Source organism: Erythrolamprus reginae, chromosome 1 (assembly GCF_031021105.1).
Source record: "Erythrolamprus reginae isolate rEryReg1 chromosome 1, rEryReg1.hap1, whole genome shotgun sequence".
Classification (NCBI taxonomy): domain Eukaryota; kingdom Metazoa; phylum Chordata; class Lepidosauria; order Squamata; family Dipsadidae; genus Erythrolamprus; species Erythrolamprus reginae.
Genome location: NC_091950.1, coordinates 210243365 through 210820080, shown reverse-complemented (window position 1 = coordinate 210820080; position 576716 = coordinate 210243365). Strand labels below are relative to the sequence as shown.

The 576716-nt window shown below is 39.8% G+C and overlaps 5 protein-coding genes across 6 annotated transcripts; 2 read left to right on the top strand and 3 right to left on the bottom strand.

The window, feature by feature from the left end:
- Positions 1–269633: 269633 nt before the first annotated feature.
- Positions 269634–312327, top strand: SLC39A10 (solute carrier family 39 member 10). 2 transcript variants are annotated; one of them, XM_070732133.1, is made up of 10 exons: positions 269634–269912; positions 291651–292673; positions 293631–293838; positions 299756–299925; positions 300728–300952; positions 303181–303301; positions 306934–307308; positions 308341–308421; positions 310971–311161; positions 311957–312327. In XM_070732133.1, exons 2-10 carry the CDS (start codon positions 291660–291662, stop codon positions 312113–312115), a joined length of 2544 nt encoding a protein of 847 aa, XP_070588234.1. In that variant the 5' UTR covers positions 269634–269912; positions 291651–291659; the 3' UTR covers positions 312116–312327. The 2 variants fall into 2 exon arrangements, with proteins under 2 accessions (XP_070588234.1, XP_070588233.1); XM_070732132.1 differs by having other exon boundaries at positions 269641–269912; positions 293631–293850.
- A 2954-nt stretch (positions 312328–315281) lies between these two features.
- DNAH7 (dynein axonemal heavy chain 7) lies at positions 315282–488421 on the bottom strand. The gene is made up of 64 exons (XM_070732131.1): positions 488276–488421; positions 482706–482771; positions 481323–481431; positions 479794–479941; positions 479525–479615; positions 477722–477902; positions 476803–476875; positions 472948–473073; positions 452640–452759; positions 448782–448965; positions 448064–448243; positions 446319–446594; positions 444178–444305; positions 442504–442582; positions 440974–441198; positions 440226–440372; positions 436844–437529; positions 432617–432803; positions 428377–428570; positions 426591–426789; positions 419181–419321; positions 414051–414263; positions 411376–411485; positions 410708–410876; positions 409399–409501; positions 409174–409301; positions 407042–407254; positions 405163–405261; positions 403609–403857; positions 401755–401904; positions 400342–400524; positions 399119–399295; positions 398288–398419; positions 397531–397755; positions 395915–396112; positions 391928–392083; positions 386834–387002; positions 385687–385813; positions 383011–383230; positions 381193–382065; positions 378850–379079; positions 377100–377430; positions 374427–374773; positions 372921–373101; positions 369705–369890; positions 364650–364813; positions 363366–363520; positions 361440–361630; positions 360122–360255; positions 355389–355724; positions 351962–352088; positions 348666–348860; positions 344280–344372; positions 336751–336927; positions 334143–334304; positions 332136–332336; positions 328735–328896; positions 324875–325060; positions 323124–323261; positions 319352–319582; positions 318135–318287; positions 316971–317148; positions 316322–316425; positions 315282–315683 (listed from the first exon to the last, which is right to left on the bottom strand). The coding sequence occupies exons 1-64, from the start codon at positions 488288–488290 to the stop codon at positions 315477–315479; spliced, it is 12018 nt and encodes a 4005-aa protein (XP_070588232.1). The 5' UTR covers positions 488291–488421; the 3' UTR covers positions 315282–315476.
- On the top strand, positions 338962–344034 carry LOC139156486 (baculoviral IAP repeat-containing protein 5.1-like). Its single transcript, XM_070732134.1, has 4 exons — positions 338962–339213; positions 340766–340875; positions 342538–342658; positions 343116–344034. Exons 1-4 carry the CDS (start codon positions 339076–339078, stop codon positions 343329–343331), a joined length of 585 nt encoding a protein of 194 aa, XP_070588235.1. The 5' UTR covers positions 338962–339075; the 3' UTR covers positions 343332–344034.
- A 24897-nt stretch (positions 488422–513318) lies between the features above and the next one.
- On the bottom strand, positions 513319–516413 carry LOC139156483 (tigger transposable element-derived protein 1-like). Its single transcript, XM_070732129.1, has 2 exons — positions 514996–516413; positions 513319–514795 (listed from the first exon to the last, which is right to left on the bottom strand). The coding sequence occupies exon 2, from the start codon at positions 514464–514466 to the stop codon at positions 513378–513380; it is 1089 nt and encodes a 362-aa protein (XP_070588230.1). The 5' UTR covers positions 514467–514795; positions 514996–516413; the 3' UTR covers positions 513319–513377.
- A 738-nt stretch (positions 516414–517151) lies between these two features.
- STK17B (serine/threonine kinase 17b) lies at positions 517152–549035 on the bottom strand. The gene is made up of 8 exons (XM_070732128.1): positions 548667–549035; positions 542993–543157; positions 533181–533393; positions 524606–524750; positions 523467–523593; positions 521595–521643; positions 519873–520052; positions 517152–518373 (listed from the first exon to the last, which is right to left on the bottom strand). The coding sequence occupies exons 2-8, from the start codon at positions 543112–543114 to the stop codon at positions 518097–518099; spliced, it is 1113 nt and encodes a 370-aa protein (XP_070588229.1). The 5' UTR covers positions 543115–543157; positions 548667–549035; the 3' UTR covers positions 517152–518096.
- Positions 549036–576716: the final 27681 nt, after the last annotated feature.

Below are 576716 nucleotides of genomic sequence, written 5' to 3'. Positions count from 1 at the left end.
TAAATAGTTGAGCTAGTTTCAAACTAGATTTTGATTTTCTTTCTCTCTTCCTTACTCCCATTCTTTTTCTTTCTCTTTTCCTTCCTCTCTTTTTTCTATCTGTTTCTTTCTCTTCCTCTCTTCCTCTCTCTCTCCTTCCCTCTCACTCTTTCCCTCTCGGCTTCTGGGCAGGTTTGGAAAACTCTGAGTTGTTGATGATTTTTAAGTGAGCGATTGCTCACTGCTCAGCTTAGAGGGAACTATGCTTCAGAGAGAGATCAGTGTGGGCTGTTGAACTGCTAATATTGCTGATTGCAAGCAGATTTGATTGGTTATTTGTAACTATTTTAACATTTTCCAACAACAGAACAATATAAGATAAAATCATAAAGCATAGCCAAGAGTCAGTCATGACGACATCTCAATCAAATTATTTAAATTATGTATTGCAGCGGAAGCGGAGTAACAATGAGGACACCGAGCTGGATTTAAACTGGGTCATTTTTATTAATTAAATAAACTTATTTAATTCAAAACTAAAATGGGACCCACAGAGGTCAACTAAGAACATTTGGGGCGGAAATGACATAACAAAAACTTCCTGGGCAACTCGGGGCATAGCTCCATGCTGATCCAGGTAAAGGGGACCACGCCCTCACCTGGATCCAAGCCATGCAATGCATGTGGGAGGTCTTGCCGTCCAATCCCTGAAAGGCAATTGAAATGGGTGAGACCCAGAGGCAACTTTTCCCCAATTGCTCAGGACGGTTTAAAAGCCACCATGAGCCCTTGGAGAGAGTCTGCCAATCATCCCCAAAGATGCCCAATGGAGAACACGCAGTTGCTAGTACCTCCCAATTTCTACCCCTAACCTGCCAAGGAGATCTCTATCTTGGCTCCCTGACTCTCCCCCCACCTGCGCCAGCTCACACAGGGACCTCTGCAGGTCCTGTGAAAAGATGGCATTCCCCTGCTCTGACAGGTGAACGCCGTCAGCACGGTAAAGCCATGGCTGATCAATTGTAATACCGGGATGGGAAACAATTACCCCACCCAACTCTCTAACCAACTTGCCAATGGCCTTATTGACCTTTCACCTGACCTTGTGAATGGCCCTAGGGGAGATGGCGTCCCTCTAGAAAATCCGAGGAAGGATTTCGGACCAAACCACTTGTGTGGCTGGCCAAGCTAGACGAACAGCCCGCAGGTCCTTGCAGGCCTGACAAATCAATGCCAGGCTGCCTAGAACACAAAGATCATTGCCCCCAAGTTGCAAGACCAACCACCGGGTGCAACTACGTGGTGGCGCCCGCCCAGGAGCAAAGGGAGGAGCCCCTCCCACCACAGGCCTCTTCGTCTGAGCCAAGCGATGTTGACCCAATGGCTCAAAGACATCTGGGTCCCCACGGCGGATCTTGCTGCAGAGCGGCCAGCCCAAAACATCATACTGTGGCTGCACAGCAATGCCATCAGTTTCTCCCCATGAGGGCTATCTAAAAGAGAGCAGAGAAAGGTTAAATGTGCGTGGAGTCCTGCTCATCAGAACCAGCAGGCCGAACATAAGACAAATAGGCCGCGGACCTCCAGTGACCAGTCTCCCGGATTTGAAAATCCAGGAAGCCAGAAACTGTTGCGCTAGTGGCAGCCCCTATACAGAATGAGTGTGTCCCATACCAGGCAGGGTCAAGGCCAATCGTAACTAACGCCCTGGTCATAATCGTCCAAAATTGATATTGAGTGAGTGGAGAGCTATCCTGATGGCTAAAAAGATACCCCTGTCCTGTTCCTCACAGATTACAAAATGAGGAAAGGGCAGCCATTGGACAGACAGACATGTCAGCGGCAGCTGCTAAGACTACCCTAGGCCCCCTACCTAATTGATCTGTTTTAGACTGCCTTACCAAGACAGAGACACTGGTGCCTTCAAACCAGAGGTCCGAAAACTGTAAGGCACGAAGTGACCCGTCTCCACGGGAGGAGGCCAAAGCCTCACTAACCCGGAGAGCCCAAAAAAACATCACATTAGCCACTGCCTGAAAAAGGCGGACTTCATAAACAGAGGCACACAGCATGGGTCAAGCAAAGCCCTTTCATCGCCGTATACAAATGATGCAAAAAGACCCTGCTGGGGGCCACCACCCAGCAGGCAAAATTAAGCAACCCGCCAACTCCTGAAGTTGGTGAAGGCTGACTTTACGGCTCACCAGGACCTGATCCAATCTATCTTGAATCTTAAGGAGCTTCTCCAATGGCAATCTGCAATGGAATCCAATTCAATACCGAGAAAGGTAATCCTGGTGGTGGGGACTTCGCTCTTCTCAGGGGCCAAAGGAACCCCCAGATGAGCGCAAAGAACTTCAAAGGCCGACATCAGAGCCAAACACTGCTCCGAATGCGCAGGACCAGCCATCAGGAAATCATCAAGGTAATGAATTACCAAACCCGAACCGGATCGCCTCCTGAGGACCCACTCCAAGAAGGTGCTAAAGCTCTCGAACAGGGAGCAAGATACAGAGCAGCCCATAGGCAATGCTCGGTCCACATAATAGACACCCTCAAAGTAGAAACCCAGGAACTTGAAATCATCCAGGTGTATGGGAAGGAGCCGGAATGCAGACTTAATTTCGCATTTACCCATCAAGACTCCTACACCACACTTCCTAACCATGGTCAAAAGACGCGTAGCGAATCGAACAAAGCTCGTCAGGAATGTAATCATTTACTGACTCCCCTTTAGGGAAGGAGAAGTGGTGAATCAACAGAAATTCACCACTGGCCTTCTTGGGGATCACCCCAGAGGTAAAACCCAGAGGGCAGGCGAAGGCAGGCAAGCAAAAGGGCCCAAGACCCTGCCCTCGGCCACCTCCTTCTGGATCTTAGATCTAACAATGTCTTCATGTCCAACAACAGACTTAAGGTTGCTGGACATGAAGGCCCTCCTAGGTCCAAAATAGGGTATCCTAAACCCCTCCCGAAAACCTTGCAGAAGCGCAGCTGCGCTTCTACATGGGTGATAATCCCTCAACATAATTTCTAACACTTCCAGCCTAACCGGACTGTGGCCCTTTTCCCCCAGGGGGAGGCTGATGTTTGAATGGTCCAGCCCCATCCTTCCCGTCCTTGGGATCTTGGGTTTAGGGCAAGCGTGGGTAGCGTGAGAGCCCCCACAATTCCCACATGTGTGTCGTATCTAAATCTGCAGGAGAGGCGAAAACAAGTCCCCCTGGCTGCAAAATCATGACATGGGGGAGCAGCCCTCGCCTCGGTCCCAACCCCAGTGCGAGTCGCAACTGGCTTGGCCTTCATAAAGTGGCCACTGTCAGTGCACTCGCTGCCCCCAGCTCATGCAAGCTGAGTTGCATGGAACCATAAATTGGGGATCACCATGTCCCAAGGCAGGATGCGTTCAAATGCCACACGCATCCTGAAAGACTCATCATACTGCAACCATGCAGTACCCTCGTACTCATAGTAAGCCCAAACGATGAGATCAATGTACTTAATCATGGAGGCAGCTCGAGCGAGCTCCCTCTCAATGACCACTGACATATAGGTCAAAAAGGCATACAGCCATGAGCTGAAGCACCTATCTACCTTGACCTTTTTTGGCCGGTCAGTCTTTGCCTCTTCGTCCTTGTTCTTTTTGGGCATTTGCGATTAAGAAGGGAGAACAAATCTGTTGTGTTTGTTTAAAAATATTCGCAGAAAATCTGCGATTGGTTAAGACGCGGCTATTCAGAAAATAGCCGCGAAAGTTAAATGTGTGTCAGTTGGGAAAAGCCCGCGTTAAAAAAGAGTATAAAAGGGCAACGGGTTAGCCGTTGCCCTCATTCCGGCAAATCTACCGTTCCAGTGTCTTGTAATCTCTCTTGCCATGAATAAACCAGTTTGATTTAAACTACCGGAGTCCTGACTTTTCAGTGGCGACGAGGAGGTCGAACTCCCGCTAACGCAGCCATGAACTCGGCCATGGCTCCACCGCCTCCTGTATTCAACTCCGAGACGGAAGCTTGGACCTCGTATATGTCCAAATTCACATTTTTCCTGAAAGCGAGCAATCTACATGACGCCGATGACGAGAGGAAGAAAGCTATATTCCTCGCTTATTGCGGCACAGAAGTCTACAGCCTAGCCTCTACACTCGTTGACCCAGACACCCTGGAAACCGTCGCATGGTCAACTCTACAAGCAAAACTCGCCGCTCATTACCAGCCGACGACTCCTGTCCGCGTATACCGCCATCAATTCGCTCAGATGAGGCAAGCGGACGGAGAATCCACCAACGATTTTATAACTCGGCTACGCGCACTCCTTCCGAAGTGCAAATACAAGGATCCAGAGGAACAATTGATTGACCGCCTTATTTTCGGTCTAACCAATATCACGCTCCAGAAGAAATATTTAGTTGATGAGGATGCCTCTCTCCAAGACATTCTTAAGGCAGCAAAAGCCTCCGAGGTATCTGAAACATCTGTTGCCGAAATTAAACGCGCAACCTCAACCGTTCATCACATTCCTGATGAATCACCTTGGCACGCCTGCTCTCCTGATGAAAAACACTCGGAATCCGCTACTCCAGACGACACCTGTCTCCAAATCCGAAGAGCCTCCGACCATGACGCCAAAGAAGCCTCCCGTGCAGACAGATGTGCCGGCTGCAACGGAAATCACCCTCGTTTTCGCTGCCATTTCAAGGACGCCTATTGCCGCCGTTGCCAGCGCCGCGGCCACATCGCTGAAGTCTGCCACGCCGCCAACCCAACTCCAGCAACTCAGCAAAACCAACGACCCTATTTTTCACCGAGGAATCGACGACCACCGTTTTCACGCAACGTTTCCCGCCCGGCTGACAACTCGCCCTCTTCTACCCAACGAGGTAACTCCCCTTCTTCCGTAAACTGCAATTTCCCCGCTGCGGAAAACAAGCTATTTGTTTCTCTTTTCCTCAACGGCCACCCCTGCCAAATGGAATTAGACACCGGTTCCAGACATTCAATAATGCCTTGGGAAAAACTTAGATTATATTTACCTCGTGTAAAACAAACTGACTTGCAACCTTGGGAACCGGGTTTGAGTGATTTTCAGGGCCATTCAATTCCAGTATTAGGATGTTTAAATGTTCCTATTGCGTTTAAAAAATTTCAAGGGTTTTTACCTCTGTTAGTGGTTGACGGTCCTAAACATACATTACTGGGACTTAGATGGTTACAACCTTTAGGCATTGAAATTTCAGGGGTTAACAATGTATGTGACTCTTTTGACCCAAATGATTTGTTGAAAGAATTTCCCGAAGTTTTTTCTAGCACTCTGGGTAAATATACAGGCAGCCCCATATCGTTTAATCTGGACCCAAATATTTCGCCTATCCGGTTAAAGCCCCGCAGAATTCCCATTCCACTCTTGCCTAAAGTGGATGAACAATTGGATAAATTGATAGCTCAAGGCATTTTAATTCCCACCGATCATGCCAAATGGGAAACCCCTATTGTAACGCCCGTTAAGCCGGATGGCTCTATTAGAATTTGCGCAGATTATAAAGCCACGATTAATAAAGCACTACAGCATAATGCCTATCCAATCCCAGTAGTGCAACAACTCTTGCACACCTTAGGAAATGGGTCCATCTTCGCGAAGTTGGACCTGGCCCAGGCATATCAACAGCTTACCGTAGATCAAGACACCTCTGAGGCCCAGACAATCGTAACTCATAGAGGTGCCTTTAAATGCACCCGACTCCAGTTTGGAGTCTCTACCGCCCCAGGTATCTTTCAGGGTCTGATGGAACGCATTTTAAATAATATTCCCGGGGTCGTTCCATATTTCGACGACGTATTAATATTAGCCACATCCAAATCTGAGTTATGGGACAGAATCAGGCGCGTTTTAACTAAATTTAAAGAAACAGGACTCCATTTAAAAGCAGACAAATGTTCTTGGGCCGTGCCCAAAGTTGAATTTTTGGGTTTTACAATAGATCGTTTTGGAATTCACCCCACAAATGACAAAGTTGATGCCATAAGAAATGCCCCCACCCCCTCAGATAAGACAGACTTACAAGCATTTCTAGGACTCCTTAACTTTTATTCCGTCTTTCTTAAACAGAAAGCGACGGTGGCAGAACCGCTTCATAACCTCCTAAAGAAAGACTCTGCCTGGACGTGGGGACCAAAAGAACAAGCCGCTTTCACAGCAGTAAAAAATTTACTTTCCTCCAATAGTGTCTTAGTACAATATAATGTAGCTATGCCTTTGTCCCTAACCTGCGACGCTTCACCGTTCGGCATAGGAGCCGTCCTCAGCCATAACTTTCCGGACGGCACAGAAGCCCCAATAGCCTATTATTCTAAAACTCTTTCGGCAGCTGAAAGGAATTACTCCCAGCTCGACAAGGAGGCGTTAGCCCTTGTCGCTGGAGTTAAACGATTTCATTATTACCTTTGTGGTCGGCCCTTTACGTTAATCACCGACCATAAACCGCTTTTAGGTATTTTGGCGGGAAACAAACAAACTCCCGCCTTTCTTTCCCCTCGCATGACTCGTTGGACTATTTTTCTAGCCGCTTACAATTATACATTAATCCACAGGGGGGGGAAAGAGATAGGAAATGCTGATGCATTAAGCAGGTGCCCCCAAACAGAATTAGTCAGTGATCCAGCCCCTGCCTCAAGCGTTTTATTAATTGAAACTAGTAAACAAACGTTATTAACAGCAACAGAAATAGCCAATCAGACACAAGTAGATCCAATTTTGAAACACATTAAACAATGGATATTAAAGGGATGGCCAATTGAACAACAACCAAACCAATTTCAACCTTTTAAGAATAGACAGTTTGAATTAAATGTGTTAAAAGATTGTATATTATGGGGAGACAGGGTTGTTATTCCAAAATTCTTACAGAAGCAAGCATTGCAGTTATTGCATATAGGTCACCCAGGAATAGTCAAAATGAAAACTATTGCCAGAAGTCATTTATGGTGGCCAGGGTTGGACAAGGACATAGAGTCATGGGTGGGTGGTTGCGTACCCTGCCAGAGAACAAGACCCAACCCACCAAAAGTCACACCATCAGAGTGGCCAACACCAAGAGGGCCCTGGTCTAGAATACATATTGACTTTGCAGGACCAATCAGGGGCCAATCCTTTTTACTGGTTGTGGATGCATACTCCAAGTGGCTGGAAATTGAACTCATGGCATCCACAACTACTAGCGCAACTATAAAGGCATTAAGAAAAATGTTTGCCACACATGGTATTCCAGATATTTTGGTATCTGACAACGGGCCTCAGTTAACAGCCCGTCAAATGGAACTATTTCTTGCAGACCAGGGCATAAAGCATGTGCTCACCCCACCTCATTTTCCCCAAGCTAATGGGCAAGCAGAACGAATGGTTAGAACCACAAAGGAAGCATTAAACAAAGCACCATTAGGAGATTGGCAACAACAAATTGATGAATTTTTAACCATTCAGCATATTACGCCGTCAGCGTCCACAAACAAAAGCCCGGCAGAACTTTTAATGGGCAGAAATCTCCGTTCTAAATTAGACAGAATTCACCCAAATTACCAGAATGATCAAAAAGAAATAAAAGTACAAAGTGAGAGACAGTTTAACATCGGGGATTTAATTTATGCAAAAGACTATGATTCGAACGATAAATGGAAAGATGGAACAGTATTAGATAAAACAGGTTTTAAAACATATATCGTAATATTAACAGATGGGCGCAGTTGGCATCGGCATGTCGACCAACTACGCAAGAGAATGAAGACTAACCCAGACATTTTGCCTACTGTAGACAAACCAATAGAGGACTTACCAGAACCACCTCGAGACTCCAGCGATGGCTGCTTGTTGCCCCTGGCGGCCGGCGAAGATCAAAATGCATCATCGCAACCAGGCCCGTCAGAGACTAGCCTTAGCGGAGCAACGGAGCCAGCCGTCCAGGCAAGCAGCTCCCAGCAAAATGAACTGCGCAGGTCCCAGAGATCTGTAAAGCCACCAATCCGCTTGCAGGACTATGTGACGTGGATTAACACGTAATCATGGTCTCAGCCAAAGAGGGAGGGGTGTTGTGTTTGTTTAAAAATATTCGCAGAAAATCTGCGATTGGTTAAGACGCGGCTATTCAGAAAATAGCCGCGAAAGTTAAATGTGTGTCAGTTGGGAAAAGCCCGCGTTAAAAAAGAGTATAAAAGGGCAACGGGTTAGCCGTTGCCCTCATTCCGGCAAATCTACCGTTCCAGTGTCTTGTAATCTCTCTTGCCATGAATAAACCAGTTTGATTTAAACTACCGGAGTCCTGACTTTTCAAAATCTACATATTCCCCCCTCCAAATTCACTCCCTAATGGAGGGAGGCAAGTGAAAACCTAAAGGGGTGGAAGGCAACCCCCAAGAAATGGCAACGGCCCGAATGGAGGCCAAAGGATCTCGAACCGTGACTGCCATCACAGATCCTGCGCCCACCCCAGCCGGAGTGGCAGCAGATGCCATGGGGGCCTGGGCAGCTGCAGCAGAAGCAGCAGGCGTAGCCCAAACCTGATTACAGGTAAGAGTGAGGGGAAACCCAGTATAGGTAGTGATTCCACTCCGCGAAACGGGGGGCATGAAAACCTGCCAGGGGAGGGGGAGGGGCAAAGTGTAGTGAGTTTGCATGACCATCTCACCTGACACCATGGCACTGGGTGTCCCCAAAGAAGGTCCCACAGAGACTACTTCTGACTCCGGTGACATAGATGAAGCCTGCCCGGTCTGGGCCTCCACATAAACCAACCGCCTCCTGACATCCAATTCATCCAGCCACTCGATGACCCTGGACCAAGAATGAGCAGGTAAAATTGAGTCACCCGCCGGTGGATCCCAGGACCTTCCCCCCGCCCTCCTGGCCCTGTTCTGGGCCTCTTCACTAGCCAGCCGTGCCCGAACAGAGGGCTGTAAGACCTTCCACGGCCTATCAGCTGGCTCAGGGGTGGGAGGCAAGCCCTTATGCTTTTGGGGGGCCATGCCTATTAACTACTCAACCTAACCAAAGGCAGTGCCCCAATAACCTCCCCTCTGAAGTAGGGGAGTGGGGGTGGGAGGGAGCTCCATTAAAGAGTCCGGCCCCCCAGGTTAGGCAAGGCCAAGAAGCCCTGACATCAGGCCTGAAGGCCTACCAACACCCTCGGGCCTGCACACTCAAAGAGGGTCCACAAGCTGCCTATACAAGGCTTGGCCCTAAAGCGAGGCCTGCAGCCAGTGCCCTCCCTTGGAACCTAATAAGGCCCAACCAGCCCCAACAAAGCCCCCCCCCCAATAGGAAGCCTAGGCCAGCAGGCCCGATCCTTTTTGCCCCCCCCCCTTTAAAATAGCTGACGCCACGAGGCTGTCCAAAATAGCCACTGAAGAGTCTTCAGTGAACACCAGCCAGGTGTTCGCCTGCTCGTTTTCGGGGCGAAAAGGAGGCCCCAAGCCAGCACAGCCCTTTATAAAAGGCTGGCTGGCCACGTGCTGATGACAGGCCTGACCGGGATCTCACGAAATATCACGATATCCCGGCCAAACAAGATGGCGGCTGCACCAGGGACTGGGTTTCCCTGGCACCACAGCCAATCCGGCTGGTGGTAAGTCGCCAGCTCGGCAATATCAACACTAAAGTCAACACTGTTAATGTCACAGCGGCCTAGACCTGTTCAGAAGTTAAGGTATCTGCTATACTTTCCATCCTCACACCATATCAACTTGGCCTCACAAAGTGTTCCCACAGCTGTTGAGAAAGATTGCTTTCACTTGACATCCACTACTTCAATCAGACTGGAATACAAACACAGCAGAAAAACAACACACTCTTTCAAATTGTTGTTGTTTGATCTCACTCTTGACTTTTTAAATATTTGCTCATGAGTGCATTACCCACAGTTGTATACTTTGCACTTGATCCTCTTGCTTGATGGAGACTTATCAAACCAAATCCCAATGCACATGCCACTATGTATGGGTACATCTGCTGTATGCGCCCTTCAGGATTTTTTTTTTAATTTAAAAGCACAGTTTGCACACTCAGCCAGGCTTTCATAAAGATAAAAGTTAGGCAGGCAAAGCACCAAAGTTAACTGCAGTGGAAAGCCAGATGTTTCACTTCATTGGCACATCAAAGATTAACTTCCCAACTATTCCTCCCAGAAAGGAAAAATACAGTGTAAAAGGAGAGTGTAAATGAAGAAATGTCATTTATCTATCAATGTATTACTAAAATTCTTTTGTCTGTAACTTTTAACTGAGTGAAACATGGCAAAACACTTTCAGCCAAGTTGAGTTATATGGGTTTATTTATAAAATGGTGGAAGCCATCATTTCTGAGGGAATGGAATTTGAGGAAGTTTTTGACTGTTTCTTTAGTGCCAAGATATTGTTGCTTCAACACCATCGCTGCATTGCCACATCAGTTATGTGACATGATCCTCATTTTCAACATTCCTTGACAACTACTCACATAACCAATATAGCATCTGTTGTGGTTAGCTCTGGCCCTGCTCCTTCCCCAAGGACTGTGGATGTGGGGGAGACATCCACATGCTGCAGGCCTGTTTTGCCCCTGGTGGAATCTGCTGATGAAGGCTCCTCTGACCAAGAAGACATGAGTGACAGGGAGGAGGAGAGTGTGGCAGACAGCTCAGAAGGAGATCAATTATCTAGCTCCTCCTTGGATTCAGAACAAGAGTTAATGATACAGCCATGCATGAGGAGAACGATGCATAGGCAACAACAACTGAGAGATTATTATCAAAGAAAATGAGGCCACTTGTGGTTGGGTGGGGCTGTGGTAATTAGTGAGGCTGCTATAAATAGCAGCCTGTGGGTTTGGCCATTGTGGAGGATTATCTGATCGTTGTGTTTCATGACTGCTTTTACTGACTTTGATTTTTTGTGTGCTGATTTTTCCCCTCTTTGAAACTAAAGCAGAGCAAAGTGTGTGTCACTTTGTGAAAGAAGAAGGACTGTGAATTGCCTCACAGCTGCAAGCTAAGTATCACAGAACTGATAAGGGACTTGTACAAATTACCAGTTTGTTTGGAGATGAGTGCTCTTTCCTATACCAAAAGAGGGCTTGGTTTAAGTGAATTTTCATTATAAAGAACATTGTTTTGAATTTTCAAACGTGTGTGTGTCTGAAATTTGTACCTGTGAATTTTGGGGAGGATTCTACCAGAGAGCCCGACAGAACAGCATCAATACATTTGTGCTCACACTACCCTCTCTCTCCCTGACACTTACTTGTGTGTTAGTGTGATGGAATGGGATAAGGGTGGAAGAGGAAAAAAGAAGGAAGGAAGGGAAGGGGGGAGGGGGGAGGAAGGAAGGAAGGATTCCCAATACTCATTGCCAGTTTCCATAAGGAACCTCAATACAGAAAATGACAGGAAATTGAAAGCTGCTTCTGCTCCTACTGCTATTTTGCCCATCCCTGTTGATTCTCTTTCTCTGTTTAGATAAGGAAATATCTGTAAAATAATGACCCACTTGGTCACCAGTTATCTAGTTTTAGTCGTATACTAAACTCTCATATCTGTAACCTTTAACTGGGTGAAATAGTGCATCATAGCCAACAGTTTTTGAACTAAGGTACTTCAAATGGGCAGGCTTCTAGAATGTGTACAAAATCTGGGACCCATGACTCCTGTTTCTTTGAAATTTGGCAAATTTGAGATAGTTCTAATATTGCTGTGCCACCTCCCAAGATTCAGTAGACAAATCCCATCCTAGTCCTCCTTTGATTGCTGGAGATCAGGTAAACCAATCTTGCCCTAGTCCTTTGAAGGTACGTGGCCCCACATTTACTTCCCAGAGAGCTATCAGTGGCAGTTAAGCTGGCCTAAAGCTGTAAGTTGTAATCATTTTGTTTCTCTGTTTAGGTAAGCAAATATCTCTGTAATGATGAACCAATATGTAATGGGTTGTCTAGTACATTATGAACTGCATTGTTCTTTATTTCTTAGCTTTGAAGTTTGTCTAGTAGACCTGAAAATTAAGTAGGAGTCTGGCAGAACCTTTTCTGACTAAAATATCTCATTAAACATCCTAAACTTTCATGAGCTGCAGCTCACTTCATCAGATGCATGGAGTCGCTAATCTGATATAGGATTTAAATGGGGGTGAAGTGAGAAAGGTTCACATATCGGATGAATTGCAGAAAGATCTGTGCTTTTTATCAAACCTGGTTAATCAGAAAAGGCGCTATCAGACTCATCCTGATTTTTTGCCACTATAGACCAACCTGACTCTCTTCCTACAATAAAGATTAATAAGGAAGGGACTGATATCCATTGTATTAAATTGGAGGGAAAAGTGCCAGTAAAGCTTTAATGTTCTTCTGCATTATACTATATTTCACTTACCTCCCTATTCAAGATAAGTGCCCTGAAATACAAACAAAAATTACATTGTTCACAATTGTACACCGGTTCCACTCTCTTCAATTGCCCCCTTCCCCATTTATGAGACAAAGCTGAAAATCGGAGCTGATTTTCTATTCCTTTAGCTGTTCAAATTCCTCTCTTAAATGTATGTTTATTTACAGTATCTCTAGTTCCCCATTTACAATGCCTTTGTTGAATTAAGAAACTTTAATTAGCCGTCGGGGATTACTTTTCTCCTGTTCCCAAATCCATTTACTAAAAATACTCCAAGAGACTAAGCTACTTATTTAGAAACTTGTTATTAAGCCATTACCAGCCATTATGTTTTTCCTTACCATGTACCATATTCAAAATTCCTCCACAAAGCCTTTCTTGTTCCACCTTAAACACAGCACAGTTCTCCAATAAATGCAGTGCCATGGAAAACAGTTTCAGTTGGGGGGGGAGCATTTCAGTAATAATCTGAAGCAGTGTTTTTCTCTCCCTTGTGATAGTTCAAAATCTATCTACCAGAAGTTGTATCTGATGCCACAATGGGCAGAATGTGACATTCAAAGGTCACGGTGCATTACTTTTAGCTCTTTATTTATATTGTGCAATATAGGAAAACCAGTCGTCACCTCCCAGCTTTGAAATGGTAGAGATGGAATAGCAACTTTCTGTCCATTCCTAAATCAAGGCTGGTAACAAGGGTGAAATCCAGCAGGTTCTGAACAGTTCTGGAGAACTGGTAGTGAAATTTTTGAGTAATTCAGAGTAATTCAGAGAACTTAGCCCCAGAGTGGGGTGGGAATGGAGATTGTGCAGTATCCTTCCCCTGCCATGCCAACCAAGCCACACCACATCCACCAAGCCGCGCCCACAGAACCGGTAATTAAAAAAAAACACTGGCTGGTAGGGTTGACGATTGATTGATTGTATTTATATGCCATTCACTCCAAATGGACTCTGAGCGGCTAACAATCTGAATAAATACAACAACAATAAAAACAGTTAAAATCTAATAATAAAAGTCAATAATAACAGTAATATAAAAACATACATACTTACAATCAGCCTAATTCCAGGCCTGCCAGAAAAGCCAGGTCTTAACAGCTTTCCGGAAGACTGGTAGGGTGGAGATAATGCAGATCTCTGGTGGTAGTTGGTTCCAAAGGGTCAGCCACAGAGAAGGCTCTTCCCCGAGGTCTTGCCAACTGACATCATCCAGTTGGCTTTGTTTATAAAGTGGGGATTAGAACTCACAGTATCCTAATTTTTAGTAGGCAGGCAGGCAGGCAGGCAGGCAGGAAGGAAGGAAGGAAGGAAGGAAGGAAGGAAGGAAGGAAGGAAGGAAGGAAGGAAGGAAGGGACAAACGTAATACAGGTAGTTCTTAACTTACAGCTGGTCATTTAACAACCATTTGGAGTTAAGATGACTTCAGAAAAGGTGATTTATGGCCTGTAAAGCACTTCTTATAAAACATCACATTGTCCCCATGGTCACATGACTGCATTTTGGAGTTTTGCAATGAGCTCACATTTCTGTTTGCAGCATCCAACATTTTTTCCTCTGGCTTCTGGTGGATTTTTGTTGCTAACTTCAGGCAAAAAAAAAAGCCCACCCATTTGGGAAAATGGTTTCATGCTTATGACCATGTGATTCACTTAATGACTTCCATAAAAATGATTGTACAATTGGGTTTGGTCACTTGAGTGCCTCAATTTATGACTATACCTACAACTAAAATTCCAGTTGTAATTGCAGTAGTAAGTTCAGGACCACTTGTAGGCCTTTATGGAAAGTGGTACACTATAGCTGGAAATATGGAAGACTAAATGGCAAAAACTGATTTATGGCATTATATATAGATTTATATAGCATAGACCAGAGCACTTTCATTTTTAACAATACGTTTAAACTATCTGCTTCTGCCAAGTCTCTCATTTATGTAAGTTCCCCAGAAACAACAATTAATACATTTATTTGATTGTTCTTAGCAGATTATAGACTTGTAACAATTTATCCATAACAGACTGGGAGAAGCTGAAGACTTGATTTAATTAGGCAAGTTGGTGATAAATCATAGAGTAGAATTTTATTTTAATATGTTCTTTGCAGACCTGTCATCTCAGATAGCTTGAAGCAAATGAAACCCACTGAAACCTGCAAAGCTAGCAAAACAGAAACATCAAAGTGGGGGGGTTGGGTTGGGGGGGGTTAAGTCAAAGCAAATAAAACCCTAATAGAGACAAACACTGATAATGACAGCCATGAATATTTCAACTCATGAAGCAACAGTTGCCTCAGATTTTAAAATTCTTCCAATTACATTATGGAATTGGTACTTGCAATTATGTCTTGACTTTAAAAGATACATTCAGGGTAACCAAGGCATGCTTATGTCAAATTTAACTACAGTGGTACCTCGAGATACGAGTTTAATTCGTTCCGGACCTGGGCTCTTAAGTCGAGCAGCTCTTATCTCGAATGACTTTTCCCCATAGGAATTAATGTAAATAATTTTAATTGGTTCCAGCCCTCAAAAAACTCACAAAGTTAGTCTAAATTATGCAGAAAGACATGTTTTTAATGAAGAAATGTACATGTACATATAAATGAATAATGAAGTTTCTTTCACTTAACTTGTAAACTTTCTTAAACTTTTAAATTTACATATGTTCAACTTCTCTGCCACCCAATCCTGTAGGACAGAGGTCCCCAACCCTTTTTGCACCAGGGACCGGCTTTAAGCGATCAAGAGAGGAATGGGTGAATGAATGGACGGAGGGTGGGAAGGAAGGAAGGAAAGAGGGAAGGGACAGGAACAGAGGAAGGAAGCAAGGAAACTTATGAAAGGGGAGAGTAAGAGAGGAATGAGTGAAGGGAGGGAGGGAGGGAGGGAAGAAGGTGGGAAGGAGAAAGAAAAGAAGAAATAGAGGAAGGGAAGGTAAAAGAGAGAAAGAAAAAGAGCAAGAAAGAAAGAAAGAAAGAAAGAAAGAAAGAAAGAAAGAAAGAAAGAAAGAAAGAAAGAAAGAAATTAAGGGGGAAGGGACAGGAACAGAGGAAGGAAGCAAGGAAACTTATGAAAGGGGAGAGTAAGAGAGGAATGAGTGAAGGGAAGGAGGGAGGGAAGAAGGTGGGAAGGAGAAAGAAAAGAAGAAATAGAGGAAGGGAAGGTAAAAGAGAGAAAGAAAAAGAGCAAGAAAGAAAGCTGCAAGCACCCCTCCGAGCCCCCCAGGCCGGCTGCAACCTTTTAAAACACGCGCGCCGCTTCGCAGCTGTCTCCTGAAGCCGAACGCGGAAGTTAGCGTTTGGCTTCAGGAGACAGCTCCTTGGCGCTTGTATCTCGAATTTGGGCTTGTAAGTAGAACAAAAATATCTCTCCCCTCCCAGCTCTTATCTCGAGTTGCTCTTAAGTAGAGCAGCTCTTATGTCGGGGTTCCACTGTATATAATCTGATACTTCTGAATGACTTATCACAGTTAAATTTGTAAAATTTATAATGAGGGTAATAGACCCTTATAACACTATATTCCAAGGGTATCAAACTGGTGGCCCACGGACCCAATGCATCACACACACAGGCCACGCCCACCTCAGCTCCGCAAATGGGGAAAATGTTGTGAAACATCACGTGATGGCAACGTGACAGTGTGAATTTGACACCTGTGCTAGAGTCCGTCAACCTAAAATCTGCCAAGACATTCCACCTTCAACTGAATACCAAGCTCTTTAGCAATTCATTCCCTAAGAGTGGAAGAAAAGGAGTTCCCTGCCACAAGTTTCACTCTATATATCTATCATGCCATTTTATTTCTAAACAAGAAAAATAATCAGTACGGAATAGGGCTGCCCATAGCTTCACTTCTCGAACTACAAGACTTCATTTATTATTTTATATGAAGGCAGATGATACAGTAGTCAATCTGTGTCACTTTCTCAAGGCTTTCTTTCATATTTAGAAATATGAGCGATTTTCTACTGATCACAGTTTTGAGGTAAAAATAGACATATATAAATCTTTCTTTTAGATATTTTAGATGTGGGCAACATGAGACTCTAGGTCTGCACGCAGGTCAACTTGACTAAAAAAGATCATCTCAGACTTCAGTGAGACTAGTTACCGTTTCTCTGAGTTTTGGTGAGTAGTAAAAAAAAGGGAGGAAAGTCAAAAAGAGGAGGGCATTCAAAAAGAACAGGAAAACACAGATGTCTCAAAGAAAATAAGACTGAAGAAACAAAAGTTGTCTCAATAAATTTTCACATTATGAAGAGAAGTTTCCATGTTTTCTATTTTTCAAAATAAGGAAATGGATGAGTCCATGGCAAGCTGGCAATCAGTCTGCGGAGAGGGGCGGCATACAAATCCAATAAATAAATGAATAAATGAATGAATGAATGAATAAATAAATAAAAGTTAAGCATCCTTTTCGATAGAACTGAATGCCCACATCATATATTAATACGATTAATATGGTGACAAAAATATCTCCCTTTTAAGTATTCCTGTATTTTTTTAATTTGGAATTTGGCATTTAGATACACTTGTTATTTATGTGGAAGGGCGATTGTTGCATAATTTTTTAGAGAAGAAAATAATGGAATCTCAAAGTGTTTCCAGTGTCATCTATAAAAACTGACAATGCACTTATATAAATCATGCAATTGTGCTCTGTTATATCTCATGATACACTGTTTTTTACTTTTATATTAATCTGTGTAAATTGACTCATACATGTTTATCTACTGACAAAACACAGCATTGTTATATTATGGATCAAAACTAGTTGATTCCTTTGGTGCCAATGGAGCAAAGCAAATTTAACGTCTCATGGTATGGCTTAGTTAAATACTATGTCATATTCTATCCAAACACCTCAGAGTTTAAATAAAATTAACCAGGCTCAGCTAATTAGAATTTCTGTTAATTTCAGCCAGATATAAGTTTCCTTCCTTAATTGATATTATTTATCAGTGTTTCACAGTGGTCTTCTTTATAATTCCATATATAAGGAAGTACTACCCACAACCTATCTAACACATTCCAAGTTTATATAAACACAGTTCTAAATATCAGGAATCTGGTGAGCTCTCTGCAATGTAGGGATGATTAAAAATATAAAACATCGAACTCTTGGCTTAACAACACCTCTGAGAGTAACAGCATGGATTGAAAAATAAAACTAAGCTAAATACTTTTCCTAACAACTCCCAGGTGGATGTAGTGGTCTAGGAAAGTGTAATAATGAGATCAAATATAAATTTATAATATGTAAAGTGAAAATTCAATATGCAACTATGAATAATATAATATTGCATTAGCAATACGGCATCCTTGCTTAGGCAAATATCCTGCAATACAGTATTCCCTTGACTTTCACGGGTCCGACATTCACAAAAAGTATATACCACGGTTTTTTCAAAAAATATTATTTAAAAAATACTCTGTGGTTTTGGGGTTTTTTTGCATACCAAGGGTTTTCTGGGGCTGCCCGATGTACAATACTGTGTGTTTTAACTCTCCTCCTCCCCCATCACCACCCCAGCCATCCTGCTTCTTTAAATAAAATCTCAGCTTCCGCCCCAGCCTCCCGATCCCTCCCCTTTAATTCTTGGAGCGTTGGTATGCTCCACTTGAAGCCAAGCCTTACTGCTGCCTGCCGCCACCTCAGCAAGCACAGCAAAGCCCCCAGCTTGCCACCCTGTTGCCCCTGCTTGTTCCAGGAATGGAGGAGGGAGGGGGAGGAAGGAAGGAAGGAAGGGAGCATCTCTACTTCACGGAAATTTGACTTTCGTGGGCGGTCTTGGAACGTATCCCCTGCGAAAGTCAAGGGAACACTGTATATGAGGAAGAACCGGATTCTAAGAAACCTTGTGTTCAAATAGCAGACCTGCACAAACTGAAAGTCCTAGGCCTGAAGTCCTTCTCTTAGGAGTCTTTGTATTGTTCCAAGTTCAGGCTGGAGCTGTGAGGCCTCTCTGTTGTCTGTATGGCCTCTATAGCAGAGTCTATTTCTGACTCAACAACAATGTAGTTGAAAAATATATTAAGGATAACCTTTCATTTCTTGCAATGCTGAACTCTGCAAAGCTTGTTCTTAAGTTGTATCTGTCCTTGAAGGCTATTTGGACAGAAAGTCAATATATGAACACATTAATAAATTGAATACTTGGTAAGCAAATTGCGAACAGTTGACTTATAAAGGTGCCTGTAAACTATCTTCTCTTACAGTGTGAAACAACAGGGGTACATCAAGGTGTGCAAATACTGAATTTGTTCAGAGCAGCACATAAGATACAACAGGTCACTGCTAAATACTGAGTGTGTGCTTTAAAATAGGGGCATGTGAAGAGGAGATATAAGAAGGATAGATAGATAGATAGATAGATAGATAGATAGATAGATAGATAGATAGATAGATAGATAGATAGATAGATAGATAGATAGATAGATAGATGATAGATAGATATGAAAACTAGGAATAGGAGAGGTCGAACCATGGGAGTTTAAATATGTGCAAAATCTTAAACTAAGTATGTGCTCAAAAGCAGGCTGTTTCAGGACTACTATTGAAATTAGGCATCAATCAGTTCTAACAGCTTAAATCATTTCTGTCCTGGACCATCCTTTTTCTCTTCCAGTTTAGAGCACCTATCTTGGATCTTGCACATTGGGAAAGGGGAGCAGTCTCATTCCCAAACCATAGTAATCAGAAGTGGGTTTCAGCAGGTTCTGACCAGTTATGGAGAACTGGTAGAGGAAATTTTGAGTAGTTCAGAGAACCAGTAAATACCATCTCTGACTGGCCCTGCCCCATATATTCTCTGCCTCCCGAGTCTCAGCTGGTCAGGAAGAAATGGTGATTTTGCAGTAACCTCCCCTTCCTGTCATACTCACCAAGCCACACCTACCAAGACACCACATCCACCAAGCCAAGCCCATAGAACCAGTAGAAAAAATATTTGATTCCCACCACTGATAGTAACGCACATGACAATGAGAGCCATGGCTGCAGAGAAAGTATTGAGTGAGAGTGTGAAGACACAGGCAGGGCTACTATTCATAGTTGTAAGCATTCGGGTCCATAGTTCCCTCTAAGCTGAGCAGTGAGCAATCGCTCACTTAAAAATCATCATCAACTCAGAGTTTTCCAAACCTGCCCAGAAGCCGAGAGGGAAAGAGTGAGAGGGAAGGAGAGAGAGAGGAAGAGAGAGAAACAGATAGAAAAAAGAGAGGAAGGAAAAGAGAAAGAAAAAGAATGGGAGTAAGGAAGAGAGAAAGAAAATCAAAATCTAGTTTGAAACTAGCTCAACTATTTAAGTGGCATTTTGATATTGATAGAGTTGCCCTATTATGAGCTCACTGTTATAGACACACAGTACAGTATTTTATTTTGAAATTCTCTGAGGCAAAACAGGGTGGGTTTTTTATTTGTTTGTTTGTTTGTTTGTTTGTTATTTCTGTGCCGCCCAGTCCCGAAGGGACTGCTGCTCAGACACTATACTTTTCCGCCCACCCCCCAAAAAAAGTTAGAGGGAACACTGTTCGGGTCAATCGATTTAGCCTCTGTCACTTCCTTAACACCCGGACTCTCAGTTGCTTGGAAGAAGAAGAATTTAATAACTACTTCACAAGATCCAACCAGTGAGATAGCATTCTTGGGCTGATGCATGCATTCTATTTAACTTTCATCCTTGAATCAGGATTGTGTTCAAGACTCTAAACAATGAAAGTTTGAGAAATATCTGTTTACCTATAGCTTAGAATATGACCCAGGATCTCATGGTACTGCCATGGTTACAATGTAGTATGGCACACAAACTGCATTCCACTGCCAGTAGTTCGATCCTGACTGGCTCAAGTTTGACTAAGCATTCCATCCTTCCCAGGTCATAAAATCAAGACCCAGATTGTTGTGGGCAATATGCTGACCCTATAAACTGTTTAGAGAGGGCTGTAAAAGCACAATGAAGTGGTATAGAAGTGTACATCCTATTGCTATTACCATTCCTCAAAAAAAACAGTTTATTGTTGAAATTCTATCATAAATGGCAAGGAATTTGGAAATCCCTCTTCCAGTGCACCAAAATATAAATTTCAATTTATCTGTTTAAATATTTCAAAGACAACTGATGAATATTAATGCAAGTGATTTTATACTATTTCTATGACATTGACTGAACAATGTTTACTCTGTAGTATCTATATGCTACAAGAAGTCTCCTATCTATCTACATAACTTTCAACTGGGTGAAAAAGTGCCTCAGTGGCAGCAGTTTTTGAATAAGGATACCTAAAATGGGCTAACTTAAAGATTGTATCCAAAAATACTCCTGTGAATTTCAAGGAACTTCAGACCAATTGCAATCACAACATTGTGGTCACTGTAATAGCAACACAATTAGCTGGGGCTGCATAATCATGATTTCTGATTTCAATCCCCAGAAATGCATAGATTGTGTGATGAAAGAAAAGATGGGAGGGATGTATTCCACATCTTTCCCTCCTCCCTCTGACCCCTGCACCCAATTGGCTGGTAGCAAGGTTTGAAATGACTGCCTTGGAACTGAGGCAGAAACTGGAATTATTTTAATGGTGATGGGCAACAAGGAGACAATAAGGGAGCAATTCAAATAGTTGCTGGTGAGGTAAAGCTGGCTGGGCCATTCCAGCAATTAATTGATGAAATTTCTTCTTCCCCAGAAGGGACCAACTCTTGGGAACACACTGGGATGGGCACTGGCAGGTGCATCCAGAGGTGGATTGCTACCGGTGCAGTAGGTAACTGTGCACTGGTAGTGGCTGCAGATTGTGTAATTTGCGCACGACTGCTCCAGTGCCAGTCCTTCGGGCGCTGCCATCTTTTTTCTTTAATTTTTGGTCTTTTTTGCTTCCTGCACATGGACGGAAACAAACTCTTGCAAGGGGACACGCACACACACACACACACACACACACACGTGGGATTTTGACAATTTTTTTCTTCCATGCATGCATAGAAGCAAAATAATTACCAAAATCTTGTGCACATGTGTGTGTCCCGTCACAAGATTTTGGCATGTTTTTGCTTCTTGTGGATGCATGGAAGCAAAATCATGCTGGGGAAGCATGCATGCGTGCATGCAAAGCAGGCATGCATGCAAGACTTCTCATGATGCATACACAGCACACCAGTAGCAGCAGCTAAGAGCAATCTGCCCCTGGTGCAGTCCATGTGTCAACCCTGGAGCCATCTTTGAAGAGTCTTCAGGATTGCCACAGCAAGGCTGGCTGAAGCTATGGAAAAGGAAGGTGGAGTAGAGATAGCAGAGGAGTATATGTAGCCAAAATAGCATTCTTTCTCCTGGGAGCCAAGGACACACTCACCAGCACCTGATGGGGCATGGATGGGAGAAATCTGGGATGAGAGAAGGAGAGAAATCTGATTGGGGCATGTGATGGTTGTGTGTAATGCGGGGAGGAACTTTGGATTTGAACTTGGTGGGGAAAACCTGGGGGACTTCAGATTAAGGTTTTCATCAGCTGTGCCAATATGACATGCCTAATAAATCTGTACTTTGAGGAACCCTGCCTTGGTGTCATGATTTCCTATGGGCTTTTACTTGGAACCCAGACCAGGGGTCTCTTTGTTCCCACTTTCCCCAGCAAAGTGACAGGCAGGTTGGTCATCCAAGGAATAGGAGGAGGAGGAGGAGGAGGAAGAGATGGCTTCATTGGACTATCTCAAGAGTCATGAGGGGCGGTAAACATTGCAATTTGTCTAGTAGTCTTGACTATGACTATGACCATTGTAGAGATGGACACCATGTGAAGGTCATCTGCAGCAAACTGTATCTCCGTAATGGGCTTCTCATGCCTATATGATCTCACCCAGTTCACATAGACAGAATAATTTAGGACATTATTCCTGGCTGGTATGTGATCTCATCTAGGTTATATCTAGGATGCTCTTAAGGATTGGCGAGGAGAATTCACCAATAAATTACTTTCTTCTACCTTTTGTTGCTTAGAAAACTGTATAAAAAGCAATAAACATTGCAAAGGCAGCCAGATATCTTAGCATCTTGCAATGACTTGTTTCTAATTCCATCAGGCTACGGCTATGGCTATGGTGACTATGACTACTTGAGGGAGATGGGAGCTATTGAAACATGAAATATAAATTTAAAATAAATAAATTAGAAATAGAGGTTGTTGCAGATGGGGCCAGTAGAAATGTAATATTGTCAGATACGTTAATGATAACTTTGGGAATTAGTTATAAGGCAAAACTGTAAGATTAAGATTTAAGATTTCCCATCTTTTAATCTTAAAAGTAAATGTAAAAATCGCTTGATTTTGTAATGTGAGGGTATAAAAAGTGAGATGATGATTTTAATTTGAATTTTACCCCTTAATTTCCAATATAAGTGTCTTTTGTATTTCCTGGGGTAGGAAAGGAGGTTGTATATTTGTGTGTTCAAGCTCTATTTTAAAAAAATATACAAATACAATTAGAGAACAAATTGGGTTACTCTAGAGTTACAGGCATAGATATTAAATAGGAATCACATAAACTCTTTAAATGGTTCTCTAAAATGAAAGGGGTTGTCATATTTGCTGCTATCTCTCCTATCAATTTTTTACCTTATTCAGTAACTCGTGGATCAACACACTCTACCAAATGAGACATGGTAATTGGGCTTACCAGATGTAGACCAAATAGTAACATCTCCCTACAAGCTCCACTATCTTGTTAACAAAACAATCTCAATAGACATATGTTGTAGAGAGTTCTACCAACGATGTACTGGGCAAATTATCAAGAATTTCTAATCTTACTCTATCCAGTTCCTGAAAGAAAACAAACAGAACCATCTGATTTTATTTACCTTCCCTCTCCCCTGAAAAGAAAACAGTCAATGTTGTAGAGCTCTGCCTGTTGTAATACAAATTTTCTCTAGTAGTTTTGGGAAGTTGTCAGATACAAAATAGAAGAGAAGAGAAGAGAAGAGTCTCTTGGTGGACTTCACCAAGTCCACTTCCACCAAGTCCAATTATAAAGACATCCTCAATTTTGGGCTTTTAAACTTGTTTCTTTAATTCTGGTATTTCCAATTGCTAGATAGCTGCGCATTCCTTTTCAGAGTTTATTTTGTCCAACCCAGGGCCATATCCAAGGCAGATAATTTATTTTTTCATAGCCGACAAACTATATTCTGTATGCTTTTAAATGTTCTTAGCAAATTTTCATATTTTAGAGATATTAGATTTCTTATATATTGTTCTATTAATCTTGTGCGCCGCCCTGACTCACCTCGAGAAGGGTGGCATAGAAATCTAATGAATGAATGAATGAACAAATGAATAAATAAATAAATAAATAAATATTTTTGCTGAATTGAAAATGAAGGGAGACTAGTATAGATCTATTTTGAGGTTGTTTCCTCTCATCAGCTAGCCATACCCTGACTGGGATCTGAACTTGTAGCCTCTGCCTTGAAAGCAGAGAATTAACCTCTAGGCCAGAGGATCTCATTCTTTCAGCTTTGTATAAGGGAAATATTATATGTTTTTTCTGTCGAATCACATTTTCAATTCAGCAAAAATATGTTACATATACAGAATATAGTTCATCAGCTATGAAAAAATTAATTAACTGCCTTAGATATGGCCCTGGGTTGGGGCAAGAGGCAAAAGGAAGCATTTAGCTCCTCCCATATTTGGGTAAGGCAGGGTGACTCGATATATGCATAAAGGAAAAAAATATACTGGTTAAGTTTAAGAGTAGCACCGACGCTGGAATGAAATCTGGGTTTTGAATTGTTCGTCTGTTAACTATAAAATGGATCATGATTAAATGTATTCAGGGAAGGACAAGAGGGAGGAAGAGAGGTAGGAGGGAAGTGGGAAAGAGGGAAGGAGGGAGAAATAAGAGAGACAGAAGAGAGGGAGAGGGAGGGGAGTAGTATGAAATATAGAAGGAAGACAAATGGGATATAAGAGTACAAAAGGATATTTGTTTATTGCATTTTGGACAGAAATGTATAATTATATATGTTTTGATATTATGGTATAAGTATTGATGTTTATGTAAAGTTGGTGAAAAAAATAAAAACATCTTTTAAAAAAAACCTTATTCTCTTAGGTGCAATTTCATATTCTAGGCTATTCATGTTTAATTATTTTGCGTGATCGTCTGCATATACAGAATGCCAACCCGTTATCTGTCCTGTCTCCGGGCTCAGATGCTAATCTTGAATATATGAATACCATTTTACATACTCCAAATAATGTAAGTGAAATCTTTAATGATATGCTTTAAGTGAGAGGGTATTGAATAAGGCTGCAATGAAGCAGATATGTGTCTCTTACCACAGGGTATTAAGACCATATGTATGAGACCTGCTAGCATTGGGATGAAAGGAAAAGGATTTGTATGGCAGCTGGAGACCAATTGTCACCTTGAAGAGAAAAATAACAAAGCGTGGAGAGAAATAAAGAGAAACTATACAGTTAAAAGACAGTGATCCCAGAGGCAAAGAAATAAAAGAATAAGCAAGGGATTTTGAAAGCCAGAGCGGTTGGTGGAATGAATTAGATTGAGAGGAGGAGGAGGAGGAGGAGGAGGAGGAGGAGGAGGAGGAGGAGGAGGAGGAGGAGGAGGAGGAGGAGTGGTAGACACTTCTGAAACCTTGAGAAAAGTTTGTGGATGCTCTCTCTTCAAAGAGTTTCTATGGTGTTAATTTAAACTAAACATCATTTTCTGCAAGTAAACCATTGATGTTAATATAAAAAATATTGTCTCAGGCTGAGAACTAAACTTCCAGATATAAAAACCATTCACTAATGTATAGATTTTGGCTCCAAATCCAATTTTCCTGGGAAATAAACCTTTTTTTCATTACTTCTCTTCATCTGTGCTGTTCAAAACATCATATTGTAAAGGGTTTCATTTAATTAGAGTTATAGTGATCACTTTCTATATTTCTAGGAAATTAATGACAATAGTAAGGAAATTCTTCTAGCTCCTCCTTCCTCTGGTGGTTTTAAATTTTAAACATATGGAATACGTATTTCTGCATATAACCATATTGACTCATTCATTTTGAAATATCTGCCTATTTTGGCATGTAGGGATTGTTTTTAACAAAATCACACAATCTCATTCCTATGCTATCACTGCAGGAAGAGAGGCTGAAAAATGAATAAGGTGTCACCAGTGCAGAAAGATTACGCACAAGCAACAAAAAGTCCATGACATTTCTGGGGGGGAAATAGTCTAAAAATGATCCAAGTTGGTAGTCTGTAAAAATTCCCAGAGGAACTGAGTCTTTTTGGTCTTAGAGATCCCATTAATCTTAAAGTGCCTTTCAACTCTTTCTCTGGAACTACTATTCTGCCCACCTTGCCTTGTTGAATCTTTTTAAAAGAGACTCTAAAGTGTGCAATAGGGTTGATATTCCTTGAGGCGTCTGTAATATGGTAAATGATTTAGCTTTACTAGATAAATGGTCTAAGCAATGGAAACTGCAGTTTAATGTTTCCAAATGTAAAATAATGCACTTGGGGAAAAGGAATCCTCAATCTGAGTATTGTATTGGCAGTTCAGTGTTGGCAAATACTTCAAAAGAAAAGGATTTAGGGGTAGTGATTTCTGACAGTCTCAAAATGGGTGAACAGTGCAGTCAGGCGGTAGGGAAAGCAAGTAGGATGCTTGGCTGCATAGCTAGAGGTATAACAAGCAGGAAGAGGGAGATTATGATCCCACTATATAGAATGCTGGTGAGACCACATTTGGAATACTGTGTTCAGTTCTGGAGACCTCACCTACAAAAAGATATTGACAAAATTGACCGGGTCCAAAGACGGGCTACAAGAATGGTGGAAGGTCTTAAGCATAAAACGTATCAGGAAAGACTTAATGAACTCAATCTGTATAGTCTGGAGGACAGAAGGAAAAGGGGGGACATGATCGAAACATTTAAATATATTAAAGGGTTAAATAAGGTCCAGGAGGGAAGTGTTTTTAATAGGAAAGTGAACACAAGAACAAGGGGACACAATCTGAAGTTAGTTGGGGGAAAGATCAAAAGCAACATGAGAAAATATTATTTTACTGAAAGAGTAGTAGATCCTTGGAACAAACTTCCAGCAGATGTGGTAGATAAATCCACAGTAATTGAATTTAAACATGCCTGGGATAAACATATATCCATCCTAAGATAAAATACAGAAAATAGTATAAGGGCAGACTAGATGGACCATGAGGTCTTTTTCTGCCGTCAGACTTCTATGTTTCTATGTTTCTAGTATTAGTTTCAGTTACTGAAATATGCCCAGCAATTTCTGTAGACTGCAGTGGTTCCCAACCTTTTTTTGGCCATGCCCCACCCAAGCATCTCTAAAATCCTGATGCCCCACCCCCATGACATATAATTCTTACTATTCAAAAAGTGAATTCTACACATGCAGAGGAAGCTTAAAAGGCCATTAACTTGGTTTAAACAAGGCTCCAATTATCCCCATTAAAAATCAAATTGCCCCCCATACTGGGAACCACTGGTATACTATATACCTATTGTGGACTGAATACTAAGTACCATAATATCATAATATTAAGTACCATAATATCATAATGCTTTCCATATTCTCAAGAAGCCATTCATAGAGTGATCAACATTATATTGATCACTATTCAAATGCTAATAATAAAAATGCTAACAATAAAAATTGAAATGCTAACAATATTCAAATGGTAACAATAAAAAATACAGCCTGAAATGTTGATATGTCCACTTTTACATTATTCAGTCAGTCATAGGTGCAATATGGAACCAAATGTAAGTCAGGCTGCCTTGCATAGATTGGCTCTGAGAAATTTTGGTAAATTCCAATAACAAAGGTAAAAAACCATAGGGTTTCCAGTGAGTCCACATCAAAATCTTGTATTCTGAGCATGAGTTACATAGAGAGATCACCCCTCTCAGATTTATTTTACATCCCAAGTGAAGAATTAGAGCTATTTAAGTAGGATGTATTTTGAGTTCGTGTTTGTTTGCATTTTTAATAGAACACACCTTTTTTAATTTAAAGAAAAGTGTATTTCCTGATAAAAGCCATGCTTTATAACAAATGTGGATCTTTTAAGACATAATCTGCTGGGAGAAAAAAGTAATTCAAAATTGACTACAGTATTGCAGTCACTTATTGTATATGGAGCTTGACCTATATGCATATTTCTCATTTCCTTTATATTTTATTGAAGAAGTGTGAGGAATATTGAGCCAGAATTCTTTAGAGGCAAAAAGCTTCACTCTTTTTCTTCTTCCACCTTCCCACCCACCATCCCAGTTAGGCTCATCAGAATGAGAGGTGAGAGCTTGTTCTGTCTGGCCAATCAATTATCAGGAATAAAGGCCCACTCACACTTTGGTTCCATTGGCAAAGTCTATTTATCAAACAAAATTCTGCAATACAAGGGTTAACGCAAGTAATATGATGTTAGATATTCATGTCTGAATCTCATACTCCTTATTCTTGCATCTAACAGGGGGTCCTGATCCTCAAAGTCCCCATCGTCTTCTGACTCAGACAATACCCTAATTGGGGGTTCTACAGTCTCTAGTGGTTCCTCAGTCCCTAACTCTTCCTCACTATCAGACTCAGATGGCAAGAACATTGGCCTGCAATGACAGTACTCCTCCGTCTCCTGGTCCTCAAAACCCATGACCAGCTGAGCCGGATGTGGACCACTCACAACAGAGCTAATTTGGAAAAATTACTCCTTTTCTTAGTCATTCTCTGGTGAATTGGGAAATGACCTCTTTGAAAGATAGTCCTATGTGAGGTAAAATAATACTTAATATCAAACATAATTCAACTACAATGAAATAACAGCATTGTATTTAAGGGTGAGAGGTGGGGTGGGGAACCAACAAAAAATGGTTGATGGGAATATTTTTGCAATCAATAGAAGTATATTAAGAGAATTGGCTGCCAATCAAAATAACCGTTGGGGAGAGTAGCCAGTCCAGGCTGCCATATTACAATCTTAGGTTTACTCTCTGAAAAAAGTAGTGTTTCATAATGAGATGTCAAAACTGAATCAAAAGCTCTAATTACCACTGGTGTGAGTTGTACACTTTCTAAATTGAAATGCCCTATAAGGGTGGACTACAGGGAGGACCAGCATTGTATCTGAAAGCAGCTTGCAAAACTAAAAAGCCTTGCTCTCCACAGGCCTGGCAGGAGCTAAGCCATTCCCAGGTAATGCACATTTTTCCAGCTACTCTGAAAGTTGAGTAGTTTTCAAACACGGCAAAGCCAAAAACAAAGCGAAAGCTTTTTTGATGAAACTCAGAAGTGAACTATTTAAGGCCTGTGTGTTTGCTGTGCATCCCAATCATATAACACTTATTCACTCACTGAAAGCAAAAACTGAATTATGCTGCCAAATCCATTCTGTGTCAACTTGGAAAAAAATATTACAGAATTGGTATGTTTAGAGTTGTGAAAGGTATCTGTCCCTACTTATGTTTACCTAGAACAGGGGTGGCGAACCTATGGCACACGGGCCAGAAGTGGCACACAGAGCCCTCCCTGTGGGCACACATGCCATTGCCCCACACCAACTCCACTGCGTTTCTCCCACAGGGAATAGGAGGGAGGGAGAGAGGGAAAGAGAGAGAGGAAGGGAAAGAGAGAAAAAAGGAAGGAGGGGGAGGGGGAGGGAAAGAGAGAGGGAGGGAAACAGAAAGAGCAGGGGAAGAGAGGGAGGGAGAGAAAGAGAAATATTACAAAGGTTTTTCTTTTTATTGTTGTTAAACGTAATATTTCAAAAGCATGGAAAAATGAAGGGGCATAAAAGTGCATCTATCATGTTTTTCTTAGAAGTATTAGCTGAACACGGTCTTGTTTATCATTATTCTAGATCAGTGTTTCCCAACCTTGGCAACTTGGCAATTTGCTGGCTGGGGAATTCTGGGGGTTGAAGTCCAAATATCTTCAAGTTGCCAAGGTTGGGAAACACTGTTCTAGATGGTAAAACCTCATTATTCAGGTTAAATTGCCGTGTTGACACCCTGCGATAAATAAGTAGATTTTGGGTAGAAGTTTGGGCACTCGGTCTCTAAATGTTTCACCATCACTGGCTTAGAAGTTTCAAGTTAGGGAATAAGTACACATTAAATAGAGGGGCTGAAAGCCTCCCTTTTCTGTCCATTTACATTTCCACTGCAACCCTCAACCTCCAAATTCTATATATGTCCTCCAGCCTCTAATATTAACTACCTATTTCGTACAGCCAGGGGTGGACTACCAATCTCAGCCCCACTGGAACGGACCGGGACAAGCCATATCTCACACAAAGATGTGCATGTGTGTGATTTCTGGGGGGGATTGCTTCTGCGCATGCGCAGAAGCAAAAAAAACCTGGAAATTGGAGAGAAGAGCTGCAAGCCCCCATCACACTGCTTGACCTCGCTCCCCCTGCCGTGCCGCTCGCCTTTGCTCCCCTTGCCCCATCACCTCCTGCAGGGGCCATGTCACAGGGAGCCGGCCGGGTAGCCCCAATTCTGTCCATGCGGCCTGTTCTGTGCTCTCCCGCACCACAGGCATCTCTTCTGCAGCCCGGGAGATCAAAGAGCAGGCCACGTGGCCAGAGCTGGAGCAGGCCGCTTTTGCTGCTGGCCCCAGCTGTCGCTCTAGACGTGGCAGCGAGATTCGGCAGCCAAAATTGCACGGAAGCAAAATAAATGTAATTTTTACTAGAATTTCACCGGTTGCATGTGCATGGCGTATGCAAGCCAGATGACAATGGAGCGAGCCTACGTGCTCCATTTCCATCAATGGAATGGTGTTCCCACAATTCCACTTTGTAACCCACCCCTGTGTACAGCCTAGTTTTCTATTGAGTGCCATCCAACTGCAGGCTGAGGAGTGGGGTGGGAGGTAAAGTGGAGACAGCCTTAATGTATTCTGGTAGGCAAATAGGAAACCCATTGTACAGCAATGGATGTGATTCCTAAGAGGTCAGTAAGGGGCGTGCAAAAGTGCACCAGAGTGCCTTCCATCCCCCGTCCTAATGTTTCTCTTTTACTAGTATCATGTATATAAATATTATATCTTTGTATATAAATATTATATCACCAACATGTACGTGACAAAAGAAATAAATTTTAAAAATAAATTATCTTGCCCACGAGAAGTTGGCAGAATGAACCTACAGTTGCCCAAAAGTTCAGGTGGCAATTGCAGTCACTGCATTGTATGGGGCAAAGCTATAATAAACCTAGGATTGAACTGGCATCTTATAAAGCATATAGCCTCTGCAGTGTTGAGCCTCCTTATTTGCATCCATAACTTTCAAATATCAAATATCTTTTCCACCTTTTATGTTGAAGGAAAAAGAAGAAGAAGGACCTTTTGAGCTGTTCCGTGCAATATGAAAATCTACAAAGGTGAAATCCTTTACAGAGGTGTTTGCTGGCTCATCCAGGACGTTAAAACTTGAGGCCTGAACTTTCTGACATTCAAGGCGCTTGAATAAATTCTGGCAATTTCAAGTTTTTGCATCTCCGAAATAACACAGCCTTCATTATTTTCTCCTTCACTGCTTCTGAGCAGGGAAAATTTAGGTCAGTGTTGAGGCTGAGTTACTGCTGATAACTGTCAACAAATAAATCTCTGCCCCATATTTCATTCTTTATGAAAAATAAATGAGCATAGGGCATGGAAATTGACAATCTCTCTGAAACAAAATCTGTTAGCAAGCCTATTTGCATTTTGAAATTACTTTTGAAGAAACAGTAATGGGCTTTCCACACCAAGGATGAGACATGGAGGACAAAATTAGGGCCTAGGCCACTGGCATCTTTCTTGAAACCTTCATTCGATAACACTGTGTGCTATCAAAATGCAGCACTCACTACTAAGGTGAGCTTAGGGCCAAAGTGCGTTTACAGGTACGTCACCTCATTAATCGACAGCAAATGTGTGCACTGATCCCATCCCAAGCACTAGCTAAATTGACATTTAAGGACAGTCTATAACTTTTTGTCTGCAATGACGTGTTTCTCTTTATTTCTCATTTACTGTTTGATACAGCTAGCAAGTGATAGACATACATATCTGAAGTAGTTCCAAACCACTGTAAAACTTTGCATCCTTTTCAATGATTGAAAAACAAAAGGTATCAAACAAGCTATTTTATTCCATCTTCTAACACTGTGTACAATGCTACTGGGAAAGTCACTCTACATTGATAAGACAATTGATTTCATTTATCACTAAAATTCAGATTAGTGGATAATCAAACCATATATTACAGGTTTACAGTCAAAGTTGAATCTTACTAATATCAGAGAGAAAGTTAACTATATATTTATAAATGATAATAAATAAATAAATAAATACAGCAGAAATGCTTACTCCGCTTATTCTTTCCACCTTGAGTATAATGTAATTAAGCAAGATTGAAATATCATCATTCATTTCCAATGTGCACTGGTGTGTCATTAATTGATATTAATCAGGAAATTGCCGTATAAATACAAAGACTATAGGGACCTATATATGGCTCATTACACTAATACAGCTTAAGAAGTTGACTGAACTTTCATCTGCTATCTATGAACACTAAAATAATAACTGATTAAAATTCTACTAGTTACCTAAGGGTGACTTTGCATGTTCTGAGAAGTAATGCCACATGATTATTAATCGTCTCACAATCCTGGGGATGTGTAGAAGATACATTTTTTCCTATATTCAAAAGTGTCAATTCCACCTATGCAGAGTAATGGCACAAGGTCCCCTATCTCTATTGAACAGCAACGCAGACCAGGGCCGCCGATAGACGGGTACTACAGGGAGCGCGCTACCGGGCCCCGGGCAAATTGGGGCCCGCAGTCAGCGGCTCCTTGCACTGAGCTCCCGCTCGCAGCTGTCCCCTGGCTCCTGCTCGATGCCACGGTTTTCGGCGCTGTCCTGCTGGGTCCCAAAGACGGAAGGCAGGAAGAAGGAGAGCTCCATTCTTCTCGCCTTTTTCCCGCCTTCCGTCTTTGGGGCACAGCAGGACAGCGCCGAAAACCGCGGCATCGAGCAGAAGCCGGGGGACAGCTGCGAGCGGGAGTCCCAGGAGGGAAGTACCAGCAGCGCCCCGCCCAGCTGAAGCTTCACTGGCGTCGGCGGCAAATGTCCTTTGTGGCCCGGTGGGAGGGGGGGCTGCAGCGGCCGCAGGCAGTCGCAGGGAGATGGCGGCGGCGAGAGGGAGCTCCAGCTGGGCTGGGGGTTCGGGGGGGCCATGAACGCCGCCCGGAGCCAATGGCTTCTTTTGGGCTTACTTGAATTCCTGCTGCTGGTAAGCGCACGCGGGTGGCCAGGTGGGAAGGGCGAGGCGCGAGGGGGAGGCAAGTGGAGAAGCGGAGAGAGAGAGAAGTGGACCAAAAGAAAGAAAAGGGAAAGAGAGGGAGGGAAAGAGAAATGGAGAGGAAGGAAGGAGGGAGGGAGGGGAGGGAGGGAGAGAAGGAAGGAAGAGAAAGGAGGGTAGAAAGAGAGGGAGAGAGAGAGGAGAGAGAAAAGAAGAGGAGAGATAGAAAGGAAGAGAGAGAAAGAAAGAGGGATAGAAAGAGAGAGAGAGAGTGAGAGATGCTCAGTGAGCCTTTCTTTGAAGTTGCCTTTCTTTCTTTCTTTCTTTCTTTCTCTCTTTCTCTTTCTCTTTCTCTCTTGCTCTCTTGCTCTTTCATTCTTTTTTCTTTCTCTTGCTTTCTTTCTTTCTCTTGCTCTCTCTCCTTCCTTCCCTCCTTCCATTTCTTTCATTCCCCCTCTCTATTTTTATTTCTCTTTCATTCTTTCTTTCTCTCTTTCTTGCTTTCTTTCTTGCTCTTTTTCTTTCTCTCTTTTACCTTCCCTTCCTCTATTTCTTCTTTTCTTTCTCCTTCCTACCTTCTTCCCTCCCTCCCTTCCTTCAGTCCTTCCTCTCTTACTCTCCCCTTTCATAAGTTTCCTTGCTTCCTTCCTCTGTTCCTGTCCCTTCCCCCTTTCTTTCTTTCTTTCTTTCTTTCTTTCCTTCCTTCCCTCCCTCCATTTCTTGCTTTCCTTCTCCTTCCTCCCTTGTTTCCTCCCTCATTCCCTTCTTTCACTCCTTCTTCTCTTACTCTCCCCTTTCACACCTTTCCTTGCTTTCTTTGCACCCTTCCTCTGTTCCTGTCCCTTCCCTCTTTCCTTCCTTCCTTCCCACCCTCCGTCCATTCATTCACCCATTCCTCTCTTGATCGCCCCTTTTACCATTCCTTCCTTCCTTCCGATGTGGGCCTGGGCCAGCAGAGTAGTTTGCTTTTGCACCCCGTCTCGAGCTCCCTTGGTGCCAACCCGGCCCTCCCCACTTCAGAGAGAAGGGGGAGAAAGAGAGAGAGAGAAAGAGAAAGAGAGAGATAAAAAGAGAAAGATAGAGGGAGGGAGAGAAAGAGATAGAAAGAGACAAACAGAGGGGGAGAGAAAGAGAGAGAGAAAGAGAGAAAGGGAGAAAAAAGAGAAAAAAGAGAGAAAGAGAGATAAAAAGAGGAAGAGAAAGAGAGAGGGGGAGGGAGAGAAAGAGAAAGAGAAAGAAAGAGAGAAGGGGAGAGAGGGAGAGAAAGAGGTAGAGAAAGTGAAAGAGAGAGGGAGGGAGAGAAAGAGATAGAAAGAGAAAGAGAGAGGTTGGGAGAGAGAAAAAAGAGAGAAAGATATAAAGAGAAAGAGAGAGAAAGGGAGATAAAAAGAGAAAAAGAGAGAGAAAGGAAGAGAAAAAGAAAGAAAAGTAGAGAGAGAAAGAGAGACAAAAAGAGAGGGAGAGAAAGAGAGAAAGAGAGAGAGAGATAGAAAAGCAGGTGGGGGGGCACACCTATTTTGCCAGTCCTCGGATGGGCCATAGGGATCCAGTGTATGTGGAGGGAGAGGTCCCCAGCTTCTGTTCTGCAGAGGGGAAGCCAAAGCCCCCGCATGGGTTATGCAGAGTGCCAGTGTTTGGGGCAAGGTGGGGGTGGGGTCTTCCTTAACCCCCATTTCTTTGGTGGGGCTAAGAGGCCTGCCCAGCAGGGCTGATGTGTTGCGGAAGGTCTTGTCGAGGGAGACCAGTGGAGCCCCCCCCCCGCTCCCATCCCCAGGGAAGGGGGTTCTGGCATCACTGCCACTGGCTTTGGAAATAAGCCCCCGGCCTCTTCAGGGGGTGGAGGGAGGGGTCCATAGCACAGGGCTGGACAATGGCTGAAGACAGTTGACTGCAGCTTTCAGAATTCCTCAGCCAGGAATATGAAGAAGACAGTTTGAAAATTTAAAAGGGAAGGAAGGAAGGAGGGAGGGAGGAGGGAGGGAAAAGAAAAAGAAGAGAAAAAAGGAAAGAAATAAAAAGAAGAAAGAAAGAGGAAGGAAGGAAGGAAGGAAGGAAGGAAGGAAGGAAGGAAGGAAGGAAGGAAGGAAGGAAGGAAGGAAGGGAAAAAAAACCAAAAGAGAAAAAAGAAAGAAAAAGGGAAGGAAGGAAGGAAGGAAGAAGGGAGGGGGGCCCCAGACACTTAGGCTGTATGGGGCCCCAAAATTCCTGATGGCGGCCCTGACGCAGACGTACCCATTTGTATCACTACCTTAGTACCTACACAGAGCAGCATCATATGATGGCTGTTTTTAATTTCCTGAATGCCTTGGAGCCTCACTGCATTTCTTGCTCCACAGGTCTATGGGGGAATTTAAAATACTCATAGCACAGAAATCCCCTTGCAAAACTATTGGATCTTTCTGGGATGCAAAAGTTTCATTGGCTACTGTAGCACAGCCTTAGGTCAGGTTCTCCTATAGCATGAGAAATGAGTCTAGGGATCAATCCTGCCAATGTTTTTAATTAAACTATTGAGATCTCAGTGCCACATGAGTGGATGAGTATTTTGTTCCATTTGAATTGGAACTTTATAGTTCATAATTCACTTCTTAAACAGCATGGGAAGTGAATTAAAGATAGGAACAGAGGAACTATGAGTTTAAATGTAAGTAGTAAGTACTATAAGTGTAAGTAGCCCATTCTATTATAACAATTCTGTGTCTAACCCACCATCTTTTACCAATTGATACTCTGGGATCTCTTGAGATTTATACAGGAAGCAAGATCCTGCCAATCATTGTATCCAGACTATAAAACCTTAAACGTGAATGCTTTAATGATAAAAGGGATACAGTCCTCTAGTTTTAGCCAAATTATGTCCCCTAAAATCTCCTGCACTAGAGGAATCAATCCATCTTCTTCCTCCCCTCATAATTTGAATGCTGCTTCCCTCAAACGTTTGTTTGCCTCCTTCACTTTTGGTAAAACAGCATGAAAGATTTTGATTATTAATCAGAAGGCTCAAAGCCTACCACAAATTTTAGCTGTGACCTTCAGAGCCTCTTAAAATAACACTGTTATTAAAATAACACTGAAGTGTTATTTTAATATGACAGAAGTAGAAAATATCAAATACTTGGGCAGTGGTTAAATATTAATTTATTTTATTATTTTATTTATTTATTTTGTCCAATACACAATACATATTGAAGAGAATAGACATGAAGTATTATATATAAAGAAAAGATGAAAATAGAGGAGAAGATATATGAAAGGGAGAAAAGATATACGAGATAAGGAGAGACAATTGGACAGGGGACGAAAGGCACACTAGTGCACTTATATACGCCCCTTACTGACCTCTTAGGAACCTGGAGAGGTCAATCGTGGATAGTCTAAGGGAGAAATTAATGTTAACAGTTGTGAAAGAAAGAAAGCTAGAGGAAAAGAGGAAAGTTCCTAAATAATAGGCGACAAGGGGCTTAGTACACTTCTTAGGAAGAGTGTTTCCTGCCTTGGAAGCATACAAGAGAAGGCCTATTACAAGTCAAGTTTCTAAATGGAGGCACCTTCAGGAGTCCTTCTCCTGTGGATCTGAGTTCATAGTTCATGACAATTCCAACAAGAGCCAGGCCCTAACTTATTTAGGACTTTACAAGTCAATATATGTCAATGTTTTAAATATATTTTAGAACCATTATATAATACAAGTTATATGGATGGTGCACTTCAGTTGATTATCTAGGTCCATCTTTCTTTATAATCTTTATAGATAACAGTTCCATTCTTTGGCTGAATTTTTCCAAAGGGTAAGAATGGTCTGATTAGTCAGACTAACACATACTGTACATAGACTCCTTTACAATTATCAATTTCACACATTGCACTAGTTGAACAGTAGAAGAGGGTAGACTATTCCCTAGCATAGAGAGTGGATTATGATAAGATATAAAACAGATTGAGATAAACAGACACAGTAGAAGAATGGCTAGCTATCTCTGGCAATGTTCATAGTACAAAGGCAGCCATTAAAAATCCATCTGCTTATCTTATATGATAGCTTCTTTAGCTACTCTAATGTTTTCAAAAGACTATCTTGGGGGTGCATATGGCTAAAATGCACTTGATTCAAACAGTCCTTCTTGATGTGTTTGATCAAAGCTCTGATTCATTGGCTTTGAAAACTCACAGTTGATCTTCCTCAATATCTCTAAACAGTTGCTCAAGGCATTGCATAAATGTAACAGCTCAAGATGTTGCAGCATGAAGCTTCAGTTCCTTTGAAGATAAAATTCTGCTCTAACAAAAGAAAGCACCTCCCTCTTTTTTCTAAAGAGAAAAAGTGGTGCTTTCAGAAATGCAAAGAATAGATCTATTCATGGTTGTTGTTTAATATCTGCCATGCTCATCTTTATGCAAACTGAGCATACAGTACGCATTTCAGTTTTAAAAAGAAAAGTCAATAGACATTTTCCTCTAGAACTTCACATTATAATATGAATCAACTGATTACTGTTTTTTTCAGAATGCAAAATATTAAGATCAGTTTGCCCCTGCTGTGCTAATCAAAGACTTTCAAATTGCTGAATTAGCATATATTTATTTGAATTAAAAATTTTCTACCCATGATATTAGTCATTCTGATTTGAGGTTCAGATATTCCATATTTTGTTCTATGGTTGTGGATAATATTCATGAGAGATATTGAAGAAAGGAAATCACAGGAACTGTCAGGGGTAATAGTTAAGGGGTTAGCCTGTAAACCAGTAGACATTGAGTTCTAGTCCCGCTTTAGGAATGAAAAACCTTAGGTAACCCTCATCCCAATTTACTTCACAGTATTGTTGCTGTGGCGCATTGTTCAAAGTAAATATGGAGTGATTCATAATGGTCACCATAAACTTTGCACAAAATCAATAAAATATATCTAATGATGCAGAAGGAACCATATACCTGACCTTTTATCATATCATTAAGTCAATATATTTATTTTTATTGATTGATTGATTGATGATTGATTGATTGATTGATTGATTGATTTTGTCCAATACACAATGAGGATTTTAGTGGGTATACACATAGTACAATACATGATGAAGGTTATAGAGGATATACTCATAGTAAAATATATCTAAGAAAGAAGAGAAGAGAAGTTATAGGAATAGAACATATCAATGAAAGAATAGAAGAAGAGATATAGGAATAGAAGAAAGGTATAGGATATATAGGAGAGCAATAGGACAGGGGACAGAAGGCGCTCTAGTGCACTTGTACTCGCCCCTTACTGACCTCTTAGGAATGTGGATAGGTCAACCGTGCATAATCCAAGGGTAAAGTGTTGGGGGTTTGGGGATGACACTATGGAGTCCAGTAATGAGTTCCACGCTTCGACAACTCAGTTACTGAAGTCATATTTTTTACAGTCAAGTTTGGAGCGGTTAATATTAAGTTTAAATCTGTTGTGTGCTCTTGTGGTGTTGTGGTTGAAGCTGAAGTAGCTAAAAACTACATCTTCCTGTTATAAGCATATACCATGGGGAACTTTGTCTACCACATTTCATCACTTTCTCTCCTTGCCTTTCATGCTTTAAATTTTAAATTGCATATATGTCAAGGTGACAAAGCCAAATGAGTCAGCACTCAGAGACTTTCAGTTTCCTAAAAGTATTGCTTTATTGAGTACATCGTTTCAGCATGTATGCTCTTAAAACCAGCTTTGGCTATTTCCTGAGCTTCAGTACAATGAAAGATTACATAGTTCCTTCCTTCCATCCTTGTCACAGATCACGTTGTCCAATTAGATGTTCTTGTGTCTCCTTGGTAACCTCTTCCAGTCTCTGGCCAGCATCTTTTGGGATGACTTTGGTTCCCACGAGATAGGAGGTTGTTGATGTCCGAATTGACATTTCAAATATCCTCCTCCCCCCAAAGTGTGTCAAGTGGAGAGAAAACTGGCTGTCAGGGGCCCAATCCATTTTGAAGTTGACAATATATTTGTCACATAATAAGTAGTCATGATCCTCAGTCAGACTACAAAACCTGGGGTGAAAATTATGATTTTTCTTAGGTTGAACAATCTGGCTACCACCTCTTAGCATTGCTATCCCCAACTTACTGAACTCAACTGTATTCTTCCACAACATTTCAGCTGCTGCAGTAGGAGTTTCCACTCAGAGCTCTCCAGGATACTATCTGGAATATAAAATTTGTTTTGCCTTGCCTTGAATTTTACCTGTACTTTACACTATTTACATTGACTGCAATTTCATTAAAATCTTATCTCTTCTTAGAACTGTTGTCTGAGGCCTGAAAAGCATCTAATACAGTGGTTCTCAACCTTTCTAATGCTGCGGCCCCTAATACAGTTCCTCGTGTTGTAGTGACCCTCAAACATAACCAATTCTCCCAACAGAGCTTTAAACTGATTGGCAGGAAGGTTAGAGCGACAACTGTGAAGCAGTATATAAGTCGAAGCACTACTTCTACTATATATAGATCATGTTTTATTTTCAAGGTAGAAAATGATTTTTTCCTATTATAGATAAATAGATCAGAGTCTTTCTTCCAAGGACCGCCAAGATTTTCAATTTATCAAGAATAAAGAAACATAGCACCTCTTCCAAGACTTCATTGCCTTAGCTCTGAAGCTTTTAAATGGATTGTTTCCTCACAAATGGTTTACTTGCAACTTGTTTTCAACTCCTATTCCTGCACAAGATCATTGATACCAGAAACTTCTTTCTATCATCATGGTTGACCCACATGCATTTCTTATTCTCCATTTCCATGAGTATATTGGCAGTAGGCTCTGCAGAAATGTGTCTAAATGATTTCTCTGGAAATAATAGTGCATTGAATCATTAGGTATTAGTATCCAATATCTGAGATATTTATGGGTGGGTGGATGGGTGGGTGGATGGGTGGATGGGTGGATGGGTGGATGGGTGGATGGGTGGATGGGTGGATGGGTGGATGGGTGGATGGGTGGATGGGTGGATGGGTGGATGGGTGGATGGATGGATAGATAGATAGATAGATAGATAGATAGATAGATAGATAGATAGATAGATAGATAGATAGATAGATAGATAGATAGATGTTCATCCACATACATACATACACACACACACACACACACACACACACACACACATACATTCCGTATTTTCAGAGTATAAGACGCACTGGAATATAAGATGCAGGTTACAATTTCCAAAGAAATAGGGGGGGAATCTACCTACCAGATATTCATCTGTGTAGCATCATTAATCTGTTCAGCTTCAAGACTTAGGGCAGGAAAAACTGCTTTGGAGGGAGTAGGAATAAAAATAAATGCTGCAAGCCAGGAAGATCGTTAATATAGTGTTAAGGCTGAAAAAAGCCTTTTTAAGAGGAAGTAGGAATGAAAACAAGCCTACAAAAACTTAGGGCTGGAAAAGAAGACCTTCTTCAGAGGTAGTAGGAAGCCAGGAAGATTGTTAGCACCACATTAGGGCTAGGGGGAAAAAACTTCAAAAAAGCTACATTTGGAATATAATACGCACCCAAATTTTCAGCCTCTTTTAAGGAGGAGAAGGCTGTGTCTTATACTCTGAAAAATATGGTAGATAGATGATAGATAAGTAAGTAGGTAGGTAGGTAGGTATGTAGGTGGATGGATGGATGGATGGATGATAGGTAGGTAGGTAAGTAGGTAGATGATAGATAGATGGTAGGTAGATAGATGATAGATAGATGATAGATAGATAGACAGACAGACAGACAGACAGACAGACAGACAGACAGACAGACAGATAGATGATAGATAGATAGAAAGAATAGAGTAGAGTAGAGTAGAGTAGAATAGAATAGAATAGAATAGAATAGAATAGAATATTATTGGCCAAGTGTGATTGGACTCACAAGGAATTTATCTTGGTGCATATGCTCTCAGCGTACATAAAAGAAAAAGATACATTTGTCAAGAATCATGTGGTACAACACTTAATGATTGTCATAGGGGTCAAATAAGGAATGAAGAAACAATCAATATTAATAAAAATCTTAGGATACAAGCAACAAGTTACAGTCATATAGTCCTAAGTGTTTTGAGTGTGTTCAGTTCTAGATTGTTCTGGTCACACCACAAGGATAGTTGTTCAACTTCCAGTCTGTATGCGGATTCATCATTGTCTCGAATGAGTCCGATCACTGTTGTATCACCTGCAAACTTCAGTATATAGAGAGAAGAGAAGTGGTGAGAGTACACAGCCTTGGGGGACACCTGTGCTAATTGTGCATGTATCTGATGTGATTTTTCCTAGCTCCCTTCTGCTGCTTCCTGTCTGTTAGGAAGCTTGTGATCCACTTACAAGTGTGTTCAGGTATTGCTAGCTGATTTAGTTTGGTTAAGAGGATGTCCGGTACGATGATATTGAATGCTGAACTGAAGTCTACAAAGAGGACCATAGCGTAGGTCATTGGAGATTCAAGATGTTGAAGGATGTAGTGTAGAGCCATATTAACAGCATAGGCTTCCGGTTTGGTGGAGATCGCGGCGGGACGTGTCTGGCAGGGCTCTGCCAGGCGAATCCTTTCTACCCCCTCCGAAGGTCGCATTTGCGATTGGATCGGGCCCGGATGGCCCGATCCATGAACAGGGGGCTCTCCTCTGCCCGAGGATCCATCGCCAGGACTCCGGAGGCAGCGGTTCGCCCCGCAGCTTCGGAGACGGGAGAACCGCTCCTCCTTGATTAGGAGGTCCGGCCAGCGCTTTCTCCCCTCACTCAGCGGGAAGAACAGAATCAAAGAAGCGAAAGTATAAATATCTACATCTACATTGAAAAAGAATATAGCAGAGAAAGGACCTAAGGTAAAAATCTCCATTGTGTTTCGTGTTTAAAGCCAGAAGATCGTAAAAGTTCCAAGTAAAAGTTTTTTTTTTTCTCTAGGGCGAAAGTGAAAGTTTTTTCTTGTTTAAACCCATCCGCAAATAACAGCCGGATCTAATTCTTTTTTTCACTTTTACTTTTCCATCTTGAACGTGAACTTTGGAACCTATAAAATAATTTTCTGACTTTATGGTTTAACAAAATAGTTTAAATTTGACATGACTATTTAGAAAATTTTAACTGCTAAAGGAAATTCCTAGTGATGATCAGAATTTGTTGTTGATAGATTTTTAAAATCATAATGTTCTGGACTTAATTTCTGAAGCGGAGGAATACAGTCTTGCTGCCTTTTTTTTTTCTTCTGCTGCTCCTTTTTACAATATGAAATAACTTAATAACTATGAACTAAATGGAATCTAGAAGAGATTGAAATCACTTCTTTTTTGGATTACTTATTGTTGGATTAACCTATTTGGAATACTTGCTGAGCCTTTTGGATTATTTGCTGACACCTTTTGGATTATCTGCTGAGAACTCTTTGGTTTAACATCTGCCTGCTGCACCGAAATTAACTTGACTCCATCTTGGGATCTGTTTCTTTGTTCTTTGTTCCTGTCTTGAACTTGGAAAATAAACTGACTTCATTTTGAACACAAGCAAGCTTTGGATTTGTTTTACTCTTTGAATTTTGAATTGACATCAAATATAACTTTATCCTTTGAGATTTGGATTTTCATCTTTACTTCCTAGCAAAACTACAGGATTTATAAGAAGAACTTAAGTATACAATACTGTTATTGTGTCTTTGAATAATTATCTGTTTTTTTTCCCCTGATTTCTCTTTGACTTTCTTCCCTATTCTTGGATATTTTTATTACTAGAAGAAGCTTGGTTTGAACTATATGCATTGTTAAAAAACCTTGGGTTCCTGCTCTATTCTAAATAGTTGAATTAAAATACTACCCCCCTTCCTTTTCTTTTTGAACAACTCTTTTTACTTCATTTTTTTTTCCCTTCTCTTTTTTCTTCCCTCCTCCTAAAGTTTCCTCTCCAATTCTTTTTCTTTTGTTTTCTATATATAGTTGATATTCCTTCCCTTTTTTTACTTTTTGTCTTCCTTTTACTTGAAAAGGCACCTGTTCTTCTGTTCTGTGGCACTAAATAATAATATTTCTTTTTCCTTCTCTTTTTTCTCCTTTCTTTTTTTTTTGAATTCTGTTATTAATTGAATTGTTATTGAATTGGTATAGCCATATTATAAGGGAAACAAAATACATTGAACAGATTTGGAATTTATAGTAATTTCTTTTCCCTTTCACTACATATAAAATTGAAACTAACCTTAAAATTTGAAATAGTGGATTCTAATTTGATAATGTCCCACACCTCAACCCTTGTTAAAACAACAAAAAAAACAAACTACACCAACTACTCTATCTCCACAAGTCTCACCGCATTCTTCTCCTTCGCATCAAGTGTTAACCATGTCTACCAAAGACAAAGACAAAGACAAAACAATGCAGTCCAATCTTGCAACTATACATGAGACTTTGAACACTTTGAAGGACTTCATGGTCAAATCACAAGAAGACGCTACCCAACAAAGAGAGGCCATAAAGGAGGAGGCAACACAACAAAGAGAAGCCATAAAGGAGGAGGCAACACAACAAAGAGAAGCTATAAAAGCTGACTTGGCAGAATTTAAAGTGGAGATGGCCCAAATGAAAGCTGATATGGGTGAGATGAAAGACCAGATAAAGCAGATCCAACAAACACTTCAAGAAAGTGACGACCGAGTTAAAAAAGTTGAAGAACAATCTGATAAAAATGAGAAAAGAATGGATTATCTTGAAGGGAGAGCCGATGAGAGATACAGAAGATATGATGAATCTATTATCCAGCTGGAGATGCAACGAGCTTCGTACGGACTTCGATTTCAGAATATAAAAGAGGAAAAAGATGAAGACTTAAAAGTGACTATGGCGGAAATTATTGGAGCTATACTTCAAGAGGACCCCATAGCTTTACAGAGAGAAATCGATGAAGTTTACAGAATCTCGAATAGCTATATCCGTCGGCACAACCTTCCAAGAGAGATACATATTAAATTTACAAGAAAGGCGTTGCGAGATGAGATACTTCACTATTCAAGAAACTCCCCGCCCCAACGTCAGGGAGTAGAAATAAAGATACTAAAGCAAGTTCCAAGAAGTGTCAGAGAAAACAGAAGAGATTATCACTTTCTAACTAAAATTTTGATCAAAGAAAACATTACTTACCGTTGGCTTATTCCACAAGGACTTTCTCTGACATGGCGTTCTACAAGGTACAAACTGGAAAACGTAGAACAAGCCATGTACTTTCTTGAACAGAGCGGTTTGGGCCACTCCGACTACGCAAGTAAGCAACAAGTGGTCCAACTACAACTAGTTCAACAGCAACCAGGGGAAAAATTACCAACTCAGCAAGAAGAAAACTTGGGGGCAACTGCCCAAGTAATAGAGCAGGACCAAGGTGCTAGAAGAGTTCAACCTCAGCGAGAAACCAAAAAACCCATTAAATGACAACGAATAAAGACTTAAAAATCTTTTCCGTAAATGTTAATGGACTTAACGAACCAAGAAAAAGGAAGCAAATTTTTTCTAAAATTAGAAACCAAAATGTCCAGATTGCAATACTACAAGAAGTTCATATTAAAAAAGATAACCAAAAATTACTGTTGAATCCCAAAATTGGAAAAATGTATGCTGCATTAGCAGACCAAAAAAAAAGAGGTGTAGTGATGTATGTCAAGAATTCTATAAATTCCAAACAAATATATAAGGATAAAGAGGGTAGGATATTGATTGTACAAGTAGATATTGAACCTAGACCTCTAGTGGTTGTTTCTATTTATGCTCCCAATGAAGACCAAATGACATTTTATAAAAATTTACACCAAACAATAATAGATTTAGCTATTGATAATTTATTGATAATAGGTGATTTCAATGCTATCGCGAATAGACAATTAGACCACTCAGGAGGGGGAGGTAATAAAAAAAGGGGAAAAGGTAAAAAAACAAGAAGAAATTTGTTACCTAGTACTTTTCAAAAAATGAAAGCGGAATTATTACTAAGCGACATTTGGAGGGAAAGACACCCTCACAAAAGGCAATTTACCTTTTACTCCAATCCTCACAAAATTTGGACGAGAATTGACATGTTATGGGCACCAAAAACGGTGGCAGAACAAATAAGAGAGGTCGAGATAGACGTTAATACATGGGCTGATCATAACCCAATAGTGGTCTATATGACGATGAACAACAAACAGAACAACTGGCGGATGAATAGGTATATATTAAATGATAAGAAATATAAGGATTGGATTGAAAAGGAATTAAAAATATTTCTTGAAATTAATAAAACATCAGACACTACTCCACAGAACTTATGGGATACAGTTAAAGCGTATATAAGAGGTTTAACAATATCCTATACAGCAAAACACAATAAGGAAAAGAAATTAGAGTACTTACAATTAACAAATGAACTAAAACAATTAGAATCCTTATCGCAGCAACATATTAAGAACATAGATCTAAAGACAGAAATAAATGTAATTAAACATAAAATTAGAGTTATAGAACAAAACCAACTAACTGAAAAGATCAAAAGAGCAAAGCAACATTATTTTGAACATGCAAATAAACCTGGCAGATGGCTAGCGTATAAACTTAGAAAACAGAGTCAATCAAAATTAATCCAAAAATTAGAAGATAAAGATGGTAAAATAAAATATGACACAGAAGGTAAGGCAGACATTGTGTATAATTTTTATAAAGAATTATATGCTAAAGATCATGTTATCGAAGATGAAGTTTTTAACTATTTAGAGGCTTCAAATTTACCACAAATAACAGAAGATCAACAGGCCACCATGGACGGACCAATAACAATGGAGGAACTCTTAATAACAATTAAAAAACAGAAAAGCAACAAGGCTACAGGCCCAGATGCCATACCTGCAGAATGGTACAAGATAGACAACGAAACAATAAGAAACCATATGTTAGAAACTTTTAATTTATGTAGACTTGAGGGAAAAATTCCCAAATCTTGGTCAGAATCACTGACAACCTTAATACATAAACAGGGTACAGAACCAGAAAAAATTAAAAATTATAGGCCTATATCACTATTAAATGTAGATTATAAGATCTTTATTGCCATTTATGCAGAGAGACTCAAAAGAGTTATAAATGGAATAATACACCAAGACCAAAATGGGTTTCTTCCAGGGAGACAAATTAAAAATAATATTAGAACTGTAATAAATATACTAGAGTACTATGAACAACACCCAGACAAGACGGCATCTTTAATGTTTTTGGACGCTCAAAAAGCCTTCGACAACGTTAATTGGATATTTATAAAAATGCAATTAAATAAAATGAGATTTGGCCCAAAATTTGTTAACCTAATAGATACCATATATTCAAAACAAACAACGAATATAATATTGAATAACAGTCAATTACCAATACTTGACATAAATAAGGGAGTTCGCCAAGGATGTCCTATATCACCATTGTTATTTATTATGACCCTTGAAACCTTATTAATTAAAATAAGAGCGGACCCCAAAATAAAAGGTTTAACCGTAGGAGATGAAACCTACAAACTCCAGGCCTTTGCAGACGATCTAATGTTTATAATTGAAGAGCCGATTACAACAGTTCCTACCTTACTACAAACCATTGAACAATATGGAAACGTAGCAGGTTTAAAGATAAACAAAAGCAAAACACATTACTTGACTAAAAATATGAATAAAACACTAGAAACTAAATTAGAAAGTATTTCTGGAATAAAGATTGTAAAAAAGGTAAAATATTTAGGAATAAATTTAACAGCGAAAACAATAACATTAAAAAATGATAATTATATGAAATTACTAGCAGAAATTAAAAATGACTTAGCAATGTGGAATAATTTGAAAATATCTTTCTTAGGAAGAATTGCAACAATCAAGATGAACATTTTACCCAAGGTCTTATTTCTTTTTCAGACAATACCAATAAACCCAGGGGGTATCTTTTTAAAAACTTTAACAAACTTAGTTAAAAAATTTATATGGCAAGGTAAAAAAGCAAGGATAAAAATGAATTGTTTAGAAGATATTAAAGAAAGAGGTGGATTTGGCCTTCCAAATTGGAAACTATATTATCAGGCCGCTGCATTAACATGGCTTAGAGATTGGATAATTTTAGATAACAAAAGAACACTTGACCTAGAAGGACATGATTTAATGCTTGGATGGCACGCATTTTTATGGTATGATAAGGACAAAAACCATTCATATTTTAAAAGGCATACGTTGAGGAAATACTTATTAGAAGTATGGAAAGACATAAAGAAAAATCATTTTTTAAGTATCCCAGACTGGCTAGCTCCTTTAGAAGCAATAATACATCCAAAGTCTATAAAGGATAAGAAAATAACTTATAGATATAAAGAACTATTAAATGATCAGATGAAGCTTAAATCTAGAATTGAATTACAAGAAGAAGGGATAATAATAGATTGGTGGCACTACGCCCAGATCCGATCTAGATATCAGAAGGATAAAACTCTTTACATTTTTAATAAAAGTAAGAATCCTTTAACTACTTTAATTACCACTAACTCAACAAAAATGATAGGGAAAATATATAAACTACTTATCGCTCATAAAAATATAGAGTTGACTTTAAAAGATACTATGATAAGATGGTGTAGAAATATTGGCAAGGAAATAGATATAGACACATGGGAGAAAGTATGGATTAACAATTGGAAAATGACTAAATCAGTTTCCCTAAAAGAAAATCAAATCAAAATGTTTTATAGATGGCATCTCCCACCAAATAGGATAGCAAAAATGTTTCCCAAAACATCCCCAATATGCTGGAAATGTAAGAAGGATATAGGAACTTATTATCATCAATGGTGGACATGTGGTAAAGCAAAAATATATTGGAAAATGATTGAAAAAATATTAAAAGAAATAATAAAGCAAGATATAGATAATACCCCGGAATTTTACTTACTAGGTGTTACAAATCAGACCTACAAGAAAGAAATCTTTTATTTAATTATACACATATTAACTGCGGCTAGAATAATATATGCGCAAAATTGGAAAGGGGAGGAAATCCCCAAGGAAGAAGAGGTCATAGCTAAAATATTAGATTGCGCTGAAATGGATATGATGACAAGAAGATTAAACGATCAAGAGGATACTAAATTTTATGAAACATGGAACAATGTCTATAAATGGATAGATAAGAAAAAATAAGATATATCTTTAGTTGTTTTTTTTTTGTATTAGTTTTTACCTAGGTGATAATAATATTAATATTAGTTTAAAAGGATTTTTTGACGATTATGATATAGTAGTGTATGTATGTATAAGTATAAGCAACATACCAAGATGTATAATAGTTGAATTTAGCTTTATTGTTTGGATTGAAGGTTTGACACTATTTTACTATAGTAATTAAGATTATATTAAAGGTATTTTTTGGTAATTATGTTATACTAACCCTACTTAACATTCACATCAAGATCTGTAAAACTTTAACTCAAATTTATTAACTTTTTTTACTATAATAGTTAACATATATTTAATTATGTATTCTTTTTCTATATTTGAATGTATACTTTCATAAGAAGCGGGGGAAATATACCCCCACTTTATGTTTATTGTTTGTATGTATTTGTCTGTTTTTATGAAAAAAATAATAAAAAAATTGAAAAAAAAAAAAAGAGCCATATTAACAGCATCACCTGTTGATCTATTTGCTCGGTATGCAAATTGCAGGGGGTCTAACAGTGGACCCGTGATGGTTTTCATAACTACAGATGTTAGAGCAACTGGTCTGTAGTCATTCAGTTCCTTGATGGAGGGCTTCTTTGGCACTGGGATGATAGTCGAGCCTTTGAAGCAGGAAGGAACATAGCACAACTCTAGTGATTTGTTGAAGATTTGGGTGAAGATGGGGGCCAATTGGCCAGCACAGACTTTTAAGCAAGAAGGAGTTAGCTTGTCTGGGCCTGGTGCTTTTCCAGGCTTCTGTCTGTGAAATAGATCTTTCACTTCCTTTTCTGTGATCACTAGGGGTTGTAAACCCAATGGGATGGGTTCAGTTGTAGAAGATTTAGCTGTTGTTGGTGTGTCTGTGATGGAAGTTGTGTAGATAAGTGGTTGTGGTTTCTTTTCAAACCTGCAACAGACAGACAGATAGATAGATAGATAGATAGATAGATAGATAGATAGATAGATAGATAGATAGATAGATAGATAGATAGATAGATAGATGATAGACAGACAGACAGACAGACAGACAGACAGACAGACAGATGATAGGTAGGTAGGTAGGTAGAGATAGAGATGAGAGATAGAGATGAGAGATAGAGATAGAGATGAGAGAGAGATCTATTTATTTATTCATCTATCTATCTATCTATCTATCTATCTATTTATTTATTTATTTATCTATCTACCATCTATTTGAGGGAGCAGAGTAAAATGAGTATAACACACTTCTCGGTATGCTGGTGCAGTGAGTGGGATTGTCAGAAGCATTTCCAGCTCAGCTGCTGCCAACACTATCACCTCCTCCTTCCCTTGCCCATGATCGCTAAGAGAAGTAAATGGTGCTTCAGTTTTGACAGTGCAATCAACTGTAAATATTCTTTTTTTAATTACGCACTAATGAAACTTCAGAAGATAAGGACTTGACCTTTACAGGATTCCTACCAATCCAGAGAAAACGTTTTGCATGTTCATTAGTTCACTTGAGAGGAAGCTTGTAGAGCTTAAATGCCAATGGAGCATTTGAAATATCAAGTTTACTCAGCTGCTAAAGGGGGTTAACTCTGATCTGTGACAGCAAAGTACAGAGTTTAACAGCAAAACAAAAATGGGGATCAAATTATCATCCCAGCTGTTGATGAGCATGCCATTTGCCCTCTAGTTTAAACACTGGGATTTCAGGAGGTGAATAAGTCTGCACCAGAACAATGGCTATCACCTTTGATTAATATGATAGACTCTCAGACCTAGGAAGGATCGCAAAAGTCATCTGGCTATTTGAAACTGTTCTATCTATTATGCTGGAGAGGCAAACTAAAAACTAGCAAAGAGGAATATGTGCTTTTTCTCCTTCCCTTGACTCCCAAATTTCAATTTCACAACCCTGTGAAGCAGACTAGTTTTTTAAAAAAAATGATTTGCTCAAGATCACTCACTGTCAGCTAATCAGATTCCATTCTGAATTGTTATCTAACATTATACACATTTGCCCTGTGAATATTCAAAATGACTTATTTTATAACAAGCAGGTATAATGATGGTTTTGAAAAAAATAAGAAATATATGAAATCAAGCTTAACTTTGCTTCATCCTGTGCTTTTTTAAAAAAAGGATATTTTCCTGGGCATTTTTCCAGTGCATGACATCTTATAAGCAATTGTCTCTAGCATTTTTGCACATTGTTGTCATCCACATGCATTGCATTTTGTGCATTTTCCCATAATATATGTATTTCTGTACGCGGGGCTTTGTTTGGGAAACCATATACCAAAATTGAGAAAGTGTGAATAAGAGAAGATGACTGTCTCATTTTGCAAAAATGTTCAGGAACTGTGAGTGAAGTCAATTTGCATTAAAATGTGAATGTAATGGATTTCAGTGCCATTCCAAATTTTTACTGGCACTAACTTCTATTGAATGCCCTATGGATCTGAAATTGGGAAACAATAGTTCCAGTTCATATAAAGTGATGGTAACTTAGAACTTTTGTTCCCTTCATTTCTAATATAGTCATATTACCTTAGACATATTTAGACCCGAAACGTCTGATCTACAAATAATGAAATATAAGCAACACCTTAGAAATTAATCAAAACTTCAAAGGCAGGGAAGGCTAGATCTTTCTACCATAATAACAATACTGTGGTAGATTAATATTGATTAATATACCTCCTATGTATTTCCCTTTCCAAATATAGTACAGGTAATCCTCAGCATTCCCTTAGCGAACTATCGAAGTTACATAATAAATGCCCCTATCATTTATGATCAAGTCCAAAAACTACAAATCTTGAAGTATCCCAGTAATTTTTTGCCCTTACGAACAACCACAGAGGCTCTGAGTCCTTCATCCCTCATGTTACCAGCTGAATCCAGATCCGTCCCTCAGAAACTCCATTTTGGCTGGCAACATGCCGGGCAAGTCCTGAGGAAGCCTGAATGGAGCATCGGAGGGGTGGACATGACTGAGAGGCTGGAAAGAAGACTGCTTGCTAGATCTACACAAGGTAAGTGACCCAGCGCAGCAGTTGGGATGGAAGCAATTATGGGGAGCATAAGATATTTCAGTGGGTCGAGGAGGCCTTGAGTAGTCCTAGGCAGGTGGCCTATTCCATCAGTAGGCTTCCCCATGGCCTTACCAACACTGAAATACCTTGTGTGCATTTAATGAGCCTTGCATTTGATTAGCAAATGTGTGGGTGAAAGGAGGGAGTGATCCCAGTCAAGATACGAGATTCTCTTCCACGAATCCTCAGATTATGAATGGAATGGGCAGCTTCCATTATATTTGTAACTTGAGGTCTACCTGAACATTTTTAAGCTCCTCCAGGCTCACCATAAAAAAGTGTCTAATATCAATCATTAGAGTTGAGAAAGGATGTACATTTTTCTGTTTGATGGTACCCAATTCCAATCAGTCAATAATTGGAATTCCTTTTTTATTGATAATCATATCACAGTGCTTTTGAATGAGATGCTAAAAGAACCTATCAGACATTTTCAGGAAATTCTCTTTTCTTTGCATAGTTTCTTTCAGCAGCATTGACATAGGTGTACCCTTTATGTTGCTTCCTTGTTTATTCAAGTCCAGCACTCTCTAAAATCTCCAGACCTTGTTATTCTCTATCTATTACTTATTCTAGGTTTGTTGTTTTGAGGGGGGGGGTTGCCTTTCCTTTTCTTTTTCCATCACTTTTATCCCTATTTTGCTTCTAGAAACATTTGATTTAATATCAAAATTACAAGTGCGTCTTGCCAAGTTTTCCCCATTTTGTCTACCATTACAGAACTAATTCAGCCCAGTGATTGCTAAACTATGTAGGCTGCACCTGCTTGTTTTTGTATGCTAATTATGAATGAATTATGAATAACCCAGCATAATTTAAATCTCATTTATTATCAAGTGTGTTGCAAAGGTCATCACACAGACCAAAGCTACATCCAGAACTCGGCAGTTCTTGCTCTGTTTCTTTATGAAGACAAAGTGTGTTTTTAAATTTATCTAACGAAGTTACATTTATCATTTCAGCAGCTGCCTTTTATTTCCTCAGCTCTAATGGTGTCATTTCACAGTTAATGTCATTGAACATACACTCTTCCCCTCCCACATTTTTTTCCTAGAGTCATACTAACAGCTAAGTGAGATGAATGAAATCAATATTCTCCCCTTTGCAGGTGAAATGAGCTTAGCAGCCTATAATCGTAGTCTGCCTTTCCTCATTCTGTACTGTTTTCTGTAAGTGAGCTCAGCTTGGCATCTGAATGAACCTATTGATAGGACATTTCAAGCTACAATTCCCTCTAATGTAATGAGAACTGTCTGCCTTTGAACCTGAGGGCTTCCCCCTCAATCTGTTCACTTTTGTCCTCCATAACATTAGAACTTATATGCAAGTTGATTGACATGGTACATAAATGGGGAAACAGAAGCGGAGCTGCTCCATGAATTTGGATAACAAAATATTTTCATTTATAAGAACAGAAAGTTTTTCACAAGAAAAATGTTCATTTTGCAGCTATTGTACTATACTCCACATGATAAATGATGTTCTCACAAAGAGCATTAATTTACGGTAGCAGATGAGCTGATGCTTAACAGAATTAGAGCATAGTGGATTAGATTATTTAAATTACAGTGTTCATCCATAAAGATAAAACTTGCTGAAAATAGCCCTGCTTGATCACACCAAAGATCTAACTAGTTCACATAATACTCAATAATATGGTTAGTTTTGTTTTTGCTTACTGTGTGGTATAAACTAATCATTACAGGATGTTACTCTGCTGTGTAAACTCAGCCATAGATATACAAGATGTAGATCCACAAATGCACGTCACCAGTTGAGGAATTGAGAAAACTTTGTTACCATCTGTATATTGAGTAACCCATAAACTGAGAAAGGAAATAAACAAAAAATTCTCCATTGTTTTAAATAAACTTAACAATTCAAGCTTTTCTTTTAAGAATAATTGTTGACTAAGTTCTTATTTAATTTATAATGTAAACCACCCGGAGTGTTTCTTGAGAAATAGAAAAGCAGGATATATTTTACCTGAATGTAAATGATAAATAAATATCAGATCAGATATCTATTTCTGGGAATTCTTTGTGAAGAATGCAAGCTGCTAATATGGCTTTGTCATAAAGACCCAGAAGGTTAGAAAATATTATAATTTCAATATCACTTGATGAATTTTTAAAAGACCTTAAAAATTCTAAACAACAAATATAAATCTCCTGCCAGAGTATACACATATTGAAGCTATTCTTCATGGTGATCAGCTTTCAGCTTATTATTTTATTTGATAAGATCTGAATATTATTGTGGAAGAGCTAACTAATGAACAGATAGATCAATAGGAACATTAATAATGTATTTGTTAATATTTTTGTTCTTGAACCCAAATTCTATGTTTATTACAATTCAAAAGATTTTAATAAACACTGTCAAAAATCAAAGGAACTATTTTTCTGTGTTTCAATTATTTATTTATTTATTTTCTCAATTTTTAGAACTACCCCTCTCAAACCAGTGGCTCTGAACAATGAACAATCATAGAAACAATTAAAATGATTAAAGCCCAACACAAAAAAAGAAGTTAAATATAAACAATCACTGATGTAGCATTACATATCTTTCCAATCTTGGCAGATCTCTGAAGCCAAGTAGGGTCAGGTTGACTTAGTTCTTGAATGAAAGACTAAATGAAAATTTTAGGACATTTGATGAGAAGCAGTCATCAGGAATCATGCTTAACCTGAAAGCATCTTTATTTTCAAGTAAAGCCCTACTGAGATGCTCAAACTGTTTTCATTCAATATCAGAGGGATTTGAAGATAAGGAGATATTTATTATGTGTACTCTCTCATCGCCATTGCCATCACCATCACCACCCATAAGTTCCATGGTCAAGTTTTATAAGTGAAAATCATTTTCTGTATGATACAGGATCTTTGTGATTTTGGGTTCCACAACCCACATGTGGACAAAGAACAGGCTCCCAATTTCAAAAAGTAAGTTTCCATAAGGTCTTTTCATTCTCCAGGACTTAAATCTCATTTAAGGGTAGTGAATGAGGTACGTGCTAAATTTGCATAGCCGCTGCTGATTGGCTGAGAGAAGCGGCGGCAGGATTGAATGACCAGCAGAACTACTGGCCAGCAGAACTACCGGAAGCCCATAAAAGCGGTTTCCGTGAAGCTGGCACTTAGTTCCTGCTTCCAGCTTGCTCTTGAAATAAAGTTCAGGCTCACCTCTCCTTGCTTCATGTGCCCATCTAACAGAAAATAAATAAAAAATAAAATAAAAAACATTTCCAGAAGAGAAAAAAAGTAACACTTTTTCTTGCAATTATTTTCTCTCTTTTCCTTGGTTTATTTTATCTTTTATTGTTTCATTAAAAGGGATGAGTTGTTTTGGGGAAAAAGAGTAGTTACTTACCAAGCACACCTTAATTATAGTAAAATAACCAAAATATCTTTACAATCCCCAAGGCATGTCACAACTATTGAGCATCCTTAATATTTGGAAGTTGAAAATTTTAACATGCCCTAACAATATACAGTATACTCTTGGCATAAACTCCTGAGTCATTTACACATCTCTCCTGGGACAATCATCTCCTCATCACAATGAAATAGTATAGCAGGACTTAGGAGGGAAGAATTAAAGACAATGGGATTCTTCTAAGCACTTATTGCTTCTTTGTGAGAAGCAGACAAATTCTAGATACATTTTAAAGTAATTGTAATTCTCAAACATACATAATACAGTGGTACCTCTACTTACGAACTTAATTTGTCCTGTGACCAGGTTCTTAAGTAGAAAAGTTTGTAAGAAGAAGCAATTTTCCCAATGTAAAAGCAAATAATGTGTGTGATTGGGGAAACCACAGGGAGGGTGGAGGCCCTGTTTCCTCCCAGGAGATTCCTAGAGAGGCCCCATGAAGGCTTCTCCCTGCCCTTTCCGGTCCTGTTTCCTCCCGGGAGATTCCTAGAAAGGCCCCATGGAGGCGTCTCCCCACCTTTTCCAGCCCTGTTTCCTCCAAGGAGATGCCCCACAGAGGCTTCTCCTTACCTTTTCCGGTTACAGTTTCGGAGGTTCGGGTTTGTAAGTGGAAATTGGTTCTTGAGAAGAGGCAAAAATATCTTGAACACCTGGTACTTATCTAGAAAATTTCATAAGTAGAGGCGTTCTTAGGTAGAGGTACCACTGTATAACACTGGTATTATAAAACCAAGAAAGCACTATTTGTTTGGATCGATGCAATTACTTTATAACACTTTCCTATCTAATTAGCTATTTAGCTAGGGGATGCAAGTAGAAAGACTGGATATATATTTTTAAAAATGATGTGAGTCATTTTTCTGAGATCAAACACTTGGAGATAAAAGAATAAAGGGGCAGAAAGCGAAAGTGTCAAAAGTAACAGTGTGCACTGCGCTTGTCAGTGCTGAAGAAGGAAATCTATTGTACAACTGACAAGTAGCTAACTCCAATACAATCCTTTTGACAAGGGAAGTATGGCTGCATTAGGTTTCAGAATAATATGACATTCATAACTCTAAAATATAATTCAGCTTTGACTTGGATAATGGAATGGGGACAAGTCTTGGAGAAAAAGAACATTTTTATCACAATGCAATTATATATGATATCAAACTTCCTGTCACCAAAATATCTATTTTAATTCATTTTGTGACCTTCTTCTCCCTCTCAGTTCAGAAACATAACAGAATCCACCTCGTGGAACCCTAAGAATAGTGGAGTAGCCCAAGTCCCATATAGTACGGTGTTTTGTTTCTCACCCTGGCCAATGCTTCTGAGATATTCCAGCAGGAGATTGAACTATATCCCTTTCTTCTTGTTGTTCTCTCTTATTGGCCTTTGGAGACCTGCTGCTCTAGAGCTAATGATGAATCTATGAAGGGGACAATCCTAGAAAGGTCATGCATTTGTTTGGTTCTCTTTTAATCCCACCGGAATTAGTAACCATCCTCAAATCTTGTTCATTGTGAACCTATCTGAAAAATAGCAGAATAGTGACAGAACTGTGGAAGGCTGAACTATCTACCCAAACACAAGCAAATTAATACATGGCATGAAATGTAAGAGAAACAATATTTTCAAAAATCAGAAAGCTAGAATAATTTAAAAAAAAAAAGTGGAGCAACTTCTTGTAGAAAGCATAATGGAGATTCTGTAGCTCTTGGCACTGACAAAATACCACAGCTAAGTGAAGAATTTAGCTCCAGTCTGCTATAGCATAACAGAGGGTGCCGGCAATTCTGAATGGCTCCAAGGCATTTCTCTGCTTCCACTAATCTGTATTGCTGCTCTGTTTATTCTTCTGAACTGCATGCTGAGCAATGTTGAGGCTTCTTAAGAATTCTTCATTTGAATGAACTGACTAAGTACCTTCTCTTTCCCCTGTCCATGCTTCTGAACTTCCTGAATATATCTGGGAGGTGTTCTGTCGAGCTCTCTGGTAGAATCCTCCCGAAAATTCACAGATACAAATTTCAGACACACACACATTTGAAAATTCAAAACAATGTTCTTTATACCGAAAATTCAAATAAACTAAGCACTCTTTTTGGTATAGCAAAGGGCATTCGTCTCCAAACAAACTGGTAATTTGTACAAGTCCCTTATCAGTTCTGTGATACTTAGCTTGCAGCTGTGAGGCAATTCACAGTCCTTCTTCTTTCACAAAGTGAAACACACTTTGCTCTGGTTTAGTTTCAAAGCGGGGGGGAAATCAGCACACAAAGATCGAAGTCAGCAAGGCAGTCACAAAACACAATGATCAGATAATCCTCCACAATGGCCAAACTCATAGGCTGCTATTTATAGCAGCCTCACTAATTACCACAGCCCCATCCAACCACAGGTGGCCTCATTTTCTTTGATAATAATATCTCAGTTGTTGCTGCCTAAGCATCGCTCTGAGCATGTGTGGCTGTATCATTAACTCTTGTTCCGAATTCAAGGAGGAGCTAGATAATTAATCTCCTTCTGAGCTGTCTGCCACACTCTCCTCCTCCCTGTCACTCATGTCTTCTTGGTCAGAGGAGCCTTCATCAGCAGACTCCACCGGGAGCAAAACAGGCCTGCGGCATGTGGATGTCTCCCCCACATCCACAGTCCTTGGGGCAGGAGCTGGGCCAGAGGTAACCACAACAGGAGGAAAGCTGCGATCCAATTTAAATTCGAGATTCAGAGGTGATGGCAAGACAATTCCACATTGAAATTCAGAGACAAATCAGTTTAATTCAAACCATGCTAAACTTCAATAATTTGATAAAAGATTACCTCAATTCCTTTGTGGAAGAATGGATGAAACAAGCAAAAATGCTCGAAGCTGTTAGAAGATGATAACCATGTCAAGTTTCAGTTTACTGGAGAGTAAGAGGGCAAAGATGCCTTCAGGTCAGTTTTGATAGAGTGGCTTGTCCTTGCCTTCTTTATAGAATTTAGAGAGAATGATTAGCCCAGTGTTACCTTGCTGGCTTTGTGCCTAAGGCAAGGCTAGAACTTCCAGATTCACAGTTTCTAGCCTGGTGACTTAAACGCCTAAGTTCTGCACTGGATGGACTCTTGACCTGTTCCAGGAGAGCTATTCCTATGCTATTATGCATTATCTATTGCTTACTAGCATTGAATCAAATCTCAATAACCTGCTACATAAACTATGCAAGATTTTTGTATAGTGTGCCGATGATAGGAATAGGATTGTGGAGAGAACAGATTCAAGTTCACTCTCAGCTAGGGAATCTCTTAGGCCAGGGCTCCTCAAACTACAGCCCATGGGCTGCATATTGCCTGCCAAAGCCATTAATTCAGCCAGTGCAAGACCACGAGGCAGCCCCACACATATCGTCCCACCCACCCCACCCTTCTGCAGTGTGTGGGACTTACTTCACGAGATCCACGGGCTGGAACTGGAAGGTAAGACCAACATTTCTGGTCTGTAGAGACATTATGGAGGCAGGGGAGGTAAAAAAATAGGGTGCGCAGATGCCCCATGAGGCCAAACAATGGGCCGTTTTAGCCTGATTTTGGCTGAAGATGCTTCCAGAGGCAGGGAAGGTGAAAAGGGGGGCTGTGTTTCACCTCTCCCACCTCCAGAAGATAGACAGAGAGACAGAGGGAGAAAAACAAAGACAGAGACAGAGACAGAGACAGAAAGAGAGAGAGAGAGAGAGAGACAGAGAGACAGAGAGACAGACAGAGAGAGACAGACAGAGAGAGACAGACAGAGAGATTAAGAGAGAGAGAGAAAGACAGACAGATAGACAGACAGACAGAAGCTGAGAAGAATTGCTGCAAAACTGAGTTTCCTGAAGTGGACCATTAAACTCCCAAACAACTGAAAAAATCATCTGGTAAAAAGAAAAGTCAAGCAACATGCAAACAAAAAGAAAAACTCCCCCAGAAATTTAATTTGTGTGCGTTGTTTAATGGACTGTTAAATTGTCCATGCCCACCTAGTCACATGACCTAGCCATGCCTACCCAGTCATATGCCCACCTAGGTCCTCCATCCTGCAACAGTCCAAGGGACTGTGAATTGGCCATTATCTCTCCTTGAGTCCATATGACCAGGTTTTTGTAGGATGAAATGGCATCTACAGTACACTACTCCGGACAAAAAGTGGAATATAAATTTACTAGTAATAAATATTTAATAACATCTCTCTCAGAAAGAATAGCTGGAGGATATTAGAAGAGATAACATTACAGGTTAAGAATGATGATAACATGTAAGGTTTAGACAAAAGAATCTTGCACTTTCCAAATGAGTAAGTTTTACAGGCCAAAGCGCAAAAGGGTAGGTAAGGAGGTTAAATAGCAAGGAACTGCAGGTTGATCCAAAAAAAAAAAAAAACGTTGAAGAGAAGATGATGCATTATTTGGAATGGATATATTTTCTACTTCTGCACAAGATGATGAGAGCTTTTGGTGCCCACTGCGGAAGCACTAAAGATAATGTGCCTTGCTTTTCTCCCTAATCTTGCTTTCCAACTATTTAATGCCTCAATAGACCTAAAAATAAACCCTAGGGTCCCATGCACATTTCATTTCAATTAAGATATACAGCCTGAGTGAAATATACATCAATAGGGAGCCACATTTTCTAAAATAACTGCTTATCTTTGCACTTTCCGCTCATAAACAGACTCCTGGGATTCAGCTTTAAATACGGGCTATTGGTGAACAAAATTACAAAACAGTATCAAGAGACTTCCTGAACTAGATGTGTTTTCTTTTATTAGGGGTTCCTTTCTTTGGGGGGGGCAGGTGGGACTATGTGGGTATCATGAATCAGCGAAGCATTTCATCTTAGATAACTTTGACAAAATTGGCATTTACTGTAAATCTCCAAAACAAATATTCCGCACCAAGGACATCTTGAAAAACATACTCCAAGGTTTGATTTTTTTAGGGGAGGATTTTGTTGTTTTGAAAAGTTGACAGGAATGGATTTATTGTTCCTCTGAATTTTCACAGGTCAGAATGAGAAGCTAGAGATGAATAGTTACATTACTGCATCATTCATTCATTCATTCGTTAACTCATTCATTCATTCATTCAAATTTCTATGCCGCTCTTCTCCGTAGACTCATGAGGGACAGGGGTAGGTTCCATTTACCTTCACCACCAGTTTACATCATGAGCTGCTCAGCTGTGCTTCGGGAGAAGAAATAAAGGTCAGTATTAACCCAGGGGCAGGTGGGAAGGCCTTCTTTCAAGCAGAGGATGGACAGAAGCCATCCTAACACAGAAAAAATCACCAAATAAAAAAAAATGATGGTGGCGCGCATGGACTGGCACAGCCCAAACTGGATCCGTGATGCCAACTTCACGTCACCAGCAGGTTGCTAACAGTTTGGGGGATCTGGTCCAAACTGGGAGGAACCCACCCCTGATGAGGGTACCATTCCTCTATGTGATATACCTTAGAATGATTTTATTTGTCCAATGATCAATTTTCATTTCTATTGCTTCTTTTAAATGCTTCTGTGAGCTATTTAGCCACTTATTTCCAATTATAATTCCAGATGATATTTTTTTTCATTCCTTCCCTTTTATTTCCTTTGTCTTTTTAAATTATCTGGATATTGTGTTGCAGTTGTCTTCTTTGTCCCCAACTAAAGAAAATTGCACTGGGGCAAAGATGAACAAATGGCAGCAAGCAAGTCTTCGGAGAGAGGCGGCATATAAATCCAAATAATAAATATAAAATCATGCTTAGCATGGAAGTGGGGGATCAAAAAAGATTTTGTTTTCCTCTCATATACATTACAGGAAACCCTCAACAACAGAACCACAACAGAGCCCAACGTTGCCATTGCTGAGGAGGACCGTTATTGACTTCCTCATTTTGCAACTTTTCTTGTCGCAATTGTTAAGCGAATCCCTGCAATTGTTACATTATGAACACAGCTGTTCAGTGACTATGGCTTCATTTGTCAGAAGGCCCCAAAAGATAAGCCTGGGATACTGAAACTGTCATAAATACATGCCAGTTGCCAAGAATCCAAATTGTGATCACATGACCATGGGGATGCCGCAACGGTCATATGTATGAAAATCAGTCATGGCTCACTATTTTCAATGCCACTGTCATTTTGAAAGGTCACTAAATAAATGGTTGTAAATCAAGGATTACCTGTAATTTTATTTGAACTCATTCATTCAAATGAAGCCTAGAGAGATTCAGTACCAATGAAAAGAAGTACTTTTTTTATATACCACAAAATGTTGATTGATTTGATTTTGATTGATTTATTGGATTTATAAGCCGCCCCTCTCCGCAAACTCGGGGCGGCTCACAACAAGGTAAAAACAATACATAATAACAAATCCAATACCCACCAATCCAATTACAATTTAAGCTAAAAATTCATTAAAAACAACCCCAGAATATTAAAAAACAAGCACACAATCAATCTAACACCAAAACAACATGGGCAAAGGGAAGATGTTTCAGTTCCCCCATGCCTGATGGCAAAGGTGAGTTTTAAGGAGTTTGCAAAAGGCAAGGAGGGTGGGGCAATCCTAATCTCAGGGGGGAGCTGGTTCCAGAGGGTCGGAGCCGCCACAGAGAAGGCTCTTCCCCTGGGTCCCGCCAGACAGCATTGTTTAGTCGACGGGACCCGGAGAAGGCCAACTCTGTGGGACCGAACCGGTCACTGGGATTCGTGTGGCAGAAGGCAGTCCCGGAGATATTCTGGTCCGGTGCCTTGAAGGGCTTTATAGGTCATAACCAACACTTTGAATTGTGACCGGAAACTGATCGGCAACCAATGCAGACTGCGGAGTGTTGGAGTGATATTGGCATACTTAGAGAAGCCCATAATTGCTCTCGCAGCTGCATTCTGCACGATCTGAAGTTTCCGAACACTTTTCAAAGGTAGCCCCATGTAGAGAGCGTTACAGTAGTCGAGCCTCGAGGTGATGAGTGCATGAGTGACTGTGAGCAATGACTCCCGGTCCAAATAGGGGCGCAACTGGCGCACCAGGCGAACCTGGGTAAACGCCCCCCTCGCCACGCTGAAAGATGTTTCTCTAATGTGAGCTGTGGGTGGAGGAGAACACCCAAGTTGCAGACCCTCTCTGAGGGGGTCAATAATTCCCCCCCAGGGTAATGGATGGACAGATAGAATTGTACTTGGGAGGCAAGACCCACAGCCACTCCGTCTTGTCTGGATTGAGTTTGAGTTTAATTTTATTTGAACTCATTCATTCAAATGAAGCCTAGAGTGATTCAGTACCAATGAAAAGAAGTACATTTTTTATATACCACAAAATGTTGGACTCACTACCACCAATCATGTGTCAGGGTTCCAAGTAATACACCCATAATGAACAAAACTCTGAGGCAGGTAATTCCTCAAAGAATGGTTTATTGGATATGTCATATTAGCACAAGGTGGTGAAAAACAACCCTTAATGTTCTCACAGTTTTCACCTAACTAAAAGTAAAAGTTTTCTCCCTTCCCCAAACAATCAGTCCCATGGTCCAATCATGGTGCTGTCTAGTTGCTAGACTTTTCTTCTCTTCAACTACCTATGTGAATGTCCTTGGTTCCCAGGAAAATTTTGTTTTGCTACAAAAACCCAACTATCTCTACTTCCTCCTCCCTATCCCTTAGCTCCAGTGTGGCAACACTGAAGCTTCAAATTAGGCGCAGTCAGGTCAGCTTTAGAGTCTACGGAGAGGGACGGCATATAAATTTAATAAAATAAATAAATAAATAAATAAATAAATAAATAAATAAATAAATAAATAAATAAATAAATAAATAAATAAATAAGCTTCAGGATTGGCATAATGGCAATGAAATCAGGGCTTTTGATTATTTTAAATGAGAAAGTCAAGATCCCTTCCCCTGCATCCACATGTTAATCACATCTATCTATCTATCTATCTATCTATCTATCTATCTATCTATCTATCTATCTATCTATCTATCTATCTATCTGATTTCTATCCGGCCCTTCTCTTGAGACTCACGTGGTCCAGTCAATCCACTGTCCCAACTGGATATGTCTCCCAGTCACGCCACTCTTGGTGCAGGCTGAACATCCTTGACTCTCAGAGAAAAGAATGTTGTCATGGCTAAATATCTCTACCAACTCCATACAACCCCTTTCCCACTTTCCCACAGCACTAAGTGTGGCAGCCCTAAAGATGGCATCCAGGGCTGACAAATGCTTTCTGCCAGTCCATAGCCATGGCATCAATTCTGGTTGATTTTATGATTTTATTGATTTTACAATAAAAAGAACAACAGTAAGTGCTCAGTGTTGAAATCTACTTTAGATATACCATTTTATAGCTTTTTTGAATTTGTCCTGAGTTCAGAAATGTAATTAATTAATTTATAGCCAGCCATTGTTCCCAAAACATTGACTCAGGAAAAAATTGGACACACTTGGCCAATGTCCCTGTCATTTTTCTTTCTATAAGAATTTGAAAGGCATTTTCCATAGCTTTCAATGACATAAAGGGCTTGGAAATTGAACACGAAATGATGTGTGTGCAAAATACAAGTGATGCAATTAAGTAATGGGATTGCTAAGCATCCACCACTTACAAATATCATGAATCAGCTCTACCACGCACAGTTATGGCTTAGAAAACATTATAAAATTGATAACGTTGGTTGGAGGGATTGTTAAAATCATTTCAATAGTCATTTATTTAAATTACACATGGCAGGAAAGTAGAGCATCTGATTGGTTTAAAGCATCTTTATATTTACAATGAAATAATACTGTAACCAGGAGCTTAGAGCATTTTATAGCCATATTTATGATGCACTAACACTGCAATAATAAATGTGTTGTAATCTAATACAGGATTTGCGAGGTGTCAATGAAGCCCCCAGCATCTGTTACCTAAATTATAGGTGATAATGTAGGATCTTCATAAACATTGGAATTCCTAAAATAAATCATTATTCTAGAAGTGAGGATGACTGTTCAGTTTGAAGCAGATGATGAATGGTTGAAAAAAGACCTTCCATGCAGTCTTAGGGGCAGGAAAGGAAAATTTGCAGTCTTTCTTAAGTTGAACTACAGAACCCATCACCTGTATACATTGTCTATGCTGGCTGGGAATCATGGGAGTTGGGAGATCAACATCTTGACTTCAGGAATAGCAAGTTTTCTATCAGTGTACTCTGGAACAAGAGAAAGAGCTGTATGATGAAGTAGGGAGATTCAACATAATAGGATGTCCAAGGACACTGAAATGCTAATGAGCAGAGAACCCAAAGGAAAGATGACTGGAAGGAAGAAGCTTTGAAAAAATAATACAACATGAGAACCAAAATCCCCAGCACAGGATTTGGTACAAACTGCAAAGTCTTTCATTATTACTTGAATACAACTGTTCCTTTTTACACACACACAAAGGCAATTTCAGGCACGCTTTAAATGCCACTGTATATAAACTTTCCCTGATATCTCGCCTGTCAAATCTGAACCCCCAGTGAGGTTGATGGACATTGTAGAATTGATGCTTTTAAAACAAAAAGCAGGGGTTATAGCAAAAAAAAAAACCTTGATGGACCTTAAAGCAATAAACAAGTACCATTGTAATTAAGAGCACTGACCCTAGGAGAAAAGGGGTTGCCAGCAGGTAAATAAGCTGCCAAGGTCTCGTTAAATAGAGAAGTGGAGGAAATGACTGGGAAAAACCATCAGTCAATGTTCCTCCAGCCAGATTTGTAAATGGCAGCTGCCTGCAGATGTATAAAGGCAGTCTATTCTTTTTTCTTGTTTTTACATCTCTTTGTTATTTACCTGCATTGCAGCACAAACATTTAATCTTGCACAAAGCCAAAGATTGGCTACAATTTACATCACTATTTTTTCTCCTCTAGAAAAAAAAAAAGTACCTGCTAGGTAAATATCAGTAGAGGGTAGGGTTTTGTTTTGTTTTTAAAGGGCAAATATGGCACTCCTCGAAATATGACTGGTCGCTTAATGGCCATTCAAAGTTACAACAGACCTCCCCACCCTGTTTCAAACTTATGGTGGAAGCACTGAACCTGTGGTCTTTTGACTGACCAAAGAAATGTTGCAAATTCCCCGCCTTTCTCCCCATCCTACCCCAGTGGAAAATCAAGATGTCTTGCTTGCTTTCAAATCCAAACTCGTGAATTACTGCAACCTGATGAATTTGCTTTGTGCCTGTTGTCGATGATGTTCATTCCTGAGACTCCTTTGTTTCCTGCAGATAATTAAGAAGCCACATGAAGCATCCCAAAATCTCTCCATGTGAAATTGGTTGAGAACATGGGAATTGAGCTAAATCATTATTTCTTAAAAGCACCTTGTAAATACAACATTTTCTAACAGTAGGACAAGAATGTATGGTATACCTAGAGGTACTGGGGCTCTCTACAGTATCATTAAAAGTTTGGTTTATGCATTTTACCATACTGTAGCATGGTCCAACTGCACACACAGGACTATTCTCCAAAATCAATCCTCAGATGCACATTGGAAAAAAACTCCAGTGCAAATATTTGTATTTTAAGGATTTCTTGAAATATTAGTAGCTTAGGCTTATTATCCATACATTTAAATGGAGTTCTGCAGGCTTAAAGACATTAATAGTAGATATCATATTTCACCAGTTCCCCCAAATTCAAGTTCTACCTATTCTTAAGGTGACCAAACGTCCCGCTTTTGGTAGGACAGTCCCTCTTTTGAATGATTTGTCCTGCATCCTGCCCGCTTTCCAAAATGTCCTGATTTTTTAATGGAAGAGCGGGACAGCCAGAGACTGGGGAAGAACAGGAGGGGAGCGTCCGGGGTGCTTCGGAGGATCTTCTTCGGGTAACCCCCGGGGCTCCTGAGCTGGACTGGACTGGGTGGGCTAGACCAGGGAGGCTTGGAAGCGATGCCACCACCTGGGCAAAAGCTGCAGCCGCTCGGCACCGCAGGGACCCGTCAGGGGCATTTTAAGGCCGGGAGAACTTTTCTCTTGCCAAATTTTCCCACCTTTCTTCCCAGCCCCCACCCACCTCACCGCTACTACCACCACCTCATCTCAGCCCACCACTGGCCTGCTGTGTCCCAAGGGCCAGACCTGAAAGGAGGGTGGCTGGGGGCTTCACCTTTGCCGGGGCTTGAAGATGTGAGCCAGCGGGGGCTGATGGCATTGGAGCACCTGCCTTGGCACCCCTGCACTCGGGCTCTCACCTTCCCCTGGGGAGATGGGCTGGCTCCTGCACTGCTGCCCGTTGCCCCCCACAGGACCCTGGCTGCCCATGGCGATGCAGGGCATGGAGCTGTGCATGGTGGCTATCCTCCTCTTCATCCTGGAACCCATATCTCTGGAAGGTAGGGTTTGGCAGGGGATGAGGGGCCTCTGTGCCCCTTCTTGGAATAGCCTCTTTCTTTCTTTCTTCTTTCTCTCTCCCTCCCGCCTTCTTCTTCTGTCTCTCTCTCTCCTTCCTTCCTTCCTTCCTTCCTTTCTCTCCCTTCTCTCCCTCCCTTCCTTCCTTTCTCTCCCTTTTCTCCCTCCCTTCCTTCCTTTCTCTCCCTCCTTCTTTTCTTCCTTCCTCTCTCTCCCTTCCTTCCCTCCCTTCCTTTCTTCTTTCTTTCTCTCTCCATCCTTCCTTCCTTTGTCTCTCTCTCTCCTTCCTTCCTCTCTCTCCCCTCCCTCCCTTACTTTTTTCTTTCTCTCTCCCTCCCTCCTTCCTTCCTTTCTCTCCCCTCCCTCCCTCCCTCCCTTCCTTTCTCTCTCTCTTTCCTTCTTTCCTTCCTTCCTTCCTTACTCTTTCTTTCTTTATTTTATAGTAATAGCATTTAGACTTCTATACCACTTCATAGAAAAAAGAGAAAAGAAAGAAAAAGAGAAAGAAAGAGGGATGGACAGAGAGAGAAAGAAAGAGAAGGAAGGAAGAAAGAGAGAGAAAGAGGGAGGGAGAGAGAAATGGAGGGAGGAAGAGAGATAGAGAGAAAAAGAAAGATATTTTTTTTTGCTCCATATAAACCATATTTTCAAGCCCCCCCCCCCCCACCAATCAATGGTGTCCCTCTTTAACAATGTAAAAATCTGGTCATTTTAACCTAGACCTGTGATGCAAACCTATGGCCCGCAGAGCCATATCTGCCAGCAATGGAGCCATTGCTGTAGATCAGCTCCAGTGTGCATGCACGTGCTGGCCAGCTGATTTTGTGCTGGCCACACCCCCTCCCAGGAATCTCTACATGGTCCATTTTGAGGTAAGTAAAGGGCTCACGCAGAAGCCCTGGGAGGGCATTTCTGGCCTCTAGAGGGCCTTCAGGAGAGTGGGAATGGCTGCTTTTGCCCTCCCAAGGCTCCTAGAAAGCCCCTGGAGTCTGGAGAGGGCAAAAAATGGACATTCTGGTCCCACTGGAAGTCGGGAAATGGGCTGTTTCCATCCTCCAGGGGGGTGGGAAAGACCATTTTCATCCTCTCCAGGCTCCTAGAAAACCTCTGGAGTCTGAGGAGGGCAAAAAAAACAGGCCTACCAGGCCCACCATGCTATCATGTGCCAAAAGTGCACATGTGGGGGGGACAGGGCACATTGAATTATGGGTGTGGGGACACACATGCATGACCCTCTCCCCAAATGCTCCCCCCACATTTGTCACGCAATGGCAAAAAGGTTAGCCATCACTGACCTAGACTAAAAAATAAGTACTGTAAGGCAAGCTGCATTTCTGTACTATTTCATGAGGAACCCTCACTGAATGATAGGTGAAGCATTTGCAAAAAACCCATGATCTTAATTTCACTATTGATCTCCCTCAGCCTACCATAAACTAAATGTACATTTCTATTTTATTGTTATTTCTATACTCAGTGTTAGGAAAAATAAGATAAATATATTAGGAATATTAATCTTATTTGTATACTTCTGGCTCCACATGGATTCTTAGCTGTTTGCTAGAGTATACATAAAATCCATAATCTAAAAACAAACCAACTTATCCAGCATCCCAGGGAACAAAATCTACATTAAAGTCCTGCATTTAGATCCATAACATTAACCATTAAAAGCTCTGCATAGCAACTCTTATTTTCACTACCTAAACAACAATAACAAGAGCACTATCTATATATCCAAAGGTTATGTTATGCTACAGAGATGCGCTTTCTCCAATCATGCCTATGCAAAGTTCAAGCTAGGATATATAACGTATTTTCCTGATTTTTCAAGGCTATATCTATACAGAATATTAGAAAACGGTTTGATTGCAGTATAGTTACCATGTATGATTTCTTTTAGTTTCTTTAGACAAAATGATTGCATGTATGTATGTATGTATTTAAGTATGTATGTATGTATATATGTATGTAGTGACGGGCAACCATTCCCAGCACCACTGGAATGAGGATGGGAGCACACATCTTCTGTGCATGTGCAGAAGCAGAATCTCACGCGAGGGTATGCGATCTTCAGTTTTTTCCTTCTGCGAATGCGCAGAAGCAAAAAAGCCAAAAACAGAGAAAAGCAGGCAAGTCGTCCCCCCCCACCTGCCCTGCCCATTTTCCCACCCACTGCCATCCCTGCTGCAAGCAGCAGCTCTGCCACTTGTGGCTCGAGCACTTCCCTGCCTGCCGCCTCCCCTGCCATGAGCGGCGGCTCTGCTGCTTGCAGCCCAAGCACTCCTCCGCCAGCCGCCAGTACTCGGGGCGCAATCAGTATAGCTGCTGCTTGTGGCTTGGGAGGCGGCTGGCGGAAGAGCGCTTGTGCCATGAACTCCTCCACCAGCCACCTCCCATGCCACTTGCAGTCTGCTGCTTGCAGCCCAAACACTCCTCCGCCAGCCGCTTTCCCTGCTGCAAGTGGCAGCTCTGCTGCTTGCAGCCCAAGCACTCCTCTACCAGCCGCCAGTACTCGGGGCGCAATCAGCAGAGCTGCTGCTTGTGGCATGGGAGGCGGCTGGCGGAAGAGCGCTTGTGCCATGAACTCCTCCACCAGCCACCTCCCATGCCACTTGCAGTCTGCTGCTTGTGGCCCAAACACTCCTCCGCCAGCCGCTTTCCCTGCTGCAAGTGGCAGCTCTGCTGCTTGCAGCCCGAGCGCTTCTCTGCCTGCCACCTCCCCTGCTGCAAGCAGCAGCTCTGCCATTTGTGGTCCAAGCACTTCCCCACCTGCTGCCTTTTCTACTTTTCTCTCCGGTGCTTGCAGGCAGCGTGGGGAGGAAGATGGCATACAGTGTGGGGAGGAGCCATGTGGCCCCGAGCTCCAGCCACGTGGCTTGTTCTGTTGTCTCTGCACCACAGGTGTGTGCCTGCAGTGCGGGTGAGCAGAAAGCAAACCACACGGCTGGAGATTGGACAAAAATTGCCATTTATTTTTGGTTCCACACATGCGTGGAAGCAAAAAACCTGGTAATTTTTACCGGACTCGTGTGCACAGCAATACATGCCTAGCGGCAATGGAGCAAAGCTATGCACTCCATTTCCGCCACCGGAACAGCATTCCAGCTTGTGGCCCATCCATGCATGTATGTAAATTTTTCACAATATCTTTCTGCTTTAAATTTCATTAGTTTTTAGTGGTAGCTGATTTTACTGCTTGGAAAATATCAGGACTGTAGTTCAATGTATCTGAAGGCACCAAGTTCCAAAGAAAAGCCTTAAATATTTGCAAAATGAAATTTAGCAACTATATATATGGAGTACATTAAATATTTGGGATTCCTCTGGTGATTAATAAAATATACTTTGGGATTAGGCCAATGCATTCTGTTTGTCCCTGGATACACTGACAAAATGAAGACACATGAAACCTTCTCTCAACACCTTTGACATTGTGATTCCTTTCTTACCAGCAAGATTTATGCAGTCAAGTGAAATTCTTGGCCAGATAATCACATTTTCTCACAATCATTTTGACCTGATGAATGCTAAACCGATTCAATGTATGTCTCTCTGCTTGTCAGAAATGCCATTTTTGCCTATTTTAAGGGCCTTTTTGTAGCTGATAAAGAGAGGAAATGTTATGGATGCTTGCAACAGCATGACATTTTCTTAATAAGCATAGGCATCTTCCCCAATGAATATTGATCTCCCCCGGGGAAGACAGTAGTATATTTACTTTCCCCTTTGTCTTGGGGCCAATTTATACCACATACTGAATTGCTGGCTGTCAGCTCAGAAGCTGCTCCTGTCCTTGCTTATCTTCCCTTCATGAACATTTCACTCATTTTATACAGACAGACCTATTTGCAATTCATCATCCTGGGGGGGAAATATCCTGGAAATTCTTAAAATAGCAATCCAAAAGAGGGGAAAGCCCCACACTTATTTCCCTTCCATTTTTTCCATTCTCAAAGTATACACCCTTCTTTTTCTGAGGTGGAAATAGATTCAGAAAGAACTATGGAGGTTGGATAGATAGAAGAGTTCTCTCCCCCCTACTCTTCCTGTTCCCTCTCTGTCACTGAAATGCAGAAGGATTCAAACATAAGTGGTCCTTGGGGCTTGTGGATTCTCCAAGGGCTGTTATAACAGTGCATCAATTATGCCTTCAAAACCCGTTAGCTACTTTCATCTTTGCTTGTTTGCAGGCCACATGACTTTCTAACAAAATGTATACATTGATTACATTTCTTCCAACCAATCTATTGGGAACTGATTTGTGCTGGTTAAAGATTGTCACATTTTCTTCTATGATCTGAAATTACAAAGATTAAGCCTACTTTGACCCCTGAACAGATGAACCATGTGTGGAGAAAGCTTTAACATTTAATCTTTATTTGTAGACACAGCTGTATAAATCATCAGTTCTTTTGATCCTATTTGCTGCTTATTGGTAAAATACAGAAGAAAAACCACTGAGAAATGTGATAAATTATATTGAAAAGACATGGCTCTTTATCTCATCCTAGATCTGTTATTTTGCCTTTAATTAATTGTGAAATTAAATCTTATACATCCCGCTTCTTCTATTTCCTCAAGGAAACACTTAACCCAGTTGTGTGATTTTTATTGTGTACTTCCTTTGTCTTAATCAGTACTGATTCTTTTAATCACTTCCATTCCTGTTTTTTTTCTAGAAGATAGATATCTTGGGAACACAGTATTGTATCTATTTGTTTTTAGTAGAGATCTACTACATCTTGAACATTTGGCAATCTAATACAGATTAAGTCTGAATAAAGGGTTTTAAGACCCTTCAATTGCACTCAAAGCTGTTGATCTGGCTCAAATCCAATTTAACCCCTCTGGAAATGACCTTATATAGCTGTCTTGGTTATTTGTCTCTATAGAACTTGGGCTTTGACAGAGAAAGACTGCATTTTGATATCATGCTTAATTCTGCTTCAGGTTAGTTTTTCTCAATACAATCCTCTCCAGATTATTTTTAGACAATGCAGGTGTGTTAAGACAAGTATAAGCTTAATATACTGTACCAAGTTTATCACTTCCCATTGTTTTTTAAAAAGTAAGAAAATAGTTTGGATTTGTTTCCTTTTCCCAATCCCTTCTTCCTCTTTCTTCCAAGTGTAGCCCGCAGAAGATAACAAAGATAGATTTTTCTCTTTATATCCAATGTCAAGTGTTTAGATTATTAGAAATACTAAACCAATCCATCATTTGTATGCAATATGGCAGTTTAGTTTTGCAGCAATAAAATCAAGGAGATGGTTACTTTGTCATCAAGGGGAGACTTGCCTTCATGAGTTGTGTGGGCTCTATCATTGGAGGTCTTCAAAAAATATCTGGCACTTAATTTGTCCAGGATGCAATAAGGGCATTGGAGTAGAAGACCTCCAAGATTCCTTTCAGCCTTAGGATTCCTCTACCTTTGCAACCCTGCTTTTTAGCTGGAGCTGTGTTGCAGCAAATGTTGTCTGTTGCAACCAAGAATTCCAAGTGTGCTATTTCCATCACCACCAATCAGGTAACATGGATGTGGAAGGATTAATATGAAACTCAAGATCTTACATTTTAAAATATGGGGTCAACAAAGTCAAACTCCATGCATGAATAATAATCATTTCCCAAGATTTTAAGCTTGAAAAAAACCAGTTAGGTGTTAAGGATCTCTCAGAAAAATATAAAATCCTTCCCCTAGTATATATTTTAATAAACAATCTAACATAATGTTTCTTTGAATAAATATTCCCTTTGACAAAACAACATAATTCCTTCCTTTTAATTCAAGCTATGATTGTGTCTATGCATCTTCCTTGTGGAATTTCACAAAAGCAGCATAGGGTTAATCTTAGTGGAGCGACCAAATAAAGAAATAAGAAACAACATACTTTGTTCCACAATTATCTATATACAATGGTGTTTATACTCTAGGCTTGTTGCTTCTGGAAATTCTTGATGAGAGCAGCTGCTTCTCCTCAAGAAATTTCTTCTTCTCTCACCAATCAGGAGTGGGTCTGGTTGAGTTTTTAAAGTCATCTTTATTTTTCAATATGTGATGGAAGCAAACAAAATTGGATTTCAAATGTGGTAGTGGGCAGCTAGAGAAAATACTTTTTTCTTTTAAAAAAAAAAAACCTCTTTGACCAACTTTCTTTAACAAATTTGGCAAGGGCTCCAAGCCTACACCAAGCACTCTAAAGACCTTGCCAAAAACAAAATGAAATTGCAGAGCATAAGAAATGTGCCACAATCAGCGTTGAGCTTCAAACATGCTGCTGCTGAGCTGAACACTGTAATTACAATTACAACTCTGTGATGCCTTGTGTATAAATTATTCAAATTAAACCACATAGATTATTCAAATTTTATCTGCAAGAAACACTTCTTCAACAAACAAAAAAGGGAGAAAAGAAAATCCCAGCTAACAATCACATACAGTGTGTTGCTCGTTTCTACAAAATGCCAAACCATGAAAAGGTTTCAGCTAAAGAACAGTTTGGTTTTAGAACCAGCCGTTGTGACATAAAAAGAATGGGCTTATTTCAAGTTGACTTAATCATGCAGTATATTCATGGTTTTCAGCTTCAGAGCACTGATTGGCAATCCCTGGCCATTCAGAAGACAAACAATTTTATAACAAGAATGCTGGAGGGCCAAGAACTGAGCTCTTAATTCAGTAACACATTTCTTTCTGCAAATTTCATCATTATCAGTTCTTCTCCTAAGAAATGTAGCATCAAAAGATCTAACTGCCTGGCGTAGACATGATTAGTTATGCAGTATTCTTTACAATTTTACTTTAAAAATAGTCACTGAGTTTAAAATAGTCAGTTTCTTCCTTTTGAACACCCCCTCCAGACAAATCCTATTTAGCAAAAACTGACACATTCATTGGAAGTTTTCATAGAGAAAGCAAGCTGGATTAATTTACGCTTTTTGTCTAAAAGCTCAATTGTTATACTTTCTGCATACATCACATATCAATGATAAAACTGCCTTTGTTATAAAATCGCTAGCTAGCACCCATTCAATCTAATAGTTCTGCCTGAGGTTTGAACATCTCTAGTGCTAATATTTTGTATACAAATTATTTACCTGCAAGGGAGAGAGAAGATCCAGCTCTACATGTGAAAAGGATGAATCTTGCTTGGAAAGCAAGCATTATTTATAAGTTATTTTCTGGAGTCATTTATTTATATATCTCAATTACATAAAATCATTTCCTACTTCTTCCACTACTTGCATATATATTTTAAGATAAAACCATCCAAAATGGCAAAGCGGCCAATTTAATTGATGGCAGGCAGATCTACTAATGCATCATGAAAAAAGAAATCAACTTGGTTGTTCTCTACATGGATTAGACTTGTGATGACCTGCCCAACAAAACAAAAACAAGACAAACCTCTCACCAGTCAATTGGTTAAATCTGCTAGATGTTTTATATATACATACGTACATGCATACATACATACATACGGTACATACATGTGTGTGTGTGTGTAGGCTACAAAAATAATCTGCAGAAGGGGGATTATTCTCATATCAGACTATATGCCTAACGTATGTAAGTAAGCACAACATATTCATATGGGAGAAGATCACAGTTTATAAGAATAAGAATTCAGCTGGATTCATTAACTTCTTTATAAACATAGTAACAGATAAATTTACAATACCATTAGCAGAGTTCTTCTTCAATGCACTATGTTTCCTCAAAAATAAAACAGGGCTTTATATTTTTTGACACACACACACCAAAAAAGGCCCTTAGCCTTATTATTGGGGGGGGCTATTCCCCCCCCACTGGTATGAGGCAAGGAGGGGTGAGCAGCTGATTAGTGGGTGCTGCTCAGGCCATGGCCTCCAGGAAGCATAGCCACTTTTGCAGCCAATTGCTGCTGCAAAAGAAACCAGAGACCAAGCAATTCACCCCACATGCCTCATACCTTCCTTACCTGCGGTGACAGTCACAGTAGGCAATTCCATCCACAGAACAGTTGCCTCATGGGTGCCACTACAGCCAGCACCTCTATCAAGCTTGGCCGCTTTTGTCATTGATTGCAGCCACAAAAGCAGCAGGAGGCCAAGTGGTACACCCCATGTGCTGGCCTTCCAAAGGGTAGTGTAGCAGCAACTATCCACAATTTTTAAACCATTATTTTGTCCCAACCCATGTGGCCAGTACACTATGAAATAAGGATTTTAAAAAGTGTGGATAGCTATTGCTACAGTGCCCTCCGGAAGGCTGAAGCAAGGCACAAGTTTCCTGCTGCAGAAGTGGTTCCATCTGAGGAGGGGTTTGGGGAGAGAAGGCGAAGGAGAAGCAGTCAGCTTCCATTTCTCTTATCCCCTCTTTGGATCTCCAAGGGTTTCTCCCAGAACCAAGCTCTAGCAGAGCTCAAGCAGTGAAGAAAGCATAGGCTTTCAGGAAAAAGGTTCAGGCTGAGAGGAGCCAGGGCGGGAGTGGGGAGTCCAGTGCCACCCTAGCGCTCTTCTTTCCTTGGAAATGGGAGTCTCGAGAGGGGGAAATGGCATCCCTAGGCAGGATGTAGGTATGTGTATAAAAAGGACAAAGGGAGGGAGCCAGCAGCCGTGGATTAAGGAGCTTTGCAAAAGTCATGCCTACATGTAAAGTTTGGTGAGGGAGGGGGAAGAGATATTTCCCTCTCTCAGCAGTGCTTTGCTTGAAAATATTTGAGAACCAGAACAGAAAGGAGGAAGGAGCCCTGTGAGGAGACACTGCTGATGCTGCTGCCTGCAAGGCACAGACAAATAAAGTGAAGTTCATTGAAGAGGCCCACCCCTTGGGATGAATCAAACACTTCGCTGGAGAAACTGCCCACCAACCCAGCCTTCCTAAATCTCTCGCTCCCCAGATGGTCCCCCTCTCCTCAAAAAGAAAACCCAACCCAAAGCAAACTCCACCTCCAGCTACCTCTTCATCCTGGTGAAAGTCTCTTTGAAAGGACGATCTGCAGGTGGCGGGGAGGGGGGGAGATTTCCTGCAAATTAGCAGCAGCGTCTCCTCACAGGGCTTCTTCTGAGGAGATGCTGCTGCCAATGTGCAGGTGAGTTAGTTTCATTTCAGCAGAGCAGACAAACAGAGAGAGGACAGAGTGAACAGAGAGCAGAGTGGTCCAGCCTTAAACTTTACTTCAAATTTTAAACAAGTTCAAATCATTCAGAAATGGTTAGCTCCCATTGGCTGACTTAGTTGCTATGCCTATTCATTGGCTGACCTTGTTACTATTGGCTCTTCCAGTTCATGAATACCTTAACAGAGCTTGCATCAAACCATTGTATGCAAGTACTCAAGGGATTGTATTTGCATTTGGAATCGTAACAAACATTTTGCCAAAAGCTCAGCTTGTTTCGGATTCCTCAGTGGTCTCAGCTGAATATCTCATATTATTAGAGGTTCACTTTGCAGTTTGGATTCCAACTCCTCATATCTTTCAATTCTCCCATTCTTACAATGTATTCACTGTATTAAGTTAAATAATTATAAGCACAAGATACATCTTTTCCTCTCCCTTCTTGAATCTGAACCATTCCGTTTCTGTTCTGTCAGTCGCTTCTTATTTTTGATACACCTTCCTTGGAAAGAGAATCAGATGTTCTGGCATTTCTACAAGGCATCATATATTCCACATTCTGGAATGATTTGCACAGTAAAACAAATTAAGCCTGTTGGTTACAAATGTCAAATCCTCTTCCAAAACACCTCAGACTCTAGTTCTGCTGTACTGTACTTATATTCTGAAAAGTGTTTAATTAAGCAAAGTTGTATCCACTCATCCCATTCAACTGTTTTTATTCAATGGGCCACTTTTATTGTCCATGTTTTATAGTTATTTCAAATGTTTTATCTAACATTCTACACAGCCCATATAAAGAATTAATTAATTGAAACAAATATGAGTTTGTGAGTTCCACTTACCTTCACCACCAGTTCGCATTGTGATGCTTTGTGCACATGCACTTGCTCAGCTCGCACATGTGGGCCACATTCCCTCATGCACTTTGGTTTCCATGCATTCTCAGTAGCTGGAATTGGCCCAAAACATAGCTGAGGAGCTGATCAGCTGTGCTTTGGGCAAAGGAATAAGGGTCAGTTTAAACCCAGAGGCGGGCAGGAGGGCTTTTTAAAAGAACAGTAAAAACCTTCAAAACAGTAAAAAAAAAATCACAAAACAATTCTGAAAAAAAGATGGCAGCCCCAGCCGATCCAGTTTAGTGATGTCACCAGTGGGTCGCTACCAGTTCGGGAGATCTGGTCTGAACTGAGAGGAACCCAGCCCTAGTTAGAAGGTACTTTTAAGCTCATCTCATTGAAGGCTTTAGCAAGTATACAGCATTCCCAATAGATTTCTTTATCAAATTTATACATGACCATATACAGTAATACCTCATGTTACGAACTTAATTGGTTCCCGGAGGAGGTTCGTAAGGCGAAAAGTTCGTAAGATGAAACAATGTTTCCCATAGGAAACAATGTAAAATCAATTAATCCATGCAAGGAAAAAAAATGCAAAAACACCACCGCCCGTCTGTCACCTTTTGAAACAGCCGGGTGCTTCTCAGTGTTCTCCCAAACCCAGAAGTTTGGCAAAAGTTCAGGTTCGGGAGGCCGCCAAGAAGGCCCGTTGCCCGGCTGTCGCCTTTTGAAACAGCCAAAGTTCAGGTTCGGGTTCAGGAGGATGTCGAGAAGCCCCGCCGCCCAGCTGTCAGCTTTGCAAAAGAGCCATGGAGCTGTCGGCCGGTCGGGAGGCTCAAACGGAGGTGGGAAATCCCAATAGGGAATTCCATGGGCGGAGCTTTGACATCACGAAGACGTCCTTCCTGGAGTCCACACTATTAAGGGAAACAACTCAATGAATTTGGAATGGCAGTTCCCAGACTTTCTAGATGTCATTCTTTTCTCAATACTGTTCTGCCGGATTCTCTTGTAGGAGCTTCCCAAAAATTCAAGGGTACAAATTGCAGAAACAGACAAATTTGAAAATTAAAAACAATGTTCTTTATCACAAAATTCTAAATAAACTAAGCACTCTTTTTGTATTGTAAAGAGCACTCGTCCCAAAACAACCAAGTAGTCTGTACAATTTCCCTTAAGCAGTCATTAAGTACTTATCTAGCAGCTGTGAAGAAACTTCACACCCCTTCTTCTTCTAACGAAGTGAGACACACACACGCAGACATTGCTCTGCTTTGGTTTCAAAGGTGTGAAAAATCAACGAAGTCCAGAAAATAGCAACACACGATTCCTGAAGAACTGAGATCAGATACTCTTTCACAACGGCCAAACCCACACGCTGCTATTTATAGCAGCAGCCCTAATTACTGGAGCCCCACCCAACTACAGGTGGCCTCATTTTCTCTGGTAATAATCCTTCAGTTGTTGCCTCCTATGCATCACTCTACGCATGCATAGATGTGTCATTAATTCTTGTTCAGAATCCAAGGATGATACAGATGATTGATCTCCTCCTGGGCTGTCTGCCAAACTCCCCTCTTCTGTGTCACTCATGCTTCCTGGGTCAGAGGAGGCTTCATCAGCAGATTCCATCGGGAGCAAAACAGGCCTGTGGCATATGAATGTCTCCCCCACATCCATCTGCACATTCCTTGGGGCAGGAGCTGGGCCAGAGCTAACCACAACAAATACCAAGACCTTTTATAAAGATGTAAAAGACTGATAGGGATCTTTAGCAGATATACAGTATATATGGAGCTAACTGTCCTAGGAGTATCCCTGTAAAAGTATGTCTAACATTGCAACTTGAGCATTATTGATAACCTGATTTACTGCAGTAAGCACTGAAAGCTAATCTCAGCATTTACTTACTATATACAGTGGTATCTCTACTTAAGAACTTAATTCGTTCCGTGACCAGGTTCTTAAATAGAAATGTTTGTAAGTAGAAACAATTTTTCCCATAGGAATCAATGTAAAAGCAAATAATGCGTGCAAACCCATTAGGAAATAAATAAAAGCTCAGAATTTGGGTGGGAGGAGGAGGAGGAAGAAGAGGAGGAGGACAGTCACTGCCGAAGGAAGAAGGTGTGGTGAGGGGAATCAAAAAAATCCAAAACTTTAGCATTAAAAAAAAAGAGGGACTCTGAGGCGGCAAGGAGGAGCATGCACCTCCCATACACCCAGCACAAGCCTGCTGTGCCAGAGAGAGAAACCCAGGCGGGCGAGAGGGGAGAACCTCCCGCTCCTTTGACCAAAAGGGGGCGGCTGCTGCTGCTACCTGCTTCCTCTTCCTTCCAATGCTGAAGGGCTCCCCTATCCTCTCGCTTGCTCACTTTATAGCTGGTGCCTTTCCTTCACTGTGGTGACTCCCTCAGTTTGGTTGAAGCTGAGCTGATCCAGCAGGGGTGAAGTTCCCCCTTTTGCCTTTCCGCGCCCAGACGCTCCAGGAGGCAACCTCGTGCTGGGTGTATGGGAGGCAGCGTGAGGGAGTCACCACAGCAAAGTGGTTTATTCCCTCTCCCAGCACCCAGAGAAAGGAAAATGTTCCATTCACTCTGGGCTTCCCAGAATGAAGGGAGTGTTTCTTTTCTCTGTGCACTGACAGAGGTTTTTTTTTCCCCCCCCCCCAAATTTTTTTATTATTTTTCATAAAATAGACATACAGACATACAAACATTAAACATAGAATGGGGATGTATTTCCCCGCTTCTTTTGAAAGTATGCATTCAAATAGAAAAAAGAATACATAATCAAACATTTGTTAAGTGTTAAAAAGTCTAGTAAAAAATTTTCAAATCTTAAATGCAATATTAGTACGGTATAAGTAAAAATGCTTAATATGTTGTTTATGTGTAATATATTCATCTAATCAAACATTTAAACAAATCTCAGTTACTAAACATACATAAAACAAAATTTTTAATATGTTGCTTGTGAGTAAACTATTATATCAAAATCATCAACAAATACATTTAATATTGTTATTACCTAAATAAAAACAGATCTATCTCTTATTTTTTCTTATCTAACCATTTATATATGTTATTCCATGTTTCATAAAATTTTGTATCTTCTTGATCGTTTAATCGTCTTGTCATCATATCCATTTCGGCGCAATCTAATATTTTAGCTATAACTTCTTCTTTCTTGGGGATTTCCTCCCCCTTCCAGTTTTGCGCATATATTATTCTAGCCGCAGTTAATATGTGTATGATTAAATAAAGAGTTTCCTTCTTATAAGTCTGATTGGTAATTCCTAATAAGTAAAATTCCGGGGTGTTATCTATATCATGCTTTAATATTTCTTTTAATATCTTCTCAATCATCTTCCAATAAATTTTAGCTTTACCACATGTCCACCATTGATGGTAATAAGTTCCTATATCTTTCTTGCATTTCCAACACAGTGGGGATGTTTTAGGAAACATTTTTGCTATCCTGTTTGGTGGGAGGTGCCATCTATAAAACATTTTAATTTGGTTTTCTTTTAATGAAACTGACTTGGTCATTTTCCAATTATTAATCCAGACTTTTTCCCAAGTATCTATATCTATTTCCTTACCTATATTTCTGCACCATCTTATCATAGTATCTTTTAAAGTCAACTCTATATTTTTGTGAGCGATAAGAAATTTATATACTTTCCCTATCATTTTTACTGAATTGGTGATAATTAAATGACTTAGCAAATTCTTACTTTTATTAAAAGTGTAAAGAGTTGTATCCTTCTGGTATCTGGATCGAATCTGGGCATAATGCCACCAATCTATTATTATCCCTTCTTCTTGTAGTTTATTCCTAGGCTTTAGCTTCATCTGATCATTTAATAGTTCTTTATATCTATAAAATATTTTCGTGTCTTTTATAGACTTTGGATGTGTTATTGCTTCTAGGGGGGCTATCCATTCTGGAACATTTAAGAAGTGATTTTTCTTTATGTCCTTCCAAACCTCTAGTAAATACTTCCTTAATGTGTGTCTTTTAAAATATGAGTGATTTTTTTCCTTGTCATACCATATAAATGCATGCCAACCCAACATAAGATCATGTCCTTCTAAATTTAATATTCTTTTATTCTCTAAAGTTATCCAATCTTTAATCCATGTTAAGGCGGCGGCCTGGTAATATAATTTCCAGTTTGGAAGACCAAATCCTCCTCTTTCTTTAATGTCTTCCAAACAGTTTATTTTTATCCTTGCTTTTTTCCCTTGCCATATAAATTTTTTAACTAAATTTGTCAAAGTTTTAAAAAAAGTTCCCCCTGGATTTATTGGAATTACCTGAAAGAGAAATAAAACCTTAGGCAGAATATTCATCTTGATTGTGGCAATTCTTCCTAAAAATGATATTTTCAGGTTATTCCATGTTTCTAAATCTTTTTTAATTTCTGATAATAATTTTATGTAGTTATCATTTTTTAATGTTATTGTTTTCGCTGTTAAATTTATTCCTAAATATTTTACTTTCTTTACGGTTTTTATTCCAGAAATATTTTCTAATTTAGTTTCTTGTATTTTATTCATATTTTTAGTTAAGAAAGAAGTTTTGCTTTTATTTATCTTTAAACCTGCTACCTTTCCGTATTGTTCAATAGTTTGCAATAAAGAAGGAACAGTTGTTATCGGTTCTTCAATTATAAACGTTAAGTCATCTGCAAAAGCTTGGAGTTTGTAAGTTTTGTCTCCTATAGTTAAACCTTTTATTTCAGAATCCGCTCTTATTTTAATTAATAAAGTTTCAAGTGTCATAATAAATAACAATGGTGATATAGGACATCCTTGACGAACTCCCTTATTTATATCAAGTGCTTGTAATTGGTTATTATTTAATATTATCTTAGTCGTTTGTTTTGAATATATAGTATCTATTAAATTAACAAATTTTGAGCCAAATCTCATTTTGTTTAATTGCATTTTTATAAATGTCCAGTTGACGTTGTCAAAGGCCTTTTGAGCATCTAAGAACATTAAAGATGCTGTCTTATCTGAGTGTTGTTCATAGTATTCTAATGTGTTTATTACTGTTCTAAGATTATTTTTAATTTGTCGCCCTGGTAGAAATCCATTTTGGTCTTGATGTATTATTCCATTTATAATTCTTTTAAGTCTATCTGCATAAATGGCAATAAATATTTTATAATCTACATTTAATAAAGATATGGGTCTATAATTTTTGATTTTTACTGGGTCAGTGCCGGATTTGTGTATTAAAGTTGTCAGCGATTCTGACCAAGATTTCGGAATTTTACCCTCAAGTCTACATAAATTAAAAGTTTCTAACATATAGTTTCTTACTATTTCATTGTCTATCTTGTACCATTCTGCCGGTATAGCATCTGGACCAGTGGCCTTATTGTTTTTCTGTTTTTTAATTATAGTTAGGAGTTCTTCCATTGTTATTGGTCCATCCAACATAGTCTGTTGATCTTCTGTTATTTGTGGTAATTTTGAAGCCTGTAAGTAATTAAAAACTTCATCTTCACTAACATTGTCTTTGGCATAAAGATCTTTATAAAAATTATAAACAATATCCGCCTTTCCTTCTGTATCATATTTTATTGTACCATCTTTGTCTTCTAATTTTTTTATCAATTTGGATTGACTCTGCTTTCTAAGTTTATAGGCTAACCATCTGCCTGGTTTATTTGCATGTTCAAAATAATGTTGTTTTGCTCTTTTAATTTTTTCAGTTATTTGATTTTGTTCTATAATTCTAATTTTATGTTTAATTACATTTATTTCTGTTTTAAAATCTCTGTTCTTGGTGTGTTGCTGCGATGCAAATTCCAATTGTTTTAATTCATTTATTAATTGTACATACTTTAATTTATTTTCCTTATTGTATTTTGCTGTATAAGATATTGTTAACCCTCTTATATAAGCTTTGAGTGTATCCCATAGATTCTGTGGAGTGGTGTCTGGGGTTTTATTAATTTCAAGAAATATTTTTAATTCCTTTTCGATCCAATCCTTATATTTCTTATCATTTAGTATATTTCTATTCATCCGCCAAATATTCTGTTTATTATTCCTTCTTATATAAACCACTATTGGGTTGTGGTCGGCCCATGTATTAACATCTATCTCTACTTCCCTTATTTGTTCTGCAACCATTTTTGGTGTCCATACCATGTCTATTCTTGTCCAGATTTTGTGAGGATTAGAATAAAACGTAAATTGTCTTTTATGGGGGTGTCTTTCCCTCCATATATCATTTAACAATAATTCTGTTTTCATTTTTTGGAAAGTACTAGGTAGTAGATTTCTTTTTGTTTTTTTCCTTTTGTTATGACTCCCCCCCCTGAATGGTCTAGTTGCCTATTCACAATAGCATTAAAATCACCTATTATTAATACATTCTCAATAGCTAAATCTATTATTATTTGATGTAAATTTTTATAAAATGTCATTTGGTCTTCATTGGGAGCATAAATAGAAACAACCACTATAGGTCTAGGTTCAATATCAACTTGTACAATCAGTATTCTACCATCATTATCCTTATATATTTGTTTGGAATTTATAGAATTCTCTACATACATCACCACACCTCTTTTTTTTTGATCTGCTAATGCAGCATACATTTTTCCAATTTTGGGATTCAACAATAATTTTTGGTTATCTTTTTTGATATGTACTTCTTGTAATATTGCAATTTGAGCATTTTGACTTCTGATTTTAGAAAAGATTTGTTTCCTTTTCCTTGGTTCATTAAGTCCATTAACATTTACCGAAAAGATCTTTAGATCTTTAGTTGTTGTCATTTGGTAGGTTTTTTGGTTTCTCGCTGGGGTTGAACTCTTCTAGCACCTTGGTCCTGCTCTATTACCTGGGCAGTGGCCCCCAAAAGTTCTTCTTGTTGGATTGCTAATATCTCCCCTGGTTGCTGTTGTGCTGGTTGTTGTTGAGCCTCTTGTTGCTTATCTGAAAAGTCCATGTGGCTGATGCCACTATTTTCAAAGAAATACCTAGCTTGTTCGACATTTTCCAGCTTGTATCTTGTAGAGCGCCATGTCAGAGAAAGACCTTGTGGGATTAACCAACGATAGGTTATATTTTCTTTGATCAAAATTCTGGTAAGAAACTGGTAATCTCTTCTGCTCTCTCTGACACTTCTTGGAACTTGTTTTAATATTTTTATTTCCACTCCTTGATGTTGGAGTTTGGAGTTTCTTGCCCAATGAAGTATGTCATCTCGCAAGGTTTTCCTGGTAAATTTGATGTGAATCTCTCTTGGGAGATTGTGGCGACGGATGTAACTATTCGAAGTCCTGTAAACTTCATCGATTTCTTTCGCTAGCGCAGCAGGATCCTCCTGGAGTATTCCTCCAATAGTTTCCGCCATAGTCATTTTTAAATCTTCATCTTTTTCCTCTTTCATGTTCTGAAATCGTAGTCCATACGAAGCACGTTGCATCTCCAGCTGAATGATTGATTCATCATGTCTTCTGTGTCTTGCATCAGCTCTCCCTTCAATATAATCTATTCTTTTTGCATTTTTGTCAGATTTCTCTTCAACCTTTTTCACTCGATCATCACTTTCTTGTAGTGTTTGTTGGATCACCTTTATCTGGTCTTTCACCTCGCCCATATCAGCTTTCAGTTGGGCCATCTCCTTTTTAAATTCTGTCAAGTCTGCTTTTATAGCTTCCCTTTGTTGTGTTGCATCCTCTTTTATAGCCTCTCTTTGTTGGGTAGCATTTTCTTGAGATTTAAACATAAAGTCCTGCATATTGTTTAAAGTTTCTTGTAGTGTTGCAAAGTTGGACTGCATTGTTTTGTCTTTTTCTTTATCCTTGGAAGACATAGCTGACGCCTGGTGCGTCGGGGAAGGACGCGGCGACACTTGTGGAGAAGAGATTGTTGCAGTGGTTTGTTTTTTAACCGTTTTAACAACCGTTGAAGAAGTTGACATTATCAATTTTGAATCCACTGTTTAAAATTCGAATTAATTTAAATCAATCTAAATTTGTATGTAGTGAAAGGGAGAAAATTTCTGTAAATTCCAAATCTATTCAATCTGTTTTATTAACAATTACCCTTAAATTATAACTATTCAGTTGTCAAAAAAAATAAAAAATTCAAAATTCAAAATCCAATATATATTGTTATTATTATTGTTATTATTTTAAAGACTAAAAAATTTAAAAATATAATAACACAGAGAACAAAAGTAAAACTTTTAGAAATAAGAAACAAGTAAAAATTAAAAATAAGTAGTCTAATAAGAAAACAGAGTAAATAACAGCAAAGAAAGAATAATAACTATTTTGAAAAGGGAGATTCTAAGGAGGTAAAGAAAAAGGAGGAAAAGAGAAGAGACTTAATAAAGCAGTAAAAGGAGAGAGAGAAAAAGAAAAAGGGGGGAATATTTCAATTCAAATAATTAGAATAGAGCAGGAAACCAAGGTTTACTAACAGTGCATAGTCTTCAATTCAAACTTCTTTTACAGATAGAAGTAAAAAGAAGGAAAATCAGAAGGGGATCAAAAAAGGATTAATTAATCAAAAAGAAAACACAATATATATAGTTATAGTCTTCTTATAAATCAAAAAATTATACTAAATAAATGAAGAATGTGAATCCAGATGTCAGATGATACAATTATACTTAATCCCAGTTGCAGGTCTCAAGAAGAAAGTCAAATTAATAATTTTCTTGTGGTTAAAATGGAGTCTATGTTCTTTTCCAAATTCAAGACAAAGGCAAAAAAAGTAGATCTCAAAATGGAGTCAGGTTAGAAGTCAGAAGTTCATATGACCAGACAGATGTGAAAAGGTTTTCAAAAAAAATAATCCCAAGAAAAAGGCAATCAGCAAGTAATCCAAAGTAATCCAAAGGCAATCAGCAAATAATCCAGTTAGGTTAATCCAAGGGTGAATATTCCAAAGGAAAGGTATCAGTTCCTTCTATTTCCCTTTTATTTTCAAGTTGTTATATGATGTTATTATGTTGCAGAGACAACAGGGTGAAAAAAAAAGGCAACAAAGTTATATTCCTCCGCTGTTGAAATGTCAGCCCGGAACACAATGTTTTTAACAGACTATAAAAAAGAAATTTTGCTCTTCATTGCTAATTTCTTTTAAGCATTAAAGTCTTCTAAATAGTCATTTCCAATTTAGGTTCTTTTATTAAAGCATAAGGTAGAAAAAATGTTTTATAGATTCCAAAGTCCAAATGCAAAATGGAAACAATGAAAATGAGAAGAGTTAGTCTCGGCTGTTATTTGCAGATGAAACTCAAAGAGAAAAAAAAACTTTCACTTTCGCCTCGTTAAAGAAAGCTTTCCCTTGAGGCTTCCGAACGATCAAATCTTCAAATTTTAATCTTGAAACAAAGAAGAAATTTTTTACCTTAAGTCCTTTATCGAATGTATTCTTTTTCAGTAGGTTAAATGTGGAACTTTCACTTCAAAAATTTTTCTCAGCTTCCCGCTGGGTGAGGGGAGAAAGCGCTGGCCGGTCCTCTTAAGCAAAGAGGATCGGTTCTCCCATCTTCGAAGCTGCGGGGCGAACCGCTGCCTCCGGAGTCTCAGCGATGGCTCCTCGGGCAGAGGAGAGCCCCCTGTTCTGGGATCGGGCCATCCGAGCCCGATCCGATCGCAAATGCGACCTTCGGAGGGGGTAGAAGGGATCGCCTGGCAGAGCCCTGCCAAAGATGTCCCGCCGCGATCTCCACCAAACCGGAAGTCGTCCCTCTGTGCACTGACAGAGTTTTATTCCCTCTCCAAGCACCCAGAGAAAGGAAAATGCTTTGTTCACTCTGGACTGCCAAAGCCTCCTAAAGCACCACCAAAAGCCTCCTCTGGCAGCCCAGAAAAGCCTGAGATGGCTTGGATTAAAGGGGGAATGGCAGGAAACTGCCCAGTCCTTTGTGCCGTTGTCAAATTTCCTGAGAAATTTTTCCAGGCTCAGATTCTTAAGTAAAAAATGGTTCTTAAAAAGAGGCAAAAAAATCTTGAACATCTGGTTCTTATGTAGAAAAGTTATTAAGTAGAGGTGTTCTTAGGTAGAGGTACCACTGTACTTCATTGAAATATATTCTTGAAAACTGAATTATCACTTGCTCTTGACCACATTCTAAGAAGTTATTTTAGCAAAAAAAAAAAAAAAACCCGACCGTCATCAAAAATTTCCCTTCTTTTTTATAGGAAGATACTTCATTTTGGTCAGGTTTTCTCTGCTCTTCCTTAGCAGCACCACAGGAAGGATTTGTTAAGCTGTCCAAGCAGGAAAATAAAGTTCTAAGCTGTTTCTCATCCAAAAATCCAGGAATTTTCCTTTTTAAAGAACCAAACTAAGAAAGAGGGTTTCTTTTTCTTTGAAGAAAATATCAATAATAAATCAAACAAAATAACTTCCTGAAGCTGGATCCCCTTCCAGTCTTAACAGAGCATTTTAGAAAAATATTGAGCTCTATTCAAGCAAGTGGCATAAAGACTAAAGAAAAATCTGAGTGTGGTGGAAGTAGCATAGAGTAAACGTGGTCCAGGTTGCTTTGAGTGCTGCAGCATTTCTTCCAACATAGGGAAACCACTGATGTTCATCTATAATTAATGGGCCATAATATAAAGTTGCTTAATGATTTCTACAAATCCCACATGGAAGGGAATCAGCCCGATTTGCACTTCTCAGAATTATGTACAAGTCAAAAAGCAATTATCATTGGGTTGCACAAATTTTTCCATACAATTCTTTGTTGTTGCTATTTTATCAGTATAAAAAGTGACAAATTCCTAAGGAGGTTTCAGTGTCAGCCAGATTTAGGAAAGTCATCAGACCCAATGCCCAGACCTGATAGAACCTGTCCCTATTAGTAGCTGCCTTGCTATATTGATTTCTGGATGCTCTTTGTGCAGGTCTCGTCAAACCTAAGAAATTAAGTCAGGTTCCTAGTTCAGCATGTTAATGGTGCTCTGTTGATGGAGGAGGACCTGATAAGATGATAAAAGCATGATAGGATGATGTATGTTATGTATTTTGCCCTTCCTTTAAAAGGTCCCAGCCAGCTTCTATGGTTCTTCTATTAGCCACAAAGCATATTGGCTAACTTTGAGTCATTAATTATCTCTCACCATTACTACTTGTCAGGACTTTCATTGGGATGGAAAAGTTGCAGATGCTCTTAGGCAAAAGAGGCCAGTGTGCCAGCTTGATGATAGTTCTGACAAGTAGTAATAGTGAAAAATAATGACTGTTCCTAGAGGAAGGAAAAATGGAAACTGGATCTTCCTAAATCAAAATGCAACTCCAAATCACCCCAGCCAAGGCTACATGGAAACATTGCCATGGAAATCATAAACATACAAATAAATTCTATTAGAGTTTATAATTGCAATAGTAAAAACTGGTACAAACATTAAGTCAGTCCAATGAAAAATCACCCAGGTATTCCTTCATTTGTAGATCCACTTTCAGTTGTTCTGCCATTTCTTCCAAACTACCTTTGGGATACAGTCTATCCATAGAAGCAAACATTTCTATGGACATTGTTGATATTGATTTCCAAATTCATTTTTCAAAAGTATCCTACAATGTTTCCAGTTTTATAATATTTTGCATAAGGTAGTATTTAAACATAGTGTACTTTTAATGTCACTGACTGCAATTTGAGCAAATATAATGACCTGAGACCAGGCATGAAGGCAACACAATCATCTGATAGTTTAAAACATCCCTTTATTGCTCCAACTTCCCCCAAAATGCTTCCACATTTTTGGCAAGTCCCAGAGCAAAGCATTCACAAACGCATAGCAGCCTCTGGCTGTGAAAAATCCAGTGAAATGCTGTTAGCAGTGCTTAGCACAACAACTTCAAAGCAAGAAGACCAGTGAGGCAAAGAAACATGGCAATAAATCTGTGGAACAAGGAAGAAAGCAATGAGTCCATGCAGCAAGGAACCCAACAAAGTGCATAAAGCAAGGAACAAGGTAAGAAGCCCACAAAACTCCACAAATTCAGCATTTGTTCCCAACAAACACCCCTCCCTATAGCATCTTCTTAAGTCTCAGTACCCAGGGGTGCCTTATGAGTGGGACACTCACCTCCCAAGTTTTCAGGTCACCCTGCACTGTTCCTGCCTCCTCTACATTCGCCATGCTCAGGAATCAGGAGGGGGAAGTCCTTGCTCATCGCCTGAGCTCTGTCGCTCTTCATCTCCACTGCCTTCCCTCTCTTGGTCATCTTGCCCCCGTTCCTCCCTGCTGGCAAGCCATCTGAATCCAGAGGGGCTTGCGGCTGCCTGGTCATGATCCTGCCTGCATTCCTCCAAAGGCAACAAGGCCACCCCCTTGACCTCCATTGGCCCCATCTCCAGTCCATCCTCTTCCACAGATTCAGGCTCCAATGGAGACATGACAGCAAAATTGGATCATCTTACCATATTGAAAACCCAACAAATCAAGTCTTGTGGTCTTCTCATGAGGAGCAACTCCCTGTAACACCTGTGGATAATCTCTTGTTCTGTCTTTGTCTGGAGAGGTTCAATTAGCCACTCTACTCACCAGCTCTTTGCATTTCACTATGATTGTCAGCTCTGCTATTCTTAGAGCTATTTTCAATCCACCATTTCTTCCTTCAGAAATCTACAATAAAACATTATTTTTAACAAAGACTCTATTTTTAAAAAATAAACACATTTCCCTTAATCTGTGCCTCACCTCCCCAAGGAACTCACACTGCCTTGTTCCAGGTTTTTTTAGCTTAGCTTACTGTCCTGGTATTCTTTTATGGTCTCCCACTAAGTATTGGCCAGTTGTGACCCTACTTACCTTTTTAAGTTCAACCAAGATTGAAAAGGTGCTTTGTGGATCAGAGGTAGATAATCTCTTGACAGCTTCTTGACTCGTTAACATTTTCATGTATTTGGGTCCTTCAATAATACTGCAAATGGAATTTGAAGTGTTTAAGAATCATTGGAAAATATTCTTTTAATGCTGTGTTTCCCAAAAAATAAGACCTTGTCTTATATTTTTTTGAATCCTGAAATAAACCCCTGGCCTTATTGCCATGCACTCAAAAGCCCAATTGGGCTTATCATCATGGGCTCTCCTGTTTTGGTAGAAACAGGGTATTACTTTATTTAAATTTACATTAAACCTGTTCGTGCTCCTTGAACATCTCTTAGATCACAATGACAAGAAATTATTCCCACAATTTTAAAGAAGAAAAAACAATCCAAGATTATTCTAGGGTCCAAGAAAATGTGTTACATGCACTGAAAACATTTGGCAATGTTCTATTTATTTTGCAATCCTGGGCAATAAGTTGTGGAATTTTAACTTAATATTTCTATGGGCCCTAATGAAAACAAAAGATGATCGGGATAAATTGAGGGCCGAAATCAGAGGCCAGCTGTTTGTGCTGGATGGCAAATCAAGTCCACCGTAAAGTGAGTTAAGCAGTCCCTAAATAGTGGCCCAAATAACTGCAAACATGGAGCATCAAGTGAGAATAGAAATTAGAACTCAACCAGGGAGAAAACTCATCCATCAGTTGCTGAGTAATGGCCACGCAGCTAATTGGAATTCTGCTCATTTTAATCCTTTTTTTCAGAACCACACCACAACTGTTTAATAGAAACAATTATAAAATGCAAATACCCAAAAGCTGCAAATACCATGTAGGCAATTTATAATTTCCTGAAAGAAATGCTGGGCACTTTGCACAAATACTGTTCTTGATGTCCATCTTCCTCTCCATTGATTTTGGATTAGGTAAACTACTCACAGGGACGTGACACAAAAAGCTTCATTCCATGACTGAACTGCAGCGCCCAAAACATAAAGTGAGCTTAGCCCATTTGAATGGAACATCAGGATACAATGAAAGAGAAGCACAGGAAACCTTTTAAAATACCTGCAAAGCTTTTGGTTTTGCCTCCAGTTTTATCTGCGGATGAACAGAGGGCTGTAGCTGAATTCCCAGGATGATTCCTTTATGTTAATTCAATAGCAAATGATAGTGAGGGATTAACCAGGGCAGAAGAAAATGGAATGACACACAGGAGGGCCTGGCAAACTCACAGACATTGGAGTTTGCTTTTTCCGCCCCTACTAACCCCCCACCAAACTCCACTAAGTGTCCAGCCAGTATCCCAGTTACTTTATACAAGAAAATAAAAGCATTGTTTAATTTCTATTTCTTCCCTCCATAGCTTTGAAAACAAGCACCAAATTGGGAGGGTGAAATCTTCCTTAAAAGATGGGAGGTTTCACTGAGGATTTATAATGCTCAATTCAGTTAAACACCTCATAACCACCACCACCCAAACTGCTTTAGACTAAGACAGACCATTAATTTACCTAATTGGGTAAACACTGGATGAGTTAACACTGGATGAGAATAGCTCTCAATGGATTTCAAGCAGGATTCTTTTTCCCTAGAATTTTGAGGAATCTGACCTGGGACTTTTGGCAAACTGAACATGTGCATAATGGCTCAACCCCAGCTGCTCATGTTTCCATTTCCTCTGTTCCTGTCCAGGCATCTTTCTTTTCCAGTTTCCCTGCAGTTTAATAATCAGGAGAGAATAAACATTGAAAAACACAATCTGCAATAAACTGCCTTTTCTAACTCTAAGCACATGCTACAACTTAATCCTGAAGCATCCCACTATACACATTTGGTGGAAACAGCTGGAATAGTCAATGTGTCATCTCTCACCATCATTGTGTGAATAGTTTGAAAGAGCTTTTGGCAGTTAGGATTCAACCCCCTTCCATAATATCACTTTCAATTGTTTGTTTGTTTGTTTGTTTGTTTGTTTGTTTGTCTGTCTGTTTATTATATTTATATGCTGCCCAACTCTTGAAGGACTCTGGGCGGCTTCCCACAGATAAAAACAGTTTCTAAAATAGTATAAAACATTTCTTAGCAAAACCCCATTAAAACACATATACTCTCTCAGTCACTCATCATTTATGGCTGGGTGTCTCAATCATCACCAGCCCCAGGCCTGCCGGAACAGCTTTACAGAAGGCTAGTAAGGTGGGGAGGATACAAATCTCTAGAGGCAGTTGGTTCCATAGGGCTTGACTCTTCCCCAGGGGCCCACCAGTCAAGATTGTTTGGCTGATGGGATGGGACCCAGAGAAGACCGACTCTGTGTGTTCTTATTGGTCGCTGGGAGATATGTCGCAGAAGGCGGTCCTGAAGATAGTCTGGTCCTGAGCCATATAGGGCTTTGTAGGTAATAACCAACACCTTGAATTGCATTAGGAGACCAATCAATGACCAATGCAGCTTGCAGAGCATCAGTGTTATATGGGTGTATGTTGGTATTCCCGTCATAGCTTGTGCGGCTACATTTTGCACCAGTTGAAGTCTCCAAATACTTTTCAAGGGTAGCCCCGTGTAGAGTGCATTGCAGTAGCTGAATCAAGAGGTGATAAGGGCATGAATGACTGTGTGAAGAGCATCCTGGTCCAGATAGGACTGCAACTAGTGCACAAGGTGAACCTGTGCAAAAGTCCCCCTAGCCACAGCTGAGAGGTGTTTATCTAAGAGGACACCCAGATGGATGGATGGATGGATGGATGGATGGATGGATGGATGGATGGATGGATAAATAAATAAAGAAAGAAAGAAAGAAAGAAAGAAAGAAAGAAAGAAAGTGTTGTTACATTAGCCAGACTACAATGTTAATGCAGAATAGTAGTTTGGCTGCTTGAGTTTGCTAGCACTGCTTGGGTCACACTCATGTGCTTTCCAAGGTGCAACACAGAGTAAGTTAGCTCCAAACCAGAAAGAAAGACAAGCAACTCTCACTCTGTAAAGTCACCTTGCAAATGGCATTGCAACCAGGAAGGTCAAGCACCAGCAGGATTCCAACCAAACAAAGTGCCAGATCGTCTCCCCGTCAAAATGGTTCCTATTTATCTACTCACATAGAACATGTTTTTTAACTACTAGGTAGACAGAAGCTAAGGCAAATAATGGAAGCTCATACAAATAATCCTCTTCAGATTTTTTCACTCAGTATGAAAGGATTGGATAAGAAAAAACAGAAGACTTAGACGTAGTGGGGCACAACCATTATGATCTTACAACTCAGGTGTTTTACCGTGTTTAGCTCCAACATTTTTTCTATGTATCGGAATAAAAACCAAAAGCTCAATAATATTTCCACTATCTACAGATCTACATTCCAGTCATTTCATGGTGCTATTAAAAAAAACCACTTGTTCTCAAGATATAGTTTTTCCAAGGGCCATCCATCATCGATAGATTCCAGACTTTTTATTTTAGCATTATCTCCCCAGTGATAATGAGATTGCATTCAATGTACTATTCTTCAAAAGTGCAAATATTCTACTTTATGCCTGCAAACTGGGTTTCTCCAGACAGCTGCAGGCAGGCAGCAATGAGTTCTGTGATTCATTAAACATGATTTCAACCAAAAAAACATGGAAATCACTCAGGTACCTCTTGATCATTTTGAACATAAAGATGATGGATGGTTCAGTGCCTCAGCAAAGAGACAGGTGACAACCAGGTTCACAAGCTGCAAAAAAAAACCTACATTGAATGAGAGCCAAAGCAGCTGAGAATAGTAGACAACATGTCACAATGGGAAACTGGCATTAGTAAATGGGAATATTTATGATGAGCTATTGAGAGTTTATCTTAATACCCTGCCAAGCCTTCCACTCACACAGCTGCATGGGTTTATCTGTTGCCTGTCTTTGTAAAAGTGAAATGGTTTGAATATCGTCTCTGATTATTTCTCCCTCTTTAAGGATTAATAACATAGCTAAGCAGGCAACAGATGAATTTTTCCTAAAGCAAGAGAAAACTATTTTACTAATTATGCTGCGTTTGCAAATGAACATTTTATTTAACAATTTACAAATGCAAAAGAGGATGGATGGATAGATGGATGATAGATAGATAGATAGATAGATAGATAGATAGATAGATAGATAGATAGATAGATAGATAGATAGATAATCAGGTTTATTGTCTGCTGTTTGTAGATCAGCTATCATATTTCATTTCAAACTGCCTTAGAAAATATTGAGATCTGAATTATAAAACAGCATTGGTGAGGCAGCACTGATACCATGTGACTCTGAAAGCAGCTGCAGAAAGCAGAATCTTCTGCTCAATCCAGAATAATAGCCATGGTACCCATCTTTTATATCAGCTTTAATGATTTGGCTTGACAGCTTGATAGCTACACCTATCATTAGAGAGCGGATGCTGAAAGATGAGAGATTATGACAAATGCAAAGACAGGCTCTGTGCATCACCTATGCTGATCAGAGCTGTTATATTCAGGTACAGACAAGAATGCTAGATCATCAGTTGGAAGGGACCCTTTGATGTGTAACCATTGAGTCCAACCTCTGTTCAGTGTAAGAATCCAAATTAAAGTATGCCTGACAGATAGATGTCCAGTTTTTGCTTGCACCCAACCAGCAAAAGGGAGCTCACCATCTCCCTCTAGTAATTGGTTGCACTACAGAATTGCTGTCCAACTTTAGGGAATTTTTCCTAATTTCCAATGAGAATCTGCTTCCCTATATTTAAGACCATATCTTGTGCCCTGTACTCAGAGGTGATAAAGAATAGGTTTTGACCTGATTCCTTTTGATGCACTTGAAAAGAGCTTTCATTCTCCCTTTATATAACCAAGTTCCTAGTTTGGACACAATCCAAGAAGCAGGATTCAAAACAATGCAAAATAGTGTTAGTCTCTTACTTTCTATCATTTACAAGTAAATTTGCATTGATACCTTTGCAGATGGTTTCTGCAAGATAAAAGTCATTTGACTTGAACAGCAAGAATCCTTTGAAAAGACTAGAGACATTATTATTATTATTATTATTATTATTATTATTATTATTATTATTATTATTATTATTATATTATTATTATTATTATTATTATTATTATTATTATTATTATTATTAATTAGATTTGTATGCCGCCCCTCTCCGTAGACTCAGGGTGACTCACAACAGTACTGTAATAACACAATATATAACAAATCTAATAATTAAAAGTCACGAAAAACCCCTTGTTAAAAAGAAAACATACACGCAAACATACCATGCATAAACTGTATAGGCCTGGGGGAGATGTCTCAGTTCCCCCATGCCTGGCAGCAGAGGTGGGTTTGAACTGGTTCCAGAGGGTCAGGGCGGCCACAGAGAAGGCTCTTCCCCTGGGTCCTGCCAGACGACATTGTTTAGTCGACGGGACCCAGAGAAGGCCAACTCTGTGGGACCTAACTGGTCGCTTGGATTCGTGTGGCAGAAGGCGGTCTTGGAGATATTCTGGCCCGATGCCATGAAGGGCTTTATAGGTCATAACCAACACTTTGAATTGTGACCGGAAACTGATCTGCAACCAATGCAGACTGCGGAGTGTTGGTGTGACATAGGCATGCCTTGGGAAGCCCATGATTGTTCTTGCAGCTGCATTTTGCACGATCTGCAAAATGGTTTTGCTTTTGAAAGCTTCATAATGGATTCTCACTAAAGGGCAGATTTCCATGCAAAAGGAAGTCAGGAACCACGTTCATTCCAATCTTACACCAAAAAGGAAACACTATAAGGAAATCCTGGAATGGAAGAGAGATGAATTTCTGGGAAGGGAGCAAGGGCAACTCACTTCTGAAAGACCTCGAGAAGGGACTTCTCTAGGAAGTTGTCAGAAATCAATGCTGATTCAGAGGAGCACACCTGTGCATACACCTGCATGCACGCATGCATGCACGCACACGCGTATGTGTGTGAATATTTAAATAATTTATCCATTTTTTTACATTGGGTATGTGAGCAACTAGCACAAAGCTTACTGGATGTTTTCCTTGAATATCTCTGTGCATATCTATTTTAAGTATCACTAGAAAACTCCAGCATTACACATACAATTTTGCTTGGGAGAACATATGAGAAGAATCCTTTTGTGCATCTTTTCCTTGGGGAGTTCTCATTAGTTGAAGACCATGAAGTGATAGAAGAGCCTGAGGCTGCAGATTAATTCTCTTCTTCATTTATTCATCCTATGCCTCTTTCTTCCCTCTTCAATCATGCAGTTTCTGCTTTTGTTCAGTGAAATGACACAGAGCTGTTATGTTTTGTCTTCCCTATATGCACAGATAAGGAAAGAAGGAAGGAAGGAAGGAAGGAAGGAAGGAAGGAAGGAAGGACAGATGAGTAAAGTCTTTATTCAGAAATATATTTTGCAACATGAAAGTTAATGATATTAACAGAAATAAACAGAGCACTTATACAGTATAGTTTGCTTCATGCAAAGGAAAAAAATCTGTTCATTTATTTTATTTATTTTATTTATTGATTTTGTCCAATACACAATGAGGGTTTTAGTGGGTAAAAATACATAATGAAGGTTATAGAGGAGTTCAGTTCATGTATAGAGTTCAGTTCATGTATTCTACAAAAACACAATATTTCCTCCTCTTTCTCTGAATTTGTTTGCACAACTTTGATAAATAGTAGAGTCAGATAGCTGTTCAGCTGTGTTGGTTACAACTACAGCAAGGAAATGGGTTCAGATGGCAAAGTAATGTGGCTTTAGTTGATCCAATTGAAAATGTTACTGTCAAGGCAGAGAGACAAACATTTCAAGAACTGTTTGGTTTTTCAAAAAAAAATTATGAACTCTTGGTTTTTCTTCATTCTTCACAATATCTCATAAGGATACCTTAGCATTTCCCCCCTCCTTTCCCTATCACCAACATAGGAAAAACCTTAATAAATGCTCCAATTGCAGTTCTGAACATGCTTTCTAGCCAGTAACTGTTTTAACTCAGTAGAAATAGCTTCTCAGTACATACAGTATGTCTTTAGCTTTCCTAATAAATTTTCAAGCTCGCATACCAAATCAAGGGCCAATAGGATAGGATAGGATAGGATAGGATAGGATAGGATAGGACAGGATAGAATAGAATGAATTGAGAGTTGAGCTGGCCACGCCCCCTGGCCAAACCCCCTGGCCATACGCACACACTGAGGTCAAGAACAATCCTGATGGTTCCCTCAATAAAATTGAGTTTGGCACCCATAGTCTATATAATCAACTTATGGGGCTACCTGATGTTGGGGAGGCCAGTGATTTAAATGAATGACTTACAACCGTTCATTTAGTGACCGTTCAAAGCTATGACAGCACTGGAAAAAAGTGATTTAGGATTATTTTTCACCCTTTTAACAACTGTTACACACTTTAACCCTAACCCTAACCCTGCCTTTTATCCCCAGAGCTAAGGTAGGGGCTTCGCTAGCAGTGGTGGCTCTTCCATCCCAAGGACCAGCCCATAGATTTCTACTGCTCTCCTCTCCTCTGCCTTCTGTGCATCAGGCAGTGGATCCACCTGTTCCTCCTCTTCCTCATCAGCCACTTCTAAACCTGGGGGCTGTTGACTTTCCATCTGAGGGCCAACAGATGGCCCAGATTCTGCCCTTCTCTCCCTCTGCCAGTTCCATTCCCTCTTCCCCCTCGGTTGCCCTGATGCTGAGCCTGATTCCCATGCCTCCTCCTTCTCCTCCTCCTCCTCCTCCTCTGATTTGACTACCAGAGGGGCCAGTGGCCAAGAGTCCGCAAAAGGGTGCCATTTGAGTGTGAATCCCAGGAGCTGGCTTCTCCAAAGCAAATGGCACTTTTCTGCTAGCCAGAGAGCATTCAGAATTCATGGGGCATCAGGAGTGTGGAAGGAATTCCGCCATTCACCCTTGATTTTAAAATCCCTTTTTAGGGAAGGTGAACTGCTCCCTGCCAGCTCTTCCTGATAAGTGCAGGGTGTTGTACGACTCCGTGTTGCTTGCTATTTTGTCCCATAGGTACAATTTGAGAAAGAAAGTTACAGTGCAAGCATCATTTTCATACAGCGAACTCAGACGGAGCCTTTAAGTCTGGATCCAGTTTGACTCTTTAAATCATCATTCAGCTCATCTTTCAGCTAGGTTTTAGTTACATCCAGGGCTTAGTACCGTGTAGCATTCTGGACTTACAACCATTCCTTTAGTGTTTATCATGGTTGCAGTGCCCCCGGTCACATGATCCCCATTTAACAACCTCCTGACAAGCAAAGTCAATGGGGAAGCCAGATTCACTTAACAACCATGTGACTAACTTAACCACCAATGGAGGAAGAGCCAGTGGCTCAGGAACCATCTAACAAGGGCACGGGAAGCCTGCAGCTGAATAACTGTATTGGGATTTAAGAGTAGGTTTTAATTATTTGAATTCTTAAATGTAGCTTTTAGCGTAGGATTTTATATTGTTGATTTTGTATTTTTTATGCTGTAAGCGGCCCTGAGTCCTCTGGAGAAGGGCGGCATAGAAATAAAAATAAAAATAAAAATAAAAATAAAAATAAAAATAAAAATAAAAATAAAAATAAAAATAAAAATAAAAATAAAAATAAAAATAAAAATAAAAATAAAAATAAAAATAAAAATAAAAATAAAAATAAAAATAAAAATAAAAATAAAAATAAAAATAAAAATAAAAATAAAAATAAAAATAAAAATAAAAATAAAAATAAAAAATAGAACAGAATAACAGAATTGGAAGGGACCTTGGGGGTCTTCTAATCCAACACCCTGCTTTGGCAGGAAACCCTAAACTACTTTAGACAAATGATTACCCAACATCTTCTTACAAAACTTTCAGTGTTGGAGCCTTCTCAACTTCAGGAGGCAAGTTGTTCCACTGTTTAACTGTTCTGTCAGGAAATTTCTCCTTAGTTCTAAGTTGCTTCTCTCCTTGATTAGTTTCCACCCACTGCTTCTTATTTTACCCTCAGGTGCTTTGGAGAATAGTTTGACTCCCTCTTCTTTGTGACAACTCCTGAGATATTGGTACACTGCCATCATGTCTCCCCTAGTCCTTCTTTTCATTAAACTAGACAGACCCAGTTCCTGCAACCTTTCTTCATATGTTTTAGCCTTCAGTTCCCTAATCATATTTGTTGCTCTTTTCTGCATTCTTGACATCCCTTTTTCATCGTGGTGACCAAAACTGAATGCAATATTCCAAGTGGGGCCTTACTAAAGCATTATAAAGTGGTATTAATATTTCACATGATCTTGATCCTATAGAGTCTAGAACAGGGTTGGCTATTTTGGCAGCTGCTGCACACTGCTGTCTCATATTTAAACAGTTGTTCATTAGGACTCCAAAGTCCCTCTCACAGTTACTACTGTTGAGCATGGTACCACATATACTATATACTATACTATATACTATACCTATGCATTTTGTTTTACTTGCCTAAATGCAGAACCTTACTGAATTTCATTTTGTTAGCTAGTGCCCAATGTTCAAGTCTGTCAAAAGCCTTCTTTAGTAGCAGACTCCTATTAAAACCTCACACACTTAATTCAATTTGTGCCTTACCTACGTGTTCCTTGAGTGCTGGAGTTTCTAGTTTCTGGGGCTTTTTAGGCTGTTGGATAGTATTATCATTATTTAAAAATGAACAGCTCGTTGATCTCAAGCTAATTAGAATGCAAACTGTAAGAAAAGGGAGTGACCTTTCAATTCACTAACATTTGGTTCAACATGAGTCTGTGAAGTGCTGAGAAATTACTCAGTATGTAAAAGGAAGTAAAGGTCCCATTTACAGCAACACCAATTCATTTTAAGAAAAGAGAGGGTATAAACATAGAAGTCATTAATATAGTTTCTGTAGCACCAGTAGAGTCATTACGCTACATGTCCCCTACATGTTCAGGCAGGAAATCTTCCAAATTCAAAAGTGGCCACCTGAAAAGCTTCCTCAATTTTTGCTTCTAATCTTGTGTCTTTTTTAATTCAAAGTTTGGGGGGGGATATCATTTTGAGTCGAGGTCATTGCAGTGTTTTTAGCTAAAGATAAATTCTATATTGCAGATCTTAATAGGCCATTATCTTGAAATGTTGTCAATTCTCCCTCTATTCTGCAATATCTGTGTAAGAAAGTTAAGTTGTTGTGCTACCACTTGAGAATTTACTGGTTTCAAAATAATTCTGAGATCTCCTAAAGAAATGATTAACTGAAGAACAATTGCTTAGGACAGTGATGGCAAATGTTGGCTCAGGTGCTGAAATGGTGCACACACGTATGTGCCAACACCCATAATACAGTGCCTTCCCCCCACGCATGAGCCCAATCCTTCATGCTGCCACCCGCCACTTATGTGCACAGGCCTCACTGAAGCCTCCAGACTTCCCTTTGGACTGTTTTTCAATCTCCCCAGAGTTCAGGAAAGCCTCCTGAAGCCTGGGGATGGCGAAAAACGGCCCAATGGGCCAAATGGAAGTTTGGAAATAAACTTCCAGTTGAGGCATTTTTTGCCATCCCCAGGCTTCAGGAGGCTTACCTGAACCCTGGGGAGAGCAAACATTGCCAAAAAGAAGCCCAAAAAATCAGCTAGCCAGCACTCACGTGCCTACTGGAGCTGACATAGGGCAACATCTCACATGCCCTCAGATATAGCTCCACTTGCCACTTGTGGCATGTATGCCATTGGTTTGGCATCACTGGCTTAGGGGATCCCGGGAGATCTAATTGCAAGTTTGCACCTTAATAAGACTAGACTTCAATCAAACCAAACATCAGGTATTTTTGTGATTGTGCTACACATTGCAAAAAAAAAAAAAGTCTGCTTTATACCACAATCAACTACTAGAAGCTTAACCTCCCAAGAGGGTGCCCGTAAGGTTTTCTGAGCTTGTAAACCTGGCGTAAGAGAGGGAACTGCTCACTTTACTCACTCAATAAATATGATTCCCTTCTTATCTAGCTGTTAAATTATATCAGATGGGCTGCCTGGAACTGAACAAAGTGAGAAAAAAAACAGTAAATGTGATGACAAAGACACTTTACAGAAACAAAACATGGATGGGAGGGGATATTTTTTTCCCCCAATAGTTTAATCTACTAGTTTTCAAGTCATTCTTAGAATCAAATTCTTAAAGATCATTTGCGCATTAGCTATATGGCAGTGAAAAGAAAGGCCTTTTATTACCACAGCCATAACCATTATATGTTGCAAATTTGCAAATGGCCAAACTTTCTCTCCTGCCCACAAATGATAGCCTTTTAAACCTCAAGATCAAAACAGAAGAAGTCCCTGTTTAGCCATCACAGTTGGGACTGGCAACTCAGTGGTTAAGTGACCACTTCACAATCATGCTTATGATCTTACTTCAGCCTTGTTTTGCTTGACAGGCCTGCAAAAGTTATAAATGCAAGGATTGGTCATTAAGTTATTTTTTTCAGCATCGATGTGACTGCAAGCGTTTACTAAATGAAGCTGCTACTAAATGAGGACTGCCTGTATTTGCTGTTGGAAGTGGCAGGTGCTGCTAAAGGGAGTACATGATTGATTATAAATACGTACAACTACCATACATGATTTTCATTTAGAGCAATCAAAGTTGTGATGATGATGATGATGATGATGATGATGATGATGATGATGATGATAATAATAATAATAATAATAATAATAATAATAATAATATATTAGATTTGTATGCCGCCCCTCTCCGAAGACTCGGGGTGATCATCAAAAGATCTTGTGACTAAACAATATTGAGCAGGGATTACTCGTAGTAATGTTTCTCCTTGTTTACTAGTCTTTTTCCCAAACTAAAAAGTCTTAAAGACTCAAAGTCGTAATGGAATAGCCTTCAGTTCTTGATCCCTCAAGTTTTCTCTTCCTGTTTTTTGTCCCCCAGTACTACTGCAGACTTTCTGAAGCAGAGTTATCAGAACCACATACAGTGTTCTATGTATGTATTCTGTAATTCTATGTATTGCGCCGGAAGCGTAGTGAAAACGCGGACACAGAGCTGGATTTTAATTGGGTCCATTTTATTAAATAAATATAACTTTATTTAATTAAACAACAAAACTGGGAACAGAGGTCAACTAAGAATTTTGGGGCAGAAATGATGTCAATAAAAATTCCTGGGCAACTATGTGCGTAGCTCCTTGCTGATCCAGGTGAAGGGGACCACGCCCATACCTGGATCCAAGCCATAAAGGGCTGGCCTGTCCCACCCCAGCAACATCATCAGGAGGCGACACTGCCAGGCCTGGTCGAGATCTCGTGAGAAATTGTGAGATCTTGGCCATCCAACATGGTGGCCACACCAAGGGGCCACGTTTCCCAGCCCTGGCGCAAATAAGTCTGCCGCCTGTGCATTCTGGTGCATGGTTGCACCAAAAATTTGAATAACGTTGCAATGCTGATGGGTTTTATTTTCCATTCTTTTTGTATTGGTTCCCAATACAAGGTTTGCTCTTTTCATAACATTACATGGATATGATCTTGTTATTGGGCTATTCTCCCACAACCCCAAGATTTTTTTCCTAATTGTCATAGCTCAGGGGTGTCAAACTGATGTCATCATGGTGGTATCTCATGATGTATGGGGACTTTTTTCCCTTCACTAAACCAGGCATGGGCATGGCCAGTGCATGACACATCCAGTTCACAGGTTGGCAGTTTGCCAGCCGTGTCATAGCCACCTCTGATTCTATTAGCATAAAATAAAACTAAAATCTGCTTAACATTTCCCTCATATTCACAAAGACTATGCACTTTGACAATCACCCAGTAAAACAGGCTAGCTAGATGATATTTCACAAAAGTTGATGGCCAATCAGTCAAAGTTCCATAAGTCTCATGGTATTATTGAAGCTTTGATTCCACCATGAAAGATTGAATGGGAAGAGGCTTTTGAACCAAGATTTCCATATTAGCAACTTACAATGTCACCGAGCCATCACTTTGCTGGTATGTCACTGGATGACTCTATGATTGGACAATTATATAAATCGCTAGTGAAGAAATCTTCAGTGCGTTAAACCTGCATGGTTCTTCCAAACCTGCTTTTCCACCAAAGGCAACGAAGTAGCTGGCATGGGTGCTGAAAGAGGGCTACCCTTTGAATGCCAGATTAACCATTGCATTGTGCAGCCCATGGGAGGAGGTACTTGCCATGACTGTCCACTCACCATACAGCAGCCCAAGGGGGGGGGGCAGTCCTCCAAGCAGCACATTGTGAAATAGTTCTATGCAGAAACTTCATGCCTAGGGCTCAATCAGAATGATATCTATATAGGGGCCAGTTGGGTAGACAGAAAATAAAGTATTATTAGTAATAGAAAATACCATTACTGTCACTGAAAGAAAGAAATGTTTGAGGAAAGTACAGGAGAAATATGTGGAAGAAAGAAGAAAAGCAACATGATTGACTAAGGCTGTAGGTTCTTCTCCTACTCTTGCTCATGGGTGTCAAACTTTTGGCCTGCGGGCCAGATGTATCACATGCATGTCACACTCAACCCAGCTCTGCAAAGTGAAAAAATGTCACAATGTGTCACGTAATGGCAATGTGATGCATCAGGTTTGACATCCGTGTCTTAGGACTTCTTGGGTTGTCCCGGTACTCTTCACTACCAAAAGTTTTCCCAGACAATCCAAGTAATTTTTGTTCTGTAAGGCAGTGCAGCCAATACCCCTAACCACATCTGTACAAAAAAAGTTCAACCCCAAGATATATATATATATATATATATATATTATATATATTCTATAGACATGGTACATTGAGATTATGTATCTCCATGAAAGCTTGACATGGCCTTGGCATGTCTGAGCATCCATGTGCATGTAGAGTAGATACATTTCTGAGAATGCAATTAAGACAAGTACTCAGATAATAACGGGAGACTCTCAGAGAAGCCAACCTGAGCCTTCAGAGAAACCAGCACATCAATATTTTGAACAATGGGTTCAGAGAGGCACTATGATTCCTTTGGTTTCTCTAAATGCTTCATAAACTTTTATGCTGGAATTAGTATTGCACATGAGACAGAAAACCAAATAACCATACAAATAAAATAAATTTAACTACTGAGATCTGACTTGCCTTTCATGGTAACTAGAATCTGCTGCCTAAGTCATCAACCTCAATGGTGGACCAGAGATTTTTTTATTTACACATTGAAAGATTATAATTGCTTAATAGGGCTCTAGAATGCTTCCATGCCTCCCGACCCACCAACAGCTCCCTGGTGTTTGCCTTCCTCTGCTGCCACCGGCACCCGGCTCCTCCTCCTCTTCTCAGCAGATGACAGCCGGGCGGCGATGCTTCGCAATGTTCGGCACAAACACCAAACCGAAACATGAACTTCTTTAAAAATTCGGGTTCGGCATGCCGAACACCGCAAAGTTTGGTACGAACCCGAACTGTGCACGTTCAGTTCACCCAACACTACTATTCAACTTTCCTGGTTCCTTTTATCAGCTATTTTGCTGATAAATTCAGAATGTTAGCTAGAAAAAAAAGAGATTATAAATATACTGTATATGTATAGTATAGTAATATGCTTTATACCAAGATCTTTTATGCATGCTAAAAAGAAAGTACATCTTTGAATAATCTTCAACAACTAACTAAGGCTTGTAAAGAAATGCCAAAATTGAAGCATTGTTGGAAAGCTCCAGTTATAGTATATTGTTGATTTAACCAAGTCCTCAGAAACAATAATCTTTCAGCAGAAGAACCATTTTGGGAGGGCTAAGCAAAGCACCGTTTTACTTATTACTTTATTTTATGGTGCACTTAGCATTTATTTACACCCCCGTGATCCTAGTGCTAAAAATATTTCCTTTCCTTGTATCTAGCCGTTAGGTTTTATCAAGATTCGAACCGCAATTCAGCCCAGTAGCTCTATATTTCTTTGATTTGTATTAAGAGTTTTATGTTACTGTATTACTTTCCCCGCCTTTTCATCCATTGTGCCATTAAAATGTTTCTCTTTTTTTTCTCTCCTATTTTCTCAGTATAGGAAAGGAAATATTGCTGTCACTTTCCATAGGGCCTGCCTTCCATCTTGCAGTGGTGCTACTGTTCAATGGCTTTTGGAGTCTCTAAGTGGTATCCAATTTATTTGTATTCTGATGCCACTTAGAGGAAGCGTATGTCTCTGTCAGTCAAAGCTCAGGGTACTTTGCACTTGTGGAAGCTCCAGGATGTACAAATTGACAATATCAATTCTAGCCAATCATCTTGCAAGCAATTTTCACCTGTCTGCTGAAAAGCGTTATTCTCCCAATTCATTCTACAGAACCATTTACTGTCATCAAAGCCTAGCTTAGGTTGCTTTCCTGAGCAATGCCAAGATCTGTGAGCTCAATTTCTAGCCGTTTGTTTGCGGGTGGGGGTTCTTTATATATGACTCGCACTAAATAAGAAAGGAAGCTTCTCAAGTGATCTATTGTTTGGCTGGCAGAAAGAGTGTACACAATCATTTGGGGTGGCTATTTTTATCAGATTTTGTAATGGGCTTGTTGCTATATAGTATCCAACTCTGTGTTTATGGGAAAACCTCCGTTTTAAAAGCTTTTAGTCTAAGGTGACCAGATTTTAACATTGGTAAAGTGGGACACCATTGACGGGGGGTTTTGTTTCTTGATTAAAAATTTGGTCTAAATTGTAAAAGCCTCTTTAACCCTGCTGTTCTGTTCGGGTCGTATGCGACCCGAAGCCAAGTTTGAGTCCCTGTAAAAAATTTTCCCTGCATATCTGAAACTTGAAATTTCATGACTTTTCATCATTTCAGGGGTTCTCTCTATGAGAATTTTTTTTGGGGGTGGGGGGCTTAGTTTTTGCTGGGCAAAAAAAGTTACAAATCTTCTGTTCCCGGGTCACCCTGACCCGGACCGAAAACTCTTCATTTGCAGTGCTTATGTTTGGTCTTTTTGAAAGCTTTTTTCACTTGGAAAGTAGTCTGAACATTTCTGCACACAATGATATGAAAATTGAAATGAAAAAAGTAAATCTTATTGGTTTATTTTGCGGATATAATGCAGCCCCCCCCCCCGTTTTTGTGAATTTTTTTTCAATTTATGGATAGTTTTGCTTGCAAAATGCATTCTATTTTACTAAAGTTGGTGTGGGATTGGTAGCTTGAACATTTCTGAATATAAGAAAAATATAAAGGAACTGAAAAAAATGGTTCTTATTGGTTTATTTTTGCCACAAAAGGGCCACCCCCCACCCCCCGGCCTTGCTATGTGCCATTATTGTCACTGTTTATACATATTTGTCTAGAAATATTTGGAATATCCTTTTGAAAATCAACCACATTGTAGCCAGAGAACTAATTTTATGAAACAAATCCATTTTACTAAAAAAAAGTATGTAAGTTTGAAATTAACAGCATAATTTTTATATAAATTGAAATAATTGAACACGGGGGGAGGCATACATTTATGTGCAAAATAAACCAATATGCATCAATTTTTCCAGTTTCATTTTCATATCATTATGTTCAGAAATGTTCAAGCTACCAATCCCACACCAACTTTAGTAAAATAGAATGTATTTTGCTAGCAAAACTATCCACAAAGTAAAGACTATTTTTTAAAAAACGGGGGGGGGGTGCATTTCATCAACAAAATAAACCAATATGCATCAATTTTTCCAGTTCAATTTTCATATCATTATGTTCAGAAATGTTCAAGCTACCAATCCCATACCAACTTTAGTAAAATAGAATGTATTTTGCAGGCATAATTATCAATAAACCTAAAGAAAATTCACAAAAACGGGGGGGAGGCATATTTATGTGCAAAATAAACCAATAAGGATTAATTTCTTCAGTTCAATTTTCATATCATTGTGTGCAGAAATGTTCAGACTACTTTCCAAGTGAAAAAAGTATTCAAATTGACCAAACATAAGCACTGCAAATGAAGAGTTTTCAGTCCGGGTCAGGGTGACCCGGGAACAGAAGATTTGTTACTTTTCTTAAACAGAACAGGAGGGTTAAAAGCCTTCAGAGGCGTGCAAGAGTGATTGGTGGTACAGAAATTTGATAAGTAAAGTCAAATCTAGATTATCTTTGCATTTGAGAGTTAAATGTTAGATTTTTTTAAAAAAATGAAAGAGGTACAGAACAATTAGAAAATTACTTGGAAATCTAAAAGGAAGCACGGATAGAAGCATTCAGAAGAAACCAGAATTTAGGACTTGATACTGGGAAGTTTAAAAACTGCAGCCATAAAACCAAGGATGAATCTGGCCAATGTATTAATAGCTTGTCTATGATAAGATGTGGACTTGATTTGGCAATATCAATTCAAACTGGGGTGGTTTGCTTTATATTGCAAACATTACAAACATTTATAGTTTTTTAAAAGCCAAGAGGACCAATCTTACTTTATTTCTGCTGCACACTAACTCTCTTAAGGTAAACCTATAAGTCTGCCTGGATTGCAAAAATCCACACGACCATTGCAAAGGACAACTTTCCAGCAGTCATTTGGATTTTTTGCACCTCAGATCTAGTCACTTAATTTCGGCAGAATATGCAGGACTGAACCTTTAGTTGACTAAACTCGTAGTTTCAAACTAAATTTGCTCCCTCCCTCCCTCTTTCTTTCTCTTTCTTCCTCTCTCTCTCTCCCTCCCTCCATCCCTTCCTTTCTCTCTCTTTCTCTCTCTTTCTCTCTCCCTTCCTTTCTTTCTCCCTTTCTCTCTCTTCCTTTCTTCCTCTCTCTTTTTCTCTCTATTTTGGCATGCTTGTTTTCAATTACTTTCTCAGGTTTTGATCCCAAGGTGCTTCCCAAGCACCTAGGACTGTGTGATGTAGCGGCAAATTATGTATGCCAATCACAGTAAAGCGGCCTTTTGCAACTGACAAATGGAGATTTTGTCAATTCCTATGGTTTTCAAATGTCCACTGAGATCCTTTGGCACTGCACCTAGTGTGCCAAGGACCACTGGGACCACTTTCATTGGCTTATGCCAGAGTCGTCGCAGTTTGATTTTCAGATCTTCATATTTTGCAAATTTCTCTAAGTGCTTCTCCTCAATTCTGCTGTCTCCTGGGATTGCGATGTCGATAATCTTTGTTTTTCTCCACAATCATGATGTCTGGTGTATTATGTTTCAAAATTCAGTCAGTCGGAAGTCCCACAGTAGTTTTGCTTGCTCATTTTTGACCACTTTTTTGAGCTTATGATCCCACCAGTTCTTTGCCACTGGTAGATGGTAGTTCTTGCACAAGTTCCAGTGGATCATCTGTGCCACAGCATCTTGTCTATGCTTGTAGTCAGTCTATGCGATCAGGAGGCGAGCAGGGAGCAAAGGGGAGAGGTCAGGAAGTGCAGGCCCTGAAATAGGCCTGCAAGCCCCTCCCCCCCTCCCGGCAGCCCTTGCAAAGCTGATTACGGCTCAAGGGTGCGCTCACGCTAGGCCAACCAGAGATCAGCTGGGAGGCGGGGGCCCGCCCCTCCCAGCCAGAAAGAATGTTGGGCCAGCAGCATTTTTCCCTGGCGTGACAAAACAACTTATTTTGCTGCCAGGCAGCTAGGGAATGAGCCCCGTGCTCGCGCAGGCGCGCCCAGCAAGGGGGCAGTGCTCATGCCCCTCTCTGCTGTCCAAAACATCGGGCCAGCGGTGTTTTTCATACCCACTAAAACCCTCATTGTGTATTGGACAAAATAAATCGATAAATGTAGTGGTAATGTGACCCTCCCAGTCCCCCAGGAGCTACATTTACATTGCATTCTAGACTCTCTTTTTGTGTGTGTGTTTTTTTAGATGAGCCCAGACCAGTTTATATTACCATCTTTCAAAGGTTACTCTTCTGCTCCAGTGATGAGAAGAGAAGCAGATAGTTTACTAAAACATAGAAATTCACTTAATTATTGATTTCACTGAGTGTTGATCTTGGTGGCACCATTGATTGGCCTAAGGTCTTTTCTGAACACATTTATTAATATTCATTCTGCAATTCTCTTATATTGGGAGGAATGGGATGCTCTTAAAGAACACTTCAAATGTAATGATCTGTTGATTCCATATTAAACCAAGTTAAGTGTTAATGTGCTTGACTAAACTGAATGATTTCTTTCCAGTTTCTATTTCAATTGTGATGACAACCTAATACTACCAGCTGCACTAAATCAGTTGGTGCAAATGAAAGGAAAATGATAAAGGAAATAAATATGCATTCAGATTCTATTTTAAATATGTTTAAATTCGATTTTAAATAAATAGAATATTAAAACAAAAAAATAAAACTTACAAATATTAAAAGCAAATGACATGAGGAAATCAAACCTTGGGATGTAACTTTTAAGATAACAAAAATATTAACACCTATTAATATTTTTTTACCCTTGTGTAATAAAATTAACTGACTTTTCTCCTTCTTTGACAGTGATGGCGAACCTTTTTTACCTCAGGTGCCAATAACGCATTGCATGTGGTATCACGCATGTGTGAATGCCCATATCCATAATTCAATGCCTAGGGATGGTGAAAATGGCCTCCCCCACCCCCCAGAGGCCCTCTGGAGGCCTGAAACAGCCCATTTCCCAAACTCTGGTGGGCCCAGTAGGCCCATTTTTTGCCCTCCCCAGTTTCCAGCAGCAAAAATGCCCTTCCCCATCCCACCTGAGTCTCTTGGAAACCGAAAATGCCCCCCCCGAGCCTTCGGGTGAGGCGAAAATCAGCTGGTCAGCACACACATGCACATCCAAGTGAGCTATGGTAACAGTTTGCATGCCAGCAGATATCACTCCATGTGCCATCTGTGGCACCCGTGCCATAGGTTCGCCATCACTGCTCTATACCTTTCATTTCCCCAAATGTTAAAGCAATATACAAGCAAGTAGAATAATAAAATTGGAAGGGTCAATTTAGTCAACTAAACCCACTCTGTTCAAAGCAGGAATTCATGTTTTTCCAAACATTCAACTGGAATGTGCTGAAATCTATTCTTCTGTGTGTCCTGCCCTTTTGGAATGATAGAGAACTGATCTTGGCCATTTCTTTCTTGTGTTTATAATATGCCTATAATTGATAAGCATTCTCCCAGTGTAAGTTATTAATAAAACTATTTGATAAGTAGAACCTCCAGTGTGTAGTACCCAGATCAATGCCGCCTTTTAGTGTGATGAGAAACTATTGATGAACATTCTTTGAATATGCTTTTTGAGCCAGCAATATATTTACTCAATTTTTATGCCATTCAGTGCATAGATAATTAGCTTGTTGATAGGAATGTCATGGGATCCTTTATTATGTGCAGTGATACCTCTACTTAAGAACTTTTCTAGATAAGAACTGGGTGTTCAAGATTTTTTGCCTCTTCTTAAGAACCATTTTCTACTTAAGAACCCAAGCCTGGAAAATTTCCCAGGAAATTTGAGAACGGCAGGAAGGCCCGGCCAGTTTCCTGCCATTTCCCCTTTAATCCCGACCATCTCGGATTTTCTGGGCTGCCAGAAGAGCCTTTCAGTGGTGCTTAAGGAGGCTTTGGCAGCCCAGAGCAAACAAAGCATTTTCCTTTCTCTGGGTGCTTGGAGAGGGAATAAACCTCTCCCAGCACCCAGAGAAAAGAAACGCTCCTTTCGCTCTGGGCAGTCCAGAGCAAATGGAATGTTTTCCTTTCTCTGGGCACTTGGAGAGGGAATAAACCACTTCGCTGTGGTGACTCCCTCGCATTGCCTCCCATACACCCGGCATGAGGTTGCCTCCTGGAGCATCTGGGCACAGAAAGGCAAAAGGGGGCACTTCACTCTGACCGGATCAACTCAGCTTCACCCAAACTGAGGAGTCATCACAGTGAAGGAAAGGCACCAGCTACAAAGCGAGTGAACGAGAGGAGAGGGGAGCCCTTCAGCATGGGAAGGAAGAGGAAGCAGGTAGCAGCAGCAGCAGCTGCCTTTCGGTCAAAGGAGTGGAAAGTTCCCCCCTCTCGCCCTCCTGGGTTTCTCTCTCTGGTGCAGTGTATGGGAGGCAGCCTCGCGCCAGGTGTATGGGAGGCGCGTGCTCCTCCTTGCCGCCTCAGAGTCCCTCTTTTTTTTTAAGCCTTAAAATTTGGAAAATTTTTGATTCACCTCACCTTCTTCCTTCAGCAGCGACTGTCCTCCTCCTCTTCTTCCTCCTCCTCCTCCCACCCAAATTCCAAGTTTTTATTTCTTTCCTAATGGGTTTGCATGCATTATTTGCTTATACATTGATTCCTATGGGAAAAATTGCTTCTACTTAAGAACTTTTTTACTTAAGAACCTTGTCACAGAACGAATTAAGTTCTTATGTAGAGGTACCATTGTATTATGTCAGCAGCATTCTGATAATCTATCAAATACATTTCTTGCTTTTTAGTAGAGATAAAAAGTCTGATGAGACTTGTCTTGATAAATCCATTCCAATCTCTAATAATCACAGCATTAAGCTAGATCATTTTCTATTTGAACAAAAAAATAACACTCTTGAAGATGCATGTTTTCTTTGAGTTTTCCTCTAAAAAAGCATTATTTCTCTCAAAACCTTCAGATGTATACAATTATTAGTTCTTTTTTGACTAGAGAAAGAGATAGACTAGTCAAATTTTAATCCAGTAAATACTTAGATGGCAGAGCAATAGGGAACCTAATACTGTATTTAAATTTATCATCAGTTTCCCAGAAAAAGAAGAGAGTAAACAAAAATATTCTTTTCTCAGTCTTTTTTCACTGTTAATAGGATTACGGGTTTGAGAAGGTAGGATTGGTGGGGAAGAAATTGTTTTTTTCTGTTATGATTATGAAGTATTATAGCCTCCCTGATTTTGTGATAGTAAATTATATGTATTTGTTTTTTGCCAATTCTTCACAGTTATTAGAACTGATGTCATACAAATGGGAACGCACAAGTGCCTCCTTGTAGGGAGCTGGGAAGGACCCCCTCCCCAAAGAAGCATTGACAATCTCCTGGACCCAGCTCCGTTCACCTTCCTGCTGGCCGAAACCAGCCAAGAGGGACACGGATCCAGCAAACTCACAGCTCCAATATCCTTGTCCACTTCATCAGGTATCACCAGGTCAAACTCCTTCCAGACAGATGGACAAGGACGGGCCCAAGTCACCTCGACTGACTCGTTGTCAGTCGATTCGGAGTCAAAGTCCGCCCAGATCCGAGCGATTTTATCAGTGAAAAATGTGTTAAAATCCTTGGCACTGCTCTGCAAGGGCTCCCCACCCCCCACCCCGAATAAGGAGGGAGTAGGTCACCCTAAACAGAACGGCTGGGCAGGATTCCACTGATGCAATCAAGACGGCATGATACATGCATCTTGCTGCCTTGAGTGCCACTTTGTAAGTCTTAATGTGAGCTCTTACAAGTGTTCGATCGGACTCGGACTTACTTTTCCTCCATCACTTCTCTAGACGTCTCTTCTGGAGTTTCAATTCCCGGAGTTCCTCAATGAACCAAGGAGCTCTCCGGAGTCTAGTGCCACAGAGAGGTCACAACGGTGCAATCTGGTCAAGAGCCTCCATTGCAGCCCTATTCCAGGCCATGGCAAGACTCTGCCGAACTGTGGATGAGTGAATTTGGTATAACCCCAAGCGCCCTCTGAAAGCCCTCTGGGTCCATTAGGTGTCTGGGGCGGAACCACCTAATCGGTTCCGCCTCCCTGCGGGGGAGGATTGGAACCAAGAAGTCAAGCCGCAGTAGAAAATGGTCTGACCATGACAAAGGCAACACATCTAAGCCCCCTAGTCTCAGACCATTACACAGCTGCTCCAAGAGGAATACCATGTCAGGTGCGTGCCCCCCCCCCTGTGAGTTGGACCCTGAACTACTTGAGTCAGGTCCATGGCTGTCATGGTGGCCATGAACTCCTGCAATAAACAAGAGGATCCACCAAGTGAGGGTAGATTGAAGTCCCACAGGACAATAAGTCCAGGGAACTCCACTGCCAACTCGGCCCCCCTCTCAAGCAGCACAGGTAGGGCTGTTGACACGCAGCTAGGAGGCAGCTATGTGAGCAAAAAGCACATCTGAACCCCTAAGTCCAACTTCACAAGGAGGGACTCACAACCCGCAATTTCAAGAGCAACGAGTCCACATAGGCGAAGGATCCCCTTGGCTATTACAGCCACTCCTCCTCCCCTTCCCTGGGGTCGCAGCTGATGCCATACCTGAAACCCAGCTGGGCAAATTTCAGAGAGAGGAACTCCTCCCTCTGGGCCCAGCCAGGTTTCAGTCACACATACCAGGTCGGCCTCCCCAACCAGGATCAAATCCCAGATGAGGGGAGCCTTGATAACCACCGACCTGGCATTGAGTAGCAGCAGCTTGAGCCCAGGACCCAGATTACAATTGTCACCAGTACCCCGGGTTGAGCTCATGGGGTTGGAACAAGGGATCACTTTTAAACAGCGATCCCTTCTTCCCCTAGAACAGCTTGCCCCATGGCTCCCGTCATATCTGCCTCTCCCCAGCAGGACCGGAATATTCTTGATTTCTTGTGCCACATTTTCTGGATTATGGGGTGGGAAGGTGATGTTTCCTGGTTGTGTACCTGTGAGAGAAAACTGTCTTTGTAGTTTTGGTTAGGACGGCATCTTCTCAAACTTGACAGGTACAGCACAGCTCAAATTGCAATAGCATTTACACTTATGTACCATTTCATAGTGCTTTTACAACCCTCTCTAAGCGATTTACAGAATCAGCCAAGTTGCAAGATTTTCCTCCGGGCCATTGGCTCCTCTGTGGTGGCCTATCATATGCTTTGGTTGCGGCAGTGGCAGGTGGACATCTTCCTTAAGTGGTGCCTGGCCTCCTGCCTTTAAGGATCAACAGCTTTTTTGCCTTCAAGGGTCAGCAGCTCATCCTCATCATGTTGAAATTAAAAAACGCTACTTTAAATCATTAAAACCTGGAGTCAGGGGAAATATTGTAAGTCAACTTTCAACTCCAAAGAATGTGAATTCTCTCCATGAGATTTAAAACATTTTAAAAGTTCCTATTGGTTAATGTGTTTTTAATTTTGAGATTTACAGTAAAGTTCAGACACAGATAAAGAGTTGACTAGCTTGTGTGAATCACCTCCTCAAACATATTTGATCTAATCAAACTGGGATATAGGTTGATCTCTGGGGGGTGCAGAATTTTGGAGTGAGCTTTCCAACTGGTGAGAAAAGGGACTTGTGGTCAAACAAGCCTCTTGAAAGAAGTGTAATTTTTCAAGGCACAAATATGCTCTTCTAACACTCTCTGTGTATTTCACCACTACATAAACCCCAAGCTGCTTTTGATGTCTTTGTGCCCCATAGTTGGTGAAAGAGGAAGAGGAGCTGAAACAATTGCAGTAATTGGAATGATCATTTTAGCATATCTCTCATACCTTCTGGAAGGGATTGTGCAATGCTTTCTTTTTGCAGTGAAAACATAGGACCTCCCACCCACCATCAGAAAAACAGCAAAATCTCTTCTTTAGGCAGTGTTTTCAAGAGGGAAATCAACTTTTGTTGATCCACCTTAAAGAAATGACAGGATTTCATTGTTCAGAGCAGAGGGGTTACTTCTGCAGCTGCTTTAAATAACTTCCCAGTCATTTTCTGCAAGTGTGTAATTGAAGTGCTAATTTTAGTAATCTTGTGTACACAAGCCCATCCCTCAATGCAAATTTTAAACTTGTTTTCCTTTTCTATCTTTATCAGTTAACCATTTAAGTATTGGATACATTAATTGAGGAGATCTGACCTAGAAATGACTAAACCAAGAAAGATTTTTATGGTTATGGTGGAACATTCAGTGGAAATGTCAACACAAATGGAGCAGTTGTGGGGAGGGACGACAAATGTCTCATTGGTGTAATGATGGGACTATAATTGCCAATACAGCATTGTAGTACAAACTTACTTGGAATATTGTGTAGAAATATCCTCTTGAAATTGCAGAAATAGCAAAAATGTTCAGGGATATTGCAGTTTCCTTAATGAGAAAATATGATGTAATTTGGAGTTGGGAATTTGGAGTAATCTGGGTTGGGAAATTATTGCCTACATTGCCATGGATTCAAATAGCATAAAAGAGAAATACAATAGATATTTAACCAGTCGGGATGCCTTATCCCTTGGATCAGATATATATATAATCTTTAGTTTGGCTGTAGAACCACTGAGTATCAAGAAAATCTTCAGGCATGGTAGTGAGGACTTTCATATACAATGGACCAGACCTTTCCCAACCTGGTGTCCTTTTAATTGACCTGTAACTCCTAACATTACCAGCCCAGCATTACAACTTGGCTTTGATAGGACAACATATCCAATAGAGTAGCAAAGAACCAATAGGTTGGTCGAACCACATTCTTTTGCATCCTGAAATTATTTCACCTATGACTTCCAAATCTAGGTAGCAAAAAGCTGGAATAGCACCAGATGGTAGCAGAGAGCTGCAGAACCTCTCTTTGCTGCCACCTTGTAGTCATCTGGATTTTTGCAGCCCAGATCTAGTTTTGCCTCTCTATTGTTCCTGTGTTGAGGTAAATAATGATTTGTGTAATATTATGCATATTGGGACATTCCATTCCAACAAGCATAATGGTGATGGAGAAGCTCAACCCCCCCCCCAAAAAAAAAAAAAAAACCCCAGATATATCACCAGAGATCAGCTGTTGCCATGAAAGGTTTTATTTTAGGGGAAAATATGTAGAAAAGCAGGCAAATTGAAGGCTTAGAGAATTCTGAGAAAAGTCCATAAACATTGCATTCTTCTAATACTAGAACTTGAAGTACTGTATAATGGTTATAGTATCTTATTTATTCAATTTGATTTGTGTGGTCATCCACTAGTTATACAACTTTGGTTAAGTAACATCCAGTTAAAAAACAGATTAAAACTATGAGCTCTAAAAATTGGGGCTTGTTTTAAAGGTGTATTTTTATGACTTAATTATCCTGCCTCCAAGCATTTGAGGGCACATTGAAATGACTGTGCATTAAAAATCCATATTTACTGAAAAGCAGTTGTTTATGTTCTAAAGTTTCTTAAAAAATAAAAAACCAAGCAAAACCACCCACAGGTATACTGCTGGCACAGTTGTATCGACATCCAGAAGGGTTTTGAGGGTGCTACCAAAATACTGTAGCTATCAAGTAAACTAAACATGAGTCTCAAATTATAGCCTTGATTGCTTTTGAACTTGAGAGTTTTGCTACCGAGCTCTATCCTACAGTATAGCTGAGACATTGGTAGAACCACAAAGCAGCTTTAAGGCAAATCTGGCTCATCTCATCAATGGACTCTTAGCAAATGGCTTTTTTAAAAAGTGTGAAAGACACATCAATGAAAATGCTTTATTTTAGAAAAATCTTCTTTTAAAAATTTTTTTCAGAAAACATTTATTTAAAACAAAAGAATAGGCAGAGGGGGCAAAAACCTCTTTTATCTCCGGTTTATAGTCCAACTTCAATATAGAACTATTTACAATTCCGGTCCAAAGACAATATACAAACAATATACAATTCCAGTCCAAAGACAAGTTTATTTACAGAACCTGTAACCCAGTAGTTCTAGTATAGTTTAAGGCACCTTGAGTGCACAATTTGAGTGTACAGCATAGCTTTGGCATGTTCTCAGAGAGAACGTCCTCTCTCAGAAAATAAGTTATTTTTTGTTTTTTTTAGGGTGCAGTAAACCTCTTACAGTCCTCAAATACAGCTTATGTTTGGGGCATGGTCAGTTATTTACATATAGCCAGCCCTTTGTCTCTGTTGTCAGCCATTTCAACCCTCAGGCCAGCAGTGATCTGTGATCATTTTGTTTGGCACTGCATTCTTCAGGCCTGCCACAGCCAAGTCAAAGTCATTTTTATAGTATCCAGCCAGCAGGGGCTGGGGTGGCTCCCTTCTCCTTTTTCTGCCGATCATTCTCAGCAGAATTCAAGTGAGTTGGTTCTGATGATAAGACCAAAATATGACAGTCATGTTTTTGACTTCAAGTAATCTTGTAGGGCAGTGGTCCCCAAACTACGGCCCGCATGCCACATGTGGCTCGCTGAGGCCATTTATCCAGCCCGTGGGTGAATGACAGGAGCACAGGATGCATCCGCATCCTGTGCTCCTGGCCACTGTTCAACAAACTCCGTGCAAGTTTTTCAAAGCCCGCGCGGTAGAGCCAGTGCCGTTTTTCCTGCCTGACAGCTGATCTGCTGGCTGGCAGCCTTGGGGACCTCGGCCCCCCCCCCCCTTGTTTCATCCTGTGCTCCAAAAGCGCTTTTCTCTCCATTTAGGACCAGCGCTCTTCTCTCAGAGTGGGGAGAACAGAGGCACTTCCAGCATTCTTCACCCAGGCAAAAGACACGGCGGCGGAAGACGCCTGAGAACCTCTGCCGCTGTGTCTTTTGCCTGGCCGAAGATTGTGGCCAGCAGTGGCAGTAGCAGCTTTCCCATAGTCCGGTGGTGGCAAGCCGCCACTCTGCAACCCCTTATTAGAGACCCCTGGACCCGCTTGCAGGCTCCTCTCCCCAGGGATACAAATAAAAAAAGATCCTCACTGAATTCAGCAAGGAATTCAGCAGCGATTCCTCCCAGCGAGCTGTGGGCTAGTTAGGGCTGCAGAACAGTCTTTCACCACAACCCCCACCATCCCAAATGACTAAAAAACCAGCACTCGCCAAGCTGACTTAGGCACCAACTTGTTCCCGTGGTAACGTTTGGCGCGAGGCTCCTAATCTTACAGCCGCCGCTTCCTCGGATCCTGCCTCCTGTGCGAGCAGTGGGGGGCAGCGGCGGTGGCGGCAACTTTTCTGAGCACATGAGGCTCCCAATGGTGAGGGCAACTGAGATGGCTCTCATTGCAAGCGTCACGCTGCTCTCTTTGGCGGCTGGGAGGGGGAAGGAAAGGTGGGCGCTCTCGATCTCTCTACACACGAGACAAACCTGCCAAGGGAGAGAGGCGCCCACGCGATGGAGGACAGAAGCTTGGCTTTCCCCCATGCCTGCTTTCCAGACTTAACAACTGTTGATCAGAAAGACAAAAAAAGTCTGGCTGATAGATATGGCGGTACTTGGCTGGAGACAGGAGAATATTATTATTATTATTATTATTATTATTATTATTATTATTATTATTATTATATGGATTTTATATTAGATTTATATTTATATCTCTTTTATCTTTATAGAAGAGAAAGAGAAAGAACTGGAGAAGATAACAAAATACAAAGACCCTCAAAAGAAACAGAATGACTGTCAAAAGTACTATTTACAAGGCAAAGGTAGCTCCAATAGTAACAGGCATTTGGGGTGCAATCCCAAAACAACTGTATAATAGTCGGAAGCTCAGGTGAAGGTTAACAACATACCAGGAAAATGGCAGGCACAGACTTAAACAGTATACAATGAAGCAGCCTTTAAATACACAGAGCTGGCTGAGGTACAGGCCAATCCACAACAAGTAAACTTTCCCGCTTACATTGTAACTAGGTACACGCGACCAATCAGCACCCTGGATAGAGACACCAATGAGCGCGGCTTGCCAGCCGGCGGTTGTTATGCAGACACTTCACTCCTTCCCCTTTGGTTGGAGCACACATAGTCATTCAAATACACGGGTTTTTTACAAATTCTGCCGGAGCGTCTTGGCCCTGCGGCACCCTCTAGCTCTATATCTGGAATGAGATTACTCTGATCTGGGCAAGGGCACGAAACCTCTTCCGGCTGGGAATTCTCGGGGGTTGCAGTCCAGGGGTCCCTGGCTGCTAGAGTCGAATTAAATAACCCCCTCTGGGAGTCCCCATGGCGGTCGTCATGCTCGGCGATTCCTGGAGGTTCAGCCCTGTTCAAACGGATTTGATCTAAGTGTCTCTTCCATATGCGGCCGTCCATTAACACAGTCTCGAAAGAATGGGGTCCTAATTCTCTGCTCACAGTGGCTAGTTCCCACATCCGTCCGCCCGCATAGGAATGGACATACACTGAATCACCTACCTCAATCTTCCTGGCCGGAGGCTCTGAGAGTATAAGGGATGCAGCCTGTCAAGGGCAATTCTCAACTTCCGACCCATCAAAAGTTCTGCCGGGGTCTTCCGGGTCGCCACCCAAGGGGTGGAGTGTTGGGCTAGCAGTAGCTCCGCTAATTTCTGTTGCCAGGAGCCATGTGGCATTTTCTTGAGGGCATCCTTGGCTGAGCGAACCATACGTTCAGCTTGCCCATTACTGGCCGCATGTCAAGGCGATGCCAACGCGTGCCTAATGCCCGCAGCCGCCAAAAATGACTCAAACAACACTGACGTAAATTGTGGCCCGTTATCTGACACTAGAAGGTCAGGGAACCCGTGTGTGGCAAACAAAGACCCTAAAACATCCACAATGGCCTGGGACTGGGTAGACTGCAGGTGGGCCACTTCTAGCCACTTAGAGTGGGCATCCACCAAGATCAGAAAATTTTGCCCCAAGAAAGGGCCAGCTAGATCAATGTGCAAGTGCACCCAAGGCCCTGCAGGAGGCTCCCAACACAATGGCTCAGACCGGGGAGGGAAATGTCGATTTTCCTGGCACATAGAACATGACGCCACCCGCTGTTCAATCTCCCTATCTATGCCTGGCCACCAGACATAATCGCGGGCCAGCCCCTTCATGCGGACGATGCCAGGGTGCCCCTTATGTAAGAGCGCTAAAACCTGACAGCGAAGATTCGGGGGAATCACCACTCTACTTCCCCTCAGCAAAGCCCCCTTCTCTACAGAGAACTCATTGCGGCAACGCCAGTAGGGTGCAAACACCTCGGAAGGGGCGGAGGCAGGCCATCCTCTAAGCACCCACTGTTTGATTCTTCCTAATACCTGATTGCACCCCGTTTCTCTAGCCACATCGGGCACTGCCAACAACAGGGGCCCCTCCGCTAAGGCCATGACTGAACATGCTGGCGCCGGGTCTGACAGAAGGTCCGACAGGGGAAACCTGCTCAGCGCATCTGCATGCGCTATATGGCAGCCCGGTCTATGGGTCAAAGTGTAAGTATAATTTGCTAAGAATACTATCCAGTGAGACATCCGCGGGGACAAAACTATAGGGCTCTGCCGGTTGCCCGCTAACAGCCCTAACAATGGCTGGTGATCTGTCACCAGCTCGAAGTGCCTTCCATACACATAATCATGAAACCTGCGGACACCCGCAATGAGTGCCAAAGCTTCTTTATCAATGTGGCCATAATTTCTCTCTGCTTTGGCCAGGGTGCGTGAGAATATGCCAATGGAGCCTCCGTTCCATTGGGCAACCTATGGCTTAACACCGCCCCCACCCTGTACGGGGACGCATCGCATGTCAACACTAAAGGCAGGGCAGGTGAGTACTGGGTTAACACCTGATTCGAGGTAACACCTGATTCGAGGTTGTAAGGAATTCCTCCCAGGGAATATCGTGAATCGAGACCGGAGCAAACAAAGCTCGAGCGGTCTCAAACATTTCAGTCCCACAGAATCCGAGGAAATAGGATCTCTTCCGATCCCCAGAGATCTCAGTGTAGCCGTTCGAAATCAAAAAGCAGTCAAAGCGGGCCACATACGAGTCCCAAGTCTCCCCTTGTGGATCAAAAGGGGCAAAAGTGAGCTGGGTAGACATCTCGACAGGTAATAATCACCACCACTTGGCTGGAATCCTCGTCGCCAGTATAATAGTCGGAAGCTCAGGTGAAGGAACCGTTATTAACAGTTAACAACATACCAGGAAAATGGCAGGCACAGACTTAAACAGTAATACACAGAGCTGGCTGAGGTACAGGCCAATCCACAACAAGTAAACTTTCCCGCTTACATTGTAACTAGGTACACGCGACCAATCAGCACCCTGGATAGAGGCACCAATGAGCGCGGCTTGCCAGCCGGCGGTTGTTATGCAGACACTTCAAACTGGAGCACCACTTGAACATCATCAGCATTGACAAATTCATCTTCAGTCAACTGCAAAAGGCAGTTTTATTTGAAACAGCCATTATCTTGAGACAATAACCATTACACCATCAAACATCCACATGTGCCTATCCCAGGTCCTTCAAAAGGACTCAATAGGTAGCTAAAATGCCAAATGCAATGAACCAAAATAATTGCAAAAGACATTTTAACTTTCAATGGCTTACATCCTGCAACAATACTTTTAAGGCAAGAAATCCACCCATCCCAATGACTCTATAGTGGATAAAAATGCCAAATATAGTTTAAACATCTGGCTGATTTTACAGCAAACCATAATAATTATAACAACATCGTAATGTCATGGCCCTGTAGATTACCACAGTATTTTGAAAGAAGTATCATATTTTGCAAGTATGTATGTATGTATGTATGTATGTATGTATGTATGTATGTATGTATGTATTTATCTGTCTGTCTGTCTGTCTGTCTGTCTGTCTGTCTGTCTATCTATCTATCTATCTATTTATTTATTTATTGGATGTATATGCCGCCCCTCTCCAAGAACTCTGAGGAGTAGCTAATAGTGCAAAGATTAATCAGAAATTGAGTGGCAAATTTGGTTCTTGCAGATAAAATGATTTCTATACTTTAGCTGTGTTGTGTCTTCTCTCAGTCTTTTCTTCAATATCCCTTATTGCAGGGGACAAAACATATCTCTTGGAAGTCTGTTTTTATCTGAATGTCTGTGCTGAATCCAATATTGTTGTAAGAAGAGATATTTTCACTGCCATTATTGCTAGGATGCTGGACTTTCCTCTAGTGTACACATTTGGTGAAATTTGCCTGTTCGTATCTTGTTTTCTAGGAATTGCACATCTGGGGGAATATTGTAGCAGGTTTGTTGAAATCTAGTGATTTGGAAAAGCAGGGCGAGAGAAGAAGGACAGATTGTTTACAACTTACAATACAGAAGCACATAATTATTCCAGGAGCAATGGATGACATGCAGAGGGCTGATGGAGAATTCAGAGTTTGAAAAAAAAACATGCAGTTGACAATACTCTGCTAGCAGCTGGCATTTATTTTCCTTTCCTGTTACAGTGTGTAGATAGACAGCCAGAGATATTTCATGATTTTGGCTTCTATAATAATGTCTCCAGACAGATCTTTGTGGGCTTACAGTAAATGTAGACCTATCTCTTTACTGTCGTATATTACCACCATGGTGATGGCTCTACCCTGTAACAGGTTAGGAAATTGTAATTGGGAGATTTTTCTCTTGTCTTTAATTTAAACCCAAGAGTCTTATTAAGCTGGCCCAGGGATACTGATTAAAAACAGTCTTTCACAATTACTATTCACAGAAGCACCTGCACTTAACCGCCAGTCTTTTTGCTGCTGGGGTTGGAACAGGCGTCTGATGAATGAGAGGCTTTATGTGCCATCTTGGATTTCTTCCTGCATTCCAGATGCTCAAGCCTACCTCCTTGTGTGTTTAAGCTGCCTGTAAATGTTAAGAAAGGCTGTAGAAATGTCAGCTTTGTGGGAAAGGAATCTATTTGTAACTGATAAAGAGAAGTTGACTTGGAAAGATAGGAAAGAAAGCTTTTCAATTTAGCTAAAATGTGATGGATGTCTCCAAGTCTTATACTGAAGCATTTGGAATTATAAACAAACCCATAAGAGTCAAGATCTATAGTGGAAGATTTGCAGCAAAACTATTTTTTTCTTTTTCCTCTTTAGACATACTATGTACATAAATTCTGATTAATAAAGGCCTAAATTGCTTCTACAAGTTTTCTCTAACCATGCCTACCAAAACACATTGGATAGCATTTTCTCTCTTTTATTCAACATTTTCTTTACAGATTTGAGCCATTATTCTATATCTATCCCTTAATTTATTAGCTGGATTGCTTCCTTATTATACATTGCAGAATTGTACTCCATAATGTATTGATGTTCTTTTCTTTTAAAATGTGAACATCAATTTTAAACATCTGAATAAGGCAGAGCAGGATTTTAGTACCTATCCTCAAGTTTTTCTAGCGTCTGAAAAAAATACATAGTTGGTCACGCAGACCTCAGAATTTTGGAATGGAATAATTGTCCATTTACAAGGTCTATTCTTATATGTTTATATAATGAATGTTGTGCATTAAAGGGAAAAATAACATCAGATTATAAGGTAGATATTTTATTATTGTAGTTATTATGATATTTATGAAAATTGGTTTAATAATGAATGTATAATTAGTAATTAACTAATCATATCGGATAAATACATCAGAGCTTCCAAAATATAATACATATAGCCAGGGACTGGTTGTGGGTGGGGGGTGAGTGTTAGTATTTGGTTGTGTATGTCCCAACGTCTATGCATGCCAACGAAGTCTTCTGGGAACTGGGTAGCCTTCATAAACCCAATAAATAAATAATATGTGCAAAATAGGAGACAGGCTTCTGGGCATGTATCCAGTGAATATTTTTTGGTTTTGGTCTCCTGATTTCCAAGGAAGAGAAAAACTGCTTCAGAGAAAAGTTCTTCTTATTCCCTTCCAACCACAATATTCATATTGGTGAGATGATGGCTGAAGCACTTGACCCAAAGAGAAAAAAACATGATATTTGATTATTTGTGTATTTTCTGAGAACCAGGATTTGTTTTGTTAAAAACAGCCAATTTTTTGTGAGTTTCCATCTGCTGTTTTAAGGAATCCACTCATGGATGTTGCGGTGACTTAAAATAGAAATCAGTTTTGCCATATTGTTCATATGAGCTGAGATTTACTGTGGTCTTTGGCATTCAATAATTATGTCGCCCTCTTTGGGTGGGGGGGGGGGGTGGAATATAGAAATGTATATATTTATTTATCCTGGTCTGTACATTCTATCTGAAACCTACATATGCTTGCTCACAGTCTGACTAAACAATTTTTCCTCCAAGGAAGGAAGGAGTGGGGAAGGGAGGGAGGGAGGAAGGAAGGAAGGAAGGAGAGAGAGGGGAAAAGATTTTTTATTTACCATTGCATTCCTGGTAATTTAAAACAATTCAAGATCTTTTCCTCCTCAAACAACATTGCTTTTCCTGTCAAGAGTTGGCATATATATATATATATATATTATTATTATTATTATTATTATTGTTGTTGTTGTTGTTGTTATTGTTGTTGTTGTTATTATTATTATTATTATTATTATTATTATTATTATTATTATTATTATTATTATTATAGTAGAGGTGCATAACTTAACTCCAAAAATCTCCAAAAGCTGCTACCAACTCGTAATTTTTAATGTGAGGAAAGGGGAAAGACTATGACAGGAAAAGAACCATATTATTAATTTGTAATTCAAATGTAACTGCAAATAAAATTAAAAGCAAACTCAATTTCTGTTCTGGCCCTGCCTTCTTCATACTTAGAAATCAGCTCCCAGATGCTATTCAATGACAAATACAGTCCTTAGACTTTAAAAAGTTGGATGTTACTAGAGTTTCCACTCCTGCTGTTACTACATATTTCCTAGACTTGATTTTATTTTAATTAATTTTAATTTTTAATTAATTAATTAAATTTATTAGACTTGTATGCTGCCCCCTTCGAAGGCTCGTGGTTTTTTATTTCTATAACTGCTCATCTCAACAAATGACTCTCACAATTCAAAACATAGATGGCAATTAAAACCTTTAAAACATTTTAAAGTCATAAAAACAGTAAAAAGTGTTAACATAGTAAAAACATTAAAACATCTAATCTGAAGTAAATATCGGCCTGTTAACAATATAGTCAGAAGGCTGGGCCCTTGGTACACGTAGCACCCCAGGTTTGAGAGCATGGCCAGGTTTTTGAAACATTACATTATAGAAGACTAACAGGGTTGGCGGGGTCATTTGAATTTCTAACCTCTAACCATCCTCTAAGGGAGTATGTTCCACAGAAAGGGATTACTGCAGAAAAAGCTCAAAAAATATGCAATATTTTCACTTTTATATCTATCATGCCATTAACATTTCATCATACTGGTACCAAATATCTTACCTAGGCCTTTATTCAACAACCTTTAGAGTTCCCTGAGAGATTTGAGTATGCAAACCCACCTCATCAGCTCTGAAATGGTTTTCAGGAGCCAGGGAAAGAGGGAGAGAACATAGAATAATAGAGTTGGAAAGGATTATTGAAGGTCCTCTAGTCCAGTGATTTTCAACCTTTTTTACATTTACAAAATCCTGGGGCACACTACCAACCAAAATGACACAAAATGACACTCTAAGACACTCTCCTCTCTTTTTCCATCCCTGTCTCCTCCCCCACTTGTGTGTGTGTGTGTATACACTCTTGAACCATTTCCAAAACCAAGTGAGGGCTGGGGGGTTTTTCTCTCTTATTCTTTGGGTGCTTTTTATCATATGCTTTAAATCAAGAGTTTCTTCTCTCTCTCTCTTTTGTTTCTCTCTCTTTCCTCTCATTCTCTGCCTCAATCATTTTCTCATTTCTCTTTTTTCTTCCCCTTTTTGCTAATTTTTTCTCTCTCTCCCTTCCTCTCATTTTCTCTCTTTCTCTTGCTTTCTTTCTCTTGCACTCTTTCTTTCTTTCTTTCTCTCTCTCTCTCTCTTTCTCTCTCTCTTGCTCTCAGCAAAAAGTTGCAAAACTGGAACCTGAGCTTCTTTCTTCACGGCACACCTGACCATGTCTCGCGTCACACTAGTGTGCCACGGCACACCGGTTGAAAAACACTGCTCTAGTCTAACCCCCTGCTTGAGCAGGAGACCCAATACCATTTCAGACAAACAGTTGTCCAGTCTCTTTTTTTAAAGCCTCCAGTAATGGAGCATCCACGACTTCTGAAGGCAAACTGTTCCATTGGTTGATTGTTCTTTCCGTTAGGAAATTTGTCCTTGGTTCTAGTTGCTTTTCTCCTTAGTTAGTAGGTAAATAGTTAAGAGTATCTTCTGAGTAAATCTTACCTAGGGCACAGAAAATTACACTAGCTTTGATTCCCCTTATCTGACGTATTATGGAGGATACTTCACATGCAAATAATGACAGTTTTACAAGGCCAAAGAGGAAAAAAAATGCAACCAATTTTTATTCCTGTTCAGTCTATTTTAGGAGCCAAAGCGGAGACAGTCGTTTGCATTACTTTTTTCACAAGATGAATGTGAGACTGTCTGTGAGATATGGAAATTAGTATGCAGAAGAGGAAATTGTTTTAGCACCTTTCTTACAGGCTTGTGCTCTTTTAAAATATGACTTTGACAGTGAATGGAATTTATATTTGCCAATAATATCCTCTAAAGATAAATAAATCTATGCGTTGAATGGAAGTTAAAAAAAAGAATAACTTCTTTTCAAGCAAAGAACCTAAAGAAATAGGTAAGAATGTTTAAAATATCAAGAATTCAAACTAATGTTCAGCATCCCGTGAATGGATTAATGATGTATTTAGCATTATTGCCACTATGCAAAAAATAATTATATTATTTTCAAGGTTACAGTTTGAAGTGAGGGTTCACAATGTCTAAAACTTTATAAAGACAGTACATTTTAAATTATTCTGACAACTGGTATCTCAAAAAGCCTCAGAGGATAATCCTATACCTGTTGAAAATAAAGGCCGCAAAGAAATATTTCAAGTTAGGTCAAGATTCAGATTTGCTGTAGATTTATTGTCAATGCTAAGCATCTTTTATAGAACCAGCCAACTTTCCATCTTTATATTCTCAATCTATTCCTCTTTGTTCTTCTCATTACTGACCACTGACATACACCAAAAGGCATCTGCAGTGGAGGAGGAAAGGAGCAGAATGACCCCCCCCCCCAAAAAAAGAGCACAGCTGTAATGCAAGTCAAGTGATTTATATGCTTCTGTTCAACCCCTGGAATTGAATGAATGGGGAAAGGAGAGGAGATTTGACACATAAGAAATTTGTCTCCAATGCATAAGCTCATAGTGTACATACAAAAAATAAAGTGATACCAATAGGAGAAGATAGTAGGAAAGATGAGAAGGATAATAATAATAAATACAGTCCTACTGCATGGATAAATGTCCTTAGAGTCTTAGACAATTAGTTGCTCATCAGAATAAGTACAAAAAGGTTGGAGTTTGCTTTGTGACATTATGATACATATTAATTTTCCCATCATATACAGAATCATAGGGTTGGAAGAAACTTAGATCTTCCAGTCCAAATCCATGGCAGGAATCCTCAGCCCATCTAAGCAGAGATGGGTATCTAACCTTTGTTTGAAAACTTTTGAGTGATGGAGTACCCATACTCCAGGAGACAGGCTGTTCCATTGCTTATTAGTTCTTACAGTCATCATTTGTTCTTTTCCTACTCTTTGGAATCACAGGGAATAAATCCACACCCTCTATGACAGATGTTCAAGAATTCAAAGACTGCTATTGCATCGTAGACTTCTCCCTTTTTGGGGGGGGTTAAACATTTCAAGTTGCTTTAACTGCTTTTCAAAGGATTTAGCCTCTGAGACCCTAACCATTCTTGGTGTTTTCCTCTGCATCCTTCTTGTATTGTTATGTATTTATGCTGACCAGTGCAGCATAAAGTGGAATTATTGATTTCCTGAAATCTCAACATTATACCTTGGATAATGCAGGCAAGATTCCATTGGTCTTTGGACAGATGCACTACATTACTGGCTCATGTTTAACTGTGGTGTAAGCATTAAGGACATTCATATCCTTGCTTCTGAGCCAGGTACCTTCTATCTTATAGCCATGTGCCTGGGTTTTTTTCCCCCTACTGTAATTGCACACCTCTTTATTTCTCACAGATGAACAGCATCCTTTTGTACCTTGAGTCTGTCTTCTGAGGTGTCAGCTGCGCTCTCTAGTTTTGTGACATCTGAATCATGCTTTGCATTGAATACTAATGTACATGCCCTACTCTCAAATCCACATGAAAACATTCTGGAAATATAGGGCTTCAATGGCTTTGTCTTCTGACTATACTGTTGTATGAATTTCCCCAACCTATGAAAAGTAACAATTTTATTACTGAATGTGAGATTCTCTGGGTTGCCTTTGGGCTCTATCCAAAGCCAGGTTAAGTTCATTAGCAGAAAAAAATGGATTAATTGCAAATGAATTTTTTTCTTCTTTTTTCCCTGAAGCAGTTACAAAACAGATATATCTGATTCCCTCAGGGCTGCCAAGAGCATTTAGCCCTTGGTTTTTGTTTGGTTCTATTTTAAAAGAATGAGCATGTCTGAGTAAACCACTGTACTCAAAATTGACATCTTTGATGTGTTTTGGATATGTTTCAGACATTAAATGTTTTAAATGTTCATACATTACAGAAAAAGAAATGGCTGTGTTCATTGTTCTTTATTATGTGGACCCTGCCTGAAAAGTTGGGCAGCTTCATTTAAAAAAACAAATCCCCTTCACGCAATAAGTATCTTCCCATTCCACTAATGATTTCACTACGAATAGCTTCATCTTGTTTAATCAACCTCCCTGCTTTGAGATAGGGAATATCTGTTGTTGTTTTTTAGATTGACTCATGGACTTTCTTGCTGGAGATTTCCTTCCTCTTTTACTTGTTTGTTGTGGTTGTGGTTGTTATTTGTGTGTATTTCTATTGTTTTGAACACAGTACTGGAGTTGATGACCCCACTATGTTTCAACTATGCTTCTCTTTCTGAACTAAATAAAGGTACTTATGTCTCTTTCTCATAATCTTTGCAAAATAACAGCAGTCATCACCATAGCACCTAATGCTGACAGAGCCATATTGAACAATTCAAAATGAAAAGATAGTCTCTCCACCAAGGGTGACATAAGTAACCTGGAGCATTGGACAGACAGTAATATTAGCAGCTGCGTAATATTGGTGCTTGGAGTGCTGTCCACTCAGAATAACACCTGAAATCCTGGTGGCCAAACTACCCACAAACAGCAGTACCTGTTAACTGGAGGAGGGAGATTTGTCCATGGCAGACTAAAGTCATGCATATCAATGAAGTATGCTAGATCTTATCCATATTTTAAAAAACTACCTCAGAAATGGAAATGAGATGAACACATGTCACAAGAAAGGCATCAGATATTTATCTTAGAACAGTTGCCTTAAATTATAAAATACTGAAGAACCAGAGATGCAAGGCAAAAATTTAACAATCAAAACAATGCTATATCGAGAGGGCGGGGGGGGGGGGGAATATTGTGAAATAGTTCAATACATTGCCAACATTTCCATCAAAGTCAATGAAACTTAAAAAAACTGGCTAACTTTTGTCTTCCATTCATGCATTAATCTCATTATCAAGCCAAAGTGTTATATGGCAGCACTGGGTGGGGAGAGGGTCTAATCTCTTACCAATCAAAAAACTTTCAGGCTTTCAAATGGACTTGAAATAACATTTGTTATCTTGTATTTGTTGAGTCCTAGCATCTAGTTTTGGCAATGAAATATCTCCAAGAAAACAGCTAAAGCTCAGAGAGCACCAAGGTCCCTTCATTTCAATCCTGAGTTACAAATATTATATTTTATTGGTATCTTGTATCTTCATTAGAGAAATTGAGATGGCATATATAACACACTATTTTCCTATTCTCCCCACATAAACAACCCTATGAAGTAGGTTGAGATGTGATAAGAGTGCTTGGACACTCAATGAGCCAAAATTCAGATACTGCACTGGTATCTGTGAATTTCTATATCTATATACGTATATTATCTATCCATCTTACCTAAAATTCCAGATAAAAGCTGTATTATAAAGGTATTACATTCATTATAATACTTTCTCATAAAACATGAGAAGACATTCTCTCTTATCTCCCAATAACTCATAAACTCCAAGTCCTATGCACTCTGATCTTTTGCATTGCCATGCCACTGTATGCAAAACTAAAGTTATTCAATCTTCTTCCACTACATTTTAGTGTGGACCGTTACATCAATAACCTTTGAGACAATACAAGATTGTGCTTGACTTTTGATCCCTCTACTCCAAGATGTTATATTTTTCACCTGAAAGAAAAATGATTCTGCCATCAGTTAAAATTAATAACATAAGTCAAAATCTGCCCTTTATGTGCTTGGAAAGTTAAAATATATTGCTCACTTTTATCTAAATGATATTAATAAACCAGTTATATTAAACAAATTAGGCTAACAGATAACTTAGGGTTTTTTGGCTTTATCTGAATCCTCAAAAATTTTGCCAGAAACAAAATCTCATGGGGGAATGCTTGCGCACATCAGTTTGGGGCATTTTTTGCTTCCGTGAATGCACAAAATCTCATGTGCACATAGGTCTCCTCATGAGATTTAGGTGCAATTTTGTTTCCTATGCATGCACAGAAGCAAAATCATGCTGGGGACGTGCACATGCACATAGAACGCGCATCCACGTGAGATGACTCAAGCTGTGTGTACAGCACACCAGTAGCAGCAGGTAAGAACAAGTGTATCAAATAAGTCCAATGCCCCTTCTCCATCCTGGCTGGAGCCAACATTGAGGTAGGGACATACCCAAGCCCCTAGTACCTCAAGAGGGTCCTAATTGTCTCATTGTGATTTTTCATGAACTCATTGCAGGACTCTGTGTCTGAACGCTGCGTCAGCCGATGCAAACTTGTCAATTTTGTAATGACAAATGAACTGACTGAAATGACTTGATCGAAGTGTATAAAATCATGCATGGGATAGAAAAGGTGGATAGAGAAAAATTCTTTTCTCTATCACACTCTACTAGGATGAGGAAGCATTCCCTAAAGCTCATAGGTAAGAAAGTGAGGACAAATCAAGGGAAATATTTCTTCACCCAGAGGGTCGTTGGTTTATGGAATTCACTTCCAGAAGAGGTCATGACAGCTGTCAGCCTTGATATCTTCAAAGCAGGATTAGACAGATTCATGGATGCCAAGTGTATCGGTGGTTATTGAAACTGATGTCCATATGCCGCCTCTATGTTGTTTGAGGCAGGCAGGGTTCCCTTGAGTACCATTTGTTGGGGGTCAAGGGAAAGGGAGGGTTTTGCCTTCTCTTTCTGCTGAAGATCCCCATGGACAATTGGTGGGCCACTGTGTGAGACAGAATGCTGGACTCGATGGGCTTTGACCTGATTCAGCACGGCTCTTCTTATGTTCTTATGTTCTAACTGAGTGGGGCTTACTGGCATAGACCATAGAGCTCTGATTTGCCAGCTATTTCATTAAAAAAAACCTCACAATCAGGAGGTTGCGAATTCAATCTGAGTTAGAGGCAGATGTAGGGTCTCCTGCTTGGGCAGGGGGTCGGACTAGATGACCTGAAAGGTACCTTCCCACTCTGTTGATCTGTTACAGTCTTCTGTTAACTCTTACGAATCACATAGGTTTTTCCCCAGGATGATCTGTCTCTAACTGGATCTTTCAGGTCTTCCACCAGTTCAGCCAACTGAGTCCATCCAGCTTGCTGATCATCCTCTTCTTTATTCTCCTTTCACCTTTAGAACCTTCTCTGGAGAGCTAGATCTTTGCATAATATGTCCAAAGTAGGATAATTTAAGCCTCCTCATTTGTTCTCTGAAGATTCTTTCAGTGATTCATTAGCTTGTTTTCTTGGCTGTCCATGACGTTCTCAAGAGTTTTATCTAACAGTTTAAAGTAGAAAGCAGTACAAAAGGTTATTTAATATCTATTTTGGATTTCTGATACTTTTATGCTTGGTTTTAACTACATGTGTTTCTTCAAAGTATACAGACCTTTCCATTTTAATAGGAACAAAAATAATGCCTTTAACATTTTAAGGATAAAAAAGGAGGTGGGTGGAAATATAGAGATATTTGTAGATGAAAGAAAACAGGTAAAGGGGACCAGTTAAAGCTTAAGCATCATTATTCTGAAAAGATGAAGCTTAATCGTTCCTGTTTTGAAATGGTGATGGAGATAAAAATGCCCATTTTGAAGCAGGGGGAAAAAACTATTAGCTAAACGCCAAATAGATTTAATGCAACTTAAAAAGAAAATAAATCCCATTTCTCAAAAATAAAATGCTAAGGAACAACAAAATATCCCAACCTCAACGGTAAGCCACAAAAGCAGATATTTTGCAAACATGTTTTGTTATTCATCTAATTTTTGTTCTTGTGAGATTGATAACACCAAGAGTGAAGCTTTTAGTGTCCCTTTAACTGGGATCCTTTAAAGTGCACCAGAAAGTTCATTGCTATTCCACTTATATCACAGTGGAATAGCAGTGAACTTTCTGATGCTCTTTAAATGGAGCTATGCCAAGAAAAATGTGGTCAGCCTGAGCTTGTTTATGATAATATTGTCATATACATGCACCATGCTCATTCCATGAACAAGTTCCATTCTGTTGATACAGTTCTTCACATATTACACTTGTCAAATACCAGTCTTTGCAACCTACCCCCACAATTGTGATATATAATTTAATGGTCTACTTCTGCCTGTTTCCTAATCAAAACTGCATTCATTAATCAATGAACTTATTTTGCAAATCAGTTGGCTTCATAAATTGTTGAGTCTAAATTGAGATTCTTAATAATTGCTTGCCTACCTTCCCTCTTCTTTCTTCATCTTCAAAGTAGAAGCAAAAAATCAGTATCCCTTCTGATTTGTTTAAATTGCTATGCATAAATGTGAACACCTGCTTCATGAGCTGAATTCCTTTATATTCAGCTGTGAAAGATATGTCCTCATGTATCAGCCAACTTGCATCTTTCCTATTTCAGATGAGGTACTTCAGCCACAAATATATTTGCAAATGTTCCATATTTGCCACTGTCATATGCCATATAATTCATACTTGGCAGATGAAATCAATTATTCTCCTAATCAGGGATGATGAATACATTTCTTTCATCAACTGCCAGTTGCATTATTTGTTGATTGGATTTCACCAGCCCAGGTTTTGAATGTAGTGGTATTGCCAGTGATAGATGTTCTATTTCATGGGGATTCATCTTAGTTCCTCGTTGTTTTCTCATCCTACATCATTTGTTTGTTTGTTTGTTTATTCAATTTTTATAGCTGCCTAACTCAACCGAGTGAGTCTGGGCAACTTACAATTCTAAAATTATTAAACAATTTAAAACAATAAAATATACACAAAATACACCAATGTAAACAGCAGCTGTGATGATTAACCAGCTAATAGTACCACACAGTCCTTAACAGATTCCAATCATATTGCTTTGTCCCTACCCTCTTGCTCCATTGCTACTTGGAAAGCAGAAATGTGTTTTAAAATAAGACAGCAAATTGTTTTAAGCCAAAAAAAAAGAGTAAATCTTCATGCCAAAAAGAATTATTAAATCCAACCAGTGGATGTAATGCTCTTTTTTTACAGGAAATACCAATATGGTTCTGACAAGATTGCTTTCCATCAGAGAGTATTGATGACCTATCTTAAACTATTTTTAACATAGCTAGAATGATCTTTCACACACCCACATGTTCTTGCTTTTAGTAGATGGTATACATAATGATTTATGAGCAATAAAGGCTAGCAATCTAGTAATCACCCAAAAAAAACCTGCTGTAATTGGAGAGAGGAAGCTCTCTTACTGCTAAATAGCAATAGCAATATCACTTAGACTTATATACCACTTCATAGTGCTTTTACAGTCCTCTGTAAGCAGTTTACAGAGTGAGCATATTGCCCCCAACAATCTGAGTCCTCATTTTACAGACCTCGAAAGGATGGAAGGCTGAATCAACCATGAGCCGCTCAGAATCGAACTCTTGGAATGAGCTTTGAGTTAGCCTGCAGTACTGCATTCTAACCATTGTGCCACCACATCTCTTACAGTAGTGTTAATGATAGTTTCAAAAAGTCAGCGACAGGGGTATAGTAAGTAACATTTCTGCTTCTTCAGATTGAGGCAAATTATTGTATGTCCCTTCAAACATCAAAGAATGATCAGGCTGCAAACTAAATGGTATGTGTAACTTTTTTTAAAAAAATACAGTACTGCATGAATTATAGAAATGAGCAAATATTCCATTCACTCAAAATGTTTTTAGTATTCCATATATTACAAGAATTGAACTTTCTCTGTGTCCTAGATAAATCATCCAGCTTCACAAATGTACAGAATATATGTATGTATGTATGTATGTGTGTGCGTATGTATGTGTGTGTGTATGTATGTGTGTATGTATCTATGTATCTATGTATGTATATGTGTATGTATCTATGTATCTATCTATGTAGATTTGTAAAATATGTGAATAGAAGAATATATAGAATAGAATTCTTTATTGGCCAAGGGTGATTGGACACACAAGCGATTTGTCTTTGGTGCATATACTCTCAATGTACAAAAAAGAAAAGATACATTTCTCAAGAATCATGCGATACAACACTTAACGATTGTCATAGGGTTCAAATAAGCATTCAGGAAACAATCAATATTAATATAAATTGTAAGGATACAAGCAACAAATTACAGCCATACAGTCACAAGTGGGAGGAGATGGGTGATAGGAACAATGAGAAAAACTAATAATAGTAATACAGCCTTAGTGAATAGTTTGACAGTGGCGAGGGAATTGTTAGTTTAGCAGAGTGATATCCTTAAAGATCCAAAACTATATTAGCAAAATTTGGTCATTTTGCCACTGAATTCTGGCAGTGCCACTATAGGTATTAGAGATAAAAATACAGGGCTGAAAACTACACACAGCCCATGGGGTGTGAGGTTTCCCATACCTGCATTAAAAGAACTGCTGTCAACTTTCAGTCTTCAAAGCATAGCGTCCACTTGGATAATCAAGCAATTTTCACACTGCTTCAGTTTAGAACTTATATCAGTTTGATTCTCCACAATAAAACTTCTCCCAAATCATCATGAGTTAAGATCATCATCTCTCCCACTCATTAGAAAAGGAAGGTTTGAGACTGGAGGGTAGTTGTCTAAATTAGAATTTAAAGTTGATATTTTTCTTTTTTTAAAATGTTCCTCCAGAAGGCATCAATTGGACTTATCCCTCAAGTCCAATTTCCTAATTTAATATTGGTGTCTTTTAGCAACTATTAGCAGACAAGGATCTAGAGAACGGACTTAAAATTTTAAGCAGCTTGTCCATAGATTCCCATTGAACACACTGAAAAATAACATACCAACTCAATAAGATGCTCTATCGGTTGGTTGGTTGGATCAATCATTACAATAATAACATTTACTTCTGCACAAATAAGGAGAAATTTCACTCACAAGATGGTGGTGCCCATGGACCGGAACAAATTGAACTGGTTCAATGATGTCATTATGATGTCACCAGCAGGTCGCTACTGGTTCTGGGGGAATTAGTCCAAACTGGGAGGAACCCACCTCTGTTGTGGACCCATGAATTGATTGCATTGGATTTATGTGAAACAAGTCTTTTCCCACTTACAGCAACTTCTGCTAAATGACATTGTGCAGAATTAATAATGGTAATGAAGTAAAACTTATTCAAAATTTTGCTGTCCATTGGCCTTTAATCTTATCTTTAAAAAAAAGATAGCAAATCTCCAGATGTGAGACTTCTATAAAATATCACCTTTTCTTTTGCAAGCCTAGCTTGTTCAACCACTGTATGTATGCTTGATTTTCAGGTGCCTCAGTTTTTTTAGCCAATTTATTCTCATTTATGTTTTAGCTAATTGCACATTTTAATCATTGTTTGAAAAATGTTATTATCTGTCCCATTCTTTTTTGATGAGGAACGAAGGTTAAATGCGTTCCCATAAACAGGCATAAGGCTTATTGCATATCAGTCCTAAAATCATACATTATGGCACAGAAATAGTTTCCACTTAAAGCATTTTATCATTTTGAATTTGGTTTTTAGGTAACAAGGTACTAAATTAATAATTGTCTAAGTAATTATAATGAATTGTTCTTTTATAATTTATAGAGTGTGCCATTATCTAATGAGTCATGATGAATTTTAAAAACTGGGGCAAGTCCAAAAAGAATTTTAACTAAAGCATGACACTGAAAAAAAAATTGTACTTCTTAATTAAAGTTAAATAAGTTCAAGGAACTTCAATCAATGTTCAAGGGAGGCTTTAGAAAATCTTGCTATGCTGCTATCCAAGAGAATCTTATTTCATTCTAACTTATCCAGGATTTCCAAAAGATCAGAGATGGTGATATATTTGCTTCCAAAAAGTACACCACAATGGATAAACCCCACTAAAATAAATGAGGGCTTCTCTTTTATTAATAGAAATGAGGTACATCTGTAATTTGTAGCGATACTTGTACAATTAATTTGGAGACAATGTTGGAAAACATGATCTAGGGCAAATGTATCCTTTGGAATGTATGAAATTTGTCAATCCCTGGGCCCCCTAAAAATGTTAATTATAATCCCCCCAATAATTCTGTAAACATTTAACTATCCTTACTGTGAGACCTAAACTCAGCTAATAAAGAAAAACAATAATAACCGCAACAATACACAAGCATACAATAGATTCAAACTCAATGTAAACCATTTGAAATTCAACTGCAGAAAATACAACTTCTGCAATAGAGTGATCAATGCCTGGAATGCACTACCCGACTCTGGTTTCTTCCCCAAACCTCAAACACTTTAATCTTAGACTGTCTACAGTTGACCTCACCCCATTCCTAAGAGGTCTATAAGGAGTGTGCATAAGCGCACCACCGTGCCTATCTCCCTGCCTTACTGGCCTATTGTCCAAATTTATCTGTACCTACTTTGCTTTTGTTTATGTTCATACGAATGCCTGCTATCTTGGACATGTTCTGACAAATAAATAAAATAAAATAAAAACATGAGTTGTTCTAAATGCAATTGTACTGCTGTTTGTAGCCTTCAAGTTAGCCCTAACTGTGCATCGTAGTGCCACCATTTTTGAATCACAGCATCTCAAGTCCACTACCTTAAGGGCTGAATAGAAAATCTGGAACCCTTGACTCCCATAGAATTGATATTTGAAGGATTTTCAGACCAGTAATGTCCTCAAAATTATGGTCACTATAGCATCACCTCGATCAGCAGTGGTCACTTCCAATGTAATTTCCAACCCTCCCTGCCATTTCCATGAGCAAATTCCTGTGGGGAAGCCAGCAGGAAGTTGGAAGTTCACTGGTTTTTCACCTGTTCACAGTCATTCTGTTTAGAAAATAAATATCTCTGAAAGGATGTATTGTCTATTTCTGTTTACATTTAATTATCAACAATCTAAACTAATTATTATATAATCATTAAAATTCAAACCAAATTATAATGACAGCTTTGGCTTATAGAAACATAGAAACATAGAAGACTGACGGCAGAAAAAGACCTCATGGTCCATCTAGTCTGCCCTTATACTATTTCCTGTATTTTATGGTAATAGCTAGCCAAAGCTAGAACCAATGTAATGAAATTTAACAGTATTCTCTTTCCATTTAATCATTCATGCACAGACAAATGGGCACACACAGAACACATACATATACATACTTTTACATATATCATTGTGGATTTCCTAAATAAACCAAACCACAAACTGTTAATAAGGTGTATCTATATTTATTTATTTATTTTAAAGAAAGAATATCACTGGCCTACTTCTTCAGAAAAAAGAAAGGCACTTGTATAATGTTTCCAGTACAGTGTACATCTTCATTAAAGTAATAATCATATAGTTAATTATGAATAGCTAAGCACAGCTACACTATGTCATGTGCACATTGCTTTTCTAGGAGCAAGCATTTTCTCAAATAATTGTGAATTTCATCCTTCATTATTTTGTTCGTTGTTCATTGCAAATGTTCATTTTGCATTTACAATAAATAGTTTAGTTTTCATTTTATTGCCAATTTCTATCATTGTTACTTTAACATAGAATTTTCCCCTTTTTAACTAGCAGGTCCACAGCTTGAAATGTTCTGAAAGCCCCTCTCTCAGACTACAGATTCCCAAGTTGCTAGCAGCATCTTTGCTGACAATTATTTTATCTGGATGGCATAAATGGCATCCTGGAATCATTCCCGTTATTTTCTGGGATGAAAATAAAAGTTATAAAGGGCTGCATAAAACCCATAGCGGTCACCTTTCACTTTCATCCTCCTTTTAATGCTGCTGAGTGCATAAAATAAACATCAATTCTTGGTTTTAATAGACTTTATCAGTCCATCTTTTGCCTCCTACCTAACGGCCCATTACATTAACCAGGGTGGCCATTTGCTCTCACTGCTTCCATCCCAATGATAAATTTTGCTTTGCTTTAGAATTACTTACGTGGGAAGAAACAAGCAGTCCTTTTCTGCTAAGACCACCGCGGCCAAGATGTTTAACATACAGGGTGGCTCTGCTGCTCCTGCTGGCTGAAAATTAAGGGCTTGCTAAGAGCGCAATTAATGGTTCTTTTCAAAAGTTAAAATATTAGCCAGAGACTCATTGGGATTCACTGCATGCCAATTAAACCTTATATTCTGGTGATTTACTTTTCCAATTAACTAACTCCTCCATTGATGGGGCTCTTCTGAAATGACATTCATATTACATTGTGGAAGGAGTGAGGGAGGCTGGTATAAACTAACAATATTTTCCTTTATTTAGAGGGAGCGGGGAGGTACTATTCTCAGCCCAATGCAGAAGGAATTCCTGATCAAAGATGTAACTTTACATTTATGAAAATAACATGATGCTCATTAATGGGTCCTTAAAGACACAAAAATATTGATTGTAGATTAATTGGATCTACATTTTTTAAAATCTGGCATTAAGCTATAATATTAACATTGGATGCTGCTTGTTTTCTATTCAGATCAGGCACTTACTTGAAGCCACATAATTATAATCCAATCTGTTAGTACTATGTACAAAAAGTTGGGTTTGCAATATATAAACAAGCTAACAATGAATGTTTGTTTGTATTAAAGTACTATAGCTTTAAGAGGTAGTGTTGCAAATTGCCATAAAAGGGAGCAAGAAATCATGATTCTCTCTCTCTCTGCTCTCTCTGTTCTTTCTGCTGATTCACTGAGACTGATGTTGCGAACTCTGTGTTAGTTTGATGTATTTGTTAAGTTGTAAAGTATGTCAGATATGTAAGACAAAGACAGGCTTGTAATATATTATTGTGTTGAGAGGTATTGACTGATATGAATGTGAATAACTCAAGGGTCGTTCTCAGTGAAGGGCTACCAAAGTTTTTACTACCACACTGTGGTGTGGCTTATGCAGGAGGCCCTGCATTTTCTTTCAACATCTTTCAGTGGAAATTGGGTGCTCTGGTTTGGAGCTCCATTTTCGCTACCCCACTGCATTCCCCCACCCCTACCCCCATCCGGGCAGCAGCCCAACCCTGGTCGTTCTGCACATGCCTTAACACCATCCAATCTAGTCAGGAGTGAAATGCAATTTTTTCCCCCTACCAGTTCTGTGGGTATGGTTTATTTAGTGGGTGTGGCTTGGAGGTCAGGTGGATGTGGCTTCAGGTGAATGTTGCCATTTGGTCATGTGACTGGGTGGGTGTGGCCTAGTTGCCATGTGACCGGGTGGGTGCAGCCAATTTAGCAGTCTATTTTACCAGGGAGCAGGGGGTTGGACTAGATGACTTCTGAGGTCCATTCCAGCATTTGCTGTGCTGTTTCCAAGCATCCTCTGAAGCTGTATCTAGTGCCAGCCAGGTTTGTGGTCCTCCCTCCTTCCTTCTTTTCTCTTTCTTTCTTTCTTTCTTTCTTCCTTCCTTCCTTCTTTCTAACAAAGAATCTGCCTGAAGCTCATTCTACATTCCTGCCAGAAAGAGATAATGAGATAATAACCATATAGAAAGTGGAAGCCTGATATTTGGCTCCATTCACACAAGTAGGCCAAAAGATCCCTAGAAAGCCCATTGGATATTTTGAATTTTCCCCATGGCAAGATTTGACAGTTAACAAAACCCAGTAGTAGAGGAACATCTTCCCACCTTGTAGACAGTACTTCCAGAAACCCAGAATAACTATAAACTTCTACATCTAGTATACACATGCTCCAGTTCAGGAAACCGACTCGAACTATACTGTATAGTTCCAACACAGATCGGTTTGACATGCCTTGATTGTTAATGAATTGTCTACTTTCAGTTGCTGTAGGACAGTGATGGCGAACCTATGGCATGGATGCCACATGTGGCACGTGGAGCCATATCTGCTGGCATGCGAGCTATTGCCCTAGCTCAGCTCCAATGTGCAGGTGTGTGCTAGCCAGCAGATTTTTGGCTCCTACAGAACCTCTGGGAGGGCATTTTTGGCTCCCAGAGAGCCTCTGGGGGGTGGGGGAGGGCATTTTTACACTCCCCTGGCTCCAGGGAAGCTTTTGGAGACTGGGGCGGGTGAAACACAAGCCTACTGGGCTCACCAGAAGTTGGGAAACAAGCTGTTTCCAGCCTCCAGGGGGCCTCTGCAGGGAGAGGGAAGCTGTTTTTGCCCTCCCCAGCATTGAATTATAGGTGTGGGCACTTGCACATGCATGATAGCACACACACACACGCTCTTTTGGCACCCGAGGAAAAAAAGGTTCACCATCATTGCTCTAGGACTTTCAGCTGACTTGCACCTTAAGGGGGTTGTTTTGATTTTTTTTTTTTTTAAATGAAAAGCAACATCATTTAGCAGCAATTAAAAACACCTTCAATGAGACTTTTTAAAAAATGCCTGCATAAAATAGCCTGCAGTACTGCACTCTACCTGCTGCTCCACTTTGGCTCCATATCTTGTGTGTGCTTAGGAATGTGAAGTGGAAAGAAAGTTTAATTCCCCACCTAGTGTGATGTCTTGACCCTATGCCAGGGATGGCGAACCTTTCTTTCCTTGGGTGCCAAAAGAGCGTGCATGCATGCTATTGTGCATATGTGAGTACCCACATCCATAATTCAATACCTGGGGAGGGCAAAAACAGTTCCCCTGCACCCAGCAGGCTCTATGGAGGCCGGAATTTCTGGTGGGCCCGTAGTCTCATGTTTCACCCTCCCCAGCCGGGGGAGGGTAAAAACACTCTCCCTCATCCCCAGGAGGCTCTCTGGAAACCACAAACACCCTCCCAGAGCCTCTGTTTGAGCCAAAAATCAACTGGCTGGCACATACATGCACACTGTAGCTGAGTTAGGGCAAGCAGATATGGCTCCATGTTCCATCTGTGGCACCTGTGCCATAGGTTCGCCATCACTGCCCTATGCCTTTCTTAATATACAGGGGAATATCCTACCATTTTTCTCCATAGGTTTCCATTTCACAATAGCTTTATTCTTTTTAACAACTAACGATCCTGAGAATCTTTCATGTAGAATTGTTCATGTATTCACATTTGCACATTTTTGCACAGAAATACAGTGCTCCTTCCAACCATCTCTGTTATGCACTTTCAAGCTCTGGTTTTCCACTTGGGCAATCATGTTGACAGTCTATTTCTACAGATAATGTAACCCATTAGACATATCTTTAGCCTCATTGGCTGTTCAGTATCAAATCCATACTAGTTATGGATTGACAGTCTATCTCTACAGATAACCCATTAGACATATCTTTAGCCTTATTGGCTGTTCAGTATCAAATCCATACTAGTTCAAATGGAGTTGCCATCCCCACTCCCCACCAGTAGGCTTGGCTTGTTCCAATACATTCTCTGTTGCCTCTGAATTCCAAACTCTGCATCCTTGATTCTTCCCAGTATGGGACTCTGACTAGCCTTTGTTACTTGTCTGGCTGGCCTATGTTTGAAACATTATTTCATTTCCAAGAAACCTATCTTGAAGATTCCAATTTTGACTCCAGCAAACTCTTGACTACTTTTCGTTTCTCTGGGACCAGCATTACAAAACCTAATTTTAGCCAGCACCACCCTAACAGACTGTTTAGATAACGCTTAATATGTAGAGTCTTGTACAAGATATGTATGTATGTATGTATGTATGTATGTATGTATGTATGTATTCATTCATTCATTCATTCATTCATTCATTCATTCATTCATTTATTTATTTATTTGATTGATTTTTATGCCGCCCTTCTCCTTAGACTCAGAGCGGCTTACAACATGTTAGCAATAGCACTTTTTTAACAGAGCTAGGCTATTGTCCCCACAATCCGGGTCCTCATTTTACCCACCTCGGAAGGATGGAAGGCTGAGTCAACCTTGAGCTGGTGATGAGATTTGAACCGCTGACCTTCAGATCTACGAGTCAGCTTCAGTGGTCTGCAGTACAGCACTCTACCTGCTGCGCCACCCCGGCTCTTATTCGTAGTCAGGCAAGACTGAGGGGAACAGCACAGATATGGCTGCCTATATTTGTTATCTGTGCCCACATTCCCTTACCCCTTCTTAGGGGAAAATCCTCCAGAATGAGAGGATGTCAATTTGTCCCTTACAGAATAATTCCTTTCTATATTATCATTTCTCTCTTCCTACTTAAATGACATACTTTTTTCCCCACAGCCTTCCATGACAACAGAGCAGCCATCATGCTAGGAGTGAGATACCACTCTCATATCCTAAATGACTTCTTTACCAGCCTGACATTTATCTCAGTGTCTTCAAGTCTATTGTTTGGCCTCATAGGAATCACCTCCCAAGAGCCAGGAATTTCTTAGGCCAAGCACATCCACACAATTATGATCCAGTGGACTGACAGTCACGCAAACTACATTCAATGTATCATACTGTAAGTCTGTTGGTTTTCTTTCTTTCTAGTACGATGCATGTACTTACTGGATCTGTTAAAAAGTGCTATTGCTAACATGTTGTAAGCCGCCCTGAGTCTAAGGAGAAGGGTGGCATAAAAATTGAATAAATAAAATTGAATAAATAAATTTTCTTTTATCTTTTATCTTTTCCCATTTTCACCAGTCCTGAAATTGACAAAGCTGGGATCTTCTTTTTAAACACATTAGTGCTACCTTCCAATGTAAGGAAATCAAGGTCAGTTGAGCATAGAGTGGTTTTTTTATCAAAAGAATAAACAAGAGAGGGGATTAAAAAAGGATGTAGGCAACAGATGCCTTAGTGTTTGTAAAGGACTGAATAATCTGAGATTTTTTTCCACAGTGCTTTCTCAACTTGATGCTCTGCTTTTTCAATTTGTATTTAAATTATTAAATTGAACCATGGGCTACATTTAAACTCTCATTTATTAGAACTGGATTTGAAATGAAGTCTATACTTGCACTTTTCTACTACCCTAGTATATAAAGTGTCCTTATTAATGTGAATTGCATTTCAGGTTTTAGCCTTTTTAAAAAATTATTTTAGTATAACTATCATAAGCTCTTAGGACAGCCATTCCAGTTTCTTTGCTTGAGCAAGCCTTTTACAAGAGTTTCCCCCATGGAATTTACCCTGTGACTTGTAAATATTTAATATGGGATTTTTTTCCAAAGCCCACAAGTCACCCAAGGGTTCCTTTGTTTCTGCAAGCATTTTCCATTCAAGAAGTACCATTAATTTATAGCCTCCAATATGCTGGAAGAGGAAGGGAAATACTATAATTATATGGCCTGGAATTTTATTTAGAGATTTCTGGCGACGTTTCAACGAGGTCCCACTCGTCATCTTCAGGCTGGTGCTTCTGTCCTTGTTCTAGGGCGAACACAAAGAGCCCTGAGCTGCCTTCCCTTTATAAATACTGGTGAAATATATATATGAAAGTTTATATATATATATGAAAGTTTGGGGCATTTGGAATTAATACAGTGGCACCTCTACTTAAGAACGCCTCTACTTAAGAACTTTTCTAGATAAGAACCAGATGTTCAAGATTTTTTTGCCTCTTCTTAAGAACCATTTTCTACTTAAGAACACGAGCCCAGAAAAATTTCCCAGGAAATTTGAGAACTGCACAAAGGCCTGGCCAGTTTCCTGCCATTCCCCCTGGGTTTCTCTCTCTGGTGCAGTGTATGGTAGGCAGCCTCACACCGGGTGTATGGGAGGCGCATGCTCTTCCTTGCCACCTTTTTTTTTTAAAGCCTTAAAGTTTTGGATTTTTTTGATTCACCTCACCTCACCTTCTTCCTTCAGCAGCGACTGTCCTCCTCTTCTTCCTCCTCCTTCTCTCACCCAAATTCTGAGCTTTTATTTCTTTCCTAATGGTTTTGCGCGCATTATTTGCTTTTACATAGATTCCTATGTGAAAAATTGCTTCTACTTAAGAACCTGGTCACAGAACAAATTAAGTTCTTAAGTAGAGGTATCACTGTCACTGGTTATAGACTCAATAGATCCCAAAGCCATGAGATTGATCAAATGATTTACTAATTTGTTTTATTTCTAGATTCAACAATGGGTAAAATAGTAAGGATTGTATGTTAATGAACCAGGCCTTTTTATCCAAAAAGCAGCAGAAAAATAATTCTAGATATCTCAAGTTCAATGAACAGCATCTAACTGGTATCAATCCATAATAATAAACTGCTAATAATTAAAATTCCATTTTAAATGAGATAGGACACTTGCCTTGATACTCAAGGTATTAAGTCTCCTTCTGCCTGCAGTTCTATACTTGACATTGTTTCTGGTCAAATCGCCAGTCACAACACCGAGAAAGCCAAGAAAGTGAACACCTCCAACTATTAAGGAGAAATGGTTCTGATGCTCATCTTAGAGAGAATCTTATCCATCATCCAGTTCAGATAGTAGAAAGACACTGCGGCTAAAAAGCTCCAGCTTCAGTGAAAATATTTTGGCAAGTTCCATGGCTGATAACAATGTTGTCCTGAGAAAGTCTGTATTCTGTCTGTAAATTCTGGGAATTATTTCATACTATATTGGTATGATAATTTATCTATGCAACAGGCACCAATATTAGATTCAAACATGCCAATATTAGAGCCAAACATGCCAAACATGCCCTCCCCAGAGGGTCATTGGTTTATGGAATTCACTTCCAGAAGAGGTCGTGACAGCTGTCAGCCTTGATAGCTTCAAGGCAGGATTAGACAGATTCATGGATGCCAAAAATATAGATGGTTATTGTAACGGATGTCCAAGTGCTGCCTCTATGTTGGTTGAGGCAGGCAGGATTCCCTTGAGTACCACTTGTTGGGGGTCAATGGAAAGGGAGGGTTTTGCCTTCTCTTTCTGCTCAAGATCCCCACGGACAATTGGTGGGCCACTGTGTGACACAGAATGCTGGACTTGATGGGCTTTGGCTTCATTCAGCATGGCTCTTCTTATGTTCTTATGTTCTACTTTGAAACGTTGGTTTAAAAAAAAAAGATAGACCGAGCCAAAAAATATATATATTGAACTAAGAATTATCCTTTATCTTGCAATCACCTTAGGTGCAAGAAAAACTGACTGAGTTAGTTGTAAACTGGGCAGCTCACAATCCTTTTTTGCCTGCAGCAAAGTGGTATAATTACCTTGCCACCCTGTTCATCTTTTTTTTGTAAATCTCTGCATTTAATACGATGGGGATTGTCTAATTTGAAGACATATTTTACACATTTTACAGGCTTCATGCTTTGGGGAATCCAGAGCATGATACCATGATCTTTTGAGACTGAAGGATGCCGATGCAATTTTACATCAGATTGGCTGGAAAACCAGTAAGCATAGGAAAAAGCCAATCTCCATTAAATATTCTGTTGATCATTCTCATATAGCACAATTTTCTGTACACCACACCTCTGTCAGATATAATTTTTATAAGTGAATCAAATAGAGAAAGTCTTATCATTTCAATAGGGCTTTCTATAAGGTTAGCGTAACAGTGACATTTATACTGACAATAAATGGTAAAAAGTCCAAGTCTCCCTTTCTGGAAAATAGTCAAGTTAGCCTACCTAAACCTAAGAGCATACAAATTTTATTTCCCAAAGAAGGATGGTTGAATTCCTTTGGAACTGTCAGGATTCTTTATTACAGGTGTATACTTTGCTCTATCTTATGGAAAGAAATGTGATATGACCAATTGTGGATAAAGAGAGACACCAAGTGGTAACAAATCATATCCTTGGTAAATTCTTATTGCTTTTCTTAGGCTTCCATTGTGAATTCATTTCTGGAAATAAACAAGAGATACAGGAAACAACAGCAACAAAAGCAACCTTTTAATCATGCCACTTTAATTAATTTGCAAACAAGTATTTGTTTCTAGGTGCCAACATAAAGTCACACGTTGCCTGCCAACAGGTATAGTCTTCTGCTTTGTTGCCATTCCTGCAAAATATCTCATCTGAGAAAAACAGCTACAGAAGGCTTTGCCTGGGACAATTGTTATTACAGCAAATTAAACAAGTCAACCCTGAAATGGTAGGTACATTTAATGTTCATTTACAAGGCAAGAAAAATATCTAAACCTATCCACATCTAAAAAACAAAGGATATAAACACATAAAACAGAAATGTTGGCCACCATTTCTCTGGACCAGAAGATAAGAATTGCTTTGGTGGATCAGTGAGGTGATAATAGTTTGGAGCTCTGAAAATACATACTTAATATTTACTAAATTTCAGATCACATCTTCCCAAAGGATAAACATGCTTTCATTTCCAAAATGTTTTTTACTTGATGGTTGATGTCTTCCTTGCATTTTGGACAGCATAGCTGATGAGATGCCAGATGCCAGAAGCCCAGTTTGTTAGCATTTTCTTCATAAAGCTCCTTCTACTTGTCCCCACTTCTAAAACAACAAACCAAATATCCTGAAGCAATAGCAAGTTGGTATTAAGAAGCCTGGAATATACCAAGAGAAGTCTCGTGTTTCTTTCTCCTTTTTGGGGGACAAAATAATTTTTCCTCTCATTAAGGTATTTGTTTTTCTAGAATGGAATAAATATGGCTGCAGTCAATGCTTATAAAATGGTGTAATATCTTGCTCTCAGATATATTCTGGACGTTCACAGAGCTCACAGTTCAAGCCAGTTGCAACTTCATATTACTACTACATTATATGTAGTATATATAATATGTAACATGGTATCTACAATGAAATATCTGCAATATAGTAGTTCATAGTCTTAGTCTTATGTGAGTACTTGTCCACTGAGTTAGAAAGGGAAGGGAAAGGTGGTTTTCATGTAAATCCCACTTTCCCACTCCTCTCAGGTTGAGGAATGCCTTGATGTCACTCATGTGATTGGCTATGTTTGACAGAGAGGAGCATATTCGATTTAGTGTATTCACACAACCATGTAAAGATGTTCATGCTGAATATGTACACAGACACTTACATCTGTACATCTACTTTCACACAGATGACCAATTACACATACTCTTTTGCAAATAACAAGCGTTGTGGTCTCTTGTTTATGAACTTACCTTATGACAACTGTTTTTAATTGTAGATAGTGTCCAGGAGTAATGTTGCTTCCTAAATTCAGCCATTTCCATACAGAAAGCCCAGGACAGGAATCTGTGCCATTGAGTTTTTGATGCCCTAGTACAGTGATGGTGAACCTATGGCACAGGTGGCACACAGAGCCATATCTGCTGGCGCGGGAACCGATGCCCTAGCTCAGCTCCAACGTGCATGTGTGTGCCTGCCAGTTAATTTTTGGCTTGCACAGAGACTCTGGGAGGGCATTTTTGGCTTCCAGAGAGCCTCAAGGGGGATGTGGGACGGCATTTTTACCGACTGCTGGCTCCAGGGAAGCCTTTGGAGCCTGGGGAGGGCAAAACAAAAGCCTTCTGGGCCCACCAGAAGTTGGGAAACAGTCCATTTCCAGCCTCCATAGAGCCTCTGGGTGGTGGGAGAAGCTGTTTTCACCCTCTCCAGGCATTAAATTATGGGTGTGGGCACCCACACATGCACAATAGAATGGACGCATACATTTTCGGCACCCAAGGAAAAAAAGGCTCGCCCTCACTGCCCTAATAACAGACTAAAAACTCCAAGTGTTAATGCTCCTGGCCAGCATTGCCTTGCCCTACTCATAAGCTGAAAAAATATGTCTTCGTTTAGTTGGGAATAATAGATGTACTTGGGTGAGATAATTTAGCTATCAACTGAATGGCTAATTTATGTTTTCAGGAACTCAGAAATATAGTAGAAGCTTATATACTGTTTATAAATATGCTTTTTTTATGATGCTTTGTATTGGTCATTATGTCTGATCTTTTCGGCATTTTTAATCTAAAAAATAAATAAAAATAGCTGAAATCTTATAAGATTTATTCAATGGATTTCCAGAACTCTCACATGAACTCTTGTATGATTTTAGGCAAAACAGAAGACGTTCTGGCCATCTTTTCTTTAAGAAAACCCAATTTTATTAATTGCATCAGTGTGTGAATTCTCACTTCTGGCATTTATTATTTATTTAGCATATGGTGTTATCACATTAGCCAGAAAACTGCAATGCTACAACAGAGTAGTAGCTTGGCAGCCTAAGAATGCTAGCCCATTTGGTGCACGCTCGCAAATTTTTCAACCTGCACCAGTGGGGGGAGAGCTAGTTCTCAACCAGGAACAACTTCCTGAGCATCATTTAGGGCCCTTTCTCTCCATGAAGTTGCCTCACAAATGCATGTTGCATCCAAGACAGTTCAGTGCTGGCAGGACTCTGACAACCTGCACAAAGCTCCAGCTCATCTTCCAACCGAAGTGGTACCTATTTATCTACTTCCATACAACATGCTTTCGAACTGCTTGGTGGACAGAAGCTGAGGCAAATCATGGGAGTTCAATGGATTCAAACCACCAGAACAAAATCCATCTTCAGTATCATTAAGCCACTGAGCCACTGCACCTCACTTCTGGCACTGAAAATATACTACAATGTGTTGTGGTTAGCTCTGGCCCAGCTCCTGCCCCAAAGAATGTGGAGGTGGACATGGGGGAAACATCCACATGCCACAGGCCTGTTTTGCTCCCGACAGAGTCTGCCAGTGAAGTATCCTCTGCCGAAGGAAGTGTGGGTGACATGGAAGAGGGGGGTTTGGCTGACAGCCCAGGAGGAGATCAATCTTCCTTATCTTCTTTGGATTCAGAGGAGGAATGTATGACTGACCCACACATGCGTAGAGTTATGCATAGGAGAGAACAATTTAAGAAATATTACAGGAGATAAGGGAGGCCACCTGTGTTTGGGTGGGGCTCCAGTAATTAGAGCTGCTGATAAAAGACCAACGTGCTAGTTTGGCCATTATGGAGGATTATCAGATCGTAGTTTTGTCAAGACCGTGGATTGTTTCCTGTTTGTATTCAAGACTGCTTGTGGAATTCCTGGACTCTGGATTATTTCTTCATTGTGAGTGTTTATCACTGTTTGAAGAACATTAGTGGACTCAATTTCCCAGTTACTGGGTTAGAAACTGGTTTGCATTTAAACTGTGCATTGTTTGTACAAGAAATCCATTTGAAGTTTAAAAGGGAGTTTTTTCTTCTCTTCTGTTGATAAAGAACATTTCTTTTGCATTCAATCATTTGTGTGTGTTTGCTTGGACTAATTACCCTGTAATTATGGCAGTTGGCACACGCCGGTAAATGTATGTATCAAATTTTGGGGATCTATATTACTTTTGACAGTTCCCCTGATCAGTGTGAGATTCCTAAAGTCTCTTCTTTTTTGAAATATTATTTAAGACCAGATTAGGATGAAGGAGTCATCTTTTTCAGATAGTCTGATGCAACGAGTTTTCGGAGAAGGGCGGCATACAAATCTAATAGATAATAATAATAGCCATGTAACCTAAACAAGTCTGTTCAGTGAAGAAAGATTGGTGGGAAGTCAGTGTGATAAATACATTTTAGAGACTCCATTAGTTAAGCAATACCATCTTCAGGGCCCAGGAAGTACTTTTTTTCCTACCATGGAACCAGCCCTCGAGTTGTATTCCCCCAAAAATCCACATGACTCCCATCCTAATGATGAACCTGTAACTTTTTTTTAAAAAAAAAACTGGCTATTCTCCCAACTCTTGGAATACAGTAATTGGAGAGACTGTGTGTCAGGTGCATTTTTATCTTATATATAGTGTGCTTTGCCTGGACATCATATAACAGTGATGGTGAATCTTTTTTCTTTGGGTTATGAAAGCATGTGTGTGTGTGCTATTGCACACGCTTGAGTGCCCACACTCATAATTCAATACTTATGCAATACCCATGCATGTGCACATGATTTCCCCCCCCCACTCCCCCATTTCCCGACTTTGGGTGGGCCCAGTAAGTCTGTTTTTCACAGCAACAACTCGCAGAGGGAAATCTGCAGGGACTGTTAATAAGTAAGTGTGTCTCTGTGTGTTTGTAATTTGTACAGTGTCCACCATGAAGCTGTCTTCGATTTGTCAGTGCATGCAGATCTATCATCTGCCCATCTCTGCATCATCGTGCAGCCATCATTTTGATATAAGATGCGAAGCTACTTTGAAGGCTTTGCCAACATCCAATCAAGATGTTAGAACATGTTCCAATGTTAGAATTCAAGAATTTGAAAGAGACAGAGTGAGAAAACACAAGTGAATCAAGCCTACTTGCAAAGATACATTGGGTCAAAAAAGCAGAAGCTGCTATCCAAAATAAATCCCTCAGCTTCAGAAACATATTTCACAATGCATCATCTTGGCATTCCTCTGAAAAACAGAACTGTCTTTCTCTCTCAGAAGTCTTCCTGGTTTTTAAATAGATTTAGCCTTCTAGCAATTGACATCATGGCTTCAGGGAACAAAGCACCATGTTGCAATCACCGTTCTTTTAAATCAACAGTGACAGCAATAAGCAAGGATGAACAGCTAAAGCAATGTAACAACTTTCCTGTGAAGGTTGCCAGTATCTCGTACAAAAATAGAAAATAGAAATTTCTTGCTTTTGACTACTGCAAACTATTTACAAATAAAGAATTGTGGAATTGAGGTTATAGTTATTACATGCTTGTAATATGAAAAGAAATCTACAGCATTTTAAGAGTTCTGGCAGGATTTAATGTACTTTAGTTTCAATGCCTTCTTCATGTGAATTTAGCATAAGGCAATGTTTCATCTGAAATAAATCAGCATATCTATACTATGTAGACTGCACTTCTTAGCTTTCAGCATCCTTAGTATTCTCCAGTATCATTACCTAGGATGAAATCGCTTTGTCTTCAAAAATATGGGACCAAATAGCCCCGCCCCCCCCAAAAAAAGCTGGCTGAAACATTTGCATATGGTTGTGCAGACAGAAAATTCAATATTCATAGACTAGAATGGCATCTTAAGCAAACTGTACCATCTGTGGACACTTTTATTGACTATGTTGTACACATACTAGACAAAAGCATTGCAAATATGCATAAGATACTCATTTGCCTTCAGTGACAGGTCAGCGCTCCCATTATGGTAGGGAAACAACACATGACAAAAAGATGGAGAAAAAATACTGTATAAACTGGTCTAGAGAGTATTTTGTAATTATGATCAGAATAAAAACTATTTTGTGACAGTCGATGTATTGGAAACAGGCAAATCCACTTAGCATAGAACCTTGCTAGTGACATTGGACCAGATGTCCAAACAAGAGTGCTTCTTGAGAGTAATATACAGAAAGAGCATTTATAGCAGGTTTATTCTACTATACTATTTACAGGACTGCCTCCTTCCTCATCCCTCACTGCTGCCAGTAAGGGCCCACAGAGTCAGCCTTCTCCAGGTCCCATCCGCCAAACAATGTTGGTTGGTGGGGCCTCAGGGAAGAGCCTTCTTTGTGGTGGCTCCAGCCCGTTAGAATCAACTGCCCCCAGAGATCTGCATTATCTCCACCCTACTGGTCTTCTGGAAAGCCATTAAGACCTGGCTTTTCTGGCAGGCCTGGAGTTAGGATTGACTGCAAGTATATATGGTTTTGTAAGATATTATTCTTTCCTATTGCATTATTGATCTATTGTTATATTTTTATTGTTTTTTTATTGTTGTATTTATGATTACTGTTAGCCATTCTGAGTCCTTTTTTGGAGTGAGCGCCATATAAATACAAATAATAAATAAATAAATACAAATAATAAATATGAGTATGATCCCCAATGCCCAATTATTCTCATCCAATCTGCCATAACAAATAAGCACTTCTGTTGCTGCATATAGTAAAATGATGTTGTTCTCAGCCTTCTACCATTCATTCTCTCCTCCCAAATTTAAAGAACAACTGACCAAAATCAGATGTTTCTAAATTATACTTTGTTCCCTCCCATCTTTGGATTTTTTTCAGAATGAGTTTGGCTTTACTGGCGACATTGGATTCAGAAGTTTTTGTTCCAAAGTAATGGCCATCATTCCCATATCCCAAGGTTTGGAGGATCTGGAAATAGAAGTAATTTCCAGAGGGACTAGAGCAGGGTTAAGCTCCCCTGTTATAGTCCCCATAAATCCTTGTTATTGATTAGGGTGGTTAGATTAGGCTAATTGTTTTAGAAAAGGCCCAGAATTATTTCATTACTTAGAGTTCCTTGCCCCTAAAGTAAAATGCTGAGTGCTCACAGAGAATAATTCATAAAGCTACCATGACGCCATTGTTATCCAAAGTCAAGAAAGGAGTACAGAGGTCTATTACATTACGTTTCGGTTAGTCTCACAATAATTTTTTTGAAATGAGTCAGTTTTAAAGCCTGCAAAATAAGACTGTCAAATATTGGCACCTTCATGGTTAACGCTGAGTTCACTATTTAGCTGAGGCTGTTTTCACCTACGAGACATTTTGAAATTATTTTCTGACAGCTTCTGAAGCGATTAAAAACACAAAAACGAAGCAGGGACTAAATCAATGACAAGCATTTTGGTATCTCTCTCTGCTGCATAGTGAAAAGGCCAAGGGCTATTTAATATTCACTCATCTGCCAAGATGTGCCCATCTAATCAGGTGTGACTGAGTAACCATGAAATTTTAGAGTGCCATCAAGCTGTCTTTAGACAGCAAGATTTTTCCCCCACCCGTCTTTTGTGTAGTGTGTGAAGAAGACCAGTCACTGCTGTACTTGCTTGATAAGCTCCCTGTTGACCCCAGTAAAATGGCATATGCTGCATGAAAGTTTCGGTAATTTATGTGATTGGTGCTAGTGAGTCACTTTGACAGAGTCCTTTAAAAAAAAAACAGTCCAAAAATGTGCCTATTGAGTAACAGGATTGTTTTTATTGTATTTTTGAGCTGGACTACTATAGACCAGTGTTTCCCAACCTTGGCAACTTGACGATATTTGGACTTCAACTCCCAGAATTCCCCAGCCAGCGAATGCTGGCTGGGGAATTCTGGGAGTTGAAGTCCAAAAATCTTCAAGTTGCCAAGGTTGGGAAACACTGCTATAAACTACTACACAGCAAAGCAGTGATGACGATGATGGTTTGCCATCATTGCAGTAAAGCATTGTCCTAAAACTGAACTAAACACAAGGTAAAACAAAAAAGAAACTTGTGGGAAATATCAGAGCTAGCGTAGCATAGGAAATAACTGAGTTTCACCTCAGATATGAACTACTAGTGATTTTTTAGGAAGCCTACTCTCTCCCTCAGAGTCAGTGCATCCTTTCCTTCTCTTTTCTTTTTTAAGTATACTTAGCCCAAAAACTTCTTAATTTTTATTTAAGATGTAAAATTAATTTTAAATCTTAATTTTACCTTTTTTTCACATGATACGGTTCCAACTAAAACAAGTTGCATCATAATATTTATTGCAGAACAATGGCACTTATTTTCACTGGAATCATGTCAGGGGAATAAAGATATTTTTTGTATATTTTTTTGTATTTGTATTGTTGTTGAAGTTTGTCTGAACGTTGTGTTTGTGTCTTGGTTTTTTGTTTTTTTATGTTTAAAAACCCAATAAAATTATTTTTAAAAAACAAGATATTTTTTAAAAAATCGACTTCCCTGGTTTTAAGTATAATCCTCATCTCTTCTATGTGTGCTCTGTAGAAGTCAAACACAAGGTCAAACAACATGTTGAACAACATCTGGAAGGCCAGACGTTCCCACCCTAATTGCTGTGTATACCTTGTAGCACAATGGAGATTACACATAAGATACTTTGAGGACAATAAAATATTGATTTAAAATATCCCATAAAATATCCAGTACATAAAATTATCCATAATTAGAAAATGGGTAACCTAAAGTTAGTTTTCAAAAGCCAGTTTAAGAAGAAATGTTTACAGTATTTTCCTGAATGCCAGAAATGAAAGGACTGAGTATATTTTATATTTTATTTTATTTTTTTACTTTTCATTTTTTTATTATTCTATTATTATTTTAATTTTTAATTTTAAGTCAATGTTGATTCCTGGCACCTGCCTGGACTAATCCCTGCAATTTGCTTGGCAAGCGTTTCCAGAAGTGGTTGCCCTTTCCTCCTTCCTAAGACTGACAGATTGACCCAAAGCCAAGTCAGGATTTTAAATCATACCTTCTAGTTTCTAGTCTAGTCTCTTAACCATTACATCAAACTGGTTCTCAAGCATGTCTCTGGGAGTAGCATATTCCATCATGTGAGGGTATGTTATGCTCCACATATTTCTTATTTCTCACAGAAGCGAAACTTGAAGTAGAATTTCTGAAGATGTCTTCAAAGAATGAGCAAAATCAAGCCTCTAGGTTATCTCAATGCTATATCACATTTTAGAATCAAACTGAGAAGATATAGGATATGCCTTCCACTGACTTAGGGCTGACTATCCATCTAGTTCAGTGATGGCAAAACCTTTTTGGTTCGCATGCCAAAAGAGGGGAACGCATGCGGGGGCACCCGTGCCATAGCAGCAGCACAGTCTTCACATGAATGCAAAATAATAATCTGGTATATTGCTACCTTTATTATAAATAGAACCTCAGCAAAGATATTAGATGTTAAACCCAGGGGAACTGCCAAGAAAAATAAACAGAGCAGAAGTTATTTTAAAGGGAAAAGATGCTGGGAAGGAAGGTGTGACAAATATGTTCTCTGTGTCATAAAGTAGAATATTTGAAAGAATTGAGTTCTTTTTGATATATTTGGATAGCAAAATTAGATGTGGAAAAAGAATGCTAGATTATGGCAGAGGGCAAGATTTTCAAATTTCTCACAAAGGTGCAGATTAAGATGATTGCAATTAAAACTGAACTCTGGGAGAAAATCCTCACCAAAAGATTTATATAGCTACATATCCCAATTAATGAAATATTCCTGGAATGTAAGGTTTAATTTCCTTTGAAGAATAAACTAAATTAGAATAAATTAGTTAGATGATATCAGTCTGAACCTAATTTTTAGTCACTATGTATATACATTATTTCAACCCATCTTTCCCAAAGATACTCCACAACAATTCCAATGACACTCCAATGATGTACTTGATTCTGTTCATCTGTTTTATCCATTGTGTAATTCATCCCTTAATCTTGTCCAACATAGTTGTTTTTCTAGTTTACAATCTGTATCAAATACAACAGTTTCTGCTTGCTGGTCCTTGCCTTTAATTGGTCATTGCCAGTCTTTAATTGATCTACAATAGATAAACCTTCTGAAATACCCAACTGACTTATTTGATCAGAGGAGAGACATTATCTATTGTTGGCTGGAAACTCCGTATAGAAATTTTGTGTGAAACAGAAAAAAATAAATTTATGCTTTATATCTTGGCAAATGATAAAGAATAGATTATATTTTTTTTCTTTTTTTGCTTCTGAATACTTTGCTCTTTTCTTTCATTTTTTCCTTTTTCTTACTTTATTTTACTTTTTATTTGCTTTTATTTTATTTCTTTTTTTTTATTACATTATATATAAATAGATAGATTGGCTCTTCTTATTCTTGGATGGAATAATCTACAAATATATGAGGCAAAGTTATTTATCTTTAATCTCTCATTCTTTCTTAATATCCAGACTACAAAGTCATATATTACCAACATTGCCATTAAAGACAATTGCTTTAATTATTCTGAACCTTACCATACAAATATCCTTCTTTTGTGATCTTGTTTAAGTTTATTATAGCCTGCTTCTATATGATTAATCTTTCTCATTTCTGTAGTTCATCATTTTTATCTATCTTTGAGCCCAACAAAGGTAAATTATCTATCTCATTCACTTCTTCAACATCAATTGCAAGTTCATTCTGTATCCTGATTGACATGACCTTAAACATTGTACCAGATTTTTAACGTTCAGTGTTTACTTTCATAATAAGCTCATCTAAGACTTTTTTACTTTCAGCTTAGAAATTGTTATAATTTGATTGCAGCAATCACCTCTTCTAATTATATCATTCTGATTATACCTTCAATTTGTAGAAATTGAACCATCATGGGGAAATACACATTGTTGTCATATTCCCTTCCTACTCTAAACCACTCTGTTTCTTTAAACTCAATTCCTGCAGTAGTTTGTTGCTTGAAAGAAAGATTCCATGAGACAAATAATTAGATTAGGTACATCCATTAGCCTCAATGTGTCTCAATCAAAAGCCTTAGTTTGTTCAGTGAAGCAACGCTAAACCTTATTTTATCTCCAATATCTATTTTATATCTCTCTCAAGTTATGTTCCTCTATCTTTTCCGAAAGCAGTTAATTTGGCATTTCTTTACTTCTGCAAGACTATACGTAGTCTTCTTAATAACAATTCAAACTAACTTAGCTTGTAAAAGAAGTAGTACAGTGATGACAAGCCTATAGCATGTGTGTCAAAGGTGATATGCAACAACCATTTAAGTAACATACCAAGCATTCCCCATTCCTGACAACTGTTCCCCAAAACACAACCTGTTTTCATAACATTATTGGAGAATAATTCTTGCATTGCAGAAGCATGCAAGACTGAGGTGTACACAAGTTGTACAAGAGGGCTATACTCTTAGTTCACCTCTGAAGCTTCTGAAAATCATGTGAGAATAGTGAAGGCTTTTGCCTGATTTTCAGAGGCTCCAGTTGCCACAGAAGAGCATTCTCCAAAGTTACTTCAAGAATAAATGTGTCATGCAACCCAAAACAGCCATAGATAGGCTCCAACAGTCTGTCAACAGAAAGAGAATACCACCCAGAGATAAGTGGCATATGGCAGATCCTGTAACTGCTGGGCCCCATAGGCAATCATGCCATTCCCCAAGGCTCACACATCTTGGGGAACAGCACTAGGCAGCCATTTTTGAGGGGAAGTGATGGCACTAGGGCTGATGTGGAGGTCTGGGTCTTAATTTCAAACCCAGGTTTGGTGCTGGAATCCAGGAAATGATCACCTTGGCGTCCTTAGCAACCTGCCAGTGACATCAAAGCTCCGCCCCTGGAATCTCTTCATGGGAGGGATTCCCCGTTCAGGTTCGAGTTCGGGTTTGGCTCAGGTTCGGCCGAATTTTGCGTAAAATTCGGCCGAACTTGACGAACCTGAACACCGTTGGGTTCGCCCATCACTAGGCATAACTACTTCCATATTTCTTGTCATAACGATGTTAGCCTTTTAAAGGCTTCTTCTCCTTTAGCTTCATTCATTTCTATGGATGTTTTATCTATCATGTTTTTCTTTGACTGTGCTCTATTGCTTCTCATACTTAATTTCTTAATTGAATCAGCTATCTAAATGTTTCAGTCATTCTTCAAATATATATATAAAGAGTTTCAGTATAATCTTGTATTCCTTTAATCTAATTTACCTTTATTAGAACTCTTTCACAATTCCTAAAAAGTCATATTTAGCTATATATTCTAATGATTTTGTTGAATCTTTTCACATTTCTTGTTATATATTTTGACTGATTTGTTGACATTTTTGGCTGAGATAGCTTTCCTTGTCTTTTCCTGTACATTATCAAACCTCTGTGTTCAGTTATCTTGTATCTGTTTTCTTCCTCAAGGCTCTATCACTCAAAGCCTTTCACAATACTTTATCCTGAAATCTACTTAGATATTTTTCCTCTTTGAAATGTTGGGAATTTTTTTTTTCACTTCCATTTTTACCATTTCTCCAGCCTCCTTCTATAATTCCTTAGGTGCTCTGTCTCATAAGGCAAATGCCCCAAATCAATTCCGTTTAGGTACTCTTATATTCTGATTGTACTACATAGCTAACAATGCTGGTATAATTATCTCTTTTAATTGTCTTAGGTCAATCCTTATGTTTGATATCAATTGTTCATATTCTTTTCTAGAATCTGCTTCATAAGTGTTTAACCTGATTGCACCTCTCCATTTTTCCTCCATCAGACATTGTCTGCCATATTTTGTTTCATTAACTCAGCTTAGGATTTTAGGATCCTAAAATGAAAAAAAAAGTTCCCTCCCATAATTCATATGTCTCAACACCTCAAGACTGATCTTATTCCGTTTTGAAAGGGAAACTTTTGAAATTCACCTGCTTTCACAATAATTTCCGAATCCAACACTAACCATTATATGATATTTCATTTCTTTAAATAACTTATTTTGAAGCATTGCTAACCATCTACCTATACTTGTTTTATAGGAAACGGAACTAAAATAATTCAGTTAATACATGTCTCTGGAACCAGCTCCCCCCGGAGATTAGGATTGCCCCCACCCTCCTTGCCTTTCACAAACTCCTTAAAACCCACCTCTGCAGGCATGGGGGAATTGAGACATTTCCCCCCAGGCCTATATGGTTTTATGTATGGTATGCTTGTGTTGTATGTTCTTTTAAATAATGGGTTTTTAGATTTTAAATATTAGATTTGTTCTCTGTATATTGTTTTATTATTGTTGTGAGCCGCCACGAGTCTGCAGAGAGGGGCGGCATACAAATCTAATAAATAAATAAATAAATTTCACAACTCAGTCTTCCTTTTCAACTTAAATTACACTCTTAGTTTTGCCTCTGGCCTTTACTCAACTGATATTCCTTGGTGGGTCTGTTTTTGTTACCATAAGTCAGAGCCCTGGACTCTCTGAGCTTATCTTGGTAACATGACAAAACCAAAAGTACCCCCAACTCATTTGACTATCAATATTGAAAAGTGCTCAGTGCCTATATCAGAAGGGACAATGGAGAGAGATGCAGGGTAGGATACAATGGACAACTGCAGGGTGATTATAGGATTTTAATTCAAGACCCAGACTGGACCACAGGAGTTTTATCAAAGCACACAGGCAGTGCCTTAATTTTACAGCTACATTTTATAACCTATTTTGGATAAGAAGGTTTCTAAAAGTAAATCTCTTATTAAATGCAAAGGGATAGTTTCCAAGCCCTTAGGTATGATATCCTTTTACATCTAATTAAATTTCCCAGCATATCTTTCCAATATGGCTACATATTCTGTGCAATTGCCAAGAGTTAGCGAGGAAGTTAAGTTTGTTAAAATGATGTTGTGTGTCAGCAGCAGCAGGAGGAAATAAATCTAAATAGCTATTTTTAAGTATCTAAAAACATCCCCATTGAAGCTTGCTTGTGAAATCACATATTTACTGAAGTGTCATTTCCATGACTAGGGAAACCAATTGTGTATTCTGCTATATTTTATGGAAACTTTTATAAAGCCGGAAGATTAATTTAGATTTTCCTGTAACATTTTTATATCCTCTATTTGCTTAAGCTTGCCTTCAGTTCTTGCTTATTTTTTTTTTCTCCCGTATTGCTGGAGAGGACAGTGTCACAGCACCACAAGCTAAAATCATTTACATCCCTTGTGCTTACAGCTGTAATCTCCCTCCATATTCAGAAACAGGGAGACAGGGCCAACACCAAGAAGCTGCTTTATCGGGCACAGTGTGAAGAAAAAAAATCATGGAAAAATCATGCCTATTACTTTTATTACAATGTAGAATGAGAAATGGTTTAGTTTTTGACTGATTTTTTTTAACCTAAAATTCAGAAAGAGCTTTATTCCGTGCTAGGTTTGAACTAACAAATTTTATCCAAAGGCAAAAAGTGTTGGCTTTTTTTTAGTTGCAGCTCATTTCTTCAGGAGTTCATCAGGTATACAATGAAATGGGATGCAGCTCAAAAAGGCTTATGCCTTTTAGCAAAATACGTTAGCTGGAAGAAATGCTTCTAGATTCTTCCTGATTTGTGATTACTTTCATGGCATCTGTTCCTAACTGCAATCTTCAGGTTTCCTGAGCAAATATGAAATGTATGCATGACATAATTTTATTCTCTTGACCCACTAAGAGCCCTCACTTATTCTTCTGTTCCAGTCATCATGTTGACCTCAGTCTAAGTTCAAAATTCAGGCTGATTGTAAAAGCTATTTGTCAATTGGGGAGGGGAGGAGAGAGAAGGTGATGTTAAAAAAAATAAGGTGTCCACAAAGAATGGATATGTCTTCCAAATTGTTGTTCTTCCTTTGTCACTGCTTGATTCAACTTTACCCCATGTGTCACTGCCTATTCCTGTGATGGCGAACCTTTTTTGGTTCAGGTGCCAAGAAGGTGTGTGTGCAATAGTGTGCGCGTGTATGCCCATGCCTATAATGTGCATATGCACAACCCCTGTGCTGCCCCCACACACACATACGCACAACATCACCACCACCCTGTAATCCTTGCCCCGCATGCACACAGGGCTTACTGAAGCCTCCAGACTTATGGTAGGCCCCATGGGCTATTTTTCACTCTCCCTGGGGTTCAGGAAAGCCTCCTGAAGCCTGGGGGAATCGCATCGCAAAAAAATGGTCCAATGGATCAACTGGAAGTTCAGAAACGAAACACAAGTGGAGCTTCCCTACTGTACTTACCTTCAGAGAGTTGCAACCAGGCCTCCCACACCTCAGCCCATTTCTTCTGCAGTTGGCAAGGCTTTTCTGAAGGCCTCTGTAGCCAATAACAGAGCACTGGATCGATCCAGAGCTCTGTTATCAGCTGCAGAGGCCTTCAGAAAAGCCTTCCTGGCTGCAGAAGAAATGGGCTGAGGTGCAGGAGGCCTGGCTTCAACTATCCAAAACCAAAGAAATTCCTGAAGACCTCTGAAAGTGAAAAGGAAGCTGGGGGTGGGACCACCGTTCCCCGTAGGCTGCGCGCATGAGCACACGCGCACCCCAAAATACCGCCCCATGCGCCCTTTTCCATGGGTGCGCAGTCCCCATCCCCCTGCCAGCCCGCGGGGGGGCGGGGAGGCGCCGGCAGTAGAAGGTGCTGCCCCCGCCCGATCCGCTCCCTCTCCTCCTCTTCCACCGAAAGAAACGCGCGGAAGCTGCCTGCTTGAGCCTTGTGTTGCTCCACCCCGCTTCGTCCTGCCTGTCATCCTCCGTTGTGTTTTCGGGGGGGGAGCGGCGGGAAAGCCCTGTGCCGGCCAGGAAAGCCGGGTTTGCTTTCCGTGAAAGCAGCGCGCCTTTTAAACACACTGCTTTCCTGCACCTCTTTCCTGGGGGGGAGTGGCCTCCTCCCCCCCCACCCAGGAAAGTGTTGCAAGAGAGCAGCGTGTTTAAAAGGCGCGCTGCTTTCACGGAAAGCAAACCTGGCTTTCCTGGCCGGCACAGGGCTTTCCTGCCGCTCTCCCCCGAAAATACAACGGAGGTCCAGGATGACATGCAAAGTGGGGTGGAGCAACGTGAGGCTCAAGCTGGTGGCGGAAGACCTCTGTTGTGTTTTCGGCTGGGGGGGGCAGGAGGACCTTCCTGCCTTTCCCGGGCAGCTGGCTTGAGCCTTGTGCCGGTCAGCAAAGCCGGAGATGTGGAGAGAAAGGAAAGAGAGGGAGGGAAAGAGGAGAGGAAAGAAGGAGGGAGGGAGGGAAGGGAGAGAAAAGTGAACGAGAGGGAGAGAGAAAGAGAGGAAGAGAGGAAGGAAGGAAGAGATAAATATAAAGGGAGAGAGGGAGGGGAAGAGGGGAAGGAAGGAAAAGAGAGAGAGAAAGAGAAAAAAGTGGAAGGAAGAGAGAGGGAGAGAGAAATGATAGAAAAAAGGGGGGAAGAGAAATGAGAAAATGATTGAGGCAGAGAATGACAGGAAAGAGAGAGAAATAGAGAGAGAAGTGACTCTTGATTTAAAGCATATGGTAAAAGCACTTAAATAATAACAGAGGGGAAAAAACCCAGCCCTCACCTGTTTTTATTAATAGTTATGTTTTTGGATTTGCTGGTTGTTTTAGTTTTAATAGTAATAGAGTTTTGTTTTGTTTTGTTTTATTATTAATTTCTTTTAATAAAAAAGTAGAGTTTTTTTATTTATTTGTTTGTTTGTTTGTTTGTACTTCTATGCCGCCCAGTCCCAATGGGATTGCCGCTCAGACACTATACTTTTCCGCCCACCCTGAAAAAAAATTAGAGGGAACATTGGGTGCGACACACATAATTGGACTTCCAGTTGGGCTGTTGGGCCATTTTTTGTTGTCCCGAAGTTTCAGGAGACTTTCCTGAAGCCTGGGGAGAGTGAAAACTGCTGAAAGGAAGACCAAATATCAGCTGTGCATGCGTGCTGGAGCTGACAGAGGGCAACACTTTGTGTGCCCTCGGATATGGCTCTGCATGCCACCTGTGGCACGCCGTAGGTTCGCCATGATTGACCTCTTCGGGGGGAAATGTGACCTTAAATAAATAAAAGGTTGTCCACCCTTTTAGCATGCAATTGGAACTAAAATAGCATTAATAAAGTGAAAAGAAACCGAGCAGTCCATGAGCTTAAACAATAACTATGCTCTCAGCATAGTTACTGAAACCTAAAAAGAAACCTAAAACATGGTACATTTGATATGCTGCAACAGACATATGGATTGCGTAAGGGATAACCTAAAGACATTGCCCAGGAGGAGCAGCCTGAGCCTGCTGAAAGTGTTTGAGCAAAATCAGACTTTGGGGTACAGAGTGATAACAATGGACAGGATTTGATAATGTAACATACTTGCTCCAATGTATTTTTAAAAACAAGGTTTAGAAGCTGTTAATCTGTTGAATGTTAAAACAAGTGTGCAGCTTTGGGGGGGGGGGTTAACATATATTTTTTTAAAAAATGTGGTAAACTAGATGTTGTTTTTCTAACATTTGGAATAAATATATTTGTTTTTCTGCCGCAAGGCTACAGTAAGCTTAGCGGGAAGCCTCAATCAGAACAGATGGCATTTTCTTCAAATAGATGTAAACAGCCTTGAGACAACGCTTCCCTTCCCCATAAAATATCCCATAAGTATCCCCAACTTTGACCTTGTTAGAAAAAATAAATAGAATTTAGCAAATTTCAAATCATAACAAACCAAATGCTTGCAAATGTAGGAAGATGTCTTAAAATATGTCAGGCTATTTATCTATCTAGCCAAATGCTGCCAACTTTGATTGGCAGATGCTCCCTGGAGCTTCAGTAAAGAAATATCTTTCTATCACCCAATGTCCGTTAAAATGAAAATACCTTCAAACAAATATGCTTCTCCTTCAAAGCAGGTGGGATACTTCTGAATCCTGCTCTTTACGGAGAAGAGGTGGCTTCACTGTAAATTCAAATCATAAAACAAAATCCTTCTAAAGCCAAGGCCTGGGGAATCTGGGTACCTCCAAAATGTTGCTGAGTCATAGTTTTCCGCAAAGATTGTTTAACCTATTGGATTATACTAATTTCCTTAATTACAGTTTAGCTAAAAGACTGCAAGTATAAACTGGACTATCAAAATTAGAACAACAGTTTGTATTTATTTATTATTAAATATATATGCAGTCCATCTTGCTATCCCAAAACAAATCCTCCTTTGCAATAAATAAGAGTTATTTATGTGCCCTATTTGAACAGTAGCTTTTATGATTTTTTGACATTATTTCCTGGGTTTTCAACACCAATGTGCTAGAGCAGTGATGGCAAACCTTTTTTGGTTTGCCCACACCCATTCCCTCCCCACACACACATTCCCACCCACCCCTGTGCTGCTCCTGCGCATGATCCCCCCACATCCCCATAAATGTGCACAGGCCTCACTGAAGCCTCAGATGGTGAAAAAACATCCAAACAGGCAAAATGGAAGTTCAGAAAAATGGACTTCCGGTTTGCCTGCTGGGTGGTTTTTTGTACTCTGGAGCGTTCAGGAAAGCTTCCCTGAAGCCTCTGGAGGGTGAAACAGCCTTCCCCAAGACCAAAAATCAGCTGGCTACCATGCACATGTGCGCTGGAGCTGACATAGGGCAATGTCTCACGTGCCGTCCAACATGATTCCACGCGCCACCTGTGGCACACGTACCATATGTTCACCATCACAATGCTAAAGGAAGCATCCTTTTAAATAATTTACTAAATGCATGGAAGCTGTAAATTGCATAAAGCAAAGCACTAGCCTCAAAACGTTGAAATACGCCATATATATATTTACAGCAACACGAAGCTTAAAACTTCAGCCTGATGATGGTGAATGTGATTTCACCGAAACGTCGCATAGACATGCAAAATATTACACAGGGCAAAACCCGAACTCAGAACAATCTACATGTAACCCTTTCCTGGTACAGAGCTGAAGGGATTGGATACTGTAGCCTAGAGGATAATTCTCTGCCTTACAAGGCAAAAGTTGCAGGTTCAAGTCCCAGTGGGTATGGCTAGCTGATGAGGCCAAAATAAGGTCGAAATAGATCTATCCTAGTCTCCCTTAATTTTCAAATTCAGCTTAAACATGTGACACATACAGATAGAATTGTCGGCTATCAATAAAATTAACTGCCTTGGAAATGGCCCTGGGTTGGGCCGAGAGGCAAAAAAGGAGCTGTGATGTTCTTTCAATATACCAGGGTGATTCGACACAAAATGTAACCCTTCCCTGGTACAGAGCTGAAGGGATTGGATACTGTAGCCTAGAGGATAATTCTCTGCCTTACAAGGCAAAGGTTGCAGGTTCAAGTCCCAGTGGGTATGGCTAGCTGATGAGGCCAAAATAAGGCCGAAATAGATCTATCCTAGTCTCCCTTAATTTTCAAATTCAGCTTAAACATGTGACACATACAGATAGAATTGTCGGCTATCAATAAAATTAACTGCCTTGGAAATGGCCCTGGGTTGGGCCGAGAGGCAAAAAAGGAGCTGTGATGTTCTTTCAATATACCAGGGTGATTCGACACAAAATGTAACCCTTCCCTGGTACAGAGCTGAAGGGATTGGATACTGTAGCCTAGAGGATAATTCTCTGCCTTACAAGGCAAAGGTTGCAGGTTCAAGTCCCAGTGGGTATGGCTAGCTGATGAGGCCAAAATAAGGCCGAAATAGATCTATCCTAGTCTCCCTTAATTTTCAAATTCAGCTTAAACATGTGACACATACAGATAGAATTGTCGGCTATCAATAAAATTAACTGCCTTGGAAATGGCCCTGGGTTGGGCCGAGAGGCAAAAAAGGAGCTGTGATGTTCCTTCAATATACCAGGGTGATTCGACACAAAATGTAACCCTTCCCTGGTACAGAGCTGAAGGGATTGGATACTGTAGCCTAGAGGATAATTCTCTGCCTTACAAGGCAAAAGTTGCAGGTTCAAGTCCCAGTGGGTATGGCTAGCTGATGAGGCCAAAATAAGGTCGAAATAGATCTATCCTAGTCTCCCTTAATTTTCAAATTCAGCTTAAACATGTGACACATACAGATAGAATTGTCGGCTATCAATAAAATTAACTGCCTTGGAAATGGCCCTGGGTTGGGCCGAGAGGCAAAAAAGGAGCTGTGATGTTCTTTCAATATACCAGGGTGATTCGACACAAAATGTAACCCTTCCCTGGTACAGAGCTGAAGGGATTGGATACTGTAGCCTAGAGGATAATTCTCTGCCTTACAAGGCAAAGGTTGCAGGTTCAAGTCCCAGTGGGTATGGCTAGCTGATGAGGCCAAAATAAGGCCGAAATAGATCTATCCTAGTCTCCCTTAATTTTCAAATTCAGCTTAAACATGTGACACATACAGATAGAATTGTCGGCTATCAATAAAATTAACTGCCTTGGAAATGGCTCTGGGTTGGGCCGAGAGGCAAAAAAGGAGCTGTGATGTTCTTTCAATATACCAGGGTGATTCGACACAAAATGTAACCCTTCCCTGGTACAGAGCTGAAGGGATTGGATACTGTAGCCTAGAGGATAATTCTCTGCCTTACAAGGCAAAGGTTGCAGGTTCAAGTCCCAGTGGGTATGGCTAGCTGATGAGGCCAAAATAAGGCCGAAATAGATCTATCCTAGTCTCCCTTAATTTTCAAATTCAGCTTAAACATGTGACACATACAGATAGAATTGTCGGCTATCAATAAAATTAACTGCCTTGGAAATGGCCCTGGGTTGGGCCGAGAGGCAAAAAAGGAGCTGTGATGTTCTTTCAATATACCAGGGTGATTCGACACAAAATGTAACCCTTCCCTGGTACAGAGCTGAAGGGATTGGATACTGTAGCCTAGAGGATAATTCTCTGCCTTACAAGGCAAAGGTTGCAGGTTCAAGTCCCAGTGGGTATGGCTAGCTGATGAGGCCAAAATAAGGCCGAAGTAGATCTATCCTAGTCTCCCTTAATTTTCAAATTCAGCTTAAACATGTGACACATACAGATAGAATTGTCAGCTATCAATAAAATTAACTGCCTTGGAAATGGCCCTGGGTTGGGCCGAGAGGCAAAAAAGGAGCTGTGATGTTCCTTCAATATACCAGGGTGATTCGACACAAAATGTAACCCTTCCCTGGTACAGAGCTGAAGGGATTGGATACTGTAGCCTAGAGGATAATTCTCTGCCTTACAAGGCAAAGGTTGCAGGTTCAAGTCCCAGTGGGTATGGCTAGCTGATGAGGCCAAAATAAGGCCGAAATAGATCTATCCTATTTCCTTAATTTTCAGGCCGAAATAGATCTATCCTATCCCTTAATTTTCAAATTCAGCTTAAACATGTGACATATATATATGTGTGTGTGTGTGTGTGTGTGTGTGTGTGTGTTTTCGTAGATTTTCACGGGTACAGGTATGACAGTCTTGGTATATTCGGGGTTCTTCCCGTGTAGGATTTGGAAATTTCTGGCGACGTTTCGATGAGGTCTCACTCATCACCTTCAGGCTGGTGTTTCTCTCCTTGTTCTCAGGCGAACACTGCGACACCTGAGCTGCCTTCCTTCTATAAATACTGGTGGCTGGGTGTGGTTTGATGGCTCAGCAATTGCCTGCTGTGTAGAAACTTCCTGGTGAGTCAGTGGGGTAACAATTGGGGTCGTTGATGTAGCTGAGGTATGCTGGTTTCCAGATGTCTGGTAAGCGAGAGGTATCATCCCACTTGTTCATATTTTGGGGATGTTTGATTTCGACAGTACCAAATTAATTTCCAAAACAGAACACTACAGCAAAAGAATAATCATGGAAGCCATCGAGATAGAAAAACATCCCCAAAATATGAACAAGCGGGATGATACCTCTCGCTTACCAGACATCTGGAAACCAGCCCTCAAACGTATCCCAGCCATAGAAACCAGACTCAGAACACACATTGTAAAACAATCAAGTAGCCTGCAAGTTCCAACTACTCAGGATATCATGCCTAATCTACAACCATTAACTAATCAGCATACCTCAACTACATCAACGACCCCAATTGTTACCAAGACCGTCATATATATATATATATATATATATATATATATATATATGTGAATGATGAGGCAGCAGCCATCTCGATCACCGGAACATAAAAACTTTAATAAAACAACTTAGCTTTCGTTAGCGTGCTGCTAACTTCGTCAGAGTATTAAAATGCCATGGGAGACAATCACATTTATAAAGCCTTACTCAGTCTGCTCATAGCCCGCGTCACTGGGCCACACCCTTCCCTCACCTCTGCAGCAAGCCTAATTGTAGGCTTAATCATGCTGGTTAAAGGGGGAACTACCGCTTTTACTTGTGTCTGTTGCCTATTTCCCTCCCCAAGGGAGGAGGTGGTGTTACGAGGCAATGCTTTAGAGGTATTTGATATTACTTCCTTCCACCCATTACCGTTGTTGCTTTCTATGGTGGTACATGTCTGCTCTTGCAATTTTTTTGCCCATGCCCTCGTCCTAGGTCTGCACTGTTCTAATCCCCCCTTGTCCCCTGCGTTAAACCTGCATTGTGCCCCTCCCCCTCTACCTCCGTGTTGCTCCAGTATGTTCCCTTGTTTCCCACTAGGGGTTGCTCCACCCTCATTTAGCTGGTTTCTATGCCTGACCTGGAGAATTCTGTTAGGGGCTTTATCCAATCCTAATGACCTATCTCCTTTAAGTCGTTGTTGGTGCCTTAAAGCCTGGTATGCTGATGGCATATCAATATGTCTATTTAAAGAATTTTCGTTGGAGAACCAGGCTTCTTTTAGGAGGCGACCTCCCTTGGTTTCATCTCGCGCCAGAATCTCAGTTCCCTGGAAATCGAAGCCATGATCCTGCTCCTCCATGTGTGTCCAAATCTGGGAGCGTTGTTCCTGACGTCGGACCGCCAATTTGTGTTCGTGTATACGAGTTCTCAATCTTTTAGCCGTTTCACCCACATAGTGGTGCGCACAATTATTGCAGTTTATACGGTAAATTACTGAGGAGGACTCCTCCTTCACTAAGGTTTCCTTCGGGCGCATTACTGATTTTCTCAAAGTTTGATCCGGCCTGTGCGCTACTTTGACCCCATGGGGTGCCAGGAGATAGGTCATTAGGATTGGATAAAGCCCCTAACAGAATTCTCCAGGTCAGGCATAGAAACCAGCTAAATGAGGGTGGAGCAACCCCTAGTGGGAAACAAGGGAACATACTGGAGCAACACGGAGGTAGAGGGGGAGGGGCACAATGCAGGTTTAACGCAGGGGACAAGGGGGGATTAGAACAGTGCAGACCTAGGACGAGGGCATGGGCAAAAAAATTGCAAGAGCAGACATGTACCACCATAGAAAGCAACAACGGTAATGGGTGGAAGGAAGTAATATCAAATACCTCTAAAGCATTGCCTCGTAACACCACCTCCTCCCTTGGGGAGGGAAATAGGCAACAGACACGAGTAAAAGCGGTAGTTCCCCCTTTAACCAGCATGATTAAGCCTACAATTAGGCTTGCTGCAGAGGTGAGGGAATGGTGTGGCCCAGTGACGCGGGCTATGAGCAGACTGAGTAAGGCTTTATAAATGTGATTGTCTCCCATGGCATTTTAATACTCTGACGAAGTTAGCAGCACGCTAACGAAAGCTAAGTTGTTTTATTAAAGTTTTTATGTTCCGGTGATCGAGATGGCTGCTGCCTCATCATTCACACATATACCTGGAACTCGCATTTTTAGGACTATTCTTGATATATATATATATATATATATATATATATATATATATATATATATATATATATATATATATATATATGTAGATTGTTCTGAGTTCGGGTTTTGCCCTGTGTAATATTTTGCATGTCTATGCGACGTTTTGGCGAAATCACATTCACCATCATCAGGCTGAAGTTCCAATCTTTGTGTTGTTGTAAAATATATATATATATACAGCACGAAGCTTGGAAACTTCAGCCTGATGATGGTGAATGTGATTTCACCGAAACGTCGCATAAACATGCAAAATATTACACAGGGCAAAACCCGAACTCAGAACAATCTACATATATATATATGTATATATATATATATATATATATATATATATATATATACATATATATATATGTATATATACATATATATATATATGTCAAATGTTTTTTTTAGCTATATATATATTTGTTTTCATAGATTTTCACCGGTACAGGTTCGCCCTAGAACAAGGACAGAAGCACCAACCTGAAGATGACCTTGTCGAAACGTCGCCAGAAATTTCTAAATCCTACACGGGAAGAAACCTGAATATACCAAGACCGTCATATATATATGAAGGGATTGGATACTGTAGCCTAGAGGATAATTCTCTGCCTTACAAGGCAAAGGTTGCAGGTTCAAGTCCCAGTGGGTATGGCTAGCTGATGAGGCCAAAATAAGGCCGAAATCGATCTATCCTAGTCTCCCTTAATTTTCAAATTCAGCAAAAAAAAAACCCATGTGATATACATACATAAATATATACATACGTACGTACGTACGTATGTACGTACATACATACATACATACATACATACATACATACATACATACATACATAGATTGTTCTGAGTTCGGGTTTTACCCCATGTAATATTTTGCACGTCTATGCGACGTTTCGGTGAAATCACATTCACCATCATCAGGCTGAAGTTGTAAGCTTCGTGCTGCTGTAAATATAGTTTGTTTGCAACTGCCATTTGTTCCTTATAAATAGTGGTGGGGGTAGAGATTTGGTTTGAATGTAGCAAATAGATTGGGGCTGTGTTTTAATGATTTGATTGGTTGGTGGAATCACATTTAGTTGAAGGATTGACATGGTGATGATTATGATATGTTTTTTTGTTTAGGGCTGGTTTCCAAATTTCTGGTAGGCGGGATGTGTCATCACATTTATTCATACAGAGGGGGTGTTTTTCTATCTCTATGGCTTCCATGATTATTCTTTTATATACGTGTTCTGTTTTGGAAAGTAATTTAGTTTTTTTGAAGTTTTCTAGGAAGAACTATAATACATTTTCCCATCAGATCTGATCTATACTTCTAGTATGCTGTTTAGGTAAGAAAAACCCCTATGTTGCCTGTAAATCTAGTCTTACGTTTCTGTGTTGTAACTGGAATCCTATTTAATGTTCTTCAATTCAAATCTAACATAGAAAATTAATTTCACCTATTCTCTCTCTCTCTCTCTCTTTCACACACACACACACACACACACACACACAATGATGAAAAAGTTCTCTCTGTAGAGCTGTGTTGTAACTATGGTAACAACATGAGAGGAGGAGCTGCCCATCACAAGTATATAAACCATCCATTTAGAAAAATGTTCTTTGTAGCAATGGTTGATCTGTGAACATTTCAGTCAAAAGCAGAATGGTTCTCATGGAATTGGCATTTCATTGCTCCCAGTTTTTAAAAATGTTCCTGAATGCATGCTGAGGATAAACATTTTCTCCTCCTTTTTTTTCTTTTTCCTTTAATTATGCAAAGCTCTGTTGATACTGAGTGAAATTCCAGCAGCTACTAATCATGGCAAGTCTGAAAATGCGAACTCAGATTAAGTTTTTGAACTGAAATTAGGTTGATCACTTTGTAATGTTGACTCTCCTATTTTCACACCTAATCAGAATAAATTCTATATATTGCTAAAACTCTTGGTTCTATAACTGGGTGAAACAATAAACCATAGGGCAAGTACTTTTGAACTAGGGTACCTCATATGGATTAACATACAGAATCTGTCCAAAATCTGGGACCCATAATTCCCAAGGTAATAAATGTCATTTATCACTTTAGAACACTCGCTCTTTCTCAACTCAACTCACAGGGTGATTGCTTGTGGAGAAATAGGTGGAGGAAGGAGTATTATGTATGTATGTATGTCCATATGTGTTGTGGTTTGCTCTGGCCCAACTCCTGCCCCAAGGACTGTGGATGTGGGGGAGACATCCACATGCTGCAGGCCTGTTTTGCCCCCAGTGTAATCTGCTGGTGAAGGCTCCTCTGACCAAGAAGACATGAGTGACAGGGAGGAGGAGAGTGTGGCAGACAGTTCAGAAGGAGATCAATTGTCTAGCTCCTCCTTGGATTCAGAACAAGAGTTAATGATACAGCCACGCATGCGGAGAGCGATGCATAGGCAACAACAACTGAGAGATTATTATCAAAGAAAATGAGGCCACCTGTGGTTGGGTGGGGCTGTTGTAATTAGTGAGGCTGCTATAAATAGCAGCCTGTGGGTTTGGTCATTGTGGAGGATTATCTGATCATTGTGTTTCATGACTGCTTTACTCACTTTGACCTTTTGTGTGCTGATTTTTCCCCGCTTTGAAACTAAACCAGAGCAAAGTGTGTTTCACTTTGTAAAAGAAGAAGGACTGTGAATTGCCTCACAGCTGCAAGCTAAGTATCACAGAACTGATAAGGGACTTGTACAAATTACCAGTTTGTTTGGAGACCAGTGCTCTTTGCTATACCAAAAGAGGGCTTAGGTTAAGTGAATTTTCATTATAAAGAACATTGTTTTGAATTTTCAAACGTGTGTGTGTCTGAAATTTGTACCTGTGAATTTTTGGGAGGAGTCTACCAGAGAGCCCGACAGAACATGTATGTATGTATGTATGTATGTATGTATGTATGTATGCATTTATCTATCTATCTATCTATCTATCTATCTATCTATCAAACAAACATGTATTGGATAGTAGTAGTATAAGCATAAGTAAGAAGTAAGGATAAAAGAGGACAACAGGACAGTAGGACAGGGATGGTAGGTACAGTGGTATGCCTAGGTATGCACCTTACAGACCTCTTAGAAACAGGGAGAGGTCGACTGTAGACAGTCTAAGGTTAAAGTTTTTAGGGTTTGGGGAAGAAACCACAGAGTCAGGTAGTGCATTCTAGTCATTGACCACTCTGTTGATGAAGTCGTATTTTCTGCAGTTGAGTTTGGAGTTGTTTACATTGATTTGAATCTATTATGTGCTCGTGTACTGCTGCAGTTGAAGGTGAAGTAGTCATTAACAGGAAGGACATTTTGGTATATGATTTTATGAAGCATTATCACATAAAAGCAGGGGTGACATTCAAATTTTTTCCCTACCGGTTTTGTGGGTGTGGCTTTGTAGGCATGGCAGGAAAATGATGCTGCAAAATCTCCATTCCCATCCCACTCTGGGGCCATCCACAGGTGGTATTTGATGATTCTCTGAACTACTCAGAATTTCAGCTACTGGTTCTCCAGAACCTGTCAGAACCTGCTGAATTTCAGCCCTAGATAAAAGCATCAGATTTCAGGCACCCCATTCAGGCTTTATGACCTCAGTGGCTCTGAAAAATGTTTGCTCCATGGAATGTTATGCCATAGTTACTTATTAAGTCTTAAAGATGCTGCAGACTATGTCTCCTTTCTAGAGATTGGACTTCTTTTAGGGAGTCAGAAAATCATTACCAATCTACATTTCAGCTTCATGTATTGACTATAATTGACTATCCAAATATTGGCTGGATTTATCATTCTCCTTTACATCAGAATGTCAAACTTGTATTTTAAAGAGAAAGAGATTCTAAACCTTTGCTTTACAAAGCTACCATAGATTTATGAAATCCACCGTAAAGTTCCTAAAATGGTTCGTTGTTTTTCAACAGTGTTAAACGTCTTATCACAGTTGTGATTATTACTGAAAGATAATTAACCCAGTTTCCTATTTTAATTAGGGAGCATGTATTTATTCTGCTGTATCACCTATATTACACTAATTATAATTAGTATAATTGTAATTGTCTGTCAAAAAGGAGATATTTTTATTTCTTCCCAATTGGTTCCAATAATTAGGACTTCGTATTTAACAATGAGTATTTATGCATGGTATGTCTGTGTGTGTGTCTGTTAGCATATGGGGTTTTTAAATATTTAAATATTTTAAATCTGTCTGATTGCTTATGATTTGTTTCTACATGTTGTGAGCCGCCCCGAGTCTTCGGAGAGGGGCGGCATACAAATCTAAGTAATAAATAAATAAATAAATAAATAAATAAATAAATAAATAAATTTTTCTAAACATCACCGCTATAAGGTCATTGTAGTGATGCAAAATATTTCTATTCATTTAAATCTAACCCAAAATGTATCTCAAAAAAAAGTTTAGGCATGTAAAGACATCAATATTAAATCACCACCTGAATTCTACCAAACTCAGTACTACTCCCTCCCTCCTCGGCACTGGTGGCTCAACTAGTTTCCATAAAGGAATGTTCTATCCAGCTCTGTTTAGAGGAGACATAACTAGAGATGAACTTGGGAATTTTTGCATGCCAAAAGGCACTACACCACTGTGCTACTTAGTCCTTCTGGGAGAAGGTACTAAAATCCATGGTGATGCAGTGGTTAGAATGCAGTATTATAGGGTAATTCTGCTGACAGACAGCAGTTCAATTCTCACCGGCTCAAGGTTGATTCAGCCATCCATCCTCCCATCCTTCTAAGCTTGGTAAAATGCGAACAGAGATTGTTGGGGGCAATATACTAATGTTGTAAACTGCTTAGAACCATAAAGCAGTATATAAGTCTAGGTTACTAAGTTAGAAAGTGCTAAGTTACCCAGTTATACTGGGTATACTCATTTGTAAGCTCTATTTTTAAGGTTGATCACTTCCAGGTATGTGTTGTTTATCCATAACAATTTCTGCTGCTAGGAGAAAGTGATGTAACCAAGGAGGACTTCCTACTTACCACCACTACTGGTGTGATGCACATGCAGCTCCAGGTGATTGGTGCGTGTGCATGCATGTCCGTGTGAGATTTGGCTTCTGCCCATGTGCAGGAAGTGAAATCTTGTAAGAGGATGTGCAGCCACATGAGATTTTGACCTTTTTTTTTTTTGCTCCTGCGCATGCATGGAAACAAAAAATCACCAAAAATTGCCAAAATCTAGCACGGCCGTGCATCCTCTTGCAAGATTTTGCTTCCTGCGCATGCGCAGAAGCCAAATCTCACTTGGATGCGCCCACCCGCTGGTAACCAGAGCTGTGCACGCAGCTCCATTTTCACTACCGGTACCCAGTGAAGTAGACCCAGAGACAGGGTTTTGAGCAATCGATACTTTTATTCAGCTCAGAGAACAAGTGATAGCTCAGCAAGGTAAAGTGACAATTCAGCGAGTACCGACTGACTCTGCCTGGAGAAACCGCTCCTTTTATATATTTGCGGTTCCCGCCAAAGCTAGAGCCGGCCGCGTCTGAGCCAATCAGGAGCGACTTCCTGCTTGGGCTCAGACAGCGCTGAAAGAGGAACAAACTATTACAGAGTTACAAGGTAGCCATTACAGGATACAACACCCCTCCCCTCATAGTTGGACACATCCATCAAGAAAGCCATGTGACAAAGTCGTCCAATCGGTGGGGCCTCTGAGGAGCTCGCGCTGACCTGCGCAGTTCAATTTCTCCTTCGCCACTGACTGTGGAGGATGGCTCGCCGCTGTTCTCCCGGTGTGGCGGACTTGGCCTGGCGGGCCCAACGAAGGCTTCGGAGGACGAGGATGGTTCGGCGTCGCTGGATGGTTCCCCCTGGCCCGATAAGTCTCTTTGCGTGTCTCTTATTTCGGGCAATGTACTAAAGTCTGTTGAAGGGGGAGAGTCCATGTCAGCGGTTTGTGGCAATTGATTTTCTGTTCTCTTCCGAATGTGGTCTATGTGTCGTTTCCACAAACGACCATCCTCTAGTTTAACAACATAGGTCTTAGGTGCATTTTGCTTAACAATAATTCCCTTCATCCAGTTTACATTTCCATCAAAACTTTTTACATATACATTTTGTCCCAAATACATTTCTCTTTCAGGTTTTGTACACATTTGGTTATTATTAACACAGAACCTTGGGTTTAACCTGTCTAGTGGTGACCTCAACTTCCTTCCCATCAATAACTCTGCAGGGCTTACATGTGTGTGCGAGTTAGGGGTAATGTGTTGGGTGAGTAAGAATTGGTCCAAGTTCTGTTGCACATCCCCAGGGCCTGACCTGCGCAATGCCTCCTTTGCCACCCGTACGTAACGTTCTGCCAATCCGTTAGCCCAGGGCGAATAAGGCGAGATGAGGGCATGCCTGACCCCTAGGCCATCTAGGAACAATTCGAATTGCCTGGCTGTTAGCTGTGGCCCATTGTCAGACACTAAGAGATCTGGGCAACCATGGGATGCAAACAGTCTGCTCAATACTTTGATAGTGGCACTTGTGGTTATGTTGTTCATTGCTATTATTTCCAACCATTTGGAGAAGGCATCAACCACTATTAAAAAATACTGAGACCCCACTGGGCCAGCAAAATCAATGTGGATTCTAGACCAAGGACCAGCAGGCTGTTCCCACTCAGCCGGAGTTGTTTTGGGGGGACTGGGCCGTGACTCTTGGCACGGATCACACTTTGAAACCCAACTTTCAATATCAGCATCCAGCCCTGGCCACCATAAATGCCCCCTTGCCAGGCTCTTCATCCTGACAATCCCAGGATGACCCACATGTAACATTTTGAGTACCTTTCCCCTTAGGCTTTTGGGGATGATCACTCTATCCCCCCACAGCAAACAACCTTTTACATACGATAACTCAAGTCTTTTGTTTTTAAAATCACACAATTCAGGTTTCACAACATCATTTTGCCATCCCTTTAGAACACAGTTCACCACTTGTTTAAGGATTTGATCTTGCTGCGTGTGTGCAGCTACCTCTTTTGCTGTGGTTAGTGGGTTTTCCTCGAGTTCTATCATTAACACATCTGTGGAAGGAACAGGGTCTTCCACTAAGTCTGTTATGGGGCATCTGCTGAGACCGTCTGCATGATTGATTTCCTTCCCCCCCCTTGTGGGTGAGCTCATACTGATACCCTGAGAGGAAAAGAGCCCATCTGATTAGTCTTGGAGACATAAAAGGTGGAGTGGGCTTGTTGGGGGCTAGCAGGCCTAGTAGGGGTTTGTGGTCAGTGACTAGCTCAAAGCTTCTTCCAAAAATGTAATTGTGAAACTTCTTTACCCCTGCCACTAATGCTAGAGCCTCCTTGTCTAACTGGCTATAATTCCTTTCTGTGCTGGTCATGGTTCTTGAAAAAAATGCTATTGGGGCCTCTGTCTTATTAGGTAGCACGTGAGCTAGGACTCCTCCTATGCCGTACGGCGAAGCGTCGCACGTGAGCCTAATGGGTAGTGAAGCACTATATTGGACTACTACACTTTTAGAAGTTAATAAATTTTTTATTTGAGAAAAAGCTTCACGTTCAGTTTTCCCCCATGTCCAGCGGGCTTCCTTCTGGAGTAAACGATGGAGAGGCTCTGCTACTGTTGCCTTCTGCTTTAAAAAAACGGAATAAAAATTAAGGAGGCCCAAAAATGCCTGCAACTCATTCTTATCTCGTGGCTCTGGGGCTTCTCTAATTGCTCTCAGCTTCTCTGTTGTGGGGTGGATACCTTCCTTATCTATTTTATATCCTAGGAATTCTATACTGTTGGTTCCCCAGACACATTTATCAGGCTTGATTCTTAAACCTTTGTCCTGTAACCTCTTAAGTACTTCCCTTATTCTTTTGTTTACTTGTTCCTGGTTTTCCCCTGCAATTAAGATGTCATCAAAGTATGGGATGGCCCCATTTACCCCTGACAATAGGCGTTCCATAATGCTCTGGAATATTCCTGGGGCTATGCTTACCCCAAACTGTAACCTCGTGCATTTGAAAGCCCCCCTGTGCGTTACAATTGTTTGAGCGTTTGCTGTTTGTTCATCGACCGGAAGTTGCTGGTAAGCTTGCGCCAGGTCGATCTTTGCGAACCTTTTTCCCTCCCCCAGGGAGTGTAGCAGTTGTTGCACAACCGGGATGGGGTAGGGGTGGTGTTGGAGTGCCTTGTTTAGGGTCGATTTGTAATCAGCGCAAACTCTTAAAGAGCCATCTGGCTTCAGAGGGGTAACTATGGGAGTTTCCCATGGCCCCTGTTCCACAGGGACCAAAATACCTTGGCTAATGAGTTTGTCCAGCTGTATGTCTAGTTTGGGGAGGAGCGGCAGGGGGACCCTGCGAGGTTTTAGTCTGATCGGTGGGACCTTGGGGTCAATAGAGAAAGATATAGGGGGCCCCTTATACAATCCCAGTGTGGGGCTGAACACTTCAGGGAACTCTTTCACAAAGTTAGGCATATCATAACAGTTTACATTACACACACCCGAAATCTCGATCCCCAGTGGTTCCATCCATGCTAAACCCAGAAGAGAGTGCTTGGCCCCTGTTACAATAAGCATGGGAAGGGTACATTTAACATTCTTGAATGCGATAGGTACATTTGCTGTTCCCAAGACCGAGATTACTCCCCCCTGAAAGTCTCTAATCACCAAAGAGGTTTGATTTAGGTCAGCCTTAGATACATTAGGCATATACAGTTTAAATTTTTCCCAGGGCATGATGGTATATCTAGAGCCCGTATCCAGCTCCATTGAGCAAGGTTGGTTATTGAGTAACAGTGATATAACAATTTTAGCCCCTTTTTTGGTTGCCGTGTTATTCACGGAAAATTGAGAGTTACCTCTATAGTAGTCGCGGTTAGCGGTTGAGTAGTTCCTTTGACCCGCGTTGCGGAATGGTCTCCTTTCTCGCGCTTGGGGGGTCTGGTTTTGAGGTCGCTGGTATTGCGGTGTGGCAAATGTTTCCTCTGGCGCTGTTGCTCTGCATGCGATGGCGATGTGGCCTCTCCGGTTGCAACGGCGGCATGTAGCGTCTCGGAAGGGGCATCGATGGCGCTGGTGATTTCCCCGGCAGCCCGCGCAGGGGGCTGGGTGAGTAGCTCTCAGGTGTCTCGGCTGGTCTTGCACCAGGAGGCAGTTGTCTCCGCTGGGAATTTGTTGGCTGTTGTCTGTTTCCACGGCGCTGGGAGACGCGGAGTCGATTTTTGCAATGAGTTCTCGCCTTCCGTGCTCTTTCAATTCTCTCGCCGCTGCGTCGGCTGCTTCTGCGGTTTGCGCCAGTTTAATCACGGTTTGTAGGCTCGGCTCTTCTTCGATGAGGAGTTTATTTCTCACCGTGCTGCTTTTCATGCCGAAAACCAAGGCGTCGGTGAGGCGAGCTTCCGGGTCTTTAAACTTGCATTGAGCAAGTACCGTTCGAAGCCGCGTTGTAAATTGGCTGATCGACTCGGTTTCCCTCTGAGCCATCATGTGGAATTGATGCCGAAAAACCATGGCTGGTTTGGTCGGCTTGAAATGGCTCGCCAGTTTTTGTTGTAGGACGTCCCACGCTGTGGCTCTTGCTTGTTCCGGTTCGGTGAGAGTTTGGGCAAGTCTACGGATTTCTGCGCCGCAGTAGTTAAGGAAAATAGCCCGTCTGCGATCGGCTTCGGCGTCCTGCATTCCCGCCGCCTCGAGGAAGATCTCGAAGGTGGCCATGTACTCGTCCCATGTCGATTTCTCGGGATCGAAGAGTTCCGGAGCCTGGCCGATCTGGATTTTGTCCATGTTGCACGCGAAGTTTCTTCCGTCCGTTCGTCGCCAGTGAAGTAGACCCAGAGACAGGGTTTTGAGCAATCGGTACTTTTATTCAGCTCAGAGAACAAGTGATAGCTCAGCAAGGTAAAGTGACAATTCAGCGAGTACCGACTGACTCTGCCTGGAGAAACCGCTCCTTTTATATATTTGCGGTTCCCGCCAAAGCTAGAGCCGGCCGCGTCTCAGCCAATCAGGAGCGACTTCCTGCTTGGGCTCAGACAGCGCTGAAAGAGGAAGAAACTATTACAGAGTTACAAGGTAGCCATTACAGGATACAACACCCAGTATAGCACGTACCAGCTAGCAACCCATTGCTGGATGTAACAGTTCTGTTCCCAGGCCTATGGGATCCCCTGCCATTTTGTAGCCAAAGAACTATTCTTGTTTTCCAATTCCAAATGTGAAGAGGAGCCATAAAACTCCAAGCACCCTACAAACTCTATGAAACTGTTCTGAAGTATTTGGCCCCGCCAGCTCAAATTACACTATAAATATCACAAGCAAGATTCTCAACAGCTCCTGTGAAATCAAAGTGCAGCCCCCAAGAATATTATGCCCTCATAAAGAGACCCCCTGACAACAAAGAATAGCAAGGAGAAAACCACACCCTCACCAAAACTGGCAATGCAAGATATTATTTATAAACAGAGAGCATAACTCAAACTCACTAGCACTGATGATGTTATCTAGATAGGTAATGAAACATTTGTGAGCAAACAACCAAACTCAGTCAGCACCAAAGAATAGCAAGTTCACATTAGTTTGGAAGCAGCTCTGAAGTGAGACCTTGAGGGACCAAGATTTTAACTGTTGTGGGAAATAAGCTTCATGCACTATATTTTGCTGTCTGTTTGTGAAAGACAAAAGCTATTGAAACAAATAAGCATTAGCAATGTGTAAAGAAGGAAGATTACTATATTGTCTTAATTTGAAAAAAAAAAGTTTTTCTATTTCCTCACAAGGACAGTAATTAGAAGCAGGCGGATTGCCATAACATCAATGGGATTTATTTTCTTATGCAAGTTGCCCTGCAGTAGATATATTTTATTGAAATTACTTGACTGGCATTTAGTTTCTTTAAGCCAGCATTATGTAGCATCACATATAGTTCAGGCCTTCAGGGAAACCCATGTTATTATGGTAGCAACAACAGAAATGGTGTATCTCTGAAGCTTCATGTTTAACAAATGTTTATGGTTTCCCTACCCACCACATTTTCCCATTGGTGGTCCAGTTTCTAGAGTTGCTCTAAAATCAGCAGTCACTGAAAGCCAATATTTCACTTCACACGCCTATTATTTCACACTCCTTTCCCTAAAATGGTTTTTTTAAGTGGATTCCAAAGGCTTGGGAAGATTAATTTTATCTTGTTGGTCCTGTAGCACCTAAAAGTTTAAAGCCATGTTTTTTGGGCACTCAGAATCAGAATGGAGCTGGAAGATGAAAAATATTTGCAAATTTCCACATAATGACCTGGAATTTAGCACAATCCATTGTACACAGCTACTGGCATCTAATTCATTATTGCTTTCATTAGTACTTCTTTGTTGTTATAAGCCATAGAATAGCCTACAACCAGTACCAAGGGCCTCTTTATTAATTTTCATAAGCAAAGTTGCCCAAGCTGATTTGTTCACTTAACAACTAATGTTTCACCAGCCCAGCCAGAGGGGGGGAATTTCTCTTATAAAAGAAAGTTACAATTTAGTTGAAAAGTGACAAAAGCAAATGTAATATAATTCCATCAGAACAACTATGAACTCTTTTTAAAGGCCTAATGCTAATCCTACAAGGTATAATCACCTATCTGCTTGTATATTCCCATCTGAAATGCAACAGGAGAATTGCAGATGTGTCACAGTTGCAATACAGTAAAGCTGCTAGTATATCAATTAGTTTAAGTAAGCAAGGCCAAAAATGATCAAGAGGAGGAAAGAGAACAGTGGAAAGAAGTGTGACAAGAGCACTGTCAAGCAACATAAGAGTATAAGATGCCCCTTTCCCTCCCCCCAAAAGAGGCTGAAAATTTGGGTGCATCTTATATTCTGAAGTTCCCCTACCCCCCAGCTCTAATAAGGTGCTAATGATCTTCCAGCTTGCAGGCTTGTTTTCATTGCTACTCCAAAGTTTTTTTCCAAGTCTGTAGGCTTGTTTTCATTGCTATTCCCTCTGAAAAAGGGTTTTTTCAGCCCTAACCAGGGGATAAAATAATGTGTTGAAGCTGACCAGACTAAGGACACTAGCCACATGAATATCTGATAGGTAGATTTTCCCCCCTATTTTCCTCCTCCAAAACTAAGGTGCTTGTTATACTCCTGTGCATTTTATATTTTGAAAAATACGGTATTTATTATCTGCAGCCTTTGAGAAACTAACTCCCTTTCTTCAAAATAAAAATTAGTGAAAAGAGTTGCAGGACATTAAAGGTTTACAGTAAACATGTCATAGAGCACATGGCCCTTTAAACTGTTTCCTTGTTAACAAATTAGAAACAAATCACGTGCATTTGGAATATTTTTCCTACTATTCTTACAAAAGTAATGAAGCAGGAAAGGTTGATATATGAAAGAATGGAGAAGGAAGGAAATTGACTTAGTTCTGAATTCCTGGGACTGTCCCTAAAATAAAATAAAAAAGATAAGTGAACACACACTAACCACATTGACATGATATTACAGAGAGGGGCGGCATACAAATCTAATTAATAATAATAATAATAATAATAATAATAATAATAATAATAATAATGTAATTCAAATAGCCTCACATTAGGCAGATTTAGGAGATAAAGAAAAATCATCCTCCATTTTATGCTAATACAACACTACTCATTTTATGAACAAATAAAGTCCCATTCATCATTTAATGAACACTTGGAATTAACAAACATCCCTCTCTACCTCAAGGTTAATTCAAGGCTTTACTACAAAGTTATTGTACAAGGAGACTGTGCCTTTTGTTTAGCCATTCCTTCTAGCAAGAGCTGCCAGATGGAACTTCTTATTCACAATAAGTATTAATTCTTCAAGATCATGCCTTTCTATAACAAATAATTGTGTTAATTCTTGAATAAGGTTCTACAACATAGTCTATTTTTTCACTCATTAAAATATTGTATTTCATACATTATGCTTCTAATATTTCTCAATATGCTGATAGACTTGGCGAACTTTACATTCAAAGTTGTTTGAAAACCATCTGGTTTAATTTCTAATATTTTGGACTTTAAAATTTTATTAATATAAATAATATACCGTATTTTGGTGTATAGGACGCACCTTTTTCCTCCCTAAAAGTGGTTGATAATTAGGGTGCATCTTATACTCTGAATGTCACTTCCCCCTGCCCCAGCCCTTACTAGCTGCTAACAATCTTCCCGGCTCTTTCATTGTTTCTCTCTGTGAAGAATGTTTTCCAAGCCTTAAGTCTTTGCAGAGTTTGTTTCATTACTCTAACTTGCTCTGAGTAAGTTTCTTTCCAGCCCTAACCAACTGCTAACAATGTTCCCAGCTCTTACCGGCTTGCAAGCTCTTTCATTATTACTTTCTACCAAGAATGTATTCCAAACCCTGTCTTTCTAGGGGGGTTTTTTCATTGCTTTACTTGCTCCAGATATTTCTTTCTAGCCCTAACCAGGTGCTATTAATGTACCCAAGCTCTATCATTGTTACTCTCTGCCAAGAATGCTTTCCAAGCCCTAAGTCTTTGCAGGGTTTTTTCCCTATTAGTCTAACTTGCTCCAAATGTTTCTTTCCAACCCTATGTTGGATGTTCCCAGCTCTTACCAGCTTACAAGCTCTTTCATTGTTACTTTCTGCAAAGAAGAATGTTTTCCAAGCTCTAACTCTTTGCAGGGTTTTTTCCATTGCTCTACTTGCTCAGGCTGTTTCTTTCCAGGTGCTAATGATTTGCCCAGCTCTTACTGGCTTGCAAGCTCTTTCATTGTTACTCACTCAGAATAAACTTTTTTAAGCCCTTAACCAGGGGATAAAATAATGTGCTGAAGCTGACTAGACTAAGGACGCTAGTTAGATGAATACCTGGTAAGCAGATTCTTTTCCCTATTTTCCTCCCCAAAAACTAAGGTACATCTCATATTCCGGTGTGTCTTACACTCCGAAAAATATGGTATATTCTGATTTCATGTGACATTCCTAGACTAACAGCAAGAGGAGGCACCTTGCTTTTTCATTTAAAAAATATCACTTGTAACAGCCATGGACTTTATTCCAATTTTAGTCATGCTGCCACAGGCTAACTCAAGCTTTTCAGGTCAGAAAGATAAGCATTATCATCAGCTAATATCTGCAAAACCAATATTTTTTAAAGGCATAGAAGCAAAAATCAGTTTTAAACGTTAGCAAACCTAATCACAACTGCTATCTGCTGACTTTTAGCCAAAGTTGCTATGCACTGAAATGAACTCACAAATCAACTTATATTACCAGTATATATCTGCTCTCCTTATTTGAAATATGCTAAATGAAATATACTAAACAAAACTCCATTCATTTCAACTAGTATGTAAGTTAAGTAGCAAGTAGTACATGGGGTAGAGGGAAATAATACCCTTATATTAACAACAATTTTTCTTTGTATAATGCATGGGGAGTTCAAGTGGCTTACAAAATTAAAAATCTAATAACCCATAGACCTCCTGCAATTTCTAAAGCAGAAAAAAAACATAAACACACAAACCACTATTTAAAACACATTAAATTATTTTGTATCAGCAGGCATTTGTTTTGTAGAATTGTCCATCTTTTTGACTTCTTTCACCTTTGCAAGTCTTTTATTTATCTTTTTTCAAAAGTTACAAATAGAGTTTTAAGTGACACAGCCAATTTATTGCCAGATTGGCTAATCCAGGGATCCGCAATCCCCAGTACCCCTGCTACTGGACTCTGAGCTGTTCAGAACCAGGTCACCCAAAGCTGCAGCCAAGCACATGTGCATGTGCACATCCCCACTTGCATCAGCAGCAGGCAAGTATATGCACACACCCTCCATTTGTCCAAGCACTTGCCTTCTGCTTGTGAGGAACCATCCCCTCTCCACCCCACCCCATCCCACTACAGTTCCACAAAGCCAAAAAGGTTGGAGAACTGTGAGCTAAACATTTTCAGAACTAAACCTAGTGGAATTCCTTTCTCTGCAGGTTGTTCTAGCAATCTCCTCCTGCCTCCATTCGTGATTCTTTTTGAGTTATTGCTATTAGGATATAATCCAAAAGTAAAAGTAACTCAAACAAAAGGAAAAGGAAATAAAATTCCCATTGATCACATTAAAATTTCCATAGTTACATAGGCACAGCTACACCTATTACACTTATATTTTGTTTTATAAGATCTACCAATTGTCTGCAATCTTTTCTAATAAACAAAAAACATTCCCATGGAAGATCAATTTCACTCATCCAAGAGGAAATTTGAGTATCCCTTCCCAAAATGACCATCCATCTGTTTACTTGTTCTACTTGCTGGAGGCAATCTTGGAGGCAATCTTGTGTAAATCTGAGAGTCAAAAGGTTTACATTAAAATTATATTTTGAATTGAATCCAGAAGTATATTGGAATCGATTTCGTACTTGCATCTTTATATGGCCTTAATAGCTCTTAACTGCCAAGTAGTAAACCATCACATTCTGCACCAATTAGAGTCACTGTCAAAGGTAATCCCTTGTAAAATGTACTGGAGAAATCTAGCATCAAGGTATGAGAATGTGAATTACCATCCCAAGGCCTCCTTTTGAGATTGGACAGCAATTGATGCACCATAAAAGACTGCTCAGGACATGATCTTCTCCTACCAATGTAGGAGTTGCCATAGATCCAGGAGAACTCCTATGTAATAGATCTGTTCATTCAGTGTCCATGCCAATCCATTTAGAAACAAACAGAAGGTGACTAAGATGAATTAGTTTTTGGAAGAACAGCACCAGTATCTTTCAAGGGCTACATTTCAGCTTGTTTATCCCATCCAGAGGATACAAATTGCCTAAAGATCCTAAACTTTTAACTGCTCTTAGCAGTCATATATTATGTAAAGAAAATCCTCATCCCAACTCTTGTAATGTTCTCCGCTGTTGACCTCTCCTAATTCCTAAGAGGTCAGTAAGGGGCGTGCATAAGTGCACCAGAGTGCCTTTCATCCCCTGTCCTAATATTTCTCTTTTATTGGTATCATGTAGATAAATATTATTGAAAGGCCACGTGAATTTATCGCCGACATTTGCGGTGGCAGGGAGGGGCAAGGACACCGCCTCCCAGCTGGGCATGCTCACGCACTGCATGGGCACATCCATGCACCCCCCTGGCTGCACTCAGCAAGCCGAGATCAGGCCGGCAGAGATGACGCCGCCGGCCCGACATTCCTCCAAATGGGAGGGGCTCCCTAGCGGCCTCCCAGCTGATTGCTGCTCCTGGGAGGTGAGGGAAGCCCCTCTGAGCATTAATGGCTGCCAGGAGATGATGTGAGGGCCTATTTTAGGGCCTGCTCTTCTCGCCCTCTCTCCTTTTGGCTTCCCTCGCTTCCTCGACCGATCACCCTCCCACTCTCCACTATATCTAGGATGTCTTTCAAGAGTTCGCCCGTGGGGGCCGAGAAGGAATTTTTTGCAATCAAGGAAGTTTATTTCAGATTGTTTTTTCGCCTTTTCCATCCTGGTCATGTGTGAGGTTTCTTTCAGGGTTTACGGGTATCGGTTTGTAAATGGGTTGTTTCGAATTTATTTATTGGTCACTATTTGGCAAAAACGGGGCGGAAAGGGTGTCAGTAGCAACTGTGTGTTCTCCCTTGGGCATCTTTTAAAGGGTGATGGGTTCCTTCTTCACACAACTCAGGCTTCCTCACTGGATGGAGTGGGGGGGAGGAATGCTTGGGGCTCATCCACGTCACTTCTGGTTCCGGGTCACGGAAGTGAGCCCTCCCATACGCTGTGCACGGCTTTACATTTGGGTGAAGGCGGGTCACGCTTCACCCTTACCAAGCAAAGAGTTACGCCCATTAGTTGCCCAAGTATGTTGTGTCAGGTATTCCGCCCCATTTTTAGTTTCCTCTGCAGGTCTCTTGCTGTAATTCAATAAAAGTGACCCGTTTTCATCCAGCTCTTGTGTCCGAGTATTCATTCCCCGTCCAACTCAATATCTTTGTATACCACCAACATGTACATGACAAAACAAACAAATAAATAAATAAATAAATAAAATAAGCTGAAAGTAATGATAAGAAGTGTGCTAGCAATTATGGGGTCTCAGTTTGCTTCAACTTCTTTCTTCTCTGGATTAATTCCAAGGCAAGCAATAACATTATTATTTCCCTGATAGAAGGTACATATGTGAATGCATGTGTAAGAGAGAGAGAGAGATGGAATCTTACTAAGAGTCTCAAGGGCAAACTATGTGTTATATCCACAAAAATCTGTTTTTAACATGAATGTACTGCCTGTTTTCTAGCATAAGAGGCAATAAATCTTACTGTTCTTACCAAAGGGGGGGAAAGGGGAGGAATGAGAGGGAGTAGGAGAGGGAGGGAGGGAAGGAGGGAGAGAGAGTCCCCCTATATGCCAAGGTAGATGCAATGTAGTCAGCTAGTTTGTGGATGAGAAATACCAGAACACTCCAGAGTTGACTAGAAAATTGGGAAATAAAAACAAAGCCCAGAAGATGGTTATTGCAAAGCCATTTCCATCCTATTCCTGAAAAACAACTCAAACACATCATGTGGTATGTTACTGTAATGCAAGCCTAACAGCAGTTTCGACTGCTTGATGCTACTAAACTAAAACGAGTAAATAGAATCCTGCCACCTACTTATACTCTTGGGTGTAATTATCTGCCTTCCTTCAAAACCCTCTCTTTCTTCTTACCACAAGGATTTCCCTACTGTTTAAAAAATCATGAGAATCTCTGCTCAACGCACCCATGTGGGAGTATTCTGGCTTTCAAGTATTTCCAGGACCTCCTCTATTGAACTGTTGCTGTGGCAAATGGAGACTCAAAAAGATCGTTCTCATCATCAGGCAGGAAAGAAGGAAGGGGATACTGCAGCCCAGGAAGCTTGTCTAGCCCAGTTAATCAGGACCAAGGTTACCATAGAGATGTACTAATTCCTTTTAGCAACAAGTCATTTTCTCAGAGTGACCAGATTTGGGCTACTATTTGTGGGTATTTAGGATTTTGCAGTTTAGACCTGATTGTTCTTAATGTGCCATTTGGGTGCCATTTATAACAAGCACTGGGTTGCCCTCATTCCAGGGATTGCTGGATGGACTGTTTTGTGTAAGGGGGGAGAATCACTTCTTGATTTCCCTATGACAGTGTTTCCCAACCTTGGCAACTTGAAGATATTTGGACTTCAACTCCCAGAATTCCCCAGCCAGCATTTGCTGGCTGGGGAATTCTGGGAGTTGAAGTCCAAATATCTTCAAGTTGCCAAGGTTGGGAAACACTGCCCTATGAGATGCTTGCCAGTCAGTGTGCAATTCTCCCTTTTCCCTTTTGTCCCTCTCAAGAAATTTACTAGAAATTCATATCTGCACTTGAACGCCTTTTATGAGCGAGATTTAAAGCCAGGTTCACAGAGGTGGCAGACTAATATATTAATCTAGTGTGCCACACAACCCCATAATAATACAGACATTTCATAAAACAGTTTCCCTCATATTTGCCAGATTTTCTATGAGTTTACTCAGTGTTCTTATAAATATTTTATATTGGCTTATACCTGCAATACTACTTACAGATATTATTTCCCCTGGGTTTCAGTGGACCATTTAAATGACATTTATTTGCACACATTCGATTCATACTAAGTCAAAAGGCACATATATAAGTCACCTAAACATTTCCTGCTCAATGTACATCATTGCCAAAGATTAGTCTTTCACAGTATCTGAGCAACCTGATGAAAAGCAAACAAGCAAAGCAAAAGATCACACACATTTAAAATGGGATTTCTGCTCCAAATAGTCAAGATTTCATTGTACAGTAGTTATATTTGTTTTTTTTAAAAAATGAATGAGATTTTATTCTATATACAGTAGAGGAATATACAGAAGGAGAGGTTGTCATGTCTGTTTACTTTGATGAGGTTGTGCATTTTCTGAAACTGCTACAAAATAGCAGTTTTATACTCTATATAAAGTATAACAGGGGTATCAAACTGGGGGCCCGTGGGCCAAATGGGGGCACCTGTGGGGGCAAAACATAGCAAAACGTCACATGGCAGCAACGTGACATGTTGGATTTGACATCCATGATAAGAGTATATTATATATATTTCCCTTTGCAAGATACTGTTCTGACTCAGCTGCTGGACCAAGGAACACAGCACAAACACTGTCCAACTAAACCTTGCTTTAATATTCACAAACTACTGGCTTAGCAGTCATTTGTAAGGTCAGTGAAATAAAAAACCGGACTTTTCCAAGCAACTGCTCTTTATTAACCTTCTTAAAAGCCAGCAATAGTCCAAGCAACAAGAGTCAAAAGTCCAACAAAGAGGTTGTCTGATAACAACACACTCTTTTGATATCAGAATGCCCAGGAGCAATTTGCAGAAAAATGGATGCCTTCCAAACAGGAGTTTTGAAGTCAAAAGACATAACAGGAATGAACGAAATTGTTTCCTGCTATTTGGTTAGTCCTTTTCCTCACTTAAATAGGCTACAGGAGTGGCCACTTAACCCCAAGCCTTACTTCCGAGTAGAATGAATGAATGAATGTTAATGAAAGTTTTTTAAAGTTAGAATTTTTAATGATTATTTTTATATATATTAATTGGATTAACTATACTATTGTGTCTTCGTATATGCTATGAGCCACCCGGAGTCCTCGGAGAGGGGCGGCATACAAATCCAATAAATAAATAAATTAAATAAATAAATAAATGATACAAAAAAGGAAAACAGATGCAATTAGCAGCCAAGAAATAGTATCATCAAACAGAACCATGACAGAACCAGGAAAGACACTTGGGACCCAAGGTCCAGGGTCACAGCCAGATCTTCAAGGCCTTCTGAAAGACCAGCATGGTCAGTGCACCCTAATCTCTGGAAGGAGAATATTCCAGAGGGCTGAGACTACAGCAGGGAAGGGACATCACTTGATACCTATGGACCGACAATCCTAAGGTGATGAGATCTGAGGCATGCTTATCCTGCTGGACCAGATTGGACGGTAGAAACAGGGTCGGAAGAGACCTTATACCATTCCAACAAGAAACATCTGGGAAAAGATTGTCCCTCAGATAAGCCAAACCAAAGCCATGAAAAGTTTTAAACATGATGAGCAGCATCTTGAATTGTACCTGGAAATACCTGAGATCAATGCAGCCTCCAAAGCAGTTGTGTTACATACGCTGATAATAAAAGCAGTACTGACTTCCATGAGTTCTATTTCCTAGGCTGGGCTACCTTGAAGGACCAGACCTGTTCAGGACTTTAAAAGCTGGTCCTTTCTCCTTGATCTGAATCTCAAAATGAATAAGCAGCCAATGCAACTAGTTGCATGACCTAGCTAGCAGGTAATATTCTTCTCTCCTTTCAAGTGCCAGACATAAACTAAAATAATTGTTTTAAAGCAGAACAAAATATGGGGAAATGGAAGCTTCCAATGCCCAAAGAAGCAGGGCAGGTTGTTCAAAAATATCCCCCATAACTTCCATTTTTTTTGTTTCGGCTCTAGTTTTGGTACCACTTCTTCCAAATTCTTAAATCTTCTAAGTATGCTATGAGGATTTGCATGAGCAATAAAATCCAGTTCTGTGATGAGGACTTGAAAGATAAGGAGTGAACAAATGTCATACTAAGAAAATTGCAAAAGCCACTGTTCTTATTTGCCTTGAATCACTGCATTCCCTATATTAGAGAAATGTAGAACGGTCAACATGGATATAAAATAATATTTTCAGGCTGGCTTTGTAAGTGGACAAGGGCAACATATATCCCTTTCAGATCAGATCTTAAATAGGACTATCAGATTGAGATGCTTGCTAAGTAGCAACAAAGAGATGCATAAACCTAACTCTTCACTGTCATTTAGCAGTCATCTGAATTTTAGCTCAGAGCTGATAGATTCACCAATCTTCTACCAGCTCCTGTAACTAATGTGTATTATTTTAAAATTTTGTAGATTATCTGTATCATTGTCAGCATTGAGCCAGCTGAAAAATAAACAAACACATTATTGTATCACTCATTGATAGCTTCCTTCTGTGAACTAGGCAAGTAGAGTGCAAAACTAGCAGACTCTACATAGAGAGGAAGAAAGGCGACCTTGACGGAGATACTGCAGAGTCTGTTGCCAAGGTGTTAAGGGACAAAACACTTTGTAAGCCCACAACATCCAGACACCTCCTTAATTCACTGGATCATAAGGAGGAAGAGGTACAAGACAATCAGACTTGCACGATTTTATTATTATTATAGCCAGTGTCAGCCTTCCTATGGAGTTGATTCCCTAGTCTGGTCTTCCTAGTGAAGCTGATACCTTGAAATCAAGTGGGACTAATGCTAAGAGTACAACCAGTCCTGCTGTGTTTGGAAGCTTCCCCTGATCATGTTGATGAGTGAAATACTATATCAACTCTATATTTCTGCCTACATGATAGGTCTGCTTGTGCCTTTATTTTAATCCAAAATTATTCAAGAAAATGTTATTGCAAGGCTTCACAGCACCTAAGTGTGTATAAGGCTTTTGGGGGTTTTTTGTTTTTCTTTTTTGGCCAACCTTACTATCCAAATATGATCGTATTTCATGCCTATTCTAACTAAATAAAAGATGAGGGGGAAGTCGATTAGTTCTTGTAAAAATATGAGATTCATTTCAATTTGCCTTGTATTCCTTGCCAATGCACTTATGTACCTCAAATTGAGACCAGCACAAATTGTGGAAAATATAGCTTGGCAAATGGGTAGCCAGGCTCGGCTTCTCTCATCTTCTGGCAGACAATAAAATAGGAAAAACAGAGAGGAAAGCAAAGTTTAAATATGTTGTCTTTACTTCAGAGATCAGCAACTTCCTTCCGCCACTCAGGACTTGGCTGTTAGAAATGCCAAAATATAGTGCTTTCATTGTTTGTCAATTTCTGGCAAGGAGGCTTAACATAACTATTAAAATTTAAAATGAAGTCTCTGCAGAGCATGTGAATGGAAAGGACCCAAAATTCTACTGTCATCCCATTTTATCCTATAATTTAATTGCATCCTTGTTTTGTCCATGTGACCCTTGGCAGCTGACAAAGGAAATGAAAATGAAATTTGCAAATGAAACCAACATGCTTGTTACCTCTCCTCTAATGCAAAGCTTTATCTAATCCTATTTTGTAATGACGAGTTAGCTTGGATGTTGAGGACTGATGACTCATTTAGTTGTTGATTTTTTTGGTTATTCTTAGCTTATCGAAATAATTTGGAATTTGCTAAGGATAGACCATTGTCCTTTTGGTGAGGCAATGACCCTTTTTTTGTCTTTCCAAGCAAACCGTATTAGAATTGTACAAGTTAACTTAACAATAGAATTGTAATTAATTGTAAGGGGCGAGTACAAGTGCACTAGAGTGCCTTCCGCCCCCTGTCCTATTGCTCTCCTTTATTTATTTATTTATTTATTGGATTTGTATGCCGCCCCTTTCCAAAGACTCGGGGCGGCTAACAGCGACAATAAAACAGTGTACAATAGTAATTTGGTATTGATGATTAAAAATCAATTAATATAAAAACCAAACATACATACATACATACCATGCATAGAATTGTAAAGGCCTAGGGGGAAAGAGGATCTCAATTCCCCCATGCCTGGCGGCAGAGGTGAGTTTTAAGTTGTTTACGAAAGGCAAGGAGGGTGGGGGCAGTTCTAATCTCTGGGGGAAGTTGGTTCCAGAGGGCCGGGGCCGCCACAGAGAAGGCTCTTCCCCTGGGTCCCACCAGGCGACATTGCTTAGTTGACGGGACCCGGAGAAGATCCACTCTGTGGGACCTAACTGGTCGCTGGGATTCGTGCAGCAGAAGGCGGTCCCTGAGGTAATCTGGTCTGGTGCCAGGGCTTTATAGGTCATAACCAACACTTTGAATTGTGACCGGAAACTGATCGGCAACCAATGCAGATTGCGGAGTGTTGGTGTAACATGGGCATATTTGGGAAAGCCCATGATTGCTCTCGCAGCTGCATTCTGCACGATCTGAAGTTTCCGAACATTTTTCAAAGGTAGCCCCATGTAGAGAGCTTTACAGTAGTCAAGCCTCGAGGTGATGAGGGCATGAGTGACCGTGAGCAGTGACTCCCGGTCCAAGTAGGGTCGCAACTGGTGCACCAGGCGAACCTGGGCAAACGTCCCCCTCGCCACAGCTGAAAGATGTATCTCTAATGTGAGCTGTGGATCGAGGAGGACGCCCAAGTTGCGAACCCTCTCTGAGGGGGCCAGTGATTCTCCCCCCAGGGTAATGGACGGACAGATGGAGTTGTCCTTGGGAGGTAAGATCCACAGCCACTCCGTCTTGTCTGGGTTGAGTTTGAGCTTGTTGACTCATCCAGGCCCTAACATCCTCCAGGCACCGGCCCATCACTTCCACTGCTTCGTTGGCTGGATACCTTTCTTCTATTCCTATATCTCTTCTTCTATTCCTTCATTGATATGTTCTATTACTATATCTTCTTTTCTATTATTTCTTAGATATATTTTACTATGAGTATCTCCTCTATAACCTCCATTATGTATTTTACTATGTGTATATAGATATACACCTACTAAAACCCTCATTGTGTATTAGACTAAATAAATAAATAAATAAATAAATAAACAAATAAACAAATAAACAAATAAACAAATAAACAAATAAACAAATAAACAAATAAACAAATAAACAAATAAATAAATAAATAAGAATTAGTCCTAAATTTAAGACTACAATTTCCATTGGAAACCAAGGTGGCTGTTAAGTGAATCCTGCTCAATTTTACAACTTTTTTCTGTGATTATTAAGTGAATCACTGAAGTTGTTGTGTGAATCATGTGGTAGTTAAGCAAATCCATGTTGTCCCATTGACTTCGCTTGTTAGAAGTTAACTGGAAAGGTTGCAAGTAGCAACAGCAATAGTCCTTAGACTTATATACCACTTCACAGTGCTTCTACAGCCCTCTCTAAGCAGTTTACCGAGTCAGCATATTGTCCACAATAATCTGGGTCCTCATTTCACCAACCTCAGAAGGATAGAAGGCTGGTCAGAATCAAACTGCTGGCAGTCAGCAGTCAGCAGAAGTAGCCTGCGGTAGTATACCACTGCCCCACTATGGCTCATGTCACTCCAAGACACTATAATCATCGTAAATACGCAAATACTTGCCAAGCCCCTGAATTAGGATCACATAACTGTGACTGTGGGGATGCCATGACAGCCATCAATGTGAGGACAGATAGTAAGTCTTTTTTTTTCAATGCCATTGTATGGTTGCTACTAGAATGATTTTAAGTCTATGACCCCAGGTAGTTCAAATCCTTTGGCTGACTGATATAGCATAATGTTAGGATAGGATTTGATATCTGTATTTCTAGCATAAATGCCTTATACACTTTTATTCCATTAGCCAGGACAGGACTGTACGTAAAAATCACATAAGATAAGTCTGAACTTCTGGTGAAATCTGCTTAAGGAAGTGACTGGCCATAAAACGATTCAGAACTCTCCTCGGATAATGTGTCAACAGGAAAATAACTGTGTGATCAAAAGACGTAATTTACATTGCCTGGGGTAAACAGGACGAAGGCTGTGATAAAAGACCTTGCTTTGTGGTAAACAGGAGATAGCTGTGTTAAACAACAAAAGGTCCCAGTAAATTGGCCATGAGAGACATTTGCTTAGTAGAAACTAGTTACGTGTCATATGGAGATGGGAAGGACTCGGAAGTTGTGTCATATCTTAGAGTTATGTTATTGGACATTTGTATATTACTTGACATGTACGTGTAATCATTCCCATTTGCATATGCCCCCCAATAAAAGGAGGTGCACAGCTCAATACTGTGTCATTTCAGCCAGAGAGAGATGTGTACAAGTCTTCTTTCTAGGATTTGCGTTCGTGAGTGACCCCCCCATGGCTGGGGTTGCTCTAAGTCCCTCTGAAGACATTGTTCACCTCAGGGACTTTGCAGCACCCTCAAAATCCTTAACATAGGCAACCTGCAGGCAGTCCTGAAAATTCCTATTCTATTTAGATGGAGATTATATTTGGGATTTCTCCTTTTAATCCAACTCTAGAAAAACAAATGTTTTGGATTTTCCTGCCCAAAGTTCAGAAAACTAAAACTTAATAAACTTAACTTGTTAGTGCCCGTTCTGAAACATAAGGGCTATGTAATCATGCAGACTTGCACATAGGGAAAGTTTTAGTGAGAAACTCCCCTGCAAAATCAATGAACCTAAATCAATAAAAATGTGTTTACTGGCAAAAAGAAAATCCATGAATAAGAGATATATAAAATTACTACAGTCAGCCTAACAATCTAGTTACTTGTTATCTTCTTGAAAGGACTTAGGTTTTAGCAGATGTTCCCTTCAAAAAGAATGATTGGCAAGAGATCAATTGGACCTCCTTTTTATGTCTGTAGATTTGGCTTCATTGGTTTTATAAGGTTATTAAAACCTTCCCCAGGTGTAAAAGTGCATGTACCATAGCTATCTCTTAGGTAGCACTCAGTGTAAGGAACGAATTCTTTCAAATTTTTGATGCCATTAAATAAGGAAACATTTTAGATCAGCTCCACAAACTTGAAGTTGGTAAAATATTCCACTCCACTTTCTGATGTTCTATTCCTGCTTTCAAATTGACTTCTTAAGGGACTCCATCAACACAGCAAGAAATTTCCTTGTCTTCTGGTTTGACCCTGAAACCTGCAACAGAGTAGCTATATGCTATAAAAAAACACTAAACCTAAAAAAATATCCAAGTTACTCATGATTTCATCCTTCCCGAAACCATTATCTGTGATCTATCTTAAACACCACACTTCGCTTCCTACTTTGTTACAAAGCCACAGGTGCAGCAGCAAAATTGCGTTGGTCCTGCAAGAACGTTTAGTGTTCTGGCTCATAGCCCACCGCTGCCGATGATGTAAAAATCTTCAACACCACCGATAACACTACTACCCTCCAATAAGACCTTGATTCTGTGTCTGAATGGTCAAACAAGCAACTCCAAATCTCAACCAACAAATGCTTTTTCCTCTATTTTTCTACCAAAAAACTAAGGCGCATCTTATACTCCAGTGCTTTTTATACTCCGAAAAATATGGTAATCAATTCCTGGATTCAACAACATGTTGGATAAGGAACAACTTACTTAAACTCAATTTTACAAGAGAAACATCCAATGTCTAGATCAGTGGTTCTCAACATTCCTAAGGTTGCAACTCTTTAATATGATTCCTCATGTTGTGGTGACCCCCAATCATAAAATAATAAAATTACTACAAAACTCAGAGGTGAGTTTTAATTTACCTCGTTGCCAATTTGTTTCCTCCTGCACTGCATGACAGCACCTAGTGGGCATCCATGCACTTTGCACATGTGCTTATGCGCAGTGCTGGAAATATGACTTCTACACATGCTCAGAAGTCCCCATGGTACTTTTTTTGCAGTAGTCTGTTTGCATCTGGTTGGACCCTCATAGAGATGGATAGAGGAGCAGTGCCTTGGTTCCTAAGACCATCAGAAATATGTGTTTTTCGATGGTCTTAGGCAACTCTTGTGAAAGGGTCATTCAACACACACACGCAAAGGGGTCCCGATCCACAGGTTGAGAACTGCAGGTCTAGATATTACATAGTTAAATATGATATTTAAATTTCCTTAAAATCCTTTTTTTTAACCACCTTCAGCCAAGGTTCAAGTTTCATCATCTGTAGAGTTAATTCATGGGAGAGAAGTACAAGTATAGGAGAAGTTGAATGTGCTTCTCAAAGAGAACGTTGGCAATACAGCCTATATGTAATTGTCATTGAATAGCCTTTCCTACCACTTCTTTTTGTTACTTCAAAGATGATGGAAGAAGTTGTCTAGCCTCCATTATATAATTATTGGACTCCAAATTCTATTATCAGTAGTAATATGCCTTGGGGCCTTCCCTCATCCATAGCTGTAGCTCTAATTGAGTTTAGTGAAGAAGTGAATTATGGAGTTGTCAGGAAGAAAGCTGACATCCCAATTTTTCAGATTCTCAAACAACCAGCCGTGCAAGCAACTCTGTAGCTGGCACAACATATAAAGGGATCTTGCTATGTGTCAGATTCATTGATTCAACTTCTGTGCTTGTCTAAAATATATCATTCTCTCTCATCTATATTCAACTATATGTTATGTACTGCAGAGACTGAACAAAAGCACCATTCCGGCTTTTTTTTTCTGCTGAACCAGCATGATCCTTGAAAGCCAGATCTTTCCTCTGCATCACATTGGTTTCCACTGGAGTTGAGATACAATCAATAAACTATAAAAGTGTGTGTGTGTGTTAATAAATAGCTAGAGATTATTTTTGAGAGGGAAAATCATGAACGAATCTAACTGCAGTGTAACATAATATATTGCGACAAACTAAAATTTGGTCCAATGTCACCAAATTACAAAAACTATGGTTAATCGATGAAAAACATGCTCATAACAATTGAAAATATGTTCAGGCTTAAAACATTATATGAATGTGGGTAATCTGTAAATCTCCCAGTTATGCTAAACTAAGCTAATTTTTTCAGTATCCTTCACCATTAGTTCTGCCTTTGTATCACTGTTAAAAACTTGCCCCGTTTGAATTTGACAAATATGCATGTCCCAGCAAACTGTTGTAGGAGCCAACTTCAGGGAAGATAATAATAATAATAATAATAATAATAATAATAATAATAATAATAATAATGAAGCATGCATTAGCTGACTATGTGAAGGAGAGCAAAGAGTCAGCATTGATGGAGGTCAACCATAGGAAGCTTCTCAAGGTGAAGCAAACCAAGGACCAGTATAGAAAAACTGTAACTCAATGTCGTATGGATAGTTGGCAGAACAAAGCATTGCATGGCCAGTTCTTGGAGAAGATTGAAGGCAAAGTGGATAAAGAAAAGATCTGGATCCAGTAAATATTACCCATAAACATTTTGCCCTTAAACAATTTCCATGAAATAAGGTCATTGTCATCACTACAGCCAAGTGCTAATCCAAGATGAATGACTACAAGTCTATGGAGATGAATGACTACGAGTCTACGGAGAGGGGCGGCATACAAATCCAATAAATAGAATAGAATAGAATAGAATAGAATAGACTGTATCAGTAAGTACAAGGAGTTACAAATACTTGTTCAGCACATTTGCAAGTAACCTATTAAAATCAAAGGCAATTAGAAATTGTAATTCAACATTACCACTGAAATGACTTTAAATCACTCTGAGATCCAAATGCAGAAGAAATTCATTTATTAAATCATCTATTTGAAGTTTGCTCAAGAAATAGTGAAAACATACCAAGGCTAGTGTAATGTGCCTCCAGTGACATACCAAATCTTTTTTTCCGCAGTTATAACCTGTCCAGTGTTTCTGTATTCCTTCCAAGTGAGGAGAGCAATAACCACTCAGGATCTCAGTTCTAGTACAATCATTCTAGTTCTTAGAAAATCAAATGAAGGTTTAATGAAGTCAAGATTTCAGATACTGCCTTTCTTGTTTTAGTATTTGGTTTTAGACAGTATATAGCTAATCACACTGAAAGTATACTGTGTTTCCCCGAAATCAAGAGCCTGTCTTATATTTTTTTTGAACCCTGAAATTAATGCTTGGCCTTATTGCCATGTACTCAAAAGCCCAATTGGGCTAATTAATCAGGGGATGTCTTATTTGGGGGAAAACAGGGTAGTCATGCATGAAAATTAGAAAGCTGCCCTGTGTTGTTGTTTTTACAACTATCAACAGAGTAGGGTCCTCAGGAACAATATCAGTGGCAATCAGCAATTCCACAGCACTTTAAAAAAACAAAAAACAAATGTAACTATTTTTACATTGTTGTCTTCAACCAAATGAAGGAAGTAGACCTACAGTACTAGATCAAAGAGGACCTGCTGAAATTCACAAGTTCCTTAACATACAATGCAACAGTGTCCTTGAGGGGAAAAACTGGAAAATACAAAGAGCAATCAGACATACTATTCTTGCCAACTTCGTTTTGTTGACTTGAGTACTTATCCTTGCAGAGAGGCATGTTCTGGAAAGAAGGAGAAAACGTTCTGTCCTTGAAGTCTGACAGAATCATCAAGCAGCTCAGGATCAATATTAGAAATGGCACTCACAGGAGAATTATTAGGCAGCCACAGGCCTAGGCGATCAAGGTCCAGAGAGTGAAGCAAAACAATATTGTAAAGTTTAAACAAAGCTCAGGTTTTCACATAACTAAGAAGAAAATACTAAAAATACAAGGACTATGGGCTTATTCTTATATCCTGCTAAGCACAGCACAAAGTTGTTGTTTTAAAGGGCAGAATCTCTTGATGTTCCTCTTGGCAGAAAGATTTTTGTTAAGTTTATCTTTGATACCGCAATGACAATATAGGCCACAATGCACAAGGGCTAGAATTCGCCAGCTCAGAGCATAAGTTGGAGAATATTGCAAGTACTTTCCACCTTCATTTGGTTGCTAAGCATAATCTTCTATGGCCACTGGGCATATAGGAGGGAGTGAACAGCTGGATTCCACAGAGCCTTTGCTGATGTGATGCTTGACTGGCACTTTCTGAAACACATGTCAGAACTCACTTGGTTGTTTACATGGATTTTGTGCTGCTTTGAAAGCGTTCTAGACCTGTGTTTTTCAACGAATTTAGCAACCCTTTGAAGTTGTTTTAATATAAAGGAAGGAAAAAGATTTTCTTTCTTAGCCTGCTGAGATTCACAAAGGATTATGAAGTCCTGTGCTGCATAAAAGTTCAATTTATATTGTGAAAGAAAGTTGTCTTCAGCCATTCTTTTGCTGCTGGTTCTGTTCCAGATGAGTATGTTACTAGTTTTTCTGCTGAATCTGCTGACAAAAGCTTTCATATTGCTGCGCTTTCTCTTTTTTTCCCTTACTCCTTTGGAGAAGTACCAAATTGCCTACTCCAATGACATCTTGCATTGCTTCAAGTGCTGCTGGCCGCAGCAATTCACTACCATTTCTTTACATAGACTTGGGCCAGTGGTGGGGTCCTACTGGTGCAGTCCAGAGTGCCGCATTGGTAGGAACCACTGATGATGCAATTTTCGGTGATATTTTTTCCGGCGTCTCTGCCCTCATCTTAATGCTGCCCTCATCTTAATGCTGACCATTATTATTCGTCTGAAGCACAGCTGAGAAGCTCCTTAACTAGGTTTCAACTTATAATGTTGTCCTGAGTATGTGGGGAAGTAAAATTGCATGGTGAGATGTGTGTGCATATGCAAATGCACACCAGTAGCAAAATTCAACTGGAACCCACCCCTGGACCTGGCATTTCCTGTAGCTGTTCTGCCTGATTTCTCTTTAAGTCCAAGGGACACATACGTGGAGCTGAGGCAGAATGTCAGAGTCCATCTTGCTTCAATTTGCATCTTTCCTCTGCTCCACCAAGTTGTTAACTGGGTAATTTTTTAATCTGGGTGTTTACTGCCCTCCATAATACTGGTAAGCACTTGCTCAGAAACAGGCTGGCAAGTCACCAGTGTAAAGAATTTGAAATTGCAGATAAGATAATTTTAGAATTGAAAGTTATAGCTTGTTAAACAATGCTGGGGGTAGTGATGGAGGGGAGTGTTGGACCACAATCTTATTTGATTACAAGCAAAATGACAGGAAACTACCCCTAACAATTTTTGTAAAGATTCTTTGCAACACAAACACCATGAATGACAGCTTTTTAGAAACAGCAGCTTTCACCTAGGGCTAAAAATGCAGCCTAAGTGGAATAAAATTGAACTAATCTTCCTGGTCATTAATGTCCTAATTATGCATCTCATTATGTAAAGTTTTATTGCAGAGGAATTCATTAATAACAATTAGTCTGCCACCCAATTCTAATTTACACACACCTGATCCCAATTACAATGCTTCTAATATCAATATTTGAAAAAGCTTAACCCTTTTGTGCAACATAGTTACAAGAATGATCGATCCTGAGAATATTAGACATCGCAGGAATCATTGGAATCAAAATTCTCAAGCTGGACTAGATTCTAGCAATAGCAATAGCACTTGACCTTGTATATTGCTTCACAATGCTTTACAGCTCTTTCAGGGTGAGTTTTTCTTACCTTCCCTACCGGGTCGAAAATGCGCACATTGCATCAGAAGTGCATGCCCACATCACATCTGGGTACTGAACCTCTGCACATGTGCAGAAGTCTTTACGCATGCACTGAGGTTTATTTGCCAGCCACGGTCAAACAGCGGTGACTTGGGAACCGGTTCAGGATGTGGCAAGCGGGCCTTCACTACCGGTTCAGTTACCATGATCAAATTTCCACGTGAACCAGTCTGAACTGGTAGCAGCTCACTACTGAGCCCTCTCTAAGTGGGTTATTGTGGTTATGAAGCCTGCAAGATTCCGTAAAAGCCATATTTGTATTAACGGGATGCTATTCTAGGATGCTATTCTAGGAACAGAATAAACAATGTTGTGATGTAAGATCTTAGATTTGCAAAATTCTATTTCAAAGCTAAAGTGAGTAAGATAGCAAGGAATATATGTGGTGGTCTCTCCTGACTTTTTCTAAACCAAAACAAGTTTCCCACAAGAGAAAATTCATGGAATTGGGATGACAGTGTTGGAACCATATTTCTCATCTTCCCAATCTTACATTCTTTGAGAAAGGAGATGTACAGTATTGAATTTTAGTTGTATTCACAGCAAAGAGTGAATCCCTTTGATTATCTCTAACCTCAAACATACTTTCCAAAAGAGGAGAATGATCATGGTTGCGGTGAGGAACCAAACCCAGTATCCCCAAGGCCAAGCTTGATGAAACAGTGAAACATTGGGTGGTGGCAAAGAGGATTTGACCCTAGAAATATTTTAGAAATAAATCAATAAAGCATTAATAATATTATGTAAATGAAGAATACCATATACATTGGGTGCATTGGGTATCTTTATCTCATGCTTGAAACAAAACACATTCCCCATATTGTAGAAATAACTAGAAAAGACCAGCTCTTCTAGTTCATTTACAAAACTTTCTCAGGGTAAGCTTTCTTAGCCGCTCACCCTTTTTGATATGGCAAATTTTCAGATTCTCATTCAGAATTGCATAAGTCAATTAACAAGTCACACTTATTGGTATAAATGAGACAAACAGGTGTTCTTATGCAGTCAGATGAAGAATTGTGCCTCTTTACTTAATGCAGTACATTATTAAATTAATCTACTCTGCTTTTTTAATCTCCATTAATGCCTCTATGTGTCATATTTTTCTATTAAATTCCAGGAATTGTAGCAATAAAAGTTGACATGCTGAATATTATGGGTGATTTTACATTGCTTTGACTGCCTTTTTATAAATATAATTATTAATGCCTTCATAAGTTTGATTCCTTAAACTAATAGTTATTTTTACAAATAGCAAACCTTGCTCATTGATTCCTACCTATAATCTGGGGTGTTTCCTTAAACTAATAATTGGGCATGCTGTCACATCAAGACAGCCATGGGGGGAAAAGGAAAGGATGTCTTCTTTAATTGATTAGAAATGTCACTTGATTAAAAATCTCATACATAAACAAACTTTGAATATTTTTAATGTTTAGCATTCCAATAATAAAAATGTACAAGTATTTGATGGAGTCCTTTCCTATAATGAAGATCAGAATTGCATAAAGAATTAATAACATCATGTAAATGCAAAACAACACATGCATATAGAATGGGAATGGCAGGAATGTCCCCAATTGTTATTTGTGTAGTCTTCAAAGCCCTCTGTGACTGTGATATTGAAATCCAACCATCATGAGACATAAAATGCATCAAACTATATAAAGCACAACTAAAGTAAGCTCAATCAATGTATTTTTTTAAAAGAAAAATATATACACTAACTCTGTGCTTTGAATTGGGAAGACCCATCTTTTGCAATTAAAGGAAACAGCCTTTGGTCTACCTAGATCAATATTTTTGCATTGCAGGAAGAGAAGCTGTGACCCACTAAATGTGGTTTGACTGAAGTCCACCATCCATGTTGATGAGACCTGAAGGCTGTACAAATCCAGCTTCAGCTTCCCCCACTTGAATTTATAAAAGCCTTCCCTAAACTTGTCCACATCAAATACCATGGCAAGTGTGAGCATGTGCAGCTTCCGTAAAATTTCAAATGGAATTTGAAATCTTCACTTCTGCAATGGATCCAGATGTAAAAGCCTTCTCTAAACCTGTGCATACCAAAAACACATGATATGTGTGATCATGTGTGTCCTCCCATGAAGTCGCCCAGATTGAGGATTGATCTATGCTAATTGATGGCAGTTCTTACCCTCTTTCTCCACCTGCTCTCTTGTTGGGGAATCAGTGTTGCCAAACAAATTTTGAAAGACTTCAATAACAGAATTGGATTAAAATAGGGTTTTTTTTAAAAAAAATGACAGTACATCAGCTCAATTCTTTTTCCTGCTGCTTTGTGTCAATTATTCTGGTCATATGGAATTCTGTTTCATTCTCAGTTCTCAAATTCTCTGTATTATGGGAAGCATTTCCATCAAGGTGGGCTCCACTTACCTTCCCTACCAGCTCACATCATGACGGAAGTGCACGTTTTGGTACGTTATTTCACAGAAATGAGTTTCTGCACATGCGCAGAGCGGGTTTTTTTACAAGTGGCGATGACCAGAGGACTGGTTCGGGAGTATAGACCACTGGTCATCACTGTCATTCGGCAAGCAATGGCAAATTTTCACTACCAGTTCTAAAGAATCGGTTCAAACTGGTAGCAATCCACCACTGTTCGGCATGTGTAGAGTGCCAGTGCATTGGCCAACCACCTATGTGATTGTGTATTTCCAATATCTTCTTCTATATTATTGTGATAATGTGAACAGACTGCCTAACAGGGCTATTGCATTTTACATATTACAATATAAAATTATCAACCTTTTATTATTTCCCCCCCCCAAAAAAATATTTCTAACTTTATTTCTTTAATTCATTCTTTATTTATTTATTTATTTATTATTTGGATTTGTATGCCGCCCCTTTCCGAAGACTCGGGGCGGCTCACAACAAGTGAAAAAACAATCCAATACATAATCCAATTAATTAAAATATTAAAAAGTTTAAAACCCCTATACTAACATACACACACACAAGCATACCATGTATAAATTCGGTGGGCCCAGGGGGAGATGTTTAGTTTCCCCATGCCTGACGGCAGAGGTGGGTTTTGAGAAGTTTACGGAAGGCAGGAAGAGTAGGGGCAGTTCTGATCTCTGGGGGGAGTTGGTTCCAGAGAGTCGGTGCCGCCACAGAGAAGGCTCTCCCCCCGGGGCCCGCCAACCGACATTGTTTAGTTGACGGGACCCGGAGGAGGCCCACTCTGTGGGACCTAATCGGTCACTGGGATTCGTGCGGCAGAAGGCGGTCTCGGAGATATTCTGGTCCGATGCCATGAAGGGCTTTAAAGGTCATAACCAACACTTTGAATTGTGACCGGAAACTGATCGGCAGCCAATGCAGACTGCGGAGTGATGGTGAAACATGGGCATACCTGGGTAAGCCCATGACTGCTCTCGCAGCTGCATTCTGCACGATCTGAAGTTTCCGAACACTTTTCAAAGGTAGCCCCATGTAGAGAGCATTACAGTAGTCGAACCTCGAGGTGATGAGGGCATGAGTGACTGTGAGCAATGAGTCCCGGTCCAGATAGGGCCGCAACTGGTGCACCAGGCGAACCTGGGCAAACGCCCCCCTCGCCACAGCTGAGAGATGGTTTTCTAATGTGAGCTGTGGATCGAGGAGGACGCCCAAGTTGCGGACCCTCTCTGAAGGGGTCAATAATTCCCCCCCCAGGGTAATGGACGGACAGATGGAATTGTCCTTGGGAGGCAAAACCCACAGCCACTCCGTCTTATCCGGGTTGAGCTTGAGTCTGTTGACACCCATCCAGGCCCCAACAGCCTCCAGGCACCGGCACATCACTTCCACCGCTTCGTTGACTGGGCATGGGGTGGAGATGTAAAGCTGGGTATCATCCGCATATTGATGATACCTCACCCCATGTCCTTGGATGATCTCGCCCAGCGGTTTCATATAGATGTTGAATAGCAGGGGGGAGAGGACCGACCCCTGAGGCACCCCGCAAGGGAGAAACCTAGGAGCCGACCTCTGACCCCCCACTAACACCGACTGCGACCGGCCAGAGAGGTAGGAGGAGAACCACTGGAGAACAGTGCCTCCCACCCCCAACCCCTCCAGCCGGCGCAGAAGGATACCATGGTCGATGGTATCGACAGCCGCTGAGAGGTCAAGGAGCACCAGGACAGAGGATAAACCCCTGTCCCGGGCCCACCAGAGATCATCCATCAACGCGACCAAAGCGGTTTCCGTGCTGTAACCAGGCCTGAAACCCGACTGCTGGGGACCTAGATAATCGGCTTCTTCCAAGGACCGCTGGAGCTGGAGTGCCACCACCTTCTCAACAACCTTCCCCATAAAGGGAAGGTTGGAGACTGGACGATAGTTGTTAAGTACGGCTGGGTCCAGGGAGGGCTTCTTGAGGAGGGGGCGCACAAGCGCTTCTTTATAGAGTGATGGAAAAACTCCCCTCCCCAAGGAAGCGTTGGTAATCTCCTGGGCCCAGCTCCGTGTCACCTCCCTGCCGGCCGAAACCAACCAGGAGGGACACGGATCCAGTAAACAGGTGGCGGAACTCACAGCTCCAATGGCCTTGTCCACTTCATCAGGTGTCACCAGATCAAACTCTTCCCAGACAGGTGGACAAGTACGTGCCCCAGTCACCTCGACTGACTCGTTGTCAGTCGACTCTGTCTTACAATTGGAGTCGAGGTTGGCCCGGATCTGAGCGACTTTATCAGCGAAAAACGTGTTAAAATCCTCGGCACTACTCTGCAAGGGCTCCCCAACTCCCCCCTGGTTAAGAAGGGAGCGGGTCACCCTAAACAGAGCGGCCGGGCGGGATTCCGCTGATGCAATCAAGGCGGCATGGTACGCGCATCTTGCCGCCTTGAGCGCCACTTTGTAAGTCTTAATAAAAGCTCTTACAAGTGTTCGATCAGATTCAGACCTACTCTTCCTCCATCGCTTCTCTAGACGTCTCTTTTGGCGTTTCAACTCCCGGAGCTCCTCGTTGAACCATGGGGCTCTACGGGGTCTAGCGCTGCGGAGAGGTCGCAAAGGCGCAATCCGGTCGAGAGCCTCCGCAGCAGCCGTATTCCAGGCCTCCGCAAGAGACTCCGCCGAACTGTGGATGAGTGCCTCTGGAATAACCCCAAGCGCCGTCTGAAAGCCCTCTGGGTCCATCAGGCGTCTGGGGCGGAACATCTTAATTGGTTCCGCCTCCCTGCGGGGAAGGATTGGAGCCAGGAAGTCAAGCCGCAGTAGGAAATGGTCTGACCATGACAAAGGCAATGCTTCTAAGCCCCTTAGTCTCAGACCATTACTCAATTGCTCGGAAAGGAATACCATGTCAGGTGCGTGCCCTCCCTCGTGAGTCAGACCCTGTACTACTTGAGTCAGGTCCATGGCTGTCATGGTGGCCATGAACTCCTGTGCCAACCCAGAGGTTTCGCCGAGTGACGGCAGGTTGAAGTCCCCCAGGACAATAAGTCCGGGGAACTCCACCGCCAACCCGGCTACCTCCTCGAGTAGCACAGGCAGGGCTTTTGACACGCAGCTGGGAGGCAGGTACGTGAGAAATAAGCCCACCTGAACCCCTAAGTCCAACTTCATCAAGAGAGACTCGCAACCCGCAATTTCCGGAGCAATGAGTCCACGTAGGCAAAGGCTCTCCCTGGCTATAATAGCCACTCCTCCCCCCCTTCCCTGGGGTCGAGGTTGATGCCATATCTGAAACCCAGCTGGGCAAATTTCAGAGAGAGGAACACCCCCCTCTGGGCCCAGCCAGGTTTCAGTAATACATGCCAGGTCGGCCTCCTCATCCAGGATCAAATCCCGGATGAGGAGAGCTTTATTTACCACCGACCTGGCATTGAGCAGCAGCAACCTGAGCCCAGGGCCAGAGTTACACTCATCACCAGTACCCAAGATTGGGCTCACAGAGCCAGAACAAGGGATCGTTATTAAGCAACGATCCCTCGTTCCCCTGGAACGGCTAACTCTGTGGCCCCCGCCATATCTGCCTCTCCCCAGCAACACTGGAATATTCCGACCCTCTGCCACCCCAGAGACCAGTGCCCCTTCCTCTCCTGTCTCCCGAGCGTCAGGTGGGCCAAATCTGTCATTCATACTATTTTCATTCATCTCATGCATACCACAACCCCACCCACTCCAACCATCACAACCATTCTTGATCTCAATGACAAGATAATATTCCCAAACGGTTAGGTTTTATTGACTATTTTTATTGTTAGTTTACCAAATCTACTCAGACATTCTAAATCACAACATACGCACTTAATAATTAAATAAATATAGAAAGCAAAAGCAACAGCGCACACCTATCGAAAGCTGTTATTTTCTTGATTACTTCAAAAAGCCTTTATAAGCTTTGTCTGGGCGGTGAATCAAGAGAAATGTTCATTCTTGCTTCCTCCCCAACTGAGATAAGGGAATCAATTTTGCTCCATGAAAGATAAAACTATTGGTGCAGAAGATTAATGGAGATCTCTAGCTGCTTTATAGCCGTGAGACTTGATGATCAATCCAGACAAAGGTCTCGCACTGTGACACTACCCTAGGATATTGATATGCTGTAGAGGCTTGAGTGCAAATGAGTAATACTTTACACAACAGATCTGTGTGACAAGCAGATAATTCAGCAGGAGCCCTCAGCTTGCGCTCTTTGGGTAATTACAGGTTAATGGCAGTGTATCAATGCTCAAGGAAACAGTAGGCAGCAAAAGCTCTTCTGACAACACAATCAGCATATCCAAAGGTCACATGGTGTGCTGCATGGAACTTACTGCTGGGCATGGCTTTCCCTGATCTAGTGCCCTCCTGGTATATGGAGACTACAATTCACCAAATGGTTGTGAATTTTAGGTATTGTAGCCTCAATCAATCTTGAGGGCATCTGACTAGGGAATACATCTGAGTAATTATATCCAAAATCGGACTCCAAATATAACTGCAGCAAGATTATTGTTGCACAACACAAACTTGGAAGACTAATGGAATGCCTACAGTGGAAGGTTAGATTGTAAAAATTGACAGGACTGGCAAAAATAGCAAAGCAGATCACATTGGTCAGCAAACACACACACACACGTTTGTGTGTGAGAGTGTGTGTGTGTGTTTATGATATACATATTAAAAATGTCATCTGGCGGGACCCAGGGGAAGAGCCTTCTCTGTGGGAGCTCCGACCCTCTGGAACCAGTCCCCCCCTGAGATTAGGATTGCCCCCACCCTCCTTGCCTTTCGTAAACTCCTTAAAACCCACCTCTGCCGTCAGGCATGGGGGAATTGAAACATCTCCCCTTTGCCCATGTTGTTTTTGGTGTTTGATTGATTGTGTGCTTGATTTTATATATATATTGGGATTGTTTTTATGAATTTCTTAACCTAAAACTGTAATTGGATTGGTGGGTATTGGATTTGTCACTATGTACTGTTTTTGCCATTGTTGTGAGCCGCCCCGAGTCTGCAGAGAGGGGCGGCATATAAATCCAATAAATCTAATCTAATCTAAATCTAATCTAAAAAGACTGACAGAGCTTTAAATAGACTTTTTCTTGAAATAAAAAAAGCCTGAATTGGTCATTTATTGATTTAGGGATTGAAAAGTGTTAAAGAGGAAGGAGAAAAATTATGATAGCCATCCTCAGTCCTGGAAGCTCAATTGGTATGTTGAACCCAATTACTACTCTCTCTCAACACAACCTACCTCACAGGTATACAAAGTTAACACACACACAACCTCCTAGAAGAATGAAATATTTTGAGAAATATTTTTTTAAAGGCAGGACAAAATATTTCCCCTAAAAGAGTAACAAAAATCTCAAGGGAGAGAGAAACTCAGAGCCCCAGCTCCTCTCCACCTCAGTAGATATTTTGTGTCCATTGAGAAAGATTGGGCCAGCCTATCTACAAAGCAAAAACTTTCAGCTCCAGGGTGATGGAATTAAGACATGACCCTTCAGGATATAATAGGATTAACTCACTGCCATCTAGCAGCAGAACTCACCACATTACACAATATCCTAAGAACATTGCATCACCCTCCAAACATGAACCAAACTTAGCCCAGACAACCTACAGAGCCAGCTATAACTCCTATAACAAACAATAGAATATATGTTCTTGCCCAGGAGCAGGAAATTTAAGTGCAAATCAAGAGAAGGTATAAAAGCATCCACTCTCAACTCCATGTGGTCAGCTGAATTAGAACCATAAACACGTGCTTCTGTTCATCAATAAATGAACCCTCTTTCCAATCAGTCTTCAGCCTCCATTTTGTCTCCAGTACCTTTCTCCCAGCTTGGAACTGAACCAGATGGATATTTCTTCCAACACAAGATAATTGTAGTGAGAAACAATGGATAAAGCAGAGCTATATTTACTTCTTGGCCTCTTGGTAGAGTTAGAGTCAGGTATTAATCTAATCTACAAATAAATAGTGTACACAATTAAATCTCCAAAACAAATTCCCTTGCAGGAAATGAGTTAAGCCCCTAAAGTCCACCACAAATCTGAGTGACGTGACATCAAATTTATTGACAGCACATATTTTATTTATTCATTTTGTCAAGTAAGTATAGCATTTGAATACATAAGATGGGTACAAATACAAGGGAACATTTGGATAGGGACACTAGGTATAGCCGCCCCGAGTCTTCGGAGAGGGGCGGCATACAAATCTAAGTAATAAATAAATAAATAAAATAAATAAATAGTGATGCGCATATGCACGCTCCTTACTGACCTCTTAGGAATGGGGTGAGGTCAGCAGTAGACAGTCTAAGGGTAAAGTTTTGGGGATTTGGGGAGGAAACCACAGAGCCAGGTAGTGAATTCCAGGCACTAACCACTCCGTTGCTGAAGTCATGTTTTCTGCAATCAAGTTTGGAGCAGTTCACTTTGAGATTGTATCTGTTGTGTGCTCGCGTATTGTTGTGGTTGAAGCTGAAGTAGTCATTGACAGGAAGGATGTTGTAGCAGATAATTTTATGAGCTATGCTTACGTGATGCAGTTCTAAGTTTTTTAAGCCCAGGATTTCAAATCTGTTGGCATAGGGTATTCTGTTGCAAGCAAAGGAGTGGAGGACACTTATTGTAAAGTATCTCGGGACACACTCTATTGTATTAATGTCTGATATGCAGTGTGGGTTCCAGGCATTCTTTCAAATGTTTTATATGCTCTAATTAGTAGTGTAATATTACCAGAGAAGAAGCTATGTAAGATTAGGTTTACAACTCTTAATGCCTTTTTGGCTATGGTGTTGCAGTTGGCTTTGGCACCTAGATCATTAAATATGAGTACTCCTAGGTCTCCTATATCTAGGGGTGGGCTACTGCCCAGACAAGGGGGAACACAATTGGGTAGCAAAAATGGAACTCTATCCAGAACACCAATTTGCATTGACAGATATTGAAAGAAAATGCAGGGCGTACTGCATAAGCCACGCCCACAGTGTGGTACCCTGTTTCCCCGATAGTAAGATACCCCCGATTGTAAGACATATCGGGGGTTTCAGGGGGGTCGGCTAATATAAGCCGTACCCCGAAAGTAAGACATATGTCTTACTTTCGGGGAAACACGGGGGTATTGCCGGGGGGAGCCCGATGACGTCGCTTCAAAGCTCCCCGCGCGCCCCTCGCCTTCGCCTCGCTGCGGCGCCACCGCCTCTTCCCCGGCTTGGCAAAGCGAAGGACGGCGCTGGTCCAAAGCGAGCCGAGCGGGCGGCGGCTTGCAGCGAAGGTGCTCGTCCCAGCAACCGAGTCCTGCCGAGGCTCGGCTGCAAGCGGCCAGAGAGGCCGATCGGCTCCGAGGCGAGCGGCCGGAGCTGCGCCCTCCTTCACCCACCTCCTTTCCGGCAGGCAGGTGGGGCTGCCCAACTGCGCAGAGCGGCTCCTCCCCTCCAGACACACGCTTCCCCGACACGCGTCTGCGGCTCCACGCATGCACGCCGCTTGGAGCCCTGAGGTTGAACTTGGAAAAGGGCTCACGAGACTCCTGTCCCGCGGCTGCCCTTCTGGACTCTGGGGAGATGCCTTCGGGAACGTGACCCTTTCAATTTTTTCCCAATGTAAGACATACCCCGAAAGTAAGACGTAGTGGGGCTTTTGGGGGTAAAAAGAAAGTAAGACACTGTCTTACTTTCGGGGAAACACGGTAGTAAAAGTTTTGGTTGCCCTTCACTGCCAATGTCATGTACCACTGAGTCAAAAGCTTTACAGAAAACTATGTAAATTGCGTCTATTGTTGTACCCTAGTCAAGTTTTGAGGTCCATATGTTTTTGCAGTACAGTATAACAGTTGGAGGTTGCAGGATAATTTTTTGCCTGAAATTGAATTGCTTGTTTGAGAGTAGGTTGTTTGTTTCTAAGTGGAGGATAATGGATTGATTTATGATTTATTGATTTGTTGTTGGGAGATGGTGAGTTGAATGTTGGGAGATGGATTGTAAATTTCCATTTGCTGGACTCGTCTTTACATACTACTCTACAGAATAGGGGGGCCAATGAGCTATCTAATTCAAATGAAATTGTGTTATGACATTTTTGTTCATGCTCAATGGTATCTTTGATGAGAATAGAAATGTTGGTGGTTTGATTGGTAAATCCTTGTGGTTGAGGTTGATGTGATGGCTGTTGAGCTGGGATAGGCATTTGGTTTGTTGAGTTTTCATTCTTTTTGTGCTGAATTTTTTTTCTAAAGATGTAAAATGTGATTCTAGGCATGCTAGTAATTGTGCTTCTAAATTTGTTTCTATGGATTCTATGGCTGTTTGCTGAGTCTTTATGGTTGTTTCTAGGGTATGGATTCTGCCAGACATAGCGATGAAGTTATAAAGCATTCTTTGCTTCACAACCACAAGCCAGAACTGCCGTCATAAGTCAGTGTAGTCATTTAATGATTGAGTCCTTAGTCACTAAACAAGGAGTATCTGTATTAAAAAGGCACATTTTCAAACTTCTTTGACACAGCTGTGTTATCCCTGGGGATACATAACCTTAGTTTTTGCAAAATATACTTTGATATTTCATAACCTATATTTTAGACCACAGATGTTTTTCCCTCCACAGAGCTGGGGTGGGTGTGGCCTGCAGTTGGTGCATCTGGACCGTGGGCTGCCAGTTTGACACCCCTGGTTTAGACTATGCATCAAATGCATCAGATATATTAAATGCAAAATACAGAGTTCAAAAATCATCAATATAAAGAACATATTTTAACTTTAACACAACTTAAGCCCCAAAAGGTGCCTTTTAATTGGCTACCAGATTTATCAGTGTTTTGTTCAAACAGCCTTCTTTCCCATTTGCTTCGCTGACTTCTAATAACATTTGCCTTTCTTTCTGAAATGAAATCATGTTAGCATGACAAACATTAGAATAGGAATGTGTTTTCTAAATTATAAAAATGATTCCTAGGGAGTCTGGGTATGCTCCTTTTAAATAGGTCCTCATTTTCAGCAACAGGATTGCTAATGCTCGTTTTTGTAGAGCTTCAGTGATAATATTTTTTAACATGAGGAATTTCAAATATTACCTTAGGTGAAACTGAAGGGCAAAAAAACGGAATAGAAGAACAAGAATAACTTTAATGCAGATATGCCATTTAAAGGAGGCAAAGGAACATCTTATAAAATACATACACATATCATTTTCAGTGACATATATATTACTATACAAATCTCCTAATAACTTTTTACAATCAGAAGTGGAGGTCCATAAATTCACAGGTCAGGATTTATGTGTTACCATGTGCTTGCATAATTCCTCATAATCTTAAAAGATGATTTAGAGTGTCAACCTGGGTGTGTTACTCTCAACTCTTCCCCTAGCCATGAAGCTTATTCTGACTGAGCTCTCACACACATGGTTAATTGAATATGGATTGACATATTATATTCAATTGTAAATCACATTGTGAATGCACAAATCACAATGGCTGGGTTAATATAGCACATTAACTCAAAGCCATAATATGGCTTCATACAGTGTGTTACTCCAACTCCTGTGACCTCTCAGCCTAATTTATTCTGTTGGCATAGTTCTGGGGATTAAAAAAGAATACATGAAGCAAGAAGTATTGCTGTCTAAGGCAAAAGTCAAGATGGATCATCCATCTATCTACCCAATCATGTGCACACTGGTTGATTAACTGATCATGTGCAATTAAGTTAGTGGTGGCTCTTAAGTCACATAAGAGCACGCAACAGATTCAAACTTAATGTTAACCGCTCCAAACTTGACTGTAAAAAATATGACTTCAGCAACCGAGTTGTCGAAGCGTGGAACTCATTACCTGACTCAGTAGTGTCAACCCCTAACCCCAAACATTTTTCCCTTAGACTATCCATGATTGACCTCTCCAGCTTCCTTAGAGGTCAGTAAGGGGCGTGCTTAAGTGCATCAGTGTGCCTTCCGTCCCCTGTCCAATTGTCCCTCCTTATCTCATTTATCTTTTCTTCCTTTCAAATATGTTCACCTTCACTTTTATATCTTCTCCTCTATTCGTTTCTTTAGTTATATTACTACATATCTATTCTCTTCAATGTGTATTATGTATTGGAATAAATAAATAAATAAATAAATAAATAAAATAAATAAATAAATAAAATAAATAAATAAAATAAAATAAAATATAGACCTTCTCAAGGATGATCTGTCCTTAACCTGGTCCTACTGGTCTTGCAATGGCGCATTGCCTTTGTATCTGAGCCCATCCACCTTGGTCACCCATCTTCTTTTACCTTCCGCCTTTCCCAGCATTCGAGCTTTTTTCCAGATAGGTCTTCACATAATGTGTTCAAAATAGAATAATTGGAGCCTTTGTGCATTGTGCATTGAGTAAGAACCCTGGATTGATTTGTTCAATGGTACATTTGTTTATTTTCTTGGTTATTCATGGTATTCTCAGGAGTCTGGCTCAGCACCAAATTTCAAAAGCATCAGCACTTTTTTGTTGTTGTAAAAATCTTAACATCTTTCACACAAAATCATTGCCTGTATGATTCTGATATGAGCACACCCTGCATCTGAATATCTTTTCCAAGGCCTTTCTTGCTATCCTACACAAGGCTAGCTTTGTGGCATGTTTGTTGATTGTTGGTTCCTTTATTCTTGACAGTCAATCTTAAAAAGGGACACAGCATTCACTACTCTTTGCCCCTAGGCCTTTACAATTTTATGCATGGTATGTCTGTATGTATGTTTCGTTTTTATAATAATGGGTTTTTAACTATTTTTAGTATTGGATTATTATTATAAGCTGTTTTATTACTGTTGTTAGCCGCCCCGAGTCTGCGGAGAGGGGCAGCATACAAATCCAATAAATAAATAAATAAAATAAAATAAATAAATAAATACTTCAATGTCTTCACTGTCAGTTCTAAGGTTGGTTGCTGGGCTTACAGTCATTAGTTTGGCCTTCTTTATATTTAATCTTATTCCCAATGTTTCACTGTGCACCTTGAGTTTGGTTATTTTTTCATCCAGCATAGTAGTGTCATCTAGCATAGCAGTTTCTTCTTCCAGTTTGAAAAACGCACAATATATAGGTTGAATAAAGTTGACAGCATGTAGAGCAGCAGACCCCAAACTTTCCAGTTCTGTGGACCAATGGGGGCAGCAGCAGTGGCTGGGAAGAGAGGGAGGGGGCAGTTCTGTGCAAGCGACACATGCATGAGTGAAAAACCTTATGAAGAACCTCTGAGAAGCTAAAGACTTTCAATTTGAAAACACTGTCATCATTCTCAATATCAGGTTTGTATCCATTTATTATTTTTTGGTTGGCACTGGCTAGTTAGTTCCATAAGAAGTACATTGTTGGCAGATGTTGGCATATAGCACATTGGAAGAACGCTAAGATGCACTCCTTATAATGTGAGTGGTATATTCTCACTCAAAATAAGACTCCATGCATCTGATTGAATGTCTTCCACAAAAGCTTAATCAATACATTGGCTTTCTTTAAGGGGCCACCAGATTTATTTTATTTTATTTATTTATTTTCTCCAATACACAATGAGGGTTTTAGTGGGTATACAGTATATCTATATACACATAGTAAAATACATGATGAATGTTATAGAGGAGATACTCATAGTAAAATATATGTATGAAATAATAGAAAAGAAGATATAGTAATAGAACATACCAATGAAAGAAGAGAAGAAGAGATATAGGAATAAAAGAAAGGTATAGGAGATATAGGAGAGCAATAGGACAGGGGATGGAAGGCATTCTAGTGCACTTGTACTTGCCCCTTACTGACCTCTTAGGAATCTGGATAGGTCAACCGTAGATAATCTAAGGATAAAGTGTTGGGGGTTTGGGGATGACACTATGGAGTCCAGTAATGAATTCCACGCTTCGACGATTCGGTTACTGAAGTCATATTTTTTACAGTGAAGTTTGGAGCAGTTAATATTAAGTTTAAATCTGTTGTGTGCTCTTGTGTTGTTGTGGTTGAAGCTGAAGTAGTTGCCGACAGGCAGGACGTTGCAGCATATGATCTTGTGGGCAATATTTAGATCTTGTTTAAGGCGCCTTAGTTCTAAACTTTCTAGGCCCAGGATTGAAAGTCTAGTCTCAAAGGGTATTCTATTTCGAGTGGAGGAGTGAAGGGCTTTATTTATTGCTGTTTATATTTTAACCTATCACATGGCAACAGCCTTCAGTTACTTTTGATACTATTAATAACTTTTTATGCTTCTCTCTCTTTTTATGAGCACGCACTATAAGGAAAAATTATGTTGTTCTTGATGTACAGTGATCTCTCGATTAGCGCGGGGGTTACGTTCCAAGACCTCCCGCGCTAATCGATTTCCGCGTTATAGTGGTGCGGAAGTAAAAAACACCATCTACACATGCGCGCCATTTTTTTCATGGCCGCACATGCGCAGATGGTGGAGTTTGCATGTGGGCGGCGGGGAAGACCAAGGGAAGGTTCCTTCAGCCGCCCAACAGCTGATCTGCTCCGCAGCGCGGAAGCAGCGAGGAGCCGAAGATGGGGTAAAGGCAAAGGGGAAACCCCATCTTCGGCTCCTCGCTGCTGCCGCGCTGCGGAGCGGATCAGGTGTTGGGCGGCTGAAGGAACCTTCCCTTGGTCTTCCCGCCGCCCAGGCAAAGGGGAAACCCCAAGATCGCTTGCCGCTTGCCGCTTGCCGCTTGCCGTATTGCAGCTTGGAGCCTTGCTTCGCCTCCTTCGCTGCAATACGGCAAGCGGCAAGCGATCTTGGGGTTTCCCCTTTGCCTGGGCGGCGCTGGGGCCATGCGGAGCCCCTCAACTAGGGGGGCGTGCACCGGCAAGGTGCCCTCCGCTCTCTCTCTTTCTCTCCCTGTTACCGGTGTGGTATAAGAGAGAGAAAGAGAGAGAAAGGAGGGTGACTTGCCAGTCCACGCCCCCCTGGATGAACAGCCTCGCATGGCCCCAGCGCCGGGCTCCGCTGTTGCCTCCGCCCCCATTCGGCTCTGCAGCTGAGAGGCCTTCCCAGCAGAGCCCTCCCCAACAGCTCCCGCCGCCAGCGCAAAAAAGAAAAGAAAAAAAAATCCCCAAAAGAGGCAGGCACAAAGCGGGGGCACAAGGGGAGCTGCCCGGCAGAGGTTGCTTTTTTTCTTCTCGTGGGCAAGTGGAGGGGGGGAGAGAGAAGGGAGGAAGAGAGTGTGAGAGAGGAAGAAAGAGAGAGAGAAATGATAGAAAAAAGGGGAGAAAAAAAGAGAAATGAGAAAATGATTGAAGCATAGTGACAGGAAAGAAAGAGAAAGAGACAGAGAAGTGACTCTTGGTGATGACGTATGACGTCATCGGGTGGGAAAAACCGTGGTATAGCAAAAAAACCGTGGAGTATTTTTTAATTAATATTTTGTGAAAAACCGTGTTGTAGCGTTTCGCACTAATCGAGACCGTGCTAATCGAGGGATCACTGTATATTCATAATATCTATGTATTGATTTATCAGTCAGCCTGCCCACCTAGCTATCAAAATCTTCATACCTCCACTGCAAAGCAACAGATTCAAGGAAACCGGCAAAGTGAATAAAAATTACTTTACAAACCATCCCCAAGGTGCAACTTCAATAAAATAATTAAGAGACTATTTACTTTTTTTAATAACACTGAAGCATAAATGTATTTTTCCTGGAGCTTTACCGAAGAGTCATCTCTTCTTCCCTATTGATTTCCCCGTCACAGAGTTTTCTGCTCCCAGCTGGCTTTGGTGTTTATTCTGTAATAGAGTAAATAGCTGCTTATATGCATGACAGACTTTAACGGTCTAACATCATTAATGTCATTCTGAAGCATTTACTAGTATTGAAGGGAGAAAAAAAGCATTCCTCAGAAGTATGAAAAGGCACATCAGCAGCAAGTGAGGTGGGTTTATCTGTCCCCCAAGTGAGAATTTACTAGTTGGAGAAAGGAGGGAAGGCAAAGAAGAGTTTCCAGTAATTAATTCCAACAGCAACATCAAGAAATAATTAGGTGATCAATAATAAACACGCTTCTTTTGTGACCATTGTTTTATTAAGGGCAACTGCAAGCCTAGTAAATCATCTCCACTCCTGCAGCAGGTTTTACAAATCAGGTGAAACTGCCCTGCCCTTACATTTTAACTTCTCAGATACAGTGCAAATTTTAGATTTGCATAGTTTCAGCATTTTACAGTCTTTGCATTATGCCTTGTGGAATTACACAGTCAGAGGCATTCTAAATAGTTAATGAACCTTTTTTATCTACAAGTGCAGTTTTACGTGTCATTCATTACCACAGTGACTGGCCAAGCTTTAGTACAATTAAATGAGCAGCATGTTAAAACAAACACATTTCTAGCAGAAAAATATTAAGGGTATCTTCCCAGTGATATGGAAACTTTTTGGTGGGGTGAGTGGGTTTGGTAGCCTTATGGTTCATTATGCTCTTCTGGTCAATTCCTTACCACATCCTGGGCTTCCATGTAGTCCACTAACTTACCCTTTACAACTAAGACAGTGGAGGGCATAAAGGTTGACCAGAATGGGACACTGTGGAAGAAGATAGCTAGCAAACATGGCTCCACCTTAAGTCCAACTGCTCTTAATCATAACCTGGCAATAATGCCCCATTGTTTCGTATTGTGGTATTCTATTCTATTTTTTTCCATGTTGGACACCATCATTATGATAGTCATTGTCATTTCATCATCACCATTATCATCTTCACCTGTAAATTTGTGTCTCCGTTTTTGTAGAATAACTCAAGGTGGCAGACATAGACTGTATTGTTTTTTCCATCAAAAATAATGTTGTTGTTTTTAATTTCACATCAAATCTTTTAGAAGCTTTAATTTTTCTAGAGAAGGTTAGTAAATTTCTGTTAGCTTAGCTCCACAAAGCACTTTGAAAATCAACAGGATGACCACATTAGAGAATGGGAAACAGCCTGATTTTAACCCAAGAGTGATGGGTTGAATTTAATTTCAAATTTGTTTGTAAGAATTACCTAAGAAAATTACAAAGGAAAAGGACCAAAATAATTAGGCAAAAATCTTCCCCAGAAACTTGGTATTTCTAGTCTTCTGGAAGCAGCATTCCTGTGCCTTCAGTCAAAAGATATGAAACTATTATAATTTCCCTTTTTTTTCAGAAAAGGAGCAAAATGCTGAAAAAACATAGGAAGCGTAGGAAGTTAATGAACATTATAATGATGTGGAAAATTACAAATGATATGTAAGGGTTGTTTGTTTTAATTTTCGATATTTGTGGGGAAATGCATGTTGTACCATTTTTATCAAAACCAGCAGGTGGCAGACCCAGAGCCCACATCTATGTTATGAATTATCATGAAATTGGAGGAGGCCAAGAATATTTCTGTCAATTCAATATTAAGCATTTGGGTCTGGAAGAATTTTAAAAGAAGCAGATAGGCCCAATTTAGGAAAAACAAAGCCTGACAAGATATTCAAAGTACAGCAAATCTTTTTTTTCAAACTGGAAAATACTTTCTGAAAAGCAAGAAAGATACAGTAGAAAAAATTATAATAGGGCAGGCATATAGTAATTGCTGGGTTGTATTTGAAGCAGGCATTATCAGATATCTGCTGAAGCCCATAATATTACAGGATTCATACTGCCAACTCCAACCCCTTGTTGCTCATCCTTCTTGTGACTGTTTTTTATCCACCCTCTCAAACAAAGCAGAAATCTATCCCACGAATCCCAGCGACCGATAAGGTCCCACAAAGTTGGCCTTCTCCAAGTCCCGTCGACTGAACAATGTTGTTTGGTGGGCCCCAGGGGAAGCAGGCGGCCCCGGCCCTCTGGAACCAACTCCCCCCGGAGATTAGAACTTTCCCTACCCTCCCTGTCTTTCGTAAACTACTCAAGACTCACTTATACCGCCAGGCATGGGGGAGTTGAGACACCTTTCCCCCAGAGTTTTTTATACTTTGTTTTATGTTTGGTATGAATGTGCTGTTTGGTTTTTTAAATAATGATAGGGTTTTATATGTTTTTTAATATTAGATTTGTTCCACTGCTATATTGTTTTTATTACTGTTGTGAGCCGCCCTGAGTCCTTGGAGAGGGGCGGCATACAAATCTAATAAATAAATAAAATAAATAAATAAATGGGAAAGAGGAAGGAGGAGCCAGGGCAGTAACCTCCTCATGAAAAATTTCTATGAAGATTCTCAATCATCCAGGCTGTGGTTTTTTCAAAGTATTTTTTCTTAAAGGCAACTGGGCTTTAAGGGAAAAAAAACCTCCTTTGGGTTCCCCATGAAAAGACATACTAGAGCAAATAGCAACAGACATGATGGGTTCTCCTTAATGTCCATAAAAATCTATGCCACCAGTTCACAGGAGAAAAATGCAGTAGATAAATCTGGTTACACTGCAGACATAAAACAGACATAGCACTACCTGAGCTGGCACAAGTAAAAAAACCTACTTAGAATACCTAGCAGAAAGTGATAAGCAGGAAGTGGAAATCCTGCTTAACTGGAAGGCAAATAGAGGAAGCCGAGAAACCACAGTTTATCACAATGCCACCACAACCTACGCATTCTGAATTTCAACAGCAACCATCCACCGTCACACAAAAAGGAGTTGCATCAGAACACTCTATGGCAGGGTGAGAACCCGCTGTAATACCCAGCAATCCAAGCAACTGGACAGCAGGCAACTGTGGGCATTTCAAGCAGAATGGGTACCCACAATCATTTATCACAAGGAATCTGCACAATATGGTGGGGAGAGAAGGAAAGAAACAAGGTACAAAACTAGTCACAAAGCAACAACTTGCCATATATATAAAAAAATCAGAAGCTGTACAATACAGCTTCCAAGACCTGCAAGAGGGCATTGTGCATTGCCCAGAGAATAACCTATGACAGGGGTAGGCAAAGTTGGCTCTTCTATGACATGTGGACTTCAACTCCCATAATTCCTGAGCCAATCATACTAGCTCGGGAATTCTGGGAATTGAAGTCTACATGTCACAGGAGAGCCAACTTTGTCTACCCCTGACCTATGAGGACACATAATGCAGTGTAAAAATCACTTGGAAGTGGGAGATAATTCCAATGTAATTTATTGAATCCCCTGCATGTGACTATATAGAACAGACAGTGGGGAAACTATCCCCTGTAACTATATAGAACAGACAGGGAAGAAGCTAACCACCAGATTGCAAGAACACAAGTGAGAAGTCAGACAAAGAGACCCTAACTTATTTGTAGCTTCAAACTGCAATGAACAAAGGCACACATTCAACATTGCAGCTACTAAGATTGTTGGATGAGCAGACACAAAAACAGTAGGGAAGTGATTGAAGCCTGGGAAAGATGCCCCTCATCAGTCAACAGGAGTGCTAATTTATCACCAGCCTGTGAAGTACTTAGAAGGTAAGGGTTGAACATAGTGGTGGGTTGCTACCGGTTCGCACTGGTTTGGGCAAACTGGTGCGAATATGGGCTCCAGCATGAGCCTGAAAGCTCAGAAGAAAGCCTGTGGTCCCAGTGACCAACCCAGATTGGATCCTGCAGATAGAGGATGATAGGCATTCCTGCCCTCAAGAAATGGTCTGTGGGCTGCTCTTGCACTAGACTAGAGCAACATGTTCCTATCGATCAGCAAGGCCTGCAAAAAATTAAATAGGAAAGATAGACATCATTAAGAATTATGAATGAAGAAAGGCATTATCTTTTATTAAGCACAAAAATCTTGAAGTGTTTATGTTTTATGACAACAGAACAAGGGGCCTCTAAACTGCAGTACACATAATCCTCAATGAGCCCAGAATAGATGGTTAAGCAAGGCTATGATTGACTTGTTTAACAATCACAATTCTGGCTTTCCTCATTGTGGTCATTAAGCAACCTTCATTCTTAAATGGAGGTCTTGGGACATCTGGCACAGGCCAGCCTTGCATCATCTCCCGAGCTTACACAATTCAGTTTTATCATATTTTGCCTTTTCGTGCATAAAAGTATAGTTGTCAATATCATAGAACTTCAGAAACCCGTTTTCAGAGCTTAAAGCTTTAAGCTCCAATGAATTAGATCAAAATACATATGCCCACAAAAAGGCGCTGCATAATCACCTTTCCATCACATTGTCTTCTATGCAGTCTCAGCTTCATTCCAGTCAACCTTATTGTGAACATAATATATATGTGACCCATTTTTGTCAAAACTTAACTAGCAGCAGGATTTTGAAAAGGCATACCTATAATCTTTCTGGTCAGTCATCAGAAAAGACATATTCCTATGTAGCAAGGGGAGGTTTCCCCTCTTTCTGTGTATTATGTATTCTTTCCCTTAGATCCAGCATTATATTCAACCTCTCTGAGGGCGGGGGAGAGGAAGAGAGGGAGAAGGGAGGAAAAGACATTTTCTGTACAAAATAATCAAGTCACACATCAATTTTCACAGGCAAAACCTATAATAAAATATAGGAGAAAAATAAAAGACCAGTTTTTATTTTGCTCTGATTCTTTCCATAGAACAAGGGCAAATAAATTATTATTATTATTATTATTATTATTATTATTATTATTATTATATTTTATTTTTTATTGGATTTGTATGCCGCCCCTCTCCGCAGACTCAGGGCAGCTAACAACAATGATAAAAAACAACAACATGTAACAATCCAATTTAATAAAACAACTAAACATACACACAAACATACCATAGATAACTTGTAATGGCCTTGGGGAAAGAATATCCTAACTCCCCCATGCCTGGCGACAAAGGTGGGTCTTGAGTAATTTGCGAAAGACAAGAGGGTGGGGGCCGTTCTAATCTCTGGGGGGTGTTGATTCCAGAGGGCCAGGGCCGCCACAGAGAAGGCTCTTCCCCTGGGGCCCGCCAAATGACATTGTTTGGTCGATGGGACCCGGAGAAGGCCAACTCTGTGGGACCTTATCAGCCGCTGGGATTTTCTCATTAATCAGGGAAATCATCCAGACCAATGACTTTTTGGTGAAGCCAAATATTTTATTTTTCATCAGAATACTGACAACGCCATTATTCACACATCTAACTACGTTACACAGGGACATAAAGACCTGAGGCTCCAGATCCACAAATTCAACCTCCAAAGCTGTGGCCATGTCCTCACCGATCTTTTTCTAATGATGCCCTGATGGGTAATTTTAACTTAACCAAAAGGAAAAAAATACTTAATACGTGCAATGATGGTATTAATTTAATTTCAATCAAATGTAGTTTTTGTCCAGCCACATTTTCTTGTAGGGTTGTTGCTTCTCAGTATAACACTCACAGCTCCAGAGTAGCTCTCACCTCTCAAAGCTTAGAAAATAAGCATTTCTGGATTGGAAGAACTGCTCTTAAGCTTAGAAAATATTCCCATATTTGGAGAAATGCCATAGACTTTTTTTTTTTAAAGCAGCTTTGACATGCCCCTCCTTGAAAATACTACCTCAGCATGATTTGAAATGATTAATTTGTGCATTCTACACTTTACTCTGGGCCTAGCTTGAGATGGGTGGCTCAGATCACTAAGGCTTGTTCTATATCCCATGTTTAAAAGCACCCCGGCTTCCTGTTATATGAATGAATCAGAGGTGTGTTCCTTCCAGTTCCCACTGGTTCTATAGAATTGGTAGCAAACAGCTGGTGACGTCATGCAGCCGGTTCTATTGGTGCCAGTCCATTAATGCCGCCATGTTTTTTAAAAAATATTATTTTGGGAAGTTTTTGCTGTTATTTTTTTCTTCTGTATATGCACAAAAGCTGAGTTTCCAACACTGCGCATGCATTGCCATCGTGTTTTTTACTGCTTTTTCTTCTTTTTTCTTTTTTTTCGTTTTTTGCAAATTTTTCGGCAAATTTTTGGCACTGACCACACACATGCATGCCCACATAGCACAGGTATATGGTGCAGCCACGTAGCGCAGGAAGAAGCGAACCGGCAGTGAGGTAAGTTAGGCCCCACCCCTGGAACAGACTTGAGGGGAGGGATGGGAATCTCTTCGACACATTTTCCTCCAAGTGAAATATTGCAGCTATCTTGCTCCTTGACTCTGAGGCTCTGAGGGGAAAAAACTTAAAGTCATACAGATTTCCAAGCGGACTCAAGGATGAAGTACCCCAGTCTGTGTTTGTGATCAACCACTGATGTCATGATGAACCTTTAACCCAGTGAAGGGCTACCAAAATTTTTACTACCACGCTGTGGACGTGGCTTATGCAGGATGCCCTGCATTCTCTTTCAATATTGGGTGCTCTGGGGTGGAGCTCCATTTTTGCTACCCCACTGTGTCCCCCCCCCATCCGGGCAGTAGTCCACTCCTGCTTTAACCATTATAGGATGGTCTAATTTAGCAACATTTTATGAGGTGTTTGTGATATTCTTCACTTCACGCTAATTAAGAGATTCTTCACTCAATAGTATAGTTTTCTCCCATTACCCAACCTGATTTTCAATACATTTTTGCATTCATTTTTCAAATATTTCAGCAGGGTAGTGCCCTACAGTTATTTGCAGTTGGTACTGACTTCATACAGGTAGTTCTCATTGAATTGTCACTTTGTTTGACGAGCATGCAAATGAAGAATATTAGACTAGACTAGGCTGGGCTGGGCTGAACTGGTTGAGGTGGGCTGGGGTGGGCTGGGCTAGGCTAGACTAGACTAGACTAAATGAGTAGAGTAGAGTAGGGTAGAGTAGAGCAGAGTAGAATAGAAACATAGAAACATAGACAACTGACAGCAGAAATAGACCTCATTGTCCATCTAGTCTGCCCTTATACTATTTCCTGTATTTTATCTTAGGATGGATATATATTTATCCCAGACATGTTTAAATTCAGTTACTGTCGATTTACCAACCACGTCTGCTGAAAGTTTGTTCCAAGCATCTACTACTCTTTTAGTAAAATAATATTTTCTCACATTACTTTTAATCTTTCCCCCAACTAACCTCAGTTTGTGCCCCCTTGTTCTTGTGTTCACTTTCCTATTAAAAACACTTCTCTCCTGAACCTTATTTAAACCTTAAACATATTTAAATGTTTCGATCGTGTCCCCCCTTTCCCTTCTGTCCTCCAGTCCAGACTATACAGATTGAGTTCATTAAGTGTTTCCTGATAGGTTTTATGCTTAAGACCTTCCACCATTTTTGTAGCCTGTCTTTGGACCCGTTCAATTTATTCAATATCTTTTTGCAGGTGAGGTCTCCAGTGATGGCAAACTTTTTTTTCCTCGGGTCCCGAAAAAGTGTGGGCATACGTTATCGCACATGTGCAAGTGCCCACACCCGTAATTCAATGCTTCCCTACCCCCTGGAGTATGGAAGCTGGAAACAGCCTGTTTCCCAATTTCTGGTAGGATTGTGTTTTGCCCTCCCCAGTCTTCCCTGAAGCCGGAGGAGGGTAAAATTGCCCTCCCCCATGTCAACGGAGGCTGTTTGGAACCCCAAAATGCCCTCCCAGAGCCTCTGTGTGAACCAAAAATCAGCTGCCCAACACACACTTGCAAGTTGGAGCTGAGCTAGGGCAACAGCTCACGTGCCAGCAGATATGACACCCATGCCGTAGGTTCACCATCACTGCCGTAGGTTCACCATCACTGCCATTCAGACAAATGGCTGTCGAATCTCATTTTAAAGACTTCCAGTGTCACAACTTCCGGAGGCAAGTTGTTTTATTGATTAATTGTTCTGGCAGGAAATTTCTTCTTTGTTCTAGGTAGCTTCTCTCCTTAGTTTCCATCAATTGTTTCTTGTCCTGCCCTCAGTGCTAATTATAACAGTGCTGGTTGAGGAAACCTAAGACCGGTCCTTGTAGTTATGGACATCACAGCATCCCTGTGGTCACATGGTCATGATTCAGGTGCTTGGCAACTGGTTTGCCATGATAATGGTCGCACTGTCCCAGGATCATTTATGACTTTCTTCATCAGCGTCCCATGAGCAAAGTCAATGGAAAAGCCAGCAGGAGATTGCAAAAGATGACCATATTCACCATGTCTGAATGACTGCAACTAGAAGTGCCAGAATTGCCCTCATAGATGCAGTCACGGGATGTTATGTCATGTCACATAGTGATGGAATGGCCAGTCCCAATTACCATTGAAAAGAGAGGACTATCAGTATTTATCATTAAAATGTCATCTCATTTATCCTTTCAGTGTTAATGCCCTGACAACTTTCCCTTTGCCTGTTCCAGGCCACTGGGATCAAACATCCCCACACCCCCACCATCCATGGACTGTGCCAATTTTCAGGACAACATGAAAGGCTTGTAGAAAAGTATTGAAGAGGAATGAGGTTCCTTGTAGCAGTAGATGAGCTCATTAAAAGTGACAACTCTTGAAAATGCTGCAGTGCTCTCATCTCAACAAGCCATTCTTTATACTAAGCTTCCTATGTTGCCTGGAAACAAAACAACAATAATTGCCTCTGCTTTCCCTCTGCACTAGAAGGCACAACCAAATACCACAATTGCACTGATTTGATGAGGTTCATTTGCAAAACTTTACTAAAACCATCTCTCTATCCTCATCCTTTCCCCATAATGGTGGTTGAGCATAATAGCAACAGCACATTGTTGAACCCACATTAACCCAACACCATTCCTGTGCCTGTCTTTTATAAGATGTTGCTTTCTGCTATGCCTTAAAATCTTTGCAAATACCTTCCCATTATTAGCTGGCCTTTCAGAGGCTCTCTTGCAGAATAAGCATGGACGTCTGTGAGTGCTTGCTGGGATTATGAAGATGAATTTAATTGCCCTGTTGATGGAGAGATAGAATGTACATTAAGTGTGCCTTGGTTTATCCATTTGAATTCCATGGATTGCAAGGGTTCAGTCTTTTCTAAATTGCTCTGTGAAAAAAAGTGGAAGTTACTCTGTGTTTCTTCCCCATGAAATATTCTACAGCAAATGTAATTCTCCTGGGTCATATTTTGAATTTGTCTAGTCCTAGTTATTTATTTATTTAACTCACTCTACAAAGCAACTCTGGGCTGCTTACAATTAAAATAATAAATATTAAACTAGAAAAATATTAACAACATTAAATACAAACCAAAAACATCAAAGACAAGTACAGAGCAGAAATGGCTTCTACCCTATTAATCCATCAACCCCCTCCAACATAGAGCAGCCCTATCAGGACCCTAAACCATCCAGCAGAGTCATATTTAACTCCTTTGAACAGATTTGACTCCTTTGAAAGGCCAAAAGGATGGGGGCAGACTCAGCCGACAAAATGTTCCAAAGAATAAGGGCCAGAGTAAAAAGACTCTCCTTCTAAAACTTTCTGACCAAGGAAGTCCACAGCATGCTTCTTGTGCTTAAGTGAGGTGGGCTAATTCTATTGGAATGAGTTGGTTTTCAGATAAACTGGTACCAGTAGTGGGTTCCCGCGTGTGTGTTTCGGCGAGGGTTTTTTGCTTCTGGGCATGCATCCTAGCCAAAAACCTCGCCGAAACACACACACACGTGTGTCCTCATACAAGATTTTGTTACCTGTACATGTGCAGGAAGCAAAATTGCACTCACACCCACACTCGCAGGCCAGAGCCATGGAGCTGCACGCAATTAACTGTACCAGCCAGAATCCACTACTATCTGGTACCATGCCTCTGTTCTTAACTTATACTGCAGCTGCGAAATAGTGTTTGCATGTGTTAGGCTCAGTGGTGGATTCTTGCCCATGCACTAGGGTGTGCTGTTCCAGTAGTGGCCCGCTGATTGGGCAATTTGCACACAATGGCTTCGGTGCTGTCTTTGCTGGTTTGTCATGCAGCACCATCTCTTTTTTGAATTTATGGCCTTTTTTGCTTCCTGTGCATGTGCAGAAGCAAAATGTTGCAAAGGAATGCTCTTACGCATGCAATGTTGGTGATTTTTTTGCTTCCATCCTGTGGACTCTTCTCCAGTGAGTCCTTATGGCCAAAGCATTTGAGTTTCATCTTCAGGATCTGGCCTCCAAAGGAGCAGTCAGAGTTGACCTCCTCTAGGAGTGACTGGTTTGATCACCTTGCAGTCCAAAGGACTCGCAGGAATTTTCTCCAGCACCATAGTTCAAAGGTGTCAGTTTTTTGGCTCTCAGCCTTTCACATCGTCCAACTCAGAGGAGGGTTGCTCTTACCTACCTACTGTTGTGGTTAGCTCTGGCCCAGCTCCTGCCCCAAGGACTGTGGATGTGGGGGAGACATCCACATGCTGCAGACCTGTTTTGCCCCCGGTTGGATCTGCTGATGAAGGCTCCTCTGACCAAGAAGACATGAGCGACAGGGAGGAGGAGAGTGGGGCAGACAGCTCAGAAGGAGATCAACTATCTAGCTCCTCCTTGGATTCAGAACAAGAGTTAATGATACAGCCACGCATGCGGAGAGCGATGCACAGGCAACAACAACTGAGAACTAATGTGGTTTCCATCAAAGAAAAGGAGGCCACCTGTGGTTGGGTGGGGCTGTGGTAATTAGTGAAGCTGCTATATATAGCAGCCTGTGGGTTTGGAGGATTATCTGATCATTGTGTTTCGTGACTGTTTTAATTACTTTGACCTTTTGTGTGCTGATTTTCACCCACTTTGAAACTAAACCAGAGCAAAGTGTGTTTCACTTTGTGAAAGAAGAAGGACTGTGAATTGCCTCACAGCTGCAAGCTAAGTATCACAGAACTGATAAGGGACTTGTACAAATTACCAGTTTGGTTGGAGACGAGTGCTCTTTGCTATACCAAAAGAGGGCTTGGTTTAAGTTAATTTTCATTATAAAGAACATTGTTTTGAATTTTCAAACGTGTGTGTATCTGAAATTTGTACCTTTGAATTTTTGGGAGGAGTCTACCAGAAAGCCCGACAGAACACCTACCAATGCGCTGCACATGCATCATGATGATTTGCACTCATGCACACATGTCCCCTCGCATGATTTTGCTTCCGCGCATGGGAAACGAGGCTTGGGCGGCCGGGTGCTCGCCTCATCCGGGCCCGGTCCGGCAGAGTAGTTTGCTTTTGCATCCCGTCTCGAGCTCCGTTGGTGCCAACCCGGCCCTCCCCACTTCAGAGAGAGGGGGGAGAAAGAGAGAGAGAGAGAAAGGGATAGAAAGAAAGGGAGGGGGAGAGAGAGAGAGATAAAAAGAGAAAGAGAGAGGGAGGGAGAGAAAGATATAGAAAAAGATAAAGAGAGAGGGAGAGAGAAAGGGAGAAAGGGAGATAAAAAGAGGGGGGAAAAGAGAGAAAGAGAGATAAAAAGAGGAAGAGAGAGGGAGGGAGAGAAAGAGATAGAAAGAGACAGAGGGGGAGAGAAAGAGAGAGAGAAAGGGAGAAAGAAAGAGAGAGAGAAAGAAAGAGAGAGGGAGGGAGAGAAAGAGAAAAAGAGAGAAAGGGAGATAAAAAGAGAAAAAAGAGAGAGAGATAAAAAGAGGAAGAGAGGGAGGGAGAGAAAGAGGTAGAAAGAGACAAAGAGAGAGGGGGAGAGAAAGATAGAGAGAAAAAGAGAGAGAGAGAGGGAGGGAGAGAAAGAGATAGAAAGAGACAAAGAGAGAGGGGGAGAGAAAGAGAGAGAGAAAAAGAGATAAAGGAAGATAAAAAGAGAAGAGAGAGAGAGATAAAGAGGAAGAGAGAGGGAGGGAGAGAAAGAGATAGAAAGACAAAGAGAGAGGGGGAGAGAAAGAGAAAAGAGAGAGAGAGAGATAAAAAGAGAAAGAGAGGGAGGGAGAGAAAGAGATAGAAAGAGACAAAGAGAGAGAGGGAGAGAAAGAGAGAGAGAAAAAGAGATAAAGGGAGATAAAAAGAGGGAGAGAAAGAGAGAGGGAGAGAAAGAGAGAGAAAGAGAAAGAAAGAGAGAAGGGGAGAGAGGGAGAGAAAGAGATAGATAAAGTGAAAGAGAGAGGGTGGGAGAGAGATAGAAAGAAAGAGAGGGGGGAGAGACAAAAGAGAGAAAGAGATATAAAGAGAAAGAGAGAGAAAGGGAGACAAAAAGAGAAAGAGAGGGAGAGAAAGAGATAAAAAGAGAAAGAGAAAAAGAGAGAGAAAGGGAGAGAAAAAGAGAGAAAGAGAGAAAAAAAAGAGAGAGAGAGAGAGAGAGAGAAAAGCAGGTGGGGGAGCACACCTATTTTGCCAGCCCTCGGATGGGCCATAGGGATCTGGTGTTTGTGGAGGGAGGGGTCCCCAGCTTCTGTTCTGCAGAGGGGAAGCCAAAGCCCCCACATGGGTTATGCAGAGTGCCAGTGTTTGGGGCAAGGTGGGGGGTGGGGGTCTTCCTTAACCCCCATTTCTTTGGTGGGGCTAAGAGGCCTGCCTAGCAGGGCTGGTGTGTTGCTGAAGGACTTGTCGAGGGAGACCAGTGGAGCCCCCCCCCTGGCTCCCATCCCCAGGGAAGGGCGTTCTGGCATCACTACCACTGGGGAGGGAGGGAGGAAAAGAAAGAGAATAGAAAAAAGGAAAGAAAGAAAAAGAAAAAAGAAAGAGAAAGAGAAAGAAAGAAAGAGGAAGGAAGGGGATGGGGCAGGAGGGTGGAAAGAAGGAAGGAAGGAAAATAAAAAAAGAGAGAAAAAAGAAAGAAAAAGAGAAGGAAGGAAGGAAGAAGGGAGGGGGGCCCCAGACACTTAGGCTGTATGGGGCCCCAAAATTCCTGATGGCGGCCCTGATCCCAGCTACTTTTTAAAATAATCTGATTCATCTTACAATGACTCTGAATATGCCAATTAAGTAAAATAAATAATTCTTGTTGAAATGTGGGACAGCAGTTGCTATAATTTCTTCTGAACTTGATAATTTTAGAATTTTGGTCCCAGCATACATGGAAGCTACTAAATTAGGAAAATCTCAGCCAGAATAACCTTCTGATTATTTATTTATTTATAAGGCTGGCAGTTTGGATAATCCTCACTGGGATCTTAATTTTTGCTTTGAGATTAGGGAACAAAAGCAAGAAGCTGACAATCACAAAGCTTAGAAAGTGGGGGCTGTTTAATTGCCTCCAAGAGGCCTCCACCAGTAATATAACTGGAAATGCAAGAAACAGAATTTAAGTCACTGTCCAGTACAACCATCCCAGAGATACTTCAACATTAAAACTTGGGATGCAATACAGCATAAACCTGAAGCACTCCAATCTAATGATAGATCTTGAGGAACTCCATTGATGCCCTGTGTTTTCTAATCCACCAGCTAATTCGCTCCAGATGCTTTTTCATATACAGCCCATCCCTTTGAATTCAAATCAGGTGACAAGACCTCCTTCAGGTCTTCCTTCATTATCCAGAGCCTAAGTATGGACTTGTGGGATGTGTACCCAAGGAGGACAGTGCCAGAAACTTCACAGCACCAGAAGCCTCAGAAAACAGTGCCAAGAGACTCAAGCCAGCCCTTCCCCCTAAGAAAACCAAGAAGCACCAGCTGAAATGAAAAACTCAGAAAGGCTGTTACAAAAGGAATACTTAAGTTGAGCCATTAAGATAAGGGGGATCAGGCAAGATAAGGGGAATCCACTCACCTGGAACTCCCCTTTTCCTCTTTATAGGCAGTATTAACTCCCAGGATAGGAAAGACAAAGCCCCAGGAACAGGATTAACCCATTAAGGCTGGAAGACAGGATCCAGGGCAATCACTTTAACTAGAGGCACGGAAATAAACTCATCAAGCTGCAGGAGCTTCAGAGGGGAATTAAGCATAAAAGGTTCAGAGTCAGGCTTCCAAGTTGGCTTGCAACTCAGGAACGCTTGAGCTATGTCATATTTAATAATAAATAAAATGTCACAACTGCTTTTTGCCTTCCTTCATTAAAGAATCCCACTTTCTGGCAGCTGCTTTGGAATTTGTTTCTTTTCAGCATCCCTGGTACTTCCCAACTGGGAATGAACCAGGGAAATTTCTTCCAACACTCTTTGGCCTAGCTATATGGAGCAAACTCACCCACCCCCAATCCCAAATGTTTTTCTTTCCAGTAAGAATCTCATATAGCAATCCCCATGGGAATGAAGCAAAATCAAAAGATCAAGGGAATTGACTACAAGGTGATAGTTTGAAAAGCAGAAGGTGGAACAGTGAGGGAATGACATAGTTGCTAGAAGAGAATAAATAGCTGTAACCTTGAATAGGAACAGTCACCATATCATGAGCACATTTTATTTTGTTGCTAGTCCCCTCAAAGGATAGAGGAGGAACCAAATAAGAGCACTATCTTTAAAGGAGAGGTACAGGAAAAAATAATGGTTGCCCGTAGTAAATAGAGACAATGAAAAACACAGACAGCAGCACCTATATTTCTTGTACAATGCAGTAGATGCATAAAACACCTTTTGTGATGCTCAGGGTATTTCCAAAGGATTTCTGGGTAATGAGTTAGGGACTGGTGTTGCAGCTCATTTTGCATGAAATAGTGCATTGACAGGCTTGGATAGTAAACCTGCCTTTGTTGAAAAGAGATATTACTTCTAAGACTATGTTCATTTCCACTTTTTCTGAAAAAGGACTCTAGGATTTTATCTGCAGTAGACAGCTTGGCTTAGCCTGCAGGCAAGCACATCTGCCCACACCCATATCTTTTAAGTTACTGCTTGGGTTGCAACAGAAAATAGGAATTCTGAAATAGGAAGTCAGAAACTCAGGTTTTTATATTATTTTATTCAATGTGAAACTAAAAAATAACTTTGTTTTTGCATCAGCAGGGTTCAATTTGTTTGTTGCTTTTTTAAAAAAACATTCTGCCTGTGTTTTCCCAATTTCCTGAAATATGTCTTCATGGCTTGTTGAGTTGATGGTTCATACTGGGATTCAGTTTCAGGTTATTGATTTTTGTCCAACCCATTACAGCATCCAGACACCAATCAAATCTGTGCAGTATCTTGCTCAATGTCAAGGAAAAAATAGGGTTGAATGTCATCCTGGTATTTGGAATTGGATGCCACTAGTACATATGAAGCTTAATCCTAGTAGATGACTAGGACAGGATTATATCCGCATAGAATCAAATAAGCAGATATGTCTCTATCATTGGAGGTACAAATCACACCAGTGATTCAGATAGAATTTATTCAACTGTGCCTGATTCAGCAGCTGTTACATTTCCTGGACTGGATGGCTCATGCTCCTATAACTTCTATTTGGATTATTGCCATAGGCTGCAGACAATTCAGAAGTTTGCAATAGTGTAAAATACACCAATGAGGTTGTAATCCACAACAGTCTTAATTTTGGAGATGTGTATTCAGAGGAGCTGATTCTTCAGCACTCCACAACTTACTGACTTATAAGAGAAAGATAAATATACATAGAATTGGGAATAAAGGCAAATATATGTGTCCCGGGATAATGTTGCAGGATCCAATCTGGGTCAGTCACTGGGACCAGAGGTTAAGCAGAGGTTAAGCAGAGCTGCTTAACTCATTTTTTCCATCAGTCTTCATGCAATAAGAAACAATAGCCCAACCTACCAAAACATAATTGCAAAAGACAAACCAGAAATTATTTTAACTAGAAAAGTTAAAACAAATGCCAAAAATGATAAGAGAACACCTGTCTGATCTAGATGAAAACAAATCACCGGGACCTGATGGATTGCATCCCAGAGTTCTAAAGAAATTGGTAGATATCATCTCAGAACCACTGCACCACATCTTTCAAAAATCCTGGAGCCCCGAAGAACTATCAGAGGACTGGAAAAGAACTGATGTGGTTTCAATGTTCAAAAAAGGAGGGGAGAAAAACCATACCCAGGAAACAAGAGACCAATCAGTCTAACATCAATACCTGGGAAGATACAGGAAAAAATAAGTTTAAAAAACCCAAATTTGCCAACATCTAGAAACAAGTGAAGTAATAACTAGAAGTCAGCATGGGTTTGTTAAAAACAGATCATGCCAAACCAATCTTATTTCATTCTTCAACATGATGACTAAATTAGTAGACCAGCAAAATACTGTAAATATAATATACTTAGAAAAAGCATTTGACAAAGTAGACCACAATCTACTTGTTTGTAAACTAGAAAAAAGAAAAAAATAGCATCACCATCAGTTTAGTGGTGATCCTAGTGGTGATTTGACAGGGGTGTCAAACTCACATCATTACAGCAGTGTCACGTGATATGCTGGGAATTTTCTCCCCTTTGCTAAACTGGTGGGAGTGGCCAGCGCATGACGCATCCAGTCCGTAGGCTGGGAGTTTTGACAGTCCTGCTATGGTGTAATGCCAACCCATCATGTATTTCTGCTACAGACATATTCTCACAGATAGCATAATCATTTTATTCTTTCTTTCCCTTCCCAGTGGATAAATCTAATTTTCTACAGAATATTCTTTCCTAAATTGGCTTCAAGAATCACTGACTCCACTGAGAGCACTCTCTTTCAAGTCCACATTGGCTTTACTACTGATCAGGTGAAAAGGTCTACAATACCCAAATTCATTAGAAATGGGATATCTAAGCTTTGACAATTCTTTGACAATTTTTAATGCTCAGCAAAGGATGTATTCTTGCTGCCCTTTTTTCCCCATCTGCTTGGTTGTCAGGGAGAGTCTTGAAACAGGTATTTAGCCAAGATATCAGAAATCCAAAGTGTTCAAAACTGTTTTAACCTGAGAAATCTATTGTCTCCCTTAGCTTTATATTTTGTTGCTTTGTTGAATGAGGCATGTTGCAATTGAAAGAATTTGCGCATCTCTAATGTACACTTTGCCTGCTATGAGGGGGCAGGAGGAGGAGGACGAGGAGGGGGAAGAGGAGGAGGACTCACATTGGAATATCAAACAGCTTCTCTTAATCATTCCACATTCTGTTTGCTTGCTTTTGTAGCAACAAATGATCTGTGTATACTCCTTAGCCATACTACCATTGTTTCAGAGAATTTAAGAGTCATTAATAGCTCAAGGTAGGGAATTTGAAAAGAAAAGAAAAAAGCTGGGACAGGCTGTGGGGTGATTGCTTGCACTCAGAGACAGAAATCAAACTGTTCAGGATTGTGTGGGGAAAGAGATATAAAATAAGAGTTCAAGGACAACCCACAGCAGAAGAAAGATCGCAGTAAGTAACTGGACTCCAAGCGCTTATAGGTACCAGCATCAATATCTTGAAGGACACTCAGGGAACAGCAGCACAATGCTGCATTTCTTCCGTAATGAGACCCTTAACAAACCTCACCTCCCCCCAGCTTATTATACCGTTTATACTAAAATGAAGTCAGCTTAGCCACAGCCAATGCAATGAGAACAGATATATCCAGAGCTGATTTTTTGAACTGCCACCTAAGTCTTATAAAGAGATGCCCATAATTACACATGAGCCATTTCTGAAGCAATAAACAGATTCGGAAATTGAAGGAGACAGGGAACCTGCTGGGTCTATTTTGCAGTTTCCTTCAGTATGGAGATCAGAATGAGCTCTCAATTCAATATCAAAGGGCGACAGCTTCCCTTTACACCCTCACCTTACAAAACCATCCTCTTATGAAATGCATTCTCCTTCAGGCTCTTTCACAGCGTGGAAAAGCATCCTGTTCAAAAGATGTCTGTTTTAGCAGCAGCTGGTTTGGAATCGTAGCTGCACCTCCTAAGCACACCTTTTACAGCAGAGTTGGTCTGCATCAGCATCCAATGACTATTTGGAAGGAAACCGGAGGGATTAAAGAGCTACTAGCCTTCCCCTCATTCCAGTCTCTGCGGGAAGTGTATTTCAAGCAGATGTAGTGACAAAATGGGATGTGGCATGAAGAAAAGAAGACAGAGTTAATGCATGGCAAATCTCTCTCCCCTACCTACAAATATTCATTGACGCTGCAGCTCAGCCACAGGCATTGTTTGAAATACAGCTATCAATAAACTTTTTATCTTTGCCAATATGAGACATGAAATGAAATGATGATAACGGAGCTGGGAAGGGGACCAACATTGCAAAGATAATGAGAGGAACTTTAACTCATCGAAACAATTAAAGAAGCAAGAGGTTTTTCGATTATACAGCAGCCATACCAATATCCTATTAGCCTTTAATATTTGCAGGAGTCGTGCTGAAGAGGGAATTGCCTTATTATAGGCAAAAACAGCTTGTTTCCACTGTATTTATGTGTGTCTGGTGTGTGAAAAAAGAGAGAAAAATATGCAATCTGGCGCCAGAGATGGGAAGGGTGCATCTTTTTAAAAATTCTTTTAAAATAAATAAAAGAAGCATTCATGCTGGTAACTGTCATTTTCATTTTTAAAGGGCTGCAAAATTAAACCGATGTAACGTTGAAGAATGTTAGCATTTAACAGTGCAAGAGAACTGTGCTGTGAGACATTTTTGAGGAAAGTGACTTTTTTTCCCTCCTCCCTCCTCCTCTATAGGCTTATATAGAGGTCTAGAAAAGAAGACAATAACAGCATCTGGGAAATCTCAAAGGCTGAGAAGTAGGAGGGGGGAGGCTGCCTTAGCCATTGTGAAAGTATGCAAGGAAAGATAATCATCGGAATATTTAGAGATAATGAATTATATATTCAAATAATCAAGTGAGACCCCAGCTTTTCTTTAAAAATGCAAAGGGAATAGCAACAGTGTATTTCTTTTCCTGCAGTTAGAGCTTTATTTAATAATAACACAGCATACAGAGAGAGGGGGGGAGAGAGATCCATTTCCTTCTTTTAAAAGGTATATCAATATTATCCAATGTTTACTTTCTTTTTCATCCTTTTATTTTCACACCGCTAAAGCTCTTTTATTCACAAGCTTTCAATGGGTGAAACAGTGCGTCACAGGGCAAAACTTTGTCATCAAAGGCTAATGTACCAAATGCCGAGATCTGTTACTCCTGAAGGAATGAAATTTGGAAAACATGTGTTGGTTCAGCAGTGCCAGACTGCGGAGGGAGGGAGAGAGGGAGGGAGGGAGGAAAGAAGGAAGGGAGGGAGGGAGGAGAAGGAAGGAAGGAAGGAAGGAGAAGGAAGGAAGGAAGGAAAGAAGGAAGGAAGGAAGGAAGGAAGGAAGGAAGGAAGGAAGGAAGGAAGGAAGGTTTCTGATGCTCACTACCAGATTCCTACAAAGAAATTCAATGGGGAAGCCAACAGTAAGTCAGAAGTCAAACCCACTCCAAATGATTTTCTGCATACCTGTGGTCCTTCTGTTTCTCTGTTTAGAGAAGGAGAATGGAACAGAGAAGAAACCCCTGTACACCCTTCCTGGTCCATGCTGCACTGTGGCCCACACCCCAATGCCTTTCCTGAGCCATGTGGCACCTGTTACATACTGCCATGCACTTTCTGACTTACACCACCATCAAGTGTGCTTTCCCTGACTCCCATGGCACTTCTTGTGCACCCCCATACACTCCTTCCAGACCCACATCACCTCCCATGTGCCTTCCCCAACTCCTGCAGCACATTCCTGACTTGTACCACCACTCCCATGCACACCCTTCCTGACCATATGGCATCTCTCGCTTAGCCCTGTGCGTCTTCCCCAATCCCCATTGCTGCCCTCTACAAACCCTGTTGTCCCCCTTTATCAGTTTTTTCAGTCTTGTACAAAATCTTTCCTCTCAACTGCAAGTGCATATCTTAATAAATTATAAAATGAACAGTATAATTGCATCCAAAAACTACCTGGCTTCATACAGATAAACATTTATTTGTTTGTTTGTTTGTTTGTTTGTTTGTTTATGAGATTTGTATGCCGCCCCTCTCCGCAGACTCGGGGCAGCTCACAACATGGAATGCAATATGTTATATAATTGCCAAAAGTGCCAAGTAGAATTAATTAAATTAATATTAAGCTATGACAGACCTGTGAGTTTTCATAGGATGTGCTACCCACTGGTAAATGTTTGAAAAGTTTGTGCAAAACGTTCCAGTCCCAACATTTTGATTTTTTTTCATAATAGCAGCTGAAAGTGTCATCGAGACAGCAAACACATAATCAAACCCTTTAGTCCAGGGCTGTGAAATTTCTGGCCCGTGGGCTAGAATTACCCAAATGGCAGTAGAGCGAGATATTGTGATTATGGGTGATTTCAACATGCCTGATGTTAACTGAAATATCCCCAGTGCCCTTACATGCAAAAGTAAGAATATAGTAGAGGCCTTTACAGGAGCAGCTCTGCCACAGCTAGTTAAGACACCAACTAGAGGGGAGAATACTCTACATTTAGTTATTATGAATGGGAACCGGGTTTCAGAGGTTAAGGTGGGAGAAAACTCCGGTTTCAGTGATTTGTGGTTTGATGTAAAAACTGATTGTGAGCAATCCTATACTACAACCAAAGTATTGGATTTCAGAAAAACAAAGTTCAATAAAATGGGGAAATATTTAAATAATGAATTAAAGGGTAGGGATAAAATGGCAGGAGTAAGCGCCCAGTGGACTGTATTAAAAAAGGCCATCTTAAAAGCCACTGGGCTGTATCTAAGTCAAATAACTAAAGGTAAAAAGAAGAAGAAACCGCTATGGTTTAGTAATGATGTAAGGGCTATAGTCAATGAAAAAAAGTCTGCCTATAGGAGATATAAAGAGTCTGGAAGTATAGCTGACAGAGAGGTGTATAAAATGAGACAGAAGGAGGTGAAACAGATAATATATGCTGCTAAAGCCTCAAAAGAGGAAGAAATTGTCAAATCTGTGAAGAAGGGGGATAAAACCTTTTTCAGATATATTAGTGATAGGAAGAAGAAAAAGTGCAGCATCACAAAGCTTAGTACTGGAGATAATACATACATTCATGGGAATAAGGAGGTCACTGACCATTTGAATAGCTACTTCAGTGTCTTAGAAGAACTTGAACGATTAAAGACAAATAAGGCAATGGGTCCAGATGGCATTCACCCCAGAATTCTTAAAGAACTCAGATATGTGATTGCTACCCCCCTGACTGATTTGTTTAACCAATCCCTTTTAACAGATGTTCCTGATGATTGCAGAATGACCAATGTTGTGCCAATCCACAAGAAGGGCAGTAGAGAAGAAGCTGGTAACTACAGGCCAGTTAGCTTGACATCAGTTATAGTTAAAATGATGGAGACTCTACTCAAAAAGAGGATAAATCAGCACCTAAAACTCAATAACTTATTGGACTCAAACCAGCATGGCTTTTCTGAGGGCAAATCATGTCAAACTAATGTCATTGATTTCTTTGACTATGTCACAAAGGTGTTGGATGAAGGTGGTGCCATAGATATTGCCTATCTGGACTTCAGCAAAGCCTTTGATATGGTTCCACATAAAGAGCTGATAGATAAGTTAGTGAAGATTGGACTTAATCCCTGGATAGTTCAGTGGATTTGCAGTTGGCTGAAGCGTAGATATCAGAGGATTGTTGTTAATGACGAGTATTCTGAGCAGAGCCTGGTTACAAGCGGTGTGCCACAAGGGTCTGTTCTAGGTCCTATTTTTTTTATACCTTTGTGAGTGACATAGGGGAAGGTTAGGTAGGGAAGGTTTGCCTATTTGCCAATGACTCTAACGTGTGCAATAGGGTTGATATTCCTGGAGGCGTCTGTAATATGGCAAATGTTTTAGCTTTACTAGATAAGCGGTCAAAGCTATGGAAACTGCAGTTTAATGTTTCCAAATGTAAAATAATGCACTTGGGGAAAAGGAATCCTCAATCTGATTATTGTATTGGCAGTTCTGTGCTAGCAAAAACTTCAAAAGAGAAGGATTTAGGGGTAGTGATTTCTCACAGTCTCAAAATGGGTGAACAGTGCAGTCAGGCGGTAGGGAAAGCAAGTAGAATGCTTGGCTTCATAGCTAGAGGTATAACAAGCATGAAGAGGGAGATTGTGATCCCACTGTATAGAGAGCTCGTGAGACAACATTTGGAATACTGTATTCAGTTCTGGAGACCTCATCTACAAAAAGATGTTGATAAAATTGAATGGGTCCAAAGACGGGCTACAAAAATAGTGGAAAGTCTTAAGCATAAAACTTATCAGGAAAGACTTAATGAACTCAATCTGTATAGTCTGGAGGACAGAAGGAAAAGGGGGAACATGATCGAAACATTTAAATATGTTAAAGAGTTAAATAAGGTTCAGGAGAGAAGTCTTTTCAATAGGAAAGTGAACACAAAAACAGGGGGCACAATCTGAGATTTGTTGGGGGAAAGATCAGAAAGCAACATGAGAAAATATTATTTTACTGAAAGAGTAATAGATGCTTGAAACCTCCAGCAGACATGATCGGTAAATCCACAGTAACTGAATTTAAACATGCCTGGGATAAACATATATCCACCCTAAGATAAAATACAGGAAATAGTATAAGGGCAGACTAGATGGACCATGAGGTCTTTTTCTGCCGTCAGTCTTCTATGTTTCTATGTTTCTGTGTGTCACATGCTGACCATGCCCGGTTTAGCAAAGGGGGGGAAGTCCCAATATGTCATGTGCCAACGCCGTTATGCCATGAGTTCGACACCCCTGCTCTAGCCTTTTTAACATGCATTGCAGCTGCCCTCTTTTGTCCTATACTGAAGCAATGGCATGGCTTTCTTGCTCCTTCTGGATTTTACCTGCCATCTTTCTTGTTCATCCCTGAAGATGGAGCAAGGCAATTCATGTTAAAGTATACATTCATTCTTATACTCTCCTGGAGTATAATTTGTATGCCGCCCCGAGTCTGCGGAGAGGGGCGGCATACAAATCTGATTAAACTGAAACTGAAACTGAAACTGGAATTAAATCTTTACTGAATAAATAAATAATAACTTCGCAGAGGCCTACATATTAGGAAAGAAATAAAATGAACCTCAAACTTTGCATATATTCTATGTACAGAGAAAAAAGTACTCAATTCTACAATTATTTTAGAATTTAAGCTCCTAAATGTTTAATAACAGTAATAGAAAAATACAGAAATACAAAAATACCGCTGGTATGTTTCAGTGGCACAGGAGATAATTAGAAAACAAGAGTCGTGACAATTTGGCATTCAATTGTACATTTTTAGCAAAATCATTTTAATCTCACATTATTCACTGCTTAGTCTAATGCAAAACTGACATCGGAGTGCACATTTACTAACGAGCCCAAGACACTGGGTTTTTTGTTTTTTCAGTTGCTGATTCTCAACAGATTTGCATAAAATAAAAGTAAATAAAACTTCAGTCCTTGGAACTGGCTTGAAGGATGAAAAAAGTACAAAACCGGTACAATACACTTTTTAACAGATTGCTACAGCAGATTATAGCACTGAAATGAAAGCATAAACAGTCTGTTCCTTAGCATTCTTGTCCCCAAACGTTTGATCACTAAGTTTGTGGACTCATTGTTTCTTCCTTGCTTTGTGGATTCATTTCCCTGGTTTTTTTTCTTTGCTGGATTGTGCACAGCCAGAGATTGCCATGTGTGCATGTGCACACTTTACTCTGGGACTTGCCAAGAATGTGGGGAGTTTGGGGGGGCAGATCTGGAGCATTAAAGGGGACTTTGAACTCTCAGTATTACCTTTGGGCAATCATGCAATCATCATACAATCTCCTCTCCATTCATATAGGACACTAACAGAATTGTTGAGATATTTTTTTCCCCTGGCAGGGGTCCTGTATTTTACCAACCTGGAACAAAGTCCTGAGTCTTAGTAATCTTATTGATTTGGGGGCATCTGGTGGTGCTGCCAAAATCTTCCTAGAATAATTGTTAGGCCAGCCGGTCTCAGTGTGATACCCCACAGATATTTTGGGAACTTGAAATCAATGAAAGAAAGCAGCTCTTGGCAGAAATTTGTCATTCCTTTGCCCATCCAGGCAATATCCTTCATTTCTGATGTAAATCAGAGATTTGGGGCTGGGGAGGGAATCTCCTAATACAGAACTGGCAAGACTTGTGAATTGGAAGCTATACTTCAGCATTGCAACCTTCCACATTTCCACAGAACGACATTTGTAGATGTGCTTTTTTTTACCACTGAGTTATGGTTGGAATTGTTTTATTTTAGGGGTGGAAGTTGGCAAATGCTCGCATGGAATTGAAACACAAGGCTTCTGAAAGGCAAACTACTCCCTCCCCAAATCCGAAAAGTGGCTGTTAAGTGTTGCTAAATAGGAACAGGAGCAGAAACAAGCTTGCCTCCAGAGCCTAAGTACAGGTAGTCCTCAACTTACAACAGTTCATTTAGTGACCGTTCAAAATTACGACGGCACTGAAAAAAGTGGCTTACAACTGTTTTTCATTTTTTTTCAGCCTCCCCATGGTCATGGGCACAAAATTCAGATGCATAGCAAATTATGATGGTTGCAAATTATGACACTGCAAGCTTCTGAACAATCAAAGTCAATGGGAAAGCTAGATTCACTTAACTGTGTTGCTAACCTAACAGCTACAGTGATTGATTTAATAACTGTGGCAAGAAAGGTCTTAAAATGGGGCAAAAGTCATTTAAATGTCGCGCTTAGCAACAAAAATCTGGGCGTCAGTTTGGGTCTAAGTCGAGGACTACCTGTATAGCACTGTCTTTCATTAAAGTAGCATTGTTTAAGGTATTTTTGTGCTTGGTTAATTTTATCACTGGGACATTTGGGTTGCAATATTTTATGAGGAGTTTTGAGTTTAATAATTTTCATAGACTAGCCTGGAAGTTTTGCACTAAAGGGTGATCTGTGAATAATTTGAATAAACCACGGTTTTCTGGTGAGCCGACAGCTGGTATTCAAACATGACATTGCATTTCTCACCATTGGAAGAAGCAATGAATCCACAAAGCAAGGAACAACGAGTCCACAAAGCAAGGAATAAAAATGAGTCCACAAAGCAAGGAACAATGAGTCCACGAAGCAAGGAATAAAAATGAGTCCACAAAGCAAGGAACAATGAGTCCACGAAGCAAGGAACAAGGAACTGAGTCCACAAAGCAAGGAGGAAGCAAGCAATCCTGCAAACTCCAAATGTCTGTACTGGCATACCAAACTCTACAAATTCAGCATTTGTTCCCAAGAAATGACCTTCCCGCAGTGTCTCCTTAAATCTCAGTCCCCAGGTGTGCCTTGTGAAGAGGGGCAGGGCACTCTCCTCCTGAGTTGTCGGGCCGGCCTGCATTGTTCCCACCTTCTCCCCACTCTCAGGGATCAGGAGGGTGTGGTCCTTGCTCATCACCTGAGCTCTGTTGCTCTTCATTTCCACTGCTTGCCCTCTCTCGATCATCCTGTCCCTGTTCCTCCCTGTTAACAAACCGTCCCAATCCTGAGGGGTCCTGAGCTGCCTCATCCTGCTCCTCCCCACATTCCTCTGAAGCCAACGAAGCTGCCTTCTCCATCTGCCAGCTCCAGCTCCGGCTCATCCTCCTCCGCAGATTCAGGTTCTGACGGTAGCATGACAGATTGTAAGCTTGTGAAAAGTATTTTATTTGTTCTACATATCTAGAGCAGTGATGGCGAACCTATGCAGCTGGCACGCGGAGCCATATCTGCTGGCACGTGAGCCTTTGCCAATCTCAGTTCCAAGGTGCATGTGTGTGCTGGCCAGCTGATTTTTGGCTCCCACAGAGGCTGTGGGAGGGAGTTTGTGGCTTCCAGAGGGCCTCTTGGGGGATGGAGGAGGGCATTTTTATCCCCCCCCCCAATTCTTTGGAGCCTAGGGAGGGCGAAACACGAGCCTACTGGGCCCACTAGAAGTTGGGAAACAGGCTGTTTCCAGCCTCCAAAAGGCCTTCAGTGGGGGGGGCAGGAGAAGCTGTTTTCGCCTTCCCCAGGCATTGAATTATGGGTGTGGGCAGTCGTGCATGCGTGATAGCACCCACCCACACTCTTTTGGTTCCTGAGGAAAAAAATGTTCGCCATCACTGATCTAGAGATATGGCAAATAATCATATGGGGGCAGATGAAAAAAGTGAAAAGCATCAGGCCACTTTCAATGATTTGTAAAAATAATAAAGATAGAATAGAAATTAAATAAATAAATCTCAAGAAAACTAAATAACAGAGTTAATTCTGATAATTTGGCCTAAATTAGAATATTAAACAATATGTTCGGGATTGTAAATTCTCAAGCTAAACCTCCAGATACAAGTTAAAATATAAGCAAAGTCATTATTAATACATTGGGAGACAGAGGAAAGGGGGACGGGGGTGGGGGGAAAGAGAGGGAGGGAGGGAGAAAAAGAGACTGCTTTTGTGAATAGATTCCCAAATATCTTTTTCCTGAATGGGTGTTTCTATAACAAAACTTGGAATATGCAATTCAATCTATCATCTAAATTTCAACAGACTTTTAATTGCAATTGTATTACACTTGCTAGAGTACTGGTGCTTGTACTGTCTATCTCAAATGATTTTGTTTTTGGTTTTTTCTATTTTTTTGACGAGGAGAGAATATTCAATCATTTAAAATAGTTTAACTAAAAACACACTGTAGAGCATGAGTTACACAGTTTAAACATTAGGTGGCTCTGTACTTGATGGAGGAAGGAATATCCCATGGTAATTGCCTGTAAAAGAGTCCATTAAATTGTTGCTTTCCTCCTAACTGGTTTTTCAATCTTCTGGGATATCTCAGGGAGATATGTGTTATATGATAGGACATCTTCATTTAAGGATGTGTTATATGATAGGACATCTTCATTTAAGGAAAAAAAAATACCAGTCATATTTCCCAAAACAAAATTAAGGTTCTTTTGAGTTGTCAACGATTGTCTCAGAAACAAAAATCTACACAAATTCTTCACAGACACTAAGCTGACAAGAAAGCACTACGTGAAAACAAAGGGGGGCGTTCAGCAAAGAGTTTCCCTATAGCATCACTGAAAGAGAAGCAAGTTTTTACAAAGATGCCAAAAAAAAAAAGGACAAATTTACAAACCCATCAATAGCTTAGATTGTATTTGCCACAATTTATAAATATTCATTGGATAATTTCATTCATCAGCAAGGTCAGCCTGGAGAAAGTAACTTGCACTTCAGTTGCTAAGCAGCTTCAGGAACAATTAATGGGAATCGAACTGTAGGATCTGTGTTCACTGAGGTATGAAAACCTAACCCTGGGACCCTGAAGTCAGCCACAGGTGGATTAAGGGGTTTTTTTCCCTCAGCTTCTTTATTAATTAACTTGATTTAAAAAAATATATGCATAAATCCAACAGCAAAAATGCTTACAATATTCACAGGGAATTATTTTTCCAAAGGATTTTTTCTCCCCCCCCCCCCCCAAAAAAAAAAATGTGGTTCCAGTATTTTTGGAAATATCCGTGACATCAATAGTGGGGTTGATCTTCTGGGGGTTCCATCTTCTGTGGAGCTTGACTTCAAAACAAACAAAAACCCTCTATCAAATTGAGACTTGCTGCTTCCTTTTGCTGCTTTTATGTTGGTTTTAAGGTTGTTTTACTGCAGGGATGTCAAACTCAATTTCATTGAGGGCCGCATCAGCGTTGTGTTCGACCTCAAAGGGCTGGGGGCATGGCCAGCACTCAGCCTACTGCAGCACTCTGCCAGCCAAAACAGGGCGCAGGGGTTAATTACAAAATGTGGGTTTTGCTTTGTGAAATCCAGATCCAGCAAGCAAAGGGTGTGAACTGCACGGAAAATGCACTTTTGTTTGGTTATGAAGAAAGATCCCCAAAGTCAAATGTACACTAAATGTAGACTGGCTTTTAGCTACATATCTCCCCAGCAAATAGCAAAATTTGAAGCTTCTGGTAAAGAGGATTCATTTTAGGATATTGGGAATGTTGGGAGACTGTATTTTAAAGAACATTTGAGGGAGGGGTTCAGAATAGCCCTTTTCTGCCTGAAGCTGTAGAGACCCAACACCGATCAAAACACTTTTTGTGAAGCAACTGATCAACACTGACAGGCTAAGCCACTAGTATATGAAAATAAGAGCAAACTCCACTCCCTTTTAGTACTGATGATGTTACCTAATTTGGTAATGAAATATCTGCAAGAAAACCATCAAGCTCAGAGATCACCAAGGATCCCACAGTTCAACCTTGAGCTACAAATATTCTCTTCTATCAATAAACATTTTTTAGTTAGAGCCTGCCTTATATGAGAGGTTTCATTCTAAATTTTGATATGATTTCTGTAAATAAGGAATGTAGAATTATAATGGCTGAGTCTTTGATCCTTCATACATAAAAAAAATACAAAGCTAAGGGATAAACAAATAAAAACACATTTGAAAGGAAAGAAAAAGAGTAAAAGTGTCAGAAAGAAAAGAAGGAAAACTGAAAAAGAATGATTTCCAACTTTCTTTGGTACAAATATAAATAAATATATATATTTAACTCTTACTCTAAGATTATGCATTTAGTATATACCTGTTATATGATAATTTGAGTCACATTGTAAACAGAGAACTACAGTATATGTTGTTATTATTGGCCATGTCTGGCTCAAAAAGTGCCACTATATACATAAATGGAGTCCTTCTAAAGATTGCTTTCCACCCTCATTTAAGGATCCGAATTGAGAGCTCAGTTCTATTGACAATACCTAAGAGCAGTCAAAAAGTTTAGTGGGATTATTTACCCACACCTGTTGTCTATCCATCTTCCCTGACTTCCAGGTCAGAAATTGAGTTTTTGTTCTTTGCTTTAAAGCTTTAGACTTAAACCCCCTGCAATCAATCTCTTCCAGACCCTTTCATCACCAGCAATCAAAAACTCAAGAGATTACCAGCTACCTTCAGGCAATCCACTAAAATCCAGAACAGAAAAGCAGCTACCTCGTCTTCCCATTTCTTTCACTTTAGTCTTTAATTTTCCACACCCAGGTAGTCACATGTAATCATGTGCCATTTCAAACTCTTGAATCCTTGCCAAAAACCATTTTTCAGTTTTGATGCTGTGAATTACTTGAAGTATAAACAAGTTTAGAGTTTGTGCCTGATCCCTGTACCCTCCCTGAACTATAGTCAACAGACATAAACAATTCTGCATTACCTAGTCTGGTATTAGTGACTGAGATAATGAATGAAATTTGAACTGGATTCAAGTCATCCTCCACCACAGAAACACACTGTGGAGGCTCTGAGGCTTCCTTTTTCAACCCAATCTACTTCACCTGGTTTTTGCTGTAGAAAGGGAATGAAGGGCCATTCCTGTATAAAGTGCCTTGGAAAAAAAAGGTTAAAAAGCAAGATTGAGAAAATGAAAATGAATGGCTATAATCCCTGATATTTCTGCCCAGCTGTACCTAAGGCTAACTTCGTGAAGGGTAGGGCAAACTAAGCTGTTAGTGGGTAGCTATAGCCTATAGGGCTAGACAGAGAAGGCTTTCCACAGTATGCATGCGGGGGTAACGATGGAGTCACCTCAAACTGAGATGGACTGAAAAATAAATTTGATTAACAACAACCACCACAACAATAACAATGCTGAGAACTGGATAGTGGTCCTAACAGTACCTGGAGGCAGCAAAATAGGAGAGAAAGAACTGGGGAAGATCACAGAATATAAAGACCTGCGAACAGAAATAGAATGACTGTGGTAGAAACAAGCAAAAGTAGTCCCATTAGTCATAGGCTCCTTGGGTACCAACCCAAGACAACTGGAGCACCACTTGAACATCATCAGCATTGAAAAATTCGTCATCTGTCAATTGCAAAAGGCAGCTCTACTCAGAACAGCTTACAATCTGCGGGTGGTATCTGTAATACCATCAAACATTCACATTTGCCTATCCTAAGTCCTTGGAAAGGATTTGACAGACAAAACTGCCAAATCCAGTCTGAACATCTGTCCATGTGATGAATCATCATCATAATAATGGAGTGCAACATCTCTAGCTCAGTTTTCCCACCTGTGAGCAATAGCTCCCTGCCTTAAGTTTATACACTTATGCTTCTGGCTGAAATCACTACATGCTTTTAGCAGGGTAGTGCTTTGTTCACGTAATGTGTGAATGTCCTTGGGGAAAGAGAAGGTATGCTGCCTAGGGGGGGAAAAATCAGACAAGAGAGGCAGGAGCCTGCAGTTGTTAAGGGTCAGAGAAAGAAACGTAGGAAGAAATCTGCCTTAATAAATCAAAAATTTGTAGGTATGATTGGTTTTAAAATAAGGGTTTTTTAGTTGTTGTAGTATTGGATTTACATGCTGTTTTTATTATTGTTGTTAGCCGCCCTGAGTCTCCGGAGAGGGGCGGCATACAAATCAAATAAATAAATAAATGAAAGTATAGTGGAAAGTTTGTGCTTTTAGATTTGCAAGATTCTGATAATGTAGACCTACAGTAAAGTAGAACGAGTTCATCTTGTCATGTTTCCTGTCTATTTACCAGACAGGCCATCTAGGTATTCTATGTCACCATGTGTTATTGAAGGCCATCAGAAAGGCTGACTAGATAATGACTAGAAGGTCATTCATCGCAGGAGGAATTGCCTTTTGCTTTGCTGTGTTAACAACAGTGGGAAAGAAAACTGGCCCCCAGTAAGCCTAGTAAAATAGATCCGAATCCAGAGACCACCTGTCTTTGAACCTTTTGTGGAGAGAATCAAATGTCTGTTCTAGTATTTCTGGAGTATTCTAGGGGATAGAACGGTAAGAGTTAGACTATGTTTCTTTAAGTGGTAAAGACCGAAGAAGAAGAATGGAGGACATTTTGGTGGCCAGGGACAACCCTGCTAATCCTCAACTTACAACAGTTCCTTTAGCGACTGCTCAGAGTCAAAGTGACATGACCGTTTTTCATACTTACAAACAACCATTGCAGCATCCCCATGGTCACATCGTCAAAATTCAGATGCTTGGCAACTGACTCATATTTATGCCGATTGCAATGTCCCAGGGTCATGTGATCACTTTTTGTAACCTTCTGACAAGCAAAATCAATGGGGAAGCCTGATTCGTTTAACAACCGTGTTACTAATTTAAACAACTGAAGTGATTCATTTAACAAATGTGGCAAAAAAGTGGGGGGGGGGAACTCACTTAGCAAATGTTTCACTTAGCAAGACAAATATTGGGCTCAATTGTGGTCCTAAGTTGAGGACTATCTGGATTGAGGAAGAAAATTCAGTGTTATATCTTCTGATCCCATCCAATCCAACAGGTGAGGCGTGTTATGGATCCCCTACATTAAAGAATATCATCCGACAGGCCTCTTGGAACAGCATCCCACCCCAGAAATTAAGCTTGTCCCCTAGGGGGTTTTTTTTGTTTTTAGGAAGAAACATGACTGTGTTACCATTTCGGGGGATGCAGTAATAGAGGCTTTTTCAGAGGGTTGTACTGAATGGGATATCTGGCTTTACAGTATTCACCTGTTGTTATTATTCTGTACTCAATTGGGCTTTTAATGGTGTTTTAACATGATTGTATGCTTGTTGCATTTATTTATATTGTTTTATTGTTTTAATTGCTATAAGCCACCCAGTGTCGCATAAGTGAAATGAGCAGCTACACTAAATAGGTAGGTAGGTAGGTAGGTAGGTAGGTAGGTAGGTAGATAGATAGATAGATAGATAGATAGATAGATAGATAGATAGATAGATAGATAGGCAGGCAGGCAGGCAGGCAGGCAGGCAGGCAGGCAGGCAGGCAGGCAGGCAGGCAGGCAGGCAGGCAGGCCATATAGTAAACACAGGAGTGAGGTTAAGTAGTTAGATGTACTGGTACATCACATTCCTCTTCAGTAGTTTAAGAATACATCAGTATGCACGTCTTTAGAGAGGCTATCTCTAACTCCCAGCACAAAGAAGCTTTTAAAATGTACTGGACAATCCCATATATATATATACAGTATATATATATATTTACTATATAATACTTAGTAGTCATTAAGTTTTCTAGATACAGGTGCATATGCTATTTCAGCAACTTTAACTTATATACAGCCAGGATAAAATTACTACCTAAAGAAACATAGGCCTAGTACTGTACAAGGGCTGTCAAATTCCTGGCCCATGGGCCGGATGCTTCACATGCTGGCCATACTCACATCCTGTTTAGCAAAAGGGGGAAAAGTTCTGATATGTCACGTGACAATGCTGTGATACCTGGCCTAGTGCTTCTTTGAACATTTTTTCCCCCTGCAGACTTTACTTGTGTATTCCAGAAACAAAACAATTATAAGGCATTGTTTTATTACAGTATATCCAACAGGGGATAGAATAGAATAGAATAGAATTCTTTATTGGTCAAGTGTGATTGCACACACAAGGAATTTGTCTTTGGTGCAGATGCTCTCAGTGTACATAAAAGAAAAGATACATTTGTTAAGAATCATGAGGTACAACACTTAATGATTGTCATAGGGGTCAAATAAGCAATGAGGAAACAATCAATATTAATAAAAATCTTAATGTTACAAGCAACAAGTTACAGTCATACAGTCATAAATTGGAGGAAATGGGTGATAGGAATGATGAGAAAAAAACTAGTACTGTAGTAATAGTAGTGCAGACTTAGTAAATAGTTTGACAGTGTTGATGGAATTACAGTATTTGTTTAGCAGAGTGATGGCATTCGGGGGAAAAATGTTCTTATGTCTAGCTGTCTTTGTGTGCAGTGCTCTGTAGTGACATTTTGAGGGTAGGAGTTGGAACTGTTTTTGTCCAGGATGCGAGGGGTCAGTAAATATGTTCACTGCCCTCTTTTTGACTCGTGCAGTATACAGGTCTTCAATAGAAGACAGGTTGGCAGCAATTGTTTTTTCTGCAGAGTAGTCTATGTCTCATACTTCTCCACAACTTCTACTTTTTAAATTTATAACTACAGTAAATCTCTCACCTAACATAAGAGAAGATCTGAAACCCCATTCTAAGGCTTTCCAAAATTGTTGAAAAGATCAGTATATGGGACCATAGCTATTGAATTGACTTGCTGATCAATATAAGGAAATGAGTTTGGTTAAGGAGTATGCATAAAGTTGATACTGAACAAGAATGGCGTCAGCATGTAGCTTTGCTTAAAAAATTTTTGAAGTAGGAATTGGATGGAGGAATCCAATCCAATTAGATATATTTGTCTTGGAGAATGTATCTAATTTGCACAGAGGTGTTGTCATATATGAACTTAATTAGTAGTAACACCCATCTATCAATAGAAAATTGTTCAGCTTTTTCTACTCAGCTTGTCTCTGGGAATTGAGTTAAATGCTGACTTTGTTTTTAAAGATTACATAAATGATCCTTATGAAATACTACAGTATTTCTTAACTCAGTAATACAAAAATAGAAATTGATCTCCTTCTCTTGAGCCCAACCAGTTCTTTTGCTAAAAGAATATTAACTTTTTCTATCCAACCTAAATTTTCCCGTGGAGATGACTCACATGAGATTATCCTGATACATGGGTACAGCTGGTAGAATCAATTCCAATCCCCTTTTTATGGGGGATCAAGAGTGGAATGTCCCTAACTTTAGAAAATTATGGATTACAATCTAGGCACAGTATGATGCAACATTCTAGTCCAACAGTGAATTTTGGTTGAACTAACTCAGGTAAATCAAATCCTTTGCTTTGCCACAATTTTATTGATTTACTAAGCTTATATGCCACCTTTATTTTGTGTAATTCAAGGTATACATACTGCTGCCTTCTTCTAATTTTCCCCAAACAACAAACCTTAAGGTAAGTTGGGCTGAGAGGGAGAGTCACTGGCTCAAAGTCATTCAACCAGTTTCTTTGCCTGAGGAAGGGCTATATAATTCATGGTTTCACAGATTCTAGTGAAGTACTGTATATTAATTATTACAGCAAACTGGCACTCTACTACAATCAGTGCTGTATTTCTCCCACCACAACCACCACCACCACATTTATTTTTTTTGTTGCTGTTTCACCAAAAATAAAATAAAATTTTAAAAAAATCAAACCAAAAACCAATTGGCTTTTTATTATTTATGGGTAACAGAGAATCCATCTGGTGCAGTGGTTATGGCATCAGGCTAGAAACCAGGAGTTCCAGTTCTGTCTTAGGCACAAAACCTTAGCTGGGCTAGTCAGTCTCAATCAGCCCTAGAAAGGAAGCAAAGGCAAAACACTTTTGAAAAATATTCTAAAAAAAGAATTAGTCCAGGCAGCCACCAGGAATTAAAAATCACTCAAAGGCACCAAAAATAAACACACGGACCAATAAAACATTAAAATCATGTTTATACCTATTCTTAAGTAACAATCAAGACTTACTCTCTGGTCTTTTGGAATTTCTCCAATGTGTAACAGTTGACCAGATGAATGAAACAAATAAGTAAATAAATTTCATTCCTGGTTTTCAAATAGTGCATAAGCGCACCACTGTGCCTATCGTCCCCCTGTCCTATTGTCTTCTTTTGTTACTTTTTATCATTACTTATCTAATGTTTTATTTGTACAAATTACCACCCTATAATTGTTTGAATGAATGAATGAATGAATGAATGAATGAATGAATGAATGAATGAATGAATAAATAAATAAATAAATAAATAAGATGATCTCTAGGTCAGGGATAGGCAAAGTTGGCTCTTCTATGACTTGTGGACTTCAACTCCCAGAATTCCTGAGCCAATCATGCTAGCTCAGGAATTCTGGGACTTGAAGTCCACAGGTCATAAAAGAGCCAATTTTGCCTACCCTGGCTCTAGGTAGTTCAGATCTTCAGCTATCAAATCTACTATAATACATCTCCATTGACAGACTTGGGACAGATGTTTTTCCCAACCTTTCCTATATTGTCAGATATATATCACTGAAAAATTGCTCTTCCCATACCTTGAGTCACTGCTAACACAACACTAATGGTATATTTGGCTTCTTCCTCCCACCTCCTTAGTTGCTTATCAGTAGAGACAACATGAGTTAGGTAAAACTGAATCAGTCAAGAGATTCTTGTTTAACTGGATAATAGTGCAGACCATAATTACAACTGACTGGGACAAAGCATAATTTTAATGTGATGAACACCTATTAACAGCCTTATAAATAATTTGTATAACTCAGTTTTCACACAATAAAATAACTGGTGCTTGTCATCCTATACAGTGTTCCCTCACCATTTCACGGTTCACTTTTCACGGACTCAGTGCATCACGGGTTTTTATAAAATATTAATGGAAAAAATATATCACGGATTTTCACTACTTCACGGGTTTTCTGCGGAACTCGAGACACTACTTGCCTACATGAGACTGTAAGCAACATATGATTGGTTGATTGATGAAGAAGTGACCAACCAGAGAATGTTGCTTTGTATCCCAGAGCCTGCTTGGCTCACTACAGTAGTGCATTGTTTACTTTCCCATCTCTGAGTCTGCTCCTACACTCGTCCATTTCACGTGGAGCATCGTTTCATCGCGTAGGTTTAGGAATTCAAAACATTTTACAGTAAGTGTAAAGATACAATACATGAACAGAACAGTGTGGGAATGGTTATCCAGGGAATGAGAAAGGTTTATGTAGCATAAAAGTCTGGGGGAGGGTCTACTTCGTGGATTTTTGTTTATCGCGGGTGGTCCTGGAACGTAATACCCACGATAAACGAGGGAACACGATAAATCCAATTGTCTCTGCCTTTTGAAAATATAAACAGAACAATGTCATTAGTCAGCCTTTAAAAGTGTAAGAAATGTATTTGTTGTAAATCTTTGTATTCTGTATTTTTTTATCTTGTTTTAAACTATGAATTGCTCCAAAATGTTTATAATTTGAAAAAGAGATATACTGTAATTCAAATATCTAAATCATCCTCAGAGGACCTCCTGCTCAATTATTCTCCAGTATTCCAATTCTTCAATTCCAGTATTAATATGGGTTCAACATTTCCTGAGGCTGCTTTGAATCAGGGGTGAAATTCAGCAGTTTCTGACAGGTTCTGGAGAACCGGTAGCGGAAATTTTGAGTAGTTCAGAGAACTGGCAAATACCATCTCTGGTTGGCCCCAGAGTGGGGTAGAATGGAGACCCCCACCAAGCCACACCACATCCACCAAGCCACGCCCGGTAGTTTAAAAAATGGTTTTCACCACTGCTCTGAATCCATAACATGATACCTCTCATCATCAACAATCAATCATGGACCACATTTAGGGAAGGATGAGATCAACAGGAAAGGGACAGTGTTTTTATCATCCTTAGCTTCTGTTCATTTAATGTAAATGGGTAGTGTGCATATGTGCACCAACAGTTAGTTTAATAGTTTACAAGAATTGTATGCCACCCAACTCCAGTGGACTCTGGGCGGCTAATAACATATAAAATCAATATGAAAGATTACAATATCAGCATAAAGTATAAAAACAGTTCAATAAACCCTATCAATAACACTCAAACATTCAGTCACTCATTCATGATCCCAGGCCCATTGGAAAAGCCAGGTCTTAATGGCTTTCCAGAAGGCCGACAGGACAGGGCTACTGCGAATCTCCGGGGGCAGTTGGTTCCAAAGGGTTGGAGCTGCCACAGAGAAGGCTCTTCCCCGTGGCCCCACCAACCAACATTATTTGGCAGACAAGACCTGGAGAATGCCAATTCTGTGGGCCCTTATTGGTCATAGGGACATATGAGTTAGAAGACAGTCCCATAAGTAGTCTGGTCCTAAGTCATGTAGGGCTTTAAAGGTAATAACCAACACCTTGAATTGCATATGGAGACCAACTGGTAGCCAATGCAGCTCACAGAGTTTTGGAGTTATTCGGGTGTATCTCGGTACCACTGCTCGCATGACTGCATTTTGAACCAGTTGTAGTCTCTGCTCTTCAAGGGTAGCCCCAGATAGAGCGCATTGCAATAGTCCAGGCATAGGTGATGAGGGCATGAGTGACTGTGCGGAGAGCCTCCTGGTCTATGTAGAGCCACAACAGGTGCACAAGATAGACCTGTGCAAAAGTCTCCCTAGCCACAATTGAGAGATGTTGCTCTAACCTCAGCTACGGATCTAGAAGTTGTGGACCTTTTCTGAGGGGGTTATTTCTTCCCACCCCATGGATAGGTCTTTGGGGGGCAAAACTCACAGCCAACTCAGTCTTGTCGGGGTTGAGTTTAAGCCTGTTGATTCCCATCCAGACCCTTACGGCTTCCAGGCACTGGCACATCATGTCCACCACTTCACTGAATTGATGCGGGTTGTACAGCTGAGTATCGTTAGGTTACTGTTCATCTCTGCTGTCTCCTCTTGTTTTGTCTTCCTTTCACTCATTTTGCATTACACCTTTGCATTTTTCTACCTTTTTTGTCTCCTCTTAATGCTGGCATATGCAATCTTCCCCACTAGGGAAAAGCTAAGGCTTAAAGCAGATTAACAGTCTTGGCAATCAAGAGTTGCCAGTTTCCTCATTAAAATAATAGAGCAGGTTAACCTTGTCTAAACTTGTGTCAATCCAATAAAGCAGATTGGCCTAAGACATCAAAGCTACATGAGCCCATCCTTCAAGACCATTCTTTCCTCCCGTTTCTTCTAGGAAGACAAGCAGGGTAGGGCCTTCTTTGTACTGGCCAGGGCTATATGGTCTGGCCAGGGCTATATGGTCTCTTGGGAGTCAAAAGAATATTCCAAATGAATGCAAACATTTTCTCATGGTTGGGCAAAAAAACAAACAAACCCCAAACCCCACCAATCCATCTCTATGGATGTGCCCATGAATGACACTCAAAAGAGATTTTAATTTGAAACAGAAGTTATTACCCTTCTGGAAACAAAGGCAGATCCAGAGTGTGAAATACGAGCTTATTATTTGCTCTAAAATCAGAAAGATCAAACTTTTGACTGGCTAGCTCATTAAATAAGAGATTAAAAGAGATTAGCACAGCAGCCTATTTATCTCATTAAAGTTTGCTGAATGGTGAGACATAATATATTTTAATCTTCCTCCATACCAAAAGCTCTTCTTTTTTTACTAGAAGCAAAATGATAATTGGTAAGGATGTTTTACAAAAAAAGTTAACAGGTACTATCTAATATCAGTAAAATTAGGCCTATGAGGCCTGAATTCCATCCTCCTCAACAGGGAAGCATTTATTTTCTTATTTATCTATTCAACAAGACTTCTGAATGGTTTTATTATAAGCCTGCCTCAGAGGCAGCCAAAGCCTCAATCCCCAGGTGCAACAGAGTAATTCAGAACAGATTACCATTTAACCAATGTGGAGAGGACACTTCTAAAACCATTTAATTTCAATTTCAGATGCCTTAACATCATTCCATCCCTGATCTCTTTCTTTAAAGATCCAGCAAAGTTGCACAGACTAGCTTTATTACAACTATGACCAAATTAAACCAAGCATTCATTATTTATGTCAGGAGATGGCAACATGGTACTTCACAGATACTTATAATATCCCTGGATGGTACCTGCAGATCTTTAACATTAAATGTTTTTAAAAGCCTCAAATCATGACCTTTGTACAATGTCAACATTCTTGCCTAAAATTAGACAAGTATTAAACAGCGTTCCTATTCTTCCTCATTACTAAATGCTGCACTTTATTTACTTTATGCTGTGACACCAAATAACCTTTGCAAAATTTTAAGAACTGAGAAAGACCATCAATATGCAGCAAGTACCAAAATCATGAGCTGCACATTGCACAGCGTCTGCTGTATACCTTTTACAGGCTGTCTGAGCATAAATAATTTGCTCTTGAGTTCTTTTTGATATTTTGTTTTGCTCCCAGTTTAGTCTAACATAATGGCACTTCCTGGTGTACTAAACTAGCCTGGTCAGATGTTAACTAGTGGTGATTAGGTCTTGCCATCTGCTATAATTACTGTATTGTATAGATATGACTCTCTTTAAAAGTGGCACTTAAGTCTTTCTCTTTGGCTAAAGAAAGAAAGAATGAAGTGGCACCTTGGGCAAATTGTATGGAGTAGCATAATACATAGCAAATTAATTTCCTTTGATGCTGTTGTGATAGGTTTACTGCCATACAGAGAGAAACATAGAAGACTGACGGCAGAAAAAGACCTCATGGTCCATCTAGTCTGCCCTTATACTATTTCCTGTATTTTATCTTACAATGGATATATGTTTATCCCAGGCATGTTTAAATTCAGTTACTGTGGATTTACCAACCACGTCTGCTGGAAGTTTGTTCCAAGCATCTACTACTCTTTCAGTAAAATAATATTTTCTCATATTGCTTCTAATCTTTCCCCCAACTAACCTCAGTTCTTGTGTTCACTTTCCTATTAAAAACACTTCGCTCCTGAACCTTATTTAACCCTTAAACATATTTAAATGTTTCAATCATGTCCCCCATTTCCCTTCTGTCCTCCAGACTATTCAGATTGAGTTCATTAAGTGTTTCCTGATACGTTTTATGCTTAAGACCTTCCACTATTTTTGTAGCCCGTCTTTGGACCTGTTCAGTTTATTCAATATCTTTTTGTAGGTGAGGTCTCCAGAACTGAATACAGTATTTCAAATGTTGTCTCACGAGCGTTCTATACAGCGGGATCACAATCTCCTTCTTCCTTCTTGTTTATACCTCTAGCTATGCAGCCAAGAATTCTACTTGCTTTCCCTACCGCCTGACTGCACTGTTCACCCGTTTTGAGACTGTCAGAAATCACTACCCCTAAATCCTTCCAACCACGTCTGCTGGAAGTTTGTTCCAAGGATCTACTACTCTTTCAGTAAAATAATATTTTCTCATGTTGCCTTTGATCTTTCCCCCAACTAACTTCAGATTGTGTCCTCTTGTTCTTGTGTTCACTTTCCTATTAAAAACACTTCCCTCCTGGACCTTATTTAACCCTTTAACATATTTAAATGTTTCATGCCCCCCCTTTTGTCATAGTTAAAGAAAGAATTGGGTCTTCTGCTGGAAAAACCCCTAATTATCAACCTTGAATATTTCTTGCCTGAATTGGCAAGACATCATTCCTTCTCTTCCTTTGGCAGCAAGATGTCTTAGGCTTCTTTGGCCATACATGAAGAGATAGAAGAAAATATAAAACTTAGGCTGTGCAAAGTTCTAGGACAGTGATAGTGAACCTATGGCACGGGTGCCACAGGTGGCACGTGGAGCTATATCTGTTGGCATATGAGCTGTTGCCCTAGATTGGCTCCAACATGCATGTGTGTGCCAGCCAGCTAGTTTTTGCTCTGGGGGGACATTTTTGGCTTTAAGAGAGCCGTGGGGGGGGCATTTTTACCCTCTCCCGGCTCCAGGGAAGCCTTTGGAACCTGGGGAGGATGAAACACAAGGCTACTGGGCCCACCAGAAGTTGAGAAACAGACTGTTTCCAGCCTTCAGAGGGCCTTCAGGGGATGGGGGAAGCTGTTTTTGCCCTCCCCAGGCATTGAATTATAGGTGTGAGAACTCATGCATGTGCGATAGCATGTGCACACACTCTTTTGGCACCCGAGGAAAAAAGGTTCACCATCACTGTTCTAGGACATCAAAAATTTACCAGCATGGTGGTGATACAAAACTCATATGACTATCCCAAATATCAGGGGAGAAATTAGACTATTGCTGATTCTGGGGTAAAGGGTATGGTTTTGCTTGAATGACTAGTGCTTAAATTTATAATATTTTTGCTGTATTAAACTTATTCTTATAGAAGGACTCAGGAGATGTTTACATTTTAGACACAGCTAAATTTTCAGGGAAGGACCTGTTCTGACCGTTTGGAGCCAATTCAATGGAAAAATGCTTTTCCTTTCCAAGATGAGTGAAATTCCTTTCCCCAAAGGAAAACATGAAGTTTCCAACCAATTGTAGGGCATGCCATGGCTGTATTATTATTATTCTTGAGGCAAAAGGAAGCATTTTTAGAAATCTGCTTTCTAAAACTGCCCCTTCATCACATTCTATGACATAGGGCTACCTGACGTGGGCAACAGAAATGCAAACAACTAATAAAGGGCAGCAAGAAAATAACAGGATTTGATGTCTATCCATTGCCACCTACTTATTATCCAAATTTTGGCAGCCAAGGTAAGGGAGCTTTATACAGTAGTAGGACTCTACTTACACCAAAATTGTAAAGGAAATATAAATAGTCAGATTAACTTTCTCCCCATATGTCTGGCTAGCATTCTATTCAGCATACTGCCCTGCCTCCATTGTCTATATCAGGTAATCTCCCATTTCTTTCTTTCAAATTAACTATGACAAATTGCATAGGCTTTCTCATTTGAGCTTCAACTCTGCTTTCTTCTCTTTGCCACACAAAAGGACATGCATATTTTAGCTGCTAAGCAAAAAAAAAAAAAAAAAAGAGGGGGGAGAGCTTAGCCTTAGACCAGGAGTCCCCAAACTTTTTACACAGGGGGCCAGTTCACTGTCCCTCGGGCTGTTGGAGGGCCGGACTATAAAAAAACCCCCTATGAACAAATCCCTATGCACACTGCACATACCTTATCTTAAAGTAAAAAACAAAATGGCAATGTACTATTTAGAGGGGGGGGAAGAAGTCTGAAATTCATATATGTTTATGTTTTGTTTTTAATTTTCTTTTGTTGACATCTGATTGGCTATACAAGGTTTTCTTGGCTTATAGAAAAATGTATAAAGAAAGAAGGAAGCACTTTGGCATACTGGTTAATAAGTTAGAAAAATAATTGGTGTACTTTTTGAAGGAACATTAAGGAGGGAATTTAATTTAAAAAAATGAATGTAACTGGATGACAAAATTAGAAAAAAAACTTTTGCAACTTTTTTGATGATTGATATTAGTTACTAACAAAATACCGCATTTTATTCATGGAAAATTAGATGGTACACTGTATTGTTTGATAAGAGAAAAATAAAAAAAAATTACCCCCCCCAAAAAACAGTCCTTCTTTCCTCTGTCCCTCCATTTTTCCTTCCTTCCTTCCTTCCTTCGTTCCTTCTTTCCCTCCTTCCTTCCTTCCTCCTTCCTCCTTTCCTTCCTTCCTTCTTTCCTTCCTTCCTTCCTCCTTCCTTCCTCCTTCCTTCCTTCCTTCCTCCTTCCTTCCTTCCTTCCTTCCTTCCTCCCTCCCTCCGTCCCTCCCTCCCTTCTTTCCTCCTTCATTCCTCTCCACTTCTTTTTCCCTCCCTCTCTTTCCCCTTTCTTTCTTTCTCTCTCTCTGTCCCCTGTGCTCCTGTCAATCACCGGCGGGCCGGATAAATGGCCTCAGTGGGCCGCATGCGGCCCACGGGCCATAGTTTGGGGACCACTGCCTTAGACCATCCTTTCTGTTTTCATTCAAAGGTTGTGATGCCTTGGCATTAAAGACATTTAATTCTCTGGCCAAACTTTTCAGCATAAGAGTCTTCTTGAATTCTGAGGTTCCATCCTGTCTTTAACTTTCTGCCTTCTCTTTTTCTTTGATAAAAACCAAACCAGATCAAATCCTTCTGAGCTTACCAAATCAAATGTAGATCTGGTATTGGAGCCTGAGAAGAATGCAAAGCACTATATCAACATGGCTAGACCACACTTCAGAGATAAAACTGGTGCGATCACAAAATAATATATAATAGTAGTAGTAGTAGTAGTAGTAGTAGTAGTAGTAGTAGTAGTACTAATAGTAATAATAATAATAATAATAATAATAATAATAATAATAATAATAATTTATTATATTTTTATGCCGCCTCTCTCCGAAGACTGCAGTTCAAGAGTATCTACATCAAGGCACAGCTATTTTATGAGGCAATCATCTTTAACCTGGTGTGTTTTTGGTACCTCAGATTGTAATTCAAATTTTTGTTCAATGGAAAAGAGGAGGGGGGGAGATAATGTATAGCCATGGAGAATGTCAATCTGAGAATGGTGTAAACCTATCTTCAGCTGAAAAAAAACTGTAGTTCCCAAATCAGAGAGGCACTATTTTAAAAGATAGGAAGATAAATCATTCCAAAAGTCAAATCACTGTTCTTATAACAGGTTGGTTGGTTGGCTGGTTAGATTTATAACAGCAACCCACTCCAAAATATCCTCACAAAAGCAGCAACAGAAGAAAGTGCAGGCAGGCACTGATGCATAGCAAAGCTGGTTGAGGTTATTTATTTCATAAAATACACCTTGTTAAAATCCCATTGAATGAAAGCACCTGAGCTGCCCTGTTTAGGCTCAGAGTCAGGTCTGAAAAATATTTGGATGGAAGACTTCCAGAAATTCCTCAGGTTGAAGAACATGACTGAAAACCATGCCAACTCATTTCTGTATTGTTTTCTGGGAAATAATGTGGATGCATCCATGGAGTTAGAAGGAACTGAGCTTAATTGGAATGAGATTTCACTTTACTTAATTCCCAGTTTTAGTAGGATAATACCATAAAGCAATATTTGAAAAAGAAGGTATAAACATTGTGCATTATTATTTTCCACTATGTTGGAGAACTGCATGTTTCTTTACTTCTTACAGTAGAGGAGCATACTTTTAAGATAATAAATATGTATAAAGTAAGATAAATATGGTTATTTATCTTTAATCTTCTCTTCATCCCTCATCCTAACAGGAGAGCTTTATCTTACCTTATAAGACATTGGTATTTGAAAAAACAAACAAACCAAGAATCTATAATTTAAAAGTTGTGGTTGGAAAGAGGAAAAGATGCATTTGGAAAAGTTTTTCCTCTAGATAAAATGTTTAATGCTTGAATTCAGTCTGGAAACTAACAAGTAACCAGTTAAGCTCTCTTAAAGTTTGATACAATGAATGCTGCATGTTTCAAGACTAGCAACAAATCTGTCCACATCAAGTGTATCTTCAATCCAGGATATTGCCATGATACCCAGAGTATTTCTCTCTTAAGAAGGGAAATGCGCACAAGAAAACCTGAAATCTGAGACTTTCCACTGAAGATGACCAACTTCTATGTGTGGAGAACAATGAAAATGGCAAAGTGGGCACAGCAGAAGTGTGTTCCTATTGATTTTAACTGGTTCTTTAGAACCGTTAGTAAACCAGCGATTATGGCATGGAGGCAGTTCTGTCGGCGGCGCCATCTTGGATTTTGCTTCTGTGCATGCATAGAAGCTATTTTTTAATGCTATGGAGGCGCACACACATGCACCCAGCACGACCCTGAGCAAACTGGCAGCAAAACGATTCAGAACCCACCCCTGGGACACAGTGTGGTATCTCCAGGCATGGTACACTTTCATATGAAGCACAGGATTGAATAAGGGCAACCTGAAGAAGACTGAGGCAGTTGGTTCTTTTAAATTCTTTATTTTGGCTCAGCAAGAGAAAGCTCTTTTTGGAAAGTCAGCTCAGAACGCGACTGACTGAAACAATGTCAGAGCGCTCCTTATATACAGTGGTACCTCGGTTCTCGACCACAATCCGTTCCAGAAGTGTGGTTGAGAACCGATTTAGTCGAGAACCGAATTAATTTATCCCATAGGAAATAATGGAAATGGATTTAATAAGTTCCCAGCCCATTGACTTGCTGGGAACCAATTAAATCTACAGTATTTCCTCTATTTCCTATGGGATAAAGATCTGAGGGGACGGGGTGAGAGGGAAGGGGAGTCGGAATCCCGACACGCCCCTTCTGGCCGCCCCCTTAACAGCCTCCCAGTCTCTACCTTGTAACTGCTCCAAGCTGCAGGAAGGGTAGGGCTGGTTGCAATACCGGCAGCTTCGGGGGGCTACTTTCCTCAGCGGTTCAGTTGGTTGCCTCCAAGCAGCTGCACGAATTTTTTCTTTCCTGGCGGCCAGGAATGTCACGTGATGAACAGAAGCCGCCGCCACCAGGAAAGAAAAAGTTCGTGCAGCTGCTTGGAGGCAACCAACTGAACCGCGCGATGTTCCCGGCGCTGCTGCTGCTCCTCGAGCCGCCCAGTCTCTACCTTGTAACTGCTCCAAGCTGGAAGAAGGGTAGAGCTGGCTGCAATACCGGAAGCTTCAGGGGGCTCCTTTCCTCAGCAGTTGATTACCTCCAGGCAGCTGCCTCAACCTTTTCTTTCCCAGCGGCGGCTCCGTCGGCTTCCCTTCATCACGTGACGTTCCTGACGCTGCTGCTGCTCCTCGAAGGGAAGCTGCCGGAGCAGCCGGCGGCAGGAAAAAAAAGTTGGTGCAGCTGCCTGCATGTAACCAACTGAACCGCTGAGGAAAGGAGCCCCCCGAAGCTGCCGGTATTGCAGCCAGCCCTACCCTTCCTGCAGCTTGGAGCACTTACAAGGTAGAGACTGGGCAGCTGTTAAGAGGGCAGCCAGGAGGGGCGTGTCGGGATTCCAACTCCCATTCCCTCTCACCTAGTCCCCTCAGATCTTACATTTCGGGTAGGAAACAAAATTTTCTGTTCAGTATCCGAATTTTTGTTCGGATATTGAAGCAAATTTTTGCAGAAAATTTTGTTCGGTATCCGAAATGTATGAAAACAAAGGCATTCGAAAACCGAGGTACCACTGTACTTTCACTTTCCCGCTTAAACTCAACTGTCATTGTTTTAGCCAATCAGAACGCTTAATCCATATTCAACTTATTTACATTGCTTCAATGCATATTTAACACAACCTGTTCCCCAAAGGTGGGAGGAAATATGACTCCATGAATGAGAGACAAACTTCCCTAACCAGAAGACCCCTGGTTATTTCTGCATCTCACTAGTTTCATTTCATCTCAGCCAGCTATTCAGATATTCAACTAAGGTCTTCACTAAATTAACTAACTCCAACCAAATGAAAAAAAAATAGACTGAAAAGGTCAGCTATTATTAAAATAGTAATTCACAAAGCCACATTTGCACAGAAGACAAACTGAGTGAGCTGGAGCTAGTGATAAACAATATTGAGTCCTTTGACAAATTAGCTTAAATTTGTCTAGCCATGCAAGCAGATTGCCTTTTTGTTATCTGCACTGCACAATTATATATCAAAATAGGGTTATTTAAAAAAATAAGAGTACAGTGATCCCCCGATTATCGCGAGGGTTCCGTTCCAAGACCCCTCGCGATAATCGATATTTTGGGATGTAGTGGTGCGGAAGTAAAAACACCATCTGTGCATGTGGGCCCCTTTTTCCATGGCCGCACATGCGCAGATGGTGGAGTTTGCGTGTGGGCGGCGGGGAAGACCTGGGGAAGACCCAGGGAAGGTTCCTTCGGCCGCCCACCAGCTGATCTGCTCCGCAGCGCGGCAGCAGCGAGGAGCCGAAGATGGGGTTTCCCCGTTGCCCAGGCAACGGGGAAACCCCATCTTCGGCTCCTCGCTGCTGCCGCGCTGCGGAGCAGATCAGCTGGTGGGCGGCCGAAGGAACCTTCCCTGGGTCTTCCCGCCGCCCAGGCAAAGGGAAAACCCCAAGATCGCTTGCCGCTTGCCCGTTCGCCCGCCCGCCCGGCTGCTCGCTTGCCGCTCGCTTGCAGCGCGGCAGCAGCGAGGAGCCGAAGATGGGGTTTCCCCGTTGCCCAGGCAACAGGGAAACCCCATCTTCGGCTCCTCGCTGCTGCCGCGCTGCCGAGCAGATCAGCTGGTGGGCAGCCGAAGGAACCTTCCCTGGGTGCCGCCCGCCGCTCGAGAGCAAGAGGGGGAGAGATAGAGAAACAGAGAGAAGGAAAGAAAGAGATGAGAGAGGGAGGAAGAGAGTGTGAGAGAGGAAGAAGCAAGATAGAGAAAGAGGGAGAAAGAAAGATGAGAAAGGAAGGGAGTGACGTCATCGGGTGGAAAAATCGCGATATAGCGTTTCGCAATGATCGAGATCGCGAAACTCGGGGGATCACTGTATTGGGGGAAAACAACCCCTTCCATATCAACAATCTTAATATAACCTTCTCACTGCAATTACTTGCTATAGAGGTTGAAATCTATTCTTGTTGCAGTTTTCCAGAGACATTCAATTATATTTTCACAAGTCCCATCTTGCCTCCCTCTAACCCACATCTGTGTACTTAACTATTTTGCCATTGAGGATTTCCAGGCATATAATGAATATATTAGTTTAATATACATGTTTTCTTTAGCACTTACTCAAGCAAAAGCTCATTGAACTGGACCTACAGCGACAGCAGAAATAACCCTGAGTATTATTTATAATGAAAAGGACTTCGCTTCCATTATTTCAAGAATCCTTAATGTAGCCCTGTATATTTTCCCTGGGATTTTAACTATTTAACTTTTCTCTTCGGATTCAGGCTTCTCTTTTCTGTTCTTCGGCTAGGAAAGTGCCCAACTGCTGTGATCTTGATAGTCACAATGCCTTTGAAAAATCCTTTCCTCTCTTCTCAAGCTTCTGAAAGCTTTTCCAAAGAAAGCTCTACCCTGTGCCATTCAAGTGCACGCCTCCTGCAAATCATAGAGCTTCAGTTCTCAAGGGCTGGATGGTCCTGAGCCTGAGGGATAAATGATATTCCTTGTGCAGAACATCCTTAAGATCTTCTCTTGGTCACTTCTTATGGTGGTCTGAGTTTTCAGATGAAGGACAACCCCATAATGTTTTCTTCCCCATGCCTTTTTTTCTGGTCCTTGATACAGCATGCAAATATAATTTAGTGATTCATTGATGAGACAGGAGATGGTAGCCTATCATTGCTACTGACTCCTGTCTCAGCAATAGAGCCAGAGAGTACTATTATTGTAGCCAAGTTAAGGAGAGCGATTGGTGGATTCTTCTGGATTAATCAGGTCTCTCACCAGCCAGGAGGAAAAATATACTTAAAATGAGCTGGGGCAGAGGTGAGTTTTGATCAAGCAAATTTAATTACCTGTGGATTTTTTCCCCCTGACTCTGTGCATGTGTTTTTGCATAGCTGCATTGAAAAGGAGCTCAACCTCAAGCTGAATGCCAGCCTTGTTTTGGATATGATTTAGCACTGTCCCAAAATATTCTGAGGCTCAATTTAAACTGCATTTTAAAGTAGCCTGTGAAATGCCTGACAAGTACACTTGGGGTGTTGGAGAAGGGAAGGCGGGAAGGGTCATTATTAGGTGGCGTGTGGTAAAAACTTTCTGGAAAATTTCACTGGAAAAACAAGAATTAGTGTGGCAAATAACGAGAGGGCTTTGTATCTGCTGTATGTGTATTCTTCCTCTATATCTAAATATGTACTCTTCCTCCCCTCCCTCCCCTGCTGTCCACCTTGTAGCCAAATTTGGTAACAGCCAAATATTGACTGATATTTTGGTGGAGTATGGAGTTCGCTAATGGGTTTCACTTGGGGAGGAGAGAGTTCCCCATTTAATGCATTAAAGCAAGGTGTGTCAGTGGGGATAAATAAGAGTGGCTGTGAAAAGCAACCTAGAAATTGCAGCTTTTCTATTTTTTGTTAATGCACAAATACTGACACAGAATTGAGGGCCACGTCAGGGTTGTTTGACCTTGGGAGGGGCATGTGTGTGTGGCCAGGGGGTCGTGCCCAGAGGGTGTGGTCAGATCAATGTTACCTGAAGCTCTATTTTAAGCCACAACAGCCTGCTTCAGTTCTGTGCCAATGAGAACAGAATTGGGGGGGGGGGGTTGCACATGGCCCAACTAGGCTGTTTTAGATTCAATTGATGGGCAACCCAAAAAATAAAATTAGGCTCTCTTTTTGGAGGTAGGTTTTTTGGGTGACATACATCTAGAATAGAGAGGGATTTTTTAAATAAGTAAATGTTGTAATAAGAAGAATTTTGGGAAGAGCCACTGTTAGTTTGAAATTTGTGAATGCACCATCAGTCTGCTAATTTTGAGGTGAGTTAGGATAAAAGTCACTCTGGGAAAAGTAAAGAGGGTGGAAGAGGAAGTAGAAGGGGGAGGAAGAGAAGGAGTAGATAGAGGTAGAGGGGGAGTGAAGGAGTAAGAAGGAAGGCGGAGGAGATAGAGAAGGAAGGGAGTGTAAGAAAAAAAGAGGGGCAGACTGATGATTGTTGATGTAAGGGCAGAATAAGATATAGATTTTTGAGCAATTGATAAAAATGTGTAAGTATGTATGTTATTTTTAATATTTTAAGGTATTACCTTGTATGTGATGTAGAGGAAAAGAATAAAAAAATGAAAAAAAAGAAGAAGAGAGGACAAGGGTCAGATTTTAATCTTAAAAGAAGCTGCTAGCTTTCACCATTACATTAGCAGATTAATTCTGGAAGTGAATTGGTATGGAAAGATTTGAGCTGTCTATGGAGGAGGGTTAGCTACTTTTGCCAGGGAACTTCTTTTAAAGTAAAAATCAGATCTCTTTATTATGTATATGAATGGTACATACCAATTCAATTAGCCAATTACCCAATGTGATCAAGAGACACTTAAAAACCTTGATCTAATGAAATAGGGGGAAAATTAACTTGTTGCAAGATACAAAAGATTAGCAGCAGGGGCAACCCATCCCTGCCATTGTTCCAGAAGGCAATTTAGACTTAGCCTCAGGCCCTTGGGAAAGATCAAGATAACTAAAGATTCCTGATGTTGCACCAGGACTCTGTGAAGTTCTATTATTATTATTAAAGGAGTTTGCTGTTATTCCTTTTGTGTTTCAATCTGACACTGTAAGAAGGGAAAGTAAGACAGTTGCAGTCTTTTTGGACCAAAGTGGCACTCTAAAACCCAGTAGAAAATAAATAATTTGTGGTACTACGTGGTTAATGTAGACCTGGGTGACAAAGCAGTAAAAAGAGAAGATTTCACATTTTAACATCCTGATTCATAGCACTTCAAAAAGGAATACAGTACTGTGCTTATAGCATGCAGAAACATAACTAGAATTACACAATTTTCATAATACTATCAATAGGTAATTTTAAAAAAATAGTACTGTATTTACTTTTAAGGAAAATCTGCCTGATTTCAGTAGATCAGGCTGTTGTTAAAGGTATAGGAATATTAATGTAGCTTCAAGACTGGATTTTTATACCTTACTGAACCCTTGTATCATCATGTAATTGTTTACACATGATATGTTAGTGGTTTGTCACTTTTTAAAATTCTTGCCAATCTAGCCTATAGCTCTCAGATTTTCTGGCCATCTGTAGGATGCAAGCACTAATCAGAACTGCTAAATCTGTGATGGAAAACCTATGGCAAGCATGCCTCAGGTGGCACACAGAGCTCTCTCTGCGGGTATGCAAGCCGTCGCCCAGCTCACCACCACCACGCATACACACACCTCCCGCCAGTCAGCTGATTTTTGGCCCATTTCCAGATTTCTGGGAGGACCGTTTTTTTTGCCCTCCCCAGACTCCAAAGGTTTTCTTTGAGCCTCCAGGAGAATGAAACAGGCCTCCTCTGGGCTCAAGGGACACTCCAGAGAAGATAGGGGGAGTATGGGTGATTGCATATTCATGTGCAGGGGGTGGGGGGAGCATGGGGGGGTGTCACCCCACATTGCATTATGGGTGTCAGCATGTATGCGCTTTCAGCACGCAATGAGAAAAAGGTTAACCATCACTGCTCTATTGTATCTTATATTTGTTTTATTTATTTATTTTACTTTATACATCCCCTACTTCCTTTTGGAGGATAATAGCCTTCAGAAGCTCTGCTGAAATTCCTATCAAAATAGTAATTACTGAGTAAACAGCTGCTGTATGTTATTATTACATCTTCTGTCTAATAGAGAAGCAGCACAATATACTTTATTATTTAAAACACATGGATTGGGATCAAGTGCACCCTGCCTAACATCCTATCCTCAACTGACGTTGATGACAATCTATTTTGTAAAAGTTCCCGCATGTGTCATCACATAATCACGGAGTGACTGTCAAATGGTCAAGGAACTGCAAAGAAAATAAAGCTGAATAGGCACCACTCTTCTCTTAGCACCCATTATAGCAACAAGCCCTCTTTTTCAACTTTTACTCTCCCCAGCTTCTTGTCACTTACATACAACTAAAAATAATACGACTATTATTTTTAAATCTCCACTTTGATGGTCTAAACTTACAGAGCTAGGCTGCTCAAACTGTTAAGCCATTGTGGAGTAATACATGGACAGGAATTTGGGGCTGGAGTTCCAAGTTCAGCTTGGCAAATAAACTTTGGAGTGGGGGATAAATTCAGCAGAACTGGTGGATTATATCTGAAAACTGAAAAGCACAATACACATTGCCATCTACAGTAAAGGGATGATGGTCTTCTCCGGGTCCCGTCAACTAAACAATGTCGTCTGGCGGGACCCAGGGGAAGAGCCTTCTCTGTGTTGGTCCTGACCCTCTGGAATCAGCTCCCTCCAGAGATTAGAACTGCCCCAACCCTCCTTGCCTTTCGTAAACTCCTTAAAACCCACCTCTGTCGTCAAGCGTGGGGGAACTGAGACATCTCCCCCTGCCAATGTAATTTTTTGTGCATGATATGACTGTATGTATGTTTTGACATTGGGGTTCCTTGCTTTTTAGATTTTTTAAATGTACCATTGTTATTTTAGATTCTAATTATTAGATTTGTCATTATATATTGTTTTTATCATTGTTGTGAGCCGCCCTGAGTCTGCAGAGGGGCGGCATACAAATCTAACAAATAATAATAAAAATGATCTGAATAAGTCAGTAAACCCCAAATGCTAAATTATCTATCTGCTGGCCCCACAGCATTTTGCTCTGTACAACCATTTTCTGGGGCAAGAGTTCACCTTGAAATATTTTCAAATTATGCTATAAATTCCCCGTTGAAACTCTGAATTACAAAATTCAGACCCTGTTGTTAACTGGGACACTATAAGTGATGACAAAAAGGAAACAGATGCAAGTTTAATGTTTCAAGCATCCTCTGTGAGCCAGCATATTCCAAACAGCTATGATTTGGATGTTAGTGTGATGGCGGTATCTTACTGCCTTTATGAATATCTAGATAAAGAATGCAGATCCAAACCTACTGCATTCTGAATGGGTGTAACTTCACCTGCCCTTAATCTGCTCTCGAATTCCAGGGGATTATTAACTGTCATAATGACAATCCTGCAGGGGCTGAAGCTTAATGTAGGAGAGGCTGGTAGATACCAGCAAACTTCTAAAAGTTGCCAAGTGCAAATTAACATAAAACAACTCCCACAACGGGAAGCAAAAACCACTGGAAGAGCTTGCAATCTTGGGCATAACTGTATGTGGCCAAAGTGAAAGAAGATCATAGACTTCTTGAAAATTCTATGGAAGATTGGCTGTACAGATTCTGAGGAACTGAGAGGTAGGGATCATTAAACTTGAAAGCCAACCCATGTCATGAGGCAATTTAAAATTATTTTTATAAACATACTAAGAGTTCTGCTGATTTTTAGCCATTCACTACATGTTCAACGTATCCATCAATTACTTTGAAAGTACCAGGGCACTTGAACACTTTGTTATGTTAGTAAAGTATATCCCACATCTTCACACAATCTGCAAACAATACTGAAACCGGGCTCTCAATTGGTAAATGAGCAGTAGTGAACTTATTTTTGTAATTGCTTTCCAATATGATGTCCTATTTTCTAATAAACATATGTGTGAAAATTACTACAGCCCAAAGAAGGACAATTATTGTCCCATAAAGTCAACCAGGTCCACAAAGAAACATTATATAGTATATTTTACATAAATCTAGCAAGATAGACAATATACCGGTATATTGTTTAATTTAACTTCAATTGAGTTTATCCTACAGATTTTTATTTTAATATGAATGTGCCGCCCCCAAACACAATGTCATTATTTTTTAACTTTACATTCTTAATAACAATCACACACTTGAACAACTTTCTTAATCTAATCCCTCCAGATGTTTGCAAACTACAGTTCTCATCACTTCCAACCAAGTTGCAAGAGTTGTATTCTGATAAAACATGTAGAGGTACCTGGCTAAAGAAAGTGCTTTGAATAAAAAGCTATAAAAACAAGTACTCTCATCATCCCACTATTTTCTTTATAGCAGTCAATGTAAAAAGACAGTTCTCAGGCTAAGTGCAGTACTGAATGGGAAAAAAAAGATTTGATTTGTCAGGAATATTTGTTTATCCTTTAAGAAACAAACTATAGTGGCATTTACTTGATGCTGAAGGAAATCAGTAGGATGGAGCCATTTGGACAGGGGAGATAAATAAGTGAAGCTTATGTGAATGGTTGGACAATGGATGCATTGTTGAGTAGGCCCCTGATTTGATCCTTTGTTTTTGACCTGGAAGAAATGGCAGCCCCTGAATAGCTAATATCTTTAATAAAAAGGAGACATTCCTTGTTCATATCTCTTTTGTTTTGCTTGAAAGCCAATACTCGGAATATGCATTTGATCCGGTTTCCAATTTTGATTTAATAAGCTGTGTGAGATCAGTATGATCTATAAACCACAATTTAAAAGAAGCGTGAACATTTGTAACTCTTTAAAGCAGCTGTAATTCTGGAAAGAGATGTAACTGTTCAAGAGACCTAGAGTATGTTCTGAAGGACTGCATAATTCAATTATTATGATGTTCTTGGATTTTCATTAGCGCATGGTGACTTTTAGAGCTGCCAGACAAAGAATATTGTGCAGCTGTTTTTCTCATTCCTCCATAATTGATTTCTATAGCATTTTTTTAAATGGTGTGAATCCTTGGGTTACGGAAGTAATTGACATCAGAATCCCATGCATATTTTTAGGAATGAAGCCAAGTGATTGTTACGATAAAAGGCATTTTTTTATTTTTAATATTCATTTGTAATGGCCCAAGTCTGAAAAATAACTCTTGGAGAATATCCATTGGGAACATAATTTATTAAAGCATCATCACAATGTAGGACAAACATATCAACTTTTTGTGCTTGCTATAGTAACACTTTGATATGGGCCCACTGGATTACTAGGCCTTCCAGTACCATCCTTTGGAGTCAATTTAAGTTCACACCTACTCCTTCAGTGACTCAATCCAGCCACCTCATTCCCTTTAGCCCCCTTTTACTCTCAATCTTTTTCAGCATTAGGCTCTTCTCCAGTGAGTTCTTCTTTCTCAAATGATTACTATTAAATGTGGATATTATTTGATGAAGAATTGTCTTTTCATACTAGAGTTTCAAAGAAGATTCTGTAACTAACTTCCCCTGTGTATCTCAAGAGATCCCCCCCCCCAATGAAGAGCCAACATTTGGCAGACAATAAGAGGTGGTTCAGTTTTGAAGGTGCTACTATTCCTCTAAAAATGAAGGACTCCTTTTCAATTGAGTTCAACTCTTTGGTGACTTAGTGCACTTCTTGGCTTCAAAACACAAGGAGCTGCCAGTTGCAGTCCTATGGCATTTTCCTCTGTTTCCCAATATAGCCCATTACAGTTTCCAGTGACCTTTTTATCCAAGGAAAACCTGATTGGCTTTCTCAAGATTTAACCAAGAATGGATACGAATTGGAATACAAGAAGTCAAATGGCTTTTAGGTATAATTCAAAGTCCAACACGGCAGATTCATTTACAAAGCACAGGACAAGTCCAAAAGAAATGGCCCACTTAGGAACCAAGTAATTTATGAAAGTATAAGGCAATTTCAAAATTAAGTTTTCGCCCAAAGGTTATTCCACTTGTGGTTTTAATCTTAAATTTTATTCTATGTTCTCCTTCCTGTTGAAATATTGTCTTTTCATTCTTTTCTTGCTCCACCCTTGAATACTTAAAACTTTTACTCCAATTCCTCTCTCCAGGAAAGCCGTGAAATATCCGGGCTCCTCATTTACATACCAAAAGCGTAGAAAGGCTCCAAAGTGGGCGGTCTTCGTTATACAGATTTACAAGCGGCTTCCCCAATCACAGCACCCCACCCCAATAATCCAGTAAACGCCGCGTGAAAAAAAAGAAGCCTCTTTCGGTTAAAAGCCCCTCGCCCCACTGCGCATGCTCTCGTCTGCGAAGTGCCGCAGCTGCCGCCGCTATCGCAATTACGCCATTTGCGTAGGGCCACTACTCTCCGCATCGGCCCTGCAGAGGCGGGGGAGGGGGGGGGAGGTGAGGTGGCGTAGTTTAGCCGCGCGCCAAGCGACAGCTCGGCTTCGGTAGAAGGTCGGCGCCCGGCGTAAGCGGTTTTGATGAATGGCGTAGCGGAGGCCCTGGGAAAGCAGCAAGCAGCTAGTAGTCGTAGTAGTACCAGCGGCGGCGGCAGCGGCAGCAGCAGCAGCAACACTGCAGAGTGGGAGGAGGAGGCGGCACCCGCGCGCGGCGGTTTGGTACCGAGCGGAGAGGGAGATGCACACGGCACACTCGAGCTGAGGTAGCTATAAAACCCCGTTTGTTTACATTCCCTCCCCCATACAGGCCGGCCGGCCGGCTCCGCTGCGATGGTTTCTGGCGGGAGAGGCAAAGAGAGATGGCGGGAGAGGGTGGTCGGGGCGGATTGCCGCCCCTCAACGGCGGCGGGAAGAGGGGAAAGACGAGGGTCGTTTCGGAGAGACCACAGAGCCCGCCTTGCCTTGCCGGTGCTACCGCCGCTCGGCCTCGCTACGCGAGGGAGTAAAGAAAGAGCCTGAGGAGACCGGCTGCCATCCCTCACCCCCCGCCGCCCTGAAAGCCCGGCTTCCCTTCCCGCGCCTTGTGGGCCGCCTGTGAGCCCACCCACCTCCCCTGCGGACTTGGGTGGAAAGCGGCCCGGGGAGAGAAGCGGGAAGGGTGGGGTGGGCTGGGCTTCTTTGTTCACGGGAGGCCGAAGTGGCTTCCCCCTCCCAAGCCCGAGGTGTGAGGAGAGGCGCGGGTAGGAAAGGAGAGGGGGGGGGAGTTGGACGGACAAAGATATGAGCGGGTTTTGTTCGACCGGCGGAGGCGTGGCTGAGGGAGCTGGAGCGATCCGGGGTTCCCTCTTTTCCTGGGCTACCCACACGAGCCTGGAGAGTTATCGATCGGTTTCGGGGCCTCGTGTGGAGGCGTTCCGTACTGCACAAATACCTTCCTCTTCCTCCGCCTCTTTCGCTTCCCGCCCACTTCTTGGCTGGCTGCTGTTCCAGATTTTAGGCCCAGGGCCGCCTTCACGTGTGTATAGTAGGTACACAGCAGAGGACCGCCACGAGTGTATTGTGCTGCCTCGCATCCGTGGAAAAGTTTGCTAAAGTCCTCGATGGTGGCTTTAAAATGCGAGCCGACCCCGTTTTTATTGCGATGAAAGAGGTTGCGTTATTGTTTTATGTACGCATTCTTTTCTCGACTCCTTGTAGTTCGTTACATTTATCAGCCATTCGTCTCGCTTTCCGGCGTTTCTGGGCGGCTTACAATATGACTTTCTCTTCCTGTTCTCTGTCCTCTTGCTTTTTTTCCCCTTTCTATTTTGAAAAGTTGCAAAATAAAATGGAAGGGTAATCCAGTACATTTCAAGAGCAATAAAAGCCATTCTGGTGTAGTTAAGGTGTTAAATTTGCCATGGAAACTCACTGGGAAGTCTTTGGAACAATCATTAGTTCCCAACTCAGTTTACCTGACAGATTGTTATTGTGGGAGTGAAATAATTTTATTATAAATTGTATTGGGCTTTTGGAGGAAAATATATAAATATATTGGACAAATAAACAGACTTACCAAAGATAATTGCCTCGAAATACTTGATTAATTTCTAGGACCTCACATTTCATTCCTATTAAATACTTTTAATTACCAGTATGTACTCCCCTTGTACACTAGGAATTACAGTATGCCATACAAACATTGGAATGAATTTAGTTTCATTGGAAAATATTAGTTTCAGTGAAATAATTACTTGTAACTGTTCAGGGGTCCCCCAACTTTGCAACTTTAAGACTTGTGGATTTCAGCTCCCAGAATTTTTCAGCTGGCTGGTATTTTGGAACTTGAAGTCCACAAGTCTTAAAAGTTGCCAAGTTTGGCGAGCTCTAATTTAGTACTGTAAATGTGTGGAAAATGGCCTACTTGTAATGCAGGTAATTGAGCTCAGATTTAGAGGCGCTGAATTAGTTTGCAATCCAGCAAGCAACTTTTGTGCATGTAATTATGAAGAAAAATGTTTATAAATTTGGCTACTAGCAGTCATTAATTTATCCCATGATGCAACACTTTTTAGGGACCCAACTCACTTTGAAAATTTAATATGTGGATGGTAACTTTAAAGGGCCATCCACAAAATCATTTGCAAATGTGTTAGTGGTTGTCCTTGTTACTTTAAGAACTACGGTATGTTTTATTTGAAGATTTTTTAAAAAATATAATTTTTATTGATTTTTATAGGTTTACAAAAAACAAACATATAACAGTGCACAGTGCTTGTGCCCATCACCAAACAACACACACACACCCCCGTCACCCCCACCACCCCTACAGGAGGATTCAAAGAGGTTTAACTTGTTTATCTATCTATTAATCCTTGGCTCTATCTTGAGCAAATTTTACTAAAAGAGTGATTGTAGTTTTTTTATTTGAAGATTTTAAAGTGAGGATTTAGAGTGCCAATCTTAAGATTTTAAATAAGTAAATTGCATTTTCCTCTTATCCTTACAATAATGTTTGGATTAATATCTTCCAGTACTTGATTGTCAGCAAAAAACAACACCCCACAGTCTCACTACTATTTTCCCCTTCTGCAGATGGACTATTTTTATTTACCAAAATACAACTGCAAATCTGCATATACTTACTAGACAATCTAATGTGCTAATATATTGGTTTAGGTATAGTAGATATGAGGAGGAATTTAAATTAGGATCCCAACAGATTCCCCTTTAAACATAATTTAAAACATAATGGAATTTATCAATCTAGTGATTGTGGGATTGCCCCACATCTGTATGTGTACATCTGCCTTCAAATTGCTGTTGAATCATGATAATGGCCTGTACAGGTCCTTGCAATTTTTTGGCATAATTTCAGAATTGGTTTGTCATTGACTGACCCAAAATTGCCCTTGCTTAGTACTTAAAGAGAGACTAGAATTCCCACTTTGCATCTCTGGATTCAAAAACACCTTATTTGTACATTCTTCCTTAAGCTTTCTTGTTAGACCAAGGTTTCAGAAATATAAAATCTGGAATGTTTGGATTATTCTTGGTTTCAGACAAATCAACATCTAGGGGGGAGGAGAATTCCAGAAGGAATCCTGTACAGAGTAGGATAAGGTTGGTACATTTTATCCCCCCCCCCCTTCTACTCTCAGCAGCTCAGTGTAGCATATCCTATTGATCCACTTGCATTACTCTTGATTTATCCAGCATTTTCTCTCCCCTCTGCCTTCCCCAACCAGATATGCTGATAGAATATTTGGATTTGTTGTGAAGATTTTAAACTGAAAGCAACAGGCTCCTGGAGTGTCATTCTACTAACTCTTCCTCTTATTTTCTCACATCACTTTAAAAAAAAAAACCTACCTGTGGTCCACCTCTGGAACCAAACAGTGCCATTTTGTTACATTCTCAGATCAAAATAATCTGAAACAAAGTTGAGCATGGATCAATCAAAGTTGACTGGCCTGCATCCTTAAAAGCCCTTCAAATGTGATAACTTGAATATTCTGCAATCCAGTTATCTTTAGTTCAGCTAGTTTGGAGAATTGTTTTCCCAAGAATAAAGTTTAATTGTACTTTGGTGTAATGAGTTTATGATCAGAGCTTGATTATACAATCTGCTTTCTCAGGAGTTCAGGATAAATTTTGCTAATCTTGTTTCCCTGGCATTACTGCCTTTAATTTCATCTTACCTTTCTTTCTTCAATTGCTAGGATGTTACCATTTCTAAATTATTCCTTCACATTGCCTGAAAGAAATACTATTACAACTATAAAAGGAGGAGCCAATGGAAAGCATTGGTGCCCAGTCTGGTTCATTAATCCAATTGCTGGATCAGCATGGGGGGAAAAGTCACAAATTCTAACTTGACATATACTCAAGGCCCCCTATAACTAAGGCTCTGTCAGTCATTTGGCATATGCATGCTTCACATAGCATGCTAAATTCTTCATGGACTTGTCTGTGGTTGAGGTACCCATAAAATGGTGTGTGTGTGTGTGTGTGTGTGAGTGGTTCCTTTCAAGAAGCAGCAGCTACTGTATTCTGGGTTTTCTGCTGAACTTCATTGTGCAGAACTGAAACCTGAACTGTACTGTTGTTCAGTAGTAGAGTTAGGTACTGAATACTGAGTTTGAGTGGAATTTATTTGTGGAAACGGGATAGAAACGCAACCCTAATGTTTACTTTAGAACTAGAATTTACATGATTTCTTGATTTCTCATTACTGTTAATGAAAATGTGTGTATTCAAGTTACAACTTGGCCTTTTGAGATTTGGATTTTTCAACTTTATCTTTGAACTCTACATGTAGTATTTGTAATGCATATCACCCTGCATTGCCATTTTAACATTTTGCTTCAAAAAGTAACAAAACGTCACTGTAAACAACTTTAAATGTATGAGAAAAATTATTTTGGAGGAAACTGCAAGCTGATTCTGTTCTTTTTTAAATGAGAAAACTGAATTTGAACAAAACCAATTGTACAACTAGGAATGAAAACACCGCTAAGGCATGAAACTACTGATAATATTGTAAGACTGTGACTAAATGGTAAATAATTGAAGGCTTAATCCTGTGAAACTGCATGCAACATTTCACAGTGTCAGTGTTAGTTGAGCAGATTGTCAAGATTAACTTTGCAATCTCTTTAACATCAGCTTAACTAATTTTGAAAAGTTGGCATAATTATTTTGGATCATTCCACTCTTAAACACTTTGAAATTTTAACTGTTTATAAAATAAATGTCCAAGAAAATGAAATGTATTTTTCTGTAAAATATTGCAATATTTGTTTTTAAGGGCTGGTTAATGTGAGATTTGAAATACATTCATGAATATTTTCAAAGATTCCCAAATTTGTCACCATACTATAACAAACATTCTGAAAAAGTCATTTTTGAGTAATTATTTTTGAATTGCATGATACAAATAAAGGGTTTTTTTTAACAAAGGAATAAATTACTATTTATTACTGAATTACTATTATACACTGTTTTATTGTTGCTGTCAGCCGCCCCAAGTCTCCGGAGAGGGGCGGCATACAAATCCAATAAATAAATAAATAAATTGTCTCTTTTTTTTAAACATAGAAATTTGGTACAAGGCTTTTTTGCTTGTAGGGTTCTTTGTAAATAAACAATGAAGCATATTGCCTAAATCAGTGAGGGCGAACCTTTTTTGGTTTGCGTGCCAGAAGGGGGTGAGATATTGGAACACTGCTATCATGTCTCCTCAGTCCTTCTTTTCATTAAACTAGCAATACCTAGTTCCTGCAACCATTCTTCATATATTTTAGTCCCCAGTCTCCTAATCATTTTTGTTGCTCTTCTCTGCACTCTTTCTAGAGTCTCAACATCCTGTGTGTGTGCGCTAGTATGCATGCATGTGCCCACACCCCTTCCCTCTCCACCATGCATGTGCACAAACACCTCCGTGCGCTGCCCGCTGGGCATGTGCACAGGCCGCCTGGTACGTGAAAAAAAAATGCCCAAATGGGCAAATCGGAAGTTCCGAAAAACGCACTCAGGCACTCCAGAAGCTTCCCTGAACCTTCCAAAGTGCAAAAAAACAGCACAACAGCAAACCAGAAATGCGTTTTTTCAAATTTCTGGTGTTTCCATTGGGCGATTTTTAAAAAAATCTCTAGGGCTGAAAATCAGCTGGCCAGCACAGACTGGAGCCAGCACACACTGGAGCTGACACAAGGTAGAGTCTCACGTGCCCTCCGATATGGCTCCATGTGCCACAGGCCTAGATCATAATGTAGGGGAACAGAAGCGATGAGGACAGGATGCAGCAGCTTTAGTTAGCATTCATCCCTACATCAGGAATATTATAACTACAAGATCAAGTACGTGAACACATAACTTCAATGTGTTTGAGAAATAACTCTTATGTTATTACATCATACATCAAACCATGCTTTTCAATCAATTTGATTCTTTTATCTCAAATCAAGTGATATACATGTGTAAATGAATTTTTTCTCATTTCAATAAAATATAAACGACTTGATAAGTAAAACAGGCAGAAATGATTAAGTTCTTTCAAAAATATTTTGCTACATTTATTTAGTTTATTACATTTTTATGCATTTCTGAACGGAATTAAACTCCACTTGATTTCAGTTGGCTTCCACTTTTTTTTAGCACAATTGCAGGCTTATCTATTCAATATAAGCCTTGCTGAGCTCCATAAAATTTACTCAAATGGAATTAAGTCATTGATGGTGTGAGTTCTTATTTATCACCTGCTGTTGAAGTTTAGTTTTGAGCATCTGCAACAGATTTGCACTTGGGAGCTCTTGGATGAGTAGAATTTTGCTTATACAATATGTACTAAAACATTTCTCATTTGTAATTTTAACATTCCTGGTACATTTGTACATGTGCCCATGCTAAAAATATAAGATTAAATTAATTAAGTAGAAGATGGATTTTAAAAAGATGCATGTTTTATCTATGAAAAAGCTATTGTTGCTTTTAAAAAATGAAAAAGGATTAGGATAAATTCACATTTCTCATACAAATCCTGGAATATATTTTACAGTGTTTGAGGATTATCTCATATCTTGAAAACATTGTCATCTTAGTAAGTTGGTTACTTAGTTAAAGCTGAGGTTTGCATTTAAATGCCTCTAAGCTTTTGTTGTTCTTAGGACAGAACATCCTAGTTTTAGATGACATCTGTTTATAGAATGTTCAAATTTGCAGTCCCATAGATTTCTAAAGTTGATGCAAATCATTGACATGCTCCTACCTTGGTGATGCTTCCTTATACTTCGATAATTCAAACAAGGAAGCTCATGCTTCCTTGTATTTTGTTTGATAATTCAAACAAAGAAGTAAATGTTTCCTTGTACTGTACTTGGTTAGGTAATGCAAACAAGCTGAACTGCAACCTGTAACATCTAGTGAGAAGACCTTGGCATTTTGGCCTAAAGATTTAGAACACAATTCTCTCTGTCTATGATTTTGGCATAAGAACAAATAATTGGTATGGTGTTTTTTTTAAAGATTCAAATACTGCTAGTCTTCCTTAAGGGAAAGGTGCTGAAAGGGAAGAGGTAGAAAAAAGTGCAATTTGAGAAATATTGAGTTCATGTGTTCTTATAATATATGCTTTGTCTATTTAGACAAGTGTGGAGTACTGCAGTGTGACACAAACTCAGGGAAGCTACAAAAGGGAGGATGTTATGTACAGCCATGTGTGCAAACTCCTGAGACACAGCTTGAAGCCTAGTCCAAGTCTGGCCCAGCACTCTTGAGGCCTATTCCACCATACCGGCTGACCATTGGCACCTTCCTGGTCATGCAGCATGCTCAGCTTGCCCTTTGTGGGGCAGCTGCTGGCCGTGTGAGGCCATCTTCACCAGGATTCTCAAACTGCCATGTGTGACCTGGGGAATTTCAAACAGTTGCCTCATTGTAGGCCCAGAGTGGCCATGCTTAGCAGTAAGGGGAAGAAGATGGTAAAAGTCAGATAGGGTGTTGGGGGCTGCAGAGTACAGGCGGCATGGAAGGGGGGGAGAGAATTGGAGGGATTTACATGCCCCTATAGTCTTAGTGTAGGTAGGCTCCAGTTGCCTGAATTTAACCTCATGTGCATTGCAGCAATATAACTTTGGGGACCGATCATAGGTCCTTCTGTTCAATATTAACTTATAAGTCTTAGGCAAATGATCATAAGTCAAAGACTACCTATAGTATCTAATTCACAACAGTATAGCATGCAGTCCATTTTGACAGTATCACATAAGTAATTGTTAAATATAATAGTAGCTGAGCCTATATTTCAAAATAGTGTTCAAGCTATATTTCAAATTTGTTAAAGTTACTTACTATAATAAATAAACTTTAGGAGAACACTTTAGGAAGCAGCAGATTAAATGCTTGCTCCTCTCCAGCAAAGATGGTTGCTCTTAGGACTGGACATCCTAGTTCAAGATGACAAACTGGGATGTCCAACTTCAGTGTTCAAGTGTGTAGCGTCAAGATCCACAGTAACAGATTTCTATAGTTAATAGAAATCAATGGCATGTCCTTATGCTCAGGGGCAGATTCGATTCTTTTGCTACCAGTGCGCTGCACATACAGCTTTGCTTCTGCTGCCAGTACACACATGTGCAGGAAGTAAAATCTTGCAAAGGGGCGTGCACATGAGATTTCGGCTATTTTTTAAAAATTACCAATATCTTGCTTTTGTGTCCCCTGCGCAGAAGCAAAATCTTGCTGGGACAAGCGTGTGCACCTGCAGCAGAAGCAAAACTGCTCAGGCAGCTCAATTTTCACTACCGGTACGCTGTCCTTATCCCCTTATCCGTACCAGTAGCAACCCGATACTGCTTATGCTTGGTAATGTTTCATTGTACTTTTGTTAGATAATTCAAACAAAGAAGCTCATGCTTCCAATTTAAGATAATCTTTTTTTTTTTTTTTTGAAAAATACTTTATTTATTTACAAGAATAATTAAAAACAGGGAGGGGGATTGGAGGGAGGGGGGACAGAATGAAAGGATGGGGGTAGGATAGGGTAGGGGGGAGAATTCAAAAACAAAACATATTATAATAAAATTGTAATACAAGTGGGTTATAGTACACGAGTGTTTTAGAAAAAAAAACGTAATAACTTATTTTCTTAATCTTACTATTTAAGTAACTCAAATATAGTATTCCTTAGTATACATATATTGACATTAAAGTTTTAGTTATAAAGAGGTGGGATAAAGAAAAAGAGAAGGAGAGAAAAGAAAAGAAAAAAGGAATATATAAAAAAAAGAAATGAAAGAAAGAAAGAGAGAAGAGTCTGCATTTAATGCAGACGTTTTTATGGACGACTTTTGTTTAATTGTGGGGTGGGGAGTATGTGGGTGATATGATGGGTGTGTATAAAGATTGATTATTTTGAAAGTAGTCAGTATGTTTGTAATGTGTATTAAGTTAGTTAGAAAACAGATAAAAAGAGATTTGATATATTTTCTTGTTGCAAGTTTGATTAGTTTTTGGTGCTTCTTTTCTAATTTATTTTAATATTAATTTAAGTGCTGAAGGTAGTTTTGGGTATGATAATGTATAAGCTTTACATTAAAAATTTTTTGTATTTTTTCTGAGAAACCCATTTATACCAACTTTCCCATGCTTCGTAATATTCTGAGTCATTTTTGTTTTGTGCTTCCATTGCTATTTTGGACATTTCAGCACATTCGTTAATTTTCGTAATTATTGTAAAGAAAGAGGGTACTTGGTCCGATTTCCAGAGAGAGGCATATGATATTCTGGCAGCAGTTATTATTTGTAGTATAAGGTATTTTTCTGTCTTAGTAAGATTTTGTCTGAATATCCCCAAAAGATAGAGCTCAGGTTTGAGTGGTAATTTGATTGACATGACTTGGTCGATTAGGGATTGAATTGTTGTCCAGTATTTTTGTGCAATTAGGCATGTCCACCATGTGTGGTAGTAGGTTCCAGGTTTGATCTTGCACTTCCAGCAGGTCGGTGAGAAGTTGGGAAACATTTTGGATATTCTTGCTGGGGGCAAATGCCAACGATAAAACATTTTAATTTGGTTCTCCTTATAGGACATTGCAGTTGTCATTTTATAATTTGATGTCCATGTTTTCTCCCATTCAATTAAGTTAATCGTATATCCAAAATTCTGAGCCCAAGCTATCATACAACATTTCACTTGCTCTTCAGGATTTTCTTGAATTAGTAAGTAGTTGTACAATTTTGAAATCATTTTTGTAGAAGGGCCAAAAAGGAAAAAAAAAAAAAAAAAAGATAATCTTAAATTTTCTTCTCCAATTGTCTGCTTTGTTAGAATTAGCAAGAGCCGGGGTGGTGCAATGAGTAGAGTGCTGTACTGCAGGCCACTAAAGCTGCAGGTCAGCAGTTCAAATCTCATCACCGGCTCAAGGTTGATTCAGCCTTCCATCCTTCCGAGTTGGGTAAAATGAGGACCCGGATTGTGGGGGCAACATGCTGCTGCTGTTAAAAAGTGCTATTTTAAAAAAATATTTTTATTTGAATTTACAAAAGTAACTTGCAATATATAAATCATACAAGTAGTAGCAGTAACAAGCAAGTCAACATAAAAGTGTTTCTTATCAAATTTTATGCAGTTATTCATATCGCTTAACACATTTACTTTTCATAGTTAGTCTTATATAGTTCTTTTATTAATTCCACTTCAATTTATTGTTATTAAATACTTCATTTTAAAATTAACTCATTACACCCTTGCCTGTTAGCATGTTCTTCTATACTAGATCACTGTTTTCTCATCCGTTATTGTCTATGTATATTCTACTATCTTTACAAATTCTCAAAGTTAAGTGTCTCTAGACTATTATTAAATTTTCTTCCTTTTATCTAACCATTTATACCATTTGTCCCAAATTTGGTAATAATCCGTATCTTCTTTTTCTTTTAATCTCATAGTTAATCTACTCATTTCTGCCACCTCAAATATTTTATTGATCACTTGTAGGTTGGTGGGAATTGTTTCTTTCTTCCATGATTGCGCATAGCAAATCTTCACCGCAGTTGAGATGTGGATTATCAAATATCATGTCTTTATGTATTTTTGGGTCTATTATGCCGAATAGAAATATTTCAGGTTTTAGTTCTACATTAAATGATATAATTTCTCTTAACCAAGATTGAATTTTTTCCAGTATGTCCTGGCCCCCTGACATGTCCACCACGTGTGGTAATAAGTCCCTACCAAGAAATGGACAAGGTATTATTGGGTCCTGATGAAAAAATAATCTTGAGATTTTATAACTGTATTTCCAATTACAAAATGTAAGAAGAAAGAGTTAAAGAAGTCATGGTTACATGGGCCCAAAATATAGGACATACAATTCAATTAGATGATTGGGAAAGACTATGGAGCTGGAACTTTAAACTAACAATTTCTACAGTTTACAAAGAAAACATATGCAAAATGTTTTATCGATGGCATCTTGCTCCAACAAGACTGGCTAAAATTTACCCTGACTCATCCCCCAGATGTTGGAAGTGTAAAAAGTGCTATTGCTAACATGTTGTAAGCCACCCTGAGTCTAAGGCAGCGTTTCCCAACCGGTGTGCCGCGGCACACCGGTGTGCCGCGAGACATGGCCAGGTGTGCCGCTAAGCTCCAGCTGGGTGGGGCGCTGCCGGTACTTCCGTCCTGGGGCTCCCGCTCGCAGCTGTCCCCCGCCTCCTGCTCGATGCCGCGGTTTTCGGCGCTCTCCTGCTGGGCGCCAAAGAAGGAAGGCAGGAAGAAGGAGAGCTTTATTCTTCGCGCCTTTTCCCCGCCTTCCTTCTTTGGGACCCAGCAGGAGAGCGCCGAAAACCGCGGCATCGAGCAGGAGCCGGTTGACAGCTGCGAGCGGGAGCCCCAAGAGGAAGTACCGGCAGCGCCCCGCCCAGCTGGAGCTTCTCCTGCGTCGACGGCAAGTTTCCTTTGTGGCCCGGCGGGAGGGCACTGGCGATGGGAGCGGGGGGCGGGGGCGGCCGCAGTGGCCGCAGGCAGTCGTGGGGAGATGGCGGCGGCGAGAGGGAGCGCTCTCTCTCTCTCTCTCTCAGCTGACTGCAAGCGAGAGCCCTGACGGTGGCGGTTGGACATGCTGCTAGACGTCATACATGCTGGCGCTGCGGGCCTGGCATATACGGTGTCCAGCAGCACGTCCAGCTGCCGCCGTCAGGGCTCCCGCTTGCAGTCAGCTGAGAGAGAGAGAGAGAAAGAAAGAGAGACATATAAGAGAGGCAGAGAGAGAGAGAAAGAAAGAAAGAGAGACATAGCAAGAGAGGCAGAGAAAGAGACAGAGCAAGAAAGAGAGGCAGAGAAAGAGAGAGAGAGAAAGAGAGACATAGCAAGAGAGGCAGAGAGAGAGAGACAGCAAGAAAGAGAGGCAGAGAAAGAGACATAGCAAGAGAGGCAGAGAGAGAGAAAAAGAAAGAGAGACATAGCAAGAGAAAAAGAGAGACTTAGCAAGAGAGGCACAGAGAGAGAGAGAAAGAGAAAGAAAGAGAGACATAGCAAGAGAGACAGAGAGAGAGAAAGAGAGAAAGAGAAAGAAAGAGAGATAGTAAGAGAGGCAAAGAGAAAGAAAGAGACATATAGCAAGACACAGAGAGAGAGAGAAAGAGAAAGAAAGAGAGACATAGCAAGAGAGACAGAGAGAGAGAAAGAGAGAAAGAGAAAGAAAGAGAGATAGTAAGAGAGGCAAAGAGAAAGAAAGAGACATATAGCAAGACAGTGAAAGAGAGAGAGAGAGCAAGAGAGAAAAGCAAGAAAGAGATAGCAAGAGAGACAGAGAGAGAGAGAGCAAAGGAGAGAGAAAGACATAGAGGAAGGGAAGGAGGGAGAGAGAAAGACAGCAAAAAAGAGAGAAAGAAAGAAAGAGGGATGGAGAGAGAGAAAGAAGGGAAGGAAGGAAAAGAGAAAGAGGGAGAAATAGAGCGAAAGGGAGGAAGAGAGAGGTTTTTTTTGTCCAAACTTTTCTTTAGCCCTCCCCCCTGCCCCGCCCCCCCCCCCCCCCTTTCAGTGTTCCTCGGGATTTTGAAAATATGAATAATGTGCCGCGGCTCAAAAAAGGTTGGGAAACACTGGTCTAAGGAGAAGGGTGGCATAAAAATCGAATAAATAAAAATGAAAAATAAAAAAATTAAGGCATTTCAGACAAGGAGAATGTCCAAGAGAGGTCTTGCAAGGGAATATAACAGAAAAATGTAAATATTCCAGTAGTTGTTTACAATAGGAAATAAATTTATGCACATTCAGGAATAATTGTGAACTTTTTAGTTTTAATGCATTAAAACTGTTGAGGGAATGAGGCAGAGCATAGAATTGTTTTGCCAATGTGAAAATACAGCCATTTTGAAACATTTATTTGAAAGGTCATTGATTTTATATACTGTATATATATGAAGAATATTATCATTAAGGTACTTTATAGTGTTGAAAGATTTTGAGGATTAAAACCTTCCCTTATACAGTATTTAATTTTTTAATAATTGTGTTCCTAGAAAATGCAATGTATATACAATATAATCAAATACCACAAATTAGAAATCAAGGCTATGATAAAGGATTTGCTGAAGATTCATCATTTCTAGATGGAAGTGAATGGAAAGCAGATGTAACCATCTGGAAATGCCAGGCCAAGGAATAAGCCCTAGGATGTTCAATGTGCTGATAAGAATCTATTAACTCCTTGCTTCACTGTCATGTTTGCTTATATGCTATCATGCAAGTTAAATTAAATAGTTAAGTGGGTGAAGTTAAAATCTGACACATTGATGTTTTGTGGTTTTGTAATGAAGGATATGATTATAAATGCTTGTGAAAATAAATGAGTCATAACGAGTTAGTAAGGATTAAAGCCGATCATGTGTTTTTAAAAATAAATCATATAGAGTGGTAGAATTTACTCCTAGGTAAGTGTGCACAGAATTACAACTTTAGCTTTGAATTTGAGAATTGGAATGCAAAATAGATATTTTTAAAATATTAATTTACATAGTTTAGATAAATGAGTGGCTTTATCCATTGTTAAATTTTCTAAGACTGGATAGTTCTTGGCAAAATTGCTTTTTCCAATTAGTATAGAAGTAGAAGGGGTGTATGCTTCTTTCAAGAATGGTTGACAATAGTCATTTTTAACAGCGTGTGTGATTGCTACAGAAGGAAATGTGAACGAGCAAGCTGGTGAAAGGGGGATATTCATGTATTTTGCTGCCATTGCATTTTGTAAATGGCATTTTTAAAAAGCTGAAGTTTATTGCCTGCATTTTCATGTTAGGGTAGACGCTTCTTTTTCACTATAGCATGCAGGATAATTTAGCTATTAATCTCTTGAGACAAGAAAATAAAATGGGACAATTGCTTTTTAGCTTTTGTACAATGTTGGTTATTCCGTTTGTAGTCCAGGGTTCCTAACCATTGGCATATTCAGAGGGAGTAGAAATAATATTTCTATTTATTTTGGAGCTCCTTCTTTTTCTGTCCCACACAGTTAAGAAGCTTTTCTCAGCATCACCTCCAATTATTTTAAATAAAAATTGGATGATAGTTATGGTTAAAGAACTGGAAATAGTATCTTCTCCTTTGTTCTGGCTATTGGAAGTGTTTAATAAATTAGATGTGTTTGGTAAAAGACTACAGTATTTGTTGCACATGAAACTGAGTAGATAAAATACGTCTAAATTTAAATGACTTCCTTTAATTAATTGGATTTCCCCTAATTTCTAGGCTGTGCTTTCCACAATATCTTGAACAGTAGTGTTTAGTTTACAGCAAAAATCTGAGTAGCATGTGCAAGCACACACTGATTTAATACGATTAGGTTCCTTGGATAGTCATGTAAAAATTCCAAAAAAATCCTCTTGCCTTTAAAAGTTCATCAGATTAGTGTTTTATTTATAGACAGGTGGTCCTCAACTTACAACTGTTCATTTAGTGACTGTTCAAAGTTCCGACTGGAAAAAAGTAAGTTATGACCGTTTTTCACACTTGCAACCATTACAGCATCCCCATGGTCACATGACCAAAATTGACACACTTGGCACCTGACTCCTATTTATGGCTGCTGCACAGTCCCTGAGTCATGTGATCCCTTTTTGCAACTTTCTGACAAGTGAAGTCCGTGGGGAGCCAGATTCCCCATCATGTTACTAATTTAAGAATGGCAATGATTCACTTAGCAACTGTGGCGAGACAGGTCATAAATTGGGCAAAACTCACTTAACAAATGTCTCACAAGATAAATTTTGGGTTCAGTTATGGTCATAAGTCTAGGACTTCCTGAATATAAATATAGTCTGTGGTTGGTAGGAGTCGCTATTAACCTGGTGACACGTTATCAGCCAATACAGGTTCTGTTGTAATGTAATCATATTCTCCTGCAAGTTTTATTGTGATGTATGTCCATAATCCATATTAAATGTATAGCCACATGTTATGACTTATAGTTAGAAACTACACATAGTTAACAATTACTCCTCTTAAGTTAGACATTTGAAATTCTGTGAGCTTGCTCTCCATATTTGGTTACTTTAGGTAAAAGTCCTCCTGAAGTGATTTCTCCAAACACATCCAATAAATGTATAAAGTGGTCCAAAATATTAAAGTGCAGAAATGCTGTTAGCAAGGCAAATAAGCTAATAGGTTTGTACTCTGAGAAACATAAATGTTTAACAAACCAGAAATATATGTACTGTATATATCTAAATATACTTAAGGTAAGTAAATGTACTGTATAATTAAATTATTTAGTATAGAAATTTAAAAAAAACATTTAAGAGTCCTTCTTTGCTAGTGCCAAGTCATTTACAATGTTCATTTTCTATAATAATGTGTTACTTTTAGGATATGTACCCTTTTCCAAGTAAATATTCCAGTAACATTTTTACGAAAGTTTAAATTCTGTTTAATTGTTCTAATCACCACTTTATAATTTATTTCATTAAATTATAAATTGGGGGAAAATAAAATCTTTTTTAATGTCTTTTTAGTTATGTTATGTTTTATGTTTTTTACATCTTTTTAGTTTTATGTTTTATTCTCATCTGTAATCCCAATATTCTAAACTATATTTTGAAATACCACTATTAAATATATTCAGAAAATGAGAAATGAATTTCTTTGAATATTGTAAGGTTTATACTGTATATCTATCCATAGGTTCGGCCACTTACAGTAGCCACTGAAGAACATTTTTTTTTACTTTGATTATGAAGTTATCTTGAAATCAAGTGAAGACTTTAAAATATGTTTAGAGAAAACAGAATGAATACATTTAAAAATGTATATGTTGCATTATTGATTAAGACCTATTAAATTACAGTATATGGAATTTGATTTAAAAACAAAGAACAGTAATTTATATCCAGTCTCTTATTTTGTTATATCTGACTAGAAATGCATGGGTAAATACATTGACAAGTAAAATGATCTGATTGGCAACTAGCTAAAGCCATGATATATTTTATCATGTCATATCAGTTTGGCAAGTGACAAGCAAACCTGTTACCCTAGAAATCCTCTGTTTTCCTCTCCTGATCTTCAAAGGACATTCTGCAGGAAGGAGGATAACCAGATATTCTAGGCCAGGGGCAGGCAAAGTTGGCTCTTCTATGACGAATCATGAATAGCTCAGGAATTCTGGGAGTTTAAGTTCATATGTCATAGAAGAGCCAACTTTGCCTACCCCTGTACTAGGCTATTTCTTACGGAGACTTTAAGAAGACAGAGGGTGGGGAGGATAATATAAAATTCCCATGCCTTGTTTAAATGGTAAAAGTTTACTCCTAATGACAGGTATACCTTTTGCTATTGCTGCTTCAAAAGATTTGGTCATAGTGTTCAAAAGCTTTTTCCCCACTCTCTAAAGAGACTGTTCACTGGCAAAATAAAGTGGATTGGACAGTAAAAATTGATTGTGGAAATGCTTTATTTTGACACTGTGATATGATTTTTTAAAAAAACTCCCTCAATGCAGCCCAAAGATCCTTAGTGCTCTACAATTGTATCTATATAAAAGTGATGTCTGCATGCACAAATTGCAAAACTAATTTATTTATTTTTTTTACATCGAGGAAAGCACTTTCTGTAAATTGAGAAAGGACACTGAACAAAAACACTTACTTGGAAATGTTAATTTGATATGATGTCAGACATGCAGCATTGTGAGTCACATTTTGTTGTGAAGTTTTATATTTTGGTTGTTGGATAACTGCTCGGTTTCTTAATGGTAAATGCATAATTATGCATTATGGTATTACAGCACTCAGAGGTCATATATTCCTTCTTAAAAAGGAAGATTTAAGCGTTGAATTGCTTCCAGGGATAGGCTGGGGAAAAATTCTGGCAGTATTGCTGTTTGAAGAGCCAATTTAAAAGTGAGCAACATGTATTCATATGCATTCCACAGTAATCGTGCTCTGCAGGACTTCAGCAGCAAACCATGGAAACATTTATCTCTATTTTCTGGTGTAAAAACAAAAACTGCTTATAAAATTCAACCTAGTTTTGACATATTATACAAAGAAAATGAACCACACCCGATTGTTCTCCTCCACCTCTTACACACACATGCACACATGCCATTAAAAAGAATAACTCCAAAATCCACATTCCTTTTTTTAATAATGCATTTATCCTAAGTTAGGAATAAAATCTTCAGTGTGTACAAAAGCCTGCCAGAGAAGTATTTGTGGGATGCAAACCTGCACATTAGATAGAAGGACATAAATTCAGATTTCATTGAAAGAATTTTAATGTTTTCTTGTGGAATTAATTTTTTGAGTCACTTTCCTTTTTTTAAAGCAACAAATGCATTTATGCTGAAATAATGACTACAGAAATATGTGAGTACTCAGAGCAGTTTCTGATTTACCTTTTGGACCCATATCTTAGAAGTTAAAATAGATCAACAGCTTGCTAATTTGTAAGTAAAAATTTAAGCAGGACTTTTTTGTATTACAAAAAGTATTAATTCTGTGACTATTTGGAATAATTTAGTGGAAAACAATATTACCCTGCAATATCATTATAGATAATGTATCTCTGCTTTGCCATCAGTTTTATATGCTGAGGCTCCTCAGCGAGTTTCACTTTCAATTCAAAGGCAAATTTAAGGTGCCACATTCATCAAAAATTGGTGGTCCTAGATTGATTTCTGACATTGCTTTTCTTAATAAAAGAAAAAACTTATTAAGTATGCAAAATCAGGTTAGGCCCCTGAAAAGATGGGGACTCTTTTTTAAAGGGAAGAAGGACAAACATAATTCAAGTTCTTTTTTAAATTGCCCTTACATTGACAATGATTATTGTATTTGGTAGTTTGCCATACTGTTCCTCAAGAATTGTAAAAAATTCAAGAATTTACAGTTATGGCTACTATGCTTTCGTATTGAGGATTGGGAATTAAATGCCCTACATCTTGTTTGGCTAATATCATAATATTTTGAAAGATTTTCATTGTGATGGCTTGAATTGAATTTCGTTACACTTTGATTTACAAAAGTGATGTGCGGCTGTTAAAATCCAAAACAGGAAAAGTGCTTTGGAGAAAGCAAGGTCATCCTTGCTGCACCTGTGGCTTCTCCTTAACATAGGTACGCCCTTTCTTGCATCCTACACTACCCAGGAAATGATGTCCTGGCTTTAAAGAGGCGCTACAGGTGCAATGACTATTCCTACACCTGCATCTGATCCAAAGAGAATCCATAGATTACAACTTAGAGAAATACAGAGCTTCATGCCCTGAACAAAGTGTATTAACAGCATTTTATTGAGCTGGGTACTCCATTCTTGACACTTCAGTCTGAAAGGTAACTTAAGAATTGCAAAGCGGTAAGGTTTCTATGCCTAGATTTTTACTTTTCATTTATACTTTAGAATTGATTACACTAGACTTCACAAGAGGACGATTTGTGTATGCTAGTGGGAAAAAAGCAGGGCCACCAAATTATTGCTATTATTATTATTGAATCAAATTTTCAAACATTACTATATGTAATTGCTGGAATTATTGCACACCAAATAAGAGTATTTTCAAGAAAAAGGCAATATTTAAAAAGGAAATTACTTTAATGTATATCATTTTGGTGACCAAGCCATCAAAATTCGTATTTTAAAACTATTTTTGGTGCTGCATATATCATGGTACATCTTTTCTGTGCAGCTACCTGTGTAATATCCCTTGATAAATATCTATAACACTTCATTCAGATAGTATGTGGGTGAGCATTGAAAAATGTGACCAGAAGATGTGTTTGCATTTTAGAGTCTTAGCGGTATTTTATAATTGTCTTTCTAGATTAATATTCTATATCTTTCTCTTTCTGGACTGTTCACCAATTAAAATAATTTTGCATTTAATTAATATTACAAAGTGGGGATATGTTTCAAGACCATAACAATTTCTCTTTAAAACCATTTTTCCTTTTTTATGTAAAAGTTACTTTGGTTTAAATAGGCTTGCTTAGCTGGCAGCTTTTATTCCATAACAGTTTGTTAGCTTTCATGTTTTATATTTTTTCTTAAATACAATCTTTGCATAGCAATAGCAGTAGCACTTAGACTTATATACCATTTCATAGTGCTTTACAGCACTCTCTAAGCAGTTGACAGAGTCAGCATATTGCCTCCAAGAATCTGGGTCCTCATTTTGCCAACCTCTGAAGAATGAAAGGCTGAGTCAACCTTGAGCCAGTGAGAATCGAACTGCTAGCTGTCAGCAGAATTAGCCTGCAATACTGCATTCTAACCGCTCTGTCACCACAGCGGTTAGAATGCAATATTGCAGGCTAATATTGGCTTAACATCTATTGGCGATAATAATTAACAAAATTCCAAACTAGAGTTCAAATTGGCAGCCTCAGGGCTATGGTATATTTTAGTTTTCTATTTCATTAGTTCATTTAAAGTCATCTTTTCCACAGACATTGCTCTCCCTTTGGCCTTATTTAATCTTTGTGGTGCAGTAGGTGGCTCTCAGATAAGAGACTTGCCGTGGGACAAGAGAGATTGTAAGGAAAGGGATCTGTCCTGTTCCTTTACAGTTATCTTCCTATTGCTGAGAATAACTTGTGCAGAATTCCTGATATCTGATCCTGTGCTGTAAGATAAGGCAGATCAGAGTGATGCTACTAGTTTGATATTTATCATATACCATATTTAGAAATAGCTTTTACCTCAGTCATAGGGTGACCCCTGGAAGGGAGAAGCTTGAGTAGTTATCTAATTCAGTCCATGCAAGGTAAGATTCCATTGACATTAAACAGCCCTGGCAGAATTGTTCTTAATCCATTTTAATCTTACTGTTTGATTTTAGCCTAAATAAATACACATCAACAAAACTTCTTTCTTCAGCTTAAAACCTGGAGAATTCTCCATGCTAAGTCTAGTGGAGAAAGGATGGAACTTCTCATCTCTCCATCAGTCAACTTGATATCTTTTTCTCTATGATCATCTCAAGAAGTAGAGACTCTTTCTTATGTCAAGCCACTTGGTCAAAATTATTGTGTTTTCAATTCCAGTCTACTTTCTAGTCTATGTAATTTTATAAAAGTACTTGCATGACTAATTTGCATGTGGCATATAATTTAGATTGTCCTATGATGTCAAACTTTTTTTAGGCCACTGAAAGGAACAAGAAGCTAACATTTATGATACAATGTTATGCATGTACTTGCCTTAGAGATTTATTTCAGAACCACTCATTGGATTTTTAAAAAACATTTGTGGCATGCACTCATTCCATTCTACACATAGTTCCAGTTTTATTTAGCATGATGAGCACTTGTTTGACTGCAAGTGACTTAAGTCCATAATTTTGCATCATAATCAGGTAAGCTTAGAGATTTGTGGTCTGTATGTTTCCTATATTCTCCTATTCATATTACAGTCACATGCACAAAAGAAATAACCTTGAGGAACAGGAGCGCAGTCACAACCAAGACAACAATCAGATGAAAGAAATCTGAATCTGGAATAAAAATCATCTCAGATATGACTTATTTCTTAATGAAGAAAAACTGAAGAAGCAGGAAAGTGCATTCGGACTTGCAAGATTCTGTTACTCTAACAAAATAAAAGTAGTATTAACTTGTATGTGTTTATTTTCCATGTTTGATCTATCTTGGGGGGCTCACTTATCCCCATTTCTTATCAGCAATTTTTGCAAGTAGAAAGAATACTATTATGTACATACACATATTCATACACACTTCACACACACTTGGGTTGTAAGAAAATATTGATTGATTTCTAATACTTGGATTTCTATTATTCTATTAGGCAGACTATCTTTTTTTGATTTGCAAAATTTCTCCAAATGTGCAATTCCAGAAAACATATTTGAAAATTGCAAGTTTATTGCAAGTGAAAAAGTCACTTGATATCAGCAAAGTTTTATCGCGCAGGATCCCAATGCGGCTTTAGCACTACTCAGAGTCCTTAGATGAAGGGTTGAATAAAGAGTAGTAATTATCTTATTTTCATTTAAATCCTCTTGCTGTTTGTTTAGGGCTTAGTTTCTCAGGTCATTCTTCCAGCTGTTCCCAATACCAAAACAAAAAACCCACCCCTCTGACCTTGAAAAAAAAAGTCTACTATAAATTCAGGGACAAAGGAGTTGTCCGGAAGGAAGTAGCACCAATTCTGGCAATTTTCTCATCAGGTTTACAAGACCCACTGTAAATCATCAGTGTAAAATTTACCTCAGCTTCTTTGCCTCAACTAATGTCAGCTTTTATAGTTTATATTGCCAGAGCAGGACACCCATGAAATTAATGGGACCTAATTTTAAATATTGAATAAAATCAATTACCTGCAATTTGTAATTCTGTGTTTTAAGGAAGTTATATTTGAAAAAGACATTCTCTTCAAATTTTTCTACTTAAGATGGGCATGTTTCTTAATGTGTTCTTATATTAAAAAACAAATTCTAGTTTTTAAATAATGGTGCTCCTGGAAGTCTTAAGGCAATCCTCTAATGAATGGACATTTTAATAAGAAAGATGAGCTCTTTGGAAAACACTTTTTTACCCCAAAGACATTTAATCAAATAAACAATTTTTTCTTCCTTTTATTTCCATTTTTTCTCATTTGAATATTATATATATCACATGAAAGAAAATGGTGGCTAGCTAATACTTATCAGATTTGAAAACTGATTAATTTCCATACAAAAATAGGAATTTGAATATACTTTTCCAATTTGATTATATCTTCCATTTGCTTTTTGACAGTGGCCAAGAATTTGTATAGGCAAAATCATTTTATTTACAAATAAATTTGTTAAAATGTAATTATTGGTAAAGATTATCTTTATATTTTTTTAATGAAAATGTCATGGTCTGGTCCCTATATGCACCTTACATAGTTGCATATATGTTTATTTTAAACAGTTTTTAAAATTAGTAACTACTGTTCCTACAGGTAATTTAGCACCACCACCCCAAAAAAAAATTAAGAGATGTTAATTTTCATTTAACTTATTTTTCTTCCCTTGCAGAAAACGGAAATGAAGGTTCATAGGCACACACAATTTTGCCTCATTTGTTTGTTGACATTTGTCTTCCATCAATGTCACCATTGCCATGAAGGTGAACATAGCCACAATGACTGTCAAATCTCGGAAAATGAAAGGACCGAGCCAGAACCAAGTAAGGAAGCTGAAGTTAAACAGAAATACTACATTGAAAAACTCTTTAATCATTACGGTGAGAATGGAAAGTTGTCATTTTGTGGCCTGGAGAAATTGATGATGAGCCTTGGCCTTGGAGAAATTAAAAGAGTAGAAATAAATCATGAGGACATTGGCCAAGACTATGTTTCTTACTTAGATGTACTAGATACACAAGAAGGAAAGCATTCTCATTCCCACAACCATCCTCATTCCCATAATCACCCAAGCTCAGAAAATCAGACTGCAAACGAAGGGTCTGGCAAAAGGAGCCAGAAGTGTGATCCAGTGAAAGAAGTTACAGAATCATCTTTGAAGCCTGATGGTAGACATGTTCATGACTCTAATAATCACAGACACCACAAGCATCATCACCGCCGTCATGCACATCGCCACATGGACCATAACACCACTCATCAGTCTCACAATGATTCCATTAACACCAGTGATCACGGGGAACCAAGCCACGACCCTTCCACAGAGACTAATACTACTCAGGAACAGCCTGAAAGAAAACTATGTAAGCACCCTAAGAAATGTCGGAAAACGAAGAACAAGGATGTTTCGAGAGTTGCAGCACAAGATTTTACTGTCAATCATGACTCAAATGAGCAATATGAACATAATCATGTCCACAAACATGACCATGTGCATGATGTACCTTTCTCACATGCACATTTTCATGAACGCAATAATGATCATTCAGCTACTCATGGACATCAAGATCCGAACCCTGCCAGTGGGGATGGGTATCGGCATACCAGCAAACGAGAGGCACCTGATAAACAAATCAGCGTGGGGAAGCATGCTAATCACAAGAGCCATAATGAAGATGAGCATTCTTCGGAAGAGGTCTGTATGAGCCCAAAAAGAGCATGGTGAATCTTTTTAAGAAAAAGTAGCCTTCCCCAACATTTAGACCATCAGAGCCAGCTGTTGTGCTGACTTACGAATTTCAGAAATTGCAATTCTATATTTGTGTTTAACTAAGGAAGAAATACAGAGCCAGTTTGGTGTAGGGATGAAAGCATCAAGCTAGAAACCAGGAGATGGGGTTCTAATCCTGCCTTTGGCACAAAGCCAGTTGGGGGACCTTTTGGCCACTCAACTTTCTCCATCCTAGGAAACAGGCAAAGACAACTTCTGAAAAACCTTGCCAAGAAAACTGCAAGGACTTGTCCAGTCAGTCTCTGAGAATTGGACACAATTAAATAAAAGAGGTGGGGGGACAGTATATAAGGGTTTATATAGCTAAGGACTTATACCAGTAGATAGATACTTGCTTTATAGGACATTATTGAGCATGACTAATATGCTTATCTGTGTAGCTGTTTAGGTTATCCCAGGATAAGTCCAAGGTATTTTTATTTGTTTAAAGGACAAATAGATTTTTGAACTTTCTTCCTTGATGAACTGGTTAACTGACTTTTTTAAACATACAAGACAAATATTTAATCATCCTTGGCTGGTTGAAATGAAATGTCATTTCAGTCAGCCAGTGATGAAATACTGTTTACATTACTGTTCCCAGGAAGGATTTTAATATGCACAAACATTTTCTGAGTTTAGGTTTAATCTTTTAAAATTCTCCGTAGATATAATGAATAAATTTAATTCCCACTCCAGAAAACACAATAGATAGTTAACTCAACATTTCATATTCCCAGCTCCTTCAATATGTAATGTTTCAGGGGCTAGGTAGCAGTTCACATTGCAGAAGAGACCATGTAATTTTATGAGACTTGAGTAACTAACTATGCCTTTAATGGTGGGACCTGCTTAATTGTCTTCTTCCTAATTTGTTTGCAGTGCTTAAATGTCACACAGCTGCTAAGCCATTATGGTCTTCGCCCCAGTTCTCCAATTTCTCCCAGCTTGTTTACTTATCTGTGCCCTGCGTTGCTGTATCAGATTGATAGGCGGCTTTGTATTGAACATTATGAAGACCTGCATTTTGAAGACTTGAACAAAGGAAACAATATGTCTTTCGGGAATGTGGAGAAAACAGGCGCGTCAGGTGAGGGAAAAGGTAGACTGAAAGATTTTTCGGTTTTCAGATTAGTTAATGTAATTTCATTGGATGTAAATAGCCACACAAAAATCTCCTTAACAAGTAATAGAAGCAAAGCAGCCTACTTTTAGCTGTTTGGGAGATTCACTTGTCCCTAGAGCATTGATGGCGAACCTATGTCACGGGTGCCACAGGTGGCATGCAGAGCCATATCCGCTGGCATGCGAGCCGTTGCCCTAGCTTAGCTTCAATGTGCACATGTGTGCTGGCCAGTTGATTTTTGGCTCACACACAGGCTCTGGGGGGGCATTTTTGGCTTCCAGAGAGCCTCTGGGGGATGGGGAAGGGCGTTTTTACCCTCCCCCAACTCCAGGGAAGCTTTTGGAGCCTGGGGAGGGCAAAACACGAGCCTACTGGTCCCACCAGAAGTTGGGAAACAGTCCTTTTCCAGCCTCCAGAGGGTTTCTGGGGGGGCGGGGGGCGGAGAAAGTTGTTTTTGCCCTCCCCAGGCATTGAATTATGGGTGTGGGCACTCGCGCATGTGCAATAGCACACATGCACACTCTCTTGGCACCCTAGGGAAAAAAGGTTCGCCATCACTGCCCTAGAGTCATAATTCTTCGTATATTGTTGCCACAAGTCCAGTGATGGTGAACCTATGCCACAGGTGGCACGTGGAGCCATATCTGCTGGCACACAAGCCGTTGCCCTAGCTCAGCTCCAACGTGCATGTATGTGCCGGCCAGCTGATTTTTGGCTCACACAGTGGCTCTGGGATGGTGTTTTTGGCTTCCAGAGAGCCTCCATGGGAATGGGGGAGGGTGTTTGTTTTCTTTAGATTTCCAGTTACTGTGCTATAACATGAGCATTCCCAATTGTGGTTGGCCCTAGAACACCCATTGTTGCTTATTTGCAGAATTATGTAACATGATGTATATAAATACAATTATAATGCAGCCTTTTGTACAGAAGCAGCCATACCTCAAAATATGAGGCTTTCTTTATTAGGCCTCTGTATTTAAATGTTTGCCTAAGGCAGCTGCTTGGGAATGGCCTGTGACTTTGCTACACATATAAGATTTCCTCCATCCAAATGCATGTTTGTTTTGTTTTATATGGATCTGTTAAAAATCACTTCCAAGTAGCACATACTCTACTGGAGAATTAAAGAGTAATTTTGTGAGTATCACCTCTTAGTTGAGCTAACAACAGACAGATATTTTGGTTGAGGCTAAAGATTCCCATTCTCCATTTTATATTACTTAAAAACAACAACATTCAGTTGGAAATCTGAGATGCTGCAAAGTGAAACTTCATCCTTGTACTTTTATTTTTGTGTCCAATAATGCCGTGAGCCCAGTTTTGTATCCCAGAGGCATTTCTAAAAGGTAATTGATCAGGAGTTGCAATCAAATGTTGTATTTGAAACTGTTGAACTGATCCAGGAAAGAAAGGTACTGTAGATAGAAAAAAGCAGAGTTGAGAATGAATGTCCTGGGAGATTAGATGGGATGGAGGAGAAAAATCTCTTACTTTCATTTAGGGGACTGGTTTCTGATTGGCTATGTCATGTTCTCAGCATTGCAGATATGGCTACTGACCCGAAATGTTTGAAGCTTTATGTGCTACAAGAACAGTTGTTCTTAAAATTTTAAAAATGGGCAAGGTGTTGGTTGCATCCATGCTGTTTAATAGAAAGCTCTGTCTATAAAGATAATCCAATTATTTCAACCCTGTGGAATAAGGAAGAGGTTCAAAGGACAGATGATTCCATCTACTCAGTTATGGCCATCAAAACTTGGCCATAGAAGGCAAAGACAAAGTTGTAAAAATTGCAGTCTGGCCAGTCCATTTTATACTGAAAAGAATGTAAACTATTGACATTTTTTGACACTTCAGGAAGACATAAAATTAATCTGGGAAAGACCACAGATATTGGAGACGCCATTTATGTGCAGTGAATGTTTGAAATATGACAAATAAGTTGCTTAATAATGGGAAAGTTAAAATACTATTTTGCTTTTTTAAAGAGGCATTTTATTTGTGGACCTTTCTCTGCCTAGATATTCATAGATTCCCATGAAACTGTCAAACGATGAATAATAACGTTTGTTTTAAAGCTGGCGCAAATAATGCAGCTATAGAAAAAGCTTAGAGAGGATTGCCCTTCCTTTGAAAGTAACAGGCTTGTTAATAATGAGTGTTGATTAGTTTTGGAGATGTTTATTAGCATTTCTGAAATAAAACTCCAAATGAGTATGTGTGGATATATATTAATTATTGTTAAAAATGATCTGGTAATTATTTTTAATGATTGAAACATCATTAAGAAAATGTAACATGATGTACAGTATCATTTCCTCTCTTACTCATTTTATTCAAGGATTCATAACACTAAGTAATCTTTACCCTGCATTTGTTAGGAGATAATTCTTTTCTCTGGGTAGTCTTGTTTTAGCCAGATTTGACCCTAGTTTTAATTGCCAATAGAGTTTATGAAAAGGTTACTAGACATTTTCTATCAATTAAAATGTTGAAAGTGACTTTGTATATGCTTAAAAAAAGCCAAGAAAACCTGTTAGACTGTATATGTCTTTAAACCAAGCTAATTAGAATGTTTCCATAGAGGACTGCTTCTTTTTTGAAAGAAGTATTTTTCTAACTAGATGATGAGGAACTGAAGAATAAATACTCTCAAAGGCTTGCAACACCATAACATACCCAATCTGCGGGGAGAGGGAACCAGAGAGAGGTTTAAAGGTAGTGTTTCTGAGCACAAATCAGATTATCTTCAGTTTATATGAGTGGCACTTGTCCATTCTAATCAAGAAGCTGTCTGGTCTTTTCTGGACAAAAGATGATCTTTAATACAAAGTTTTGTAATTATTGTTTTAAAAATTGTTTTGATCTGCTAATTTAAAAGCAAGATTACAAAGCCCTGGTCATCTGATGCCCTTGAAGCAGATTGAGCTTTCAGACCCGTAATTTCCTGCCAGGGTGACGATTAGTCCTACTGGTAAGGAATGATGGCAGCTGTCAATCAATACATCTGAAAGGCTTCAAGTTGGAAAATCTGCACTAACCTACTGCTTCAGTATCCCTTCTGTTCTCATTTGCCAGAGGTGTCACATCAGTTTTTCCTGATGCTAATTTTTTTCTACTCTTCGTTATCTTCATCTTTCTCCTCTTTCCATTGGTCCCTGTGTGTTCTCTCACCATCCTCCTTTCTCTTTCTTTTTATTTTATATTAAATTTTATTTTACACTTTAAATTTTTATACTAAGAGTCCTTAGGGAGTTGGGTGGTATATAAATTTAACTAATAAATAAATAAAATTCCATTTATTTTAAGACACTGAGCTTGTCGATCAGGAAGGTCAGTGGTTCGAATCCCTAGTACAGGTCTCCTGCGTGAGCAGGGGGTTGGACTAGATGATCTCCAAGGTCCCTTCCAACTCTCTTACTGTTAAACTGCATATATCTTGGGAAAATAAATGTAAACTTGCTATATATAAATAGCTTTGTTTCAAAAGGTGCTTTCTAAGGCTGTATTTACATTCTACATTTAATGTTTGTGTTACTGTTGAACAAAAACTGCAGAATTGGCCTTGGGGAATTTAGTTAAAGTGAGATGCCTTACTCATGAACATACAAATAAATCCTTACAATACCAGGGCCAGTATTTTCCCAGGTTGTCTAGAAGAAAAAGGGCAGAACAGCAGGAAATAGAACGTTACATCTCATACATATTAAATATGTTCCTCTCACCCTCTGTTCAGCTTTTGTGAGACAACTTTCTTTTTTCAGCACAAGAAAGCAATTTTGAAATTAATCAAACCGACTTGGAGGACTTTGGGCCAATCACTTTCTCTCCTTCCAACCCACCTCACATGGTGGTTGTGAGGAAAATAAGAGGAGAATTAGGTCTGTTCACAGCCTTGAGTTACTTCTAAAGTAAAATAAAATAAAATAAAATAATTATACAGACTGGTGCTTTAACATAAACTTGAACTGCCCATTAGATGGAATCAAATGACATTGGCTAAGTCAAGCCTTTCTCCATAGTGGGTAGAGTTAGCATCCAGGATGGGTTGAGCCTGTGAATCTTTATTTGAGGGCTCCACCTTTGCCTGAAATCCCCAGTTACGACTCAGTCATCAGACTGGACAGATGTGGCTTGGTCATCTCCATTCCTGTTTGTTCTGAGTCAACATCCACATCACTACTGCTTTCAGTCAATCTTATTCTAACTGAGTGTTCCCTAGTTACTCGCCTATTGTTGCTGGAGTGCCGGGAGGATTGTGGGCCGAGCTTCAGCTGTTGCCCGTGCCAGCAGTGGCATTGAGCACGACGAGGCCTGGTCTCTTGCTCTGTCACGGGAGTGTCGCTCTCCTCCTTTTCCATCCTACGGCACTTACAGTCTAAGGGCCTCGGCTCTGCTTCTTTGGGCAACATGGTAGTGGCCTAGGGAGCTTTCACGCTTCCAAATCCCACAGTTAAAATAATACCGGACTGTGTGGGAGGTGATTTTTAAAGCGCTGTGAAGAGGCTGCACTTGAACTGTGAATATTCTGCCTGTCAGCCCAGTGTGGTTTATTTTCGATAACATGTAGGATCAATTGTATTTATTTCATTCTCTATAGTGAAGAACACTGAAGCTTGTAATATTTGGCAAGCGTCCCATAAGATCCATACCTGTTTCATAAATCTGTGAGATCAGTCTTCAACTTGGCTTTATCTTCCTTTCCTTTCTTCCTCCAACAACGATGCTTACATCGTATTCTATTTTGACAATTGCATTGTATTTTGATGAATTTCATGCATGTATTTACACTTTTTTTTGGAGAGAGAGAACATGTAAGGAAAAGGTATTCTGCAGAGCAATACTGCTGCGTTGTTATTAGTATAAGATATTTGACAACTAGGAGAATTTCACACATTTGACAACACATTATACTTCTGTTGCACTAGAAGGCATCTTGTGTGTCTTTACTTAAAAATTGCTACAATACAGTACCAGAAATCCTGAAGTCTTTAGGAGTTGGTCAGTAAGTGAAAACAGTGAAAAAAATATAAATTCACTAGTCAGTGATCTAGGTTATTGTGTTAACTTTACAGCTTTATATTATTGAAATGCACTCTGATGAACCCATTTAGATGAAATATAATTAATTCTGTATTATAATAACATAATTTAATTTAATAGATTGTGCTAGGGATGGTGAACTTTTTTCCCCTCAGGTGGTGAAAGTGTGCGCTATCACGGGCGTCTGTGTTCTCACATCCATAATTCAATGTCCCCCATGTACCCTGCCCCCCATATGTGCACAACCCCCCCATATGCTGCACCTGCACATGTCCACACAACCCCAAGCATGCAAGCATGACCCTCCTCCCCCACTATTTTGGGCCTAGCAGGTCTCCCTGAAGCCTCTGAGGGTGAAAATGGTCTCCCCTGTCCCTCCCACCGGAGGCCCTCCAGAGGCTAGAAACTGCCTGTTTCCCGACTTCCAGTAGGCCCATTTTTCACACTCCCCAGGCTCTGGAGGCCTTCCTGATGCTTGGGAAGGGCAAAAACAGCCTTGCCTGCCCACCCTGAGGCCCCCTGGAAGCCTTTGCATGAGCCCTATACTTACTGGCATCCAAAAAAGGCCGTGTGAAGACGGAGGGGAGGGGAAGGGCAGCTTGGCGGGGCCAGCCAAAAATCATCATCACACAGGACTATACATTTCTAAAAAAAATCTGTCACATAGACCACATTTGTTAGAAAAGTACGTATTAAGTCACAATGGTTTGTATTTTATTAATATATACAACATTTTAGCTGAGCATGTTTCCTTTGAATAATTTTTTTCTTTTAAGGTATGGTTTATAATTTATTTTATTATGATTTTTCTAATTCGTATTTTTCCTTCTTTTCACAGCCTGGATTTGTGGCATCATTTCTATCACAGTTATTAGCTTGTTGTCTTTGCTAGGTGTGATTTTGATTCCTATAATCGATCAGGGATGCTTCAAATTCCTTCTCACCTTCCTGGTTGCTCTTGCTGTAGGAACCATGAGTGGAGATGCACTACTTCATCTGCTACCGCATGTACGTTCAGTCTCATTCTAGATTTTATGCCTTTGTTTACTTATGAAACATCTGTTTTCAAGCAGACCTGGGTTTCAAGCAGATAGATTGAAAATAATGCCTGTAAGTAGAGGTCGAGATTTGTATATCTCACTTCTTTTTGAAAAGTTGGAAAGATGTGAACAAAAAGCCTGGATACCCTAGCAGTTATATCCATTCCACAAATCAGGAATATAGGCCAATCCATAAAAAACAATTTTGAGCTTCCTACATTTGGAAAAAGTTAGGCAAGGTTGAACTAATAAGCAGTTGAATTAATAATTCTTGTCTTACTGCCTCAAAATCTACAAGTGAAATCTGTATATAAATAAATCCTTAAGGCTTCACAATAGAGAGTACACTTGTAGCACCACAAAAGCATTTATCCAAGATAATATTTGGAATACTGTATTTCCCTAAAAATAAGACCCTGTCTTACATTTTTTTGAACTCTGAAATAAATGTTTGGCCTTATTGCCATGCACTCAAAAGCCCAAATTGCCTTATTATCAGGGAATGTCTTATTTTGGGAAAACAGGGTAGACATATGTAGCCCCAAACTATTTTTTGTTTGCTTATGAGCTCATTTTGAACTGTCAGGGACCATCCAATTTACTGAGAACAGGAATATTAGACCAATTTGATCTTTGTCATACTTGTTTTTAAGAGTAAGAATGGTAATCAACTTGGTATCACTGCTTTGTAGCATCATTCCACATCATTTGGCTTTGGCTTTTCTCTGGGAAATGTTTTGTGCATAACATCATCTTTTCCCCTTCATTAGTCCCAAGGAGTCCACAATCACAGCCACCACGCGGACCAGGAGCACGAGCACGAGCATGAGCACCAGCATCTCCACAGCCATTCCCATGACCATGGAGGATCGGGTCAGAACTTCCTAGAAGAGTATGATGCTGTACTGAAAGGACTTGTGGCCCTTGGAGGGATTTACCTTTTGTTCATTATTGAACACTGCATACGAATGTACAAACACTATAAGAAACAAAGGGTATGTTTTGACAAATTCAGTTTTCTAAGATATAATAAGATTGCACAGTAAAGAAAATAGATAGGAAGGAATAGGTATATAGTTTTCAGTTAGCTAACCAGTTAGCTCTCACTGCAGTCATCCGACAGGAATTTGCTAAATTTATTTTTGTATTAAATCTCCATCCCTCATTGGTCCTCAAAAGTGGATAATAATATATTGGAGAATTGGACAGAGATCTGGACTCAAACACTGAAATCTGATTCAGAGTAGAGGTACTCTCTTTTTAGTTACTGCCATGTTTATTGACCATTCAGTTACAACAATGATGAAAAAGTAATCTTGTAAATAGTCTTCACATTGTGGGTCTGTAAAAACAAAAGAAAAGTGAAGTAAGATCATAAATACAGTCCTGGTTTAATTTAGTGCCTGCTTTGCTTAACAATCAAGCTGCTTAACAATCAATCCCAATTCTGGTCACTAAAGAAGAGCAATCTTGTAATATTTCTTGAGAATAGTTAAAGCAGTCATGTTTATTTCTGGCCTTATACGTATAATCTTCAATGTTACATGACATGAATGAAGGGGGCTTTCAGTGGGTCCTCGTAGTTGCACCTATCACAGTGTCCCCATGATTATGATCTGGGCACTTGGCAGTCGGCCTGGAGTGATGACATCACAGCACCCTGCAATCACATAGTCACCAACTGTGACTTTTATTGCAAGTTTTCATCGCTTTGGTGCGATGGTTAGAATGCAGTATTGCAAGCTAACTCTGGCAAATGCCAGCAATTTATTCCTGATCAGCTCAAGGTTGACTCAGCTTTCCATCCTTCCAAGGTGGGCAAAATAAGGACTCGGATTGTTGGGGGCAATATGTTACAGAGGGCTATAAAACACTGTAAAGCGGTATACAGTGTTCCCTTGATTTTCGCGGGGGATGCGTTCCGAGACTGCCCGCAAAAGTCCAATTTCCGCGAAATAGAGATGCGGAAGTAAATACACTATTTTTGGCTATGAACAGTATCACAAGCCTTCCCTTCACGCTTTAAACCCCTAAATTGCAATTTTCCATTCCCTTAGCAACCATTTAGATTATTACTCACCCTGTTTATTTATTAAAGTTTATTAAAAATAATATTTATTAAAGGCAAACAAAAGTTTGGCAATGACATATGACGTCATCGGGCGGGAAAAACCGTGGTATAGGGGAAAAACCCATGAAGTATTTTTTAATTAATATTTTTGAAAAACCGTGGTATAGACTTTCTGCAAAGTTTGAACCCGCGAAAATCGAGGGAACACTGTACATGCCGAAGTGCTATTGCTCTTTTAACAAGCAAAGTCAATGGAGAAGTGAACAGGCAGTCTTTATGTGATTGTAGGACACTGACCGTGTAGGTTTCACCTAACTCAGGCAACTGGGGCTTCATAAATTGGTGTAATAATGTGATGTTGCTCCTAGCAATGGAGTGGGTGGTCCCAGTCCCTAGTGTTAAGTAAGGACTTCCTGTACATGATTATCCTCTAGAACTGTGTGATTTTGGAAAATGGCTTAACATGCTCTTTCTTGGACAGCTTAACTGCAAACTGAGTCAACTTTACTATGTGACCATATTTTACTGTCCCTGATGGATCTGAAATGTTTGGAATCTGTGCAAAACTTACTGCAGCTTGTTGGGAAGGGGCTAGATTTGTTGCGTATTATTTCAGAGGTTGATGTGTTAACATTTTAGGTGTTAGATTTTTTTCTTTAAAAATAACAATCCTCTTTTGACCTATCTCTTTGGAGAGATAGAGTTATCTCTCCAAAGCAATATCCTATTGAAAATAGAAAAATGGGTGGCCCTTTGTGTGTCTGGAAAAGTATTTTGTAGGTCAAGTACAGAAGTAATTCTTCCCTTTTAAAGATGTGAATTTGTATTCTTTGCGAAAAATGTTTAGCAAGAGTCACAGCAAAAAGATAGATTAATGACATTGATTTGAACAAAATAATAGAATACAGAAAGTGGAATTGGCAAGTGGCACAACAACATTCTTAATGAGACTTTTCTGTTGTAAAGAGATGGATTCATGTTTCTGCTAATTGCCTAAATTAGTTTCAGCAAGCTTCTAAAGCTGAGCAATTTCAGGATCTTTAGTGGAATGTGTTCCTTTGTATTATTCCAGGAAGTTGTTCTAATGGGCCTTTTCCCTTTGCCTTCAAGAGTAAAAATCACTAACACTGAGGTCTTTCTGTCACTTTTCAGACAAAACAGAAATGGTGTAAGAAGAAACAAAAGATTGATGAATCGCCCATTGGAAGGAAACTTTCAGATCATAAGCTAAACAGACCTGATGCTGATTGGCTTCAACTCAAGCCACTAGCAGGTATCTCATTTATGATCAGACTGCCACTATCTCTGCAGCTTTTGTGCAAACTCAGTACTGTATCTTATCTCATTTGCCAATTTAACAGATTAGTTAATTCTTCTCCATTAATGAATTATATTTATATCTGCTGTCATTTAATAAAACAAAGATAACATGTTCCCTAATCCATTCAAATTTAAATCTTTATATATTTTTATCATGTGTATGTGTAGTGATGGGCTACCAAAATTTTTACTATCACACTGTGGGCGTGGCTTATGCATTTTGTTTCAACATCTTTCAGTGCTGATGAAGTGGACAAGGCCATTGGAGCTGTGAGTTCCGCCACCTGTTTACTGGATCCGTGTCCCTCCTGGTTGGTTTCGGCCAGCAGGGAGGTGACGCGGAGCTGGGCCCAGGAGATTACCAACGCTTCCTTGGGGAGGGGAGTCTTTCCAACACTCTATAAAGAAGCGCTTGTGCGCCCCCTCCTCAAGAAGCCTTCCCTGGACCCAGCCGTACTTAATAACTATCGTCCAGTCTCCAACCTTCCCTTTATGGGGAAGGTTGTTGAGAAGGTGGTGGCACTCCAGCTCCAACGGTCCTTGGAAGAAGCCGATTATCTAGGTCCCCGGCAGTCTGGTTTCAGGCCCGGTTACAGCACGGAAACTGCTTTGGTCGCGTTGATGGATGATCTCTGGCGGGCCCGGGACAGGGGTTTATCCTCTGTCCTGGTGCTCCTTGACCTCTCAGCGACTTTCGATACCATCGACCATGGTATCCTTCTGCACCGGCTGGAGGGGTTGGGAGTGGGAGGCACTGTTCTCCAGTGGTTCTCCTCCTACCTCTCTGGCCGGTCGCAGTCGGTGTTAGTGGGGGGTCAGAGGTCGGCTCCGAGGTCTCTCCCTTGTGGGGTGCCTCAGGGGTCGGTCCTCTCCCCCCTGCTATTTAATATCTACATGAAACCACTGGGTGAGATCATCCAAGGACATGGGGTGAGGTATCATCAATATGCTGATGATACCCAGCTTTACATCTCCACCCCATGTCCAGTCAACGAAGCGGTGGAAGTGATGTGCCGGTGCCTGGAGGCTGTTGGGGCCTGGATGGGTGCCAACAGACTCAAACTCAACCCGGATAAGACAGTGGCTGTGGGTTTTGCCTCCCAAGGACAATCCCATCTGTCCGTCCATTACCCTGGGGGGGGAACTATTGACCCCCTCAGAGAGGGTCCGCAACTTGGGCGTCACCTCGATCCACAGCTCACATTAGAAAAACACCTTTCAGCTGTGGCGAGGGGGGCGTTTGCCCAGGTTCGCCTGGTGCACCAGTTGCGGCCCTATCTGGACCGAGACTCATTGCTCACAGTCACTCATGCCCTCATCACCTCGAGGTTCGACTACTGTAATGCTCTCTACATGGGGCTACCTTTGAAGAGTGTTTGGAAACTCCAGATCGTGCAGAATGCAGCTGCAAGAGCAGTCATGGGCTTACCCAGGTATGACCATGTTTCACCATCACTCCGCAGTCTGCATTGGCTGCCGATCAATTTCCGGTCACAATTCAAAGTGTTGGTTATGACCTCTAAAGCCCTTCATGGCACTGGACCAGAATATCTCCGGGACCGCCTCCTGCCGCACGAATCCCAGTGACCGATTAGGTCCCACAGAGTGGGCCTTCTCCGGGTCCCGTCAACTAAACAATGTCGGTTGACGGGCCCCAGGGGAGGAGCCTTCTCTGTGGCGGCATCGGCCCTCTGGAACCAACTCCCCCCAGAGATTAGAACTGCCCCTACTCTTCCTGCCTTCCGTAAAGTTCTTAAAACCCACCTTTGCCGTCAGGCATGGGGGAATTGAAACACCTCCCCCGGGCTTGTTCAATTTTATGCATGGTATGCTTGTGTGTGTGTCTGTTAGTATATGGGGTTCTTTTAAATCTTTAAATATTTTAAAGCTATCTGAATTATTTATGATTTGTCATATCTTGTTTTGAGCCGCCCCGAGTCTTCGGAGAGGGGCGGCATACAAATCTAAATAATAAATAAATAAAATAAATAAATTGAGTGCTCTGGGGTAGAGCTCCAAATTTTGCTACCGGAACTACATTCCTGGCCGTTCCCGTAGGAGCCCATAACTGTGTATGTGTAATATACACATAGTGCATATGTATTATATAATGGAGCAGATACTGCTTTGGAGAATATGTTTTGAATGTTGCCCAAATAATTGGAAGATACTGCTTTGACAAAAGTTTTGATTAATTATTCCCCAAATGTATGGATTTTTGCAATTCTAAAAACAATGGGGTTTATTATGCACTGGCTTATAAATACTGGCTTCTCATTCACATACAAATTAGGAAATGAGTTTTGTGTGTGTGTGTGTGTGTGTGTGTGTGATGCACCATTTTCAAATTATTGAATCGTAGTTAATAGCTAGAAGCCAAAATAATCATGCTTTTTGCATACTGATTTAGGGTTAAAGCAAGTGGTGTGGTGTGTTAATATATTTGCATGCAAGACCATTTTGATTGATGCCCCCTTATTTATGTCTACTGAAGTTAGGATTTGTTTAGAAACTTGAACTATAGTTTCACCTTGTCCCTAGGTTTCTAATCCACCATTTTGGTAATGTCAGAATGTGCTCTATTAGGAGCACAGTTGGGTCTGTTTATACTGTACATACTGTCTGTATGTAATTCCATAGCCACATAAAAGTTAACAGTAATGCAACCATGGAAGACATAAGAATTACTTTAGCATTGTCTATGCTGGATGTCTATGGCTGTCCAAGTTCTGGGTGTATTTTTACCCCGCTACCCTGCTTTCAAATATAAACAACTGAATTTGGGATCGTTCCTTGAAAAGTATGTGCTCAATATCTTTCCCAGGCAAGTATCAGATAGTTCTCAGTAGGGCAAGCATCCATAATTAGTATGCCAGTTACAAAAAAATAAAACAAAGGAAACAACCGCCTCAGCGTATACACAGACATAGGCCTGCCCTGCTGTATGAACAAATGTTCTTATGTGATGTATTCTCATATACACATCTTTATGTATATTCAAGCATCTTAAATATATTTTAACATGTTCTATTTAATGTGCATTAAGTTTTCTGGGTTCTGCCTCTTCTATTTCACATAAACACCTCTCTTCCCCCCTCTCCTACTCCACATACTGTATATTTCCAATACTAGACCAGCGTTGCCTAACCTTTGTGGCTTGGCAGTCCAGCTGAGTGGGGAGAGGGAATAGGGCTGTATCAGTGGTGGGCATGTGTATGAACAAACCTGCTGCTTGTGTGAATCGAGCTGCACACGTGTGTGTTAGTCCGTCTCTTGCGCAACCTGGTTCCAAATAGACTGCAACCCGGCAGAGGGGCACGGCCTGAGAATTGAGGACTCCTCTACTAGATGATAGCTGGAATGAGCAATGTAAAGTGTTTGTATCTCTGGGTTAAACAATATTCTGTGTTGTAATCAAGATTGGCAATGTGACTTTCACATATAAGGCTATGCTGCTCCCCAAAATATCTCCATTTAGCATTCCTGGGAATAGTTAATTTTTGAATTGGTAGCATTGCCGTCCTAATCAATGCATTATATTCATCCCTTGTTAACTTACATATTTCTTGGGTTCACCCCCTTCAGGAGCAGATGACTCCGTACTGTCCGATGATCGACTTAATGAAACTGAATTAACAGATCTGGATGGCCACCTTGACTCTCTGCCAAAGGGCTTACTATCTGCTACCGAGGAGGAAAATCGAATGCTCCACTCCCATAATGACATCTCTCATCATGCCCAGAGCAACAATCTCTCAGATGCGGAATTTGGGAGCCATCATCGAGATGTTAAAATAATAGCAAGGAAGCACAACCATCTCTGGCCACATAAACATTCCCACCACTCTCATGGACACTGCCACTCAGGCAAAGACTTAAAAGACACCGGAATAGCTAACATTGCCTGGATGGTAATAATGGGAGATGGGATCCACAATTTTAGTGACGGCTTGGCCATTGGTAAGCAAAGCAGAAGGTTTGGAGATGGGATGAGATAGTTTGACGTGTTCTTTGCAAGAAATAAACTTGAGGTGGGGTGGGGGGAATGGGATAGTTTGTGTCTGATTTAGAAAAACAAAGTGAGAGGGATTCATTAGGGGAAGTAGTGGTGTTAAATAAGGCTCTGTATCCTTTTCTCTAATTGCTCCTGGCAGATTATGCAGCACCTCAGGAAGGAAAGGCCTGCCCTTCACTTTCCTCAGTCCTTTTCAAGTATCAGAAGCCTTCTTTCTTTGCAGCCACAAATGATTTGCTGGTTTATATGGGAAAGGGGAAGGAATGCAATTACGTTGAGATGCCACTTTCTCTTTGTGAGTTCTTGATTAGAGATCCCTGGGTATATCTGGAGGTTTTCATGCAATAGCTGCTTCACTCCAATATTCATATTTGCATTCTGCAATGTTATCTTCTTGCTTGGGGAATGGGCTGGGGCGTGGAGCGGAGCCATGCAATATGTAATCCCCTTGGGGGAAAGGGCGGGGCAGTGCCATACACCCAATTGAGATCTGCTGATTGAGAAGAGTTGAGAAGGAGGGCAATTCTGACTTCATGTCGATATGTGGTGTTGAAGCAAAGCCTGAAGCAAAGTTTTCCAGGTTCAATTTTCTTGAAATGAGTTGGGTCTGAAGTGGTTCTTTGGAGCCTTGTAGGTTCCAAACAAACATTTTTCCCCATTTTGTACTCACCTTGTACATAACCAGGTAGGTCTCCTAATAATAATATTCGGACTACTTTGTATAGTAGATCTTGTTCTCAAATTCCAGAGCAACACTTTTTCACCCCTTGCATATAGATCCATGAACTATTTCAATAATTTGAAGTGAAAACATGAGTATTCGAGCCATTACTTTGCTTGTTAACTTGACATTATCTCAGCCAAAAATGCTACCTTTATCATCACTGATGTTTTGTTTAAAAATAGCCATGTCAAGATAACCAATTAAAGTCTCTATTTTGTTCGGTTCTCTGTACCCTCACCTCTCTTTTCTCCAGGAGCTGCTTTCAGTGCTGGCTTAACTGGAGGAATCAGCACATCCGTAGCAGTGTTTTGCCATGAACTTCCTCATGAATTGGGTAATCAGCTAATGTGAATGTCAGCTGTGCTTTATTCTTTCATCTGTGAATCAAAAATGCCTTATTAATAGTTGTGATTATTTATATAGCTCATGATATCCTGCATTTATTTGGTTTTAGCCATAGAGCTAGCGCAGCTTCATTCTTAGGCAAGGCCTTGCTCCTTTCAGCTTCAGCTGAGGAACAGTGAAAATAAAAATCATAAATCAGGTTGACATCAGTAGAAATGAAAGCTTCCCTATAGACCAGGGTGCTACGCACTTGTGTACACCAAGATATTTCAGAAAGGTATGGAAAAAAAACAAAATACATAAGCGATCACAATAACAAAGCTGTTAAATCATCTGCCATCAACAGTTGTAGCTGCAAGGATCTCTGGAGGTCCTCGTGGCATTCTTCCTTCCCCACACTGGCACCTGCTGCCACTCAATTGAAGCCAAAGAAGCATTGCCGGAAATAAAAAGAAAGGCTGGAAAGAGTTTACTGGAAGCAGGTCCCAGGTTTATCCAGCTGATTGGCTTGACACCTGCTTCCACAGGCTCTGGGAAGCTCTGTGAATATGTAGTCCATATGTAAAAGTCGGTGGGCTGCTATGTGTGCTGGGCTTGGCTGATGTTTTTAATCAATTGAAATTGAGAAATGTCTCCCTGCTAAGTGGCCTAAATGTAGGAATGGATAATGCAGCACTTCAGGGAGACTGCACAATCTGTCCAAATCTTGCATTGTGTGGATGTGATATCCTGTCCACAGCCCATACATATATTTGTTCAGTTGAGATGTATTGTTGTCCTTCTTTCTCAGGGTGTAAACTAAATTTCTAGTGTTCTAGCTTCAAAGTGCCTTCCCTGCAGGGGAAGAAGTCCTCCCCCCCGCCCCCTGCCTTGTGCTTCACTGTCTCAGGGATAATGCTGTGTTTCATTGTCTAGCAGTTTTCACGCTTTCTCTTCTCCACTGCCCCAAATCTAGTCACAGTCACAGAGCATTTGGTTCAGTTCTGTTCAGTTACAGAATTTCAGGAAAGGATCAGCTGATCGTGTTTACAGCCTTAAGGGATGTTGGCTGCCTCTCTCCATATGCATCGCTGCTTTGATTTCCATTCTCTCTTTATTTCTGCAGTCTGTCCTTACATTTTATGTTGACTGTTTCCTAGTATGAATTGATTGCTTATTTGTACCCTATGACTACCATTCAGTGTTGTACCTCATGATTCTTGACTAATGTATCTTTTCTTTCATATACACTGAGAGCACTGAAGACAGATTCCTTGTGTGCCCAATTACACTTGGCCAATAATGAATTCTATTCTATCTTATCTTGTAGCATGCTTTTACAATCACAGGGGTATTTTTTTTAGCGGCAACAGCAGCTGAATTGCTAGCCAGTCCTTTGTCCCAAGAGATCATTCCTGCTTTGTTGGGATAAAAGCAGCCAGATTAACAGTACAGGTAGTCCTTGATTTATGACTGCAATTGAACCTGACATTTATGTTGTTAAGTGAGGCATTTTAGCCCCGGTTTACAACTTTCCTTATCACAGTTCTTAAATGAATCATCACAGTTGTTAAGATAGTAACCGGATTGTTGAGTGAATCTGGCTTCCCCATTGACTTTGCTTGACAGAAGATTCCAAAAGGTAATCACGTGACTCTGGGATAACGCAACCGTCATAAATATGAGCCAGTTGCCAAGCATCTGACTTTTGATCACATGATCATGGTGATGCTGCAATGGTTGTAAGTGTGAAAAATGGTCACAAGACACTTTTTTAATGCGCTGTTGTAACTTTGAATGGTCATTTAATATACTTGTAAATTGAGAACTACCTGTAACAGATGGCAGGCATTCTGATATAGAAATATAAAGGAATAATACGGCTAGACTACTACTGAATGGTTAAACCTTTGGAAGCAACTTAAGGGTTGTGTGCCCCTCTCTTCCCCTTCTGCAGCATGAATCTTTCTTGTCATGCCTATTCCCCCTAGGCCAGAGGTCTCCAACCTTGGCAACTTTATGACTTGTGGACTTCAACCCACAGAATTCCTGGCCTAGACAACAGCATTCACTACCAGAAGTTCTACCAAGAAATGAATCAGAAAGCTATCATGTTAAATTTCCTGTCATGTGGTTGTAACCATCAGTACAAATACAGTCTTTCAAAATGAAATGCTAATTCTAAAAAGAATTACTGTTTCTCTAATCTTGTCCTTCCCATACCAGGGTGATTCAACAGGGGGAAAAAACATAACTCTTCCCTGGTACAAGCTGAGAGGAGGAGAACCTCTGGTCTAGAGGTTAAAGCTATGGCCTTACAGGCAGACTCCCCAGGTTCAAATCCCAGTAAGAGTATGGCTAGCTGATGAGAGCAAAATAGCTTGAAATAGATCTATACTATTCTCCCTTCCTTTTCATTATCAGCAAAAATATGTTACACACACACATACACTTATTTATTTATTTTCAGAGACCTTTTGAGTAAGAATGTCCCTGATTAAGATGGGATAAGCCATTGCTGCACCCGTGATTGTGCTGTCACTTTTGCTTTTCCACTAGGTGACTTTGCTGTACTTCTGAAGGCGGGCATGACTGTGAAGCAGGCCATTGTTTACAACCTCCTCTCTGCAATGATGGCTTATGTGGGAATGCTAATTGGAACAGCTGTGGGACAATACGCGAATAATATTACTCTTTGGATCTTTGCCGTCACTGCTGGCATGTTCCTCTATGTGGCCCTTGTGGACATGGTAAGATCTGTGATATGTTACGTAGTGTTGTGTGCCTGTAGCCTTTGGCGGTAGGGCAGCGTTTGAAGCCTTGCGGGTTTCCCAGGCTGAGGAAGACTCCTTTGGAGCCTGCAGCTCTGCTAATCCCAGAAGACACAGGCCATAGAGGTGGTCGACAAGGAAGCAGTAGAAAGAGCCAGGACGAGACTATCTTGCCCACAATAGGACAGATCAGGGGTGACCTTGGATTCCTAGCACAGAAAAGCAAATATGATGAGTTGAATGGTGGGATGACTCTTATGATTAGAAGATGGCAGTTGAAAGCTACCATTTGTCCAAAGGGAACAGTAGTAATAACGAGGGAGATAGGAGGAGCTTAACCATATGCGAAGAGTAATAGCCTTATTTGCAATTAAACTTGGATAATGGTTATAGTTTGCTGACCAGAGTTCCTTTTGGCGGATGGGTGGCTGTTTAATTAATTAACACAGAGCATCTAAGGTTGAAATAAACGGAGAAACTAATGAAAACAATCCTGTGGTTGTAATACTAGAATCCTTGATTATGCAGGAAAGTGAACAAAGTTTGATTGGGCATACAGCTTGGGCTTCCAGAAATCAGATTTTAAGTCAGAGCAGTGATGCCCAGAGTTCTGTGGGAGGAGAAGTTCGTGGGAAAAGCAGCCTGACGCGGTGGAACTGTCCCAGGCCTCTTGTCAGTGCAGATCCATCATTTCAGAGCAGAAATTCCTTCTCAAGTTTCTGAATGGGGAATCCCTGATGAAAAAGCATTACTCAGACCTTTCCTTCGTTTCAGCTTCCAGAGATGCTTCATGGGGATGGAGACAACGAAGAGCACGGTTACTGTCCGGTGGGTCAGTTTGTCCTCCAGAACTTGGGGCTTCTCCTAGGTTTTGCCATCATGCTCGTGATTGCCCTTTATGAAGACAAAATAGTGTTGGACATTCAGTTTTGAAAATCTTCCAGTACTCAACTGTGATTGCAGTCATGCTACTGTAAGACTTTTTTCCCCCCAGTCTGCCCTGCAGTACTGTATGCGCATCAGTTCCCAGACAAAGCAGTGACACACACACACACTGATTTATCAGTAACCGTAGTATTTTGGTATCTGTTTAAACAGGCTCTGCTTCTTTCCAGCTCACGGAAAGGAAGAGACAAACAAAAGACGATTGATTGGTCCAGTGTTTTCTTCTTTTTTTTTAAAAAAAAAAAGGTTGTGTTGGAAGCAGAGCATGTAAACATGATGCACGAGATGCTGTTGCAAACATATCGTTTCTATTTGGCTCTGGCAATGTGCAGCAGAAATCACACACCCTGCTGACAAAGCCTTTTGTGTTGTACTTGAGCAAATGGTGAAAGGCACCCCTATCTATCCACAGAGCTCATGTGCCAAGCTAGGTCATTGCCCAGGCTCCTTGTCCCAGCCTGTAACACACAGAGGCTTGCAACTGAAATTAGTTGGTAGTGCACAACTAGAACCATTCTGGGAGGGGTTATCTTTTTTAAAAAAGGTTGAATTGTTTCTAGCATGTTATTATTGGATTGCATTTGCTCCCAGCCCTGTTGCCTACTCGGTCAGCTCTTTTGCACTGTGCTGAATGGTATGACCAAAGTAAAACCGGGTGTTTTTCTGGTTCGGCTACTGAATTGAACTTAATCTTGCCCATTTTCTCAGTCCTAGATTGAACTTTCCTCCCCCCCTTTCCTCACTCCTTGCCAATCAGCTGTTTAATACAGTGTTTCAAGCATGTGTTCTTGTCTGCAGCCACTATCATGCAGCTCTGCTGTTGCTGGCTCCTTTGCAAATTTTTGAGCCCCTTTGTTATTACAGTGGTCTTGTAATCTTTTGAAGCCCAGGGAAAAGCAGGTTGTGGATCTATGAATTGAAGCCTGTGTACCTTGGGGAGATATGTGGGGTTGGAAAGTATTAGCTATTTCATGCTAGCTTGTGGGAGATGGATTAGCAAAATGCCGGATAGCTAAATATTGTTTGTGGACTCCCTCCAATCCCCTCCAGCTGCAGTTGTGGAGCAGATAGCAGTGCTGATTTTGAGCAGTTTGTTCGTACTTTCTTCTCTGTTACTAATGGAGGGAGTCCTGCCTCAAGTTTCTTAGACAGCAGCCCTTTTTCATGTTTGTTTGACATGATTCTTGAGAACAGTTTTGAATGTATGAATTCAGTGCCATGCCATCTACATTTGGAACATCTGCAGCTGCTTGACATTGCAAATTTTCTCCCCAAGGCCTCCTTTCAGAAATTTGCTTTCATAGTTTTCAACTTTCTTTTATTCAGCTGGGCTTTCATCTCTGTCTTTGTTGGCCTTGGGTTTCTTCTGCAATGTAGAAGACCCAAGGTCCTCCTCCCCAGCAGGGGGACCTGTTGCCTCCTTGATGACTCCTCACATGGCTGAAGGGGTTCTTAGAAATCTATGCCAGTGAGGTGCGCTGGAGGGATTACATAGATCAGGCCTTCTATAATAGTGAAGGGGTTGTGCCAGTGTCATGGCATGTGCAGATTTGGGGAAAAGCCTTAACTCTGCAAATTAAGCCTTCTCTCCACCGTAGGGAGAATGTTGGTGCCAATTAACACCTAGAGACCGATTGTAAGAAATTGTGGGAGAAGCAGATGCTTCCAGTCCCAGGAAATAAGAACAGCACAGGTTAGTCCTAACCTAACCTGGGGAGTTAAATTTCTTCCTTTAAAAAAAAAAAAAGCATATGTAAGCTGAGCTGCAAAGATTGGCGGGTTTGGGTTTTAGTGGGTAGGGGGTATTTTGATTCCCATCAGAATTCCTAAAAGTTACAAAACCAGATATCCTTTCATTCCAATTTACTTTTTAATCATTCCACTGACTTTTCTCCAGACATTCCTGCATTTGCGCAAATGTTGTCTACTTTAAAGGTATGTCAGAATGATGGTGGCTTTTGTGGAAGGGGTTGAATACTAACAGACCGCAGGGTTTTGATTGACTAGTGGCTCCAGAACTGCTTCCTGCTTCCTTACCAACTGCATTACCCATCTGGATCTCAGAACAACTGTGAAGACTGTAGGGTTGGGGTCTTCTTTGGTCTCGCTCTCTTTGGTAGAGAGGGAGAGTAGCTCAACTCCAGCTAAAAATGCTTGGCTGCAAGCTAGAGGAGATGCTGCGGCGTTCCCCTTAGGTATCTATCAGTGGGACTTCCTTCTCCTAAGATTTGGGCCCTTGGATTCTTGATTTATTAGTGTCTGCCAGACGGCTGGAGGGAGATTTTTTTATTATTATTTTTATTTTTGACAAAAAAAAAGGTCAGGCATACAAGATTTTCAAAGTCTATTTTTGTAATTATGAATAAAGCTTTCTGTACTTCAGATAGTACTTTTTCCTTTTGCATTCTGCTGGCATGTTCTATAATGTACTGTCAATCTGGGGAAAATAATTAGACCCAAGTAATTTTTTTTTCTACAAAACACCAGCCCTGTGGTTGAACGTTAGGATGTTGGTGAGCCTTCGGGAGACGATCCTCCCTCATTCACTTGTGTGCCTGTTACACTTTGTGAAGAGCCGTAGAGCAGCCCTATCTTCCCCTATTTTCCTTGGGTGCTAAATTCCCCCAATTTTTTGAAATACAATTAAGTAATCACATTTGGGACAGTTGGGATTCCACTGCATTTCTACGTGGATTCATCATTCCCTTCCACTTGGAGTCCAGTCTCATTTAAATGTGTACTTGTTAGAGGGCATAAATGTTACTTGTATCTTTAAAATGCTGTCACTGTGTGACATCCCATATTGATCACACTGCATTGAATCAGCTGTGATATGATGATTGCTTAGAAAATGCTGTAGCATCCTAGGATGCAGTGTGACTTCTTTCCTTACGGTTGAAACAATGTGATTATGGTCCTGAAATATATTTGAGGTACAGCTTTTGGAAGGGGGTGGGTTGTTGTTTTGATTTGTTACAACAAAATCCATTTTTAAAATATATATAAATATAAATATATATATATATATAAAGCTGGAAATGATGAAATGCTGTTTTTTTTGTCCATTGTCAACAGTGTTGTGTTTATGTCTGTTCCTTATTCACAAGGAACATGAGAAAATAAAATTATTGAATAAACGATTATGTAGACTTGCTTTTTACCCAAGAACTTTTTATTATTATTTCATTCAACTTACTCTATTTTTTTTACAACTTAAAGATGCAAATAAAGTGTATTTAAAAATTTTGAAACATTTGAATTTCTTTAGAAAAACAAAAGGTACAAAAAAGATACTGAATGTGGCAGGCGGGGCCATTCACATCTCTTTTCCCCGGCGGCATGCCTCAGGTTAGGCATTGAGCTGGCATAACAGGGCCACCCCTCGTCCAATCCAGTGTTCTTGTGGCCTGTCTGAAGGCAGAATCATTGCAATCACAAAATTGGTAGAGTGACCCGTAGTGGACAAAGTTCCTCGTCTTTCACTTGTCTTGTACACCGGCGCCAAATAACTGGGCCTGTTGGGAATGTCTGACCTTCGGCAAGGCTTAAGCCACATCTGTACCAAGTAGAAGGAGACAATTAATATGGATTACAAGGTACTTCCCTTTATGTGGGTGAGGACGGATTAGCTTTCAGAATCTCTGAACCAAATCAAACCAACCAGCAGTGGCACAATCAAGTACAATTATAACACAGTTTAAAAAGTGGGGTATATAGTCACGTGGGATATTTGAGTTACTAACACACAGGTAATGTGCATGTTTGAATCCCCCTAGTGGACATATCAAGGCCATGTTTGCTTCAACCCAGGTCAGTCGATACAGGCAGTCCTCAATTTACAACAATTCATTTAGTGACCATTCAAAGGCACTGAAAAAAAGGGACTTATGACCATTTTTCACACTTCTGACCGATGCAGCATCTCCTTGACCATGTGATTTACACTGGATGCTTGACAACTGATTCACATTTATAACGGTTGCAGTGTCTTGAGGGTTATGTGACCCCCTTTAACAACCTTCTGACAAGCAAAGTCAATGGAGAAACCGGATTCACTTAATAAACCGTGTTACTAATTTAAGAACTGTAATTTTCTCACTTAGCAACATAAATTTTATGCTCAAGTGTGGTCAACTGAGGTATATTGAGGACTACCAGATTACTAGAAACAATAATTAGCAGGAAGATACTAACCACTGGCATATTATCATAAAGGATTTTGGGGTGAGATTCCCCTAATTTCTTCGTCTTTCTGTTCCAACGAGCTCCATCCAAGAATAATCCATGAACATAGACTCCTGTTTTTTTTTTAATTTGAAAAAGAAAATATGTTGATATAAAATGATTTCTGGAATTTTATAACAACTTTACATAGGAGTATGAGTTCTTGATCATTCCCATTAGAGAAACCCATACCTAGAAAATGGATTCTGTACAACTTGCAAAGACTAATCTCAGGCAATGATTAGTTCTGCATACAGAAATAAACAGATAGGAGATGGTATCAAACATGTGGCCATAATAAACAATTAGGCCACAGCCTACCTTCTTAGCCTTTGTGATAATCTCATGGAATTTACGATCACCAATTTTTCCATGATTTTGTAATTAAATTAAACTAGTGACAAAGGGTAGGGAGGGGCTATGATAACGCACACCTCTGCTTAGGATATGGACTTTCATATAGCCTCCGCCTAACTTCATAATGATTTTGAGAAGCTTAGATTCCATTTCCTCAATTCTCCACCCTGTGTGTCTTAAAAGATAAAGGGTAGAGTACAAAAGTGCTAATTAAAATAAAGCTCTCCCAATTATAGAACTGTCAATCTGATTGTAGATTCACCATCTTCGGGACCATTTTTGTATTCCTTGTCTTCCAGAACTTCATAATCAAATCCTAGGAGATCTATTGGGATGGTGTATTTCCGGGCAAAATTCTGTTGGGCGCCAGTTAAGAAGGCTTGTGTGAAGAAAAATCCAGAAAGCCAGAACATAGGGGGAGTGCCAGTTTCAAACCATGTCTGCAATGACAGGACAAGGAGGAAATTTATTTCAATATTAACAAATGAATTCACTGGGTTGTATCAAGAACTATTGATGGAATGCAGTCTATTCACTGGATTACCCCCGCCCCCAACACTTTTTACAAATGGGCAAGCCTTACGAAATGTGCCATGAGTGGCAAAAGAAAATCAGATTTTTCCAAGTTTTGTGAGGAGATTGCCCCATGTTTCTAAAAGGCTCTTTTAGGATGATGGTGGACCCCAAGGTGTGCTAGATCCTGGGTTCTGTCAACCCCAACTAACGTTGACCAGGGACTGTGACTACCAAATAATATTAGAAAGCCACATTTCCTACTTCAGTTCTAGATGGTAACACAAGAACACCCTAAGCAGCTAAAGATGACAAAAATGCCCTGTAATGTTCTATTTCCCCCCTCCAGAATGTTTTAAGAGAGTTATATTTCCTGTGCTCCTTTTTCTCAAAGTTGGCAAACCATGTTTCTTCTGCCTAGGACTTCAATCTAAAATCTTAGGTGAAGGTGCTTTTAATCAGTAGAGGAAATCTCACCAAATTGTTCCTAAAGCATCATATAGCAAGATGAGTCTCCAGCACTTAAAAAGTTTTATATACTTCGGCTTGAGGTGACTTCTGAAGTGCAGGCATTCGTTAATGGGAAAAGTCAGCATACTGTGCTCAGCGACACAACTTGAATAGACAACCACTGTACTTAGGTTATAGAACATACACCCCAATTCTCAAATCGTTGTAAACAGCATGCAGCCAAGAATCTGAATGAGTGCTTTGAATATTAATTACACCTACTTCATGCGATGTGCGTCTATAAGAGTATTTAAAGCCATACTCATATACAGAGAAATAGTGCGGCTTTTCCTATTAAACCTGCTAGGATGATGAACTGCAGTTATACATACTGTATCTAAAGCACACCCAGATTAAAAAAGGTTTCAATTCCTAGAATCAACATTTTAAGTGAAACGCTCACCTGTAGGAACTTCAGTCTGGCAAGAAAATCATTTACATAACTGCCAAGAGGTTTGAGGCTTGGATAAGACTTACTCATCCACATGCCTGGAATTTTTCCTTTCAAAATACTATTTACTACTTCTTCCAGATCTGCAGACATCACCACTAAACCCTGTTTGAGATACAGGAGGGGGGGGGGAAAGACATATAAGTGGATTTGTCCCTCTCCATAGCATAGGTTTACCAAATATTGCCTCTAAAGAGTAGCTGAGCTTAGTAATTTAGTCTATGCAGAGGTCACTCAAAATCTGTCATGTATAAGCTTATACTCTTGAGTTAAGCTGGTACGTGATTGCAGCGCACACAGTGAGCCACAGGCCTTGTTAGGATTGATAAATTCTTCATATTTCTGTTACACAGTTTAGTTGTGGAATGACAGCTATACAATGAGCAAAAGTTCTGATGAGACAGGTGCAACAACTTTAAAAAATTAAGTAATGTATTTCATCCTCTACCACTGCTTGACCTACACAATATATGTTGCCCAGTCATTAGTCAGGCAGCATACAGGTTTAATCAAGTGATATTTACTGTCAATACTTGTATTAGGTAAGTTCTATCACACACAACATGAAAATATGAATTTGTTAGTTGGTCCTTCCCATACAATGCCCAGGTAATCTTTATGGCAGCCATGTAAGGTCTGTATTTGTTAATATATTGGATTGTGTAATCTACTTGTGTCTCCAATTATACGTGATTAATAAAATATTCTGTTCTGTTCCATTCCAAAAGGGAAAAAGGCTTAAAGTGGAGAGTATATGTTAAGTTTTTAGCAGAGGAAAAAGTTGGAAAAAGAATTTACTAGCTCATTACTCAGTTTGGATCACTGGCATTTGAACAACGCTTTGGGGGACAATCCTTCCAGCTGCATAGTAGGCCACTAGCTTAGGTTGCGGTCTTCAAAGTGTATTTCCATGGCTTTTCATCCTATACTCATCTTGACTGCTAGATTTCTAGAACAGTAGTGATGCATAATGCTGAGCATGTTATTATATTTAAGAACTGCACCTTCCAAGCAATGGTGAAGGCCAGAGTTCAGGGATTATTTCAACCGTTCAAACTAAAAGAACTATTGGGCAAATCCCGAAAGACTCCAGTGAAACTAATGGGAGCTGACAGCTACTCTTTTCAGCCTATTCACACTAAATACGATTTCTCGTCAGCTTATCTTACCTTGATTGCTTTCTGAATATTGATGCAGGAGTCTCGTATAGTTTGCAATAATTTGTTAAATCGGCCCATCTCTTGGACCAGCACAGTGTTCATGCTCTGGGTGTAGGTCGTTGGGTATCTCCTCATTGCTATTTCAATGTTAAAGTCAGAGGGAAGTTTACTTTGGATGTCACTCGCCACCTCGCGAACAATTTCATCAGATGACTTGGCACCAGCACCTGTTGCACGAGACTGTTTACAAAACAGAGAGAAAGAGTGGTGAAATGCTGCAAAGCCTACCAGATATTTCAGCTCATCGGGAAGACCTTTTACCGGGAACATAAACTTGGACAGAAAGTGGCCTGTTGATGTCATTTAATTTAGGTGCAAAAATTGTTTCTTGCATTAGAAAGTCTGGGCTTGGAGACATTTTATGTTTTTTTAAAAATATGCTGACCATTTTGGACAACAGAAAATGTAATGTAGCTGGCTAGTATTATAAAGTAATATATTTCAAGGGCAAAAAGAGTAGATTGCCCTTCTGATTATCCTCAAGAAGGCAATCCACTTGAAACAGCTTTTGTATTAAGAGTACTGTACTATTGAAATCAGCAGAAATAATAATAATAATAATAATAATAATAATAATAATAATAATAATAATAATAATAATAATTTATTAGATTTGTATGCCGCCCCTCTCCGAAGACGGGGGGCTCACAACAACAATAAAACAATATTACAATGAAACAAATCTAATATTAAAAACATCTAAAACCCCATCATTTAAAACCATGCAGCACACGCATACCAAATATAAAATATAAACCCTGGGGGAGGTGTCTCAGTTTCCCCCATGCCTGGCAATACAGGTAGGTCTTAAGTAATTTGGGAAACACAAGGAGGGTGGGAGCAGTTCTGATCTCTGGGGGGAGTTGATTCCAGAGGGCCGGGTCCGCCACAGAGAAAACTCTTCCCCTGGGGCCCACCAAATGACATTGTTTAGTCAACAGGACCCGGAGAAGGCCAACTCTCTGGGACCTTATCGGCCGCTGGCATTTGTGCGGTAGAAGGCGATTCCGGAGGTATTCTGGTCCGATGCCATGTAGGGCTTTATAGGTCATAACCAACACTTTGAATTGTGACCGGAAACTGATTGGCAGCCAGTGAAAGCCACGGAGTGTTGGTGAAACGTGGGCGAATCTGGGAAGCCCCACGATAGCGCTGGTGGCCGCATTCTGCACGATCTGAAGTTTCCGAACACTTTTCAAAGGTTAATCTGCTCCCAGCCCATTGCTTCCAATCTGATCAATTATGAAGTAGCCAGCTGAATGATACTACTAAGTACTGGACCATAGGTGGGTTCCTCCCGGATCACCCCAGTTCTATAGAACCGGTAGCAAACCACTGATGATGTCGCAGATCTGGTTCTGTCGATGCCAGTCTGGACATCGCCTATTTCTTTAAAAAAATCTGGTTTTTTTCCTACTGCGCATGTGCAGAAACTGAGTTTATGGCACTGCACATGCGCCATCCTGTTTTTGAGTCTGATTTTTTGAGAATTTTCAGCATTGTGCATGTGTGCGTGGCCATGCGGTGCGGGAGGAAGCAAACCGGCGGCAAGGTAGGTTAGAACTCACCCCTGGTATGGACCATAAGATAGTGAGGCCTTTGGGATGCACATATATTTCTTTTCCCCACTATGATCCGTAGGTAAGCAATCTGGAGAGTTTTAAGAATATTCAAATCTACATTTGCCACATACATTTCTAATTGCATTAGGATCCAAGTCTTTTCTCACATATAGTCAAGATCAGATGCGTCAAACACGTGGCCCAAGGGCCCATCCCAGAGAAAGCAAGGAATTGACCCCTGCTATCCACAGGACTCGTCCATGGCCATCCAGTCAGCAGTGATAACCAGGCCACCCTGACCCCCACAAAGGCAAACAAACTCCTGATGCGGCCTACGACCGGATCGAGTTTGACACCCCTGATCTAGATAATGGATCTATGTGGCAGGATGGCTCCACTCAGTATTTAAGAAAAGTAAAAGAGTCCAGTTTGAACTTCAAAAGTAAACTTTACTAAATCAAAAGTGAATGCATCGGAAGCAAAGCAAAGTCTGCGGAAAAAGGTGTGATAGCTGCCCATATCAAAGTAACCCCAATTGCCCCCCTTGGGAAGACAACCAATCCCCATTGTCCATCTTCCTCATGTTCTGTCGGGCTCTCTGGTAGAATCCTCCCAAAAATTCACAGGTACAAATTTCAGACACACACACGTTTGAAAATTCAAAACAATGTTCTTTATAATGAAAATTCACTTAAACTAAGCCCTCTTTTGTTATAGCAAAGAGCACTCGTCTCCAAACAAACTGATAATTTATACAAGTCCCTTATCAGTCCTGTGATACTTAGCTTGCAGCTGTGAGGCAATTCAAAGTCCTTCTTTCACAAAGTGAAACACACTTTGCTCTGGTTTAGGTTCAAGGCAGGGAAAAATCAGCACACAAAAAGTCAAAGTCAGGAAAGCAGTCATGAAACATAAGGATCAGATAATCCTCCACAATGGCCAAACCCACAGGCTGCTATTTATAGCAGCCTCACTAATTACCACAGCCCCACCCAACCACAGGTGGCCTCATTTTCTTTGATAATAATCTCTCAGTTGTTGTTGCCTATGCATCACTCTCCGCATGCGTGGCTGTATCATTAACTCTTGTTCTGAATCCAAGGAGGAGCTAGGTAATTGATCTCCTTCTGAGCTGTCTGCCACACTCTCCTCCTCCCTGTCACTCATGTCTTCTTGGTCAGAGGAGCCTTCATCATCAGATTCCATCGGGGGCAAAACAGGCCTGCAGCATGTGGATGTCTGCCCCCTTGGGGCAGGAGCTGGGCCAGAGCTAACCACAACACCTCAGGTGAACGCATCTTCACCGTCACATCATGCTTTTGGAATGCACACCACTAATGTACCCCTAATCACCTCTTCTCAGGAGAAACAAAACTCCCCTGGCCTTCACCAGAAGAAATAAAACTTACTAGGTCCAACCCCAACACCTACCACCCCTCCGCCCCCATTTCTTATGACAGCTGAAGCACAGTTGAAGGATGAAACACAGCGAGGCTGACACTGTTCTTGCTTCATAATCAAGCACCTGTGCAATGTCAAAACTTTCAACCATTAGATATCCTGCGTGGAAGGACCCTGCATGGCTTGAAGATCTATGTGTGCCTCTCAAGTCCCTGTTGTTGTGACTTAGTTCTCAGTTTGCCCACATTTCCCTGTGGAATGGAAATATTTTCATCCTTGGGGAAAATGAAATTGTATGGTAGATCTCCTGAGCCTTGTAATGATACGTTCAAGAAATAGAAGTAAAAATAGGAAAGCATTAGAGGCTTGCAGGCCAGGATGACTTCCTAAAGTACTGCAGACATCTTTATACGTATCCATTACTGCTGGTGGAATTCCCAGAAGAAAGCCGACACTATATTTTGGAATTTATTGGAGATACTTAAAAGCTTTACAGTACTCAGGCAATTCAGCATTACTTTTGAACTGTCCACAGTTTATCTTTCTGCATGCAATTTGGAAACTGCTGTTGTAAAAATCTAATTGTAGTATTTCACGGTCTAATATGCCACACAATTCCCAAAGATTACAGGCCCACCACACAGAAGAAAAAGCTGATGTTCTGCATTTCAAACACTATCCCCCAAAGTGAATAAAAGCATTAATGGTATTGGTGGTAGATAGGTTCTAATTAGTTTTTGAACTAAAAATGGACACACCTGTGTGAGAAGGATGTTATCAAACAGCAGCTGCGTTTCAGCCTGATCCTTAGTGATATCGGCATTGGAGTTCATCCCAAAGATCTCTGGGGCAGGATTCAGAGGAAGAGTCTTAGTGTATTCAATGTAACTGTGATGCTGAAAATGATTAAGAAGGGTGATTTATTAGTAAATTGATCCTGAATTTCATGGAGCTATAGGTTTGCCTAAAACCAGTAAGTTGTAATTAAGGAGACAACTAGAAATCACCAGATGTAAATTGTAGTCCCATTTTAAAGCATGAAAGCCCACTGGGTGACTTGAACCTACCTCCCCCCCCTCTCCCTCCCTCCCTCCCTCTCCCCAATTCACCTCGCAGAATTGTTGTACGGAAACTAGAGGAATAAGGAATATTAGGGATGTTGACTGCCTTTATTAAAAAATAAGGTGGCATAAAATATTTTTTTTTAAATCAAATCAAATGAATGGATTTGCAGCCTGATTTCATTGACCATAAATGTGTTACCATGAAAGGAGATTACATATTCACTGAAGACTTGACGCCTCATAAAAACCTGATAATATTGAAGGTTTTTTGAAAAGGTAAAGGAATCCCTGTGAATTTTACTCTGCTAGTCACATAGAAGCAGTGCTCATCTCCGTTTCAAGACCATTGAGCAAGTGCTTTCTTAAAGACATTTCCACTGTCATGTGACCAGCATAACGTAACAAACATTTACCTTCCCACCAATGTGGTACCTATCTATCCTACTTGCTTTTGCATACTTTCAAACTGCTAGGTTGGCAGGAACTGGGGCAAGGACCGGAGCTCAACTCATTGCATGGCCCTCAGGTCTTGAACCTGTGCTTCCACGTGACGGGGGGGACGGACAGCCCAGGTTCTTAATAGGACACGCCCGACATTTTAACAGCTGAGCCACTGCACTGTCCCCCATCTATAAGTGAGTGAAGCTTTTATCTCAGGCCAATGTGTCTCTTAATGCAAGTTTGATGCCTTATCTAGACGAAGATACATTACATACATAGACCCCTTTGGTATACAGTCATGAACCAGGTCGCAAAAGGCAAATAGAACAGTGAAGAGGAAGTGTGACATGCACACAGCATTCCTCCTGCAATGCTATGCTTTCCTGAAGCTGAATGAATGATGGGAGATTCTAGAATTTATTGTCAATTTAATATATAGGTCAACCTGAATGGCTTTAAAAAGGGATTAGATCAATTTGTGGAGCAGCCTCTCATGATTTGGAGTTCTGATGGCTATATATTCTTTCCACTGGAGATAATTTAGTTTTTAATACTAGAGAGACCAGAGCAGGCACAGGAAGAAACTCTTTTTATAGCTCTTTTTTTTTTCTTTTTACAGTTGCCTCTTTGCCCGAACCGCCACTGCTTTTCTAGTCAGAGGGAATTTGAGAACCTGTGATGGATGGGAGTTAGATCTTCTCTCTGAAGTGACACACAACATTCTCCTGCTCAATATCACTTGACATCTTATGAAGCCCAGTGGGAATTTTGAATCTTGGACATATTGAAGAGTGCAGAGATATTACAGAGGTTTTTAAAGTACAGGTTGATGGCTACACCATAGCCATCTCGTTTGACCCCAGAGAATGACCAAAAAAAATTATTATTATTTTTTGCAGCCATTTGTAGATGCTGGTCTTTTAGCATCAGCCTCTTGCCTGGATTCCCTTCCATTCAATGGGATTTGGTCAGAAAAACTTCCTGTGGTATGTTCGGGTGCTTACTTCTCCTTCTGGAGGAGCATAGTAAATGCCACTGGTATCAAATGTATAGTTGGGATCGGTCACAATAACTGGATTATAGAACTTGTTTAGTATGCTGCGCAATGTACGCCGATCCCAGTCATCGGTAACTCTGCCTCCATAATTACATTCACCCGTCATGTAGCGGATAGCATCAAATGGCAAGTCCTGGGAAGAAAACAAAAAACCAAAGGTCTCTATGACATACCCATCCACTCACTGTGTTTTCAAATCAAATCTTTATTATAGTCAAGTCAAGACAAGCATAAGAAGAGTGGGGCAGAGCCCATTAAAAACCAGAGAGAATATATCAGGGTCTAAATATTATTATTATTATTATTATTATTATTATTATTATTATTATTATTATTATCAACATTATAAACAGATATTTATTTTATTTATTTATTTTGTTCAATTTTTATGCCACCCTTCTCCTTAGACTCAGGGCAGCTTACAACATATTAGCAATAGCACTTTTTAATAGAGCCAGCATATTGCCCCCACAATCCGGGTCCTCATTTTACCCACCTCGGAAGGATGGAAGGCTGAGTCAACCTTGAGCCGGTGGTGAGATTTGAACCACTGACCTACAGATCTACAGCCAGCTTCAGTGGCCTGCAGTACAGCACTCTACCTGCTACACCACTCTGGCTCTGTTATATTGATATACATTTACACACACACACATATACACACATATACACACATATGTATACAAATACACATATAGTCTCCCTTAATTTTCAAATTCAGCAAAAAAACACGTGACAAATACACATTCAGCAAAAAAACACGTGACAAATACACGTGTATATATGTATCTAAAGCAGAGGTCTTCAACATTGGCAACTTTAAGACTTGTGGACTTCAACTCCCAGAATTCTCCAGCCAGCTATACTGGCTGGAGAATTCTGGGAGTTGAAGTCTACAAGTCTTAAAGTTGCCAAGTTTGGGGCCCTTTGAGCTAAAGGAATCTAAATGGAGAGATAGGAGCATTAGATGGGGAGAAGTGTTTTGGAAATAGGATCAGTAGTGGATTGCTCCTGGTTTGAACCGGTTCTTAGAACTGGTAACGGCGATGGTGGGAGGCTCCACCCACTCAGCTGGGACACTTCTACGCATGCACACCTGTGCAAATTGGTGGTGATCTAACCCAGTGATTTTCAACCTTTTTTGAGCCACGGCACATTTTTACATTTACAAAATCCTGGGGCACACCACCAACCAAAATGACACAAATCTAATAAATAAATAAATAAATACATACATACATACATACATACATACATACATACATACATACATACATACATAAATAACCCCCTCATTTATACAATCCCATGTAACATCCCCTTATAAATACAGTCAATCATCAATCATCCCTCCTGAAATTTATACCACTGTCTCATTTCTGGGTAGTTCTCCTGTCTTTCCCCTTTTTCTCTCTCATGTTTCTCATTTCTCTCTCTTCCTCCCTTTTTCCCTCATTCCTTCTCCCTCTCATTTCTCCTCTTTTTCCATCCCTGTCTCTCTCCCCCCCCCCCCCCTTATGTGTGTGTGTGTGTATACACACTCGAACCATTTCCAAAACCAGTTGAGGGCTGGGTTTTTTTCCTCTTTTATTCTTTTCAAAAGCAGGTGTGGGCTGGGGGGGGTTTCTTATTATTTGGATGCTTTTTACCATATGCTTCAAGAATCACCTCTCTCTCTCTTTTGTTTCTCTCTCCTCTCATTCTCTGCCTCAATCATTTTCTCATTTCTCCTTTTTTCTCCCCTTTTTGTTCTCATTTCTCTCGCTCTCCTTTCCTCTCCCTATCTGTCTTGCTTTCTCTCTCTCTTGCTATCTCTTTTTCTCTCTTGCTTTCCTTCTCTCTCTCTCTCGTTCTCTCTTATTTTCTTTCTCTCTCTTGTTCTTTCTCTCTCTGTTGCTCTCTCTCTCGTTCTCTCTTATTTTCTCTCTCTCTCTCTCTCATGCTTTCTCTCTCTTGTTCTTTCTCTCTCTCTCTCTGTTGCTCTCTCGTTCTCTCTTATTTTCTTTCTCTCTCTGTCTCTTTCCTTTCTCTCATTCCCTCTTTCTCTCTATCCTTTCTATCTCTCACTCTTTCCTTCTCTCCCTCCCTTTCTCTCTCTTTCCTTTCTCTCATTCCCTTTCTCTCTATCCTTTCTATCTCTCACTTTTTCTTTCTCTCCCTCCCTTTCTGTCTCTTTCCTTTCTCTCATTCCCTCTTTCTCTCTATCCTTTCTATCTCTCACTCTTTCCTTCTCTCCCTCCCTTTCTGTCTCTTTCCTTTCTCTCATTCCCTCTTTCTCTCTATCCTTTCTATCTCTCACTCTTTCCTTCTCTCCCTCCCTTTCTCTCTCTTTCCTTTCTCTCATTCCTTTTCTCTCTATCCTTTCTATCTCTCACTTTTTCTTTCTCTCCCTCCCTTTCTGTCTCTTTCCTTTCTCTCATTCTCTCTTTGTCTCCTGGGGCTGACTGCGCCTGCCCTGCACCCCCCACCACGGAGGGAAAGCATTTGGCATCGGCACCGCCAACCCCCCCTCCACGAGCAGCAAAAGCCTCACCGACGGAGCCGAAAGGCAAACGGCGCAATCCGTAGCTGAGGCTTTTGCTGCTCGTGAAGGGGTGGCGCTGATGCCGAAAGGCAAACGGCGCACCCTGCCACTTAGGCTTTTGCTGCTCCTGGAGGGGGGGGATTTTCTCCTCCCCGCTCCCCCGGCAGCCAAACGTTGCTGAGGCTTTCGGCATCGCCGCCCACCCCTCCAGAAGCAGTAAAAGCCTAAGCGGCGGGGCGCGCCGTTTGCCTTTCGGCATTGGCGCCTTCCCCTCCACGAGCAGCAAAAGCCTCAGCGATGGAGCCGAAAGGCAAACGGCGTGCCCCATCACTGAGGCTTTTGCTGCTCGTAGAGGGGTGGCGCTGATGCCACTCTCCCCCCTCCCCCCCAGGAAAGAGGTGCAGGAAAGCAGCATGTTTAAAAGGCGCGCTGCTTTCACAGAAAGCAAACCCGGCTTTCCTGGCCGGCACAGGGCTTTCCCGCCGCTCCCCCCCCCCCCAAAACAGAATGGAGGATGACAAGCAGGACAAAGTGGGGTGGAGCAACGCGAGGCTCAAGCAGGCAGCTTCCGCGCGTTTCTTTCGGCGGAAGAGGAGGAGAGGGAGCGAATCGGGTGGGCGGGGGCAGCGGCTTCTACTTCCAGCGCCTCCCTGCCCCTGCTCCCCCGCGGGCTGTCAGGGGGATGGGGACTGCGCGCCCATGGAAAAGGGCGTGCGGGGGGGTATTTTGGGGTGCGCGGGCGCTCACGCTCGCAGCCTACGGGGAACGGTAGTGCCAATAGCGGTGGCGGGCAATAGCCGGGGGGCGGCTTCTGCAAGTGGGAGCTCCAGGGCTGAAGCCTCAGCCCTGGAGCTCCCACTTGCAGGAGCCGCCTCGCGGCACACCTGACCATGTCTTGCGGCACACTAGTGTGCCGCGGCACACCGGTTAAAAAACACTTATCTAACCCACCACTGAATAGGATTTAGTAATGTTCAGAAAAGACAGTTCCCAAGATTGTGAAGTCCATCTGCTGAAAATATATACTTTTAATAAAACTATATTGGTCTTTAGCATCCCTTTCCAACTTCCTACATTAAACATACATGCCTTGTGGCTTCCCAAAGATCCTGAAAATAAATCATAACCGCCGCCAACAGCATCAGAGAGAATTCCCCCGTTTTCCCAGTGAAGAAAGTTTATTTATATAGTTATTTTTGAATGAACAAATAAACAAGCAGTTACTGCAGACAGCTCTTTAGGCAACAGAGAGAACAAAACTGACATTGTTTTCAAATCATCACCTCATACTGATTGATGAACATGTTCAACTGCTGCACGCTGATCCGCAGGTCGGTTTCATTAAACTCGTAGGGAATGTTCCAACCCAAAGGTCCAAATTTCCGCCTCTCCTGGACCAGGGCATGAAAGAAGCAGAGGCCGTACAGGAGCTTCTTGAATTCAGCCTTTAGAAAAGGGAGGAAAAGGAAAGGCTTATTATCTATGCCGTTCTTCTGCCTAGTGATTCTCATTTGTGCTACCGTGGTTAATTCAGTGATTATTTTCTTTCTTATTAAGCTACCTGCTTCCCCCAAGGAATTCACTTCAATTAATATCAACCTTTCTAGATCTATTTTCCAGCGCCGAGGCAATTTTGAATTGCTGAACTTCAACTGGAGAGCTCCATCTTGCGCTTCAAGGCGATATTTGAAGCTCAAGCTAAACACACCCGTATTTCCAACCTAAAGATACCCTAATCTCCTTATCCGCAGCCCTGGAACACCCTCTGAACACATCTGCTGAAAACTGGGGGGGGGACGGGGACATGGAACAAGCCCTAATACCGGTATAAGCTAAACGTGCCCTAGAAAATATTAAGTTTAAGACTTAAACTCTAGGTTCCTAAGAGGCCAGTAAGGGGCGTATATAAGTGCACTGATGTGCCTATCGTCCCCTGTCCAATTGTCTTTCCTTATCTCATATATCATATATATTCTCTCCTTATCTATCTATCTATCTATCTATCTATCTATCTATCTATCTATCTATCTATCTATCTATACATACATACATACATACATACATACATACATACATACATACATACATATAATATCATAAATATTCTCTCCGTATCTCTTATATCATATATATTCTCTTCTTTTTTACTTTCTATCTTTATATATATTTCTTAATGTCTATTCTCTTCCATATGTATTGTATATTGGACAAAGAATAAATAATAAATAAATAAAATAAATAATAAATAGAGCCATGGTGGCGGAGTGGTTAGAATGCAGTAGTGCAGGCTATTTTTGCTGACTGCCAGCAGTTTGCCAGTTCGATCCCGACCAGCTCAAGGTTGATTCAGCCTTCCATTCTTCTGAGGTTGGTAAAATGAAGATTCAGATTGTTGAGGGCGATATGCTAACTCTGTAAACCACTTAGGGAGGGCTGTAAAAGCACTGTGAATTGGTATATAAGTCTAAATGCTATTGCTATTGCTAATTAAAGCTTCAATCCTTCAATGGCAAGTTCAGGAGAAACCAAAAAACAAAAATATTAATATTCATTTCATCCATTTGCATTATCACCCAATCCAAAGACTATGTATGACCCCAGGTTTTGTCCATGGTTGTCTTATATAAGCAAAGGGAAAGGGAGGAATAGCAAGTGAGATACCCTTTGGTTCGTCGTGCTATTGTTACTCCTCTTGTGGCATGTCTGGCATCCTGCCCTGCCTCAGCTTTGCTGTAAGAAAGTTTGCTTTAATTCAAACAATACAGGTAGTCCTCAATTGAGGAACACCCAATTGAGCCCAAAATTTATCTTTCTAAGTGAAGAAATTCATTTTTCCCCATCTTACAACATTTCTTGATGCATTTGTTAAGTGAATCACTGCAGTTGTTAAATTAGTAACATGGGGGGGGGTGTTTAAGTGAATCTGATTTCCCCGCTGAATTTGCTAGTCAGAAGGTTGCAAAAGGGGATTGTGTTACCCTGGGACACTGCAACTGTCGAAGCTATGAGTCAGTTGTCAAGCATCCGAATGTAAATCAGATAACCGTGGGGATGTTGCAACAGTCATAAGTGCGAAAAATGCTCATATTTTCAGTGCCATTTTAACACTACCATATTTAAATATGAGCCAGCAGTGTGGACAAGTTGCGAAAAAAGCCAAAACAGTTCTAGGCTGCGTTAACAGAGGGATAGAATCAAGATCATGTGAAGTGTTAATACCACTTGGTAATGCTACACTTGGAATACTGCATTCAGTTTTGGTCTCCACGATGCAAAAAGGATATTGAGAGTCTAGAAAGAGTGCAGAGAAGAGCGACAAGGACGATTAGGGGACTGGAGGCTAAAACATATGAAGAACGGTTGCAGGAACCCTGGGTATGGTTAGTTTAATGAAAAGAAGGACCGGGGAGACATGATAACAGTGTTCCAATATCTCAGAGATTGGATCTGCCCAAGCACTGAAGCTTTTCTCCTGCCGTTATGTCAGAAAAGCAGGGGCAGAATGATCCCCCAAAGCTACTGAAGGGTGCATGAAGAACCTTGGAACCTATGGGTCAAAGTGTATAAGCAGAGAAGAAGAGGTCCAAGCTAGCCTGTAGTGGGAGCTATCTATGCTGAACCTGAAGAAAAGAAAAACATCAAGCTGCATTCTTTTGTAGGGTTTTAGGCAGAGGTATTCTGGGAATTGAAGTTCACAAGTCTTAAAGTTGCCAAGTTTGAGGATGCCTGGTTTTAGGGATCTGATGGGCGATAGAATGCTGCTGAGTTTGAAAACTCTGGGTTTTCTCTTTATGCTTATAAACTTTTCATGAAAAGGTCAGAAGTCTCCTGTGACCCTCTTTCAAGGAAACCGAGCCTTGGGTAAGCAAAGCAGCCCAGAAATTTTCACAATTTCATGAAGCGAGCTGCCTTTTAGAAACAACATGCAATGTTTGTTTCTGAATGGTATATTTAAAACCTGCAATCTAAAAATGCATGCTCTTGCTTCTTTGGTTTCTTTCAGTGGGTTAGCATTTGTAACTTTTTAAAAAGTTTCAGAGTTTGTTTTTTGTTTTTAATTGCCAGGCAAGCAGAAAAAAAAACCATCATCATCTCAGTTTAAGCAGAACAATCTCCCATTCTTAATTACGACACCGATCATGGAAATTATCTTGGGTCAAGCGCCTTAGCACTCTGAAACCTAATTATGAAAACAGCAGGTGGCTCTTCACTCGAAGCAGTTATTCTAAAGAAGGTAGTGATGAATGCCATCCATCAACTCATAGAGCCATTTTCGTCCTCCCGGTCCTATGAAACCAGCATTTTAATGCTTTCGATTAGAGAAGGTTTGATTCTCAGCAGGGCTACACTCAGCTCATCTTCGGCTGCAAAAATTTCTCCCCTGCTTTGCAGATTTGCATTGGGAAACTACTTCCTCCTGACTTCTTTAAAAATGGGCACACAACATTATTAATGGCACAACACCGACGCTTGGCGGAGGAGGAATAAAGCTTGGCGGTAAAATAAAAATACAATTTTAATAAAGCCCTGCCATTAACTGCATCCCGGGAGGCAGCCATAAAGCCACGTTTCTGTGCATAGAAGGGCTATTTCATTGGGTAGGTTATAAACCAGCAAAAAACACAAGAGTCTGCTGGAGCTGGTTTTTACAAGGAGAAGACAAGACTAATCATGGAATACTAACAGGCTTTTTGCAGCTGTTAAAAAACTCCACATCTGAGATGGGGTCCATTAGATATGACCTGATCACGTTCGCCCGTAGACCTTTAGGGGCCTCGTTGGTCATCTTCACGCCATTCTGGAGCACAGAAACAGGGAAGTTGGGAGATGGGTAGCTTGTGAGCCACATACGGAAATCTGGGTGCGTTGTATCTGGATTCAGTTCCTAATGGAGAAGAAAAAGAAATTCAGTAAGGGCGAGAGATCACCAGCTGAGGCTGCAAATCAAGAGTTTCTTCTTAAGCCCTACGCACATTCAAATACATTTATGTTCAATAACAGTTTTTATAAACAGGAAGAGGAAACCTGATGTGATATGCATTCATGTTTAACCTGAAATCCTGTATTGCTGAGATTGTTAACTTGATGCTGGCCAGACATTTTAAATTATTCCTATAACTCTAGGCCATCTTGTTTGGGGTTTATGATAGTTGTAGTTCAATAAATGCAGAAAATGCCAGATAATGGCTTCTCTTTATTGGAAGTACTATTTCTCCAGACTTGTTCTTCGCTTCCAAGCACCGTTGAGATATTATGCCATATATTATGTGGGCAAATGTGCTAGATCTATTTATGTTTTAGTAGCATCCATCAATCAATGTCTAGTACAATGGTTATATACTCCAATTTAAAAACTAATTGCTACCATTGTAATCTAAGAGATATTTCTCTGTGTACCTCAATAATTGAACTTCTGAGATAGCCAGTGCCAATTTAGGCCTATCTAATTTAACCCCCCCAAAACCCATCTTCAGAAAACTATTAAAATTTGATTTAAAAACCAATATATCATAGTTTAAAAAATCAGGATGATACAGTCTAATTCAATATTAGAAAGAAATGCCCCCTGCAGGCCAAACCTAAGCATACGTGCTGAAAGTTGAATTCAATACTGCTCACATTTAGAGCCCCAAGGTATTTTGCCAATATTACATTTTATACAGAGTTTATTCAAGATAAGTATTTAAGGATTAAGTTAATTCTGAAACTCCAAAACAAGTAAAAAATACTATTTATGTCTTGGGGGGGAGGGGTTTGTTTTGTTTTGACGATTGCTCCAATTATTTCACCCTGCTTGTGTATATATCCTCAAAATTCATATAATTATAAAAATGGAAACAGCAATGATGAGGCTTAAATGGAAGAAACGTTACGAACTTGACATGTTGGCAATGGCATTATCACCTCCTTTGCTGAAGCACAGGGCAGAACTAGCTGATCCAGTCATTAGAACAAGCTGACCAGTACAGCTTCCTTCAACCAAGAGCTTTTGCTCATTAACATTTCCTCTCGCAGCAGCTCAAGTGGGCAAAACCGAAGGGGAGGAAACCATGCAGGGAGGAGAAACGTTGATTGACAAAGTATTGTTCTCCAACCCTTCCCAGTTGCCCACTCTTGGATCTGCCCACCAATCTATTGACGAAGAATCTTTTATTTATTGCTGACCCAAAGGTATATTTGTATGCTCCCACAAAAGCCAACCTGATCCAAATTATATTAACCAATAAGCCGAGAAATCCAAATCTCCCATAGGATCCAACAATTAATTAGAGGGGTTGTTATCATTTAGTAACCAGGTAGATTGGTTTAGCCCAGATTTAGCAGGCCTGCCTCCTATCTCAGCCATATATTCCTATTTCTGATTTCATGTACGGTATTTATCTTATTACCTTCAGTCTAATTGTATTTTTTTCCCCAACATCACTTTCAAGAGCCACTGATTCCTCAAATGTTCACAATGTCACACTTAACTTGGTTGCCTTTACCCTCCTTCTGCTACCTTCCTTACGAACCAATCTGAGTACCATCATCTTTATCCAGCTCTGGCTTATATACCGTTGTTCTGCCCATCTCACCCACAAAATTAGCTCATCTTTTTTCTGCGTGACATCAATGCCTGGAGCCTTGGGTTCCCCCCCCCCCAAAAAAAACCTCAGTCGCCATCATAGTTTAAGCTCCTGTTTGTACTCACTTCACAGACTTTCTCCAGTGTGGGCATCCATGAGGTTGCAAGATGGCAGTTCTGCAGAACTACCCAACTGCCTTCTTTTACTGCCTTCTCAATCATACGCATAGCAATGGGGCCTTGGCCTTGGCCCAGGGACAGAGAGGAGAGTTTTGATGCACCAAAGCCCTGTACATATAAAACATCCGGGGGTGGGGGGGGGAAGGGGAGATATCATCAAATGTTGCAGGAGCCACAGCAAGGGTTAGGTTACAGTCAATGTTCAGAATCCTAAAGAAAGTCTTGTAGTCACATCAAGTTATTAAGCTCCATGTATGAAACAAATGCAATTGGCCAAGATCCTCTAGAACAGTGTTTCCCAACCTTGGCAACGTGAATATATTTGGACTTCAACTCCCAGAATCCCCCAGCCAGCAAATGCTGGCTGGGGAATTCTGGGAGTTGAAGTCCAGATATCATCAAGTTGCCAAGGTTGGGAAACACTGCTCTAGAAGACATTCCTTGCCCTTTTTTTATTCAGTTGAGATCCACCAAGGCTTCTTTCACACAGGTTCTTCTAACCAATTCCTATAACAACTGATAATTGCTGAGAGGTAGTATCCTTCTCGGCCTTTGGGCTAAGATCAAGTGTAGTACAGCAGGTAGTATCCTGATCTCATAAGTCAGGAGATATTAAGTAAAGGGATTGATGAAACCCTTCAATTTGGCAGCCTCCTTTACCTTGTCAACACCACCAGCCAGCAGGAAAGCTGCCCATCTGTCACTGCATTACTAGGGCTTTAACGGATGGCTAGATCATCAACTTTCAAAGGAAGAATTTGCTTCCTTTACTTTGAGCAGAGAAAGGGAGGTGAGGGCTAAGCTTTGCATCTTTTGTCCCTGGGTGTGAATGGTTAAGGCCATGTCAGAACTTTAATGCCTGGGGGAAAGCTGATGGCTAAAAATCAGCTTTTCCTCTTTTTCATCTCTTCTTGCAGCTTAAGGTAGTTGATGGCCAGGCTAGAGAAGTATCGGGGTAAGTAGGAAGACTGGCTTTTAAACTATTCAGATCTCCAGCTTGACAGATCAACTAATCCTTCGGACTGGAACCCATTGCCTCTACTGAAATTAATATGTACTGAGCCTTGCGGATAAAGGATACTCTAAGTACTTTAATGGATACAGTTTCAACCAGGGACATGATTCATAAATAGTGCATCCTATATTCATTCAAATACTAGTATGTGTTATCCATGCTGCATTCCATAAAAGGATAAAAACAACTCAAGAACAGTGTTGTCTTCCTTCTACAGCCCCCTGAATACCAGCATGTGTAATAAGGCATAGCTCTTATAGAGAGCAAGTAATGATATGAGCGCCCAAACCGATAGCAACCCACTGATGAGGTCACAATGATGTCACGGAAACTGTTCAGTCGGTGCCAGTCACGGGCGCCACCATCTCTTTTTTAAAAAAATTGGGTGGGCAGGATTGAGATTTTTAAAAAAACAAAAAACTTCCAGGGTATTTTTCTTCTGGGCATGCGCAGAAGCTGAGTTTCTGGCATTGCACATGTGCTGCCATTTTGTTTTTGGCTTTTTGGGGGGGTTGGATTTTTTTGCCACTGTATGCGCGCCCACACTGCATAGGAGGAAGCAAACCGGCAGCAAGGTAAGTTAGAACCCACCGCTGGTATGCGTGTGCTGTGATGTTGCACGTATGTGCGTAAACATGGCAACATCAGTTATGTCGTTCTGACAAGACTATCACATTCTGAGATGAACCCACTAGGCTTCGTCTATGCAAATCAGATCAAGCCTGTAAAATTATTTCAGCTGATTGTTCCCAGCAACCCTGAAGCCTTTTGCTCATATATCATCCCACTGAACAAGTAATGCAGCAGCAAGCACTCCAGTGTTAGGCCTCATATCAGTGGTGGATTGCTACTGTTATGCCCCGGAACTCCGTTCCAGTATCGGCTGCCCAACTGCGCAATTTGCGCGCAGCCATTCCGATACAGTAGTACCTCTAGATATGAGTTTAATTCGTTCCAGAACGGAGCTCGTACGTCGATCAACTCGTATCTGGAACAAATGGCTTTAGACTTTGTTTTTCCCCGCGGAGATAACCAGAAGCAAGGATTCTTGCGCCACCTAGTGGAAGCTCAGCTTGTATCCCGAATTTGAGCTCCGGTCTGGAACAGAAATTTCGCTCCCGTCGTGGCTCGCAACTTGGAATACTCACATGTGGAGCAGCTCGTATCTAGAGGTACTACTGTACTGTCTTCGCCAGTCCGGTTCTTTTTTAAAATTATGGGGCTTTTTTGCTTCCTGCGCATGCACAGAAGCAAAATCTCACAAGGGGAAAGTCATCTGCATGAGATTTTGGTGATTTTTTGCTTCCGTGCAAGGATGCGCGAGCATCCCCTAATGAGATTTTGGTGTGTTTTTGCTTCCTGCCATTGCGCATGCGTGGAAACAAAATTGTGCAAGGGGACGCATGTATGGGTGCATGCAGGTGCGCATGACCGCCCAAATGAGCAGGATGGGTGTGCAGCGCACCAGTATGCAGGTAAATGGAACTCGCCACTGCCTCATACCCATAAAGAAGCTCAATGAAATAGTCATCCACATACCTGGTCATCAGCAAATTTGAGAAGAGCCGCCATGGGATCTGCACCCGGAGACAACACAAAAATTAATGCAGCACAGCAGTGGCTATCCCCAAATGCTTTGTTTAAGTCAAAAGGAGGAGGCTCAATAAACAGACGGCCCAAGTTGTTAATGATAAATTCTTGTACCATGGGAATAATCTAGGAAGTCAAGAAGGAAAAAACAAAGACATGGTTTTCCTTAAAAATCATTCTAAACATGTTTCAAATGCTGTGCTTCTACTTCCAATTCTCTTAAAAAATTTAAAGGAATAATTTTGGTAGAAAAAAACAGGAAAAAGTAGAAAAGAAAAGATTACAAGTTAGGTAAACTTCTACACTGCAGCAGCAAGTATTATGTTCATATTAGATGCCATGTCCCAATCCATCTTTCTCTAAGTGGCACAGTCTAAATCAATATTTTTTTAAACTTTTTTCTCTCGAGAGGCATTCCTATTTTAAAAAATTATGGAAGAACACCCCCCCCCCCCCAAGGGCTTTTATTTGTATAAGTTGCATTTATTCGTGTTTAGCATATTAAAAATTAAAACTGATTCACTGCTGCTATTGCTTTTAAAAATGTATTATTGTATTATATTGTATTATTTTTCAACGTAGGCTAGCAAATAATTTTGTCTTTGCAGACCCCTGAGGGGGTCTTGGGGTGCTCCCCAGAGATCCTAAGGTCATATTTTAAGAATCATGATTCTAAATGATAGTAGAGGAAGTATAGCAATTCTGTGTTCATAATAGATGCTGAAGGGTAGAGAAAAGCAATACGTAATGCCTTCTTGCCACCAATGGCCAATGGCTCCTTCTTTTGATGTCCACTATTCTACATATACACCAGTGGTAGAATTGAATTTTTTTTACTACCGGTTCTGATTGGTGGGTGTGGCTTGGTGAGTGTGGCAAGGGAAGGATACTGTAAAATCTCAATTCACACCCCACTCCACGCAAAGGTTACTGCAAAATTCCCATTTCTTCCCAATCAGCTGAGACCAGGGACGCAGAGAATAGATGGGGGCTGCAACAGTCAGAGGTCGTATTTACCAGTTCTCTGAATTACTCAGAATTTCTGCTACCAGTTCTTCAGAACTGGTCAAAATCTGTTGAATACCACCTCTGACATGTACACATGCTGAAAGAAAAAGGGAGGGAGGGAGGAGGAGGGAGAGAAAGAAAAAGAGACAGAAAGAGAAAGAGACCATAGAGTGTTGGCATACAATGACAAACAGCATCAGGCATTATCACCTTTATTTATAAGAATGCCTCTGGCTTCCCTGCAGAAAATAAAAATTGTGATGACTTGGTTTACATTAGATTCCATAAATCAGCTGCAGAAATGTACAACCATCAGATGGCGGAAAAGAGATGCAGGACTGTCGCTGCCACCTAGTGTCTGTACAGATGATTGCATTCCTACTTTACAAGCATTCCCACGCTCCCCCCCCCCCAAAAAAAATAGTCAAAGATATATAGGGAGAATGGAAGACAGAAAGTATCCTGAGCGGTAGGGGGAAATGATCTAATCAGTGTGCCTTCTGAAAAATGGGTGGCTTGATACCAGCTACACTCATTTGGTGTGATTGTTCACAATTTAGGATCAGAAGATAGGCAGCATATACATTTTGGAAAATAAAATACTTTTTAAAAATGCTTTCAAAATTCATATGTGCTCACCAGCTCCAAAAAATATTCTACCTCTCTCAGTTTAGACCAGACCATTCCATTAGAAAAGCTGGGTCTCAATGCCAACTCAAGGAGGGATATAGCCAAACAGTTATTGGGATAGTGAGATGCCAGGGTTGATAACTCTTAAGATTTTAGGCAAATGCAGTTTTAGATGACAGGAGCAAAAACAGCAGCATCTGCTTCAAGTAGTTATCTGCAGAATTAAAAGGAAAGGAGCATCCCAAGAAATAAAATGTTAATTATAGTAAGCAACCAATTTCTATATTGGTCCTTTTTAAAAAAAAAAAAAGTATTATATTGCTTTTACTTTTTGATGTTTTAATGTTTATTTTATTTAGCATTTTCAAAATATTTTAATGCAGGCTTGACTTTTGAATTAGTGTTTTAACTCTAAACACTTTGAGATTTACCTTTAAGAGGAAAAGTATTGTAGTGATAGACAGATTAAACTATCCATCTTTTCTCCCAACTTTTAAAGGTGACATCATCTGATTAACAGGTGATATCAATTGAGACAGCTAAGGAAATGCCTTAAATATGTAGCCAGAAGCCATACAAGCATGTGACTTTGAAAGAAAGTGTGGTGAGAATAACAGTGCAACATTCATAGCTTACATGGAGGCTTTCCTGAGAGAAATCACTTCAACTTCCAAGAACCTACTTGGATTCAGAGAAATGTATGACTATAGAAATCGCCTGCAGACCTTAACTGCATGGCCTTTTAAGGACAACTGCAAATGTACTCCTGAGAATGTAAGTCTAGAGGTTTTTCATTCAAAGTAGAGTTCAACCAGGCTTTCTCTGTATATAGTCCTACCTTGAATAATACTTTCATTCTTAAAAATTGGGTTTTTCCTCCCTTCCTAAGAAGGGAGCTATACATAACCTTTTAGTAAACCTCCAAAAGGCTGGCTGCTAAATGATTCCTTGTGTTGTTGTGTTTTAACATTTCAGGAGAGGAAAGAGAAAAAGCTCTACTCCCTCTGTCCCAAATCTGCAAGCTTTATTTCTCAATCATGCTACAAACCTCTAGTTTTTAAAAGAAGCCCATATATTTTTTCTAGAAATTGTAGGGGAAAGCTCTCGTAGATATATCTTGGGGGGGAGGGGGGGGTTGTGTTGCTATCTCCTCCCCCCCCCCCCCCCCAAGATATAGAAATTCTCTCCTAGGAAAGTTCCAGTTGAGGGCTAGTTTACATCCATATTATATTTAAAACCTGCTCTTCTTTCTTGGCTCGGAGTCATCTTTCCCTTAGTAAAACTAAGCTGTCTGAGGTGGCTCTGTAGAAATTTGAATATGCAGGATAAAGGAGATGCAAGTTTTGGTATAAGCCTAGTAAAGTTCTCTTTTGAGTGGATTGCTTGGCTCTGGGGTCTCCTGCAAATGGGGCATGTTGATAGTTGAAAAAGACAGAAGGTCAGACGGCCTAAGCAGAATTGCATAGAATCTGCAGAAATGCAGACTAATTCCAGATGCAGTTCACTTTTCATTGTAAGTGAGAAAAATGGGAAAGCAATTTGAACTACACAAAACTCTCAGATATAAGCCAGAGTCCAACAATCTGTGCATAGCTTAGCATATTATGTTAGGCCAGCTCCTGTGACTGAGTCAATCTTTAAAGAAACACAGCTTAAACTCCATGATGTGAACTCAGTCATTAGTAAAAATCCAGCTAATGGCAAACAATATCCTGTGACAGTGATGGCGAACCTATGGCACAGGTGCTACAGGTGGCACACGGAGCCATATCTGCTGGCACGCAAGCCGTTGCCCTAGCTCAGCTCCAATGTGCATGTGTGTGCCAGCCAGTTGATTTTTGGTTTGCACAGAGGTTCTGGGAGGGCATTTTTGGCTTCCAGAGAGCCTCCGGGGGGATGGCATTTTTACCCTTCCTCAGCTCTAGGGAAGCCTTTGGAGTCTGAGAAGGGCGAAACAAGAGCCTACTGGGCCCACCAGAAGTTGGGAAACAGGCCATTTCCAGCCTCCAGAGGGCCTCTGGGGGGACAGGGTGAGGAATAATAATAATAATAATAATAATAATAATAATTATTATTATTATTATTATTATTATTATTATTATTATTTATTAGATTTGTATGCTGCCCCTCTCCGAGGACTCGGAGCAGCTCACAGGAAACTGTTTTCCCCAGGCATTGGATTATGGGTGTGGGCACTCGCACATGTGCGATAGTGCGCACCCATGCTCTTTCGGCACCTGAGGGGGAAAAGGTCCACCATCACTGTCCTATGAAGTACAAAAATTCTCTCTCAGTCTTCAAAGTGTCCTTATCCTCTTCTTATTAGATGGCCAAGGCTGGCTTCATCCACTATCCACATGCAGAGGAACCTGATGTGGCCAAGTGCTTCTTCTGCTTGATAGAGTTAGAGGGCTGGGAGGCCAATCACGATCCCTGGTAGGTATGGTCCAAATACTGATTTTCTATCATGGGGCAGCTCGGACTAAGAATGTTGAGCATTTGTGGAAGATGTTAGAAAACTATTTCTTGGCCGGAGAAAAATTACTTCCCCCACATTCTGATAGATATCTGCCCACATTTAATGGAATTTCATAATGTTTTTTAGCTCCCACTGAGGAAACAATTCAACCAACCTAAACAGTACAGCCATAAGACAAACAGAGGTAGCGGCAAACATTTCATATTGGCTCATCTGTACCTACATTATAATAGAACGGTTAAAATGCAGCTGCGAGAGCAGTCATGGGCCTACCTAGGTATGCCCATGTTTCACCAACACTCCGCAGTCTGCATTGGCTGCCGATCAACTTCCGGTCACAATTCAAAGTGTTGGTTATGACCTTTAAAGCCCTTCATGGCACTGGACCAGAATATCTCCGAGACCGCCTGCTGCCGCACGAATCCCAGCGACCGATTAGGTCCCACAGAGTGGGCCTTCTCCAGGTCCCGTCAACTAAACAATGTCGGTTGGCGGGGCCCAGGGGAAGAGCCTTCTCTGTGGCAGCCCCGGCCCTCTGGAACCAACTCCCCCCGGAGATTAGAACTGCCCCTACTCTCCTTGCCTTTCGTAAACTTCTTAAGACCCACCTGTGTTGCCAGGCATGGGGGAACTGAGACATCTCCCCCGGGCATATACAATTTATGAATGGTATGTGTGTATGTATGCGTGTTTAGAAAATGGGGTTTTTTAAATGTTTTAGTAGAAATTTAGATTTGTTATATACTGTTGTTTCCACTTTGTTGTGAGCCGCCCCGAGTCTGCGGAGAGGGGCGGCATACAAATCTAAATAAACATAAACATAAACATAAAATCCAAATATAAGATCCAACAAGAGCATTAATTAAGCCTATAACGTATGCAGGAAAGCAACCAATGGTAAGCCTTACAGCCCTAGAAGGTGTAGATTGACATAAAACTGTTTCTGCATGTAGAAGGGAGCCTTCAAACTGTTAATGGCAACCACCTCAGCAAACCACAGGAAACAAGTTCCTGTGGTGTAGTAAAACTTTAAACACATCTATTTGGATCTATTTGGTGGTCCGTAGATCGTAGGTTTCTCACAATGGCCGAATAAGGCATTTTAAGGCCATGATTTGCTGCTGTTGTGGGATTACTTAAAACTGTCTGGACTCATTTTGGAAGATGCTCCTTTATTCTGAAAGCCAGACACCTATCAGTTCTGCTGATATAATTGTCTCCGCAATTACAAACTGGTAAACGCAATGAGTTTTGGCACTGATAGATTGTGCTTCCTTAATTAGGGGGTTTGATGTAATATGTGAAGCTCAACTGTACGGAATGTTGCCTCAGTTAAAGGTGTTTAAACATCAAGTCCTCAGATGTGCTAATTGATCCCCCTCAACCAACCTAGCTTACTTGTTGCTTTACAAAGTGATTAAGTGCTGATAGTAACTTAGTAACTTGTTGCATAACATTATTCTGTCACTGAACCACGCTGGAAGATGTGTATGATGGGTGACTGTTTAAATGGAAAATGTTTACATTTCTAACTGTAGCACTAAGCTGTGTTCCAAAAAGTTTCTTCTACTTTTCCTGGTTCATTCTACTTCATGCCAATGGCCTTTTCCCCCTGGCAGGCTGGAGCACTCCAAGCGTAGCCAAGACTCGTGTGGGTTCTTGTCCCTTTCGAAGAATTTTGATGATCTGACAGTAGAAGAATACTACGAACTAGAGATGGAAAGGGTCAGAAATTTTCTTGTAAGTAATGGCACTAATATCAGGAGAGCTGAGGTGACCTAAGCAATCTAAACTTAATGATGAACTTAAAGCACCTCCTGAGCCCATCTACTCCTTAGCAAACTTTTCATGGGTCAGTGTGAAATGTGGCTTCTCTTTCTTTCTAAAAATCATGCTTTTAGAGGCTGCTGACATAAATACAACTGACAACTACCATTTTTCTCCCTATTTTTTCTCTTTGACACGCATTGACAAAGATTTAGTTTTTTTTCTCACAGTAGCCTAAAATCATGCTGGGCTATGAGCGTGGATCCAAATGAGCAATTGAGGTTGGAAGCAATTACTGTCAAAGGTGTAGATGCTTTCTTTTTTTAAAAAAAGGAAAGCTATTAATATATTCTGCAGCATCCCTTGTAGTTGTTCATGCTGCCTATCATCTAAAAATTGTGGCTAACTGAATTCTCCACTTGTTTTCAAGTGCAAAACAGGCCGAAGTGTAATAAACACCTTTGAAAAAGAAGCAGCTCTAACAAGGAAACGTCTTGTGGATCATTTCATGAATAAATACCAGTACACTCCAGAAGTGGAGACTTCTGCTGTTTGCAACAAAAGAAAATTGTGTGCCAGCCAACAAATAGAAGAGAATGGATTGCATTTGACAGTCCCTTGTGATGACAAGCACGGTCAGAGGTAAAGGCACATATCTACCAAAATGTGAACAAAGGCCTGGCCTGTAATACTGGCTAATATGACATGAATGGAATCTTCGGATAGCCATTTATATTCCTGATGCTTTTATTGTGTTGTAATGCTTGTTCTGCATAAAGCCAGAAGGAAGCCAGGAGGAAATAATTCTGACTTATGGAAGTAATCCACTAAACTGAGATAATGTGTTTGGATAATGCAAAGACAGAATTTTAAATAAAGGGTTTTGGATTTTTAAAAAAAACTGATATCCACATTTATCCAATAATATATCTTACAAATAATATGCACATTACAGTTGTCAGTGTAAGGCCAGCTCTCCAATATATTGCTTTTGGCATCACACAGCAAGGTGTGATGAGTTTCCCTATTTAAGAGCTTGTCTATCACAATAGTGTTCCTCCATTAACAAATATGAAAAAAAATGATTTTATTAATATATGTGCTATTCATTTTTTTAAAATCTGTTATGTGAATCCTATGCAACTGAAGACAACAGTACTTTCATATAAAATAATCTACAAGGAACCTGTGTGAATTAGGGAAGGGAAGAGGCAGTCATGAAACTGTAAAATGCTACATTGGAAATGTCTATAAAGTTTATCAAAGGCTGTTGTATGTATTAAAAAATAAACACAGACTATTTACCTAGAATCATCAAAACAAATAAACATCACAGTAATGTAATGCAAGCAGTGTGTCTGCGTCTGGAAAGTTCTTGTCTTTTTTTCCATTCTCTGATGTAATAGGCAGAGAGAGATTTGCCTAATAGTAAATTATTTATCCACCACAAGTAAAGATTCTTCCACCAGCTATTTCAGCATTAGCTACTTCCAACATAGTTTTTTTTTAAAGGCACAGCTACCCTTTTGAAGGGTGAACAGTTAGATAGCATTTAGTCTAATATACATTTGTTAAACCAGCTGACCATACTTACTTTGTCTGGTCTCAGACAACGAATGATTAGCATCCTCTGGAACCCTTCCAGTTTATTTTGCCACTCCTCAGGAAATTCCTCATGGTGAGGATTCTGAAAACACAGACAATTCTTGAGCAATACAAACAAAAATTGCAAAGGCGGATTCTAATGCTAAACAACCAAATTGAAAATCTTCAAAAGATTCAGTTTCATGTCACTTACTTACTTACTTACTTACTTACTTACTTACTTACTTACTTACTTACTTACTTACTTACTTACTTAGTAACTTACTTACTTACTTACTTATTAGATTCGTATGCCGCCACTCTCCGCAGACTCGGGGCAGCTCACAACAATAACAAAACAATACACAGAGAACAAATCTAATATTTAAAATCTAAAAACCCATTATTTAAAAGAACATACAACACAAGCATACCATACATAAAACTAGATAGGCCTGGGGAGAGATGTCTCAATTCCCCCATGCCTGACGGCAGAGGTGGGTTTTAAGGAGTTTGCGAAAGGCAAGGAGGGTGGGGGCAATCCTAATGTTTGGGGGGTTCCAGAGGGTCAGGGCCGCCACAGAGAAGGCTCTTCCCCTGGGTCCCGCCAGACGACATTGTTTCGTCGACGGGACCCGGAGAAGGCCAACTCTGTGGGACCTAACCAGTCGCTGGGATTCGTGTGGCAGAAGGCGGTCTCAGTTCAAGTCAGGATGCAGACAGTACTTGACGTATGACCGCAATTGGGACGGGAATATCTATTACTAGGTTGTGTGGTCATTGTGCTGAATTTTACAACCTTTTTTTGCCACACACATTAAGGCCATCATTTGACTTCTAGACATTGCAACTGACATAAATACATGCTGATCATTAAGTATGCCGAACTGCAGTCATGTGAGGAGTAAGACTGTCAAAGGGTAATAATTTGAGAACTACCCAAGTGTATCTGCATGAATTATTCTTTACCGTCCTACCCTCAGCCTCACACATACACATATGAATGTGTTTGACTGCATACACCTCTCTAATATAAGCTGAAATCTCACTTTTTAAAAATGAGCTACAGTTCATGGAAATTCAAGTGATAATTATCTGGTACTTAAGGTGCCAGAAAAATTGTTTCGCTACAGAAGATTAATATGGCTAGCTGTCTTAGGAAATTCATTCAAAACACTTCAGGGAAATCTCCAGCTATTTCTCAATCATTAACTCCCAATGAAACAATTGTCCAATAATTTATTCTGGACCATTAGCAAACAATTTCCCTATCCAAAAGTGTGGTTAACCAGCAGTTTAATAAACCACTATCCTATGTCTCAATGACATTGGAACTACTGTCAACAGCATGATGACAAGCCTGCTTCCAGTCTTCTGGGGTAACTTCTCAAACAAATTCTGCAGAAGCTTCTTCCTCTTGCTTCTTTCAGAATGGAAGGTTTTCCAGCCATCTGCAGCTAACATTAATGGAAGGGTCATTCACTTGATATTTAATTCTAATGCTGGGCAGAGGTGGGTTCCTCCCGGTTTGAACCAGTTCTATGGAACTGGTAGTAATTTGGCCTGAGGCACTGGAACAGGCAGCAACCTGCCACGCCCACAAACAAGCTCTCTCAGTGACACAATTTTTTATTTTATTTTTATTTATTTATTTATTTTGTCCAATACATAATACACATTGAAGAGAATAGATATGTAATAATATAAATAAAGAAAAGAATAGAAGAAAAGATATAAAAGTATAGGTGAACATGTTTGAAAGGAAGAAAAGGTGAATGAGATAAGGAGAGACAATTGGACTGGGGACGGAAGGCACACTGGTGCACTTATGCACGCCCCTTACTGACCTCTAAGGAACCTGGAGAGGTCAATCGTGGATAGTCGAAGGGAAAAATGTTGGGGGTTAGGGGTTGACACTACTGAGTCCGGTAATGAGTTCCAAGCTTCGACAACTCGGTTGCTGAAGTCACATTTTTTACAGTCAAGTTTGGAGCGGTTAATATTAAGTTTGAATCTGTTGCGTGCTCTTGTGTTGTTGCAATTGAAGCTGAAGTAGTCATTGACAGGTAGAACGTTGCAGCATATGATCTTGTGGGCAATACTTAGATCGTGTTTTAGGCGACGTAGTTCTAAGCTTTCTAGACCTAGGATTGATAGTCACACCATAGGTGCCGCCATCTTGAGTTTTGCTTCTGCACACGCACAGAAGCTGGGGTTTTAGCCCAGTGCATGCGCACATGTGCCACATGTCAAGGAGCAAACCAGCAGCAAAGAAAACCAGAAGCCACTTCTGGTGCTGGGGTCAAAACATGAACTCACTTGCCTCAAAGGAAGTGAGCTTTGTCATGAAACTCTAAGTCATTCCCCAGTTTGTTCTCTGTGTTCTCTTTAACAACATATCAAACTAAATCCTTTAGCCTCACCTGAACATATGAACCCACTGTAGATTGAGAGCTAAAGTAGGTGATGCTTCACTGGAACCCACAGATGCATGGAGAAAAACAAAGGAACTGGCGGAGGAACAGACCACTTCCTCTCCACATACTGCTGTCCTAATCTCAACAGGATGGCTATATGCAGCGGTGGGCTACGAGCCGGAACGCTAAATTGCATTCGCCGCTGCGGCTCGTATGTTCTTGCGGGGCCAGTGCAATTTTGTTGCTGCACCTGTGGAGGAAGCAAAATCACACATGGAGCCGCAGGTGCGCCCATGTTTTGGCGAGGTTTTTTTCCTTCCGCACATACCTAAACACGGGCACACCTGCAACTCCATGCGCGATTTTGCTTCCTCCACAGGTGCAGCAACAAAATCGCACTGACCCCGCAAGAACTTACAAGCCATGGCGGCGAGCGCAATTTCGCGTTCCAGCTAGTAGCCCACCGCTGGCCATATGGCTTCAATTAAGTCACTACTATAGAAGTAAGACACACACTTTGTATAGTCATGGTTTTTGTCTGCTAGACCTCAAGAAATGGCTTTTCCCTATTCTATTCCTTGGTAGCCAGTGGATCTGGAATCATTCAAACATACTCTCTAACTCTACTACTTAGAAACACAGCAAATGTATGACCCTCAGCAACAAACTGAGATGTGAACAATTTGGACAAAGCAATACTTCGTCAAACTAGTTAATCAAGCACTTATTAATATCCAAAATTAATAATTATGCATGAGTGCCCAGAGAAGTCATTAAGATTTATAAACATTCGACAAGAAGAAAATCTGGTTTCCAGCTTTATGCCAATTTAAAATAAAACGGGCCTTAATTGAACAAAGCCATGTGTGATCACCCCCCTATAAAAATGATGTTGAGACTCTAGGAAGAGTGCAGAGAAGAGCAACCAAGGTGATTAAGGGACTGTACGCTAAAACATGGTGAACAGTTGCAGGAACTGGGCATGGCTAGTCTAGTGAAGAGAAGGACCAGGGGAGACATGATAGCAGTGTTCCATTATTTGAGGGGCTGCCACAGAGAGGAGGGGGTAGCTTTTTTTCCAAAGCAGGCCAGACAAAGAATAATGGATGGAAACTGATCAAGGAGAGATTCAACCTAGAAATAAGGATAATTTTTCTGACGGCAAGAATAATCAACCAATGGCATAGCTTGCCTTCAGAAGTTGTGGAAGCTTTCAAGAAGAGTCCGCTCGGGCAGGGGTTTGGGCTAGATGACCTACAAGGTCCCTTTCAAGTCTGTTAATCTGTATCTAGAATCAACAGCAATCTCACAAAGGAGAATGTTTCAAAAAGAGAGTAATAAAAAATTACTTTTGGAATCAAAAATTCACCTGGATACAAGACCAATCAGAAACTGGCTTTCCAGAAATTCGATGAGACAGTCCAATTAGCAATTAGTTCTGCTACAAACACAAAAGTTCTGTCAGATCCTATTCGGTTGCATGTTAGCTCTTGAAAAGTACGTTACAGTGCTAATCACTTTATCCCTGAACATACCAGCTGCAGCTGCTGAAAAATATCAGATTATCAAATATCAGTCCTTAACCTACTAGCCATGAAGCACATCCCCATTAGACTGATGCTGACCTTGAAAACCTGCATTGGTATAAAGATTGCTTTTCATTAAAAGTAATTCTAAAATGGAAAACTATATAATAAAACAATAAAAGCCTATCAGAAGTAAAGAAAAACGATCACAGCAAGGCTGGAATTACAATAAAAAACAGCAGCATATGAACCGATTTGAATTTTTAGTAGTAATCTAAAAGTTGATATTTTTCAATTAACAAAATTATTACCAATAATTGTAAAAATAATGAATGTCCTTGTAAACATAATTTAGAATACAAAAATAAAGTTATACGCGGGAGGGTTTAATGCTGATGTAAAGATGAATTCTTCTTTAACTGAGGAATGTACGCCAGATAATTACAGACCTACCAAACTATCATATACAGTTTTCCATCCATCCTTCAAGCGTATAAATTCCTTTCGAATACTTCTGAACGTTGGCAAATCATCCAGGCGGCATATTTCATCCCATGACTTCTGGGGAAGCCAGGGGCAGGGATTAGAATAAGGGTTGTCCAGGCCTATCCCTCCTGTTAATAGAAACTTCCACTCATCCTCATTAATCTGCAATGATTTCAAACAAAATAAATTACTTATTAAAACTTTGAAATTCAAAGATGTAGTTGTTTATGCAGCTTAAACCAAGTTCAGAGACTATATTTTCCCCCAAATTTGTTATTTTCCAAAATTGTTCTGATTGGAAGCTGATTCTTTACCTTGAGGCCCCCTGTCCTAATGTCTACCGTGGACAATCATGCAACCATCAAAGAGAACAAGTAGAAGAAACAGAAGAACTATTGCATCTCTCAGTTTTTCCTTGGGCAATGCTACCAACTGAAGTCAAATGGAGAAAAGCATAGCAAGAGGCAAGGATTCAAGTTTCAAGGTGTTCTCAGTGCAACCCTGCAAATTACTGGAAATGGGAGCTTTGGTTGCTTCACCAATGCCATTTTATGGTCAGGAGACAACTATTTTGAATCTGAGGTGACAAGGAAGGGATCAAATCAAATCCTTCCAAATCTGTAAAAGTTGTGATTCTGGTCTGGTCTTTCAGCATAGCTGCAAGGAGCAACCATTTAGGACCATGATGGCATACCTATGGCACGTGTGCCACAAGTGGTATGTGGAACCATGCCAGTGGGCATGCAAGCTCAGGTTTGATGTGCATGCACATGTTGGCCGGCTGGTTTTTGTGCCTTCTGGGCCCACTAGGGGTCAGGAAACAGCATGGTTTCAGCCTCCACATGGGGTGGGGAAGGCCCGTTGTTTATTCTCCCAAGCTCCACAGCCTTTCTAAGAGCCTGGGGAGGATGAAAATGGTCTTCCCCACTCCCCTAGATATCCTCTGGAGGCTGGAAACATTGTGTCTACCAGGTTTCAGAGGGGAAGGCCTTTTTCACCCTCCCTAGGCTCCTAGAAAGTCCCTGAAGCCTGGGGGAGCAAAAACTATACTTCCGGTTCAACCAGAACTTGGCAACCAGGCAATTTCTGGCCTCCGGAGGGGTGCGGAAGACCATTGTCATCCTCCCCAGGCTCTTAGAAAGGCTCTAAACCCTGGGGAAGAGTGACGAATGGGTGTGCCATCATGTGTTGGGAGTGGGGAGGTGTCGTGCATGCATGCGGAGGCCTGCATTGAATTATGGGTGTGGGTACGCATACACATAACCCCCTTTTTGGCACGCAAACCAAAAAGGTTTCACCATCACTGATCTAAGAGGGCCTCAATGTTAACATTGATCTGTAAAGATATGCATCATTTAAAAATTGGCCCTAGGGTCCTTGTTCTGCCAGCGTGTCTCAACCACTCGTAATTACAGGGTAAATAGTCCAGGAAGACACATACCACATGATAAAAGGAAAACCCAAAGGTTTTTATAAACAGAAAAACAAAAACAGCTCCCTTTTTAAATGTCAAAGGGATTTTCTGGTACACACAAGGCACAGGTTAAATGCAGTCCAATTGCTCACCCAATAACTGGGAAATTGAGTCCAATTCTAAAGTCCAGAGAGTCCACACCCACAATCCTGAACAGCAAAAACCACGGTCTTGACGAAACAATGAATCAGATAAACTGCCATGAGACTAAAATACCAGGCTGCACTTTTATCTGTAGCACTAATTACAGCAGCCCCACCCAACCACAGGTGGCCTCATTTTCTCTTGCAATAATCCTTCAGTTGTTGTCTCCTATGCATCACTCTACACATGCGTAGATGTGTCATTAATTCTCGTTCAGAATCCAGGGATGATACAGATGACTGATCTCCTCCTGGGCTGTCTGCCAAACTGCCCTCTTCCCTGTCACTCGCGCTTCCTTGGTCAGAGGAGACTTTATCGGCAGAGTTTACTGGGAGCAAAACAGGCCTGCAGTATGTGGATGTCTCCCCCACATCCACCTCCACATTCCTTGGGGCAGGAGCTGGGCCAGAGCTAACCACAACAGGTCCTAATGTTCTGCAGTCCCAGGACGTTATGGATATTTAATGGTGTAATTACCTTTTCTGACAGCTATTATTGATAGGAAAGTATCTTAGTGGGGCCTTCTTTAAAAACAGAGTTTGCCCTTGCCCGAGGAACTCTTACTCAGGCAAAGACCATTTTGTCTTCATAAAAGTTTGCTTGTCCCTAGATCACTTGTTATGTTTAGATTCATCTATCAAAAAAGATATTTCCAGGAAATAGTGAGGACAAAATGGTTACATCACTTTCAGTTGTTGAAGATTTTAGAAAGAGAACATTTTGCTGAGATGGTTGCTTTACCTCCTGTGCCTCAAATGTTTGCTGTTGGGTTTTTGTAGTTGTTGTTCTTTTGTTTTTCCCTTTTCCTTTGGTATGTGGTCTTCTTCTGGAAGCTTAAGGCAGTTTATGTGGGGAGAAAGGAAGCTTTTCATCCCCTTTATGGCCCACTGAGTTAAATTGGTTTAAGAGAACATGACTAACTTAAACTCCCAAGCAATCCTGTGGTCAAGTGGGAAGTTAAACCTGAATGTCCCCAATAAAAAAAAAATCAACCACATCCATACACATATAGAAATATAAACATACACCCAACTCAGCGATACACGGCATCATATACATCCCCTGTGGGTACCTTCTCAGTTCTGTCCCATCTTTTGCCCATCCCCTACAGTAGTAGTAATGGAGGAAGGCTTCAAGATAAGGAAAAAACAGAGGGCTGGATTCTGGACTGAATTCTGGTAGGATGGAGAGAAGCAAAAGAGACTGGGTTCTGGGATAAAGAGGGAAAGATAATTGTTTGAAGAGAAAAGAGGGATCTGATCTGGTGAGGACTGAATTAGGACAAGGGGGGGGGAACAAGCAAGCAGCAAAAAGTTAGGGAGGAATACAAGGTTAGATGCAAGCAGAAGAGAAGGACTGAAGATGCAGAGAGAGCAACAGGGCAATGAACTGAGAGAATGGCAGGATAGAATGAAGATACAGAAAGAAAGAATGTTAGGAAATGTATGAATGTGGCATCAAAGGGCTAAGGGGCTGCTCCAGTTTCTTTAAAAAGTTAACAAGCCATTCTGACAATTTTTGCCCTTTTTACTTTCTCGCTGGAACTCAGAGCTTAGAAATATTTGGGGAAAACTAGAGTCTCAAACACATGGTAACCCCATTATGCAAAAATCCCGTCCAGTAATGTGTTTTTAGCAGCACTAACCAATTTATCGTGCTTCAGAAGATTTACGTTCAGGCCGAAGGAGAAGAGCAGTTTGTCTTTTTCAAAGAGCGAGCGGCAGATGTTGACATAGAGGGAGTAAGTAAAGTGGTCTCTGAGAAGCCTCAGTCTGAAAGCATTAAAAAGAATAGGGAAGGGGTCTAAAAGACAGCACTTGTGGCAGCCACAAGTCTGAAGATCCTTGCAATTTCAATTCTACAGGAGTAAATGATTTTTTTCAATTAAATATTTTATTTTTTAAAAGTTATACAAGGAACCCCACTAATCACTCAGCAGATACCCTTCAAAGGGACTCATACTGACATATAATAGCCACCCACTTCCATGAACTGATTCAACACTTTTCAAGTTGGTTGCATTACATCTCATGGCAATTCCCAAGTTGACTTACTTTGTAAAGTAAATTTTGAAAAAAAAAACACATTTAAAAATGCTTTCTTCTGTTCTGATTCTTCCAGGATTAAATTTCAATGGCAACTGACTGGTTTTAGTAAATTGGAATTGGAGAAATAGCTAATCCATATCCACCTTATCCATACCAGGCATAATTTCGTAAACCTCAGTTCATGTCCTCTCTTATTCTCCTCCCAAATATTACAACTTTCCTCATAGGAAAGCTGTTCATCCCTTCCATTTGGTGTCCTCCTCTAAACCTTCCCCAGCTCCACTATATCCTTTCAAACATGTAATAACCAGAATTACACACAATATTACAGACATAGTCATGGTATTCAGTCATATAAGAAAATATAATATTGACATCTCTATTTTCAACAGCTTCTTATTATCTCTAAGATGCTGCTGGCTTTTTTTTTTACAGCAGATGAACTCTGTGTTAACATCTTCACTGAACTGTTTACTGTTATTTCAATGTGTCTTTCCTTCAACAACTACCTTAAGAACAAACTAGGGCTTAAACCAAAACCAAGTGCACAAGTTATTTGTGTCCCTCCCCTTCCCCACCCCAAATTATATTATGGCTTAATGGGGTTACCTGACTGACATAACTTACTAAACATTAAATGCTACAATTTTGCCATATAGTCCATTTGAAAACGAACACAGGTATTCAATTTATGCATTTTCAGAAAGGCCTATGTACTTTTGCAAAACAGTATCTCTGAACACATACAAGCAGCAGCCTTGTCTAACTACAGTCAACATTGCAAGAAACATAGCTGGCCCATTTAAAGTGTCAACAACTCTAAACTGTGAGTAATGGGTCCAAGATGAGAATAAACAGGTCCAAACAGAAGAAAACATCAAGCAATCAAACACCCAAAAAGTACAGGAGGGCGAAGGGGAGGGGGGGGGGCTGAATTTAAATATTGTTTGTATTTATTACTTAGCAGTCCCAAGTTACAAATGAATGTTAGTACTATGTACAAAACAGTTGGGTTTGCAATATATAAACAAGCTAACAATGAATGTTTGTATGTATTGAAGTACTATAGTTTTAAGAAGTAGTGTTGCAAATTGCCATAAGAGGGAGCCAGAAAGCATTATTTCTCTGTCTGCTCTCTCTGTTCTTTCTGCTGATTCACTGTGACTGATGTAGTAAGCTCTGTGTTAGTTTGATGGATTTGTAAGCTGTAATGTATGTCTGATATGCAAAACAAAGAAGGCTTGTAATATTATTATTGTATTGAGAGATATTGACTGTTGAACTTGACTGTGCTATTTTGCTATTTCTAAAAGTAAACACTATTTTATTCACTTTAATGTATCTGTCTTGTATGACTGAATAATTACTTATATCTCCTGGATATCTACTGGAATCCCATGTTTTCCTCTGTGCATGTCCTTGATAACTCAAGGATTTTGCACACTCCTTAACAATGAATATCACATAAAATCTAACACTGAACTCAATTTTCACAGCACATTATTTTTTAAATGACTTTTCAGTGAAGTCAACTTAAATGCTGTGTCCAATTGACTGAAGACAGTGAAATTAGTCAAGCTAGGTTTGCCTAATTTTCTCAAGGTTTGCTATTTAAGTCCTGTTTTGGTATTTTTATTGAATTATTAAAGAAGAACATTTGGAGGGGAAGGAAAACTTTGAATGAAAAGCTTACGAATGTTCCATTTGTAAGCTTTTTTTCTTACACAGTTCATTCAGAGTGAGGCATTTATCTCTTTCAAATTACTTGGTCTCCAATGTTTTAGTACTTGCACAGGTAAAAATATGTGCACAACAGCTTCTCTCTTCATGTAGGCTTGAGCATATTGAAAATATTTTATAAAGGTATACATTCCATTCATTTTATCAGAACTCCAACGTTGAAAACCAAAAACACAGACTTGTTTTGTGAAGCAGAACAGAACAAAACCCACATTCTTTCTGTAGAAAAATTGACTCCTGCATATCCACAATTCCCCCGTCTCCCTGATAGACAGGTAGTCCTTGACTTACAACCACAATAGAGCCCAAGGTATCTGCTGTTAGTGAATTTTGCTCCATTTTACCATATTCCTTGCCATACGTGTTAAGTGAATCACTGCTGTTGTTAAGTTAATAACCTGGCTGTTAAGTGAATCTGGCTTTCCAATTGATTTTGCTTCTCAGGAGATCAAAAAAGGGGATCACTTGACCGTGGGACATGCAACTGTCATAAATATGAATCAGTTGCCAAGATCTGAATTTTGATCACATGACCATAAGGATGCTGCAAAGACTGTGAAAAATGGTGACAAGTCATTTTATTCAGCGCCGTTATAACTTTGAAGAATTACTAAATGAACTGTTGTAAGTCAAGGACTACCTGTAATACCATTCTGCACTGTTATCTTTAGAACACATTTGGGAAATAGGAAGCAGCATATATATAAATAAATAAATAAATAAACAAACAAACAAACACTTTAAGTCAATAAATAGTGGGAAAATAGTGGGGAAATAAATAATCTGAAACTCTACTAACAAATATAGATTTGCTCATCCTGGCTCAAATTACAATAAAATACTCTTTTTGCTGGGGATGGAAAGACATACTTAATCCAATAAAATCAGTACACATACTATATGCTAACTGGATTAACATATAACTTGATTAATATATAACTTGATTCAAATCTCAGGTTAGTTAGTAGACTTAGAAGAAAATACCAACTCCACCTGCCTCTGTATTGGTTCCTATTTTACCCAGGTTATTTTTGATTAATTTTTAATGTTCAAGTTTTAATGCTTTATATTGCTGTTTTATGATGCTGTAGGCCATGCAGAGTCACTTGACAGTGAGATGGGCAGCGTACAAACTTAATAAATAAATTTTATCTAGAATGCTTCAATATAATAAATAGCCTAAGTAATAAAAACAGAAAAACCTAACCCACCCACTCCTGCTAGATGCTCCACAGTTAGAACAGATGGTGAAAGCAACATTAGCATCATAATGATTTCATATACCTTTCTTGCAAAATATCTGACTTTTCTGAATTGTCTATAGACATGATGAAGAGATTGATGAACCAGGTTAAGGAATACTGGTACATGGGCTCAATATTAGCCAGGTCAGCAATTGAAAAAAAAAGGATTGATGAATGAACTGCAATAGGGCGGTAGCCCATCCGGGTAGCATCTATCTTCTTTTCCGTTTCTTCTGCTATGGCTTGCTTTTCCGAAATTTCATTAGCCAAAGCTTTAGAAGAAGATAATACCTTGATAGCAGTCTCATCTTCCAAAATATTTCCTTCAGATGATGACAGAACTTCTAAAATTTTGTCCTCTATTTCCTGCAGCTGTCTATAACAGAAAATTAGATTAATACCTTGCAGAAGCCACGAGTGATCTAAAAATGATTTGATATAGTCAAGGGATCCTAAGATAGCAATGACTTTAGAAACAAAACTGGATTTGAGGGGTTAAATTTGTGACACTTATTTTAAACTTTAAGGTAGAAAACAGACACAAAACTGATTTTATACAACAGTTTCTTGACCCATTCCAGCCAATCAGCAAAACACACATAGAGGTAGTCCTCGACTTACGACCACAATTAAGCCCCAAATTCTGTTGTTGAGGAGATATTTGTGAGAAGGCACATAGTCAGCGTCCCGGTGGCAGCGGCGTTACTTTTGCTCCCGCGGAGAAACACTGGTTCCCTGCTGTTTGAGGGTGCCGATTCAGTTTGAATTGGCCCAAACCTCCCTGGAGGGGAGGGGAAGAAGGGAACGTGGTTTGGTCCCTGTTTAGTAAATAACTAAATGAAATATATTAAGGTGACTTAAGTAGGTTTAATTTAGACTTCTCAGGTTTATTCAGTTTGGACTAGTGTGTTAAATGTGGTTTACAGATTTGAAAATCAAAGTATTTGTTTTTATTGCTTTAATCTTAATTTATCAAGAGGGGTTTGATGAAATATAATAATGGCATAATAAAAAGTAATGAATTTAAATGTTTGTATTTGGGGGTTTTTTAAATCTCTGTTTTGAGATTTTCACTAAGAGGGAAGAAGGCACTACGGCTTTGATATTAAGATTATAAAATGTGAAAGATATTGATTTTACAAATAGTTTAAGGAATATTAATGATGGACTTAATGGAAATTTATCTGGATGATGAAATTAGAAGGAAGGGAATAAGGGGTGTGTGACAATAACTGAAATTAAATAGATGGGATTTAAGAATGTTTAATTTGATTATATAAGATTTATTAATCCAAAACTGTTTTATTGTAACAAAAGAGAAGGTATATTGCTTTTTGTATTTTATGATGTAGAGGAAAAATTAAAAAAAATTACTCTGGAGGAGATATTTTTTAAGTGACTTTTGCCCCATTTTGTAACCTTTATTGCCTCAGTTGTTAAGTGAATCACTGCAGTTGATAAGTGAGTAATCTGGTCACTAAGTGAATCTGGCTTCCCCATTGACTTTGCTTGACAGAAGGCTTCAAAAGGGGATCACATGACCTTGGGACACAGCAACAGTCGTAAGTATGAACCAGTTGCCAACTATCTGGATTTTGAATACATGATCAGGGGGATCCTGCAAAGATCGCAACTATGAAAAACTGTCATAAGTTACTTCTTTCAGTGCCTTTGTAACTTTGAACAGTCACTAAATGAACTATTATAAGTCAAGGACTATCTGTACTGTAAGTCTGGATCAGCTTTCCCTAATTTGATGCTTTTCAAATGTGTTGCACTTAACTTCCATAATCCTCATTAAAATCTAAAATGTAATAGAGTTCGTCTTCTGAAGAAGCCCATTTTATTGAAATCATGAGCTTTCCATCCTTAGAAAAAGTTAATAGTGGGGCTCAGTTCAATCCCTACCTCCTAACTTTCTCTGATCTATGCTAATCCTGGGGAAGGTCCGGGTTGATCTTCTCAATGGCCAGAGACCTTTCATAATTCTACTGTCCTTGAGCTGCCATTTTGAGCTGCATTTTATATTGAAACTAATGAAGTCCACTTTGGAATGCAGCATTCTTTCCTAGTCTGGAATTTGTCATATGTTAATCATCAGCTTCTCAAGTGTCCACTCAGAAGAGAGGGTTCGTGATTATGGTATTTAGAAGAATAAAACAATAGGAACCTCTGTTATCAAACAGTATCTACAATCTCATCTAGTTTCAGTGGTTTAGTACTTTATCATGCAGTAGCTAGATGTCTCTAGAAAGTCTAAAAGTCAACATTAAAACATTGGCACTTCTCCGTTTCTCCTTAAAACTATTTAATAGACTGAAAAAGTAGGAGATGCCATACAACCCTCACAGACAGCTTGCATTACTCTCCATTAAGATGCTAAATTCCTTTATAAGCTGGTGACCATTACTGCATCTTGCAATAACGAAGTCTACCTGAGCTATCCTGTGGGTGTTGTTTTGTACAGCTATTTAACCAAGATCAAAACCCAATGTCCCCCTTTGTACCACATGTTAAAATTTGGTTAATATAAATCTTCATTAGTTTTCTTGTGATTTAGCATATAATAGGCACAGAATCATTCAATGGTACAGAAGGCATAAATTACAAAGGAAAATACGGAATGCCAAAAAAAAATCACTTAGCATATTTCAAATGTTTCAGTGAAGGATTTTCTGTATAAACACATAGACTATCACTGGCCCTTTATAGAATACTTTTTAAAAGCCTTATTTGAAAGAGAAATAATATTGCCAAAATCTCTCCATATGTTACAGAGAATTCTCTGCCAATAAAGCTCAAGAGTACATTTACAGAATAGTTTTCACTCTTCTAATTTCTCAATTACCTACAAAGTCAAACCACACTTTACAGGGAACAGAAAAGGTCTTGTTAGTCCAAGAATTTTCACAACTCTTACTTTTTCAGTAACAAAGTCAACTACTTTTTATCAATCATTAATCAATTATTGATTACATACAAGTAATCCTCACCTTACAACCACATTAAAAGACTGCAAAACCTGTTGTTAAGCAATGTTGTCATTAAGTGAGCCATCCCATGGCCACACCCACTTTTATTACCTTTTACCATAGACATTAAGCAAATCACCCACTGTCATTAAGTGAGAAATCAAATGACTGTGGTTTGTAACTTCCCACTTCCCCATGGAGTTTGTCAGAAACCAACTGAGCAGGTTGAAAATTGGGCCAGATTACTTGCAAGACCACCTTCTGTTGTATGAGTCCCAGCAACCAGTTAGATCCCACAGAGTTGGCCTTCTCCAGGTCCCGTCAACTAGGCAATGTCACTTGGCAGGGTTTAGGGGAAGAGCCTTCTCTGTGGGGCCTCCGGCCTTCTGGAATCAGCTCCCCCCAGAGATTCGCACTGCCCACACCCTCCTCGTCTTCCGCAAGAGTCTTAAGACTCATTTGTGTCACCAGGCTTGGGGTGATTAGATCTTACTCCCTGGCTGACGAATGTCTGTATGGCTGTTTCCTGAATGTGTATGATTGATTTTAACGTATCTGGGGATTTTAGATTGGTTGTTCTGTGTAAATAATTGGATTTATCTATTGCATTCTGTTGTTTTTTATATGTTGTAAGTCACCCCGAGTCCTCGGAGAGTGGCAGCATATAAAATTAATAAATTAATTAATTAATTAATTAATTAACTTAGCACTTAGATTTATATATCGCTCTCTGCTTCACAGTAGAGCCACTCAGTACTCTGTGAGCAATTTACAATGTCAGCATATTGCCCCAACAAGCTGAGTCATCCTCATTTTACTGAGCTCAAAAAGAAAGAAGGCTGAGTTAAACTTGAACTGGTCAGGATCAAATTCCTGGCAGTGGCAGAGTTAGCTTGCAACACTGCATTCAAACCACTGTGCCACCACGGTTCACATGACTGCAGGATGCTGCTCTCTACATGGGGTTACCTTTGAAGAGTGTTCGGAAACTTCAGATCGTGCAGAATGCAGCTGCGAGAGCAATCATGGGCTTTCCCAGATATGCCCATGTTACACCAACACTCCGCAGTCTGCATTGGTTGCCGATCAATTTCCGGTCACAATTCAAAGTGTTGGTTATGACCTATAAAGCCCTTCATGGCATCGGACCAGAATATCTCTGGGACTGCCTTCTGCAGCACAAATCCCAGTGACCAGTTAGGTCCCACAGAGTTGGCCTTCTCCGGGTCCCGTCGACGAAACAATGTCGTCTGGCGGGACCCAGGGGAAGAGCCTTCTCTGTGGCGGCTCCGACCCTCTGGAATCAACTCCCCCTGGAGATTAAAATTGCCCCCACCCTCCTTGCCTTTTGCAAACTCCTTAAAACCCACTTCTGTCATCAGGCATGGGGGAATTGATTCCCCTGGCCCGTTTCCGTTTTATGTATGGTTTGTATGAGATGTATGATTATTTTTATATTAAGGGTTTTAAATTATTTTAATCATTGGATTTCTACTATTTTGTTGTTGTGAGCCGCTCCGAGTCTTTGGAGAGGGGCGGCATACAAATCTAATAAAAAATAATAATAATAATAATGTTGTTCCCAAGAGCCCAGATGATATTCAGATGACCACTGGGGGACTGTGACCATGTTCAATGTAAGGACCAGTAATACATCACTTTTTTTTCAATGCCATCATAAAATTAAATGGTCACTAAATGAATGGTTGTAAGTTGAGGACTTCTGTATGTTAATTACTTTCTCTCTGTAGAACATTATCATTCAGTTGAGATAATTTTCTATCTAATATTATTTTGATACTTTTTATTTTCAGCTCCTTGTAAGATCAGGGCTTGTTTTTCTTCTTCCAGATCTGGCCTCTCTCTTGCGACAACTATTCCAAGAAGTTGATCTTGCATCCCCTCTGGAGTTATCATGAAGTTTAACAAAGTTACCTGAAAATTTCAAGAGTTCCAAATTAGAATTAGAGCCAGGTAAGTCCAAAACCCCATAGTCAACACCAGTTATCCTAATCAGATACTTAAACTTCAGGATGCTGTGATACATTCTAACATAATGGTCCCCAACTTTTTTGGCACTTTTTGTGGAACCAGTTTTGTGGAACACATTTTTTCCATGGACAAGGGAAATAGTTTCAGTTTTGCTTGCTCATCCATGCTCCCGTCCAATGCTGCAGTCCGGTTCCTGACCAATGAAGGTTAGGGACCCCTGTTCTAACCCCTATCAAATATTTCTGAGAAAAAAAAGAGAATTACTTCTGCTTTTGTCTGAAAGTTCTCCTCTTCACTATACAGCATTTTTTTCCAAACAAGTATTTTCAAAATATATTTTCCTGATTTGTAGAATTTCCATGCTTGTGTATAGTGAGTGGAAATTCCCACAAATAGAAAGTAGTAGGTTGGAGAAGACTGACATAAGTAATTTCCACTTTCTGATCAGAAAATACCATCACTCTATGCCCAAAGGGACCATGGGAGGGCTTGTAAATCCAAGTTAGCACAGATCACCATGGAGAAAATCTACCATTTGGTTATTAAGAATTGGCAATGACTTTGAAAAATTGCCACATAATCAATCAAACAAAATCTGTGGGTTGGACTTTGATAGACTAATTAGCTTTCAACTCAGATGCTTTTCCAAAGAAAGTTTTGCCCTAAATATTTTTAAAATTATATATACTACACATAATCACTCACATATATGTCCGAGGGAGAGAATGGGGAAAAAGCATTTTCTTATATTAATGTTACATATGCATTATCATGATAAACCATACAGTGGATAGAGTGCAGAACTGCAGGCTACTTCTGCTGACTGCTGGTTGCCAGCTGCCTGAAATTTGGCAATGCAAATCTCACCAGGCTCAAGGTTGAGTCATCCTTCCATGGTGGGTAAAATGAATTGGGGAGCAATGTCCAGACTCTGTAAACCGCTTAGAGAGCGCTGTAAAGCAGTGTGAAGTGGTATATAAGTCTAAGTTCTATTGCTATTATACAGTATATGCCTGCAAATGCATAGGGAGAGATTTAAGGAAGGGATTGTGATACTGCTAATTAGATCATCCCCTTGCTTATGAAACAAAAGCCAGCCGCCTGAGATTCCCCTGCAAAATGCTCACTTTGACGGAGGTTTCTGGGAGGTAGTGGGGGTTTCGCAGCTTGGTTGTAATGTAAAAGCGAAAGTCCGGAGCGTATTCAATGGTGGAATCCCCAAGGCGGATGCAGATGCTGCCACCCTGCTTGAAAGTCTGCTTAAGCAGAAGAGGCTCCAGAATGGGGTCCAACTCTTCGGCGACATTTTCCAGCAGCACTTCGATTCAGCCAAGAAATTGAGACAAACCGTACATGGACAAGATGCAAGAACAAAGGACGTAAAACACACACAGTTATAAGCACATTAGCAAACTGAGATGGAAAGCAGTCTTAAAGACTCAGTAATTGGAATATGTGTAGAAAATATAAACATTTGCACACTAGCTCCACGTGCCAAATATGCTCTTAAATATGATTGCCACTAATAAAATATGATAGCTGTGATATTTAACACAGGAAAGTATAATAAATGGTTGGAAATATAGTGCCTGTTTGTTTGTTTGTTTGTTTGTTTGTTTGTTTGTTTGTTTGTTTGTTTGTTGAGAAATTTATTTGGAAATTTATATTGTTCCCTATTAGCACATAGCGACTCAAGGCAGCTTACAAGAATATAAAACCTTTTATAAAAACAATAAAACTAATAAAAGAGAGAATCATGCAATACATTGATAAAATAACCCCCACCCACCTACCCACTCCAGCCACAACGCATCATATGAGCCATTTCATGGGCTCTATCCCGCTCTGCGTTCCACAGGCCCACTGGCAGAACCAGGTCTTCAGCACCGTCTGGAAGAGTGTTAGAGTGGGGGTTATTCTAATCTCAGGGAATAGTGTTCCAGAGAGAGGGAGCCATTACAGAGAAAGTCCTACTGCGTCCCACCAGGTTATCTCCCTAGAGTAGTGATGGCAAACCTTTTTTTCCTCAAGTGCCAAAAGAGCGTGTGCACACGCTATCACGCATGCATGAGTGCCCACATCCATAATTCATTGCCTGAGGAGGGTGAAAACAGCTTCTCCCGCCCCCAAAGGCCCTCTGGTGGCCAGAAATGGCCTGTTTCCCAAATTCTGGTGGGCTCAGGAGGCTTGCCTTTCTCCCTCTCCAGGCTCCAAAGGCTTCCCTGAGAGCCAGAGGAAGGTAAAAACACCCTCCCCCATCTCCAGGAGGCTCTCTGGAAGCCAAAAAACACCCTCCCAAAGCCTCTGTGCGAGCCAAAAATCAGCTGGCCGACACACACATGCACATTGGAGCTGAGCTAGGGCATATGGCTCCACGTGCCACCTGTGACACCCGTGCCATAGGTTCGCCATCACTGCCCTAGAGAATGGGACCCACAACATTCCTTGCCTACCCACTCTAGTGGGTCGAGTAGATGTGACCAGCAAAAGACAGTCCGTCATGTAACCAATAATCTATTTTAATACTTTTCAGATAGGAGTGTCCAAAGTTATAAAATTGTGCAGGTTGAATGAATAAGAGTGTGTAAGAGATGGAACTACTACATGATAACAAACAGTTCTGGTATAGAACTGAATCAGCATGTCATGAGATATATATAAGCGTTTAAAAGCAAAACCTAAAAAGCAATTAAGATAAAATTCCTTCAGTTCCACAAGGATGGTATAAGTAATGGATAAAACTAAGAACATATGTGCAATATGGTCAAACTCCATCAGTTTTAATTTTGCTCTTCATATGGAAAATGCAATCTGTATCATGCCAGATAAATGTATTGTGGGAAATATTAGATGAGATGTTATGTCCTAAATCCCCACCTGACTATAACTTTTTCTCGATTTGGAGGATTGTTAATTGGTTTTGAGATGTAAAAGCTTTCACCATCTGATGCATTTCATTACATCTAAATGATTCCAGCTATTATAAAAAATAATCATGTACTTTGCAAATTTGCAAGACAAAAAATTACTTTTAAAAAGATTTGATAGCTTACCAGGTGTACCAAACTGAACACAGTTTTCTAGCGTCCGTACAAATTCACTGTCACTGAGCTTTATGACATGCAAGCTGTTGGCTTTTTCCATATTTTTCACCCATTTGTTGGCTTGACCTTGAGGGTCAATCATAAGTGGCCATCTTCTTGCATTTCTGGAGAGAGAAAACAGTGAATTAGCTCAACTTTGTGAATTTGCCTGTCAAATTAATTTGGGATTTTATTATGTGTTTGATTTTTTTTTATTTCCACTCAATCATGTCCAGTTCTCAGAGACTACCTGGACAAGTCCCTGCAATTTTCTTGGCAAGATCTTTCAGAAATGGTTTGACATTGCCTCCTTCTTAGAGCTGAGACAGTGTGTGCCTGGCCCAACATCGTCCCACTGGCTTTGTGCCTAAAGTGGGAGTAGAAATCATGGTCTGCTGATTTCTAGCCATGAGCCTTAACCACTATATCAATCTGTCTCTCATACGTGAACACATTTATGGAAATAAAGCGTTTTGTGAGCCGTACCAGTACAGAACAATGCCAAGCATTTCCTGTGAAGAAGTTATCTATTTCCTTCCAGTTTTATGTTTTCACTTTCTGGGCCCTTGCAAAAGGAAACAAGCTAGGATCTCAAAGTCCACAAAGGTGTGAGATACAATCCAAGGGTTAGGGTTAGAACTCCCCTCTTTTTGTAGAAATGACTAGCACACATCCATCATTCAGGCTTTTTCCCATGCTAGTTATCGCTTCCCACCCAACAAAAGAAAATGAATGGGTGCTCCGCATTCCTTTCACATAGGCCTCCCTGCATTCATCAGTTGTGTCTTTTCAGTGCAGTGTTGACTTCACTCCCTAGATTGCTAGGCAAGCAGATCTGTAGTCAACACAAGGGAAGCTCTACATGCAATATTAATCCTCGCAGCAAGCAGGAAAAAGGGAAGAGCTGGGCAGCAGCAAGCCTTTAAAAAGCCCACTCACCCCACCCAGCTGGCTTCCCAATCTTGGGGCTGCGTAGGCATGCTGGAGGGTCTCGCCTCCCAACAAAACAGGAAGTTGGTGCTGTGCTATCGGTGCCAATGCAAATGTCATCCTGGCGCTGAAAAGCGCCCAGCCTCTCAAATGTCCTGAAACCTTTTGCATGCCAACTAAGCTCTTCACTACTGAACAATACATATTATGCTTTTTTAAATGGAAAAATATTCAATAGCATCTTATTGCGCCACTGCAAGCAGAAAATAGCATACAATACTCTCCAAATAAATAAACTATGCCTATCTGGAGCTTGTTACTTACGAGATAATAATACCATTATCAATGGAAAATAAATCAGAAGGCAACCCAGCTATGTTCCAAGCTCTAATTTTCACGGCTTCTCCCAAAGTTGCAGTTAGAGAAAAATCATCTGAGCAGGGAATGCCTCTGGCTTTGCATGTCAATATCCAGTCCCGGCCTTGAGTCTGAAAAGGAAGAATGCTACACGTTGGACGTCTATTCTGAAAAACGATTTTAGAATGAGGCTCATTGGCAGTATCAATGCCTTGCCGCTCTTCTTGACAATTTGCTGGGACAAATTTGAGTTACTTTTAATCGTTTTTAATTCAAGGCCTTCTACCAAAAAACATTCATGTAATTCTTTGAAAATTATTCCCAAGAAGTATTTTAGTTATTTATTTAATTAAACTTTAAATGAACAAATAAAAGAATAGCCTTTTGCCATCTAATTAGCCTTTATTTTATCCATTTCTTCCATAATGCCCTTGGGGAGAAATATCATTAAGGGGCGAGTACAAGTGCACCAGAGTGCCTTCCGTCCCCTGTGCTATTGCTCTCCTATATCTCCTATACCTTTCTTCTATTCCTATATCTCTTCTTCTATTCTTTCATTGATATGTTCTATTACTATATCTTCTTTTCTATTCTTTCATAGATATATTTTACTATGAGTATCTCCTCTATAACCTTCATCATGTATTTTACTATGTGTGTGTGTGTGAGTGTGTGTGTGTGTATTGGAATAAATAAGTAAGTAAGTAAGTAAGTAAGTAAGTAAGTAAGTAAGTAAGTAAGTAAATAATCATGCAGCAAACTCAGAAGTGTACATAGCGAAAGATACTAGTTTATCAACAAGGGCTGAAATCAAGAGAGATGTACACACCTAGTATTCTGAAGATTAGACATTTTAGCGAAAGCTATAATCAGAAGCAGAAGGCCTTAATTAACAGTTTGTGACATTAAAAGTTACAGTGCAAAATAACTGTTTCAATTGTTAAACAGTATGATTGGGTACGCTTCTAGGATCATTCTACAAAGTTCTCAAGCACCTAATACTGTGTGATATTCAATGGGCATTTCTCAGCTTCTAGTTTAGATGGGTCAGAGGTATGTATCATTCATCCAGATGGGTCAGGTGCATATATCTCATTTTGGAGATAAAAGCCTTCTAGGCAACTTATAGCCTACATCAAAATCTATTGAGCAGAAAAACTGATTCATGCCATGATTGAAACAGACTGATTGGAAGAGAGGTAAGGAGCATCCACCAGGGGACGGGGATAACGACACTTAAATATGCACAGAAGTGTTAATGAATAATGTAAAGGAATTTGTGTTCAGATGCAGTTCGTGCTTTTGTTTTTCTGTCAATGTGATTGAATGCTTTTTTTTTTTAAAGCAAGATGTTTGTGTTAAAATTTTCATGAACTGAGTAAGACCTGATAACAAGGTCAGCCAATGAATAGGCAAAGCAACGAAGTCATCCAATGGTTAAGCTTAAACACATCTGAGTCTATGCAGAGAATTGAAACTGAAACTTAAGCTAGAAGGCTGGGCATGGCTCAGCCCACTCTGTACTCTGTCTGCTCTGAACTCTGAACAAGAAACTGCTTCTAACTGCTGCTACGTTAAAGAAGAACTCTGCTACTGGTATTGTAAAATCCGTATATAAAGAAGTTAACTAATCCAGCTGAATCAGTTTGTCGGTGTGTGCTTTCTGGAAATACAGTGATACCTTGTCTTAATTGGTTCCAGGATGAGGTTCTTAAGGTGAAAGGTTTGTAAGACAAAACAATGTTTCCCATAGGAATCAATGGAAAAGCGATTAATGCATGCAAGCCCAAAATTCACCCCTTTTGCCAGCCAAAGCGCCTGTTTTTGCGCTACGGGGATTTCCCTGAGCCTCCCCTTGCTGGGAAACCCCACCTCCAGACTTCCGTTGCCAGCGAAGCGCCCGTTTTTGCGCTCCTGGGATTCCCCTGCTGGGATTCCCCTGCAGCATCACAAAAACACGGAAGTACGGAGGTGGGGTTTCCCATGGAGGGGAGCCTCTGGGGAATCCCAGCAGTGCAAAAACGGGTGCTTCGCTGGCAACGGAAGTCCGGAGGTGGGGCATCCCAGTGGCGTCGGTGAGTTTGTAAGGTGAAAATAGTTTGTAAGAAGAGGCAAAAATATCTTAAACCCCGGGTTTGTATCTCGAAAAGTTTGTATGACGAGGCGTTTGTAAGACGAGGTATCACTGTAATTTTCTCCAACAAACTCTGACAGTTTGTACTGCAAAGCACCAGGATTCTTTTAACACTCTAAAATGGAGACTAGACTTTGAATATTTGTTCAGGAGCAGGAAGCAAAAAATTCTGGCAAAGCAGGCTTTTCACCTGTTTTACTTTTTTCTCCTGGAAAGATGGAAATGAGAACTGAAAAAGAAGGCAAAATTGTTAGAGGTCATCTGATTTTATTCTCCTTTTCCCTGTAATCCTCCCCACAGAGATGGAGTTTGGTTGTTCTGGGCAACATAGGAATATCCAGATAGAGCTGTTCCAACTACTATATTTTATAAGATGCATCGGAGTATAAGATGCACCTTAGTTTTTGAGGAGGAAAATAGGGAAAATAATTTGTTTACCGGGTATTCACCTGGCTAACGTCCTTAGTGTGGTCAGCTTCAGCACGTTATTTTATCTCCTAGTTAAGGCTTTTAAAAACTTTATTAGGAGAGGGTAACATTGAAAGGGCTTGCAAGACAGTAAGAGCTGAGAATATCATTAGCACCTGGAAAGAAACATTCAGAGCAAGTAGAGCAATGGGAAAAACTTAGGGCTTGGAAAACATTCTTCACAGAGAGTAACAATGAAAGAGCTTGCAAGCCGGTAAAAGCTGGGAACATCGTTAGCACCTGGTTAAGGCTGGAAAGAAACTTATTCGCAGCAAGTTATAGCAATGAAAAAAAAACCCTGCAAAGACATAAGGCTTGGAAAACATTCTTTGCAGAGAGTAACAATGAAAGAGCCTGCAAGGTAAGAGTTGGGAAGATCGTTAGCAGCTAGTTAGGGCTGTGGGGGGGAGCTATATTCAGAGTATAAAATGCACCCAAATTATCAGCCACTTTTTGGGAGGAAAAAGGTGTGTCTTATACTCTGAAAAATATGGTACTTCTTTCCCACAGAAACAAATATAATTCATAATAGGTAGAAAACAAATTTATTTTCAAGACAGAGTGTTTTTATATTAACAAAGTTAGAAATAAGAAACCAAGAAAATTAAATTGGATGGTCTTAAATACTAATGAGAGTGAATATGCCTTCAGAGAAAGTTCAGCATTTTAATGTCAATCAACTCGAAGGATCTACTCATGTGGCCTATATGTTCATAGAAATCTGCCATGCCATGGAATAAATTAGCTACACTGTTTGAAATGTTGAATCTGGGAACTGATTACAATGTAAAATAACATTTCAAAGAACTCTGAAATTGCTTAGGCGGTAACTCCAACTAAATGTTTATCTTACTCAAAACATTGATTTAAGGATAATTGCCTGTCACTTGTTAATAAAATCAAGTTAACTATGGGAAATTAGAATAATTTAAATCTGTTTTGTGGGGGATATAAAATCAACCATAAAAATATTATTTTTTTCCTACCAGAAGTATTGCTTGTGTTTCATACTTACCCTCTATACATCCTCATTCATTTGTTAAGAAATCAACAAAGAAAATAATATTGTTTATGAATGGAGAAATTTCAGAAGAATGAAAATGACTGTACAATGCTTCCCTCCAACACAAAAGCAAAACGTAGGATTCAAGTATGAAATATTTTTTATTATCATCCCCATAAATGTCTAATTCTATTACCGGTCTACTTTTTTAACACCTGAATTGATTGCATTGGTCTAATGAAGGAAATAGTTTGCAATTTGGAAAAGTCATAACATTAATCTAACTTCTCCATGGGCCTGAGTTATGAAGTATATTAGCTCTGATCCCACAAAAGCATTATGATTAATTCCACTGAAACTAGGAAAAGATTTTAAAATCTTCCATGGTCTCCAGTGAGACAGTCACAAATTATTGTGGGCTGTGGTTAGAATCTGTTATGTTTCATGTTTCAGAAATATGAAAATCAAAACTTTGTCTAAATTCCTTAAACTTTTTAGAACCCCAAGAATTTTTAAGGCTACTTACAAATGTCTCTACACGGTGTACCTTATCAACCTTAAGAAGTGGTTTATGCAGAGAACACAATGTGTAACTCAGCCAATCGGTGCCTTGCAATTTAGGAACAGTTCTTATGAACAGCTCAAAAATTAGCAAGAAATTTAGTTGAAACATATGGGAAATCCTGAGTTTCCGTGGTTTTCTCCAAGTATTTTGCCATAAGTCCTTAAGTTTAGTTACTGCAGACAAAACATTTTATTTGAGTGGTTTCTTTTGAAATATTGCAAATATTGCAGATTCTAAAGGGAAGTAGTTGTTGCTCATGGAACTGTTAATTTAGGTCAGGCCATTAGTCCTGTATCTTTATATTGTCTGTACTAATTGGCAGTGGTTTTGGGGGGAGGGGCTGAAAAAAGACTATATCCAAATTTGCATGGAAATGTCAGAAACTGTAGCTAAGTTCAACTACAGGTCAATCATGTACTCTTTCTCATGGAGAATTGCATGGCAGCCCTTGCATGTGAAACATCTCAAAATTAGTGTAGGTCATCACTCCTTAAAACAATATTTCCATATATAGTTGAATTATAACATATCTTCCTCAACAATAATTGCCAATATTTAAAGATAGTGTGAGTCACAATCCAACAATAATTAAGGCCGAGTTTAGGAAAGGTCCCACCTATGGTGCATATTAGTCGTCAGCTATGGTGTACCAAAGTTAAAGATTATTATCTTAAATTTTAAAAAATGCATTTTTAACAATGATATATGCTCTTTTCATATCAATGCTTTTATTTTCAAACTGAAGTAAAGGTATATGCTTGAATATTGAGTAAAAACTATTGCTTATTTGCTGCAGAAGCATCTAGCTTACTAAACTTCATACATTTACTCAATTGTTTGTTTATTCCTTACTTGTCGGTAGTGCGAGGTGAAGGCTCCCAAGTAAGCCACAATGCCAGATGAGATGAGGATATCGCCTGTCAAATTGACATATTGTTTTCCCAGTTGCAAAGCTGCCTGGCTCCAACGGGTTTTCTCACCCCCAAGGCCACCGAGTAATTTTTCTGCTCGGTCTAGCTTTTTGCTACACAGGTCAACCTTAAAATCAAAATATAAACTTTAAGCAAAGCTATCCTACTTACATGCTTTACTTTCAATGCATATGAAAATATTATATACCGTATGTATTGCTTATTATTATTATTATTTCCACCCTCATCATCATCTAAAAGTTTTTATATTTGAAAGCCCAAGATAGAAAAACTGATAGAAATATGTGTGACAAATTGTCACAGATGAAATTCAACAAGGTCAATAGTATTTCCATTCTTCTTGCCTTCAAATAAATTATTGCCTTCACTTTGCAGTGCAAAATTGATAATGGATTTATATGCGATACCAAAAACAGTTGCATCTCAAAAAGGAATACATATCATACAAGAGCTTGCCATTGACTTATGAAGGTCATTCTTACACAGATGTGGCCCATGAATTGAATGCATAAGGAGCTTTCTGTCTGGCAATTTGTCAAAAATGTTTTTTTTTCTAATAAATGTTTAACATTGAACTAGCTGCAGTACCAGCTATGTGGAATGGAGGCACTTTCTTCGACTCCTCAGTTCTTGAATAACCTTCCCTAACTTGGTACCTTTTGCATGATTTGTGGTGAGATGGGAGGCAAACGAATTTAATAATCAATCAAGCAAACAAACAAATGAAATGTGTCAACTTCCAAATCCTAGTCAGTATCGAGCAGGCGGGGAACGCAGTGGCTCACCTGGTAAGCTGCTGAGCTTGCACTTCGCTGAGGTCAGCAGCTCAACAGTTCAACTCCTATGAGTGAATAAACCATGTAGGGAAAGGAAGGGAGCCTTTCCCAATTGCCTACTGGCATTCAGGTGTCCCACAAGCAGGGATGGGCTACTGGCCGGACGGGGGGAATGCAGTGGGATAGCAAAAATAGAGCTCCATCCCAGAGCACCCAATTTGCACTGAAAGATGTTGAAAGAAAATGCAGGGTGTCCTGCATAAGCCACACCCACAGTGTGGTAGTAAAAATTTTGGTAGCCCTTCACTTACCCACAGGTAAGATAACACCACCCGGAAAAAAAATCCTTTCACAGAGGCAGCCAGCCACTTCAGTAACCCCTGGCTAACATGTGCCATATACTTACTTATTTACTTACTTACTTACTTACTTACTTACTTACTTACTTACTTACTTACTTACTTACTTACTTACCTACCTACCTACCTACCTACCTACCAACCAAATAAATAAATAAATAAATAAATCTATCTATCTATCTATCTATCTATCTATCTATCTAGTGGTTACAATTTAAGGAAAGCATCTCTTTATTCAGTTGGTTCCTCTTTCCCCCAAAAAAGGTTTAACTACAGTATGTCCTATTGCAAACATGCCTCTCCATGCCTGCTTTAGAATAGAATGGAATGGAATGGAACGGAATAGAACGAAATAGAACCAAACAGAACCAAACAGATCACAACAGAACAGAAGAGAGCAGAGCAGAGCAGAATAGATTTTTTAAACTGGCCAAGTGTGATTGGACACACAAGGAATTTGTCTTGGTGAATATCCTTCAGTGTTCATAAAAGTAAAGATACATTCATCAAGAATCATAAGATTTTATTTATTTATTTATTTATTTATTTATTTAATTATTTATTATTTAGATTTGTATGCCGCCCCTCTCCGAAGACTCGGAGATACAACACTTAATGATAATACAGGTACAAATAAGCAATCAAATGGTAATCCAAAGCTCCTGGGAAATTGCTTTGTGCTCTAGGCTAGTAATCCATCAATAATAGAGGAGTATGGACAGATCAGGCCAAGTAGGAATAATCCTTGGTATCCTGATGCAAATAAGAGTAAAATCCAGCAGTGTATATACAGGTGTGCTGAAAAGCATGGAGATGCCCCATTTCTTCCTCATTTACTCCAGCAATCCTGCTCAATGTAGGAAGGGAAGAAGTGTAATTGAGCATACGCCATTACAAATGCAAACATTCTGACATCTCCAAATATCCTCCCACACAAAAATTATCCATTTAACTAAGGAAAATCCAGCTGCTCCTCCAAACTGTCAAAAATGTTAACCCAAAATTCAAATTTATTTATTTATTTATTTGATTTTTATGCCGCCCTTCTCCTTAGACTCAGGGCGGCTTACAACATGTTAGCAATAGCACCTTTTAACAGAGCCAGCATATTGCCCCCACCATCCGGGTCCTCATGTTACCCACCTCGGAAGGATGGAAGGCTGAGTCAACCTTGAGCCGGTGGTGAGATTTGAACCGCTGACCTACAGATCTACAGTCAGCTTCAGTGGCCTGCAGTACAGCACTCTAACTGCTGCGCCACCCCGGCTTATCCCAGTTTCTTATACAAAAATAAAATACAGTTATGCATTCTGCATTCCAAATTGCAAATTGCCATCCAGGAAAATAAGTGCACCAGGGTGTAAGGCTTTATACTCCACTAATATAAAGGTTTATATCCTTTATATCTCTAAAAAATTTAAGCAATGTACATGAGAATCTCCCCAGACTTTATCTGCAATTCCGTGTAATGACTTTGTCTGAGAGTGACTTACTCAGCATCAGTACGTTCAGTACTAGAACTGGAAACATTCTACGTTTCCCCACTCGACATTTTCCCCACTCAAAAGCCATCATCTTCACCTCTACATTATTCATATAACTGCCAGATAAGTTCAACAGGTTTTGGATATAAATTACTTTTGAGGTTATCATTTGTGTAAATGTAGGAAAATTATAACTAACAATCTGGTATGATGAAGAGTCCATCATATGTAACAAATTAACTGAAATTGTTTAGTAAAATTCCACTATATTCTTCAGAGTTTGTGGCTGTTGCTTTGATCCTCAGGCCTACTTTGGAGATCTGGCAGATAATCTGCATATTTGTAATTCAGAAAAACAAGAGCTCTTCCAGAACAATGCTCTTTGAAAGCATTTGATAAGTATTCTGACCAGGGAAAAATGGAAAATAAATGAAGAAGCAAAAAAAAAAAAGTTAAAGTGATGGCATAGACTTCTTTTTTGCATTTTTTATATTTTAATGCAACCCCCTCCCCTTACTTGGTTTTCTAAGTCAGCTTTTTCCTGCTTCTTTTGTTCCAGAGTCTTCTGTAGTTGTGCTAGCTTGAATTGAACTTCCTTTAGGGCTGCTTGCTTTTTTCTCAAACCATCCATGGCAATTTTCAGTTCTCCTTCAGCTGCATTGAGTTTTATCTTTTTGGGGGCAACAACTTTTGCCACTCTGAAAAAACAACAACCATTAAGGATGGCATTCTTGTTACATCCACATGCAAATACTATTCCATCCATCTACTCTTTCTGCACGTGTTACATAAGCATTCCTGCATATACAGCGACTCCACTAACAATTGCAATTCTTTTGCAATTTTGAATTGCAAATTGCAGTTCAAAATATCACAGGACTTATTGACTGCTAACTGTCTTCCTGCAAAATATGAAGACCCTGGAGGAAAAGCTCAGAGAAAGAGAGCAAGTTCTATGTGCTGTAGGAGACTTTGCAGAGAAAGCTATTTGATTTGAGTCTATTCGTCAAGACACGGAGTTGGATGGTTTGGGTTTTAAAAGTCTTCTGTATCATTGCAGAGACCGCTTGATCAATTTTACAAGGGAGAGGATAGACTGGAAGATTCCTAACCATTGAGTAAAATAGCTTAGTGTCATTTAGTGTTATCATTGTACCAGTGTTATACACAGTGGTGGGTTCCTACTGGTGCAATAGGTGACTCTGTACCGGTAACGGCCGCCAGATCGCGCAATTTTCAATCTCCGGTGCCGGTCCATTGAGCGGTGCCATTTTTTTTTCTTGAATTTTTCAGCTTTTTTGCTTCCTGCACATTACCAGAAGCAAAATCTTGTGAGGGGACGCCCAGGCATACGAGATTTCAGCATGCGCGGAAGCAAAATTTTGCTGAACTCCCACGCGCGTGAGTCCCCCCTTGTGAGATTTCAGCACATTTTTGCTTCCTGCGCATGCGGGGAAGCAAAATCGCATGAAGGGTGCATGCACAGGCATGTGTGCAGACACACCTGAATGAAGAGGATGCATGTGCAGCACACCGGTTTGCAGGTAAGTGCAACCCGCCACTGGTTATGCATATGGAATTCTCTATTATTTTTTATTTTTTGATGACCCAGAAAGCAAGGTAGAATACTTGGCAACAGGCTGGTTTGAACTAAGAGCTGAAAGAGATCCTGCTTGGGAATTCCCTGGGGGAATCAGCTCCCAACTGTATATACAGAACTAGAAGAAAAAGAGAATTGTGGGTATGCGGTAATTAGTAGAAAAAGTACAAATTCCTGTAAATGGCAAATCTGCAAAATTAATTTGTATGAATCTGGATGGCTGCCAGTTCCTATATGTAGTTAGAAATATACAGAAAACAAGATGATGTTGCCATGTTCTCTATTGGTAAAGGAGACTGTATATATCGATATTCCCGCAAATTTGTCTAACCGCTTGGGGAGAAGAAGCAATCACAATAATCACTTCCCTAGAGGCCAGCCGAATCTTCTTCATTTACATAATGATTTGAAATGGTTACTTACTTATCATAGGAGTCCATGGCTATGACCCATTTACACAGCCCTTCTGCAGCTGTGGAAGCATTCCGAACTTTTTCAGGAACAAACTCTGGATTAGTGATGTACTGTTTTCTAATGATATTCATGTAAGCTGGAGGTATGTTGTCCTTGTCATACTCGTGAAGTGATTGCAGAAACCTCATATCCCCAAGGAGTTTCTTAGCTGGGCCCCAGAAATCTTCCATCTTTTTTCCAGTGCCTGTTGGATCTGGAATTTTATCTGCCTTAATCCCTTTCAGGATGCAAATGGCTTCCATAACAAGTTTCACACCAGCAGGGGGGCTCTTCATGGACTTGACAACAGTGATATCCTATATTCAAAAGATTAGAATAGAATAGCATATTTGTGAATTAATGAATATCTATGAAAATCACTGAAAATAGCAATTTTCATGAACATTTTTTGGCAGGAAATCTAAAATCTGGACAAAAGCATCTTGGTTTCTAAGAAAGCATAACAATTTAATACAGAAGAATAGAATAGAATAGACTAGAACAGAACAGAACAGAACAGAATAGCAGAGTTGGAAGGGACCTTGGAGGTCTTCTAGTCTGACCCCTTACTTAGGTAGAAAACCCTACACCACTTCAGACAAATGGCTATCCAACATCTTCTTTAAAACTTTCCGTGCTGGAGCATTCACAACTTCTGGAGATTAGATTGGAGCAAAAAGAAAATCCTATTGCATTTTTAATGTTGAAAACAACATTAAGAGAAATGTCATCATATTCTGATGATAGACCACCTGATTTTTTTTCAAGGTACATCAAAACTAAGGATCCCATGACAAACAAGGACTTCCAATCAGGTGACCACAAGCCCATTTCCACTGTTGCTCTCCAGTAGAAGAATCATAACATTTGAGGAACTCCAGCTAATTTATCTTTTTTATATATTTTCCCTCTGAACTCCTTTTTCCTTTTCCATTGCATATTGTTACACTACAAGCCTGAGAGTAGGACCCCCTGGCAGTTTGTGAGGTGGCCAAAGATGCTGTTTTTACATCTTTCCTCCATTCTACTACACATCTATCCATCACTCAACCACCTTCTCAATCATATCATAGAGAAGTGCAAGAAATATATACCAATCCCATAAGAATTTCTCTAAAAATTCATTTTCACAAGTAATTTATTTTAAATTTGTATTAAAAAGGTTTTAAATCAAGAAAAAATGTTTTTATACTATGCAGAATATCAGCATTATTCCCTCTTTTTTAAAAAAGCATTCATGTATCTATCATATCACAGTTTTAGAAATTAGTTCCAGTTTATTGCTTCATTTTTTCCCCACATACTTTATACATACCCATGTTTGTGCTCTTGGGCCAAAACAATCTCAACTTATTTTCAGCCTTTAAATGGTTAAGAAGCCCTTCCATGCTGGCACAGAGTTGGGCATGAATACAAGAGGCCTAGTGGGTTCCTTTTGGTAAGCAGTGAGATGAACCAAATGCTGGATTAAGGCACTACATGCGACACTCTTCAGATCCATATTATACACACACATGCACAAACATACTCTTAATGCTTTTCTCAAAAAACATCTTTAATCTCTTCTTTAAATTTATAGAAAAAATATAATTTGCACATTGGATTGAAATCTATGGTTTTCCTAACTTTTTTTAAATTGATTTCATTTTTTTAAAACTACAAAACAATACAAACAAACAGACACACATCCATCTATAAACATAATTTTTTTTACAACAGTGTTGTCTTGGTATGTGTGATATTATTTTCAATTGGGGGGGGGGTTTCCCATGTTTTTGTTTTCCATCTGCAAATGCACAGAAGCCACTATGCATGTGATTGCCATCTTCTTTTCAGCTTTTTTTTTTAATTGAATATTTTGCCACTGCACATGTGTGTGTGTGCAAAGCTAATTACCGTAAGTTAGAACTCACTCACTCCTGTGCCATAAAGTATCTGATAACTAATTCAAATACACAGCAATTGGTCAATTTCAGCCTCAGGTTTAGCACTTAACATTTTAAAAAAGATATTTATAATGGACATAAATTTGTGTCCAAATTTTTCTTTTCTTATCAAGAACCTTCAATAAATTGCTTCAAGTATAACAAATTCCAAATGAAATAATCAAATTCAGAACCAGGTCATCCCTTTAACCCTGGCTACAGGATTTGCTAAGGCATTTTAGATAGATGAATCTGGCCTCTGTTTTTAAACCTCCAGTAAAGGGAAACATGCCACTTTACTGAGGTAAACTATTCCACTGGTTGTCAGCTTTTATCATCAGGAAATTCTGACTGTCCTTAATCTAAATTCTTGTTGCTTCAACTCACTGGTTCTGCTCCTGCCATCTGAGGCAAAGTGACATTATCTTTGTCTCTTCTTTCGTTCTCTTTCAGTATAACTGAAACTGAAATAAGCCTGTTTATGTTTCTAACTTGCTCAAACTGTCAAATAATTCTAGAAGAACAATGCTGAGCTCGGCAATGCCTTATCTCTAAGGAAGGGGGGGCACCTTTTAATGGGGCGAAAATAAACTCCTATGGCACAGTGACAAATTAATGCCATGACAGTCTTGACCTTTCTCTGAAAAAACCACAAGATATGAATAAGTCAGTGTGTCTGCCTCTTTCAGATGAAGAAAGGATGGAACAGAGGCCATACCTGTGCGGTCAGAGTGTCCAGAGCAGCTAATGCACTTTCCAGGATTGGCAAAGCTTCTGCCAGGTCTGCATCACATTCATCTTTGATGGCTTTGGCAGCCATGGCTTGTTCATTGGCTACCTCTTCATCAGCCTTCACAATCTTCTCTGTCTTTGCAACTTCTAAAGATTCTTTCTCGATAACAACCATCATGTCATCCACTTGCTTGCTCGCTACCCTTAGCTGAGGCTGCAAGGCTTCCAGTTCCACCTGCATGGTGGCCACCTGGGCAGCAGCTGAGTCCAGTTTCTCCAAGCCCACTTCATATCGCCTTTTCAGTTTCATCACCTCACTGGAGATAAATTGGAAGACAGGATCTGAATGACATGGTCATAAGAGTGTCATTGAATTTCACCCCCAAATATCTACCCACCCACACAACCATCAAGATAGAAATTATATCTTTACTCAGCACTACTTCAATTCGTCTTCCAATCCAGTAAATTTACACTTTATTTCTTGAGTCCTAAGATGCTTTACTTAAATGCTAGTGCAGTCATGGCGAACCTTTTTTGCCTCGGGTGCCGAAAGAGAGTGTGTGCATGTAATTGTGCATGCGCGAGTGCCCACACCCATAATACTCATGCTTGGGGAGGGCAAAAACAGCTTCCTCCACTCCCCGGAGGTCCTCTGGAGGCCGAAAATGGCCTGTTTCCCAACTTCTGGTTGGCGCAGTAGGCTCATGTTTTGCCCTCCCCAGGCTCCAAAGACTTCATTGGAGCCAGGAGAAGCTAAAACGCCCTTTCCCATTCCCCTGGAGGCTCTCTGGAAGCGAAAAACACACTCCGAGAACCTCTTGCGAGCCAAAAATCAGCTGGCCAATACACACATGCATATTAGAACTGAGCTAGGGCAACAGATTGAGTGCCAGCAGATATGACTCTGCGTGCCACCTTTGGCACCCATGCCATAGGTTCGCCATCACTGTCCTAGTGAATTAAATGCTTTTCCAGCTACTTTCCCAAAAGGTTCCACCAGTTTCTGGCCACTGGTGTCAGTTGAAGCTGCAAACCTTACATATATTGTTTGGAGCCGTCTTTTATAATACTGACATTATTCTGCATTTTAAGCTACTCTGGAAACCACACATAAGGGAGTTTAACTCAATCAATCAATAAATGAAGACAAGATTCCAGAACCAAACCCAAAATATTATTTTATTATTAATTTTTTTGCCACCCACTTCCCCTATAACGTGACCATAAATCTGCTATAAAGTAAATCTCATTAATTTAAATACAAATAAAAATGAAACAGAAAATAGAAAGTTGTATCTGAAATATTTTTTCCAAAGAACCATACTTGACATTTACTTATAAGCCAGTTATCTATCTATAACTATGATAAATAGATTTTAAAAAAATAAAAAATAAAACTTTCTTTTTAGTTTTTCTTGTGATTAATTATCATATAGATAACCCAGCAAGTTCTCATTTCCATTCTTATTCTTGAACTATTTAAACATCCGATATTTTATGCTATGCTCTCCTCTAGCAGCTGGAATATACAGTAATAATTATAACAACTGTTTTTAACCATTTTTGGGGTATAAGGAAAGCTGCTTTTCTTGTGTGCGAGATCTCTGCACTGTATATTATTTCTGTTTACCTGCGTCCCTTGTTGGATTTTGGGGAGAAGAGCGGGGAATGGGGTGAAGAGGAGCAAACGAGAGATTCCTTTTGGTAACAAATGTTACATCAATCATACTTACGATCTCTTTTTTTCCAGCAGGGATTGGAAAGTGGAAATTAATTCCAGGTATGAAGTTGGTGTTACATAATTGTGTCGCTGGAGCTCATTATAGAACAATTCAGACAAATTAATGGTTGAGGTATGAAACTTTTTACACATATCAATGCAGCCGGATCGAGTTTCTTCAGACATTTCAATTTCGCCCAGAGAGCGAGTGGCAACTGCCTGCAAAGCATCTGTAGGCCATGACTGAATTTAAGGAAATAGGGGAAAAAACATTTGGCTGTTATTATGGGAAAAGAGTGTGACATAAAGAATACTCATGGGTTAAAAAGAGAAGAGTACAACTATTGGATAGGATTTGTAGTGGGCTAAAGGCTACCCTGAAAAAAGTTAGATAGGGTCTAGTCAGGAACACAGTATTGGTAGCAAAATTTGGAGCTCCATCCTAGAGCACCCAATTTGCACTGAAAAATGTTGAAACAAAATGCATAAGCCTCACCCACAGTTTGATAGTAAAAATTTTAGTAGCCCATCACTGGATAGGTACCATAGGCAAGTGGTGGGAGAAAAATGTAGCCTTGTCAGAAAATTGGTGAGGGCCATGTTTAACGAACCAGGCGTTTTTAACATTTAGTTTTATTTAATTAAAGCCATATAAAGCATTGAAAATATGTTTATATCATATTGCTGAATTTTAGTGGCAAAGGCACCATGGGGTAGGAGAGATTCTAGAGGCAACAAAAATAGATTTGTGTAATGGGAGAAAACCTGGCAGGCATTCACTCATGTCTCTTTTTCCCACATTTAAGAAGCCATCACTGAAAATATACCGGTGGAATTCTATGAAACTCATAATCTTAACAAAGAAACTAGCAGAAACAGTGTTGAGTGCTTTTGAACACAATAAAAGGCTATCATGGATATATAATAAAAATCACTAAGCTTAAAGAGCAAATTCATATCATGAATAAATAAATTGAAAGTGTATTTATTCAAACATTTATCCATGTTTGAAGCTCTTAGTGTTTCTTTGTTTTTTCCCTGGCCTAAGAAAGCAACTGCAGATGGGGGAGACTGTAAGCTGAAAGAAAGGGAGCAGGGCAACCAACTATCCATTTAGTTTTGAACAATAACCCTAGTCCAAATTATTGCGCTCCAAAAACTATTAGCTAAAAAAGAAAAAAAATATGTACTATTTTAAAATACAGTCAGGAGATTATATATATTTTTTCATTTAAAAGAAACCTCTGAACATAGAAAAAACATCAGAATATAAGTAAAAACATATCTTAAGGAAAAAGTACAGATGGTCTTCAGCCCTTATTCAGCCCAAAATTACTGTTGCTAAGTGAAACATTTGTTAAGAGAGTTTTGTCTCACAATTGTCTTGCCACAATTGTTAAGCGAATCATTGCAGCTGTTAATCGAATCATTGCAGCTGTTGGTAATTAAGTGAATCTGGTTTCCCCATTGACCTTGCTGGTCAAAAAGTTACCAAACATGAAAATATGACCCCAGGACACGGCTACCATCATAAATATGTGTCAGTTACCAAGCATCTGAATTTTGTTCATGTGACCAAGGGTATGTCGCAATAATCATAAATGTGAAAAATAGTCATAAATCATTTTTTTCAGTACCATTCTAACATCAAATGGTCACTAATTGAATTGAACGACCTGTATTTTTATTTGTTCTTTCTATCACACCAATATTTACAAATGATTAAACAAGCCACAAGGAATTCATACTTAACCACATCTTAAAGTTATATAGGTGGTAGATATATACTTAATATTTATACTTAAATAGCTTTGGGTAGAGCAGAATATAAAAGCCAGCTTTTAAAGAGCTTTTTAAGAGCTTTTTAAAGGGATGGCGCAGCAGATAGGGTGCTGTACTGCAGGCCACTGGAGCTGACTGTAGATCTGAAGGTCAGCGGTTCAAATCTCATTAGCGGCTCAAGGTTGACTTAGTTTTCCATCCTTCCAAGTTGGGTAAAATGAGGACCCGGATTGTGGGGGCAATAGGCTGGCTCTGTTAAAAAGTGCTATTGCTAACATGTTGTAAGCCGCCCTGAGTCTAAGGAGAAGGGCGGCATAAAAATCAAATAATAAATAAACAAACAAACAAATAAATAAATAAATAAATAATAAACCATTGTTTCAATTTACCTCAATATTTAATTGGGAACTCTAATAATTGTTTGTTCCCACTGCTGAGTAACACGTTTTCCGATCTCATTTCCCCATTGGAAAGAAGGAGTAAAGTGACTCTGCTCAGTTACATAAAACAGAGTAAAATTGCATTGCCTCCAATGTTTTCATGCATTTTTCATGGTTGTTCTTCAGAATCTTACCTGAAACCAATCAATAGTGCAACAATTAACAAGAGCTGGAAATTTCCGGAGACGACTTCGGAAAGCATCTCCAATGGGACTCATAGCCAAGACGACATGGAGCTGATCCCGGCAACGATCAATGAACATGTTGAAAAGTGCAATGGGGCTACCATCAGTCTGTTTGGATCTATCCCGCTGGCGATCAATGGAGCGCATCTTTTCACAGATTTCTTGTTTCTCATCAACCGCAAAGAGGTTTGGCACTTCTCCAGCATTTAACAAGTTGTTTATGTCTTCTAAAAACGACTCCCTTTTTATCTGGGTGTCAGTGAATAAGAAAACACCTTGCATCTCACCTTCAGTAGATCTCCTGAGAATGGCTTTTAGATCCTCATGCCATTCATTGGTCCCATAACTCTTTGAGATTTCAACCTGGAATGGTGTGTAGTCAGACATATACGCTGCTAAACGGGTTAGGGACTGTCGACCACTTCCACCAACACCAACCAGGAGAGCATGGCTACGGGGTTGTTTCAAAATGCGTGAAATTCTACAAACGTGCTCTATAGCAAATCGAAATAAAACCAGCTGCATTGGCTTTTTGCTCATATTATTATATTCTTCTAGGTGGCCCTCAACAACAACTCTCAGGTCATCCACATCCACGACTTCCCTATAATTTGTATCCTCCCTTCTAGGATCATGAAAATCACAGAACATCAAGCTTCGCAAGTCATCCTCTTCTACTATGCCATCATAATTGAAATCCAGACTTTGGAAAAGTTCATTAAAATCTTCTTCCAAATGCTTGGTTACTACTTCACGGATACATTGAACCAGCCACGATCGATCTGCTTTATCTACAAGGCGGTCATAATATACTCTAAGGACCTGAATAAAAGATGTTAGTGTGATTCTTTATTAGAATTAATTACAATTTCTGTGATACAGAAACACACATTCTGCCAGGAAACATTATTAAACTTGAGAAGCTATACAGTGTTCCCTCGATTTTTGCGGGTTCGAACTTCGCGAAAAGTCTATACCACGGTTTTTCAAAAATATTAATTAAAAAATACTTTGTGGGTTTTTTCCCTATACCACGGTTTTTCCCACCCAATGACGTCATATATCATTGCCAAACTTTTGTCTGCCTTTAATATTTTTTTTAAAAAAAACTTTAATAAATAAACATGGTGAGTAATAATCTGAATGGTTGTTAAGGGAATGGGAAATTGCAATTTAGGGGTTTAAAGTGTTAATGGGAAGCTTGTGATACTGTTCATAGCCAAAAATAGTGTATTTACTTCCGCATCTCTACTTCGCGGAAACTCGACTTTTGCGGGCGGTCTCAGAACGCATCCCCCGCGAAAAGCGAGGGAACACTGTATAATCAAATGGAATAAGTAAATATTATGTGGAAAAGCGATTTTCTGACATCAATGTCTTTACTGATTGGCATGAACCTAGTCTTGTAGCAGCTTTCCTCAACATGATGCTCTCCAGATGGGGCTGCAATTCCTATCATCCTCGGCTAGCACCATGATGAGGGAGGGTACCTTACTCTTAATCATCTTTATCTCCACAGTACAAGGGCAGATGATATTAGTCATTCACAAAATGGTTACTGCAGTGGCTAGTCACACTATATAATTTTAACTATATGATCCTTTCTGTTGTTGGATTCTTTTAAATAGAAACAGCTATGCAAGGCACAGCAGTTAACTGCTTATGCTACTAAAGTTTTCAATGATTCAATACTTTATCATATAAGAAAATATTTTGCAAGCAAATATAAGATTGAGCCTTCAATTAAATTACTAATAGAAAATTTACCTCATGAACCCAAAGGCGTTTTATGGTTCCTGTAGAAATGGTTGTTTCAGGCCGTGATAGACAAACCCCTTGAATGACCCGAGAGAAATCTCGCAAGTTGAACAAATAGTGTGATTTAGTGGGTGTAGGGAGCAGATTCACCATAGCTTCTTTGTATACAGTCATTGTGCTATTAATAATTTGTGCAGTCAGTTGAATATATTCTGAAGGGAAGTTGTAACTGTTGATTGAAAAGATGAAAGCAGTAGGCAGTAGGACAACTCATACAACACAAAATAGAAACTTGGAGGATTTCCTACATTCATCAAATTCTTTGTATTGGATTATAAATATAAGTTTAGTTTACATACACGATGGCTACATACTTGGATACATAGTAATAGTAATCAATAAAACTGTTCACTAAACAAAACCAGCAACTTCCATTTATGAAAAAAATTAAAAAATGTCAGATGTACAGATATTGTCTGGATGGTATGAATGAATTACGCAGAGAAGTCAAATTATTTTACAATCCATGAGACTGATTTAAGAACCCTTGGCCTTCAAGCAATCAAGGACCAAAAATTATCACTCAAAAGCAGTGATCAAGAGTCAGCCATTACACTATATTCATTTTATGAAACCAATCCAGAAAAATTATTCCTCCAATTTGTTTACTCGGGGAAATTCATATTCTTTAGTTGCTTAGTTGTCCAGTTCTTGGTGTTCTTTAGCTTATAATGAGATTATTGGGTCAGCACAAGTAACGTTCTAGAAATATAGTAAGTCCTTGACTTACAACAGTTCATTTAATGACCATTTGAAGTTACAATGGCATTGCAAAAATTGGTTTATGACTGTTTTTCACTTATGACCATGATCATATGATCAAAATTCAGATCATCGGTAACTGGTTCATACTTATGATGTGTCTTGGGTCATGTGGAAGGCTTACAATTGGTTTCTGATCACAATTCAAGGTGTTGCTTATCAGCTATAAATCCCTACATGGCTTAGGACACTACGGATACTTCTAGTGACCAATTAGATCCCACAGGGTTGGCCTTCTCCGGGTCTTGTTGACTAAGCAGCATCAGTTGGCAGGCCCATGGGGGAGGGCCTTCTCTGTGGTGACCCTGGCTCTTTGGAACCAACTACCCACTCCCGAGGTCTGTACTGCCCCCACTCTCCTTTCCAGAAAGCCTTGAAAACCTGACTTTGCCGGCAGGCCTGGGAGCCGTGAGAACTGGCATCTTTTAATTCCAGCCAAAATAATTGATTAGTATGTGTGAGATGGTATGATTGTATGGATTAAATTAAGGATTTTATATTGTTATTAAAGTTATAAATTGATTTTATACTGTTTTATAGCTCTATTATTGTGAGCCGCCCTTAATCTTTCAGGATTGGGCAACAAAGTCTAAATGAATGGCTTTTGTGACTTTCTGACAAGCAAATTCAATGGGAAAGTCAGGTTCACTTAACTTAATAACTACAATAATTCACTTAACTATGGCAAGAAAAGTCATAAAATGGGGCAAAGCTCACTTAATAATTTTTCATTTAACAACATAAACTTTTGGCTCAATTGTGGTCATAAATTGAGAACTAACTGTAATACAGTAATTTCCTTGATTATTTGGATATGGAGATGTTCGTTTTCAGAACACTGAAGATTGCACAATTGGCAACTATATGGAAAATAGATACAATTCAGAACACAACAGCTAACTTTTTAGGGAATTGCCTCACATAAGAACCATGATAGTGTAGTGGTTACAATGCAGTACTGCAAGCTACTTCTTCTGATTGATGGCTGCTAGCAGTTTGGCAGTTCAATTCTCACTGCCTCAAGGTTGACTCAGGTTTCCATCCTTCCGAGGTCAGTAAGATGAGGACCCAGAGTATTGGGGACAATATGCTGACTCTATAAACCTCTTAGAGAGGACTGTAAAGCACTGTGAAGTGGTATATAAGTTTAAGTGCTATTGCTATTTGTGTCGATCCTAATTCATTCATTTATTCATAAAATATAAAATTATAACTTTCACATCCAGCAGACAGTCATGTTGCAGACCCTGTCCATGAATGAATGTCATCTGATGGGACCCAGGAGAGGTCTTGCTGGACTTCCACCAGAATCTGAAGACATGGCATTGGACATATCCAGGAAGATCGATATAGAACCTGTAAAGTGGTGTATTACTAGGGAAATTGGTGTGTGTGTATGGCTGGTTTAATAATGGTTTTTTAAAATGTTTTTTAAATTTATTAGATTTGTTATGAATTATCTTATTGTATGCTGTGAGCCGCCCCGAGTCTACAGAGAGGGGCAGCATACAAATCTAATAAATCTAATAAATCTAATAAATCTAATAAATCTAATAAATCTAATAAATGAATGAATGAATGAATGAATGAATGAATGAATAAATAAATACATAAATAGATTGGGCTTTAATGCAGTTGGGGAGGGGGGTGGCTTTTAATAGTTAATTTGAAGTTTTGCTACAGTATATTGGCATGTTGTGATGCTTTCAAAGGGTCAATATCTTTAGAGACCTGCTGGTGGCAAATGCAGATACTACAACATAACTCCTCTGGATAGCATTATGTTTAGGAAGGATGGTAAGGCAGGTTATCATTATCTTTTTTATTTAGGTTAATATGCCACAACATAACAACGTCACCTACCATAAAGTAAGATGCCAATCTAATATTCGGGAGAAAATTGTATACATCGAAACATCATCAAACTCATTGATGGTAATTGTGTTGAAGTGTCGCAGGAATCGAGGAGTGATTGCATTTCGACCTCCACCTGTAGGGAAAGCAATTCACTGATGCACACATACAATAAATCTAAATCTATCAAACACTTCTGCGACCAATTTGAATTCTCCATTCATCAATCAAAGGAGACTTTACATTAAGAGCAGTTTCTGTAATCCAAATGCCCGGGCCACAGGCAAAAGAGAATTTATTTTGAGGAAGGAGGAATGTGTAAGCCTTTTACACACTAATACAGTAAAAGTGCCAGTAATCGTATCCCAAGTCTTGCTACATCAATAAGCACTCACTAAAGATCTACAGTTATTACTTATAAAGACTCTTGATCCATGATAATATTTAGGATTGGTCAAAGGTAGGATTTACAAGTGTCAAATCTACATCTTTAATCATTTTGAGAAAAGGTTTGTGGCAGAGGTCCCCAACTTTCAGTCCATGGACTGGCACTGGTCCGCAGCAAGCCAGATATCAGACCATGCAAACAAGCACAGCAGCACGCGAAACCATGCCCCCTGCAGTCCACAAAAAACCCCTCTCTCCATGGAACCAGTCCCTGGTGCCCAAAAGGTTAGGGACCGCTGGTTTATGGGATCTCTTATACAAACCATATCTTTTAAACCAAAATTGGTATCTCCACTTCTTTATGTTGGGGGGGGGGGGATGAGAATTAAAAGCATGGATCAGCCGATGTGTTTCTAGCTCAGACATGGAATTCTGGAATTATTTTTTTCCCACATATTAAATTGTAGACCCCCCTACATATTTTCCCTCTAAGCTAACAATAGAAAATTCAAGGGGAAAGAGGATTCATTTTTTGCAACCGTCAGCTCAGCTGCAACAGAGCACTGAGGCTCTTTACAGATCTTCTCAAAGATCCAGATTCCAGAGAGACTCGGTCATTTTTAGCCTTAGAGGCCCCTTCCTGTACAAGCAAATTTAAAAGATGATGCATGAATGACAAGAAAAGACATGACTTTAATTTGAATATTTAAAAAGAATAAATCAGTAGCACATTAGAGACGTATTCTCTAACTAGAACGAAAAAGCATACCTGCGGGCCCCATTGCACAAATGATCTGGATGTCCACAAGTCTAATCATAGTGCAGTCTTTCAGATCATACCAGTTCCAGTGATCCAACCACTGACGAAGTAACTCCACTGGAGGTTGAGCCCCATAGACTTCTCTTGCTGGCATATTGACATCATCAACAAATACCACCTTGAAAAACAAAACGGTTTCTCAAAAGGACACTGATTGTGTATGTGGTCCACAATAGTTACACTATTGCTCTCCTATATTTCCTATATCTTTTTTTCTATTCCTATATCTCTTCTTCTATTATTTTTCTTCTTCTTCTATTCTTTTATTGATATGTTCTATTACTATATCTTCTTTTCTATTCTTTCATAGATATATTTTACTATGAGTACTGTATCTCCTCTGTAACCTTCATCATGTATTTTACTGTGTGTGTGTGTGTGTGTGTGTGTGTGTGTGTGTGTGTGTGTATATATATATATATATATATATATATATATATATATATATATATATATATCCTCTAAAACTCTCGTTGTGTATTGGACAAAATAAATAAATAAATAAAATAGATAAAATAAAGACATTATAAATATGCTGCTGAGGTCATTTAGAGAAAGCTTTTCTCCCAGGCAAATCAATCACAAAGCAACCTGCTCTCCTCTTGTACATTTCTAAGACTGTAAAATGCTATGGGAAAATTCCCACTTTCTATTGATTGGAGTCCAACACATCTCAGCCCTTCATCTTAGGTACCTTGACTCAATTCTAAATCAAGGGTTAAGACAGCATTCAATCCTTTGCTCTACTTGTACTGTCCTCAACTTACAAAGTTCATTTAGTGACTGTTACAAGTTACAATGGCACCAAAAAATGGGATTTATGACCATTTTTCACATTTACGACCTTTGCAGTATCTCCACAGTCACAATCAAAATTCAGATGCTTGGCAGTTGACTCATATTTATGACAGTTGCAGTGTCCTAAGGCAGTGTTTCCCAACCTTGGCAACTTGAAGATATTTGGACTTCAACTCCCAGAATTCTGGGAATTGAAGTCCAGATATCTTCAAGTTGCCAAGGTTGAGAAACACTGTCCTAAGGTCATGTGATCACTTCTTGTGACAATCTTACCCCCCTACCCCCCAACAAGCAAAGTCAATGGGGAAACCAGATTCATTTGACAACCATGTTGCTAATGTAACAACTGCAATGATTCAAATAACAATTGTTGAGGAAAGGTCGTAAAATGGGGCAAAATTTACTTAACCAAATGTCTCACTTAACAGCAGAAATTTTGGGCTCAATTATGGTCATAAGTTGAGGACTACCTGAACCTATTCCTAGGATAGATACAGTGAATATAGCTACTCATGTACTAAAAGTATATATCTTTAGTATCTGCGTTACAGAAATCTGAAAAACCACTAGAGATACATATTAAGGACGTTCTGCCACCCTCATTTTTATAGATTCTAATGGACTATGCTAAATTACAATCCGGTTTTTTTGTGTGTTGCATAAACATAGACAATTGTGTTATAATTAATAAACTGTGGTTAAACAAGCCATGTCTTAGTGTAATATGTGAAGCCAAGCTAATTTTTTTCTCTTTTTTTCTTCTGTGAGAAACTTTGCACATGAACTTGTTTTCCTTTGCTGGGTCTTAAAAAAAGATTATGGCCTGGAAGCTGCCCATGAGCTGGCTGATCAATGAAACAATACAAACTGATTGCAAGGGGAAAAAAGATTAAGAAAAGTGTAGTTCCACTGCACAATGAATTCTTTGTAGTTTATATGCATGCTAATGGGAGGCAATTTTACTCAATTTGAACTGCTAAATGGCATTTTGTTAGCCAGTAACAAAACCAGTGGATGACAAAAGTACAGTCTAGGTTTTTTTCACTATATTTTTTACTACTGCAAATTTTGTTCAGCTGTTTACAAACACTTTTTCCTATAGCTTTTGGTGTCACAGTCCTAATCTTCCTTATGCCAAAGTTTTTGGAAAGCTGTTTGGAGGGCGACATTTCCATTTCCAAAATTAAAGTTCTGTACTACATTGGAAACAGCTGAGTTCCATTTGCAATGACCTTCATTAGATTTGTTTTGTTTTGCTATTGGTCTGCTATTTGTTTTAGCCCGTATTATGGGTCTTCAAATTATTTGATGTTTTTAAGTGATTTCTTGTAAAATATAAATTTTACATATACTTTGTAATTTGCTCAAAAAAGTCATATTAGAAATATGCACATATTATTTTTTTATTGATTCAGTGATTAATTCATTATATTTATACTTTGTTGGCAGCGTATGCAGGTTGACTCAGCCTTCCATCCTTCCGAGGTAGGTAAAATGAGGACCCAGATTGTGGGGGCAATAGGCTGACTCTGTTAAAAAGTGTTATAAAAATGTCTGCTTCTTAGTTCATTTACTCCAGAGAATAGTAAAATATAATCATTAATTCTCAATCTAAAATGATGTGGCACATTGTTCCCATCTCATTATTCTACCATTCTAGACGCCATTAATAACATCTGTCTAGAAAGATGGATCAACTCACCATATCCTTGTGTGTGTGTGTGTGTGTGTGTGTGTGTGTGTGTGTGTGTGTGTGTGTGTAGAGGGTGGGGTATGAACATGGTCTAGCTCCAATTACTTCAGCCAGTTACTGACAAACCATCACTGCCACAATTCTGTCTTCTATTCAGTAATTGAAAGGTACTTGTTTGCATGAGACAGGTGATCTAGTAATTGCTTTACCTAGGCAATTTGTTCATTTTTGCATGTCAATAACATCTACTCCAAAGCCATGGAATGGTGGGGGTTGCCAGCTAAGTGCAGTTGGAATCAGCATCTACCTGAACAGCTTAGATAGTTATTCCTCTTCCCACCTTTGCCCTTCTTTCATTCCCCAGACCTATGGTCCAAGGAGGGAGAAAATGAAAATCACAGCTTTGTCTTATTCTTGACTTATTCTTGGGACTTAGGATTTTGTGTTAATCAATGAATTTAGAAGTCACGAAAACTCAAGAAAGTGGGTAGTACGATGCAGAAGGAATTAACAGATTCCTTCTGTTCAATTTATTTGGAGGTAAGTGTAGCTTTTGCATTATTTGGCAGTAATAGTTAGTTGGATTTTGGCGATTACATGATCCAAAATTGTGCCCCCAAGTTTCTTTTTAACACATTAAGCAAATCCAAACTCTGAATCAGATTTAGAGTTGAACTACATGGGTTATTTCTTCTATGATCTTTTTTTTTTAAAAAAGATCATCCCATCTTTATTATTTTATAAATAATTCAAGACAGCAAACATATTTAATACTTCCTTCTCCTATTGGCTCCACAACAGCAATTCTGTGAGATGGGTTGGGTTGAGAATGTGTGACTGGTCCATTGGCCCAAAGTCATTCAGCTGGCTTTCATATCTAAGGCAGGCCTAGAACTCACATTCTCCTGGTTTCTAGCCCAGTTTCCAAACTTATAGACCAACACTGGCTCATTTGTATTCCTATATATGTTTGCAATGTATAGCAATACCATACCCATTGTGAACATGCGATACAAGTGAAAACTGCTGCCTCCATGTTTAAAATCTTGTATAACCATTTTGCTACAGTTTGAAATTAGGCAGCAATTTACATACTGTTGTGATTCCGTCTGAGGCCCCTCAGGGAACGGCTGATCCTCTGCCGGCTTCCTGCTCAGAGGGGGAGGATGAGGAACAGGAGGTTCAGGCAGACGGGGAGGAGGAATTTCAGGCTGAGGGAGAGGGAGGACAGCCAGAGTCCCCCGAGAGAGAGCTCTCCCCAGCAAGCAGCCTGGATTCCTTAGATGAAAATGCACAAGCAATAATCGATCTCCGGCAGAGAAGAGCAACACAAGAAGGGAACAATTAGCCAGGTACTTTTAGCACTAAAGAGGCAACAGCTGGGTTTGGGTGTGGTGCTCTCTGGAAAGGCTGAAAAGGCAGACCCACCCTTCCTGGCTTGTGGAGTATTATCTTTGGGAGTCCTGGGACCTGGCTGTGATCTTTGGCGTCTTGGAATTCTGGTTTGTGACTTTGAATACTGAAACCTTGGGGGGAAAAGGTGTGGGTCTTATTCTCTACAGTGGTGGGTGTGCCAGCAAGAAGTCTGCTGTATTGTCTGGCCATCAGGACTCTGCTGTGAAGTCTCATAGCCTGCCTGTTGGGAAGAACAGGTTTTTCTCTGTGTTTATTTTTCACACTATAAAGTGCTTTTGCTTTTACCAGCGTGTCTGGCTGCTTTTTCCAGTTGGTGTTGAAGTCTGGGGGCACCCAGACAGAACACATACCAAGAGTTGTTAACCTAATCCTACGTAGCTTCAGCTCCGGTAATCTCACACTACTAACCACAGCATACAAAACTTTCTCCAGACCAATGCTTGAATACAGCTCATTTGTCTGAAACCCGCACTACATTTCGGACATAAACACCCCAGAAAATGTCCAGAAATACTTTACTAGAAGAGCCCTCCACTCCTCCACTTATAACAGAATACCCTACATACACAACTAAACTTACAATTCTAGGCTTAGAAAGCTTAGAACTACATTGTCTTAAACACGACCTAAGCATAGCACATAAAATCATCTGCTACAACGTCCTTCCTATCAATGACTACACAACAACACACGAGCACACAACAGATACAAACTTAAAATAAACCGCTCTAAACTCGACTGCAGGAAATACGACTTTAGTAACCGAGTAGTTGATGCATGGAACTCACTACCAGACTCTGTAGTATCATCACCTAACCCCCAAAACTTTACCCTTAGATTATCCACTGTTGACCTTTCCCAATTCCTAAGAAGTCAGTAAGGGGCGTGCATAAGTGCACCATCATGCCTTCTGTCTCCTGTCCTAATGTTTCTCTTTTACTAGTATCATGTATATAAATATTATATCTTTGTATACCACCAATACATACGCGATAAAACAAACAAACAAACAAATAAATAAATAAATTGTGTTTTTGACAAGAGATGTATTGTATCTCTATTTGGCACTCCAAACATACCAATTTTTTAAAAAATACAGAGGGTGAGAATTTGCATTTCACTTTTTAAAAAGTTACCATTTTCTTTCCTAGGGGTGGACCATAGACTCCTTTTCTCCTTTTATCAAGCTTAGACATAATGATGTTCTGAGTCTGGGCTGCTGTTGTCTGCGCTGAGAAGTTAATGAGCAGTGGTTTGTAGATTTCCTTATTTAAACGATTTAAGAGAAAATCCTGTCAAGATAGAAAAGATTGGGTCACATGAGCAAATCAATGTGGTGGCACAAAAAAAGACAAGCGGAAGGGCTGTTTTTATTGCAAGTCATTCCAATGAGGTGGGGTTTTTTTTCCTTCAGGTTTGCTAGTTAATCTTTAGAAAAATGATGAGCAAACGCAAAGTCATTAACATTCAAGTCTCTCTAATGAGTTTCCTGCAGAAATGAACCAAAGGAATTCTAAATCTAAAGACACCTTTTTATATAGATTAAGATTGTATGGATCACTGATATTTTGTAATATTATTGGACTCATTAGCAAGTTCCAGAATATCACAATAAATCTTTCAATAAATATAGGTAGTCCATGCCTTTGCAACAATTTGTTTAGTGACCATTCCAAGTTACAATGGCACTGAAAAAAAGTCACTTAGGACCATTTTTCACAATTAGAATTTTTGCAACATCCCCATGATGTGATCAAAATTCAGATGCTTGGCAACTGGTTCATATTTATGAGCTTGTTGTGTTCCAGGGTCATTTGATTACCTTTTGTGACCTTCTGACAAGCAAAGTTAATAGGGAAGCCAGATTCACTTAACAACCAGATAACTAACTTATCAACTGCAGTGATTCGTTTAATGACTGAGGCAAGAAAAGTCGTAAAATGGCTCATGTCCACTTAACAACTGCCTCCATTGACAAACAGAAATTTTGGACTCAAAATTTTGGTTAAGTCGAGGACTACCTATACAGAAATTGGTTGTCAGACCCTAAGTTCTGCAAAGATGTTAGTCCTGGGGATCTTTTATGGTTTCTCCAAATCTAAAGTTCAGAGTTCTACCCAAAAACAATTTTCAAAAAAATAGGAAATATTATTTTAGAAATTATAAGTATGTTAGAATGTATAATCATGCAGGTTAGCAATCACCCTCTCTAATAAACAGCAATTTCTTACATGCAAGTAATGAAGACCGGATTAACTTCAATCTAATGCCACTAAATACTTGAAACAGGAGGAAGTTGACTTCTAGGAAGGGAATGGATGCCTAAAGGGAATTAGTCTCCAACAGTAAAATGCCTTTCTCAGCTGTTAAAAGAATTAGATGTTTGTGTCAGTCCTTGTCCAGGTTACATTTAGTTTCAGGCTGTGTGTGTTAGGCTAAATCTGCAAAGAATGGCAGCGCCATAAACTTTATGTTACACGCAGCATCCATCACAAATCAGAGCAGATTTGGGATGTTCAATACAGAAAGTTTAGTATTGTTCATTCACAGTATTTTGGAAAGTGACAAGAATTAACTTCATTATTACCAATAGCTCTATAGTATAAATTACTTATCAGAATCTGAGTCAGATAAAGGATAAGCAAAATAGAATATTAAAAGAAGAAAAATCCCCCAATAAAGTGAAGTTATTTAAAAATAACTAATAAAGCTAACTAATAATGTTGGAAATATATATAATATATATATAGATACAGTGGTACCTCAAGATACGAACCCCTCGTCTTACGAACAACTTGTGATACGAACCCGGGGTTCAGAAAAAATTTGCCTCTTCTTACAAACTTTTTTCGAGTTACGAACGCCAAACCCGAACTTCCGGGTTCGGCGTTCGGAGGCTCCTGGGAAGCCGCTCGGCTGTTTTAAAAGGTGACCGCCGGGCTGGGGGGCTTCCCAGCACCCCCCCGAACCCCAAACCCGGAAGTTCGGCAAAAGTTCGCGGTTTGGGAGGTTGCTGGGAAGCCCCCCAGCCCGGCGGTCACCTTTTAAAACAGCCGAGCGGCTTCCCAGGAGCCTCCGAATGCCGAACGCGGAAGTTCGGGTTCGGGAGGCCTCTGAGAAGCCCCACTGCCCAGCTGTCGTCTCCCCCCAGCACTTCTCCCAGGACAACAGGCAGGGCGAAGCAGCGTGGGGCAAAGGGAGGCTGAAACCGCCGGCAGTTTGTTTTTTGTTTTTTTGTGTTTCTTTGTGTTTTTCGCAGACCCCCTTTGGGTTTTCGGCTCAGGGGGAGGGAGTTAGGAAGGTCCTCCTGCCCTCCCCCCGAGCCGAAAACCCAAAGGGGGTCTGCTGCTGCCCACGTGAGCCAGGAGGCATTCAGGGCAAAGTGCGTGGAGGGTTTGGCGTTTGGGTTCTCGGTTCTCGGAGGCTGCTGGGAAAACTCCCGGCTGTTTTAAAAAGTGACAGCCGGGCTGCGGGGCTTCCCAGCATGCCTCATGGCTCACGCGGGCAGCAGCAGACCCCTTTTGGGTTTTCGGTTGGGGGGGGCAGGAGAACCTTCCTAAGTGGCCAAAGACGTTCCCAGCCCAGCGGCGCTTTCTCTGGCCACTTAGCTCCTCCCTCCTCCTCCCATATTCCACTGCTCGGCTGTCATTTTGTAGAGAAGCAAGAAGCGGAGGAGGAGCTGGATGCTGGTGGTGGCGGAGAAAGGCAAAGGTGGTGGTGGCGGGTGCCTTTGCTGCAGGCAGGTGCTGCAGGCAGCTCCCCCCAGTTCTCCTGCGGACCTCTTCCACAGGCACCCGCCGTCTCCAGCCTCCGTGCCGCCGCCCAGCTGTCATCTTGTAAAGAAGCGAGAAGAGGAGGAGCTGGATGCCGCTGGCGGTGGAGGGAGGCGAATGTGGCTGGGGGAAAGGCAGGCGGTCCAGCGCTTCACCTGCCTCCCAGCCAAAAGGCAAAGCCGCGCAGCTCCACAGCCGCTGAAGAACTGCCTCCTGCCTGCCCCCGCTCTTCTGCTGACCACGGGCGATGGGTGGGACAGAGGGGCAGGGTTAAGCCTCCTTCGGCAGCTGTGGAGCTGTGCGGCTTTGCCTTTTGGCTGGGAGGGCAGGCGAAGCGCCGGACCTCCTGCCTTTCCCCCAGCCAAAAACCCAAATGTCTCCGCCGCAGGAGGCACCCTCGCCCCCGTCCCTCGCCTGTGGCCAGCAGAAGAGCGCTCTTGCCTGGCGGGAGGCAAAGCACTGGGGTGGGAGTTGTCAGGACACCCCCCACCCCAGCGCTTCGTTTCCCATTGGGCAAAAGCGCTTGGGAGGCCGGGTGAGGGGCGGGGAGGATCGGGAGGCTAAGTCTCCTGCAGCGGGTGCTGTGGTGGGGACCTTTGGGTTTGTGGCTGGGGGGGAAGGGGTGGGGGGTGTCAGGCGGGACCTCCTGCCTCCCCCCCCCAGCCAAAAACTCAAAGCGGCCTCCCAAACCCGAACTTTCGCTGAGAAGCCCCGCCACCCAGCTGTCATTTTGTAGAGAAGCAAGAAGAGGAGGAGGAGCTGGCGTTCGGGAGGTCGCTGAGAAGCCCCCGGGCTGTTTTAAAAGGTGACAGCCGGGCGGCAGCGTTTTTTTGCGTTGTTTTTTTTTGTTGTTGCACAGATTAATTGACTTTACATTGTTTCCTATGGGAAACAATGTTTCGTCTTACGAACCTTTCGTCTTACGAACCCCCTCCTGGAACCAATTAGGTTCGTATCTTGAGGTACCACTGTATATAGATATATAAATATAGATATAGATATTTGGAAAAAGTTTTCTACAGGCCTTCTTGCCATTTGCTATGGTGATATTTTATTGGAAACATTTGTATTGAAATAACACAAATTGTATATTAACAATCTTCAAGTTTTCAAAATGGTCTAATACATACGGTATATTCTACAGAGGGAGGGAGGGGGGGAGGGAGGGAGGGGGGATGGAGGGAGGGGGGGAGGGAGGGAGGATGATTTGAACACAATCAATCTAACTCTGAACAATGTAAGATTTAGGTTAAGAAATGAAGGATACAGCTTTCTTGGAGCAACCCATTCCTTTAATTGAAACTGTAGAGATCTTGTCCCATGTATAATGCCTGTTTCATGTATACTTACTATAATATATGAACTCTTGCCAGTTCCTGTAGGTCCAACAAAGATGGCAGGTTTCTGGTGTGTTGTCAGTAACTCCATTAATGAAAAGTATCGTATAGTATCCAAAGTGGGAACAATGATTTCATTGAACAGCATATCCTTTGGTATAGGTGGAGCTGACTGAAGTGCTTCTATCCATGGTTCCCATCTTCCAGCTCCCTGTTTCAAAATTTAAGACCAAATAATCAGAAAGCATTGCAGTAAAAGGGGGGAAAGTACATGACCCTGCAATTTCCTGATCCAGTGATACCATGCATAACTCATTGCATTAGCAACTGAATATTTCAAAGTGCTTAGACACTTTGTGCTTATAGTTGACTTTTTAAACTATGTATTTATGTCAGCATTAGTTTTTTCTTTATTCTTTAAAATTGTAATAATAAATAACAGAAGACTAGAAAGTGTCCCGTCCCCCCCCCCAAGTATAGTACGCTGTGCAACAGTTATACATTTAAAACTGAAGATCAGGTCCTGACTTGGCCTAGACCAGGGGTGTTAAACTCAAGGCCCGGGCAGCTGGATCTTGCCAGTGGAGTACTACTTAGATCTGGCCCACGGTGAAATTCTTTGTGTTTGTTTCTTTACTTATTTACAGTACAGTGTTCCCTCGATTTTCGTGGGGGATGCGTTCCAAGACCGCCCGCGAAAGTCGAATTTCCGCGAAGTAGAGATGCAGAAGTAAATACACTATTTTTGGCTATGAACAGTATCACAAGCCTTCCCTTAACACTTTAAACCCCTAAACTGCAATTTCTCATTCCCTTAGTAACCATTTAAATTATTACTCCCCATGTTTATTTATTAAAGTTTATTTAAAAAAATATTTATTAAGGGTGGATGAAAGTTTGGTGATGACGTATGATGTCATCGGGTGAGAAAAACCATGGTATAGGGGAAAAAACAGCGAAGTATTTTTTAATTAATATTTTTGAAAAACCGTGGTATAGCCATTTCACGAAGTTTGAACCCACGAAAATCGAGGGAACACTGTACTTACTTATTTATTTTATCTATAGGCTGCTTGACTCAGCAACTCTGAACAACTTATTAATTGATAAAACATATAAAAGCAAGGTTCTGTAGAGCAGGTTCTGCATCCACCATAATAAAACCAAAATTTCATGACACAGACTAAGGTTTCCCCTCACCCCAAACCTTTAACCAGCACCTGTTAAGTAATTTGTCCTGCAACTTTTTGGCTGTCAAATGATTGGACCTTATTATTTCCAATTGGTAACACTGAACTACTTTCTATTGATTTCAATGGAAAGGGGTTAAGGACCATTTTAAAGCACATTGACTTCAGCTGAAATACAACTTTAGATAGCATCTTCCTGATGAGAATAAGTATAAATTTATCTCAATGGCAAATCTTAACTTTGCTTCTTATCATAATGTAATGAATATATCAAGCACTTAATAAATAAATGTGTCCTACTTCCACAGTTATTGCTTTTTTCATATATATGAGAGCCAATTCCCACAATACAAGCAATTAGATTACGAGAAGAAATCATCTTGAAAATAATTTTATCAATTACTGTCTGAAAATCTCTGTTCAAAACAAACACACTCACATCTTTGATAAATCGGTACTCATAAATTGTTCCATCTTCTGGATAGGGAACAGTTAAGATTTTTGCCCGGAAATGCTCAACCCCACTCAACAATTTATACTTTTCTCTTGTCTCATCAGACATTGGTCCTTGAAGCAGTTCACGCACAATCTTGTCAAACTTCAGTCGATCATCTTCTCTACAACTGGCTCCAACAGACCATGTGAGTGCAAACACAAAAATACTCTGGAGTATTCAAAAACAAAAAATCAAAGTAGTCATTCATACACACAACACAACATTTCAAGTTTCAAGCTTACAGTTTTAAGGAATCTACAAAACACAACCTAGTGATCAAAGGTTGCATGGGGGGGCGGGGGGAAGGCAACCCCAAACTAAACTTAGTGGTGGAGTTGCCAGTCCCAATCAGTGAGTGAGGACTATCTGTATCTTCATCTTCTGCTTGGCAACACACTGTAGGTGGAGACCATAGTAAAATATGTGGACCATGGTGAGCCTAGATACGATCCAGAATTATTCTTATGTTCTTATATTCTTTAGTTTTTATTATCAACAGGTTAAATTTTCTATTTATTATTCTTTACCTGATTTTAGGTTGTCAATAAAACAAGACTTTAATTTTATGATGATACAAAAATAAAATGAATTTAACATCACACAGGCATGCTTATTCTTGCCTTAGTTTTTTAAACTCTGAAAAGTTTACAGAACTTCATTCAAGCTATCGTATTTAGTGCATTTAAAAGATCTTGCCCACCTCAAGCCATGAAAATATTTCACGATCAGTAACAGTTTTAAGTTTTGCTTCATTGTGAAATTCATCCATCATGCAGTCCATGAGATTCATTAAAGATCGAACTAGGTTTGTGTCTGATGTTGGAGAAAGTTCCTAGAAAAACAAAAAAAACATGACTTAATTTGAACTCCATTCTTCTATTATTGATTTAGGAACAACTTTAACTGAATTTGCTTTAGACAGTAACGCACCTTTAACAATGTGGCCACAGAGAGCCAAATAACAAAACATTGGTTTCTAGAGACTCTTTACTTAGAACTTTGGGTAAGAAATAAGATTGTAATAACAGGTATGGGAAGAACAAAATTAGCAACCCATGTGATGTCCTTGAAATAATAATTACCAAATCCAACTGTAGAATAGGGACTAATTTGTGTAGTTGTAGAACCAATGCTGAAATCTTTATTTCATTTCCATTAATAACTATATTGCCACAAAAATATTTTAAAATGTGGCACATAAATAACTAAACAAACATTTTTAAAAACCCAACATTTTATGCCACTTTAAGCAAAGTATCTTTACACTGAAACAAATGATCATCTGGACACTGTCCAACTGAGAGACCATGTCAGAGTTCCCCTGAAGCAAAAATGTATTTTTTATTTTAAGTAAATAAATACAATGAGCTCACCCATTTATGTCCTAAAAACCAACACAACCACAAATTTACACACAGAGAATTTTTTTGTTACAAAATCACTATTAATAGTAGTGAATGTCTCATGTGTAAACAGATTTATGTATTGTTAATAATATTTTGAAAAGTAAATAAATAGTACTTTACCATACCTTTGTACATTTTCTAACAAATTCAACAGAAAGTGGGATGATCCTATCAAATAAGCCTGTTATAAATTCTTTATGCAAACTGGTGACTGTAGGTGGCATTAGATGTAACCAAGACAACATCACAGGTCTCCAGCCCAGCATCTGAGGCTCCATGTAGACCATTCCACACCTAGAAACCTACAGGGAGGGAGAACATCTTCATATAATAAAAACCTCTAGGTTATGTACCTGGAAGAATACCTAAGCAATGTCATTCTTTAATGCTGAAACTATCAGGGATCTTTTTTTTCAATAAAATGTATTGATAGTGTTGTTTTGCCTTATTATAAAATACCTAGAGTTGCTTGATCATGAAATTCGTGGCATATATATTTAATTAGTTAATTAATTAATACAAACAAAGAAAGGTTGGCTAAATTTACTTATTACACAATATCAGGCAGAAAACACATCTAATTTTAAATCAGATCACAGACTAAGTGAAAGTATAGGAATGTGAAAAGAGATTTTCTATTTTGGGGAAAATATTTATTTTTTTCTCCATAATTTCCACGCGCGTGCGTGTGTGTGTGTGTGTGTGTGTGTGTGTGTGTGTAACATGTTTTTGCTGAATTTAAAATTAAGGGAGACTAGGATAGATCTATTTTGACCTTATTCTGGCCTCAACAGCTAACCATACATTCTCACTGGGATTTGAACTGAGGTTAGTTGGGGGAAAGATCAGAAGCAACGTGAGAAAATATTATTTTACTGAAAGAGTAGTAGATGCTTGGAACAAACTTCCAGCAGACCTGGTTGGTAAATCCACAGTAACTGAATTTAAACATGCCTGGGATAAACATATATCCATCCTAAGATAAAATACAGGAAATAATATAAGGGCAGACTAGATGGACCATGAGGTCTTTTTCTGCTGTCAATCTTCTATGTTTCTATGTTTCTAATTCATTAATAAAAAACCCCGATTGTGCACCAAGACTGTCTGGGATAGTGCAACCTCATCCAGAACTAAACCCTCAGATTCTGAGGCCCCAACCTATTATTCTAAAGATCAAAATCAAGGACATGTTATTTCAGTTCCAGATTTACTCCCTCAGACCTGAATAAAATAAAATAAAATGGCTTGATAAACTATAATTGTTGAAGTCTAATTCAATTTCTTTTTTCCCGAGAGACTGATATCATTCAATAGCAAGAAATCATATGTTCATCTGTAAACTTACAGTAGCAGGAGACGCAACTTCTAAATCCATTGGTTCAAAAATAAGGCTCATTTGCTGTGACATCTGGATGATCTCACCACTCATCAAACAGAGTTTCTTGTTATCGTCTAACACAGTATTCATATTCTCAATCCATACAGCATCCACTGGTCCATCAAAAATAAGCCATTTCCTATCTGGTGTCTGAGTTGAAAAAAATATTTTGATATTAATTTATAGGCAGTCCTCCTTTAGCGACCATTTGTTCAGCAATCATTCAAAGTTACAATGGCACAGAATGTGGAGACATATGACTGATCCCCATAGTTGTGGCTATCATAATATCCCTGCAGTCACATGATCAATTCAGGCATTTGGCAACTGACTCACACTTGTTGCATCATCTTGTGGTCACATAATTGCTATTTAAAATTTTCCCTACCACAAACAAAATCTATCAGGAAAATCAGCAGGAAGTCCCAAGTTTCTCTCACAGATTCCTGCTATTCTTGCCATTTTCTCCCATTAGGTGGCATGGGATTCTTGTACCCCATAGTATCTGCTTGCCCAATCCCATCCATAATCTGTAGTGCTCAACCACCTGCCTACATTAGTGTTCACCCGCCTGCATCTATCCATAGCACCTACTGTCTGCCCTTGCACCTGCCTGTAACTCCCACCTGCACTCTGTAGCTCTCACCTGCCCACCCACAGTGTCTCATCCCTTGCTTTCTTGCACGCTACCTAAGGAAAGGCTTGTTGTGACCACTGGTTTTCCATTGATTTGCGTCTTGGAAGCCAGTAGGAAATTGCAAGTCTCAATCACATGAAGTTCCCGCTTACCAACTCTCTTAATAGGGACAGAAATGGAGACCGCTGCGATTGCTACTGCTAAACCACCTGGTCATGGGACATTGGACTTTACAATCACATTGCTTAGCAACAGCTATCACAACAGTCCCTGTGGCTGTAGTTAAACAACCATGTCCTGTACTTAATAAAGTATCATTTCAATTAATAATGGTATTGATTATTTCTACCATAGATGCTTTATTGTATTAGTTATGTATTATTCTTTTTTATAAGATAAACTCCTAAGAATTTGTTAAGAACATAACATACAAGCAAGAAGGGAGGAAGGGTCAGTCCTGTGGATCAGTCCTTCTTGAAGCCGGTAATTTTTTCAGGACACATGAGAAAATACTGTACAAAGAATGTACTATGTGTTCACAACTACCAGTTATAATGAATATGATTTATCAATTCAGATTTCTTTAGCCATCCTTCCTTAAAATATGATAGTTAAAGATCAAATCATAGAATGTTTGGCTAAGATAAAATCAACAATTAAAGGCATTTTTCCATCTTTGGCATGGTTTTTCTTTTTTTTCATATGATGAACTTGAAAACATTTGATTTTGAGGGTCTACTCACAGACGAAGAAGCAAATGCTCGAAAACTGACGGCGAGGATACCATCAGACCATTCATGGGAGACTGGATCAAACTGTCCATATAGCTGCCCCATGGTTATAGCTTTGGGATTGATAACAGTGATCTGAACCTTATTTTCCTCCATGAGCCCCTGCACACACAAAATAAACTGCATTTCACACGTGGACATCACATTTATATCATCAATCTAACAATATATAAACAAATTACTCTTTTCTTGGTCATTAGGAACAAAAGCAGCGGTGGGCTACGAGCCGGAACGCTAAATTGCACTCGCTGCCGCGGCTCTTAAGTTCTTGCGGGACCAGCGTGATTTTGCTGCTACACCTGTGGAGGTAGCAAAATCACGCACAGAGCCGCAGGTAAAACCTCGCTGAAACACAGGCACAATTTTGCTACCTTCACAGGTGCAGCAGCAAAATCGTGCTGGTCCCGCAAGAACTTATGAGCCACGGTGGTGAGGGCAATTTAGCGTTCCGGCTCGTAGCCCACTGCTGATCAAAAGGCAATCGACATCATGCTCCAAAAAGGATAGCAGGCACTTCCTGACCAAAAAAATTTGAATGTTCTCCAAACAAATAGAAATACAGTAGTACCTCGTCTTATGAACGCCTCATCTAACGAACTTTTCACAATATGAACCCGGTGTTTAAGATTTTTTTGCCTGTTCTTCTGAACTATTTTTACCTTACGAACCCAAGCCGCCGCCACTGGGATACCCCGCCTCCGGACTTCCATTGCCAGACGAAGGCTCCCCTCACTGGGAAACCCCACCTCTGGACTTCCATGTTTTTGCGATGCTGTGATTTCCCTGAGGCTCCCCTCGCTGGGATTCCCTTCATTTTTGCCGGCACTGCTTTGAATCCCAGCAAGGGGAGCCTCAGGGAAATTGCAGCATCGCAAAACACACGGAAGTCCGGAGGTGGGATATCCCAGCGAGGGGAGCCTCAGGGGAATCCCAGCAGCACAAGAACGGGTGCTTCGGCTGGCAACATAAGTCCAGAGGTAGGGATTCCCAGCAGTGTAAGGCAAAAGGAGTGAGTTTTGGGCTTGCACGCATTATTCGCTTTTACGTTGATTCCTATGGGAATCATTGTTTCATCTTATGAAAATTTCACCTTACAAACCTCGTCATGGAACAAATTAAGTTCGCAAGACGAGGTAACACTATAATCCAATTGTTTCAGGTACAGTATTCTCCAAAGGGTTATTACATTTGGTGGAGGTTAAAAGTTTGGATTTACTGACCAAACGATTTGATTTCCATGATCACCTTTTTTCCCCAATAGCTTTTGGATCACCTATGGTAATTGCTTAAGTGAATAGTAGGATTATTTTTGTTGCCAAAAATAATCACCCCAGGATAGAAAAGGTCAGAATAAAGAGAAGAGGAAAAGAAACTATAAATTCTATGTGACATGTCCCATTAACGATAAGCAAAGATGTTATGGCTCTTTTCAGGGTCCAGGGGAAAGACAATCACTCTAGGTGAGAGGAGTGTGCAGATTCCATCTGTACAGTTAATAAACAGATAAGGAAAGTATGTGATTGGAGCTCATTCACTAAATATTTGTAGATTTCTACCAATTCTGTTCTTGTTGGGTTACAATCACTAGATTAATATTCCAGTTTTAAAACATTTAATGTTAAAAACTCAAACATGTTTTGAGTTTGCAATCAAAAACAACACTCTCGGGAAGTTAAATCCCTTTGAATTTAAGGGGAATTTATTTTAATTTAACAATAGCAATTATTAATAATTAGTAAGTATAGAAGTTGAATTGAATTAAGACTGCGCTTCTTAATATTTTGAACAGAAGCATATAGATTTTACTTTTTCACACAGGTCGCCCAATGCAGCTGCCAAAACACGATAGGCAGAGGTCTTTCCACCAAAGGGTTCTCCAACTATCATAAAGCCATGACGCACAATCATCATTTCGAATATCTGTAAGATTTTCTCTGCAAAGAAGCTAGTCATTTGAAAGTCCATTTCCTCGCAATTTATCTTGATCGCTTCTAGGATGTCGTTATAATCTGGCTTTGGCAACTTCACACCAGGAAATAAATCTGAAGTGATTCCCTGCCAAAGCATGAAAAATAAAGGAATGTATTTAAAGATGTCCCGCAGGATTGGGCGGCATATAAATCAATTAAATTAAATTAAATCAAATGTCCAAAATACCTTTTCAGACCAGTTGTATGATCTGACTGCTGTCAAAAAGTGTTCCCCAAGCAAAATAGGTTTCTCTGAAAATACCCCCAAGAATTCTCAGTCAGCATTGATACAGTATACCAGTGATGGCGAACCTATGGAACGGGTGCCACAAGTGGCACACGGAGCCATATCTGCTGGCATGCGAGCCGTTGCCCTAGCTCAGCTCCAATGTGCATGTGTGTGTGGGCCAGCTGATTTTTGGCTCGCAGAGAGGCTCTGGGAAAGCATTTTGGCTTCCAGGGAGCCTCCAGGGGGATGGGGGAGAGTGTTTTTACCCTCCCCTGGCTCCAGGGAAGCCTTTGGAGCCTGGGGAGGGCAAAAAATGAGCCTACTGGGCCCTCTAGGAATTGGGAAACAGCCTCCAGAGGACCTCTGTTTTTGCCCTCCCCAGGCATTGAAATATGGGTATGGGCACTTGTACATGCACGTTACCTGAGGGGAAAAGGTTCGCCATCACTGCAATATACCATTAAGGTCCAGTTCAGAGGCATAGATTCATCCATTCATAGATACGATATTGAATTTAATATGCTGCATAGTTTCAGCTATAGCAACTTGAGGAACCAGATCAATTGTAATTTACACAACAAAGCAGAGTTGAACTATGGTTTAGTATAGGGGGTTCGTTGATGGAAGTCAAGAACTATCCAATATTTTCAGAGGAAAATGCAGGATGGGCAAGTTTATAAAGTGTGGTTTTATATTTGCATCAGACACACAGAGCCTGGGAGAGGACTGCAAAGCTCCTATTTCCTCTTCAAATTTAAACATTTTAATGAACAACTGAAGAAATTTAGATATAGAATATGTTTGATGACCCCTTTATGATTAATCTCTATCAATGTGGCAAATTCTAGATCTGTGACAAGAGTGACAGAATTATATGCAACAAGTAAAAAGGACAGGACCTTGTGTAGGAATAAAGGCAAAGGGAATGAAAAAAAACCCAGTGTATTTTAACCCACAAACCCTTTTTGTAATTTTTTTACTCTAATATAAACATATAATATAAGCATAGTTTCATATATCTACTAAATTTCCAAATTTATAAACTAGTCTATAGACCAACAAGAGTAATATCACTGCACTTATAAAAGAGATCTGAAAACCTGTTAGTATATAAACTCTGCATCGTTCTTTAATTCAAATTAGATTTAAAAGATTCCTCACCTCAAAAAGTGGGAGATCGTGGGATAAGAATTTAGGCAAATTGACATCTATAATGGATCTAAGCAGCAAAATCTCTTCATTTTCTTCTGGATATTTCAGCTGTATAAAACACAGCATTAGTTTCAGAGTAATCGCTTTATCTTAATTCAAACTACCACCATCTTCAATCACACGCCTCTGTTTTTCATATAGGAATTATTACCTTTGGATATATTTTTACAGTGATCAAGGACAAAATAGAAGTAATAGCAATATTTAAGACATCTTCATATCTCATCAGATGCTGTTAGGTTGTTAGAGGAGATTTGTATTTAAACTTCCAGTGACAACATATTATTAATATGACTTGTGGCTTGAATTTTTGATTGTTTAGCATTTAAAGGTATGATTAAATTGAATCAAACAATAAGCTAACCCAACATACTGTCAGACAAGACCAGAGCACTGGACGTGCATTCTGTAAAGGTTGTCAGACTGACCGTATATCTAGCCAAAGTTCTTCCATTAATCATAATGGATTGAACATGTGCAATGTTTTTTCTCCACACTACTGACATTTAACTGGAAGTTTCAAGCAAATAGATGAGAACATATAGTTACCATGGCAGTAAGCTGCAGTATGTCCTATTCTTGGGCATAATGATGCTCAGTGTATTATGATTAAATATTTGTATAAAAGAAACATGGGATCAAAGTAATTATGCACCTTAATGTTATTATATTGGAACATAAAATATTGTAAGACAATTTTGTTCATTTCTGTGAAATAAAGTATAATATACTGAAAATAGATGTATTAAAGTTGATGGCAGAAAGGTTTCCACAATACTTCTAGATATAATTGATGCTGGATCTAGCTCACTTTGGATGTTTTCAGCGTAAAAGAAAACAACACATAGGATCGTTGTGGTGGTCCTTTATGGCATACAATCAACATGTTCTTATGGTGTATGAACATTTAATCACTTTCATATTTAGGAAAACTTTCCATAACAATAGTTAAGATCAGATTCTAGGTTTTACCATTATTATTGTTATTCTAGTTTGTTTGTTTGTTTAAAAAAAAAACATTTAAATTGAATATGATTCATGTCCTAAAGGTTATGAACAAAAGAAAGCATTGGCTGCCGATTGTATCTAGAAGGATGAAATTCAAAGTGTTTATCAGCTATAAAGCTCTACATGGCATTGGACCAGATTACTTACGGGACCGCCTCCTGCCGCATGAGCCCCAGCGACCGGTCAGGTCCCACAGAGTCAGCCTTCTCCAGGTCCCATCAACTAGACAATGTCATTTGGCGGAGCCTAGGGGAAAAGCCTTCCCTGTGGGGACTCTGGCCCTCTGGAATTAGCTCCCCCAAGAGATTTGCACTTCCCCCACCCTCCTCACCTTCTACAAGAGTTTGAAGACTCTTTTGTGTCATCAGGCTTGGGGCCATTAAATTCTGCCCCTGGCCAATGAATGAAATGTATGTTTGCTGGTTTGAATGGGAATGACTGGTTTTTATGGAATTTGGGTTTTTAGATTAGCTAGTTTTAAATTTAATTGGATTTAGGATATTTTGTATTGTTTTTATATGTTGTAAGCCAGAGAGGGGCAGCATATAAAGGGGAGGGGGCAGGAATGGTTGCTCTGAAAGTCCATTTCCAACTTTTGGAAATTGTTTAATGGTTTATCATTTTTTAATTATTAAAAAAATATAATTCAATGTCTTTTTGCAATGCCAACTGTGTATACTCAAATATAAAGTTTTTGCTTTCTTTGACCTGCAGGATAAATCCTGGAAGAACCCAAAAGAGAAACAAAGATTTATTTTTAACAAAATGTAGAACAAAAGGTAGAATTTTAAGACCACGGAGAAAGGGCATTAAACGCTACCTTCAGGTTACCAGCTGCCGTGAGCACTGATTTTACTGCTCTCATCCCATAATCGTAGTGGTGCTGTGAAGACAACTGTTCTGAACACAGGCGATAGGTAGCTACAATTTTCACAGAGAGTGGCCGTGCCGTCACAAATCCACAGGAATACAGGACAATTTCAGCAATCATGGCATAATCAGGTACCATCATAGCAACAGTCCGAAACAAAGCCTATTAAATACACATTAATAGACAGGTAACTGCACAGTCTGAATAGTGATGTTTATAGCCTGTTAATAGCTTTTCAAACAGTGAAGTGAAGCTAAATTTCATTATCAGGATGACAAATGGCTCCCTGGAGAAGGAAAAGCAGTGACTAACAGACAATGATATATATGCATACATTTTCACAGGCAGCAAGTTTTCTTCCACATTCCTGCTTTGTATTCTAACAATACATACCAAAAAAAAAAAGGATAAAAGACAGTACTCTGCATGCTACAAAACTGATTTTGGAGAACTCTCCCACATTTCTTGCAAGGTTACTCTAGTCATACAAACCCGGGGGGGGGGGGGGGGAATGTAGTTGCTTTTGGAATTGCATAACAGATCATAACAAAATGAACCAAGATTTTTCCACATGGAGCACAAATAACGAGGCTCAAATTATCCTACTTTGGACACATTAAGCAAAACCCTAGCTTTCTGGAAAAGTCTATTATGCTGGAAAGAGGGAAGGAAAGAGAAAAAGAGGGTGACCAGAAGCAAGAGAGAGTAGGTGCACCATTGGAAGACCTGATGGACCAAACTGGGGACAGATTGTCATGAAGAAAATCTACCTATATAGTCTTCAACTTGATGAAACACAATCATTTAGCTTATCAAAGAAGCTTATCCTGCTTTAACAAACAAAAAACCGATGCTGTGCTGTCCCGACTTTGAAGCATTTCTTCCAGATTTCAAAATGTGCACAGCCCTAACAAAGGGGGTCTTCACTAGGTTTCTAATAGTTAAGAATGGGAAATATTTTGGTGTAGTGAAGACACTGGAATGGAATTTTGGAGATCAGGTGTTCTAGTCCTCCACAGAAGCTACCGGAGTGACTTTCTCTCAGCCCAAACCATTTCACGGGGGGGGGGGGGGGGGGGTTGGGGAGGGGAAGAGTAGGTAGAAGAAGCAGGGGTGAAATCCAGTAGATTCTGACAGGTCCTGAAGAACCAGCAGCAGAAATTTTGAGTAGTTTGGAGAACAAGTAAATACCACCTCTGTCTGGCCCCAGAGTGGGGTGGGAATGGAGATGTTGCAATATCCTTCCCCTGCCATGTCCACCAAGCAACATCACGCCTACCAAGCCATGCCCACAGAACTGGTGGGGGGGGGGAAATGGATTTCACCTCTGGGAGGGAGCATTATGTATATTGCTTGGAATGGACCAAAATAAAGGTAGATATAAATCTGGTAGATAAAAGAGATATTATGATTTCGATGGCCTGCAAATCCAATTTATAAATTTGATTTGATTTTGTTGTCACCTGACTTCAGAACAATGGACAGCTCATTATATATAAAACACAGGGGGAAATCAACATGAGAAATAAGCAAAATGAAAAATCCAGACACCACCAAAACATAAATGACCTGTATCAATGTAAATTAATAAATTAAGATAAGCAGAAAGTTTAACTGGAGTACTAGGTATATACATTTGCACCATGGATCAGTTATGGATCAATTAATGGACTGTCTAATCTTGAGATGTTCAACTTTTTCTTGAGGTAAAAGTCCTATTTCGTCTTTGAATGACATGTTGCTAGCACACTCCAAGACATGAGGGGGCAGGTACCAAGACTGTTATTAAACTAAAGTCTATGGAGTCTACGGAGAGGGGCGGCATACAAATCTAATAAATAATAATAAATAATAATAAATCTAATTAGGTTTAAACCAAATTAATGTAATATGGTTGTGCCTAATATATTTCATGAAGTTTGCTCTCATCAAATATATGTCATTTCATAATTATTCTCAGTGTTATCATTAATTTTAGGAAGGATTTTCTTAATAACAAGAAATATTCCTACTGTACAATCTTATGTATTCCTCCACAGAGGTCCATAAGAGTTACCCTTTAGTAAATGCAGTCACAATACCTTCAGATTGTCTGGAAGTTCAGAACGCCCAGCATAGCCAGGATTCATAGTAATGAAGACCGCACATGTTGGGTTAAGCTTGAGTTCAGTCCCTTCAAATATCAAAATGTCAGCGCCAGCATTGATACCTGGGAATCAAGAGAAAGAAACAGTACTTGAAGCCTGGCTGAAACAGATTTTATCTTTAATTCATAGAGATTAAAATCTAGCCAGGAAATGTTTTACCTCTTTGGATTGTAAGAATTTGTTGGGCCACAACAGACAACACTTCCAAATCAATTCTGTTAAATTCATCAAAACAAGCCCAGGCTCCACATGAAAGCAAACCCTAAAAGGAAAGAAACCAAAGGTGAAAAATATTTTAATACTTATTGGAAAACTGACAGAGAGGTATGGGAACAAGGATTATCTCTTATCATTCAATCTAGCCTTCAGAATGTTTTTCACTTTTTTTTGTAGCCTAGAACTACAATGCAAACACAAGCAGTAGAACAAATTCAAACTAGAGTCTTGTACTTTAAGCGAGCTAATTTCAATAAACTTAGAGAAAGCTTGGGAAGGATTCCATGGATGAGAATCCTCAAGGGGAAAACAATTCAAGAAGCTTGGGAAATTTTGAAAGGAAGATTATAAAAGCCCAGTCTAGCACAATACCAATGAAGAAGAAAAAGGTCCTGAAAGAAACGAGCATGGCTGGATAAAGAACTCTGACAAATTGAAAGTCAAAAATGACAAGTATAAAAAGTGGATAGAAGGGGAAATAATTAAGGCAGAATATCAGCAAATAGCCCGAGCCTGTAAAGATGAAGTAAGGAAAGCTAAGGCTCACAATGAACAAAGGCTTGTGAACAAAAGTAAAAAGTAACAAAAAATGCTCTTCCAACATATTAAAAACAAGAAAAATATCAAGGAAACAATTGGTCCATTGCAGGGAGAAAATGGCAAAAAGGTGACAAGCATCAAGGAGAAAGCAGAGCTACTTAACTTGTTTTTTGCATCTGTCTTTAGACAAAGGGAAACAACACTCCAATCTATCAAAAACAACATTAAAAAAACATATAAAGAACACAAGTTAAAATAGGGAGGAAAATGGTAAGAGAGCATCTGTCTACCCTAGATGAGTTCAAATCATCAGGACCAGATGGATTACACCCCAAAGTTTTGAAATAACTGGCAGAGGAGATCTCAGAACCACTGAACTATATATTTCTAAGATCCTGGAGGACCAGGGAACTGCCAGAGGACTGGAAAAGAGCTGATGTAGTTCCCATCTTCAAAAAAGGGGAAAAATAGATCCAGGAAACTACAGCACGTGTTCCTTGGCCCCACAAAGCTGTCTCATATCTTCTCTAGAACATTGCCCCGCACAAAACAAAGCATAACTACTCACCTCGAGGCGAGATGGGCAGCATATAAACTCATTAAATCAATTTAAAACAAAAAAAATTAATTCATTAAGTTCTTATTGAAGCACTTTGATATGCATGTTTTGATTCTCAGCATTACATTTTCAGTGACGTTCTTTCATTCCCACCTTGAAGAATTTCCCCAGAGCAAGATAATCTAATCCATCAGAACAATTGAAAACCACACATTGCTTGGCAACAGCCTTTGCTAAATCCTTGGTTGTCTCAGTTTTTCCGGTTCCAGCAGGCCCTTCTGGGGCACCACCAAGATGAAGGTGAAGGGCACCAAACAAAGTTCTGAAAAGATGCAAATAAGAAAACTGTTATAGAGAACAATGATAACTCCAGCATGTTTTATTCACCATAGTTCTTTCTGTTGTCCTTTCTTAACTTTAATTCTGGCCAGGATGTCCATCTTTATGGAAGCACGCTGACCTTCTATCTGTAACATCAACCTATCACACAGAATTGTTGTGGCACAAACTAGAGGAAGAAAATATTACAGCTGTAGAGTTCTTCAGGTCGACTTGGAGAAAGGTGTTGCAGAAACATAAATGCAGCCCTACTTTCTTTTAGAACAGAAATATAATTCAATATTTGGCTTTTCAATAATAACTCTTGAAATTAAAACTTGAACATAACTTCTATTCAGAATATCTGTAATTATATTTAAGGGGGGGAAAAAATAATGAAAGCATGCAGCCATTTTCTAATTCATTGGGACAATGTTCAAGATCGATATCTCCATTACCTCATTTCTATTATATTAATTCTTTTAACTTATAAAAGGAGATACCTGTAGCATCTATCTGTAAGTGGAGTAATAACCAATCTTGGAGTATTGCCAAGATATTCATATCCATACCGTAAGGCAGCATTTATCATCTTTGTTTCTAGATGCCCTTCCTAATGGAAGACAAGAAATATACATATAAAAAGACTGAAGATAAATAAAAAATGTCTCCCTTAATTAGGTTGACCAGCATGGAAAATGATTGACTTTTAAAGGTTTAAAGGTTTCCCCTTTCCGGTCATAAGTGACTCAAATGGGTTATGTTACTCTTTGATTCTCAGCCAAGGGAGTCTGCATTGTCTGACAGATGCAGGGGTGGGCTACTGCCTGGATGAGGAAGGGGGAAATGCAGTGGGATAGCAAAAATGGAGCTCCACCCCAGAGCACGCAATTGGCACTGAAAGATGTTGAAAGAAAATGCAGGGAATCCTGCATAAGCCACACCCACAGGGTGGTAGTAAAAAAACTGGTAGCCCTTCACTGGACAGATGTTTTCATCAACATTTGAAAAGAAAGTAAAAAGTAAAGGACTCCCTGCTGAAAGGTGATGGTGCTCATCTTTATTTCAAGGCCATTGATCCAGCACTGTCTGAAGACATTTCCATGGTGATGTGGCCAGCAGAATGCTGTTACCTTCCCACTGAAAGCTATTTATCTACTTGCACTTGCATTTGCATGCATGCTCTCAAATTGCTAGGTGGACCGGAGCAAGTAATTGGAGCTCACCCAGTCATGTGGCATTAAGGTCTCAAACCTGGGCTGCCATCTTTCCAGTCACAAATCCCAGCTTCTCAACTTCAGAAAATATGGAATGCAGGAAGCTTTCCTGTTGAAGAGGTACCTCTTTCTCTACTCATACTTGCCCCTACCCTCCTCGCCTTTCGCAAACTCCTTAAAACCCACATTTGTCGTCAGGCATGGGGGAACTGAGTTATCTCCTCCGGGCCTATACAATTTATGTATGGTATGCTTGTGTGTATGTCTGTTTAATAATGGGGTTTTTTAATATTTTAAATTGTAAATTATTAGATTTGTTATAAACTGTTTTTATTGTATTGTGAGCCGCCCTGAGTCTACGGAAAGGGGTGGCATACAAATCTAATAAATAAATAATAAATAAATAAATGCTTTCGAATTGCTAGGTTGGCAGGAGCTGGGACAAGTAACGGGGAGACATCCCGTGCAGTGCTCAGGTCTCAAACCTTTCTACTGAGCATCCTAATGACTGAGCCATCATGCCCCAATTGACTTTTATTGGAAAATAAAGAAGCTGGTGACAGATGTTAAATCTGCTTTGACTTCGAAAGTAGATTTATAGACAGGTTCATACAAGATCAAGCAAGCATCAGATAATCCAGCCTATAAAAATCAATACCACTGATTACATGGAAGTAGGGACAGATTTATGATCAGTATAATTCATATAAACGAATTCATATAAAACCCAAACTACATTGATGTTTTCGTTTAAAACATACAGAAGCTTACATTAGCAGGCTGGTATAATAAATTCTGCCCCCTCTACTGTGGTTTGATGAAAAGCATTCTTTTCAAGCAGTTATTTGCGTGTGCACTAAGGCAAATCATAACTTTAGTATGAAAATAAATTTGTAGGAAAAGTGTTTCCTGCAAACAAGGGTATAAACCTGAAAACTTTTAAAATAAACATTGGAGTAAAAATTTGGATTTAAAAAAAAGAATCTAATTTATGGAGAAAATAATTGTGGAGGATGGAAATGGATTTGTAAAAGAAATCTTTAAAAATGTCACTGTTGGAGCTTGGCATACCACACCCATTCCCCAGATAAGGTAGACCACCTGAGGTGACTCTTCTGCTTCTATTGTTTCATTAATCATGCACTAATTATTATTATTATTATTATTATTATTATTATTATTATTATTATTATTTATTAGATTTGTGTGCCGCCACTCTCCGTAGACTAATCCTATGTTAAAGGACTTTGCCCTATATTAGACTGTCCAAATAATTTTAGAAGACCCTTGCCAAATACATATTAACACTAGAAACACTAAATTATTATTTAATGCTTTCGTACGTCAGTACATTTGGCACTTTCATATCGAACACAATTGGCCATTTTCACTATTCCTTGCTTTCTCCGTGTCACAGGCAATTAATGGAAAAGATGTCAACTAAGCTGCCTTAAAATAAAGAAATCAGCAAGCTTTTGGGAAAATATATGATCTGAGACATTTTGCTTTGGGAAAAGACCTTTTTGGGGTAACTTCCTTCTAATATTGTATTCCACGTAACAAATATAGGTCCTGTGTGATTCTAAGTCAGATTAAGGCCACTCAGTTCCAAAAATTATGACTCCTTTAAAAAAATAAAAGCATGATTTATCCAACAATTTCAGGGGAACTCACCTATGGCCGTTGACAGAAGTTTTATCTGTAAGTCTTCTGCAAATTCAGCAAGCATATAGGGAATGTGGGGATGGAAAAATCATTTTAATTAAACAGTGTAAATGGTATATGCATGACTATTGGGTATCTTACTTCTTATCATGCACGATGATGGGTAAAATCTTTTGTTATCAGCAAAAAAATGGCTCTTATTAGTGTATCTTTCCTCCTATGTCAGCATGGAGTCCAAATAGAAAAGCTGAGTGCAGAATTTACTTCCTAATAGGATTCACAGAGATATCCCTTACCTGCCAATAGTATCTCAGCTGACTTAACCATTCAAAGTCGCTGTCATCACTGACACGCTTCTCTACAAGAGATACAAGCACATCCCTAGCGTGAACATCCAGGACCACAAGTGCTCCAAGGGTCACTCGATTCTGCTTTGACAACTTTCCTCGCACCAAGGTGACTATGCCATCAATCTGCTCATTGCACTGGGTCAGGTAATTCTCAAGGGCCTGAGTGAAAAGGAAAAACCAGAAAGAAGTGAATTAGTTCCAAACATCAACATCAGTGTCTACTGCTCTAATAACTGCTGCTTTTAGAAGTGATTTCGCATTTCTTCAGCTGTCATCTTGACAAGCAATTGTTCATTGGCACATTTCAAATTTGTTCTCTTTTAAATACATACATACATGCATGCATCAGTCCAAGGCACTATTCTAACAATAGAAATGCTTTTGTGCAAGTGTCTGCCATCAGAAGAAAGAAAAAGTGATAATAGCTTGTTTCCATCCATCTTTACCTGCTTCCCAGTCCATCACTTGAATTATTTCATAGGGCTACTTAAATCTTCCAGAGTAGAAGGGGGGGGATTGTGGGGGGGGGGTACCAAAGGAGAACAAAATAATCAATCAGGCTCAGGATTTTTCTTTCTATGACAAAGCATATAGTCCAAGCTTTATTCCACTGAAATCAAGTGGGATAAATTAGGCATTTGCCATAGGAAGGACAACACTACTTCCTTTCTCAGAGACATGTGTATTGGAAGCTCCAAGATTCATGTGTGTTAGTACTATGTACAAAATAGTTGGGTTTGCAATATATAAGCAAGCTAACAATGGATGCTTGTATGTATTGAAAAACTATAGCTTTAAGAGGTAGTGTTGCAAATTGCCATAAGAGGGAGCCAGAAAGCATGATTTTCTCTCTCTCTCTGCTCCCTCTGTTCATTTCTGCTGATTCACTGTGACTGATGTAGTAAGCTTTACATCTATAAATTTACATCTTTTATGGCCAGCTGTATAAATGATGTACATGTATATGATTATGACTGTCTTTTTATAACAAATGGGTTTTTTATTATGGGGTTTTAGTCTTAGATAATGTTCGACTTCTTTTTTATTGCTTTGTACCTATTTATATTGTATTTATATTATCATTGTAAGCTGCCCTGAGTCCTTTGAGATTGGGTGGTATAAAAGTCAAATAAATAAATAAATAAATAAATGAGTGAGTGAGTGAGTGAGTGAGTGAGTGAATGAATGAATAAATAAGCTCTGTGTTAGTTTGATGTATTTGTAAGTTGTAATGTATGTGTGATATGTAAGACAAAACAGGCTTGCAATACTATTATTGTATAGAGATATTGACTGATTTGAATGTATATGACTGGACTGTTTAACTTGACTGCGCTATTTCTAAAGTAAACACTATTTTATAAACTTTAATGTATCTGAATAATTGCTCATATCTCCTGGATATCTGCTGGAATCCCACATTTTCCTCTGTGCATGTTTTTGATAACTCAAGGGTTCTGCACACTCCTTAACAATGTGCCCTACAAGATTTCTGCCAGAAGGGAAAGAAATTTTATGTATAACCGTTTGCTTCCTTTGGTTGCTTTTTTCCCATCCAATTTTCCCAATTTATCTTCCATTGAAACTAATGAAATTATTTTTATGCTACTCAAGATTTACATCTCTCTGTAAATAAAAAGAAGCAATAATCCTTGCCATCAATGTCAAGGATCACATCTTCTAAGGCTAGTCAGCCCTATGCAGAGCATCCAAATGACATTGGAAAATGAGCAGTGGAATTTTCTACTCTTCAAACATCTGCTCTTAAGGCATTATTAGTCACAGCTTCAACTCCTCTCGGGAAGCAAATTGAGGCCTCTGCTGATTAGTTGATAGCTTCACTAGAAGTATTCATTTATACTGCATCCTGATTATACTGCACAGTTTTTAAATTTCACTTCTATAGTAAGAAAAAGCCAGGCCCTAGCAATAACAAATACTTTCCTCAGTAAAATTCTCCACTAAGGAAAATGAAGGAGTGGGGAAATGGGGGGTTACCACAACTGCATTCTCTTTGCCGATGATTTAAAACTCTTCAACACCACCTAAAACACTGCTACTCTCCAAAAAGACCTTGACTCTATGTCAGAATGGTCAAACATCTGGCAACTCCAAATCTCAACCAATAAATGCTCTGTCCTGCACATTGACAAAAAGAATCAGAACACCAAATACAAGCTGAATAAACAAGACCTTGCAGATGACCCTCAGTCTGTCACAGATTTTGGAATATTCATAACAAATGACCTAAGTGCCAAAGCCCACTGCAACCAACTCACCAAAAAGACTTCAAGAGTTATTAACCTAATCTTACATAACTTCTTCTCCAGTAATATCATACTACTAACCAGAGCATACAAAACATTCGCCAGACCAATTCTTAAATACAGCTCATCTGTCTGGAACCCACACCGCATATTGGACATAAATACCATAGAAAGTATCCAGAGATAGAGGGTCTGGATGGATATTAACAGGTTCAAGATCAACCCCCAACAAAACGGAGTGGCTGTGGGTTTTGCCTCCCAGGGACAATTCCATCTATCTTCCATCACCCTGGAGGGGGAACTTCTGACTCCGTCAGAGAGGATCCGCAACTTGGGAGTCCTCCTTGTTCCACAGCTGAGGCTAGAACAACAACTCTCAGTTGTGGCAAGGGGGATGTGTGCATAGGTTCCCCTGGTGCACCAGTTGTGGCCCTATTTGGACAGGGAGTCTCTTCTCACAGTCACTCACACCCTCATCACCTCGTGACTCAATTACTGCAATGCTCTCTACTATTAAAGAACATTCGGAGGCTGCAGTTAGTCCAAAATTCAGCCACGCAAGCCATTGTGGGTCTACTGAGGTATGCCCATATATCACCATCACTCCGTGAGCTGCATTGGCTACCAAATGGTCTCTGAATGGAATTTAAAGTGTTGGCTAGTTATCTATAAAGCCCTACATGGTTTAGGACCAGATACTTATAGGACCGTCTCCTGCCTTACGAATCCCAGCGGCCAGGCAGATCCCACAGTCTGCCTTCTCCAGGTCCCATCAGCCAAGCAATGTCACCTGGGGATGCCTGGTGGAAGGGACTTCTCTGTGGCAGCTCTGGTCCTTTGGAATCAACTCTCCCCCAGAAATTTGTACTGCCACGACCCACCTGGCCTTTTGAAAGATTTTAAAAACACACCTTTCCCAGCAGGCCTGGAGCCGTCGACCATTGACATCCTTCTTCGGTTGATAGTATAATTGTGACTGGGATGAATTTGATTGAATGGTTTTAAATGTCTGTGGTTTTAAGATTAAGGTTTTATGCTTGGGTTTCATAAATTCTGTATTTTGTATTGATATTATTTTGTAAGCTGCCCTGAGTCTGCTGGAGAAGGATGGCCTAGAAATCTAAATACATAAACAAACAAACAAACAAACAAACAAACTTTCCACTCCTCTACTTGCAACAGAATACCTTACGCAACCAGACTTGAAATCCTGGGCTAAGAAAGTTTAGAACTACATCGTCTTTGGCACGACCTAGGCATAGCTCATAACATTATCTGCTACAATGTCCTACCTGTCAACAACTACTTCAGCTTCAACCACAACAATACACGAGCAACAACAGATACAAACTCAAAGCAAACTACCCAAAAATTTACTGTAGAAAATATGACTTTAGCAATAGAGAGGTTAACGCCTGGAACTCACTACCTTATTCTGTGGTTTCGCCACCAATCCCCCCAAAATTATCCTTAGACTGTCCACTGTTGACCTCATCCAATTCCTAAGAGGTCAGTAAGGGGCGTGCATAAGCACACCAGCGTGCCTACCATCCCTGTCCAATTGTTTGTTCTTATCTTATGTATATAAACAATGTTATATCTATGTATATTACAAATACATATTTGACAAATAAATAAATAAAATAAAATAAACTATCTGAAGCTTGTTGGTAAATTTTTATTAAAGTTACAGTGGTTAAATTTACCACATAATAAACTGAATCAGATTCTCACTGAAACAAATGGGACTTAAATCATAACTGACTTGTGGAAACTTTTGTATCTCATTTGAAAACCAAGGACCCAGAGTATGAAGGAAGAATGGAGAGGCACACACAGCAAGATGCTTGAAATCTAATGTGAAGTTTCCCCAGTCTGTGTTGATTTGGGGAGTCATGTCATCTGCTGAGGTTGGTCCACTGTGCTTCACTAAGTCCAGGGTCAATGCAGCCGTCTTCTAGGAGATTTTGGAGCACTTCATGCTTCCTTCCACACCAAATTTTATGGGGATGCTAACTTCAATTTTCCAGCAGGACTTGGCACCAAAAGCACCAAAACCTGGTTCAATGACTGTAGGATTATCGTGCTTCATTGGCCAGCAAACTCTCTGACCTGAACCCCATACAGAATCTATGGGGCATTGCCAAGAGAAATATGAGAGATATGAGACCAAACAATGCAAAAGAGCTGAAGGACGTTATAGAAGCATCCTGGTCTTCCATAACACCTCAGCAGTGCCACAGGCTTATAGCTTGCATGCCATGCTGCAGAAATGCAGTAATTGCTGCAAAAGGAGCCCAAACCAAGTACTGAGTGCATATGCATGCTTATACTTTTCAGATATTGTTCTATATACAATCCTTGTTTTATTGATCGCATGTAATATTCTAATTTTCTGAGATTACAGATTTGGGGGTTTCATGAGCTGTACCCCACAATCATCACAATTAGGACAAATCACAGTTTGAACTATCTTGCCTTGCATGTAATGATGAGTCTCTCTCATATATTACGTTTCACCTTTTAAGTTGCATTAATTCTAATTTTTTTTGAATTTCACCTGTATGCCCTACTGACAACAGTAGTTGTATTAGTAAATTGGAATATTTTTACCTTTCAGCTTTTCTATTGCTTTTATAAAGGTACAAATTTGGAAAAACAGCTGTGCAAATTTTCTCATACATTTTCTATTGGTTCAAACACCGTCATATTACCAAGTACAGTATACAAATTGTAGTAATTGGTTATTCATATCAATTAAAGAAGATGGAATTATTTAACATTTCACATATTATTGAAATATTCCTACCTCCTGGCCATTTTTAATAGCTGCTTGCACTTCAAGAGTCCAAAAAGCCTGGGAAACGCAAAGAACTGTCTGTCCAGGCCATTCTTTTACCCAGTTTATACGGAGAGATTTTGGATAAGCATCTATTGCAGAACCAATAACCTAATTCAAAAATACAAAATATGAAACTCTTGTTAAGTAAATTAGAAAGCAGATTCCAAATATTTTCTGTTGTGACCTTTTGGTTCTATCAGTAGGACCTTACTCCATCAGCTCCAATGAACATCAGACAATTTAGTTAGAGCACAACATACTTTATATTGAAAAATTCAAGTTGCATGACTCTCAGTCAACACTGAACAGAAGAGAAATGCCTTGTGACTCAAGCCTTCATACATTAGGATACTTACAGTAGGGTTCCATATTTTTCGGAGTATAAGAGGCACCTTTTCTGCCCTAAAAGTGGCTGGAAATTTGGGTGTGTCTTGTTGTACATACTCCTAGTCAGTTGGAGGATAATGAAGAAATTGAGGACTCTGATACAGATAGTGTTTATGAATTAGTGGTGGGCCCAGGGTTACAGGTAGTAGAACAGGTGGGAGACCAGCCACAAGATGTGGCTATGAGTCCAGAATCTAGCGAGGAAGAATCAGGCGTTCGCTGGGTCAGTCCTAAATTCAGAAGGGTCCAAAAACGTAAGGAACAGGTGTTTAGAAGAAGATATTAAGGGGAGGAATGGGTTAAACACTGGAGTGATGTATTTGGTACGTCAGTGGGGAAGAAGGATGGAGTTTCAATGTTGTAGGGCTAAAATGAAAGGTATTTTGTTCAGCTCCCAAGCAAGCAAATGCATTCTGTATTATTTTAGTCATTTCTGCTGTTTTTGAATCATGCTGTGAGTACATAAATCTTGTTAAACGGAGAAAGCTGGGAGGAATGTATGAGGAATGCAGTTAAGAAAGATAAGGGGAGGAAGAGGAATGTGCTAGTATGAACTGTATTTTGAATACGGAAGGGAAGAGAAATAAAGATGGAGTTTCTTTGTTTATGAAATACTGCATTTAGTAAGAGTTATTTGTAATAGCTAAAGTCCTACCAGAAACCAGAAAATGTCTTATATTCTGAATGTAGCTTTTCTCGAAGCTTTTTTCCCCCAGCCCTAATTAGGTGCAAACAATCTTCCCAGCTCTTACCTTGCAGGCTCTTTCATGGTTACTTTCTGTGAAGAATGTTTTTCAAGGCCTAAGTCTTTATAGGCTTTTTTTTTTCATTGCTCTAGTTGCTCCGAATAAGTTTCTTTCCAGCCCTAACCAGATGCTAATGATATTCCCAGTTCTTATCGGCTTGTAAGCTCTTTCATTGTTACTCTCTCCAAATAAGGTTTTTTAAAAACTCTAACCAGGGGATAAAATAATATGCTGAAGCTGACCAAACTACAGATGCTAGCCAGATGAATATCTGGTAGACAGAATTTTTTCCCTATTTTCCTCCCCAAAAACTAAGGTGCATCTTATACACCAGTGTGTCTTATACTCCAAAAAAATACGGTATCTATTTATTTATTTATTTATTTATTTATTATTTAGACTCGGGGCGGCTCACAACAGAATAAAACAATTCATGACAAATCTAAATTATAGTTTAAAATATGTAAAAAAAAACCATTTACTAAACAAACATACATACAAACATACCATGCATAAATTGTATATGCCCGGGGGAGATGTCTCAGTTCCCCCATGCCTAACGACAAAGGTGGGTTTTAAGAAGCTTACGAAAGGCAAGGAGAGTAGGGGCAGTTCTAATCTGGGGGGAGAGTTGGTTCCAGAGGGCCGGGGCCGCCACAGAGAAGGCTCTTCTCCTGGGGCCCGCCAAACGACATTGTTTGGTTGACAGGACCCGGAGAAGGCCCACTCTGTGGGACCTAATCGGTCGCTGGGATTCGTGCGGCAGAAGGCGGTCTCGGAGATATTCTGGTCCAATGCCATGAAGGGCTTTAAAGGTCATAACCAACACTTTGAATTGTGACCGGAAATTGATCGGCAACCAATGCAGACTGCGGAGTGTTGGTGAAACATGGGCATACCTAGGTAAGCCCATGACTGCTCTCGCAGCTGCATTCTGCACGATCTGAAGTTTCCGAACACTTTTCAAAGGTAGCCCCATGTAGAGAGCATTACAGTAGTCGAACCTCGAGGTGATGAAGGCATGAGTGACTGTGAGCAGTGAGTCCCGGTCCAAATAGGGCCGCAACTGGTGCACCAGGCGAACCTGGGCAAACGCCCCTCTATATCCTCCAGGTATGCTGAACCAAATCCACATGAATTTTTAACTACTATGTCCATACTGAAGGGACTTCTTCTGTTAGAATACCAACTATTCATTCAAATAAAATAAAAATCTGAATGTTTTGCAATTCCACCTTTCACTGTCACAAACCAATTCTAAGTAACTGAATTCTAGAAATGGTAACTTGCTTGGCTTTGAAAGGAATAAAACAATTACCACGTAGATATGCTGGAAAAATTGTTTGTAGATTTGGCCTAGCCTCAATTGACACAAAAAGTATAAAAATATGTATGCTTCAAATTAGTGCTATGTGTAATTACAATAGGAAAGAAGAAGAAAGAGAAGAATGTGATTAGCCAATAGAGTAAATGAATTGAACTTAAATAAAAAAAAGATTCAAAAAGAAAAAAGTACATCTACCACTTTTATTAGATTTGTACTCATGATGTGAAACGCTGACACAGAATCTACAAAACTCTATCGTTGTTTCCGTGACTACAGTGTAATTCTTTTATATTAAATTTCTGTTTAACCAGTTCATGCAAATCTAATAGACTATATATTATGCTGAACTAAATTAAAAAGAAGAAAATTCTTGGTTATAGATTTTAGAACCATTAATAACTCAGATGTACAGAGATCAAAGAGATGAAAAGTAAACATGACTTTAAAAATTAAAAAAATGTGTTCTTTCCTAAATTGATTGGAAATTTGGTGCACAGGGTAAAGTAAAATTGAAATGATTTTCAGAAATGGCATCTAAAAGGAGGTGGGGAATCCCATCGTGGGATTCCCCACTCTCCTCCCGGGTGGCGGCACTTCGTGGTATTCGAGCGAATGCCAAACGCCGAACCTGGACTTTTTAAAAAGTTCGGGTTCAGCATGCCGAACACTGCAAAGTTCAACACGAACCCGAACTTTGCAAGTTCAGTTCGCCCAACACTAGAGATGACCAAGCAGCTTCCTATAAATGACCAAAAACCCTGGAGTATTAGACTACAAGCTGAAGTTGAAGTCACACTGAATAAGCTACAACTTTTACATTTTTATGTTTTAAGCCACAGTGTTAGGGCAGAACAATACTCTGATTAAAAGCAGAGCCCAAAGTTTTAATTACTTTCACATACCGATAGTAAACATTAAGAATACTGCAAAGATGAAGCTTGTGTCACACTCTTCCTAAAGAATAAGGAGCTTTTGGAGAGAATGAGAGAAGAATAGTTTCTTGTTTCCTGTAAAATAATAAGTTTGCTTTGGGTATTAAAAATTATGAAGTCTTTGTTTTGTATCTATCTATGCACCCAAAAGCTTCAATGATTGAAATCAACTTTTTTTTGTAATTCATTAGGAATTCATGTGTCTAATGACAAGTCAATATCTGATTTTGCCTTGGGAAAAGGGTGAGTGAGTATGTGCAAATATGGGTATACGCAGATGCCTTGTAATGTAATACTGTCATCATTACCATGAAAAAATTGCAGAGCGCTGAGACCAGCACAAAGGATAATTATCACAACTGAAAATGTTGAGGCATGAAAACCACCAATGTATTGCAGCAGCTGGTACATGCAAATAGGTTTCTAGCAGATCTGATGAGTGTTGAATCTCTTTGATTTGATTGTAACGTTTCTATCATCATCCTTGATATATCACAAATGTTTGAAGTATTTCAATCTAAATAAACCTGCTATTCCTGTCCTTTAAAAAAAACCACAAAGTATATTGAGCTAGATCCTTGAAGATGCATCTGGGAATTATTTTATTGCTTAAATATGAATTAAAGTATTTATGGCTTGTTTAATAAATTCCTGACTTATAACTAACCACAATAATGGAGAAGGGAAATATCACTATTGAGACAGGCTGGTAAATACTATGTTTTAGTGTAGTTTCCTCTACTAATTATACCAATTATCAATTGATCTGATTATGAGGCTAAACTAGATTGGAAGAAAAGAAGTCTTCTAACCATTGAAGACCCTACAAAGATCAAGTTGTTGGTAGATTGAGCAAAATAGATTTAAATTATACCAAAGTGATCTAATGACTTAGAATTCATCCTTTTTTCTTAGACCATGAAACCTTGGAAAGTCTACAAGCTCTTTGTGATAGAAGGTCGATGTTGAGATGATTTTTTTTCTTTGCTTGAACTCTGTTAACATATTTAAAAATGGGATTACATGAAGATCAGGTGATTCTCTATCTCTGAACCTTAAGAGGACAGATCATGAGGCCAGAAGATTGAAGACAACTGAGCTGCATGAAAAATATAGGATTTTTATAAGCTCAACATTTTTTTAAGGTTTAGCAAGAAGAGAAGAGAATTAGAAGTGTCAAAGAGGGAATCTTTTTTTCCCTTGCTCTAGAGGGAACTGGAAATTAAATCTGCTTTGAATTTAAAACAAACAAAAAAGAATTTCTTTAATTGGAATGTTGGAGGTCCATTAATTATTTCCGCAGGAGGGGGAGAGCTGGAAAAAAAATAGATTTTTGAAAACCATCCAAAATCATGAACACATGCTCCCTGAGAAGCCACAGAATAATAGTAGCAATTATTATCATTAGCAATATCAATAAACCCTACATTTGCCCTCTGGTTGTCAGAAGACAAACAGCAGCCATTATCATATTCAATTCTATCGGGGCATTACAATGGTGGCAGATGGGAAATCCGGCTGCTGCTGCATTTGCAGAGCTGTGGATTTTGTTCTCTTTATTACTCTGGCGCTCCTCTGCAGACCCTCTCAGACACTTGATGAACTGGTCTATCTGAATCTTCTGTTCCTATTGAGGCATGAACTCTGCAGGTACTAATAATGCCCACAGGGATAATTGTATTTTCTTTAAAGGAGCCTTCCCCGCAGCTTTCCTCGGCTTCCTGGGTATGATCCACAGGAGTTGCTGAGACAATGCTTTGATTTTTGCCCCCAAAGAACAGTTTTTCAGTGGAGGCAGAAAGAGAGCCTTGAGCCTTAATGAATCACATCACATTGATAGGAGCTGTTTTTCTAGTTGCTTTCCTCAGAATTCCTGCAAGGAGGAAATATATACAGAGACGTGAAATAATTAAATACTGAAACAGAGTCAAGAAGGGAGAAATAAGCAGAGGCAGCTGAAGAATGAATAAAGCAGAAAGATCAAGCATTACAAGAATCACTATTGAAGGCATTGAGGAATCTGGTGAGGAAACATCTCTGAAACAATAAGCCAATAGGGCACGAATTGTCCAGTTTGTGTTGAAAAGAAAAATGTGACATTAGATTATTTTTGTTACTAAATCATTTTTATTCTGCGTTCCTTGGTTAAGCTTGGGTGAAAATGTACATGAATTAAAGTACTCAAAACAGTGATGTATTAAGCCTACAAAATTGTTCAAGTTAATCTTATTTATTCCATTAACAAGTGGACAAATATCTAGCAATTAAAGTGCCCAACAATTTATATTTTTTGGTTACAAAAAGTGCCTGTAGTCTTGAAAACTAAAAAAAAGGCTTCCAAAGAAAACATTTTTAACATCTCAAGAATAAGAGAACCCATAAATATATAGAGAGACAGACAATTAAGGGCCATTTGAATTGAAAGTAAAGTTTTAGTTCACATTTTTGAGATAAAATATCCATCTACATGCTAAGACTACAGGTAATCCTGGGTTTATGACAGTTCGTCTAGTGACCAATGTACTGAAAAACTGCACTGAAAAAAAGTGATTTATGACCGTTTTTCACACTTATGACCATTGCAGCATCCCCACATTCACATTATCAAAATTTGGATGTTGGGCAATTGATTCATATTTGTGACAGTTGAAGTGGCCTAGGGACATGTAAACAATTTTTCCGACCTTCTGACAAGCAAAGTCAATAGGGAAGCCAGGCTCACTTAACAACCGTGTTACTAATTTGACAACTGCAATGATTCACTTAACAACTGTGGCAAAAAATGTTCGTAATATGGGGCATAATTCACTTTAAAACTGTCTCAGTTAGCAAAATAAATTCAATTGTGGTCATAAGTTGAGGACAACCTCTACTTATATTGATCTATTGCAGTGTTTCCCAACCTTGGCAGCTTGAAGATAGTTGAAGTCCAGATATCTTCAAGTTGCCAAGGTTGGGAAACACTGATCTATTGCATATGCCTAGAGATTGATAGAATGCAATATTTTGTCCTACAGATTTTCCAATGGGTTGAAATAGTCAACTATTGTTAAATTTCTATACCTCTTATATATAACAGGAACGTGTACACATTTACAAGAAATCTTAGAACTACAATGGAAAATATTTGGCAGAATAGAAACATGACCAGTAGTCGAGCTTAAATTACCCTAGCATGCAAACTACTGCAAATCATTTTATCTGACCCATATTTTTAATACTCAATCAAATTATGCCTTATACAAAACCAAACCAGGCCAAATATTTGCTGCACGTAAGTGATTACTGTACAGTTTTAGAGATCTAAACAGATACTGCAGTGGAAGAATAGTAGCAGACTGAGGAAAGAGCTCCTAACTCTTTCTTCTCGGCTATGATCCTGACTGAATCTCACCTCCATTTAAACCATTTCAATTTTAGGAGGTTGAATTTCCATTATTTGCCTATAAAATGCTAAGCATGGGAAAGCGTTCTTTATCATAGCAATAGCAAGAAGGAAAGACTCCAAGTGCACCAGATCCCTGATCCATGCAGCCATTTCTAGTGGAATAGCAATTTAGAAAGGGAAGTGATTTTTTAAAATATTTCTGATCATTGTTTTTATATAATTTATATCACCCCCCCATTTGGTTCTAAAAGAAAAGGGTTTTGAGAAATAGTCTGGTTACTTCCTATAATAATCTAGAGCAGGGGTGTCAAACTGGTGGCCCGTGGACCAGATGCATCATGCCCAGGCCACACATACCCCAGCTACTTGAATGGAGAAAATGTCACAAAGTGTCATGTGATGGCACCATGAATGACGAGTTCGATACCCGTAGTCTAGACCATGGGTAGGCAAAGTTGGCTCTTCTATGACATATGAACTTCAATTCCCAGAATTCCTGAGCTAGCATTCTGGGAGTTGAAGTCCACAAGTCATAGAAGAGCCAACTTTGCCTACCATGGTCTAGAGAATGACCTCAAACAGACTATAATTTATTACCTTGTGGATGGAATTTACCATAGCTGTTTCCAATTCAACTAACCACTTTTCCACTTGGCCTCTTGCTTTAGCTGTTGATATTGTGTTGATAAGTGCCACAACTTCCCCTTCACTGCTTTTTATGTGGGTAATATCCAGGACTTCGGTAAACTCAACACTAGCAATTCCTTCAAAACACTTTTTCAAGTGAGGCTTTACTCTGAAGAAATCAAAGAAAGGATTAAGAAATAAACTTGGAGTCATGCAAGTTCTAACTTCTTTCAACAAAACACACTTTATGCCCAGAATGTTTAGATTAATAATGCTATCTCTGTGAGTCAGAGAAGTAAATTCTAACCACAGGCAAGATGTTTTTATTTAGATATTTCATTATCAAAAAAACTGACAAAAAACACCCAGAGTGTATTAAAAACTGTATTTTTGTTTAAAATCCTCTCCCAAGCAGGTTAACACGGCAAAAAGATCTGTTAAGAAACCATCTTACAAGATTTCTAACAAGGATGTTGAATGCACCAGCAATGGTATGCCACTTCAAATGAACTGCAGCAATGTATCTTGATGACTAAGCCATAAAATAAGAGTAGACAAACTTTTTGCTGACAAACTTTTAAAAATATTTTAAAGCGCACGGCTAGAAAACAATGGAATATTTAGGGATGAAAAAATTGTTCTTGCATTTTAGAGAGCTTTAAGGCAGAACCAAATGTATTATTGGTGCTTTCTCAGAACTGTTGGTTTCTTGTAGAAGTTTTATTACCAGATTATCAATGCTAATAAGTAATGAGATTCACCCTCAATTTATATAATAATAATTTCTCCTGTCTGGGCTGGTGGAAGGGATCTTGGTGGTCCTACTCTCACCCAAATGAGCAGAAATTAAGATTAACTAACATTAGACTAATAATTAAAATGTAAACAGTACTCTATCAAGGAACCACATATTTAGCCAACCTAACATTAAACAACAGCCTAATCAAGGAACCACCATGACCTCTCCCATCAATATTGACAAGACAAACCATTAGTATATAAAAGGAGAACAAACCACCTTCTAGCACTGATGATGTTGCCTATTTAATTGCCTAATTAAATATCTTCAAGAAAACAACCAACCTCAGAGAGCATCAAGGACCTCACAGTTCAACTCTAAGCTATAAATATTCTCTTCAAATGTATTATGCCTAACAGAGAAGGACAATGAATTGTTAAACCTAGTAGACAGCTGGGTTTGTTTAATGGAAAAAGCTAAAGTAAAATATTGTAATAGAAGAACCCCTAGAAGATTGAAATACTCATGATGGGAGGTAATTCAAGCTTGGACCAGAATTGTTGACAATGAGATTAAATTCACATGGTTGCAGCATTACCCCCCTACCCCCACCCCCACCCCCAAAAAAGCAGCGGCAACATGATCTCTTGCCTACAGATTCATTAAGATGAATATATTGATGGAAGCAAAGGTTTGTACCTGAATGATAACCACATCTGTAAACATCAGTTTTGGAGAAGGGTATCTGATTAAGCCATTATATCTTAATTTACCTAACACACATATACTTTATTTATATAATTTGTCAAATTTGCATAGATTACATAAAATGCATTAACTAATGCTATTGCTAACATGTTGTAAGCCGCCCTGAGTCTAAGGAGAAGGGCGGCATAAAAAACGAATAAATAAATAAATAAATTTATCTAACTACTGGATATTAACTTTTAATCATTATGTAAACTATGTACAAAAGGAGTTACAACTGTCCTAAATGTGCATCAAAGAGTACAATACCTTGTAGGATCTTTAGTCTCTGAGAGAATCTCAAGGAGTTCATCGTTGGATAAGAAGAAGAATCTAGGGAAGAACAGACGTTTCTTTTCTAGATACTCATTTAGTCCCTTCAGAATTAATTCTAATAGCTCATTGCATTTCTTCAGTCGTTCCAGCATCTTTTCTATCATCACTACTGTAAGAACATGTTTGTCCTGAGAAAGATACACATCATATCATATGCCATTAATATCATACCATATATCTTATCATCATTACCTCAATTGAAAAACCGAGTGATGCTTAAGAACTTCCTCTAAAACGTTAAAACTGAAATGAGTTGGCTGAATTTTCTCCCATTTTCCAGGATGCTTTCATAACCGCCTGTGAAAGTTTTCTAAGATACTTTCTTGTGCTGTGTTTATCTCCTTCGTGAAGCTAGGTAGGCTCTGAAACTGCTTTGGCCAATTCTATTTTTCAATTTCAATGTTTTTTGTAAATATATTACATTTCCCTTCCTCTGATTAAACCACAAGCAGATAAGATAAAGGTGCTCAACAATGAATACTGAAGAATCAAAACCAAACGATGTACGGGACCGTCTTCTGCCACATACCTCCCAGAGGCCAATTAGAGCACACAGAGTTGACCTCCTCCAGGTCCCGTCAACTAAGCCAGTGTTTCCCAACCTTGGCAACTTGAAGATATTTGGGCTTCAACTCCCAGAATTCCCCAGCCAGGGAATGCTGGCTGGGGAATTCTGGGAATTGAAGTCCGAATATCTTCAAGTTGCCAAGGTTGGGAAACACTGAACTAAGCAATGCAGGTTCTCTGTTGCTGTCCTGGCTCTATGGAATCAACTCCCCCCTGACATCCACACCGTCCCCACCCTGCTAGCTTTTCGTAAGGCCACAATGTTTTAGATTGGTGTGTATGCATGTTGTCATGTCCATTTTATACTAGCTTTATTAGGATTTTAGAGATTAGATAATATTTTTGACTCCTTCTATTGTTTTGTAATTCTTTTATTGTTGTAAGTCGCCCTGAGTCCTTCGGGATTGGGCAGCATAGAAGTCAAATTAAATAAATAAATAAATAATAAATAAAATGTGAAGATTCAATGCACAGTGTCTGGAGATTCTGTATTCAGAATCATTTGACAGCCAAATATTGGATGGAAACTTATAGCCTAACGCTTTCTCCATATTTATTCCCAAACAACTGCAGCTTCTTTTTGGCTTCTCATTCTCTTAATGAAAACTGCTAACTTGACATGTATTCATCCATCTGTAGGTTGCTGCGATGGAGTCATTGTTCTTCATCTACTTCCTTGTAATTTTCCCTCAACCTTCCCCATCTCTCATAGATACGGTCTCTGTGAGAAAATTCCCCCATAATTTCCTAGCACTGAATTTTCTTCGCATTTTCAATTTTGTACAGTCAGTATCCTTCTTTACCAGATTGCTTTATAGAATATAAAGGTTGATCTTGTTCCATCATTCTGTTGCAGTTTGTTTGAGTTTCTTTCCAGGTGAAATCATTTTTTTAAATGTTTATTTCTACTTAAAACATTATTTTAAAAGTCTTTATAAAATGCCTTCCCATTTTGATGAACGTCTTTTTCCCACTGTGGAATTTTTGCGTACCTTGTCTAATGTGTATCTCCTATGCATTTTGCTTAATGTACTGCACGTGTTTATGAAAGCATTTCTGATTTTTTACACATACAAATTTGCATTATAAAGTGGGAACAAGGAAATTTTTGGTCTTTATGAATGCTTGGTTTTACACTTGCATTTGGGAAACACAAATCAGTATATATGATAAAATATGAACTGAGCAAATCTCTTCCAAGACTATAACCTCTAGTGAGGAAAAAGAAAATTTTTTTTTAAGAAAGTCACGTTAGCACCCTCAGGTGGCAACATCACGCATCTAGATGTTTAGCTCAAATAATTGTTTTAAGCTGTCAAAATTTCATATGGAAAGTTGGCATTTGGATATATCATTTCTTCCTATTTAGCCACTTGGACTATTATATCAATGTTTACCATCTATGGCCTTGATGAAATTTGAAGATTAAATGAGACTGACATAAATTATAAAGAAGACCTAGACAGACTATCACAGTGGGCCCATACCAACAAAATGAGGTTCAACACCGACAAATGCAGAGTCCTCCACCTCGGCAAAAAGAACCCTAGACATACATACAGCCTGGGAGATACCCCACTCAGCAGTAGTGACTGCGAAAGAGATCTTGGAGTCTTGGTGGACAATCAACTAAACATGAGTCAGCAATGTGCAGCAGCAGCCAAAAAAGCCAACTCAATCCTAAGCTGCATCAACAGAGGAATACGCTCCAAGACCAGGGAAGTACTAATACCACTCTACTATGCCCTGGTCAGACCCCACCTGGAGTACTGCATCCAATTTTGGTCACCTCACTACAAAAAAGACATCGAAACTCTGGAGAAGGTGCAAAAAAGAGCAACCAAAATGATTAGGGGACTCGAAACCAAGACTTACGAAGAGAGATTGAGAGAACTGGGCATGGACAGCCTAGAAAAAAGAAGGTCTAGAGGGGACATGATAGCAGTTTACAGATACTTGAGGGGTTGCCACAGTGAGGAGGGGGTCTCTTTATTCCCCAGGGCACCAGAGGGCCGGACGAGGAACAATGGTTAGAAGCTGACCAAGGAGAGATTCAACCTGGAAATAAGGAAGAACTTCCTGACGGTCAGAGCGATCAACCAATGGAACTGCCTGCCAGGGGAGGTGATGAACTCCCCAACTCTGGCACCTTCAAGAGGAGATTGGACTTCCATTTGGCTGGGGTGCTGTAGGGTTTCCTGCTCAGGCAGGGGGTTGGACTCGATGACCTAACGGTCCCTTTCAACTCTATTAATAAAATAATAATAAAAAAATTATGGTTTTTTGCAGAATAGTTAAACTGAGCCGAAGATAGAAAAATAATTGTTCTAGTGTGCCATGATTAACTGTTCCATAAAGAAGCTATAATTTACCCTAGGCTCTTATCCTTAGGGCTGTTTTTCTTAATACAATGTCTTCGATTTTTCTTCCCATGCAGAAAAAGATCACCCCTCTAGACCATTTGTTTATCAAAAATAGCAATGAAATCAAAGAACAATTTCATCCTCATTGATTTGAGCCAGACAGAAAAAAAATTATTCAAATCTAGGGTAAAATACAGGGCAATCCAAAAATGTGTTTACAATTTCTACCTGTCACTGTAAACCACAACTGCAAGTCAAAAAAAATCAACACATGGCCCCGAGATTTAATTTATGCTGAGAAGGGATATACAGTACATATAAAATCAAATAATAATTTCTAAAGGTATACTGCCATCTTCTGGGGAGAAATGCAAAAGTGGTTTTTGTTCACCTGAAAATATCTTAAAGTGCTAACAGGTACAAACAACTACATAAATATTCAACAAAAGCACTAAACCTCTATACTTTGCAGCCAACCATGAGCAGCCATTTCAAAATAAGCCATTTGGGATTACTTCAAAGAAAGCAGTAAGTATGATGACTTACATATCTATCTAATTCAATTCAATGACTTAGTCCAAGACAGTCAAACAGTATGTACTGTTTAACAAAGAACCAATTCTCTATTCAAAGATGTCAGGATAACAATTCTTTGTTTATACTTTATTTGAAGATTTAAAAAACAGTCTTTTTGTCTGTTTCTTATTCTCAGACTGCAGCAAATCATGCCACCATGTTCAACAGTTGTGTTTGGAAGGGAAAGCAATGGCCACAAAACACGGATAGTCTTTCATCAGATAATGATTAAGGATAATGAAGTCAATTAAAGGAAAGCAGGGGTAACAGTACAGTGAATTCTAAGTGGATAGACAGATCAGTCTGCCTAATAAAGAAAGATACTACATTGCACAAAGGCTGCTTATTTACTTAGTTATTTTATTTATTTATTTCCCTTCAAAGCCTGTTACTCTTTGTTCAGTGTTCGGCTGTGTTATCTCTAGGATGAGATTTATTTAAATTGTAGTAAAAATGTCCGAACAAATATATGCACTTTTTATGCAAAGTTATATCTCCTTTCATTTTGCCACTCTCTTTAGGGGGAAGAAGGGACATTTTCTCCCCTTTTTTCATATCTGCTCCCCTAGTTTAATTTCATGATTAACAGAATATATACAATAAAGATATGAACAAAACCATATCAATCTTAAGTTATAATTAGTTGTTCCAAAGACAATTGTTACTACCTGAATGGCATGCTTCATGATATCCTTCCATGTCTTGTCCACAGTGGTGAATCGTCTACCTTCTTCAGGCATCTGAGCCATAATGTCTGGAGAAGAAAAAATTGGCTCCAGATATAGCCAGGTAGCCTGAACTTTCAGCCACTCATCCAAGATTTCCTGAACCAACAAAAGTTTTGACTCCCAGTCTCTATAGAACAGAACAAAATTAACTGAGCATTAGATTGTACATTTCTAGAGGTTTGGATGGAACATAAGCCTAGGTACTCCTAGGCAGATATAGCTTATGTGGTTCCCAGAAAAGAAAAGTACAATGATACCTTGTCTTACGAACTTAATTGGTTCCAGGATGAGGTTTGTAAGGTGAAAATTTGTAAGACGAAACAATGTTTCCCATAGGAATCAATGGAAAAGCGATTAATGCGTGCAAGCCCAAACTTCACCCCCTTTGCCAGCCGAAGCGCCCATTTTTGCACTGCTGGGATTCCCCTGTGGCTCCCCTCCATGGGAAACCCCACCTCCAGACTTCCACGTTTTTGCGATGCTGCAGGGGAATCCCAACAGGGGAATCCCAGCATCACAAAAACAAGTGCTTCGCTGGCAACGGAAGTCCGGAGGTGGGGTTTCCCAATGAGGGGAGCCTTCACCTGGCAGTGGAAGTCTGGAGGCGGGGCATCCCAGTGGCGGCGGTGAGTTCGTAAGGTGAAAATAGTTCAGAAGAAGAGGCCAAAAAATCTTAAACCCTGGGTTCGTATCTCGAAAAGTTCGTATGACGAGGGGTTTGTAAGACGAGGTATCACTGTAATCCTATTATCTCTTGATGTAAAGGGAATGGCCTTGAAGGAGAAGTGTCAAGTGTGCCTTTGTTCAAAACCCAAGAAAGAAAAAACCCTAACTCCATGTTTATAAAGAAAGGTACTTTGTCTGAGTGTGAACTGACAGCATCAAGATCTGAAGCTAAAGGCACAAAAAATACATATTGAAAGCATTCCCAAATCCCTCCCCTCAAGGACCCTGGCTGAATATCCAATCCCCAGCCCCCATGATGTCAGGTGAGGTGCATCTTCAGGTTGAGACATCCATCTGGTATGCCAGGACTATTGAACTATAAACTATAGGTTTATAGACTTATAAACTATAAATATGTCCAATCAGCTATGCAGCAGACAATGAGAGTTTTGCTCCCTTTTCCTCCCAATGAGACATCTCAACCAGCTTGCTTCCCTGCCCAAATATCTATGCTTCCCCCTTCCTCCTGTTTCTATGGCAGCTGATAGCAAGCAAGCAGCATGGAGGCTGACATTAGGGGGAAGATCTGTAGCCAAAGCAAATCTGATAAAAGAAACTTGGGTCTGAGGCAGTGCTGTAACCTGAGAAATCAATGATAAAGGAGGGAGGGAGGAGGCACAGTCATTTTTGCAAGATTGTGTTACTATAGCTTTATAATAAAAGTTGTGCAGGCTGATCTCTCTTGAAGGGGTTCTCTCAGAAAAGAAGTTATTATTATTATTATTATTATTATTATTATTATTATTATTATCATCATCATCATCATCATCATCATCATTATTATTTGTATGCCGCCCCGAATCTTCGGAGAGGGGCAGCATACAAATCTAATAAATAAATAAATAAATTATTATTATTAATTAGATTTGTATACCGCTCCTCTCCATAGATTCTCCTTTCATACAGCCAATTCTATGCATATAAGTAGGAATTTATAATTTCTACCTCCCCACTCTGTTACACAGTACAGAGGAATTTCAACCGAACAAATTGAATAATAACATGACAGGTGGGTTCTAACTTACCTGGCTGCCATTTGGCTTCCTCCCGTGCCACGTGGCCATGCCTCATGGGCATGCACGTTCTTTGTACACATGCGCATGCACAGTGCCAATTTTTTCTTTAAAAAATCCCACCCAAAAGCCAAAAACAAGTGCCGGAAACTCGGCTTTTGTGCATGCTCAGAAAAAGAAAAAGAAAAACAGGAAAAAAAATCCCCAAAATAAAAATTCAAATTTTTTAAAAAATCAATTTTTTTTTAAAAAAAAAACTAGCATCCACGGACTTGCACCAACTAAACCAGTTCCATGATGTCATGGTGACATCACCAGCCCGTTACTACTGGTTTGGATGAACCGGTCTGAACCAGGAGGAACCCATCTCTGAATAACATAGTAAGATGCCTGCCCCACTTCTCCATCAGGCATCAAGATTAGCAAAGGTCCTTTTAAAAAGGAGAGTTTTAGATTTTCAGAAAGTCATAAATAAGGAGATCCAGAATATTTCCAAAAATTCATATATTTGTGTTAATATCAAAAAGACTGACATTTGGCCCATACCCCCAGGTGAGAGCAGCACCCTAAGCAGACTTAGTGTTCAATATGCTACTGGAAGGCAGGGGTAAAATTCAATTTTTTTCCCTACCGGTTCTGTGGGCGTGGTTTGATGGGCATGGCAGGGGAAGGATACTGCAAAATCTCCATTCCTACACCACTCTAGAGCTAGCCAGAGATGGTATTTGCCGGTTCTCCAAACTACGCAAAATTTCCACTACCAATTCTCCAGAACCTGATGAATTTCAGCCCTCCTGGAAGGGCAGAATCATTTTGGCAAACTGAGTAACATGGTATATGCGGTAAAATTCAGAGAACCATGTGTAGATTTGTACGTTGGGGAAACAAAACCACCACTTCATAAATGCATGGCACAACGTAAGAGAACAAGCCCATCAGGACTAGATTCAGCAGTCTATCTGCATGTAAAAAATAAAGACCATTCTTTTGAAGACAGTAAAGTCCACACTTTGGACAGAGACTCATAATCAAGAGGCTTATTATTCAATAATCTGTGGACTCAGTATGCTTTCACTCATATTATTACTGGGAAAGTCCAAACTTGGGCATGTATCAGATTCACCTTCTGAATCAAGAAATCCCAGCTTCTATTTTCAAAATACTTGATAGACATAAATAAAAGATACAACCAATTAAGCCAAACCTTTACCACAATACACCCTGAATATTGCCAAAGGGCAATTGAATTATTTAAAAGAGGCACTGTGTATGAGCTGGTCAGTGTACTTTCAGATCCCTAAAAGAGTTCTAAGAGCTAGCAAAAACTATAATAATTGCATTCCTGGATAGATAAATAGCACAGCAAAAAGAGGAGGAACACAATAGTTCCCCGTCTTAGGCCAAGTCAAGTCACAGGCAAAAAGTAGAACATGACAAGATTTTTTTAAAAAAAAAAAAACACAACCTCTCCCATCCTCTTGTTTATAACTTTTTGGAAAATCATATTTTGAATCTTGCTATGTTTTTCACCCCAAATATAACTAAAACCTTATGAAATCAAAATATCTCTCTTGGCAAAGTAAAATATATTTGCAAACTGTATTATTTTCCCTACTCCATGTATGCAACCTACAATTTTGCTCTTCAGAGCCCCTTGAAGAAACAAATGGAATGAAATGAATTTTAGGAAGAAAGTGTCAGTCCTTCAAGACAGACTATTCTAAAAAATCAAAATAGTGTAGACTAATGCTATTTTTATGGTAAAGTTATAGTAACAGAATCTTGCAAGTTTGAATGAACCTCACCCCCTTCCCTCCTTTATGTTTATATAAAACTAGTAGCTGGATACCCGTGCTTCGCTAGGAAAACGAATTCCTTACCACTGAGTAGAATGTCTAACTCCTTAACATCAGAGTGTTAATAATAATATAAGAAATAACTAATGATTTGATGGTCATTTTGAAAAAATCCTTTCTTAGAGAACACTTGGAAGCCAAGAAGAACATACAGGCCAATTTTCAAGTTTGTTGGCTTTATGGTTCTGGAGATTTGTGATGATGCATGAGTGGTATTTGGCTTTTATATATACAGATAGGGGGGAGCAGTTCTGTCCCACACTCAGTGTTCTTTTATTTGACTGTTGCATTGACAAATCATCTCCCTCCTGCCCCTCAAGGCCCTTCCCTTTACCCTCTGCAGAAATAGGAGTGACCAAATATTTTTACTCTTGCTTACAAGATTCCCACTCAACACATTACAACCTTTCTGCTTCCTCTGTAGAATGTTAGATCAATAACTGACATTTTCCAATACATCGGCCTTTCATAGCTTGATAGATTGATTCCCAGGGCAAAGCAATTTCACAAATAAACCAAATTCACTTGTGTATACCGTAATATCAAATATCTTAGGTAGCATTTTACAATACCTCATTTTTTTCTCATAAGGTTTAATAAAAGGAGATCCTCTCATGGTCTGAGTTTTGACTATGTGGTCATCCAGCAACATTTGAATGTCATCTACAGCTGATAAAATATAAGTCCCTGTTTCTCTGTAAGGAAGGAGAATAAATTCCATTCCATCCCATTCTGAAATCATTTTCACCATGGCCTTCTCAAGGGAATGTTCTTTGCTGGCTGTTTCACTAATGGTTTCAAATTTTTCTAAATACTGCTCAAGATGCATATCAATATAAGAAGAGACAGTTGAATCTTCAGAAGGTTTCAGGGGGTACCCGGCTATATTTGACATAGCCTCCCAATGACGATCTTGCAAACCAGGGTTGCAGATCACTTGAATCAATGGAACATGTTCCTTAAATTCTTCCACCTTTGCCTTGATCCTTGTTGTCAGAAATAAAGCATTTGGAGAATCGTGGAAGGTTCTTTCTAACTTATACAGTGCACGCCATGTGTTTCCCGTGTCTTGATCAACTTGATCTGGATTCACTTTAGTGAATATTCCATCCATCCAGTTCCTGTATTTGGTATTAAACTCTACTGTCATTTCATAAAGCTGAAGATACGGCTTCAAAATATCTTGAATTTTTTTGCGCTGAGGGTACTGAGATGTCAGCCATCCGTAGGCCTCCTCTTCTGCATTAAACTGATCAATCTACAGAAATCACAAGGATTTTTATTGAGAAATAAACACATCACAAATTTCAACCAGAGAAAAGATACCTTATGATCCAATTTTACTGATTGTCCTTGTAGTCCTTAAAGGTAGAAGTACTAGAGTGAGATCAGTGTATGTTAGAGATATATCCAAAGGCTTAGCTGCCAACTTTTTCATGATAAGACTGAAGAAGGTTACAGGAAGAAATAGAATCTGAGAATATATACTGAAGGTCTTACTAGTAAGTGTATTTAACAGATTAACCATGTTGGAAGGAACCTTGCAAGCCATTTAGTCCAACCCACTCCTAAGCAAGAGACCCTACACCGTTTCTGACAAAGGGCAGTCCAGTCTCTTCTTGAAAGCTTCCAGGGATGAAGCTCCCACAACTTCTGAAGACAACTTCTGTTCCATTGGTTGACTGTTTTCACTGTCAGAAAATTTCTCCTTACATCTAGGTTGAATCCCTCCTCATCAGTTTCCATCCACTATTCCTTGTCTGGCCTTCAGGTGCTTTGTAAAATAGCTCGATCCCCTTCTCTCTGTGGCAGCCCCTCAAATATATTCTGCTATCACGTCTCCCCTGGTTCCCCTCTTCATTAGACTTGCCATGCCAAGTTCTTGCAACCGTTATGTTTTAGCCTCCAGTTCTCTAGACCAGGGGTCCCCAACCGCCAGTCCATGGACCAGTACCGGTCCACGGGGCATGTTACACCGGTTTGCGGAGTCAGCAGCTGCTGTGGAGCCAGCGAGTGCCAAGCTGTTTCCTGACTCTTTCCCCTCCCGTTCACTCGGGACCACCGTTTGACTTGGGCCAAGAAAACTTTTGCTTGCTTGCTTGCTTGCTTCCTTTCCTGTCTTTCTTCCCTCGTTGAAAGTGGTCTATTTCCTCCTCGCGAAGCCCTCGCTCTGCCTGCAGCTCAGATGAAAAGGCTTTGGCATTGTGCAGCTCTTTTTTTGCTAGGCTCCCCCACCCTATTCCCAGGGGCCTAGGTGGGAGTGAAGCCAGGGGTGTGCATATGACCATGAAGCCCCCACCACCAGCTACAGTAATTTTCTTTTGAAAGGATTCCTTGCTGCAAGAAAATTACTGGACCTGGCAGTGGTGGGTGCTCCAAGCAGGCAGCGATCACAAAGGAAGGCAACTGTGTCCATGGAGGCACCCCCCCCCCCCCCTCTGCGATTCCTTGCTGCAATCCCAGCCGGAGCGGGCGCTAGGGGGGGTTTCCTCTGAAACTGCCGGAAGGAAGGAAGCAAGCAAGCAAAAGTTTTCTCCCTCCGGTGGACCGCCTCGGCCCAAGGCAAAGGGCGGTCCCGAGTGAATGGGAGGGGAAAGAGAAAGGAAACCACCCCCTTCTACCCTTCCTCCCTCTGTCACCTCGGCTCCCCTGCAAAATTAAAAAGGGGGGGAGGAAAGAGAGGCAATGGAACGATAAGCTACACCCCCATGCTTAATCCCTCCCCCAACCATACCCCTTTCTGCCCCCACCAGGCCATAGAAAAATTGTCTTGCTGAAACTGGTCCCTGGTGGAAAAAAGGTTGGAGACCACTGCCCTAGACAACTCTGTTGCTGTTCTCTGCACTTTTTCTAGTCTCAGCATCTTCTTTATAATGTGATAACCAAAACTGGATGCAGTATTCTAGGTGTGGTCTTACTAAGGCTTTGTAGTGTGGTATTAATACCTCACTTGATCTTGATTATATCCCTTTGTTAAGTGTATCATACAGCCAAAAGGCAAAAGATTAAAGGCATCAGGGAAAGCAATTCAATAGTAATGTTAACATGAATACATGTTAAATGATTGCTTCGCCACACTTTTCTGATTGCACTCTACTGTATGTCAAACTGTAACTTTCACAGATCATAGTGCTAGATAGTTGTAATCAAGAGCTTATAACTTAAGGTGTACAGGGCATTCTATGGATTACGATAAAGAGAATCCCTGACAAGAGAACCATCAACTCTAGAATTGTGCTGAACTTCCATAACAAGGGTAGAACTCTTTCCATTAAAGATAACTACAAATCTTTTGTGAAACTATTGCGGATAATTTTAAGGTGACTCCAATACACTGCAAAACCCTTTAAAAGATCTCTGTGGCAAGGCTAATAGCAATGCTAATAGAAACATTCATTTAACTTTAATAAGGTCAGGGAATAATTACATAAAACACTTTTAATTGGGGTAGACAGGTTTCATCTCAACACAGAGAGAAATAAAATCACAATCCAATTGTTAACCGGAAAGACACAGGCTTAGGATACAGAACAGCAGAGGTTGTCAGCCTAGACCAGGGGTAGGCAAAGTTGGCTCTTCTATGACTTGTGGACTTCAACTCCCAGAATTCCTGAGCCAATCATGCTAGCACAGAAATTCTGAGAGTTGAAGTACACATGTCAAAGAAGAGTCAAATTTGCCTACCCCTGGCCGAGACAGAATTAAGACAGCTGGACCAAGACACTCAATATAAACCTGTGTTTTTATGTCTGCATAGTTAATAATGATTTCAAATTTAATCAAAGCAAATATAAAATATATATTCAGTCAGATCACTGGTGAAATATTCTCAAAGACCTTCAAATATCCATCTTTTGAGATCCATTTATTGAATCTGTGTTGTTTGCTGTGATAACAATATGTTCCCTCACTAAATTAAGACAAAACAGTTATAAGGGAAACAGAAGATCTTACCTTATCAGCAGCAGCATCTAACTTGGTATTCAGGGCTTGGGCTTTTTTCAAATATCTATTGACCTCTTGAATGTCACCATAACCATAAAATTCTTCAACTTGCTTAGCATAACTCTCCAGTTCCTCCACAAATCTTTCACAGCGCATCTAAAAAATAATAATAATCCAAATTCATCTATATAAACACAGATAAACTGAGATAAAATGTTCAGCATTACAATGATGCATAATAATGCAACTAATTTACCATTTTTACTATTGTAATCATCCAAGTGTCTGAAAAGTAATAGTTTTAAATCTTCTCCATGGCTCCAGTTGATACATGATTTTTAAAGGATTAGGATTAAATTCTAATAGGTAATACTAAAAACTGTATATTGCTAAGCCTCAGGCTATAATTACAGGCAAATGCTTTGCCTAACATCCTTATTTGCATGACATATGAGAATACTAAATAAGCACTTCAGTGTAGATAAGGAATAACATCTGGATATACGTTTTCATCTACAGCAACATTACAGAGCTTGCCTAAATATGTAAATCTGTCTTGCTAGATCAAAGCAAATTCTTTTCATTTCAGATATTTTGATATGGCCTATGTCATACACCTATCTATTCAATGTAGCAAACTCTTCATTGTCACTTGTCCAGAGCAGTTAATAGCTTTCCACTATTTTTAAAGTGAGAGCTGATGTATGCAAATTTGATTAACTCAGCAAACTATTCAAAGTAAAAAAAGAACACTAACTTTAAGTCCTTCTTGAAACTGCTCAGTTTTTTCTTTAATGATCTTTCTATGTTCTTCAAAAATTTCGTCCATCCGTCCATACCACTGAAAGACACTATTGTTTAGGCGAATATCAACTGGTGAAAAGTTTGCACATTCTATCAGGAAGGCCAGGGAATTTTTGACATCAACTAATTTTTGTTCCATTTCCAGCATGTCAACTTGTTCCACTTTCTCTATGTATGCCTGTTTGGGAAGAAACATTTAACTGGTCATTTCTGAACACAGAACAGGGTTTGCATGCTAAAATTCATTAAAATCAGATCATATAAGTTCAATGTCCTATGTATCAGATTGTTATTTTATTTAGAGATAGCATTCATGAGCGTAGCTACCAGAGTACTCACTGAATGGACTATGTCACAAGCACATAGTTCTAATAGTTTTGATACAGTACCATTTAATATCCAATAAACTGACTCCTTCCTATTCCATTTATTCAATGTGAAGGGCAACACTTCATCAATCTTCATTAAGCTTAACATTTAAGTAGGCCTGGAACTGGATAACATTTGAACATTAGATTGGGAAGTCAAAAAAATAAATACCATACCAAACCCATTCCATCCTGATGCCAAAAAATTAGTTGGAGATTTCCACAAGTCACCAGAAAGTTAGCTTTATGGACTAGGACTTCACCTTATCTCTTTTAAGGCACATTATATAGATTTCATAAACAAGTAAAATAATTGTTTAATACATTTGTAAAACCATGTACAGCCCCCAAGCAGTTTGCTAGCTACAAAATTGCCTAGTATCTCACCTTAATCTTCAAAATAGCTATCATTACATACTTCAAAAAGCTCCATTACCAACTTATAAAATATTGGATTATCTCCATGGTGTTTCTTGTTCAATGAAATAGTTTTGTTTCATTGAATATTAATATGCAGATCAGGTTTCAGAAGCCAAATGTCTGTAACATTTGATGGCAAAAGGCTCTGCTTAACTTCTTTTTTTTAACATAGGATGACTATAATGAATGGGATAGTAATATCAAATAGATGGTACGATATCTCATTCTTAAGTAAGATCATTTTTCCCTAAGTGACTGGGTTGGGAGCTGTACTGCTTTGTGGCTTGATATATCTAATTTAGAGTTTCTGATGCCCTTTTTTGTCATTTTCCACATTGTATTTGGTAGAGTACCATGAAATCAGTTTTTTAGCTACAATGGCCATACAGATCTCCATGACTTCAATACATCTCTAGAGCTTTTGGCTGCTTCTCCTTGCTTGAAACATTTTCCATTGCACTTGAAATAACATGAAAAATCCTTGCTTGTCGACTGTGTAAAATTAGATTTTAACATAGAAGCAAAACATCCAGGCTTATTTCAGCTAAGATCAAGGAAGGCGACTTGCTCTTAATGAGTTGTTTTGTTTCCAGAAACGCTTCTGCATCTCTACGTAAGATTTTGCCTAGAATTTAGAGCATCTTTGCTTTCTGTTTTTCAAAAGAGTCTATTCCCATTTGCCAGGGAACACATACCTTAAATTCCATTAACTCGTGTGTATTTGATGGAGTGGAAAGGGCCCTTTCTGCTATTCTCTCAAATTCATCGCAGAGCCTCAAATGGGAAAAGCAAACATGTCATGCATTCACATCTCACATGCATATGCCACAAACATAAAGAGTACAAATCTAAATACCTACATGATTATTACACCTTGAGATTGAAGGTGTCAACCTGAAAATCAACTTTAGCTGAAGCCATGTTTACTTCTGCTTCGTTTCTTGGTTGCCATTCAAGGGGAAGGGAGGAGAAAATGGTGGTGGTGGTAGTGGGACTCAGGAATGTGGTGCCTCAGTTGGCTAGTCCGTAAACTACTTAAGACCCACCAATACTGCCAGGCATGGGGGATTTGAGACATCTTTCCCCCAGGCTTATTATAATTTATGTTTGGTATGTATGTGCTGTTTGGTTTTTAATTATGATAGGGTTTTTAGTTTTTTAATATTAGATTTGTGCCATTATAATATTGTTTTTATCATTGTTGTGAGCCACCCTGAGTCTTCGGAGAGGGGCGGCATACAAATCTAATAAATTATTATTATTATTATTATTATTATTATTATTATTATTATTATTAGTCATAACATCCACCAGTTGGCATGAGAACCAAGGTCATGTCAACAGATACCTGTTGAAGTTGAACAGGAACCTACATATGGACGGATTGGCCCATGTGACCTGGGAGGCATAAGGGATGGGTAGGTCTCATTGTTTTAACTATCCCTAAGTACAGGAATAATTTAGAGCTAATCTTTCTAAGTACCAAAATAATGTACTCAATAAAGGATCTCTTGAACCTGAACAAAGTGTCAGCGTCCTGACTTCCCAGAATTAATTTTCCGGATCAATGACAGAAGGCCTGTTACCATTGCTAAGCAGACTGCCAGTATAGTATTGGTCAATGTGGTGGGACTACAAGTGGGAAGAGTGAAGTTCAAGCTCTCCCTTTGCCACAGAAACTCATTGGGAGATTTGGGGCAGGGACTCTTGTTCAGACCAATCTGAACTACAGGGTTGTGCTTGTGGAGAAAAAAAATGAAAGGAAGGAGTGCAATATGCTACTGTACATCATCATGTATTTCTTAGCAATCAGATAAAGAGAAAGAACCAATCTACATTCCCCACTTCCTGGCATCTCTTATTGACATAAAAATGGAGTCCATAGTTTTAGGGAAGGCCGCAAAAAAAAGGATGAAGCTGCCTCAATGAAAAGAAAAATGAGGTCATTTAAAATAAGATGTTAGTCTATTGATAACCCGAGCAAAGGTAAACAGATCAGAAATTACACAAAGGCTAGAAGATAATTCATTCCCTCCATACCAGCACAAAAGGTTCTAGCAATCGTAACTGAGCTATTTGAATGAAATACATCCTGATATAATACGTAATAAGAAACAGACACCATCATTCTAATGGTAGAAATAGAACATGTTTAGAAGCAATCTTGCAAGCCTGTAACCATTTCTCATGTACATGTATATCTGGACAGCATTCTGCACCCACAAGTTCAAAATAGATAGGATATAATTCAAGAAACTGGAATATACATTCCCATCTGCAAGCATCAATTGTTGGAAACAATTTGTTGCCTGTTACCACAATTGAATCAGAACTACAATTATTTGCATCCTTCCAAATAAGACATTTACCTTGTATTTAGATCTTGATGATCTTTGAACATTTTGCCAATTATTTTGGAACAAATTGAATCAGCTCGTTTTGCCAGTGATCTGATCAGTTCATCGCAATGTAACTCAAACATTCCTAGGCGAATACACTGGAACACAAGCATTGGATGAGAAAAGAATTGCCAGCAAAAAAAATCGAAAATAAACTGTCTCAATATCACAAGATTCCCAAGGGATATCAAGCTTCTGTTCTGTTTTGTTCCTGATGCCAGGTCATCGGCAGCAGTGTATTATTAAAAATAGATGGCTGACTTCCAATTCACAGCAGTAGTGAGATATTCTAATCACAAGAGATAAGAGCTGTGAGGAGATTTTCAGTTGAATCAGTTATAATGAAATGAAAGAGATGGAGGACTTTGATAATAGCCCAATACTTTGAATAAAAAGATTAGAACTTTGCTAGTCCACCCTTCAATGTGCTTGGAACTGTATGGAACACTCTGAAGGGAACCTTTACATTTGTTTTACCCATACAAAACTGTTAGGAAGGGAATATGAAGGGAAACATCTCTTCACCATCTACATTATTATACTATAGAATTCATTTCGCAGGGTGTAGTGATGGCAGTCAAAACTTGAAAGGGGTGGCAGAGCAAACTACACTATCTTTAGACTGATTGCTGTTGCCTTGTCAGAAACATCTAACCCAATGCCAGAATTGTTACGGCCAGTTTTCTTCCCTTAGTGGGGGAGAAACAAATGGAGAATGAGAAGTTTCTCCACAAATTCCTGAGGGAACACTATTCCTCCCTTGCTTCCTGTCACGATTTCTCCTTGGGTCTCCCTGCTCTTTGTTCTCTTCTTTTCTTTTTTTTTTAAGCTAAGGTGACATGATGGGAAACCACGCCGAGGAAACCATGTGACATGACCCAGTGGATTTTTGTACAATGGAGGAGCCCTTTGGAAGCCTTGAGCTATTTATAAAAATTAATAAAGTGGAATTTTTGAAAAAAATCTAAAAAATATTCTTAAAAAGACAAGTGTGCCTCATGGCTCTGTGTACAATTAATATTTTATATTAAATAAAGTGGGGCAATCTGTTCCATCTCATGAATATAATGTTTTAAGAAATTCTGACTGACTGTTAGGAATGCATGAACTTTCAGCTTTCTCCAGTAACGCTGCCATTTATTTTATTAATTTTATATCTTGGGTTTTTAGTCACATATACCCTTTTCTTAGTAGGTTTCCCTGTCTAGTGAAAAAAACAGTTCTACCACACTGATTCTTTTGAAAAGAAGAAGAAAGTGTCTTTCCCCATCTATAGTTCTATTCAGGGCTTTGTCATTGTAGAGTTAACCTCCCCCCCCCCCCCCCAACCCAAAGCTGGAAAAAAATGAGGATAAGCAATTCCCTTTGAGTAATTAACCTGCCAAGCAACAGTTACAACACAATACCCAATATTCACCCCCTGGCATAGAAGCAGATAAGCACCTCATAGACAGAACATTTATAACACCACAAACAAAGTTAGCTTCTCAGTGATGAGAAACATGTATTCCATACTATTGACTTAAATGCCAGTGATTAGTGACTACACCTAAGATCTGGCACAAAGGACACTGCTAGAGAGCATACTTCATAAAATATACAGGGATGAATACACTGGCTGAGCTCATACATAGGACAAAAACATAATGTGGTTTGTTCATTCTTCACTTAATAATAAATTCTCAATTCCCCCATGCCTGACGGCAGAGGTGGGTTTTAAGTAGCTTACGAAAGGCAAGGAGGGTGGGGGCAATTCTAATTCCTGGGGGGAGTTGGTTCCAGAGGGCCGGGGCCGCCACAGAGAAGGCTCTTCTCTGGGTCCCGCCAAGCGGCATTGTTTAGTTGATGGGACCCTGAGAAGACCCACTCCGTGGGACCTAACTGGTCGCTGGGATTCGTGCAGCAGAAGGCGGTCCCTGACATAATCTGGTCCGGTGCCATGAAGGGCTTTATAGGTCATAACCAACACTTTGAATTGTGACCGGAAACTGATCGGCAACCAATGCAGACTGCGGAATGTTGGTGTAACATGGGCATATTAAATAATATAAAACATATAGTATCAAATGACATGAAATAAAAAAGTATTTGCCATTCAGTGAATACACTACCTTTCTGGAGTGGTACTGAATGTCATCACGAATGCTTTGATACCTGGCGACCTCGGCTGTTATTTCTTCAAATGTGTGTGCCTCTGAGAGGAACTGATCAATATCCCGCTCTGCTTGTTTGGTAATCAAATCATTGTATTTATCGTACAATTTGAGATGTTCGGTTGGTGCCACTCTCTCCTTGGCAATCTCATCCTTAATTTTCTGCTTATGTGCGTCCAGAATTTCATCAAGGATGATAGGCTTCAAATTCATCGATTTGGCTTTGCTTTCAGGCTTTCAAAAATAATAGAATTGCTTTTATACCACCAACAAAATTAATCAGTAAATACTTAACGATGTGAGATTAGCCATTAACAATCCTACACTGAACATCATGCAGCTGCACAATTGTTTCAGTTTTCCCCAACTTAGTCTTCTTCAGTTGTGTTGGGTTACAACTCTGGTCATCCCTGCCTACCTGTCCCAGCTGATGAAGAATGATGAGACTCTTATTCAGCACTTTTACAGGGCAAAAGATTGGGGAAACCTGGGCTATGGGATTCAAGAGGAAACTCCAATATGCTAACAGAGAATTCAGCCAGCCTAGCCCTTGATCTGCAATTAAGCATGACATGAACTGAAAAGGGCCAGAGTCATTTGCAAATCTATCTGAGAAGGGTTGATGCTTCCTTCATGGTATTTTATATCTATTCTATTTGCAGAAATGTTTTCCCGTTGGCAACCTTTTTTTTTAATCAGTCAAAATTTATTTTTGGTACATATTATTTCCTTGTCATTAGCAATCTTGGAACAAGAGAGAAAAGGCCACTCCTGCATGGTCTACCATCCTATCTACTATGCATTAAAAACTACAGGAAATATTTTAATTCAACCCATAAGTGAAGCGTGCTAATGTTATTGTGTAAATATTCGTAGTTCAAATGTATGCTTGATTTATTATTAATTCTTAATTTTAAAAGTCACATGGATTTTTAATTTGTTTTTAATTATCCTTCTTAACTGCTTGAAAGAAATAAAACAGATACATGTGAAATATACGTAAATAGATGTGCAACATGAGGGGATCCAGTATATGCCAGTGTTTCTTGATCTTGGCAATTTTAAGATGTGTGGACTTCAACTCCCAGAATTCCCCAGCTGGCCAACTATTTTATTTTATTTATTTATTTTGTCCAATACACAATAATATACAATGAAGCTTATAGAGATATAGTAGAGAAGATATATGAGATATAGCAGAGACTATAGGACAGGGGACGTAAGGCACTCTAGTGCGTTTATGTATGCTTATGTACACTGATATATCCACATATAGATAGTCCCTAACTTATCACCATTCTTTTAACTACCAATTTCTGAGAGCCTTGGAAAGTGTAACTTATGACCTCTATGTGCAATTACAATTGTTGTATCAATTGTATTTTCCATGGTTGCAGTGTCCTGTGGTCACATGATCATAATTTGCAAACTTTTTTCCTACTTCCAGCAAAAAAATGCACACTGGGAAAGTTGGATTCACTTAATCACCATGTGATTCACTTAATAATCACTCTAAAAATTATCATAAAATCAGGTCCAATTCAATTTACAGCCTCAACAGAAATTCTAGTCCCAGTTGGGGTCATAAATCATGATACCCAGAATTCACAAGAAGGGCTTTGGAGAACCGGCAGTTCTTCAGAACATCCATATTGTTCAATCACGCCCACCCCCACAAATAATATAATAAGAATATTCCTTACCCACTTTGAATAAAGCTTAGTCTCCACTCTTGGAATCATATTAACAGCTTTTACCATGATTGCAAAAATATTCATAAATATGGCTTCATAGTCAGTAAACTCAGGTTCAAATATAATAGCTTCTTCCTCAAGAATAAGTCGCATTATAAATCCAGGGTGCTCAAAGGCATGGATGGATTTCTGCTCAGAGAGAATTAAATCCATTACATGGCTTGCACAGGAAAGTACTTACAAATGACACAACTCAGAACAAAACAAAATATAAGAATGCTGACTAGCCACATAGTACAAAAATGGGACACAGGAGGGGAAATGTCTACAAAACGCATTAGTATAAAGCAGATGTCTTCAAACTTGGCAACTTTAAAACTTGTGGACTTTCAACTCCCATAGCTGGCTGGAGAATTCTGGGAGTTGAAGTCCACAAGTCTTAAAGTTGCCAGGTTTGGGGACCACTGGTATAAACATATCAGGCAAGTAACAGAGATTGATTGATTAATTGATGATAGATAGATTGATTGAAAACATGAATCCTACTTAAGTCTTTTTCTGAAAGATCAATTTCCCAAGTCCAATCTCAGAAGAATATGTATAGAAGATATACCGGTACATCCTTTTTTTCTAAACAGAAGCTTTTAAAAAAATGCATTATTTTTTTATAAGGGTCACCTGGAACAATGTGGAAAGGTCAGTAAGCTTGTCAGAAAATCCTTCTTACCTTAGGTTGCACAATTAAATCTGTGAAGTCCTCCATTGAATTTAAAGCTAGACTTTGCAGCTGCTGGGTCATTAAGGCTGCGGCACAGTTGAAGAAAGCCTCTAATTGGGCACTGCTGGCATTGGTAGGCACCTGCTTTCGTTTATTGCCTTGGTAATAGATATTTTGCACTTCTGGGAACCACCTAAGAGGAGGAGGGAAGATATTTTTTGCAATTTTCAGAAACGTATCTTTCAACAAAATGTTATATAGTTTAATAACATATAAAAGCAAAGTTTCCCAGACATTTTAAGCCACCTCCTGTGCTTCTTCAGCATTTCTTTTGCAGTAATGTTTATTCAACATAAATAGGGTTGGCAGTCATGATGTTTTGTTTTGTTTTGTTGTTTTATTTTATATTCTATTTTATTTTATATTTTATTTTATTTTATTATTTTATTTTATTTCATTTTATTTATTTTATTTTATTTTATTTTATTTATTTTGTCCAATACACAATAAAGGTTATAGAGGTTATACTCTAGTAAAATATATTAGAGAAAGAATAGAAGTGAAAATTTAGGAATAGAATATATCAAATAGAGAATAGAAGGATATTATGAGAGTAGTATAAGAGGATTAGAATAGAAGAATGGTAGATATGATATATGAGATATAGGAGAAACAATAGGACAGGGGACGGGAGGCACACTAGTGCACTTATGCACATAGAAAAGGACAAACACATAATTATACCGCTGCTACCAGATCTCTTTCCTGTTTTGATCCAGTCCATATTCCATATGAGCCGCCCCGAGTCTTCGGAGAAGGACGGCATACAAATCTAATAAATTATTATTATTATTATTATTATTATTATTATTATTATTATTATTATTAAGTTACAGAGTACTTTCAGAGAAATGAGGAGTTAAAATGGCTACATTTTAGACCTTCCTTAACAACCTTAATTGGAAGCACCAACTCCATCACTAAGTGCCAAGATCTCTAAGCAAAACTTCACTTGACTGTCATGGATTATGCAACCTCACTTCCCCTTTGGTCATTAAGCAAAACATCATGTGGTCACGACTTACCATTTTATTCCACCTTCTGTATTAAATCTGTTTGTCACAAGCCAGTTGCAAAGCACACAAATGATGATCACATGATCATGGGATGCTACATTAAATGAGGCACTCAGTAAGTGAAGGTTGCCTATACAAATATGTGCCAAGGCAACCTCCTTCCTGTTTTCCCACAGCACTAAGTGTAGCAGCCCTAAAGATCGAAAGAAAAAGATGGCCTCCAAGCAGTGAATAGCCGCACTTACCTTTTCCTACCAGATCGGTCCTGGAGGCCGGTGCAGGTGGTGGGCAAATGCACCCCAGCATGAAATTTTGCTTCCGCGCATGTGCAGAAACAAAGAAATTGGCGAAAATCGGCAAAATCTCATGCAAGGACGCTCGCACACGGGAGATTTTGGCAATTTTTGGCAATTTCTTTGCTTCCGCGTATGCGCAGAAGCAAGGAAAGGCCAAAAATTGCTGAAATCTCATGCGTGCACGCATCCTCATGCAAGATTTTGGCATTTTTGCCGATTTTGGCATTTTTTGCCAATTTCTTTTTTTTAAATTAATTTTTATTGATTATAAAAAACAAAAAAAACAAACAAACATAACACATAGGACATAACAAAATATTAAATGAGCATTTCCAAAGTGTGAACTGTAGGTGGTACACATCACAAAGGTAAAAGCTTTTGCTGTGACTATAAAAAGTGATTTTCGTGAATATATCAAGTTAATATATAGTAATTTATCACTAAGTAGGGATAACATATATAAGTTAAGATTAACATAATTTACATTTTCATTCTTATTTTGCTTATATTTGGAACTTATATAGTCAAATTTGAACTCCCTAGAATTGTAATGATACCATCCGAAGATCTTTACTATTGATTTGTCAACTATATTGTTGACCACTAAATTGTGACTTTAAAGATTTAGTTCAGATTATTTCTAGCCGTTGTAGTTTATAATGTTCCTAATGGTTTTTGAATAGCCATCTATCGATAGGTTTGCAGTTTCTCTTGTATATTTCTTTGCTTCTACACGTGTGTGGAAGCAAACTCTTACGCTGGGGCGTGCAGAGGTGCGTGTTGGGGATGCACAGATGCACACATGGTGATCCCAGGCATACCGGGTACAGCCCGCCCCTGCCTCCAGGGCTGACAACAAGATTGCAGCTCTCAGAGGTTTACATCATACTAAGGCAAAGGAAGGCAAGGTGTGATTCTCCACAAGTCCCTGATCCGAAGTACTGGCATCCCTTACTACCAATGATGCCAGCAATCAAGGTCTGATGGGAATTGGTTTCAACCAACTCTGAAGGATTGTATAGGTTATTGCTGGGATCCGGATACTTGGCAGCCACAATCTAGAAAGAAATTTAAAATGAAGGCCACGGTGCCCACTGGAGGTGCTTGAGATAGTGCAGCCTCCAAAAGATGCACTCAAAAGATGTTAGTGTGACAGAAGAGGGAAATTAAGTCCTCCATTTCTTCCTCCAAAAGTCAACAACACAGCTACCCTTCAAAGTCACACATGAGCTGGGTTTTTTCTCCTTCACAACTGGCTGGTAACAGCAAAACTGCAGCCACAGCAAGCCTCAGAATTCATAAACTGCAACTAGCTACTTGTGACTAAGTTTCTCGTTCATTCTTACAGTCTCCGGGACAAATCCAAATCACCATTCGACTCTTGAAATGGGTCGAAAGGGTTAGTATGCAGTGCACTTATATTTCTGTATTTTCTCTACAGCCCAAACCCTGCTGAGTATTTTCAGCTGAAAACAAAAGAACCACACTCAGGAATGTGCCACCAATTTACAGTAATGTAGTTTCAAATGGATGAGGCAGGGAGACAAATGTTCCTCCTCTTTTTCCTGCTTTCTCCTTCCTTGGGATCAAGGTGGTAGAAAGAGAGAAAAGTGATAATGCTCCAACGTAAAAATTATGTGAGTTGCTCTCTTCCTAGTCTATGTCAAGAACTTCCTCTCTCACCATCTTCTGAGTGGGATTGAGCTGTAGCCTTGGCTTGTGAGACTAGATCACGTTCATTTGATTGCTTGTTCATCACTTATCTTACACCCATTATGGTCATAACATTCAGTTTTGTTAACAGGCTTTGATAATCCCACTCCCCCCAAAATTTAACAAGGGCTTCCAACACAGCTTCCTGTCATAATCAGATGCCATGTTACGCTTCTCCCCAATACTATGCATAGCCCAGAAATGTACTATGCAGAGCCCCTCCATTCTTAGAAGATAACTTTGGATGTCTAAAAATGCACAATATTAAGAATCCCTGTCACTAACAAAACAATATCTCTCGATGGAATAAAACAATTCAATGCAATCCAAAATTACAGAATCTTTTAAAAGGTTAACTTTCAAGGTGGAATTAAAAATCTCTCCAATATAACATTTCTTAAAATGTGTGTGGGGGGGGGGGGGGGGATCAGGAGTCACTATTGTAAATTTATTTATGTTTATGCACATGATTCATCTAATATTTCCCCACTTATATACTCTGTGCGGTTTACACATCACAAAATAGCAAAGAGAATAAAAATATAATTTAAAATCTCAAGACAAAAGTGCAAAGAGTAATATCAAATAACAAAATTAGGAAGTGTTGATGTTAAAGGCAGGTAAAGGTATTCTAGCAGACAGGTCTGACTTAAAATTTAGTCTTTCAGCTTTGGCAGAAAACTCTTCTCAGTAAGAGTTTGAGAATATTCAGTCACAAAATTAGCTGTGCTCAATCCTTCAGTCCAGGGGACATAAATCATTAAAAAGATATTTGAGCTTACTTTTTAAAAAGAGTATCCTTGGCAGCTTCCATTTGTCTTAATATCATGTTCTGGAAGAGTGAGAGTTCCATTGAGTCTGTACGAACGTGAAATGCTGTCTTATCAATTAAGCGCAAATCTCTGTGGAAGTGACAAAAAGAATATCGTGGTGAATATATTTTCTACAACACTTTTTTTTTAAAAAAATTATTGAAATTTTCTATTTAAATAATTTAAATAGATGACCATGGTCTATAGCAGGGGTGGACAATTAATTTTGCCGGGGGGCCACATGAGAAATTGGGATGGTTTTAGAGGGCCGGACTAATATAATTAACTCAGTTCTACCCAATACTGTATATTAGGTAGAACTGAGTTAATTATATTATAATTATAAATTATAATTATATATTATATTATATATTATATTAAATATATATATAATTATATATTATATTATATATTTCTCCTTCCTTCCTTCCTTCCTTCCTCGTTCCCTCCATTTCTCCTTCCTTCCTTTTTCCCTCCATTTCTCCTTCCTTCCTTCCTTCCTTCCTCCCTCCACTTCTCCTTCCTTCCTTCCTCCCTCCCTCCCTCCATTTCTCCTTCCTTCCTCCCTTCCTCCCTCCCTCCATTTCTCCTTCCTCCCTCCCTCCCTCCACTTCTCCTTCCTTCCTCCCTCCCTCCATTTGTCCTTCCTTTCTTCCTCCCTCATTTCTTCTTCCTGGTTGGACCAGCCTATGCAGGCCGGTCACAGACAGCGGGCAGGCCGCATGTGGCCCCCGGGCCGCCACTTGCCCAGGTCTGGTCTATAGGTACCAGCTTAATTCTCATTCAAACTAAGTATTGTAATTGAGCAAGGTTGGGCAGCAGCTTAGATTCAATCTCCAAAAAATGCTTCAGAGAGCATGGGAGTGCAAAATAGCATTTGCAACTTCTTCAGGCGAGCCATTCTCCTGGAAGCATTGTAGACAAAAGCTATGCTTGCACACATTGAAATATTTTTTTAGAGTTCACAGCAGAAGCCTAGTGAAGCCCTATTGTTTTATATGCTAAATACAAACAGAAGCAATCATACTTTATGTCTTCTTAGCAGAGTGTCTGATTTTTACATTTCCAATCAATTTTGGCATTTTCAAATAATTTAGTTAAAAAACAACAACAGACCAATGATTTATGAAGAGGAGTTACCGGTAATTTAAGATTGCAATCTTTGGCTTTGCCAAATGGTAAGTTTTGTACCTTATGATTCTAGGCAAACTTTTCTTTTCTTTTATGTACACTGAGAGCATGTGCACCAAGACATAGAAACATAGAAACATAGAAGTCTGACGGCAGAAAAAGACCTCATGGTCCATCTAGTCTGCCCTTATACTATTTTCTGTATTTTATCTTAGGATGGATCTATGTTTATCCCAGGCATGTTTAAATTCAGTTACTGTGGATTTATCTACCACATCTGCTGGAAGTTTGTTCCAAGGATCTACTACTCTTTCAGTAAAATAATATTTTCTCATGTTGCTTTTGATCTTTCCCCCAACTAACTTCAGATTGTGTCCCCTTGTTCTTGTGTTCACTTTCCTATTAAAAACACTTCCCTCCTGGACCTTATTTAACCCTTTAATATATTTAAATGTTTCGATCATGTCCCCCTTTTTCCTTCTGTCCTCCAGACTATACAGATTGAGTTCATTAAGTCTTTCCTGATACGTTTTATGCTTAAGACCTTCCACCATTCTTGTAGCCCGTCTTTGGACCCGTTCAATTTTGTCAATATCTTTTTGTAGGTGAGGTCTCCAGAACTGAACACAGTATTCCAAATGTGGTCTCACCAGCATTCTATATAGTGGGATCATAATCTCCCTCTTCCTGCTTGTTATACCTCTAGCTATGCAGCCAAGCATCCTACTTGCTTTCCCTACCGCCTGACTGCACTGTTCACCCATTTTGAGACTGTCAGAAATCACTACCCCTAAATCCTTTTCTTTTGAAGTATTTGCCAACACTGAACTGCCAATACAATACTCAGATTGAGGATTCCTTTTCCCCAAGTGCATTATTTTACATTTGGAAACATTAAACTGCAGTTTCCATTGCTTAGACCATTTATCTAGTAAAGCTAAATCATTTACCATATTACAGACGCCTCCAGGAATATCAACCCTATTGCACACTTTAGAGTCATCGGCAAATAGGCAAACCTTCCCTACCAAACCTTCCCCTATGTCACTCACAAATATATTAAAAAGAATAGGACCCAGAACAGATCCTTGTGGCACACCGCTTGTAACCTGACTCTGCTCAGAATACTCGCCATTAACAATAACTCTCTGATGTCTACGCTTCAGCCAGCTGCAAATCCATTGAACTATCCAGGGATTAAGTCCAATCTTCACTAATTTATCTATCAGCTCTTTATGTGGAACCGTATCAAAGGCTTTGCTGAAGTCCAGGTAGGCAATATCCACGGCACCACCTTCATCCAACACCTTTGTGACATAGTCAAAGAAATCAATGAGATTAGTCTGACATGATTTGCCTTCAGTAAAGCCATGCTGATTTGGGTCTAATAAGTTATTGTTTTTTAGGTGCTGATTTATCCTCTTTTTGAGTAGAGTCTCCATCATTTTAACTACAACTGATGTCAAGCTAACTGGCCTGTAGTTACCAGCTTCTTCTCTACTGCCCTTCTTGTGAATAGGCACAACACTGGCCATTCTCCAATCCTCAGGAACTTCTCCTGTTAACAAGGATTGGTTAAACAAATCAGTCAGGGGGGTAGCAATGACAGATCTGAGTTCTTTAAGAACTCTGGGGTGGATGCCATCTGGACCCATTGCCTTATTTATCTTTAATCGTTCAAGTTCTTCTAAGACATCGGCTTCTAAGATCACTGGAGCTGAATCCGTACAGCTGGAAGCAATGCTATATCCCTCTATAGTATTATTTCGTAAGGTGTCTTTTGAGAAAACTGAACAGAAGTAGCTATTGAAATGGTCAGCGATCTCCTTATTCCCATTAATGCATGTATTATTCCCGGTACTAAGCTTCGTGATGCCGCAGTTTTTCTTCTTCTTATCATTAATATATCTGAAGAAGGTTTTATCCCCCTTCTTTACAGATTTGGCAATTTCTTCCTCTTTTGAGGCTTTAGCAGCATATATTATCTGTTTCGCCTCCTTCTGTCTCATTTTATATACCTCCCTATCAGCTATACTTCCAGACTCTTTATACCTCCTATAGGCAGCCTTTTTTTCATTGACTATAGCCCTTACATCATTGCTAAACCATAGCGGTTTCTTCTTCCTTTTACCTTTAGTTATTTGTCTTACATACAGTCCAGTGGCTTTTAAGATGGCCTTTTTTAATACAGTCCACTGGATGCTCGCTCCTGCCATTTTATCCCTCCCCTTTAATTCATTATCTAAATATTCTCCCATTGCATTAAAATTTGTTTTTCTGAAATCCAATACTTTGGTTGCATTATAGGATTGCTCACAATGAGTTTTTACATCAAACCACAAACATAGATGGTCACTGCAACCTAAATTTTCTCCCACCTTGACATCTGAAACCCAATTCCCATTCGTAAAAACTAAATCTAGAATATTCTCCCCTCTAGTTGGTGTCTTAACCAGCTGTGCCAGAGCTGCTCCTGTAAAGGCCTCTACTATATTCTTACTTTTGCATGTAAGGGCACTGGGGATATTCCAGTCAACATCAGGCATGTTGAAATCACCCATAACCACAATATCTCCCTTTACTGCCATTTGGGTAATTTCATCCACCATCTTGTTGTCATATTCCTCGGATTGCCCTGGAGGCCTATAGATCACCCCAATTCTAATGACAGAACCTTCTTTATTTTGCATGCAAATCCAGAGAGTCTCTAGATCTTGACACGTATTTTGAATTAGTGTTGTTTTTAGACTTTCTTTAATATAAATGGCTACTCCACCTCCCCTTCTCTCTATTCTATCCTTCCTATACAATGTATATCCTGGTATGGATATTTCCCATTCATTAGAATCCTTAAACCATGTCTCAGTTATGGCAACCAGGTCCAAATTATCTCTAGATATTATGGCCATTAATTCACAGAGCTTGTTGCTCAAGCTTCGAGCATTTGTGCACATTACCCGAAGAACATTATTTTCGTTATTAGTTTGCCCCTTATCATCAACAACTACATCTATATTATTTGCAGCTCCCTTTTCATAAGCTTCCAAAAACTGCTTTATCCTCATTGGTCGGGGACAGAAATCACCCACATCAGTTACATCTCTGTCCCCTTTACCTAGTTTAAATGCCTGTCCAAAAAAGTTCTGAATTCCTCACCGAGCACCTGGGTACCTCTGTATGATGGATGCAAACCATCCCTCTTAAACAACTCCCTATTAGACCACCTACTGACATCATGACTTACATAGCCAAAACCTTCAGCTTTACACCACTGCCTTAACCACACATTAAACTCTCTGATACACGTTGTTTTATCCTCTTGGCCACAAACCGGTAACACCTCTGAGAAAGTCACTGAATCAGTTATTTTACCCAGCTCCACACTTAGACATTGAAAATCTCTTTTTACTACATTAACATTTCTCTGGGACAAATCATTTGTGCCAAGATGCACCACCACATCAACGTTATTACCTTTACTCACAGTCTTAACAATGTTTGTAATCCTCCTCCTGTCCCTGCTGGCAGTGGCCCCTGGGAGACACCTCAGCACCTTAACCACATCCTTGCTCTGTCCCAAATCAACACCTCTAACGGTCGAATCACCCACAAGAAAATGTGTCCTCTTTTTATTTCTACTAACTGTACTTGATGGTTTGGTGACATTTACGACAACTTCTCCTTTGAACATCCCCTCATTCTCTGCCTAAGGGACCTTGCTAATATCTCCAACATCCTTACTATTTAAATCCGCAAGAACACTATAGGAATTCGATACAGAGACCAAAATTGCTATGTTTTTGCTCAACTGCACGCAATCTTCCTGAACCGACAGTTGTCCACACAGCCCTCCTCCTCGGGGGGCGCTGTGGAAGTGGAGGCTGGACACATGGCTGCATTACAGCACGTGGCTGGGACAATCTTTCCACTTCTGACTGCAAGCTACAAACTAAGGACTGCAATCTAGAGATCTCGCCATCTAACCTAGATGTCCTTATGCAAAGAGGGCAGTACCCCAAGTTCCAGAAGGTGCTACGGAAGACAACAGCCAAACAAATGTTACACTGCACCAAGCCAGTCATCTTAACAATGTATTGAAATACAAGTACTTAGCAGGAAAATCAACAACCCCTATTGCTACCAAAGTTTGCTGATTTTGGTTTATAGTTATATGATTCGCGCGCCATTAGGCACGCGGGCCACTACCTTCCTCTCCTTCTCTGTGATCTGAAGTGCAAATTAAAATGGCTTTTTCCTGCCTTTTATACTTCCCAGTCTAATCCTGCCCCAGCCTAATCTGATTGGTCTGTGTTTGAAAACAAACTGCTAATAAAATTGTCTGTAACAGCCAGTTATAAATGCCCCTTCTCCTTGAATTCAAAAAATGCAAATGCAAAAAGTAAACAGCACTACCTTCCTCTCCTTCTCTGTGATCTGAAGTGCAAATTAAAATGGCTTTTTCCTGCCTTTTATACTTCCCAGTCTAATCCTGCCCCAGCCTAATCTGATTGGTCTGTGTTTGAAAACAAACTGCTAATAAAATTGTCTGTAACAGCCAGTTATAAATGCCCCTTCTCCTTGAATTCAAAAAATGCAAATGCAAAAAGTAAACAGCACTACCTTCCTCTCCTTCTCTGTGATCTGAAGTGCAAATTAAAATGGCTTTTTCCTGCCTTTTATACTTCCCAGTCTAATCCTGCCCCAGCCTAATCTGATTGGTCTGTGTTTGAAAACAAACTGCTAATAAAATTGTCTGTAACAGCCAGTTATAAATGCTCCTTCTCCTTGAATTCAAAAAATGCAAATGCAAAAAGTAAACAGCACTACCTTCCTCTCCTTCTCTGTGATCTGAAGTGCAAATTAAAATGGCTTTTTCCTGCCTTTTATACTTCCCAGTCTAATCCTGCCCCAGCCTAATCTGATTGGTCTGTGTTTGAAAACAAACTGCTAATAAAATTGTCTGTAACAGCCAGTTATAAATGCCCCTTCTCCTTGAATTCAAAAAATGCAAATGCAAAAAGTAAACAGCACTACCTTCTTCTCCTTCTCTGTGATCTGAAGTGCAAATTAAAATGGCTTTTTCCTGCCTTTTATACTTCCCAGTCTAATCCTGCCCCAGCCTAATCTGATTGGTCTGTGTTTGAAAACAAACTGCTAATAAAATTGTCTGTAACAGCCAGTTATAAATGCCCCTTCTCCTTGAATTCAAAAAATGCAAATGCAAAAAGTAAACAGCACTACCTTCCTCTCCTTCTCTGTGATCTGGTGCAAATTAAAATGGCTTTTTCCTGCCTTTTATACTTCCCAGTCTAATCCTGCCCCAGCCTAATCTGATTGGTCTGTGTTTGAAAACAAACTGCTAATAAAATTGTCTGTAACAGCCAGTTATAAATGCCCCTTCTCCTTGAATTCAAAAAATGCAAATGCAAACAGTAAACAGCACTACCTTCCTCTCCTTCTCTGTGATCTGAACAAATTTCTCTTGTGTCCATTCACACTTGGCCAATAAAATTCTATTCTATTCTATTGGATTCTGAATATTGATGAACAAAACTTCATCTACTTTGAACAATATGCTTCAGATGAATCAATTAGTTAAATAACATTTCAAAAAACATTTATACATCTTTTTTTCTTCACAGCATTTCTTTGTAATTGTTTTTATTATTTATAAAATTCTGTATTCAAAGAACTGTTTGGAGAGGGTTAATGCCAACGCCTTTAAATTTGTTATGGACATAGGAAAACAGCCTTCAACCAATTAAATGAAATATACTGCAGCCCATTATGCACCTGTTTCAGAGACTTTTACCAAAGAGCACAAGGTTAGAGGAAACAAAAGATGATCATCACTTAGATCTGTTTTTCCTCTTCAATGTAAATTGTAACTGTGCCCCTAATAAAAAATAAGAAAATATGTACTAAACTCAGTAAAGAAAAAATATTTTCTTTTTGTTCTTTTTTAAGCTATTTATACCACTGCATCTGCTAGCAGTGAATCTGGGCAGCATATATTGAGTTAAAACCAAATAATAAAATAAAGCTAAAAATACAAATAACGAATGTCATGACTGTCACAAAAAAAAAATCATTCCTAACTTACAACAGAACAAAGCAATAAAACCAATCAACCAGCAGAGGTTATTCAACCTTCCAGCCCTAATGCCTGGGGGAACAGCCAAGTTTTTCATGCATCAAGAGGTGGTGGCAGTTTTCCACTAAAGAAGGTGGAAACTGCATTCTGGCCAAGTTCTAAATTCTATACAATCTTTGCTGTCAATTGCTCACAAGGTCATTGGGATATAAGCCTTAGAAGACTGAAAGAGTTTATTTGCTTTAACACTCAAATACCTTCTCAAGTGTGCTTTGTTGATCAAGAACATTCGTTTATTTACTTAGCCATATGGCAACATCTTCATTGGACCCTGCTGATGTGCTTGTTCTATAGGTGTGTGGACCAGGTCACAAGGCAAAATGTGTTCAATTGTCGTACCTATTTCAGCACCAATATCTTTCTCTGCAGCGCGCGCACACACACACACACTAGGTGTTTTAAAGGAAAAGGAGTAACATTATTCATAAGAAAAAGGCAATCAGGACCACAAAAATCACAAAATCCCTTTAGGGAAGCCTAAGCTACCATTCATCGAAATACAGTGATACCTTGTCTTACGAACTTAATTGGTTACAGGACTAGGTTCATAAGGTGAAAAGTTCATAAGACAAAACAATGTTTCCCATAGGAATCAATGGAAAAGCGATTAATGCGTGCAAGCCCAAAATTCACCCCTTTTGCCAGCCGAAGCGCACATTTTTGCACTGGTGGGATTCCGCTGAGGCTCCCCTCCATGGGAAACCCCACCTCCAGACTTCGCACTGGTGGGATTCCCTTGCTAGGATTCCCCTGCAGCATTGCAAAATCCGGAGGTGGGATTTCCTATGGAGGGGAGCCTCAGGGGAATCCCACATTCCTCAGGGGAATCAGCGCAAAAATGGGCGCTTCGGCTGGCAACGGAAGTCCGGAGGCGGGGCATCCCAGTGGCGGCGGCGGCAGGTTCATAAGGTGAAAATAGTTCAGAAGAAGAGGCAAAAAAATCTTAAAACCCGGATTCGTCTCTCAAAAAGTTCGTATGATGAGGGGTTCATAAGACGAGGTAACACTGTATTACATATAGCATTTTTTTTTCATTTCATTTTATCACTCATAGAAATTATATATGTGTGTGTGTGTGCGTGTGTGTATCGATGTATGTATGTATGTACCTATATGTTTTTTCTGTCATATGTTACACACATAGGTAGGTAGGTAGGTAGGTAGGTAGGTAGGTAGGTAGGTAGGTAAATAGATAGACAGACATGGACAGACAGACAGACAGACAAATAGATAGATACTGGGTACACCAGGGGACTCGACAGAAAAAAGCCACCCCAAGTCTACGGAGAGGGGCGGCATACAAATCTAATAAATAAATAAATAAAAACATGTAATATTTCCCTGGCTCAGCTGATAAAAGGGAAGAGTCCATGTGGCTTACAGGGTAGAAGCACTGCTTCAAGTTTTTCTAAAAAACCAATCTGATAGACTATTTCATACTTTTCTATCTCAGAAAAAAAAGGAACAGCTCAATTAAGCTTCCTTATTAGACATTACTATCTGAGATCTTACTAGAACAAAACGAAGCATGGGCTTTTCCCCCCATTTTCTTTCCTTTTACTGCGATATATTCTTATTAATAAAATAATCTGAGCTGCTGGGATAAAAATACCACACTTTGAAATTGGCTCAACTGCTGATTAAAACAAATAATGGTAATATTTCATGGCCTTTTCCAGTCAGGAAGAGAAACCTGATCCGGCACAGCTCTGAAAATATTTTAAAGATAATGTTCTCTGACAACAATTAGCTCCTTCAGGGCTCTTGCTGTCAGAATGAAGCACTGCCTCCACAAAACAAGCTTAGCACATTTTGCCTGATTTGCCTTCACACCAACAGCCCCGGGTGAACATTTCTGGCTATTAATCTTACTGCAGTCCTTCCTGAAGTCTTTGTTATTATTATTGTTTGCGTATATTCAATATTAAGCCAGCTTTACATCTTATTACTGAACACGATGGAATAAGAGCGCTCATTTGCCTGATCCCAGCATTTTGCAAGCTGGGGTCATAAATAAACTATACTTAATAGAATAAACTAATCTTCCGCAACTAGATGCCCTCCGGTTTTGCTGCATTACAATTCCAGTCTAACCAAGCCAATGTGGAGGCTGTCATCTAGCACCTAGGTCACCAATCATGTGGTCAGCGGACCATAATTGGTCTATGAGAAAATTTTGGTGGTTCCCAGAGAAAGTTTTGTATTTTTGCATGTTTTATATTGCATCCGTCCTCAGTCTACGGCCTTCAAGAGCAATTAATCTGGGTATGCTCACAGGAACACACTGTTCAAATCACCCCATCTACATGCCAGCCCCCATTATTAAGGGTGCATAATTTCTTTAAGGTTAGGGTTACGCATGCCCTCCTTAGCTGGGCCAGCCCTACTTTCTTCGCTGGGCAGCCTCAGCTGGAGATGCAGGGTCATCCAGCCCATTAAACTATATTCAATTAAGAAGAATTCTATGAACCAAAATATTTTACATACAAGAAGCTATGTTGACATAATACATTATCCAGGTCATATAATTAACATATAATGTAAATACCATGACTCAGTCAGCACTAAATGGGTTAATTTTAGCCCTAGGTATTTGCTGGGGTTAAGTTAACCTGACCCAATCAGTTATCTCATCTAAACATGGATGTGAGCATGAACAATAATGTACCCTAATCTGTCTTCCTGCTGCTGATGTCCTAGAGCAGCCCCACAAAAACTGGACTATTCTAGAAATTTCCCCTTGTTGCTTCTTTCGTTTTGGGGTATTTTAAAAAACAACCAAAGTAAATGGCAGGAAATGATTGCCTCCCAGTCCCATTTATGGTAATGAGGATGCCCATCAAAGAGGCCATTAACTCATTTAACTATGGCATCTATGACCATATCCCATTAGCATTTGCCTGGGGTAGGAACTGATGGAACATACAAATAATAAAGTTCAATCTTCTTAGCCATGAAAGCCAGCTGGGTGACATTGGGCTGGTTATTCTCTCTCAGCCCAATCCACTTCACAGGATGGTTGTTGTGGGGCAAATAGTGGAAGGAAGGAATGTTGGATATGTTTTTCGCCTTGAATTATGTATAAAAATAATAAAGGCAGGATACAAATAACTAAAGCAATAAATAAAATAAATAGTCCCCAAAACTAACTTACGTACTTGTTATGTTTGTTTGTTCTATTTATATGCCGCCCACTCCAACGGGACTCAGGAAAATCAACGTTGAAGTACTTTTATGATTAGAGGAGATACGTTCTCTCTTCCTTTCAGTGACCCACTCATTATTGCATACATACTGTACATATAAATACATACATACCAGACGTGGTTTTCCCCAGGTTCAGACTGGTTTGCCTAAACCAGTAGCAACCCACTGGTGACATCATGATGTCATCACAGAACCAGTTCAGTTGGTGCAAGTCCATGGGTGCCGCCATCTCTTTTTTTGAATTTTTTTCATTTATTACTACTACTATTACTATTACTATTACTATTATTTTCCTTCTGAGCATGCGCAGAAGCAAAGTTTCTGGCACTGTACATGCGGTTGTCATCTTGTTTTCGGCTTTTTTGGGGAGGGATTTTTTGGGGGGCGCTGTGCATGCATGCACACTGCGGTGCAGCCACATGGCGTGGGATGAAACGAACTGGCAACAAGCTAAGTTAGAGCCCACCCCTGATACATACATGCGTATGCAAAACAATCCAGCTGCATTTTTATCCAGGAGAATCTAGAGGTCTTATTACTCCTTTTTATTATTTGACTTATCTTTTTAACTATGTGAAGAAATAATACCAAGCAGAATACATAGTACTTCTATACCTCTCTGAAGTAACCTTTCTTTGTGTCTCAGTTGCAACCCTATCTACTTAAGAGCAATTAGAGGCCACTGGTGTAAACCTCAGTCATACATACAGTTTTACAAAACAAAGAATCAACAGTCAACCTGAAATAAAAGAAGAAGAGAAAGAAAAGGACAAAGTGATCCCTGGGTCTCCACTGTTATATTCCCTCCTAGAGCAAATGTGAATATCCAACAGTTCCTTAGTCTTGTCTTGTTTTGCCTTGCCCTGTCCTGTCTTTGCCTTTCATCTGTTCGTTGTTATTGTCTCTTTCACTGCCAGCGCCACATGATCTTCCATTCTTAGTTCAAAATTGTAGCATAACAGCAGACTTACAGAGCTGGAACACAATATGTGTTGTTATTCTGGGCTACCATCCACTCACTCTTTGCATTTCAGAAGCAGAAAAATGTAGTGCTAGTATTTTTTCACAGATATGTTTCTTCACTTTGTGTCAACAGCAGTAACTTAGCCTACTGTCCCTGTCCTAATGTCTTTTTATTTTTTCTATCTCTATACTTATATTATTTATTTATTCATTCATTCATTCATTCATTCATTCGATTTTTATGCCGCCCTTTTCCTTAAACTCAGGGCAGCTTAAAACATGTTAGCAATAGCACTTTTTAACAGAGCCAGCATGTTGCCTCCATAATCCAGATCCTCATATTATGTTAAACATATTACAATATTATATTTGTATGACAAACAAACAAACAAACAAATAAATAAAACAAATAACAAAAACTTTTGGACAGGACTATAACGTATTTCAGAAGTCACGTCACCTTCTAGAACATTACCACCATTTGTTACTCTCTAGGATGCTAGTTCACTCTATCAATGGAATGTATTCAGGGTTTGATTGATTGGGATAAGTTTGCTGTTTCACCCACAGGTTCAGTTGCCTTCTTAATCCACAACTCGTTTAATATAAGAACTAGCTTGATTTAATGTAACTAAACCCTGTGCAGAAATCCAAATTCCTCGGGAATCTCTAACTCTGCTAGAACATCTGGAAAAAGACATCACCCTCAGATAATGCCTAAACTATAAATGTTTATAGAATATTCTGAAGAATTTCAGAAAGTTTGAAGCTATTATACTATTGTTAATAAACAGTGGTAAAGTCTTTGTCTCATAGCATATCTCCAGTGCTTACATTCTTTCTTCCACTTCTTCCTGATATTTATTTATTTATTTATTTATTGGATTTGTATGCCGCCCCTATACGTAGATTCAGTAGCCATAAAGATAGAGATGATACATATGAGGTTAATATATAGTGTTTTGTTTTGATTTTCTAATCTTATCCATTCAGAATATAATGTACTAAATATCTCTCCCTTCTAATATCATGCCATAACAACAACCATGGCCCACTCTAAAGTATTAAAAAAAATCAAAACCTCTCTTATAAACAAATGTCTGTCATTTGTATTTTCAATACAAGGTCTTTGTTCTTTTTATAAGCAACAGTTTCTCTAACTGAATAAAGATTATCCCAGAAAAGCTCAAAGACTGGATATAAAGCAAAAGGATCATCTTCATTTTAATCTAATATCAATAAATCTTGGAAATGGCATTCTGAAGAAACCTGATAGGGCAAAAAAACCCCACCAAACCTATAATTTTGTTTTCCTCTTTAAACATTTTACTAGATTATAGAATAAAATACAAAAATACAATAATTTTGTGAAGACTGAAATCAGTTTAATGCACTATTCTTTGGATTAAAGTGTAAGTATTTTTTTACATTAAAAATTAAACATGGAGAGTTTAAAAAAACATGGAGCACCAAGTCTCACATGAAAACCCAATTGCTTCAATAGCTCATTTTTATAAGATGTGGGCATTTAAATATTTTAAAGATAGAAATATTTTGAATTGTGAGGGTAACCAAGCACCCTCCAGAGATATGGCAAACACCATAATGCTCAGATATGCCTTATTTGATTTAATTACTTTTTAATTAAATGGTAGCTAGTGTAAGAACAAGGGCCAGTTTAATGTAGGAGTTAATGGTACCAAAGTAGAAATCAATAGACTGTAAGTTCCAGTCCTGTGTTAGGCATGAAGCCAGCTGAGCCAGTCACTTTCTTTCAGCTCTACGAAGAAGATAATAAGAAACCACTTCCTAAATCTTGCCAGGGACTTGTCTGAACAGTTATCAGGAATCAACACTGACTTGAAGGCATCAGAAAAAGGAGAGAGAGTAAGACCAAGCCATGTCCTGTATTCACCAACATTCCAGATTATCATCTAATAAGCAATGCTTTTCTAGATTTATATTCCTCTCCCAAGATAAGAAAATAAGACCAAAACAGCCTCTATTACAGTATTTCAAAACATGCTTTGGTCCATCACTATCAAATGCCAGTCTTAAATGTGAAACTAGCTCTGTGAATGAGATGGCATGTATTTTTCTACCTCACATGAAAGCACAGACAATCAAGAGAGACATAAGATTAAATCTTCTATGATTCCAAATGAAGTGGAAAAATACATCTTTATCACAAAGAATTCCTAATAATATTTCAGGGATCCTAGACAGGCCTTAAGGTCTTCAAGAGTGAATCATAGCAAACCAAGAGGTGGCAAAAAGTAATGACATTCAGGATGCATTGCTTTAGGAACCATGAAAAATGGAACTTGGCTACCTGGCCTAGTGCACAATATTGCAAAGTATAAACTGTTCCAATTGTTTCTCTAGAGAATAATTTCATTCTTGAAGCCCGTGCATTTACTTGATTTCCATGCAACATCTACAGAGAAATCTTGGATCAACTGAAAAATAATTGTTCCCTTCTCTCCATTAGAAAGGAACAGGAATACCGCAGAGCAAATGGCAGCACAACTGATGATAGCAACACCATACAAATGTAATGACTTATGGTTTATTACAGTTTATTATGATGCTGCCTACACTTATCTTTAGTAAATATTCTTTTCCTTAGAAATAGAGCATATGGTATGAAAAGGGTTAGGATGTAGTGCAATTTTCAAACCTTTAAGAAAACCATTCATAATTAGACATTTTGATTCTGTAACTATTACACATAGAACAACACATCCTTTCTCACCCCTCCAAAGCTGTCAATTTGAGAATATCTGCTTCCCGTTCTAACACCTCTGTTGAATAAGACAACACCAGTTTCTTTTTAATTAATGGGATTCAGGACTCAGCAATAGGTCATCTTGAAAGATAACAATTCATTTATTCAAACCATGACACAAACAGCCAAAATAATGTAATTTGACTACTTCTCGTTGCAATGGTTTTGTGATTGCTTCTTTTTCAGGAAAAGAAAAAGCAGAAATGGGAATGTCGGCAAAAGTTTTCAGAGCTGCTTACTTTAACTTGTAAATGCCGTGCTAATATCAAAATTACTTTATGAAAACAGTCACTTCTCAAAGTAGGGGTCCAGATATTAGTTTATTATTTACAAATATGACAAACCTCAAAAAAGATTCCAATCTTTTTAAAGACCCCATGGAAGAGAAATCTCAGCATCATTACTCCTGTAAAATGCAAATCTAAAACTGGATGTGTGGATAGAAAAGCAGCATGGGAGTAATTGAGAACAGAAAAAACTACTGTGGTTAAAAAATAAATAAATTACAAAACGTATTCCTCCATACAGATCAGAAATTGCAACCACCGACATTTTAAAATACTGATAGCTTCAATTACCGTAACTTTAGTTGATTTAAACTCCAGAAGTTCTTTAAAATATTATGCACACGTACATGGAGAAACACAAAGAATAATCAAAATATTGGTATACTGCATTGTGATATAATGCCATATAGCCAGTCAAATTTATATCCATAAATAAAATGGGGATGGGTTTGTGTTGGTAGGAAAAATGAGTATTGGTGAAACGGGAGCGACCATTTGCACACGCATGCCCATGCACCAGAAGCCAGAAGAGCAGCTGGCCAATGCGCATGCATCGAAAACCAGAAGAGTGTCAATGAAGCACCCCCTCCAGTCCACCACTGAGAACAATCCAGCGCAGCCTCCCCTCCTGCCCCTTCTGCCAAGGGAGTGTAACTGTTTCCCAGCCGGCGTGCCTCTTATCCTGATGTCAGACAATGTTCCTCTGCCCTTCACTCTGCTGCTGCTGCTGCTCTTTTGGGGTGACAGGGGTGCACAGGAACTGAGTTTGCATGGGAGGAACATTTTTCCGGAGCCAGGGTAAAAGACACGCCAGTCGGGAAGCAGTTGCACTCCCTTGGCAGAAGTAGCAGGAGAAGGGTGCGCTGGCTTGTTCTTGGTGGCAGGTAAGGGGGCAGTGACGATTCTCATGCTGCCACTTTTGGCCAGGATGCTGAAGGAGGAGAAGCCACCGCCCTTGGGGAGGTGAGCTGCCCTAGGAAAGCTAGAGGAGAACGCAGCTCCTCATGCATGTAGACGCCGCCGAGGGCCTGGCTTGCTTGTGCAGAGCAGTTGCGCTGACTGGCCGGTCACTCCTGCCCCTTGCCCTGCAGCTGCCACTGCTGCTCTTCTGGGGCACCTGAGTCAGCCAGGTGCTTTGGACCATAGATGCACATTGGTGCAGTGGGTTGGATGGCTGGGGCTGCGTAAGAAGCCCACTTGAGCAGGGAGGGAAGACCCATCCTGGCTGACAGCTCTGCTCCGCTAAATTATTTTTTTCCTTCAGAGCATGCGCAGAAGCCGAGTTCTGCACTGTGCATGCAGTCACTATCTTTTTTTCCGCTTTGGGATTTTTTTTCCAGATTTTTTGTTTCTGTGCATGTGTGCATGCATGCGTGAATTGCAGATGCCCACATGGCATGCTCATGCAGTGTAGGAGAGAGTGAACCGGCAGCGAGGTAATTTGGAACCCACCCCTGAAATGCAGTGCCGCAGGATATTTCTGTTGCCTGCTGCCTGCAGTTTGGCAGTTCAGTCCTGACTGGCTCAACGTTGACTCAGCCTGCCATCTGTCTGAGGTCAGTAAAATGAGGACCCAGATTGTTGGGGATAATATGCTGACTCTGTAAAACACTTAGAGAGGGCTGCAAAGCACTGTGAAGCGGTATATAAGTCTAAGTGCTATTGCTCTGCTTATAACACAAGAAAATGGTCACTGTAACTTTATAAATATTAGCCCAACAAGTACAACATCATTACTTCCATTGTTGGTAAAATATGTTAGCTTACAACTGGAAAGGAGGAAAAGGAAGATTAAGATGCAGTTTTAGATAGCAACACCCTCATAAAGGTTAAAATAGCTGTAAATTAGTATTTTATACCAGTTGAAAGATTTGTGTCTGTGGACAATGCAAGGTTTATCACTTGAAGATATCTCTCTCTCTCTCTCTCTCTCTCTCTCTCTCTCTCTCTCTCTCTCTCTCTCTCTCTCTCTCTCTCTCCCTCCCTCCCTCCCTCCATCTCTCTTTTTCTCTCCCTTCCTTCCTTTCCCCCCCTTCCCTTTCTCTCTCTCTTTTTAGAGAACTAGCCATCACTAATGCTAGTGCAACAGAAAACAGGCCAGTTCCTTCAGCAAAATCCAAGAAATCTTTGATTGAAATATCTTCAGTCAACTTTATGAAAATCAATGCCTTTCGACTGCTGAAACCATGACTTTAATTTTCCAAAACTACTGTATCTGCTATCATTAGAGCATTAAACAACATTTGTTAAACTGCTATTTATTATTTATTTATTCATTCATTCATTCATTCATTTACTGCATTTATATGCCGTTCACTCCAAATGGACTCTGAGCAGCTAACAAGTATAAATACAATAAAAAACATCACTAAAATCACATGTATTATAAAACCATACTTGCAACAATCAGTCTTAACTCCAGGCCTGCCGGAAAAGCCAGGTTTTAACAGCTTTCCGGAAAACTGGTAGGGAGGAGATAAGAAGAAACAGAATGGAAGGACAATGAAGAAACTATCATAAGAAACAGAACGGAGGGGCAATAAAGGCACCATTATAAGTAAATTCTCAATATGTGTGATAAAGAAGCTGACAACTAGCTATTTGTCCAAGCAGAGAGTAGTTCCCCAACTGTTTTGAAGCAAGTCATAAGCCATGCCTGTGTTCTTCAACCAGCCCAGTTTATGCTCCTTGTTAACTTTATTCATGAAAGAAAAATGGTTTTCGCACTAAGCAATTATTTTCTCCCTGAGTCGGTTGTTACACTATCAAATGCCCCTCAATGTCTTTTTAGAGGCGCAGAGTGATTTCCAAGGGTGTGTAACAGCAATCAAATTTTGCTAAGCTTTAATTGCTCAACTATTCCTTTAATGCTTCTAAAGATATCTGGCACTTTTTCAAATTTATCTAAGCCATGTCTTCTAAGACTCCAGCATTAGTTTTCTCCTGCCAGAATCAAGCAGATGGCTTCATTCCAATTCAATCACTTTCAAAGTAGTAAAAAAAACCTCTCTAATAAGAGTTTGGAGCCTGATAAGTTGTCCTTGAAACAAAGAAGCAAGTAAAACCTCAAAAGGCCTTCAAAATAGCTTCTGATTGAGCATCTTCCTTAAAGAAGGTTCACTGAAGAATTCTTATAGCCTGATTCCAAGCAAATTGAAATTCTTTGCAGATTGGAAGATTTAAAACCATCTCAAACTAAATAATATATAAATGACTCCCTGCAAAAATATTTTACAATTCACCTTTCTATGAAGGAATTGTTAAGATTAAATGCAGAAGTCTCCGAATTAGAATTAGATGGTGTACAAATCCTGCAAACTGCTTGAGTTGTAGCACCAAACTCCAATCTCTCCTATTAACAGAGGTGTGTTGAGAAAATAAGTCCTTGAAACTGCTTATTGATCATGAGAATTGTACCTCAGAATTTGATTCTAGAGAGCATGGCTTGAATTCAAGGATCCTTTGGCTTCGTTGGAAAAGCACTAGGCGACCTTCAACCTTCTCTATCAAGTGGGCCTGATGGTCTATGTGCATATTTCCTAAAAAAGCTCTCCACAACCATAGCTGAACCACTAAGCATAATCTTTGAAAAATCATTCAGAACCTGCTCACTAGCAAAGCTATGGTCACAAGCAACAATCTTCCCCATCTTCAAAAAGGGAGATCCCAGTCTAGTTGAAAACTGCAGACCAATCTCACTATGCTGCATCACATACAAAGTCATGGAATCAATCATAAACCAATCAATTACTCTCCACCTAGAAACTAACCATCTACTCTCTAACAAACAATTTGGTTTCAGAAAAAAATTATCTTGCAACCTGCAACTCCTTCACGGCAAAAACCAATATGGACTACACATCTCAATCAGGGCAAATCTATAGATACAATTTACATTGACTTCTGCAGAGCCTTTGATTCAGTGGTTCATGACAAACTACTTCTAAAACTCAAATCCTACAGCATCATGTTAGTGGCCCGCAGGATTTAAAAGTATGACCTTGGTGGTCCCTGAGGTTCAAAAGGTTGGGGACCCTTGATCTAGAATGTGGCTGAGTAGCATGTTCAAAAATGTATTTAAAAAAAATAAAGAATGGGCACAAATAATGAAACTTTTACTCCTGCTATCTTGACTCAACCAAAAGATCAGAAACCATAAGGAGCCATTGTTCAAGCAACAATGGAATGGATTACAGGGAACAGTGACTGGTCCAAATGGATAATATATTTGATTCCTATTCTAAGAGGATTTGTTCATGAGGGAGGAATCTCAAAGTTGAGATCCCGGGCAAACTCACCAGTATTTGCAAATTATTATTCTAACAATGTATCCTAATAAATATTACTACTTATATTTTACATATCAATTGAAACAACTGTATTTTTGGAAGTACTTTTCTTGACTTCAGGTGAATTTAAACGCAAGTATTTTGGGCAATATTGAACAATCTATTCTTTCCACCATAATATTGTCTGCACTTATATAATCTTTGTAACCCTTCCCCTTCTTTCTTTTTATAATCTTTCACTATAGAAACCTTGGATTGTCTATAAATACTCAGAACCTGGTAATGTTATTTTAGAGCTATACTTTGAAATGTGATGGAGCTTGGCTGAGGCAATGGGGTACATGACCACAGAGAGGGCTCTGCGTGCCACCTCTGGCATGTGTACCATATGTTCATCATCATGGCTTAGCGTAACATTTAAATGTGACCTTTTTTTAGTTTCCTACAATTTGTAGAGCAACATTGGAAAGCTTAAAAAGGGAAGGAGCAGCATTTTAGAAACAATGTGTATACATGCTGCTCTTTTAAAAAAAAATTATGCCTGAGCATGAAATTAACTAAACCATCAACTACTTTCAGTTGAATCTACTTAACCCAAAGAAGAACCATGATAGGAAATGGTAGATATTTTTCCCATTTCCCAATTATTTGAAAGTCATCATTTATTCATAACCACCACCTCAATGCTCTGCATGTTTACAAAGAAGAAAACCCAACTTTGCTCTCTTTGCACTAAACCATAAATTACATCTTACAAACTGCAGTGGCTAAGTTTACCCACTGCATTAATCCAAAACCAGGTAAATCAAATGATGGCTTTGTGCTACTATCTCCAAAGTATGATCATGAATCAGTTCTATGTAGTAAATTAGTTAATTCAGTTTGGATGGCTGACTCCAATGAACTCTGGGCAGCTTGTAATAAACAATTCAATGTAGTTTAGCTCTAAGGACTACACTCCACAGACATCCTTAATAGCTATAATGATATCCAAATTATATCATATGCATTGTGAGGCCATCACACAAATGTCTGAATTATGCGTTTTTAATGTGATGTTTGATGCCAGTATGTAAGTCATTCTATTAGTTTGATGAAATATCATAATTTCCCCTCTGTGGATGCCTCTATTTTAGCAACCTTGAACTTTTTCTGGGTTAAAAATTAATGAGACAGGCAAAAGGCTTCAGAGAAATGATGATGGGGGAGAGAGGGAGGGAGGGAGGGAAATCTGCCCAAATATCTTCTATGGAGCTACACAAAGGATAAATTCCATGTACAATATGTACATATTCTTCACTTTCCCTGATGAACCGAGACACCCATACTAGTTTCTTCTCATTTGATTATCTGCCCGATAACTATACTTTAACTGCCAGAATTCTGGTAGCCAAACATCATACCTCTGAAGGTGCCCTGCTTGAGTACGGCTGACTTATGCACTGAAAATATTGCTTACTTAAAAGTTGTTTGCCAGAGATCTAGAACAGCCATCATTGTGGGATTCATTGCATATAAATTTTCTTTTATGTAATTGCGAGCTGCAATATAGGTCTTATTCCAAGCTTTTGGTACTACTTCCATTCTAAAGAAAAAAAGACAACAAAATAAAAATCAGTACTATAAATCCTAGAAGACAATTGCAGTGCCAACAGATCTATTCTATACTGATGATTTAAATTACAAGTAAAGCCAATGCATTACCCTGTTAGAATTTGAACATGTTATACATAACAAATAGAAGGAAAGGAAGTTGTTGAAATTCTTTAAGTCAAAATCTCTCTTGGATCACACTTGGTATAATAGTTACACAAAACAACGCATAGAAATATGTTAATTACAAGCATGATATACACAATTCCATCTCGTTATATGCATGTTGCAGGTTGTACAACAGCTTTTATATATGTGAAGACATGAAGTTGGGCAGTTGTCACCCTATGTTTTTCAGCAATGACCATCCAGACACTTGATCAGCAATGACCATCCAGACCATCCAGTTATCTGAAAAGTGTCAGATTGAGGAAAGCTGCTCAACAATGTAAACATTTCCTGTAGAACTCAACTGAGCATTTAAATTTTTTCTCCACTTATAGTATGAGTATACTATAAGTGGAGAAAAAATTTAAATGATTGCCTTTTATTTATATGCTGCTTTTCCATCATGATTCTGAATGAAACTCCTCAACAGAGCATCATATTTGACAAAATAAATAATAAATTTAACTACTAATGACCTCAAACAAAATTCAACCAGAAATCCAATATATAATTGTAAAATAAATTTAGGATTACAATAAATTACAACCCATTCACCATCTCCTATTTATTTCATATATAATTGTCTACCATCAAGATCAAGGAGAAGAAAGGCAATTCAAGTACCAGTCATGCTGTTTCCATATATTGGGTTTTCTCTATAATCCAAATTAGGTTGAACAAACTCTTGGGACAGCAGAATATTTGATATATTGAGGACAAGATATCAAGATATGTTAATATGCTCCCCCAATGTCTGCCTCATGACCTACCTTCCTATGAAATATTTTCCAGAGTGGGCATGACTAGTCAAAAACCATCAATTGACAGAAAACAATTTAATTCCTAAAATAGTTTCCACCATCACTGTAGGATATTGTCTGATCCAGCAAATAAAAAATTGCTTTGCAGCTCACCAGTGTACTGTTTTTCTTAAAAACTGTTTTTTAAACAGTTTTTAAGAAAATCAGTACACTGGTGGGCTGCAAAGCAATCTTTTATTTGCCCACTCAATCTTTTATTTATTTATTTATTTTTATTTATTTATTTTGTCCAATACACAATAATACACAATGAAGGTAATAGAGGACACCTTCGAGGAAATAGAATTAGAGAAAGAATAGAAGAGAGAGTATAGGATAAAATAATCAATGAGAGAATTGAAGAAAGATATAGGGATAGAAGAGAAGATATATGGGATATAGGAGAGGCAATAGGACAGGGGTCGGAAGGCACTCTAGTGCACTTATGCACGCCCCTTTGTCCACTCTGGAAAATATTTCATAGGAAGTTAGTGAGGAGTCTGGTTGATAATAAGGAAAATATCTAGGACCAATTAATACCAGAAAACCTAAGCGTTCATCCCAGCAAAGAGAAATGCTGGAAGAGAAGCAATGGTGGAAAATCCTATTGGTAATGCCCCTACATATTCTGGATGCCCAATCTTGGATTGCTGGATTGTGTCTCGTAAAGACATCCAACAGATGAGTTCCACATGCCTGAATATTTCTGAAAAAGCAAGGAAGAGAAGATAATAGGCTGCCTTGTGTGTAATAATATATGAAAAGAGGAACCCTTTTCTCTTTCCCTTTTTCATGTATTATTACACACATCATAACATATATAACTGCCAGTTTATGGGTTTTTTGTGGGGGTGGATATTATTTATTTATTCAATTTTTTTATGCCGCCCTTCTCCTTAGACTCAGGGTGGCTTACAACATGTTAGCAATAGCACTTTTTAACAGAGCCAGCATATTATGTTGCTGTTAATAGAAGCAAACTAGAATTTTAAAAGATTTATGATTCTGTTCTCTTATTGCATACATATTTATTTTATTATATTTATTTTTCAAATTTAGGTACTAACCATCTCACTCACAGTGGGTAATATACAGTTAAATATTAAGGGTATAGTTGACTTTAAATGCTCTGATCTCAACTTCAACCAACACAGAATCTCTATATTGTTTCATTTTGCAACAACCAACCTTACAGTATTCAACACAAAATTAACTAAAGGGGTGGTATTTTTGCAATTTATTTGAAAAAAAAGGGAGGGATGGAGGGAGGAAGGATTTTTTTAATAGATTCTGAAAACATTATTATTAAGCATGTAGCATTCTTAGTGCTGGGAGAAAGCTCCTTGCTTCTTATAAATCTGAACTGTATACTTTTGCCATATGAACATGTTGTTTACAAATACACGAATCAAAGGTTAATTGGCATCTAGATGTATGAATCACTAAAGTGTTACTCAGTCTGGAATTAGAACAGAAATTCTTACCTGATCACTGCAGCACAGTCTAAGATTCCTTAGAGGAGAAAATTACATTGCCCTGGCATTGACTTTTCTTCTCCTTTACAACATCAAAGTCTACAGATTCTCTGAACTTAGCAAGTGGGTGAGACTTCAGAGAAGGCCTGTTTACTAAATTTGGATGGAACCGTAATTGCATTGGGACTTTAAGTCTTTGGTGATAACGATAGTTGTTAAGCACTAGGCTCTCTGCTGTTCCAAGTTTACTATTTTGGACTGTTTGTTGATTAGAAGAGGTTACAATGTTGTTATTGCTATCAGACAAATATTTGGTCTAACATAATCTTTTTTTCTCTCCAATCAACAATACCATCTTTTGATTCAACAATCTTCCTTAAAATGTCCAGAAACTGAGTTTTTCATCGTATTTTTATCTGCTGACTGAGAATATGCCAGAACATGTGCATGAAAAAGACCCCAGATTCAACCTCACACCTTTGATTAAACAATCTGAAATAAGTGGACAGAAAAAGATTTTCACTTGAGACCTTGGCAATCTCCTGATAAGTAGAATAAGGCATTTGTGAACAATAACCTGTTTTTATTGTATGTATGTATGTATTTTTCACATTTCTGGACCACCTATCTCCAGGAGGCATTTTAAAAGGCCATCCTATGCATGATGACAAGGAAAAAAGGAATGTGTTCCCTCGATTTTCGCGGGGGATGTGTTCCAAGACCGCCAGCAAAAATCAAATTTCCGCGAAGTAGAGATGCGGAAGCAAATACACCATTTTTGGCTATGAACAGTATCACAAGCCATCCCTTGATACTTTAAACCCCTAAATTACCAATTCCCATTCCCTTAACAACCATTTTCTCACCATTATTACTGGTACTCACCATTGAATAAGACACTTAGCAATCCTGATATTTACAAACATAATTATTTTTAACAATATTTTTTGTGTGTGTGATAACGCTGATTGGCCGAGATTTCAGCCAATCAGCAATGGCAGATGAAAGTTTGGCGATGATGTATGACATCATCGGGCGGGAAAACCCATGGTATAGGAAAAAAATCGCAAAGTATTTTTTAATTAATATTTTTTTAAAAAATCATGGTATAGGCTATTCACGAAATTCGAACCCGCGAAAATCGAGGGAACACTGTACAACGTTTACTGAGGCCTATTCTAGTTATGCAGAAGAGTGCATTCTTACACAACTGCTTCAAGTATTTTGCCTGAGATACAATGCTTTGCAGACTAAGATGATGAAATAGCGTTTTCTTACTCTTGACGATGAGGTGGAAGAATTTGCTTCTTGGCTTCCTCCTTTTCCCTGGGATCTCTTAAAACAAAGTCAACTAAAAGAAGATTTTAAAAGAAACAGACCAGAACATAAATGAGCTCAACAAAGCATAAAAAACAGCCAAAGGAATTGAACCAATTATTTTTCAAAAGTGTTATATAGCAAAAACTGAAAACATGCGACACAAAGACAGTCAATTTCAGAATGTTTTGCAGAACTATCTATGAAAAGGGCTGAAGTAGCAAAATAAAATAAAATAAAATCCATTGGTTCAAAAAAATATTAACACTGCAATCTATTAATGTCTGCTTAGAAATCTCAGGGTGCCCTAATAAAAGGTAAGGATTGCCAACAAAGAACTAAAGTTTAAGCTCGGAAAGTTTTTCTAAAGAAAACCTGTTTGTTTATGCTTTTTAACTGAGTTTATGTTTACCCGTACTTCCAAGACATTTTACCAACAATAATACCCATTTAGAAGGCACACGTAACTCTACTCAGAATTATCATTCTACAGGCTAAAATTTTGACATATATTTTTTTCAAACTTTCAATCTTGAAGAAGGAATCCATTACATGGAAGAGGAATTCTGTAAGATGCTAAGAAAAACTTATGTAAGCAAAGTTCCTCGGTATAAATTCTGAGAATGTGGCATTTCCCAGGAAATGAGTATCCTAATCCTCCAATGCTTTGCTATTGTGATCAATAATAGCTTCAAGCTGGTAGGAACCAGAAGTGAAAAGCTTTCCTGGGATGTTGGTCCATCACCTTCTAATTTATACTACTGAGGAAATATAGGGGTCTCTACAATATTATATGGAGGTAACCGGGTAAAGAAAAACATACAATACCATGCCTGCATTTCTGATTCAGTTTATAACAAGTAAGTTAGGATTTCCGTACCTATTGCTTTCTTTACGCTAAGAAGGTAGTCCTCTCTCATTTCATCTGAGAGCATGTAGATACTTTCACTGAGTACCTTCAAATGTTTGGGTACTAGAGCTAAGACATTTTCCAACCATGAGTCGTCCATTGGGGCCACATGTTCTGTATCTATTCCATGGCGAATGTAATAGTAATATTTCTGCAAAATTAGAAAAGCACAGCAGTGGCATTTAAAAGTGAGTTCCCTTGGAAATCCACATTACGCCTGGCTGTAATTTTGCGGATTTGGAACCCAAGGAATGAAACCGTTTGGGAATGTCAGTTATGCAGTTATCAGCTGAGCTTTGAACACCATGTCTCAGCTGTGGCGAGGGGGGCGTTTGCCCAGATTTGCCTGGTGCACTAGTTGTGGCCCTATTTGGACAGGGAGTCTCTCTTCACAGTCGCTCATGCCCTTATCACCTTGAGGATCAACTATTGCAATGCTCACAAGAGCACACAACAGATACAAACTTATTATTAACCGCTTCAAACTGGACTGTAAAAAATATGACTTTAGCAATCAAGTTGACAAAGTGTGGAACTCACTACTGGACTCCATAGTGTCTACCCCTAATCCCCAACATTTTTCCCTTAGACTATCCACGATTGACCTCTCCAAGTTTCTAAGAGATCAGTAAGGGGTGTGCATAAGTGCATCAGTAAGGGGTGTGCATAAGTGCCTATTGTCCCCTGCCCAATTACAGTATCTCCCCTATATCTCATATTTCTTTTCTTCCACTCATATATCTCTATATCTCCTCCTCTATCCTCCATTGATGTATTGTACTTTATTCTTATATCTTCACTCCTATCCTTTCTTTCTTTCTTCCTTTCTTTCCTCTCTTTGATATGTATTACCATATGGTTAATCTCATTAACCTTCATTATGTATTGGGATAGATAGATAGATAGATAGATAGATAGATAGATAGATAGATAGATAGATAGATAGACAGATAGATAGATAGATAAACAAATAAATAAACAAATAAATAAATAAATGGGGCTCTCTTTGAAGAACATTTGGAGTCTTCAGCTAGTCCAAAATGCAGCTGCGAGAGCTGTCAAAGTTACCAAGGTTTGCCCATGTATCTACATCACTCCACGAGCTGCATTGGCTGCCGGTTGATTTCCGAATGCAATTCAAAGTATTGGTCACTACCTATAAAGCTCTACATGGCTTAGGACCAAGTTACCTACAGGACTGTCTCCAGCCTCACGTATGCCAAGGACTGGTCAGAGCCCACAAAGTCAGCCTTCTCCAGGTCCCATCAGCAAAGCCGGCTGGTGGGCCCTAGGGGAAGGGCCTTTTCTGTGGGGTCTCCGACCCTCTGGAACCTATCCCTCCAGGAGATTCACAATGCCCCCCGGAAGGCTTTAAAAACTCAGTTGTGCCGGCAGGCCTGGGACTATTGAGCTTAACATTTTGCTCCAACCGTTAATTTGAATCTGATTGTGGTATTAATTAGTGTGAGTGTGAATGTATGGTTCTTAAATGGGCTTTTTTAAATTACTAAATGGGTTTTTAAATTATTTAATATTGAACTTTGGATCTGAATTTGTTTTGTATTTTATATTTTTTACTTTTATATGTTGTAAGCCGTCCCGAGTCCGCGGAGAGGGGCGGCATAGAAGTCCAATTAAATAAAGAAATAAATAAATATCAGATACATGAGAACATTGAGCTTGACTTCCCAATCTGCCTTTTTAATTAATCATGGTCTTCATTCCAGCCAATCCTCTCTTCCCTTTCAATCAAGAAATCAGAACCTGATTTACCAAAATATCTTTTTCTATGGCAGCTGTGGCCTCTGACGTGCCAGGTTTTGCTTCTTCTAGTGAAACGGATTCTGGAACAAAGTCTGGTTGCCTGCAAAGCAAACACGACAATCTGTTATCGTCCACCTTCAGCCATCCGTCTGCAAACTAATATTGATTCAGACTTCTTTCAGAAAGCAAGAAAATGTTACTGAAGCTTTAAAAATAAGCATGTATCCCGATGAGGAAGGGAAGCAGCTTTTGTAAACCTACATTGAACAAGAACTTACATGATGATGTTAACTAGAGCGCTTCTGAAATTTTCTCGATCTTTTTTAATGCCAGGTCTTGTTTTTGAGCTTGATGGTCCAGCTCCAACATCGGACTCAGGAACCTCTTCTACCTTGCGCTTCTTGGGTCTCTGAGACAAATATTGTCCTTATGGAGGAAAAATGAGAGATGTTATGGGGGTTGATTGGCAGAGGTTCAAACGTGCAATATACCTATCAAATTGTGCAACCAATTCCATCATCTTTGAATGGAAGTTAGAGTACAAATCTAAATAATAATAATAATAATAATAATAATAATAATAATAATAATAACAACAACAAAAACAAAAACAACAATACTTCGCCTTTCTGAATTGTCTGTTTTGTCAACTGCATCAACAAGAAGATCAAGGTGTACAGTGATCCCTCGATTAGCACGGTCTCGATTAGCGCGAAACGCTGCAACGCGGTTTTTCAAAAAATATTAATTAAAAAATAAGTCCGCGCTAGTTCTCTCTCTCTTTCTCTCCCTGTTGCCGGCGTGGTATATGAGAGAGAAAGAGAGAGGCAGAGGTCGGGCGCATTACCGGGAGGTGGAGGCGGCGTGGGGACGCTGGGTGCCGGGGACACCGAGGAGGGGGTGGACGTGGCCTCTCAGCTGCAGAGCCGAACAAGGGCGGAGGCAACGGTGGAGTCCGGCGCTGGGGCCATGCGGGGCCGCTCATCCAGGGGGGCGTGGACTGGCAAGTCGCCCTCCTTTCTCTTTCTTTCTCTCTCTTATACCACACCGGTAACAGGGAGAGAAAGAGAGAGAGCGGAGGGCACCTTGCCGGTCCACGCCCCCCTAGATGAGCGGCTCCGCATGGCCCCAGCGCCGCCCAGGCAAAGGGAAAACCCCAAGATCGCTTGCCGCTTGCCGTATTGCAGCGAAGGAGGCGAAGCAAGGCTCCAAGCTGCAATACGGCAAGCGGCAAGCGGCAAGCGATCTTGGGGTTTCCCCTTTGCCTGGGCGGCGGGAAGACCAAGGGAAGGTTCCTTCAGCCGCCCAACACCTGATCTGCTCCGCAGCGCGGCAGCAGCGAGGAGCCGAAGATGGGGTTTCCCCTTTGCCTTTACCCCATCTTCGGCTCCTCGCTGCTTCCGCGCTGCGGAGCAGATCAGCTGTTGGGCGGCTGAAGGAACCTTCCCTTGGTCTTCCCCGCCGCCCACACGCAAACTCCACCATCTGCGCATGTGCGGCCATGAAAAAAATGGCGCGCATGCGTAGATGGTGTTTTTTACTTCCGCACCACTATAACACGGAAATCGATTAGCGCGGGAGGTCTTGGAACGTAACCCCCGCGCTAATCGAGAGATCACTGTACACATACAATGTCTTTAAATGCACAAACAACAAGAGCTCTGAAAACCTTCTTGAATGAGAAGCGAAGCATCTTCAAAGAAAACAACAACAAGAAGAAAGTCCAGTTTCCGCCTGAAAAAAACACCTTTGGGAGAATTATGACCTGGATGACTGAGAATCTCTACAGATCCAGGTTTATTCTTACCTGGTGTCATCTCATTCTTTACCATGAACTCCTCTGGAACGTGAGCTTCCTGTTCTCGCTGCAGATGGAACGAAGGCATGTTCTGATGCCACAACGGTTTACAGCTGATCTGAAAAGACAGCCAGGATTTCTCAACAGGCAATGATGCTTAGTATAATCTTTTCCAAAGTTTTGCAAAGGAACTACATAGTGAGTAAAAAAAGTGGGGGGCATAATTATTTTAATATTTAATGTGTTGAATCTAGATATAAAAGATCTTATGAGACCAGTTTTATAAAATAGGTAGCTCTCTTCCCAAAAGTTTACACTGATTAGGTTCTGATCCAGTTACAATCACAGGCAACTGCTAATGGCACAATGAGCAGTTCAATGTCCAAAATTGCATCTTAATTTATATTTTAACAACAGAGAAGTTCAATATGTCTGAATGAAGACTGCAACTTCAAATACACAGGGTCTATACCAGTGATGGCGAACCTATGGCACGAGTGCCGCAGGTGGCACATGGAGTCATATCTGCTGGCACGTGAGCTTACTTCCAACATGAATATGTGTGCTGCCCAGCTGATTTTGGCTTGCACAGAGGCTCTGGGATGGCGTTTTTGTCTCCCAAAGAGCGTCCAGGGGGACTGGAGAGGGAGGTTTTTTCCCTCCCCGAGCTCCAGGGAAGCCTTTGGAGCCTGGGGAGGGTAAAACACGAGCCTACTGGGCCCACCAGAAGTTAGGAACAAGGCTGTTTCCAGCCTCCAGAGAGCCTTTAGGGGTTGGGGGAAGCTGTTTTCACCCTTCCCATGCATTGAATTATGGGTGGTGGGCACTCGCACATGCACAATAGCACACACACACGCTCTGTTGGCACTCAAGGGAAAAAAGGTTCGCCATCACTGATCTATACAGATGGCAAAAAGGTGTGTATGTTTAAATAAGAGCTTTGTACTCCTTAAATGTGCAACATATTTTAGGTATAACAAATGGGGCTGCCGATAAATACAGTAGAATTAGTACACTTATAAGTACAATTCAGAATGCACTTCCTCACTTAGCAAAGAAAACACTGGAACCACTTTGAATTTCCTTGGGAGGGTAGATATCTTATCAAAGTCATTACTATTGTTTTTCATTGGGTAAGAGCATCTTCCACCAGGAAGATGTTAGTAAGCATACTGCTGGGTGAACAACAACCATCCTAGGCTGCATTACAAATTTGTTGTTAGAGTAGAATATAGGAAGAACCTTGTTGCTGATTGATAATTCTTGGAGGATAGTCAAGAATAGAAATGTGGTGAGTAGATTAGCAATGTTAATGTGCATCATAGTAGAACAGTCATGCTCATAATCTGCATAGTTTAAAGTGATTAGCTATCTTATACACTGTATAAATACCTTATCCGCTTGTGGAAACAGTTTTGTTGTAACGCTTTCCATCTTTCCTTTGTTGGGCATCCTGGGCTGTAAGAGGATCAAAACAATAGACAGAACAAAACACACGTTTATTTCTCAATCTGAAACTTTAAAACATAGTGTAGACTACAATTATGAGAGAGTGAATTCCATTAAGACACTTTTTCTATACTGGTACTGATGACATGATCTGCACTGCTCCATCTTTTTCCCTATGTTCAGGGAACAGCAATACCTGCTCCACTTTCTATAAACATGAACTACCAGATCTGGGCTGCAAAAATCCAGATGTTAGTTTGTTTGTTTGACTGATTGTGTCAGCATCCCAATAGCAATCTGAGAAATAAATCCAAGTCCAAACCTTGGCCTTCTTCCAGGTTCAGATTTATTTATATCCACTTAACAAATGTCTCCCTTAACAACATTTCGGGTCCAATTGTGGTCATAAATCGAGAACTAGCTGTATATATTCTAACATAGCAAAGGTACACAGAAACTTCACACTTCATTGCTTCTATGGTAGTAGACAATTTTACACTCATGTGGGTTAATGGTCGATTTAAACCAACCATTTAAAAAAATGAAGCAGTGTCAACCAAAAACATTTTTTAAAAACATGCTTGGAAGGATTATTAACTTATAAGCATTTTACTTGTGAAAATCCCCTCTATTTAAACTCAATCCTGAGACACCTCCAATGGTTAGGAACTGCTAGTTTATAAATTGTTCAAATTTGGAAGACCTAACTGAGTAACAATCAATTCATCAAATGCAAATTCGAAACAAAGTCCTCTCTATCTCCAAAGGATCTACAGAGATAGATGTGAGTGTTCAATAGAAACTGCATTCCAGATAACAATCCCAGCAATTTACACAATTAAAAAAAGATATAACAAGCACTATGTAACAAGGCAACTAATTAACAAAATCAATCCTAAGGCATAAAGTGCTTGGAGGCAAGGTAGGGACCTAGGATTTGGGATTGTTTGAATTGTCAATCTTTCCCCCTTGGGTTCTGCCCCAGCCTAACTTTCCTTCTACAGCAGGGTTGTCAAACTCAATTTCATTGAGTGGCACATCAGGGTTGTTTGACCTTGGGAAGGCCATGGGGCATGGCTGGGGTGGGTGTGGTCAACTCAACATCACTCATGTTAGGGGCGCCTGTGGCAGCCTGAGAGCTCTGCCGGCAAAAACGAGTTCCCTGGCTCTATTGTGTCTGCAACAGTCTCCTCCAACCCTCTGCCAGTGAAAACAGAGGTCAGGAGGACCGTGTGGAGCCCTCCTGAGCTCTGTTTTCGCTGGCAGAGGGTTGCAGGAATCTGTCACAGTGAAAAACAGAGCTTGGGAGCCTGTTTTTGCTGGCAGATGCACCACGGGCCAGCCCTTCATTGTTTCCAGGGCAGCCCTGTGGGCCAGATCTAAGCACTGCACAGGCCAACTCAGCCCCAGGACAGACAGACAGACAGACAGACAGACAGACAGACAGACAGACAGACAGACAGACAGACAGACAGACAGACAGACAGACATACATACATACATACATACATACATACATACATACATACGATTTATAAGCCAACTCTTCCGGACTCTGGGCAGCGTATAACAATTAAACAATATAAAAAAACAATTAAACCCCCTAAAAATAAAATTACTCATATTTTCTTGGCCAAGGCTAGATAGTATTACTCAATGGTCCCAGGCCTGCCGGCAAAGCCAGGTTCTCACAGCTTTTTGAAAGGCCAGGAGGGTGAGGGCAGTGCAGATCTCCGGGGGCATTTGGTTTCAGAGAGCCGGAGCCACCACAGAGAAAGCCCTTACCCCTGGTCCCAATAGCCAACACTGTCTAGCCAATGGGACCCTGAGAAGGCCACTCTGTGGGCCCTAATTGGTCATTGGGAAGTATGCAGTAGAGGACAGTGCCATAAATAGTCTGGCCTTAAACCCTGTGGGCTTTGAGTTTGACACCTCTGTTTTAGAGCTTTCATAGGCTTCCAAACTCAGAAACACCCATTGAAGCGCCTGGAGCCATAACACAGGATCCAATGTCTGATCCCATCCCTTCTCCTTGTCACAATCCTATCCACTCTTGGAGTAAGGAACTAAACAATTGTAATATCATCCCAACCTCCAGTAGTAAAGCAGCTACTCCCAGAACTCTTTGCTGGTGGCCAAGAAGGTGAGGCAGATAGAATGTTGTGGTTCCAATTATCTGGAGGACACCAGTTTGCCAGAACCTGATCCAAAGAACCACCTATTGCATCCTTACTTCATTGAACTAAGAAAAGGTATTCAATGCCTACATCAAGGGTCCCCAACCCCTGGGCCATGGACTGTTAGGAACCAGGCCACACAGCTGGAGTTGAGCAGCGGGCGAGTGCAATTTCATCTGTATGTGCAGCCGCTTCCCACCACTAGCATCTCCACTTCAGCTCCACCTCATCTCATCTCATCTCATAGGAGTGTAAACTGCATGCGCAGGATCTAGGTGGCCCACTCCTCCTCACCTCCGCCAGTCCATGGAAAAATTGTCTTTCACAAAACTGATCCCTTGTGCCAAAAATATTAGGGATTACTTCACAGGTTGATGTTGGGGCGGGGTTTATCTGATTCTGGGTCAGCTGTATTCTAACAACATAGCAAGTGATAGACTTTCATTCTCTATTAAGTGTTTGTGCATTCCATGATTGTTGAAGAAAATTTGGGTTCCTCAGCTCCACAATTCATCCCATTTTGATAACTTGTTTCCACACTATTCAAAATGCCTCTGGCACTTGAAGATGCTGTGAGGGCAACACCACCCCTCCTTACAAACTATCTGCTTAAGTTTACATTTCAGAAACTAATTCAAAAATTATATGAACAGCTGCACAGAGGATTAGATTCCTTTTAAATGCATGACTTTAAAGAGCTCCGGCTGCATTTTTTGTTTTCCTCAAGGACGTCATCCTGCAATCAACTTCCCACTAATGAGACAAATATATGAAAGTCTCCTTCAACAAATATGGCTACACCACCTGTTCCTTCCTCAAACAGCATGCATATTTAAGTAAATGTCACAGAGGAAAGGGGTAAAAAAAGCATTTCAAAAAAATAATAATCCAGTCTATTTATTCCACTGGAAACAGCACCCACCCTAAAAATCACGACTTCAAAAGAAAATAATAATAATAATGCCTGCATATTCTAATGTAATATTAAAGAATAAAACCATTATGCTAAGGCACTTGGGACTACATTGGGGAAAGACTGCACTCTGCTGTTGAAACTTAACATATGCATCCATTCCAACTTCAATTCCCACTAGTCAACTCATCTGAGGAGACGTTTACAGTATCTTGTAGCCTCTTCCTGGGTTTTAGTTTCTTATGTGTGGATATTTTTAACAGATTTAAATAGTAGCTTACATCAAGGAGGAAAAATCATTTAGGTCAATCACTTTTAAAACTACTGTATATTAAATAAAATCATTAATTTCAAATTTATTTCAAGTAAGACATTATTGAAGCAAATCAGGAATAAAAAGTGAGGAGTGGAAAGTAACAATCTAATGTTTTGGCCAGGGGTGAGTTGCATCCAACTAAATAGCAATACAGCAATAGGCAGTTAGCTTCAGATGCTCACAATTAAAAACAAGATTTAAAAATTTACTTCAAGTTTACATGATCCCATGGCAGCTTTACCATCCATTGCCCAGAGGTCATTCTTCATAGTTACTCTATTTATGATTTGCCATGAAAAATACACCCAGTCTTCCATAAAGTGTGGCCCACAAGTCACCTGATGTGGCTTTTTTCAGAACAAACAATATTTTTTATTGTTATATGGCCAACTAGTTGTCTTCATTTTAGTGGCCTAAACCCAAGAGACTAAGTCATGTTCATCTATATTCCACTAGCAACAGAAGACACTTTCTTTGATGCAAGCAATTGATTCTCAGCTTCACTTCCTAAAATATATTTATATTTGAGCTTTTTTTTTCTTGTGGGGCCCTTGCTACTCTCTTGAGATTCATCATTTTCTTGCAGATGTTTTATTACCCAGATGTTTATTATTAATGTTTTATTAAGTAACATTATCAATGCTAGAAGGGAATGGGTCTGCTTTTTTTTTTTTGCTGCTCAAAAAAATAAAGGGAACACTCAAGTAACACATCCTAGATCTGAATGAATGAAATATTCTCATTGAATATTTCATTTGCACAACTATTCCATTTGCACAACAGATGTGAAATTGACTGTCAATCAGTGTTGCTTCCTAAGTGGGCAGTTTGATTTCAGAGAAGTCTGGTTTACTTGAAGTTATATTGTTTTTTAAGTGTTCCCTTTACTTTTTTGAGCAGTGTATATTACTGGCTTTTCCTCTCAATAAAACACATCCTTTCCCTTTCAGTAAAACACAGGGAATAATCAATACATGTCGATTGTTAGATCTAGTATTAATTTTAGCATTAACCTCTGCTTAATCTCTGTTGTTTTATTTCTGTTTTGGACTTGGCTTGGTCTCGGATGCTCAGAATTTGCAGTAGAACAGAGGGAGCCCCTATAACTTGCACATAGAATTTAAGCTCACTCCTGAAGATAGTAAAGGCTTGCACAAGGTAAGCTTGTGCAAGGCTAACTAATACTGCAGTGAAATGAGGATGTATATCAGGAAGAAGAAAGCAATCATAAGGATCTCAAGGTAAGAAAAATGGGCCTCCTGAAAAATCAACTGTCAACTTTTTAGAATGACTTCTTCTCTTAGGTTCTTGACAATCTAATAGGCAACAACACTCAGCTATTATTTTATCACCATTGGTTATTCATCACATACTTTTTTCCCCCAGCGGCAAAATAATGCTTGGGGGCATAAAACCAAGGTACCAAAACCCATACTGGGTACCTTCAAACCTCTGAGAACCTCCTTTTGCAGACCCCCTGGATCGGATGCAAATTCATTGCAGGAAAGTAGATGTTTTGGATTGCAACTTGTCACAGTCCTTATCCAACAAGAGCCGGGTGGCGCAGTGGTTAGAGTGCAGCACTGCAGGCTACTTCAGCTAACTGCTAGCTGTAGTTCAGCAGTTCAAATCTCACCACCGGCTCAAGGTTGATTCAGCTTTCCGAGGTGGCTAAAATGAGGACCCAGATTGATGGGGGCAATACGCTGATTCTTAGAGAGGGTTTTAAAAGCACTATGAACTGGTATATAAGTCTAAATGCTATTATTATTGCTAACTGCCCAGAGCAGGTTGAAAAAAACTGCAGTATTAAACATCTGGAGGAAGTTAAGGTCTCTTCCCCAGAGCCAAGACCCTTGTTCTCTTCTCCTCAAATCCCAGGCTGGGAGGCAAGGAAGGACCCTGAGGATTGTATTTAAGACGCGGCGGGAGAAGAGGAACCCTTATAACAGGGGTCTCCAACCTTGGCCGCTTTAAGACTTGTGGACTTCAACTCCCAGAATTCTGGGAGTTGAAGTCCACAAGTCTTAAAGCGGCCAAGGTTGGAGACCCCTGCCTCATAGGATGGCGCAAGCCGGCAAGAAGGGGCCCCCTTTCCCTCCCTCACCTGCTCGTTGCTCATGGCTGGAGAGCCGACTGCTTGTCCCTAGGCTGAATATTTGAAGGGGGAGGGGGAGGAAAAGATTGATAGGGGCGGGTGGGGGTGGGAGGAAGGGCGCCTGCCGCGTCCCGTCTCTTCTTCCTCTCCGGACCGCCAGTCCCAAGCGTAGTTGTGTTGCAGGGAAGCCCCGTAGCCTAGCAACACCGCCACTCAAATCGCGCAATTGCCGCCCGGCGCTTCCCCGCCTTTTTAAGAACCCCTGTGAATCACAGCATTCTACTCGCGGCCGTAAAAGCCTCATTGGCCGGAAGAGAGAAGGGTGTGTCCCGGAGAACGACTCCCGCCTCTGATAGGTGCTTTTTTGTGTGTGGAGGGGAGGTGGGGGAGGAGCCTGCGGTTGAATCGACTGATAGAACCGGCGGGGTTAAAATGGTCTCTGGAGAATTCGCTCGCCTAGCAAAACCGATAGACGGTGGTTACCTGACGGATCGATAGTTCAATAAGTTTTCCCCGCCTGAGTGTGTGTTTGAAAAGACCGTTTCGTCAAACGCGCTGCCTTGGGGTTTATCATTAGTTTTGACAGCCTGCTTTATTTATTTATTTATTTTTTCTTGAAACCACTTCTAACGTGTCGCTCTAATCACTTAACTAAATAATAGAATCAGAAGTAACCTTGGAGGTCTTCCAATCCAACCGCCTGCCCAAGCAGGAGACCCTATAGGTCTTCAAACTTGGCAACTTTAAGACTTGTGGACTTCAACTCCCAGAATTGAATTCTGGGAATTGAAGTCCACAAATGTTAAAGTTGCCAAGTTTGAAGACCTCTCTCCTATACAATTTATTTATTTTTATTTATTTGTTTTGTCAAGTACCTATTGGAGGTATGTAAAGATATAATAGTATTCATATACAGACTAGTAAAATAATTAAAAAGAAACATTAGGACAGGGGACAGAAGGCACCCTGGTGCACTTATGCACGGCCCTTACTGACTTCTTAGGAATCAGGAGAGGTCAACAGTAGATAGTCTAAGGGTAAAGTTTTGGGAGTTAGGAGATGACACTACAGAGTCTGGTAGTGAGTTTCATGCATCAACTACTCGGTTACTAAAGTCGTATTTCCTGCAGTCAATTTTGGAGCAGTTTACATTAAGTTTGTATCTGTTGTGCGCTCTTGTGTTGTTGTGGTTGAAGCTGAAGTAGTCGTTGACAGAAAGGACGTTGTAGCAGATGATTTTCCAGACAATTCCAGACATGGTTGGTCCAACCTCTTCTTATAGAAACTCCAGCTATGTTGGCTGGAGAATTCTGGGAGTTGAAGTCCACAAGTCTTAAAGTTGCCAAGTTTTAAGACCTCTGTCCTATACAATTCCAGACATGTATGGACGTCCAACCTCTTATAGAAACTCCAGCATTGGAGCACCAATTCTAGAGGAAAGTTTTTCCACTGGTTAATTGCTCTGTCAGGAAAATTTTTCTTAATTCTAGATTCTGGATCTCTCCTTGATAAATTGCCCCCAAGTCCTTTGAAAGATAGGTTGTCATCCCCTTCTTTCTGACAGCCCCTTAGATATTGGAAGACTCATATCTTGTCATGACTAATCCTGTAGGGACTTTGAGGGGAAATGATCAAGAAAGCGTGGGGAGAAAATGTATACATTGTTTAAACAAAACTAGAGCTAAGTGTGGGCAAGTGTGTATCTGTGACCTCAAAAGCACATTTTGTGAACTAGGGCAATGATAAATAAAATTTCTTGCTAGGAGAACCTAACTGGAAAAAGAGTTTCTAAAAAAAACCTTATGAAAGGACAATCGTGTGATCCCAGTGAAGGGTGGGGAAAAGAAATGAAGAGAAAAAGGCAACTCTGCTGCAGAAAATAAACAAGTTTTTGTCAAGTTTGAGCATGAAATTAAACAAATGACTGCTAACTTTGAAGGAAATCTCCAGAATGGGAAGGATAGCAGCCAAAAGAAAATGGTTATCTGCACCAAAATAGCAATAACAGAACTATGAAACTGGAAACACCATAGAACCCATCTAACCTCTGCAATCTGTAGGAAAACCAATCAGTCCATCCATAAGGCAGCTTTCGGGTATCTTTAAAGTTGGAGAAGCCACAACCTCTACAGGGAAACTCTTCCATTTTATACAAATCTTATTAAACATTTAAATAGCTGCAAATCATGCCCAATATTATCAGTCATAGTTTTTCAATCTATAGAAAATAGTTGTTGGCCACCTGCCCTGTAGATTCTTCATGAAAACTTGAAAAAAACATGGCTACTATTTTCCCTTTCAGTCTTATTTGTTCTTGACTGAACATCTCAGATACATTTGCCTATTAGACATATCTTCATGTATCTATCATTTCTGATGACTTCTTCCAACCTGTCAGTACTTTTGAAAATGTGCTCAGCATGGTCCTACAGAATCAAATAGAAAGGAATACAGTGATCCCCCGAGTTTCGCGATCTCGATCTTTGCGAAATGCTATCGCGATTTTTTCACCCGGTGATGTCACTCCCTTCCTTTCTCATCTTTCTTTCTCTCTCTCTTTCTCTATCTTGCTTCTTCCTCTCTCACACTCTCTTCCTCCCTCTCTCATCTCTTTCTTTCCTTCTCTCGCTTTCTCTATCTCTCCCCCTCTTGCTCTCGAGCGGCGGGCGGCACCCAGGGAAGGTTCCTTCGGCCGCCCAGCAGCTGATCTGCTCGGCAGCGCAGTAGCAGCGAGGAGCCGAAGATGGGGTTTCCCCTTTGCGTGGGCAACGGGGAAACCCCATCTTCGGCTCCTCGCTGCTACTGCGCTGCCGAGCAGATCAGCTGCTGGGCGGCCGAAGGAACCTTCCCTGGGTCTTCAACTCCCAGAGCGGCGGACAAGCGGCGGCCGGACAAGCGGCGGACAAGCGGCGGCCAGACAAGAAAAGCGGCAGCCGGACAAGCGGAAAAGCGGTGGACAAGCGGCGGAAAAGCGGCGGGCGGACAAGAAAAGCGGCGGGCGGACAAGCTGAAAAGCGGCGGACAAGCGGACAAGCGGCGGACGAGCTGAAAAGCGGCGGACAAGCGGGCAGGCAGGCGGCTCCTCAGCTGCTGGGTCTTCCCAGGTGCGGAAGTAAAAACATCTGCACATGCGCGGCCATGGAAAAAGGGGTGCGCATGCGCAGATGGTGTTTTTACTTCCGCACCACTACATCCCGAAAAATCGATTATTGCGAGGGGTCTTGGAACGGAACCCTCGCGATAATCGGGGGATCACTGTAATGAATTCTTGTGCTGTTGCAAATAGCATGAGAAACTTTCAGAACACAGAGGAAGAGGAGAGGAAAATAGTGCTGTTTACAGTTTGTATTCTTGAATTCAAGGAGGAGGGTATATAGCTGGCTGTAAGGGGAAATTTCTTTGGCTGATAGTGTTATTGAATTCAAGGAGGAGGGGATATAGCTGGCTGTAAGGGGAAATTTCATTGACTGATTGCGTTATTGAATTCAGGGAGGAGGGGACTAGATTGGGAAGTATAAAAGGGTCAGAAAAGCCATTTTAAACTGCACTTTCAGAACACAGAGGAAGAGGAGAGGAAAATAGTGGCCCGCGCGCCTGGCGGCGCGCGAATTATATAACTATAAACCAAAATCAGCAAAGTTTGGTAGCAATAGGGGTTCATTTTCTTGCTAAGTACCTGTATTTCAATACATTCTTAAGATGATTGGCTTGGTACAGTGTAACACTTGTTTGGCTGTTGTGTTCCGTAGTACCTTGTGGAACTTGGGGTACTGCCCTCTTTGCATTAGGACATCTAGGTTAGATGGCGAGATCTCTAGATTGCAGTCCTTAGTTTGTAGCTTGCAGGCAGAAGTGGAAAGATTGTCCCAGCCACGTGCTGGAATGCAGCCATGTGTGCAGCCTCCACTTCCACAGCGCCCCCCGAGGAGGAGGGCTGTTTGGACAACTGTTGGTTCAGGAAGATTACGTGCAGTTGAACAAAAACATAACAATTTTGGTCTCTCTGTATCCAACTCCTATAATGTTCTTGCGGATTTAAATAGTAAGGATGTTGTAGATATTAGCAAGGCCCCTCAGGCGGAGAATGAGGGGATGTTCAAAGGAGAAGTTGTTGTAAATGAGGAACATAGTGTCACCAAACCAAGTCCAGTTAGTAGAAATAAAGAGAGGACACATGTTCTTGTGGGTGACTCGATTGTCAGAGGTGTTGATTTGGGACAGAGGAAGGATGTGGTGAAGGTGATGAGGTGTCTTCCAGGAGCCACTGCCCACAGGGACAGCAGGCGGATTACAAACATTGTCAGGGCTGTGAGTAAAGGTAATAAAGTTGATGTGGTGGTGCATCTTGGCACAAACGATCTGTCCCAGAGAAATGTTAATCTAGTAAAAAGAGATTTTCAAAGTCTAAGTGTGGAGCTGGGTAAAATAACTGATTCAGTGACTTTCTCAGAGGTGTTACCGGTTTGTGGCCAGGAGGGTAAAACAAGTTGTATCAGAGAGTTTAATGTGTGGTTAAGGCAGTGGTGTAAAGCTGAAGGTTTTGGTTATGTAAGTCATGATGTCAGTAGATGGTCTAATAGGGAGTTGTTTAAGAGGGATGGTTTGCATCCATCATACAGAGGTACCCAGGTGCTCGGTGAGGAATTCAGAGCTTTTTTGGACAGGCATTTAAACTAGGTAAAGGGGACAGAGATGTACCAGATGTGGAGGATTTCTGTCCCCGACCAATGAGGATACATCAGTTTCTGGAAGCTTATGAAAAGGGAGCTGAAAATAAAATAGATGTAGTTGTTGATGATAAGGGGCAAACTAATAATGAAAATAATGTTCTTCGGGTAATGTGCACGAATGCTCGAAGCTTGAGCAACAAGCTCTGTGAGTTAATGGCCATAATATCTAGAGATAATTTGGATCTGGTTGCCATAACTGAGACATGGTTTAAGGATTCCAATGAATGGGAAATATCCATACCAGGATATACACTGTATAGGAAGGATAGAATAGAGAGAAGGGGAGGTGGAGTAGCCATTTATGTTAAAGAAAGTCTAAAAACAATACTAATTCAAAATACATGTAAAGATCTGGAGACCCTCTGGATTTGCATGCAAAATAAAGACGGTTCTGTCATTAGAATTGGGGTGATCTATAGGCCTCCAGGGCAATCTGAGGAACATGACAACAAGATGGTGGATGAGATTACCCTAATGGCAGTAAAGGGAGATATTGTGGTTATGGGTGATTTCAACATGCCTGATGTTGACTGGAATATCCCCAGTGCCTTTACATGCAAAAGTAAGAATATAGTAGAGGCCTTTACAGGAGCAGCTATGGCACAGCTAGTTAAGACACCAACTAGAGGGGAGAATATTCTAGATTTAGTTTTTACAAATGGGAATCGGGTTTCAGAGGTCAAGGTGGGAGAAAATTTAGGTTGCAGCGACCATCTATGTTTGTGGTTTGATGTAAAAACTGATTGTGAGCAATCCTATACTGCAACCAAAGTATTGGATTTCAGAAAAACAAATTTTAATGCAATGGGGGAATATTTAAATAATGAATTAAAGGGGAGGGATAAAATGGCAGGAGCGAGCACCCAGTGGACTGTATTTAAAAAGGCCATCTTAAAAGCCACAAGACTTTATGTAAAGCAAGTAACTAAAGGTAAAAGGAAGAAGAAACCGCTATGGTTTAGCAATGATGTAAGGGCTATAGTCAATGAAAAAAAGGCTGCCTATAGGAGGTATAAAGAGTCTGGAAGTATAGCTGATAGAGAGGTGTATAAAATGAGACAGAAGGAGGCGAAACAGATAATATATGCTGCTAAAGCCTCAAAAGAGGAACAAATAGCAAAATCTGTAAAGAAGGGGGATAAAACCTTCTTCAGATATATTAGTGATAGGAAGAAGAAAAACTGCAGCATCACAAAGCTTAGTACCGGGAATAATACATGCATTAATGGGAATAAGGAGATCGCTGACCATTTCAATAGCTACTTCTGTTCAGTTTTCTCAAAGGACACCTTACAAAATAATACTATAGAGGGATATAGCATTGCTTCCAGCTGTACGGATTCAGCTCCAGTGATCTTAGAAGCCGATGTCTTAGAAGAACTTGAAAGATTAAAGATAAATAAGGCAATGGGTCCAGATGGCATCCATCCCAGAGTTCTTAAAGAACTCAGATCTGTCATTGCTACCCCCCTGACTGATTTGTTTAACCAATCCCTGTTAACAGGAGATGTTCCTGAGGATTGGAGAATGGCCAGTGTTGTGCCTATCCACAAGAAGGGCAGTAGAGAAGAAGCTGGAAACTACAGGCCAGTTAGCTTGACATCAGTTGTAGTTAAAATGATGGAGACTCTACTCAAAAAGAGGATAAATCAGCATCTAAAAAACAATAACTTATTGGACCCAAATCAGCATGGCTTTACTGAAGGCAAATCGTGTCAGACTAATCTCATTGAGTTCTTTGACTATGTCACAAAGGTGTTGGATCAAGGTGGTGCCGTGGATATTGCCTATCTGGACTTCAGCAAAGCCTTTGATACGGTTCCACATAAAGAGCTGATAGATAAATTAGTGAAGATTGGACTTAATCCCTGGATAGTTCAGTGGATTTCAAGCTGGCTGAAGCATAGACATCAGAGAGTTATTGTTAATGGCGAGTATTCTGAGCAGAGACAGGTTACAAGCGGTGTGCCACAAGGGTCTGTTCTGGGTCCTATTCTTTTTAATATGTTTGTGAGTGACATAGGGGAAGGTTTGGTAGGGAAGGTTTGCCTATTTGCCGATGACTCTAAAGTGTGCAATAGGGTTGATATTCCTGGAGGGGTCTGTAATATGGTAAATGATTTAGCGTTACTAGATAAATGGTCAAAGCAATGGAAACTGCAGTTTAATGTTTCCAAATGTAAAATAATGCACTTGGGGAAAAGGAATCCTAAATCTGAGTATTGCATTGGCAGTTCTGTGTTAGCAAAAACTTCAGAAGAGAAGGATTTAGGGGTAGTGATTTCTGACAGTCTCAAAATGGGTGAGCAGTGTGGTCGGGCAGTAGGAAAGGCAAGTAGGATGCTTGGCTGCATAGCTAGAGGTATAACAAGCAGGAAGAGGGAGATTGTGATCCCCTTATATAGAGCGCTGGTGAGACCACATTTGGAGTACTGTGTTCAGTTCTGGAGACCTCACCTACAAAAAGATATTGACAAAATTGAACGGGTCCAAAGACGGGCTACAAGAATGGTGGAAGGTCTGAAGTATAAAACGTATCAGGAAAGACTTAATGAACTCAATCTGTATAGTCTGGAAGACAGAAGGAAAAGGGGGGACATGATCGAAACATTTAAATATGTTAAAGGGTTAAATAGGGTTCAGGAGGGAAGTGTTTTTAACAGGAAAGTGAACACAAGAACAAGGGGACACAATCTGAAGTTAGTTGGGGGAAAGATCAAAGGCAACATGAGAAAGTATTATTTTACTGAAAGAGTAGTAGATCCTTGGAACAAACTTCCAGCAGACGTGGTTGGTAAATCCACAGTAACCGAATTTAAACATGCCTGGGATAAACATATATCCATTGTAAGATAAAACACAGGAAATAGTAAAAGGGCAGACTAGATGGACCATGGGGTCTTTTTCTGCCGTCAGTCTTCTATGTTTCTATGTTTCTATGTAAACAAGGCAGAACTTGTAGGCATGGATCTAGTTACAACCAGAAGGTTACAATTTAGTTTGTAACCGGAAGGAGTCAGAAGCAATAGAAATAGAATCTTTGAGCTGCTAAAATTAAGAAAGAGTACTGTGTACAGTTCTGGTCACCTCACCTCAAGGATATAATGGAACTGGAAAAGGTGCAAAAAAGGGCAACAAGTATGAACAAGGAAATGGAGCACCTCCCTTTTGAAACCAAGTTGCAACGCCTTGGTCTCTTCAGCCTCGAAAGACGGCATTTAAGGGATGACTTGATCGAAGTGTATAAAATCATGCATGGGATAGAAAAGGTGGATAGAGAAAAATTCACAATACGAGGGGGCACTCATAAGCAAGAAGGCAAGGACAAATAAAGGGAAATATTTCTTCACTCAGGGTTGTTGGTTCATGGAATTCACTTCTAGAAGAGGTCATGACAGCTGTCAGCCTTGATAGCTTCAAGGCTGGATTAGACAGATTCATGGATGGCAAGTGTATCTGTGGTTATTGAAACGGATGTCCATGTGCCACCTCTATGTTGGTTGAGGCAGGCAGGATTCCCTTGAGTACCATTTGTTGGGGGTCAGGGGAAAGGGAGGCTCTTGCCTTTTCTTTCTGCTCAAGATCCCCATGTGACACAATGCTGGACTCGATGGGCTTTGGCCTGATTCAGCATGACTCTTCTTATGTTCTTATGAAAGGCATAAGATACTTTTGGTAGAGATCAAAGGAAGAAATACTGTAGGGGTTGCTTTTTAAACTATTGGTGTGGCAAGGAACATAGAAGGAAGAAATAAAGTTCAGAGTTTGGAAAAGTATTACAAATGAGGTGAAAGTGAAAGTCTCAGACTTCACAGCGACATATGCATAAATGTTTAAAAAAGGCTAGCCATGGAGAAGGCAGTTTGAGGAGTTAAAGGAAATATGGGACAAAGCTTTCAAGTTAAAGGAGAGAAGACTCCTCATAAATTGTAAAAGGAAGAAAGCATGGATCTTTCTTAGCTAACCCAGTAAGATTCCACTCCTTGGAACTACAAGAATGCAAGAGGAATGGCAAGAAATAGGGGCTGGCAAGATTCACCAAGAGGATCACTCAGTAGATTTGATTAGGTGAGAACTGTGGCTTACAGGGCCAAGGGAATAGAGCTGGACTGCCTTCAGATGGACTAAGATAAAAAAAGTTCCAATCCTTGAAGGAAAATCAGTATGCCAGAAAAGAGGTGGGGGTGATGGTGGACACAGCTATGTTGTTCTGTGTGTGCAGAGACCTTAGGCATTTTGCAAGGGAATGAGGACATTTGGTATGACTTAATATGTATTGTGCTTTTGTAATATACAGTATCTTTAAGGAAATTGCTCAGTTGGTTGTGTAAGAACTACTGTTTCTGAGCAAACACTCAAGATTCAAAGTTACATTCATTGCCATTAAGTTCATCAGAGAGTTGTTAAACTCTCGACTAAACAATGTTGAACAGACGACTAAACAATGTCGTCTGGCGGGACCCAGGGGGAGAGCCTTCTCTGTGGCGGCCCAAACCCTCTGGAACCAGCTCCCCCCGGATATTAGAATTGTCCCCACCCTCCTTGCCTTTCATAAACTCCTTAAAACCCACCTCTGCCATCAGGCATGGGGGAATTGAGACATCTCTCCCGGGCCTATAGTTTATGCATGATATGTTTGTGTGTATGTTTTTGTTTTTTAATAAGGGGTTTTTAGTGATTTTTAAATTATTAGATTTGTCATACATTGTTTTATTGTTGTTGTGAGCCGCCCCAAGTCTGCAGAGAGGGGCGGCATGCAAATCTAATTAATTAATTAATTAATTAATTAATTAATTATGGTGAGTATTCTGAGCAGAGACTGGTTACAAGTGGTGTGCCACAAGGGTCTGTTCTCGGTCCTATTCTTTTTAATATCTTTGTGAGTGACATAGGGGAAGGTTTGGTAGGGAAGGTTTGCCTATTTGCCGATGACTCTAAAGTGTGCAATAGGGTTGATATTCCTGGTGGCGTCTGTAATATGGCAAATGATTAAGCTTTACTAGATAAGTGGTCAAAGCAATGGGAACTGCAGTTTAATGTTTCCAAATGTAAAATAATGCACTTGGGGAAAAGGAATCCTCAATCTGAGTATTGTATTGGCAGTTCTATGTTAGCAAAAACTTCAGAAGAGAAGGATTTAGGGGTAGTGATTTCTGACAGTCTCAAAATGGGTGAACAGTGTGATCGGGTGGTAGGAAAAGCAAGTAGGATGCTTGGCTGCATAGCTAGAGGTATAACAAGCAGGAAGAGGGAGATTGTGATCCCGCTATATAGAGCACTGGTGAGACCACATTTGGAATACTGTGTTCAGTTCTGGAGTCCTCACCTACAAAAAGATATTGACAAAATTGAATGGGTCCAAAGACGGGCTACAAAAATGGTGGAAGGTCTTAAGCATAAAACTTATCAGGAAAGACTTAATGAACTCAATCTGTATAGTCTGGAGGACAGAAGGAAAAGGGGGAACATGATTGAAACATTTAAATATGTTAAAGGGTTAAATAAGGTTCAAGAGGGAAGTGTTTTTAATAGGAAAGTGAACACAAGAACAAGGGGACACAATCTGAGGTTAGTTGGGGGAAAGATCAGAAGCAACGTGAGAAAATATTATTTTACTGAAAGAGTAGTAGATGCTTGGAACAAACTTCCAGCAGACGTGGTTGGTAAATCTACAGTAACTGAATTTAAACATGCCTGGGATAAACATATATCCACCCTAAGATAAAATACAGGAAATTGTATAAGGGCAGACTAGATGGACCATGAGGTCTTTTTCTGCCGTCAATCATCTATGTTCTATGTTCAATAGCAACTGTGGGATACATTTATCCTTGTAGAATGCTGTTTTGGTTTCTTAATGCAAGGAACAAAATAAAGCTGTTTACATCTGTTTATGACTAGTGTTTTATATTTTTCTTATTGTCTCTGTGGAAGAAGGCATTTTCTACCACTACCAGCCACCTCAGAAATACACTGGTAGGGGACTTGACAGCATGGTCTTAAAGTGGATCACACAGCAAGTGAAGGGATCAGGAGCAGCCACTGCATTGTGTTAAAACTGATGGATGAAAATTGTTTTTATCAAAACATGGAGATTTTGCAAATTAAAAGAAAACCTTTTGCTTGGAGTTTGAACTCATTGTTAGGCAAGGTAATAATTCTTTTGGCCACTAAGAGGCATCTGTTCTCTTTATAAACAATCCCTGTTAAACAAATTTCACTGTTTACAGGGTTATCCAGCATAGGGGAGTTTCCCAAGTACTGTTGGTGTGCTAGTCACATTATTGTAATCACATTATTGTTTTTATTCATGAATTTTCATTTTAAAAATTAATGTCTTCTTATAAACAAAAGCATTCTTTGAAAAGTTTTCCAGCTACTAAAGCATTAGTAACATAATGGTTATAATAACACTTCTTTTAAGTTTCTGACTCCATTTCTTACTCCACGTGAAATGCAGAAAGCAGGCAGAAGGAAGGAAACTTATTCCATTGTATAATTTTTATCATCCAATGTGGTTGCAAAATTCTTCATTTGAATACTAAAAGAAGATGGCTATCGCTGTCATTTTATATAGAGAAGCAGCTGGGAAAAGGCCTTGTTGTGTAGCCTTATCTCACCTGGGAAAAAGAGAAGGTGAACAAGCCTGTCAAGAACAATATTAATTTAATTGCGTTACCAATATGTGCTTCACAGCGGTGCTTTTCTTGGACATCCCAGAGCATGATGGAGTGGTGCCAGATATGAGCTGCAATAGGAGGCCCCAGTGAAAGGCGCTTTGTCATGGACAATAGCTGCAGGGCAGTATAGACCTTTAACAAAAATATCATTGTGAACTTTGCTCATGAAGACAGAGTTGGGACTCACATTATTATGGTGTCTAAGCCATTATTAAGATTTTGCATGAGCTTTAAATCAGGCCACTCCAGTTATTCAACAACTATGACCAAAAAACATCACTTGGTGCGATGTGTAATCCTAGCCAACGTGTAGGTGTTACCAGGTGGCTTAATTTTACTACCAAAACCTAAATGTATGTTTGCTCAAAAACACATCCCAAATGAAAAAGCAAACAAGGTTTGAAATTCCATGCCCACTTAACACCAGTTACAGAAGTACTTTAGACAAAGAGAGTGAGAAAGACAAAAGTCCAGGGCTCCCCATTTAACATGATTTCCATGTTATTACCCAATTCTTGTGCATGTTGTGACCCAAGTGAGCCTCAGCAATCATCAAAGCAACTTTTTCTTTATATTATTACAATAAAAAAAATTTGGGTGGGGATTTTTGAGTCAATTTTTTGTTTTGTGACAAATCCCTGCAGTTTTCTTGCCAAGATTTTTCATAGGTGGTTTGGCATTGCTTTCTTCCAAGGGCCGAGAGTTACTGCCCAAAGTCACCCAGCTAGTTTTAGGCAGGGCTAAAACTCAGTCACCTGATTCTAGCCTGGTGCTTTAACCGCTACACCAGGGGTGTCAAACTCATGGTGTCAAGTGATGAATTGGGACTTTTTTCCTCTTCGCTTATCCAAATGTGACCATGCCCAGCATATGACGCATCGGGCCCGCGGGTCAGAAGTTCGACAGCCCTGCACTACACCAAACTAGTCAAAATGTTACTCTTAAAATATTTTAAAATAAATTTATTGTTTTTGTTTCAAATACAAATCACTCTTTTCTGTAACAAATAGTGCTTATTCTAAGTATTTCAACAGAAAGATTTCCCCAACATGAACTTGATGTCCCAGGTCAGTTGTGAAACTGGCTCTGCTTGGTTACTGACAAGATGCTTGCTTGCCATCTTACTCTGTCTTCTGTCTCCTTAATCATAGTTGGTGGTTTCCTTGTGGTTAGGCATGTCGTCCAGTTCTGGAGTGGCTGCCATTTCCCACGGGTACTAAATTAGCCAGAATCAACAACTGTGATACTTTCAAATTATGGCGAGTGCAAAACTTGATGCTTTGTCTCAGGAAACCCATGACTGTGGTTAGGAAACTGCGTGGGACAGAGTAGTGGCAATGCTCACACAGACATTCCCCAACCCAGGTGACAAATGTATTCTGCGAACAATAGCCAGAAAATGCTTCTAGACTAGAGAATATTACCCCCAGTGAAAGCACTATGCAGCAATTTCATCTTTTCCCCCTTAAACTGCAGAAACAAACAGATGAAAGAAGGGATAGAAAAACCTGAGAAAATTACATCTGCGAGGCAGCATTTCTCTGTCCCGCAGGAAGTTCTGGGTCTAGGACATGATAATTGCATATAAGCCTCATCTAAAAAATACCCATAGCTGCAAAGGAGAGGAATTGAAGAACAGCCTTTTGCAGTTGGCTTAATGTCATATCCAGTGATATCATTTGATGTACCATAAGACACAAGAGGGGAAGGGGATGTTATTCAAGGTCAGGGTTTTTTTTTAATTGCCTGGAAATTTGCTGTCTTTCTAAATTACAATATAGTTTTGCAGGGGGTTTTGTTTTTTTTTGGTCAGGACACTATTTCCTTGTTTGACATCTTGCTGTAGAACAGGGCTGTACAGTTCTTAACACTTCCTCCCTGTCTCACGATTAGGCCATTAACCTTAGTTCTAATTGTTTTAGATTGTATGCTAAACTCTTGCCCTGCCCCCCCTCCCTCCATTCCAATATTTATAAGATAAGCACAATACTGTCACTGTATTAGGTTCATATTCCATTATTTTAGTGTGACCAATAAAACATTTTATCGCGCTGTTTGAGCCCTTGACCTCATTGCAATGGCATGATGTTTTCAGTATTGCTCATGGCAACAGCTCAAAACAAGCCAAGTGGCAAGGTGCAGGTTATAATAGTTTGCCAATCCCTTAACAGGAGAGGTAAGAAGAGAAGATTCCTGACAAGCTGGGAAGGCATCTGACGATCATGATTTCCACATTTTGGAAGAAAAGCACGTTTCTTAAAAATATATATATACAAAAGAGAGAGTCGAAGGCACTGCTGATGTATTAAATTTACAGGCCTCCCAATTCTCAGAATATCTGGGCAGTTTATAAATTGTTATTTAAATACAGGGGGGGCGGGGGATAACAAAAGAATAAAAATTGCGGAAATGGGGGAAATGGATGGGAACAAAGGAAAAGCAGGGTTTCATCACTCTCACCAAAGGCGTGAGGACTCTGAAAGACTAGCAAGCTGGGGCCATTTGGATCTTGGGTTTGAAGGGTGAGAACCTCTTTTCAAGAGGCAGGTGCTGCTACTCTCAGAGTTCATACAGACGGCATTGTGGGCCAATCCTGCCACTTAGAACCAGCGGTCAGATACCAGGAGGTCCCATGGAGCATTTAAGTTCTGATATTGTCAGAAGAATATACCCAAGGTAGCAGAGAGGGAAGTAAAGAATTAGGTCACTAAACTTATTAGTGAATGTTTCATTGTTTTATGGACATATGTAAACAGCAAGGAGTCCATGTGATCATATATAATCAAGGTTATATATTAAGCAAACAAACAAACATTTGATTGGCTGGTTTGTGAGTCAGAGACCATGCAAATACAATCATTTATGACAATTTTTTTCTTTTCTACCCGTGTCACTCTTTTGACTATGATTTCCTCATTATACCCCCAAAACACGTTGCAATTATTTTAGCTTTTCCCCTATTTCTTATCTAGGGAACTGGATTTTCCCACCTCTCTTAACTTGCTTTGTAAGCTATTAGAAAAATATGGGAACAGCCTGCTTCCCTAATATGAAGCGTAGTGTACTAATTAATCATCACCTTCCCATTCTTCTATTTGTGTTCTTGATTTGTGACTTGATTTGGTCAATTCCCCCAGCTACAATCCATTCTAAAGTAAATTATTACTGCAGCAACATCTCTTTAAAGAAGTTGGCATTTTCAACACAATTTGTGGGTATGCATGTATGTGTATTTATGACTCAGAACAGGCTGTGGGTCTGATGATAGCAGCTCAAATTCAGAAGAAGATGATGAGAAAAGGAAATTAGTATTTCAACAGGATTTGAGAAGAACGGAAACCAACAAGCCAGAAAAGAAAGTCCAGTGTGGTACAGTGATTAAGATGTAAAAGTAGGACCATGTTGACTCAGATTCAAGTCCATCCTCAGCCACAGAAGCTCACCAAGTGATTCTAGGTCAGAAAAATCTCACCTAAACCTCACCTTTGTATGAGGATAAAATTAGAGGTTAGAGTGTTATGCAGGTTACCTTGAACTCCTGGTAGAAAAGTTAAATATAAGTGGTAAGTAAACCCTGAAACTCTCTAGTTATATTGTGATTGGCATGTTCCCAACAATCGCCTCATGAACCAAATCAATTTCAGCCATCCCCAAAATACTTAACTAGTGTACTTCAAGATGACTGGAAGTGTACTTCAAGATGACTAGTGTACTTCAAGATGACTGGAAGTCTTCCTTACAAAAAACAAAAACCTGAACTCTACTTATTGTACACCAGTCACTCCGCATACTGTCCTTCAATTCTGTAATTCAGGCTGGCATGGTTGCCAAATAAAAGGAGTTTTTATGCATATGCTCTGGGAATGGGTTGAAGTTCAAAAATTTTGGAAGGAAGTACAGAATGAAATTAACAATATGCTAAACATTAATTGGATAATCATGAAAGAATTAGCAACACTAGTTAAATATGGGGAATTACGAGAATTTAAAGAAATCAAAACAGCAGCTTTGGAAAGCGCTCAAGCAGTAGTGGAATTAGGGTGGAAGGATAGCAATAAATGGACAATCCAGAATTGGTACTGGTACATGGTGGACCACATCCACTTCAAAATTATGGAAATAAGATTAAATAACTTTGATGAAAATAAATTGGAGAAGCTGATGGCACGATGGAATAAGGTGAAAAATTATATCTTAAGTAGAATTTATGACGACAATGTGAAAAATAGATTCCAATCACTTTTTGTATGTAAAGAAATGTAAACCGGAGCTAAGGAAGAAATTGAAACTTATTGCAAATAATTTAACCCCCTAAGTGGTGGTGGGGTTTATTGGTGTTGGGCACTTTTTCTTTAAGTATTTTTGTTTGTTTGTTGTAATAAAATTTAATAAAAATATATTTTTTTAAAAAATCTGTAATTCAGGATTACTCTTCCGGGATCACCTCCCACCTACTAGTGACAGGATGATAGGTTCAGTAAGGTGAACATATCATTTGCCTTATTGACATCAACCTGTTTTAAAAAGCCATAAACGAAAGAAGCCCTGTTTAAAGAAAGCAGAAACGTGTCCTTGCCACTAAATGATCTTCATAGATGACATCACTCTTATGGTAAAAGACTCCAAAGTCCATCTGATAACTACCTTAAGTAATAGCACAGGGAGCAGTTGAATTAGAGACAGGAAATACCAGCACATTTAGAAGATACGCATAAAGAAAGCCATACATTGCAATCTTGTGAATCATATTAGGTGTTAGTCAGCGGATGTGGTAGAATTCTGGGCAACAGCATTTCATATGGCAGAAAGATAATATCAAGACCAAAACTAGTTTAGCAACAAGAGCAAACCAAATCTCTCAGATATTCTCTGGCTAGTATAAATAGTAAATCTAAAATTTTCCACAAGTTCAGCTCATCAACTCTTGGCAAACTCATGAAGATCTTGATATCCTTTACTGGAAAGAATATGGAAATAGTTTATCATTGTCTTATTCCAGGGTGCGATTTTATTTCCAGAGTTTTCATTATCTGGAAGATCCCCATCCAAATATTTACCAGGAACAATGATGCTTAATTTCCAAGTCTAGAAAGTCACCCAGATAAATCAGCATTTGTACTGCTATATTTTTTCTGTCACATTCCAGGCAACCCATAGAAAAACGTGGAACTAGTGATGGTTTGGATAAAAACCAATGAATTAAAGGCAGCTAAAGTAGCAACACTGATGATGAAGTCTATGATGCATGTTTGTGTGTATAAGATGTTTGCCTGTTCTGGATGAAGTTCAACTCCTCTTAGAAGACCAGGCTGGTGGTTTTTGGCAATTCTTCTGAAGATTATCTTAACATGGCTGTTGTCAGCAAGGTTTTTGCTGTTACAATTGGGATAGGGAGGTGTCCATAGCCCACTATGTATTATCTGTTTTGACCCATTGAGGTGTTTGCTATGACAGGGGTCTCCAACCCTGGCAAGTTTAAGACTTGTGGACTTCAACTCTCAGAATTCTTCAGCCAGCAAAGCCTTAAACTTTCCAAGGTTGGAGACCCCTATTCTGAGAGTGCTCTGCAATTGTTCATAAACTTTTGATTGCATTATAATCAGTATCAGAGTTGTGAACATTGTGATGATCCTTTCAGCCATTCATCTGCATGGGCTGCCTTGAAAGTCCAATTCAAACTCATCTTTACTATCCTTAAAGATCTGAACAGCTTGGGATTTATCAACTTGAAGTCTTCTTCAGTGTGGACCAGTCTTTCCACCATTGACCAGAGTGGCATACTGTTTTATTTCAAAAGCAAATAAAGGCAAAAAAGACAGTAAGAGGAAATATGTTCTATTTGTAGCACACTTTGCACTATGTGATTAACACGAGTCTCCTAAAAATGACCATAGAAACAGCAAAAGCTGGAAGAAGTGATATAGAAATTATTTTGTTTCAGATGTTTTTAAGGAAAAACCTCAAAAGTTGACTTGCGAGGCAGTTATTTCAGTATGTAAAATTCTGACTGATAAGGGGGATGGGGAGAAAGCCTTGTTAAAATATTTTTTGTGGAATTGTAGTTGTTGCCAATATTATTTTCAGAAGTTTGAAAATTTCAAGCAGATCTTATGCAGCAGTTTTTATTATTATTATTTGGATTATTGGCTATTAGCTGCACAAAGAAATTGGATTATGGTACATTGGCCCCAAAAATGGAAAGCAAGAAATTAGTATTTATTATATCTATCTATTTTAGAATGCTGCTGTAGGATTTGGTGTGGGATTTCATTTTGGGGGGAAGAGTCTTACATGTCATAAATATAAAATATTGAAGCACGTCTGAGAAAATGGAAAGCTGCATAATGGAAACAGATATTATTCTTTCCATAAAGACACAAGAATTTAGTCATGCATTTTTTTTCCAAATTTCAAAGTCAAACTTCTCTTAATTGAATTTTTGTCTACATGTAGCAGTTGAAAATAAACATGGCAAGTTTCTCACTCATCTTTATTTTAAGATCACATAGCCTGTCAAATTCTCAGTTTGTCAATTTGCTGTATCAAGTACATTCCACTACTTTATATGTTACAAGTAATCTGTGCATTTGATATTGTAGATGCTTAGTTTATTTCTGAGAGCTATTAATCAAAATGAAGTTTTAGTTGCATTTGGCGTATTTTTTCCAAGTTTAATCTGTGCAGTGGTTTTCATTTCCTGTGTTATTTATGCTTCTTTCATATATACCATAGGCTAATTCATGTTTGAAGAATTCATGACAAATGTTACAGAAATTCAACCGCAGAGCAGCTGGAAATTCTGGGAGATATAGTTCTTATAAATTTGCAAGGCACCTATTTGGGAAAGAGTACTACAAAAGAACTATAGTGAATATACAGTATCTCATGTTGATTTAAGAATCTAAGTAAATGGTCACTAAACCTTTTATATATAACTTGTACTTACTATATTTATTGCATTGTGTTGAATGAACTGTATTTTTTATTTAATTAACATCCAGCTATCTATATAAGTATATCATTTTAGATCACTGAAAACTAGTCTGAGCATTTTGTTTTTAGTACAAAGACAGGGTACGTTTTTCTTTGAAATACTGCAAAAGTTAACAGTCCAGGAATCCAATTTGGAACATTTATCAGTTATTTTAATCCTTACTCCCTTGAGAATGAATGTATGAGAATACAGTTGGGAGAGCTACAATCAGTGAGTGGAATGCATAATTGTAACTGCAAAAGTGAATCAACTCCCACCCACTCAGTCTATTACATAAGAAGTTAACGAGGTTTTCTCTTTGAAATGTCCAAGGAAAGTCAGTTATTTTCAGAACAACATGTGTGGTCTCCAAGCAACTATACTTAGTGCAAACCATGATGTTTGTAATGTGCAAACCCAAGATCTGGTTTCTTGATCCGAGGAGCATGTTTTGACAAGTCAAAAGCCAATCCAAGTCAGTAATGCTGAAGGTTACCACATTATCCCATCAAAACAATTTACTGTATTCCCAGTAATTCATAGGGAACAAATGAGGTGATGAAAGCTAGGAAATGCCTGAATGATTTTTTTTAATTATCACCGACATGCTTTTTGAATAGCAAATAACTATGGATTTTCTGATCTTTAGTTTCTCTATCTCAACCGTATCGTTTTCTGTGCCTGTTTATTTAATTTTCAGCAGCTGTGACGATTGTTGACTTTAGGAATTGAGCATAAGCAAATCTCCCAGGTGCCTTTTTCTTGGTAGCTATGAAGTTTAGGGTGACCTTTTAGCTTCATCTGCAGAAAGCAAAACAGGGCAGGGCAAAATACATGGCTACAATTACAACCTCAATGTGTGCTGCCCTTGTGTTTTACTGAATTAACCTGATTAGGCTGACAATACATAATATAAACTAACTGTAGGGGCTAGGTTCACACAACACAAAGTGCAGATTAGCCACCCTACTTTTAAGATACTGTACACCATCCCGTTTTTTTCTCCCCCAGTGGGCATGTGGCTTTCTATAACTGCTGAGCATGCAGCGGGAGTTCATCCTAAGGCACCACTTGCCTGCTTCAAGATTTTCTTTGTATTCCTGAGCATACTTACAGTATATCTCTTTTAAGCTTATACAGGTAGTCCAGTACAGTTCATTGAAGTGACCATCAGAGTTACAACAGCACTGAAACAAGGGACTTAGGACTGTTTTTCAGAGTTACTCATGATCGTGTGATCAAAGTTCAGACGCCATGCAACGGGTTCATTTTTATGACGGTTGCAGTGCCCTGGTTCACGTTCTGATGCTGCAAAGTCAATGGGGAATCCAGATTCACTTAACAACCAGGTTACTAACTTTATCACTGAAGTGATTCACTTAACCAATGAAAGAAATTGTAGAATGGAGCAAACCTCACTTCACAAATTTCTCTCATTTAACAACAGAAATGTTAGGCTCAATTGTGGTCCTATGTTGACAACTACCTGTATACAGTTTTTTATTTTTATTTTTATTAATTTTAATTAATTAATTTTGTCCATTCTCATTGTCTTAAGTCTATTGTTAGGAAAAAAAATATATTTCCTGATTAAGAGATTAGAAGCAAAACTGGAGTTAAAAATACTAAGGGAAGTATTAATCTAAGGCTATCTCCAACAACATACTGAACCCTAAACTAGCTAACCACATTTGAAGGCACTATAACTACATATTGCTTATCTAAATCTGAACACAATAAAGGACATTTTGTTTCTGTTTTGTACACTGAAGATAAATGAATAGGATCTAACTGTTGGAGGAATGAAAGAGACAAGACATCCCTAATTTACTTATACAGTATAAGGAAATCTGAATATTATTCCAAACAAGGAAATCATAATTCAAAGATGAGATAATCTTAGGTGCTTCAAAAACACTTCAGCATTTCGCTGCCAGGAATAAGGATTCTAAAATGAAAACGACTTTCCATTTTAGCTACTGGTTTAAGATAATCCAGATGTTCAAAGGAAGTTCACTAAAGCCTTTTGGAAAACAAAATGCAATTGTTATTGAAACAAATCACAGATCAATAATATTAACAGGCTTCTTTTTTTATATATATTTTCAATGTTAATATTTTTATGTGAAAGAAGATTATTAGTGAAATTTCAATCAAAAAAACAGAACTTGTAGTTTGCTGAATTAAGGCTTAAGTCTGTTAGCTTCATGAACACATATAATTATTTATTAATTAAATTTTTATGCCGCCCCTCTCCGTAGACTCGGAGTCACATAATTAGGAGTCACATTCAGCTATGTCCATCAACCAAAGGGTATAAACTGTTCTTCCCCTTCTGAAGGCATGAGGGTTCCTTCAGAGAAATTAGGGACATAAAGAGACCAGTTGATGCATTATTCCATGAAATATAAGCTGTGTAAGGAAATAAAATGCAAATACAATAAAATATTGGTTTATCGGTTATCAGTACAGTAGACTTGAATTAAATGGACCAAATCTCGCTAGGTTACTAGGAATATTGGGAATATTATTACTATTCTTCCTTGGCCTCTAGGCTTCATATCTATTGTCCCATTCCTTGCCACATCTGCCATTTTCGTCTTCATGCCTCCATGGCCAATTATTTTCAAGGGTTGCCCAGTTTTCCTGAGGTGCCAAAACTGGGCATCTTCATCAGCAAGATAAACCCATGGCAGCTAAGAGTCAGCTGCTAGGAATTTTGTAATTTTTTTGTAATTGAGGATGTCTTGTTTAGCATATTCTTCTGTGGATGTGTTGTATGCCTGCATGAAATCTAGCAACAGTCTGATTGGAACCAATGATGCACAGACTTGATAAATTAGCAAACTGACTGGCTCAGGTGATGGGCTGAATGGAAGCCTGAAGAGATGGTGTTCAAGGATAAATTGTGGGTGACAGTTTCGAATGAGGCATAGCAGTCTTGTAATGATGTTGTCAGGGTTGGGGAAGAAGGGAAGGGCTACCGTGAGACATCAATTCCAAGGAATCTGGCAACAAACTGATTGGAATGGGTGATACAGAGACTTGATAAATTAAGAAACAAGCTGCTCAGCTGACAGAGGCTGAATGGAAGCCTGAAGAGATGATGCTCAAGAAAAATTGTGGGTGACAGCTGCGAATGAGGCATGGCAGTCTTGTAATGACTTTGTCAGGGCTGGGAAGAAGGGAAGGGCTACTGTGAGACACCAATTCCAATGAGTGCCAAAAGTGCAAGCATCCATGAAAGTGAATCAAAGGAGGAATTCTTCTCTTCCCCCTCTTTTTCTTGCACACTGGCAGGTTACTCTCATAGCCTTTGGCCACACAGCCTTATGGAGGAATAGCTCTCCCAGCAAATTGCCCTCTTGATGTGCTTGGGCAGCCACATCTGTCCTCCTACAGATAGTCCAACCAGTTGTTTAATACATGTTTGAAGTTATGACGGTTCAGAAAGGGCCTATCAGCTTTTGCAAAACACTGTACCTTCCCCCAATCCAATAATCAATATCATGTAATCGCCATTTGCTATCTGATAGCTTCCCCAGAAATCACTGAGGACACTGGCAGGGAAGATTGCAAGCTAAATAATTTTTCCTCCTCTTCATCTGTCTGTGCGTGTGCATACACATATACACCCAGCTCAGGAGCTCCCAATCCCTCCATGCAAGAAAGAAAGGGAACTCTGACATCGGGCTGAAGAAATGAAGCATGGATTTGCAAAGCTCCAAGCTTAATTTCTTCAACCCAATGTCCAACTTCCTTTCTGTGCATGAGGGGGGAGCTGTTCACCCTTCTTCAGCAAGTAACTCTTTTGCTCTGTCTGCCTAATAACTCAGAGTTGTTTGTGGGATTGCAATCAGAGCAAAGATACCGTATTTTTCGGACTATAAGATGCACCTTAGCTTTTGGGGAGGAAAATAAGAAAAAAGCTGATTGGGGAGGTGGGGTGGATGCCCTTCCTGAATACTCTCACTTTAGCAACAGATTCGCTGGTTGTGAGCTCTGTGCTTTGCTTTTCCAGCCTGTGAAATCTCCGTTTCAGAGGCATTTTTCCAGTCTCTGAAACCTCCGTTAGAGTCCCGCCTAGCCTCTCAAACTAAAGTTTCAAGAGGCTTTAAAAAAGCTGTTTTCAGCCCTTGAAACCTCCGTTTGAGAGGCTGGGTGAGGCTACATTAGTGTATAAGACACACCCAAATTTCCATCCTCTTTTGGAGGGGGAAAAGGTGCCTTATACTCTGAAAAATACGGTATGTCCTTTAAAGACTGTGTCCTCAACAACTGATCTCAATTGTAGTCATCATTAAGGGCTACCTATATTCTGAACAACTTGTTTAATTTATGTCATTTTCTTTGTATTTTATACCAATATAATGAGCTAGTTGTTAATTTGTAAAAACTTGTAAAAAACAAGAAAAAGGTCAAGGAAATGATTGGCTCATTAGTGGGAGAAAGTGGCAAGACGGTGTCAAGCAACAGGGAGAAAACAGAATTACATAGATCATTTTTGCATCTGTCCTTACACAAAGAGAAAAAACAATCCAACTTATCAAAAACGATATCATAAAAAACAAATTAGGAAGAATAGGCAAAAACAAATGGTAAGTGAGCAACTGTTCATGCTAGACAAGTGCAAATCACCAGGACCAGATGGATTACACCCCAAGGTTCTGAAGAACCAGTCAGACAAGATCTCAGAACCTGGAGCACCAGAGAACTACCAGAGGACTGGAAAGGAATTTATGTAGTACCCATCTTCAAAAAAAGGGGGGAGGGAATAGATCCAGGAAGCCAAAGCTTTGGATCAGTCTGACTTCAATACTTGAGAAGATTCTGGAAAAGTTAATCAAGCAACAAATCACTAACACTTAGAGCTGGCGGGTTAAACACAATTTCATTGAGGTGTGGTGTTTCACCTCTGGGGCCAGGGTGGGCATGATCAGCTCAAATCTCTTTGTTGGGGGCACCTGTGGTGGTCCAAGCATTCTGCTAGCAAAGGTGGGCTCCCAAGCTCCATTTTCGGTTGCAACGGCCTTCTATAACCCTCTGCCAGCAAAAAACTGAGCTCCATTTTCTCTGGCAGAAGAAACGCAGGCCACTCCTTTGCTGTTTCCAAAATGTCCTCACAGGCCAGAACTAAGCACCCATGGGCCAGATTCGGCCCACGGGCCTTGAGTTTGATATCCCCGATCTAGAGGCAAACAAAATAATAACCAAAAGCCAACATGGATTTGGTTAGCATCTGAGGGCAGGACAAGAAGTAATGGATGGAAACAAATCAAGGAGAGAAGCAAAGCAGAACTAAGAAAGAATTTCCTGACAGAACAATTAATCTGTAAAACAGCTTGCTTGCAAAAGTTGTGAATTTTCCAACATTGGAATTTTTAATAAGAGACTGGACAACCATTTGTCTGAAATGAATATAGGGCCATGATGGTAAACCAATGGCATGCATGCCAGAAGTGGCATGCAGCGCCCTCTGACTGCACGCAAGCCGCTGCCCCAGTTCAGTTTCACCATGCATGTATGGATGCCTCCCACTGGCCAGCTGGTCTTTGGGTTGCTGCTGTGCATGTGCGGGGGTGGGCACATGTGGGTGGGCACATGTGGGGTGGCCAAAAATACAGGGTGGGGCACATGCACAGAGGCCATGCACACATTGTATTTGGGGATTCGGGCATGCATGCCTACACACACTTTGGGCACTCAGTACTGAAAAGGTTAGCCATCACGTGGTATAGGATTTCCTAAATGAGCAGGGGATTGGACTAGATGATCTCCAAGATTCCTTCTAACTCTATTCCATTGCATTCCATTCATTTCTAATTTATCAGACATTCATGAATAATGAATCCATCATCTCTGTGCAATTAAATCAATTAAAATGAATTTTCACTATATCTAGAGCATCTGATATAAAATATTCATCATTGGCCATTAGTTCAGTAAGCAAGTTGATATTTAATCTACAGTGATCCCTCGATTATCGCGAGGGTTCCATTCCAAGACCTCTCGCGATAATCGATTTTTCGCGATATAGCGGTGCGGAAGTAAAAACACCATCTGCGCATGCGCGCCCTTTTTCCATGGCCACGCATGCGCAGATGGTGGAGCGACGAAAGTTTGGAGGCTGGCAATGGTTGTTTTTCATGCCGGCCACACACACCCCAGTGCCTCCGGGCTCCTCGCCGCTACCCCCCACCCGCCCGATTCGCCCCTCTCACCGGCTTTCTTGGGGCACGAGTCCTCCTTCAGCAGCGCTTGTGGCAACGGCTTCTCAGCTTTTAGAATGCCCGCCTCCTTCCTTCCATCCATCCCTCCCTCCCTCCCTCCTTCCCTCCCTCCCTCCTTCCCTCCCTCCCTCCCTCCCTCCTTCCCTTCTCTCCTTCCTTCCGTCCTTCTTCCTTCCCTCCCTCCCTCCCTCCTTCCTTCCCTCCCTCCTTCCCTCCTTCCTTTCGTAAAAAGCACTTAAACAATGACAGAATAAAAAACCCCAGCCCTCACCTGTGTTTGAATTTCATTCACTCAGTCATTCATTCATTCTTCTGTATGCCACTCAGTCCCAACACTTTCAACCCACAAATTACCATTTCCCATCCCCTTAATTACTGTACTGTACCTCTACCTGTACCTGTACTGTACACATTGAATAACACACTTAGTCATCCTGATAGAAATAATAACAATATTTATTTACATTTTTACATTTTGGGGGGGGGGGGGTAGCATAACTAGGATAACTCGGGATCTTCTTCTATCACCATGTCTACAATGGACGCTGCAGGTGATGGTGTGACAGACCTCTTGGTTTTTGTGACAAACATAGTTATAGGCAGTTGTTGGCGCAGTTTCTTTTTCTGGGCTAACATGGCTCTGTATGGTGCAAAGGTGTTGTCAAGGGAGGCCTTAAATTGTATAGAGCGAGTCATGTTGGGATCCCAAAGTTCCACCATGCGTTGTACATTTGCAGCAGCTCTGTTCAGTTCTGCAAGCCGCTCAAGCGTTAGGCCAACATCTTCTTCTTCCTCAGCTTGGTCAGCTTCCGCTTCCTCCTCTTCTTCACTCGCTGACCTGGTCAGCTCCTCCAGATCTTTGTCTGTCAGCGGTAGGCCATGCTCATCAGGCAAACCATTGACTTCCTCTGGTGTCATGTCAATGAAGCCTTCTCCACCCAGTGCCTGTGCCAGCTTCACAGAGTTCTGGACTGCAGCATCTTGAATTTCTTCGGGAGCAAATCCCTTGTAATCATGCACCACTTCTGGCCACAATTTCCTCCAGCAGGCATTCATTGTCTGTGACTTCATATCCATTAAGGCATTCTGAATGTTCTTCAGACAAGATGCAATTGTGTACTGACGCCAGTAGGCCTTCAATGTGAAGTTTTCATCAGCATCCATTGCTTCCACGATGCTTCCAACAGAATTGCGCGTGTACAGTGCCTTAAATGCGCGGATAACACCTTGATCCATCGGCTGGATAAGCGATGTGGTGTTTGGTGGCAAGAATTCGACTTGCACCCCATCATGTTCATGTGCCAGGTCATCATGGCCTCCAGCATTGTCCATTAGGAGAAGCACTTTGAAATAGAGTCCTTTGCCAGCCAAATAAACCTGCACCTGTGGGATGAAGCACTGATGAAACCAGTCCCGCGTGAGGGGTTTTGTAATCCATGCTTTAGGATTATGCATCCAGTACACTGGCAATGCATTCTTATTTCTGTTCTTGAGGGCTCTTGGATTTCGTGACTTATAAATTAGCCCTGGCTTCATCAAAAAGCCTGCTGCATTCCCACACATGATCAAAGTCACTCGATTTTTCATGGCCTTAAAGCCAGGGGCTTTGGCTTCATCTTACATCAAGAAAGTCTGTGAAGGCATCCTCTTCCAGAACAGGCCTGTTTCGTCCACGTTGAACACTTGTTCTGGAAGGTAGCCCCCTTCTGCAATTAGGTCTTTAAACGTGCGCTGGACGAAGTTTTCGGCTGCACCTGTATCTGCTGAGGCAGCTTCTCCATGCAATGACACACTTTTCAGGCCATAGCGCCGTTGAAATTTCTCAAACCACCCTTTGCTTGCTGTGAATGTGGCTGGGGCTGAAGAAGCAGAAGATGTTGATGGCTGGGGGTCTTCAGAGTCACCAGCACCTTCATCTACAGAGAATGACAGGAAAGGGAGAGAGAAGTGACTTGAATGAAAGTATACAGTCCTTCCTTCCTTCCTTCCCTCCCTCCTTCCCTCCTTCCTTCCCTCCTTCCCTCCCTCATTCCCTCCCTCCTCCCTTCCCTCCCTCCTTCCTTCCTTCCTTAAAAAGCACTTAAATAATGACAGAATAAAAAACCCCAGCCCTCACCTGGGTTTCCCTCATCTGCATCGCCTCCTTCTGTGTCTGCAAGACGGTTGTACAGTTGCTGCGCCTTGGTTCGTATAGTGTTCGTATCCAAAGCAATGCTCTTTTTGCGGCAGTCTTGTACCCACACGGACAAAGCAGCTTCCATCTTCATAAGGCGTTTGTTTCTAGGCGTCACCATTCTTTTTGCAGCCTTGTTGAACATTATCTGAGAAGTTTGCCTTATCTTCTTTTCGTCTTTCCGAATGTATCGCACAGTCGATTCGTTGATCCCATAATGCCGACCAACATCTACATTAGAACGTCCCGCTTTCAGCATGTCCAAAAGTTCAATTTTCTCCTTAATTGTCAGCATCTTCCTGCTCTTTTTAGCGTCGCCGCCTCCACTCCGCGTGCAACGTTTAGGAGCCATCTTCCAACAAGTCTTAACAAGTTCCAACAGTTCCAAAAGTTTCAAAGCACGCTGAGCAAACAACACTGATTGGCCGAGATTTCTGTCCATCAGCATTGTGGGGCGAAATGTTTGCAATGACAACGCTGATTGGCTGTAATTTTGCTGCAACACCATTGCCGGGCAAACTTTTTGCGACGGCAAAGCTGATTGGCCGAGATTTTGGCCAACCAGCAATGGCAGACGTCAGTTTGGTGATGACGTGTGACATCATCGGGCGGGAAAAAACCGTGGTGTAGAAAAAAAACCGTGCACGTATTTTTAATTTATTATTTTTTGAAAAATCGCGATATAGCGTTTCGCGAAGATCGAGATCACGAAAATCGAGGGATCACTGTATTGTCATAGTTAAAATAAACTCTCCATGTCTGTCTAATTTATTTTGGGGATTGATGACACCAAGCAGAAAAATTATCTGGATCATGTCATATTTATCTAAAATTTCTTTGTTCTATGGTTTCAATTCAAACAACTTTTTTTTGGGGGGGAGGGAGATATAATTCATTTTATGAAGCTTTCTAGATTAAGCTTTGAGCCTATAGTCACAAAAAAATTGCAAGAATTAAGATTTGACCCTTTCCTACTTTTAATTATTTTTTTTTATGATTCACTTTATCTCATTTCAGAAATAATCTTTTTTAAAATTCATTCTCTCTCTGCCAGTAGCCACTTACAAAGTCCCATTGATATTGAACACAAAACAAAGAAGTCAGAAAACAATTAGAATTCCAATAAAATTACTGTATATACAAATGTACGCATTAACTAGGAAAACTTACAAAATTAGACATATTGAAAATTTAAAAATGTCAGATTCAAGTTGTATCCCAAATTTACATATATATACAAGTGTTTATAAAATCTCAAAAGTTATGTCAATTGCAGGCAAAAATTACTCAGGTACTCAAAATATTAAAAAAGATTTAAGACTGGAAGGAAAGAGTGAGAAATGTAAACTTTTTAAAAAAAACCCACAACAGAAATATTTATTGTATCATATACTTTTTTTTATAAAGTGCTATAATAACCGTTATTGTGGCATGCTCTTTCACTTTTCTTTCTTTCTTAGTAAAATATATTAATGTATTACGATTTTTAAAAAACTTCCTAAGAGTACCAATTCTAAAAATTAAATTAGGCTTTTAAACTGAAAATCAAGAAAAAAATATGGCTTTCAGTATTGAAATTTTGTACTAATTTTAGGCTGCTCTTGAAAATTGCACAATTTTTCTCCTTTCTGCATCATCCCTTATGGATGCAGTTCATCTTGTTATTTGTGAGATGAGGCTAGTAAACTGAAAGCAAATCCTAATCTAATCCCTAACATGGCACATTTCTGGACTGGACATTAATGTAAATCTGAATTAATTAGATATTTAATGTCACAAAGATTGATTCTGTTTTCTCTATTTTTCTTCGCTTTATTTATACTAATGAATATTAATGAAATATTCATATTTCCATTACATTATTTCAGTTAGCAATTTTTTTGCAACATTTCCTTGGAAGTAAAATCCATGAACAAACCAGGATTTACTTCTCTGTTCACAGAAATAGGATTGTGCTATTTTATTACCATCTTTGTTGGACAAGATAAGCAATTTCAATTTACATAGCACAGAAATAATTATTTTTTTTAATTTGGGCGAATATAATTTAATACTATTACCTGATCCTGTACACTTTTCTGTAAAAAATTAACATCAAATTTAAACAAATTTAATTTATTGAATTCATAATATTACATGGTTATGATCTCCAAATAGTGGTATTGGGCATGGAGAAAAACATTACTTCCTACAGAAAAAATGCAGGGAATTTTTTTTTTTTTTTGGCACCAAAAGTATCTTTCAATCTCTTCCATCTTATTTACATAAACAAGAAATGGAAGATTTCAAAACTAAGTATGCATTCAATTCAATCCAAAAATTATCTTGGTAACAAACAAACAACAACAACAAATTTATGTTCCACATGGGAACTGATCCACGACTGAAAACGCATTCTTCCAAAAATGGGGGGACAAGGCCCCTTCTGAGTAAACATGTAAAAAAAAAAAGGATGGCTAATCAAGAACCCTGTCCAAGTACTTCAGCTCCAGTGACTAGTCCAACTAAAAACATAGACTTTAAAAAAGGCTTACTGGAGTATACTATATACTGTTAACAATTTGACTTTTTTCAACAAACAATGACAGGATGAGACTGTTCTTCTAGGAATGAACAAAAGGACTCATTTCTTCACACTGCCAAGTTCATATAGTTTCAATTACAATACAAATGCATATGTATTATCACATCACTCTTTGGCTTAGAACTTGGTTCTATTGCTAACTTTAAAAATATTTTTCTTGCCTACTTCATCAATGATCCGACCAAAATGCCATGTTTTGAATATAGAAAGTGCAAATATACCCAGTTACCTGTTTGCCTCCAAAAACAAGCCACTTCAGGTGCCAAGACTCCAGACTCCCAGGGTTCATGCCCATTGCCAGCAATGGCAGCACAAAGAAGGATCCAAACAAGATCAACTGAAAGTGCGTTTCCAGAATAAAAAAATGCAGTTGTGGCCAAGCTATAATCTCAAACCACATGCCATCAGATTAAATTAGAATCATAAATACAATCCAAGATAACCTGCAGGAGTGCATTTGTTAACATACAAAGTCTGTTGTGAGTTCTTGTAAAGAACTATCAAACCGGAATCGTTTGGAGACTGTACTGCTATCTTCTGGAATATTTTCTTTATCTTCTTGCTCAATGCATGCTCCATTAGAGATGGGCCTGCTGTTAATTATCTCTTCTATGCTCTTATTCATATTATCATATGATGAAGAAGAACTGGGGCTTTCTTCAGGGCTACACCACAATATCAATTCTCCTTGCCTAAGCCAAGAGTGGGACAGGCAGGCCTCTGCTGTTGGTCGCTCTCTATAAAGTAAAAGAAGAGGTATGTGGATTTAAGATCTGGAACTTAGGTTACAGTTGAGCCACAAAAATGGATAGTTCAATACCATTTAATACTGGCAGAGACTATCAAATAGAACTCTTTGGCCACTAGATTTGACAGGACAAGGGAAAGAAAGAGGGTTTATTCCATTCTCCTCCATAACAATTTCAACACCTGCTACCACATTCTTCAGTCAGCTATGTAATCCTAAACAAAAGCTAGTTACCCTAAATCAGCTTTTTTATCCTAGATTTCAGAAATGTTATCAGCCAGGAAAAAAATACTGACGGAAGTAAGGAAAAACAACATGAAAATTCCCTACTGCTCTTTTAATGTAGTACAGTGGAACCTTGGCTAGCGAACACCTTCGATAGTGAAAATTTCGGATAACAGCCAAAAATTTTGTTTAAAATTTGCACCATATACAGAACAAAATTCGGATACCGAACAGCCACGTGACCCACCAGAAAGAAACAGAAAAGGGAAGTCACCCCTAATTTTACAATGCCACATGTTCTCAGGCGGTGCATCGCGGGGTGTTCCACCCCCCAACACATTGTCCCTCACTTCCACCCTCTCTTTCTACCTCTGGTCTCTCTCTCTCTTGGGGAATCATCGCCAGGGGCTCTCGGAGGCTTCGCTCCATATCCAGGAGCAAAGCATCGCTTTGGCAGGGACAAGGCAGGCACGCCACTGAGTTAGTTGGTCCTGGCGGCAGCAGCAACTGCTGAGGCGGCTCCGGCGGCTTCCCTTCGAGGACAGTGGTGGCGGCGGTAGCGAGGACCTACACCATGGACGTGACATTCTTTGCGCTGCTGCTCCTCAAAGGGAAGCTGCCGGAGCCACCTCAGCAGTTGTCACCGCCGCCGCCACCAGGAACGGCTAACTCAGCGGCGCACCTGCCTCATCCCTGCCAAAGCAACACTTTGCTGCTGGGTGTGGAGCAGAGCCTCCAGAAGCCCCTGGCAAGAATTCCCCAAGAGAGAGAGACAAAGGCAGATAGACGAAAGGTAAAGTGGGGAAGGAGTAAGGGACAATGTGTGTTGGGGGGGAGAAAAAAATTCTATTTTGTGGGTCCTGGAACGGAACACCCGCAATAAACGAGGGATCATTCTATTAGTGAGTCAATAGGGACTGGGAACCAATAAAATCTATTTCCTTTATTTCTTATGGGGAAAATTGTTTAGGATACCGAACATTTTGGGTACCAACCAACTTTCCAGAATGGATTGTGGTCGTTAGCCGAGGTTCCACTGTATTTGAATCAGGGGATGTCAACCAAATTGACCAATTATACCCCCAACTTAAACATTTACCCTCCCGAGTAATCAACAGGTAGAAATATGGAGCCCATGATAGATCCAAAGTCCTCTTGCCCATTATGAATCAAAATATTGTCCTTATCTTGTCTTTCTTTCTAATGGTATATTAATGTTAAAACATTTTCTCTATCCTTCTATCTCCATCTCCACAAACTTACTCAGGATTTTTAACAAGAAGTTTTTGGATGAAATCTCTGGCCAATGATGAAACGGAAGCAAATGTTTCTTCTGAATAATCCACATTGACTTGAGAAACATTGAGGTATGTTTCTTGTTTATCTGCTCCCATAAATGGAGATTCATGTATAAGCAGCATGTATGAGATTACACCTACGCTCCTGAAATTAGAGAAGATATACGTTTTTCATGGATGTTACAAATGAAAATATTTCTTGCCAACAAATAACACATGCTAAAACATTTTTATCTTTTTATTGCTTTTTCATTTACCGTACTTATCAGAGAAAGTCATTCCAATTACAGTAGAACCTTTGGTTACAAATGCTTCTGACCACAACCAAATCAGGTCCCCACCAAAAAATCCTCTAAATGTTTTCCTCAATCGAACACAGCCATGGCAATTTCCCCTTCTGTGCTTTTTTTGGGGTGGGGGGGGTTTACACGTCTTAATTCTAATCACGACCAAATCGGGTTGCGACTAAAGTCCTGGAACGGATTACAGTTGTGACCGAAGGTTCCACTGTATACTAAAGTTTTCATATACTTGGATTACAGATCTGATAAAATATGTTCCTGAAACATTTAATGTTTTGCTTATATTTTCCACATAGAGAATTGGGCACCAGGATATTTGTCTCATCAGTGTCTTGTAACAAATGTTAACTTGATTATATAAGAAACAAAAGCCTTTTCATAAAGACTTTACAAATCCTGGCAAGCATGTCTCATGCTAAGACACAATCTAATTCTGCAATAAATTAAAAGGAAGACACCTGTCTGATACTCAATCCAAAGGATAATCGTTACAGTGAACAGAAGCAAGTCCCATATACATTCCATTGTACTTGTAGAGATAATGTGAATCATACACAAAACTTCCAGACAACAAACCTGAAATAAGTGAAGTTACGAGCAGAGTTTGAGGGCCTAAAGTCTGCAATTCAAGCATATTTTTCAGGAGCAGGACTTAAGAATATGTTCTGGTAGAATTCTAAAATTACCCAAAAGTGATTTATTTGAAGTGGAATTGGGTTACTGAAGCAGGAATGAGAGGATTGCTTCTGAAAAGTAAGCAACTGGGTTTTTTTATCCATATCCCAAACTTAAGTTAAGGACACCAGGGTTAGGATGGAACTCTGCACCTGTGCCTGCCACTCACACACACCCTGCCCCTGCACCAGGCTGGGCCGCCAAACTGGAAAGTATGGGACCACTGGTTTATACAGTAATCTTTTTTCATCTGAAATTCATATTACATATTAATAGAGAATCCAAATAAATATAAGACAGTATGATGAAATTTCTAATCATTGAGAGAAAGGAAGAAAAACAAAGATGACAAACCACCACTGGTTTGATACAAAACACTAACTTATTTAACAGATTTTAATTAATAATACTCATAGATAACAGCTTTCATTTAAATTAATCACCAACAAGTGATGCTTAAATATATTGAAGGAAAAAAGAACATAGAGATTCTATTTTATGTTGCTTCCACCTGAAAAAAAAAGTCACGGGAAATAACTGTCTACCCCAAATTCACTTTTAAGTTCAGTAAGATCATAACTTGCTCCCGAAGGCCATAAGTGTTCAAAAAGGATTTTAAAAGACTAATGAGAAAATCAATAAGCTTTTAAGATGAAACTATACAATCGAGTTATTTAAAGTTGCTTTAATCTTTTAAGAAATTACCTTACCATATGTCTGTTGCTGTAGTAATAGGATCATAATTTAAGACTTCTGGTGCTAGAAGGAAAATATACCATTAAATACAGTATTAAAATAACATTATCATATGTTAAAATAATCCCTGATCTGCCACACTATTTTACAATACACTGAGAGTGATATACAGCTCACTAAAGATATTGATTTACAAGAGCAATTGTATAAACCCACTGTATATATCCCATATTGGCTTCACTCACCTCCTACACTAAATCATAATGTTGCTTAACCAGAGTTTAGCTGTGTAAACTTACCCACTGTGTCTTGTAAATTATAGCTCAGTATGACCTGTAAACCTAGAAATCTTTCAATATTTTTATTCTTGCCAACTATTCTGATTTTTTAGGAATGTTGCCTTAGATAATTTGATTTTATTTGTGCAAACCAGAAATAGTCTTAATTTTTTTTCCATAATGCACCTGTCCAGCCTTCATGACATAGAGAGCTATATGTGATAATCAATACCTTAATTGCATTTGAAGCTGAGTGGCACATCATCAAGCTAACCGTATTAATGCTTGCACCGTTATATTTTCAACTAGCTGTAGCTTTCTGATGGTCTTCAAGGGTAGCACCACAAAGATGCATTGCAATAATTAAGTTATGAGTTGACCTGGGCATGTGCATTGCCTGAAGGACCTCTTTTAGGTATTGGGAAGCACCTACCGTGATTCCACAAAAATAAAACCCAGTCTTATTCTTTTTGTCTTGAAAATAAGCATTCAGGATGCTTATTTTCAGAAAGGTCTTATTTTTTTTGAAGTGCAGGAGGCAGAGAGCACAGAGACCGACGGGAGTAGGAGCACAGTTATGGCTCGCCCTGCACCATGGCTGCAACAGGCCAAGCTCTTGGCATGTCCTGACCTCCATCTGCCCTGCTTGCTGGCCCAACTGCTGCTGGGATACTGGCCAAGCAGCCCATGTTGCTACTGGCCTTGTGGGGGCTCTTCACCCCCCTAGCAGGGCGTGTGAAGGCCAGGGCGTGTCAAGGGCTTGGTCCTGATTGAGGCCACGGACAACCAGACAGTGGGATAGAAAGGACAGAGCCAGGGTGGCTGCCTAAACACTTTTTGCCCAAAGGGAGATGAAGCTTTGTCTGCTTGCAAAGGGGACACCTTGAAACGGAGCTAATCACTCCTTTCAAACCATCTACTTTGTGAGCACATGAAGCTTTCAGTCTTCATCATTTCTCCATCCAAGTGAAGTATTTGGTTGCTTGGGAACCGTGGAAAAAAACAATTTCTTAATGCAATATATGACCCACTACTGGAAGATTATGTCTTTATAATTGTTTATATATATTCTGAAATTGTGATAATCTGGATTTTTGTATTATATTTATACACCATTTCTATATGCAACTTTTTTATTATTTGCAAAAACTGTATCCCACTTCAAGTGACTGAAGACTTTATAGTCTGCAGAGAGGGGCGGCATAAAAATCCAATAAATAATAATAATAATAATAATAATAATAATAATAATAATAATAATTATTATTATTATTATTATTATTATATCAACCTTCCAACAAACACATAATAAATTACAAAAGTAACTGAAATCCAATATAGACATATTTTATGGTTATTTTGTGTTTTTATCATGCAGCATTCACCTCCCATTAAAAATGGTTATATATCTGGTAGGTCCAAAATTTCTCCAGTTTATTTTGAAGCTATATTTCTTCCATTTAAGGAAAAAACATGCTTTATGGTGACTTGAAGAGTGTCTGAAGATGAAAGTTTATTTTAGTTTTGAGAGCAAAGGAAATGACATTCTTCTAAAAGTCTGGCTAGTGCAGTATTTAGGGATAATGCATTAAAATATGTGCAAATTACCTTGATATTCAGGCGTTCCAACAATTTCTCGTAGTTCATCAAAATTTCCAATGTTTCGAGACAAACCAAAGTCAACTATTTTTATATCACCGAGGGGACATACACTACTCAATAAAATATTCTGGGGCTACAATAAACAAATAAACATTATTGATATCTAAATTAATTGATTAATCATTTATATTTTGAAATGTATATATCATAGTATGAACAAGGTTAGCTATACTGGGATAATCCCAGTGGAATCAATGGAACTCTAAATGTAGGTGGCTGTCAAATAACTCTTTAGTACCCATAATAGGTTATTTATTTTCATAATAAATCTAAAGATACATCTCAGCCTTTTAGAAATGTTAAAAACAAGGAGATCAAAAATTTTAAATCTTATTTTTAATTAATATCTCATGTATTCAATGGAAAGAAATGGTGAGACCACTTTTTTTTAAAAAAAATTGCCTCTTCTAATTCTAAAGTAAATGAGAGCGTTAAAGATAAAGCTCACACAGTTTTGGCACTTTGCTATTAATCTTATTATCAGCATAAATTCTAAAATTGTAAAACTGCAAGTAGCTACACAACTCTTTCAAAAGCAGCCTGCAGCTTTTATCTGTAGCTTTCCTCACTAGAATTACTTCCAACTTTTAAAAAAATGACAAAGTGAAAAATCACTTTTTAGACAAAATTAAAGAGGAGGGAAACAAATGGAAAAACTAAAGTATTACATAGAAACTGTAAGTATGCTCTAAATAATATTTGGTTTTTAAAAAATAAATATTTTGAATTTTTATCGATTTGAAATCTTAATAACTCTTTACATGATTGTTTGGCTTGTTATATATCTAAAAATATAAAGAGTTTTATGAAAGATTATGAAAAAGACTATTAAGTGTATTTTAGATATATGCTTAGTCTGAAATATTTCTCACTATGTAATAACATATTACCCATAATTTGCATTGCCTAACAGTTATAATCTTTAACATGTAAGGATTTGAATCTTAATAAATAACAGTTGAAACTCTGAAGATATATGTGGAATAAAATTTATTTACCTCCTTCTCTATGAATCCCATTTCCATAGTTATTACTTTACAATTTTTAAAATACTATCAATGAAGGTTACTATAGATGCATATTACCTTTAAATCTAGATGCACAATATTGTTTTGATGCAAATGGTAAACGCCTTCGAGTATTTGTCGTATAAGCCTAATGATAGCAATTTCTTCTATAGTTTCTTCTAAGCCAGGGAGACATAGATTAAAGATTTCTCCTCCCGCTGCGCTGAAAAAATTATATGTGAACACATGTAATTGTCAGCATCTTACTGTCAAAATAGAACATGGAAGACAGCTGTTAGCTTATAATTTCTTAAACATGCTTATTTAAAATGATATTGGTGAAGATAAACAAAAGTGAATCATTTTTCTTTTACACCTTTAGAAGAACCAGTCCTTTCAAAGATAAAATTACAGTGAAAGAAATTATATGGAAAAATGCAGAACTGAATGTAAGCGTCACAACTGTGAGCTCAGAGAAATGGCCTCACTTTCCAAAAAGGTAATAAATATCAGAAAAACAACAACAGAAACAGATTTTATTGGATACTGAAGTCTCAACACAGCCATATGTTAGACATAAAAGATTCCTTTGCCACCAGTAACACTAGTGGCAAAGGAATCTTTTATGGTGGCAAAGGAATCTTTTATTCTAACATATGGCAGTTGGTCAAATAAGTAACAATCAAAGATAATGCTCCAGAACACATGAAGCTGAATATTTAGCTTTTTTTGTTTTCTTTGGACTTTCTAGGAACACTCTTTTTATTTCTCTAAAAAATAATTAAAACATTTTATCCTGGGCCACTTTTAATCTAAGAATTTGAAAGCAAACAAAAAATAAATTGACTGGTATAAATTGTTAATTCACCACAACCTCTTAAGAAATGCAAAAAATGTAGCCTTATATTTTCTGGAATACAGTTTGATTTGGCACTCTGGTTACATACCTCCCCTGAAGCGATCATGTTTATTTATATTTCATACACGCATAATTTAAGAAAGAAGATGAAAACAACATGTATGCCAGAAATACAGCCACACATCAATGAATTTTCTTCTATTGCATTCTAAGATTCCTGTGCACACACCCAAATAATTTTTGCACACATGCAGCATACTTTGTTTTTCAACTAACTGCATGTTCTTTGCATTGGAATATATAATTCCACAACCCATAAAAGTTTTGCATCATTTGCGCTCAAGGAAAACGTGACCCAAATACAGTATACACTTCCACTTCAAGAGTAGCAGTTGATTTTGTTAATATCACATGGGGATTACCCTTCATCTTTTATCATTATAATAATTATGTGAGTTCTATGCAATTCAGTGAAAGTTACTTATTTTGGACAATATATATTTGTATATACCTTTCTGCATCCTGCTAAAAAGATTCACCCATATTTATTTCAACAAATCTGATACATTAACAGGTAGTGTAGAGATTTTAAAAGTGCTAGAAAGATGGGAATAATTTTAGAATGGATATGGCCTAAACTGACAATATAAAAAGCCAAATTGTACAAATGTGAAATTGTCACACAGCATAATTTCACACTAGAAAATAATGTTCTCTTTAGCACTTAACAAAATCAATTAGAAAGGTGACAGGATATTTATAAAAACTACAGGATATGTTAAGGATGACTCCAAAAAAGAAAGAGCATCATTTATAAAACCAAAGAAAAAACTGCACATAGAATTTACCTGAAAGATGATTTCCAAAAATTAGGCAGAAAAAAGCAATACAGGCTAAAATGCCATGTACTATCACCCACTTTCCCTACCTTATTAATGTAAAATGGCTAACTGTAATTGAAACCCATCCGACTTCACCCTTCCAATAAACAGGCACATATAAAAACTACTAGTCTATATGTACACAATCACATACACATTTACCCTCTCAAAAAAGGAGGTAAAGTCTGAGAGAAGAACAAGAACATGAAAAGTACTGATTAAAATAAACTGCCTGTAAAATAAGGTATCCCACTTATAAGCAGGTCCCTCTCTGAATATATCAACCATTCTTTCCACCACCTTAAAATCAATCTGACCATGGAATAAAACAAAATTAAATGCATATATTCTCCCCTCTTTCAAAAGAACAAGAAAAAAAAACAGGATGAAGGTAGAAAAGAACCGTTGAACTTACCTGAACGGTCTTCTCGCTGCACTGCGAAGAGAGTCCAACGTAGGTAATACTTCAGCCTTATTGGCAGGGACTGAGTTAAAAATTAGCATAATTATTATGTCCCGCCCACCACTGCCCCCTCTTAGCCAGTGATAAAAACGAAGGAATAGTAAGGAACAAAAACTTTTATTTAACAACTGTAACCCTTAAGAAACTGTGCACCTGGGCCAAAAGGCCGGGGGGGTTTGGACTCTCTTCGCAGTGCAGCGAGAAGACCGTTCAGGTAAGTTCAACGGTTCTTCTCCACTGCACTGCTCAGAGAGTCCAACGTGGGATATACCCAAGCCACATTCTAGGGAGGGATAGGCGCTGGAACACAAACTCCCTGTAGCCAGGGGCGCTGGAACACAAACTCCCTGTAGCACTCTTCTGCCGAAGGCTGCCTCCGTTGAAGCAAAAGAGTCTAGGCGGTAGTGTCTAATAAAGGTCGTAGGAGCAGCCCAGGTAGCTGCCCTGCAAATGTCCTCAATTGGCGCCTGCGTAGTCCAAGAGGCTGTGGTAGCCGCGCTTCGGGTAGAGTGGGCTGTAATCCTACCCGGTAAGGGTGTTGCTGTGGACCGATAGGCTTCGATTATACAAGTCCTGATCCATCTGCTGATGGTCTTAGATGAAACTTTTCCTCCCATTGAAGAAGGGAGAAAAGACACGAAGAGGGCCTCCGACTTTTGGAAGGTGCTACTGCGACGAATATAAATCTTAACTGCTCTTCTCACGTCCACCTTATGCCACCGCAGCTCAGATGGGTGAGAGCCATGTGTGCAAAAATCTGGTAAGACAATGTCCTGGGCTCTGTGAAACCTGGTGTTAACCTTGGGTATGAAACAGGGGTCCAGACGCAGAGTCACTCTATCTGGATGAAAAACCCAAGGGTGATGAGAAATTGGACAAAACGGGTCTGGTCGGAGAACTGTTGCTATCGCCGCCACCTGTCGTCGGAGTGTGTTGGGCGTCAACCCTTGGTCTAGTCCTTTCTGGAGGAATTCCAGGAGATGTAGTACTGAGGACGACAAGGGCGTGATTCCCTGAGCTCTGCAAAAGGTGCAGTATGCCGCCCAGGTAGCCTGGTAAATACGCGTCGTTGATGGTCGCTGTGCTGCTTGAATGGTGTTAATGACACTTTCTGGAACCTGTTTCTCTCTCATGCGGTTCCCTTCAACCTCCACACGGCAAGCTTCTACCACTGTGGGTCTGGATGCACTATTGATCCCTGTGTCAGGACCAGCTGTTGAAGTGGGATTCTCCATGGTGGTAAGATTGACAATCCCATCAGGTCGGCAAACCAGGGGCGCCTGGGCCAGTAAGGAGCTACGAGGAGAATGTCCGCCTCCTCGGAAATGATCTTGGCCACCACCCTGTGTAATAGACAGACTGGGGGGAAAGCGTACAGAAGCCCCTTGGGCCATGGTGATAGCAGTGCATTGACCTGCTCGGCCTCTGGTGTCGGAAATCGGGAGAAGAATCTGGGCAATTGCCGGTTGTGTTGTGTGGCAAAGAGGTCCGCTACTGGTACTCCGTACCTTTGCACTATTAGTTGGAACGCCTCCGGGTTAAATGTCCATTCCCCGGGATCGATTGTTGTCTGGCTCAACCAGTCCGCCTGGGTGTTTTCTATCCCCGAGATATGCTCCGCTCGGATCGATGCTAGATGTCTTTTTGCCCATGACATTAGCTTGTGGGCCTCCTGCATCAGGCGGTCTGAGCGTGTGCCACCTTGGTGGTTCACATGTGCCCTTGTTGCCACGTTGTCCGTTAAGATTAGGACATGTTGGCCGTCTACCATGTCCGAGAACGACTGTAGAGCTTTGAACACCGCTCGTAACTCCAGCCTGTTGATATTGGGATCCTCCAAGTCTGCTGGGGACCACCTGCCCTGGGCCACCTGTCCCCGTGAGTGCGCCCCCCAGCCAGAAAGACTTGCGTCGGTGGTTATCGTCACCTCCTGGTGAGCCAAGAAGGGGGAGCCCTTGGTTAAGGCCGGTGAGGTCCACCACGTGAGGGAAAGGTGAACTGCAGTGGTCAGGTGCACTTGTCTTTTTGAGTTGCTGAGACGAGCCCTTTGGAAGGGGAGGAGGAACCATTGAAAGGGGCGAGCGTGAAGCCGGGCCCAAGGAACAATGTTGATACAAGAGATGAACATCCCTAGCAGTTGAGACAGCTGTGCTAGGGAGGTCCTGTTGCGACGGGAGATGGAACAAACCAGTGCCTGTCGAAGAGTCTATTATAGCACCCAGATGGAGCAGGCGCATAGTCGGTTCTAGATGACTCTTGGCTCGGTTGATGGTAAACCCTGCCCTCTCTAGTGAATCTATTGTCCGGGCCAGGTCTTGTCTGGCTTGTTGAGGGCTTCTGGAGAGAATGATAACGTCATCTAGGTATGCTAGAAGACGGATGGATTGAGCCCTGAGGCTTGCTGTTAGAGCGTCCAAAATTTTGGTGAATGTCCTCGGAGCTGAGGACAAACCGAAGGGCATGGCCTTGTACTGGAAGTGCTGGTTGAGAAGAGAGAAGCGGAGGAATTGTCGATGGTGTGGATGGACCGGGACATGGAGGTATGCCTCCTTGAGATCGATGGAGGTCATCCAGTCCCGGTGGCGGATAGATGCTAGAATAGTGTGCAGAGAATGCATTTTGAAGCGTTGGTACCTGATGTAAAGGTTCAGCTGTTTCAGGTTTAAAATTAGGCGGCAGCCGCCGGAAGACTTGGGTACCACAAACACGATGGAATAGAATCCCAGCATCTCCTGACGCGTTTGTACAGGCTCTATTGCTCCTATGTCGAGGAGGTGTTGAACCTCCTGCAGGATGATGGCTCGCTTTTGTGGTTGATTCAATGAGGTTTCTATAAACCTGTTGGGAGGCCGGTGTAGAAATCTTAGTTGAAGACCCTGAGCTATGGTGTCCAAGGCCCAGACGTCTGTGGATATGGACTCCCAAAAGTCGGTGAAGCACTGCAGGCGCCCACCGATGGGACTGTCCTGGGAGGAGTCACTTCTGCTTTCGATAGCCTCCCCTATTGCCTCCTCGAAATGGTCTACGGGATTGTTGGAACTGTTGATTTCTGTTCCCATAGCCTCCTCGGTCAGTGCGATAGGTGGGTGTATAGGTCCCCTGACCGTAAGGTCTTGTGACCGGGGATGAAGATGAGGCGGGGTCAGAACGAAAGGACTGCCTGTGGTAATAAGGGGCTCCCCGCCTGTCCTGATGCCTTGCTGATCGTGGCAAAACTTTTTTCTTGTCCCTATCCTCAATGAGGACCTTGTCTAGGGATTCGCCAAAGAGTTGAGAGCCCTGATACGGGGCCGCAGCGAGGAGCCATTTCGATTTGGCGTCTGCCTGCCACGAACGGAGCCGAAGCAAGCGTCGAGCTGATAAGTTCGATGCCAAGGTGCGGGAGGAGAACCTAGCTGCCGCTAAAGTGGCATCCGCGGAGAATTCTGTAGTAGCAATAAGCTTATTAACATCTTGGCGGAGCCTGGCATCTTCCGGGCCTAGTCTGGCAAGCATATCCTTCAACCATAGGATGGAGGCCCTGTTAAAGAAAGATGCGGCCGATGCCGCTCTGAGTGACCAGGCGGACAGCTGATGAATTCGTCTGATCATGTTCTCCGCCCTTCTATCATCCGGCTTCAGTCCATCTGCCATGTCAGATGGCACGACTGCACTGGACATCAAGGATGTTACTGGTGTATCCACCGAGGGATACTGGAGTAGATCCTCCACCTCTGGGTCAAATGTATAGAACTTCCTGTCCCAGGCTGATGGTCCTAGGGCTGCAGTTGGCTGCTTCCAGGGCTTTTTGATGTTCTCTGCAAAGATGGGTATTGCAGGGATGTGCTCAGACTCCTTCTGTGGCTTGTTGATGAGTCTGGCTGCTGGCATGATGCCCACATCCTGAGCTGCTGGCTTTGCAGTGTTATCAGGAGTCAAAGTGGCCTTATTTAACAGAACTCTGAAGAGAGACTGCTTGAATAGACCTGCTAACGGAGGTTGCTCAGGCAAGGTGGCTTCATCTCCTGAAAGCTCATCCTCCTGGTCCATGGGCATTTCACCCAGGTCTTGGTCCTCCTGGAAGGAATCATGCACAGATGTGGCCACCTCAGGTACAGTCCAAGGATCCTGTCTGGTAGGCCTAGGGAGAGTGGAAGGCCTCTGCTGGGCACCCACTGCAATGCCCTGAGAGTAGACCGAAGCAATCATATCCTGCAAGGATGGAGACATTGTTTGCCAATTGTCCATGGGCCCTCTAAGGCCCGCTGCAGTTGGTGTGAATGTGGCTGCTGCAGCTGAAGATGGTTGAGACCCTGGCTGTATAGCTGGTCTGGACCATTCTGCCCTCTAAAAGCCTTCTGCAGGTGGTGCACTTAAAGGGCGATCAGGTGACAATCCCCCTGCACCTGTGAAGTCAAAGGTCTCCATTGGAATCTCTGAGACCGAGGGGCTCTGTTGACGTGGGGGAAGACTGCTTGAGGGGCTAGGGCCCTTCTTAGCCTTGGTTGTTTCCAATTGGGCTTCTAAGGCTTTAATCTTTTTCTCAGCCTCTTTTAGTGCTGAGGACTGGGAGGCCTTCCCTGAGGATTGGTAGGATTTCCCCTTAGATTTTGTGCCATGAGCCTTGCCTTTCCCTTTATTTGTTGAGGGAACTTTAAGCTCACTAGGGGGGTTTTGTGGTAACTGCGACATAATCATATAATTACTCACAGACAGCAAACAAGGAGAGCCTTATTCACGAGGCCAGTAGATTGCAAAATGACTAAGCAAATTGTGACGCCTAAAAAGCGCGTCATCGCCCCCTAGTGGCTGATTGGTCTATGACTTGAGAAGTCTGTTGACTGACCTCGTTGTCATGGCAACTCTTGCTAGTCTCCAAAACATGGCAGCTGGGGAAAACTTTAAGTAGCTGAGTCATTGTGCTAAAATGGCGACCGTGACGTCAGGCAGGAGGAGAAAATTGTCCCTTAACGAGGCAAGGAGAATCTTTAATCCCCATAATTTGCCATTTTGCCGGTTAGCTCTGGGGCGGCGTTCCAGCCCCCTCTCGGCAATTTAGTGCTCCCCGTGCTGATGGGGGCAATCCACTCCTGCTCGGCAATTACAAGGCTTCCCTGCCGCTGCGATTAAATTGCGGCCCTTTTAGCCACTAAATAGCTGTTTTACAAGCTTTTGAATGGAATGAGACAGCCGGGACTCCTCACACTCGGCATAGCAACCGATCCGGAGGTGCTGCCTCACGCTGGCCACCCAAGGAGGTACCTGGGTCTAATTGGGGAGGGGTTTTGATCGCTCACGTCAGTGACCCCATACCAGCGCACCCTGTCAGCAAAGCTTGCTCCGGGGAGCAGAGGCTTCTCAGGGATGAAGAGTTGGAGAACGATACCCCAGAGGGCAGAGGCTCTCAGTCCAGGAACTCCAGCTTTTATTTCCTGCAGAGGGAGATAAAAAAAGGGAGAAGAAAAGATTAGTTTTAAAGAAACAGAAGCATGCATTTATTATTAGAATCTATCTCCTAACTGGAGAGAACAAAACTCATAGTCCCTACTCTATGACTGAGTTTTTAAAACTGGCTAAGAGGGGGCAGTGGTGGGCGGGACATAATAATTATGCTAATTTTTAACTCAGTCCCTGCCAATAAGGCTGAAGTATTACCCACGTTGGACTCTCTGAGCAGTGCAGTGGAGAACAGCAGATTCACTGTGAATAGATGAAATGAATAAAAACGGATTAGACAATTGGAAAAGAAAGGGTAGAGGCCCGTTTTACAAAAAAAGGATTAAATTGGCCATATAAGGAACCCTTCACTAATATTAAGTATAATCTTCAAAAGGATCCAGGCTTTTTCAGGAATGATGTTTGTAATTATCTATACTTCCAACCATTCCTGCTTTTTAAACAGTTGCTTCTAGTCTTATCGGTATGTAAGCACCCTCTCAGATTTATAAGTAATTAGTTTGAAAAGCAGATTTTACTAGCTAAGTTCCTGTCTGCACCATCTGTTACCTGAGGACATAATTCCCTTACTAGGAGGCAGTACTAAATGCCGGTGAGAAGACAGCAGCAGTACCTTGGTGAGGCAAACAGGTTATATATGCCAATCACAAATTGTTTTTTAAAGTCAAAATAAGTAGTAGCACATCAACACATGGAAGAAATATAAAGTTCCTTTTTGATATATTGGTATCCTGCTATTTATTTTAAGATTGCAGGGAGCTTTGTGCAAGTCAGTTTTGATTCCTAGTGACTGCTTCAGCAAGTCTCTGCAGTAGCCTCCTCTCTCTCTCTCTCTCTCTCTCTCTCTCTCCTCTCTCTCTCTCTCTCCTCTCTCTCCCTCTCCCTCTCTCTCTCTTGTAGAAAATACAAGACATCCTCAATATATTTTTTTTCTGACTGTGTTCAACCAATAAATTCAACAAGCACTTTAAAGGTATTATCGTACACACTGAAAAACACAGAATATATACTTACTATTCCAAAATTAAGATGATTTCATTTGTTGTTTCATAGACTTCATGGAGATTTACTACCCGAGGACTTGGTTTTGTTAGTTCGAGAACAGCGATTTCATGCAGAATGTCTGCTTTGCAGTCTTTCCCTCTTCTCCTCTTTTTCAGAAACTTAGCTGCATATTCCTGGCCTGTAGCTTTCGCAATACATTTTCTAACCACACCAAATTTTCCTCTGGAAAAAAAAAACCAAATAGAAGAAATAACTGTGAAGTACTATATCTCCCCAGCCCAAATCAGAAGGACAAAAATATTTTGTAATATTTCACCCTTTGTTCTTTACAGATAGGAATGTGCTATGTTTTGCATCCATAACTTTATCTTCTGTAAAGATTTATTTTAGATCTGCTATATGTGTGGCCTTCCAGAGTCTTGCAATACAGTCCCAGCCTCCTCACATTGCCTGTAATGGCTGAAACTGAATGGAACTGGTATTCCAACATCTGGAGGATCATAGGTCATTCATCCTTGATGTAAACCCAAAACAGAGTTCTTTCAACAAAATGTTTAGCTGTGATCTATATGCAGCTCCTGACATAGGTTCAATTTCCTATCTCTTTGCTTCTAATTCATCATTTCTCCTATCTCAATTCCAATTCCCTCCCAAATTTAGATCTTAGAAACAAACTACATTTTGTAAAGACTGTACTTAATTTAACTGGGGTATAAAGATTATCTTTTTAGAAATATAACATCACTTTTATAAAAATTATCTTAATGAGTTCCCTATTATTAAAACAGTTTTCAGTAACCTTTAAGATTTTAACAATTAAGGAAATGTTTGTAATGATATTATTGAACATTAAACATTATAACATTATAATTATAAATATATAAACATATTGAGAAAGTTAAAACTACTTTTCGGAATAGAGAGTGCAAAAGTAGTTATCAGATATATTAAAATGATTATTAAAATGATATTTAGGACAAAAAATGAAATGATTTTATAGCACTTCAAATATTAATGCTTTACCCTAGGTCAGTTTTATATTGGCAAATAGAAATATACAGTCACTGAGCATTTTATATCTCTATGAAAATAATATTAAACTAAACCAATCAAGTCTTTACTTCAGTCATTAATCAGAATAAAAACATACAGGCTGAGAAGAAATTCTCCTCAGATTTTTAATTTGAAAGGGTATTTCATTTTTTTAAAAACCCAACAACCGCTAGACTAAATTTGTGATACCTTTGTAACAATAAACTGACATTACTTTTGAACTGGATGTGAATAGAGTTTTAAAATCCTGATTATGTTCCATCAAGCTGTTGCTGACTCTTAACCAACTCCATAGATAGATTTACTCCTTGGTGACCTTTCTGTAACCTACTTTTTAAGGTTTACCAGTAGTGTATCCATTGCCATTCTAAGTCTTGCTGATTATTCCTCTTTCTTTCTACCATTTCCAGAATTAGAAAATTCAAATTTTAAAAAGTTTTCTCCAGAGAGCTAGGTCTTTGTATAAAATATGCATAAAATATCTTGTATAAAATATCCAAAGTGGGGTAATCTGAGCCTGACCATTATTTGTGCCTCAAACAAGATCCATAGATTGGTTTCTTTTATGATCCATTTCTTTATTTTCTTGGCTGTCTATGTTTTCCTTAGCAATTTTTTCTAATACCACTTTTCAAAAGCATCAGTTCTATCTCTATTTCTTCAAGATCCAACATTTACTTCCATAGACTGTTACAGGGAATACAACTGCTTACATAACTCTGATCTTTGTAGACATAGACATATCATAGCATGTTGCAAAAGTTTATGGCTAATCTGTGGCATATTTCAAGATAGCTTGTTCCTTTGGTGTTGATGGTTGATCTTAAATGGCAGAAGCTGTTCACTACTTTAATATCTTCATTGTTAGTTCTAAGGCTGGTTCTTCAACCTGTTATCATTAGTTTGGCATTCTTTATATTTAATTTTAGTCCAATTTTTCACTGTGCACTTTTATTACAGGAGTTTGCAGACCCTTTTATTTTTGACTATCAGGGTAGCCAAATCCTTGAGCAAATTCTATATATTGGCTTTCTAATAATAGGTGGGGCCTATTAATTACATCACTGATGCTTTTTGTTTTATCTTTTCTTAATTACCCTTGGTCAAAAAGTAAGTGCAGAGAAACTAAAATGACTCCTGCAGAATTCTTATGACCCACTTGCCTGCATACACATTTTAAGAGAATTGGAAAGGAGGAGTAAACAATTAAAATCAGGAAAGATTTGAAATAGAAGGGTCAAAAATAAATCCCATCTTTGGTGGAGATTAAGGACCCCAAAGAGTGCTCCTGATAAGCAAACCTTGATGGATAAAAAGGTAAAGCAAAATTGATGAACTGGACAAGTTCAAAGAATAACTTTCATGATAAAATATAAAAGCAAATCTCAAAGTCTCCATACAAAAAAAGATCCTCAATTGTTAGTGGGGGGGAAAAGAAAGACATGCCATTTCCCCCCCTTACCACTCATTTTGCTGTAGAATAAAAAATGTATGCTGGTAAGCTTGTGTTTTTAGAAGAAAACCACATACTGTTTAAAAACCAAGTTGACCTTTCAAAAGCAAAGAAAAATGTATTCTCTCAGCCAAGTTAAGAATGCCTGAAAACCAGCATTTTTATTTTAGCATAGAAGTTTATAGGAATGCTCAGAAATGCAATACTAAGATTAGACAGGAACAGAATCAGGAAGTTAAAATGTTTGGAAGATAATTAAACGAAACATATAATGCTGTGGGCACCAAAATCTTTCTAGCTAACCCACCCATACTTTAAAATATTTTTAAAACCTTACTGTTTTAAATACCTATAGTCATAAAGCTTAAGACAATAAAATGTTACCAGAAAACACCTAGAATATATAACTAAAACATTCTTGACATTAACTTTTACCTGGTAAAATCTACAGCTCTACACTGAGAGCTATGAATTAGCTTGGGAAAATATCAATATTTCAAGGACAGCTATTGAGATTACTTCTCCACAAGCAATCACTAATTTTAAATTTAGGGCCTGACAAACCGATGTAATTTTAAAACATCCCATTAGTTGGACTGGAGTGTGGAAATGATACAATTTGTAAATCTTGCATATGTAAAATATATTACCTTAAAAAGAAGTTATTTTTGTTCTCCATATAAATGCACATCTATTTGAACGATCGTATTTCAATTAACAAATAAAATGTGCTAATAAAATTATGGACAAGTGTGGGAACTACTTACAAGTTCATGTTTGTTTCTTTCAAAAAGAAATCAACAATTCTCCTAGGACTCTACTATAAAACAATTAAAAGAAGAATTTTCCAAGTAAACATCCAAAAGAAACAAAAGATGCCTCATTCTGAAGTCAGCAACTGAATTGTGTACTGAAGAACAAACAGAATAGTTACTACAAAGAAACATAACTTTAAAATCTCACCTATTATTTCAAGGTGACTGATTTTTTACAAATGCAATGTGAGCCAGTGAAATTCAGTAATGTAATAAAACTTGAATTTTAAATAATTATTTTTATTATTATTATTATTATTATTATTATTATTATTATTATTATTATTGCTTCGTTAGGTGAAATTAGCTCAATAAATTTGTTGGCACTATTACAAAAAGAAGGAACCATTTCATTTTCCTGAAGTCAACCAAACATTAGGGTTGTGCAATGCTTGTCGTTTGATGAGGTAAAAGTGCTTTGAAGAACATGGAAAAAATACATGTATGTCAACAAGTATGCATTCAACTTCAGCTCCTATACAATCTAAGGCAGAAGAGGGATTTTGGTACATATAAACTAAGACACTGAAAGACGCACCTCACACAAACTAAGCAAATTGCATGGACGTTATAACCAGAAACATTCCACACTTTTCATAGCTGCTCATGTAAGTATATTGTTCATTTTTGCCTCACATATCTACTCCTGATTTCTCTCCCTTTGATATGATACCCATCAGCAGACGTCTCTCTTTTTTCCCCATTTCGGCTACCTTCAAATTTATATTTCAGATAAAGATTTTGTTTATAAATGTACATATCTATCTCAGGCATTGCCAGATGTAACTTCAAGTAACATGGATATAGCACGCGTTAAACTGAGACTGAGAAAACTTCTAACTTGCCTATGTCACTTACATTTGTATTGAGTGATCTTGTGGAATATTAATGTGAATACTGTCAACATAAATGAATGAGTGCGATATCCATGTTTGAATACTAGTAAGATGGAGCTATTGTTTGTCCATCAAGTGTCTTTAGACAGAATGGGACTACTCCTCAGAAGCAATCTTTTGACCAGGCAGTTCTTCTGGACTTACAGGTCCTACTAGAATAGGTAGAAGCTGTGGCTATGAAATTTTTTGCCAGCTTCAGCTGGTATGCCAGCTGCAATCTATCTAGAGGAAGAGGATTCTGCCTACACTGGCTCAAAGCATTCACTGCCTCCTGCTTGGAGCACCTCAGTGTGCTGTGTATGGGGATGCCTCTGAACATCACCAGAAGTTACAATTCTGACAGATGTTCATTAATGGGAGCACACACCGGGGCTGAAGGTCCTGCATCAATGATTATCAATCGCCTCCCAGATCTAATTTAAAGTACAGGTGCTAATTTATATTTTAAGGCCCTACTTTGGCAGCTAATCATCCACAGGGTTGGATTGGAATCATTTGAATGGGAGCACAGGTGAAATTATTAGTGAATAGGTGAAACTATTAGTGAATAGTTATATTAGAATAGAATACAGTATTAGTGAAACTTAATATCACACACAGAACAGCAGACACTCTGCTAGAGAGAAGTTTCCTGAAGATGGGCTCCAGCACAAGTATGAAAGCTCAGAGGTCCAACCCAGACTAAATCCTAAAACTATTTAGTATACATTATTTTAATGAGGGGCTTCAGGATCCAATTGTTTATAAATAACAAGAAGCAGAAGGAAGAGGAGTAACAGCAGGACTAGGCAGGAAGTAGTGGGGCCAACAAATTTGGACATGGTTTACTAGCTCAGTTCCACCATTTTCCTTTCTGGCTACTTTTTTTTTTAGTTTCCAAACAAAGCTGAGTGGCTATTTATTTATTTATTTATTAAATCTGTGGCTATGTGTACATAACGCATTTAGGGATAAAAAAGATTAGGTTCTAGAGTAGATACAATATATGAACCTTTAGCTATTTAACTATTTTAACTATTTAAAAACAAGTGACCTGTAATCTATTTTCATGCACCTTTTCCCCAAAAAACATTTGTATATCTCACATTTCTATTTACTGTCACAATCACCACTGTTCCTGTGAAACCTCAGTAGGAAGTAGAATTTCAATTTGTGATCCAGCATCCTGAAGGGCACATCACTTTTAAGTGGAATCAAAGAATTCTTTGTAGAAGAAATCAGCAAAATAAAGACTTGCCACATACACACAAGTAACCAAAAATAATTCAGTTCAATGTAGGAAATTAAGCTAGGTATAAAAATATATATTCTACATATTTATTGTAATAAAATTATTAACTATTGATTCCAACTTAAAATACAATACATTCTAACTTTCTTGGCATTGATTATATCCTTGTAGCTAGACATTTTAAAGTTTCCCACCTAATGTTCAGGCACACGAACAACTTTTTTCTTTATTCAAAACCTGTTCTGTAAATGTTATGATAGAATACTGTAACACATACTCTATAACAACATGGCAATCATGCTATAGGTGGCACGCGGAGTCATATCAGAGGGCACACAAGGTGTTGTCCTATGTCAGCTCCAGCGCACACTGGCCACCTGATTTTCAGCCTTGGGGAAGTCCATTTCACCCTCCAGAGGCTTCAGGGATGCTTTCCTGACGCCCCGGAGTGTGAAAAAATGGCCCAAAGAGCAAACTGGAAGTTTGGAAAAACAGACCTCTGGTTTGCCTGTTGTGCTGTTTTTCACACTCCACAGGCTTCAGGGAAGCTTCCTGAAGCTCTGGAATGTGAAAAATGGCCCAATGGAAAAACCGGAAGTTTGGAAAAACAGACTTCTAGTTTGCCCATTGTGCTGTTTTTCGCATTCTAGGCTTCAGTAAGCTTCCCTGAAGCCTTCGGAGTGTGCAAAACAGCACAATGGGCAAACCGGAAATCAATTTTTCCAAATTTCCGGTTTGCCCATTTTTTTCACCGTCCCATCTTTCTCCATAATAGCTATCCAAAAAACTTCATATTCCAACACATAGCACCCAAACAGGGTGGATATTTTTTTTTAAAAAAAATTTAAAAAATAAAAACAGATTTTTTTAAATTTAAAACAATTTTTTTTAATTTAAATCAGATTTTTTTAATTTCAATCAGATTTTTTTTTAAAAATCAGATTTTTAAAATTTTATCAAATTTATTTTAATAAAATGCTTTTGGTGTAAAAATCTTTCTAAAGAGTGTTTTCTATGTAAGAAATATTAATAATTTAGTTTATTCAGAATGAATTGGAGCTTAGTTATATGGCATGAGCCTATATATTCTGCAATATTGAGACTGTCAGTGAGTCAACAGCACGTCAGGGAAGCTGCTGCTGCGAGACAGAGATGACAATTGCTCTTTAAAAATTATGATCTAAGTCAAGTCAGCAGATGGAAGCTGACCAAATAGAGATTCAACCTGGAAATAAGGAGGAATTTTCTGATGATGAGTGTGATCAACCAGTGGAACGGTTTGCCAGCGGAGGTTGTAAACGCTCCGACACTCGACGCTTTCAAGAGGAAATTGGGCTGTCATTTGTCTGGGGTGGTGTGGGGTCTCCTGCTTGGGCAGGGGGTTGGACTAGATGACTTTCAAGGTCCTTTCCAACTCTAATGATAAATAAATAAATAAGTTGATTTAAATCAAGCCTTTTTATTAGTGATTTAAATTTTGATTTAAATCAAATTCACCCTGCACCCAAACCACAACACATCACACAGCCAACCACCACACAAAAACTAATGCTACCATATATAAATGGAAACGACGGCCAGAATTTTCCAATCCCTAGGAATAGCAATAGCTGACAAATCAACAGCCACATTCAGCCCGGAATTATCCAGAACCAAAGAAGGAAAGAATAGGAAGAATGAAAGAAACAATGTGATCTACAAAATCAACTGTAACCATTGCAACCAATTCTACATGGGACAACTATGTCAATTAAAAAACCAGGATCCACAAACACAGGCTGGCAATCAAAGGCCACGATCCCAAATGCTTAATCTCTACCCACACAAAACCAAAGAGCACCAGTTTGATTGGAGCAACACAAAAATCATCAGCCATACTACCACCCACCACGCTCGTGAATTCATTGAAGTCTGGCATTCCGCAAGCAAAAGTAACAAAAGTAGCAAAATGTTCAGAAACCAACCACAAGCTCAGAGAATGAAACTTTACTCTCAATATATTGATCACAAAAAATAATCATTTTTTTTTATTTTCAAGATCATTTTTTTCAAAACTAGATATGTACCACCAAAGACTAGGCAAAACCTGTCTACCTGTTTTGCTATTAAGAAGAAAGATTAATTTTTGCTATTATCTACAGCACTAATTAAAAGAATTACAGAACACATTGTTTTATTAATGTTTATTAATACATTCCCAGAATAGAAAGCCCATGCTAATTATTTATTTTACAGTCATTGACCTGGAATTCTAGGTTGACTTTAAAAATAGCCCAAAGCTGTGTTGCTGTACAGTAGTTTCCAGGAGCTCCATTCAACTTAAATAAGTTTTTTAAGACAGATGGTAAAGAAGGAATTTATGAATGGTAAAGTATTTTTGGTATAAATTTAGAGTAGCACTTTTGCGGCTTGGTGGCCCCGGGGGCGGGGGAGACAACTGGGATGCATGAGTGGCAGGCCAGCATGCACATGTGTGCGTGCAGCTCCACTTGCGTGAGCAGTGGACCAATATGCAAGTTGAGTTCCATGCGGGTATGCTGGCCTGCCCCTAATGCAGCCTGGTTGCAAATAGGTCACAGACCACTAGTGTGCCATGTCCCAGAAGTTGGGGAGCCCTGATTTAGAGTACAGATAATCCTTGTGTCAGGCGGAAACCATTTTAGTTGGGATCTTTGGTCTGCCACACTCTATAGTATTTTAATGTGCATTCTTTACTGTGGGAATTTGGGAGGGAAAATTGAATGAGGGCTGTCTGTTTGTAGCCATAAGAAATCCTTTCTAGATAGTTAAAGTCATTCTTTCTCTTCGCACTCCTGCACCTGCATGGAAGAAGATGGGTGGATTCTTGCCAGGGTGGCAGTTGAAGATTTGTCAATGGACTTTGAAGTATGGGGATAGGAATTTGAACTTTCAACTGGGTGAAGAAACCCCGGGGACTTCAGATCCGTGTTTCTCCCAGATACGCCAACATGGCTCTACTAATAAATTGGAACTTTAAGGAACACTTTGCCTCGAACTTAATTTTTGGTGTTATTTGGAAGCATGACATCTTGGCCTAAAACCATCTGTTTAGCGATTGTTTGAAATTATGGCAGTGCTGAAAAAAAGTGACTTATGACCATTTCTCACAATTATAACCATTAGTTTCCCTGCACTTGTCAATCGGCATGTACTTATGTTTGCAATGGCCTGGAGTCATGTGACTGCCATTTGCAACTTTCCCAGCTGGCCTCTCACAAGCAAAGTCAATGGGGGAGACTGGATTCAATTAATGACCATGTGAATCATTTAACAACCATGGCCAAAATGTGAAAAACAGGTGCAATTCACTTAACTACCACTTCACTTAGCAATCCCAACTGTGGTTATTAGTAGAGGACTACCACTATTTCCTAAAAGATTAAGCTATTTGTTAGGTTCTAGAGTCATTGAAAACTATACAGCCTTTGTATTTTTCATGAATAAGGCTATTACTAATATGAAAAAGTATCACAATAGAATTATGTGTATGAGGAAGGAACTGTAGAGTTCTTGCAATATTGATTTCCTCTTTTCATTTCTCTTCTTGACAACAGTATAAGCTGCCCAGACACAGAACACAATTTTTCTTTCATTAGTTCTAGTTTTAAAATTATCTAGCAATTCTAACTGGAAAAAAGCATAATACTACTCTTAAGAATTTTAAAGTTCATAGGTGGATCCACTAGCTATTCAACTTTCATGGGAATCTAGGAATAAAATAGGGTAACTTTCTTAGTTTACGACAAGCTCTGCAAATTTTTGAAAACTTCAGACGTTTTTCTACTGCTTCCAAAAATCTTTGAAGAGCAACATAGACTAAGATAGTGATCTTTATCTTCTCCCCAAATTCTTAAGCATGCTGAAGAAACAAGGCGGCCTGTTTTCCTTCCCAATATTGTGGGAAACACCTTCCACACTTCAAAATTCTCTGTAATGTAGGCAAATGTAATTATTTTTAATCTGATCACAGAAAAAAATATTTCTCATGTCATATTTTATATATCAAAATGTTCCATAAACTGCTTTTCTACGGGGCCCCATCTGCAACTTACTTTAACAGAGCAAGATCAGTGCAATACGCAAGGTTCAGAAAACTGTAGTTTTTGAAAAAGCTGAAACTGAAGCTAAGCACATACATAGCAGTTAGCGAGGTCTAAGATAGGAGACCAAACTGTTATAGGAGTCTCTGGATAGGAACAGGGCTGAATTTACTCTTTTCTTTAATAACTAGTTTGAATCCTCTGAAAAAGGTGCAATAACAAGGTTTTTTTTTATTACAGTACATTATGCTCTAATACAACAGAAATTAAAGCAAGATCAATTTAGGGGAAAAAATCCCTGAGAATACTTACCTTCCTAATTCCTTGGGTTCAACTTCATAGAAATGATGAAAATTATCTGCCTTTATCTGTGTCTGAGGTGATATAAGCAACAAGCCCGGGATGCTTTTATTTTCTGATTTTCTTCTAGACATACTTAATGCATAGGGTCTCTCCAAGGTCTGTACTGATTTTCACCTGTTTAAAGAAAGTTATATTTAAATAAAAGTATCCAATAGTCCTCATATGTTTCCATTCTGCCATTAGCTTTTATTTAATTTAAATTCCTATTGACTCACATTAAATAAGCTTTTTGCCTTTTAAGTTTTTCAGATCTGAGAAGAAACACTTTTAGTATAAAATTCCAACAGATTTATATAAATCAATCAAGCTCAATTTTTAAAGGATGCAAATAATGATTCATTTTCAACTAATTAATACATTTTGAATAATTGTTATAAAGCAAACAAAGTGGCTATAAAACCAAGCAAAACTGACCCAGAATGTGATGTGATAAAAACAAAGTTTTTCGGTTATTTTTAACAATTATTTCATGAATGAATTTCACAGTTGGCATTCACAAGATTAACAGCTGTTTTCCAAACAGAATATCTTCTTTGTCTTTACCAGAATTATATGAGTTTTAGCATCAATAAGCAGTTGTCCCTCTAAATCCTGCCAATCTGCTATGGAGGTAAAAGTTTTATCTTTAAAAAGACTGCCAGAGAAAAAAAAAAGGAAAACGTTTTGTGCCAAGGTTGGAAGAAGGTTGGAATCTCTTCAATCACTGAGAAAAAGGAAAACATCTACAAGAAGCTGGGAAAAAGGCCAGAAAAAGAGCCAGAAAAAGCAAGGGGACTTTAGCTTCAGGCATCAGGTCATCGCAAGGAATAGGAAACTAGTTGAGCTAGAAATATTGCATAAGGTTACTTTTTTACTTTAACAGGGTGTGTGTTTAAATGTGATTTATTGTCTCTGGTTATTACAGTCTCTACAAGCTCAATTCTCAATGTTTTATTCAAATTTACATCAAAGTTACTTTTATATTGGTAGCAGCTCTATCATTGTGTTTACTCAATGTTGGCCTTCTACTGGCTTGCATGATTATTTTTCACCCTGTCTTTTTAACAATTCTATATTTCAACTCCTTTTGAACTGAATGCATTACATGCAGCTACTTAAAAAGGAGTTGTTGCATTCCATTTTATCCACCTTCCTTTTTAAAATAAACTAAACGTTATTCTACTTATCTCATCAAGTTGGTAAATCTTCTCACAAAGACAAAGAGGGCAATTTCCCTAGTAACACTCCTAAGTGCTTCAGGGCCAGAAAGGAGCACAACAGTATTTATTTTCATTTTATCATTTTTCCTCATTTATATTTCAATAAAGCACAAGGACTATGAAAGTCCTTTTCACTCACATGTACACTAGAGTTAGGAGGAAGTGTGTCACACCCTTGAAAGCTAGGTAGAGGCAGAAGTTGGGTGCAGAACAAGACAGGAGGTGGAGCTAGAGTATGTAATTCCAGAGGCGCATGGGAAGCTGAGATGTTTCATCTTTCAGGCTCAAGAACATCAAATTTACAAGATCATTAAACTGGGAAAGTTTAAAATTATAATGAAATTTTCCATATCTTTGTCAGAGATACTTCCAAGAATGTGACCATTAGGAAAAAAAACTAACTGAAACTGAACTAACTTTAACTGAAAACGCTACATGGTGTGTTAAAAATGTGTGCATTTCTAGTTAAATATGAGAAATCATATAAATCATATGTATATATATGATCTATCCTAGTCTGCCTTAATTTTCAAATTCAGCAAAAAAAACATGTGACACACACACACACACACACACACGTGTGTGTGTGTGTGTGTGTGTGTGTGTGTGTGTGTGTGTGTGTGTTTGCAAGCAAAGGCTACAAGTTCAAATCCCAGTGAGTGTATGGCTAGCTGATGAGGCCAGAACAAGGCTGAAATAGATCTATCCTAGTTTATACATATATATAAATATGTGTGTGTGTGTGTGTGTGTGTACACTGCTCAAAAAAAGGGGGAACACTTAAACAATGCAATATAACTCCAAGTAAATCAAACTTAGTGAAATCAAACTGTCTACTTAGGAAGCAGCACTGATTGGCAATCAATTTCACATGCTGTTGTGCACATTCAACTTTGTACAGAACAAAGTATTCAACAAGAATATTTCATTCAGATCTAGGATGTGTTATTTGAGTGTTCCCTTTATTTTCTTGAGCAGTATAGATACATGTCATACATATATGTATGTATATGTTTGTTTCGGCTTTGTCCGGGTGAACAAAGCCAAAGACAACAGGCTGAAGATGACGAACGGGACCTTGTTGAAACGTCACCAGGAGTCTATCAACCTTACACAGGAAAATTACCTAAATATGCCAAGACTTACATACAGACAGACAGGCAGGCAGACAGACAGACAGACAGATATAGTGTTCTTGCCAAAGAAGTCTGTTATGGCTTCCATATGGAAATGTTGCTTCAGTAAATTCTCATTACCTTTAAGATGGATGAAACCAAAAGATGTACAGTATATCATCTTTCTCAAAAAAGAAACAAGAAACCCTGCTGAAACAATTCTGAGGAAGTATAATTGCCAAGATAGTTATGTCTTACAATTAGTACTACTAGTTATTAGCAATACTATTTCATTAATTCATAATTCAATAACAGAGTAGAAAATAGGAGTAACATCAAATTATTTAAAATTTGTAATCCTAACAGACTAGGAAGAGTTTAAAATAGATCTCTCAAATTATTTTTGTGAGCTACTCTAATTCAAGAATGAGTATCTCCTCACTTACAAAGTATTTTTGTACACATTGCACATATTTTCTATCATTACAGATAATCATAGTCTTATAGCAAAACTGAGGCACATCTCACAGAGCCCATCTTGTAAATTTGCTGTTCATGCATTCTACCAAGATAATAACTAGGCCTAGATAAGTGGCAGCACTCAGTCAAATTTTATTGATCTAAACTAGTCAGGGCCTATGCAGTAGCTATATGGAAGACTATCAGATAAGCCCAGGACTGTAAGCAAGACTGGAAAATAAAATAAAAAAGTATTCAACAGCAATGAAAAACCACTTCCACTACCAAGTAGCAAACCACTTCCTTACTGTCATGAAAACTACATGGACATGTCCATGAACTCACCAGAAATCAAACTTGACTTATAGGAAATGTTACTTTAACTATAATAGTTTAGCAGGACAACAAATTCACCATAACGACTTCCAGAGAAAAACACTGAATTTGTATCTTATGATTCATACTTTATGGCATTGCCTCAGTTGCATTCTCAGGTATACATCTTAAGTGAAAAATAATAATTTAGAAATGTAAACATTCAAAGGAGTAGGAGAGTTTATTTAGCTAAAATAATTCAATAATAACAAAATTAGAGTTAGTGTTTAAAAGTCAATTGTATAGAGGTGAAAATGTAGTCTACTAACAGCTAGTTTCAAAGAAACACTTTGAACAGAGTTGAAGTATTTATTCACATTTTACATGTATTGCTTAAATGATTTGCATGTTTTATGCAGTAAATCATCTTTTGGAAATCACATACTATGATCAAGATGACACTTTCTCTTAATGCCAAACAACTGAAAATGGATTGAGGTAATTCAGGGGTAAACACTCCCTAAATTTCTCAGAATTCTATTTAATTAGTTCTTTAATTAGTTTAAGGTGAACCCTAAAACTATCTTAGCCCAAATTTAATTTTTACAGACAACTAATTTTCAGGCTGAGGCATATTAAGTCACAATCAAGCTCAACTAACTTCAAAAGGCAATGTTCTCCAGTTAGCTAGCTTGGAATGACAGATTCTTAATAGTTCAAATCTGATGAATTTACAAATATTTCCCCATATCTCAAAATATTATCTACAAACTAATGTTTTCACAATTGTTTAAAAAAATTGAAATTGTGATTGGGACACATAAAACATCCATTGCTTCTCAGGGACATGCATTTACAAAACGTCAAAGTGAACATTTCAACTCATAAATGATTGAGAACTGGGAATTCATTTTTTAAACAGTTGAAGGATAGCATAAAACCTATACTATTTGACTTTCATTATAAAAGTTCCTATATGCTTTGTACTGAGCTTTGTTAGGACATTAGGTCATTTATTCAAGGTTAAAGATATAACATTAGAATGAAGCAAAGCCAAGAAATGGCAAAAATAAATCTAAAATTTCATTTTTGTAATGTTAACTACTCATTCTGTGAATGAATTTACAAACACTTGTTTTTAAAAAACTGAAGCATCATAAATAACTACACTGTTCAAAAAAATAAAGGGAACCCTTAAACAGTACAATATACTGTAACTCCAAATAAATCAAACTTCTGTGAAATCAAACTATCCACTTAGGAAGCAACACTGATTGATGATCAATTTCACATGCTGTTGTGCACATTCAACTTTGTACAGAACAAAGTATTTAATGAGAATATTTCCTTCATTCAGATCTAGGATGTGTTATTTGAGTGTTCCCTTTATTATTCTGAGCAGTAAGTCTGCCACTAATTTTCTAATTAATGCTTGCTTCAGCTGTTGTGGGATCCTTAACAAAGATCCTCTTAATACTTGCTAGCTTTCCCCAGCTTCTATCATTTGCTCTCCCCTTCTAGTGAAAAATGTTGGTTTATATTTTTCTTCTATCATTTGCTCTCCCCTTCTAGTGAAAAATGTTGGTTTATATTTTTCTTGTAATAACAAGAAAAGAACTGACAATGAAGGAATGCTGGTTCAACAGCTGCTCCCAAACAATAGCCCTGAAAGAGGTACCTCAAAGTGTGGTGGCTACATGGAGATTTTTTTTCTAATTCAGACAAGTTTGAGCTTCTCAATATAAATTATTTTATAATAATACAAAGCAGAGAAATATAAAAATGCCTTGAACAAACTATACAATCCCAAAGACTGTATGCTGTGGAGAATCTCCTTGAAATTCTATTCCAAGTTCTTATCTAAACTCTCTTTAAATTAATACGATTATCAATCTTTAAAGTAACTCTAAAGGAAATTTTGAATGATAGGAAGAAATATTTCACATCTGTCATGCGGCGACTGAGCTAACTGCACAGTGCAAAGGGAAGGGGAAGACAGGAAGCCAAGCGTGTTGGACCACAATTATGATGATCTCCGGCCAGTGTTGCCGCTAATCTTGAAGAGACTGCAAACAGACCGGACATATCAACTCCAAGTTGTGTTGCAACACGTGCAAGCAAAACTCCGACAGTTTAGGCAGATGGCAAAAAAGAAAAGAAGAAAGTAACGCCAATTGACACTTTACGTAAGGCAGAAGAGGTACCCAAAGCAAACGACGTCCTAAAAACGAACTTGTTTGTCCGGGGTTCCCACAAAGCAGCTGCTTCCAACCCCAAGACGAGTCACCACTTCTCTCTGGGCGAGTGACACATCCATGCACACCATCTTTTTTCCCCGAAAAGTGTTCACACGACAGCGCGTCCTCCCTTAACTGACTTGGAGGGAAATCGTTTTGTGAGCTTCTAATAGCGCGAAACCCAAGAGCCCTTGAAAACACCCGTTCAAGTCCCGACCCGCTCTTTAACAAAATAACGAAATGGGGAGGGAAAAGAGAGAGAAAAAAGCTCTCCCAGGACCCAGAAAGTAAACCGTACCGCGCCAGGGCTTGTCTTCGTTCGTTCTCTTCCAAAAGCCTCGGGGTTTTCCCTCCGGAGGAGCGCAGGCAGTCGCGCGCAACCCGCATCCGCGAGGCAGCCTCCCACTCGGCGCACCGCGGGTCCTCTTTCTCGGCGTCGGCCTCAAGCTCGCTTGCGCCCGGACCCGCGCTCGCTCTCGTCACCTCCACGGTTGGCGTTTGAAAAGCGCAAAGCCGGTTTCTGAGGAGGCGGGGGGTGGGGGCTGTTCCAGGGCGAACTGTTGGTCCCGCCTTCAGATCGCTCCCCAACCAATGAAAATCCGGTTGTCCGACTCAGCCGGCTTCCCCCCCTCCCGGCTGTTCTCAGGTCGCTTTTCCTTTGAGTGGCAAGAGTGTGTGTAAATCAGTCGGCCGAATGCCGCGAATGGGCGGGCCGAAGAGAGGAGGTACGCAATGGCCTTCCCGAGCGAAGACGCTTAGTCTTCGATAGGCGAGGTCGTTGAGGTGATAAGTGGCCTTGTTCGGATCTAAATGAGAAGTCGGCTTATTTTTTTTTAACCGTGGTCGAAGGCACGCCTGCCATCTCCCGAGTCAGATGCACCTTTGAGATTGTGACTAAGTTTAGGAGCAGAGTTCAATACGTACAGCATGTCCTGGGAGAAAATAAAAATGACACACTTGACTACTATAAATTTTTTTAAAGCTAGTAGCATAAGGCCAGTCTTGCCTTCCATAAAATATCGTTAACCGCTATTATCTTCATGGCGTTCATTGCGGAGATGGCATCACCTGACTGGCAAAAGCCACTTGTGAAAGGCCCCGAATAGCAAATTAAAGTAATTAGGTACTGAAGGAAACAAAAGGGGAAGTTCAATATAAGTAACTGTAAGCCTTTCCACCGCCATTTCACATATTTATCGTTTTTAGGCCGACCAAAGGGGACTCTCCTAAGAAGACCGAGTCAGAAAATTGCAAGGTGTCCAAAATGAAAGAGCAAACGGCTCTCTGACATTTCTAGAAAACTCCACTGGACTGAATTACCCATTCTGCCATATGCAAGGAGGGGAGAGTGCTGCTTTATAAGAGTAACTTATTTATTCTTTGAAGAAATGAGATGGGATGTTGGAAGTCTGCAGCTAAAGGAAACCTGCATGTTAAGGCGGATGTGGCTGTGGTCTGGATATGACGCACTCTCTAAACCATCCACATCTCTTTTTAGCCATTTTGTTCTTTTTTCTACATGCACCCTGTAATCCAGATTCATAGAAGGGCTTCCACAAGTTCTACAGCTGTTAAGTGATTTTACATATATAGGATTGCATCCTGTATTGCACAGATAGACCTCGTGAAAAAGATGCAGACAAAATCCTATTCTACCTGCTAATCAAACCGAATGGTCATCTGTGTTTTTTTTCCCAGGTATTTTTTTTTATTTTTCTCCATACAGACTTTTTCAATACATTTGGAAATATTTTCATATTATAATAAAAAACAGACAGTTGGCCGAAACGTGGCCTCCAGGAAGGACGTCTTTGTGACGTCAAAGCTCTGCCCATGGAATTCCCTATTGGTATTCCCCACCTCCCTTTCAGCCTCCAGATCGGCCGAAAACGCCGCTGCCGAGAACGCTGAGAAGCCCCCCAGCTGTTTTAAAAGGTGACAGCCGGGCGGCAGCGCCCAGTGGAGCACCATTTTGCGATTCCCCCCCCTTGCACGCAGTAATCGCTTTTACATTGTTTTCTATGGGAAACATTGTTTCGTCTTACGAACTTTTCGCCTTACGAACCACCTTCCAGCACCAATTAAGTTTGTAAGACGAGGTATTACTGTAATTCCTTTTTGCTGCTCTGATCTCCCTTGTTAATTTATTTCTGGCCTGATTGTACAGCATTTTATCACCTTTTCTGTAGGCTTTCTCTTTGGAATGGCGTAACTGCTTGAGTTTGGCTGTGAACCAAGGTTTATTGTCACTATATTTGCAAGTTCCTGGTTGGTACACATAGGTCTTCTAAACTAATGAACATTCAGTTATCCAAACACAACTTACAAATTTATCCCAAAGTTCTAAATTGGGGCTTATAGTTTTCTTAATAATTTGTACGACATATATTCATATCAGCCAAAAAGGCTCCTAGTACGGCATACAGATAAATAACAGCAAAAGATGACTATGGTCATTAGGCTTAGACCAAAAATAAAGCAAATATCAGGTATGCTTCCATTCAAAGTCCAGGAAAGAAAAACTCCAATTCTACTTGATAGAGATGAGTACTTTTATTAGACAAGAAGTGATAGCAACAAAATGAAAGCAAGTTCTGAGGCCAAAGGCGCACAAAATTTATATACAAAGAAAATGTCCCAAGATGTCAGGTGGGTGCGCCGGCCCTTTGGTCTTCCACATCTGGGCCACCGAAGCCATTGACCTTGAGCAGGGTGTAAACAAGTCCTTGATGCCTAGCTGTACCAGGGAGACATTGATGAGAAAATATTTGCAACTTCAAACAGGGCACTCACCAGTATCCTTCCCCTCCTCCCATATAACTAACCTCCCCCCCTCCGTTACTATGACAGCCAAGAAAAGCAGGTGAAGAGGAAAAGTGGAGTGCAAACCTGAAGACTACAAATACTTGTAAATAGCCCAAGAACTTTTAAATTCTATTTGAAGAAAATTCAATACCAAACACAGTTGACTTCCCAAAGCCTGATGTTAACTTTGATTCTCTTTATGAATCATATTCTATTATTACTTTTCCATCTCTCTTTGAGCTACTCTTTGAGCCCAAAAAAGGACTTTTATCCTTTTTGATATATCACTATTAAACTTTTTTATATTTATATTTTTGCCAACTATAGACTTTCCTGTGGAAAATACAGTCCTGATTTAAATAGATGCAAAGAAGAAAGGACAGAAACCATGACGTATGAACTGCTACAGAAAACTGACATTAAAAAAATATAATGTGCCCTATTTTCCTTCCTTCCACCCCTCAACGCTCCATATTTCCTATATATCTTTTCATTACAGCAGAAAACTGGGATTAACCTTCTTTACAGCCTAGAAACAAGCTACAGGCTATAGCATTTCAGGCTTCTGTCCATGCCTGCAGAAGCAAGGAACTTAGTGTGGTGCCCAAAGGCTACTCCCACAGACTATGCTTTGTGAAGTGAAGAACCTTTGTCTATTACTTACAGATGAATGCTTACACATCAGTACCACCTATGGCTAGATACATATCACTATGATTATGTCAGCCAGCCAGAGGTAGATGGGAGCTGGGAGTTCACAGGAGAGAACCTCTAGCTAAGATTCTGTGCAGTTTGGAGAACCCCCAAATCCCACTCCTGGCTGGGCCTGTCCACCCTTCCCCTCCAAGGAGCCCCCATACAGCCTGTTTTGGATGCAGGTAAGTGCAGGGCACACATGGAGGCGAAAAGCGGGCCTACCGGAAGTTTGTGAAGAGGGCCTCCGGAGCCTGGGGAGCCCATTTTTGCCTTCACGGAAGCTCAATAAAGGCCTGGGGAGGGCAAAAAGCCCACACCCTCAACCATAATGCAAGAGGCCAACTAGGCCATGCCCACCATGGCCATGTCCAGCCAGCAACCAGGCAGAGAACCCTTTGCTAAAAGCTCACCCATGCATCCAGTTGCAGTGTTTTTCAGCTTCACAAATTCTTCAGCTTCATAAATTCTTCAGAAGACCCCAAAGTTGATAGGAGTCAGCACCAGTGCAATTAACATGATTAGTTAAAAATAAAACTGACCTTGTTCACGAAAGTTTATTTCCAGGAAATAAGTCATAGAATTACTGTCTTGATTAATAACATTTACATATAAATGGTTTTGAATGATGTGTTTTTATTCAGATATAAACATGTTTATATGAAATAAAAAGAAGTCCATCCTCTAGGACAGAATCTGCTACATTTACATTTAAAATAAAACTAGAAGTACTTTTCAATTCTTTAAAAGGTTTAAATCAATTAATCTAGATAATTAATAGACCAAACTACTAGAGGCCTAGTTATTTTATTTAAATTATTTTAAGTGTACCATAATTAGGACCATATCCACCCTTACATTTTACACACCTCTACATAGCTTGAAATTTTAGCTATTCAAAACTAGGTCAGTAAAATGATTAATTAGATTCTGTATTCTGATGCTCTATAAACAATATTTTTCCATCTGTTCTGGATACAGAACCTATTCAGCCTATTCATTTTTTGGTTTTAAAGCTCTAACTAAAAAATTGGTTCTATCCCCACCTGCTTGATGTACCTTAAAATTTTCAGAAGCCTTTTTTTAGAATAGCATCTTTTTTTAAAAAAGATTTTTTTTTTCCACCATTACAGCCTTACAACATCACATATATGTTGTTCATTATGTACGTTCAATGTATGTTCATTGATGAACAATGTACCGTATGTTCATTATAGAATAATCATCATATATTATCTCTAACAAGGAAAAACCTAAATTTACAAAACAATTTTATGTTATAAACAAATTTAAATTATAAATTTAAGTTATAATACATACAATTAAAATATTTAGCAGATGTAATGTAATGTAATAAGCACATAGCAAGAAATTTTCATGGCATGTTTATGACTGCAGAAACCATCATATTTTACACTGTAATTCTATCTTACATGACCTTCAGTTTAAATTCTCTTGATGGCAAATACGTTTTTCAGTATCTTTGTCTAGAATCTTCAGTTGGATCCACCCACAGAGTTAGTTACACATTTCTGACAAGGTAACCTACGCACCTGTAATTGTAATTACAATTCCATGTCATTTTGCCAAACAAAGCAAAAGAACTTCAACACCTATAAGAGCTTCACCAGATTAGGATTTGGAATATGGAATGAAAAGAAAAGCGTTCCTAGCATACCAAATATATAACATGAACATTAAAAGATGTCTGCAATTAAGATGCTTTGCGTTCTTATGAAATATAGTTTCAGAATGCAGGAGGACAGTACTTATGTGCATTCTTAGTATACTATGTCTCCTCTATAGAACCTTTTGGAGCCAGAAATGTTCCTTGCTGTGATCTTCTAAAAAATAAATATACCAAGAGGTTGAGAGCCCAGGTAATTTTAATTGGAATCCCAAAGACTTCAAAATTAAAATAAGAGGAAGATGGAACTGCTACAATGGAAAGATAAGGGTTATGACTAGACAAGATCACAAATCTTCATGTGATATATGCTATTACTTACCACCATTTCACCTAATTGTTGAATATTTATTATAACACTTTTTCCTTTTTATTCTATTGTAAGTCTTCATACACTGTATTAGTTCAGTACAGTGGCGTTTACATAACCTTAAGGTACTGAAAATAGAAAAGATAATAAAATAAGATACTCTTATCAAAATGCCGCCCCGAGTCTGCGGAGAAGAGCGGCATACAAATTTAATAAATAATAATAATAATAATAATAATTATTATTATTATTATTATTATTATTATACAATTTAGAGTATCTATATTACAATCATTAAAATTACATAGTTTTTAAATTCAAACTTAAGTACAGTATAATATTGTAACATTTTTGTGCTCCCTCAATCGTACGTTTTGAATCAAAACAGCCTTCCCTATGATTAATAGAAAATAGCTCTAGATGATTTTCACATTTCTGTTATAGCTATCTACTTGATGTAAATGAGATTTCAGTTGGTTCAGCATATCTGTGTGTTAAAACCATGGTTGGTAGGCAAAGAGCTCCAGATTACGTCTTCAGTGTTTCTTTGTGGTATACATCTAGGAATCCATGTATACAGAGCCAAGCCAGGATATTTTGATAACTGAAATGAAAGATACACCTACAGTAAATACTATACATGGCTTTTTAACAATTTCTTCCCATAAACATAATTACTTTAGTCCTAGAGATACTTTCTGAATCGGCTGTTGTTTGCTAAACTTGGATTTGTACTTTATTGTTAAGTTCATGCGTTAAATTTAAATGACTGGTAAATTGGTAGGTACTTTGATCTTACTTATAGAAGTAAGCTTGGGGAAGTTTTAAAATAAATAAATATTTAAATCGTGAAAAGTTGCATGAAAAAAAAAGAGTGTGCCCAGAATTTTTCTGTTATCCCGTAGCATGTTTATAGTTTTTTTTCTTCATTTTGTTTATGGTCTTAACATTTGTTTATCAAATTTATATAGCTGCCTATCTCACTAAAGTGACTCTAAACACAGAACAATTAAAAATGAAACTTTAGATTAAGCAATCTAAGCATAATTATTAAACAATTAGAACATACAAATAAGTAAAACCATTGGAGAATGCCTTACATATAGTATAGACATTTTGTGGGTTCCCACTTCCATGGATTTCCAAACCTGCTGAGAAACCACAAAACTACATAATAAGAGCTCTCTTTGATTGAATACACAGAGAGAGAGAGAGAGAGAGAGAAATACACAGTGACAATAATAGACTAAAGTAGTAAGAAGACACTGTTCTTATTTACAATAAATTTGCATAAATTATGAAGTCCACGAAGTGCAAACTAAATATGTGCATATATTCATCAGTACTTTTTAAAAAATTATATACCAGAGTGGTAGCTGATCATTTTTTCCACCTAGCTATTTTGCCATCTTTAAACCTAATATGTTTAGTTTGCATATCAAGCTAATCTAAGAGCCACACTCATTCTCTTTAAAAAGCCCATGAACAGCCATACTGATTCAAAGAAAAAGACCATCTAGTCCAGCATTTGGTTCCCATAGTGACCATCCAGACATGCAACAGGATATGCATTCATTCATTTACATGCTGAAGCAGAAGCAGGAAAGCTCCACGGAGTATCACTACTGGAACAGAGGCACCCTTCCAGTATTTCTGTCCTTTCTGCACTGCAAGATTTTTAACATTAGATCCTAGCTGCTGGAATTCAGATCTGATGCAGATCTTCGTTTAGAGACATTTCGTTTTCCAGCCAGGGATGCTGTACCCAATCTTCAAAACAGACCCGAACTAACAAAAGCATGATTGCTATATATTATTGCCAGTAATGGGTTGTTGACTGCATATCTATCAAATGTCTTCCTTTCACCATTGATTACACAAGGAATCGCCCAAAAGTGTCTTCAGACATGTCATCTGACTCACAGCTTTTGTAGGTCCTGATCAAGCAGTGTCCATGAGATGATTCACTGCAATTAATATTCAGAGCTTCATTTTTGGACTGTTTTTCAGACATGCTACCCCTTTTGCTGGTGAAGGTTACCTGATCACTGCCAGTTTGTTTAACAGTGTGAATAGAATGTCCACAAAATACACTGTACAGTGGAACCCCGACATAAGAGCTGCTCTACTTAAGAGCAACTCGAGATAAGAGCTGGGAGGGGAGAGATATTTTTGTTCTACTTACAAGCCCAAATTCGAGATACAAGCGCCAAGGAGCTGTCTCCTGAAGCCAAACGCTAACTTCCGCGTTCGGCTTCAGGAGACAGCTGCGAAGCGGCGCGCGTGTTTTAAAAGGTTGCAGCCGGCCTGGGGGGCTCGGGGGGGTGCTTGCAGCTTTCTTTCTTGCTCTTTTTCTTTCTCTCTTTTACCTTCCCTTCCTCTATTTCTTCTTTTCTTTCTCCTTCCCACCTTCTTCCCTTCCTCCCTCCCTTCACTCATTCCTCTCTTACTCTCCCCTTTCATAAGTTTCCTTGCTTCCTTCCTCTGTTCCTGTCCCTTCCCCCTTTCTTTCTTTCTTTCTTTCTTTCTTTCTTGCTCTTTTTCTTTCTCTCTTTTACCTTCCCTTCCTCTATTTCTTCTTTTCTTTCTCCTTCCCACCTTCTTCCCTCCCTCCCTCCCTTCACTCATTCCTCTCTTACTCTCCCCTTTCATAAGTTTCCTTGCTTCCTTCCTCTGTTCCTGTCCCTTCCCTCTTTCCTTCCTTCCTTCCCACCCTCCGTCCATTCATTCACCCATTCCTCTCTTGATCGCTTAAAGCCGGTCCCTGGTGCAAAAAGGGTTGGGGACCTCTGTCCTACAGGATTGGGTGGCAGAGAAGTTGAACATATGTAAATTTAAAAGTTTAAGAAAGTTTACAAGTTAAGTGAAAAAAACTTCATTATTCATTTATATGTACATGTACATTTCTTCATTAAAAACATGTCTTTCTGCATAATTTAGACTAACTTTGTGAGTTTTTTGAGGGCTGGAACCAATTAAAATTATTTACATTAATTCCTATGGGGAAAAGTCGTTCGAGATAAGAGCTGCTCGACTTAAGAGCCCAGGTCCGGAACGAATTAAACTCGTATCTCGAGGTACCACTGTATTGTATGTAAGATCTACACTGTATTGTATGTAAGATCTTTATGCAAAGATCAAGGAAGATGGGCATTGAATTATCCAGCTGCTCAAGTGACTTAATAGCCAGGGATGCTGTACCCATTCTGCACCTACCCATAACATTAAGGACCAGGTAAATCGACTAACATAGCCTTGATCGTTTTTGCATCTATCTATAGTATCAGCCTCTCTACTCTTTGGGTTATGATATCTAATGGCTCCTATGTCTTCAGTCCTGACTCCTCCATGAAAAGATATTGGTGTATGTTGCATTTGTGAAGTACATCTTATCCACTTGATATTGAATTCCTGTACATTCTGTCAAGCATTTCTCCATTACCCAATCCTTCATCATACTAAACAACTGTGATAATAATACACATTCTTCTCTTGTCTCAATCCTATTTTAACTATGATGGAATTGGTTTGTCACCAGTGATGGGCTACCAAAATTTTTACTACCACACTGTGGGCATGGCTTATGCATTTTGTTTCAACTTCTTTCAGTGCAAATTGAGTGCTCTGGGGTAGAGCTCCATTTTTGCTACCCCACTACGTCCCCCCCAGATCCAGGCAGTAGCCCACCCCTGATTATCTACTATATAAAGTGTGTACACACACACACATACACACACAGAGCTCTTCTAGAATTATACACTTTCAACCTCATTTACTGTGATAGGAGAAACATACCCAAAGCCCAGAAGGGAAAAAAAGGGGGAAAATGAAAATTTTGCTACCGGTACTGTGCACTTGACCGTACCCGTAGGAGCCCATCACTGTTTGTCACCATGCTCTTTCACCCTCCAAGGATGAAAAGTAAAATTTTACCAGGTGAACCCAGTAAATGTGCATAAAAGACAGCATAACACAGACAAATGTTATGGGTACACCTTTAAAATTGCTTTTCACACAAATCTCTGGATGGGTGGATGATTATAATAGATCAATGGTTGTCATCCCCTAACTGATATAAAATTTATTAACACATAATACATGTTGAAGACACCCTTAAAATCAATGAAGTGTAACAATTTGCTTTCTATATCATGTATACTCCTCAGGTGCTTGCATGACAGAATCTTTTTCCACAACATGGCCTACTGTGAAACCACATTGTTCTTTCTGGGTGGAGGATTCTTTGTTGGCTATAGACTGACCGTGTGATAGTTTTGTGTGTTTCTAATTTTTTTAAAAGATTCCCGTCAAGGACAACCTGTTTCTCTTTCCATGCCACTGAGAAACATTTGTAAATACAGTATAATATACTACTATGGACCCTTCTGTCTTCAATATCTCCATCATACTCTGATCACACCGTGCATCTTTGCTATTTTTAGACTATGTTTGCTATGTTTAACAATTGAAGCAATTTTAAAGGGTCACACTGGATCATCTAATGTTTGACCCAGTACTGTAAATACATCACAATTTAAATATAAAATAAAGTCCTGTTTCCAGTATTATAACACTCAGCTGTCATTTTAGCAACTTGCCATGTTACAGTGATGAATGGTCCTATTGAGTTGCCTATGCTTGACAGTGTTTTCATGGTTGCCATTTCCCAAAGGTCTCTTTTCTATTTTTCATCTGTTTGCACATTTGTTTTGTCAGTTCTTTTTTGCCTTTTATTGCATTTGCAAGCTTAGCCATCCATCTTGTATCAAATCAATGCTGTCATCGTTCATCTATTTGCAGCACCATCTTTTCTCTCTGTTACTTCAAATTGTTTTTTTCACCCCATTAATGGGGTTTCTGAATTCAGACTGCTACTATTCTATGTTTTTACTTGACTTCTTCCTACCAAGTCACAATTTATCAATCTATGGCAGGGATGTCAAACTCAAGGCCTGAGGGCCAGATCTGAAAACAGTGAAGGACCAGCCTGTGGTGATTCTGCCAGTGAAAACATTGTTCGGAAGGGCTACGCGAGTCCATTTTTACTGGCAGAGAGTTGCAGGAGGCTGTTGCAGCCAGAAACGGAGCTCGGAAGCCTGTTTTTGCTGGCAGAGCACTTGAACCACCCCAGGCACCTCTGACGCAAATAACACTATGCTGACCATGCCCCACCTTGGCCACGCCCACTCTGGCCATTCCTACCCCAGCCCCCGCCTTGAAGATCAAACAACCTGGATGCAGTCCTCAATTAAATCAAGTTTGATACCATTGACCTATGCATTTAGATTATTTGTCAAGATTAAGAGGCCTTTTTTGAGGGCTTCATTTATAAAATTGCCATCTCTTAAATGACATGACATAACATTTATTAATACATAACCATGGCAATATATTGGCAGATACCCCAGCATTAATGGAAAGTGTACAATTGGATCTTCTGTTGGAGCTTTGACAGCAAATAGAATGTTACACAGGTTTAATCTGCTGGATGCCAATAAAAAATTTTCAGCAATGAAGAATACTGTTTAATTCAACTCTTTAACTCCATTCAGAACATCTTAAGTGCCACTCAAGTGGGGAAATCCATGCAATAAAATTGTTGAAATATGACACACAGCTGTTTAAACTGAACTGTGATTGAATCTGGTAATTAGATTTATGAGGGACAGGGAGGGAGGGAGAAAGGGGGGCACATATTAAATAAGAAAAACTGTTGAAATATATTTCTGCTTAGACTTCTGTCTAATTCTTAAGGCAGATTTTCATGGACTCATGAAAAAACTGCTCATAAGACATACAATGGGGAAGAAGAATTTGCATGGGTGGAGGTGCTAAATGTTTGACAGAAGTGCTGGCTTTATCCCTACATATCCCTATTTGTCGCTGAACAACCATGGTGTCCCTCTTTCCCAATTTTAAAATCTGGTCATTAATGGTGGCTGCTTGCAGGATTGTGCCACTTGGCCCAGGAATGGAGCAGTCTGCCTTCCTTCCCTAACTCAAGTTCCAGAGGAATCCAAATGGTTAGGAGGGTGTGGGGTGAAAAGTAGCCCTAAGGCCTGCGGGGATCGAGTTGTGGTGGGGTGGGCAGATTGGGGGAGAGTTTGTGAAGTGTCCCTGTGGTCAGTAGTAAGGATGAATGACTGCAGGGATGGTGCAGTGCCTATAATTTCAGAACCAGGTTGTAAATAGCTTTCGAGGGTCTGCCTCAACTTTGAACCATGACTAAGTGAATAAGTTGGGGGAAAGATCAAAAGCAACATGAGAAAATATTGTTTTACTGAAAGAGTAGTAGATCCTTGGAACAAACTTCCAGCAGACGTGGTTGATAAATCCAGAGTAACTGAATTTAAACATGCCTGGGATAAACATATATCCATCCTAAGATAAAATACAGAAAATAGTATAAGGGCAGACTAGATGGATCATGAGGTCTTTTTCTGCCGTCAATCTTCTATGTTTCTATGTTTCTAAGTCATGGACTACTTGTATATGAATAGATCCATGTGCTTTAAAGTTGGTGCAATATTTTGGGGGGGAAATTATGAAAGTGGGGATTTGGTGGTACAAGTATCAGTCCCTTGCCACTCCCTTTTGGCCCTGGAGTTTTTCACAATATTTATTTATTTTATTTATTCATTAGATTTGTATGCCGCCCCTCTCCGTAGACTCGGGGTGGCTCACAACAACAATAGAAAACAGTTCATAACAAATCTAATAATTTAACGATTAAAAAAGAAAACATTAAAATCCCCGTTATTAAAGCAGACATACACACAGACATACCATACTTCAATTGCATAGGCCCGGGAGAGATGTCTCATTTTCCCCATGCCTGATGGCAAAGATGGGTTTTAAGGAGTTTACGAAAGGCAGGGAGGGTGGGGGCAGTTCTAATCTCTGGGGGGAGCTGGTTCCTGAGGGTCGGGACCGCCACAGAGAAGGCTCTTCCCCTGGGTCCTGCCAGACGACATTGTTTAGTCAACGGGACCTGGAGAAGGCTAACTCTGTGGGACCTAATCAGTCGCTGGGATTCGTGTGGCAGAAGGTGGTCCCGGAGGTATTCTGGTCTAATGCCATGAAGGGCTTTATAGGTCATAACCAACACTTTGAATTGTGACCGGAAATTGATCGGCAACCAATGCAGACTGTGGAGTGTTGATGTAACATGGGCATACCTAAGGCAGCCCATGATTGCTCTCGCAGCTGCATTCTGCATGATCTGAAGTTTCTGAACACTTTTCAAAGGTAGCCCCATGTAGAGAGCATTACAGTAGTCGAATTTCGAGGTGATGAGGGCATGAGTGACTGTGAGTAGTGAGTCCCAGTCCAGGTAGGGCCGCAACTGGTGCACCAGGCAAACCTGGGCAAACGTCCCCCTCACCACAGCTGAAAGATGGTTCTCTAATGTGAGCTGTGGATCAAGGAGGATGCCCAAGTTGCGGACCCTCTCTGAGGGGGTCAATAATTCCCCCCCCCCCAGGGTTATGGACGGACAGATGGAATTGTCCCTGGGAGGCAGTACCCACAGCCACTCCGTCTTATCCGGGTTGAGTTTGAGTCTGTTGACACCCATCCAGACCCTAACAGCCTCCAGGCACCAGCACATCACTTCCACTGCTTCATTGACTGGACATGGGGTGGAGATGTACAACTGGGTATCATCTGCATACTGATGATACCTCACCCCATGCCTCTGGATGATCTCACCCAGTGGTTTCTGATCCCTGTGGTACCCCACAAGGGAGTAACCTCGAATTCGACCTCTGACCCATTAACACTGACCGCGATCGACCAGAGAGGTAGGAGGAGAAACACTGAAGAACAGTGCCTCCCACTCCCAACTCCTCTAGCCGGCACAGAAGGATACCATGGTCAATGGTATCAAAAGCCTCTGAGAGGTCAAGAAGCACCAGGACAGAGGATAAACCCCTGTCCTGGGCCCACAAGAGATCATCCATCAACGCGACCAAAGCAGTTTCTGTGCTGTAGCCAGGCCTGAATCTTGACTGCTGAGGGCCTAGATAATCAGCTTCTTCCAAGGACCGTTGGAGGTGGAGCGCCACCACCTTCTCAACAACCTTCCCCATAAAGGGAAGGTTGGAGACTGGCCGATAGTTGTTAAGAATGGCTGGGTCCAGGGAAGGCTTCTTGAGGAGGGGGCGCACAAGTGCCTCCTTGTTGGGATCCGGGAAGGACCCCCTCCCCAAAGACAATCTCCTGGACACAGCTCCGTGTCACCTCCCTACTGGCCGAGACCAGCCAGGAGGGACAGGGATCCAGTAAACAGTTGGCGGAACTCACAGCTCCAATGATCTTGTCCACTTCAGCAGGTGTCACCAGATCAAACTCTTCCCAAACAGATAGACAAGTACGGGCTGCAGTCACCTCGACTGACTCATTGTTAGTCGACTCTGTTACCAAATTGGAGTCGAGGTTTGCCCAGATCCGAGCGATTTTATCAGCGAAAAATGTGTTAAAATCCTCGGCACTAGCCTGCAAGGGCTCCCCAACTCCCCCCTGGTTAAGAAGGGAGCGGGTCACCCTGAACAGAGCCGTCGGGCGGGATTCCGCTGATGCAATCAAGGCGGCATGATACACGCATCTTGGCACCTTGAGCGCCACTTTGTAAGTCTTAACAAAAGCTCTTACAAATGTTCGATCGGATTCAGACTTACTTTTCCTCCATCGCTTCTCTAGACGTCTCTTCTGGCGCTTCAACTCCTGGAGCTCCTCGTTGAACCATGGAGCTCTACGGGGTCTAGTGCCGCGGAGAGGTCGCAATGGTGCAATCCGGTCTAGAGCCTCCGCTGCAGCCTTGTTCCAGGCCTCAGCAAGAGACTCCACCGGGCTGTGGATGAGTGCCTCTGGGATAACCCCAAGCGCCCTCTGAAAGCCCTCTGGGTCCATCAGGCGTCTGAGGCGGAACTGTCTAATCGGTTCCGCCTCCCTGCAGGGAAGGATTGGAGCCAGGAAGTCAAGCCGCTCCGCCCACCTGCCCAAGATGCTTCTATGCATGCGCAGAAGCATCACGTGCGAGTCAAGATAAAATACAGAAAATAGTATAAGGGCAGACTAGATGGACCATGAGGTCTTTTTCTGCCGTCAGACTTCTATGTTTTCTATGTATGTGAACCAGTAGCAACAGGTTTTAGAACCTACTACGGCCTAGGAGAGGCTGCACTGGGAATAGGCTCAAAGTAGAGGAAAAGAAGGCAGCACAGAGTAGAGCAATTTTTTACAAACTGCCTGCTCTTTCACCATACAGTAAAATAAACAGCATTTCATTTCAGCCCAAGTGTGTGAACAGCCAATACAGTAATACATTCCTTTGCTCTACTGTCACCTTTAAAAGTCCATTACCTGTTCCAGTTATGAGTGTGCAGATGATATATCTCTCTGTAATCTGTTTGTATTAATCCTCATGCAACAGAGCTGAACACTTTATCCACGTTATTTCCATTTTGTAAATATTTTGAATATTATAAATATCCATAATAATTTAAATATTATGAAAAACGATCAAGTGAAGCACAGCCTACAGTGATTATATTAAATGACGATTAGATAAATTAATGAAGGGTAGGTCTATCAACAAAGCATTCAGAAACAAAGTTCAGAGAGACATTTTTCCTTTGTATATAGCAGTTGCTAGAAACAGAAAAGATAGCTTTTGCATTGCTTAAAAACTTTTGAGGAGCATGCAGAGTGTGGGACCTGTGACTCTCCAGATTCTGTAGAGAATTACTTGGGAACTATTGGCTAGCGTGAACAATGGCGAGGAAAGCTAGGAGATTCAATCAGCAACTAGTTTAAATTGATTGTAAAATTTTTGATTTTTGTAACAGAGTTGTTGAAGTTTGGAATATCTTACCTGATTCAATTGTTTCAGCTATAACTTTCACAATTTTAATTCTAACTTAACTTTTGTGGACTCACATATTTAAGAGGTTCCTAAGAGAGAATGCATAAGTGCACTAACGTGCCTATTACCAGTCACATTTTAGTTTTTTCATATTGTTCATTCAAATTTGTAATTTTTATTTGATGAATAAACAAACATCTGAAGGACCAGATTTTTAATAAGAGATAGCCCATTACACTGAGGATTGCATAGTATAGCGGTCTCCAACATTTATGGCTTGGCAACTCGATGGGAGGGAGAGGGGAACCATCCTGCACAAGAGGTGGCCCTTCTCTCCGGCAAGTCAAGCTGCACATGAGCACACCAGCCTGCTTCTCATGCAAGTTGAACTGCAAACATGTGTGCTGGCCCACTGGGCCAGGTAATGATTGCATCCACTAACATCCACTGTTAGATTTTCTTTAATAAATAGCTAATTGGGGTCCTGGTTAGCCCCCTTCTGCAGTTTTCCCCACTGCTTTTAAAATATCTCCCATTAGCAGCATGAGTTCTTTCCTACTATCATGCATAATAGATGCAAAGACTGTTTTAGCCTGAAAGGTCCAATATGTTATAATCCAGATAAGGATCTTTCCCACATCTTCCCAACAAAGGAAAAATATGCTCCTTTCCATGTATTTAAATCACTTAATTAGGCTTGGGTTTGGCTTTTTTTTTACAATGGCTGTTTCCTGCATGTTTGAAGGCCTTCTTATGCACTTGCTGTTTATAATATTTATAAAAATACTATAAATAGGGCTGTGTAACTTGTGGTCTATCAAATCTAACATAATTCACCTATTTACAAGGCTCTGTGTACCACGAACCACTTTAGGTTTGATAAATCACACAGGATTTGCAGAAGTCAATATAAATTGCATCTATAGATTTTCCTTGATCAAGATGAGTTGTCCATATGTTTTTTGCAGTGGAGGAGCTGCAGGTTGCAGGATAGTTTTTTTCTGTATCCAAATTCTTTGGGCCAGCAGCATTTTCAGCTTCTGAGACACCCAAAATATTACAGATGCCCAAGGTTACCCTGTTATCTGGCAGCTGATTGATCCTGCTGGATCTAAGGAAGTAGACAGGGTCCTCAAGGCTGTTAATACAACTACTTACTTATTAGTTCTTCCTGATTATTGAAAGGTTCCAGGATGGTGAATTCTAGGAGGGTGCATGAAATGATTATGCATCACTGCAGGAAAGGGGGTGTTCCCAAAAACATTTAAGGAGGCTGTGGTCCTCCCCATCCTTAAAAGGCCATAATTAGATCTTACCATACAATTTTTTATCAAATTTTCCACCTTCCATTTTTTGGGAAGGACATGGAAAAAGTGTGTTGCAGCTCCTTGGATGGAAGAGATTATCTAGATCCCTTTCAATTCAATTCAATTCAATTTATTAGATTTGTATGCCGCCCCTCTCTGAAGACTCTTTCAGTCAGGTTTCAGGCCCGGTCATTTCAGGAATGGCATTGGTTGCGCTTGTTGATGATCATTGGTAAAAGTGGGATATTGCAAATATTGCACTAAGGAAGGTGCAATTATCTATATTCTCCTTGACCTATTGGTGACTTTCAGTATCATAAATCATGGTATCATTTTGGACCAGCTATGGAATTTGAGACTAGGTGGTGCACTGGTTTGATTCCTTTCTCCATAGCTGATTCTAATCATTATTAAAATGGGGCAATAGGTTCAGCCCACGGCTGCTCCTTTACGGGTGCTGCAGCATTCACTCTGCGCCTTTTTAACAAATAAATGAAACTGCTGGCATTTTAGTACATTTGTAACAACCTGGAGCTGAACATGCTTAACGCTGTAGAGATGAAAGAGGATTTTAGGAGGAGCCCTTCCATTTTGCCACCTCTTATTATATTTAATAGCACAGTATCAGCAGTAGAGTTCTTCACGTTTTCTACAATCTCCCAGGACTTGAAATGGACACTTAACATTAGAACCATCATTAAAAGGCACAACAAAGAATGTTCTTGTATCAGTTCAGAAAGTTCAGAATGCTCTATGGAACCAACTACCCCCTGATGTCCACACAGCTCCCACCCTACTGACCTTCCAAAAGGCTATGACCGGCAGGCCTGGCAGCTGTGAATGTTAACATCTAGTTATGGCCCAACTGTGATTGACTCGGTATGTAAGTGTGTTTGATTGGATAGTTCTCTAGGGTTTTTATAATGGGTTTTTTACTGTTTTTATTATTTAATATTTGACTTTCTGTAACATTGTATTGCATTATTTATTGTTGTAAGCCACCTGAGTCCCATGGGATTGAGCGGCATAGATGTCAAATAGAATTCAATTCAATGCCCCAGGAGCTGTTGATACAGTTTTACAGAGGAAGTATTAGTCTGTCATTTGTGCTTCTGTAGCTGTATGGTTCGGTACAGCAACCAAACAAGGTAGGCACAGATTCCAACAGATACAATAGTTAGAACTGCAGAAAAAACAATTGCAACCAGCCTGCCTTCCATACAAGACCATAATGGTGCTTAGTATGGTGCAGGTCAGAAGGCATGTTGGGAAGTTATCTGCAACTCCTCACATCCTGGACATAAACTGTTTCAACTTTTCTCCTTGGAACAGCAGTGTAGGGCAGTGATGGTGAACCTTTTTAGTGCCAAATGTCCAAAGCATGTACCCCAAAACCCAAAATGTAATGTGGGAGCCCCCTGCACATGCACCCTGCCTCATGTGCATGCATCCTCCACACATGCATCACTCTCACCCACTTTTATATAATTAAATGACTACTCTGTTTAGAGAGTTGAAGAAGCAATGTGGAAAACCTGTCATAGTCATATCATACTGGCCTTATCCAACAAAATGAAATCTGATGGTGAGAAAAGTAAGGTTTTACACTTAGGTTAGAAAAATCAAATGCACAGGTATGGAATACATGGTACCTGGCTCAATAGCAGTAACTGCAAGGGAAAATCTAGGAGTCCTAGTGGACAAAACTTTGAGTCAGCAGTGTTGCAGCCACACACACAAAAACGGGGAGGGGGGAATGCAGCCTTAGACTGAATTAACACAGAGATAGAGTCAAGAGCACATGAAGTGTTAATATATCACTTTATAATGCCTTGGTAAGACCACACTTGAAGTACTGCATCCAGCTTTGGTCGCCACAATAGAAAAAAGATGTTGAGCCTCTAGAAAGAGTGCAAAGAGCAACAAAGATGATTGGGGGACTGCAGGATAAAACATACAAAGAATGGTTGCAGGAATTAGGTGTATATAGTCTAATGAGCAGAAGGACTAGGTCCGACATGATAGTACTTTATTCTCTAAAGTACCTGAAGGGAGAACCAGAAGCAACAAATGGAAACTTATCAGAGAGATCCAACTTAGAAATAAGGAGAAATTTCCTGGCATGAGAGCAATTGATCAGTGGAATGGGTTGCAACTGCTCCATCACTGGAGGTTTTTAAGAAGAGATTGGATAACCATTTGTCTGATGTGATATAGGATTTTCTGCTCGATCAAGAATTTGGACTAGAAGACCTTCAAGATTCCTTCCAAGGAAGGAAGACAGCTTAGTGACTTCAATGAGCAAACATCATGGAGGCCCTGTTATATGCAGGGGTTTAAATAGAGAGTCCTTCAACTCAGAAGCCAATCAGAATTTACCTGCTTGAGTTCCTGCTAGGACTGGAGTGAAAACTTCCCAGCTTCTCAGGACATAACAAGCCTGAAGATTCTTATAATGCTTTGGGTCATAAAGCAATGCATTGCAATCTGAATTATAAATAATAAATGAATTGTTTGGACCAACAGAATGAATGGCTGCAATTGATTACTGTGTAATAGCTCAACTATTGTACCTTTTGGGTACTATTTTTCAGCTGGCTACTATATAGCTGAAGCAGTATTATGTCATCATTCAAAATCAAATCAAGTTTATTACAGTCAAAGACCAGAGACCAGAACAAGTAAAAACATTCAAGGAATATCCAGTTAAAATACTAGAATAAAATAATAAATAACAGATAAAATCTATATTAAAACCACAATTTGGCATCCAATCTGTCAGTTATACGGGCCTAATTATACTATAACATCAATCCTTAAACTATGAGGCCCATAGTCATTAAACACTAAAATGCAGGAGAATAGTAATGCAAAGGTTTGCTACATTACTTACGTAAAATAGCTATGGTGGATTAATCAAGTGTTTCAGACAAATTCTCAGTGCTGCTGCACAGAATCTAGCCACCTGCGCTGTAATCACAGCCTGTTTATCCTTAAGCAGCCATTGGAAATAAGCAATGTTGGAATGGCCAGGATACTTATTGATTATTGGGGGATATGTTTTTTCTGAATATATCTATAGGAAGAGCATCAAAGGAATATGTATCCAACAGACTACATTCTCCCGAGCCACAGGAGCAGAGTCTTTCAATCAGTGGTATCTTTTTATACTTACAGTACAAGATGGCCGATGGAAGCGCATGACACCACTTGTGCAAGTAAAAATGCTTTGCTGTCTCCAACTGGCTAAGATAAGTAGTAGGAGTAACAACATATACAGTCTGGAGCCTGAAAAAATGGAGATTTCCCCAAGTCCATTTGCCTCTCAATGTCCTCTACCCTTTGTCGCAAGGTTTGTTTGGTTTGGTTGTAGTCCAACCTGAATATTGAGGCTGGAGAGAAGCCTAGTTCGGCAACGTTGGACTTGACGGCCTTGATTCATGAAGAGGAGAATTTGTCTTGGAGGATTAATGGGGAAAGGCCTTGTAGAAAGAAATTAAGCTTTAGCCAAAGATTTAAAGAAGCTATACCAATTCTTGCTTCAATTTTTATCAATCCTGTCTTCAAGTGTAGAAGTGCATTTGAGACACAATGCGATTGGAGTTGCTCTAATAAATTTGGATTGAACTCTTTCCAGTGAAACGTGAAGCTGAGCGTCTGAGCAATGTCCCGTATAGAAGCTGTCCTAATGACTTGGCGAGAAAGAGCTTAATTGTGGTAGGAACATAGTATCCCCCCTTTGTGTGGAAAAAATTGAGTATGGTATTCGCTGATCTTTGACCAGAGGTAGCCGCATATTCACTGTGTGCTTTTCTTGAGCCAGTGGCATGGATGGCCATCCCTAGCTACTTAAAGGAAGCTTAGAGAGACATAATGTAGAGACATTATGTAGAGACATTATGTATATTAAGATACTATGAGCAGAGTTTGGGCATTTCTGCAAAGCCATAACAGTGGTGGGTTTCTCCCGGTTAAGCCCAGTTTTGCGAACCGGTAGTAGCAGCAGAGGGAGGCTCCACTCATCTACCCAGGATGTGTGTGTGAACTGGTAGCATCGGGTTTTACAACCCACTACTGACCATAACCTTGGCTTTGTGATAATTTATGCCCAGTTTATTGTAATTACAATACTGGATGGGGGCTTGCAAGGTTCTTTTAAGGCCCACATCATCATTCAGTGCATCTACGTTCTCAAAAAGAGTCATTCCAGTTATTTTACTGGATCCACAGTACTCTGCAGAATTTGCTTAAATCATTTTCTTCCAGAATAGCTGATCTTATTTCCAGAAAAATAAATAGCTACAGGAAGTAAGGCTAAGGTAACAATCTCCACACTGTGCCAGTTATGTGAAGAAAATTGCAGAGCACAGCACTGTAGATCTAACAATGAGTGATGCTTATTTTATATGCAAAGTTAAGAACCTAAAAGCTGAGTCAGACAGTGCTAATAAGCAATGAAATATCCAAAGTAGGAAGTAGGGAGGAGTGAGAGAATTCTAACCTATCCTTGTAAGTATTGTGGGGACAAACTGATTTCTCTTTAGAAGAAAATACATTAGCTTAAACTGTATTATAATAAACATAAAATAATAAGCATAAAAATAAATACAAAGAAACATGATTCAACACTTATTTTGCATTGTGTCTTAAACAAAGACAATGCATTCACATTTCAGTAATTTATAATTTTACTCATGTGATATATGGTCAATCAACTTTAAGATCCCTTCATTCCCTCATAAAATGCCCATTAGTGAACTTTTCAGGAAATAGGCATTTGAAATATCCTCTTACTCCACACATGGAGGTTCCCGTATGTATTTATTGTAAACATTTAATATGTTCAAAGGTTATACAGCTCTCTCAATACTAACACCATTCACAATGAAACCATATTATAATAAAACTATAAAACCAGTGTAAAAATCAGCTAAAAACTAAACATGACACCAAAAGGTACAACTTAAAAATATTGTACAGTTTAAAAGTTGAAATTGATTTCAGATTAATTTATAAAAAAACAAGTAATTTTGAATATTAAAAAAAAACTGTGGGTGCCACACATTTCCAATGGTAGGGCAATAATGTGACTTTGTACAATAGATCAGAAAGCTGGACTTTCAAAACTAATTTCTATGATTGGACAAGCTTTCCAAATGTTAATGGCCAAGCATACACTGATAGCCAAAACTGCAGTAGCTAGCACTACTTTCTTTATATGTAACTGATATCCTGTAACTACTGCATTAATTTAAGCTGGTCACTAGTTACTTCATTAAAAAACCCTAAGATTAAAATATTTACCTTTCCTTAATATTTTTAGTTCTCTTTCAGATTAGAATTATTTGCAAATATCTATTCAGAATACCAGTTTCCCTATAATTTTTATAGGTAGAAATTATCAAGGTCAAGCTGTCACTTATATTCATGCCATTTCAGTATTAATTTTAAAGTGCCATCTATTCCTTTGAGTGTTAAACAAGTCTAATTTTGTTGCCCTTTCCCTATCAGTTGAATGACAGGAAGGGAAGAAGGAGGGGAATTAGCTTAGCTGCTATTCACTTAAGAATGAATTGGGGAATTGCCTTTGTATGGTATGAATTGCCTTTGTATGGTATGATAAAGACAAAAATCATTCTTATTTTAAAAGACATACACTAAGAAAATACTTATTTGATGTATGGAAAGACATAAAGAAAAACCACTTCTTAACAATTCCGGACTGGGTTGCCCCATTAGACACAATAATACATCCAAATTCTATTAAGGATACAAGAATAATAAGATATAAAGATTTGTTAGATGATCAAATGAAATTAAAAACTAGAATTAAATTACAAGACGAAGGGATACAAATCGATTGGTGGCACTATGCACAGATTAGATCTAGATACCAGAAAGACAGTATACTTTATATATTTAATAAAAATAAAAATCTATTAAGTGATTTAATTACTAAAAATCAAAACAGGGTAATTGGTAAAATATACAAATACTTGATTGCTCACAAGAATATTGATTTAACATTAAAAGATAGTATGATACTGTGGTGTAGAAATATAGGCAAAGAAATAGATTTAGACACATGGGAGAAAGTTTGGATGCACAATTGGAAGATGACAAAATCAGTTTCTTTAAAAGAGAATCAAATTAAAATGTTCTATAGATGGCATCTCCCACCAAGTAGAATAGCAAAAATGTTTCCCAAGACATCACCTTTGTGTTGGAAATGTAAGAAAGAAATAGGATCCTACTACCACCAATGGTGGACATGTAATAAAGCTAAAATGTACTGGAGAATGATAGAGAAAATGACAAAAGAGATTACAAAGCAAAACATAGAAATTACCCCGGAGTTCTGTTTACTAGGAATTACTAACCAAAATTACAAAAAAGAAATTTTGTACTTAATCATACATATTTTTACAGCGGCAAGGATTATTTACGCGCAAAATTGGAAAGGGGAAAATATCCCCAAAGAAAAGGAAGTTATCACAAAAATATTAGATTGCGTGGAGATGGATATGATGACAAGACGCTTAAATGATCAAGAAGAAACGAAATTTAATGAAAAATGGACCAATGTTTATGTATGGATAGATAAGAAAAAAACAACAACAGAAGATTAATAATAAGTATAGATGTTTTGGTTTAAATCTTTCTTTTTCTTTTATTAAGAATAATATTAGAATTAGTTTATATACATAGAATTGATAAGATTGTTTGGTTTTATATTAGTTATAACTATCTTTCTTTTTTATAATATCACTTTTTCCTTATTAGATATTTTGTATGAGTAGTATTGAACTATGCATTTAACTATGTACAGTGATACCTCATCTTACAAACGCCTCGTCATACAAACTTTTCGAGATACAAACCCAGGGTTTAAGATTTTTTTGCCTCATCTTACAAACTATTTTCACCTTACAAACCCACCGCCGCTGCTGTGATGCCCCGCCTCCGGACTTCCGTTGCCAGCAAAGCACCCATTTTTGTGGTGCTGGGATTCCCCTGAGGCTCTCCTCCATGGGAAACACCACCTCCAGACTTCCGTGTTTTTGTGATGCTGCAGGGAAATCCCAGCAGGGGAATCCCAACAGCACAAAAACGGGTGCTTCGCTGGCAACGGAAGTCCGGAGGTGAAGTTTCCCAGCAAGGGGAGCCTCAGTGAAATCGCAGCATTGTAAAAACACAGAGGTCCAGAGGTGGGGTTTCAAGGACTTCAGTGTTTTTGCGATGCTGCGATTTCATTGAGGCTCCCTTCTCTGGGAAACCCCACCTCCGGAGGTGGGGTTTCCTATGGAGGGGAACCTCAGGGGAATCCCAGCAGCGCAAAAATGGGCGTTTCAGCTGGCAAAAGGGGTGAATTTTGGGCTTGCACGCATTAATCGCTTTTCCATTGATTCCTATGGGAAACATTGTTTCATCTTACAAACTTTTCACCTTAAGAACCTCATCCCGGAACCAATTAAGTTTGTAAGACAAGGTATCACTGTATTCCTTTTTCTGTATCTTCATTTATACTTGAGAGAAGCGGGGAAGATACATCCCCACATTTTATGTTGAATGTTTGTAAGTCTGTGTGTTATTTTAAGAAAATTAATAAAAAAATATTGGGGGGAAAAAAGAATGAATTGGGGAATTTATAAAACAGATCTATGGATACCCATTTTGTAGATATAACTATGGGCAGTTGATAACACAATATAAATGCCACAAAATATAAAAGCATATAGTGATTATATGAGAAAACCAACAGTACAACACTCCACAATACAATTAAGCATTATCTCACAAGCCACCTAAAACCTCCCAATCTTGGAGCACATTCAAGTTTCAAAGTTTTAGAAAAGCCAGGAAGGATCTAATCTTATTCCAGACAGCAGACCCTATAACAGAAAACAACCATTTCCTAGGGACCTTCTTGATGGAATCCAGAGCATTCTTCTTCTTTGAGACTTGGAGAGTTAAGAGAGAAACAAATAACCCAGCTTCATGACATGAAAGGCTTTCGGTATCAACCAACACCTTGAATACTACCTGGAATTACACTAGAAGCCAGTACAGTTCATGGAACTGAAGTGTAACACAGGCATAGCAAGGTGCAACTGACAAACACAGGGTGAAAATGTGTGAAAGTCCTCCTGACTACAGCTGCTACCTGCAAAGAAAAGCCATGAGTCCAGGGGGTTCCCTAGGTTGCACACCAGATCTGAGTAATGCAATCCCATCCAGAATTAAAGGTGAAAAAATACTAGATTTAGTGAGCCCGAAAGCTCAAAGCCAATCCTGCTATGGTTGAGCTGAAGACTATTCTTCCCCATCCAGACGTTCTCAGCCTCCGAACATTGAGACAGAATTCTCCTGACATCCATTGATTGGCCTGGAATAAAGGTATAGATCTTGGTATAATCAGCATATTGATGATATCCTCCCTGGTGTCAATGGATTACCTCACCCAGCAGCTTCATGTACATGTTAAAGGTGGGAGAAAGATTTGAGCCCTCAAGGAATCCCACAAAAAAGAGGTCATGGACTAGATTTCTTTTCTAAGCACTAATTGCAACTGGCATTGATCACTAATGTAGAAGCATGCCTCTACATTAGAGCTGACCTAGAAAGAGAATATGATCAAAATCCACCAACAGGTCAAGGAGAGTCAGGATGAATGCACTGCCACTTGCCACTTTTGTTTAAAAAAATAATTAAGAAATGTGATTAATGCTATTACATTCCTGTACCAAGGTCTAAAACCCAATTGAAAGGATTAAAATAATTTCCTTAAAGAATTGGAGATAGAAGAAGAGTTATTAAAAAGGTCAGATCCAGTATGGCTTCTTGGGGTGGGGGGTAAACCATAGTTTTTTTAAAAAAAGAAACAGCGATAGGACTACCCCTTTCTTCAAAAATAAATTCATCACAAAGCTAAGTAAGCTAGATCAGTGTTTTTCAACCAGTGTGCCACGGCACACTAGTGTGCCACGAGACATGGTCAGGTATGCCGCGAAGCTCAGAGAGAGAAAGAAAGAGAGAAAGAAAGCAAGAGGGAGAGAGGGAGAGAGAGAAAGAAAGCAAGAGAGAGAAAGAGAACAAGAGAGAGAAAGCAAGAGAAAGAGAGAGAAAGAGAGAGAGAGCAAGAGAGGGAGGGAAGGAGAGAGAGAGAAAGACAGAGGGAGGTAGGGAGAGAGAAAGAGAGCAAAAAAGAGAGGAGGGAAGGAAGAGAAAGAGGGATTGAGACAGAGAAAGAAAGAGGAAGGGAGAGAAGGAGGGAGGGAGAGAGAAATAGAGCAAAAGGGAAGAAGAGAGAGAGAATTTTTTTGTCCAAACTTTTTTTAGCCGCCCCTCCCCCGCTCAATGTGCTCCAGGGTTTTGTAAATGTAAAAAATGTGCCGTGACTCAAAAAAGGTTGAAAATCACTGAGCTAGATGGAGTTCATTTTTAAAATCCAAACCTCGTTTTGGTGGCTTCTTCTGCCTCACAAAACATAGTCTTTTTCTGCCTCGGTTTTGGAAAGTGATTCTATTGGGTTGAAAATAATTGACAATATAAAACCATAAGACATTTCAAAAGCAAAGATTGAACTTAAAAAAGTGTGTTCTGCATCACTTTGCAGAGTTGTAGCTTTGATGAAGGATTGGGTCCACAACAGAGGTGGGTTTCTACGAGTTCTCACCGGTTATTTAGAACTGTTAGTAAAACGGTGATGATGTCACGAAGCGAGTTCTATCAGTGCCGGTCCGTGGGCGCTGCCATCTTGGATTTTTATTGCTGCGGGCACATGTGCAAATGCAAAGCGTGCATGCATCCCCAGTGCAACCCTGAGCGAACTGGCAGCAAAACGATGCACAATCCACCCCTGGTCCACAATACTACGTTCTCTTTTGAGCCTAGCAGTCCCCACCCAGAAAGTATTGTCACTGAGATTGAAAGCCCCAAAACAATTCAATAGTGTTGGATTTGAATGTGTCCATTTGTTTCCCAGCATAAATAACTTAAAACATTTTTCCTCCCCAAATAAGGCTGGAGAACAAACTGATATGATTTTCTGAAATATGATATCCAGAGGAACCCAGAATTGGTGAGTTGCAAGTGTGAAGCTATCTTTAGACACTAGAACTTCACCATACAAAAATAAAATAAAATAAAAACTTAGTAATAGTAATTAAATGATCACCTCTATAACGAAGCAGTGCCACAACTTTACTTGGAAGCTACCATTGGCACATTTGGGAAGAAGCCATAAATAGGGTTTAAATCTCAATTTACATGTTTGTCATTCATCATATATAGGGGAATTGGGATACAAACTAGTAAAACATTAAATACAAGTATTCCACGCTATTGGTTATAGAGCTGCTGTTGTTATCCAGATTAGCCCCACCTCCAGCTTTAATCCTCTTTTGATACTTGTAGAAAAAAGAGCATAGCCAAGTAGATAATTGCCTGCCTCGGGACATTGGTGAAGGTCCAACATCATGTCTGAAAAAACCTTTGAGCAGTAAGTAGAGATTGTATTAACCTGAGTCTACTTTTAAGTACTAATTACTTTTGTCACTGTAAAGTGCAGTTTGGTATAGGGGTTAAGATGTTAGACTAAAACCATAGTTCCCTCTAAGCTGAGCAGTGAGCAATCGCTCACTTAAAAATCATCATCAACTCAGAGTTTTCCAAACCTGCCCAGAAGCCGAGAGGGAAAGAGTGAGAGGGAAGGAGAGAGAGAGGAAGAGAGAGAAACAGATAGAAAAATGAGAGGAAGGAAAAGAGAAAGAAAAAGAATGGGAGTAAGGAAGAGAGAAAGAAAATCAAAATCTAGTTTGAAACTAGCTCAACTATTTAAGTGGCATTTTAATATTGATAGAGTTGCCCTATTATGAGCTTACTGTTATAGACACACGGTACAGTATTTTATTTTGAAATTCTCTGAGGCAAAACAGGGTGGGTTTTTTATTTGTTTGTTTATTTATTTATTTATTTATTTATTATTTCTGTGCCATCCAGTCCCGAAGGGACTGCCACTCAGACACTATACTTTTCCGCCCACCCACCCCAAAAATTAGGGGGAACACTGACTAAAACTGGATAATTCAATAAAATCAGATTTTCAAAAAGCAAGTATTTCTTCATAGTTTTGTCACAGAAACTCTAACATTAGTAAAAACTTTCAGGAAATCAACATATTTCTACTGAATTTCCCTAAGTCGAAAAAGAGAATCTCAGGAACCACGGTAACATCTGTTCCCACATTAAGATGACCTGGATAACATCTACAATCAATAACCTACAGTTATTTATAGTTGTTTTACTATAGTTGCTATATAGCTATAGTTGTTTGGAGATGTCAAAGCATAAACAAAAAGATACAATTCTCAATGTTAAAAAGTGAATTTCTGGAAGCACGAGAGGCATCTCAGAATTTATTCCCACAGCTTTAAAAAGTGAGCAAAATGCCAACCTAATATTCTCTGCCAACTTCATGACCTGCCAGAAACTTTTCTTCAGAAGCTCTGCCAGATGCTATTGCTGGATTTCCAACTTCCCTTGGAGATAATATGTTGAGCCTATTTATGTATTCAGTGAACAAAGAGTTTATCTTAGGCTGTACATAGGCTGGTCTTTTGATCAGAACTGAATTTCATTTTAAATGTTTTCCTAATCTAATCAGGATTGATAGGATTGTT

Excerpts from the sequence above, each read along its gene's own strand:
- SLC39A10 (XM_070732132.1), top strand. The coding sequence starts at position 291,660 with ATGAAGGTTCATAGGCACACACAATTTTGCCTCATTTGTTTGTTGACA. Across the intron at positions 303,302-306,933 it reads TCAACTCAAGCCACTAGCAG|GAGCAGATGACTCCGTACTG; the intron begins GTATCTCATTTA and ends CACCCCCTTCAG. Across the intron at positions 307,309-308,340 it reads TAGTGACGGCTTGGCCATTG|GAGCTGCTTTCAGTGCTGGC; the intron begins GTAAGCAAAGCA and ends TCTTTTCTCCAG.
- LOC139156486 (XM_070732134.1), top strand. The coding sequence starts at position 339,076 with ATGGAGGCTTTCCTGAGAGAAATCACTTCAACTTCCAAGAACCTACTT. Across the intron at positions 340,876-342,537 it reads GAGGCCAATCACGATCCCTG|GCTGGAGCACTCCAAGCGTA; the intron begins GTAGGTATGGTC and ends TCCCCCTGGCAG. Across the intron at positions 342,659-343,115 it reads AAAGGGTCAGAAATTTTCTT|TGCAAAACAGGCCGAAGTGT; the intron begins GTAAGTAATGGC and ends CTTGTTTTCAAG.
- DNAH7 (XM_070732131.1), bottom strand. Across the intron at positions 409,502-410,707 it reads CTCTGGGGAAATTCTTCAAG|GGTTTGCTTTCATGTGGAGC; the intron begins GTGGGAATGAAA and ends CTTTCCTTTTAG. Across the intron at positions 364,814-369,704 it reads TCACCTCGCACTACCGACAA|ACTCAAGGCCGGGACTGGAT; the intron begins GTAAGGAATAAA and ends CTTCCTTTTCAG.
- LOC139156483 (XM_070732129.1), bottom strand. The coding sequence starts at position 514,466 with ATGAAAAATCGAGTGACTTTGATCATGTGTGGGAATGCAGCAGGCTTT.
- STK17B (XM_070732128.1), bottom strand. The coding sequence starts at position 543,114 with ATGTCTAGAAGAAAATCAGAAAATAAAAGCATCCCGGGCTTGTTGCTT. Across the intron at positions 521,644-523,466 it reads TGGAACGCCTGAATATCAAG|CACCAGAAGTCTTAAATTAT; the intron begins GTAATTTGCACA and ends TTTTCCTTCTAG. Across the intron at positions 520,053-521,594 it reads ACTACAGCAACAGACATATG|GAGCGTAGGTGTAATCTCAT; the intron begins GTAAGGTAATTT and ends CTCTAATTTCAG.